Here is a 576,716-nt window from a genome sequence, read left to right as displayed (position 1 = left end):
GCCGCTTCCAGTTGTCAGTTCGAGCTGTCGCTGTAGTGGCCGGTTATATTGGGTCCAGGTCGATGTGTTTGTTGATAGCGTCTGTGGATGAGTGCCTGGACTTTCTGCAAGACTTTGATAAAGTCCAACATAGGAGGTTAGTGAGCACAATTAGGGTCCATGGTATTGGGGGCAAAATACAGACTTGGATTGAAAATTGGTTGGCTGACAGGAAACAAAGATTCGTGATAAACTGTTCCCTTTCAGAATAGCAGGCGGTGACCAGTTCGGTACCGCAGGGATCAGTGCTGGGACAGCAGCTTTTTACAATAGACATTAATAATATAGATAATCGTAGTAAAACTAATATTCGCACATTTGCTGATGATACAAAGCTAGGAGGCAGGTTGAAATGTGAAGAGGATGTTAGGAGATTACAGGGTGACCTGGAGAGTCTAGGTGAGTAGACAGATGCATGGCAGATGCAGTTTAATGTGGATAAATGTATGGTTATTCACTTTGGTGACAAGAACAGGAAGACAGGTTACGACCTAAATGGAGTCAAGGTAGGTAAAGGGGCAGTAAATCGAGATTAAGATGTTTTTGTACATCAGTCAATGAAAGCAAGCATGCAGGTACAGCAGGCAATGAAGAAAGTTAATAGCATGCTGGACTTCATAACAAGAGGCATTGAGTAGAGAAGTAAAGAGGTCCATTTGCAGTGGTACAGGGCCCTGGTGAGACGGCACCTGGAATATTGTGTGCAGTTTTGGTCTCCAAATTTGAGGAAAGACATTCTGGCTATTGAGGGAATGCAACGGAGGTTCAGGAGGTCAATTCCAGGAATCGCGAGACTGTCTTACGTTGAAAGGTTGGAGCGACTGGGCTTGTATAGCCTTAAGTTTAGAACGCTGAGAGGGGATCTGATTGAGACGTGTAAAATTATTAAAGGATTGGACACTCTGTAAGGTGGGAAGCATGTTTCCGCTGATGAGTGGATCCCGAACCAGAGGATACAGTTTGAAAATAAGGGGTAGGCCATTCAGAACAGAGTTGAGGAGAAACTTCTTCACCCCGAGAGTGGTGGGTGTGTGCATTGCTATGCCCTATAGGGCTGTGGAGGCGAAGTCTCTGGAAACTTTCAAGAAAGGGTTGCATAGAGCTCTTAATGATAGTTAAATACCTTCAAGGGTTATGGGGATAAGGCAGGAACAGGAGACTGATTGAGGATGACCAGCCATGATCATAATGAATGGTGGTGCTAACGTGAAGGGCAGAATGGCTTACTCCTGCACCTATTGTCTACTGTCTATTGTGACAATGACGGATTGAGTGTGATGGTGCCAGGGTTATGGTGATGGAGCGAGTAGGACGGTGTGATAGATTACGCTGATGGAGTGAATATGAGGACATAAGATGATAATGACGGATGAAGACCAGAAGGTCAGAGTGAGGGGAACAGGGTGACAGTGACTGAGTGAATGTGAAGGTTCCAGGGTCACAGTGACAGAGTGAGTGAGAGGGGTACCGGGTGACAGTGACGGAGTAGTGTGATTGGGTCAGGATGACAGAGAGAAAGACAGTGTGCGGGCCTCAGATTAACGGGGGCAGAGAGATTGTGAGGCGCACAGGTTGACAGTGATGGAGTGAGTGTGACTGGAGCAGTATTTCGGTGATGGCATGACGGTGATTTAGTGAGTGTGAGAGGGTCCGGGTGATGGTGACTAAGTGCATTGAGTATTCTGGCTGATGGTTATGGAGTGAGTGTGAGGCGGTCAGGGTGACAATGACAGAGTAAATGTCTGTGTGTGTGCGTGTGTGTGAGTGACAGTGACAGAGTAAATGTCTGTGTGTGTGCGTGTGTGTGAGTGGCAGTGACAGAGTGACTGTGAGGGGGTCAGGTTGACACTGACAGAATGTGTGTGCAGGGTTCAGGGTCATGGTGCTGGAGTGAGTGTGATGGTGTCAGGGTGACAGTGATCAAGAGTCTGAAGGGCTCAGGGTGACGGTGATGGAGTAAGAATGAGAGTGTCCGGGTAACAGAGATGGAGTGAGTGTGAGGGGCTCAGGTTGATCGGGGCAGAGAAATTGCCAGGGGCTGGGGGTGACTGTGCCAGAGTTGAGTGTGCGTGTTTGAGTGTGACGGGGATGAATGCTCCTGTGTGCGTCAGGTTCACATTGATGCAGTGGTTATGAGTGATTCAGGGTGACCGTGACAAAGTGATTGTGACCCTGTCAGGAAATTAGTGACGTAGTGAGTGCAAGAGGGCCAGGGTGACAGTGACTGAGTGAGTGTGAAGATTTCCGGGTGTCAGGTGACAGATTGAATGTGAGGATATCAGGATGAAAGTGACAGAATAGTGTGAGGTGTCTAGATGACAATGACATAGTGAATGTAAGAGGGTCAGGGTGGGAGTGAATGTGATGGGGTCAGTTTGATAGTGGCCAAGTGATTTTGAGTGGTTCTGGGTGACGTTGACAGACTGTACCCGATGGGGTCAGGGTGAAGTCATGGAGTGAGTGTGAGGCGTCAGGGTGATGCTGACGGAATGATTGTGCGGGGTGAGCGTGACGACGATGGAGAGAGTCTGAAGATGACCGGGTGCTGGTCTTGGAGCGAGTGTGAGAGGGATAAGGTGATGATGATGGAAGAACTGTGATGGGGTCGAGGATCAGGGTGACGGTGAAGGAGTGAGTGTGAGCGGGTCAGTGCTACGGTGATGGAGTGAATGTGTGTGGGTCATGCAGACAGTGATAGAATGAGTGTGATGGTATCAGGTTGATAGTGGCGGAGTGAGTGTGAGTGATTCAGGGTGACAGTTACAGGAATATTGTAATGGAATCAGGATGACGGAGATGGACCGAGTTTGAGGGGGTCAATTTGTGTGTGTGACTGCGCCAGGTTGATGGTGACCTAGTGATTTTGAGGGGTTTCGGGTGAGAGTGCCAGATTGTGTGAGACGGTGTCAAGGTTATGGTGATGGAGTGAGGGGGTTAGCGTGACCACGTAACGGTCATAGAGAGAGAGAGAGAGAGTGAGGGGGATAGGGTGATGGTAATGGAGTGAGTGTGAGGGGATCAGTGTGTCGATGATTGAGTGTGTGTGTATGACGTTGTCAGGGTGACAGGGATGCAGGAAGAGGGAGGGTTTAACATTGACGATGAGGGAGTGAATGCCATGGAGACACGGTTACTGTGACAGAGTGGGTATGAGGTGTTCAGCGTGGCAGTGAGTGTTTGAATTGTACGGTCAAGGACACAGGGAGGTATCACGTGTGACTGGATCAGGATGACTGCAGGACAGTGAGGGTATCAGAGTGACGGTGATGGAGTGAGCATGAGGGTTTCAGCTTGACAATCAATGATTGAGTATAAGGAATTCAGGTTCATGGGAATGGAGTGAGATTAAGGTTTCAGTGTGACTGTGAAGAAGGGAGTCTGATGGGGTCCGGGTGATAATGGCCGAATGAGTGTCAGGGAGTTATGGTGGTAGTGACAGAATGAGTGTGAGCTGGTCAGGGTGACTGTGAAAGAGAGAGTGTGAGGGGGTCAGGGTGACTGCCATGTAGTGATTGTGAGGGGATCAGGTTAACGGAGACTGCGTTTGATGGGGTTATCTTTATGTTTCTACGGAGTGAGAATGAAGGGGTCAGGGTGACGGGGATTGAGTGAGTGTGAAGGGTAGGGGTGGCGGTGAGCGCGTGAGTGTGACGGGTTCAGCATGATCCTGACGGTGTGAGTGAGGGGGGGCCAGTATGGCAGTTACAGTGTGAATCGGAGCGGATCAGGGTGATAGTGAGTGTGTGAGTGTGAGGGGTTCAGGGTGTGAGTGAGGTTGTGAGTGTGTGCTTTTCAGGCTGACAGTACAGAATGAGTGTGAGGGTGTCAGTATGACGGTGATAGAGTGAATATGAGGTGGACAGGCTTTCAGAGATTGAGTGATTGCGACGGAGTCAGTGTGACAGTGATAGACTAAGTGTGAGGGGGTCTGGATGATGGTGATAGAGTAAGTGTGCGCGGGACAGGGTGACAGGGACAAAGGCTGTGTGAGTGCCTTTGGAACAGAGAGAACAGGAACAGAGAAACTGAATGTCTCAGCGTGACAGGGATGGAGTGAGTGTATGTTTCCATTAGGTTGGTATTCATAATTGAGTGTGAGTGTTTCAGGGTGACGTTGACTACGTGAGTGTGACCCTGTCAGGGAAACGATGGCGGAGTGAGTGTGAGGGTCACAGTGTGACGGTGCCTGAGTGAGTGTGAGGCTTCCAGCTCATCACCCGTGACTGTCAGTGATAGAAAAATCTCTTTATGGGATCCCACAATTTATTTCTGATCTTCCCACAATATCCAGGGATATACCTGGTCAGTTCCCAGGGATTTGTCTACCTTTTATGCATTTTAAAACCACCAGTACCTCCTGCTCTGTAATGTGGACGCTTTTGAAGACATCACTGTTTATTTCCCAGACTTTCCCAATCTTTCTCCACAGTACGTTGAAACGTAAAATTTTCGTTTAGGATCTCAGCCATGTCATCAGGTTCCACACTTGGTTGGCCCCGTTGACCATTAAGGAACCATATTCCATCCGTATTTAATCTTCTGTTGTTTATATACTTGTCTTTTCCTCAGTTTGAACTACCAGAGCTTTCTCTCGTCCCCTTTGGGCCCTCCTGATTTCCCACTGAAGTGTATTACTCCACCTGCAATGTTTTTCAATGGATTCCCTGAATCCAGCTGGCTATATGTGACACGTGCTCCATTTCTCTTGATCAGAACCTCAATATCTCCAGTCATCCAGGTTTTCTTACTTGCATCAGCATTATTCTTCACACTAACAGGAATATGCTGGCCCTGAACTCTCACTTCATCTCTCTTCTGAATGGTTCCCACCTGCCTAACATCACTTTACTGCAAGTAGCCTCCACAATCAATTGTTTATTGCTCTTGACTCATACATTCTGGACTCAGGCTAGACCAGTTTTGAACAATAACTTGTGAACCAGCCATGTTCTTTTCCATCACTACTTTCAAACTAATACGATTGTGGTGACTTTGCCAAAGTGTTTCCCCACAAAAACCTCAGTCGCTTTCCCTTCCTTGTTTCCCAAGTGGAGGTCAGGATTTACGCTTTCCTGCAGTCCGACCATTGAAATTTTGACTGGCACAGTTTTATGGAACATGCCTAAGAAATCCCTCCCATCCAAGCTGTGAACATTCTGGCAGGCCTAGTCTAAGTTTGGAAAGTTCAAATGCCTGACCATTGTAACGCTATCATTCTTACAGATATCTGAGGCCTCCCGACATATTTGATGCTCAATTTCCCACTGACTATTGAGGGCCTATAGTGCAGATATATCAAAGTGATGACCGATTCTCATTTCTCAATTCCACCATTAAGGCATCATTGAGCGATCCCCAGGAATATTCTCTCTAAGTGCTGCAGTGATGTTTCACTGATCAAAAACTCCAATCCCGTCCTCTCTCACCTCCTGTTCTCTCCATCCCGTAGAATCCGTATCCTGGAACATTGAGCTGTCAGCCCTGTCCCTCCCTCAGCTGCGTTTCTGACATACCTATGGTGTCGTAGTCCCATGTCTATGCACCATGTTCATCTGCTTTACCTGTTAGGCCTGTTATGTTGAAATAAAATGGTTTAATTGATCAGTTTTCCCTTATATCTGCTGTATTCTTGCAGGCCTTGTCTAGTTAAATGGCTCTCTTGAAATTCTGTCCCAGCCTCAACATTCAGACCGCAGCCTGAGACCATCCCCCTCACTGTGAACAACACCCTTACCTTTCATGTCATCTGCAAAACGAGTAATGATACCTTCTGCTTTCACATCCGATTCATTAATGCCCATAAGGAACATTAATGGTTCCTGCACAGTTCCCTGTGGTATACCCACTGGTGAAAGAATTTCAAACACAAAACCAACCCTCCAACAATTGTGGATTCAATATGTTAACTTGCCTTGGATCACATTGGTTTGTTGGACCAGCCTTCCATATGGGACTTTGTCAAAGGCCATAGTGAATTCCAAAGTACCCACATCATCTGCACTGCCCTCAATATTTTAAATAGTGATTTCAAAGAAAAGTCAGCTGAATTTATCAGACAGGATCTTCCTTTACCAAATCCGTGCTGACTATCCCTAATTGTCCCTCAGAACTGTTCCCAATGATTTCTCTCATCCCTGTTGTCAGATATCTGCTGTGTAATTACCTGGCCTACCCCTGCTGCCATTCTTGAACAAAGGAACCACATTAGCGATCCTCCAGTCATTCGGCAGTTCACCTGTGGTCAGCAAAGTATTAAATATATCTGCCAGGGACCCAGCAATCTCCTCCCTTACCTCCCGTGGCAGACTGGGATACATTTCATTGGGCACGGGGGATTTCCCCACCTTTTGCCTGAGAAAACATTTAATACCTCTTTCTTGATCTTAAGATGTTCTTGAACCTCACCATCCCGATTGAAATCCCCGGCTACAAGGCCTTTCTCCTGTTTTAATACTGATGGGAAATAGTCATTGAATAATTCACCGAGTTCCTCTGGCTCCATGCACTGATTGTCCCTTTGGTTTCCAACAGGCCTCACACTTTAGCTAGGAATCCTCTGACTCTGACTATAGTCATAAGATATCGGGTAGGTTTTCCTTAATAGTGTCTGCCAATGATATTTAATGGCCATTGCTTGCCCCTCAATTCTAAGGTCCCCTTGCCCTCCCTATACTTGTGAAGAGCTTCACCTGCTTTTATTGAACTGCATTTGTCGATCAAACTGACGATATCACTTGATCAGTATTCACTAGTCTTGCTGCCTATGTCATTCCCACTTTATTTATACACTGGTCATGGATCCTCACTTTATCATTTTAAAATACTCCACTTTCAAAATATAGTCCTGTCTGGACGAAGCTCAAGACAGTCTCTGTTTTCGATTTCCTGTTTCATCATAGGAGACTCAGTTGTGAGGGGGATAGACAGGAGACTGTGTGGCTGCAGAGGAGACCCCAGGATGGTGTGCTGCCTCCCGGGGTTCCAGGTCAAGAGTGTCTCTGAGCGGTTGCTGAACATTCTGAAGGTGGATGGAGAACAGCCAGAGGTCATTTTGCACATCAATCCACATGACAGAGGTAGAAAAAGGTATGGGCTCCTGTGAAATGAGTATCGGGAATTAGCTCAGAAGTTAAAAAGCAGGATATTGAGGGCAGTGATCTCCATATTACTCCCAGTGCCACTTGCCAGTGAGTATAGAAACAGAAAGATAGGCAGGATGAATGTGTGGCTGAGGAGCCGGTGTAGGGGCAAGTGTTTTCAGTTCTTGGATCATTGGGATCTGTTCTGGGGTAGAGGTGACCTGAACAAGTTGGGGGCAGGTTTGAATTGAATCAGAGGGGCACCAGTATCCCTTGGTGGTGGTGGTTGTGGAGCTGGGAGGTGGAGGTGGAGGTGGTGAGGGTGGTTGGCTGCCTGGTGCGCATGAAGCCTGACTGATGAGGGAGACGAGTTCAGAGCATGGATTGGCTCTGGAGAATGGGATTTTCCAACTATAACAGAAATATGGCTGAGAGATGTAGGACATACATACACTCAAAGTGTGTGAGAAGATTTGTAGCTCGGGTGCTCGTTGTTGTGGTTCTGTTCGCTGAGCTGGGAATTTGTGTTGCAGACGTTTCGTCCCCTGTCTAGGTGACATCTTCAGCGCTTGGGAGCCTCCTGTGAAGCGCTTCTGTGATCTTTCCTCCGGCATTTGTAGTGGTTTGAATGTGCCGCTTCCGGTTGTCAGTTCCAGCTGTCCGCTGCAGTGGTCGGGATATTGGGTCCAGATAGATGTGCTTATTGATTGAATCTGTGGATGAGTGCCATGCTCCTAGGAATTCCCTGGCTGACCTTTGGCTTGTCCCACTAATAGTAGTAGTGTCCCAGTCGAATTCATGTGGCTTGTCATCTGCGTATGTGGCTACGAAGGATAGCTGGTCGTGTTGTTTTGTGTCTAGTTGGTGTTCATGGATGCGGATCGTTAGCTGTCTTCCTGTTTGTCCTATGTAGTGTTTTGTGCAGTCCCTGTATGGGATATTGTGGGATATTGTACAGTACATTGGTTTTGCTCATGCTGGCTATCGGGTCCTTCGTTCTGGTGAGTTGTTGAAAGAGAGTAGCTGTTGGTTTGTGAGCTGTTATGAGTCCCAGTGGTTGCAGTAGTCTGGCTGTCAGTTCGGAAATGCTCTTGATGCATGGTAGTGTGGCTAGTCCTTTGGGTTGTGGCATGTCCTCGTTCCGTTGTCTTTCCCCGAGGCATCTGTTGATGAAATTGCGCGGGTATCCTTTTTTGGCGAATACATTGCATAGGTGTTCTTCTTCCTCTTTTTGCAGTTCTGGTGGACTGCAGTGTGTTGTGGCTCTTTTGAACAGTGTCTTGATGCAAATTCTTTTGTGTGTGTTGGGGTGGTTGCTTTCGTAGTTCAGGACTTGGTCTGTGTGTCTGGCTTTCCTGTATACCTTTGTGGTGAATTCCCCATTCGGTGTTCTCTGTACCATCACGTCTAGGAATGGGAGTTGGTTGTCCTTTTCTTCCTCTCTAGTGAATCGGATTCCTGTGAGTGTGGCGTTGATGATCTGGTGTGTGTTCTCTATTTCTGTGTTTGTAATGATTAGAAAGGTGTCATCCACATATCTGACCCAGAGTTTGGGTGAATTTGCGGTAAGTCTGTTTGTTCTAATCTTTGCATTACCGCTTCATCTATGAGTCCAGAGATGGGTGAGCCCATGGGTGTGCCGTTGATTTGTTCATATATTTGGTTGTGTAATGTGAAGTGTGTTGTGAGGCCCAGGTCCAGTAGTTTGAGCAAGCCGTCTTTGTTGATATGTTCACCGTCCTGTTGTCTGTTCTGTATGTCCAGCAGGTTGGCTATTGTTTCTCTAGCTAGGGTTTTGTCGATAGAGGTGAACAGTGCCGTTACATCGAATGAGACCATGGTTTCTTCCTTGTCTATATGTATATTTATGATGATGTCCAAGAATTCCTGTGTTGATTGAGTGTCTGGATCTGCTGATCAGGTATTTCAGTTTCTGCTGTAGTTCTTTCGCCAGTTTGTGTGATGGTGTCCCTGGTAGTGATACTACGGGTCTGAGTGGGATGTCTCGTTTGTGCACTTTAGGTAGTCCATGGAATCTGGGGGTGTTGTTGCTTTCAGGTTTCATTATCTGTAGGTCAAATCTAGTTATCTGGTTATCTGTCCTTTTTGTGTAGGTTCCTTAGTGTGTTGTTTGTCCTATTGGTGAGCTGTGGGATGTGGTCAATCTCCCTCTTTTGGTAGGTGTTGGGATCTGAAAGTAGTTTTTGCACTGCTTGAATGTCGTCTGTTTTGTCCAGGATGACCGTCATTCTGCCTTTGTCTGCTGGTAGTATGATTATGTTCTTATCGTTCCTTAGTGATTTTAGTGCTTCCCTCTCCTTGGTGTTGACCCCATCCCACAGCTCACCAATAGGATAAACAACACACTGAGGAACTTACAAAAAAAGGACAGATAACCAGGTTTGACCTACAGATAATGAAACCTGAAAGCGAAAACACCCCCAGATTCCATGGACTTCCTAAAGTGCACAAACCAGACATCCCACTCAGCCATAGTATCACTATGTGTTTGTCTTTTCCTTGTTATCAGAGGTACGATACTTTGTCTCACTGTTTATTGTGTCTTTTCTGTCAGTCCATTATTCCTGAGTGTGCATTCAAGTGCTGCTAGGAAGTCTGCTGTCTTGGCATCCCTGAGATTGTAATTGAGTCCCTTGGCCAGTATTGTTCTTTCCGTGTCTGTGAGCTGTCTGTGGGAGAGGTTTTTAACCCAGGTGTGTGTTGTGGTGTCCTCTCTGTTGTGTGTTAGTTTGGCCATTTTTTCTTTTCGAGCCTTTTTTTTGCAGTGTGTGGTCCTGTTCTGTCCTATGGTGATGGCCTGTTCTATGGTCCGGGTCCATTCCTGATCGGTGGATTTTGAAATTAACGATTTTTGGTGCGCGATGTCTTGTCTGTATTTGTGAAGTCTGTTGTGAGCGTCTGTAATCATTACCTGGATCATCCTGAATCCATTCTGTCTGGCTGTGTCCCTGGCTTGTGGGTTGTTGACTGGTGGTCTGTATCTGACACATGGTGGAAGGATTCGATTCTTTTGGAACCGGAGTTGTTCATATGTGGCGCTTAGGTGGTTGGCACAGGATTCCCATTTCCTGGCTTGTCTTAGCGTCTCTCGCCCGTAGGTGTTCAAAGTTTGGAAGAAGATTTGTAGCTCGGGTGCTACAACTGGCCAAACGGTACAAAAAATGGCCAATCTGGAATTCCCTTCCTCAGGCCATTTTGGACCATGTTATTTCAGAAAGGCAGCTTACTGCCATCTGCTGAAGGACATGTACGGACAACTAAAAGCAACTACCATGTTCCATGAGTCAATAAAAAAATCATTGAAGCTAACATGACAGTTTGATAAAGTGGTTGAGGAGGCATTATGAGTATGTAATAAGCAATTAAAAGGTTTGGAGTAAAGTTCCAGAATCAGTCCCTACCATGGTAGCTTCAATTAATAAAAGAGCATGAAATGAAAATGCTGGAATAATGAACGATAATGGCAGACCTAACAAAGATTTGAAGCATGTTACATGGTTCAGTATTGTCCTTCAGAAGAGAACGTCTGACCTTCCTCCCTGGCCTGCCCTACCCATTCAACAATAATGTGATGGTCCTTTCCTGTGCCGAACCTGACTAAGAAACCCATCAGGAGAAAGTGAGGACTGCAGGTAATGGAGATCAGGATTGAGAGTGTAGTGCTGGAAAAGCACAGCAGGTCAGGCAGCATCGGAAGAGCTGGAAAAGCAACGTTCTAGGCATAACCCCTTCATCAGGTATCCGAATGAAGGCCTCATGCCCGAAACGTCAATTCTCCTGCTCCTCGGACGCTGCCTGACCTGCTGTACTTTTCCAGCACGACAGTCTCGACTGAGAAGCCATTTCGTTGTAATAAAGCTTCTTAAGAATGATCAACCAAAATTAGCCGAGCAAGATGGCAGGCCTTCAAAAAGGTAACTGATGACCACCTTCTTGGGATATGTGACAAACTTTTTCATAAGTCAGTGAAGAATTCAAAAAATGCAAATGACGGTGAGTCAGGCTCTTCAGACAGAGTCCGGTATTCATTTAAGATTGATGATTGGATGCAAAGTCTCCTGTGATGTTACTTTGAACAGCAAGAGAGTTCTTGCCAGTATTGCACTCCAATACTGTTCATGATATAAAGTGTCAGATTTACTGCATTTCTGTTTGTGACCGCTTTCTGTCCATTTCCAATATTAGTGGTGATATCATGACACCAGTATTCCCAAACTCCAGTTTGATGCTGAATGGACGGGGATTTGGATACCATCGTTTGTCCAGGTGAAATTTGAATTCAAAGAAAGCCTGGAATCGGAAAGAAAGCGAAATGGTGACAATGTAACGCGAGTCAATGGAAAAAATACAAAAACAGCTGGTTGATGAATGACAAGGCATTTGTCACCTTTCCATGGTCTGGCCGACATGAAATTCCAGACCCACAGGGAAGTAATTGACTGTGTTCTGAAGTGGCTTTAGCAAGCTATTCAATGGGCAATTGGGGATAGGGACTCATTGCTGACCCTAACCAGAAAGTAATACGTGTAACAAAACCTCGCAACACGATATCAATTAAATGTAATTTTTGTGACAGTTCCTGATGTCATTTCAAGTATTTCACGTGAATATTCTAAAATGCACTTTGAGTGATGTTGCACCGTCTAAACGGACGACAATATAAATCAGTGGGACATTCAGAGTAGATCCAGTACAACATTGATGTTTAATTGCAGAATTTTCAGCACTGAATTTTTAATCTAAATAAAAGTTTTAAATTGTGTTTATCATCCAGAAATAAATAAAATCTGTTGCAATTCGTCTTCATAAATTTGTATTCCCTTCTGAAAATGGCCAACGTTCTTAAAATAAACTTGTTTCGATGTGAATCATACCAACAAATCACTTCTTTCATCTGGCTTTGCTGTCACCATCACTTCCTTGAAACCAATTAAGCATTTATGTAAATAAACAAAGAAATAGAATTCTCAGAATAAATTACAGAAAACAAAACCCCAATTTATATTTCCCCACACGAATTGTGGAAAAAATGCAAATAACTCAATGGATTCGAATACTAATTGATGTTAGGACTTTTTAATGCATAAGTTGTATGATTGTTGAAAGACAGAGGTATCAATTGTCATGTTTAGTCAAAAAAAACTGTAATTAAGAGATACATTGGCCCAGCTAATATTTCCGTCCCTCTTTTTCTCTCTTCCCCTCCTGTTTTCCCCCCATTTTTCTTTATATCTGATGCCGTGTTTTGCCTCTCCACAATCGGACAATGTTTTCCTTAATAACCTGAAGCCAACACCTCACCAACATATCCTCTCGGCCAAATTCATCCATTTCTTTCGAGAGATTTGAGTCAGTACAGCCAGATTTTCTAAAACATCTGTCTGAGTATTGAGTGATTTGGAAATGCTTGTTGGGAATGAGGCTGCAATACTTTACTGTGATAGTGTTTTCATTGTATCTCAGCAGTATTATTCTTGGCTGAGGAATGTTTAATGGTTCAGTGTAATGCATATCTAGATTATAATTAACCTTCACTGCACATCTCGTGGAATGTTTAATATTGTAGAGGTCGATTTATTCTGTAACGACTCTGTGTTGTACCTACGCTGGGAGCTTTTTTTTAGGGAATCCTGGATACAGCTCTTCACTGTGTCTAAACCAAAATGTATTTGACATGATTGCATTCGACAGCGCAATATAGAGGGAGATTTACCCAGTACATTACATGAGCTGTACAATCACGGAAAACATATGACGTAGCCATGTAAAGGGACTTGAACTCCTACCCACTGTCTTTCTGATTTTGAAATGCTTGATACCAGAATAAAAAGGGAACAACACTATGCATCGAAACTTTGTTATACAAGTAGATTATCATCTACAGGCACAGACATACATACACACATACGCAAATCATCTATGAACAACCCTTGCAGTGTTTAATGGTTGAGTGCTGAGACAGCTTTAAAACGCAATGTGTCTATTCCATGCAACACATGCCGACAGTGTGCTTGATATGGTAGTTCAAATGTAGTTTTGTTCTGTCTTTAACCTTTTCTGTGACAACTGTGGTTGTGTTTGACAAATATTCAACAGAACGGGAGGACTATAAATGTAGTCACTGCATTAGAGGCAGAATGTAACGCCATCAAACAGGGAGAAAGGCGATCCCTGTCTTTTTTCATGATGAGGAGGGATTGAAGCAGTTGGGCTTCAAATATGAAATGGAGGTTAATTCAAATGAGGCCTATATAATTCTGAAAAGACTAACTTAGAGCAAAGGTCAATGATAGGGAACCAGAAGCAGCTTGCTCAGCCAATGCAGTTTGGTCTTCCAAACAATGACATCATGGCTGAACTGATAATCCTCACCTCCACTTTTCAGGGTTTTAACTGTAAGCATTGATTCAATTACCAAATCAAAATATTTCCATTTCAGCCTTCGAAATACTGAATGACCCAACCTCTACAGTCTTCTGTGGTAAAGAATTCTCTACGTTCTGGGAGACAAAATTCTCTTCTGCCCAGAATTTGTGACCTCTAATTCAGAGATTCTACTCCCTGGTCCGAAACTTTCCCACAAGGGGAAACAACATTTCTGCGTTTACACCATCAAGTTTCCTGAAAATAATAGATGTTTCAGAATGTCGGTACTGAGTCTTCTGTGTTGCAATGAGTATAGGCCCAAATGACTCAATCTCTACTCTCAAGACAGTCCCTCCATCTTCAGGATCAGTCGACTAAACCTCATGTGGATTGTCTCACATTCCAGTGTACCTTTTCTTTGTCATATTGGTCCCAAGAACAAGTCACAGTATTCCAGCTGTGGTAAGAAAAGAGCTTCTTTTCAGTTTTAACAAACATTATAGTCATACAGATATCCATCACAGAAACAGACCCTTCGTTCCAACTGCACTGACCAGATATCCCAATCTGACTGAGTACCATTTTCCAAACATTTGGCCTCTAAATGTTACCTGTTCATACACCCATCCAGATGCATTTTAAATGCATTCATTGAACCCGCCTCCACCACTACCACTGGTAGCTTTAACCATACATACACGTGAAAAGGTTACCCCTCAGGTTCTTTTCAAACGTTTCTCCTCTCACGTTAATCCGCTGTCCTCTAGTTTTGGACTCTCCCACTCGAGGAAAAGGCCTTGGCTATTCACCATATCAATGCCCGACATGATTTTATAGGTCTTGGTCAGGCCACTCCTCAGCGTCCTTTCCTCTCACTGCAGGGAAAAGAAAAGTCCCAACCTATTCAGCCTCACCTTATACCTTAAACACTCCAGTTCCAGCATCATTCTTGGAAATATTTTCTACATCCTCTCAAGTTTCACAAAATCCTTCATAGAAACGGTCAGCCAGATATGGCTGGAATAATTCTAAATGTGGCCTCACAAATGTTCTGTACAGCTGAGACATGACATCTCGACTCCTCCACATAATGTTATGACCAATGAATGAAAGCATGCCAAACACCATCTTCCACACCCTGTCTCCGTGCAACTCCACTTTCAAGGAATGATGCATCTGCACCCTTTGGTTTCTTTGCTCAGCAACACTCCCCAAGGCCCAGCCATTAATTGTAGAAGTCCTGCCCTGGTTTGCCTTACAAACATGCAAAACCTACATTTATTTACTGAAGCATGGGTTCATGAAAGGCAAGTCATCTTTAACTGATTCATTGGAATTCTTTGAGGTTATAACGAGCATGGTAGACAATGGGGAACTGGTGAACGTGGTGTATCTGGATTTCCAAAAGGCATTCAGCAAGGTGCTGCACAAAAGGCTGCTGCATCAGATAAAGATGCACAGTGTTACGGGCAATGCATTAGCATGGACAGAAGAATGGTTAATTGATAAATTCTTGATGTCACAAGGAATTAAGGGCTGCGGGGAGAATGCGGGTAAGTGTAGTTGAAATGCCCATCAGCCATGATTGAATGGCGAAGTGGATTCGATGGGCCGAATGGCCTTACTTCCGCTCCTATGTCTTATGGTCTTATGGTCTTACAAGGGTCTTAACTGATTCAGTAGGTCTCCTACTTAAAACAAAAAGTGGGAATCAGTATTTGTTAACAATAATAGATGAGTCCATTAGATTTGCAGAGGCTATTCCATCTGTGCAATACCACTGTTAGAAGGATTGTAGAAGAGTTACCCCAGTGTTTAACTCAATAAAGACTACCCACAGAGATACAACCAGATCAAGGATCAAATTTTGCATCAAATGTATGGCAGGGAGTGTTAGAAAGGTGGCATCAAACTTCAAAGACCATTAGCAAATTTAGAGAAGACCATATTGTGGGCTTATATTCAAGACAATCCAACCAACTGGATAAAGGAATTCCATTTGCACATCTTGCCAATAGGGATGTACTAAATGAATCTGCCTCATTCAGTCCATTTGAATGAGTGTTGGGGCATGAGCTGAGAGGACCACTGAAATTACATAAGGAGAAATTAGTGGGTCAGAGTTCAGCTACATATTTGAACTGTGTATCAAGTTTTAGGGAATGACTAAATTGAGCGGGGAGTTGGCTAAATGGCATTTAAAAGTAGCACAGCATGTGATGAAGCAGGAAGCAGACAAGCGATCGAAAATTTGCAATTTTTTGAACATGGATAAAATGTTAGTGTTACTTCCAGTTGAACCTATAAAAACAAGATGTAGTGGAACTTATCAAAGTGAAAGAAAATTGAATGAGGTGAATTATTTGATAAGGACTGCAAATAGAAAGCAATGTGAGAGTGTCATGTGAAAATGCTCAAATGATAATTTGATCCTGTGACAAAGCTGTTACTTTAACAAGGTTAGGTTGTCATTCGGTCTTTTTTCTTCTGGAGGTCATAAAAACACAGGTTCAGAAAAGTCTGAGTTTGGAAGGGTTTGAGGGCCAATTTGACAATAGCTAACAGATACTGCCACAGGCAGAATGCTTTCAAGTTTAAAGAACAAGCATTTGTATATTGAAAGGGAGCGGCCAGTTCTCCCAGCTCAGCTTTACTCTGGTTTGGCTTTTTTAGCAGTCGCGTGAAGAAAGACTGCTGGACCCAAAGAAGCAGGTCCAGGCTGGTAATCTCTCTCAGGTGTCTATCCTGTGATAACTTGTGTTTCATATGACCTTTTGTGCCAAGGAGTGCTTGTGGGGATGTTGCAAGTACCTTGGAACAGATACACTGATGGGTTTTAGGATAGGATAAGTTATTCGATATTCTGTTTCTGTTCTTTGTGTTTCATTGAGTAATCTTTTAAATAAATCCTGTGTGGTTTACCATGAGGTGGCTTAACCAGCTGATTCTCTCCTTGAATATTCACTGTACACCTTCTCAAAACAACTAACAAAGTTAGGGTCTGGGCTACCTTCTTGAAATGTTTTAAGGGGTTTGGTCTGGTCCATAACAATCGAGAAGGAAAGTAAAAGGAGAGTGTATTACTGGATACAACACACGTGACGAAGTGAGTTCACAGTTTTGTGAATTGGAATTTCCTCAAATTAAAATAGACAATTAGGATGTTCTGAAAATTTGGTATAATTTATTGAGGTACCTTACTCCGGAAATCAAAGTGACCTGAAAGAGTTATTACTATTGCATGGTGAGATATGTGCGAACAAGCTGGGAAGTACTAATTTAATTATGCATGATATAGATATTGGAAATGCTGTTCCAATTAAGCAATATCCTTACAGATTTACACCAAAGAAAGTTGGTATAGGCTGAAAGACAACTTGAACGCATGTTCCAAAACAACAGCATCAAAGTGAGTTGCAGCAATTGGAGCTCAGTCATAGTAATGGTGCCACAACCAGATGATTGTGTGCAACCTATTGCAAAGTTAATGAACTTGCAGCGTCTGATTCATATCCGATACGACATTGAGAAAACTGTATTGAAAAGGTAGAACAAGCAACTTATATTTGTAATTTGGACTTGCTCAAAGGATACTGGCAGGTACCTTTATCCGAAGGAGTGAAGACAATTTCGGCTTTTGTAACAATGAATGGACGTTACCAACTTAAAGTCATAGAGTCATAGAGATGTACAGCATGGAAACTGATCCTTCAGTCCAATCCATCCATGCCGACCAGATATCCCAACCCAAACTGGTCCCGGCTGCCAGCGCCCGGCCCCTATCCCTCTAAACCCTTCCAATTCGTATACCAATCCAGATGCCTTTTAAATGTTGCAATTGTACCAGCCTCCACCACTTCCTCTGGCAGCTCATTCCATGCACGTACAACCCTCTGTGTGAAAACATTGCCCCTTAGGTTTCTTTAATATCTTTCCTCTCTCACCCTATACCTATGCTCTCTAGTTCTGGACTCCCTGACACCAGGGAAAAGACTTTGTCCATTTGTTCTATCAATGCCCCTCATGATTTTCTAAACATCTATACGGTCACCCCTCAGCCTCCGATGTTCCAGGGAAAACAGCCCCAACCTGTTCAGCCCCTCCCTGTAGCTCAAATCCTCCAAACCTGGCAACATCCTTGTAAATCTTTTCTGAACATTTTCAAGGTTCACAACATCTTTCCGATAGGAAGTAGACCAGAATTGCACACAATATTCCAACAGTGGCCTAACCATTGTCCTATACAGCCGCAATGTGACCTCCCAACTCTGTACTCAACACTCTGACCAATAAAAGAAAACATACCAAACACCACTTTCACTATCCTACTTACCTGCGACTCCATTTTCAAGGAGCGATGAGCCTTCACTCCAAGATCTTTGTTCAGTAACACTCCCTAGGACCTTAATATGTAGTGTACAAGTGCTGCTAAGATTTGCTTTCCCAAAATCCAGCACCTCACATTTATCTGAATTAAATTCCATCTGCCACTTCTCAGCCCATTGGCCCATCTGGTACAGATCCTGCTGTCCACGACACCTCAAATTTTGGTGTCATCTGCAAACTCACTAACTGTACCTCTTATGCTCGCATCCAATTCATTTAAGTCATGCAATTTGGTTTGGAAAATGCGCCAGCCACATTTGAAAGGCTAGCGAATAAAGTAATTTCTGGGTTATCCAATTGTACAGTGTACATCGACAACCTTGTGATCTTTTAGTCACACACGGAACAAACATTTGCAGCATTTATTGGAAGCATTCAACTGACTTTGGGATGCAGGCTGTTGATAAACCTGGCTAAGTGTGAATTCGCCAAAGTCCAAGTCATGTCCCTCGGTCATGTTGTCAGGGATGGGAAGATGGCCCCGACCATGCCATTGACAATGACAGCAGAACTATGACTTCTGGGAGTGAAAAGGTTTACCAGAAGTTTGCACCAAATTATAGTAGTGTGGTTGCTCCACTGATTGACTAATTGAAAAAGTGCAGGAAATTTCAGTGGACAGTAGAATGTCAGAAGGCATTTGCCAACCTGAAAGCTGTTAACCATTGCCCCAGTGTTAGCGACGCCGAATTGCACAAAGCTACCCAAGATGGCTACTGATGTGAGTGATATGAGTGTTGGTGTTGTATTCTTACAAGATGACAATGAGAAGACAGAAAGCCCCATTGGGTATTACTTCAGGAAATTGAATATTCATCAGAAATATTCCACAATTGAGAAGGAGACCTTGAGCTTGGTGTTCCAACATTCAACATTTACATTGTCAGTAATGGGCCTTGTTCAATTGTCTGTACTGATCATAACCCATTAAAGCTTTTGGAGAAATGTAAAGGCTGCACTTCCAGATGGTTTACATGGAGCTTATTACTGCAGCCATTCAATTTGAAAATGATACACGTGGCAGGATGAGAAAATGTGTATGCTGATGTCTTGTAACAACTTGGATAATGTAAGATGGAGGGATTTGGTGACAGGAGTAAATGGACAGAAACAGAATGCTGGAGTGAATACTTGCATGGTTCCAGTTGATGCAAGGTGTATGTATTGTCACGTAATAATAGATTAAGACAAAGGATTTTAAAATGAAATCATCTTTGTCTCTTATCAGTGTTGCAGTACAATTACAATAGTGGTACCAAACCAACAATGTGGAAAATTGCCCAAGATGTCCTGTATTAAAAAAAGGACAAATTCCAGCCAATTAACACCCCATCAGTCTATTCTTGATCATCAGTAAAGTGATGGAAAGTGTCATGAACAGTACTATAAAGCAGCACTTGCTCAGCAAAAAGTTGCTCAACAACCTGGGCATTATTATTGACCAGAAAGTCAACTGCACTTACCAAAAACACAGTAGCTACAACAGCAGGTCAGAAGCTAGGAATACTGCAGCAAGGAATACCGCAGCCTGTCCACCATCTACAATATAGAAGTTGGAAGTGTGATGGAATTCCCCCAACTTGCCTGGATGGTTGCAGCCCCATCAACACTCAAGACGTTTGGCACCATCCAGGAAAAGCAGCCCACTTGATTAGCACCACATCCACAAGTGTCCACTCCCTCCACTACACATGCTCAGTACACACTGCTGCTGCTGCAGTCTACAAGATTCACTGCAGAAATTTACCGAAGATCCTTAGACAGCACCTTCCAAACCCACATCTATTTCAATCTACAAGAACAAGGGCAGCAGATGTGTGGGAACTCCACTATCTTCAGTTCCCCTACAAGTCATGCATCATCCTGACTTGAAAATATAACACCGTTCCATCACTGTCACTGGGTCAAAGTCCTGAAATTCCCTCCCTAATTACATTGGGGGTTAACGCACAGCAGTTCAAGAAGTCAGCTCACCCCCACCTTCTCAAGGACAACTAAGGACAAGCATAAAATGCTGGCCAGCCAGCAACACCCAGATCCCATAAAATAAATAAAAGATAATAGTTCATTGTGTGTGTGTGTATGTGTGTGTGAGAAAGACCATACCTCTGTGTGTGTGTGTGTGTGTGTGTGTGTGTGTGTGTGTGTGTGTGTGTGTGTATGGTATCAGTCTGTGTGTGTCTGTGTGAGGGAGTGAGAGAGAAAGACCATACCTGTGTGTGTGTGTCTCTGTATGTGTGTATGTGTATGTATGTATGTGGGTTTGTGCGTGTGTGTGAGAGAGAAAGACCATACCTCTGTGTGTGTGTCTCTGTGTGTGTAAGAGAGAGAGAAAAGCACTGTGTCTGAGCGTGTGTGTGTAAGAGTGAGTCAGAGAGAGAGAGAGAGAGAGAGAGAGAGAGAGAGAGAGAGAGAGAGAGAGAGAGACCATGCCTCTGCATGTGTGTGAGAGAGAGATAGCAAAAGACTCTGTGTGTGTGTGTGTGTGTGTATCTGTCTGTCTGTCTGTCTGTCTGTCTGTCGGGGGCAGGGGGAGTGGGGGGTGTGGTGATGTAAGGATGCTGTTATCTTAAAAAGGTTATTTTTGTCCTATCTTTTTTTGAAGAGAGATTGTAAGGGCAGAGGTGTTGAAGAGTCCAGAGTGTTTGTAGCTTTTTCTTTAAAAAAGTTTAACAATGGAAAAGGAGTGGCCAGTTCAGGTTCTTCTAGTTTTGGTCCAGCTGCAGCACTCCCAAGATATTTTGAGTATCAGAAGGTTGCAAGCTTCAGTAAATGATTCCTAACTGAGCACTCGGGCATTTCTCTGGATGTTGTTCCCTCCTGCCTGTAAGAATACGAGTTTGAATTTACCTTTTTGCCAAGGGGTGTGTTTATGAGATGTTACAACATTGGATCAGGAAATTAGTAAGTTACTGCATCAAGTAGTCGGTTATGTTTTCCAATCGTTTAATGCCACTTTCTTTTGTTTGTATTTCAACCGTAGTGATTAAGTGAATTCTGTTTGGCTTAATGCCGAGTGGTTTAACCAGTTGCATCAGACCTGGAACATCAATGTCACATTTGCCTTTAAACAAAGAAAACCTTATTTATCCTATCCATGCCTCAATGGTTTTACAAACCTCTATTAGGTCACCGCTCAGTCCCCGACACTCCAGGGTAAACAGCTGCAGCTTCTTCAGCCTTTCCTTGTCGCTCAAACCCTCCAATCCTGGCAACATCCTTGGAGATCTTTTCTGAACCCTTTGAAGTTTCAGTTACCTTCCTTTACGAGGGAAATTGCACGCAATATTCTAACAGTGGCCTAAACATTGCCCTGTATAGCTGCAATATGACCTCCCAACTCCTATACTCAATGCTCTGACCAACAAAGGGAAGCATACTCAATGCATTCTTCACTATGCTGTCTTCCTGGGACTCCACTTCCATGGAACTATGAACTCCAAGGTTTCTTTGATCAACAACACTCCCAAGGACATTACCACGAAGTGTGTAAGCCCAGCCCTGATTTGCCTTCCCAAAATGCAGCACCTTAGATTTATCCAAATTACACTCCATCTACCAACCTTTGCTCCATTGGCCCATCTGACCAAGAGGTAAGCTTCTTCGCTGTGCATTACACCGACAATGTTGGTGTCATCTGCAAACTTACTACATATACCTTCTATGTTCGCATCCGAATCTTAAATGTAAGTGATGAAAAGCAGTGGATACAGCACTGATCCTTGTGGCACATCACAGGTCACAGGCCTCCAGTCTGAAAATCAAACATCCACCACCATCCTCTGTCTTCTACCTTCAAGCCAGTTCTGTATCCAAGTTCCCAGTTCTCCCTGTATTCTATGAGATCTAACCCTGCTAACCAGTCTCCCGTGGGGAACCTTGTCGAACGCCTTACTGAGGTTCATATAAATCACGCCTACTGCTCTGCCCTCATCAAATCTCTTTGCTCCTTATTCAAAAAACTCAATCAAGTTTGAGAGACATGATTTCCCATACACAAAGCCATGTTGACTATCCCTAATCAGTCCTTGCCTTTCCAAATACATGTAAATCCTGTCCCTCAGGATTCCCTTCAACTGCAACGCACCCAACTCCCCCCCCCTCCATGCCCCCAATGATATCAGGCTCACTGGGCTATAGCTCCCTAGCTTCCCATACCACCTTTCCTCAATAGTGGCACCATGTTAGCCAACCTGCTGCCTTCCAGCACCTCATCGTGACTATCAATGATAAAAATATCTCAGCAATGGGTCCAGCAATCACTTCTAGCTTCCAACAGAGTTCAAGCGTACACCTGATCAGGTCCTGGGGATTTACCCACATTTCTGTGTTTTAAGACATCCAGCAACTTCTCCCCTTTAATATGGACATTTTTCAAGATGTCGCTATTTATTTCCCCACATTCTATTTCTTCCATGCCCTTCTCCACAGTAAACACCGACGCAAATACTCCTTTAATATCCCCCTCCCATCTCTTGCAGTTTGACACATAGGCTGCTTTGCTGATCTTTGAAGTGCCCTATTCTCTCCCTACTTACCCTTTTGTCCTTAATGCTTTTTTTTTGTAGAATCATTTTGGATTCTCCTTAACCCCGTTTGCCAAATGTATCTTATGCTCCCTTTTTACCCTCCTGATTTCCCTCTTATGTATACTCCTCTTGCCCTTATACTTGAAGAATTCACTCAATCTCTACTGTCTATACCTGACGTAAGCTTCCTTCTCTTTCTTGAGCAAACCTTCAATTTCTCGAGTCATCCAGCATTCCCCACACCTGCCACCCTTGCCTTTCACCCCAATAGGAACATACTGTCTCATTATCTCATTTTTGAAGCCTACTCATTTTCCAACCATCCCTTTACCTGCAAAAATCCGCACTTAATCACATTTTCAAAGTTCTTCCCTCATACTGCCAAAATTGTCCTTTATCCAATTTCGAACTTTAACAGTTAGATCCTGTCTATCCTTTGCCAGTACTATTTTAAAACTAATTGAATTATGGTCACTGGCACCAAAGTGCTCCCCCACTGACACCTGCCCTGCCTTATTTCCCAAGTGTAGGTCAAGCTTTGCACCTTCTCTCGTCGGTACATCCACATACTGAATCAGAAAATCTTCTTGTACACACTTAACAAATTCCGCTCCTTGGGTGCTCCGGTTTCCTCCCACAGTCCAAAGATGTGCAGGTTAGGTGAATTGGCAATGCTAAGTTGCCTGTAGCGTTAGATGAAGGGGTAAATGTAAGGGAATGGGTCTGGGTGGGTTGCTCTTTGGAGGATCGGTGTGGACTTGTTGGGCCGAATGTCCTGTATTCCACAGTGTAAGTAATCTAATCTAATCTAATCTAATCTAACCTAATCTAATCCAATCTAAACCCTTAGCACTATGCCAGTTCCAGTCTACATTTAGAATGTTAAAATTCCCTACCATAATACACTATTATTCTTAGAGATAACTGAGGTCTCCTTACAAATTTGTTACTCAATTCCCCACTGATTTTGTGGAACTCTATAGTACAATCCCAAAAAGGTAATAGTCCCTTTCTTATTTCTCACTTCCACCCAAATGAATTCCCGGATGTATTCCCAGGAATATCCTCCCTAATTACAGTCATAATGTTATCCCTTATCAAAAATGACACTTCTCCTCCTCTCCTGCCTCCCTTTCTAAACTGCCTGTAGCATTTGTATCTTGGAACATGAAGCTGCCGATCCTGCCCATCCTTGAGTGACGTTTCTGCAATTGCTCTGATTTCCCAGACCCATGTTCCTAACCATGCCCTGAGTTCATCTGCCTTCCCTGCTAGGTCTCTTGCATTGATGAAAATGCAGTTTGATTTATCAGTCCTACGTTGTTCTCTGCTTTGTTCCTGCCTGCCCTGACTGTTTGACTTGCGCCTTTTCCCGACTGTACCAGTGTCAGATTGATCTCTTTCCTCACTATCGCCCTGGGTCCCATCCCCTTGCCCACCTTATTAATTTAATCCCTCCCAAGCAGTTGCAGCAATCGCCCTGCCAGTATATTAGTCCCTTTCGAATTCAGGTGCAATTCATCCCTCTTACATGGGTCACTTCAGCCCTAGAATAGCTTCCCATGATCTAAAATGTGAATCTTTCTCCCACACACAAGCTCCTCGGCTACACATTAATCTCGGACACCACCTTCCCTCTCCTTCCTGGACCGCTCCATCTCCATCAACAGTGACCGACTCATCACTGACATCTTCTCCAAACCCACCGGCTCGCACAGCTAAACAAGGACAGAATCCCCCTGATCTTCACGTTCCACCCCGCCAATCGCCGGATACATTTAATCATTTCCGCCACCTACAAATGGACCCCAGCACCACAGATATAATTCCCTCCACACACTTATTTGTATTCTGTAAAGACCATTCCCTCCGCCACTCCCTTGTCAAATCCACACCCCACCAACTCACCCTCCCCTCCTGGCACCTTCCTCTGTCACCACAGGAATTGCAAAACCTGTGCCCCGAACTCCCTCTCACTTCCCAAATGCCCCAAAGCAGCCTTCCACGTCCAACAGAGCTTTCGCTGCACTTCCACACACGTCATTTATTGTATCCATTGCTCCTGATGCAGTCTCCTCTATATCGGGGATACAGGTCGCCTACTCGCTGAGCGCTTTAGAGAACATCTCCGGGACACCCGCACCAAACAACCCCACCACTGTGGCTGAAAACCTCTCAACCACCCACCCCCCCGCCCCCACTCCACTGAGGACATGCAGTTCCTGGGCCTCCTCTATCACTAAACCCTAACCACTCGACACCTGGAGAAAGAATGACTCATATTCTGCCTTGGGACATTGCAACCACACACTATCAATGTGGATTTCACCAGTTTCCTCATTTCTCCTCCCCCTCACCATCCCCCCCAAGCCCAGCCCCAACCTTCCAAATCAGCACCACCCTCATGACCTGTTCTATCTGTCAATCTTTCTTCCCACCTATCCACTCCACCGTCCCCCCGACCTTTCACCTTTACCCCCAACTCCATCCATCTAATGCACTCTCATCTACCTTTCCCCAGGCCCACCCCCTCCCAGTTATCTCTCCATCCCCTTGGCTTGCAGCCTCATTCCTGATGAGGGGCCTTTTCCGAAAATGTCGATTCCCCTGCTGCTCAAATGCTGCCTGACCTATTGTGCTTTTCCAGCACCACGTTCTCGACTCTGATCTCCAACATCTGCAGTCTTCACTTTTTCCTAGACGTTCATCTGCTTGTTCCTCCTATTCCTAGCCTCACTAGCTCACAGCATCAGGAGTAATCCAGATATTACTACCCTCGAGGACCTCCTTTTAAAATTCCTGCCTAACTTTCTATCTTCTCTCTTCAGCATCTCATCCTTTTTCCTTCCGGAGTCATTCGTTCCAGTGTGCACAGTGACCTGCTGCTGGTCCCACTGCCCTTTGAGAATATTCTGCCTTGATCCTGGAAACAGGGAGACAACACGCCATTCTGATTTCTCACTGTCGCCCGCAGAAACATCTGTCTCTGCCTCTGTCTAGAGAGTCCCCTCTCACAATCGATCGCTTGGTACCTGACATATCCCTCGTTACATTACAGCCTGTCTCGGTCCCATAAACTTAGCTGTTCATGCTGCGTTCTCCTGAAAGGCAATCACCCCCTACATTTTCCAAAACAACATACTTGTTTGAGATGGGGTTAACCACAGGAGACTCCTGCACTACCTGCCTCCCTCTGCTACTTTTCCTGGTTTTTCTCCCTTCCTTAAAACTACCATCCGTCAAATGCTCCTAGTCCCTGTAAATTCCTCATTGCCTCAAACTGCCGCTTCAACTGATCAATGTGATCTGATAGGATTCACAACCAAACACACTTACTGCTGACATAATCATCAGTATTAAGGAAACTGTCCCTCATATCCAACAGCTGACAGGAAGAACACATCAACTCCACTCAAGGCCATCTTTGTACCTTAACAACCTACAGAAAATAGCATTGTCTTATGCACTAAAAAAACTGTAATCCAGTCTAACTTAGTTTCTACGTTACATATTTTTAAATTTTAATCAAAGGACAGATCTCAAAAAAAAACACTCACTATTAAAAATGACAGCAATATTACACTTACAAACCATGCACTTATCTGCTCCTCTGCTTTGTGCTCTCCAACACAGGTTCCTTGAATGTCAGCTGTGAATTTCGCTGTTTGTCAGTTTTTCTTCAACGCACTCCGATATCCGGAAACAGTTGAACTCAAACAGCAAAGGCAGTAACTGTGCAGATTCACTGCTGTGTTAGTTAGCAGTGTAGGTTTCTTTCTCACTGACTCTGACTCTCTCTCTCCCTCTCTGTTTCTCTCCCTGACCATGTGGTCACTACCTTTGTTCACTTCCTCCTTTTTAAAGTGCCATTGTTTTCATCTTTTCCCCAAATTTCCAAAGCAATGCAACAGCTTAAAAACAGTTATTACTGCTTGTGGAATTGGAGGAACTCACTTCCAACACCTAACATGCTCCAAAAGCGAGCAGTTCTTACAGCCAAAACTTTTCCCATCCTCCATCTTGGATTACCCAAATCCTGATAGCTTTTGCTCCGTCTCCATGTCAATCCTTATCACTCATTAATTGGTTCTCCCTGTTTAGTTTGTTTACTTGTCTTCTAATCCTGACCAGTGTAGGGCAGAAATGTTCAATTTTGTTTTTCTTTTAGCAACATTTTGGTTTTGTTTAGTTCTATAACAATAATTCACTATCTTTTTTTAAAGACCTTTCCACTTCTCTAATGGCTATATTTATTGCCTTCAGTTGTGAAGAATATTTGTCCCTATTCTCGTAGAAACTGAGCTCATCTTGTACCAAACTGGTTGAATGTCAGACAGATCGGGGAGTTAGGCATCATTCACCCCAGACTTACACTGACAAGGAAAGCCCAGACTTCAGTCAGATTTTCTCTTGTTTCTCACCAGCTATTCCTTAAGATACTGAAACTTGACTGTCCTCCAGTCCATTTCTGGAGTTCTTAATCCATGAACCTTCAACCTTCAGTAGGGCCAATGGTGAAATACCACAGTGGGGGTGATCCCTTCAAAAATGAACTAACTTGTGTCAGAGATCTAAAATGGCTCAATATATCTACTGCAAAAATCATTTATTTGACTTTTATCCAAAATATTAAACCTGTCTCACACAGGTTAATTAACCTGAGCATAAACAGACTGAGTGAACATGGGTTGGGCCTGGATGTGGTTAACAGCACAATCTCATTGCTGCAGTTCCTTATGAACACGTCAGTGTCTCAGCAGGTTGAATGACCGAGCAAACCCTTCTTACACACAGAGCAGGTGAATGGCCTCTCCCTGGTGTGAACTCACTGATGTTTGATGTCAGATGATTGACTGAACCTGGTCCTGCAGTGAGAGCCCAGAAAGGTTTCTCATCATTGTGAACATGTTGATGGAACATCAGTTTCCTGGAACCTTTAAAGCACTTCCCCCAGTCTGGACATTTAAAAGGCCTAGTCTCAGTGTGAACTCACTGGCCTCGCAGACGGGCAGAAGAGTGAGTAAATCACTCCCTAAACACAGCGCAACGAAATGGTCTCACGCTTGTATGAACTCACCGGTGTTTTTGCACATAGGATATGGTACAGAATGCCTTCTCATTCGGCTCAGGGGAACAGTCTGAGTTTGCCGATATATCTGCAGCTGGATGACTGAATGAACGCCTTGTCGCAGTCAGAGCAGGTTCTCAGCCTCTACCCAGTGTGATCTCGCTGGTGGAAAGTGAAATGAAATGATTGTCTGAACTTAATGCCGCAGTGAGAACTCCTGAATGGTCTCTCCTCTGTTCGAATACGTCAATGGCACATCAGTTGCCCAGAATTTCTATGGCATTTTCCACAGTCCTGTGATTTAAAAAAGTTCTTTTATCTGAGTGAACTCTATGGTCTGCCTGCATTTGAGAAGATTGAGTGAATCCCTTCCCACACTTGGAGCAGATGAATGGCCTTTCCTCAGTGTGAGTGCATTGCTGAATTTCCAGTTGAGGTGGGGATTTGAATCCTCCTTCACTGTCCTCATATTTCCATACTTTCCCCCCAGCTTGACTGTGATTATATCTTGATAGTTCAGATGATTTCATCCACACACAGGACAGGTGCACAGTTTCTCTTCACTTGGTGTTTTCTCTTTCCAAGTTCAGAATTGAACAATATTTCAATCATAAAATAAAAATCAATCTTTATAATTCTAATATGATACCTGGTTCTGTTTCCTGACCACAGATTGTCCCCTTCACATAATCTATGAAGCTAATTAAAGAGAAGGAAAGTGAGTGAGAAGACCACAATCTGACTGAATGCTCATCCGTGAGACCTGGCTGCACAATGAAGTTCCAGGACATTCCTGAAGAGGGCAGGGCGATATCTATCCCCAAGCCCCAAAAAGACACCTGTGCGCAGGCGCTGGATTGAGCACGTTGGAGCATGCGCAAATTGACTGATCGCCTCTTTTTCAGTGTCCAGGTAATGGTGGGGAGAGGGTTGTCCCGGAAGAATAATAGAGCCAGCGGTGGGAGAGGTGGTGCGACCGTCTTGGTAATATCCAGTAAAGGTCCCACGAACCGAATAAAAATGAGCGGGTCCCAGGGTTTGATCCCTGAGATTAATTCCCGGGAACTGGGCCGTGGCCGCCATTTTGTTTGGGACGAGGCGCATGCGCGGTTATTCTGGTGACGTTAGGGGGTGGGCGTGGCCTACTGTCCCAGTGTCGGAGACAATGGAGAGGGGGATGTGGGACTGACCCAGGGAGGAGGGAGAGCCTGGGGGGGCTGGGGGGACAGGCATTCACAGCCCTGGGGAGGGGAGGGGAGGGGGGACAGGCATTCACAGCTCTGGGGGAAGGGAGGGGAGCGGGGACAAGGATTCACAGCTCTGGGGGAGGGGAAGGGGGGACAGGCATGCACAGCTCTGGGGGTGGGGGGGACAGGGATTCACAGCTCTGGGGGGGACAGGGATTCAAAGCTCTGGGGGAGGGGAGACAGGCATTCACAGCTCTGGGGTGGACTGGAATTCACAGCTCTGGGGGAGGGGCGGCAGGCATTCACAGCTCTGGGGGGACATGCATTCACACCTCTGGGGGGGTACAGGCATTCACAGCTCTGGGGAAATAGGGGGCAGGCATTCACAGCTCTGGGGGTGAAGGGGGTGGACAGGCATTCACAGCTCTGTGGGTGAGGGGGCGGACAGGCATTCACAGCTCTGGGGTAGGCGGGAGGACAGGAATTCACAGTTCTGGGGGGGAACAGGTATTCACAACTCTGGTGGAGGGGGGTACAAGCATTAACAGCTCTGGGTGTGCGGTGGATACGCATTCACAGCTCAAAGTTTGGGAGAAGATTTGTAGCTCGAGTGCTCGTTGTTGTGGTTCTGTTCGCCGAGCTGGGAATTTGTCTTGCAAACAGCGGAGAGCTCGAACTGACAACCGGAAGTGCCAGAGACAGGCCACTATAAATGCCGGAGAAAACAGCACAGAAGCGCTTCACAGGAGGCTCCCAAGCACTGAGGATGTCATCTAGACAGGGGACAAAACGTTTGCAAGACAAATTCCCAGCTCGGCGAACAAAACCACATTCACAGCTCTGGGAGTCGGGGAACAGGACAGGGACAAATAAAATTCACCAATACTGGAATGGTCTGAATTTCTCTCCTGTATTGACAGTGATCACTTTTATAAACTTCTTTTACAGGGCATCAGGAGAGAGCTAGAGAAAGGAAACTCAAACCAAATCAAAAACAGTCAATATCCGATACCACAATTAATCAGGAACTGAATGTTATCGGTCTTTGAACTTGGATGCAGAAGTGTTTCAACCAGATTCACAGCCTAGAAAAAGCTTTGCACCATTCGCAGCAGACAGGACCTGGACAGCATAGAGTTACAGAGATCGACAGAACAGAATAAGATCCTTGAGACCTTCTGCAATTTAAACGAAACACACAGAAAAACTCACTTTGCCTCGTAATATGTTAAAATCTGAGTGACAGAGGATTCCCAAATTCCACTATTTAAAGAAAATTACCAATTTTATTCTTTGCCCTAAAAGTGAATATGAAACATTAAACAAACATGAACATTTAAATGAACATTTTAATTGGGGAAAATGAAATTATGATGCGATCAGACAGGAGTTGGGAAGTACAAACGGAGAGCAATTGTTCCACAGATAGGGCACAGCAGACATGTGGAGACGATTTAAGGAGCAGTTGTTGCAAGTGATGCACTAAGTTGTTCCTGTGAGACAAGTAAGAAGGGGTAAGATTAAGGAACCTTGGATGACGAGACCAGAGGAACGTCTCGGCAAAAGGTAGAGGGCAGCTTACATTAGGTGGAGGAAGCAAGGATATAGCACAGCTTTAGAGGATTACAGGCTTGTTCGAAAGGAGCTCATGAAATGGACTGAGCAAAGCCAGGAGGGGGCACGAAAAAGGCTTGGCAAGAAGGATTAGGGAGAATCCAAAGGCATTTTACTCCTACGTGAGGAATAGAGAATGATCAGGGAGATGGTAGGGCCAATCAGGGATAGCGTAGGGAACTTGTGCTTGGAATCTGAGCAGATAGGGGAAGCCCTAAATGAGTTTTTTTGCTTTGGTTTACACTAAGGAAAGGAACCTTGTTGTGAATGAGAACTTTGAGGAGCTGGGATACAGGCTGGAACAGATCAAGATTGATGAGGTTGATGTGCTGGAAATTTTGGCAAACATTAAGATTGATAAGTCTCCAGGACCAGACCAGATTTATCCTAGGCTACTCCGGGAAGCAAGAAATGAGGTTGCTCAGCCGCTGGTGAAGATCTTTGCATCCTCACTCTCCACGGGAGTCATACAGAAGGATTCCGAGGAGACCAATGTTGTTCCCCTTTTCAAGAAGGATAATAGGGATATCCCTGGCAATTACAGACCAGTCAGTCTTAAGTTTGTGGTCAACAAGGTTTTGGAAAGAATTCTGAGGGATAGAATTTATGACTATTTGGAAAAGCATAGTGTGATTAAAGGCAGTCAGCATGGCTTTGCGGGGGAAGGTCATGACTCATAAATCTTATTGAGTTCTTTGAGGAGGTGCCAGGACAGATCGATGAAGATCGAACTGGAGGATGTGGTGTATGAGGACTTCAGCAAGGCATTTGATAAGGTGGTCTCATCCATAAAGTCAGGAGGTATGGGTTACAGGGAGATTTGGCTATTTGGATTCCGAATTGGTTAGCTGACAGAAGGCGAGATGGGAAGTTCTGCCTGGAGATCAGTCTTAAGTGGTGTCCTCTGCTCTTTGTAGTTTTTATAAATGACTTGGATGAGGGTTGAGTCAGTAAATTTGCAGATGACGCAAAGGTTGGCGGTGCCATTGATAGTATCGAAGGCTATTGAAGGCTGCAGCGCAACATAGGCAGGGTGCAGAGCTGGGCTGCGAAATGGCAGATGGACTTCAACCTGGATAATGCGAAATGATGCAATTTGAAAGGTCGAACTCGAATGTTGAATATAGGATTAAAGACAGAATTGTTGGCAATGTGGAGGAAAAGAGGGATCTTGGTGTTCAAGTACATAGTTCCCGCAGATTTTCCACCCAGCTGGATAGGGTTATTAAGAAAATATATGGTGTTTTGGCTTTCATTAACAGGGGGATCAAGTTTAAGACCTGAGAGGTTTTGCTACAACTCTACAAGTCCCTGGTGAGACCAAACTTGGAATATTGTGCCCCAGTTCTGGTTGCCCTACTGTAGGAAAGATACAGAGGCTTTGGGGGCGGGGGGGGGGAGAGGGTGCAAAGAAGCTGGGGTGCTGTCTGGACTGAAGGGCTTGCCTTATGGAGAGAGATTGACGAAGCTCAGACTTTTCTCTCTGGAGAGAAGAAGGAAGAGAGGAGACCTGTTTGTAGATCTCCCTGGGTCGTCTTTGGACTTCTGCTGCAAGGGTAAAAAAATGTACCGTTGATCGAGAGTGTTTTGGATGGCAGTCTCTCTCTGTCTCTCTCTCTCTGTCTCTCTCTCTCTCGCTCGCTTTGGGTTTTAGTATACTGGGGCATAATTTAAACAGATTGGCTGAATTCAAATTGTGGTCAAACTACTGAGGTATCGAAATTACAACCAAATGTTGCATATTTTCAATTTTCCAGTACACTCTGAGACTGCTAGTCAGTCACACAGCCTTCACTCTCCCTTCAAGGTACACTATACACCTTCAACTTCATAACAGCATCTTCAATATTTGGAGAGTTTCTCCTTCTGTCACCCTTACAGACAGTAAGTTCCCATTTCCCACTACCCTGTGGCTGTGTTTGCGTGTGGGCAAGGCTTGAACTGATCACCCAACCTGGAGACAAGCAACAACACCAGTACCACAGGGAAACAATGTAAACATGGGGATTGTGGAAAGGCATTCAAATACTCATTCCTGTTGGGAATTCATCCGCACAATCACACTGGAGAGAAGCCATTCTCCTGCGCTCAGTTTGGGAAAGGATTCACTCAGTCAACAGCTCTGCTGACACACCAGCTATTTCACACAAGTGAGAGACAATCCACCTGTTGTCTCTGTGAGGAAGGATTCACTCAGAGTGACTGGTAGATCAGGTTCATGCTGGGGAGAAGCTATTCATTCCCCTGCTCCATTTGAGAGAGGGATTTACTCAACTGTCACAGCTCCTGATCCATCAGCATGTTCAAACTTCGGAAAGAATATTCATCTGCTGTGTGGGAGAAAGGGTTCCCTAATACATCCTAACCTTCTGACCCATCAGTGAGTTCACACTGTGTCAAGGCCATTCGCCTGCCCTGTGTGAGAGAAAGGATTTACAACTTCATCCAACTTCTGATACATCAGCAGATTCACACCTAGGAGTGACCTGTTCAACCAGTGCAAGTGGATTGAGTCAGCTCACACACCAGCAAGTCCACATGTGACTGCAGAGGTTGGAAGATTCCATTATTCCTGTTGCTCGTGACATCCAGCATTGAATCAGGTATGTCCTGACATTTAGGGTTTGTTTCTGCTGATGTTGCTTCCTTATCACTAGAGTAGAGTTGAAGATTCTTGTCATTGTAACTGACAGCGTTCTTCGGGGTATAGTGACCCTTTAAAGCCGGCTCTTGTGATCATTGTGTCAAATTCAGAAAAGTTTCACAGGCAATTAGTGTGCAACTAATATTGAATTTCTGCTTCAAATGAAACATGCTCCCTGGGATAAGAACTGAAATTTGATATCTGAAAGGTTCCCTGGCATTAAAATCTCCAGTAAGAAAGTGTTGATGAATCCTTGCTGACAATTCTTACTGAATCCTTGCTGACGATTCTTACTGACTTGAACATTCCACACATGGCCCTCCCTTCCTCCCAGGAAGAATGGGAATCAAAGTTTATGTCAGACCTGAGGCGATTGGTGTCAGTGACTGTGGGGCTGGTTTATATCAGACAGGGGGAGATTGGTGTCAGTGACTGTGGGGTTGGTTTATATCAGACAGGGGGAGATTGGCGTCAGAGACTGTGGGGCTGGTTTATATCAGACAGGGGGAGATTGGTGTCAGTGACTGTGGGGCTGGTTTATATTAGACAGGGGGAGATTGGCGTCAGTGACTGTGGGACTGGTTTATATCAGACTGGAGGAAAATGTTGTCACTGTCTTTGGGGCAGGGTGAAATCAGACATGGGGAGATTTGTGCCTGTGGGGTGGTTTATAGTCGACAGGGGGTGATTGGTGTCAATGAGTGAGGGGCTGGATTTTACCTGACAGGAGGAGTTTGCAGTCACTGACTGTGGTGAGGTCGTTATAAAGCCAGAAAGGGATCAGTTCCATGGACTTAATTCTCTTTCAAGGCATACTGGGAACTCAAGAGTTAAACATTCCACTGTGAAGCAGACTCACTACAGTATCAATTACAGAATAGACAGAACATCTCAGTCGGATAACTGAATCTTAGAGATGAAATCCATTGCAGCCACAGATGTGGATTCCTCTGTAGCCTCAGGCAAAGGTATTTGTCCTCCCCAGCCAAGATTGGTAGCCTTGGCCCCAACCCTGTTAAAATGCCTCCTGCTCCCATTATCTTGTTTCCTCTCCGTATGAGCAAAGGGATGTGAATTCCCGGTTGAAAATAGGCAACACCCTTCAGTTTTAGTCTCTTCCCATTGACACATGATCATGAAGAATGCGATAATCAGTCGCTGTAATCCATTCACTCATTATCGCAGGACATCGACATTCACCAGGCCTTGTAAAGTTATAATTGCCCATCGTAAACAATGTAACGACAATCAATCATGTGGCTGAGAGACCTTTTGTATTATTCCTATAAAAAGTACGGCCTTTGTGTGTAGAGAAGAGATTCGTGGAGATGTGTCACCACAAGTAGACACACGACTCCTTTCAGGGACATTGAGAATCTCACGCTGCACTCCGATAATAAAATATCTGCTGTTGCACTGAAACCTGTGTCGTCTGGATTTGTGGAACAGAATATCCATTAACAGCCTCACAATTCTATGTCTGATTTTTCATTTTAAATCAGGAAGTGTCTGCTTTGCCTCCCCATATCTAACAACCTATCAGATTTCACCTCTGCAGCCTCAGATCCTCTCTGTAATCACAAATAAACGCTGAGTGCTGAAGAAATGTAGCAGGTCCAGAAGCATCTGCACAGAGTGAGAACAGAGTTCAAATCCAGGTCTGACAGTGTGTCAGAATTAAGCGCAATCTTGTGGCACTTCCACATTGACAATTGTTAGTGACAACACCTCAATCAATGTCTCTTCATTTTCCTTTTCTTTTCGAATCGCAGCAGTCTACAGTGCATAACAAGTCCCTTCAGTCCATTGATTCTGGTCCAGTCAAAAACCACAATCAAACTATGGTAACTTCATTTCTCAGCCCTCAGCCGATCACCTTCTATTAGGTAAAAACAAGGACTGCAGATGCTGGAAACCAGAGTCTAGATTACAGTGGTGCTGGAAAAGCCCAGCAACTCAGGCAGGATCCGAGGAGCCAGAAAATTGACGTTTCCGGCAAACGGTACAGACTACAGATTCAGGTTCTCCTTCAAGACCCATCACCTTGTATGTCTTGGCATTGCAAGTGCACTTCTGAATACTTCTTCAATGATTTGAGAGCTTCTGTCTGCATTACCCTTTCGGCAGTGAATTCAGTTTCGCACCACCCTTCATTACACAGATCATGAGTATAGGAGTTAGGACATCATGTTGAGGTTGTACAGCCCTCTTCTAGAATCCTGTGTCCAATTCTGGTCTCCCTGTTAAAAGAGGGGTACTGTTAAACTGTTCAGAAAATATTTACAAGATGTTGCCATGACTGGAGGGTTTGAGTTATATGGAAAGGAGCTTGAAGTTTTTGGGGCGACTTTACAGAGGTTTACAATATAATAAGGGGCATATATAAGGTGAATGTCAGATGTCTTTTCCTTCGGGTGATAGACTTCAAGGCTTATATATGATGAGGAAGGGAATAGATAGATATGGACCAAGTACTGGTAAATGGGACTAGGGTAAGTTAGGATATCCGGTCAGCATGGACGAGTTGGGTCGAAGGATCTGTTTCTGTACTGTACGTCTCTATTACTCGATGACATGGTTGAGATGTATAAAATCATGAGTGGTGTTCATAAGGTAGATAGTGAGGAAATTTTCCCCTTGGACTGGGGAGCCTATTCCCCCCTAGACTTCAGGACTAGGGGACATATTTTTAAAGTGAGAGGAGAAAGCTTTAAAAGGGAAATGAGGGTCAACTTTTTCTACACAGAGAGTGGTTCGTGTGTGAATGAACTTCCAGAGGAGTTAATGGATGCAGGTAGAGTTCCAATGTTTAAAAGATATTTGGACAAACAGGAAAGAATTGGAAGGATATGGGCCAGGAACAGGCGGTAGGACTAGTTTTGTTTGGGATTATGATTAGCATTGACTTGGGGAGAACCAAAAGATCTGTTTCCATGCTGTATGACTTTATCACTGATATTCCCCTTAAGTCTCCTGCCCTTTACCTTAAATATCTGCACTGCCTTCCAGTCTTTACAGCATTTGTCTTACTGGTTCCTCCATCAAGGGGAATATTTCCTTCCTGTCTACCCAGTCAACGCCTCTCATTATTTGATACATCTCAATGATGTCATAGAGTCAAACATATGTACAACACACAAACGGATCCTTCAGCCCAACTCGTCCATGCCGACCAGATATCCAAAATTAACCTCGTCCCATTTACCAACACTTGGCTCTCTAATGCCTTCCAATTCAAGTTCAAAAACACACAACACCAGGTTATGGTCCAAATGATTTATTTGGAACCACTAACTTTCGGAACTTTCGAAAACTCTGGTGGAGTTTTTTAATACGCCTCCCAATACCTTTTATATGTTACTAGCCGCGTACTGGCCTGCCCTTCCTCTTGGATACACGCACTGCCTGTTGCATGAAAAAGTTGGCCCTTAGGACCTTGTAAATCTTTCCCCTCTCACCCTAAACCTATACCCTCCAGTTCTGGACTACCGCACCCCAGGGAAAAGACCTTGTCTATCCATGCCTCCGTGATTTTATAAACATCTGGAGGGTCACCCCTCAGCCTCCAACACTCCAGGGAAAACAGCTCCAGCCTGTTCAGCCTCTCCCTACATTTCAAACCCTCCAACCCTGGCAACATCCTTGTAAATCTTTTTTGAACCCTTTCAAATTTCACAACATCCTTTCTACAGGAATCAGAGCAGAATTGCACACAATACTCTAAAGGTGGCCTAACCAATGTCCTGTACAGCCACGACATGAGTTCCAAACTTCTTTACTCAATGCTCTGACCAATAAGGAAAAGCATACAAAAAGCCTTCTCCACTATCCTCTCTGCCTGTCACTCCCCTCTCAATCTCTCTGGTCTAAGGAAAACGACCCAATCTTTCCAGTCTCTCTTCATAACTGAAACTTCCAGCTCAGACAATATCCTTCCAAGTCTCGAGTGCTCGCATATCCCTCCTTAAATGTGGATTCCAGAAATGCAGACATCAAGCTAGCTGTCCACTAGCCAATGTTTTTGACAGTTCTGACAGAACTTCCCAGCTCAAACTCTGTGCTTAACAAGGAAAGGTGGGTTTATCACCTGTCCCGGTGTTTACGTGACTGGTGGACAGGCACAACAAGGTCCCTCTGATCTTCAGTGCTTCCCAGGGCTCTATAGTTCATCATGTATTCCCTGACCATGTTTGTCCCCCTATGGTCTAATTCTATCTTCCTCACTGTTTGTCATCATACTAGTTTTCATATAATCCATGAACTCACTGATCAATCCTCCAACTTTCAATTGAAAGTTATTTCTGTAAACCCAGAAACTGCGAGGACCCAATACTGGCCTCTGCAAGATCCCACTGGGCACAAGCTTCCAGTTACAGAAGCAATCTCAACCATCACCCTCTGCTTCCTGCCACTCAGCCCATTGTGGATCCAATTTGCCAAATTTCCTTGGATGCCATAGGCTCTTGTCTTTGCCATCAGTGTCCCATGCAGGATCTTATCAAAAGCCCCACTGAATTCAAAGCAGCCTACACATAATGCATTGCTGTCACCTACACATCTGGCCACCTCTTTGATAAATTCAATCAGGTTGGTCAGATATGACCTTCCTTTAATAAAACCACACCTACTGTTCTTGATTAACCCCTGCCTGCTCCAAGTGCAGATTCATTCAGTCCCTAAGTGTTCATTCCAACAGTTTCCCCACCGTCAGACTGATTGGCCTGTATATTCCTGGTTTCTCCCTCCTTCCTTCTTGAAGACCTTGTCACATTGGCTGTTTTTAATTGATGTCTGCAGCCAAGTGTTAGGTCTCTTGTACAGCTTGGGGAAGGTAGAAAGGGACAGTGGTAGCGTCTTTACCTCTGAGCTACGAGATCCAGGTTGAAGTCCCACCTGGTCCAGCGGAATATCATACCATCACTGAGCAGATTGGTTGAGAAACTATTTCCAAGGTGTTTTTGATCTACCTGGAATTGTTTTTTCCCCTCTGCTGAAATGACTTGATAATCCTGAATAGACATTCCAACAATACCTCTGCACCTGAATGGCACTATCTCTTCAAAATCTAATGTTGCTGGTTCCTTCCATCACACCTCTTTTGGGAGCTTTACAGCATTCATTTTACCCCAGTTAAGTGAGCTTTTCAGCTTTTAAAAACTTTCACATTTGTATCTTTGCCAGTTTTTTGAACATCAAGGACCAATCAACCTGAAATAACAGCAGGAGTTTATTTTCTTGGACACACAATATAACCTTACACACACGCACACAGGCATGGTTGAGGTTTTGATGGAGAGAAAATATCTCTCCAGGACTCAACCCTGATCTCGGATGATGACCTCTGCAGGGAGACAGACATCAACTGCAAATGAATTCTTGGATCTTCATGTGCAGCATCCCTTCCATCGACAGCATTGGTCTGTTTGGGTGCCTGCTTTTGTAAACCGTATCCAAGCAACAACTGATGATAGATTCATAACAGTTTTCCTCCAATCCATGTTTAAGGCATGTGTTTGTGTTATTTTTCACTGAGTGTTGATCTAATCTTCTAAAATGGGGATTGGCTTCCATCTCAGATTACCAATCCAGCGTGGCTTGGGGACCCTGAGGAAATGATTAGGGAAGTGTATCTGTACCACTCCACCTTCTGCACCCTATACCGCCAGATAGTGCTCCCTCAGTACCTCAGAAAGCATCTCCTCAGTATATTTATCCCCAAAGAACCTCAACAAAACATTCATGCCCTCAACACCTCAGAAAGCAAACCTGTTGCCCCCTTGGACCGTTTTCATCCCCAAACCTGTTCTCCCTGTGATGACCCACTGCCAACCCCAAGATTGGAGCCCTGGGCCCAGAACATTATTTGAGTCTCTGGATTGATCATAGATTCCCTAAGATGTGGAAGCAGGCCATTCGGCCTATCAGGTTCACACTGACCCTCAACAGAGCATCCCACCCACCTTCTCTATCCCTGGATCCCTTCATTTCCTCTAGCTAACCCACCTAGCCTGCACATCCTTGGACAGTGGGAGAGAACTGGAGCACCCAGAGGCTAACACGGGGAGAATGTGCCAACTCCACACAGACAGTCGCCCGAGGCTGCAATCGAATCCGGGTGGGGTCAGACAACACTGAGCCCCCGTGACAATCCCACCATCTCTCCGCGTTGATGACCGTTTGATGTCTATTCCTGGGGAGTATCGAACTTGTTTAGCGTTTATTTAAGATAGATTAGGGAAAAGGGCAACGCCTCCACAAGCTCAAGATGCTTGATCCCCCTCAAAAAAAATTTATATCAATTTCAAAAAGAGACTTTATTCACAAAAAAAACTTTACGTACAAACATAGTCACTAAAGTTCGATTCTGTACAGTCTTTACAACAAGTCTTTGTCATGACATATATACTCCCCTTGGCTGATGAACTGAAATGTTAGGTCTGAGATGTTCCGTCTGAATTAACATCACAAAGTGAAATTGAGAAAGATCTTTGTGAAGTGCCTGTTTTCTGTATCTGTTTTCCCATGTACCCCGCCCTCCGAATGCAATACCTTACAAAGCCTTAAACCTGTTTGTCAACTTTCAGCAGAAGCAGCCGCGGAGCATTGAACACAGACTGAATTACTCAGTGTCACTTGAATCAGGTCAGATCAAATTCTCAAGCAAACAGATGGCTGGAGAAATTCAGCAGATCAGGCAGCAACGGTGAAGAGAGAGAGGGACAATTCACATTTCAAGTGACCCTTCCTCAAAATGGTCAGTTCTGAAGCAACTTTCCCGCAGAAATCACTGGATTGAAAGGTGAACTCTCTCTCTGTCTCTTTCTCCCTCTCCCTTCAGAGATGCTGCCGGACATGCTTAGCTCCTGCAGCAATCTCTATATTGATGTTTCAGGTCTCTAGCGCGTCCGTACAGATTGTTTTTAATGTTGAAATCTCAAGCTTGCTTTATTAAAGGGATTGAATTTGTCCCCCATAAAGGGGGAGGGCGGGGGGCGTTTACCTCAGCTAACAGGTTCGTGATGCCAACGTTATTGGCTCAATCTCTATCATGGAGGAGAAAGTGAGGACTGCAGATGCTAGAGAGCAGAGCTGAAAAATGTGTTGCTGGAAAAGCGCCGCAGGTCAGGCACCATCCAAGGAGCAGGAGAATCGACGTTTCAGGCATGAGACCTTCTTCAGGAATGAGCAAAGTGTGCCAAGCAGGCTAGGCTAAAAGGTAGGGAGGAGGGACTTGGGGGAGGGGCATTGGGAATGTGATAGAGGGAAGGAGGTTAAAGTGAGGGTGATAGGCCAGAGTAGGGGTGGGCCGGAGAGGTCAGGAAGAAGATTGCAGGTTAAGAAGGTGGTGCTGAGTTCGAGGGTTGGGACTGAGATAAGGTGGGGGGAGGGGAAATGAGGAAGCTGGAGAAATCTGCATTCATCCCTTCTGGTTGGAGGGTTCCTCGGCGGAAGATGAGGCGTTCTTCCTCCAGCCGTTGTGTTGCTATGGTCTGGCGATAGAGGAGGCCAAGGACCTGTATGTCCTTGGTGGAGTGGGAGGGGGAGTTAAAGTGTTCAGCCATGGGGCGGTTGGGTTGTTTGGTGTGGGAGTCGCAGGGGTGTTCTCTGAAACGTTCCGCAAGTAGGCGGCCTGTCTCCCCAATATAGAGGAGGCCACATCTGGTGCAGCGGAGACAGTAAATGATGTGTGTGGAGGTGCAGGTGAATTTGTAGTGGATATGGAAGGATCCCTTGGGGACTTGGAGGGAAGTGAGGGGGGACGTGTGGGCGCAAGTTTTGCATGTCTTGCGGTTGCAGGGGAAGGTGCCGGGATTGGTGGTTGGGTTGGTGGGGTTTGGGAACCTGACGAGGGAGTCACGGAAGGAGTGGTCTTTCCAGAATGCAGATAGGGGTGTGGAGGGAAATATATCCTTGGTGGTGGGGTCTGTTTGGAGGTGGCGGAAATGATGATGGATGCTGCGATGTATATGGAGGTTGGTGGGGTGGTAGGTGAGGACCAGTGGGGTTCTGTCCTGGTGGCGATTGGAGCACCACACTGTCAGACACTGAGGGAGTGCGCACTCAGAGGGTTAGTACTGAGGGAATGCTGCACTGTCAGAGAGTCAGTACTGAGGGACTGCTACATTGCCAGACGGTCAGTACTGAGGGATCACCGCACTGTCAGACAGTCACTAGTGAGGGACTGCTGCATTACCAGAGGGCCATTTCTGAGGATTACTACACTGTCAAAGGGTCAGTACTGAGGGAGCACCACACTTTCAGAGGTTCAGTCCAAAGGTAATGCCACACTGTCAGAGGCTCTGTATTCAGAGAGCACTGGCCCATTAGAGGGTCAGTACTGAGCGAGCACTACATTGTCAAATAATCAGCACTGAGGGAGAGTGCATTATCAAAAGGTCAGTACTGAGGGAGTGCTACATAATGAAAGTGTCAGTTCTGAGTGAGAACTATTTCAGAGGATCAGTATAGAGAGAATGCTGCACTGTCAGAGAGTCAGTACTAAGGGAGCACCACACTGTCAGAGGTTCAGTCTAGAGGGCAAGCCACACTATCAGTGGATCTGCACTAAGAGAGCACTGCACCATCAGAGGATCAGTACTGGGGGATGCCTCATTGCCAGAGGGTCAGTACTGAGGGACTGCTGCACTGTCAGATGATCAGTACTGAGGATGTGCTGCACTGTCAGATGGTCAGTACTGAGGCACTGCTGGACTATCAGAGGTGCAGGACCAAGGCAGAGGGTCAGTAGTGAGGGAGTACTATACTGTCAATGGGTCATTACTGAAGGAGTACTACACTGTCAATGAGTCAAACCTGAGGGAGTGCTGTACTGCCAGAGTCTCAGTTCTGACGGAGTGCTGTACTGTCAGAGATTTTGTCCTGAGATTGAGCCACACTGTCAGAGGGCCAGTACTGACGGTGCGCTGCATTGTTGGAAGATCAGTACTGAGGGATTGACACACTGTCGGACGGTCAGTATAGGGCAATTTCCACAATGTCAGAGGGTCAGTACTGAGGGAGTGCATCACTATCAGAGAATCAGTGAGGAGGGAGTGCTGCATTGTCAGAGGATCAGTGTGGAGGGAGTGCTGCATTGTCAGAGAGTCAGGACAGAGGTATGGCTGTGCAGTGAGAGGGTCAGTAATGATGAAGTGCGCACTCTCTGTTGGTCAGTACTAATGGATGGCCATGCCGTCATGGTGTCGCACTGTGAGAGGGTTAATACTCAGGGAGCGCTGCACTGTGAAAGGATTAGAACTGAAGGAGCACCGCACTCTGAGGGCATTAGTACTGAGGGAGCGTCACGCTATGGACGGCTGCATTGCCAGAGCGTCAGTACTGAGAGAGTGATGTACTGTCAAAAGGTCATGACTGAGGGAGCGCTACACGGTGAGTGTGTCAATTCTGAGGGAGTGTTGTTTCAGAGGGTCAGTTCAGGGAGAGTGCTGCACTGCCAAAGGGTCAGTACCGAGGGAGTGCTACACTGCTAAAGGGTCAGTACTGAGGGAGTGCTGGACTATTAGAAGTGAAGGAATGAGGCAGTGCCGCACTGTCAGAGTGTCAGTACTGAGGAATTCTGCTCTGTCGTAGGGTCAGTACTGAGGGAGTGCTACACTGTTCGAGCATCTGTATTGAGGGAGTGCCATATTGTCGGAGGGTCAGTACTGAGGGAATGCCACAGTGTATGAGTATCAGTACTGAGGGAATGCTGCACTACAGTAATGTCAGTACAAAGAGAGTGCTGCAGAGTCAGAGTGTCAGTACTGGGGGAATGCTGTTGTTTAAAGTGTCATTTCTGAGGGAGTGCTGCACTATCAGAGGGTCAGGACTGAGGGAGTGCTGATGTGTCATAGGAACAGTACTGTGGGAGTGTCGCACTGTCAGAGGGCCAGTACTGAGAGAGTGCTGCACTGTGAGAGGGTCAGTACTGAGGAAGTGCTGCACTGTCAGACGGTCAGGACTGAGGGAGTGCTGCACTGTCAGACGGTCAGGACTGAGGGAGTGCTGCACTGTGACTGGGTCAGTATGGAGGGAGTGGTGCAGTGTCGTAGGAACAGTACTGAGGGAGTGTCACACTGTCAGAGGGCCAGTACCAATGGAGTGCTGCACTTTCAGAGGGTCAGTACTGAGGGAGTGCTGCACTGTCAGAGGGTCAGTACGGAGGGATGCTGCACTGTCAGAGGGTCAGTACTGAGGGAGTGCTGCACTGTCAGAGGGTCAGTACTATGGGAGTGCTGTGCAGTGAGAGGGTCATTAGTGAGGAAGTGCTCATTCTCTGAGGGTCAGTACTAAGGGATCAGCATGCTGTCAGACTGCCGCACTGTGAGAGGGTTAGTACTGTGGGAGTGCCGCGCTGTGTGTCTGACAGTCAGTACTGGGGGAGCACTGCGCTCTGTGTCACAGTTAGTCCTGATGGAACACCACGCTGTGAGGGGGTTAGTCCTGAGGGAGCACCGCGCTGTGGGTCAGATAGTCAGTATTGAGGGCCTGCTGCAATACCAGAGGGCCAGTACTGAGTAGTGCTACACTCTCAAAGGATCAGCACTGTGGGGGCAGTGCACTGCCAGATGTTCAGTCCAGAGGGAATGCGACACTGTCAAAGGATCTGTACTGAGAGAGCACTGCACCATCAGAGAGTCAGTACTGAGAGGACACTACCCTGTCAGAGGGTCAATACTGAGGCATTGCTGCACTATTAGAGGTGCAGAATTGAGACAGTGCCACACTGTCAGAGGATCAGCACAGAGGGAGTTCTGCTCTGTCGGAGGGTCAGTACTGAGGGAATGCTGCAGTATCAGACGGTCAGTACTACGGCAGTGCTGTGGGGCAGTCAGGAGGGAATGCAGCCCTGTCAGAGGGTCAGGGAAGTGCCATACTGTCGGAGGGTCAATACTGAGGGAGCGCTGCCCTGTTGGGTTGGCCAGTGCTGAGGGAAAGCTGCACTGTTGGAGCATCAGTACTGTCAGAGGTCACTACTGAAGGAGTGTCGCACTTTCAGATGTTCAGTCCTCAGGAAATTCAAAACTGTCAGAGGGTCAGTGTTGCGGGAGCGCTGCACTGTCAGAGGGTCAGTACTGAGGGAGCGCTGCTGTCAGATGATCAGCACTGAGGGAGTGCTGCACTGTCATAGGGTCAGTACTGAGGGAGTGCTGCACTGTCATAGGGTCAGTACTGAGGGAGTGCTGCACTGTCAGAGGGTCAGTACTGAGAGATTGCTGCACTGTCAGAGGGTCAGTACTGAGGGAGTGCTGCACTGCCAGAGAGTCAAGACCAAGAGAGTGCTGCATTGTGAGTGGGTCAGTACTGAGGGAGTGCTGCACTGTCAGAGAGTCAGTACTCAGGGACTGCTACATTGCCAGAGGATCAGTACTGAGGGATCACTGCACTGTCGGACAGTCAGTAGTGAGCGGTGTTCCACAAGGATCTGTTTTGGGACCATTGCTGTTTGTCATTTTTATAAATGATCTGGAGTAGGGGCTTGAAGGCTGGGTGAGCAAGTTTGCGGATGATACGAAAGTCGGTGGAGTTGTGGACAGTGAGGAAGGATGTGGCAGTTTACAGCGGGATATAGATAAGTTGCAGAGCTGGGCAGAAAGGTGGCAAATGGAGTTCAATGTAGGTAAGTGTGAAGTCATTCACTTTGGTAGGAGTAACAAGAAGATGGATTACTGGGCTAATGGTAGGCTACTTGGTAGTGTGGATGAGCAGAGGGATTTTGGTGTCCATGTGCACAGATCTTTGAACGTTGCCACCCATGTAAATAGTACTGTGAAGAAGGCATATGGCGTACTGGGCTTTATTGGTAGAGAAATTCAGTTCCGGAGTCCTAAGGTCATGTTGCAGTTGTATAAGACTCTGGTGCGGCCTTATCTGGAGTATTGTGTACAGTTTTGGTCGCCATACTATAGGAAGGATGTGGAGGCACTGGAACGGGTGCAGAGGAGGTTTACCAGGATGTTGCCTGGCATGGTAGGAAGATCGTATCAGGAAAGGCTGAGGCACTTGGGGCTGTTCTCATTGGAGAAAAGAAGGTTTAGGGGTGACTTGATAGAGGTGTACAAGATGATTAGGGGCTTAGATAGGGTTGACAGTGAGAAGCTTTTTCCACGTATGGAGTCAGCTGTTATTAGGGGAGACAGCTTTAAATTAAGGGGAGGTGGTATAGGACAGATGTTTGGGTTAGATTCTTTACTCAGCGGGTTGTGAGTTCATGGGATGTCCCGCCAGTATCAGTGGTGGACTCTCCCTCTTTATGGTAATTCAAGCGGGCATTGGATAAGCATATGGAGGTTATTTGGCCAGTGTAGGTTAGGTAGGCTTCGGTCGGTGCAACATCGAGGGCCGAAGGGCCTGTACTGCGCTGTATTTTTCTATGTTCTATGTTCTATGTTCATGTATTATCAGAGGGCCACCTCTGAGGAGTGCTGCACAGTCAGAGGGTCAGTACTGAGAGAGTGTGCACTGTCAGAGGGTCAGTACTGAGGGAGTGCTGCACTATCAGAGGGTCAGTACTGAGGGAGTGCTGCACTATCAGAGGGTCAGTACTGAGGGAGTGCTGCACTGTCAGAGGGTCAGTACTGAGGGAGTGCTGCACTGTCAGAGGGTGAGTACTTAGGGTGCATTGCACTCTCAGATAGTCAGTACTGAGGGAGTGCAGCACGGTTAGAGGGTCAGTACTGAGGGAGTGCTGCACCGTGAGAGGGTCAGACCTGAGGGAGTGCTGCACTGTCAGAGGCTCAGTACTGAGGGAGTGCTGCACTCTCAGATGGTCAGTACTGCAGGAGTGCTGCACTGTAGAAATGGCAATACAAAGATAATGCTGCAGAGTCACAAGGTCAGTACTAAGGGACTGCTGTGGCGTCAGAGGCTCACTTCGGATGGAGTGCTGGACTGTTAAAGGATCAGTGTTGAGGCAGTGCTGCACTGTCAGGGTGTCAGCACTGAAGGAGTGCTGCACTGTAGAAATGTCAGCACAGAGAGACTGCGGCAGAGTCAGAGGGTCAGTACAGAGGGAATGCTGTGGTGTTAGAGGCTCACGTCTGAGGGATGCTGCAGAGTGAAGGGATCAGTGCTGAGGGAATGCTGCACTGTCGGAGGGTCAGTACAGAGTGATCGCTGCACTGTGTGGGCGCAGAACCAAGGGAGTGCTGCACTGTCAGAGGGTCAGTAATGAGGGAGTGCTGCACTGTGGAAATGTCAATACAAAGAGAGTGCTGCAGACTCAGAGTGTCAGTAATGAGGGAATGACGTGGCGTCAGACACTCACTTCTGAGGGACAGCCAGACTGTTAAATGATCAGTGCTGAGGGAGTGCTGCACTGTCAGAGGGTCAGGACTGAGGGAGTGCTGCACTGTCAGAGGGTCAGGAATGAGGGAGTGCTGCACTGTCAGAGGGTCAGTACTGAGGGAGTGCTGCACTGTCAGAGGGTCAGGACTGAGGATATACTGCAATGTCAGAGGATCAGTAATGAGGGAGTGCTGCACTGTCAGAGGGTCACTACTGAGGGAGTGCTGCACTGTGAGAGGGTCACTACTGAGGGAGTGCTGCACTGCCAGAGGGTCAGTACTGAGGGAGTGCTGCACTGTCAGAGGGTCAGTACTGAGGGAGTGCCACACTGTCAGAGGGTCAGTACTGAGGGAGTGCTGCACTGTCAGAGGGTCAGTACTGAGGGAGTGCTGCACTCTCAGAGGGTCAGTACTGAGGAAATGCTCATTCCCATAGAGTCAGTACTAAGGTATCAACATGCTGTCAGAGGATCAGTACAGAGGGATCACCTCACTGTTGGTCAGTCAGTATTGAGAGCCTGCTGCATTGCCAGAATATCTGTACTGAGGAGCGCTACACTGTCAATGGTGCACTGTCTGATGCTCATTACTGAGGGAGTGCTGCACTGCCACAGGATCACTACTGAGGGGGTGCTGCACTGTCAGTGGATCAGTACTGAGGGAGAGCAGCATTGCCTGAGGGTTAGGACGGAGGAAGCACTGCACTGTCAGGGGGTCATTACTGAGGGTGTGCTGCACTGTCAGAAGGTCGGTTTGAGGGAGGGATGCACTGTCAGAGGGTCAGGACAGAGGAAGCACTGCAATGTCAGAGGGTCTGTACTGAGGAAGTGTCGCACTGTCAGAGGGTCAGTACTGAGGGAGTGCTGCACTGTCAGAGGATCCATTTGAGGCAGGGCTACACTGTCAGAGTCAGCACTGCGGGAGTGCTGCACTGTCGGAGGATCAGTACTGTGGAAATAATGCACTGTCAAAGGGTCATGACTGAGGGAGCGCAGCACTCTCAGAGGATTACTACTGAGGGAGTGCTGCATATCAGGGGGTCAGTAATGAAGGATTGCCGAAATCTCAGAGGGTCAATATGGGGGCGGTGCTGCACTGTCAGAAGGTCAGTACTGAGGGAGCTCTGTATTGTGAGAAGGTCAGCACTGACGGATTGCCACACTGTCAGAGGGTCATTACTGAGGGAGCGCTGCACTGTCAGTGCATCAGTCTGGGGGATACATGCATTGTAAGAGAGTCAGTACTGAGTGAGTGCCACACTGTCAGATGGGCTGAATGGCCTAATTTCTGCTCCCATGTGTGTGGTGTAAGAGGAATATCTGAAATTGTTCAGTATATTTCTGCATCTGTTTCCTGCATACCCTGCTCAGCAATGATTCCCACGTCCAGATTCCAGAGACTGTGTTCAAACAGACCGTCTTCATTTGGTTACCACCCTCTTTTCCCAGGGATCAAGTTTTCATTTTGCATGACTGACCTGCCAGCTCAAAGGGAGATTTTCATGCTGCAGGGCTGAGGTTTATTCCTCAGCTTCCGTCTGCTCATCCCAAATGAATCCCACTGCCCCACACTCAGCACAGTTGTGTGTTCCTTATTTCTGAGCTTCCCAATGCTAATCCACATCCAGAATGACATCCCACACTCTTACAAATCGTATCGCAGGCTATTTGCCTGGGAGAGAGGAGTGCTAAGAGAGAAAATAAAAATCTGAAAGGACTTTACAATGACATTAAGGGTGAATTGATAATGAGAGACAGAGTAGGTTGTGGAACATAGTGAGAATTTGTGCATGGACCCAGAGGCTACAGTGAATGGATACATTTTGTCAGCGATCATTGGGACAGGGTTTGTATGAAATCATGGAGATGCTCTGTGATACAATTCAATGAATAAGCATATGTAGAGAGAGTGATGGTTCTGAGTGGTCTGACCTTCTTACAACCCAATAATTCTCCAAGGACGGTGGAAATGTATCTCAGTATACCGACTGAGGTGATGGAGGAAGTAGCAGGTACACTTGCAAACATTTTCAAATCCCCTCTGGCCACAGGAGAGGTGTTGTCAGACTGACCATGTGGTACTGTTATTCAAGAAGGAGCATGAGATATATCAGGCAGCTACAGGCCAGTCAGGCTAATATCGTGGGTGGGACGTCTGTTGGAAACAATTTTGGGAGATAGAATTAATCAGCATTTAAAGAGACTAGAATTCATGAATAAGAGTCAGAATGGTTCTGTTAAGGGGAGCTCGGGTCTGACCAGTGGGATTGCACTTTTTAAGGAGGTGACCAGGTGTGTTAATAATGGCAATACTTTCCTGACATCTGCTTGGAGGTCAGTAAGGCTTTTATCAGGACCCATACTGGAAACTGATAGTGAACATAAAAACTCAAGATCCAAGGAATTTGGTGCAGAATGCTGACTGGCAGGAAGCAGACAGTGATGGCCCAATTAGAAATCTCTGTCTGTTCATGTCTTGGGGTCTTGCTGATGTGGTTGATAGAAAAGATTTAGATTTGAATGGTGGATGGTTAATCATTAGGTTCATGAATGATATGAAGATTGGTTGGGTGATAAATACTGAGGATAATAGCCTTAGATTACAGAAGGATGTAGATGGCCTTGTCAGATGGACCGATCAGTGGCAACGCGTGAGGTGCCTGAAGACTGGAGGGTGATTAATGATGTGCCATTATTGAAGTAATGCTACAAGGAACAGCCATTGAACTATGGAGCTGTGAGCCTGATGGCAGTGCTGGGTAAGCTGTTGGAGGGCATTCTGAGAGACAATTTACATGCATGTGGAAAAGCGAGAATTGATTAGGGTTGTTCAGCTTGGCTTTGTTTGTGGAAATAATGTGTCGAACTTGATAGAGCTTTTGAAGGGATCTCCAAGGAGACAGATGTGAAGGTTTCACATGCGAGGTTGCTTAGTAAAAGGTTAGATGAGATGGCATCCAAGTAGAGAGGACAGCACGGTGCCTCAGTGGTTTGATTCTAACTCCCGGTGACTGTCTGTGTGGAGTTTACACATTCTCTCTGTGTCTGTGCGGGTTTTCTCCAGGTGATCCAATTTCCTCCCACCACCCAAAGATGCCATGGGAAATGCAGAATTACAAGGATAGAGTAGAGGGTGTGAGTCTGGGTGGGATGCTGTTCAGACAGTCAGTGTGGAGCCAATGGACGGAATGGCTTGTTTCTACACTGTAGGAATTCTAAAATTAATCCAGAGAGACAAGTAATGTTCTGGGGACCTGGGGTCCAGACTTGGACAGGGGTGGATGTTGGTCCTTACAGTCTGAAGGGGTTTGAACGCAATCTGAGGGGGGAGCTGGGCTGACCCCTGAAGTGTTGAGGATGTGAATGTTTTCTAGAGCTACTGTCTAAGGGGCTTTGGGGGTTAAACACAACAAAGTGATGTTTTCTTCGGTATTGAGGGAGCACTTTCTGAGGTGTTGAGGGACCACTTTCTGAAGTTTTGAGAGAGCACTTTCTGAGGTACTGAGGGAGAACTATCTGGCGGGACAGAGTGCAGAGGGTAGAAAGGAACAGATGCAATTCCCCGAGGCACTCTGGTGTCATAATTTGAAATGGAAGCCACTCCCCATTTCAGAAGATTCAGATCATTTTAAACAATCCGTGAAAAATAACAGCAGCATGTGTCTGAAACATGGTTTGGGGGAAAACTTTCATTAATCTATTGTCACTTGTTGCTTGGAGACGTTTTCGACAAGCAGGCACCCAAACAGACTAACGCTGTCGATGCAAGAGATGATGCACAGGAAGTTCCAACAAGTCATCTGTAGCTGCTGTCTGTCTCCCTGGAGCAGTCACCATGTGAGTTCAGTGTTCAGTCCTCGGCGAAATCATTTCTCCAGCAATACCTCAACCATGCCTTTACAGGTGTGTGTGTGTGTGTGTGTGTATTTCTGTGTCTGTGTGGTGTGTATGTGTGTGTGCGAGAGAGAGAGAGAGAGAGACACTGCCCATGTTTGTGTGTGTGACAGAGTGGATGCATGTGTATCTCTGTGTTTCTGTGTGTATGTGCGTGAGAGAAAAAGTGTGTGTTTATGTGTGAGTATGTGTCTGTGTGTGCATGTGTGTGAGAGAGAATGTATAAGTGTGTGTGAGAGAGAGTATGTTTTTGTGAGAGAGAGAGTGTGTCTATGTGTGAGTGTGTATGTGTGTGTGAGAGAGTGTATCTGTGTGTATGTGAGTGTGAGAGAGTGTGTCTGTGTGTCTATGTGTGTGTGACAATTTGTCTGTATGTGAGAAGGAGTGTGTATGTGTGTGAGAGAGAGAGTGTGTATGTGTGTGTGAGAGAGTGTATCTGTGTGCATGTGTGTGAGAGAATGAGTATGTCTATGTGTAAGAGACAGTGTGTGAGAGAGAGTGTGTGAGAGAGAGTGTGTGAGAGAGTGTGCGTGTATGTGTTTAAGAGACTGTGTGTGAGTGTGAGTGACAGTGTGTGTGAGAGAGAGTGTCTGTGTGTGTGAGAGTGTGTGTCCATGTGTGTGTGTGTGAGAGAGTGCATCTGTGTTTATGTGTGTGTGAGAGAGAGTGTGCCTGTGTGTATGTGTGTGTGTGTGTGTTTCACGGAGCGTGTGTCTGTGTGTATGTGTGTGAGAGAGTGTGTGTGCCTGTGTGTGTATGTGTGTGAGAGAGTATCTGTGTGTGTGAGTGAGAGAGAGTGTGTGTGTGCGTGTGTGAGAGAGAGTGTCGGAGAGAGTGAGAGTGTGTATGTGAGAGAGTGTGTGTATATGTGTGTGAGAGAGTGTGCCTGTGTGTGAGAGAGAGTGTACCTGTGTATGAGAGAGTGTCTGTGTGTGTGAGTGTGTGTCTATGTGTGTTTGTGAGAGAGAGATAGTGTGCCTGTGTGTATCTGAAAGAGAGAGTGCATCTGTGTGTGAGAGAGTGTGTCTGTGTGTTTGTGTGAGAGACAGTGTGTGTCTGTATGTGTGTGAGAGAGACAGAGATTGTGTCTGTGTGTGTGTGTCTGTGTTTGTGTGTGCGAGAGTGCATCTGTGTATGTGTGAGAGAGAGAGTGTGTGCCTGTGTGTGTATGTGTGTGTGTGAGAGTTGTGCCTATGTGTATGTGAGGTAGCGTGTGTCTGTGTGTGTGTGTGTGTTTGAGGGAGCATGCGAGTGTGTGTATGTGTGTGTTTGAGAGAGTTGTGCCTGTGTGTATGTATGTGAGAGTGTGCGTATGTGTGCGAGAAAGAGAGTTGTGCCTGTGTGTATGTATGTGAGAGTGTGCCTGTGTGTGTATGTGTGTGTATGTATGTGTGAGAGTGTGCCTGTGTGTGTGTGTGTGTGTGAGAGAGAGAGAGAGAATGTGTCTGTGTGTGTTTGAGGGAGCGTGTGTCTGTGTGTGTATGATCGTAACCATCTGTTACAGCCTGCAATCCTAACCACCGGTATCCCGAGATATATCTTGGTGAGTGCAATTCGGACCACAGCCGATGTGAGAGGAGCCGAATTCTTGGATAACAGGCTATGGGAATGTCATGGTATGACCTGTCCTTCCCATTTACGTAAGTATGGTCCCTGGCAATGTTCCCTCTATCTCCACAGTTAGTGGGAGGTAATCATGGTAGCCCATCCAAATACCTTTTTTATACGACTCCGATAATTTGGACTTCATCCTAACTTTGGTCACTTGGGTTAAGTGGAATCCCTCATACCAAGCCCAGGTGTCCCGCCGAGAGTGTCCTTACAGCTGTCATTAACCCAGCACTTGGTGAGCTGCTGTCACTGACAGTGAGAGTCGTTGGTGTGGGGGTTCTCCTGGAACAAATACTTATGCTGTTTGTCACTAACCCGGGATGGGACTTTCCCTTGGCTGGCCTGCCTGAGCTCCTCACTCAGCTGTTCTACCATCCCGTTACTGCACAGGGTGTGGTTTTACTGCTCACCATAATCTCTGATTGGGCTGTGGATGATCTGGTTAAACGTGTTGGCGTGACCCTCCAGTTTGGTCACTAAGTGATGGTTAACCTGATTCTCCACGAGTTGTCCCATGGTCTCCTCTGGGTTTTCCGTATTCAGTCTTTCTCAGGCTCATTAGAGAGTTGTTGCGTCAGGATCCTGAGTTTATTCTCCAAATTAGCCAAGTCAGCGTACTGACTGGTAACACTCCTGCCCTGGGAGTGGACTCGTATACTGTGGCTAAATCATTAAGGAGTTCCCTTTTCTTTTGTCTGTTAATTACTTTTCTGGGTTCTGTGTTTTCCCTCAAATTTCCCTGTCCTTTGTCCCATTATCCTGTGGGTCAGTTGGGAACATGATTATTTTAATGGGGAAGGACACCACTCTGATTACTGTATCCCTGATACATTCATTATGATTAGTGTCAGTTTGTGATAAATGTTCGTGAGTTTAATGCCGAGTCCATTGTGAGAGCCTGGTATGTGTGGGACAAGCTGGGGGAGGAGCCTTCCCTCCTGGTCACAGCCCGTTTTTAATTTTGTTTCTGAGGAATTCTTCCGGGTGGGCTCCTGGGATATCGCTGTCCGAAAATGACACCTAGTCCAGGCAGGGTTCTTGGTATCCTACTACCATGCACCCATTCTCGGGGAAACCCGACCAATCGCTTCTGATCCCTGAGCTCCTGTAACACAATTTGAAAATCCCTAAAGTCTATTTCTTATTCAGCAATTAACCAAAGCCACACATTATCCCATTCTGGGAGGAGCCCTAGTTCCTGAGGGATTGTATTTGCTCCTGACACCTCCTACTAGGGCCTGATGTGTGTTGCTCCTTGTTGCAGGTGTACAGGACCCATGCAGCTGCTTGGAGCTCATACACTGTCCTTCCAGATTGTCAATGTAACCTGAGGCTGCCTCCCCATCCCCAGAGACCCTCCTTTCACTGGATTCGGCTCTTCCCAATTGTAACTGGAGTAGTCCCATATGGGTGAGATTTTCCTGCAAGGTTCTGTCCTGCTCATTGTGTCGGATACCCAGCTCGGTCACAGCCTGTAGGTTTCCCTGGGGTGACCGGATCCCAGCTGCCTTATCCCAGCCGGGCGTCCTCCAGGCTATCAGCAGTGGAGTGAGCTTTCCAGCTTCCTTCCCCGGTTCTCTATGGGCATCTCACCACAGCTCCTGTACCAGGAATCATTCGCTGCAAGGCCAGGCTGGCTTCCTGCCACATTCTGCAGGACTGTTTCACATTTGTACCGGATCGTGTTCCTATGGTTTTGGCTGCTTTTGGATGATAGGACAGCTGGGTATGTTCATAGAGTCATAGAGTTCTACAGCATGGAGACAGGCTCTTTTGCCCAAACTGGTCCATCCACACTAACCCCGTTTCCCTGCACTTGGCCCATATCTTTCCAATACATTCCTCTCCATGTATTTGTACAAGTGCATTTTAAATGTTATTAAATGTATCCTCCTCGACCACTTGCACTGGTAGTTCATTCCGTATGTGTACCCACCTCTGGGTAAAAGCATTGTCCCCCAAGTTCCCTTTTAATCTTCCCCTTTCACCTTAAACTGATGCCCTTTAATCCTTGATTCCCCAAGCCTTGGATAAAGACAGAGTGCATTCACCCTATCCATGCCTCCCATGATCTTATACACCTCTATAAGGACAGTCTCCTACACACTAAAGAAAATGTCCTTGCTTGTCCAACCTCTCTCTTAATATTTGTCTCGTTGTGTTCTGGCAACATCCTTGTAAGTTTCTTCTTTACTCTTTACAGTTTAATAACATCCTTCCTATAGCAAGGTGGGTAAAACTGAACACAATACTCCAAGTGTGGCCTCAGTAACATCCTGCACAACTACAACAGAACTTCCAAACGTCGATATTCCATGCCCTGACTGGTGAAGGGCCCAGTGTGCCAAAAGTCTTCTTCACTGCCCTGTCTCCCTGAGTTCAGAGAGCCGTGTCCTGGAATCCAAGGTCCCTCTGTTTCTCTACACTCCTTCAGGCCCTACCATTCACCATGAAACCCCTGTCTTGATTTGACTTTCCAAAGTGCTAGATCTCGTCCTTGTCTGTATTAAACACCATTTGCCATTTCTCAGCCCAATTCCCCAGCTGATCAAGGCCCTGTTGCAATTGCTGAGAACCTTCCTCACCTATTTTAGTGTAATCTGCAGACTTACTAATCATGCCTTAAACATCCTCATCCAAATCATTGATATAGATAACAAACAGTAATGGGCCTAGCACTGACCAGCTCAGTGGCACAGTGGCTCAGTGGTTAGCACTGCTGCCTCACAGCACCGTGGATCTGGGTTCAATTCCATACCTCACAGGGTGCTCTGTGTGGGTTAGATCCTGTTAGGGTTAGATTTCCGACAGTATGGAAACAGGCCATTTGGCCCAACAAGTCCATAGCGATTTGCTGAAGAGTAACCCACCCAGAGCCATTTTCCCTGCCAATATTTACCCTGGACCAATGCACCTAGCACTATGGACAATTTACCCTGGCCAATTCATCTGACCTGCACATTTTTGGATTGTGGGAGGAAACCGGAGCACCCAGTGGAAACCCACGCAGACACAGGGAGAATATGTAAACTCCACACAGACAGTCACTTGAGGCTGGGGTCGAACCCGGGTCCCTGGCGCTGTGATGCAACAGTGCCAACCACTGAGCATCCATGCCACATCAACTGAGTTTGTACTTTCTCCCCATGTCTGCGTGGGTTTCCTCTGGGTGCTCCGATTTCCTCCCACAATCCAAAGATGTGCATGTCAAGTAAATTGGTCATGCTCAATTGCCTATAGTGTTCATGGATGTGTAAGTAAGTTGCATTAGTCAGGGGTAAATGTAGAGTAATAAAATAGGGGAATGGGTTTGGGTGGAATAATCTTCAGAGGGTCAGTGGACTTGTTGGGCCGAAGGGCCTGTTTCCACAGAGGAGGGATTCTATGATCCTATGAACGCTGAGGCACACCACGAGTCACAGGCCTCCAGTCTGACTATTATCCACTGCTTCCTTCCATCAGGCCAACTGTGTAGCAGTTTACCAACGCCCCCTGGATTCCATTCGATGTAACCTTCCGGGGGGAGTTGTGAGGGCAGAGTTGTGTCGGTATCACAACAGAAGAGGGACATTTCAGTGCTGGGTAGGGATCAGTCAGGAAGGGGGTGATTACTTCATTGGGTCCGCATAAGTCACGGAGTGTTTGATTCAGTGATGTATGAGGACCAGTCAGTGAGGGGGTGGATTTAGATAGGGGTAAGGATCAGTCAGGGAGGGGGAGATTGCAGTGTTGGGTAGGAATCAGTCAGGGAGAGGGAAAATGCAGTGTTTGGTCGGAATCAGTCAGGGAGGGGGAAATTGCAGTGTTGGGTAGGGATCAGTCAGAGAGGGGGAGAATGCAGTGTTGGGTAGGGATCAGTCAGGGAGGGGGACATTACAGTGTTTGGTAGGAATCAGTCAGGGAGGGGGGAATTGCAGTGTTGGGTAGGGATCAGACAGGGAGGAGAAAATTGCAGTGATGGGTAGGGATCAGTCAGAGAGGGGAGAATGCAGTGTTGGGTAGGGATCAGTCAGGGAGGGGGAAATTGCAGTGTTGGGTAGGGATCAGTCAGGGAGGGGGAGAATGCAGTGTTGGGTAGGGATCAGTCAGGGAGGGGGAAATTGCAGTGTTGTGTAGGGATCAGTCAGGGAGGCGGACATTACAGTGTTTGGTAGGAATCAGTCAGGGAGGGGGGAATTGCAGTGTTGGGTTGGGATCAGACATGGAGGGCGTGAGTGCAGAGTTGGGTAGGGATCAGTCAGAGAGGGAGAGATTGCAGTGTTGGGTAGGGATCAGTCAGGGTGGGGGTGATTGCAGTGTTGGGTAGGGATCACTCAGGGAGGGGGTTTGCAGTGTTGGATAGGGATCAGCCAGGGTGGGGCGAGTGCAGTGTTCGGTAGGGATCAGTCTGGGAGGGGGAGATTGCAGTGTTGGGTCGTGATCAGTCAGGGAGGGGGAGATTGCAGTGTTGGGTAGGCATCAGTCAGGGAGGGGGAAATTGCAGTGTTGGGTAGGGATCAGTCAGGGAGGGGGAGAATGCAGTGTTGGGTAGGGATCAGTCAGGGAGGTGGAAATTGCAGTGTTGGGTAGGGATCAGTCAGGGAGGGGGATATTACAGTGTTTGGTAGGAATCAGTCAGGGAGGGGGGAATTGCAGTGTTGGGTTGGAATCAGACATGGAGGGCGTGAGTGCAGAGTTGGGTAGGGATCAGTCAGAGAGGGGGAGATTGCAGTGTTGGGTAGGGATCAGTCAGGGTGGGGGTGATTGCAGTGTTGGTTAGGGATCACTCAGGGAGGGGGTTTGCAGTGTTGGATAGGGATCAGTCAGGGTGGGGCGAGTGCAGTGTTCGGTAGGGATCAGTCTGGGAGAGGGAGATTGCAGTGTTGGGTAGGGATCAGTCAGGGAAGGGGAGATTGCCATGTTCGGGAGGGATCAGTCACGGAGAGGGAGACTTCAGTGTTGGTTAGGGATCAGTCAGGGAGGGGGAGGTTGCAATGTTGTGTAGGGATCAGTCAGGGAGGGGGAGATTTCAGTGTTGGTTAGGGATCAGTTAGGGAGGGAGAGATTGCAATGTTGTGACGTGATCAGTCATGGAGAGGGAGATTGCAGTGTTGGGTAGGAATCAGTCAGGGATTGGGTGAGTGCAGTGTTGGGTTGGGATCAGTCAGGGAGGGGGTGATTAATGTGTTGGATAGGGATCAGTCAGGGAATGGGGTATATTGCAGTGTTGTGTAGGGATCAGTCAGGGAGGAGATCGCAGTGCTGGGTTGGGATCAGTCAGGGAGGGAGAGATTGCAGTGTTGGGTATGGATCAGTCAGGGAGAGGGAGATTGCAGTGTTGGGTAGGGATCAGTCAGGGAGCAGGTGATTGCAGTGTTGGCGAGGGATCAGTCAGAGAGGGGGAGATTGCAGTGTTAGGGAGGGATCAGTCAGTGGGGGGGAGATTGCAGTGTTGGGTAGGGATCAGTCAGGGAGGGGGATATTGTAATGTTGTGAAGCGATCAGTCAGGGAGAGGGGGATTTCAGTGTTGGTTAGGGATCAGTTTGGGTGAGGGTGAGTGCAGTGTTGGGAAGGGATTATTCAGGAAGGGGGAGAGTGCAGTGTTGGGGAGGGATTAGTCAGGGAGGGGGATAAATTTAGTGTTGGGGGGGATCAGTCTGGGTGGGGGAGATTGCCGTGTTGGATAGGGATCAGTCAGGGAGGGGGTGATTGCAGTGTTGGGTAGGGATCAGTCAGTGAGGGGAGATTGCAGTGTTGGGTAGGGATCAGTCAGGGAGGGGGAGATTGCAGTGTTCGGTAGGGATCCGTCAGGGAGGGGGAGATTGCAGTGTTGGGTAGGGATCAGTCAGGGAGGAGGTGATTGCAGTGTTGTGTATGGATCAGTCATGGAGGGGATGAGTGCAGTGTTGGGTAGGGATCAATCAGGGAGGGGGTGAGTGCAGTGTTGTGTAGGGATAGAGGGAAATCAGGAGGGCAAAAAGGGGACACGAGATTGCTTTGGCAAATAGATTTAAGGAGAATCCAAAACGTCTTTATAAATCCATAAAGGACAAAAGGGTCACTGGGGAGAATACAGAGCCCTCAAAGACCATGGCAGCCTGCACGTGGAGCTGCAGGAGATGGGGGAGAAACTGATGAAGTATTTCCTGTAGGGAAGGACATGGATGATGGAGAATAGAATGATGGTTTGGGAAATAGATGATGTCATCTTGCAAACTGTCCATATTACAGAGGAGGAGGTGCTGGATGTCTTGAAATGGTTAAAGGTGGATAAATCCCCAGGACCTTTTCAGGTATACTCTCGATCTCTGTGGGAAGCTAGAGAAGTGATTGCTGGGCCTCTTGCTGAAATATTTGTATCATCGATAGACACAGGTGAGGTACCAGAAGACTGCAGGTTGGGCTAACGTGGTGCCACTGTTTAGGAAGGCTGGTAAGGACAAGCCAGGGAACTACAGACTGGTTCACCTGACGTCATTCGTGGGCACGTGGAAAGATGGATACATGAGGGACAGGAATTACATGTGTTTAGAAAGGCAATGTCTAATTGGGCATAGTCAGCATTGCTTTGTGCGTGGGAAATCATGTCTCAAGATATTGCGTTTTTTGAAGAAGTACCAAAAGGATTGATGAGGGAAGAGGGTGGATGTGAGTAATCTGGACTTCAGTAAGGTATTCGAAAAGATACCACATGGGAGATTGGAGAGCAAGGATAGATCTCATGGAATACAGGGAAAACCAGCCATTTGGATACAGAAGTGGCACCAAGGTAGAAGACAGAGGGTGATTGTGGGGGGTGTTTTTTTTCAGCCTGGAGACCTGTAACCAATGGATTGCCACAAGGATCGGTGCTCCGTCCACTACTCTCCATTAATTATATAAATGATTTGGATGTGAACACAGCAGGTATAGTTAGTAAGTTTGCAGATGACACCAAAATTGCAGGTGTAGTGGACAGTGAAGAATGTTACATCTCATTATAATGGGATGGTGAACTGATGGGCCAATGGGATGAGGAGTGGCAGATGGAGTTTAATTTAGATAAATGGGAGGTGCTGAATGTTGGAAAAGCAACTCTTCGGAGGACTGATACACTTAATGTTAAGGTCCCAGGGAGTGTTTCTGAACAAAGAGACCTTGGAGTGCAGGTTCATTGTTCCTTGAAAGGAGAATTGTGGGTCGATAGGATAGTGAAGAAGGTGTTTGGTATGCTTGTGTTTACTGATCAGTGCATTGAGTAGAGGAGTTGGGAGGTCATGTTGTGGCTATACAGGGTATTGGATAAGTCACTTTTGGAATATTGTATGCAATTCTTGTCTTCTCCCTATCGGAAGGATGTTGTATAAATTGAAAGGGTTCAGAAAAGGTTTACAAAGATGCTGATAGGATTGGGGGATTTGAGCTATAGGGAGAGGTGAAATGGACTGGGCCTGTTTCCCCGAGAATATCTAAGGCTGAGGGGCACTCATATGGAGGTTTATAAAACCATGAGACGAATCGATAGGTATAACAGACATGTTCTTTTCCCTGGGATGGGGTAGTCCAGAACTGGAGGGCCCAGGTTGAGGGTGAGACGGGAAAGATATAAAAGGAACGTAAGGGACAACGTTTTGATGTGGAGGGTGTTGGGTGTATAGAATTAACTGCCAGATGAAGTGGTGGAGACTGGTACAATTACTGCATTTAAAAGGCATTTGGATGGGTATACGAACAGGAAGGGTTGAGAGGGATTTGGGCCAAATGCTGGCAAATAAAACGAGATTATGATAGGATATGTTGGTGGCGTGGATGATTTATTTCTGTGCTGTACATCTCTCTGACTGTAAATGTTTTCCACTGTCCATTTCCAGCCAAACACTTCACTGTTTCCCCTGTTTACCTTGGTCAGCTCTCCTCTCAAACACATGTTCAATGGCTTTGGTTGTGATTGTTGGGTGTGCTTTATGGTCACTTTAAAAATCCATCATCTCGCTGAATTCCACTACACTACAATTTCCCAGAGGATATCTCAGTTTGACATTACTCCTTCCCTCAGCGTCATCACCCAACGGTCCGTCAGAGATAGTCACCTCCCTGGCCGTTTGCACAACGTGTTATTCAAAGAAACACTGACAGAAACATTCAAAGAGGAGTTCGGAGAACATCACTTTTGCCGATGTGACTGTCCCAGATTATACAAAGACTGAAGTCTCCCAGAGTTATCACAGTGCCTTTGTATTACACAGGAATGTGTAACAGGGTTGAGCATTGAAATGCTGTTAGGTCACCTAAAAACTGTTCTCCTGCTTGTGTTTTTGACACGTGTTACCCAGAATCTGCATTCAGACTGATTCAGCTGCATCATCTGAGGCCAAATGCTTTCTCTGTTATGCCTTTGTTACCCATTACTGTCAGGGTTACCCATCCTGCACTCCCTGAGACCCCTAAAGGAGGTGGACAATAAAATATTCATGTTCCACCTTTTGTTCACCCTGTCACCACTAAATCTCATTTATCTCTGTGCCACAGTCCATCCACCTTATTGCAGAGACATTATCCAGTACAAAAAAAGAACATTACGATTGACTCTTTCCACAATTTCTTGTCACAGTCCAATTCACTGATGTACAGTTTCAGTTCAACTCTGTCTCTCCCTGTTCCTTTCTGCTTGTCTTCAGCTACATCACCATTTTCTCTTTAGATTTGGAAAGGTCCTTTCACCTGACCCCTGGCCCTGTATCCTCTCTGTCAGTTTAAAGTCCTGTCCATAAGCTTACCGACATGGTTGGCCAGGACACTGCTTCCAGCAGTGTTATGTTTCATTCTTTCATGGGATGTTGCTGTCTCTGGCTGGCCTGCATCGCATGCCCACCCCGAGCTGCCCTTGAGCTGAGTGCCTTGCTGGATCATTTCGGGGGCAGTTGAGAGTCAACCCCATTGCTCTGGGTCGGGATTCATATGTAGGCCAGACCCACTGCCCATAACAGATTTCCTTCCTGAAAGGATATGAGGCAGTTAGATGGATATACTGCACTCCGGTATTAAAGTTTGGATGAACAGTCGGGTGAGAATAGCACGAGGCCATCACCTGTCCCACTCGTAGCTCAACCGTCAGTGAGTACTGATCCCCGTGCACCATGAATCACAACCCTTTCATCATGACCATTGTGTGATCCTGATACCATCCTGCACTCTGGAGATATCACTCAGTCTCTCCATGGCGTTTCCCTCACTGTGTGGGTCTAATTGCTGCCTCTGTCAGCGTCCCTCACTGTTGCAGTTAATCCAGATTCTGAGCTTACAGAATTCTCCATTCCAGAGAGAAGCAACTGCACAGGCCAGGGATGGAGACTGGGATTTTCCAGATCTCTGTGGGACTCAGGGCCATTCTCCATGTGTAAACCTCTCTGCATCAGCCTAATTTCCCATTCAGTCTGTTTCTCTGTCTCCTGTACGTCATCAGGATGTTGTTGTCTTAGCCGAATTCCTAACTCCTGTCTCATCCATAACCACATTAAAGACGCTTTGTCAGCCAGAAATAGACGGAGAGGGAGATCTGGAGCCTTCAGTAAATCCTGCAGCCGGTAAGATCACTCAAAGGAAACAGCACAGGGAGGGGTTCGTGACCTTCTGTATTCAGACCTGGAAGACAGGACATAGACACAGAGCTGGTTAAGGAACAGCTGCATTCTAGGCTTCATTCACATCATCTTGTGTGGGTCCTGCTTTCACATCTGCTGTACTGGTCCTTCATGGGACATCACTCTCTGACTTTCTGTCTCTTTTTCTCTATCCCCTCTCTCACCCACCCACTCTCATTCTCTCTCTCACACCCGTCTCACCCTCTCTCTCCAAATCTCTTCCCCTCACTCATTCTCTCTCTCTCACCCTCTCACTCAGTCTTGCTCCAACCCCCTCACTCACTCTCCACCTCATCCCTGTCTCTCACCGATCTCTCTCTCTCCCTCGCGTGCCTCTCCCTCACATCCTTCTCTCTCTGGCTCACCCTGTATCTCTCCCTAGCTCGCTCTCCCCCTCTTTCTATCTTACTCTCTTTCTCTTTCTCTCTCTTGTCCCCTTATCATGCTCTCTCTCGATCTCTCTGTCTCTCTCTCATTTTCGTCCCCTCACTCACTCACACTTGCACCTCTCTCCCTCTCCCTCGCGTGCCTCTCCCTCATGTCCCTCTCTCACTGGCTCGCCCTGTATCTCTCCCTATTTCGCTCTCCCCTCTTTCTATCTTACTCTCTTTCTCTCTCACATTCCCCTATCGTTCTCACTCTCTCGATCTCCCAGACTCTCTCTCGCAATCCGTCCCCTCACTCACTCTCTCTCCTTCTCGCTCGCCTCATCTCTCGCCCGTCTCTCTTGCTCACACCTCGCTCTCTCCCTCTTTCTCCCTACACCCTCTCCCTTCTCTATCACTTTCTCCCCTTCTCTCTGCCCCCTCTCTCTCTCCGCCCTCTCTCCCCACTTTCTCCCCTCTCTCTCCCCGCCTTACCCCATTCTCTCACCCCTCTCTCACACCTCTCTCTCACCCCTCTCTCACCCCTCTCTCAACCCCTCTCTCACCCCCTCTGTGACACCCTCTGTCACACCCTCTCTCGACATCCCTCTCTCGACCCCTTCTATCGACCCCCCTCTCTTTCCTCTCTCTGTCCCCACCTCACCCCTCTCTCACCCCTCTCTCCCTCTCTCTCCCCCACTTTCTCGATCCACTCTCTTGACCCCCTCACTTGACCCCTTCACTCGAGCCACTCTCTCGTCTCCCTCTCTCGACCCCGCGCTCTCAACCCTTCTCTCTCTACCCACCTTTCTCCACCCCCTCTCTCCCCACTCTCTCTCCCCCCTCTCCCCATCTCTCCCCCTCTCAAACCCCTCACTCGACCACCTCTCTCAACACCCTCTCTGGACACCCTCTCTCGACTCCCTCTCGCTCTCCCAACCCCTCTATCCCCCTCCACCCCTTTCCCCCTCCTCCCTCTCTCCCCCTCTCTCAACCCCCTCACTCTACCCCCTCTCTCTACTCCCTCTCTTTCATCCCTCTCTCCCCATCTCTCCCCCTTCCCCCTCTCTCAACCCCCTCACTCGACCCCCTCACTCGATCCCCTCACTCCACCCCGTCTCTCGACTCCCCCTCTCTCGATTCCCTCTCTCACGCCTCTCTCCCCTTCTCTCTTCCTCCTCTCAGAACGCACACTGTCTCCCCACTCACCTCCTTTCTCTCCATACTCCCTCTCCCCTTCCTCACCCTCCCCCTCTCACTAATCCTGTCTCTCCCTCTCTCACCCCTGTCGCTCTCCCCGTCTCTCTCCTCCCCTCTCTCCCCCTTTCTCTCCCCCTCCCTCTCCCCTCTCTCTCCCTCTCACTTGACATCCCTCTCTCTTGACACCCCTCTCTCGATCTCCCTTCTTTCAAACCCCCTCAGTTTACACCATCTCTCGACACCCTCTCACGACCCGCCTCTTTCGACAGCACCTCATGACCCATTCACTCGAACCGCCTCACTTGAACCCCTTCTCTCTCCCCCGCCCTCCACCTCTCTCTCACTCGATCCCCTCTCTCCCCCCTCTCTTTCCCCCTCTCATGATCCCTTCTGTCCCCCTCCCTCAAACCCCGTCGCATGACCCCCTCTCTCAGTTCCCTCACTCGACCCCCCTCACTCGAACCCCTCACTCAACCCTGCCTCACTTGGCCCCCCTCACTCGACCCACTCTCTCGATATCCCATTGTCTCTACCCTCTCTCTCCCGCGTCTCTCCCGCTCTCTCCCGCCTATCTCCCTCACTCTCCCCCTCTACCATTCTCTCCCTCCTCTCTCCCCCTCTCTTCCCCTCCCCCCCTCACTCCTCTCTCTCCCTCACACCCCGTCTCTCTCCTCCACTCTCTCCTCCTCTCTCTCCTCCTTTCTCTCCTCCTCTTTATCCTCCTCTCTCTCTCCCCCTCTTGAACCCCCTCATGCAAACCCTCTCAATCTGACCCCCTTACTGGACCCCCTCACTTGACCCCCCGCTCTCTTTACCTTATCCCCTTTCTTTCCCCCTCTCTTCCCACACCGTCTCCCCATTCCTCACCCTCCCCTCTCACTCCCCCTTCTCCCCCTCTCTCTCTCCCCGTCCCCCTCTCCCCCTCTCTCTCCCCCTCTCTCTTTCCCCCCTCTCTCTCACCCTCTCTTTCTCCCTCCTCTCTCCCCCCTCTCTCTCCCCCTCACTCTCTTCCCCCTCAAACTCTCCCGCTCACTCTCTTCCCCTCTTTCTCGCCCCGTTATCTGCCCATTCTCCCACTCTCTCTCCCCACTCTCTCCCCCTCTCTCTCTCAGCCCCCCTCACTCTTCCCCTCACTCTCCCCCCAACTCTCCACCTCTCTCTCCCCTCTTTCTCCCCAGCTCTCTGCCCCCTCTCCTGCACACTCTCCCCCTCTCTCCCCACTCTCTTTCCCCCCTCTGTCTCCCCCCTCCCTCTCTCTCCACCTCTCTTTCCTCACTCCGCTTATCTCTTGCCTCCTCTCCCTCATCTCTTTCGCCTCTCTCTCTGATCCTCTCTCTGCCCCTCTCTCTCACCTCACTCTGTCACCTCACTTTCCTTCCCTCTCTCACTCCCGCCCTCTCTCCCTTCCTCCCTCTCACCCTGTCATTCACTATCCTTCCTCTCCCCCACTCACTGCCCCCTCTCTCCCCTTTCTCAAACACACACTCCCCCGTCTCTTTACTTCTGTCCCTCTATCATCTCTCTCTCCTCTATCTCCCCTTCAATCTCCCCATCGCACTCCCCCTCTGTCCCCCTCTCTACCCCTCTCTCCCTCTCTCCTTCTCTCACCGCCTCTTTCCCCATCTCTGTACACTGTCTCTCTCACCCCGTCTCTCTACCCATCACTCTCTCTCCCCCTCTCTCTTTCTCTTCACTAACTCTCTCCCAAACCCTGTCACCGAACTGTCTCCCCTCTCTCTCTCTCACTCCCTCCCTCCCTAACCCTCTCCCTCCCCACTCTCACCCCCCACTCTCACCAGCCACACTCTCCCCCACTCTCTATCCACAAACTGTCTCCCTCCACTTTCTCCCCCCACTTTCTCTCCCCACATTCTCTCCCCACTCTCTCTCCCCATTCTCTCTCCCCACTCTCTCCTCACTCTCTCCCCATCTCTTTCCCCACTTCTCTCCCCTTCCCTCTCTCCCCTTCCCTCTCTCCCCATTCTTCTCTCCCCATCCCTCTCTCCCCATCCCTCTCTCCCCCTTACTCTCTTCCCCTCACTCTCTCCCCCTCTTTCTCATTCCGTTCTCTGCCCCCTGTCCCACTCTATCTCCCCGCTCTCTCCCCTCTTTCTCCCAGTCTGTCTCCCCCTCTCTCTCCCCCCACTCTCTCCCTCTCTCTCTCACACCCCCTCACTCTCCCCTGCTCTCTCACCTTCGCTCTCTCACTCCCCTCACTCTCCCCCTCACTCTCCCCAATTCTCTTCCCCCTCTTTCTCGCCCGCTCTCTGCCCGCCTCTCCCCCTCTCACTCTCTACTGCCTCTCTATCTCCCCATCTCTCTCTCCCCCCTCCCCTCTCCCCTCTCTCTACCCCTCCCTTGCCCCCTCTCTGGCGTCTGTCTCTTTCCCCCTCTCTCTTTGACTCTCTTTCCCCTCTCCCTTGCCCCTTCTCCCTTGCCTCATCTCCATCCAGTCTTTCACCCTTCCTCTCTCGCCCCTTTCTCTCTGCACCTCTCTCTTTCTTCTCTCTCTCCCCTCACTCTATCACCTCACTCTGCCTCCCTCTCACTCCCTCCCCCTCTTCCTCCCTCTCTCTCTCAACCTGTCACTCACGATCCTCTATTTCCCCCACTCACTCCCCTCTCTCTCCCCCTCTCACAAACCCACACTCCCCCTCTCCACTTCCTTCCCTCCACCCCCTCTCTTTCTCCCCCTCCCTCCCCCTCTCTTTTCACCCTCTCTCCTCTCTCCCCCCTCTCCCCTCTCCCTATCTCTCTTCCCCAGTCTCTATCTCGCTCTACCGCATCTCTCTTACCCCACTCTCCACGACTCTCTCTCTCACTCACCGCTCTCTCCTCACCCCCTCTCGCCCCCTCTCTCACCATCTTTCCCCTCCTCTCTCCCACTCTCTCTCCCTACCTCTCTCCCCTCTCTCCCTACCGTCTGTCTCTCTCAACCCCTCTCTCTACACTTCTCTCTCTCTCGCCCCCTCTCTACCTCACACTCTCTCTCTCCCCTCGCTCACACCCACACTCCCCCTCTCCACCTCCCTCCTTCCACCCCCTCTTTTTCTCCCCCTCTCTCCCCCTCTCTCCCCTTCTCTCTCCCCATCTCTCTTCAGCCTCTCTTCCCCTTACTCTCCCCCCTCCCCTCTCCCTATCTCTCTTCCCCAGTCTCTATCTCGGTCTGCCTCCTCTCTCTTCCCCCTCTGTCTATTACTCGTTCTCGCTCCACCCTCTCTCCACACCTCTCTCGCCCTCTCTCTCTCACCATCTCTCCCCTCCTCTCTCCCACTCTCTCTTGCCCCCTCTCTCCCCCTCTTTCTCCCCCTCTCTCTCCCCTCTCTCTCTACCGTCTCTCTCTCTCTCAACCCCTCTCTCTACACTTTTCTCTCACCCCCTCTCTACCCTCTCTCTCTCTCCCCTCTCTCTTCACTAACTCCCTCTCCCACTCTGTCACCTAACTCGCTCCCTCTTTCTCCCTCCCTCCCTAACACGCTCCCTCCCCCACTATCTCCCCCGCCTTTCCCCCCACTCTCTCCCCACTCTGTCCCCCAACTCTGTCTCCCCACTCTGTCTCCCCATTCTGTCTCCCCACTCTCCCCACACTCTCTCTCTCCCCCAGACTCACCCCAACTTTTACCCCCACTCTCTCTGCACTCACTCTCTCTCACCCTCTCTCTCTCTCACCCTCTCCCCTCCTCTCTGTCCCCAAACTCTCTCTCCTTCTTTCTCTCCCCTTTCTCTCCCCCCTCCAGCCTCCTCTCTCTCGCTTCTCTCTATCACACCCTCTCTCTCCTCCCACATTCTCCCCCTCTCTCTGCCCCCTCTCTCTGCCCCCTCCCCCCCCTCTACCCCCTCTCTCCCCCCACTCAACTCTCTCCTCCTCCCCCTCTCTATCCCCACACTCTCCCCCTCTTTCTCCCCTCTCTCCCCCCTCTCTACCCAATCTCTCTCGCACCCTCTCTCTAGCCCCCTCTTTCTTGCCCCTCTGATCTCCGTCTCCCCTCTATCTTGCCCCACTCTAACTCCCCTCTCCCGCCCCCTCCTTTGCTCACCCCCTCTCTCTACCACTCTCTCTCCCCATCTCTCTCTCTTCACTACATCTCTCCCCTTACTCTGTCACCTCTTCTCCCTCCCTCTCTCACACCGTCCCTCTCTCTCCCTCCTCCCTCTCACTCTCCCCCACTCTCTCCCCTCTCTCGCTCTCTCCCCCTCTCTCGACCCCTCTCTTGCCCTCTTTTGCCTCATCTCTGTTGTCTATCACTCTCATCCCCTCTCTCTCTCGCCCCCTCTCCCTCACCCTCTCTCTCCACCCATCTCTCTCCACCCATCTCTCTCTCCACATCACTCTCCATCCATTTCTCTCCCCCGTCTCTCCCCCTCTCTCCCCCCCTCTCACCCCCTCCACTCTCTCTCTCCCCATCCCACACCAGCTACCTCCCCCTCTGTCTCTACCCATTCTCTCCCCTCCTCTCGGCCCCTCTCTCCCCCTCCCCGTCTCTCTTCCCTCTCTCTCTCTCCCCACCGCTCTCTCCCTGCCTCTTTCTCCCCACCTCTCTTCCCGTGTCTTCCCGACTCTCTCCCCATCTCTCTCCCCATAATTTCCTCCCTCGCCCCCTTTCTAGCTCCATAGTCTCTCGCCACTCTCTCCCCACTCACTCTCCTCTCTTTCTCTTCCTCTCTCTCCCCACTCACTCTCCTCTCTCTCTTCCCCGTCTCTCCCCCCTCTCTCCCCCCCTCCCACCTCTCTCCCACCTCTCTCCCCCCTCTTTCCCCCCTCTCCCCCATTTCCCCCTCTCTCTCGTTTTCTCGCCTCCCTCTCTCCCCCTCTCTCTCCCTTCCCCCTCTCTCCCTCTCTCTTCCCGCTCTTTCTCCCCCCTCCCTTACCCCCATTCTGTCCTCCTCTGTCTCCCTCTCCCTCCCTCTCTCTCTCCCCCGATTCCCCCACTCTCCTGTCTCTCTCCCCCCTCCTGTCTCTCTACCGTCTCTCTCTCCCCCACTTCTCTCTCCCCCTCTCTCTCACCCTATCTCCCCCCTTCTATCTCCCCCCTCTCTCCACCCCACTCTCTCCACCCCACTGTCTCCACCCTCTCTCTCCCTCTCCCCCTCTCTCTCTCCCCACACTCTCTATCCCCACTCCCTCACGCCCGCTCCCTCTGCCTCGCTCCCTCACCCCCGCTCTCTCACCCCCCCACACTCTCACCCCGCTCTCTCACCCCTCTCTATCAAGCCCCCTCTCTCCCTCTCTCCACCGCTCTCTCTCATCCCCTCACTCTCCCCCTCACTCTCCCCCCTCACTCTCCCCCTCACTCTCACCCTCACTCTCCACCCTCTCTCTTCCCCCTTTTATCCCTCCGCTCTCTGCCCCCTCTCTCTACTCCCTCTCTCTCTATTGCCTCTCTCTCTCTAACCCCTCTATGCCCACGATTCTCTATCTATTTCCACCCACTCTTCCCACACCCCCTCTCTCCCCTCCCTCTCTCTCCCCCTTGCCTCCTCGCTCTCTCGCCTCTCTCTCTCTCTTCCTCTCTCCCCCCCTCTGCCTTGCCTCCTCTCCCTCCCCTCTTTCGCCCTCCATCTCTAGCCCCTCTCTCTCTACCCCTCACTCTGCCCTCTCTCTCTCTCTCTTTTCACTCTGTCACCTCACTCTCCTTCCCTCTCTCACTCCCTCCCAGTCACCCTCCCTCCGTCTCTCACCCTATCACTCACTATATAGTCTCTGTCCCCCACTCTCCTCCTCCACTCCCCCCACTCTCCCCCCTCTCTCTACGCCCCTCTCTCACCCCTCTCTCTACCCTCTCTCACTATCTCGCTCACCCCCTCTCTGTACCCCTCAATCTCTCTCCCCCCCTCTGTTCACTACCTCTCTCCGCACTCTGTCACCTAAATCTCTCGTCTCCCTCTCTCACTTCCTCCCTCTCTCCCCCTCTCACTCTCTCCTCTATCCACCACTGTCTTTTCCCACTCTCTCCCACACTCTCTTCCCCCACTCTCATCCACAGCTTTCTCCCCTCTCTCTCCTCTCTCTCCTCCTCCGTCGCTCACCCACTCACTCTCCCCTCTCTCCCTCCCACTCTCTCCCCACTCTATCCCCCAATCTCACTCACCATCTTTGTCTCCCCCTTTCTCTCCCCCCTTTTTCTGCCCCCTCTCTCTCCCCCAAACCCCACAATTCCCCCGACCCCTCTCTCTCACCCCCTCTCTCTCACGCCCTCGCTCTCACCCCCTCGCTCTCACCCTCTCTCTCCCCTTCTCTCTCACCCCCTCTCTCTCCCCTCTCCCTCGCCCCACTCTCGCGTGCTCTCTCTCTCAACCCGACTCTCTCCCCCTCTCTCACCCCCTCTCTTACACCCTCTCTCACACCCTCTGTCTCACCCATCTCCCTCCCCCCTCTCTCTCCCGTTACGCCAACCTCTCTCTCCCCCACTCTCCCAAACACTCTCTCCCCCTCTCTACCCCCTCTCTCCCCCTCTCTCTCGCCTCTCTCTCTCACCCACTCTCTCTCTGCACCCTCTCTCCACCCCCTCTCTCTCGCCCGCTCTCGCTTGTCCCATCTTTCACACCCATTGTCTCGCTCCCTCTGTCCTCCGTCTCACCCTCTCTCTTGCCTTTTTCTCTCTCTCCCCTTTCCCTCCCCTCTCTTTCTCAACTCCTCTCTCTACCACTTTCTCTCCATCTCTCTCGCTTCACTAGCTCCCTCCCCTTACTCTGTCACCTCACTCTCCCTCCGTCTCTCACTCCCTCTCACTCTCCCCTCTCTCACCCCCACTCACTCCCCTGTCTCACCCCCACTCACTCCCCCCTCTCTCTCTCACTCACTCCCCTCTCTCTCCCCCTTTCTCTAAACGCCTCCATCACTCCCTCTTTCTACCCTCTCTCTCCACCCCGCTCACTCCCTCTCTCTACTCCTCAATCACTTTCTCCCCGCTATCTCTTCACTAACTCTCTCCCCCACTCTGTCACCTAAATCTCTCCCCTCTCTTACCCTCCCTCTATCACTCCCTCCCACTCTCCCCCTCTTACTCTCCCCTCTCTCCCCGCTGTCTTTCCCCAATCTCCCCCAATATCTTCCCCCACTCTCACCGCCATCTCACTCCCCTCTCTCCCTCTCCCTTTTTCTCTCTCCCCCTCTTTCCCCCTCTCTCCACCCTCTTTCTCCCCCTCCCTCTCTCACCCTCTCACTCTCCCTCTCTCTCTCTCTCAATTGCTCCCCACTCTCTCCCCCAATCTCACTCCCCCACTTTCTCTCCCCTATCTCTGTCCCTTTCTGTCCCCCTTTCTCTGCTCCCATCTCTCTCCCCCACACCCCACTTTTCCCTCCCTCTCTGTCCCCCACTATCACTTTTCCCCCCTCTCTGCCCCCTCTCGCACTGTCCCCCCTCGCTCTGTCCCCCTGGTCTCTGCTCCCCTCCTCTCTGTCCCCCTTCCTTTCTGTTCCCCCCTCTATCTGTCCACCTCTCTCTCTCCCCTTCTCTCTGTCCCCCTCTCTCTCTGTCTCCATCTCTTGGTCCCCCTCTTTCTGTCCCCCTCTGTCCCCCCAGTCTCCCGTTCTCTGTTCCGCTCTATTTGTCCCCTCTCTCTGTCCCCCACTCTCTCTGCCCCTCTCTCTCTGACCCCCTCTCTTTGCTACCTCCCTCTTATTCCCCAACCCGCGTCCCCAATCTTTGACTCTCCCTCTCTCTGTCACTCTCTCCCTGTCCCCCTGTCCCCTCTCTCTTCTCCCCCTTCTGTCCCTCCTCTCTCTCTCCTGCCCCTCTCTCTGTCCCCCCTCTCTGTCCCCCCCTCTGTCACCCCATCCCTCCACTTTCTGTCCCCCTCTCTCTGTCCCCACTCTCTATCCCTTTCTCTCTCTGTCCCCCCTCTCTGTCCCCCTCTCTCTATCCCCCCTCTGTCCCCCACACTCTGTCGGCCCCACTCTGTGCCCCGCTCTCTATCCCCCCTCTGTCCCCCCTTTCTGTTCCCCTCTTTCTGCCCCCCACTCTGTCCGCACTCTCTCTCTCCGCCCTCTTTCTACGCCCTCTCTTTCTGTCCCCATCTCTCTGTCACCCTCTCTCTGTCCCACCTGTCCCGCCTCTTTCTGTTCCTCTCTTTCTGCCCCCATCTCTGTCCACCCTCTCTCTGTCCGCGCTCTCTCTCTGTCCCCGCTCTCTCTGCCCCCCTCTCACTGTCCTTCTCTCTCTGCCCGCCTCTCTCTTTCCCCTTCTCGGTGTCCTCCTTTCGGTGTCCCCCGACTCTGTGTCCCTCCTTTCTCTGTTCCCCCCTCTCTACACTCCTTGCCAACTTCTCTCTGTCCCCCTTCTCTCTGTCCCGCTTCTCTCTGTTCCCCCTCTCTCTGTCCACATCTCTCTGTCCCCTCTCACTCTCCCTCACTCTCAGCCCACTCTCTCTGCTCCCCATGACCCCCGTCTCTCTGTGTCCCGTCTCTCTGTCGTCTGTCTCTCTGTCCCCATCTCTGTCCCCACCCTCTCTGTCCCCCCTCTCTGTACTCACCCTCTGTTCCACCCCGCTGTCCCCGTCCCTCCTCTTTCTGTTCCCCTCTTTCTGTCCCCCGTCCCCCCTATCTCTTCCGTCTCGCTGTCCCCCCTAGCTGTCCCTCATTCTGTGCTCACTCTCTCTGCTCCCCATGACCCCGTTGCTCTGTCCCCCGTCTCTCTGTCCCCCTCTCTCTGTCCCCCTCTTTATGTCCCCGCTGACCACCAATCTCCCTCTCTCTGTCCCCCTCTCTCTCTGTCCCCCTCTCTCTCTGCCCCCCCGTCCTCCTCCCTCTTTCCCCAGCCTCTGTTGTCCCCTTCTCTTTCTGTTCCCCTCTTTCTGTTCACCCTCTCTCTGCCCCCTCCATAGTCCACCTCTCTCTCTGTCCACCTCTCTCTGTACTCCCTCGCTGTCCCTCACACTCTGCCCACTCTCTCTGCTCCCAGTGACCCCCGTCTTTCTGTCCCCCGTATCCAGGTCCCCCGTCTCTCTGTACCCACCCTCTGTTCCCCCGTCTGTCCCCGTCCCTCCTCTTTCTGTTTCCCTCTTTCTGTCCCCCCTGTTTGTCCCCCCGTGCCCCCCTCTGTCCCCCCCTGTGTCCTCCCTCGCTGTCCCTCATTCTCTGCCCACTCTCTCTGCTCCCTGTGACCCCCGTCTTTCTGTCCCCCGTATCTATGTCCCCCGTCTCTCTGTACCCACCCTCTGTTCCCCCCTCTGTCCCCGTCCCTCCTCTTTCTGTTCCCCTTGTTTGTCCCCCGTGCCCCCCTGTGCCCCCCCCGTTTCCCCTCTCGCTGTCCCTCACTCTCTGCCCACTCTCACTACTCCCCATGACCCCCTTTCTCTGTCCCCGTCTCTCTGTCCCCCCTCTCTCTGTTCCCCGTCTTTCTGTCCCCTATCTCTCCGTCCCCGTCTCCCTGTGCCCCCTCTCTGTACACACCCTCTGTCCCTCCCTCTGTCACCCCATCCCTCCTCTTTCTGTTCCCCTCGCTCTGTCCCCCCTTTCTCTGTTCACCTTTCTTTCCCCCTCCCTGTCCCCCTCTTTCTGTCCCGCTCTCTCTGTCCCCCCTCTCTCTGTTCCCCTCTCTCTCTGCCCCCCCTCTTTCCTCCTCTCCGTGTCCCACTCTCTTTGTCCACTCTCTCTATCCCCCTGTCTCTGATCCCCTCTCTCCGTCACCCCTCTCTCTGTCCCTCTCTCTGCGTCTTCCTCTCTGTCCCTTTCTCTCTGTTCCCTTCTCTCTGTTCCCACTCTCTCTGTACCCCACTCTCTGACCCTCCTCTGTCTGCCCCCTCTGTCCCCTTCTCTCTGCACCAGTGACCCTCTTTCTGTCCACCTCACTCTCTGTCCACCTCTCTCTGACCACGCTCTCTCTGTCCCCCTCTCTCTCTGTCCCCCCTCTCTCTGTCCCCCTCTCTCTGTCCCCCTCTCTCTGTCCCCCCTCTCTCTCTGTCCCCCTCTCTGTCCCCAGCCTCTGTTACCCCCTCCTATTTCTGTTCCCCTCTTTCTGTCCCCCTCTCTGCCCGCCCTCTCTCTGTCCGCGATCTTTCTCTGTCCCTCTCTCTCTTTCTCCCTCTCTCAGCCCCCTCTCTGGGTCCCGACTCTCTCTATCCGCCCTCTCTCACTGTCCCACCCTCTCTGCCCCCCCACTTTCCTTATCCCCTCTCTCTATTCCCCTGTGTCTGTCCCCCCTCTCTCTGTCACCCCTCTCTCTGTCCCTCTCTCTGTCCCTTTCTCTCTGTCCCTTTCTCTCTGTCCCTTTCTCTCTGTTCCCGCTCTCTCTGTACCCCACTCTCTGACCCTCCTCTGTCTGCCCCCTCTGTCCCCTTCTCTCTGCACCAGTGACCCTCTTTCTGTCCACCTCACTCTCTGTCCCCCTCTCTCTGACCCCGCTCTCTCTGTCCCCCTCTCTCTCTGCCCCCCCCTTTCCTCCTCTCCGTGTCCCACTCTCTTTGTCCACTCTCTCTATCCCCCTGTCTCTGATCCCCTCTCTCCGTCACCCCTCTCTCTGTCCCTCTCTCTGCGTCTTCCTCTCTGTCCCTTTCTCTCTGTTCCCTTCTCTCTGTTCCCGCTCTCTCTGTACCCCACTCTCTGACCCTCCTCTGTCTGCCCCCTCTGTCCCCTTCTCTCTGCACCAGTGACCCTCTTTCTGTCCACCTCACTCTCTGTCCCCCTCTCTCTGACCCCGCTCTCTCTGTCCCCCTCTCTCTCTGTCCCCCCTCTCTCTTTCCCCCTCTCTCTGTCCCCCTCTCTCTGTCCCCCCTCTCTCTCTGTCCCCCTCTCTGTCCCCAGCCTCTGTTACCCCCTCCTATTTCTGTTCCCCTCTTTCTGTCACCCTCTCTGCCCGCCCTCTCTCTGTCCGCGCTCTTTCTCTGTCCCTCTCTCTCTTTCTCCCTCTCTCAGCCCCCTCTCTGGGTCCCGACTCTCTCTATCCGCCCTCTCTCACTGTCCCACCCTCTCTGCCCCCCCACTTTCCTTATCCCCTCTCTCTATTCCCCTGTGTCTGTCCCCCCTCTCTCTGTCACCCCTCTCTCTGTCCCTCTCTCTGTCCCTTTCTCTCTGTCCCTTTCTCTCTGTCCCTTTCTCTCTGTTCCCGCTCTCTCTGTACCCCACTCTCTGACCCTCCTCTGTCTGCCCCCTCTGTCCCCTTCTCTCTGCACCAGTGACCCTCTTTCTGTCCCCCTCTCTCTCTGTCCCTCTCTCTCATTCTCCCTCTCTCAGCCCCCTCTCTGGGTCCCGACTCTCTCTATCCGCCCTCTCTCACTGTCCCACCCTCTCTGCCCCCCCACTTTCCTTATCCCCTCTCTCTATTCCCCTGTGTCTGTCCCCCCTCTCTCTGTCACCCCTCTCTCTGTCCCTCTCTCTGTCCCTTTCTCTCTGTCCCTTTCTCTGTCCACCCCCCTCTCTGTCCCCCCTCTCTCTGTCCCCCTATCTCTGCTCCTCGTCTCTCTCTGTCCCCCTTTCAATATCCCCCTCTCTCCGTTCCCCTCTCTCTGCCCCTCTCCCTGTCCCGCCGCTCTCTGACACCGTTGCTCACTTCCCCCGTGCTCTCTGCCCCCTTCTCTCTGTCCCCTCCTCTCTGCCCTCCCTCTCTCTGTCCCCTTCTCTCTGTCCACTTCTCTCTGTTCCTTTCTCTGTGTCGCCTGCTCTCTGTCCCCTGCTCTCTGTCCCCACTCTCTCTGTACCTCACTCTCTCTCCCTGTCTCCTTCTGCCCCCTCTCTCTGTCCCCACTCTCTCTGTCCACCCCTCTCTCTGTCCACCTCACTCTCTGTCCACCTCTCTCTCTGTCCCTTCCCTCTCTGTCCCCACTCTCTCTATCCTCCTCTCTCTGTTCCCACTCTCTCTGTCCCCACTCTCTCTGTCCCACTCTCTCTGTCCCTTCTCTCTCTGTCCCCACTCTCTCTGCCTCCTCTCGCTGTCCCTGTCTCACTCGGTCCCGCCTCTCTCTGACCCACCCTCTCTCTGTCCACCTCTCGCTCTGTCCACCTCTCTCTGCACCCCCTCTCTGCCCCCTCTCTCTGCCCGCCCTCTCTCTGCCCGCCCCCTCTCTGCCCCCTCTCTCTGCCCTCCCTCTCTCTGCCCCCTCTCTCTGCCCACCTCTCTGTGTCCCCCTCTCTCTGCCCCTCTCTCTGTGACCCTCTCACTGCCCTCCTCCCTTAAAACCTCTCTCTGCCCCCCATGATCTCCTCTCTTTGTCACTCATCTCTCTGTTCCCACCCTCTCTGTTTCCCTCTCTCTGTCCCCCTCTTTATGTCCTCCCTCTCTGTCCCCACTCTCTCTGTCCCTCCTCTCTCTGTCCCCCTCTCTCTGTCCCCCTCTCTCTGTCCCCCCTCTCTCTGTGCCCCCTCTCTCTGTCCCCCTCTTTCTGTCCCCCTCTCTCTGTCCCCCCTCTCTCTGTCCACCCTCTCTCTGTCCCCCTTCTCTCTCTACCCGCCTCTCTGTCCCCATCTCTCTGTCCACCCTCTCTCTGTCCTCCCAACTCGCTCTGCCACCTCTTTCTGTTCACTTTCCCTGCCCCTCTGTTTCTCTGTCCTCCCATGTCTCTGTCCCCCTCTCTCTCTGTCCCTTCTCTCTCTATCCCCCACACTCTCTGTCCCCATCTCTCTGTCCCCATCTCTCTGTTCTCCTGTCTCTGTGCCCCCTCTCCCTGTCCCCTATCTATCTGTCCCCTATGTCTCTGTCCCCAATCTCTCTGCCTCCCTCTCTTTCCCCCTCTCTGTCCCTCCCGTCCCCACCCTCACTCCCCCCCCACTCTGTCCCCCCTCTCTCTGTTTCCCCCCTCTCTGCCCCCTCTCCCTCTCCCCCTCTCTCACTCCCGCTCGCTCTCTCCCCTTTCTCTCCCCTTCTCTCTCTCCCCCTCTGTCTGTCCCCCTCTCTCTGTCCCCCTCTCTCTGTCGCTCTCTGTCCCTTTCTTTCTGTCCCCCGCTCTCTGTCCCCCTCTCTGTGACCCCACTCAATCTGTCCCGCTCACTCTGTCCCCCTCTCGCTGTCCCCCTCTCGCTGTCCCCCACTCTCTGACCCCCTCTCTCTGCCCCACTATCTCTGCTCCTCCTCTCTCTCTGTCCCCTTTCACTCTCCCCCCATCCCCCCTCTCTCTGTCCCACTCTCTTTGCCCCCTCTCTCTGTGCCCCAGTTTCTGACCATTGCTCCCGCTGTCCGCTCGTCCACCCCCTCTCTGTCCACACCTCACTCTGCCCCCTCTCGCTGTCCCCCTCGCGCTGTCCCCCTCTCTCTGACCTCCTCTCTCTGGCCCCTTCACTCTGACACCCCACTCTCTCTGTCCACACCTCGCTCTGTCCTCCTTTCTATGTCCCGCTATCTCTGCTTCTCCTCTCTCTCTGTCCCCCTTTCACTATCCCCCTCTCTCTCCCCCCTCTCGCTGTCCCCCCACCGTCCACCTCTTTATGCTCCCCTCACTCTGCCCCATTCTCTCTGTTCCCCTCTCTCTGCCCCCTTCTCTCTGCCCCCGCTCTCTTCCCCCCTTTCTCTGCCCCCTCTCTCTGTCACCCCTCTCTCTGTCAGCCGTCTCTCTGTCCCCCTTTCTCTTTCCCCCCTCTCTGACCCCCTCTCGCTGTCCCTCTCTCTCTGCTCCCCTCTCTCTGCCCCCCAGTCTCTGACCATCCTCTCTCTGTCCGCCCGTCCACCCCCTCTATGTCCACCCCTCGCTCTGTTCCCCCCCTCTCTGTCTCCCTATCTCTGCTCCTCCTCTCTCTCTGTCCACATTTCAATATTCCCCTCTCTCTGTTCCGCTCTCTCTGTTCCGCTCTCTCTGTCCTCCTCTTTCTGTTCCCCTCTCTCTGCCCCCTCTCTCTGTCCCCCCTCTCTCTGACCGCCCTCGCACTGTCTCCCTCTCTCTGTCGGACTTTCTCTGTTCACCCTCTCTCTGTCCCCCCTCTCGCTGCCGCCCCGTCCCCAGTCTCTGACTTTCCCTCTCTCTGTCCACCAGTCGACCCCCTCTCTGTCCACCCCTCGCTCCATCCCCCTCTCTCTGTCCCCCTCCCTGTCCCCCTATCTGTGCCCCTCCTTTCTCTCTGTCCCCTTTCACTATTCCCCCCGTCCCCCCTCTCTGTCCCCCGCTCTCTGTCGCCCCACTGTCTGTCGCCCCTCTCTTTGTCCCTCTCTCTATTCCTGCTCTCTGTCCTCCTCTCTCTGTCCCACGACTCTCTGTCTCCTGCTCTTTGTCCCTACTCTCTCTGTTCTCCTCTCCCTGACCCCTTCTCTCTCTGTCCCTCCTCTCACTGTCCCCATCTCTCTGTCCCCCCCTCTCTGTTTGCCCCCCCCCCCCGTGCCCGCGCTCTCTGTCCACGCTCTCTCTGTCGGCCATCTCTCTGCCCTCTCTCTGACCCCCCTCTCTCTGTCCCCACTCTCTCTGTCCGCCCCTCTCTGTAACTCTCTCTCTGCCCCCCTCTCTCTGCCCCCCTCTCTCTGTCACCCATCTCTCTGCCCCCACATCTTTCCCGCTCTCTCCGTCCCCCCCTTCGCTGTCCCTCTCTCTCTGTCCCCACTTTATATGTCCCCCCATCACTCTGTCCGCACTCTCTGTATCCCCTCTCTCTGTCCCCCCTCTCTCTGCTCCCCTCTATCCCCCTCTCTTTCTCCACACTCTCTGTCCCTCCTCTTTCTGTCCCTCCTGTCTCTGTACCCCACGTCCCCCTCTCTCTCGCCCCACTTTATATGTCCCCCCCTCTCTCTGTCCCCTCCTCTCTTCCCCCCCATCTGTCGCCCGTCTCCCTGCCCCCCCTCTCTGTCCCCCCTCTCTGTGAACCTCTCTCTGTCCCTCCTCTCTCTGTCCCTCTCTCTCTGTCCCCCTCTCTGTCCCCCCTCTCTGTCCCCACCCTCTCTGACTCACTCTCTCTGCCCACCCTTCTCTCTGCCTCCGTCTCTCTGTACCCCGTCTCTATTTACCCAGTCTCTCTGTTTCCATGCTCTCTGTCCCCCCTCTCTGCCCCCCTCTCTGTCCCACTTTCTCTGTCCCCCTCTCTCTGCCCCCTCCCTCCGCCCGTCCACCACCTCTCTGTCCACACCTCGCTCTGTCCCCCCTCTCTCTGTCCCCCTATCTCTGCTCCTCCTCTCTCTCTGTCCCCCTTTCAATATCCCCCTCTCTCCGTTCCCCTCTGTCTGTCCCCCTCTTTCTGTCCCCCTTACTCTGCCCCCTCTCTCTGCCCCCTCTCTCTGTCCCCCTCTCTCTGCCCCCTCTCTCTGTCCCCTTTCTCTGCCCCCCTCTCTCTGTCACCCCTCTCTCTGTCTCCTCCTCTCTGTCCCCTCGTCTCTGTCCCCCACTCTGTGTCCCCCTCTCTCCGTCCCCCTCTCTCTGTCCCCCCGCTCTCTGTCCCCACTCTCTCTGTCCACCTCCCACTGTCCCCTTCTCTCTCTGTCCCTCCTCACTATTCCCCCTCTCTCTGTCCCCCGTCTCTCTGTCCCGTGTGTCTCTGTCCCCAACTCTCTGTTCCCACACTCTCTGTCCCCCCATTCTCTGTCCCCCTCTCTGCCCCCCCTCTCTCTGTCTCCCTCTCTCTGTACCCCCCTCTCTGTCCCCGCTCTCTCTGTCCCCGCTCTCTCTGTCCCCGCTCGCTCTGTCGGCCATCTCTCTGCCCTCTCTCTGTCCCCCCTCTCTCTGTCCCCCATCTCTGTGTCTCTCTCTCTGTGCCCCTCTCTCTGTTTCCACTCTCTCTGACCTCCCTCTGCCTCCCCTCTTTCTGTCCCCCTCTTTCTGTTCCCCTCTCTCTGTCACCCTCTCTCTGTCCCCCCCCGTCCCCCCTCTCTCTGCTCCCCCATCTCTGTGATTCTCTCTCTGTGCCCCTCTCTCTGTTCCCCCTCACTCTGACCTCCCTCTGCCTCCCCTCTTTCTGTCCCCCTCTCTCTGTCCCCCCCTCTCTCTCACCCATCTCTCTGTCCCCACATCTGTTCCCCTCTCTCTGTCCCCACCTTACATGTCCCCCGCTCTCTAGGTGCCGCTCTCTCTGCCCCCTCTCTCTCTGTCCCCTATCTCTGTTCCCCCCACTCTCTGTCCCCCCTCTCTCTGTCCCCCTCTCTCTGTCCCCCCTCTCTCTGTCCCTTTCTCTCTGTCCCCCCTCTCTCAGTCTCCCCTCTCTCTGTCCCCACTCTCTCTGTCATCTACTCTCTGCCCCCCTCTCTCTTCCCCCTCCCTCTGTCCCCACTTTCTCTGTGACCTTCTCTCTGTGCCCCTCTCTGTGCCCCATCTCTTTCTCCCCACTCTCTCTGCCTCCCTCTCTCTGTGACCCTCTCTCTGTGACGCTCTCTGTGACCCTCTCTCTGTTCCCCCTCTCTCTGCCCCCATGACCCCCTCTCTGTCCCTCATGTCTCTTTCGCCTCTCTCTGTGACCCCCTCTCTGTCCCTACTCTCCATGTCCACCTCTCACTGTCCCCTTCTCGCTCTGCCCCACTCACTCTGACCCCTCTCTCTGCCCCTCTGGCTCTGACCCCCTCTCTCTGTCCATCTCTCACTGCCCCACTCTCTCTTCCCACTTCTCTCTGCCCCCTTCTCTCTGACCCCTCTCTCTGCCCCTCTCTCTCTGCCCCCCTCTCTCTGCCCCCGTGTCTCTCTGTACCCTGTCTCTCTGTACCCCATCCCTCTGTTCCCATCTCTCTGTTCCCATCTCTCTGGTCCCATCTCTCTGTTCCCACGCTCTCTGTCATCCCCTCTATGTCCCCTCTCTCTGCCCCCTCTCTCTGTCTCCTTCTCTCTGTTGCCTTCTCTCTTTCGCCCTTTCTCTGTCCCCCCTCTCTCAGTTCCACTTCCTAACTGTTCCCCCCCTCTCTCTGTCCCCCACTCTCTATCCCCACTCTCTCTGCCCACCTCTCTCTGTCCCCCTCCCTCAGTCCCCCGTCTCTCTGTACCCCGTCTCTCTGGTCCTATCTCTCTGTTCCCATGCTCTCTGTCCCCCCTCTCTGCCCCCTCTCTCTGCCCCCTCTCTCTGCCCCCCTCTCTCTGTCCCCCACTCTCTCTGTTCCCACTCTCTCTGTCCACCTCTCTCTGTCTGTCCACCTCTCTCTCTCTGTCCACCACTCTCGCTGACCCCACTCTCTCTGTTCCCACTCTCTCTGTCCACCTCTCTCTCTCTGTCCCCCTCTCTCTGCTGCCCCCCCATCTGCCCCTCCTCTGCCCCCCTCTCTCTGCCCCCCTCTCTCTGCCCCCCGTTTCTCTGTACCCCGTCTCTCTGTACCCCATCTCTCTGTACTCCGTCTCTCTGTTCCCATCTCTATGTTCCCACGCTCTCTGCCCCCCCTCATTTGTCCCCCTCTCTTTGTCCCCCTCTCTCTGTCCCCTTCTCTCTCTGCCCCCACTCTCTCTGTTCCCATTCTCTCTGTCCACCTCTCTCTCTGTTCACCTCTCTCTCTCTCTCTCTCTGCCGCCCCTCTCTCTGCCCCCCTCTCTCTGCTGCCCCCCTTTCGGCCCCCCTCTCTCTGCCCCAGCCCTCTTCTCTGTACCCCATCTCTCTGTTCCCATTGCTCTGTTCTCACACTCTCTGTCCCTCCCTCCTTTGTCCCCCTCTCTCTGTCCCCCTTCTCTCTGTCCCCCTCTCTTTGTCCCCCTCTCTATGTCCTCACTCTCTCTGTCCCCCCTCTCTGTCCCCACTATCACTGTCCCCCTCTTTCTGCCCCATCTCTGTCTGCCCCTTCTCTCTGTAACCCATCTCTCTCTGCACTCCGTCTCTCTGTTCCCAACTCTCTGTTTCCACGCTCTCTGTCCCCCCTCTCTGACCCCACCCTCTCTGTCCCCTCCCTCTGTCCCCCTCTCTCTGTCCCCCCCTCTCTGCCCCCCCCTCTGTCCCCCCTCTCTCTGTACGCCCTCTCTCTGTCCCCCTCTCTCTGTCCCCCCTCCCTCTGTCCCCCTCCCTCTGTCCCCCTCCCTCTGTACCCCCTCCCCTGGCCCCCCTCTCTCTATCACCACTCTCTCTGTCACCCATGTCTCTCACCCCCATCTGTCCCCCTCTCTCTGTGCCCCTCTCTTTCTCCCCCTCTCTCTGCCCCCTCTCTCTGTCCCCACATTATCTGTCCCCCTCTCTCTCTGTGACCTTCTCTCTGTGCCCCTCTCTGTGCCCCCTCTCTCTGCCCCTCCCTGTCCCCACTCTCTCTGTCCCAACTGTCTCTGTCCCCGCTCTCACTGTCACCCATTTCTCTGCCCTCCCCATCTGTCCCCCTCTCTCTGTCCCCCCTCTCTCTGCCCCCATCTCTCTGTCCCCCTCTCTCTGTCCCCCCTCCCTCTGTACCCCCTCCCCTGCCCCCCTCTCTCTGTCCCCACTCTGTCTGTCAACCATGTCTCTCACCCCCATCTGTCCCCCTCTCTCTGTGCCTCTCTCTCTCTCCCCCTCCCTCTGCCCCCTCTCTCTGTCCCCACTTTCTCTGTCCGTCTCTCTCTGTGACCTTCTCTTTGTGCCCCTCTGTGCCCCCTCTCTCTGCCCCCATGTCCCCTTCTCTCTGTCCCCCCACTGTCTGCCCCCCGTCCCCACTCTCTCTGTCCCAACTGTCTCTGTCCCCGCTCTCACTGTCATCCATTTCTCTGCCACCCCATCTGTCCCCGTCTCTCTGTCCCCTTCTCTCTGTACCCCTCTCTCTGTCCCCACTTTCTCTGTGACTTTCTCTCTGTGCCCCTCTCTGTGCCCCTCTCTCTGTCCCCACCCTCTCTGCCCCCTCTCTCTGTGACCCTCACTCTATTACCCCTCTCCCTGCCCACCATGACCCCCTCTGTCTGTCCCCGTATCTCTGTCGCCATCTCTCTGTTCCTGCGCTCTCTGTCCCAACATTCTCTGTCTCCCACTCTATCCCCCCCCACTCTGTCCCTCCTCTCTCTGTCCCCCTTTCTTTGCCCCCTCTTTCTGTCGCCCCTCTCTGTCACACCGCTCTGTCCCCTCTCTCTGTCTGCCCTCTCTCTGTTCCCCCCTCTGTCCCCCTCTCTCTTTGCCCCTCTCTCTGTCCCCTCCCAGAAACCCTCTCTCTGCCCTTCTATGACCCGCTCTCTGTGTCCCTCATCTCTCTGTACCCCCTCTCTGTGCCCCCTCTCTCTGTCCCCATCTCTCTGTCCCTCTCTCGCTGTCCCCACTCTCACTGTCCACCTCTCAGTTTCCCCTTCTCGCTCTGTCCCCCCTCTCTGTCACCCATCTCTCTGTACCCTCTGTACTCCCTCTCTCTGTCCCCACTTTCTCTGTCACCCCCATGTCTCTCACCCCCATCTGTCCCCCTCTCTCTGTGCCCCTCTCTCTCCTCCTCTCTCTGCACCCCTCTCTCTCTCTGTCCTCACTTTCGCTGTCCCCCTCTCTCTGCGGCCTTCTCTCTGTGCCCCACTCTGTGCCCCCTCTCTCTGCCCCCATGTCCCCCTCTCTCTCTGTCCCCCCACTCTCTGCCCCTCCCTCTGTCCCCACTCTCTCTGTCCAAACTGTCTCTGTCCCCTCCTCTCTGTCCCCCACTCACTGTCCAGCTCTCTCTGTCCCCGTGTCTCTGTCCCTCTCTCTCTGTCCCCCTCTCTCTGTCCACCTCTCACGGTTCCCCCTCTCTCTGTCCCCAGTCTCTCTGTACCCCCCTGTCCCTTTCCCTCTGTCCCCCATCTCTGTCCCCCAACTCTCTGTACCCCCTCTCTCTCCGCCCTCTCTAAGTTCCCGCGCTCTCTGTCCACCATCTCTCTGTCCCCCCTCTCTGTCTCCCTCTCGCTGTCTCCCTGAACACCTCTCTCTGCCCCCGTCCCCCTCTCTCTGTCCCCACTCTGTGTCCCATGCTCACTGTTCCCTTCTCTCTCTCTGCCCCCCTCTCTCTGCCCCTCTCTCTCTGCCCCATCTCTCTGTCCCCACTCTCTCTGTCCCTGTCTCTCTGCCTCCCTCTCTGCCCTTCTCTCTCTCCCGCTCCTCTCTGTCCCCCTCCTCTCTGTCCCTCTCTCTCTGTCCACCCCTCGCTCCGTCCCCCTCTCTCTGAACTCCCTCGCTCTGACCCGCTCTCCATGAACCCCTCTCTCTGCCCCCCTATGACCACCGCTCTGTCTGTGCCCCCTCTCTCTGCCCCCCTCACTCTGTCCCCACCCTCTGTCCCCACTCTCTGTCCCCACACTCTGTCCCCCAACTTCTATCCCACCTCCCTCTGTACCCCACTCTCGGTCTCCCTTCTCGCTGTCTCCCTTCTCGCTGCTCCCCCCCCTCTCGCTGTCCCCCACTCTCGCTGCACCCCCTTTCTCTGCCCCCCTACTCTCTGCCCCCCTCTCTCTGTCCCCCTCCTCTCTTTCCCCCCTCTCTCTGTGCCCCGCTGTCTGTCACGCCTCTCTGTCTCCCGTACTCTGTCCCCCTCCAACTGTCCCCCCCCTCTGTTCCCCGTACCCCCTCTCTCTGTCGCCCCTCTCTCTGTCGCCCCTCTCTGTCGCCCTCTCACTGTTCCCCTCTCTCTGCCCCCCTCTCTCTGTGCCACTCTCTCTGTCCTACTCTCTCTGTCCCCCTCTCTCTGCCCCCCTCTCTCTGCCCCCTCTCTTCGCCCTCCCGTCCCTCCTCTCTCTCTGTTCCCTCTCTCTGTCGTCCCTCTGTCTGTCCCTCTCTCTCTGTCCCCCTCTCTCTGTCCCCCTTCTCTCGGTTCCCCTTCTCTCTAACTCCCCTCTCTCTGTCCCTCACCCTCTGCCCCCCGTCCCTCTCTCTCTGTCCCCCATCTCTCTTCCCCCAAATTTCTGCCCCCCAACTCTGTCCCCGACTCTCTGCACCCCCCTCTCTGTCCCCCTCTCTCTGTTCCCACTCTCTGTCCCAATTCTCTCTGCCCCCTCTCTGTTCCTCTATTTCTCTGTCCCACTCTCTCTGTTCCTCTCTTTATGCCTTCCTTTCTCTCTCCCCTTCTCTCTGTCCACCCCTCGCTCCTTCACCCTCTCATGCCCCCCGCTATCTGTCACCCGTCTCTCTTTCCCCCACTCTCTGCCGCCTTTCTCTATCGACCCTCTCTCTGCCGCCCACTCTCTGTACCCTATTTGTTCCCCTATCTCTATTCCCCCTCTGTCCCGCCCGTCCCGCCTCTCATTGTCCGCCTCTCTCTGTACCCCATCTCTGTTTCCCCTCTCTGCTCCCCCCTGTCTCTCCCCCCTCTCAATGTCTACCCTCTCTCTGTCCCCAACTCTCTCTCCCCCCACTCTCTGTACACCTCTCTGTCCCGCCTCTCTGCCCCCTCTCTATACCACATTCTCTGTCCCCCCTCTCACTGTCCCCCTCTCTCTGCACCCCCAGCCCCCTCTCATGTTACCCCCTCTCTCTGTCGCCCCTCTCTCTTTCGTCCCTCTCTCTGTCGTCATTCTCTCTGTCGCCCTCTCATTTTTCACCCTCTCTCTGCACCTCCATCTCTGCACCCCCTCTCTCTGTCCGCCCTCTGTCTGTTCCCACGCTTCCTGCCCCATCTCTCTGCCCCCTCTCTCTGTCCGGCCTCTCTCTGTCCCCCCTCTCTCTGTCCCCCTATCTCTGACCTCACTCTCTCTGACCTCCCTTTCTGACCCCACTCTCTCTGACCCCACTCTCTCTGACTCCCTCTTTCTGTCCCCCCTCTCTCTGTCCCCATTTCTCTGTGCCCTCTCTCTGTCCCCTGTCTCTGTCCCCCTGTCTCTGCCCCCTCTCTCTGCCACCCTCTCTCTGCCCCCTCTTTCTGTCCAGCCTCTCTCTGTTCCCCCCTCTCTCCCCCTCTCTCTGTCCCGCTATCTCTGACCTCACTCTCTCTGATCCCCCTCCCTGACCCCACTCTCTCTGACCCCACTCTCTCTAACTCCCTCTTTCTGTCCCCCCTCTCTTTGTTCCCCCTCTCTCTATCCCCCCATGTCTCTGTCCTCCTCTCTCTGTCCACCTGTCTCTGTCCCCCTGTCTCTGTCCCCTCTCGCTCTGTCCCACTTGGCTCTCTGCCCCCTCTCTCTGCCCCCCCTCTCTGCACCCCCTCTCTGTTCCCCTATCTCTGTCCAAACTCTCTGTTCCCCCTCTCTCTAGCCTCCCTCTCTCTGTCCCGCCCTCTCTGCCCCGTACGTCCGTCTTCCTCTGTCCCCCCATCTCTCTGTCAGCCCTCTCTCTATCCCCCCTCTCTCTGTCCTTCTCTCTCTGCCCCCCGTCCCTCTCTTTCTGTCCCCCCATCTCTCTTACCCCCAACTCTCTGTCCCCCAACTCTCTGCACCCCCTCGCTCTGTCCACCTTCTCTCTGTTCCCGCGCTGTCTGTCCCCTTTTCTCTGCCCCCTCTGTGTGTCCACCCTCTGTCTGTCCACCCTCTTCCTGTCCACCCCCTCTCTAACCCCACTCTCTCTGACCCCACACTCTCTGTCCCCCCTCTCTCTGTCCCCTAGTCTCGGACCCCACTCTCTCTGTCTTTCTCTCTCTGTCCCTTTCTCTCTGCCCCCTCTGTGTGTCCACCCTCTGTCTGTCCACCCTCTCCCTGTCCACCCTCTCTCTGACTCCACTCTCTTTGACACCCTGACTCGGACCCCACTCTCTCTGACCCCAATCTCTCTGTCCCACTCTCTCTGTCCCCTTCTCTTTGCCCCCTCTGTCTGTCCACCCTCTGTCTGTCCACCCTCTCCCTGTCCACCCTCTCTCTGACCCCACTCTCTCTGACCGCACACTCTCTTCCCCCCTCCCTCTGTCCCCCTCCCTCTGTACCCCCTCCCCTGCCCCCCCTCTCTCTGTCACCACTCTCTCTGTCACCCATGTCTCTCACCCCCATCTGTCCCCCTCTCTCTGTGCCCCTCTCTCTCTCCCCCTCTCTCTGCCCCCTCTCTCTGTCCCCACATTCTCTGTCCCCCTCTCTCTCTGTGACCTTCTCTCTGTGCCCCTCTCTGTGCCCCCTCTCTCTGCCCCTCCCTGTCCCCACTCTCTCTGTCCCAACTGTCTCTGTCCCCGCTCTCACTGTCACCCATTTCTCTGCCCTCCCCATCTGTCCCCCTCTCTCTGGCCCCCCTCTCTCTGCCCCCCTCTCTCTGTCCCCCTCTCTCTGTCCCCCTCCCTCTGTACCCCCTCCCCTGCCCCCTCTCTCTGTCCCCACTCTGTCTGTCAACCATGTCTCTCACCCCCATCTGTCCCCCTCTCTCTGTGCCTCTCTCTCTCTCCCCCCTCCCTCTGCCCCCCTCTCTGTCCCCACTTTCTCTGTCCGTCTCTCTCTGTGACCTTCTCTCTGTGCCCCTCTGTGCCCCCTCTCTCTGCCCCCATGTCCCCCTCTCTCTCTGTCCCCCCACTCTCTGCCCCTCCCTCTGTCCCCACTCTCTCTGTCCAAATTGTCTCTGTCCCCTCCTCTCTGTCCCCCACTCACTGTCCATCTCTCTCTGTCCCCGTGTTTCTGTCCCTCTCTCTCTGTCCCCCTCTCTCTGTCCCCCTCTCACGGTTCCCCCTCTCTCTGTCCCCAGTCTCTCTGTACACCCCTGTCCCTTTCCCTCTGTCCCCCAACTCTCTGTACCCCTCTCTCTCTCCGCCCTCTCTATGTTCCCGCGCTCTCTGTCCCCCAACTCTCTGTCCACCCTCTTTCTGTCCCCTCTCTCTGTCCACCATCTCTCTGTCCCCCCTCTCTGTCTCCCTCTCGCTGTCTCCCTGAACATCTCTCTCTGCTCCCGTTCCCCTCTCTCTGTCCCCACTCTGTGTCCCATGCTCACTGTTCCCTTCTCTCTCTCTGCCCCCCCTCTCTCTGCCCCCCTCTCTCTGCCCCTCTCTCTCTGCCCCATCTCTCTGTCCCCACTCTCTCTGTCCCTGTCTAACTGCCTCCCTCTCTGCCCCTCTCTCTCTCCCGTTCCTCTCTCTCCACCTCCTCTCTGTCCCTCTCTCTCTGTCCACCTCTCGCTCCGTCTCCCTCTCTCTGAACTCCCTCGCTCTGACCCGCTCTCCATGAACCCCTCTCTCTGCCCCCCTATGACCACCGCTCTGTCTGTGCCCCCTCTCTCGGCCCCCCTCACTCTTTCCCCACCCTCTGTCCCCACTCTCTGTCCCCACACTCTGTCCCCCAACTTCTATCCCACCTCCCTCTGTACCCCTCTCTCGGTCTCCCTTCTCGCTGTCTCCCTTCTCGCTGCTCCCCCCCCCCTCGCTGTCCCCCACTCTCGCTGCACCCCCTTTCTCTGCCCCCCCTACTCTCTGCCCCCTCTCTCTGTCCCCCTCCTCTCTTTCCCCCCTCTCTCTGTGCCCCGCTGTCTGTCACGCCTCTCTGTCTCCCGTTCTCTGTCCCCCTCCAACTGTCCCCCCCTCTCTGCTCCCCCGTACCCCCTCTCTCTGTCGCCCCTCTCTCTGTCGCCCCTCTCTGTCGCCCTCTCACTGTTCCCCTCTCTCTGCCCCCCTCTCTCTGTCCCACTCTCTCTGTCCTACTCTCTCTGTCCCCCTCTCTCTGCCCCCCTGTCTCTGTCCCCTGTCTCTGTCCCCCATCTCTCTCCCGACTGTCTCTGTCCGAACTCTCTGTCCCCCAGTCTCTCTCTCTCTCTGCCCCCTTTTCTCTGTCCCTCTACTCTCTGTCCCCCTCTCTCTGCCCCCCTCTCTTCGCCCTCCCGTCCCTCCTCTCTCTCTGTTCCCTCTCTCTGTCGCCCCTCTGTCTGTCCCTCTCTCTCTGTCCCCCTCTCTCTGTCCCCCTTCTCTCGGTTCCCCTTCTCTCTAACTCCGCTCTCTCTGTCCCTCTCCCTCTGCCCCCCGTCCCTCTCTCTCTGTCCCCCATCTCTCTTCCCCCAAATTTCTGTCCCCCAACTCTGTCCCCGAACTCTCTGCACCCCCCTCTCTGTCCCCCTCTCTCTGTTCCCACTCTCTGTCCCAATTCTCTCTGCCCCCTCTCTGTTCCTCTATTTCTCTGTCCCACTCTCTCTGTTCCTCTCTTTATGCCTTCCTTTCTCTCTCCCCTTCTCTCTGTCCACCCCTCGCTCCTTCACCCTCTCATGCCCCCCGCTATCTGTCACCCGTCTCTCTTTCCCCCACTCTCTGCCGCCTTTCTCTATCGACCCTCTCTCTGCCGCCCACTCTCTGTACCCTATTTGTTCCCCTATATCTATTCCCCCTCTGTCCCGCCCGTCCCGCCTCTCACTGTCCGCCTCTCTCTGTACCCCATCTCTGTTTCCCCTCTCTGCTCTACCTGTCTCTCCCCCCTCTCAATGTCTACCCTCTCTCTGTCCCCAACTCTCTCTCCCCCCACTCTCTGTACACCTCTCTGTCCCGCCTCTCTGCCCCCTCTCTATACCCCTTTCTCTGTCCCCCCTCTCACTGTCCCCCTCTCTCTGCACCCCCAGCCCCCTCTCACGTTACCCCCTCTCTCTGTCGCCCCTCTCTCTTTCGTCCCTCTCTCTGTCGTCATTCTCTCTGTCGCCCTCTCATTTTTCACCCTCTCTCTGCACCTCCATCTCTGCACCCCCTCTCTCTGTCCGCCCTCTGTGTGTTCCCACGCTTCCTGCCCCATCTCTCTGCCCCCCTCTCTCTGCCCCCTCTCTCTGTCCGGCCTCTCTCTGTCCCCCCTCTCTCTGTCCCCCTATCTCTGACCTCACTCTCTCTGACCTCCCTTTCTGACCCCACTCTCTCTGGCCCCACTCTCTCTGACTCCCTCTTTCTGTCCCCCCTCTCTCTGTCCCCATTTCTCTGTGCCCCTCTCTCTGTCCCCTGTCTCTGTCCCCCAGTCTCTGCCCCCTCTCTCTGCCACCCTCTCTCTGCCCCCTCTTTCTGTCCAGCCTCTCTCTGTTCCCTCCTCTCTCCCCCTCTCTCTGTCCCCCTATCTCTGACCTCACTCTCTCTAATCCCCCTCTCTGACCCCACTCTCTCTGACCCCACTCTCTCTAACTCGCTCTTTCTGTCCCCCCTCTCTTTGTTCCCCCTCTCTCTATCCCCCCATGTCTCTGTCCCCCTCTCTCTGTCCACCTGTCTCTGTCCCCCTGTCTCTGTCCCCTCTCGCTCTGTCCCACCTGGCTCTCTGCCCCCTCTCTCTGCCCCCCCTCTCTGCACCCCCTCTCTGTTCCTCTATCTCTGTCCAAACTCTCTGTTCCCCCTTTCTCTGTCCCTCTCCTCTCTGTCCATCTCTCTCTGCCCCCCTTTTCTCTGTTCCCCCTCTCTCTAGCCTCCCTCTCTCTGTCCCGCCCTCTCTGCCCCGCACGTCCGTCTTCCTCTGTCCCCCCATCTCTCTGTCAGCCCTCTCTCTATCTCCCCTCTCTCTGTCCTTCTCTCTCTGCCCCCCGTCACTCTCTTTCTGTCCCCCATCTCTCTTACCCCCAACTCTCTGTCCCCCAACTCTCTGCACCCCCTCGCTCTGTCCACCTTCTCTCTGTTCCCGCGCTGTCTGTCCCCTTCTCTCTGCCCCCTCTGTGTGTCCACCCTCTCCCTGTCCACCCTCTCCCTGTCCACCCCCTCTCTGACCCCACTCTCTCTGACCCCACACTCTCTGTCCCCCCTCTCTCTGTCCCCCAGTCTCGGACCCCACTCTCTCTGTCTTTCTCTCTCTGTCCCCTTCTCTCTGCCCCCTCTGTGTGTCCACCCTCTGTCTGTCCACCCTCTCCCTGTCCACCCTCTCTCTGACCCCACTCTCTTTGACCCCCTGTCTCGGACCCCACTCTCTCTGACCCCAATCTCTCTGTCCCCCTCTCTCTGTCCTTCTCTTTGCCCCCTCTGTCTGTCCCCCCTCTGTCTGTCCACCCTCTCCCTGTCCACCCTCTCTCTGACCCCACTCTCTCTGACCCCACACTCTCTGTCCCCTTGTCTCGGACCCCACTCTCTCTGTACCCCACTCTCTCTTCCCCCCTCCCTCTGTCCCCCCTCCCTCTGTACCCCCTCCCCTGGCCCCCCTCTCTCTGTCACCACTCTCTCTGTCACCCATGTCTCTCACCCCCATCTGTCCCCCTCTCTCTGTGCCCCTCTCTCTCTCCCCCTCTCTCTGCCCCCTCTCTCTGACCCCACACTCTCTGTCCCCTTGTCTCGGACCCCACTCTCTCTGTACCCCACTCCCTCTTGCCCCCTCTCTCTGTCCCCCTCTCTCTGTCGCCCCTCTCTGTACGCCCATCTCTGTCCCCCTCTCAGTCCCCCTCTTCTCTGTCCCCCCTCTGTCCCCTCCAACTTTGTCTCCCCTCTCTGTCCCCCATCTCTCTGTTCCCCCCGTCCCCCTCTGTCTGTCCGCTATCTGTCTGTTCCCGCGCTCTCTGCCCCCTCTCTCTGCCCCCTCTCTCTGCCCCCTCTCTCTGTCCACCCTCTCTCTGTCCCCCTCTCTCTGACCCCACTCTCTCTGCCTCCCTTGCACTGTCCCCCCTCTCTCTGTCCCGCCTCATTCTATCCCCCATGTCTCTGACCCCTGTCTCTGTCCCCCTGTCTCTGTCCCCCCGTCTCTTTCCCCCCTCGCTCTGTCCCACCTCGCTCTCTGCCCCGTCTCTCTCTGCCCCGTCTCTCTCTTCCCCCTCTCTCTGCACCCCCTCTCTCTGCCCCCTTTTCTCTGTCCCTCTCCTCTCTGGCCCCCTCTCTCTGTCCACCCCTCGCTCCATCTCCATCCCAAGCCCCGTCCCCCGTCTCTCTGTGCCCCGTCTCTCTGCCCCCCACTCTCTGCCCACTCTCTCTGTACCCCCCTCTCAGTCCCCTTTCTCTGTTACCCCTCTCTCTGTCCCCCACTCTCTGTACCCCCTCTTTGTTAACCTCTCTCAGTCCCCCTCTGTCCCCCACTGTCCCGCCTCTCACCGTCACCCCTCTCTATGTGCCTATCTCTCTGTACTCCATCTCTGCCCCCCTCTCTTTCCATTCTCTGTTCCTCCCCTCTTTCCCCCCTCTCAATGTCTCCCCTGTCTCTGTCCACAATTCTTTGTCCCCCCACTCTCTGTACACCTCTCTGTCCCGCCTATTTGTTCCCCACTCACTGTACCCTTTTCTCTGCCCCCCCCTCACTGTCCCACTCTCTCCGCCCCCGTCCCCCCTCTCTCTGTCTCCCTCTCTCTGTCCCCCTTCTCACCGTTCCCCCTCTCTCTATCCCCCTCTCTCTGTCCCCCTCTCTCTATCCCCATCTCTCTGTCCCCCTTCTCACTGTTCCCCCTCTCTCTATCCCCCCTCTCTCTGTCCGTGCCTCTCTGCCCCCCAACTCTGTCCCCGACTCTCTGCACCCCCATCTCTGTCCCCCTCTCTCTGTTCCCACTCTCTGTCCCAATTCTCTCTGCACCCTCTCTGTTCCTCTCTCTCTCTGTCCCACTCTCTCTGTCCCTCTTTATGCCTTCCTTTCTCTCTGCTCTCTCTCTGTCCACCCCTCGCTCCGTCCCCCTCTCATGCCCCCCGCTATCTGTCACCCGTCTCTCTGTCATCCACTCTCTGCCGCCTTTCTCTATCGACCCTCTCTCTGTCGCCCACTCTCTGTACACTCTTTGTTCCCCTATCTCTATTCCCTCTCTGTCCCGCCCGTCCCGCCTCTCACTGTCCGCCTCTCTCTGTACCCCATCTCTGTTTCCCCTCTCTGCTCCCCCCTGTCTCTCCCCCCTCTCAATGTCTACCCTCTCTCTGTCCCCAACTCTCTCTCCCCCCACTCTCTGTACACCTCTCTGTCCCGCCTCTCTGCCCCCTCTCTATACCCCTTTCTCTGTCCCCCCTCTCACTGTCCCCCGCTCTCTGCACCCCCAGCCCCCTCTCACGTTACGCCCTCTCTCTGTCGCCCCTATCTCTTTCGTCCATCTCTCTGTCGTCCTTCTCTCTGTCGCCCTCTTAGTTTTCACCCTCTCTCTGCACCTCCCTCTCTGCACCCCCTCTCTCTGTCCACTCTCTGTCTGTTCCCACGCTTTCTGCCCCCTCTCTCTGCCCCCTCTCTCTGCCCCCTCTCTCTGTCCAGCCTCTCTCTGTCCCCCCTCTCTCCCCCTCTCTCTGTCCCCCCTATCTCTGACCTCACTCTCTCTGAACCCCCTCTCTGACCCCTCTCTCTCTGACCCTACTCTCTCTGACTCCCTCTTTCTGTCCCCTCTCTCTCTGTCCCCCTGTCTCTGTCCCCCTTTCTCTGCCCCCATCTCTGCCCCCCTCTCTCTGCCCCCTCTCTCTGTCCAGCCTCTCTCTGTCCCCCCTCTCTCCCCCCTCTCTCTGTCCCACTGTCTCTGACCTCACTCTCTCTGATCCCCCTCTCTGACCCCACTCTCTCTGACCCCACTCTCTCTGACTCCCTCTTTCTGTCCCCCCTCTCTCTGTCCCCCATCTCTCTATCCCCCCATGTCGCTGTCCCCCTCTCTCTGTCCCCCTGTCTCTGTCCCCCTGTCTCTGTGCCCTCTCGCTCTGTCCCACCTCGCTCTCTGCCCCCTCTCTCTCTGCCCGGTCTCTCTCTGCCCCCTTTCTCGGCCCCCCCTCTCTGCACCCCCTCTCTGTTCCTCTATCTCTGTCCAAACTCTCTGTTCCCCCTTTCTCTGTCCCTCTCCTCTCTGTCCATCTCTCTCTGCCCCCTTATCTCTGTTCCCCCTCTCTCTAGCCCCCCTCTCTTTGTCCCGCCCTCTCTGCCCCGCCAGTCCGTCTTTCTCTGTCCCCCATCTCTCTGTCAGCCCTCTAATATCCCCCCTCTCTCTGTCCCTCTCTCTCTGCCCCCGTCCCTCTCTCTCTGTCCCCCCATCTCTCTTACCCCCAACTCTCTGTCCCCACTCTCTCTGTCCCCTTCTCTCTGCCCCCTCTGTCTGTCCACCCTCTGTCTGTCCACCCTCTACCTGTCCACCCTCTCTCTGACCCCACTCTCTCTGACCCCACACTCTCTGTCCCCCCTCTCTCTGTCCCCTTGTCTCGGACCCCCCTCTCTCTTCCCCCCTCTCTCTGTCCCCCTCTCTCTGTCGCCCCTCTCTGTACGCCCCTCTCTGTCCCCCTCTCTGTCCCCCTCTTCTCTGTCCCCCCTCTGTCCCCTCCAACTTTGTCTCCCCTCTCTGTCCCCCTTCTCTCTGCCCCCCGTCCCCCTCTGTCTGTCCGCCCTCTGTCTGTTCCCGCGCTCTCTGCTCCCTCTCTCTGCCCCCTCTCTCTGCCCCCCTCTCTCTGTCCACCCTCTCTCTATCCCCCTCTCTCTGACCCCACTCTCTCTGCCCCCCTTGCTCTGTCCCCCCTCTCTCTGTCCCCCCTCACTCTATCCCCCATGTCTCTGTCCCCTGTCTCTGTCCCCCTGTCTCTGTCCTCCCGTCTCTTTCCCCCCTCGCTCTGTCCCACCTCGCTCTCTGCCCCGTCTCTCTCTGCCCCGTCTCTCTCTGCCCCCTCTCTCTGCCCCCCCTCTCTCTGCCCCCTTTTCTCTGTCCCTCTCCTCTCTGCCCCACTCTCTCTGTCCACCCCTCGCTCCATCTCCATCCCAAGCCCCGTCCCCCGTCTCTCTGTGCCCCGTCTCTCTGCCCCCCACTCTCTGCCCCCTCTCTCTGTACCCCCCTCTCAGTCCCCTTTCTCTGTTACCCCTCTCTCTGTCCCCCACTCTCTGTACCCCCTCTTTGTTAACCTCTCTCTGTCCCCCCTCTGTCCCCCACTGTCCCGCCTTTCACCGTCACCCCTCTCTATGTGCCTATCTCTCTGTACTCCATCTCTGCCCCCTCTCTTTCCCCTCTCTGTTCCTCCCCTCTGTCCCCCCTCTCAATGTCTCCCCTGTCTCTGTCCACAATTCTCTGTCCCCCCACTCTCTGTACACCTCTCTGTCCCGCCTATTTGTTCCCCCCTCACTGTACCCTTTTCTCTGCCCCCCCCCTCACTGTCCCACTCTCTCCGCCCCCGTCCCCCCTCTCTCTGTCTCCCTCTCTCTGTCCCCCTTCTCACTGTTCCCCATCTCTCTATCCCCCTCTCTCTGTCCACTTCTCTCTGTTCCCCTTCTCTCTATCCCCCCTCTCTGTTCCTCTCCCTCTGCGCCCCCGTCCCTCTCTCTCTGTCCCCCATCTCTCTTTCCCCCAACTTTCTCTCCCCCAACTCTCTGTCCCTCAACTCTGCACCCCCTCTCTCTGTTCCCGCGCGTATCTGTCTCATAGAATATAGAACATAGAAGAATACAGCGCAGTACAGGCCCTTTGGCCCTCGATGTTGCGCCGGACCAAGCCCACCGAACCTGCACTCGCCCACTAACCTCCATATGCCTATCCAATGCCCGTTTAAATGCCCATAAAGAGGGAGAGTCCACCACTGCTACTGGCAGGGCATTCCATGAACTCACGGCTCGCTGAGTAAAGATTCTACCCCTAACATCTGCCCTATACCTACCACCCCTTAATTTAAAGCTATGCCCCCTCGTAATAGCTGACTCCATACGTGGAAAAAGGTTCTCATGGTCAACCCTATCTAAACCTCTAATCATCTTGTCCCCTAATCATCTTGTCCCCCTCTCTCTGCCCCCTCTCTCTGTCCACCTCTGTCTGTCCACCCTCTATCTGCCAACCCTCTCCCTGTCCACCCTCTCTCTGACCCCACTCTCTCTGACCCCACTCTCTCTGTTCCCCCTCTCTCTGTCCCCCTCTCTTTGTCCCCCTCTCTCGGACCCCACTCTCTCTGACACCACTCTCTCTGTCCCCCTCTCTCTGTTCCCCGCTCTCTGACCACCTCTCTATAACCCCTCTCTCTGACCCCTGTCTCTGTCCCTACCTCTTTGTACCCCACCTCTCTGTCCCCCCCTTTCTATACCCCCTCTCTGTTCCCCCCTCTGTCCCCCTCTTCTCTGTTCCCCCCTCTGTCTCCTCCCTCTCTGTCCCCCTTCTCTCTGCCCCCCCTCTCTCTGTCCCCCCTCTTTCTGTCCCCCATCCCCCTCTCTCTGTCCACCCTCTCTCTGTCCTACTCTCTCTGACCCACCTCTCTCTGACCCCCCTCTCTGCCCGCCCCCCGCTCTTTCCCCCCCGCTCTGTCCCCCATCTCTCTGACCCCCTCTCTCTCTGTCCCCCCTCGCTCTGTCCCCCCGTGCTCTGTCCCCCCTCAATCTGTGCCCCCATCGCTCTGTCCCCCTCTCTGTCCCCCTTCTCTCTGTCCCCCTTCTCTCTGTCCCCCTCCTTCCCTGTCCCCCCTCTCTCTGTCCCCTGCTCTCTGCCCCCCTTCTTTCTGTCTCCATCCCTCTCTGTCCCCCCTCTCTCTGTCCCCCTCTCTCTGTCCCCGTTCTCTCTGTCACCCCTCTCTCTGTCTCCCCCTCTCTCGTTCTCCCCTCTCTCTTGCCCTCCCCTCTCTGGTCCTCCTCTCTCTCGCCCTCCTCCTCTCTCGCACTCCCCTCTCTTACACTCTCCTCTTACTCTCTCTATCTCTCTCGCGCTCCCCTCCCTACCGCCCCTGTCTGGTCCTCCTCTCTCTCAACCTCTCCCCTGTCTCGCCCTCCCCTCCCTCTCCCCTCTCTCGCCGTCCCCTCTCTTGCCCTCCCCCTCACTTGTGCTCCCTCACCTTTCTCAACCTCTCCTTTCCTCTCTCCCTCCCCTCCCTCCGTCCCCTCTCTCACCCTCTCCCTTCCTCTTGCCCTCCCTTCCCACCCTTTGCCCGCCCTCCCCTGCCTCCATCCCTCCCTCGCCCTCCACCCACTCCCTCCCCTCACTCGCCCTCGTCTCTCGCCCTCGCCCCTCCTCTCACCCTCGCTTCACTCCCCTCTCTCACCCTCTCCCTCCCTCTCACCTACCCTCCCTCTCCCCCCTCTCTCGCCCTCCCCTATCTCGTCCTCCCCACTCTCACTCTCACCATTCTCTCGCCCTCCCCTCCCTCCCTACCTTCTCTTGCTCCCCCTCTCCCTCTCGCTCTCCCCTCCTTCCCTCATCTCTCACACCCTCCCCGCAGTCTCGCCCTCCACTCTCTCGCCCTCTCCTTCCCTCTCGCCCTCACGTCCATCACTCCCCTCTCTCGCCATCCACCCTCTCTCACACTCCCCTCTCACCCTCACCCTTCTCTTGCCCTCCCCCCCTCCCCTCTATGGCACTCCCCTCTCTCGCCCTCTCCATCCCTCTCGCCTTCACCTCGCTCCCCCTCTCTCGCACCCCCCTCTCTCACCTTCCCCCTTTCTCGCCCTCCTTCCTGTCTCGCCTTCTCCTCCCTTCCCTCCCCACCCTCGGTCTCCCCTCTCTCGCCCTACCGTCTATCACACTCCCCTGTCTCGCCCTCCTCTCTCTCACCCTCCTCCTCTCTCACGCTCCCCTCTCTCGCCCTCCCCTCCTTCCCTCCCATGTCTCGTCCTCCCCTCTCTCAACCTCTCCCCGCTCTCGCCCTCCCCACCCTCCCTCCCCCTCTCGTCCTCTCCCTTCCACTCTCCCCTCTCTCGCCCTCCCCTCTCTCCCATCCCCTCTGTCACCCTCTCCCTCCCTCTCTCTCTCTCCCTCCCCTGCTTCCCTCCCCTCTCTCGCCCTCCAGTATCTCACCCTATCTCTCCCTTACCCCCTCTCTCTCCCCCCGCTCCTTCACTCTCGCTCCACATTCTCCCTCTTGACCCCCTCAATCAGTGTCTCTCTCTGTCCTCACCTCCCTCTGTTTGTCTCTGACTTAATCTCTCTCCCTCCCTCCCTCTTTCTGAGTCACACTGTTTTCCTGGTCCTTCCCTCTCCCTCTGATCCAGAGACTGGGGGGTTGCGGGGGGTGATTGTTCTTGAGGCTGCCTATGTTGGGGGGTGGGAGATGTGGGAGGTAGGAGGAGTGTAAAATGGGGTATAGATGGAACTGCTGGAGGGAGGCAGAGACGGCAGGACAGAGAGAGTGAGGGTGAGGGGAAAGGGAAGATTGGAGGCACGTGGAGAAACTGGGGTTGGGGGTTGTGTGTGAGACGGGGCACGAGGGAGTGTCAAGAGGTGGGGTGGTGAGAAAGAGGGAGAGAATTGAGTAGAAAGTGGGGGGAAGATGAAATGGGGAGACCAGGCTGCAGTGGTGGGACAGAGGGAGTTAAACCCAGCTCCTGAGCTCAGGGCGCGGTGCCCTCCCCTTCCCTGAGGACCAGGACTTGGGGCTGAGTCTGTCTCTCTCCAGCTCAACTTCTCCAACACAAAGAAACACAACAACATCGGTCACTCTGCTGCTCGGCACGCTTTAATCAACATTTTTATTGTTTACAAATGGAAGTGATGGATACAGTCAGTGGGATGGTGCCTTTTCTCACTGGCCCCTGAGTTGTGAGAAACATTGAAATGGTTCCCTGTAACCCCCCTGTGGGATAAGGATGGACAAACCAGTGCTACGCTCAGTCTGTTACCATAGCGACAGGCTGTTCCATCGCTGAAACACTGAACTGAAATGAGAAAATCCCGGATGGATTGATTAATGAGGGAATTTGATGGATGGATGGATTTGGGTGAAGGTATATTTCAGCATATTCTTCAGCTGCTGCCTGAACTTAGTCTGGGTCACGGCATAAATCACGGTGTTTGTGCAGCAACTGAGGAGCTGCAGCATGAAGCCCAATTCCTGCACAAACCAATCGAGATCCAGAGGTGAATACATTATATCTAACATCCGGTACCATATAGAATAGAGCATTAACATTGACCATGACAGGATGAAATTGGCCGAGATCACAAACAGTAAAATGATGGATTTTTTTCGGTTTCTCATTTCTGGGTCAGACTGAGGTTCCCCATTGGTGTGAGCGCGGAGTCTCCTGCGGGCTCTGCTGGTCACTAAAATGTGTCTGACGGTGAGAACATTGAGCAGCAGAATCAGGAGAAATGGGACACACGGGGTCAGAATGTGGTGGAGGAACTCGATTGTGACCCAGACACTGGAGAATCGAACAGCGTCTGTTACATCACAAAACCAGGGGGCGTTCCCCAGCTCATACTGAGCTGTGAACAAAAAATACCAGAAAATGTTCTTTAAACAGCTCAGCACAGTCACTGCTCCCAGAACCACAGCCGCCGTTTTCTCACTGCAATATTTACTTTTCAGCTTCTGGCAACAAATGGCCACAAACCGATCAAAGGTGAAAGTGACGGTGAACCAGACAGAGCAGTCAGTGGCTGCATAAAGCAGGACGGCGTGGATATTACACATGGGGATGGAGTCCCTCAGGAAATAAAACTGTTCATCATAAACAATGGGAATGTGTCTCAGGATCAGGTCGAGGATAATGACCAGGAGATCCGCCCCTGCCATGGCCCCCAGGTAACGTCTGACACATGGAGACAATCCACAATCTTTATAAAGCAGGACGTAGATGGTGACTATGTTAACTGTGAGGAAGGAAAACAAACCCATTATCCATCAGCCTGGAGGCAAAGGGACCCGTTTGATTGGTGACACAGTGAGATTTTCAAATGTGTCCCTGTATTCAGGGATTTATTAAAATAATTGGAGCTGGAATAACAAATGGGAAGGTCGGAATTACTGACAAAAATGTGACATAAATCACAAGAAACCCTCCCTCCCCAAACACACAGAGACACATCCATAAGGACAGATGGTTTCTAGAACATTCCCACACACTCACTCACTCGAGAGCAGACACAGGTCACTCCTTCCCTCTTCCTAATACAGGGGGTGGGAACGTTGCTGTCCTGAAGGATTCTCTCCCAGTTACCTGAAGACAAACGGAGTTTGGGAATTCCTGTATTTTGGTTTAGATTGTGGTCGATCCAGTGTCGTGGAGAAATGTAAACGCAGAGAAAACGTATTCACCCCTTTAACTGCCTGAGGTGCCTTCGGAACAGTGTCTCCTTCTCCCTGGAACGGGATCTCTTCCCTCGGGATCTTATCGTTTGTTCAATTCATTGACGTCTGGCCGTTCACAAACAATGTCGGGGACAGAACGTTCCGTGGAATGTCAGTTATAGAATGTCGGGGACAGGACGTTCCACGGAATGTCAGTTATAGAATGTCAGGGGCAGAACTTTCCGGGGAATGTCAGTTATAGAATGACAGGGACAGAACGTTCCGGAGAATGGCAATTATAGAATGTCGGGAACTGAACATTCCGGGGAATGTCAGTTATAGAATGTCGGGGGCAGAACGTTCCGGGGAATGTCAGTTATAGAATGTCGGAAACTGAACATTCCGGGGAATGTCAATTATAGAATGTCGGGGGCAGAACGTTCCGGGGAATGTCAGTTATAGAATGTCGGGAACTGAACATTCCGGGGAATGTCAGTTATAGAATGTCGGGGATAGAACGTTCCGGGGAATGTCAGTTATAGAATGTCGGGGACAGAATGTTCCGGGGAATGTCAGTTATAGAACGTCAGGGACCCAACGTTCCAGGGAACTCCTTGACCTTTCCATCACCTTTCCCCCTCTCCACCCCACCAACATGATGTACTGTGCACAGGCTACATATCCATCCAGGTAAAAGGTAAAAATGATGTAAACGAGGCTTTTTTCCCGAAACGTCGATTTCGCTGTTCCTTGGATGCTGCCTGAACTGCTGTGCTCGTCCAGCACCACTATCCAGATACATATCAATCCAGCACGGGGAGCTGCACTGACCACATCATTGCATTATCTATAATCCTATTCACCAGATCGTCTATTCACCACAGCAACCTGTGCAATGATCACCCGTGAATTAATCTGCAAACCTGGAGCAGTTACCCTCCCCTCATGTAGAGCTGTGTATCCCACCCCAGTGCATTGTTCAGTAACACTGTATTAGATCACTGCCCAGTGTGGGGAACATTGCAGCCCATGCTGGAAGTGACAGGTTGTGCAGCTCCCATCCTTTTCCAGCTCCATGTCTAGATTAGAGTGACGCTGGAAAAGCTCAGCAGTTCAGGCAGCATCCGAGGAGGAGTAAAATCGATGTTTCGGGCAATAGCCCTTCATCAGGAATGAAGGTTTGTGCCCGAAACATTGATTTTACTCCTCCTCGGATGCTGCTGAACTGCTGAGCTTTCCCAGCAAGACTCTAATCGAAACTTTGGTTTCCAGCATCTGCAGTCATTGAACATACACAACTCCATCTCTCCATTGTGCCATGACAAGGGGGTGCTGTGGGTGTGAACATCAGTGCCAGAGAGAGATAGCGGGAGTATCAGTTTAAATATCACCACATGGGAGGGGTTTGGGGAATAGACAGAGAGGGGGAGACTGAGAGACAGTGTCATGGAAGGATGTGTTCCCAGGTTGCAGAGTGCTGAAATGTAGACACTTCGATAGCATCCTGTAACATGAGCCAGTCTTCCCAGGAAAGATGGGAGAAAGGGATATTGGTGTGAGGTCGGAAGAGCATTTGTTCTGCATCTTTGTAACTGGAATTGCTTTCAACCGAATCGATGATTCATTGGGCAGATTCTAACAATAATTTATCTTTGTTTGATTTTCCTTGAGTGTGACAGAGGGATCGTCCACACGAGGCTGAGCGAGTTTCCTGGTGCTATCGAACTCACCTCATTAACTACCCAGCCCACCCCATGGTGTCCCTCTCATTCAATACCAGCCCGATTCTCCCACCCATCATTACTGGAGGTACTCACCACCACCCGGGTACCCCTGGATATTCCGACAATCGCAATTACACCATGGTTTGTTGACAGGGCACGGAGGTCCTGGTGGATATGCTAATACAGAGGGGGACCATTCTTTTCCCACAGAGAGCCACACCACCAGACCCACCGAAAATGGTCTGAGCTCACCAACCAGCTCAGTGCAGTATCTGCGGTCTGAGGAAATGTCCAGCAATACAGGACAAGCATCAATAATCTTCCCCACTCTGTCAGGGTAAAGGTCACTGTGTCCTCTCTGCTCCCTCACACTCACTGTATATCTGTTATAGCACCTAACGCCAAACAAGGCTCATGCTCCACCACTCTCACTGCTGCATGCAGCACTTGCCCCTCCACCCCATCTCTCTCTCTCTCTCTCTTTCTCTCTCTCCCCCCTTCCACTTTATCCACAGCAACAGCACTGCATGGATACAACACTGTGCACTGACTCCCTCTGAACACCTCCCCATGTTTCCCCACCTACACCAGCATTAACAGCAGGGCCACCCAGTCCCACCCTCCCAGCCTCCCTTTCTCCCGTTCCAGGAGAAGCAGCCTGGAATAGGACAGAAAGGGCCAAGCCGGGTGATGGAGTGCCCGATATCCGTTCCCTCACCCCCCTCCCCCCGCCATGTGGGGAGGACCCTGGTACGAGCCGGAGAGGACCGGGACAACTCGTGTGGAGATTCTGAAACATCCACGTCCCACTGACCAAGTAAGGAGCAATGTTCAGTGAAGGGCAATTCTCACTTTAAATCCATTGGCAGTTCCGTTTCCCCTCGGAACAACTTAGAAGCCGTGGCCCTGATGCCATCTCCCTTTTGTGTCGAGCTGGTACAAATGGAATCCCCACGGTCTCGGTGGGCAGGAGGGTGGGCTCACAACACATCGTCACCACCACCTCCCTGGAAGGGAGCACGGAGACTCCCTCATACACCTCCTCCTGTAATCAGCTCAGATACTGAAACTAATCTGTGATAGTTTCTGCTCTCCTCACTTGTCCTGACATCTTCAATAATCGGTGCTCATATACACCCAGCGCCCTTTGCTCCTGCAGCCCCTTTATAATGGTACAGCCTGTTTTAAACTGTCTTTCATTGTCTTTCCTATCAAGGTGTATCACCTCAAACTGCTCTGCAGTGATCCCCACCTGCCTTACACCTGAACACTACACCAACGTGTGATTGTCTTGTTAGAGTTCCACACTCTCCTCCATAGACATTACAATTCTTCCAGCTTCGGTGCCACCTTCAAACATTGAGATTGTTATAGCGTCACTGACCCCATGAAACAACTGAAATCCTGCCCCACATATACGAGTGTCAGCAAGTGAAATACTGATATATTCCCACGGACAGAGTCGAATAATGACATGCTGTTAATGGAGCAACAAAAATCCTGACACATACGAGACAGAGTAGATGAAATATTGACAAACCACAGAGCAAGAGAAATCCGGATAGGTCCCACTTATCGATATTCATTCGGGTATAATGTGATGGAGTTGAAACCTTTAAGAGAGGGAATGCTGTTCTGAACTGAGAGCTTACAAGCACCTGTGGTATGAGACCCAAAAACAATATATTGCTGTAGAGCTGGAGTCAGGTAATAAGCGGTTAAAAGAAAGTGGGTCCCAGAATTGTGAATAGTTGATGTAAAATGTCCACTTTCAGAGTGAAAAAATAAATTGATGTTTGTATTTAAACAGTGGAATTTGGCAGATCTGCCCCTCATATTTTAACAGTTTACGAGGCGAATTGAGCATTTCTTTACATTTAGTTTAAGTTTCCAGATGAGCTTCACGCCGTGTCCTAACAATTCCCGTGTGTGTATCTGTGTGTCTCTGTGTGGGGCAGGTCTGTCAGTCTCTGTGGTGCTTAAAGTGATGCAATGCCAGCCTCTGCTGGCCTCCACACGCCACTGCACAGGCACTGGCAGAGGGTGAAAACCAACAGGGATTCATTCAGAGATGGGGAGGGAGAGGGCAGCTGCTCACAGCACCATCCAAACTGATGTCTTATCCATGTACTGATCTAAATGTCCTATAAACGTTGTAACTGTTCCTGCTTTCACCACTTCCTCTGGAAGTTCATTCCACACACAAGCCAGATTCTGTCTAAAATATTTACCTCTCGTGACTTTTGTAAATCTTTTTCCTCGCACCTTAAAATATCCCTCAGTTTTGAATCCCCAACTCGAGAGAAAAGACATCAGCCCTTCAGCTTATTGTACCCTTTGTGATTTGGTAAACCTCTGTAAAGTTACCCCTTAACCTCATACTCTCCAGTGAAAAATGTCCCAGCATACCCAGCCTCTCCTTACAGCTCACCCCCTCCATTCCCAGTAACATCCAGGTTAATCTCTTCTCAATCCCCTCGTGCTTAATAATATCAAGGTCAGTAATAACAAAGTTAATAGTCAAGGTATTTTCTAAGGGTACGGGGGGTCCAGAACTAGAGGACATAGGCTTAAGTTGAGACGGGAAACATTTAAAAGTGACCTAAGGTGCAGCTTTTTCACCCAGAGGGTGGTGTGCCTTTGGAATGAGCGGCAGGGTGACCGGACTGGGCACAGTATTCCAGAAGAGGCCTCACCAATATCCTGTACAACCTCAACATGACGTCCCAATTCCGATACTCAAAGGTCTGACCATGAAAGATAAGTGTGTTAAACACCTTCTTAACCACACTTTCTGTATAAGATGCAAATTATAAAGAATTATATCTGACGGCCTAGGTCTCTGTCCTACAGCACTGCCAAAGACCCTACTTTTAATTGTATATATCCTACTCTTGTTTGATTTACCAAATCCAATATTTGCATTTATCCAAACTAAACTTCATATGGCACCCCTCAGCCCAGTGTGTGATATTACTTCCACCTCACCCTTCCCCTTCAATTTTGCACACTTCGGCCTTGATTTTCACAAAGACCCTGAGCTTGGGTTGCCTTGTGTGGTTAGGGGGAGGAGGGACAGATTGCAGACACAGTCAGTGGGGCGGAGAGGCTGGACAGTAGTCAGCGGCCTGGTGTCATTTCATGGTTTTAGACAGAGGCAGACACACGTGAGAGTTGGTTTATACTGATCGGTGCTTTGGGACCAGAAATTAAACTCTTCCTTCGTCTCTGGTGTTCAGTAATAAATATCTATTTGAGACCGTTCATTGGGCAGAGTGTGTCTGCAGGATTTCTTTCCTTAATATTGCAAACTACAGATAATAGCAATTAAAGATGTTTATAGTTAATTTCGATAGCATAGCATATAGACTCAATATCATACAGTTGAGACAAATGTCTTGCATTTGTTTAACAATACAAAGTGTTTTGTGTAGTTCAGTAATGGCAACCTGATTATAATAAATACACCACGAGCTGAAAGTGGGCACTAAAATATGACCCAAAATCTGGGGATGGTAGTGTAGTGGGTCATGTCCCTGCCTCTGTGCCAGAACTTTGGATTTGATTCCAATTCCTGAACTTGTATGGTAGTGTTCCTAGCTCTGGACTAGAAGGCCTGGATTCAAGTCCTGCCTGTTGCAGAGGTATGTCCCAGCATGTCAGGACAGTCTGATGAACAAACACACAGGAGAATAATATTACAGCTTTATGGGTATTGCTAAGTGTTGCTAGTCCCTACCTCTAGGCACAAAGGTCTCGGTGTAAAGCTCACAGATGTATCTCGTGATACATCTGAACAAACTGATTATAATGGATTTAGAATTGTGACCTGATGGAGAAGGAAGAGGTGTCAGTATGGCATTTCAGAATTTAGGCCCAGGATGACTGAAAGTATAGCTATTCATGTTGATTGGAGTCACATTTCGCAGCAGTAAAGGTTTATAAAATCCGAACGGTTATGGATAGGGTGAGTAGTCAGGGTTTGTCCCCAGGTTAGGGGCGTCCAAAACTAGAGGGCATTGTTTGAAAGCGAGAGGTGAAAGGTTTTGAAGAGGCCGAAAGGGCACCTTTTCACACAGAGAGTGGTGTGCGTATGGAATGAGCTGCCAGAGGAAGTGGTGGAGGCTGGTACAACGACAGCATGTAAAAGGCATCTGGGTACTGACAGACCTGCCGAGCTTTTCCAGCAATTTCTGTATTTCTTTAAAAAATGCATTCAGTTTAACACAGGTATTCTGAATAAATTAAACATTTTATTTTTTAATGATGCAGGGCCACACAAACATATTTCAATTTGACCGAGACCATTTTCTGCGAAGGATATGGCTCTGTGTATGACAGTAGCAATGATGCACCTACATGGAACAGGGAATGTGATGGAGACATAGTTTGGACAATGTACAAGGAGACCTCACATGGTCCAGTTTGGGAGAGGATGACATTATTGTGTGATTCAACTCCGAAACGGAGAAAATGTAATCTGCCTGAGAAGGAATGGCCTATTGCACTCTCTCTCCTTCTTGTTACTCATCACAGCAATGTGTGCGAGCTAAAATATCTCTACAGTCATCGTTACCATTCTTATTTTTATAGAATTCCTGCAGTGTTGAAACAGGCCCTTCGGCCCAACAAGTCCATACCAACCCATTCCCCTAACTATTGCACGAAACCTAGAAATCCCTGAACACTACAGACAATTTAGCATGACCAATCCACCTAACTTACAAAGTTTGTGGTAGGAAACTGGATCAGACATTAGAAGCTCACACAGACAAGGGGAGAATATGCAAACGACACACAGACAGTAACCCAAGGCTGGAATCGAACCCAAGTCCCTGGTGCTGTGAGGCAGCAGTGCGAACCACCGTGCTACCCTTTGGATGCTCCGTGACCAAAATTCATTGGAATCTACTCACTGCCGAAAACAAAGGGAATTCAGCCAAATCCAACTCTCCCAGGATGAAATCCCATTGCTAGCAGCTGTGTGAGTACAATATTTCAGAAGCAGAATAACGTTTTGGACAATCTCGCAATTTTTCCTTTTGTCATAAGTTCCAATAATATCTGGACAAAGTTCTTTCTAGTGAAAATTGCAGATATTTCGTTTATCTGTATATGTGTGTGTGTGTGTGTGTGTGTGTGTGTGTGTGTGTGTGTGTGTGTGTGTGTGTGTGTGTGTGTGTGTGTGTGTGTGTGTGTGTGTGTCAGTGTTTTTAGAAACCGAAATATTGATGATATATTTGCAATACCCAAACAGTTTGCCATTCATCATTCCATCATAGTTTGAATAACATTGCTTTGGATCATAAACGTGTTGTTTTAGCAGATTAAAGAAACTAGCTTGACTTGTTCCGAAAACTGACCCTGACCCAGTCTGAGACCAATATCATCGGCCATATCACCGACCTGGTTCCATTTAACATTTGTTGTGAGCAGTGGAGGAGTGGGACTAGAAAAGGAAACACTGACCCAAAAAGCCGGGGAACGATAGACCGGTGAGCCTGATGTCAGTGGTGGGTGAGTTGTTGGAGGGAGTTCAGAGGGATAGCGTTTACATACATTTGGGAAGGCAAGGGCTGATGAGTGTAGACAATGTGTCTTTCTGCATGGGAAATCATGTTTTATTAATTTGGTTGAGTTTTATGAAGAGGTGACAAAGAAGATTGATGAAGGCAGTTTGTAGATGTTGTATATATGGACTTCAGCAAGGTGTTCATTTAAACAACAGCGAGCAAAGAAAATTTACAGCCCTTACCCCTCCAAGCCTGAGCCGATCCAAATGTACTGTCTAGACCTATCGACCAATTCCTAAACATCTGTATCCCTCTGCTCCCCACCTACTCATGCATCTGTCCAGACGTATCTTAAATGAATCGACCGTGCCTGCCTCTACCACCTCTGCTAGCTACGCGTTCCAAATGCCCACCACTCTCTGTGTGAAGTACTTACCGCGTGTATCCCCCTAAAATATTCCACCTCTCACTTTGAAAGCACCACCTCTCGTTATTGAATCCTTCACCCTGGGAAACAGCTTGTCTCTATCCACCCTGGCTACACTCTTCATGATTTTGTAAAACTCAATCAGGTCGCCCCTCAATCTCATTTTTCTTGTGAAATTATACCTAGCCTACTCAGCCCCTGTTCATAGCTCGTATTTCATTCTGATTTGTAGACAGATTAGTAAGTTTCAGTAACATGGGATACAGAGGCAGCTCGTCACAAATGGCTTGAAGGAAGAGGGATATTTTTCAGACTGGAGGCTTGTGAGCAGCAGTGTTCTGTCAGAAACAGTACTGAGTTCACTGCATTTCCTCATTTATGTAAAGGATTTAGATGTGAATATTGGGGTCATAGTTAGTAAGGTTACAAATGACATCAGAAAGGTGGTGTCGTAGATTATCTCAGAGTACAACAAGACCGCAATTAGATGGGACAAAGGGGCAAGGATGGACAGATGAAGTTTACTTTAAATAAAGACGAGGTTTTGCAGTTTGGGAAGGTAAATCAGGGCAGAAATTATACACTTAATGGTGAGATCCTGGGGAGTGTTATGGAAAAAAGGGACAAAGGGCTGCAGGTATATTGTTCCTTGAATGTGGAATCGCAGGTAGACAGAGTGGTGCTGAACACATTTGGCACATTTGCCTTCATCACTCAGAGCATTGAGTATAGGAGTTGTGGTGGCATGTTGTATCTGTACAGGATGTTGGTGAGGCCACTTTAAGAATACTGCGTACAACTCGGTTTTCTGCAGAAATAACTTACACAGATGTTCCAGGACTGGAGGTTTGAGCTTTAGTGAGAGGTTGATTCGTTTGAGGTGCTTTCTCCTGGAGTGTCAGAGCTTGAGGGGTGACATTATAGTGGTTTATAAAACCATCAGGGGCATGGATATTCTGAACAGCCACACTCTGCTCCACCAGGATAGGGGGTTCCAGAACAAGAGGGCATAGGTTGAAGGGGAGAGGGCGAATGATTTAGAAGGGACCTGAAGGTAAATGTTTCACACAGAGAGTGGTGTGTACAGAAAGTGCTGTCAGAGGAAGTGGTGAAGTCGGTTACAATCGCACATTTAAAAAGTATCTGAAAGAGCAGGGATATTGGCCAAATGCTGGCAAATGGGACTAGATCAGATTTGATATCTGATCGGAGTGAACAGATTGGACTAACGGGTCTGTTTCCGTTCTGCATGACTCTCTGATTCTACAAGAGGGATGACAAAAAATTCTGAAAGGACCTTTCAAGTCATAATTCTCTTCGCTGGAAGTTTATCGTGCCTTGATGTTCATGTTGATTGAAAGCTGCGTTAGGTAAATATTTGACAGAGAAGTGAGTCACGGATAATGGCATGGAGACAGGAAAGTGGAGCTGAGTCCACAACCTGATGCATCTAATGACCCACTCCTGCTCCTCAGTCCCATGTTCCCGTGTTCTATTCAGCCCCTCAAACCTGCTAGACAGGACAGTTGGAGGCTATTTACTCCTATAACCTGGTGCACAGAAACAGAGGAGTAAATTCAGTCCCTCAGTACTGTCCCACACAGTTTGAAGTAAATTGGGAAATGTAATTGGAAAACCCAAGCTGGGTATGAAAGAGGCCCCTCATCTCTCTTTACAGAGCTTCCCCTCTCTACAACTTGTGCTTCATGTGTTGGTCATGTTGTACACCCAGATTCACTGAGAATACAGCCCCCATACCTCACCCAGAGATGGCTCACAAAATCCTCTTGTCTCCCTGTCTGAAACATTCAATAACAGAACATCCATGAAAGTAACACCCACGAACTTTCCAATAACTGAATGTGAGAACATCAGAAACAGGGCAGGTCGTTCACTCCCCAAGCCTGCCTTGCCCTTCACTAAGATCATGACTGATCTGCTCTTGGTCTCAAATCCTCTTTCATGCGCAATTATTCATAGCCCTCAACTCTCTGTCAGATCAATATCCATCTACCTCCTCTTCAAATACTTTCAGTCATCTAGCTCCCCAACACTCTTGAGAAGAGAAATCTTGACATTCAATCCCACCTGTTTGAAGAAAATACTTGCTGCTCCTATGTCATGGCTTATTGATATGAAAAAAAGAGGTTGACTCAAGGGTTCAGGTAAAAATGACTGGCCCCGATATCAAGGCAGTGGTTAACTTCTGTTGACATCAAGGAGCTTAACAAAACTGGACTTAATGGGAATCAGAGTAACCTCTCCACTCTTTGGGGTGAAACATGGCACAAAGGAAGATGTTCATCATCTCAGTCCTGGGTCACCTCTGGGAGATCCTCAGGGTAGCTTCCTCTTCACAAACATCTTCAGCTACTTCATCAATGTCTTCCCGCCCCAACCACCACCCCCATCCTCCCCACCATAAGATCAGAAGTGGGGATGATCACTGAAGATTCCACAATGTTCAGAACATTTTATCCCCCGTCAGTTCCTGAACTGGTCTGTGCCCATGAGAAGCAAGACTCAGACCCCATTGAGGCTTGTGCTGTTAAAGTGTCCATAACATTCATGTAACAGCACTGCCTGACACTGCACATTGCCACAGTAAAACAAGAGTTCATTCAGCACCTCACGCTGGTTTCACAGGAATATGAGGAAGCTATTCAGCCCATTGACATTATTGGAGATGAACAGGGACAGCCCATTCAGTGCCTCCAGCCTATTACTCAGGAAGAGAAGGAGTCTAGTGTGATGGACGACACCAGAGCGCCTGGAAAATATTTGAAGGCAGTAGCCTAGATTCTAATGTTTTCTTGTTTTAAAGGAAATGTAAAGTGCCTGTTCCAGATGCAATGTGACTGGTCGAACTACTTGGTGGTAAGCAAAACACCATTTCTTTAAACACGAAAGATGAAATAAAACCAAAGAAAGAGGAATTTAAAATAACGTAATTCTATTGGGCAACTAAACAGAATAATAGATTTAGGAGCTATTACTAATGAACTAGTCCAACATAGGAAATTCCCCAAAAACACAGCCCTTAGCAAAAAGGAAAATTCAGGAATTGAAAACAGCATCAAGAGAAAATTCAGACAGAGTAGCAGCCAGGAGACATTCCCTGAGGCTTCCAACTCTGTGGAGACCTCTATAGTTTCTGATGTTACTGAGAAACCAAAACCCAGAGATCCTAATCTGTGAGAGCTGGCCACACACATTCAGGCTGCATTAATATTAACCTAAGGCCTCCCTAGCTGTTTACTCAAGTGGTCTTAACTATCCAGCTTGGTAACGATCGTTCAATCTCTCTCTTAAAAGAAACCAGGATAAAAATGACCTCTTAAAGCTGCAGCATCATCACACTTGTCAGTACATCGAGCTGTCAAACAGGAACCAGGGGTAAGCCAATCAGGCCCTTGGCCCTGTCCAATCGGACGAGCAAGAAGCCATTCACTCCCTTGAGTCACTTATACAGGAACAGTAGGAGGCCACTCCCACCTCAAAGCACTTACACAGGGGCAGAATGAGGTAATTGATGCTGATTCCTGATGAATGTCTTATGCCTGAAACATCGATTCTCCTACTTCTCGGACGCTGCCTGACCTGCTGTGCTTTTCCAGCAATCGAGGTTCTACTCTGATCTCCAGCATCGGCAGTCTTAAGTGTCTCCAGGCTGATGCTCTGACATGATGAACAAGTAGGGCAGAAGCTGCACAGACAGACTGCTCCACGTTGTTCCTCTTGGCACCGTTGCTTATGGTACACACCTGGGATTTTAACGTGGTTTTCTAGTGGTGAGGAGGGAAGCCATATGTCTTGTGTGAAGTCTCAAGAAGGCATCTTCCATCCCCAAGAAGCCAGTTTGGTGTTCTCTATGTAGGGAGGAAGCTGATGGGAATGGCTACCTGTTTCAGATGGAAGGTATTGTGGCTGCTGTTGGGGATTGTGAATAACCTAATGTTCAGTACAGGGTTCACTCACCGACTGCACAATAACGTGGGGAGAGTTAATTTAGGCATATAAACTATTAGGAAGGTCACGTTAGACTGATGAATGGACTCTCTAAGTTCAAATAATGGTGATCTTGTTCATGTTGACCTTGTCTAGTGCATGTCCTGTTCAGTGTAACCTGTATGCCTTACTCTGTCCAAGTCTATTTCCACCCTATGATCTGTCTGGCCATGCTTACTATGATCTTCCTCCACTCCTCATAAACAAAGTGTTTCCCTGTACTGAGGTACACGTGACAATAAATCAAATCAATCAATCCTGGGTAAAGTATGGAATTTCTCTCCCTATCAATGTCTCTTTTGGAAATAAGTGATCGCTGCCACTCCTCGTTTTACAACGTCACCATTTCTTCGTCTCTTGCAGCTCTACAGATTAAACACTCAGCTTATTCACTCTATCCTCATGTTACCATCACCCGTGTCTGTGGTATGGAGATCATTCCTTACAAAGGAGATCAAATCTGTACAGAGTGCCCCAAATGCTCTCTCAGCAAGGCTCTACAACAGCAGGAAGATGGCTTTACTTATGTACTCGAATCATCTTACAATGAAGGACAGCATACCATTGACTGCACCCATTACTTACAAAGTGTTTGACTCGGAGCAGTCAGCATAGACTTGTGAATGGGAGATCATGCTTCCCAAATTTGCGAGAGTTCTTTGATGAAGTGACCAGGAAGGTTGACGAGGACAGAGCGGTAGACGTAGTCTCCATGGATTTCAGTAAGGCATTTGATAAAGTTCCACCTGGCAGGCTGCTCTGGAAGGTTACATCACGTGAAATGCTGGGGGAACAGGCCAATTGGATACACAGTTGGCTTGTTGATAGGAAGCAGAGGGTTTAGTGGAAGGATACTTGTCAGACTGGAGGCTGTTATCTATGATTATCTATGATTATCTATGACTGCAGACACACATATACATGTGATAAAACTTTTCAATGATCTCTGAATCGGCCAAGCAAAACACTGTATTGTATCAAACTGCGATGAGGTCTTAAAGGATAAACCCAGACAGAATACCCGGCACCAGCCTCAGTATCGGAAAAAGGGAATGGGAACACAGTCCTGTTGACCCTTCTGAGACCTCCTTCCTAACATCTGAGAGCTTGTGACAGTATTTACACAGCTTTCCCACAGACTGCACAGAAACAGGAATGGAGTAGGCCATACAACATATTGAGCCTTCCTCATTGTTGTTCATATTCAAATATCTCCGCAATGCACTTATCCCATGCAATGAATATATCTGTTAATGTGATTAACCTTGGGAAGCTATAAATTAGGAAGGGCAGGAGTCCCTTTGGTCCATTGAGTTTGCTGCTCAATTCAACATAATGATGGCTTGCCCTTTATTACCACACCGTACTCCTGCTCTCCCATCATATCTTTACTGTCTCTAAATCCATATTTATATTCAGGGTCATGGTTCGAGTGTATTCCCCAGGTTCACCAGTCTCTGAGGGCAAACATTTATTGGCATCTCAATGGAGAATAGTCTGTCTGTACCTAATACTGTGGCCCCTTGTTTTACACATCACAGCTTGGGGAATTATCATCCCTGCTTCCAATCTGTCTCACCCTGTCAGAGTTTTATATATCTCACTGAGATGACCACTCATTTTCCTAAACCCCATAGAATACAGGCCCAGTCGCCCCAAACACTGCTCCCACAACAAGCCTGTCATCCCAGAGATCAGTCTGGTCATCCTTCACTGCTCTCCCTTCAATGTCAGGGTTGCCCTTTATTAGGTACAGAGACCAAAGCTCCACACAAAACTGCACAATGTTCGGGATAGGGTCTCACTAAGGCCCTGTACCGCTGTAGTAAGACACCCTTACTCCTGAAATGAAGGTCGACACCCATTTACCTTCCTAACCTTCTGCTCCTGCAATATTGTTTTCAGTGACTGGTCTACAGGGATATCTAAATCCTTTGCAATGTTACAGCTCCCCACTTATTGGGTCTGTGTACACTGGACAGCGTGCCAATTCTATTCCCAGTGTTGCCTTGTGGGTTCAGACCTCACTGCGCTGCAGGGACCTCGGAGGGCTGCGTAGAAGGAAACAACAAAAAGGAGCATTCGTCCCTTTGTAGATCAACATGTTTCAAACAATCCCGTTACAAACGATAAGCTTCAAATCAAAGGGCACACCATCAGCTCTACCCCCACATTGCTCTCCAACTGCCACGTATTTGCCCATTCACTCCACTTGTCTGTCACCTTGAAGCCTTTTTCAACCTCCTCACCTACTCAGAATCCAATATCCTTTAGTTCTGTCAGCAGGCTGGGATATATTCTATTTGATTCCAGCAACCAAATGTTTAAAGGTCATTGTGAACAGCTGGGGCCTGAGCACCGATCTCTGTGATATCTCAGCAACCTTCCTCTGTTATTTTGTTTTCAAATAATATTTATTTCGTGAATCTGGATGTGACTGGCTGGACCAGCATCTATTGCCTGTCCGTGGTTGCCCTTGAGAAGGTGGTGGTGAGCTGCCTTGATGAACCATTGCAGTCCACTGTGGATTCAGTGATGGTAACACCATTGAATGACAAGGGGCAGTGTTAGATTGCATATTAGTGGTGATGGTCACGGTCTGGCATTTGTGCGGCATCAATATTACTTGCCACTTGTCAGCCTGGATACTGTCCAGATCTTGTCGCATTTGAACATGGACTGCTTCAGTATCTGAGAAGCCACTCATGTTGCTGAACATGGTGCAATCATTGGCGACCATCCCTACTTCTGACATTATAAAAGAGGGAAGGTCATTGATGAAGCAGCCCTGAAGATGTTTGGGCCTAGGCCACTGCCCGAGGGACTCCTACAGATTTATCCTGGAGCTGGGTTGTCTGACCTTTATCAACTATGACCATCTTCCTACTTGTAAGGTATGATTCTAACCGGCGGGGAGTTTGCCTCTGATACCCATTAGTTCCTGTTTTACTAACACCCCTTGATGCCACATTTGGTCAAAGGCAACCTTGTTTTAAAGGGCTGTCACTCTCACGCCACCACTGTAATTCAGATCTTTTGTCCACGTTTGAACCACGGTAATGAGGTCAGGAGCTGAGTGGCCCTGGTGGAGCCCAAACTGGGCGTCATTGACCAGGTTATTGCTGAACAGGTGCTGCTTAAAAACACTGAGACCTTCCACCACTTTACTGATGATCGAGAGTAGACTGATGGGGTGGTAATTGGCCGGATTGGATTTGTTCTGCTTTTTATGTCTAGGGGATACTTGGGTAATTTTCCATGTTGTTGTAATGATACTGGAACAGTTTAGCTGCGTCAGTGACAAGTTCTGCAGTACACGTTTTCAGTACAATTGGCAGAATGTTGTCAGCATGTGTCTCCTTTGGAGAATCCAGTGCCTCCAACTGTTTCTGGATATTATGTGGACTGAATCGAATTGGCTCAGGACTGGTAACTGAATTGCTGAGGATCACTGTAGGAGGTTGAGATATTTCATCCACTCAGCACTTTTGACTGATGATGTCCTTTTGACGAAAGAATGCATCAAACTTATCTTTTGCACTGAAGTGCTGGGCTATTCCATCATTAAGGATGGGGATACCTGTGGAATCTCCTCCTCCAATGACTTGTTTAATTGTCCATAACTATTCTCAACTAGAATTGGATGGACTGCAGAGCTTAGATCTGAACCGTTGCTTGTGGGATCACTAAGCTCTGTCTATCACTTACTGCTTGTGCTGTTTGGCACACACATAGTCCAGTTTGGTGGCTTCACCAGGCTAGCACCTCATTGTCAGGTATGGCTGGTGCTGCTCCTGCCATCCTGCACTCTCTATTGATCCAAGGTTGATCTTCTGGCTTGATGGTAATTGCTGTGAGGGGGATATGCCAGGCCATGAGGTTGCACTGGAGTACAATTCTGCTGCTATTGCTGACCCACAGCACCTTATGGAAACCCAGACTTGAGCTGCTAGATGTGCTTGAAGTTGGTTTTATTGACAACAGTAATAGTACCACTCAAAATGATAGATGTTACTCTCAGTGTGAAGGTGGGACTTCGTCTTCACAATGACTATGCGGTGGTCACTCTTACTGATACTGACATGGGCAGATACTTCTGCACCTGGCAGATTAGTAAGGATGTGGTAAAGTATGTATTTTCCTCTTGTTGGTTCCTTCATGACCTGCCGTAGACCCAGCCTAGCCTTTATATCCATTAGGAGCCGGCCAGCTCAATCAGTAATGCTGCAGCTGAGCTACTCTTGGTGGTGGTCATTGAAATCCACCACCCAGAGTACATTTTGCATCCTAGCCACCCTCAGTGCTTCCTCCAAGTGTTGATCAGCATGGAGGAGTACTGATTCATCAGTTGAGAGAGGCTGGTACATGGTAATCAGCAGGTGGTTTCCTTTCCCATCTGTAAACTAACGCCATGAGACTTCGTGGGATACAGAGTCACTTTTGAGGACTCCCAGAGCAATTCCCTTCCAACTGTATCCCACTGTGCCACCACTTCTGCTGTGTCTGTCCTGTTGGTGAGACAGGAGATATCCGAGGAAGGTGATGGGGAGTCTGGGACATGGCCATACTCACATAATCATACCTTACAGACAATGTCAGACTGTTTCTTGACAAGTCTGTTTATTTCTATTCACTTTTTCCTGCCAGCTCTCCCATTCCAGAAACATGGTCATATATTTGCCCCAATCCACTCAGATTTGATTTTGTAAACTGGGCTTGGAGCTTCACAAAAACTTTTCTGAAAATCCAAATGTAATACCTCCATTGCTTCTCTTTCGTTTGTCTCCCAGTCTATTTCTGTAACTTAATTCCCATTTCATAAATCTATGTTAGTTGTCTATGTCCATTATTTTTACTCCCAATAATTTCTCCGAAACCATTTACTTACTATGTTCTATGTTCAATGTACTCTATCATTTTCCCACACCAGACTTGGTTTTCCTTGTATTGTTAGGAAGTTCTGTGAAGACAGAACTGAAGTAGTGGCTTCATAGTTCTGCCATTTCCCTATTCTCCATTCTCCATTCTCTCGTTTCAGTTTGTAAGAAAGCTGCACTTGTTTTGTCATATTTCTCACATTGACATAATTTAAAAAGTTGTTACAGTTCACTCGTATAACCCTTGTGAATATACTCTTCCGAAACTCATCAATTCCTGCCGTAAACTGCTCAATAATTGCCACACCATATACTCACAGGAGCATAGACTCTGTGCCAACAGACATACAGCACGATCTATATTAGTCCCACTTTCCTACATCAGGCCCACAGCCAGGAATGTTATGATACTTCTAAGTGCTCATCCAAGTACTTTTTAACGATCGTGAGGTTACACGTGATAATTCCCCTCTCAGGAAGTAATCCTAGAACCCAAAGCACTATTGGTGAAAAAAATAAATATTAAAATTCTCTCTGAACCTCAAACTCTTCACTTTAAAAGTGTGCTCCTTTGTTCTTGACCCTCTGACTAAAAGGAATAGTTGCTGTCTATCCACTCTGCCCGTGTCGCTTATAATCTTATCCTTCTGAATCACGGACCCCTCAGCTCTCTCTGCTCCAAAATAAACAACCTGAGCTTATCCAGCCTCTCTCCATAGCTGATATGTTCCATCCCAGGGAACATCCTGGTGTATCTCCTCTGCACGCTCTCCAATACAATCACATCCTTTCTGTAATGTGGCTCCCAGAGCTACATACAGTACTCCATTTTTTTCCAACCAAAGCCCTGTGTAGCTCTTATAATCTACACCCTGATTAGGAAACACAACACCCAAGGTCCAATTCTTAACTAGTCCATTAACCTGTCCAGTCACATTCAGGGATTTGTGGAGAAGTACACCCTCAGCTTCCTAGTGTGCTGCCATTCATTGAGTCCTCCCTGATTGGTTCCTTCTACCAAAGTTCATCACCTCATATTTATCAGGGTTACATTCTATCTGCCATTGATCTGCCCATCTGGCCATTCGATCTGCATCTTCCTGTAACTTAACGCCTTCCTCCTCACTGCTAACCACCCAGCCAATCTTTATGGCAGCACGGTGGCACAGTGGGTAGCACTGCTGCCTCACAGCGCCAGAGACCCGGGTTCAATTCCCACCTCGGGCGACTGACTGTGTGGAGTTTGTACGTTCTCCCCCGTGTCTGCGTGGGTTTCCTCCGGGTGCTCCGGTTTCCTCCCACAGTCCAAAGATGTGCCGGTCAGGTGAATTGGCCATGCTAAATTTCCCATAGTGTTAGCTAAGGGGTAAATGTAGGGGTATGGGTGGGTTGCGCTTCAACGGGGCGGTGTGGACTTGTTGGGCCGAAGGGCCTGTTTCCACACTGGAAGTAATCTAATCTCTATTTATCATCCCTCTCCCACTCGCCACCTCGCCCCCTCCACATTCACATCTTTTTTTTTATGAATAAAATAAGGGACACAGCTCTGATCCCTGTGGAACACCAGGGGACACTGGTCTCCAGTCAGATAAACAGCCTTCTCCCATCACCCTCTGCGTCCTGCCACTAAGACAATTTTCATTGTAACTTGACACGTTATGCTTCATATTGTGAGATTTTACTTTATTTTTCAGTTTCCCAGGTGGAAATCTTTTCAAAGGCCTTCCTACAAAACAAAACAATCGACAACCTCACACTAATTCAATCAAAACTATTGCTTGTGACTTCCTTCGGATAAAGTTATGTTGATTATCCCTGATCAAATCTTGCGACTCTGAGTGGAGCTCAATTTTCTCCTTCCCTAATTTATCCAGTAGTTTCCTTAACGGTGATCTAATACTCGCTCGTCTATATTTCCCTGGTTTAAATCTCCCACCCTTACTGTGAAGTGGAATCGTATTAGCAGTTCTCCAGTTCTATGGCACCTCCCCTATGGTCAGATTCTAATCAAAATATTCAGTCAGGATCTTTCCTCCCTTGACCCCAACAACCAACTATGATACAACTTTTCAGACATGGAGATTGGACCAAATTTGTACAGAACAAAATCTCAAATCCCTGCCCATATTTTACATCAAACTGTTCAAGAGTTTTCCAGTTCACCTTCTTGAATTCTGTACCTGCCTCCTCCTTCTCCCAATTGTGAGAAACAAAGCCCACTCACTTTAATAATTTCAGTCCGAGACAAGATCTGAATCAGTAGTGTCATTTATTTTACACTTGCAAGTGGGTGTGATGTCCAGTGTTTATAAGGCAGAGGACATACACACCAAATTCAATTCATACACAACATTTTATATGATTTGATTTCTATTGTTTTACTCTGCTCCCGCCCCTGTTTACATCCTCCACTTCCATACCCCTGTTTATCTCTTGCCTTATCTGGCCTTGTCTGTGACAAAATGCTTATTTCTGGCCTCACAAGGCCGTTTGACCTCATCCTGCTGTAGGTCATTGTTAGACATATTCTTTCTTCATCATTATCTACCCCCTTCATCTGTGCCTTTTCCGAGGCCGTTCTGATCCCGACGACCCTTTTAATTGGGGTTTGTTCCTCTGTCTCAGTAAAAGTGAGAAACAGATGCTTATACCTACTGTTTGTATAGGCGTATCTAGCTTAACGTCATCCCCTCACAACATCTTATCGACTTGCCCATAATGTCTACCATTGTTTTGAAGTCACATTTCATTCTGACATACAGTTTTAGCTAATACAAAAACAATTATATATTTCCTCCACATCGTTTCCATTCTTGTTGACTCAGCTCGTGGCTAAAACAATTACACACTGACGTGAGTCCATTTTACTTTGTAAAATGGAATTGCAGAATTGCAGAAGTAACATTAATTTACCTATATCCCACAATTTTCCCCTTTTCTTTAATTACCATTTGTTATCTTCTGCATTTTTCTTTTAGGGGCACCTGTTTCATCAAGATTGTTTCAATCAGTCTTTGGGTGAGCCCTCGTATACAGGGTATGATGCAACAGCCAATGGCCACTAATACCCCGACTATGACTATCAGGGAAGTAAGGATAGAAACCAACACCCCCTTATACCTTCCAAACCAGGACTCAAGCCATCCTGTGAGAGATGTGTCTACTCCTGGATTCTCAGCCAATTCGTCTGCGAAGGTAGTCAATCCCCTTAAGGCCCGAGTGATTGAACTATCAGGTGCAGCGTTATTCGGAATAAAGGTACAACAACTTCCTCCTAACATCACACATACACACCCTTTTCCCGCTAGAATCATATCAAGGGCCATTCTGTTTTCCCATGCCATCCTACTTGTCGCATCAAGCTGTTCTGATATTCCTTGAACCGTATCTCTTGTATAATTTATAAATCACTGTTGATTATAGAAAATGTAATTTGTCCAATCTACATATTTATTAATTGTTACCCACCAAAAGAGAGCTGACTCAAAGCCTGCTGCAAGCTGGTTACGAGCCTTGAATTCATCAGGTACCCCCCCCCCCAGGGACTCCTACCGAATTGAGATAAATCCTGTAATCGAAAGAAGTGTCTAACAGTAATCTCTTACGCCTTCCCTTTTTCCCTCCTATCTTTTCCTTCTCAAATGCCAGGGTAAATGGAATTGCCAATTGTACAATTGCACATATCCCTCTCCAATCTGGAGGTAGCGTGGGTCTCAATATTTTGCCTCCACAGTACCACCACAGATCCGCTCGGGGAACCTTTAGTGCTGAGTCGTTCCCTCCCTTCTCCATTTCGGTTACATTCTTTATCTCTGTACATAATTTCAGCTCCCCCAAATCTTTCGACCGACTTGTACCTCGTCTACACACACACGATGTGTGATTTCCAACTGCGACGGAAAATATGGGGGGGAACTTTTGCATCTTTCTTCTCCAAGGGAGGGAACATCAGAGATAGGAATGTGCAGTTCCTATCATTCCACGCAGTCTCATCCTGGTACAAGGCTATCACACATTTCATGCCCTTCCTGTCTCGCTTCCACCCGAGCGGAAAGGGAACCACCTTGGCCACTGGCCGACCGGAGGCACATGCATAACAAATGCTTTTGTTCAGACTTTTCACAGTACACTTTACCCATTCAATCCAGGCATTTGCATCCCCGTACCCAGTTTCTATTTCAATGGTCTGTTTCAAGTCCTTTACCTCTATAAAGTTTACTCCTTTAGGATCAGCGGGAGGGGTGAAAGATTGTATCTTATTACCCAGTAGTTCTACCCGTTTTCCCTCTCCTACACTAATTCGAAAACAATAGCCCAAGAAATCCTTCCCATTTGCTTTCATTTCTATCCCAAACGTTTCATTTCATCGTATCTCATAGGTGCCCCCACCCCCGGATTGTTTCGTGCCATGTGGTTTTCCTTATCGTTAGGTATATTGGGTTACACTTTTTATCAGGACAATCGCGAGCTGGTCGGAAGGGGGCCTGGTGTACTGTGACGAGACCATTATACTAAGTATCATCCCCAAGGCCATCCCCATAGGACTTAAGATGTATCTCAAAGCTGCGGTACTGTCCCTGATTATCTACATCCCCACAATTTACTAAGCTGCATACATCAGCGTCTATTACCTGTGGATGATCAGATTCAGGAACCGTTAATAATACAAATAAAAATGATATTTGACGAAAACCCAATACTAAAAGGGCTAGCGTCATAACTCTAGCAGCATTCCCAGTATTCTAACCATCATGGTGAAGCACAAAAAGACTTAATATAGAATCTTACAGAAATAATCCCGCGCTCGCATCGCCACTGTATAATCAGTTACTCAAAGTCTCTTTCGTCTGAGTTTCAGCGGGTCTTGCGTTGATTCGGCTGTCCAGACTTCTTCCTCCACGGGAGGGTCCACTGGCCCTTTGATCCGAGTGTCGTGAGTCCAGCCTTTCTCCGCTGTCCTTATTGCCGTTTCGGTAATCAAAAGAGCCTGCTATGGCCCTTCCCAATCCGGCTGCAATTTAGTCTCTGTCCATGATTTTACTAAGATTCAATCGCCCGGCCGGATGGGATGAACGGTGAATTCAAGGGGTGGAGTCTGTGCCAATAAACCCTGTTTCCTGAGGAAAAACAAAGAGGAGGACAAGCCCAGTATATACTTCTTTACAAACAAATCTTTAGTTTCTTGAATTGTCAATTCTCCATTCGTTCCCAAGTAAGGTAATCCAAATAAGATTTCAGAGGGGGATAGTCCCAAGTCTTTCCTTGGGGCTGTTTGTACTCGCAAGAGAGCTATAGGTAAACATTTGGTCCAAGGGAGTCTAGTTTCTATTATCAATTTAGAGAGCTGTCGTTGGAGTGTTTGGTTGATTCTCTCAACCCTTCCCGATGATGGCGGGTGCCATTGAGTATGGAACTCCCAGGAAATTCCCAACCCTTTCATTAACCCCTGTAACACTTTAGAGGTAAAGTGAGTTCCTTGGTCGCAATCTATACGATTCACTAGCCCATATCGGGGAATTATGTGCTCCAATATTGTTTTAGACACTCCACTCGCAGTGGCAGTAGCTACGGGGCATGCCTCAACCCAACCAGATAAATGATCTACTATGTCTAGCATATATTTTAGTCTCCCTACCCTGGGGAGTTCAGTATAATCTACTTGTATACTCTGGAAAGGTCTCAATTCTGGGTCTCTTCCTCCCGGGGTCTGTTTTCTCAAGACTTTCTTCTTTACCTTTTTGCATATGATACATCCCTCACATATTTGTTTAGCAATTGTATATATTCCTTTACATCCATATTCCCTAAGAACCAAATCACACATTGCTTGTACTCCCCAATGGCTGCCTTGGTGTAGGACAGCTATAATCTCTCGCATCATCATTTTGTTTAACATTCTCCTTCCATCAGGTAACATCCAATACCCGTCTGCTGTTTTTACAGCCCCTAAATCTCTCAATTCTTTTTCTTCACTTTCAGTAAATATAGGAGCTTCCCGAGGACCTGGGACAGTAGGTATTAGGGAATGAATCACCACTTCTTGTGGGTTCAGGGCGGCTTCCCTCGCCACTTCATCGGCGAATCTATTTCCCCTAACTTCTAGTTCATTTCCTTTCTGATGACCATTTACATGCACTACTGCTATTTCTCGGGGAAGTAATAGGGACTCCAAGACTCATTTAATCAATTCTTCATGTACTAATTCCTTCCCCCACCTCTGGGTCAATACTCCCAAAGCCGCTCCCTTATCCACGGTAGCAAAGAGGTGGAAAGGTTTATCTAGGGAAGGTAAGGCTAACACGGGGGCATGGATCAGATCTCTTTTGCCTCATCATCCCAACTTAGACATTTTGGTTCCCCCTCTAATAGTTTGGGATATAATTTCTTAGTCTTCTGTGCATAGGAATCAATCCACAATCTGCAAAAACCCGTGATACCCAAACATTTGTGTAACTCCCATTTAGTGCTGGGCAGCGGCATTCCCACTATTCCCTCTATCCGTTCCGGGTTTATCTTTCGCTTTCCCTCACGAACTAAATGTCCCAACTATTTCACTTCTTGCTCCACATATTGTGGTTTGTTTTTAGATACTCGCAGTCCCTGCTGACCCAGGAAATTCAATAATTTGTTAGTGGCTTCTACTACACTTTCTCTTCTTTTTCCTGTTACGAAGAGGTCGTCTACATACTGCAACAGGGTAGTCCCCTTGGGGCTGCTAAATTTCTCCAATATTTGTTCTAACATCTGTCCAAATAAATTCGGGGAGACCGTAAACCCCTGGGGGAGCACAGTACACCGGTATTGCTGTTTCTGTCCTTTCTTAGGGTCTTCCCACTCAAAAGCAAACAAATTCCTACCTTCCTCTGCCAAGGGACAAGCCCAAATGGCATCCTTTAAATCTATCACACTAAACCATTTGTGGTCATGAGGGATCTCACTTAATAACGTATAGAGGTTTGGCACCACTGGGTGCCTGATCTGTACTGTTCGATTAAGTGTTCTCAAATCCTGCACCAATCGATAAGTTCCATCGGATTTCCGCACTGGTCGTATTGGGGTATTATAAGGAGACATACATGGCTCCAACAGTCCATCTCCAATCAATCGTTCAATTACTGGCTGCAGTCCTCGTTTACCTTCTATGGAAATGGGATATTGTCGCTCACAGACAACGTCCCCTTTTCCTTTTTTTTTAAATTTCCTTCAAGGGGAGGGATCTGTAGTTTTCCACAATTCCCTTCCCTAGCCCATACAAGAGGGTCTATCTCTCTCTCTCCACATCCTCTGTTAACATTGCCTTTGTACAACTAATTCTTTTTCCTGAATGCCAATCTCCAGTCCTAAGAGGATAATTAAATCTCTCCCTAATAAATTACTTCCTATATCAAGGATATACAACAGTTCCCCTGTGACCCTCTCCTTAGGACCTTCTATCATCATAGGTTCAAATACTGGAACAGTAAATCCTTCCTCTTTTACCCCAGAAACAGTAATTAACCGTGTTGACATTCCTACTTTCTTTGGTTTAAAATTCAGCGATGACCGTGCTGCCCCCGTATCTACTAGGAAGACTACCTCTTCCCTACAGGATCCCACCTTCAGGTTTATCAAGGGTTCCTGGTGGGTCCCTGGGGGCAGGAACCCCTGACACCCCTATTCTTCATAAAAATTCATAAGCGGAATTGCCCTCTCTTCCCTTTTCAGAGCAGGACACTCCCGCTTAAAGTGCCCTATCTTTCCGCAATAATAGCATCCTGCCTGTGGAGACCTCCAGCTCTGCCCCTGTCGCTCGAACCCTCTATCAAACGCTCCCCCTTGTGCTCTCTATCGGACATGCTGCCACCCACCGCTCCGGTTGGTCACTATTGGTTCCATTCTTTTCTTAACTACCTCATCAACTGTAGCTACATCATTTTCACCTTCTATTTTTGTCTCTCATCCTCTCTCTTTACAAACACTTTCTGTGCCTCTCTTAACAATTCATCTAATGGTTTTTCACTCCACCCTTCTATCTTCTGTATCTTTCTCTGCATGTCTGGCCATCCCTTTCTCACAAAATGTACTTTCAAAAGACCCTGTGCCACTGGGTCCTCAGGGTTCATTCCAGAATATTTCCACATTGAGTCTCTTTATCTTTGCAAGAAAGCTGAGGGAGTCTCACCTTTCTCCTGTCTAACTTCAAAGACTTTAGTCAAATTCTGTGACTTCGGAATTGCCTCTCTTATTCCTTTTAGAATCAGGTCTTTCAATTCCCTCATTTCTTCTTAATACCCTGGGTTTTGATCTTCCCACTGGGGTCTCTGAGGGGAAACTTCGTCTCTCCCTGTCCAGCATCCCTATCTCCAATGGGGTGTTCCCTGTCCCATATTTTAATGGCTGCTCCCCGTATAAGTCCCCTATCTTCCCCAGTAAATAGTATATTCAAAATAGACATCAGCCCATGTATACAGACTGGGCGCCAAAAATTGATCAATTTGTTCAGACAACCCTACCGGATCCTCAACCAGGACCTTCATTTCTTTTTTTAAATGTTCTGACCTCCCCACTGCTGAGGGGGACACTTACAAACCCAATCCCTATTTGTCCCCTATTGGTCCCTCCCGAAGGGGATAAGTCATGACGTTCTTTCCCTTTTTCTTTTTTAAAGAAATATTGCAATATTTCTAGCTCCCCATAACTTCAAACACCAATTTATCAATTCATGCTTGACTAACTATAAAGCCTGTTCCAAACTTGTAAATATATTTATATATTTACGTTCATTTATTCAGTATTTAATATTCAAAATGTAAAATGCATATAGTCCCAATTTTGAAATCCGCTGTAATCACCCAGTTTTAGTCCCTTAATTTAAATCCAAAATTAGTTTTCTTAAGTTGTCCTGACCAATCATTGGTCAATTACAATACTATAGGTCGTGAAATAATCAGAGCTGCCTTAAAAGAATTTGTCTTCTCAAGTTTAAAAAAAAAACTTCTAATGCATGAACAATGGCCGAATCCAAGGTCACAGATATTAACCATAGGATCTTGTTTTTTCTACAATCTAATGTTGAACTGAAACTTCAACTGTCCTCCGTAAATCGCTTTTATGTAAAGATAAAAGAGATTAGTTAGAAACTGATAGTAAGGCAGTCATGACCTGTAAGAAGAACAGGAGTTATCATTCTTTTTTTTCATAATCTCTACAGAATCCTTAACCTTAAAAGAAATCATGATAAGTTTCCATAATAAAAATCACATTCAAAACAGTCCCGGAACTCAAGCTCCGGGGAATAAAACGCAAACATTCAATCACCAACAAACAAATGTGCGTTCAAACCAAATCACAAAGGGTTAAACTTTCTACCAGCTGTACAGCTCTTTTCATTCTCTCTCTCTCTCTCTCACTCATTGACAAATAAATTCAGAAATTAGTAACCCAGTCTTTGTCCGACCTGTATTTTGGCCAGAAGAGGCGGGACGAAGAATGGATTCCTTAGTCCATACGAAGCAACAAAGTTAATCATCTTTTTCCCTTGTACAAGTATTATTTTGCCAATTCCACAACATCCTGCCCAAAGGACTTTCTGGAGGTATGTTGTAAGGGATCCCGCCTCCATTTCCATTGCCTCTTCCTTCTTTTGTTTTCCCGGAGGCTTTTTCCTTACCCACGGCACAACCCATATTGAGTTCCTTCGTTAGTCCCTTATTAACTACTAAAACTCAATCCCGGCCACTAAGGAAATACTTAAAAGTCAGGTTTCTTACCTTGGTCTGTGCACAGAGTTGCCTGGCCACTTTGTGCCGTTTTGTCTATCGAGCTCCTATCACTGTCTGATTCAGATGTCTCTCTTGTGGGATTCGTACCAGTCGCCCAAGGGACTGGACCAAACTGGGACACGAGACTGCGCCTCAATGGGGAATGGGACGCGTCTTCCCAGTGTCCAAGGCCAGCCACTCTACCCCTGGCGATGGAAGAACATCCCGGACAGCCCCCAATTGTGCGAAACAAAGCCCACTCACTTCAATAATTTCAGTCCGAGACAAGATCTGAATCAGTAGTGTCATTTATTTTACACTTGCAAGTGGGTGTGATGTCCAGTGTTTATAAGGCAGAGGACATACACACCAAATTCAATTCATACACAACTTTTATATGATTTGATTTCTATTGTTTTACACTGCTCCCTCCCCTGTTTACATCCTCCACTTCCATAAGACCGGCCCCCTTTACCCCTGTTTATCTCTTGCCTTATCTGGCATTGTCTGTGACAAAATGCTTATTTCTGGCCTCCCAAGGCCGTTTGACCTCATCTTGCTGTAGGTCATTGCTTGGCATATTCTTTCTTCATCATTATCTACCCCCTTCATCTGTGCCCTTCCCGAGGCCGTTCTGATCCCGACGACGCTTTTAATTGGGGTGTGTTCCTCTGTCTCTGTAAAAGTGAGAAACAGATGCTTATACCTACTGTTTGTATCGGCGTATCTAGCTTAACGTCATCCCCTCACAACATCTTATCTACTTGCCCATAATGTCTACCATTGTTTTGAAGTCACATTTCATTCTGACATACAGTTTTAGCTAATACAAAAACAATTATATATTTCCTCCACATCGTTTCCATTCTTGTTGACTCAGCTCGTGGCTAAAACAATTACACAGTGGCGTGAGTCCATTTTACTTTGTAAAATGGAATTGCAGAATTGCAGAAGTAACATTAATTTACCTATATCCCACACAAGTAAAATAGATTTGAAGGTCTCAAGTTACAATCCATCAATGTTCTCCAGCTTGACACACAGATTGCCCCTTTGGTTTCTAATGGACACTAACTGTTTGCAGATTATTCTCTTCTATTGTCTGTGTAGAATAGCGTGGGATTCTCCCTTATCTCGCCTACTTGTACTTCGCCATGCCCCTCTGTTATTCAGTGCCCGCTATGTTTCTAAGTTTCACTGCAATCACCTCTCATGTTTTGACACTTGAGATCACAGGCTGAGTTTCCCTGTCAGACAATCTTCCCATTTTAGGCATTACTCTGGATAATACCTTTTGCAGTTCCTCTGTAGTCAATATATTCTTTCTTAGATTGGGACTCCGAATGATACAAATAAATCTAAGTGTAGTGTCATGAACACTCGATACAACTGGTGCACGACATCCTCTTTATTTCAATTACATTCACATGAATGTAAACCTAATTTTTACTTTCCGACTTGCATATGTTCTTCCTAATACCTCTCCCTTTAACTTTCTTATGAGCTTACTGCGTGAGTTTTTTTAAAAGAGCTCGTGAATATCCAACTATACGTTATGCATTGTTTCTTCATTGCCTCTGTCCACAAGAATCATCTTCAAACCATTCCAAAATAATGTTTTCCATTTCTGGTTTTCCTTTCATCGGTACATTCTCACACTCCCCAGTTATGTTATTACCTTCTATATATCTAGTAGCATGTTCTTTGTAATCGACTCCAACAGATACCCCAGTGCGGATGACAAGATAGTTGGTCTGTAGTTCACCACTCTCCAAATTCATCCTTTCTTAAACTATTGGCTAATATTTAAATCTTTGCCTTATACAGATTGGCTGAATGCCTTTCGGGAATCTGTTGGAAAGTAAAAAAAAAATCCGCAATGCAATCAACATGTCTATTGCTACTTCCTCTGAAATTCTTGTATGCAGTACATCTAGTCTGTCAGATTTATAAATACTCAATCCAGCTTTCTTTTCAAAGATAACCCCAACACTGATAAGAATGATCTTAGACTTTACTTACACAAGTCCCATTGTCACTTGGTATTTCTGGGAGAATTTCTGGACATTCTTCCATGAAGATAGACACAAAGAAACTGTTTTTTCCCTGCGATTTCTCTGTTCTCTGCAATAAATTATCCTGTACGCACACCAACTGTTCCAAATTTTCAATTTTTTTGTCATACATTGATAGATGCTTTTTAGCTGTCTCTATGTTTTTCTTTCATTTGCACGCTTTTTCTCTTTTTGATTTTATTCTCAGTTTCTTGGTCATCCTTTGCTGGGTCCTACATTTCTCTGAATCCACTGGCTTACTGCAAAACTTGGGATGTTTCTAAGCTGCCTCCTTTCATCTAATAGGTCGATGAAGGTCGGGTTGAAAGTGATAGTCAGAGAGGAGGGTGGACCAGATTGATAGGGAGGAAGGTGGACACATAGGAATGTTCAAAAGAGCGGTGCTGACCTGCAAGGTTGGAATCGGATAAGGTGGGATTAAGAGAAATGGGGAAATCCACTATGATCACCTGTGGTTGGAGGGTCCCGAGGCAGATGAGGAGGCTTTCTTCCTCCAGGCTTCTGGTGGTTCTGGTTTGGCGATGGAGCAGGTCTAGGACCCTCATGTCCTTGGCAGAATGGGAAGGGGAGTTAAAGTGCTCAGCCACAAGGCGATAGAGTTGTTCAATGTGGCTGTCCCAGAGATGTTCTCTGAAATGATCCACAAGTTGACCTCCTGCCTCGCCAATGTAGAGAAGACCACATTGGGTTTAATGAATGCAGTAGATGAGGCGTTCTGTCTCCCTTCATCACCTATCACTTTCAATCCCACCTTCATCTACCGACCACAATCCCAGCTAGCTCTCTCCTGCCTCACCCCCTTCTCATTTATCCCTCAGCCCCCTCTGCCCAGAAGCTTCATTTCTGATGAAGGGCTTATGCCTGAAACATCGAATTATCTGCTCTTAGTATGCTGCCTGACTGTGCATTTCCAGCACCACACTCTTCGACTCTGATCTCCAGCATCCGTCGTCCCCACTTTCTCCTCACACCTTCATGGCTTGCATGACTCAGATTTATAACGGTTAGTGCAAATAAAACAAAAACTATCATGTACTCAAACAGCATAAAAGAAAACCAATACATTGTGGTCACTGTTCAAAAAAGATCCTTTCCAGCAAAAGTTTCAATTTGCTCTTCCGATCACTCAACACCAATTCCTAACTAACCTGAATGGCGCCCATTTATCAATAAAAGATGGAAACCCTCCACTGGGGTAATTAGAATCCATGGAGATTGATATTAAGCACAGTCACTGAACAAACACTGGGAAAATTAGCAAAGGCTACGACAACGCATGAATGGGCACTGCAAAACAATCAACAGACAGGAGCATTCCCTCCCAATTGGGGAACACTTCAGTGGTCCAGGATATTCAACCTCGGACCTTCGGGTGACCATCCTTCAAGGGCGACTTCGGGACAGGCAGCAGCGAAAAGTGGCCGAGCAGAAGCTGATTACAAATTTCGGTTCCCATAGGGAGGGCCTCAACTGGGGCCTTGGGTTCATGTCACGTTGCAGGTGACCACCATTGCACTACACACACACACACACACACACACACGCACACACACACAGGCACACACACACACGCGCACACACAAACACACACACACACACACAGGCACTCCTATACACACACATGTGTACGGACATATATGTACACAGACACGTACACAGACACACACACCCTTACAGACACACACACTCCCACAGGCATCCGCTCAGAGACTTAGACCACTCTACACTCATGCATACACATATACACTCTCTCTCACTGATACTCAAGCCCCCCACCCCAGACACACACACACTCCCACACTCACACATGCACCCCCTCACAGACTTAAGACAATCTGCATCACTACACACACATATACACTCCATCTCACACCCACAACCCCCAGCTAAGAGAAACACACACATACAAACAGACAAAGACCCACAGGCTCACATATATTTTGTGGGGTGAAGTTGTACTTGCAGAGTTACATTGTACTTTGCTCAAAAACTGCATGAATTCATGTAAAACTCTGTTATCTCACTTTTCAGATTAGAATCAATCTAAACATTATGGGATAGACATAACACACGGGCTAACACATTCAAAATATTGTCTAACTAACACTCGTTGTTACTGCTAACCTGAGAATGCAACTTTAAAAGAAAAAGGTTTTGTGATTTTCACATGAAAGAAATGAAACTATCATGATATTCGAACAGATGAAAGACTCAACAGACAATCAAGGTATTTTTCAATGTATAATTTCAGTTACATCACACTGTAAATTTTTGCGATAAATTCTGTGCCTTCGAAGTGTGCCCTCCACTATCACCTGATGAAGGAGTGGCGCTCTGAAAGCTCGTGTGCTTCCAATTAAACCTGATGGACGATAATCTGGTGTTGTGTGATTTTTAACTTTGTACACCCCAGGCCAACACCGGCATCTCCAAATCATGACTAAACAAACAGGCTCAGTTAATCAGTTCCACACATCAATTTTCATATCACTATAAAAGGGAACATTTACCGGTTTTGGATGGAATGGATGAGGGTTGCTGAGGGATGGACCAAAAATCTTTAAATCTTTTGAATCTTTTTTTAAAACTTGTATATGAGAGGATTAAAAGGCAATACAGTGGTCTACATGTGTTCCACTCTGTTTATGAAAGGAGGCAATTATAAAATAACAGATTGGCTGCATAAAAAATAGTCAGCTGGGCAAGTTTCTAGATACCTTAACCCAAAGTATAATCCTTATTGACCAGTGTGAGGCTCCTCCTGGTTTTAAGTGCCCTGTTATCAAATCCTTTCATAACCTTGAGACAGAGCATTGAGACTGCTGCTCAGGAACAGGCCGAAGCAATTCTGTCCCTATGAACCTCTTACAAAGGGATACGAGAAGGCCATTCAGTCCATATTAGTCTGTTGCTACTTGAAAAGGTGGAAATCTAAAATATTGGCACATTTTGCCAACAGAATCATTCAAAACGAAGAGATATGTCGCTGCTGCTGTCTGAAGTGTTACTGAGAGGGCACCTGGAGTACATTGTGTTGTTTGTGCTTCTGTAACTGAGATGAGACGAACCTCCATCAGATACAGTTTAATGGCTGCTCGTAATCCACGGGTTGCTGTGGCATTTAATGTCTCGGGTCTGTTATACAGGGACATGAGGAGGCCATCAGATTCTCGAGCCTGTTAAAGTGGGGCAGGAAGTGTTTATTTAACATTTCAAGTCTGTTACACATAAATATTAGTTTTAAACTAGTTGTGAAATAGGAAAGACCTGATGTAAACATTAAAGTTCTAACTTTGAACAAGGCCAATTTTGAAAGTGTTCGGCGAGCCCTGTGAAAGGCTGATTGGAATACCCTATTCACAGGTAAAGGAATGGTTGTAAAATGCAAGGCCATCAAAACTTGGTTTCAGAGAGTCCAGAGCCAACGTGTTCCCATTAGTGAGAGGGGCAAGGCTGGTGGGTGCAGGGAGTGCTGGATGGCTAGATATATTGATGCTCTGGTCAAGGTAAGGAAGGAGGCATATGTCAGGTAAACAGAGCTGAGATCAAGTGAATCCCGAGAGGTGTGTAAGGGCAGCAAGTGTATAGTCAATGGGGAAATCAGGTCACAAAAATGTGGACAAGGGATGGCTTTAGAAATACATTTAACTAGATATTGAAGAAATTATAAAATCCTTTAATGTCAAAAGATTAACTAGGGGGAGAATAGGGCCCCTTAAAGATCAGTAAGGCTACCTGTGTATGGAACCACAGGAGATTGGAGGGATACGAAACAAGTATTTCTTCTCAGTATTTAATCTGGAGGAGGTTACAAGAGCGAGAGAATGAAGAAATATATAGTGACACCTTGAAAGTGTCTATATTACAAGGAGGTGTTGGATATTTTAAAACACATAAAGGTGAACAAATCCCTGGGACCTGAGCAGTTGTATCCCAAATATTTGTGAGAAGCTAGGAAAGAGATTGCTCAGCATTTTGCTGATATATTTGTAACATTGATTTCCACACGTGAGGTGTCAAAAGACTGGAGGGTTGCTAACATAGTGCCATTATTAAAGAAAGTAAGGAAAACAAACAGGTAACCACAGTTCGGTGAGCCTGACGTCAATGGTGACTAAATTGTTGGAGGGGATTTCGAGGAAAACGATCGACATGCATTTGGAAAGACAAGGACTGAAGAGGGCTTTGTACATTGGAGATCACATCCCACTGACTTGGTGGAATGTTTTGAGGAAGTGATGAAGGTGATTGATGAAGGCAGGACAGTGGATATTGTCTTTATGGAATTCAGTAAGAAAACCAAAATGTTCTACATGGTAGACTGGTTAGCAAGTTTAGACTGCCTGGAATCCAGGGAGAGCTCGTCATTTAGTTCCAAAATTTTGTTGAATATTGGAAACAGGGCGTGACAGTGGATATTTGTTCATTAAACATTGAGACGTGTGACCAGTGGCGTGCCCCAAAGATCAATAGTGGGTCCACTGCCTTTTGTCACTGATACAAATTATTTACATTTGAGTACATGAAGTACGGTCAGTAAGTCTGTAGATAATTCCAAATTTGTTGGTGTACTCTACAGTGAAGAATGATCTCTCAGACTATAATGGGACTTTGCTTAGGTGAGCCGAGGGGTGGCAGATGGAGTTTATTTCAGATAAATGTGAACTATTGCATTTTACCAAGATAAATTAAGGCAAGACATACAGGTAGGGTTCTGTCGAAAGCTGCCAATCAAGGAGAACTCCATCGAAATTATCGAATCCCTACAGTGAGGAAACAGGCTTTTCGGCCCATCGAGGCCACACCGAACCTCTAAACAGTATCCTACTGGACAAACCCCTACCCTATCCCTCTGAGCCTGCATTTCCCATGGCTAATCCACCTCGCCCACACATCCCTGGGTACTTTACGCAATTTAGCATGGCCAACGTACCCTTATCTGTATATCTTTAAACTGTTGGAGGAAAACATAACATCCGGAGGAAACTCATGCCGACACGGGGAGAATGTACAAACTCCACACAGGCTGTCATTCAAGGATGGAATTAAACCCAGATCGCTGCGCTCTGAAGCAGCAATGCTCGTCACTGAGCTACTGTGTCACCTTGTGGTGCAGGTTCTCCGTTCCTTGAAAGTGCCGTCACAGGTTGACAGCGCAGTGAAGAAGGCATTTGGTGATCTTCCCTTTATTGGTGCGTGCTTTGAGTCTAAGCGTTTGCATGACATGATGCATCTGTGCAGGACATTGGTTTGGCCACTTTTGTAATACTGCCTTCAATTCTGTTCTCCCTGCTGTCGGAAAGACGTTGTCAAACTTGAAAGGGTGCAGAAGAGACTTAAAGTATGTTGCAGATGTTGGATGGTTAGAGTCACAGGGAGAGTTTTAACAGTTTGAACATTTTCAAGTGTTGAGGCTGAGGGGTGATCTTAAAGGGGTTTATAAAATCATGAGGGGCAGAGATAAGGTAAACAGTCAACATCTTTTACCCAGGATAGGCGAGTCCAAAATTAGAAGACAAAGATTTAAAGTGAGAGGGGAAAGATTTAAAAAGGAACATGAGGGACAACATTTTCACACAGAGACTGCTGTGTGTATGGATTGAACAGACAAAAGACGTGGTGGAGGCAGGTACAGTTACACAATTTAAAAGGCATTTGGATGGATACATGCATGGGAAGTGTGTAGAGGGAGATGGGCCAAGTTTGGCAAGGGGAAACGAGATTTATTTAGGATATTTGGTCGGTATGGACGATCAAACTGAAAGGTATTTTTATGCTGTACATCTCTGAAAATCTATTCCCTCTTGAGTGTATGACACAGGAACAGGAAGAGGCTATTCAGCTTCTGAATTCTGTCAGTCAGCTGGTTTGTTCAATTACTGAGAGTAAAATACAAAAATAAATCATTCAGATTTTGATGGTGTTTTACAGAAACAGGAGAAAGGCTTTTAGTCAAGAGAAACTGTAAAGAATGCGAAGAGGCCATTCGGGCCCTCGACTCCATTCCACAGGAGCAGCAGGTGAGCACAGAGCCATTGGAGCCTGTTAGACAGTAGCAGGAGGGGGACATCTGCTATCGCAAACCTTGGATCAGGAGGCAGTCATACAGCTGCTCAAGATTGGGACACAGGAACAGGACACAGTCATTCACCTGCTTGGGACTGAGACACAGGGACAGGAGGGATTCACTCAGAGCTCAAAACTGGGGCACAGCGAAATCTGGAGGTAAGTGAGGCCCCAGCATCCTGTTATGCAGGACAGCAGGAGGTGACTGACTCCCCACCAGTATGGGACACTGGGAGAGAAGTGGAGTTTGCTTGGAACAAACAGAAATATATGAATAGGTTGCATTAGTGGTCCATTCAATCCTGCCCCACCATTCACTAAGACCACGGCTGATCTGATGGTGATTCTCTCATTCCATTTTACGGAGACTCCCCTCTCTGCAGCCTCTGCTCCATTTGTTGGTCAAGTTGCAGACCCAGATTCTCCAACAACACTCACCATGACTCATTCAGAAGGATGGGTCTCACTGGATGAGTCAGGATTTGAGGGGTCCAATGACAAAAATGAAAACACAACATAAAGGTATTGTCAGATGTTTCGTACTCTCACATTCGCAATCCAACTCACCTAACCAGCCCATCCATTACATATTCAGGATGGAGCACTGTGTAGATCCGGCTGGTGTACAGCTGTATGCAACCCAGCAATGTCCAGAGTGAAACTCTATGCAACCCACACCAATGCTGGATCTATAATCCTGGACTAAATGTTCAGTGTGGGGAGATGTGCAGTCCGCACTGGTTCATTCATATATAAACCCAGGCTGTTGCATTGTTCGGTAACACTGTATGAGATCACTGCCCAGTGTAGAGAAACATGTAAACAATGCTGGAAGTGACAGAATGTGCAGTTCCCATCCATTTACAGCTCCATATCTGTACTGTACCTTGACAAGGGGTGCTGCAAATATGAAAATCAATGTGACGAAGAGATATAAATGGAAACAATTTAAATACCAATAGTTCTGATTAAGGCGCATATCACTCTAGTATTTAAATTTGAAATAACTGAGATAATATCCAATGAGGTTTTGTGAACAGTACAAAGAATTAAGAGGGGGATGATGATGGTTGCACTATAAGTCTCCAAATAATCAATGGGAATTACAGGAACAAAATTTCAGGGACACTGGCGAGACTTGCAGGAGCAATAGGATTGTCATAGTAGGTGATTTTAATTTTCCTAACATAGACTGGGACTTCCAGATGGGTTAAGAACTTAGATGGAACGTAATTTGTTAAGTGTGTTCAGGAAAGCTTCCACAAGCAATATTGAGAGGTTCCTATTGGGGAAGGGCAAAGTCGACCCACTGTTGGGAAATAAGTTCGGATAGGTGACGGAGGTAAAGTGGGCGAGCATTTTGGGAATAGTGACTAGAGCTGTATTAATTTTAAAATAGTAATGGTAGGGACAAAATTGGTCCACAGAATCAAATTCTAAATTGGGGCTAGGCGTATTTTGTTGGAATAGACAGGGGATTGCAGGGGATGATTGGAGTAGTTTCTTTCGAGGTAAAACGATCCCGGGCAAATGGGAGGGTTTCAAAAGTGAGATAGCTCGAGTTCAAGGTCTGCATGTTCCTGTGAGGGTGAAGGGAAATTGAGGTTGGAAGAGAGAACCCTGGATTACAAGAGATATTGGGGATCTGACCAGAAAAAAAATGAGGCGTGGCTCAGGTACAGGCAGTTCGTATCAAGGGAATCCCTGGTGGTACACAGGGGATAGAGGAGTTTACTGAAGAAGGAAATCAGCAAGGCGAAAAAGGGGTATGAGATAGCCATGGCTGAGCAAATTAGCGTGAATCCAAATTCAGTATACAAAAGAAAAAGCACAACCAGAGAGAGAATAGGACGCCTTAAAATCCAAAATGGGCATGTATGTGTAAAACCTCAAGAGATGGGTGAGGTCCTCAATTTCCCCGCTGTGTTTATCATGAAGAAAAGCATGAAGACCTGTGACCTTTGGGAGGTTAGTTGTGATATCTTGGTACAGTCCATATCACAGTAGAGGTGCTGATGGACATATTAGAATTCATAAAGTCAGATAAAACTCTTGGTCCTTACCAGATATTTCCAAGAGCACTGCAGGTGGCGAGAGAAGACAGTTCAGGGGCCAAGGACCCGGAAGACTGGGCGGTAATAAATGGAGTGCCCTTCTTCAAGGGGGGTTGGAAAGAAATGCCTGGGAAATATAGACCAGTAAGCTTCACATCTGTTTTCGGTGAACCGCTTGAGAAAGTTCTGAGATACATGATATGGAGGAATTTGGAAAAACAGAGTTTGACTTGGAGCAGTCAGCATAGCTTTGTGCGTGGCAGATCATGCCTTAGAATTTTTGTTAGAGTTTTTCAGGAAGTGACCATAAAGGTTGACATGGGCAGAGTGCTGGAGACAGTCTATATGGATTTCAGTGAGGCCTTTGATAAAGCTCCACATGGTAGGCCACTCTGGAAGGTTAGATTACATGGACTCCAATGTAAACTGGCAAATTGGTGACACAATTGTCTTGACGTTATGAAGCAAATGGCTATGGTGGAGGTATGCTTGTCGGACTGGAGCCCTGTGACTAGTGGAGTGCCTCAGTGTTCGGTCCTGGGCCCATTGCTGTTCGTTGTCTTATACCAATGATTTGGACCAGAGTGCACAACGCAAAGTTAGTAAGTTTGCACATGACTCAAAATTAAGAGGCATCATTTACATTTAGAAACATTATCAGAAATTGCAGCAGTACCTTGGTCAGCTGAGGAAGTGGGCTCAGAAATATCACTTTGAGTTTAATGCAGAGAGGTGTGACGTCTTACATTGTGGAAAGTCAAATCCAGGTAGGATTTTAATGATGAATGAGAGGGCCTTAAGGAGTGTAGTGGAACAAAAGAACGTTGGAGATCAGGTGCACGGTTGTCTGAAATTTGAATCACAGATACACAGGACAGTGAAGAAGCCTGTTGGCACACTGGCCTTCATCAGGGCATTGAGTATAAATGTTGGCACGTTATGTTGCAGTTGTACAGGATGTTGTTGAGGCTGCAGTTGGAGTATTGTGTTCAGTTTTGTTCATCTTGCTCTAGAAAGGATATTATTGAACGAGAAAGAGCGTAAAACAAATTTACAAAGATGTTTCCTGGGCTAAAGGCTCTAAGTTACAGGCAGAGGTTGGACAGGTAGGAACTTATTTCTTTTCAGTGTAGGATACCGAGGGGGTTCCTATTGAAGTGTAACTCTTATAAAATTATGAGAGGCGTGCATGGGGTGAATACTTCAATTTTTTTTCCCAAGGTTGGGGAATCGAGGACTAGAGGATAACCATTAATGTTTGGAAAGTAAAAAAAAGTATATCAAAAGGAACCTGAGGGGCAACGTTTTACATAGAGTGTGGTACGCATATGGACTGAGCTGCCAGTGGAAGTGAATGAGGTGGGTACAATAACAACATTGAAAAGGCATTTGGACAAATACACAAGGTAAGAATTAGAGGGATACAGAATAAGGGCAGGGGAATGGGATGAGTTTGGATGGACATTCTGGTTGCCATGGTCCAGTCATACTGGGAGTCTCGTGCAATATGACTGTAAATGAGTGTTTTGGAGTGGAAACAGAGTGGGGGAGACTGAGAAAAAATGTCATTGAAGGATATGTTCACAGGTTTCAGAATGCTGAAATGAAGACATTTCGATAGTATCATGCAACACGGGTCAGTCCTTTGAAGAATGATGAGTGAAAGGGATATTGCTGTGAGTTCAGGCAATGGAGACTTTTGGATGAGCATTTGTTCTGCTGCTTTGTAACTGGGAGTGAGGACAGCAGAGTCTTCGCCTCACTGGGCTGAATCTAACAAAAATCTGTCTCAGTGACATTTTCATTAAGTGTGACAGGGATTGTCTGTACGAGGCCGAGCTAGTTTCCTGGTGCTATCTTACCAAACTCATCTCATTAACTACCCACCCCACTCCATTGTGTCCCTCTCATACAATGCCAGCTCGATTGTCCCACCCATCATGACTGGAGGTACTCAAAATCGCCCGGATGCCCCTGGATATTCCATGACTCCTGACACTACGCCATATTTAAAAGGCCAAGGGGCACACGGTTGAGCTTTCTCAGTTTGCAGCTGCCCTGCACAGTTTACCCCGAGCATGGCAGATAAGGGGAAATTACATCACGGTGTTCGACAGTGGCACGGAGGTCCTGGTGGATGGGCTAGTACAAAAGGGGCCCATTCTCTTCCCAGAGGGATCACACCACCAGACCCACCGAGCCTGGTCTGAGCTCACCACCCAGCTCAGTGCAGTATCTGCGGTCTGAGTAAATGTCCAGCAAAACAGGACAAGCTTCAATAACCTTCCCCACTCTGTCAGGATAAGGGTCACCATATTCTCTCTGCTCCCTCACAATTCCTGTATATCTGTTATAGCACCGGTTCCCGAACAAGGCTCATGCTCGACCACGCTCACTACTGCATACAGCACCATCCCTCTCTTTCTCTCTTCATCTCTAATGCCCCCCACAGAGTTATACAATATTCTGGAGAATGTCAATTATGGAATTTTCCAGATCATGTTCCAACTTATTCCCAGTTTCAGTAAAGCGGCTGTGAAATTAGATTAGATTACTTACAGTGTGGAAACAGGCCTTTCGACCCAACAAGTCCACACCGCCCCGCCGAAGCGCAACCCACCCATACATGTACCCCTCACCTAACACTACGGGCAATTTAGCATGGCCAATTCACCTAATCTGCACATCTTTGGACTGTGGGAGGAAACCGGAGCACCCGGAGGAAACCCACGCAGACACGGGGAGAATGTGCAAACTCCACACAGTCAGTCACCCGAGGCGGGAATTGAACCCGGGTCTCTGGGGCTGTGAGGCAGCAGTGCTAACCACTGTGCCACCGTGCCGCCCCAGTGTGTGACATTTAAGAGGATGGAGTAGAGATGTACGTGTTTCAAATCACACACAATTAAAATCCATCATGAGGCCATTCAGTACTTCAAACATGCTCCAACATTCAATACATTTTGAGGTGAAATGATGGTTTTCTCAGCTCCACCTTACAGGAACTTTCAGTCATTCAACTCCCAGCTTCCTGTTACCGAGCAGACGATTCTCATAAACTTTTTACCCAGTGTTTCTTCTAGCATGTGTTCCGAAGGCATTTCCCATGGGGACAGACTCTCCAATCAATATATTTCATCTGCTTTCTAAATTCATACAATAGTCAGCATGCTTTCTACAGACCAATCAAACACATGCACTTATTTTATGGTTATCGATATCCAATCACAATTAGTCATTCTGGTTATTTCACTTGTCTCACCTTATTGTATTCAGCCAAAGACAGCTTCCAAAAACTTGTCTCAATGTAAAATACAATTTCTAGGAGAGAACGTTTTTATCCTCAGCCGTTACCATGACGATTATCTCAAATATACCTTGTTCCTTGTCACGAATGTTTCTGTTGCCCTTTGTCTGTTACTGATTCTGTGTGTAATAGTTACACAGTCTCCCACTCAGTTGGCTGGATGGTTGGTTTGTGATGCAGAGGGAGGCCACCAGCGCAGGTTGAATTCCCCACAATTCCCCAGAGGTTACCATGAAGGGGATGCTCTCTCAACCTCACCCCATCACCGAAGGTGTAGTGACCTTCAGTGTAAACCACCATGAGTGGTCTCTCTAATGAGAGTTCTTTGGGACTCTATTCTATCAATGTTAGCATTTTAATTTTTTTTTTAATTTTTTGACTGAAAAATAGATTTTTATTATTATATTAAAACAATAACAAAACAGCTCAAATAACTGAACAATATTTCACCCATGTGCATGTACTTAGAAAACAAGTTAAAGTCTATAAACAGACAGAAGAAAAACAAAAATAAACCATAAATAATAAATAAATAATACAGCTCAGAATAACAAAGCGATAGCTCTTGTTCTTCGAGAGCATTAACTGATACACATTCATATGCTCACAATTCTTCATATTAGATTCATAAGACAATATCGTCATTGCTATATAAAAGCCCTTTGTAGAGTAGCAGGTAAGCCTAATCGTGGTAATCCAAAAAAGGTTGCTATATCTTATATAAATCTCTGCTTTCTGCCGCACCATACAGGTGAGAACGGCCAAAGGGATATTCTCCATGGTGAGCTTACGATGAGCCAACAGACCCGGGGGGTGGGGGGGGGGGGTGCTGGGGTGTTTCAGACATCAGACACAACACAACACCTTTCCTAGCACAGGAAGTGTGGGGGAGATACTAAACGAGTATTTTGCATCAGTATTTACTGTGGAAAAGGATACGGAAGATATCACATGTAGGGAAAAAGATGGTGACACCTTGCAAAATGTCCATATTACAGAAGAGGAAGTGCAGGGTGTCTTAAAACGGTTAAAGGTGAATAAATCCTCAGGACCTGATTAGGTGTACCCTAGAACTCTGTGGGAAGCTAGAGAAGTGTTGGCTGGGCCTCTTGCTGAGATTGTTGAAATATGGATAGTCACTGGTGAGGTGCCAGAAGACTGGAGGTGGCTAACGTCGTGCCACTGTTTAAGAAGGGTGGTAAGGACAAGCCAGGGAACTATAGACCAATGAGCCTGACGTTGGTGGTGGTCAGGTTGTTGGAGGGAATCCTGAGGGACAGGATGTACATGTAATTGGAAAGGCAAGGACTGATTAGGGATAGTCAACATGGCTTTGTGCATGGGCAATCATGTCTCACAAAATTGATTTAGTTTTTTGAGGAAGTATCAAAGAGGATTGATGAGTGCAGAGGGATAGATGTGATCCATATGGACTTCAGTAAGGATTTCGACAAGGTTCCCATGGGAGACCGATTAGCCAGGTTAGGTGTCATGGAATACAGGAAGAACTAGCCATTTGGATACAGAACTGGGTCAAAGGTAGAAGACAGAGGGTGGTGGTGAACGGTTGTTTTTTAGACTGGAGGCCTCTGACCAGTGGAGTGTCACAAGGATCGGTGCTGGATTCACTACTTTTTGTCATTGACATAAATGACTTGGATGCGAGCATATGAAGTACAGTTAGTAAGTTTGCAGATGACACCGAAATTGGAGGTACAGTGAACAGCGAAGAGGTCACCACAGATTACAACAGGATCTTGACAAGATGGGCCAATGGGCTGAGAAGTGGCAGATGGAGTTTAATTCAGATAAATGCAAGGTGCTGCATTTTGGGAAAGCAAATCATAACAGGACTTATACACTTAATGGTAAGGTCCCAGGGAATTTTGCTGAACAAAGAGACCTTGGAGTGCAGGATCATATCTCCTTGAAAGTGGAGTCGCAAGTAGATATGATAGTGAAGAAGGCATTTGGTATGCTTTCCTTTATTGGTCAGAGTATTGAGTACAGAAGTTGAGAGGTCATGTTGCAGCTGTACAGGATATTGGCTAGGTCACTGTTGGAATATTGCGTGCAATTCTGCTCTCCTTCCGATCGCAAAAATGTTGAGAAACTTGAAAGGGTTCGGAAAAGATTTATAAGGATTGGAGGATTTGACCGATACAGAGAGGCTGAATAGACTGAGGCTGTTTTCGCTGGAGCTTCGGATGCTCAGGGATGACATTATTGAGGTTTTCAAAAATATAAGGGGCATGGATAGGGTATTTAGGGAAAGTCTTTTCCCTAGTGTCAGGGAGTCCAGAAGTGGAGGGCATAATTTTAAGATTAGCGGAGTAAGATATAAAAGAGACCTACAGGGTAACTATTTCACACAGAGGGTGGTACGTGTATGTAATGAGCTGCCAGGTGAAGTGGGGGAGGCTGGCACAAGTGCAACATTTAAGAGGCATTTGGATGAGTATATTGAATAGGAAGGGTTTGGAAGGTTATGGGCCGGGTGCTGGCAGGTGGGACTAGATTGTATTCAGATATGTGGTCGGCATGGACAGGTTGGACCAAAGGGTCTGTTTCCATGCTGTACATCTCTATGACTCTATGACTGATATTAATCTCTGTTTTTTTGGTGCACCATACTGGTGAGAAAGTCCAAAGGAATATTCTCCATGATGAGCTTACAAAGACCCAACACATCCTGGGAGTTTCAGACATCCAACACAAGAGAATATTATTTCCTAGCACAGAAAGTAAGGATATATTTTTTCCCATGTGCATCTGCGTAAGATACTCTGGGCAGGTGCAGGAAAGGAGAAACTGTGTCCATCTCCAATTCGGCCCCCCAAGACCCACTGTACCGCACCGAACACAGTGATCCAATATATACAAAACCTGCAGCAGGACCACATACAATGACTAAGAGTGCCTGTAGTCATTCTGTTTTTAGGACATGCTGAAGATAATCCCACATTGAATTTTGAGAGAAAATCTGGTGTTAGGTCGGCCCTATGAAGAATTTGCAACTGCATGGAATTGGACCTTCTACAGATCAAAATCCTTCGAGCATTTTCACAAATATCCTCCCATGTCTCCAAAGAGATCTAAACCCCCCAACTCTCTCGCACAGACATCACGAAGATGCACAGTCTTGTCTGAGGGGACACTCTCCAACAAATGATAAAGGGTACTGACAGAGAGTGTATTCTTAGCAGTAAGCACCCGCTTCTCTGTATCGGATCTATAAGAGTCTATTAAAAGTGTGTGTTTTTAAAATCAAATCTCTAATCTGGAAAAAAAAACAGAAGACATCTCTACTAGGTAGTTCATACTTACGAGTTATTTGATCAAATGATATCATTGTTTCACCCTCAAGTAACACGTGGTGGCTCAGTGGTTTGCACTGCTGACTCACAACACCAGGGTCACGGGTTTGGTTCCAGTCTTGGGTGAGTGGCTGTGTGGAGTTAGTATATTCTCAACTGTGACTGCGTAGGTTTCCTCCCACAGTCACAAAGATGTGCAGGTTAGATGAATTGGCCAATGCTAAATCACTCAAAGTGTTCAAGGATCTGTAAGTTCAGACATTAGTCAGGATAAATATAGAATGGTAGGGGAATGGGTCTGGGTGGGTTACTCTTCAGAGGGTCGAAGTGGACATGCTCGGCCCAAGGGCTTGTATCCACACTGTAGGCATTCTACTAATTCTAAATCACCCAAGCAAGGTACCGCCCTGGCTGCCTATAGTTTAAACCTGGTATAGCAATTAAAGTGGTAAGAAACATGGTTTTGGCTGTATTGCTCTTGATCTGAGGCATTGTTCTTCAAGTTTTAACAGTATTGATAATCATTAGTTTTTGACAATACTCCATAAATCCCAGGCACGAATATAGGATGATAAAAAAAAGCTTAATTGATAGTTTTTAATCTGGGAGATCTACCCCCCACAATCTGTGGGGCAGTTGCAATTTTGTTAGCTTGATAAGGAATCGCTTATGGTGCCAAATAAAAGAACTAAACCAGCCATTCTATTTCCAAAATATCTGTCTGGGAAACATCAAAGAAAACATTCACACGCGGTGTAGGAAATGAGGAAGGACATTCATTTTAATAACAGCTATCCGACCTAGCCAGGATATTTGAAATGCCTCCAATCTTTGAAGGTCTTGTTTAATTTTGTCAAACAAATGGACACAGTTCACGTTAAATAAATGATCAAAGACAGATGTACTGACTATACTGAAATAGAGAAACCACCCCCGTGACCATTTAAAAGGAAACCAGGATTTGGCCTCAGTATCAGGTATTTCCCTAAGATCTCCCATAGGCATGGCCTCCAACTTTGTAAAATTAATCTTATCGCCCGGAAAGGCAGCAAGCGAATTAATGCATTGCATCACATGAACTACCAAAATTGCGGGATTTATCAAAAAACATCAGACCCTCATCTGCATACAATGTAATCTTACGTGACTTCTATCCTACTTCTGGGGCAGATATGTTGACATCCCTAAGGATGGACTCCTCCAGTGGCTCAATCCACAACGTAAACAACAATGGTGAAAGGTGTCAGCCTTGTCGGCTGCCTGGAGAAATATTAATATTACTGGTTGGCCACACCATTAGTGAGAACCACTGCCAGAGGCTCGCGTTAATGACCCTCACCCACTTGATAAAAACTTTGCATAGACCAAACCGTTCTAATGTACAGAAGAGATCCGGCCACTCAACTCAATCAAATGCTTTCCCTCATCAAAAGAGATCAATAAACCCTGGACAGATTGTTGTTGACACTCTTGGATCATATTGGTAAACTCTTCACATTGTAGGAAGATCTGCGGCCCTTTATAAAGCATGTTTGGTCCTCTTTGGTAACGGAAGGCAGCAAAGTTTCCAGCCTAAATGCACGGGTCTCAGACAGGATTTTTGAAACCAGCATTTAAATCTGAGACTTGCGTGTAAGAAGCACAATCCTCCAGGGTCTTCCTTTCTTCATCATCAGGGAGATATGAGCCTCTCTTAAGGATGGAGGGATGGGTTAGTGACTGTATGAGTGACAGAACATGTTAAACATCAGCCCTGACAATAGGTTTATAAATTATCTATAAAATTCACGAGGAAATCTGTCAGGAATGTGCACCTTTGCATTCTGAAGCTGCTTCACAACCTCCTGCACTGACAATGGTGCATTAAGGCACAACACCTATTCAGGGGTTACTCCTGAAAAATGAAAAATGACTCCATTTTAATCCATCTATCCACATAATGCTCAGTCTGAAATAATTCGGAGAAAAATCTTGGACAGGAGACACCAATCTTTTTGGAATTTGAAGGTAAGGATCCCAATATCTTCCCTAATTGATGTAATGGCTTAGAGGGGCGCTCGTTTTCCTGCCAAGATAGACTAAATACCTGCCTGGCTTATCACCATATTCAAACAGCCTTTGTTTTGCAAAAGTTAGTTTCTTCTTGGCTGTCTGTGTGAGCGTGGAATTCACTGTCGACTGAAGCGTTGTGATCCTCTGCAGCTTCACTACTGAGGGTCTATCACAGTATGCCCTCTCGGCTGCCCTCAGCTGTGCCTCAAACCAGCGTTCCTGCTCCCCCTTCTGCTATATCCTAAGGAATAATTATCCCCTTGGCATAAGCCTTAACAATTTCCCATAGAATGGATGGGTTACTGGTTGAATCTGGATTAATGGCTAAGAAAGATCTGAATTCATTACAGAAATACTCAATGAACTAACTAGTCTTAACAATAATGGTATACATTCGCCAGTGTCTCGAATCTGTTATATTTCCCTAAATCTATATCAATAAGTATGTTCAGAAATGGTAATATTCCCAATTGTGTAGGATGCCACCGAATCTAAGATTGTTACAGGGATGGGGAAGAAATCAAACCTGGTGTGGCATTTCTGCGGGTTAAAGAAGATATTAAAAGCCCTACTTGTGAGGTAGATGAGCCTCCAGACATCCACCAGCTCTAGTTCTGCACACAAATCCACCAATTGCTTATATTATAACGAGGGTATTGAGGGTCCTTCGGACATTCTGTCCACCGTGGGTTCCATAAGACAGTTGAAATCTCCTTCTATGATAATGTGCCATGATGCAAGAAAATGCATCGACCAGAATTTTAAGAGGGTGCGCCGGGGTGGGGGTGGGGGTCGCAATTACTATTCAAAATATTGGATTATTTACCATAGTTCAAGGCTTGGGGGATTATGATCCTTCCGTGAGTATCAAATACAATCTAGTAATTTAAATGGAAGATTCTTCTTATCCAGTATGGCTTCTCCCCTACTCCTAGTATTAAAAGACGAAAATAAAAACCCGTTCAAACCCGCCCTGCTGTAACGTCAAATATTCCTTGTCATCGAGGTGCATCTGCTGCAATAGGACAAGATCAACTCTCTCCTTGTTAAGGCTAGAAAGTACCTTTTTTCCTCTTAACTTCCTCCCCTTAATGCTCCAGACACACCATTTATGCATGACATTAGTCATAACACACTGGAACAACATTTGAAATCCAGAGAGGAAGAACTTGAATGACAAATCGCTGAGCATCAATGGAAAAAGACTCATCGAGCCTGAAAAAAACATACTTACTAAAACTACAACAACTAGCACCCTTTCAAAATGTTCTACAACTAAATATATATAAAAACAAACAAAAAAACAGACTAAAAAGTGCCAATGACACTCAGAAGGGGCATTTACCCCTCCCCCTCCCACTGGGGGCAGTTGCATGTCACAAATCTTTATCTTCTGCCCCATTATCAATACTGCATCCCGGGCAATTAATCACAAACATCGGGATTGAACTGCCCTAACGTAGACATTCAGTCTTCATGATCAGCTTCACAACTCCCTCCAGCTTGAGCCGAACTCGACACACAAACTAAGCACGAGAAAAACGAATAGTAATATTAATCAAGTTAAAACTGTGTACTCTACCCATCCCTGACTGTAATTTAACATTACTTAATACCAAGAAAGATTCAACAAACGTTCTTTAAAATGAGAGAAACATAATTATTGATATCCATTAAAGCATCCAGCCTGCCTTAGTGTCCACAAATTTTTCGCGTCCTCTGGAGAGTCAATGGATCTATTGAAAGATCCACCAGTGCGTAGAACTATTGAAAGCATATGGAGCACCGCTGCGTTCATGAAGGAATACTGAATCTCAAGTTCCCTTAGTCTTCTCTTGATATCATCAAAAGATTTTCTTTTCTGAATCTGCCGCTGAAAAGACCGGGAAGAACATAATCCTGGAGCCCTCGTCGGATCTTTTTCCCTGTGTTCTGGAAGCTTCCATATGTCTTTGATTGTCTCTGCAACTACGTAATCGCACAAGAACAGGGTGAGGGCGTTGGTATGAGTCTGACCTGCGCTCCATAACCCGATGAACTGTCTCACTCTTCACTCGTCCCTCTTCAGCTTCGAAGTGAAGGAACACGGCAGCCAGTTCTCGAAAAAAACTCACTGGCTGAACACCTGATGTATCCAGCAGACCTATGATATGAACATTCTTCATTCTGCCCCTGTTTTCGAGGTTGTCAAATTGTTTAGTTAAGGTATGGACCTGTTTTCCAAGGGCGAGGATCCGCTCCTTAGAGGAATCGATCACAGACTATGCCCCTGTAGTTTGACGAACGGCCTCATCTGTTCTGTTTCCAAGACATTCAATTTGGTGCTCATTTTGTTTGGAGCACGGCTGAGAGTGGTTCTAGCCTCCTGCTGAACTTTTCTTCAATCATGCCTTCAATCATTTCATGTAACTTGGTGAATTTGGGGACCAAGACCTGGTGAGTAACTGGGTCCATCTAACGAGCAGAGGGAGTTGCAGGTGCGGCCACAGGCATGCTGACAGCTTCTGACGGGTGCCCTGTGTGTTGGGACTCAATCAATCCTTTCCCTTGTTTTGTCATTTCCACTTGGCAAATTGGCATTATTCAGTATTCTGTAGCTCTTTTAGTGTTGACCTTTAAGTAAATGACTGTGGTGGGGTGGGATAGAGCATTACTGTGATGCAGAGCTCAGCAAAGCTGACCTTTCAGATCGCTGCCATCTTGATCTCCTTTAAAACTTTATCGATCTTATCCATTTTGTTTAATTCCTGGATTTTCTGGAGCCGTGTCATTCGGAACCACTGTCTCCAGTATCCCCAACACTGCACATTGCTGCTCGATAATCCTTGACTCCTTTGTGATTCGTGAACTTTGCCTCAAATGTATCCAATATCTCTGCCTCCCATGTTCTGCGGGGAAGAGTGTTCATCAGACTCACTGCACTCTGAGAAAACAAAAATAAACCGATTCATCGGTGTGTGAGATTAGCTTTATTTTTGCATTCGTATCTGAGCAAGGATATAGTAACACTGGAAGCAGTTCATAGATGTTTCACTTCATTTATTCCATGCATGAAGGGCTGATATTATGGCGACTTTAACAGGCTATCATTGGAATGAGAGCTGATCTTATTGAAATATACAAAGCCTTGTGGCGAGTGGATCAGGTATATACCAACTGGGAGTTTCTATAGCCCAATCTTGACGCCGTTGTCATTGAAACCCTACAGGGTGACAACAGGACATTCGACCCATCGAGTCCACACCAACCTACCGAACATTATCCTATCCAGACCTGTCCCCCTACCCTATCCATGTAACCATGCATTTCCCATGACTAACCCACTGAACCTACACATTCCTGGTCAAACTGGTTAATTTAGCATGGTCACTCAAACTAAGCTGTATCTCTTTGAACTGTGGGAGGAAACTGGAGAACTGGGAAGAAACCCACACAGACACGGGAAGAATGTTCAAACTCCACATAGAGGGTCGGATGAGTTCTGCTCCTTGTTGATATGAGGCAGCAGTACTAACCACAAATCGTACATGCTGCTCCGTTAGCCCTATTTGTTACCTGCGGCTGATGAAAGAAATCTGCCTGACTTGTTCCTATCGCTAAACCTGACCCAGTCTGAGAGCTTTATCATCGGTCATATCACCAACTTGGTTACATTTAAAATTTGTTGTGAGCAGTGGAGGAGTGGGAGTAGAAAAGGAAACAGTGACACCCTTCAACCACAGTCAGAACCGGAGTGAGGAAAAATTCACAAAGTGGGATTTCATTCAAGTGGGAATTCTCTTTCCCAGAAGTTTGGGATGGATGAATCTATATATTAATATTAAATAATATTATATTATCTTTTTATGGCTTTGTCTGATTTTCCGTAGACAGAGGAATCAGGGATAATGCTGCATGGACAGAAAAGTGCAGCTGGGAGCACAATGAGAGGAGCCATGACCTTCATTATTGCTGGAGTAGTGTCCCACTCGTGTCCCTCAGCCCTGTATTCTGATGTCCGATTCAGCCCTTCGGACCTCCTACACACAGGCAGATCGAGGCCACGCCGATGGTTAGGTGTAGTTTCGGAAATACACTTGGAAATTCCAGGCTTGGTCAGGAAGTGACCCCCCCCAGCCACAATCCCTTTTTCCAGGCTTCCCCACTCTGTAACTTCTGCTCTGGAATTGCTCAGAATACTGCCCCCATATCCCATCCAGGGTTAACTCAGGCAATTTTTCTCATCTCACGAATGCAACATTGTACAACACGACTTCCAGGAAAATAACTAATTACTTCCCAAAATCATAACATAAAAACTTAAGAAGTAGGAACATGAGTCGGCTGTTCGGCCCTTCAGGCCTGAACTCTCATTCAATAAGAACATGACTGATCTACTTCCGGGTTCAACTCCAATTCCCTGTATCCCTCCACAACTCTCTGGGTTAGGGAATTCCAGACATTCACTCCCTTCTGAGAGAGTACATCACTTTTCACCTCAGATTGAAATCGATGTCCCTTATTCGTTATCGACCGCCTCGAGTTCGAGACTCAGGGGAAACAGCTTCTCAGCATCTACCTAGTCAAGCTCCCTCTGTATCTTGTACATTTCAGTAATATCACCCTCATTCATTTCAACCACAATGAATAATCGCCTCACCATTTTAGATGTATTCAATAATTCAACCCTTCCATCCCAGGAAGCGGCCTCATGAACCAACCTAGTTACTTGCTGCATCAGCATGCTGATAGACAATAGACAATAGACAATAGACAATAGACAATAGATGCAGGAGTAGGCCATTCTGCCCTTCGAGCCTGCACCGCCATTCAATATGATCATGGCTGATCATTCCTAATTAGTATCCTGTTCCAGCCTTATCTCCATACCCCTTGACTCCACTATCTTTAAGAGCTCTATCCAATTCTTTCTTAAAAGAATCCAGAGACTGGGCCTCCACTGCCCTCTGGGGCAGAGCATTCCACACAGCCACCACTCTCTGGGTGAAGTAGTTTCTCCTCATCTCTGTCCTAAATGGTCTACCCCGTATTTTTAAGTTGTGTCCTCTGGTTCGGCACTCCCCCATCAACGGAAATATGTTCCCTCCTGCCAGAGTGTCCAGTCCTTTCATAAGCCTATACGTTTCAATCAGATCACCTCTCAGTCTTCTAAACTCAAGGGTATACAAGCCCAGTCGCTTCAGTCTTTCCGTGTAAGGCAATCCTGCCATTCCAGGAATTGACCTCGTGAACCTACGCTGCACTCCCTCAATAGCCAGAATGTCTTTCCTCAAATTTGGAGACCAGAACTGCACACAGTACTCCAGGTGTGGTCTCACCAGGGCCCTGTACAGCTGCAGAAGCACCTCTTTGCTTCTATACTCAATCCCTCTTGTTATGAAGGCCCTTGTTTTGATTCAAACACAGGAACACTCCAAACCCTTTGTACTGCTCCTTTTTTGGGAGTCCTCTTCATTAAAAAAAACAGCCAGCATTTTGGTTCTCAGTGTCATCCACAAACTCGGATGTATATTGCATTCAGCCCCCGCCGTCAGGCTATCAGTATAGATTGTAAATAACTGATGCCGTCGGATTTATATTTGTGGTAATCCAGTAGATACATCTTTATCATAAAGATCCATTAATCCTGACTCTCTGATTTCTATGTGTTAAGCAACTGTCATCCCATGCTAATATATTATTCATCATACTACGAGTCTCTGTCTTGTGACAGAACGTTTATTTTGTGATACCTTGTGAAAAATATCTGGAAAGCCTCATGTTGACTAGTTCCCTTTATCAAATCTGCCTGTCAATTTCTCAGGGGTTCCTGATGAAGTGCTCCTGCTAGAAACATTTATTTTCCTGCTCCTTGGATGCTGCCTGACATGCTGTGCTTTTCCAGCATGACTCTAATCTTGATATTCTCAGGGATCTCCAAAATATAATTTGTATGATTTTACAGGACAAAAATAGTTTCCCCTTCATAAAACCATGCCAACTCTGCATTAAGCTTTTCTAAGTGCCCTGCAATTCCTTCCTTAATAACAGGCTCTAGCAGATTCCCAGCAATAATGGTTAGGCTAAATTGTTCCTGCCTTATGTCTCATTACTTTCTTGAAGACAGGCGCCACATTGGAAGTTCTCCAGTTTCACTGGAACACTCCTGTAATCCAAAGAGTTATGGAATATTTCACACAATGCCGCTATTCACTCTGTGACCACTTCTTTTAAAATTAACTATGAATTACTGCTGACCTGCCTCCCCTTATTCTTATCTGTTAGTTAAAAACCTTGTTCATTTTGTCAGAGACAGTTCAATAACTGCCCTCCTATTACCATACTGTTTATACCATTGAAATGCTTACAGTACTTTCCCCACGAACAGTGACTTAAAATACTAGTGTAAATTATCTGCCTGTTCCCTTTGGCCTGTTCTCCAGGCACACCCTCCTAATGGCCTCAATGTACTTTCCTCACTTCACTACTGCTTCAGCTCACACACACATCTTCAAGCTTTTTTTATGTTGACAGAAAAGCTCATGATGCTTGTTTTAATATTTCTTACCAATTTATTACATCATATCTTTTCGTACATTTTCGTCACTTTCTATATTCATACAGTCATATCGTGCACAAACAGATCCTTTGGTCCACTTGTCCATGCTGACCAGGTTTTCTTAACTAAACTAATCTCATCAGCTTGCACTTGGCCCATATGCCTTAAAACATTTCCCATTCATATGTTGGTCCAAATGTCTTTGAATTATTGTAGCTGTACTTGCATCTACCACTGTTTCTCTGGCAGCTCATTCCATAGATACATCACCCTCTGTGTAAAAAAAGTTGTCACTTTGTCCCTTTCAAGTTTCTCCCTTCCACCTTAAAGCTATGCATTTGTGTTTGAACTCCCCAAACCTGCAGAAAAGACCTTCGCTATTGATTCTATCCATGCCTCCCATGATATTATAAACTTCTAGGATGCCACCCCTCAAAGTCGTACACTCCATCTGATACCAACTTCAAGATCAAACGTTTAACGATAAGCTCTGCAGATTGGAAAGAATATTAAAAATGACAGGTAAAGAAAGCAGGTCAACTGTCATATTGTTAGTTTTGTTCTATGTTACAAAACTAAGGCAGCATGAAACTCTTACTCGTGCTAATAAGAGGTCAAGCACCTGACTTCCATAGTGTGAAGGCAGTGATGATGTAAACTGTCAAAACGTATAGATCTAGATCTATTTAATACCACATGGTCAACATTCTCCCTCCTGTTCTCCCTATGACCTTGTGTGGTTGTGTCTTCTTGATCTTACGCTCAGTTCGAGAGAACCCCTTTCCCCCATTCACACCTTAATTGAAACCCATTTTGCATTATCTTCTCGTTTACCACTGCGAATGGCCCGCTTATCTTTTGCCATGCCCTCTTTTCCAAGTCACCCATCCCCCATCTACGGCAAGGGATTACAAAGTCCAGTTTCCAACCTTTTTCAGTTCTGAACAAGTCACACTGGGCTTGTAACACCAACTCTGTTTCTCTGTCTCTGCAGATTCTGTCAGGCCTGCTGAGTTTCTCCAAAAACGAATAGGCACAGCAAAAAATTCAATTAAATAAATAACTATGGATACTGGAAATAAATACAAAAATTGCTGGAGAAACTGCGAGCTTTGTAGAGGGTCACTGGACACGAAGGATTAACACTGCATTCACTACAGAAGATGCCGCCGGACGTGCTTTATTTCTTCAGCAATTTCTGTTTTTTTACAAGTTTCAATGACGTGTGTGAAAGCTGCTCAAACGCCCTGTCCAACATGGAGTGCCCTACACTGGGAACTGAACGATAACGCAAAGTTCGCACATTCATTCGCTCAGAAACTGCATAAGGCTGGCATCACTGACACCACAGAGCTCTTAATCATGGTCAGGGAAAAAACCAGAGGGAAACACATTCAATTCAAACGCGGAAGATGGCATTATGAGAAAGGAAACGATTCAGATGAATATGTTAAAGGGTTTGAGTAATGTAACAAATTTGATGCATGACACTAAGGAGAACTCTCAGCAGAATGAGAATATGAAAGTGTTACTGCATCAGAAACCAGGTCCGTTCACTGAGTACAAGGCTGCTGGGTGAATGGGTTTCGATGTGAACTGGGGAACAGTCAGTAGAATTGAATTGCAGATATTGCAGCTCAAACTGGGCTATCACGTGATGCTGTAGACAACAGCAGCAACAGAAGCAGGATTGTTTTCAAACATAATCTGTAACATTTTACCCTAGGATATTCCATTAGTCTACCATTATCATCAAGCCGAGCGATGGTTCAGTGACGAGTGTGGTTGAACATGCCACGGTCAGAACCATGTTTACCTAAAGCTGATCACAACCCATTACAGCTACCGTACTTGAATGGTTTCATTCCAAACAGCAGATCTAACATCTGATAAAGAGGACGAAATGATCCCAAGGCCAACAGATCAGATCTAAACTTTGCAGTCCTGCCACATCCAGACAGAAATGTCGGTGTACGATTAAACAACTTACTGGAAGAGAGGACACCAGAAATATCCCCATCCTAAATAATGGAACAGCCGTGCACATTAGTGAAAAAGTCAAGGATCTGCGCCATCCTCAGCCAGAGGTGTTGATAGGATGATCCACCTCACCCTCGCCATGATGCCCACAGAATCACAGATTGCAGTGTTCACCCAATTCGATTCGCTGCATGTGACATGAAGAAACAGCTGAACACAGTAGATACGACAATGGCAAAGGGCAATGATACCAATCCTGCAATAGGACTGAAGACTTGTGCTGCACAACAAGCTGTGTCCCTGGGGAAACTGTTTCATTCCAGCTCCAACTCTGACATCTCCCTGGCAATGTGGAAAATTCCTCAACTATGTCCAGTCCCCTAATAGGTGAATAATTACATTCTGACCATATCACACCCCCTCAGTCTCTTCATGATAAACAAATTGGTGGGAGTTCATTTTGACAGAGTTGTGAAGCAGTCCAGAAATAACCCGCTCAGTGTGGTTTTCGATCGATCCCGATGTGGACATGGTGCTGTTGTGGAAATGTCACTAGATTACTAATCCAATACAGGATAATGCTCTGGCAGCTGATGGAAGTTTAAAAAAATAAAATATCAAGATCTAGAATCTGGTGATGGCAACAGTGACCTTGCATCCAATGTTGATTGTAAACATAGATCTCCTTCCCCAACGGACTTTCAGGAAATGAATCTCCTGTGCTTTCCTGGTCTGGTCTAAAAATAACTCCAGACACAGAACCATGTGATAAACTCTTCAATGGTCCCTGAAACGGCCAAGCAATACACTCTATTGTATCACACTGTTCCAATGTCTTAAAGGAGAAAACCAAACAGAATACCCAGCACCAGCCTCGATATCAGAAAAAGGAACGGGAATCGCAGTCCTGTTGACCCTGGAGAGACCTCCTTCCTAACATCTGAGAGCTTGTGACAACATTTACAGAGCTTTCCCACAGACTGCACAGAAACATCGGGAAAGGAGTAGGTCATACAACACATTGAGCCTTCCCCATTCTAGTTCATGGAGAAAATCTCCACAATGCAGTTTTCCCGACACAGTGTTCATATCCATTAGTATGTTTAAACATGGTGAAATATAAAATAAGAACTGTTGTAGTCCCTTCAGTCCATCAATCTTGCTCCTCGATTCAATATACAAGCGGTTTTCTGATAACGCTACTTTATTAAACGTGATTTGACTGCAGTGCGATTCGTGAATTGTGCACCTTTTTTCTATAAAGTGAGCTCCCGTTCACTGTGACGCGATTCCTTGCCAGGCACCAGCTGAACAAAAAAAAAGCTTCAGGATCCTCTGTAATCAAAATGCACCCTCTGAGTGTTCAGCTAAAACAGGAATGCAATCCGCTCTGCAAAGCCTTGAACCTGAGCCTGAAACGGGGAAGTGTTCTCTCCAATTAGAAAGAACTTTATTTCAAACTGGGGGAGAATCTTGAGGAGAAATAGAATTCCATGTTGGCATCACGTGGTCAGTCAGCCCTTCGTGCTTTCAGGTGAAGAATTTGGTGAAAGGTACAGGGATGTAGCCAGTGACTGTATTGTGAAAGTGTTGCGTTTACAGCACTATTTCATTACAATATATGATTTAAAGGCTTAATTAGACTGTGGTAGTGTGTGTGTTAGACGAACTTTAATTTTGTTTTTTTACTGATATTTTGCGGTTTGCCCATTATTCTCTTTTCCCCATAGACCACATTATTAATATTACATGATTTTCTGCAACATAGTGATGCACAGGAACACAGCTACCACGTTATTGAAGAGCAACCTGTAATGGTATCTGATTCCTCTATCTTCATGCCATACCCTGCTCTCTCGCTATCCCTTTAGTTTCCAGAAATCCATTTATATATTCAGTGCCTTGGTTTCCACAGCCTGATCCGGGAGATAATTCCCCAGGTTCACCAGTCTCTGAGTGCAGACATTTATTCTCATCTCAATGCAGAGTGGTCTGTCTGTACCTAATACTGTGGCCCCTTGTTTTGATGTCCCAGCCAGGGGAATTGTCACCCCTGCTTCCAAACTGTCTTGTCCTGACAGAGTTATATATATTTCACTGATATCACCACTCATTTTCCTAAAGCCCATGGAATTCAGGCCCAGCCACCCCAGATTCTGCTCCCACAACAGTGATCAGTCTGGTCATCTTCGCTGCTCTCCCTCAATGTCAGTTTTGTCCTTTATTAGGTAAGAAGACCAAAACTGTACATCATACTGCACAGTGTTTGAGATGAGGTCTCACCAACGCCCTGTACTGCTGCAGTAAAACACCCTTACTCTTGTATTTAAATCTCCCTGAAATGAAGGTGAATACACGATTTATCTGCCTATCTGCTTTCTGCTCCTGCAACATTGTTTTCAGTGATTGGTGTACAGGGAGATCCAGATCCTTTTGAATGTTGCAGCTCCCCACTTGTGGGTCTGTGTACACTGGTCAGCGTGCCAATGCCATTACCAGTATTGACTTCATGATTCAGATCTCATTGCCCTACACTGACCTCGGAAGGCTGCACAGAAGAAACAAAAATACAGTTTAAGTTCCTTTATAAATTAACATTTTTCAACCAATCCCTTTTCAAACGATAGGGTCCAGTTCTGTTTTTCCCATCAAAGGTCACAATATCACATATCCCCCGCCTCCCCTCCCCATTACTCCTCATGTGCCACGTATTTGCCCAAACTTTCCACTTGTCTCAATCACCTTGGAGCATTTTGACATCCTGCTCACCCACTCACAATCTGATATTGTTTAGTGCCATCAGCAAACTTGAAAATATTGTACTTGATCCACTCAATCATACATATGATGTGTATTGGGAATAGCTGGGACCCAAACCCCAACCCTTGCTATATCCCCCAAGCCTTCCATTCAAAAAATACATTGTTTTATTTCTACTCACTGCTTCCTGACAGCTCTCCCATTTTAAAACCATATTAGTCCCAATCCCATAGGATTTGAATTTGCATAATAGGCTTTATCAAAAATCTTCTCTGAAAATGCATATATTTCATTGATTGCTTCTCCATAATTATGCTAAAGGCACTTTCTCAAATATGGTTCCCATTTGATCAATCTCTGTTGACTTTGTTTGTGCTCATTGCTTTCAGTTCCAAAACAGTTCGAAAACTGTTCAAGTTTCAAGTGCTAATTTCATTCTATTCCCTTTTTCTAATGTTCACTAGTTTTGTTGGGAAGTTTTCTTTTTTGTTTCGTTTTCTTACGTGAAGACATAACTGAAGTATTTGGTCCACAGTTCTGCCTTTTCCCTGTCCTCAATTCTCTGGTATCAGACTGAAAGAAAGTTGCACCTTTTTACCCGTAATTTTGCCATTGACATATTTTCAGAAGGTATTACAAGTTCAATCTTAAAACCCTTGTTAATATACTCTTCAGAAACCAATCGATTCCTACCTTAAGCTACTCACTGATTGATCTTCCACAGCCATACAAACCCAGAAGCACAGACTTTGTCCCATCAGCAATACAGCACGGTCGACATTAGCCCCACTTTCCGACACAAGAACGTAGCCGTGAATCTTATGCCATTTCAAGTTCACAACCGTGTATTTTCTAATGGTTGTGAAGTTACCATGACACTTCTTCTCTCAGGAAGTGCATTCCTGACCCCAGCACCCTCTGAGTGAAAAACAATCCTCAATTCCTCTCCAAATCTCAAATCCTTCACTTTATAATGTGCTCCATTGTTCTTGGCCCTTTGACGAAAAGGAACAGCTACTATCTATCCATCCTGTCCATGTCCCTCATAATCCTATCCTTCTGAATCTCGGCCCACTCAGCCCTCTCTCCTCCAAACTCAACAGCCCGAGCTTATCCAGCCTATCGCCATAGCTCATATGCTCCATCCCAGAAAACATCCTGGTGAATCTCCTCTGAGCCGTCTCCACTACAATCACATTCTTCCTGTAATGTGGCTCCCAGAACTACAATCAGTATTCCATCTTGGTAAAAGCAAACTTCCACATAGCTCTTATAATCTATGCCTTGATGAATAAAGGTTATATCTACCGTCCCTAGGCTTTCTCAAATTGTGCATTAACCAGTTTAGTCACATTTAGGGATTTGTGGAGAAGCACCCTCTGAGCTTCCTCGTGTGCTGCCATTCATTGAGTTCTCCCCTGTCCAGTTCCTTCTTCCAAAGTGCATCATTTCATATTCATCAGGGTTACATTCCATCTGCCATTGATCCACCCATCTGACCATTCCATCAGTATCTTCCTGCAACATAAGACCTTCTTCCTCACAGCCAACCACGCGGCCAATCTTTGTATCAAACACAAACTTAGTTGTCACACTCCCACCACGCCCATCTTTATTCACAGCTGCATCACTTATGAATACCACAAATAATCAGGTTAAAGATGACACAACACCAGGTTATAGTCCAACAGGATTACTCGGAGGCACTAACTTCGAAGAGCTGCTTCTTCATCAAGTGGTTGTGCGCTTTGAAATCTGATGCCTCTGAATAAACCTGCTGGACTATCACCTGGTGTTATGTGATTTTTAGGTTTGTCCACCCCAGTCCAACACCAACACCTGGACACCGGTCTCAGTCACACTAACAGCCTTCAACCACTACCCTCTGTCTCCTAACAGTAAGGTGATTTGGATGCAACTTGGTAAGTCACAAATGACTCCGACCTGTTCCTTTGTTATTTTTTTCTGCTTGACACACTTGCAGAATATCTGGGAATTCTCCCTAATCTTGCCCTACCAGCAGGTTTCTTTGCCCCTGTTTTAGGCAGTTCTCACCAAGTGAAGAATTTCCTCATTATTGTGGTCTTCAATGGCCTGTCCCTTAAACTGCAATTATTTGCCTTGAATGTGGAACTGACAGCCAGGGAAACGTCCTGTTTATTTCCAACTTGGCATATGTTCTGTGAAGTTTCCAAGTTTCATTGTGACCCTCCTCTCTTTCTTTCAAACTCTAAAGAACACAGGCCGAGTTTCCTCATCAGACAATCTCGCCATCTGAGGGATTAATCTGGACAATGTCCATTGCACTTTTTTGTGGTCAGTATATTCTTTCTCAGATTGGGTCACCACCACTTTACACAATGGATGTAGGTTTGTTCGCTACATTTCCAGACGTTTCTTTATCTTACTAGGTAACATCTTCAGTGGACCTCATGCGAAACAATGCTTAAAATTCCTGCTTTCCATTGATATGTTTGGATTTCTTTGTGTTGGTGATGCTATTTCCTGTGGCGAAGTCACTTCCTGTTCCTTTTCTCAGAGGGTGGTTGATGGGGTCTAAAAACGAATAGCACATCGAATTAGACATCTGTCAGAAATGCATATGGATTTTCTCCATTGTCGCTGTTAATTCTAAAATATCCAATATCACACGTTGTATAATAGATTCCAACAGTCTCCAACTTGCAGATGTCAAGTTAATTGTTCGGCAGTTCTCCAAACTATGTCTTCTTCGCTTTATAGATGCTTGTATTCCTTCCATTAATCTAAAGTGCTTGGACCACGTTTGCTAACTTCCATTTATCCACAATGGCTTCCAGCCTTTGCAGAATGCACAGGAAAATAAAACACAGTCATCGACATTGCAATTAATATTTCTATTGCTGATTTATGTCTGATATTTTAATATGAAGTACAGTAGGTTTGTCAGACTTAGCAATGCTCAATCCAGTTACATTCTCAAATACCACCTTGTTACTGATATAGGTTGACTTTATATCTTCAGTTGCACAATCCCAACATGATCACTGGGTATTACTGGGTGATTTTGTGGATCTTCCTCCATGAAGACAGATGCAAAGTAACTGGTTATTTTCTTGGCCATTTCCCTGTTTTTCACAATAAACTCTCCTCTCCCGATTACCAATTTCAATATTTGACCTTGCCTTTCCTTTGTTTCCTTTGAAATATAGATTGTAGATTTATGCTGTGTTTTTGTTCTTGTTTGTCAGCATTCATGTTCTGTTTTTGATTTCCTTATCAATTTCATGGCCCTTGTTTCTAGATCGTGAATTTGTGAGAATTCTCAGGTTTCCACAATGACTGAAATTCTTCCGAAGCCACTTCCTATGATTAATACGATTTCTAATTTGTTATGTTAAACATCATTGTGTCATTTTCCCTTTCTTTGGTGTTTATACCTGAAATAAATAGACGTATTATTCAGACTTTGCATTATTTCTATAAACTTCCTGGTCCTGACCAGATATATTCAGGAACACTGCAGGAGGACAGAGAAGGAATTGCGGGAGCCCTGGCTGATATTTTTGCATCATCGCTGGCCAACAGGTAAGGTCCCGGAGGACTGGAGGGTTGCGAATGCTGTGCCCTTACTCAAGAATGGCTAAAAAGAAAAACTTGGGAACTATGGACCACTAAACCTAAATCCTGTAGCAGGTAACTTACTGGAAAAGGTTCTAAGAGATAAGATATTCGTGCATTAGGAAAGACAGGGTGTGATTCTAAGCAAGATTAGAGTATTGCTAGAAAAGCACAGCAGAGCAAGCAGCATCCGAGGAACAGGAAAATCAACGTTTCGGGCAAAAGTCTATCATCAAAGTCAGCACGGCTTTGTGCATCGGACACCATAGCTCACAAATCTGTTCGAATTCTATGACGAAGTGACCAGCAACGTTGAGGAGGTCAGGGTGGTATGCGTAGTCTATATGGATTCAAGTAAGGCTTTCAATAATCTTCCACATGGTGCGCTCCTCTGGAAGGTTAGATCGCATGAAAGTGGAGGAGGACCTGCCAAATTGGATACAAAATTGTCTTGATGGTAGGAAGCAAAGAGTAATAATGGAAGGATGCTTGTCAGACTGGAGGTCTGGGACGAATAGAATGCATCGGGACGATGCTGGTACCACTATATATTACATATATCTATAATTTAGATGAGAATGTATGTGCATGATTTGTAAGTTTGAAGGTGGCAATAAAATAGGCGGTTACATGGAGAATGACAAAGATTATCAGAAATTTCAGAACTTACAGCAGTACCTTGATCAGCTGGGGAAGTGGGCCGAGAAATGGGAAATGGATTTTAATGCAGATCAGTGTAAGTTCTTGCATTTTAGAAACTCAAATCAATATCGGAGTTTTATTGTGAATGGCTGAGTCTTAAGGAATGTAATGGAACAGAGGGACCTTGGAATTCAGGTTCATGTTTCTCTGAAAGTTGATTCAGAGGTAGAGAGGGCAATGAAGAAGACTTTTGGCACACTGGCATTCATCAGTCAGTGCACTATGTAGCGAATTTGGGGAGCTATGCTGCAGAATACGGGACACTGATGAGGCCATACTTGCAGCGTTATGTTCAGTTTTGGAAACTTTGCTATAGGAATGATGTTATTAAACTGGAATGAGTGTAGGAAAAAAATACAAGGATGTTGCCAAGGACTCAAGGCTCTGAGTTATAGGGAGGGGTTGGAAAAGCTAGGACTTTTTACTTTTGTGCGTATGTGACTGGGGAGAGGATCTTATTGAAGGGTATAAGATCATAACAGGCATGGATAGAGTGAATGCAGTCAGCCTTTACTTCCCGGAATTGGACACTCACAGACTAGAGGGCATCAGTTTAAGGTCAGAGGAGTAAGAATAAAAGGGAACCTGAGAAGCAACTTTTTTACACACAGGGTGATACGCATATGGAATGAGCTACCAGCAGAAGTAGTTAAGGCGGGTACATTCACAACATTTAAAATGCATTTTGACAAATACAGGAGAGGAAAGGAGTAGAAGGATGCGGGGCAATGGCTGGGACATGGGATTCGTGTGAATTGACATTTTGGTTGGAATGGATTAGTTTGAGCCGTAGGGCTTATAGGACTCTATGACTCTAACAACCATTACTTATCTCCCACTGAATGTTATTTTGTATTTTTCTAATTCACTGGAACAAACTTGACCCTGTCGGCTTCATGCTTCCATCATGTTTGACCAATATGTACAAACATTCTATATTGTATGCAGACTCCGTGTAAAATACAACATATTAATGTCACTACTCCTCCAAAGCTGCTTTAGAGCAAGGACATTGATTAGTCCTCCTGACCACACAACACCAAATCTGAAAAAACTTGATCCTAGTTTGTTTCAATACATACTCTTCAACACACCTGATATACATTTAGGAAATTTATTTTTCACAGTCACTTAGTTAACGCAGTTGAGATGCAACTTGAGACCATCCAATAAGAATGCAGTATCCATGATATTTGCATGTCTAATTTTCAGAGCATATGACGCTCAGAATTTCTGCAACAGTTTTAGTTTCGATATATAATACACCAATGTTTGCTTCTCCTTGTTATTTGTAAGCTCCCCTTAAAATGAATCTGAGGGTCTTGGTCTGTGGCGTCATTGGTGATAGACTTGTACAAGACATTCCGGAAGGATCATTTTGACGCTGTGATACAGGCCAAGCGTCAATAACCTTCTCCACTCTGGCAGGATAAGGGTCACCATATTCTATCTGCTCCTTCACACTCCCTGTGTACATGTTATAGCACTGACCCCCGAACAAGGCTCACACTCTATTTCCAAATAAGGCTCAGGCATTTCCAAACTCACTATTGAATTCAGCAACTTTCTTCCTCACTTTCTCTGTCACCTACACAATACCCCCCACACTCATAATGTTAAATTGATTTACAACTGTTGACTGACTCATTCTGGACACCTCACCATGCCCCCCCGCCGCACTTCCACCAGCACTAACAGCAGGGTCACCCATTTCCACTCTCCCTCATTCTCTCCCTTTCTCCTGTTCCAGGAGAAACGGTCTGGAATGGGACAGAAAGGGTAAAGCCGGGTGGTGCTGTGCCTGATGTCTGTTCCCTCGCACCCCCTTTCCCCGCCATGTAGGGAGGAACCTGGCATGAGTCAGACAGAAACAAGATGGCTCATGTGGAGCTTCTGAAACATCCACTTCCCATCAACTGAGTAAAGAGCAACATTCAGTTCTCACCTTAAACCCACTGTCAGTTCCAACATCAGTCCATTCACTCCCAAACAAAAACAGATATCTCACTGCACAGAGATGCAGACACTGAAATGCACAGACGTTTTGGTAAACACCCCTACATACTAACATGCACAACACATATAAGGAGATGGGCATACACACACATTGAAACACACAGGGACATATGCAATTGAACACAAATAGACACAAACACAGATAGAAACACAGAGGCTGATACATAGGCACACTGATGTAGACACACAACTACACAAAAAAGAAGCACATGGACACACACATACGGAAACACACACACACATATGTGTATATATATATATATATACACACACATACACACAGAGACACAAGCACTAGTGTCATTAAGACACAAATCGACACGTTTTTGGTTTATAAAAGGATCAAGGATTCTAGGGAGAAGGCAGGAGATTGAGTTTGGGGTACATAGAAGAAATTATTGAATGGCATATCAGACTTGATGGGCCGAATGGCCTCATTCTGCTCCTTTTTTCATGCTCATGTGGTGTTATGCTGTCAAGTATTCACTTTCTGAGATTGCAGCAGAGGCTGGATTTGATACATATTTGACTGGAAAGAGTCAGTGGGAATGTGGGACAGGTTTGGAGGGCAGAATGGTTTATAGTTATTCATAATTATTATATCCTTAAGTATGAAAAGAGGTGGTGATTTGATGTGAGGTTAGCACAGTTTTAATGTAATGGGTCCGACAATAAAACAAAGATGACCCTTTCCAATTAGTGCTGTGTGCGGCCTGTGGTATCCTCATCCTCAGGGAATAGGGAAGACTCTGTTATTGAGGATATTATAGGCTGAGCTCGGCTGATCTTTGCTGGACAGGAGAGTCAATGTTTATCGGGAACAGACAGGAGAGGGATGATCAGAGACAATTGGACCAACCATGAGCATTCTGAATGTGTTGTTATCTCAATCCACCCTCGATGCTGTTATAGAGATATACTGCTGCCCCTACGCCATGTGTTGTTCCCTCAATCCACCACTTGAAGCTGTTACAGAGATATACTGCTGTCCCTACTCAATGTGTTGTTACCTCAATCAGTCTCATGGTGCCGTTACAGAGATATACTGCTTCCCCTACCCCGTGTGTTGTTCCCTCAATCCACCATTGAGGCTGTTACAGAGATATACTGCTGCCCCGAACCCATGTGTTGTTCCTTCAATCCACCCCTCGATGCTGTTACAGGGTAGGGGACCACCCCAATCCGTCAGACAGGATCGTTACAATGAGACAGGAGGAGACCATTCTGCCCCTCTAAGAAATTACTCAGGAATATAGAATTAAGTAATTCAGATCGTCGTGGACATTACACAGACCAGGACGACGCCATTCAACCCGCCTAAGCGGCTACACAGGAACAGGGAATATGTCGCTAGCAGGAAATAGAGAGTAGAGAGAAATGTTTACTTTCAGGCTGCAAAGCTCTATCTGATGGAGTGCCTCAGAGATCACTGTGGGGTCATCAATGATCAACAATCTGTATCAATGATCTGGAGGAAGGGGAGGGAATGGCTTTGAGCTCAATTAGCACGTACACTCAATTTGTGTCGTCAAATTGAGATACTGAGTCTGCAATATGATTATAGACAGGAAAGGTTAGTGTGCAAACCTTCACTAGAAATAACATAAGGTAAATTGTCTATTTTGGCATGAAGGATAAAATAATGTTAATCAATTTAAATGGAGATAGATTGCAGAACTCTGTGAAACAGACGGTTTCCATGTTCCTGAGACATGAATCATGTGAAGTCAGTCTGCAGATGCAGCAAGTGATTTGCAAGGTAAGTGGAATGATTTTGTTTTTGACAAAAGGTTAAGGTTTAATTGCAGGAATGTTTTACTGCATCTGTATAGGGCATTGCTGAGACCACATCTGATGCACTGTGTGCAGTTTTGATCCCCTAACACGAAAATAAAAGGGTATAATTATTTTTGAAATTTTCAAAGAGGGTTCCCTTTTCTCATTCCTGGAATGCCGGCCATTGGTTATGGGGGATAATCAGTTCCGATCTTAGCCTAGAAATAGTATTGGACCACCATGACTTTCAGAAAAGTGCATCAGCTGGATGCATATTATCTCTTGTCAGGGAGACTAAAGCTAGAGAATATATTTGAAGAAAAAGATGCATTGATATTAACACACATACTATGAAGACACCTACCAATATTTACAAATTACACAGACACGTGTACGCATCATATCAAATTATAAAATGGGGACATTTGTTGAGATTGAATAGAATTATGTACAACAAGAGCAATGATGTCCCTGCATATAATGCATAATCAGGTTTTCCAGAGGATGTTCTAGTAGAGCACTCATGGTCCAGTTTGGTGTTCAGTTGACATTATTGTATGTTTCAACACAGAGAGGGAGAAAATTGTTCCCTGCCTGAGAAACAATAGCCGATTGATCCCTTTCTCTTACTTTGTTCCACCAGATAGCAAAGTGTCAGTCTATAAAATCCCTGAGTTATCTTTGCCACTTGTGATGGATTCCTGGTGAGGATTCATTGGAAACTCTCATATGCCCGAAACAAAGGGAATTCAGCCAAATCCAACTGTTCCAGAAAGAAATCGCACAACCATTAGCTTATTTGAACAGAATAACTTCAAAGGCAGAATAACATTTGGAGCACTCTGTCATTTTACTATTTGATATGAGTTCAACGTTCTGTGTCTTACATTTGTTTCTAGAAAATGTCCTACTCTGAGACCGATATCATTGGCCACATCATTAAACTGGTTACATTTAAGATTGGTGTAACCAGTGGAGGAGTGAGACGGAAAAGGAAACAATGACCCTCCAACATTGGCTGGAACACAAATGAGAAATTTTCAAAGGGCTGTCCAAGTGGAAATTCACTCCCCAGAGGTTTGTGGTACCTGGATGTTTACATTTATTCAAAGTTGTATTTGTTGACATTTGACAGAAAAGTGAATGTAGAAAATGGTATAGAGACAGAAAAGTGCTGGGGCAATCACAATCACATGACCCATAATCTTTGTACATGGTGGAGCGGTGACAACGTGTCTAATGGCACACTCCTGCTGCTCAGTCCTATGTTCCTATGTTCCATCCAACCACTCACAGCTCCTGCAAGGAGCATTTGGAGGCCACTTGCTCCAAATACCTGATCAACAGTAACACAGCATCTCATTCAGTCCCTCAAGACTGTCACACACACACGGTTTAGTGTGGCTTGCAAAAGGCTACTTGGAAATCCAGGCTGGGTTCGAAAGACGCCTCTGGTCTCTTTGCAGAGTGTCTCCTCACTGCAACTTGTGCTTTATTTGTTGGTCATAATACAGGCCCAGATTCACTGTGAATACATCCCTCATATCTCACCCAGAGATGACTCACAAAATACTTTGCTCTGTCTGATTGCAACGTTCAATGACAGAACGTTTAGGAAAATTACAACCATTAACTTTGTAATTACAGAATATGTGGACATAAGCAACCGGAGCAGCTAATTCGGACAATCAAGCCATTGTCTACCATCATGGCTTATCTACTATTGGCATTAACTCCTTTATAATGCTCAATTCTTCACATCCCTTAGCTGTCTGACAGGTCAACAATCCATCTACCTCCTCCTTAAATACTTTCAGTGATGTAGATCCCATAACTCGCTAGCCCAGATAATTCCTGTCATTGATTACCCGCTGTGAGAGGAAAACATTCCCTACACATACATCGTCACCTAATTGATATGAACGAGAGGTGAACACAGGGGCTCAGCAAACAGTGAATGGCTTTGATATCAAGTGAGTATTTGACTGAGGATGGCATCAGGACCACCCACTTATTTGAGCTAAATGGAAATCAGGTGTAACCTCCCATTTGTCTGGGTCTTTCAGAGCACAAAGAAAGATGCTTGTGGTCGGTGGCCAACAGTCCTCACAGTTCCGGGATATCTCTGCAGGAGATCCTCAGGTTAGCCTCCTCAGCACAAACATCTTCAACTGCTATATCAATATCTTTCCCCATCATAAGATCTGAAGTAAGGATGATGACTGAAGATCACACAATATTCAGAGATTTTGTGCCCCCTCAGTTCCTGAACCAAGCTGTGTCCATGTGCAGCAAGACCTGGACAGCATTCCGTTTGTGCTGTTAAAGTGTCGGTAACATTCATGTAACAGCGCTGCCAGACATTGCACATTTCCACAGTTAATAGAGGAGCTCAATCAGCATCCCAGGCTGGTTGCACACTGATATGTGGAAGCCATTGAGTCCGTGGAAACTACTGAACAAGAAGAGGGACAGCCCATTCAATCCACCTGCCTATTCCACATGAAGAGAAGGGGTCTGGTCAGTACATCGAGCTGTTAAACAGGAACAGGCAGAGCCCAATCAGACCCTTAAACCTGTTCCATGAGACCAGGAGGAGGCTATTCAGCCCCACGAGATGGTTATACAGAAACAGGAAGGCGTCATTGATACTCTAACATGACAAACCAATGAAACCAAGACTGCATTGATAGGGGGCTCCATGGTGTTAATCATGGTTCCATTGTTTGTAGAACGTGTGATACCTTAACATGGTTTGCTGGCAGTGATAAGGGAAACCATATATTTTGTGTAAAGTCTCAAGGAGGAATCTTCTATCTCCGAGAAGACACTCCCAAGTCCTCTATGTAGGTCAGAAGCTGCTGGGAAGAGTTAACTCTTTTATAATGAAGGTACTGTTGCTGCTGTCGGGATTATGGATGGCATTACGTTCATTGCAGGATCACGCACCAATTGAACTGTATTAACGTTGGGAGAGTTTTTTGTTTCAAAAGCCTGAACGTCTCTCTCTTTGTTTCTGAATCGAAATAGGGAGTGGGGGTGGTTGGGTGGAACGTTCTCAGAGGCTCTTAAACTATCGAGAACCATGTAACCCGATTGAAAAAAAGCCATGGAATTTATTACCTTGACAGTGTCTGTTTAGAACATCATAAGTGATTGTACATCCCCCTTAATGTTCAATGCAATCACCTTATTCTATCACTGAGCTTCACTCACTGTTCATGTTGCCATCATCCCAGGGATTAGTCTGGTGAGACTTGAGAGAAAGTCTATCTACAGTACCCCAAATACTGCCTCAACACACTCAGGGATGATCACAATAATCCTTTTCTCTCACTTAGACATCGCCGTTTCCTTCCTGTGTTATGAAACGCCATTATTTATCTATGAACTACGTCTGACATGGAATTTATAAGTTCCTTATATCTGTACGTCAGCATCAATAAATCCAGCATCAGAGCTGCCTATGGAGATGTGCATCACACTCGGGGAACATTTCAATGAGATCGAATACACCTAAAAGATGTAATGATCACCTACCTGAATAGAGATGAGCTGTACAAATACGGGAAACAGGTAGAGGATGGGAGTTAGCTTTACTTTTGTTCTTCTCTCACAGGATGTATGCAGCCCTGGTCAGGGCAGCATGTTACACTAATCTTAAACTGAGTGGCTGGTTCAGTTGTTCCACAGGACAGTAAAGAGTTAAACACATTGATGGGGGCTTGTAGTGTTACAGTTCAGGATAAATTCTCCTGCATAATTAAAACTAGCAACACAGATAAGATTTATCCAATGCAGTAATGTGTGATAATTCTAGAGTCTAAGAACTATTTAAAGTAAAAATTAACAACTTTATTTTTTAAAGTTTTACACAGAATAATAATCGAACGAATATTTACAACTTCTTCCTCTAACCTATCTTTGACCTCCCCCCTCCACAATACGAGTCAGATAAGATTCCTAATTAAGACTTACAAAATAAAACTTCTTATCTCAAAACCAGGAAACTTTCGGTTCTTCTCCATAGTCCTGTGTTCTTTTCTTCTGGGGGATTCTGCTTCATTAGTTACTAATCAATGAATATACTTTTAAGAGAACTATTTTTCAGGCAGTCTTTGCATGCTGGTAGCTTGGCAGCTCTGCTCTCAACTGTTCAAATTTCCACGGTCTTGTACCTCCAAACTATTGGATTGTGTCATTGGCTTTTAAGATTATCAATCTATTACATTCAAATTTGATTGGAAGTGGGTCATTTGAGGTATAATTTAAACTGTTTGGCTAAATTTGGTTTTGTCTCAAGACAATGAGCTAATCGAGTTGTTCGATTAAATGTTAAATTTTATCTATTTTTCAGAAGACTTGGTGCTGTCATGTACTTTAAAGGTACAGTACACCCACATGTTCATCACTGAAGTTACACGGAAACCTGATTAGGGAAGTTTGACACATTGACTTACCTAAAGGACTTCAGGCAAGCAGATGGACATTTATAACAAATGATAATGGTTGCTTTTAAATTCCACCACTTTCCTTCATGAGATATCATCAGACTATTATTCTGTGGCTCTAGATTATGAGTCAATGACTTGACTACCATAAACTGTCTTCCTGTACGTGCAGGGAAAACGTCAAACATCCTCAAGAGCAATTATTTAGTGATGGACATGTTATTAGAAGGCACTTGAAACTGTTGCCTCCAGATTGAACAAAGGCAAAAATCATGGTTCATTCAGAAGTTGCACTGAGCCTGCAGACGAGACTGAGATGTCATGCTGGTGGTTTTGGACAGGATTGGTGAGTGGAGAGGACATGGAGATGTAAATCCGTGAAGGACAAAATGGATTATGGAGTTTGAGAACATTCTGTGTCCTTCTCGCTTATCAGTGATAAGCAAGTGATAAATAGTAGTTTGATAGTTATAATTTATAACGAAAGGATTTTTTGTTTGGAACTGAAGACATTGACTTGCACTTTCCAAAATTTGTATATCATGAGCGGAAATTGAGTTCAACCCAGTTTAGTAGATAAATATAATGACTTACCAGGAACACCAACTATCGCAAGGATGGGATAGTAACCACCTTGAATAATCCAAAGGATATACATGATCCGTGATGCTAATGGTATCGAATTTGATGAAAGCCTGTAAAGACCCCAGGATAAACTTCTGTCCATTGTTGGAATATTCCAGTCAAATGTTCTCAGATTCTGATCCATTGTTGGAATATTCCAATCCACGGTCCTCAGATTATGAATCATTATTGTAACGTTCCGGTCTAATGTTCTCAGATTCTGATCTCTCCTCCCGCTCTCTCTCTCAAGCTGCTGATCCCTGTTAGTGCTGTCAGTGATGCTCCTACTCACGCTATGTGATAGCACATTGAGCAGAGCCCATTTATATTTCAACCATGGAAACTCTCCACTGCCATAATTAGGATCCACTGAGATTGATATTAATCACAGTCACTGAACAAATAGCTCCAGTTAACCCCTTTGAATTCAATAATGATTTTATTAAAATTCAAAAGAACTTTTAAAGTTTACACATTTGGCATGGGATTCGTGTGGGGGGTGAACAGGAAGAAATATTTGAGATGGTAGATTGATTGTATGTAATCATTAAATCTGCCTTAGATATGACAGTAATGTCAAAGGATTGTCAGAACTTAAACAAGTTACTCGGATTATAAAACGAAATATACTGTCTGTAACTACTGATCAGTGATTATAATGTCAGTAAAATATGTAGAGAACTTTTCTAGTCCATAATCTGACAGAAAATTGCTTATGACAAATTGAGTGATAACAGACAAATGGCATGGATATGACACACAATTCAGATGGTTATTCAATGATCAGAGAGGGCAGGTAAGGGTGCTGCTGTTAATGTTATCGATGTCAATCAACTGTATTGAAGTAAATTTCACTGGATTTCAATTGCAGTGTGATTATGATATCGGGGCATGGCTGCTGAGAGTAGAGGGATGGAACATGATATTTCCCAGCCATCAGTATTGGAATTTTATTCTTCATAAATCATATGAAGATCAAATTAAAGGTACATCACCAATGAGGAATGAGGAGAGTCAATATTAACCACACAACCAGAAGACATTGGAACAGAAATTTGGCCATTCGGCCCATTGAGCCTGCTCCACCATTCAATGATGGCTGTTAAGCTTCTCAACCCCATTCTCACACTTTCTACCTGTAACCCTTGATCCCCTTTACAGTCAAGAACCTATCTGTCTCACTCCTAAATATACTCACTGATCTGGACTCGACAGCCCTCTGTACCAGTGAATTCCATAGATTCACCGCTGTCTGGGTGAAGAGGTTTCTCCTTATCTTTGTTCGAAAAGATCTTCTCTTTCCATTGTCCCCTCGGGTACAAGTCTCTCCTACATTGGATACATCTTCCCAAAATCCCCTCTCCCAGGTCATTTAGTATTCTGTAAGTTTCAATTAGACCTCCTAACATCCTTCTGAATTCTACCAAATACAGACCCAGAGCCCTCAAATATTTTTTATATGTTAAGCTTTTTATTTCCTGGCACCATTCTCGTGAATACCTTTGGAAAATGCCCCAGGACCAGTGCATCCTTCCTGAGATATGGGACGCAAAACTGCGCACAATAATCCAAATGTGGCATGTAGAGCCTTGTGGAGCCTTAGAAGTACATCCCTGCTTTTATATTTAAGCCTTCTTGAAATAAATACCATCATTGTATTTGCCTGCCTAACTACTGACAAACTGCAAGTTTACCTTTCAAGACTCCTGGACTAAACTCCCTAGTCTTTTTGCACTTCAGACTTCTGAATTTGCTCGCTATTTCGAAAATAGTCCATGCCTCTATTCATCCTGGCAAAATGCTTTCCCACACTTTTCCACATTGTACTCCATCTATCACTTCTTTGTTCACTCTCCAAACCTGTGAAAATCCTTCAGCAGGTGGAAGTGAGGACCGCAGATGCTGGAGATCAGAGTCAAATAGTGTGGTCATAGAAAAGTACAGTCTGTCAGGCAGCATCTGAGGAGCAGGAGATTCGACGTTTCAGGCATAAAGCCTTCATCAGGAATGTCGAGTGGGTGGATGGGGGCAGAAAGATAAATGGGGGGGTGGAGCTGGCGCTGAGAGGAAGGTAGCTTGGAAGGCGACAGCTAGATGAAGGTGGGTGTTGATAGTGATAGGTCAGAGTGGAAGGTGGATTTGATATTTGGGAAGGTAGATGGGCAGATAGGACAGTTCAAGAGGGCGGTGCTGAGTTGGAGGGTTAGATCTGGGATAAGGTGGAGGAAGGGGAGATAAGGAAACGGGTGAAATTGTCCTTGATACCGTGTGTGTGGAGGGTCCCAAGGCAGAGGATGATGTGTTCTTCCTCCAGAAGTCAGGTGGCTAGAATTTGGCAGTGGAGGAGGCCAACAGCTTGCAGGGCTTTGGCTGTGTGGGGGCGGGGGGGGGGAGTTGAAGTATTCGGCCACAGGGATGTGAGGTTGTTGGATTTCTGTGTCCGAGAGTGTTCCCTGAACCGTTCTGTAAGTTGACATCCTGTCTCGCCAATGTATAGCAGACAGGAGCAATGGACTGTCGAGAAGAGGTGTTTGGATGCACAGGATGTTCTCTGCCTGATGTGGTTTTGATCCTTTGGGGCCTTGGGTGGAGGTGAGGAGGGAGGTGTAGGAACAGGTTTTATATCTCTTGCAGTGTCAACGCATGGTGTTGGGAGTGGAAGGTGGCTTAGTGGGGGCGTGTGGACCTAACGAGGGAGTTGTGAGGGAATGGTCTCAGCAGTATGATGATAGGGGTGGGGAGCGAATTATATCTCTGGTATTGGGGTCTGACTGTTGGTGGCAGAAATGGCGGAGGATGATGCGTTGTATCCTGAGGTTTGTGGGATGGAAGGCGAGCACCAGAGAGGTTCTAACTTGTTGTCGTTGGAAGGGTGGAGTGCAAGGGCGGAGGTGTGGGAAGTTGAGGAGGTGCACGAGAGCACCCTCCTGCAGCCGAACCACCTCTTCAATGCTACCTGTCCCTCTGTCTATCTTTGCACTGTTTGAAAGCTTAGCCAGAATGCCCTCAGTTCCTTCATATAGATAATGAATGCACAAAGTGAAAAGTTGTGGTCCCAACACTGAGTTTTGTGGAACACCACTTGTCACTGGTTGCCATCCTGAGAAGAACGCTTTTATCCCCATTCAATGCTTTCTCTAAGGCAGCCAAACTTATATCCATGCTAGGACCTTGCCTCGAATACCATGGGCACATAACTTTCTCAATAGCGTCATGCATGGCACTTTGTCAAAGGAGTCTTGAGTGCAGATGGATAACATGTATTGGTTCTACTTGATCTAATCTGCTCATTACTCCATCACTGTTTTCTAGCCGGTTTGACAGGACTGATCTCCCCTTGATGAAACCATGCTGACTCTGTCGTATTTTACCAAACACCTCCAAGTATCAGAAATCCCATCCTTCACGATGGATTCCAGGATGTTACTCACAACCAAGGTTAGGCAAATCAGTCTGCAGTTTTACAACTTCTGCCTAACTCCCTTAATAAATGGGGTGTCATGTTAGCAATTATACAGCCACTTTGCCGTTTCCTGATTTTAGTCATTCCTGAAAGATTACCACTTACGCTTGCACTAACTCTTCAGCTATCTCCCTTACAAGGCTGGGGTGTAGTCCAACTGGTCCAGGTGAGCTATCCACATTCAGGCCATTCCGTTTTCTAACATGCTCTTCTTGGTGATGACCACCATATTCAGGTCTGCCCTCTCACTCTCGTCAAGTCTTGAGAAATCACTCGTGTCTTCCACCGTGAAGACTGATGCAAAGTTCCTCAGCCATTTCTTTGTTTCCCACTACCGTCTCTCTAGCATCATTTTCCAGTGGTCCATGTTCACTTTTACCTCTCTCTTGCACTTTATCTATCTAAAGAATCTCTTAAAGTTTCCTTTATATTAATGGTTAGCTTGCCCCCATAATTAATCTTCTCCCTCCTTATTTATTTTTCCTTGCCCTCTGTTGGCCCCGTTCTCCAGTTTCCCTTCGCCCTTCACATTACTTGCGCTTTTACTTGTACGAAATCCCTGACTTCTCTCGTCAGCCCTGATTGCCTCAGCCTCCCTGCGCCATGCCTTTATTACTCAGCATGTATCACTGCAGTGTCTCCTGAATTAATCTTGGAATTTTCTGCCATTAATGTTCCGCTGTCTTTCCTGTTAGACCCCTGTTCCGGTCAATTCTACCCAGTTTCTCCCTTGTGCCTCTCCAGTTGCCTTAATTCAACTGAAATACTGTTAACTCTGATTCTACTTTCTCTCTCTCAAATTGCAGAATAAATTCAACCATGTTCTAATCACCGCTTCTGAAGTTTTCTTTCACCTTAAGCTCCCTTATCTAGCCTGCGTCATTAAACCTAGTGTCATCTGTTCCAGAGTGGGGTCCACCACATGATGCTCCAAAAAGCCATCCCATAGACATTCCTCAAGTTCATTTTCTTGCGATCCACTCCCAACCTGGTTTCCCATTCCACTTGCATATTCAAATTCCCCTATGATCACTGGAACTTTGTCTTTCCTACAGATCTTTTCTATCTCCTGGTGTATCTTGTGCCCCAGCTCCTGACTACTCTTTGGAGGCCTGTGCAAATCTCCAATTGTGGTTGTGTTATCTTTGTGATTCCTCAATTCGACCCACGCAGATTCTACACCATCTGACTTTACTTCCTTTCTTAATATTGATTTAATTTCATTTCTTAGTAATAATGTAAACCCACTCCCTCTGCTACCTATCTTTTCGATAGGATATATGTCCTTGAATATCCTGGTCCCCTTGCAACCCGTGATGCCCATCACGTCATACCTACCAATTCCAATCTGTGCCACAAGCTCATTTACACTATTCCTTATACTGCGTGCATTCAGATATAAACCCTTCAATCTTCTATTAACGGTTCCTCTTCTCATTGTTATGTGTTTGTCCGGAGTGCTTGAAGTCTGATTGCTTACACTTTCCATACACTCTGTCTTATTTGCGTCTGTGCTGGAGATTTTAATAACCTCTCCTGAGTTCTGTGCATTTACCTCCTCTTTTCTAATTAAACCCTATAACGGACCCCGCCCCCCCCCCCCCCCCCCCCACCCTGCCAACACAAACACTCTCCTAATCAGTTTAGACCTCTGTCTACAGACTTAGGATTCAATCGGACTCTGGTCCCAACACAAAATAAAGGGACAAAAAACAAGCTTTCACGTACATACCAAAACATGAAAACTACAAAGATGCAAGATTGTTAAAATACACTTACGATGTGGAGTTATATGAATTGAAATGTGAATTTAAAAACCACGGACGAGGTTTTCAACCTTTATCAGTTATTATTTGACCCACAGCTGAGATGCTGATCTTCCCCCCTGTCAGTGATTCCCCCTCATTGAGAATCTCTCGCCCTGTCTCTCACACCGTGTCTTGAGGGACTACAAGTTCCTGTTGGCCCAGAATATTTAAATTAATTCACCTTCTCCCTGGAACTAATCTATTGTTCTTTTGGATCCTGTTCAGGGTCAGCAACCCGGTTCTGTGATATTATTGGCGATAAATGATCTGGGATGACAGCATAGTGCTCACAGGTTACGGACCAGACAAAGGGCCTGCAGTCTGTGGGAGTTTCTAAATGAAATTTCTGTGTATTTCTCCTCATGCTGTCTTCTGATATAACTTCACACTCGTCTGACACCCCTTGTTCTCACTCACTCTGTCGCTCTATTTTCTCTCCATTCCTTTTCTCTCTCTTCACTTCCTTTTTTCTCTGTTAATTTTTCTCTCTCTCACGCACACACGCACAGACACACACACATTCTGTTCTGTCTGTTGACAAATTGTCCTTTTGAAGAGCTCGTCGGTGTACAATGGGCTAAATGCTCTATCAATTCTGAAGTTCTCTGACCCACAATAAAGACTTCAGGTGCCTGGAGAGACAAACTGATACTGAGAAGGACACAGTGCAGATTCATCCTTTATCTCTACCTGTTGTCTGATTTCAGTGGCCTTGAAATATCAGTTCATAAAAAAGATAGAAATTCGAGCAGTTGGGAGAACGTTCACGAGATGATTTTGCTGTCAGGATTTAACAAGCCGTTCCCTCTTACAAAATTGGATTTGCCTGATAGCAGCTCCTCCCAGTTGGCACGTCCTAAGCCCCTTGCTCTAATGGACTTACAGTCATTATTGGGGATATTAAAGTCACTCACGATGACCACTCTGTTTTTAATACACCTTTCCTTAATCGACATACATATCTGTTCCTCAATCCTGCCGTGGCTGTTGGAGAGATTATAGTAACGCAGTGCTTGTATCCATCTTATTTTTGAGCTTGACCCATATTGCTGCATTGGATGGTCCCTCCTGTATGTCCTGTTGACGTGCAGATGTAGCAGTCTTCCTGATCAGTAAAACAACTCGTCCACCTCTTTTAGCTTCTTCTCTATCTCGCCTAAACCAATGAAACCCTGGATACTTTGAACGTCCAGTCCTTTCCCTCTCTCAACCAAGTCTCTGTCAAGCCGCAAGATCATAGTCCCATGTATGGATTCAGGCTCCCAGTTCATCGTCCTTACCCATAACAATTCTTGCATTGAAATAAATACACTTCAGCCCAACTCCAACAGATCCTGACCTGATATTTGGTTTGAGTTTCCCTGATGTAAATTCCTCCTCGTCTATTCTCTGGTAACAGGAGATTACAAAGGACTGTCAGTAAAGCAGAAAATATTGTAAACAGACAATTTCAGTTTCCTCCCTTGTCCCTTCAATCTTTATAATGCATCCCACACTGTCCAATTCCAATAAACTGCTGCGTAATTATTTTGCTTCAAACAACCGTCTCCAGCCTCTCACAGCACAATCTTCAACTCGCTCTGCACCCATTGGATTGATCGTTTTCTGTTCCCTCTCTCAACAAAATCTCTGTAATATTTGTATCATAGTTATATATACTCAACTGTCTTGCCTGTCACACTGCTCACATTAAAATCAGCATACTTCAGATTTCCAGTCCCATTGTGTTCACTCCCCTCTGTCAGTTTGTTGTTGATCTTAGCTGTACTGGGATTAGTCTCCAACTGCTCTTCAGTCACTGTGCTTGTGTACGTACTGCTCTGGCTCCACCCTCCCTCCCCCACCACCACACTAGTTTAAACCCTCCTGAGTGAAAATAACAAACCTGCCTGCCAGGAGATTGCTGCCAGTTCACGTCCATCCCGTCCTTCTTGTGTATTTCATACTGACCCAGGATTCCCAATGACCCACATATCGGAGATTGCTGCCAGTTCAGCTGCTTCCCGTCCTTCTTGTGTCTTTCCTACCGACCCAGGAATCCCAATGATCCACATATTGGAAGTGCTGCCTATCCTCCCAGCTCTTTGGCCATGTTTTTAACTTTACTACCTTCCTATTCCTAACCTCACTGGCACGTGGCATAATCTAGTCTCCCCAACATTCAAATATGCTTTCAGCACAACTCCAGCAAGACCTTTACTTTAAAATGGATAGACTTGACAATAAAAACTTAAGTGTGATCTCATTAACCAGGAACGTGGAGCCCAACGAATCGTCGTAATGATCATAGGATCTGATATATGTCACCTCCACCAAACCTGTGTGACAAGATATACTTATGGAGCATCTATTTGTACATGGACGAGGATAAACAGAAATTAGTCCAAAAGACCTGAAAATGTCATAACAGATGGGTGCCAGTCAGCCTGTTTACTCTGCTTTGCTGTTCAATTGGATTGTAGCTATTCTGTTCCTTTTAATGGCTGGGTCTTTACCCCGGATCCCTAGCGTGTCAGAAAGTGCCCAGTGTCTTTGTGCGCTCACTGCGTAGGGAGCATCCAGTGCCAGGCGATGAGGTGTGGGGAATCCAGGGGTGGCTCAATGACAGGCTGCATGCAGTGACGGATGGACTCAGGGATCGAGAGAGAAGATTACGTAATCAGGGACATGCACTCACATAAGTAGCTGGGCAAGATTCCCAAGCACTCAGGAAGCCTGAGGACCAGAGCCACTTTTACAATAAACCTGTCATATTTGCAGCAATTCTCCATCAAACACAAGCAAATATACTGTAGATGGCAGAAACCTGAAACAAACACAGAAACATACTGTGGAGAGAGAAAAGAGGCAATTCTCCCAATGCAGAGACTGCAAAATCTCCAGGAAGACAGGGTCCAGAGATTGGAATTGAACCCGAGTCCCTGGCACTGTGAGGCAGCAGTGTTGTGTCACCACGCTATCCAATGATGGACAACAGGATTAGGACAGTTACATTAGTATGTTTTCGTCAGTTAGTTTACAGGAATGCTCTCACGCAGCCTATCTAAGGATGGGAAGTCTTTATACAGCAGCAGAGGACAATTCAAGAAGCAATAAAGTGATGAACACGAAACATGCAAGCTAGCTTGCCTTCGAAAAGGAGATTGCAGGAGTTTTGTTAAGATATATAAAAGGGGAGAGGGAACATTGAGGATGGCTGCAGAGAAATGGAAAACAAAGCATTGGAGAATGACCTGAATAGGTACTTTCTGTCAATCCTCACAATGGTAGATACTAAGAACATTCCAGAACTTAAAGCGAGTCAAGGGTGAGGAAAGGATGTAGTGACCAGCGCTGAGGAGAAGGTACTGGGGAAGCTGCAATGTTTGAAAATGGATAAATCACACAGACTGGAAGGATAACAACCAAAGTTCTGAAGGAATTAGCGGAGGAGATTGTGAAACCATTGGTCGCGACTGTCCAGGAATAACTATCATCAGACAGAGTCCCAGAGAACTGGAAAATGGACAATTTAAAATCTCTGTGTAAGAAGGAAGAAAGGCAAAATATAGGAAATCATAGGGCAGTATAGCCTGGCATCGGCCGTTATTAGGGATTTAGAGTGCATTGCTAGCAATGATATTGCAGAGTACTTGGAGGTGCATGGTAAAATAGGGCTGAGTCAGCATGGCTTCATCAAGGGTGGTCCCGCTAACAAGTCTGTCAGAATTCTATTAGAAGATAATGAGCAGGTTTGACAAAGGGAGGATGTGATCTCATTTGCTAATAGGCAGTGTGTTAACTTTGAATCTGTGTTAAATTGAATCATGTTAATTTATTGGTTACAACTTACATAAGCAGACGTACATTGACAAATAAAATTGCAAAGGAACAATTCAATAGTAGAAAAATAAAATAAGGATGGAGGGTCGGGTGATGTGTTGTTTCTACATGATGTGGGAGTGGTCGACCCCACTGTGGTTCCCAGTGACCATGTCTGGAGTAAATGTCGCATGCAAGAACAACTCTGGTTCTGAGTCGGTGAGCTGGAGTTTGAGCTTCAGACATTGCGAGGCATCAGGGAGGGGGAGAGTTCCCTGGATGCTGTGATTCAAGAGAGAGTTACACTCCTTCGATAAACTGACTCAAATTCAGCCAGTGGTTAAAATCAGAGAGATTATCTCTGAGTGAGGCAGATAAAGGGATCCAGGACGTAGAATCGCTGGAGCCTCAGCCGCTGTCCATGTCTAACAGGATCAAGAGTTTTGTTCCCTGTGTGGATGGGATGGGGACTGCAGGGAGGCTGAGCTGATTGGCCATAGCACCGAGTTGAGAAAAGCTTTCAAGTGGGGCAAGAGAAGAGAAATGTTAATATAACTGGGGATAATATAGTTAGCGGCATAGACACTGTTCTCTGTGACCTGGATTGAGAGTCCTGAATGCGGCGTTACCGACTGGTGTTTGGGTAAGGGATATCTCATCTGGGCTGCAGGGGAACTTCGAGTGTGAGGGTAAAGATCCATCGGTCATGGTTTGTGTAGGTACCAACGACAGAGATAAAACTAGGACAGAGGTTCTGCTAAGGGATACAAAGAGCTCGGAGCTAAATTGGAAAACAGAATCAAAAAGGAAATAATCTCTGGATTACGGCCTGAGCCTTCAGCTAATTAGAACAGGATCAGCAGGAAAATGCGTGGTTCAAAGTTTGGTGTGGGAGAAATGGGTTTGTATCATGGGACATTGACACCAGACACTGGGGAAGGAGCGCACTATTCTGATCGGATGGTCTTCAGGTGAACCGTGTTGGGACCAGAGTCCAAGCAAATCGCATAACTAGGGCTGTAGATTGGGCATTAAGATATATGGGGGTGGGGTGGTGTCAGTTATAGGGAAAATTATAAAGCCTGAATTAAAGGAGCGGGTAAGACTTCAGATCTCAAGAAGAAGGCGTTTCGTATGCTTTCCTTTGTTGGTCAGAGTATTGAGTACAGGAGTTGGGAGGTCATGTTACGGCTGTACAGTTCATTGGTTCGGCCACTGTTGGAATATTGCATGCAATTCTGATCTCCTTCGTATCAGAAAGATGTTATGAAACTTAAAAGGATTCAGAAAAAAATTATAAGGATGTTGCCACGTTCGGAGGATTTGAGCTATAGGGAGAGGCTGAGCAGGCTGAGGCTGCTTTCCCTGGAGCGTCGGAGGCTGAGGAGTGACCTTTTAGAGATTTACAAAATTATGAGGGGCATGGAAATGATAAATATACAAAGTCTTTTCCCTGGGGTCACGGAGTCCAGAACTAGAGGGCAGAGGTTGAGGGTGAGAGGGGAAAGATATAAAAGAGACCTAAGGGTTAACGTGCATGGCATAAGTGGTCACAGGATGTGGTGGCGGCTGGTACAATTGCTACGTTTAAGAGGCATTTAGATGGGTGTATGAAGAGGAAGTGTTCGGATGTATATGGACCGGGTACTGGCAGGTGGGACCGAATGGTCTGTTTCCATTCTGTACACCTTGATGACTCTAAACCTCTAAGTTATTCAAATCTTCAGCACAGACGCAGAGTATGGAAAGTGTTCGCAATCAAACTTCAAACACTCAGGACAAACAAATGACGACGAGAAGAGGGATGGTTACTACAGGGCTGAACTGTTATATTGGAATGCATACAGTATAAGGAAAGAGGTAAATAAGCTTATGGCTCATATACAAATTGGCAGATCGCCATCACGGAGACGTTGCTGCTCGAGGATCAGGATTGGGTGCTGAATATTCAAGGATATGCATCCTATCAAAAAGATAGGCAGTTGGGCAGAGGGGATGGGGCTGTCCTATTAGTAAGAAATGCAATTAATTCAATAATAAGAAATGATATAAGGGAAAATGGTGTAGAATCTGTGTCGGTAGAATGGAGGAATGAAAAAGGTTAAAAACAAGTAGTTGGAGTTCTGTTCAGGCCTCCAAACAGTACTCAGGAGCTGGGGGGCAAAATACACCAGGGGCTAGAAAGATCTGTAGGAAATACAAAGTTATAGTGATCATGTGGGATTTCATTACGGAGGTCGGCTGTGAATTCAAGATTGATGGTGGTTTGCAAGGAAAGGAATTTGTGGAATGTCTTTGAGATGGCATTTTGGAGCAGCTTGTGCTGTCAGATGAGATGAGGGAGCTTAAGGTGAAGAAAATCATAGGTGGCAGTATCGTAATATGATTGAATTTACTCTGCAATTTCAGATGGAGAAGGTATTAAAGCTGAATAAAGGCAACTACAGAGACATGAGAGAGGAGCTTGGTAGAACTGACTGGTAGAAGGGCCCAGCAGGAGAGACAGTGGAGCAGCAATGAGAGGAGACTTTTTGAGTAATTCGGGATGCAGCAGAGATTTACCCCGAGTAAAATGAGGCAGAGTACATGGAGAATAAGGTAACCATGACGGACGAGGGAAGTCAGCTATAGCAGGGAGTAAGGAAAAATTACTTTTAAAACCGCAATGAATAGCTTAACCTCTGTCGTGGGTAAGATCCTGGAATCCATTGTGAAGGATGAGATTTCTGAATACTTGGAACTGTTTGGTAAAATAGGGCAAAGTTAGCATGGTTCCATCAAGGGAAGGTCATGCCTGACAAATTTGTTGGAAATGTTTGAAGAAGAAATGAACAGGCTCAATCAAGTACAGCCAATGGATGTTATCCACCTGGACGCCAAGAAGGCCTTTGACAAGGTGTCACACAGGAGATGATTGAGTATGATAAGGGTCCGTATTGTTAGAAGCATGGAAGAGGCATGATTAGGAACTTGCTTGTCTGACAGAAAGCAGAGAGTGGGGATAAAATGGTTCTTCTCAGAATGGCAGCCGGTGGCAAGAAGTGATCCACAAGCATCAGTGTTAGAATCGTAACTTTTTCCTTGTTACGTTAACAATATAGATGATCGAACTGAGGGCACTCTGGCTAAGTTTGCAAACGATACAAAGATAGGCAGATGGACTGGTCGCATAGAGAAGCTGAAGAAGGAATTGACACGGTAAAAGTGTTGGCAGATGGATTCCAACGTCACAAAGTGTGAGGTCATGCACTTTGTCACGAAGAATCGAGGCATGGTCTATTTTCTAAATAGGGAGAAAATTCAGAACTGTGAAGTGCAAAGGGACTTGGGAGTTCTAGTGAAGGGTTCTCTTAAGGTAAGCTTGTCGGTTAAGGCAGTAGTTAAGAGGGCAATTGCACTGTAATTGATGGTATTTATTACAGGAAGAATTGAATATAAGATCAGGCTGTATACAGTTTTGGTCAGACTACATTTGGAGTGTTGAGCGCACTGTTGAGCCCGATATCTCAGGAAAGGTATACTGCCCCTGGAGCGTGTTCAGAAGATTTTCACGGGAATAGTCATAGGAGTGAAAAGTTTGTTGTATGGCGAACGTTTGAGGCTTTGGGTCTATACTTGATAAAGTTTAGAAGGAAGAGTGGAATTGTAATTGAAACATACAGAATACTGAATGACCTGAACAGAGTGAAAGTGCATAAGATGTTTCCATTGGTAGGAGACGAGGACCCAAGGACACAGCCTAAGCTTAAAGGGAACATCTTTTAGGATGTTGCTAAGGAGAAACTTCTTTAACCAGGGAATGGTGAATCTTTGAAATTTATTTGCAGAGAAGGCTGTGGGGCCAGGTCATTGAGTACATGTGAGACGGGGATAGCTTTTCAGATTATCTAGGGGATCAAGCGTTACGGGGAGAAGGTTGAAGAATGGGTTTGAGAAACTTATCAGCAATGACCAAATGGCGGAGCAGACTCGATGGGCTAACTGGCCTAGTTTCGGCCCCTATGTCTTACAGTATGATGGTTTAAACTTGATGGAGTCTTTTTGCATCTCTGAGAATTTGGACGCGTGTTCTTCATGAACGTCAGAAGCTGGTGGAAGTAGACAATAGACAATAGACAAGAGGTGCAGGAGTAGGCCATTCTGCACTTCGAGCCTGCACTACCATTCAATATGAAAATGGCTGATTATCCTTAATCAGTATCCTGTTCCTGCCTTAGCTCCATAACCCTTGATTCCACAATCCTTGAGAGCTCTATCCAACTCTTTCTTAAATGAATCCAGAGACTGGGCCTCCGCTGCCCTCTGGGGCAGAGCATTCCACACAGCCACTACTCTTTGGTTGAAGAAGTTTTTCCTCATCTCTGTCCTAAGTGGCCTACCCCGTATTTTTAACTGTGTCCTCTGGTTCGGCACTCACCCATCAGCGGAAACATGTTTCCTGCCACCAGAGTATCCAATCCTTTAATAATCTTATATGCCTCAATCAGATCCCCTCTCAGTCTTCTAAACTCAAGGTATACAAGCCCAGTCGCTCCAGTCTTTCAGTGTATGGTAATCCCGCCATTCCAGAATTGACCTCGTGAACCTACGCTGCACTCCCTCAATATCTAGAATGTCTTTCCTCAAATTTGGGGATCAGAACTGCACACAGTACTCCAGTTGTGGTCTCACCAGGGCCAAAAATAGTTGACTGCTTTTGAATGAAGATATTTTGGCTGCTGTCAGGATGGTGGATAATATGACATTCAGTGCAGGATCACACACTAACTGCACTGTATTAATGTGGGGAGATTTTATTCAAAACCTGGACCTCTCTGTCTCTGTCAATTGCCGTGGGGGGTTGGCGTTGAGGTGGGTAGGCGTAACGTCCTCCCAGGCACTTAAAGTATCCCGAATCATGCATCCTGAATGAATCAACAATCACAGAATTTATTGCCTTCTCATTGTCTGTTTCGAATATAAGGAGTGATTGTCCATCCCCTTCAAGGTTCAATGCAATCACCTCTTATTATCTCACAGCGCTACAGATCAACCTTTACTCACTCCTCATGGTGCCATCATCCCAGGGATTAATCCGGTGGGACTGTTGTTCATTCTCTCTGTGGTAAGGAGATCACTCCATATAAAGGAGTTAAAATCTGTCCACAATACCCCAAATCCTGCCTCAACAACGCTCTCACAGTGGATCACAATAACTCCTTTCCCTCACTTAGTCGGCTCCATTTCCTTCATGTGACACAGGATACCATTCATTTACAATGCACAGCCGCTGACGTGGAATTTAAAACATCCTTACATCTGTAGGTCAGCATCAATAAAGCTAGCATCAGAGGTGCCTATCGAGATGGCAAACACTCTCGGAGAGAGACTCAATCACAATGAATACGTCTAAAAGTGTGCGTGACCACCTACCTGAATGTAATTCAGCTGCAGGAATATGGGATACAGGCAGAGGAAGGGGGTTATCTTTCCTTTTCATCTGCCCTCAAGGGATGTATTCAGCCCTGGTCAGGACAGCATGTTATGTTGACCTTGAACTGAGTGGCTGGTTAGCTGTTCCACAGGACAGGAAAGATTAGTCTGTCAGGACCAATCCAGCAGAGGGGGCAGCTCAGTGCGATACATTCTGGACGTAGTTGCTCTACGTGTCCCCAAAATTAACACCAAACCCAATGAAGTCTCATGGCTTTAGATTAAACGTGGGCAAATCAGCCTTACTGATTAACATGTAACGTCATTCCTCAGCTGGATCAGTATTCCTCCATGTTGAACAACACTTGTAGAAAGCACTGACTGTGAAAAGGGCACAAAGTTTAGTCTCGCTGAGGAATTTCAAAGTCAACCACCAAGAGTGGTTTGGCCGCAGCACTACCGATCACGCTGGTCGGATCCTAAAGGACACTCAGCTCCTGACCTCACCACAGTCTTTGTTCAAACATAGAAAAAGGAACTGAATTGCAGCACTTGAAAATCAAGGCTGCATTCTTTCAAATGTGGCATCAAGTAACCCAAGCAAAAAGGATAGTTCGAGCAAGTATTTCATTATTGGAGTTATACCTGACAGATAGGAAAACGGTGATTGTTGTTGAAGGTCAGTCATCACACTTCCAGAATATCTCTGCAGTAGTCCCTCAGGATAATGTGGACGTAGGTTTGCTCCGTGAGCTGGAATGGTCATATTCAGATGTTTCGTCACCATAATAGGCAATATCTTCAGTTGCCCTCCAGATGAAACCTAGGTCAAAACAACTTCTGTTGCTTCATCAATGGCCTTCTCTCCATCATAAGGTCAGAAGTGGGGATATTCGACGATGACTGCACAATGTTCAGCACCATTTGCAAATGCTCAGTTTTGGAAGCAGTCCATGCCTAAAGTCAACAGGATCTGGACAATATCCAGGCTTGGGCTAATAAGTGACAAGTATCACTCGCACCACACAAATGCCAGACAATGACTATCAATAAGAAACAGTATAACCATTTGGTATTCAGCTGCATATCTGTCACTAAATTCCCCTCCCCACCAAACTATAAATACACTTCGGGTAATCAATGACCAGAAACTCAACTAGACTCGCCACATAAATATAAGAGCAGATCAAAGGCTAGGAATATTATGCGTTTAACTCACCTCTTGTCTTCCCAAAGCATGCTCACCATCTACAAGACACAAGTCAGGTGTGAGATGGAATACTCCCCAATTGCCTGAATGAGTGCAGCCACAACGACACTGAAGAAGCTTGACACCATCCAGGATAAAACGGCCCAATTGATTGGCACCACATCCACAAGCATTCACTCCATTCACCACCTATGCTCAGTAGCAGCAGTATGTTTATATACAAGACAGACCCTTTCAATCCTACAATCACTTCCATCTTGAATGACAACGGCAACAGGCTTTGGGGAACGCCACCACCTTCAAACTCCCTTCCAAACCAGTCAACATCCTGAGTTCGAAATATATCAACATTCTTTCACTGTTGCTGGGTCAAAACCCTGGAATTCCCTCCCTCGTAGCATTGTGGATCAACTCACAGCAGGTGGACTGCAGCGGTATAAGAAGGCAACTGAGCACCACCTTCTCAAGAGGGTAACTATGGACGGAAAAGAAATGGTGGGCCCATTCAGCGATTCCCATAACCAAAAAAAAAGTTTAAAAATTTCCAAGTTGAACACCTCGATGTAACAGGTTTTCTGATTTGAACATGAACAGGAAAGCAGTGTTTCTGATACTGAACATTTTCGACCTTTCTGTTATGAGAAAGGTGTTCAGTGTTCCATGGCATATTGTTGCTGAGTGCTGTGATAAATTGCACCTGTTTTATTAAATGCAATATTAGTGTAACTGGATCGATCCTTCAAAAATACCAGACTGAAAATGACAATCATCGTCGAGACAATGTACTCCCGCCAGATGAGACTCACCGATAGCAGCTTACATTCAACATCTTACTGCGCTACTGCTTAACACTGAATCCTCCCACCGTCCATATTACAGGGGTTACCATTGACCAGAAGGTGAATTCAAATCAAAATACAGATACAACGGTTACAAGAGCAGGTCTGAGATTTACAAGTCTGCACTGAATAATAGACTGAATGACAATACAGGCATGCTATATAGCAATAGATTTAGGCCCTTCAGCCTATCTCTTCACTCTGAAACTGTCTCATTTTGTCAGTCTCTAAGACTTGTGGCAATATCTTCTATACTCTAACTGTATCAATCTTTGCGGTAATCGCTCAGTTTCAATCAGTTGCGCCCCCCTATTCTTCTAAATTCCATTGAGTACAGACATCGAGCCCTCAACTTCCACTCATATGACAAGCCATCATTCCCAGGATAGATCATGTCCAACACCCGTAGATCCTTCCCCAGAACAGCTCACAATACTTCAAATCCCGTCTGTCCATAGCCTATTACATTCTCAGCAGTATGTCTCCGCTCTTGTATTCTCACTCTCTTGAAATGAATGTGAACATTGCATTTGCTTTCCTAACTGCCAACTGCACCTGCGCATTAACTGTAAGAGAGTACAATGACGCCAAACTCCTTTTGTGCTTCAGATTTCATGAAGCCTTTTAGAACATAGTGTCTGCCTGTATTCCGCCTACTGAAGTTCATAATCTCACATGTTCCCATATTGTGTTCCATCAGCCATGTGTTTTCCCAGTGTCCTAAACTGTCCAAGTCTTTCTGCAGCCTCCCCACTTCCTCAATATCACTTGCCCATCCAATCATCATTGTATCATCTGGAAACCTAGTAAAACTGCCGTCAGGTCAGATGGTTCACGTAAATGGTACTTCTTGACTACCTGAGGACTGTCCACCATTGAAAAGGCACAACGCTCAAGATGCTTGACTCCATTTAGGTTAAAGAAACATTACTGGAATTACATCTGCAATGCCTTCACTCCTTGCACCACTGGCACTGACACCCTGCTCACTATTTTATTATGAATTTACCGCATTATGGTGACACAGACCTTGATGGTGCACGATCTCAGTCTATTAATGGCAATCAGTCTCAATGCTGACTGTGTGGTGCTCACACCAACGAATATCATTTTGTGTTGAAGATGACAGAGGGAGGTGTGGGGTGGGGATGTCGATCATAAATGACTGTGTGACTGTCACTGAGGGCTGACACAGGCCGTGAAAGCCCCAGATGTACCTGTGACTGTTGTCACCGCTGCAGGCATAGTCAGTCTTGCAGTGAGTCAAATCAAAGAAAGTGATGGGCCTGGACAGTGTTCCTGGCTGAGCATTCAGATCCTGCTTGTACCATTTAGCAGAGGTATTCACATACAACTTCAGCCTCTCCCTCCAGAAGCCGAAGTCCCAATCTGATTCAAGAAGGCCATCATCATCCTCGTGAGAAAGCACATGGAACATGCCCTTATAGACGACCATCCAGTGATTCTGACCTCAATAATCATGAAGTGCTCTGAGAGACTGGTTATAGCCTACACCAGCTCCAGTCTCCCAGCCTGACTTGCTGCCCTATGATTTGCCGACTGATGTAACGGGTGCACAACAGATGCCATATCCGAGCCTGCACGCATCACTGCAAGATCTGGACAACAAGGACACTTACACCAGACTCCTGCTCATTGACGAAAGCTCCACATTCAAAATCATTATCCCTTACAGACGAATCAAGAACTCCACGACCTTGGTCTCGGATCCATCCTCTGCAACTGGCTCCTCAGATTTCTGACCCACAATCGTGAAGATAGGTTAAAACCACCTCCTCCACAATAACAATGAACACTAAAGCTGCTGAAGGATGTGTTCCCCTCACCCGTCAATACTCCCTGTACACCCACGGCTGTACCCTCAGCCCACTACTGTCCTCCCTATACACCCATGGCTGTGCCGACAGCACCTTACTGTACGCCCTATACACCCACGGATGTGCCCTCAACCCCCTACTGTATTCCCTGTACACCCACGGCAGTGTCCTCAGCCCCCCACTGTCCTCCATGCACACCCACGTCTGTGCCTTCAGCCTCTTACTGTATTCCATGTGCTCCCACGTCAGTCCCCTCAGCCCCTTATGGTACTCCAGGTGCACCCACGGCTGTGTCCTCAGCCCAAAACTATGCACCCTGTACACCCATGGATGTGACCTCAGCCCCTTAGTGTGTTCCCTGTACACTCACGGCTGTGCCCTAAACCAACTATTGTACTCTTTGTGAACCCACGGTTGTTTCTGCAGCCCCCTAATGTTCTCTTTGTACACCCACGGCTGTGTCATCAGCCCCCTAATGTCCTCCCTGTACAACCACGGCTGTGTCCTCAGCCCCCTACGTACTCCCTGTACAGCCACGGCTGAGTTTCCAAATTCCAAACAACGCCAGCTACAAGTTCGCTGATGACATCACTACAGCAGTACAGATATTAAACAACAACGCGTCAGAATGTAGAAAGGCGATAGAGAGGTGGCATGGTGTATTGATAATGACCTCTCTCTAATCCGGCAAACGTAAAGGACTGATCACTGACTTGAAGAAGGAAAGAGGGGAACACACCCCATCTACATCAACCGTTTGAGGGAGTGCAGAGCATCAAGTCCCTCAGAGTGATGATAACTGCCAATCTGTCCTGAACTTCTCACATAGGTCCGTCGGTCGGGAAGGTTCAACAATGCCTCTCCTTCCTGAGGTGATACAGGAAAATCAGCATGCACTACTTCTGCAGATGCACCATTGAGAGCGTATTGTCCCGGTGGATAACAGCCTGGTACAGCAACTGCTCTACTCAGGATTGTTAGAAACTATAGAAGGTTGGGTGCACAGCTCTGACCAACACGGACTCTAACATCCCAACCCTTGATTCCATTTACATGGCTCGTTGCCGCAGAAAAGCTGCCAACATCTACCCCAGATTACTGAGGGAAGGGAGACAGGAAATATCTGGGCATTAAAAGATATCTTTGTAGCATCCTTGAACATGGCCGGGGTCGCGGAAGACGGGAAAATTGTTAAACCCCTTGTTTATGAAAGGAAGTAGGGATAATCCAGTCAATTATGGACTGGTGAGACTGATGTCAGGGGTAGGGAATCTGCTCGAGAAGATACTGAGGGATAGGATCTCCTCTCATTTGGATGAAAATAGTCTTATCTCTGATGGACAACATGGTTTAGTGCAGGGAAGGTCATGTCTTAACAACTCGATAGAATTCTTTGAGGAAGTGACAAAGTTGATTGATGAGGGAGAGACTGTAGATGTCATGAACATGGACTTCAGGAAAGAGTTTGGTATGTTTCCCCTCGGTCGGGTTATGGAGAAAGTGAAAGTCACATGGTGCGCTAGCTACGTGGAGAAAGAACTGGCTGGGCAACAGGATGCAGAGAATAGTAGGGGGAGGGAGTTTTTCAAAATGGACAACTGTGACCAGTGGTTCCATTTAAGATGTTTCTGGAAAGATACATGAATGGGCAGGGAGCAAAGGGGTACAGATCCTTAGAAAATAGGCGACAGGTTTAGAGAGAGGATTTGGATCGGCGCAGGCTAGGACCACCGAATGGCCTGTTTCTGTGCTGGTATGTTTTGATCTAACATTATAAAAGACCCATCACACCCCAGTAATGGTCTCACACAACCTCTTCCATCAGGCGAAAAGAGATGGAAGCTTGAAAACGCTGACCAGCTGGCTCATTAAAAGTTTATTCCTGACTGTTATTAGACTGATGAATGTACTCTCTAATCTCAGATAATACTGATCTTGTTCATGTTGATCTCACCTCGCGCACGCCATGTGCAGCGTAACCTACATGCCTCTCAGACATGTTTTACAGCCATTGTTCTGCACATCCTTGCTTACTATGACCAGCCTGTACACCTTGGTACAGGTCAAAGTAAATCCTCATCTTCCTCCCCCCAGCTCACTCCGAGCTCTCTCTGGTCCTCACCCCCAGCACCTCCCATTCTCCATCCCCAGCTCACGGTGTGCTTTGTCTCTCACTATTTCTGTCACACTGTCTGTTTCCTTGTATTTTCCTTTTCTCTGTCTTCGCTTTCTTTCCCTGAACTCACTATCTCCTCTTCTCCCTGTCCATGTGACTGTTTGTTTCTTGTTTTGTTTCCCTTCTCTGTTTTACTGACTGTCATTCTGTTTCCCTCGTTTTGTTTTCTCTCTCCTTATACGTGTCTGTCTAGTTCTCCCTCGTTGTGATGGTGATGGCTTCTCTATTGTTTTGAAGGATGTGATGGCTCTTTGGTTGGATGCTGGCAACATTGGTTAAATGTCAATTGTTGTCAAAACAGCAACCAGAACTTGGATATCCATTTAACAGCCAATTGCTATATCTCAATATTTTGGAACGGCCTTCTCCCACGCTCTGCATACTGGCAACTGAAATCATTCAATTCATCTGCATAATAGTGTGACGGTAACAGCTCTTCCCAGGACCAGAAGAAACTATAGACGGTTGTGTGCACAGCCCAGACTATCAAGGAAGTCAACCTTACATCCATTTATACTTCTCATTGGGAGCCAAAGGCGGGCAACATCAAATATCTCTCCAAAACCCGTAATGATCTCCTGTAACCTCTTGCTAAAGGGAGAAGATACAGAGGCTTGAAAACATGGACCAGCATGCTCAGGAACACCATCTTCCTTACCTTAATTACACTGACGAATTGAAATCTCTAACTTTTCAAATAATATTAATCTTGCGAAAGTCGACCTTGCTTTGCACACCTCCTGTGCTGCTGTCACCTTGAGTGGCTCACTCTGTGTAAGTGCAATTGAGGCTCAAGGTCTTCTCAAGGGCAATCAACTGAGTGAACTAATGCTGGCCCAGCCATCGGTACCTATTTCACATTAATAAATTTAAGAAGATGATGACACTCAGCGAAGACAGACAAGTGGGATCAAATCACTTTAAACGTGATCTTAGATATATTCAGGTTTCCCTCGGAATCTGAAGGTAGAGTGTTCCTACAAAACCTTTCATAAGCTGATGTGGCATAAAGCAAAGTAGCATTAATTTATGTGGAAAAAAATCATCTTTCTTGGTAGAAGTGAAAATCCGCTTCGGATTTCTTTTGGTTCACAAAAACAGGACGTAATGGATATTTTTCGGAAAGGGAAGTGGCAAAAAGCAAATTTTTGAAAAGCGGGGTATACATGTAACGGCATGGGCATGGTATTCAGGAAGATGGGAAAAGTTAAAAATAAATGAGGTGGATCTCACATTTTATTTCCATACCAGCTGATCATCATTCCCTTTGTTTGTTCTTTTTCTTCTATCTCTCTCTTTCTCTATCGATTTAGCTCACTTCTCCTCCCTTTCAAAGCAGACTTCCCTGTCCCCATCATTATTCACACTATTTTCCAACTGGTTTCAGTTCAGGAAATCTCCCAGCACTTTCTGTTCTTTGCTTTGCATTTCTTATGCAATTTCAGATCTCCAGCATCTTCTTTTATTTGGTTTAAGCTTCAAATTTGTTATTCCATTGGAAGTCGGCATCTTTGCCAAGGGCAGCATTTATTAATCATCACTAATTGTACTGATTGTGAGGCCATTCCACAAGCCAATATAAATGCAAGCACATTGATATGGGTCTGAAGTCGCACTTAACCCAGACCGGGTAGGAACATTAAATTTCTTTAAAGTCATCAGTGAACCAGCAAGATTTTCAGACAAAATCTGGGTTTTATGGTTGTTTTTCGTGAAATTCACTTTTATTCCAATTCTTACAATTTTTATTGAAGTTCTGCCATCAGCTGTGGTAAGACTTGAAACAAATCGCTTGAAACAATGTCTTTTGTTTAATAAGCTTTGTTCCTGAATTACATCAAGCAACATTCCTACTCTGATACATTGTCCTAATCATGAAGTAACCTCCGAGACAAGAACAATTTTGTGATTGAAATACTTGTAACTGGAAAAGTGGCCAGAAGAGAGCTTGAAACATAAAGTCTGAATATTACCAACGTGCAGTCAATGGTTTGTTCAGACACAGAACTGACGCAGAGATGGAGATTTGGAATATTATGAGCTGGAAGTGGACAGGGTTCGTGACAGAGAGAACACGAGACATAAATCAACTCAGGGCCAAAAGGGATCCTGAGGTTGTGCACAATTTTGTTCTCAGATGTTTGTAAGGGAGTGGTCTGCATTTCAGATGAATGGAGACTGCAATTTAAATTGAAGATAATAGTTTTATTCTTTGAAAAATATAGATAACAGCAATTGCAATGAAGTTCAAAATTGTTTATGGGATTAATGAATGGACAGAGGTAGAAAACACCAACAATAGCGAGAATAGGTTAGTAACACACCACCCACCCCGCCCAAAATAATGATCAGTACCTCTAATATCCGATATGGTAGAAATTCCCAACAGAGAAAAATGTTGAAAAGTCCCAAGGAAAGCCTCCCCTCCATTGGTTTAATTATCCAGTCCATTATTCTCAGATTCAGATCTGTCCTCTCCACGTCTGTGCAGCTGCTGATCTTGGTTATTGTTGGAGCTGATGCATCTGCTCCTACACTGGGATAGCGCACTGAGTGAAGCCCCTCACCAATAGGAGTGACACAATTACAATGCATGGAGACTGACATCAATCACAGTCTGGATTAGTGGTGCTGGAAGAGCACAGCAGTTCAGGCAGCATCCAACAAGCAGCGGAGGTGATAGGTCAAGGAGGAGAGGGTGGAGTGGATAGATGGAAAAGAAGATAGGCAGGTCGGACAAGTCAAGGAGACAGTAACTGAGTTGGAAGTTTGAAATAGGATGAGGTGGGGGAAGGGGAAAAAATGAAGCTGTTGCAGTCCACATTGATGCCCTGGGGTTGAAGTGTTCTGAGGCGGAAGATGAGGCGTTCTTCCTCCAGGCGTCTGGTGGTGAGGGAGCGGCGGTGAAGGAGGCCCAGGACCTCCATGCCCTCGGCAGAGTGGGAGGGGGAGTTGAAATGTTGGGACACGGGGCGGTTGTTTGATTGGTGCGGGTGTCTCAGAGATGTTCCCTAAAGCGCTCTGCTAGGAGACGCCCAGTCTCCCCAATGTAGAGGAGACCACATCGGGAGCAACGGATACAATAAATGATATTGGTGGATGTCCAGGTGAAACTTTGATGGATGTGGAAGGCTCCTTTAGGGCCTTGGATAGAGGTGAGGGAGGAGGTGTAGGCACAGGTTTTACAGTTCCTGCGGTGGAAGCGGAAAGTGCCAGGATGGGAGGGTGGGTCGTAGGGGTGTGTGGACCTGAGCAGGTAGTCACGGAGGGAACGGTCTTTGCGGAAGGCGGAAAGGGGTGGGGAGGGAAATATATCCCTGGTGGTGGGGTCTTTTTGGAGGTGGCGGAAATGTTGGTGGATGATTTGGTTGATGCGAAGGTTTGTAGTGTGGAAGGTGAGCACCAGGGGCGTTCTGTCCTTGTTACGGTTGGAGGGGTGGGGTCTGAGGGCGGAGGTGCGGAATGTGGACGAGATGCGTTGGAGGGCATCTTTAACCACGTGGGAAGGGAAATTGCGGTCTCCAAAGAAGGAGGCCATCTATTATGTCCTATGGTGGAACTGGTCCTCCTGGGAGTAGATACGGCGGAGGCGGAGAAATTGGGAATACGGGATGGCATTTTTGCAAGAGATAGGGTGGGAAGAGGTGTAATCCAGGTAGCTATGGGAGTCAGTGGGTTTGAAAAAAATGTCAGTGTCAAGTCGGTCGTCACTAATGGAGATGGAGAGGTCCAGGAAGGGAAGGGAGGTGTCAGAGATCGTCCAGGTAAATTTAAGGTGAGGGTGGAATGTGTTGGTGAAGTTGATGAATTGCTCAACCTCCTCGTGGGAGCACGAGGTGGCGCTAATGCAGTCATCAATGTAGCGGAGGAAGAGGTGGGGGTGGTGCCGGTGTAATTACGGAAGATCAACTGTTCTACATAGCCAACAAAGAGACAGGCATAGCTGGGGACCTTACGTGTGCCCATGGCTACGCCTTTGTTCTGGAGGAAGTGGGAGGATTCAAAGGAGAAATTGTTAAGGGTGAGGACCATTTCGGCCAAACGAATGAGAGTGTCAGTGGAAGGGTACTGTTGGGGACGTCTGGAGAGGAAAAAACGGAGGGCTTGGAGGCCCTGGTCATGGCGTATGGAGGTGTAGAGGGATTGGATATCCATGGTGAAGATAATGCGTTGGGGGCCGGGGAAACGGAAGTCTTGGAGGCGGTGGAGGGCATGGGTGGTGTCTCGAACGTATGTGGGGAGTTCCTGGACTAGGGAGGATAGGACAGTGTCAAGGTTGGTAGAGATGAGTTCAGTGGGGCAGGAGCATGCTGAGACAATGGGTCGGCCAGGGTGGTCAGGCTTGTGGATGTTGGGAAGGAGGTAGAACCGGGCCGTGCGGGTTTCCCGGACTATGAGGTTGGAAGCTGTAGTTGGGAGATCTCCTGAGGTAATGAGGTTCTGTATGGTCTGGGAGATGATGGTTTGGTTATGGGGGGTGGGGTCATGGTCGAGGGAGCAGTAGGAAGAGGTGTCCTCGAGTTGGCGTTTGGCTTCAACAATGTAGAGGCCAGTGCACCAGACTACCACTGCGCCCCCTTTATCCGCTGGCTTGATGGTGAGGTTGGGATTGGAGCAGAGGGATTGGAGTGCTGCGCGTTCTGAGGGTGAGAGGTTGGAGTGGGGGAGGGGGGACGACAGGTTGAGGCGGTTAATGTCCCGGTTGCAGTTGGAAATGAAGAGGTCGAGGGCAGGTAATAGGCCAGCGCGGGGTGTCCAGGTGGATGCAGTGTGTTGGAGGTGGGCGAAGGGATCCTCGGAAGGTGGGCGGGAGTCCTGATTGTGAAAGTAAGCTCGGAGGCGGAGGCGACGGAACAATTGTTCGATGTCACGTCGTGTATTAAATTCATTGATGCGTGGACGGAGGGGGACGAAGGTGAGTCCTTTGCTGAGGACTGATCGTTCGTCCTCAGTGAGTGGGAGATCTGGAGGGATGGTGAAAACTCGGCAGGGCTGGGAGCTGGGATCTGGTGCGGGTGTGGAGCTGGGAGTGGGGTCGGAGCCAGTACCTGGATTGGGTGTGATGGTGGGGGGAATGGGGGTGGAGGCATGAGCTGGGGTAATGTTGCCCTCGGGGTTCTGGGGTGTGGGGATGGTGACAGTGGGGTCTGTGGGGGGCGTGTCAGCTGAATGCAGGTGAGTGGCGCTGGTGAAGGCAGAAGTGGTGGTGATCATGGCAGTAGGGGAAGTGACTGAGCGTGTGGCATCAGCGATGATGTGAGGGCCGGAAGTGGCTGTGGGCGTGGCCATGATGTGGGCGGAAGTGACATCATCACTCAGCGTGGGGGTGGTAGCTGCGTCAGCTGCATGGCTAAAGGCGTTTCCGAGGCCAGGGGAATCTTCTGGAATGTTTGAGGAGCGCTGGTTATGGAGGTGGGTGGATAAAAGTTTGTTGTACTTACAGTTTTTGATGTTTGAGATGGAATTGAAATACTGTTTGTTGAGAGTATGAATTCTCCTGAGGATGTCGTACAGAGTGGGTCCTTTGCAATTCTGAGAGAGTGTGGCCGTCAGCTGAGGCAGGGATGACTGGAGAGAGGTTAGGTGATGGCGCATTGCTGCAAGAGTGGAGCGGAGGATCCTGAAGGAGAACTGTTGCTGGTGTTTTTGAATCTGTAGTCTGTACTGTTTGTCCTGTTCGGGTCCGAACTCTGCTGGTTTAAAGGTGGTCTGGAGTCCGTGTGGGATGAGTTGGTTACGGAGGCATGGACTGAGGAAGCAAATGTGGCTGTGGTACCGAGTTTGTTTCACAACATGGTTGAAGAGCTTCAGAGCAGAGGAAATGATCTGGGAGTTGCAGTGGGAGATGGACTCCCTGAGATTCTTGAAGAGAGAGGAGGAAAACTTCTTCAAGGCAGGCATCCTTGCAAGAGGATTCGCAGTAGGGTTAAAATCAACAAGGTAAAAATAATGACTGCAGATGCTGAAAAAAAAACCTGAATTAGTGGTGCTGGAAGAGCACAGCAGTTCAGGCAGCATCCAACAAGCAGCGAAATCGACGTTTCGGACAAAAGCCCTTCATCAGCAATAAAGGCAGTGAGCCTGAAGCATGGAGAGACAAGCTAGAGGAGGGTGGGGGTGGGGAGAGAGTAGCATAGAGTACAATGGGTGAGTGGGGAGGAGATGAAGGTGATAGGTCAAGGAGGAGAGGGTGGAGTGGATAGGTGGAAAAGAAGATAGGCAGGTCGGACAAGTCAAGGAGACAGGAACTGAGCTGGAAGTTTGAAACTAGGATGAGGTGGGGGAAGGGGAAATAAGGAAGCTGTTGAAGTCCACATTGATGGCCTGGGGTTGAAGTGTTCCGAGGCAGAAGATGAGGCGTTCATCCTCCAGGCGTCTGGTGGTGAGGGAGCGGCAGTGAAGGAGGCCCAGGACCTCCATGTCCTCGGCAGAGTGGGAGGAGAACGCCCCTGGTGCTCACCTTCCACCCTACAAATCTTTGCATCAACCAAATCATCCACCAACATTTCCGCCACCTCCAAAAAGACCCCACCACCAGGGATATATTTCCCTCCCCACCCCTTTCCGCCTTCTGCAAAGACCGTTCCCTCCGTGACTACTGGTCATGTCCACACACCCGTACGACCCACCCTCCCATCCTGGCACTTTCCCCTGCCACGGCAGGAACTGTACGACCTGTGCCCATACCTCCTCCCTCACCTCTATCCAAGGCCCTAAAGGAGCCTTCCACATCCATCAAAGTTTTACCTGCACATCCACCAATATCATTTATTGTATCAGTTGCTCTCGATGTGGTCTCCTCTACATTGGGGAGACTGAGCGCCTCCTAGCAGAGCGCTTTAGGGAACATCTCTGAGACACCCGCACCAATCAACCAAACCGCCCCGTGGCCCAACATTTCAACTCCCCCTCCCACTCTGCCGAGGGCATGGAGGTCCTGGGCCTCCTTCACCACCGCTCCCTCACCACCAGACGCCTGGAGGAAGAACGCCTCATCTTCCGCCTCAGAACACTTCAACCCCAGGGCATCAATGTGGACTTCAACAGCTTCATCATTTCCCCTTCCCCCACCTCATCCTAGTTTCAAACTTCCAGCTCAGTTTTGTCTCCTTGACTTGTCCGACCTGCCTATCTTCTTTTCCATCTATCCACTCCACCCTCTCCTGCTTGACCTATCACCTTAATCCCCTCCCCCACTCACCCATTGTACTCTATGCTACTCTCTCCCCACCCCCACCCTCCTCTAGCTTATCTCTCCATGCTTCAGGCTCACTGCCTTTATTCCTGATGAAGGGCATTTGTCCGAAACGTCGATTTCGCTGCTTGTTGGATGCTGCCTGAACTGTTGTGCTCTTCCAGCACCACTAATCCAGTATTTGGTTTTCAGCATCTGCAGTCATTGTTTTTACCTTATCAATCACAGTCACTGAGCAAACAGTTCTAGCTTTCAATACAGCACATTCAGTTCACAATATAACTGGACTGGACTGGATGCTGACATCGCTGGCTATTGGTCACATCTCCCATCACTAATTGCTCTAGTGAAGTCAGTTGTCAGGGAGAATGATGGATGTTTTATTTTCGCAGACGAGATGATTCTGCTCCGTTGTACGTTTGCAATGCTGTAACAATCTTACCCTGAATTTTCACCGCTCCACAAAAAAAGGAAACACAATCAGGACGTTGTTACTGGGCTGATCTCTCCTCCACGGGAAGAAACGCCAGCCAACACACTGTCACTGGGTGCAGTTGCTCTGCACATAGACAGGAAGTGTGATTTTCTCTAAATGTTCCTCTCCCTGCTCGAATAAAGAAACGTTGGACCTTCCATTCAAAATATGCTTGAGTAATTAATTTATACAAATGGACAAACATTTTAATGCAGTTTTATTTGATATAAAGCAGTAATTTTTATGCTTTTTTCTCCTCAGTTCGAAACCAAAAGTCATTAAGACTTTTGAATTAATGAGTCAGGTTTGGCTGGGAGATCGGGCGGAATGGGGGTAGTGGCTGTGGAGACTGCATGAGGAGTACGATGCTATTCCACATGTCATCAACACTCTTAACGTCAGATATAATTAAATATAGTTCACAACAAGGATATTTGATATTTTATATACACACCATTTAATCATTGGGAATACAGATTGAGTAGGGTCACCGCATCTGAAGCATTAACATTGTTTTCTCTTCATAGCTGCTGCCAGACCTGCAGAGCTTTCCCTCCAATGTCTGTTTTTGTTTGAGGTTGATCATATTGTTCATATCTTGCAGGATGCTTACAATTAAAAACAGATACTAAGAACAAAATGTGCAGGGCTATGGGGACAATACAGTAGAATAATAGTAGAGATATCGCTCATTCCAAACTGGAAGAGACAATGAGTTAAGCTTTCTCCACCTTTGTTGTAATAATTCTATGTTATGCATTGAAAACATTTGCAGAGTGGGGAGACAAGCTTGTTCAATGAAGGACACAGAGTGTTCCATCATCAATAATCTATCCGAATTATTTCATGAAGTTCAGCTACCTGTAAAATATATTTTTAAAAAATAGATCTCCTGAGATTTATAGGATGTTCAGAATTGTTTTTACTTTCTATCTTAAAGAAGAAGCAGATTTCGGTTGTAATTCAGGTGTCACAGGAATACCAACTTTAAGAGAATGAGCAATGACCACATTGCCCAAATATTACCAAGTTCAATGTATGGACCTGTCAAGAAACATGAAATATAGAGATAATGGAAACATGAAATATAAACAGAAATTGCTGGAGAAACAAAAAGATGAGGAAGTATCTGCAGAGAGCAACAGAATTAACAAATGTCATATGATGTGACACTGTTCTGAAAAGTCCTATTAGAATCAAAGTTTAATTTTTTGCATCTCTGCTCAGATGTTGCCAGATCTACTGAGTTTCGCTCCAGCTCTTTTGATTTCTTTCTTCTTTCTGAACTGTGACAAAATGTCTGATCTGAATGATAACAACAAAGTTATCATAACAAAGTTGTTATCTCAGTTGAACCTTGAGTAATTTGTTATGGATATTAAATGAGAAATTACAAAGTTCCTCTGTTTGACAAGGCTCTAAATATCGATGACGTATTTTATTGTGAGATCTTGCGATGAAAATGTTCAAACAATACAGAAGTTGCTGCAACTGCTCAGTAGGTCTGGGAACATCTGTGCCGAGAAATCAGAGTTAACGTTTCAGGTCCAGTGCCCCTTCCTCAGAACTGATGGTAATATGGAAAATGTTGGTTTATATGCAGAAAAGGCTGGATGGTGAGATTGGATGAGAAACCATCACTATTCAAGAAAATCAGGATCTGGAATTCATTCAAAATTAAGAAAGGATTTCTTGTCCTCTCTATTCTATCGCTTGGTCCTTTTTCAGGTTGTACATGTACTATATATTTCTAAATCTCCATCAAGTGCAGATGACATGTTTTGTTTTTCTCCTCGACTGTGGTGTTTCAATATTTTTGATTATTTTCCAGTATGTATTTACTTCCAATTCAAGGTGGATATGTGAATATGGCTTGACATTCTGCAGTTTCCCAAAATATAGAATTTAAAAGAATATTTAACCCCATCACACCCGTTGAATTAAACAAACAATGCATGAGTCCACGTCCATCCTGCAGATGAAACATTTCGTCAGCTCTGGCTATTGCAGGGAATGTTACAAAGAATAGTGCCACACAAAATGCCAATGTTCCAGCGAAAGATGCCAAACCCAGTTTATCCTAATTTATTTACAAGGTTTATAAATAAAACATGCAGAGGGGCGGAGTGGAGAAAGTGAATTCAACTCTGTGTCGAAAATGCTATTTGTGGCTCCCTCATAAAATGTGTTAATTACATCAGTCATAAATTCACCAAAATGGGGAAAGCAAGAAACTGGAATTGTCAAATAATCCTCTGAATAACATCTGGAGAACAGGAAGGAAATCACGGCTTGCTGGTGATATTCAGAAATGACGATTGTGAGAATGTGGAGATGGGGAGAGTGAAATGATGATCAATGTTGTGGATGACACAAAGATGGGCTGGGTGGGTCACAGTCAGGAGGGAAGTGTTAGGCTACAGGAGGATATAAACAAATTATTCAGAGAGCCAGATCAATGGCCTGATGAACTTTAACACCGATAAATTGGGAAAATGCAAGTCAGAAGTAACAAGACAAGTAAGTACTCAAAAGTGAGTATGAAAGAGGAGGGCTAAATTTGCTCGTTTTTTCTTTGCAGCAGGAAAGGTTGAGGTGGGAATTTGGTACAGGAGTACAAGAGCATAAGGGGTATGGAGAGGATGAACAGACAACAGCTGTTTTCCTGAGTCAAAGGATCAAAAAATAAAGGACAAACTTTTAAAGGGAAAGGGAGGGGTTTGAGAGAGAATTTGTGGAATGTGTGTCGAACTGAGAGGGGAGCCTGAATCTGGAATGCGTTGTCTCGGAAGGTGGTTGAGGCAGGTAACTTCACAAACGTTTAAAAAGCCTTTGGATGTGCACTTGCTGGCACAGGCGTGATGAGCCTGTTTTTCATTGCATGATTCTTTGCAGTGGCAGCCATGAACACTCTGATATATTCTGAAACAATAAGCAATGGCATTTGCTGCTTTGTTCCTTTGATGGTACTCAGTAAGTTTCTGTATTACAAAGCAGCAGCATCTCATGCAGCTTCAGCACTTACTCAACCAAAGTCAGCACAGCCATCTCTTGGAACATCCAGGGTAATTCACATGCTCTGTGCAAGCATTGTCCAACAATTGCACTGACACTATTCTAGCTGTTTGCCACCATTATTATAGTTACAGCCATAATTTGAACACAGCTTTTCCTCCATTATAATAAACACCTCTAGCAATAAGGATGTTATTTCGCTGAAGCATAATAAATTATTTCCCAGATATTCACTTTGACAAACAGCAAGTTTTCCTGTGTTTTTTTTTCTGCCAGTTGTTTCTCACAGAATTCCCCACCCCACCCTCTTTCCACATTATCATTTTCTTGTGCACTGTCTCTCTGTCTCACACACCTCACTCCCTCACATCCCCCACACTCTCCATCCTTATTTATTAATCCCTGAAAAACTTGTGTCTAATCTCTCTAATTTATTCCAACACTCAACTCACTGTTTTAATTCCTTCTCTCGGCATGGTCATTAGACTGGCCGTGCCTGATGTTCTATTTACCTCGACCTTCTACTCAGTTCCTGATCTGCTGCTTTGGTTCTCACTCTCCTGGTTTATTCAAATCCATCTGACTTGCACTAGCAAACCTCTCCACAAGAATGTTGGTGCTCGTCCAGTTAATATACAACCTTTTTTTTGTACACGTCCCCGCCTGTCTTGGAAGAGATCGCAATGATCCAACAATTTGAAACACCAACCCTTGAACGAGCTTGTAAACAACATCTTGAGCTATACTGCCTTCCTCATCCATCCCTCTTTTCCACATGGCAGGGGGAGTAATCCAGAGATTATAGAGGATTGTTTTCTCTCTGTCTCTGCCTCCCCCTCCGTCTGTCTCTCTCGCTCTCTCTCTCTCTCGCACCCACCCCCCCAAAAAAAACATACAAACATTCAGAAGACTGACTGACAGACAGACACCAAATTACTTTGCAAAAGAATACAAATAACCTTAAAATAATAGGAATGATAACTGGAATGAAGGGTTTAGTTTAAGGGAGGATGAGAGAAATTGCGCTTCTTCTGGATGTCAGTTTGCTCCCTGAGTTGGAGAGTTCATTTTCAGATGGTTCATCACTGTACTAGGGAACATTATCAGTGAGCCTCTGGTGAAGTGCTGGTGTTATGTCCCACTCGTTATTTATGTGTTTAGGTTTCCTTGAGTCAGTGATGTAATTTCCAGTATTGGTGATTTTATGTCCGGTTCTTTTTCTCAGAGAGAGTTAGATGGAATCAAAATCGATGTGTTTGTTGATAGAGTTCCGGTTGGAATGCTCTGCTTCTAGGAATTCTCGTGTGTGTTTCGGTTTGATTTGTCCTAGATGGACCCAGTCGAAATGGTGTACTTCCTCATCTGAATGTAAGGATACTAGTGATAGTGGGTCATGTCTTTTTTTCTGGATAGTTGTTGTTCATGTATCCAGGTGGCTAGTTCTCTGCCTGTTTTTCCAATCTAGTGCTTTTTACAGTTCTTGCAAGGCTTATTCTTCCTGGAGGTGAACAGACAAATATGTGAACATATTGCGGTGCTCAAAAGTATGAAAAAAGTTGTAGAGTAAAACAGGAATACTCTGTTTCCGTTAGTTGGCATTACAGCATCAAGGAGTTCTAATTCCAAGATTGCTAACAAAAGAACTAGGTTTGAGATAAGGAAAAACTTCTTTATTGAGAGAGTTGTTAGGATTTGGAATGGACTGCCTGGGAGAGTTGTGAAAGAAGATCAAAAAGAGATCTGGATATGTATTTGGAAATATGAATTTAACAGGCTGCAGAGATAAGGTTAGCAAATGGGAGGGGCTTTGGAGACATTCCTGGAGCTGATGCACACACTCTATCATGTGTCTGATGTGAATAAAAGTCAGTATACGATTATTTCCCATCGTAAATGCTCGCACATATCTGATTATTTAGTGCAGCATAAGCATTTAAAATGCAAGTATTGCAAGACCATTTTCATTATATAGTCTAATTATTGCTCAGAACATGAATATTTTAAATGTTGAATTCCAATTACGAAAACAAATCTGTCATTGCTTTGGCACAAGTCTCTTTGAAAAGAACTGACTTTTCACTCACACGATAATATGTTTATCGTTTTTGATCACTGTCTGCATTTCAAACTAAATAACATTTTTTTCTAAAAATTAAACGTTTTCAAATTATTAACCACCAAAATTTGATAACACAAATCATTTATTTAGTTTAATATTCACAATGCATGGTGAATTATAGCCATTTCTAATTCGCTGGCAAATAGATGAAGCTTGTACATTTCAGTGAGAAATTAAACTGATTGATTATATATAAATGTATAAGAACGATAATTCTATTTGATTATTCAATCGTTTGCTCACCCTGAACATGTAATCATTCAGAAGCCAACCACTTTCAAAATGTTGGAGTGACAATGCATTGTTTTGAATCCTGACATTGTGTGTGTAATTCTGATCGCCAGCAGAGTTACATCCATGTTGTTTGTTCGAAATAAAATAACATGTACATTCTTTATTTCTGTGTTAGAAAGTCTTGACAGGAGTTTATATTTTTGATCCATAAATATAGAATCAACCTAATTCTTTTCAGAGATTATAGTTCAGTTGAATAATCATAGTTGATGTCTTATTTTTGCCTAATTCAGTCAACTTAGCAAAAATCTGATTAATACATGGGTCACCCAACAGATTGTATCTGAAGAAAAGAGCAGCAAATGACAAGTCAAGAATCACGTTAATAACTGAACTTTGCGGAGCCTGCCTGATGTAGGACACCACACATACTGGTATTCAGGTGAATGGAACAATGAACAAAATAACTGGAAGTTTTGGGGTAACGCTCATCCCCAGCTTCCTGATCTTACACATATCACTCCCTCAAGCATTCAACAATTGATAAGAATCCACAGACTGGGTGAAACGTAAAACACAAAACAGTACAGCACATTGCAGACCCTTCGACCCTTGACGTCCTGCCAATCTTTTTATCCTACTCGAAGATCAGACTAACTAACATACCCAGACATGCTGGTCCGGTGACAGGTACAGTGCACAGTCAGCCATTCTGACTTCCTGTTCTTTTCTGATGTGCAGCTGCCTTGAAATATCTGTTCAAACCAAACAGATTGAATGAAATTCAAGCAGTTGAGACGACGTTCATGACTGTGTATTTCAATCAGGATTTAATGATGGATGAAATTCCAGAATAACATAATCAATGAATGAAAAACACGGCAACACAAGAAATAGCAGTTCAGTACAACATGTGGTTCCAAATAGGCCTCATGGTGTTACCAATAGATTATCAATCCAGACAAACAGCTCCTGTTCTTTGGACCCAGGTTCGAATCGTGCCACTGCAGATGGTGGAAATTCCATTCAATAATTTTAAAATATCCCTGGAATTATGAATCTACCTATGAGAATAAAATCATTGCCGATTTTTAGAAAAGTCCATCTGGATCATTAATATCTTTCAATGAAGTAATCTTCTATACTCACCCGGTCTGGCTGACATGCAAATCCAGACCCAAAGCAACGTCATGGCCTCCCAATCGCTCCCTGAAATGATCCAGTGAGTCATTCACTTGTACCAATGGTTACAATGTTTCAAAGAAATGAAACCGGCTGGACCACCTGGCATCAAACTGTGCACTGGAATAGTCAACATTAGAAACATCACTGTAGAACCTCCAAAGTCTTCCTTACTATCATCTAATGGGTAGTGCCAAAACTGGGACAACTGCCTTACAGGCTATTCAAGCAACAGCCTGACATAGTCATACTCACGGAACCATACCTTACAAAAATAACCCAGCCACCACCATTACCATCCCTGGATATGTCCTGCCCCAAAGGCAGGACCGATCCAGCAGAGGGGGCAGCTCAGTGAGATATCGTCGGTAATGAGTTGCTCTGGGAGTCTCCAGAATTGACTCCAGACCTAATGAAGTCCCATGGCTTCAGATTAAACAGGGACAAAGAATGCTTTTACTGATTACCACGTAACGTCATTCCTCATCTGAATCAGTGCTCCTCTGTGTTAAACAACACTTGGAGAAATCACTGACTGAGGGAAGGGCACAACGCGTATTCTGGCTGGGAGATTTCAAAGTCGACCATCAAGAATGGATTGGCAGCAGTACTATTGATCATGCTGGTCAGGTCCTAAAGGACATAGCTACTAGATTGGGTCTGCAGCATGTGGCGAGAGAAAGAACAGGAGGGGAAAAATATCATACATGACCTCATCCTTACCAATCTACCAAATGCAGACGTATCTGTCCGTGACAGTATCGGTAAACGTATCGTGGTTAGGTTCAGAATAAATTCTATTGTGTTGTGTGGCACTGTCACCATGCTAAATGGCACAGCTTTCGAAGAGATCTAGCAACTCAACACTAGCATCCATAAGACACTGTGGATCATTAATAGCAGCAGCACTGTACTCCAGCACAAACTGTAATGTCACGACCCATCATATTCCCCCACTCAACCATTACCATCAAGGCAGAGGATCAACTCTGGTTCAATGAAGAGTGCAGGAGGGCATGTCAGGAGCAGAACCAGGACTATACAAAGATAAAATGTTAATCTGCTGAAGCTTCCAAACAGAAATACCTGCGTGCCAAATAACGTGACCAGCAAGGGAGAGACAGAACTGAGCTATCCCACAATGATTGCATCAGATTTAAGCACTGCAGTCCTCCTAATCTGATCATGGATGGTAGTGGATGGTCAAACAACTCACTGGAGTAGGAGTCTCCACAAATATCCCCATCCTCAATGATGGAAGATCCCAGAACATCAGTGCAAAAGTTAAGGCTGAAGCTTTCGCAGCAATCTTCAGTCAGAAGTTTTGAGTGGATGATCTATTTCGGTCTCCTCCCGTGTTCCCCATCATTACAGATAGCAGTCTTCAGCAAATTCGATTCACTGATATCAAGATACGGTTAAAGGTACTGGATACTGCAAAGGCTATAACCCTGATAACATGCCGACAATAGTCCTGAAGACTTGTACTCCAGAACTTCCCGCTTCCGTAGACAAGCTGTTCCAGTACGGTTACAAACAGACAATGGGGAAAACTGCTCAAGTATGTTCTGTACATAAAACGCAGGACAAATTCAACCCGACCCAATACCGCCTCATCAGTCTACTCTCCATCATCAGTAAAGTGATGGAAGGAGTCATCAACAGTGTTATCAAGCAGCACCTGCTCAGGGACGCCCATTTTGTGTTCCACCAGGGTCACTCAGCTCCTGACCTCATCACAGCCTTGGTTCAAACATTGAAAAAGGAACTGAATTCCAGCCCTTGATATCAAGGCTGCATTCTGCCAAACGTGACATCAAGGACCCCAAGCAAAAACGGTATCGCAGGCCAACACTGCATTATTGGAGTCATACCTGACAGATAGGAAGATGGTCATTGTTGTTGGAGGTCAGTCATCTCAGCTCCAGAACATCTCTGCAGTAGTCCCTTAGGGTAATGTTCTAGGTCCAAACATCTTCAGCAGCTTCAACAATGACCTTCCTTCCATCATAAGGTCGGGAGTGGGGATTATCCAGGCTTGGGCTGACAAGTCTCAAATAACATTCATGCCACACAAATTCAGTCAATGACCATCACGAACAAGAAACAACATAACCACTTGTTTTTCAGCAGCATTATCCCCACTAAATTTCCCCACTATCAAAATCCTGGGGCGTATTATCGACCATAAACTCAACTGGACTCGTCACAGATAAGAGCAGATCAGAGGCTATGAATACTGTGCGATTAACTCACCTTCTGACTTCCCAAAGCCTGTCCAACATTTTCAAGGCACAAGCCAGGAATGAGATGTAATAATCCTCACTTGCCTGACTGAGTGCAGCCCCAACAACACTAAAGAAGCTTGACACCATCCAGGATAAAGCAGCCCATTTGATTTGCACCACATCCACAAGCATTCACTCCCTTCACCACGGTCACTCAGGAACAGCCATGCGGAATATCTACTAGACACAATGCAGAAATTCCACAAAGATCCTCAGAGAGCTCCTTCCAATCTCACGAACCCTTCCATGTAGACTGACAAAGGCAGTAGACTTTTGGGAACACCACAAACTTCAAATTGCCCTCCAAACCAGTCAACATCCTGATTTGGAAATATATCGCAGTTCCTTCCCTGTTGCTGGTTCAAAACACTAGAATTCCCCCCTTAATCACTAGTGGTTCAACGCACAGCACGTAGATTGCACCAGTTCGAGAAGGTAGCTCACCACCACCTTCTCAAGGGCAACTCGGGACGGTCAAGAAATGCTGGGCCCGTCCAGTGTTGCCCACATCCAATTTTTTTTTAAAAATAAATATTTCCAAGTTGAGCATCTCGATGGGACAGAGTATCTGATTTGAACACGAACAGGAAAACAGTGTTTCTATAGTGAATATTTTAGACTTTTTCTGTTATTGGAAAGGTGTTCCGTATTCGATGACATATTGTTGCTGATTGCAGTGATAAATTGCACCTTTTTAGTTAAAATCAACAATAGTGGTGTAACAGGCTCAATCCTACAAAATGACCAGATTACAAATGACAATCATAATAGAGACAATGTACTCCCGCCAGGTGAGACTCACAGATAGTAGCTTACATTCAACAGATTAATGGACTACTGGCTGCACTGAATCCTCCCACCGTCTATATCACAGGGGTTACCACTGACCAGAACGTGAAGTCAAATCAACATATAATTACAAGAGCAGATCAGAGACTTACAATTCTGCACTGTGCTGTTTAAGCATTGTCTCTCTGTCTAGTGGAAATATGTTCTACACACTGACTGTATCAATCTTTGCAGTAATCGATCAGTTTCAATCAGATGCCCCCCTCCCCGCCATTCTTCTAAGTTCCATCGAGTACACACACTGTCGCTCATATGACAAGCCGTCATCCCTCAGCAGTTCACAATATGACAAATGCCGTCTGACCATTGCCCATTACATTCTCAACAGTATGTCTCCTCTCTTGTATGCTTGTTCTCTTGAAATGAACGTGAACATTGCATTTGCTTTCGTAACTGCCAACTGAACCTGCACATTAACCATAAGGGAGGACGAGTGCTTCAAAATCCTTTTGTGCTTCAGATGAAATGGATCCTATTAGAACATAGTGTCTGCCTCTTTTCCGCCTATCAAAGTGCATAAGCTCACACGATTCCATATTGTGTTCCATCAGCCACATGTGTTCCCACAGTCCAAAACTGTCCAAGTCTTTCTGCAGCCTCCCCTCTTCCTCAATATCATCTTCCCAGCAAACCATCACTGCATCATCTGCAAACTTAGCAAAACTGCCCTCAGCTCCTTTGTCCAATTTGTCCAGATATAATACATTTCCTGGCTCCCTAAGGACTGTCCACCATCTACAAGGCACAACACTCAAGGTGCTTGATTACATTCATGTTGAAGCAATGGCTTGAGTGGAATTACACCTGCAAAGTCTTTACTCCCTGCTCCACTGACTCTCAGTAGAAGCACACCCTGCCCCGTTTTGTGGTGAGTTTACTTCATTATTGTGCACAATCCCAGTCTATTGATGGCATTCTGTCTGGACAAACTGTGTGTTGATGACGATGGAGGGAGGTCAGCGAGGGGATGTCTATGATGAATGACTGTGTGACTGCCAGGTTGAAACCTGCCCTGACAGCCTCGGATGTATCTATGCCCGCTGTCACTGCTGCAGACATGATCAGTCTTCCTGAGAGTCAAGGCAAGGGAAGCGACAGACCTGGACGATGTTCCCGCCTGTGTACTCAGAGCCTATGAGGACCAACTGGTAGAGGTATTCATTTACAACTACAGCTTCTCTCCCTTACAAGCCGAAGTCCCAACCCGCTTCTAGAAGACCACCATCATCCTCGTAAGTGAGAAAGCACATGTAACGTGCCTTAATGACTACCACCCAGTGGCTCTGACCTCAATAAACATGGAGACATTTGAAAGGCTGGTTATAGCCCACATCAGCTCCAGTCTCCCAGCCTGACCTGATCCCTTATAATTTGCCTACTGATGTAACAGGACCAGAACGGATGCCATACCCCGATCCCTGCACTCATCCCTGGGACATCTTGACAACAAGGACACTTATACCAGACTCCTGCTCACTGACTAGAGCTCCACCTTCAACATCGTTATCCCCTCCAGACTGATCTCAAAATTCCGTGACCTTAGTCGCGGCTCCACCCTCTGCAACTTGATCCCCCGGTTTCAGACCCACAGACCACAATCTTTGAAGAGAGGTATCTGCACCTCGACCACAAGCACACTCAACACTGGATATCCCAAGGATGCGTCCTCAGCCCCCTACTGTACTCCATGTACACACACGGCTGTGTCCCTCAGCCCCCTACTGTACTCCCTGTACACACACAGCTGTGTCCCTCAGCCCCCAACTGTACACCCTGTACACACATAGCTGTGTCCCCCAGCCCCCTACTGTACTCCCTGTACACACACGGCTGTGTCCCCCAGCCCCCTACTGTACTCCCTGTCCACACACGGCTGTGTTGCCAAATTCCAAACAACGCCAGCTACAAGTTCTCTGATGATAAGCCCACGTAAATACAGGTATTCCCTGCTTTTCAAAAGTTCGCTTTTCCCCGCTTCCCTTTCCAAATAACCTACATTAGGAAATTCCTGCCTCAGGCTCCTGACTGTGTGAAGTTTGCACATTCTCCCCGTGTCTGCGTGGGTTTCCTCCGGGTGCTCCGGTTTCCTCCCACAGTCCAAAAATGTGCAGGTCAGTTGAGTTGGCCATGCTAAATTGCCCGTAGTGTTAGATAACGGGTAGGTGTAGGGGTCTGGGTGGGTTGCGCTTCGGCGGGTCGGTGTGGGCTTGTTGGGCCGAAGGGCCTGTTTCCACACTGTAAGTAATCTAATCTAATCTAATCTGTTTTCGCTAATCAAAAGAAATCCGAAGAGGATTTTCACTTTTACGAAGATTGCCGAAATTTTTCCCATACAAATGAATGCTTCTTCACTTTCCACCATATCGGCTTATCAAAGGAACACTGTACTTAAAATCGCAGATCAGTTACCATGTCACACGAATAGAATGCTTTCAGTTGCCAGTATACAGAATAACAGTAAGAGATACAGCTCATTCTAAACTGGAAGAGACAATGGGTTGAGTTTCCGCAACCTTTGCTGTAATAATTCTGTGATATGTATTGAAAGCCTATGGGGTGGGGTGGGGGGGTGGAGGGGGGGGGGAGACAAGTCTGTTCAATAAAGGGAAACCTGTATATGTCTAAGACAATGTTTAAAGCAATTTTATCTCCCTGTCTGTCTGCCCTGAACGGTGGTCATCTTCTTATATTCGTTAATGGGATATGGTTATCACTGGCTGGGCCAGCATTACTTCACTTTTCTAGCTGCTCTTGAGAAGACCGTGAGCCACTGTAGTCCACCTGTTTTATTTGATTTGATTTGATTTATTTTAGCCAAATGTACAATGGAAAGCTTTGTTTTGTGAGTAGTGCAGGAACATGATAGTAGACAAAAAAACACAGCTCATGAGGTACTTCAACAGAGTGAGGCATATAAGGTTACAGCTGCACAGGAGATGTGCAAAACACGATCGCTATTAGCAAGACTAGTATTATTTGAAGTTAGAGATGTCAATTCGTCAGTCTAATTACGGTAGGGAAGAAAGTGTTCTTGAGTATGCTGGTCCATGTTTTCAAGCCTCTCTATCTTCTTCCTGTTGGAAGAGGTTGTCGGAAATCATTACCAGTTTGGGAGAGATTTTTTAAAATGTTATCAGCCTTTCGGTCACAATAAGAAGTATAAATGGATGGAAGGTTGCCTTCTGTGATGGTCTGCGCTGTGCACACAACTGTCTGTAGTTTCTTATGGTCCTGGGCAGAGCAGTTACCATGCCAAACGAATAGAATGTTTTCAGTTGCCAGTATATAGAATAACAGTAAGAGATACAGGTCATTCTAAGCTGGAAGAGACAATGGGTTGAGATTCTGCAACCTTTGCTGTAATAATTCTGTGATATGTATTGAAAGCCTATTTGGCGGGGGTGGGGGGGGGGGAAGACAAGCTTGTTCAATGAAGGACACAGACTGTTCCATCAACAAAAAATCGATTGTTATTATGTCATGAAGTTCAGTTGCAATGAAAAGTGTTTTAAAACAAAGTCGTTTTCTGAGATTTACAGGATATTCAGAAACACGTTTTTTTCCCCCTTTGAATCTTATGGAAGAAACAGATTTCGGCCTTAATACACGTGTCACAGACACAAACTGTAATAGGACCACAGTGTCCAAATACAACCAAGGTCAACATATGGACCTGTCAAGAAACATGGGATATAATGATATGCAAACATGAGATACAAACTGAAAATGTTAACATATTGATTATGATGTGAAATTTCTGAAGAGTCAAAGGTTAATTCTATGCATCTCTGCTCAAATTCTGCCAGATTTGTTGAGTTTTGCTACAGCTCTTTCGATTTCTTTTTCTTTCTGATCTGTGACAAATTGTCTGAGCTGAACGATAACATCAAAGACCCTGTCTCACTTGGATCTTGAGTAATTTGTTATGGACATTAAATGAAAAATTACAAAGTTCCTATGTTTGACAAGGCTCTAAATATTGATGACATATTGGCTTGTGAAAACGTGCCATGAAAATATTGAAACAAAAACAGAAGTTGCTTCTAAAGCTCAGTAGGTCTGGCAGCATCTGTGAAGAGAAATCACAGTTAACGTTTCGGGTTCAGTGACCCTTCCTCAGAACTGATGGTAGCTAGGAAAATGTTGGTTGATATGCAAAAGGGGCTGGACAGCTGTTAATGGAGATTGTTAGTGGCTAAACATAGAGGGTGTGTAATGGAAGGCGATGTGAGAACTAGGCCTGGTGTATTATCGGTCGTGGGCGAGGACATTGGGGAGTTCAGGGCTGAAAATAATTGAACTTGATTTTGGGTCTGAAGGGTTGTAGGGTCCTCACACAGTAAATGAGGCGTTGTTCTTCCAGTTTGCGTAGACTTTTCCTGGAACACTGCAGCAAGCCTGACATAGAGATATTAGCCAGGGAACAGGATGCTGTATTAAACTGGCAGGCAACTGGAAGATCAGGGTCATTTGTATAGGTACACTTTGGATGTTCAGTGAAGCGGTCACCCAGGCTACCGTTAGTTTCCCCAATGTAGAGAAGACCACATTGTGAGAAGCGAATCGAGTAGACTAATTGTGGGTAATGTTGGTAAGGTGCTGCTTCATCGGTACGGTGTGGTTGGGCCCTTGGATAGTGAGAAAGGAGGACAGAAGTGCGAACATGTTACACTTTCGGCAGGGGCAAGTGAAGTGGGCCTGTTGTGGGGGTGAGGGCGGGGTAATGGGAGTGAATAAAGAGTGAACCAGGGTGTCCTGGACCCTCCAGAAGGCGGACAATTTTGAGGGGGAAAATATGTATCTGGAGATGGTATCTTGCTGGAGGTGGGGGAAATGGCGGCTGATGATCCACTTCATTTGAATGCTGCTGGGATGGTAGGCCAGGACAAGAGGAATTCTCTCGCTGTCGCAGGAGGGTAGAGAGACGGTGAGAATAGAAATCCATGAGGTGGGTCAGACCTGATTGAGGGCCCCCTCGAGAACATTGCTGGGAAATTCTCAGTTGAGGAAGAAGATGGACATTTTGGAAATTGACATCATCAGATGCAATGCGGTGGAGACAGTAAAATTGGTGAAATGGAATGGAGCATTAGCAAGAAACAGGTTTTGAGGGTGTATACTCCAGGTAGCAGTGACAGTCGGTTGGTTCATACTGGATATTAGTGTCCTGTCGATCCCCAGAAATGGAAACAGAGATGCCGAGGAAAGGAAGTGATGAGTCAGAGAAGGACGCGGTGAAAGTGAGGGAGGGATGCAAATTGGAAGTGAGCTCAATGATTTTTTTTCAAATTCAGGACAAGACAGAGAAACTTATTCGATGATATAATCTATGCATTGGAGAAAGAGTTGTGGATGGGTCTGGAATAGAAGTGGAACAGGGAATTGTCTATGTACCACTTGAAGAAACAGGTATGACTGGAGCCCACGTGTGTATCCATGCACCTCCTCTATGTGGCAGGAGTAGGCTGAAGCAATGGGTCTGCCCGGGCAGTTCTGTTTGTGGATTTTCAGGAGGAGATAGAAGTGAGCTCTGCTATCAGAGGACCATCAGCTTTGGGACCGTTAGGTGGGGGCAAGTACGGTGGGAATGACCAGATGAAATGTGGACAATTATCATAGTTGATACAATTGCCTGATGTGCCATGGTCGGGTCATGGTCCAGCAGGTGATATGAGGAGGTAACTGAGAGCTGGCGCTCTGTCTCTGCAATGTAGAGGTCAGTCCACCAGACTACAGCAGCATCACAATTACCAGCACAGGCTGAATAACAGTGTCAGGGGTGTATCAAAGCATACGGCGTACAGCCTGTTCAGAGGGTGATTTGTTGGATTGGGTGAGGGGATGCAGCTAATTTAAGACAATCAATGTCACATCGAACATTCTCAATGAACAGATTGAGTTCAAGCAAACAGCAGAGGGAGAGGTCCAGGTGGAGGAAGAGCATTGGAGCTAATCGAAGAGTCTGTGGAACAGGGAACAGAATCTTTGCCCAAAGAAATGGGCACCGAGGAGAAGATGGTGGGAGAAGAGTTCAACGTCATGCCGTACCCGAAATTCATTAAAGTCGGGGCACAGTGGGATAACGCTGAGACCATTGTTAACTACAGAACATTCAATATCAGAGTGTGGAAGGGTAGGACGGAGGGTGAAGACACAACAGGAGGTGCATTTGGGGGAGGGGATGCAGTCAGAGTGCAGGTCACGGGTGGGGAGGCAGGTTCCAAAGGGTCATAGGCATCTCTGTGTTATTGCATCTTGTGTGCCTCATAGATCTGATGAGCATGGCGAATGAGCCGGAGAAAGAAATAGAATTGGGGAGTAGTGCAGCCTTGAACCAATGAGATGTGATGCTGTTGCAAAGATAAAATGTTGATATCACTGGCACTGCAATCACATGATCAGTCCTCAGGAAGTAACTGAATGAAAATGAACGTAATCTTATTGTAATTCCCTGATTTCATTGGAGTGACACTCAACCAGCAAAGTCTTACTTTTCGGAGATTTTTGACAAAACTGTGAAAACATAATAAATGTTGATGTTATTAACAGGACAAGGTCATCCATGGTTTTGGAAGGTATTAGCAAGGGCAGAGTTTATTTGTCATTCTCAAAAGCTCTGGGGAAGGTGTCATCATTCAGTGAGGAAATTACCAGGACAGAATTTCCTCCGATTCCCATTGACCCCTGTTTACTCAGGGTCCGTGATGCCACATGAATCAAATACTACTTTGATGCAAGGGAAGTTACTCTGATCTCACCTCAAAAGAGGTAAACTGTTAAAATAATAAAAAGCAAAAGTGTAAAACACGGCTTGTTTGAACAATGTGCTTACTGTACTCACAATGTTTAAGGGAAAACTGATGCATGGACTTCTGATTTTGAGGACAGGTTCATCCTATTTGTGATGAGACTGTTTGGTTATGCACGGTGACACAGAGACAGGAAGATACTCTACTCTGGACCATGGGGAATAAAGCCATCCTGTTCACGGTGCATCAGACAGTGACAGACACACACTATTGTCTGTTCCGATTGGACATTGATCATCCCAATCTCAAAATGCACTGATGATCAATAGCAGAACAGAAGCCAGCAGCTCCCAATATCCCAGTTGGAAAGCAAAAAGGGAATGCGATGGTCAGATGAAGTGGGAGTAATTGGGGAATTGGTGTAACTTACGGTGGGAGTGACAGAAGGAGGGTATAAAGGGAAATCATCAGTGGAAGAGCATGTAGCAGCAGAAGGGGTAGTGCAAGGGAAGTAGGAGTGTGAGGAAAGAGTAGGACGAAGGAGGAAGAATGACGGATGAAGTTTTAGTGTCAAGGAAAATCTTGTTTTTGGGGAAGCGGGATTGGATGCGAAAACATCATTGTTCAGGAAAATCGAAATCAGGTTTCCATTCAAAATTAAGAAAAGATTTCATGTTCTTTCTTTTCTATCACTTGATTCTTGTTAAGATGATACAGGTACTCTATCTTTCTGTATCAACTGCAGAGGATTTTTTTTTTGTCTTGTGTGGTGTTTCAACATTTTTGATTTTTCTTTACAGTATGTATTAGCTTCCAATTTGTTTGTGATATTCATAAATGACGATGGTGAGCATATGGAAAATGGTGGGGCGGGGGGGGGGGGTGGGGTGGTGTCGGGGAGGGTGGGGGCAATGGAATGCTGACCAATGTTGTGGATGACACAAATCTGAGCTGAATGGCTCACAATCAGGAGAATATAAATAGATTATTCAGATAGCCAGATCAATGGCCGATGAAATGTAACACTAATAAATGTGGGATGATGCACGTCAGAAGTAATAAGACAAGTGAGTACTCAAACTATGAATGGGGAGGGCTACATTTGCTCGTTTTTCCTTTGCAGCAGGGAAGATGGGAGGAGAGAACCTGCTACAGGTATACTGGAGTATAGGGGTATGGAGAAGATGAATAAACAGAAGTTGTTTCTCTTAGTCAAAGGGTCAAAAACAAAGGAACGCATTTTTGAAGTGAAAGGCAGGGATTTGAGAGAGGATTTGTGGAATGTGTTTCGTACAGAGAGGGTGGTATGAATCTGGAATGCATTGTCTAGGAGGGTCGTTGAGGGAGGTAACCTCACAAACATTTAAAAAGCCTTTGGATGTGCACTTTCTGGCACAGACGTGTTAGGCCTTTAATTCGTTTCATGATTCTATGCGTTGGCAGCCATGAATGCTCTGATATATTCTGAAGCAATAAGCAATGGCAGTTGCTGGTTTGTTCCTTTGACTGGACTCAGTAAGTGGCGAGATCACAAACCAGAATCATCTCATGGAGTTTCAGCCCTTTCTTCACCTACAACATCCAAGCCATCTCTGGGAACATCCAGGGAATTCACATGCTCAGTGCAAGCATTGTCTAACAACAGCACGAGCATTTTTCCAGCTGTTTACCGCCATTAGTATAGCTACAGCAATGTCATGGACACAGATTTTCCTTCAATATAATGAAGACTTCTAGCTATGAGGGTCCTATTTCTCTGAAGCATAATAAATTACCTCCCAGATATTCACTTTGATAAAAAGCAAGTTTTCATGCGTTTTTTTGCCAGTTATTTATCACAGAATTCCCCACTCCACTCCATCCCTTCAATATTTACCCTTTAATATTTTCTTGTGCACGGTCTTCCTGATCTCCCACACCTCAATCCCTCACATCCCCCACACTCTCCATCCTCATTTGTGAATCCCTGATAAACCTGAGCCTCATCTCTATCATTTATTCCAACTCCCATCTCACAATGTGAACTGATATGATTCCTTCCCTCAGCATGGTCATTAGACTGGCCATGCCTGATGTGCTATTCATCTCAACCTTCTGCTCAGTTTCTGACCCGCTGCTTTGATACTAAACTCCTAGTTTATTAGTTTAAATACATTCGACATGCACTAGCAAAGCCCCCCCAAAAGGATGTTGTTGTTCCTCCAGTTAAGATGCAATCTCTTTTTTGTACAGGTCCCACCAGGCCTGGAAGATTTTCCAATAATCCAAATATCTGAAACCATCAATCCTGAACTAGCTTTTTAACAACATGTTACACTATACCGCCGTCCTAATCCTTACCTCTTTTCCATATGGCACGGGGAGTAATTCAGAGATTACTGAGGATTGTTTTGTCTCTCTCTCTCACACACACACACACACACGCACTCACACACACAATCTGACAGGCTCCATATTACCTTGCAGAAGAATACTAATAACTTTATAAATAATCAGAATGATAACTGGAATGAAGGATTTCGTTAAAGAAAGGACGAGAGAAATTGCATTTCTTCTGGATGTCAGTTTGAGTTGGAGAGTTCATTTTCCGATGGTTCATCACTATCCTAGTAAACATTATCAGTGAGTCTCCGTTGAAATGCTAGTTTTATGTCCCACTTGCTATTTAAGTGTTTAGGTTTCTTTGAGTCAGTGATGTAATTTCCAGTATTGGTGATTTCATGCCTGGTCCTTTTCCTCAGAGAGTGTTAGATAGAATCAAAATCGATGTGTTTGTTGATAGAATTCCAGTTGGCTTTCCATGCTTCTAGGAATTCTTGTGCGTGTCTTTCTTTGGCTGGTCCTAGATGGATCTGCAGACCCAATCAAAATGATATACTTCCTCATCCGTATGTAAGGACCAAGTGATCGTGGGTCATGTCTTTTTTCTGGCTAGTTGAGGTTCATGCATCCAGGTGGCTCGTTTTCTGCCTGTTTTTCCGACGTAGTGTTTGTTACAGTTCTTGCAAGGCTTATTCTTCCTGGAGCAGAACAGACAAAGATGTGAACTTATAAAGTTTGAAGAAAGTTGCAGAGTAAAACAGAAAACTCTGTTTCTGTTAGTTGGCATTACAGCATCAAGGAGTTCTAATTTCAAAATGGTCAGCAAAAGAGCTAGGACTGAGATACATAAATACTTCTTTATTGAGAGAGTTCTTAGGATTTGGATTAGACTGCCTGGGAGAGTTTTAGATGATGATTCAATAAAGAATTGGATATATATTTGTAAATTATAAATTTAATGGGCTACAGAGATAGGGCTGGCAAATGGAAGGTGCTTGGGAAACATTACTGGAGCTGGTGCACACACAGTGGCCAATGGCCTCCTCCTGTACTTTAAAGGCTTGTTCTCTATCATGTGTCTGATGCAAATAAAAGTCAGTATCGGATTATTTCCCGTTTTAAGTGCTCGTAAATATCTGATTATTTGGTTCAGGATAAACATTTAAAATGCAAATATTGCAATGTCAGTCTCATTATGTAGTCTATTTATTTCTCAGAACATGAATATTTTAAATGTTATGTTCTGATAACGAAAACAAATATCTCATTGCTTTGGCACAAATGTCTTTGAAAAGGTCTGACTTTTCCTTCACGCCAAAATATGTCCTTTTTTTTCACTGTCCACATTTCATATTAAGTAGCATTCTTTCAAAAAATCGGAAGTTTTCAAATTATTGTTCGCTAAAATTTGATAATGTAATCATTCACAGTGCATGTTGAATTATTGCTATTTCTAAATTGCTGGCTATTAGCTGAGGCTCGTACATTTCACTGAGAAATTTAACTGATTGATTATATATAAATGTATATGAATGCTAATTCTATTTGATTGTCCAATCGTTTACTCACTCCGAACATGTAATCATTCAGAAGCCGACCATTTTCAAAATGTTGGAGTGGCAATGCATTGTTTTGAATCCTGACATTGAATATATAATTCTGATCATAATAGTTACGTACCATGTTCTTTATTCGAAGTAAAATAAAATGTGCATTCTTTATTTTTGCGTTACAAAAAATTGATAGGAGTTTATACTTTACTCCCATAAATATAGAATCGACCGAATTGTTTTCAGAGATTACTGTTCAGTTGAATAATCATACTTCACATCTCATTTTTGCCCAATTCACGAAACATAGCTAACAGTTGATTATTGTTCGGGTCAGTAAACTCAACACCTTGCAATGAGCTACGCTAAAATGGCTTACAAAAGATTTGGAATCATTTACAGTGTTACTGAAATTCACAGTTGCCTGTGATGCTGAGTTACACACTGACCTGCTCCTAAATCTGTGCAAAGAGTTTCTAACCTGGGTCAGGGCAGTCAGTCAAACATTTCTTCACAACAAATAATTTGGAATCCACCCTGGGAAAGGTTGGAGCTCGCTAACAGTCTATTACTGGTCTCAGTGTAGCTACAAATAATGTCTAAATCAATGGCTGACCAGCAACCAAGTTTTAAAAAATCATCTTCAGTCAGAGCCTGGCCCAGTGGGCAGATGTGTCGCCATGCAGTGTCAGAATCACACTGCACAACTTACTGATGGTGCTGACACCTGGCCTACCTCCCAGACCCCATACATCTGCACCCTGGACCGGATGCTGGGGAAAAGACTTTAAAAATTTGGCAGTCTGATGCACTATCTTGAGTCTCACAAAGAAACCTCAGAAACCATACCCAATAAATGTCACCTTCATTATCACCAGTATCAAAATGAAATTTTACATCTCTGTGGATGGCCAGAGATTAATACATGGTTCACCAAACAGAATATATCTGAAGAAAACAGCAACAAACGGCAGGCCAAGAAGCACGTTAATAACTGAACTTGGCGGATTCTGTTTGGTGTGTGGTGACCTCCACATATTGTGCTGGCACTCAGGTGACTGTAACAATGCACAACGTAAATGTAAGTTTCGACCTAACACCTCGTCAAAGCTTCCTGATCTCACACACATCACTCCCTCACACACTCAAGAATTGATGAGAACCTACAAGCTTGGTGAAACAGGAATCATAGTACAGGCCCTTCAGCCCTTGACGTCCTGCCGACATTTTATCCTGTTCTAAGATCAGACTAACCTACATACCTTTCATTATACGATCATTCATGTGCCTATCCACACACCCACACTCTCTGTGTAAAGAACCTACCTCGGACATCTCCCATAAATATTCCTCCAATTACCATAAAATCATGCCCCCTCATCATAGCCATTTCCATCCTGGTTGATAGTTTCTGGCTATCCACTCTATCTATGCCTCTAATCATCTTGTCCACCTCTATCAAGTCAAGTTCCATTCTTTTTCGTTCCAATGAGAAAAAAAACCTAGTTCCCTGAATTTTCTTTGCAAGACCTGCCCTCCAGTCCAAGCAGCGACCTAATAAATTTCCTCAGTACACTCACCAATGCTTCCACATCTTTCATGTAATGAGGCGACCAGTACAGAACACAGCATTCGAAGTGTGATCTCACCAGGTTCCATAGAGCTGCAGCATAACCTCACTGCTTAAACTCAACCCCCATGCTAATGAAAACATCATCCGGTTTCTTAAGAACCTTATCAACCTGGGTGGCAACTTTGTGGGAGCTATGACATGGATCATCAGATCCCACTGTTACTCCACAACGTATGAATACTACAAACTGAATCGCTTCACAATTTTCCAGTTTGAACTCCAACTGTCCCTTATCAGCCCAGTTCAGCATCCTGTCAATGTCCTGTGCAAACTACAATAGCCCTTCACACTACCCACAATTCCACCATACTTTGTTAATTTGAAAAACTTACTAATCCACCTGCACTCTTCCTTATCGAAGTCATTTATAAATATCACAAACAGCAGAGGCCCCAGAACCGATCCCAATGGAGCACCAATGGTCACCGAGCACCAGACAGAATACTTGCCATTTACCACCCACCCCTGTCTTCTATGGGCCAGTCAATTCTGCGTCCAGACAGGCTGGTTTCCCTGTATCTGATGCGTCCTTACTTTCTGAATGAACCTACCATGGGGAGATTTACCAAACGCCTGGTTAAAAACCATGTACTCCACGTCCACTACTCTCGCTTCTTCAATGTGTTTGATCCCATCCTCAAATAATTCAATAAGGTTTGTGAGGCATGACCTGCCCCTCACAAAGCCATGCTGACTATTTCTAACCAAACTATGATTTACAAGTAATCCTAAATTCTGTCTCTCAGAATCCTCTCCAAAACTTTACCCAATGCTGATGTAAACTGACTGGTCTGTAATTCTCAGGATCCCTTTTCCATTTCCTGAACAAGGGAGTAACATATGCCTCCCTCCAATCATCTGGCACGACGCCAATGGAGAGTGAGGAAGCAAAGATCATCTCCATAGGTGCAGTAATCTCTTCGCTCTCTTCCTGTAGTAAGCCAGGGTGGATCCCGTCTCGCCTAGGAGATTTAGCTATCCCTATGTTTGTATTTCAATCAGTCTGTACTTCACCTCACCATGTCTACTCACTGTCCAACTATCTGATTGACTGCTTTCCATTTCCGGGCTCTATACAGTGCTGCTTTCCTGAACACATATGGTTCCCTATAACCTGTTAATCATGGAATGGAAAACATGGGAAGGCACCAATGCCTTCCCGATGAAAGGCTGATGCCCAAAGCTTTGACTCTCCTGCTCCTCAAATGCACCTGATATGTTGTGCTTTTCCAGCGCCACACTTTTCGACTCTGATCACCAGCATCTCCAGGTCTCACTTCCTTCATTACAAAGGGCTGTCCCCTCTGCACACTAAGCAGGCAATTAATCAGCAGAAACTCGCTGTATTTAGAGCTGACCGTTCAGTTCTGGAAAGTTGCATTTGATGAATACATTTACTGAAAATGAAATTACTATTCAACAAATATTCATTCAGTCCCAGAGTTACAGTTTTGGTTCATGAATTGGGCAGCTTGATAACGAGCAGTCAATGACTGAAGAACTCAGAGCTACAGAGTATTCTAGGTAATATATTCCAGGGTGGATGTGCTTTCCCTTAATGTTGGGTATATTATCGGACAGACAGATGTGATAAGGGAACGCGGTGACGAGTGGAATTGTGACATTTTTGCTATTACAGAGATGTGCTTGAGGGAGGTCAGGGCTGACAACTCAATATTCTGCGGTGCAAGAACTATAGGCAGCACAGGAGAGGGGTAAAGGAGGAGGTGGTGATGCATTATTAGTCATAATGGAGTCAGTTACTGCAGTAAGAAGGGAATTAAATCGGAAAGAGAAGCTTAAAGCAGGTACAAATTGAGCAGGGCAATGGAGGCAACTGCCATATGTGTAGGGTTAAACTTAAAACGGAAGTAGAAGAGTAAATATGAGGCGTGATAAAACATTAGCGGGTAGTATGAGCGGGTGAGAGAGATAGGGAGTAGTATATGATTTGGGAGGGGCTTACAGATATAGGGAGGGGTGTAGGGTTTGGAGTGGATTAGAGGGATAGGGAGGCGTGCAGGGTTTGAGAGAGCTATGGAGTAGTATAGGGTTTGAAGGAGGTTGGAGAGATAGAGAAGGGTTACGGATTGAAGGGGTGAGACGGATAGGGAAATGTGTAGGTTTGGAGGGGTTAGAGAGATAGGGAGGCGTGCAGGGTTTGAGAGAGATACGGAGTAGCATAGGGTTTGGAACAGGTTAGTGAGATAGGGAAGGGTGTAGGGATTGGATGTGATTAGATAGATAGGGAGTGGTTTGGTGGGGTTGAGTAAGTAGGGAGAAGTATAGGGTTTCGAGGGTTCAGAAAGATAGGGAGGAGAGCAGGGTTTAGAATGGGTTAAGGAGATAGAGTGTGGTGCAGGATCTAGAGTAGGTTGAAGAAATAGGGAAGGGAGTAGTGATTGGAGGAGTTTAGAGAGCTGGGAAGGGGTGCAGTATTTGGAAAGGGTTAAGGAGATAGGGAGGGGTGTCGGGTTTGGAAGAAGTTAGAGAGATATACAAGGGGTACAGTGCGTGGAGGGTGTGATAGAGAGAGCAAAGGCAGTAGGGGCTGGAGGAAGTTATATACATCGGATGGGTGGAAGGTTTGGAGGAGGTTATAGAGATAGAGAGGAATGTAGGGTTTGGGGAAGGAGAGAGAGATAGCGAATGGGATAGGTTTGGAGGAGGTTTGAAGCTCATTGTGTCAGATCAAACACTGACATGGAAACCTCCTGATGACTCCCCTCCCTCAGCCTCATGGTGTCAGATCAAACACTGACACAGAAACCTCCTGCTGAACCCCCCCCCCCCCCCCCCCAGCCTCACGTTGTCAGATCAAGCACTGACACGGAACCTCCTGATGACTCCCCTCCCTCAGCCTCACTGTGTCAGATCAAACACTGACACGGAAACCTCCTGCTGACTCCCTTACCTCAGCCACACGGTGTCAGATCAAACACTGACACAGAAACCTCCTGCTGACTCCCCTCCCTCAGCCTCACGGGGTCAGATCAAACACTGACACAGAAACCTCCTGCTGACTCCCCTCCCTCAGCCTCACGGTGTCAGATCAAGCACTGACACGGAAACATCCTGCTGACCCCCCTCCCTCAGCCTCACGGTGTCAGATCAAACACTGACACGGAAACCTCCTGCTGACTCCCTTACCTCAGCCTCACGGTGTCAGATCAAACACTGACACAGAAACCTCCTGCTGACTCCCCTCCCTCAGCCTCACGGTGTCAGATCAAACACTGACACAGAAACCTCCTGCTGACCCCCCTCCCTCAGCCTCACGGTGTCAGATCAAACACTGACACAGAAACCTCCTGCTGACTCCCCTCCCTCAGCCTCACGGTGTCAGATCAAACACTGACACAGAAACCTCCTGCTGACCCCCCCCCTCAGCCTCACGGGGTCAGATCAAACACTGACACAGAAACCTCCTGCTGACTCCCCTCCCTCAGCCTCACGGTGTCAGATCAAGCACTGACACGGAAACATCCTGCTGACCCCCCTCCCTCAGCCTCACGGTGTCAGATCAAACACTGACACGGAAACCTCCTGCTGACTCCCTTACCTCAGCCTCACGGTGTCAGATCAAACACTGACACAGAAACCTCCTGCTGACTCCCCTCCCTCAGCCTCACGGTGTCAGATCAAACACTGACACAGAAACCTCCTGCTGACCCCCCTCCCTCAGCCTCACGGTGTCAGATCAAACACTAACACAGAAACCTCCTGCTGACTTCCCTCCCTCAGCCTCACGGTGTCAGATCAAACACTGACACAGAAACCTCCTGCTGACCCCCCTCCCTCAGCCTCACGGTGTCAGATCAAACACTGACACAGAAACCTCCTGCTGACTCCCCTCCCTCAGCCTCACGGTGTCAGATCAAACACTGACACAGAAACCTCCTGATGACTCCCCTGCCTGAGCTGGTGGATCAGTGTCCCTCTACATTGAACAACACTTGGAGGAAGCACAGGGAATGACAGAGCTGGCAGATATATACTGGGTGGGCCATTTCAAAACCACCACCAAGGGGAGCTCAGCAGCAGCGTTGCTGATCGAGGTGGTTGAGTTCAAAAGGACACAACTGCTTCACTGCGTCTGCACCGGGTCAGGGGGAACGACTGATAGGGAGAAACATCACCATCCCCCTCACCATCACCAACCTACTGGCTGCAGACACATTGTTCAATGACCGTATTGGGAATGGTGACTACCGCACACAATATTTATGGAGACATTTTCCACTTTTACATCGTGAAGACCCCCTGTGTATATGTGACACCATCATTGTGCTCAACAGGGCAGATTTCCAATAGATTTTGGAATTTTGCACTGGCCTGTGTGAGACGGTTCGGGTCATTACCAACAGCAGCAGAATTGTACTCCAGTAAAATTTTCACTATCACTGCCTGGCATATACTCCACTTTATCCTGGCCATCAAGCCAGGGATACAGCCTTGTTAAATGGAGAAAACAGGAAGGCCTGACTATAGTCGCACCAAATACACCTCAGAATGAGATGAAGTTACTAAATTGGGCCACTTACTCACCACATGGTATAAATAGCAAATGAGACACAGATGTAACCAGTGAATCAGACCTAATCTCTACAATCCGGGTGAGTGGTGGTGGACAATCACACAACTCACTGGAGGAGAAGAATACACCAATACCACCTTCCTGAATGATGGAAGGGCTTAGCACAACAATAGAAATCTAACGCTGAAACATTCACAGCAATGTTCAGACAGAAATATCGATGGGATGATCTATTTTAGTCTCCTCCAGATGGCAGTCTTCAGCTAATCCGATTCACTTTGTGTGGTATCTACAAACAGCTGGAGGGATTGGAGAATGCAAAGGCTATGGGCCATGATAACATTCCATTCCGGATGTTCCTACTGGGATACAGCACTGGAACCTACCTGACAAAGTTGGAAACTCTCCGGGTGTGTTCTGTAGACACACAGACAACACATCGGACAATCAGTGACTACCCCATTGCTCTAATCCCTGTCATTAATAAAGGGATGGCAGATGTCATCTACAGTGGGATCAAGCAGCACTTCCTCAGTACTAACCTGCTCGCTAAAGCCCAGTTTGGGCTCTCATCCCTTGGGCTCATTGAAGCCTTGGTTTAATGACGTACAACAGGAAAACACACTGCTGAATTCGAGAGGTGAGGTGACAGTTACTGAACTTTTTACATGATCATAACTGCATTTGACCAAACGTCATATCCAGGATTAACGGCAAACCTGGAGCAAATAGGAATCGTCTGCACTGGCATGAGTTATACCTGGTACAAAGGAAGGTGGCTGGGGTTGGTGGAGAGCAGCCATCTCAGCTTCACCGCAGTACCCCAGGGGCGGGGTTTCTAGGTAAGCCTGTAGATCAGAAATGTAAAGCTAGGACACCATACTCCTACAGGATGATAGAGACAACTGGCGGTAGTTTAACTGGATAGTCATCATACCTCAAGTAAGGGAAAGATTGAGTAGGACAGTCCTTTAGTCACCCCAGAAATTGAACTCCCACTGTTGGCATTAATCTGCATTACAAAACAACCATCCAAACGATTGAGCTAACCAAATCCTCACGCAGCTCTGTGTGGTAGATATTTAAATATTATTCCATTCAGATATGTTGTTAGACACCTCTGGAGCAGGTGGAACTAGAAGCAAGCTTCCTAACTCAGAGAGAGGGACAGCATCAGTGAGCTACAAGAGTGCTCTCTGCCCTAGGCCCTATAATTTTCAGCTGCTTCATAAATTACTGTAAAATCACAAGTGGGGATGTTTGCCAATGATTGGACAGTATTCAACACCATTCATGATTTACTCAGATACTGAAGCAGTCCTTGTCCAAATGTAACAGAACCTGGAAACATGCAGGTGTGTGCTTAACAATGACAATACCATTTCCATTACACATGTACCAGAGAACTATTACTTATATCAATGGAAAAGAGAACCACATCCTCTCACGTTCAATTCCACCACCATAACTGAACACACACCAAACAATATCGCGAGGATAATCGTTAACCTGAACTGGACTGACCATATGATTTCATTACCTATTCCTGTGAAGGGCTTATGCTAAAACATTGACTTCTCCTGTACCTCAGATGCTGCCTGACCTGTTTTACTTTTCCAGCGCCACCTTTTGACGCATATAAAGTCTTTAGCTACAAGAGTATGTCAGGGGCTCGAAATTCTGCAGGAATAACTCACCTCAAAATTTCCGAAAGCCTGTCCCCTATTGCTAAGACACATGTTGATTGTGTGTGTGATTAAATACTTCCATTTGCCTGTGTGAGCAGGCAGCTGCACCCCTCATCCACTGACGCTCAGTAGCAGCAATACCTGCCATCTACACGGTGCTCTGCAGAAATTTACCAAGGCTCCTTACAACGGACCTCTGAAACCACCGACCATCGAGAAGGACAAGGGAAGCAGACACACGGGACCCCCACCATGTTCGCGTTCTGTTCCAAGCCATCTACATCCTGATTGGGAAGTATATTGCCCTTCCTTCAGTGTCACTGTTTTAAGTTCCCTATCGATCAATAAATGCCATCCAAGTCATATTTCATGAATACATTAACATAAAAGTATTGTCTAGACCTGTTCAATGCTGGACACGGTTTCGGGTTTTGTGAGCTCAGGCTGGTTGGGTCCAGGCAGTACATTGCTTGTTGTGAACAGCTGAAGGGATATGATGTTTGAAACAATCTGTCAGTCTCTCAGAGGCATGGCCTACATACCGAGCATCACAGACACTGGCATTCTCATCCCACATTACTGAGCTCTGAGATAGACAGAAGCAACTGAAAACGTACTCATATCTGACTGGAACATGTTTAAACACACAGTGACATTGTTGCCACGAAAATTATTATGATGAATATTAGCAGGGAGAAATTGAGGACTGCAGATGCTGGAGAACAGAGTCAAAAAGTGTGGTTCTGAAAAAAAATCTGGGACGTTCAGGCAGCATCTGAGGAGCAGGAGAATCGACTATTAGTTAACAATATTAATACAAGGGAAAGTATTGTGTATTTTCAAAGTCCTTGTACTTAATAACAATTTGGTCTTGGGTGTGGCAATGAGACTCATCATTTCTATGCTACTTACCTGTGAGTTTTCATCATATTGTTATTATAACAGTGTACTGAATAAATTGGTGAATCTTGTGCTTATTGGCCAATCTAAATTTGGTATTATGAAAGGATATCGGACCTTCATTAAAGAGACTTTACTTAATGGCTGTTAACGGTTAGAACAATGCTGCAACCATTTACACAGAGATATCCAGCTCAAGTCACACACAAGGTTGTTTGGCTGGGATCACGCTGGCCATCAATGGAATTGCACAATTCTGTTTGGATACTGACATTGTAGGGCTAACATACACTGGTTACGGTTTATGAGGGATTCAATGTAAGATGCCATGTGCTGCGGGAGTCCATCACCTTTATAACACCTTCATTCAGGATCAGGTCCAGGGTACAGAATTACAGAGTTTAGGTGGAAAACAAGAAGAAATATACTTGCAAGACATGGCTGTATACAGGTCGTTGTTAGAAATATTGAACTGCGTCTGGACCAGCGCCATGTGCTAGTCCATTGACCACTTTTCCCCACACACATCTCCCCGTTGTTCAGGTATGTCTCTAACCAGTCTATTGTGAGGGGTTGTGCAAGTAACTGCCAGCTCCAGTTTGGGAGCTCTCTGGACAGATTTTGGAGATGGCCAGTATTTTGGAGGTCGTGTTGGGGCCCAATAACACTGTGTCTGAATTCAGGCTTTTCGTCAAAGTCATTTTCAACAGCTTTGCTGCCTGCGAGATGGTGTGTTCACTGATCTGAACATCAATCGGCTGTTTATTCCAGTCACTGAATTGTGTAATAGTTAGCTGTGCGCTCTGGTATTTCAATTATTGTTGACTTCAATTGTTTTCAACTGAAAAACAATGATGGTTGGTTTATTTTAAAATATGTAAGAAATAAAGTGATATTAAAACTTCATTACAGAAAATGTGAAAGTGACCTGGTACATATTTCCAATGGACTAATCAAGCAACAGTCAGATATTGTCTGTAAAGCAGGAATCTGTGAACAGGACTATGTCCAAGGCAACATCACCACCCTCTCTTGTAGGTTCTGTCCCACTGACAGGACACAGCCAGGCAGAGGGGGATAGCTCCTTGGTAGATAGTCAATATAGGGTGGCATGGTGGCTCAGTGGTTAGCACTACTGCCTTATAGCACCAGGGCCCCAGGTTTGATTCCAGCCGCGCGCGACTGCCTGTGTGGACTTTGCACATTCTCCCTGTGCCTGCGTGGGTTTCCTCCCACAATCCAAAGATGCGCAGCCCTGGTGAATTGGGCATGGTAAACTGCCCATAGTGTTCAGTGCATTAGTCAGAGAGGTGTGTGTTCCTCTTGGGAGGGTCCGTGTGGACTGGTTGGGCCGAAGGGTCAGTTCCCACTCTGTCGGCAATCCAGTCTAATGATAGTGCTCAGCGTTGATGCTGGATCCTGTGGCTGCAAGACTGCTTTGTAGCAGGTTATGGTGGAATTAATAAAAGGGAAACACATAATTGACCACATCGTCACTGATCTACCTGCTACAGATACACCTCTGCATTTCAAATATCGGTAAGAATGGTCACTCCACAATGGGGAGCAAGGGCTACCTTCACATTTTGCAGACCCTCCTCACCATGATATGGAGCCCCTTGAGGACTGAATGGGACAGACTGGAAACAGATTGACTAACCAATAATGATGCAGCCAAGAGGTGCAGAGGGCCATCAGCAGCAGCAGAATCATACTCTGTATACCTCATGCAGTCTGCAACTTCACAGCCAGACATATCTCCCACTTTACAGTAATCATCATGTCCCGACAAACCTCCCACTGTACAGGAACAATCACGAACCGACATAGCTCCCACTGTACAGTAACCATCACGGCCCGACATACCTCCCACTGTACAGTAACCATCACACCCCGACATACCTCCCACTGTACAGTAACCATCACTCCCCGACATACCTCCCACTGTACAGTAACCATCACGGCCCGACATACCTCCCATTGCCCAGTAACCAACACGGCCAGACATACCTCCCACTGTACAGTAACAATCGCAGCCCGACATACCTCCCACTGTACAGTAACCATCACGACCCGACATACCTCCCACTGTACAGTAACCATCACAGCCCGACATACCTCCCACTGTACAGTAACCATCACGACCCGACAAACCTCCCACTGTACAGTAACCATCACGGCCCGACATACCTCCCACTGTACAGTAACCATCACAGCCCGACATACCTCGCACTGTACAGTAACCATCACGGCCCGACACACCTCGCACTGTACAGTAACCATCACGGCCCGACACACCTCGCACTGTACAGTAACCATCACGGCCCGACATACCTCGCACTGTACAGTAACCATCACGGCCCGACACACCTCGCACTGTACAGTAACCATCACGGCCCGACACACCTCGCACTGTACAGTTACCATCACGCCCCGACATAACTCCCACTGTACAGTCGCCATCAAGGCCTGACATTCCTCCCACTGTACAGTAACCTTAACAGCTCGACATACCTCCCACTGTACAGTAACCATCACAGCCTGACATGCCTCCCACTGTACAGTAACCATCACGGCCCGACATACCTCCCACTGTACAGTAACCATCACGGCCCGACATACCTCCCACTGTACAGTAACCGTCATACCCCGACATATCTCCCACAGTACAGTAACGATTATGGCCCGACATACCTCCCACTGTACAGTGATGTGGGATCAGCAGTCACTTAGTATGGAGAACTGCCTGGTCATCTAAGACAGAGTATTGGTGGAACAGTGTTTCTGTGTCTCTAGATCTGTAAATAGATTGGCGGAGTTGCAGATTGTGAGCATGTTTGCCAGAGAAACAACAAGTCAGCTGCAGACTTCGACAGAGAAAACACAGATGTAACTTTATTTGTACAATTGTGACATGATGCATTTTGGAAGGTCTAATAAAGGATAGAAGTATAAAATGGATGGAGAAACTACTGATTGCATCAACATCCGAAGGGATCTTGGTGTACAGCTCCACAGTTCCCTGAAAGTAATAACACGGGTGGAGAGGGTGATCAAGACGACTCATGGCAAACTTGCAGACATGCATCGGAGCGTGCAGTATGAAAATTAGCAGGTCATATTGTAGCTGTAGAGAAAGTTATTTCGAGGTACATTTAGAATATTGTGTACACTCTTGGTTGCCACACAATGTTAAAGTGTTGGAGAGTGGATGGAAAAGTTTTACCAGCATGTTATCTGGTTTGGAGGGTATTAGCCAGAAGGAGAAATTGAACATACGTGGTTTGTTTGCACCTGGCCATCATTGGCTATGTGGCTACCTGATAGATATTTACAAAATTGTCAGAGGCATAGATAGAAGGACAGTTAGAGGCTTTTTTTCCCTCAGAGTAGAAATATCAATTACTCAGGACTGTAGGTTTTAGGTAAAAGGGAGAAAGTTGAGGGGATTTGATAGGTAAGTTTTTTTTTACTGTTCCAGACAGAATGTGTAAGTGCCTGGAATGCACTGACAGAGGGGAAGGAGCTAATATAGCAAGGTTTAAGAGGGATCTTGGCGCAAGTATGAGTAAGTAAGGAGTAGAATGACATCAAAGATATTGGAAAAATACTTTTGTTTTAACTTTGGAAAGGCATCATGTGTCAGTGCGGGCTTGCTGGGCTGAAGGGCCTGTTCCTGTGCTGGACTGTTCTTTAAGTCAAGATTTGAGCGCGGGAGTGGCGGGATGCTCACTGAATGATTACTGATGATCAACTGCCACATTATTGTGGATCCCACCGACCACCCCCACACTCCCCCTCCCCCCAAATTGCAGCTTCATATCCTCCCCCACTGTTGGGAAACTCAATATGGAGAATTTGACATGAAAGTCAGACGTGGTACCTGGTGACTCCATCTCGCTGCTCGCTCCTGCAGACTTCTATCCTGGACACCAGCTTCTCGGAAACACTGCATGAACAGAAGCTGCATGTACTCCACACCCACCAATGCTGGCATCTGACACATGCCAGCCTCAGTATGCCATCCCAGCACATCTCTGACCCACTGACAGTACGCTTCTTTACTTCAATGCTGCAGCTCAGGGTGCACTGACAACTCTCATTGCAATGCTGCTGCAAAGACACGGTGCTTAGGGACACACACCCAGCTCATGGACTGTCCCTCTGGGCTGATCACTCCGTGTTTGTACACAGTCAATGCTGCTGCAAGGACACTGTGCTCCGGAATATTCACCCAGATCATAGATTGGCCATCTGGACTGTTCATTCTGTTTCTAAACACACTCGCTTTGAGCGAACTTGAAAGCTCACAGAATTATTGCCTTGTCTTAACCTGCCCTCAATAGTGTTTCCCCTCAGCTAGAGCTGCCAGGCTCACCCGCCTGCTGTATTGCCTTGGTGTTTAGCGCAGACACAAACCTAGAACGCTTAATATCATTGTCCACAGTCAGTCACGGTGCCCAGCACACTGAGTCAAGGAGATTCTCAGATCCCAGTCCGGGAGCTTGAAAACGGTCAGTCTGCCTCTCGTGGTTTTTAGGGTCAGGATCCTTCCTCTGTGAGGGGGCGAGGAGTTGAATGTTGGGCTGTCTCATACCTCTCTTTCTGCTCTATTGTGGGATAGTTCCTCCTCGAATGAGAGAATTATCAAGAGGTATACGGGAGGTGGAAGTGGTTGGTATAGCTGTTAGTGCTGGGACAGCTGAGGGAAAGGTGGCGAGGTGTCATGAGTGAGTGAGTGGGCAGCACAGACACCAGGCAGAGCTGGCGAGCGGGACAGAGATGAGGTTAGACAGAAACAGAGAGAAGGTGCTGCATTCAGTGAGAGTCGGAGAACATGAGTCTTGGTTGGAGGTGGGTGCAGTAACAGCGAGAGACACAGAGAGGGCAAGGTCACAAAGTGCAGATGTTGGCACTTACCCTGGTCACTGACGTCCTTCCTACACTGTTGGGCATTCAGCCAGAAGGCTGGCATCTCACTGGCCCACGGGTCAATCACAGACAAGCTGGCAGGTCTGGTGTCATGGCTTCCCCTGCCAGTCAAAGAGTCATAGAGATGTTCAGCATGGAAACAGACCCTTCGTTCCAACCCGTCCAAGCCGACCAGATATCCCGATTCAATCCAGTCCCACCTGCCAGCACCCGGCTCATATCCCTCCAAACCCTTCCTATTCATATACCCATCAAAATGCCTCTTAAGTGTTGCAATTGTACCAGCCTCCACCACTTCTTCTTGAAGCTCATTCCGTACACACACCCCCCTCTGCGTGAAAAAGTTGCCCCTTAGGTCTTTTTTATATCTTTCCCCTCTCACCCTAAACCTATGCCCTCTAGTTCTGGACGTACCCACCCCAGGAAAAAGACTTTGTCTATTTATCCTGAAGGAAGATAATGTCCCTGCCCTGCACCATGCCATCCAACAGAACCTCAGTGTCTTAGCCACATAGTGGGGCCCTCAGTTTACACCTTTCCCAAACGCCGCCATCATGTCCAGAGCAATTTCAGATTGCCAATCCAAGTGCGCAATGACTTATTTAAAATTGGCATCTGTAGCAGGGTATCCGGTGCAATCTGGGATATGTGGGCAGTGGGTACATATAACAAAGCGGAAAATAATCATTGGGCTCGTATCAGATGAAAGAAGGGACATTGAGGCAGGGCAGGTAGTTAATGAGCCAGATTGAGGATGTTATCATGACAACATTCACTGAGACTTGTGGAGACAAACCTTCCATGAAAATGACAGAAATGAGATTGGCCAAGTCAAAAGTTTCAGACCCTTGTCTTGTGCAGATTTTGTCGTGCAAACTATTGTAAGTTATATAATTAAAGAGAGTGAGGGCCGAGAAAGGAGATTCACATCATTAAAAGAAGCTAGGTAGAAACATCCCCGGCCATGTTTGCTTATTGTTCATCTTTTTCGGTTCCTCACTGAATAGAGGCAAAGTGTCAGAGACCTGCTGATATTGTAGCTTAGTTTAGTATGAAGCAAGGGGCTGACTGAGTACTTACATATCGTAATTGTGCGAGGCAGGAAGAATGGACCCTTCGAAAGTCCCAAAGGAATCCAGGACTGTCAGCCTGAATTGCTGCATGGAAAGCTGTATGTAATTAATCTGGCTATTTGGTTTTCATGCAGAGACTCGTACAGTTGATGTGAATTACTTGATTTGATGAGCGAACAAATAGCAGTCTGCTTAAAAATGGAAGCTATGAGCTCCAGTTGAATGCACCAGCAACCTGGAGAAGTCGAAGTCAAGTCATTTAGGGACAGCAATCAATGGAAAGAATACACAATAAATGAACGTACTGTTAGTGTGGACAGATCCTAGTATAAATACATCCCTATTTCTCCTTTTTTAAAGCTTTGACAAAGGGTCAGTTAGACTCGAAATGTCAGCTGTTGTCTCTCCTTATAGATGCTGCCATACCTGTGAGATTTTCCAGCATTTTCTCTTTTGACTTCAGATTCCACCATCCGCAGTAATTTGCTTTTACCCTGAAAATAGCCGGCATTGTCAATAATCTAGATATGGCAGCAAATGGCACCATTTCCTCTCTCAGTTCAAGTCTAGAATGTAAGAGCAGGAAGCTTATACAAGAACTGTATAAATAACCAGATCAATTACAGCCTGTGTGCTGCATGTGGTTCTGGTCACTATATCACATCGAAGGATGGAATTAGAATGGAGAGTGTACAGGAAGAATATGAAGATTGCAGATGCTGGAAATTAGAGTCAAAGAGTGTGGTGTGGGAAAAGCACAGCAGGTCAGGTAGCATCAGAGTGCCAGAGAAATGATGTTTCGAGCATGTTTCACTCTTGGAGGTGGTACAGCAGAGATTTGTTATTCTGCGAAACTGATAATGCAGTTATGAGGAAAGGTTGAAGTGGAGGATACTGAGAGGAGATTCGATTAGCCTGCACGTGTTGTCAAGGGCCTGGATAGAGAGGGAGAGACTGTCTTCTTCTTATTGGAGACCTCAGTTACCAGCAGAAAATATTTAATTTAATTGGTTAAAATATTAGAAAAGTGGTGAGGAAAGTTGTTATTTCACCCGGAGTAAGGAAGGGATCTGGGAGTCATGCATGGAAGCGGAGTCGAGGGAGAAACTCTGGAAAATTTTAAAAATGTGCCTTGGTCTGAACCTGAAGTCCTACAGTCTCTGTGGAATCACAACAATGTTTTTTTTTTATTTTGGAAAGGATGAAGCTGGGTTCCACCTTCTTTTTAGTCAGTGCAGACAATTTCGAGAGTAATCTGTGTTGTAGAAATTTCTGATATTTAGACAATATCTAGAGAATCAATACAAAGGGATTGGGGAGAGGACAGGGATGAGTAGTGTGTAAATTGATTAGCATCACAAAGATACTGATTCCAGCCTTTATATACAATGCTACTTCACTGTCGTGGCATTTTTCTCCTTCTTGTATAAAAGTTGAAAGCCTTTGATTATTCGGTTCTCAGTCTTGGTCACACAGCAGTCATATCTGTCTTGTTTCATTCTATTTGTTCTACTGTTTCATTGGCCTTGTTGAAAACACAGGAAGGAATTTGGGAATGACAGCAAGTACCAGAAACCATGATGAATGTAAATTCGGTAAAAGTTTACAGCGATAGGAAGGCGTGCGAAGACAGTGGGATATTACAGAGATATGGATTGTTCCAGGGGTTGAAGGAGATTACAATGACAAAGATAGTTTTAGGTTTTGGTTGAAGTGAAAGGTTAGCTGGACCAGCCAGATCAATATTTTGTCTACTGTAAACTTGCAAAGAGAAACTCTCCACGAAACCTGATGAAAATGATTTCCGTGTCTGTCTGTATCAGAGAAAGAATCCACCAGATGTGGGAGATGGTTGGAGGGATGAGTGGCATTGTGAGAAGTGGTTACGGCACACAAGGCCTACAGATAGAGCCCACACTGTGACAGGTGAACTGATCTGTCCGACCGTATAGATTCGGGTCAATGATGCAGACTGAATTCATACCAGATGAAACAAGTTTAGTTTTCATTAAATACTTTAGAATTGTAATATTTCAGGAAGTGAGAACTTAATCTTATCTGATGCTCTGTTGAGTTGACCCTGGTCAAGTATTCCCACCTGGGAATTGCTGTCTTTCAGCAGTCATTTCTGTTGTAACAATGACAGTTCGGAATCATATGCAGATATGGACACAGAATAGGTAAGTACATTCAGAACTGAACAAGCCCAGCGCATTAGGTATTCATAGCGACTCACATCTATTCTGGAAATCAGACCAGCAAAATCCCACACTCCCTGCCTTGCCTGCATATTGTCAGCTGCTCTCACCTATCCTAGAACTGATCTCCCAAATATGATTTGGAAGATTACAGACTCTGCCCAGCCTTTGTGGGATCAGCTGCTCGCACCTATTCCTGTATGGAGTCCCACAGTTAGAACAGGAAGATCCCAAACTCAATAAAAGATCCATAGATTTGCAGTTTAAAAGCATGTTCCTCTTCAAACTGTAGTCAAACATGGAAACTAAAGATTATTTTCTCTGCGCCTACAGATATCAGTTTCTGTGACATCCCTAATGTTCTGTCACCCTCCCCATCTCTGTAAATCCTCTACTTTCTACAAACAGTCATACATTTATGAGATTCTCGAAACACAAAATCTACCCCTACTCCCGAAAAGCCATTCCTCCTCCTGGAGAAGGTCACAGACATACAGGCCGATCAAGTTTGTGAATGAGATTAGAGATAATAAGGACGTTATAGGCGAAGGGTTTGAGATAGAGACCTTGCAGAAGACAAAAGAAAACTTTGTATTGGCACTGCAGGAGATTAATATGACGAGGTTCTCCAGAAAAAACATGTGACTTTTCTTGAAAGATGTCATAGAGAGTATTGCAGTAGTGAGAGGAATTTCAGAGACAGTGAGATTTGTATGGGCTAATGAAGATTCGACATACATAGAGGGTTCTTTTGATCTGGTGTCGATTACAGAAATAAGGACGGCTGGAGGTGCTTCCACAGATAGGGTGGGATTTAGAATGTGGACGCTGCAGAGATGGGGAGCTGTGTAGGGACAGAAGGTGGTTACAGAAACGGGAGTGCTGTAGGGACAAGAGGCTTTTACACAGAAGATCGCACATTGGAGCACGTTAGGCAACAGGGAAAATTGTAGTGATTTGAGGAAGTTTAAGAGATGGGCAGATTTGTGAGGGACAGAGAAAGATTAGATTACTTACAGTGTGGAAACAGGCCCTTCAGCCCAATAAGTCCGCACCACCCCGCCAAAGCGCAACCCACCCATACATCTACATCTACATCTACCCCTTACCTAACACTACGGGGAATTTAGCCTAGCCAATTCACCTGACCTGTACATCTGTGGACTGTGGGAGGAAACCGGAGCACCCGGAGAAAGCCCACGCAGACACGGGGAGAGCGTGCAAACTCCACACAGTCAGTCGCCTGAGGCGAGAATTGAACCCGGGCCTCTGGCGCTGTGAGGCAGCACTGCTAACCACTGTGCCACCGTGCCGCCCTCGAAAGCGCACTGAATAATGAAGAGTGTAATGGCTGGAGGAGGTTTTGGAGATCATGAGATCTATCAGGGCGGGAAGGAGTTAATGACATTGATAGACTGATGATTGTGTCTGCTGGAGGAGATTGTAAAGATCGGGAGCTTTCTATGTATCAGAGTAATTACAGACAAAGCTGTAAGGCCTTGAGAATTATTACATAGAGAGGCAGTATTTAGAGTAGATTGCAGAGAAAGGAGGTTTATAAAATGGCCTGTATGAGTAACAGAGATAAGTAGGGGTACTTTGACTGATGGATGTTTCAGAGGTAAAACGGATCGCACAGGATCAATGAGGTTCTGGAGACACAGGATTATTCGAGTTGGAGAAGTCTTGAGACATCGCACCAATCCCCACAGAAATCTTAAGGCAAGAAGGGTGTCATTTGAACCATGAAGTTTGCACCAGCTCTTCATCTGAGTTGATTACAGAGAAGTGATCTTTTGCTTTCTCCCGTACCATTACACATTTATAAAGGTCTGTGAGAAGATTTGTAGCTTGGGTGCTCGCTGCTGTGGTTCTGTTCGCCGAGCTGGGAATTTGTGTTGCAGACGTTTCATCCCCGTCTAGGTGACATCCTCAGTGCTTGGGAGCCTCCTGTGAAGGGCTTCTGTGATGTTTCCTCTGGCATTAATAGTGGTTTGTCTCTGCCGCTTCCAGTTGTCAGTTCCAGCTGTCCGCTGCAGTGGTCAGTATATTGGGTCCAGGTCGATGTGTTTGTTGATAGAATCTGTGGATGAGTGCCATACCTCTAGGAATTCCCTGGCTGTTCTCTGTTTGGCTTGTCCTATAATAGTGGTGTTGTCCCAGTCGAAATCATGTTGATTGTCATCTCCTTGTGTGGCTACTAAGGATAGCTGGTCGTGTCGTTTCGTGGCTAGTTGGTGTTCATGGATGCGGATCGTTAGCTCTCTTCCTGTTTGTCCTATGTAGTGTTTTGTGCAGTCCTTGCATGGGATTTTGTACACTACGTTGTTTTTGCTCATGCTGGGTATCGGGTCCTTCGTTCTGGTGAGTTGTTGTCTTAGAGTGGCTGTTGGTTTGTGTGCTGTTATGAGTCCTTGTGGTCGTAGTAGTCTGGCTGTCAGTTCAGAAATATTCTTGATGTATGGTAACGTGGCTAGTCCTTTGGGTTGTGGCATGTCCTCATTCTGTTGTCTTTCCCTTAGGCATCTGTTGATGAAATTGCACAGGTACCCGTTTTTGGCGAATACATTGTAGAGGTGTTCATCTTCCTCCTTTTGCAGTTCTGGTGTACTGCAGTGTGTTGTGGCCCTTTTCAACAGTGTCTTGATGCAACTTCTTTTGCGTGTGTTGGGGTGGTTGCTTTCGTAGTTCAGGACTTGGTCTGTGTGTGTGGCTTTCCTGTACACCTTTGTGGTGAATTCTCCGTTCAGTGTTCTGCCACACACGCGGATGACAAGCAACATGAGTTCGACTGGTACAACAATACTATCATAGGACACGCCAAACAAAGAACAGCCAGGGAATTCCTCGAGTCATGGCACTCATCCACAGATTCTATCAACAAACACATCGACCTGAAACCAAGAGACCGGCCACTTCAGCGGACAGCTGGAACTGACAACCGAAAGCGGCAGAGATAAACCAGTACAAATGCCGGAGGAAAGATCACAGAACCGCTTCACAGGAGGCTCCCAAGCACTGAGGATGTCACCTAGACAGTGGACGAAATGTCTGCAATACAAATTCCCAGCTCGGCAAACAGAACCACAACAATTACACATTTCATTTACTCGCAATAATCATCTAATCACCTCTTGAAAAATTCCATTGAACATCCGTTTACAACACTTCCAAGTGTATCCTAAATACTCGCCAAGTTTCAAGGTTCTTACTTCTATCATAGTTCCCCTATTGTACATAACCTGAAATCTGTGTCCTCTCGTTTTGTGAGTGGGTACCATTTTATCCAATCTAATCTATTCAGTCTGCCTATGAGTTTGAAAAACTTCATCCGATCTCCTCTTAGCCACCTTCACTTCATTGAGAACAGTTCCAACAGTCTGACTTCATAACTGATCTTACTCATTCCTGGAAATATTCTTTTAGATCAGTTCTTTCTCCTTTCCAATGGGTTTATATCCTTCCGATCATGGGACACAGTTGAAGTCGAATGTGTTTGATGCAAGTTCAACATCACCCCTTTACTCTTGAACTGTCAGTATTTATAAAGACAGGAACACTGTATGCTTTGCCAATATTTAATGTCCTACAAACTTCAATGATCTTTGCACATCATGTGCTTCTGTTTTCCTGCCTATTTTATATTGTCTTTTAATGTTCTTGATAGAAAGTTGCATTTTCTCATGTTTCAATGTGCCAAACTTCATCAATCACCTCTCTACTGTTTCTAAGAAGTTGGCAATTTAAGTTTAGAGTTCGACAACGTTTTCCTCACAGTTTACATTTTTTAAGTGCTGTGTAAACTGTAAACTTTGAATGGGTCCCTGCACACCAGATGTACATCGTTCATAAATATCAAAATGAATGAGGTCCCCCAAACTGAATCCTGTGGAACTTTACTCAAAATCTATCTCCAGCCTGAATTAAAAATCTAGTGACCATTCCTCTCGATTTCCTACCACACAGTCAATTTAGTTTCCAAATTGATACAGTCCCATTTATTCCGTGAATGAATGGATGAACGAATGATTTAATGTCACACATAACGAGGGAAAAACAGAGAAACATGTTTGTTGCCTGTGCCACAAAGATATTCCTCATCAATTTTGAACCTTTCTAGTGACAGAGTTTCCTCCTCTGTCACCATGGCCTGGGTGAGTTCGGCCACTTTGGTAAAGACAGAGATGAAGTATTCAACTCACACTCAGCCATTCCCCTTCTTCTCAGTACAAATCATTTTTCAAGTGTTGAATCAGCTTTACTCCACCTTTCAGCATGCTCCCTTACACGTGTGACAACTTTATGTTTGCTCCCCGTTTCCTCATAAATTTCTCCGCTCTACCATCTCTACACTAAACCTTCAGCATTTCTCATGGTTCACAATTCTGTTCTCTATCTGACAGCTATTCAATTGTTCTTCTTCACCTAAAACCTTTGATCCATTGTCATCGAGGGAGCGTTGGGTTTGTTTACCCTGCCTTTCCTGTGTGAGGAACTATTCCTCAAACGGACCCATGTCATTGAAGGGAGCCCATTGTTCAATTTTTCTTTTTCTGACCAACTTGGTGTTCCGGTCATTCCTTCCCAGATTCATTCTTGCTCCACTGAATGCAGCTCTCAGTCAATTGATTTTTCTCAAACTCAGTCAATGCACAACATTCTCTACCATCATCCTGAGTGTTACAATACAATGATCATCGTGCCAGAAAATGTTCCCACCTGATACTGGATCCAATCTCCCCATCTCTTTTCCAAGGTTCAACAGTACATGGCCCCTTGGAGTGGGCACATACTCCTGCAGTAAGCACCCCTCCATGCAATCCGTCACTGCCCAGACACGGTCAGTTTCCCAGTCTGTATTTGGATAATGCAAGTTTCTCAACACGATCACGTTGCCATCTCTGTCCCCTTTTCACTAGTTGCTGGCCTACAGACTGTCCCTCACAGCGTAACTTTTTACTTTTTGTTCTATAGCTCCAGCCAAATTCATTCTGAACTTGGAGGCATCCAATTTCTCTCAGACTCATTATCTAACCCGATCTGGAACCAATACTTCTACACTTTTTCCTTTTCTTTCCTTTATATCATTTCTGAATATGTTATACTTTGGGCTCCATATGTCAGAAAAGATGCATTTAACCTGAAGCAGGTCTAGAGGAAGCTCACAAGAAAACTCCCAGGAATGAAAGGCTTAGCAAATGAGGAATGTTTGAGGGATCTGGGACTATACATGATGGAGTTTAGAAGGACAAGGGGAGATCTGATTGAAACTTGCAGAATACTGAGTGTCTTAGACAGAATGGACTTTAGGAAGATGTTTCCATTAACAGCAGAGACGAGTAACCAAGGGCACAGCCTTCGAGTAAAGGGAAAACCTTTGAGATCGGAGATAAGGGGAAACGTCTTCACCCAGAGAGTGGGGAATCTGTGGAAATCATTGCCACAGAAGGCTATGGATGAAAGGTCATTGAGTAGATTTAAAACAAAGATAGAAAAATTCTTGATTGCCCGGGGATCAAAGGGGGGAAGAAGGAAAATGGGCTTGAAAAACCGATCAGTCAACATTGAATGGTGGAGCAGACTCAATGGACACAGTGAGATTCTTGACCCTACTATCCTGGAATTACATTGACAGTCACAGAAACACTGACACCTTCTTCAATTTCCTGACTCCCCTGTGACTATTGCTCCTTCTTTCTTCTCCCTCCCTTCCTGTACAGTCAGGCTGCTTGTGGTACCACAAACATGGCTCTGGCTGCCCTCCCCTGAGCAGACAGTACCTTCATCAGCTTCCAAACTGGGAAATTGAATTGGGAGGGAGTCTCACCTCCCCTCCCCTCCAGGGTAATCCTGTATTCCCTGGCTGTAGCTCTTGACTGATCACCCATTCCCTTCCTTTTTACAGGCCGTTATGACAGCAGTGTGCTCCCCTCCATGAATTTGTTGTCCACCTAACTCTCACCATAGATGTCTCACAGAATCTCCAGGCATTAGCTGCATGACCCGGTGTTCGTCTCGAATATCAGCAGTGGCTATGACTTCCCAATGTAAAAGAAAACGTTTTCCATTGAACCAACCTGCACTACCACAACATAAGCTTAAACGTGTTTAGTCTTACTCAATGAATTACGTTGTATAAAGTTAATATCAGAGGCACACGTTCAACATTTCTTCGCTTATCGGCCTGTAGGTGACTGAGATTGTTTGTTATACTGATTCAGACTTTCACTTATTACTGACATATCAGCCTTCAGCCCAACTTCCAAGAAAGAAAATGTCAATTTGCAGCAATTTACAGCAAGTAACGGTTTATTAACAGCGAATGAACTTACATTTTCTTCTGTGAAGACGATTGTGTGACTTTCAAAATCAATTCGGGGGTCACAGCCGCAGAAAGGCGTGTCTCTGTGACTCCCAGGTACATATAATCCTCCAACTCCACTCTGCTCTCTCACAGGGTCACCGTCTCTGTGACTCCCAGGTATGTGTAATCCTCCAGCTCCCACTCCACTCTGCTCCCTCAAAGGGTCACCGTCTCTGTGACTCCCAGGTATGTGTAATCCTCCAGCTCCCATCCACTCTGCTCCCTCACAGGGTCACCGACTCTGTGACTCCCAGGCACAATTAGGCCTCGATCCTCAACGCTGATTTATATCCTCCCACTTTAGTGCCTTAAACTCCCAGGTGTGATTTGGCCTCATGCTCCTGCTCCAAGTTGGTCCCTCACATGGTCACTCCTTCTGTGACTCAGTGCTAGTTTCGAGCCTCCTTCTCTGCTGTTTCTCCAACTCCAAGTCCCAGTCGGCCTCGATCCTCACTGCTGATTTATATTCTCTCACTCTGTGCTGCTCTCCCTCTCAGGTTCTCTGCCTTTGTGACTCCCAAGTAATTGTATTCCTCAAGCCTGAGCTGAGATTTATAATATCCCATTCTGTACTGCCCCCTCACAGGATCACCGCTGTGCCTGGAAGATAGTGAAAAAGAGGAGGATTAGACGGGGACGAAGGGGTTACAGTGATTGAGCGAGCTGTAGGAGATGGAACAGGTTATCTGGGGAGGTAGGCAGATCTGCAGTGCCGAAAGCAGGTTTCTGAAAGATACAGGGAGAGTTGCAGACACTGACTAAGGCAAAGGAAATAGAGAGGCGATGACTTGTTGGTGACGGAGCCTTGTCGAGTCTAAACGGCTTTTTCTGAGCTGCTTACAGAGACAGAAAGACGTCAACCTCCAATAAGCTTGCACATTCTGTTGCAGCTTTATAGCTTCCACTGTGCTTTCTGTTACCGCTCCAACAAAACTCCCAGGCTTATTCTGTTTTCCTACATCTGCACTTTTATCCCCCCGGACCTAAGTTATTGCAAAGAAAACACCGGAGCTTTTCTAACTTCTTTGTCCTCTTCATGGGTTTCCTTTTTTCCTGTGGTAAATTGTTCTTAAGATCTTCACTGTGATCGACCTTTCCCTTTGCACGTGAGGATTTCTCTTTGACCTAATTTCTATCCCTCATGGACTGACATTGATTCTGGATGCCACACCGTGTTGTATGGATCAATTCATAATCATCAACCACTTCAGCTGTTTACCCCTCTGCTCTTCCAAATGAGTTTGCACTATATCAGGCAAGCATTTTTGAACCCCTCCAAATTAATTGTCTCTCAACGAGCATCGTAGATTTTCTTGATTTTTAAGCTCTTATCCATCTATCAAAATTACTTGCTTGATCCTTTCAAATTCAAAATAGGTTTGACCAGGTTCCCTCCTTAGATTCCTGAAACATTCTGATTAAAAGGCTTCTGCTAAACAGGTTATGAGTTCAGAAGTGCAGAAGGAGGGGAGAAAATCCAATTTCAACATTGACACTGACTCAACCTACCCCAGACTGAACCTATCTGACCAACTGGAGAGGTGGCCACGTCCTCTTGATAATACACGTTTCTTTATAAAGACTTGAAAGTTGTCCGCCTGCAGCATTATTGTTATGTATAAACAAAAGGACGCCAATAAACCTTTAAGAATTCAGACATATTGGTCATTTAGAACCTCTCTAAGAAAAATCACGGACAACATAACCTTGTAAAGGGACCAGCTTTGTGACAACATGCCACCTTTCACTTTGGACTGAATTCAATAAATGTAAGTTTCACTGTTTTGAAGCCATAAAAGTGGATTAAGGTGTTTGTGAATTTATACAAAAAAATGCTGAAGTGCATTGTGTGTTGAAGATACAAAATTGCCTTATTCGAACAATTAGAGGAATGCCTAGGCAATCGACACTTCCTGTGCATGGTCAAGGCAAATATGCCCCCTGAAAATCTACTGGTTGCTGCTTGTTCGAGTGAAGGAGAGCACGCTAACAATATATAGATTATGTGTTTGGGGGTGGTGGTAGGAGGTTCAGGCGGTTACAGCATTGCAAATGGACAAGGTAGCAGAAACAGTTAGCCTGCGATAAGAAAACATCCATCATTCTCCCTCACAACTAACTTCACTCGAGCAATTGGTGATGGGAGATGTGACCAATAGCCAGCGATGCCAGCATTCAACCGAGTCCAGTTATTATTGTGATCTGAAGATACCACACTGACAGGAGTTAACTGATCTGTTTGTTCAGTGACTGTGATTGATGACAGTCTCCATGGATTCCAAATGTTTCACTGGATGGTTTCCCTCTTCTATTTTTAAGGGGCCTATTACAGCACTTTATCCCATACTAGCATCAGATGCATCACCTCTAACACTAACAGGGATCCGCAGCTGCAGAGAGGGGAAGTGGATAGATAAGCATCTGAGAATAGTTTAGAATGTTCCAGTAATGGATCAGAATCTGAGAATATTAGACTGGAATACTGCAACAATGGACAGGAGTTTATCCTCGGGTCTTTTCTATCTTTCGTGGTATTGGTCAACATTACAAGATCGGATCGAAGCCGTACTGATGATTATCCAGGCGGGTTACTATCCCATGCTCGCAATTATTGGTATTCCTGGTAAGTCTTTCCATCTCTATCTATTTATTAATCCCATAAACCATGCTCAAATTCATTACTATTTCTGTTACCTTTATTTGACAAAGACAGAAACTATTGTGTTCAGTTTCAAATACAAATTGCACTCATTACCATTAACGTCTGAACCACCCAACACCCCAGTCCGCACAAACATCTGAGAACTAGACTGTACACCATCACAAATTACCTTTTGCCTTGAATTGATTTATTTCTCGGTATTATCCCAATCATTAAACATACCCACTACCAGATCCGTAATATTCCCAGTCCCCAACTTGACGTCAGTGCGGGTCCCAAATAAATAATTATCTATGCCTTGGTACAATTCAGACTTTATGCATCGAGTTCTCCTCTAAGCACTCTGTCTATTACAAATATGGCCATCAGAACCTTTTTCTTGTCTCTGAAGTAAATTCATGAGAGGGACAGTGTGTCAGAGAAGGAATGCCGCTGGACATGTAATTCAGAGGCCCATATTACGACACTAAAGACACTGTTTCACATCCTACCTCAGATTATGTCAGAATTTAAATTGAAATGACATGAATTGGAAATAAGAGCTAATGTCACTAATATCAACAATAACGGCACAAGTTTTTTTTTCAATAAGTTTATCTATTTCATTGAGGCTCTTTGGTAAAGAAATCGAGCATTATTACCTGGTCTGGCTGAAGACTGATGTCAGCCCCACAGCAATGAGCTTGGTTGTTTACTGCCTGAAGTAATGACCTCACAGTAACGGACATTTAGAGAGGTCAACAAATGCTGACCTTACCAGCGATGCAGACATGCCATCTCAAAAAAATATTGAAATTTAAACAAAACAAAGAATGCTGCAAGAGATCAGAAACAAAAATAAATCGAGAAACTGCTGCAGAAACTGAGCAGACTTGGCACTCTTGGGTCGAGGGAAAAATAGAATTGACACTTCGAGTCCACTGTCCATCCACCATAACTGAACACAGCTTAAAAATATTGTGATTGATGTTTGTGACAGGGATGTCTGTTATGAAGGGGAGAGGGAGGGAGTTGAATCGTTAGAGAAAGAGAGAGTTAAAAGAACATCTGTGGTAAAGGGGAGAAGGAATGACTTGAGTAGATAAAGACAGGGAGAGAGAACACGAAGCAAACAAAGGAATTGTTAATTATCAGCTGGAAAGAAAATAAAAATGAGATTAATCTTATTTATTTTTCTTCCATTCTGAAATTACTGAAAATCATGCCATGTCGGGTAGACACCAAAGTCACTGTTTAAAGTGAGTTATGTCCCTTTGTCTCGCTTCCCTGAGTGCATTCGTTATCTCCCCTTATTCATTAGTGGGATGCTGGGCCAGTATTTAATTCCCTTTCCTCATTATCAATGAGAAGGTGTTGATCAGCTGCCTTTCTGACCCACTGCAGTCCGTGGCTGTAAATAGTCAGTGCTTAGGTTCATGTGGTTTCATTTCTTTGAGACTTTGTAGTGAGTGTTATAGATGAGTGGCTGGCGTTTCCATTTCAAAGGGCAATCGAGAGTCAAATACATTGCTGGAGTCATATGTAAGCCCGAACAGCTGAAGGTGGTAAATTTCATTCCCTGAAGGATATTAGAGTGCGAGGTAGGATTTTGTGGCAATTGACAATGGTTTCATAGCTTCATTTGATTTTATTGGATTCAAGTTTTACCACTTGCCGTCGTGGGATTCGATTCTGGGGTGGGGATCAGCACATGGGTCACTGGATTATTAATACCTCAAGGACGTCACCTTCCCAGCATCTCCAACCATCGCCATTAGCAATATTAATGTTGATGTTGGTGTGGCTATGATTGAAACACAGCTGTTCGCGAGGCTAAGGAATGGTTTTGCAAAACATACTTTCCTTCTTAATTTTCTCTTTATTTGAAGATTAGAGGATCGGAAATGCCCTTGGAGAAAATGAGCGGGGTGTCTTTGATCATGAGTCACGAACAGAATTCATACCAGGCAGCAAGTAATCAACATAGTAAATTGTATACTGTTCTTCATTGCAAAATGATTCAAGTATAGGAGTGACGACACCTTCCTGCTGTCGTAGAGTGTTGTTCGGAAAGTAATTGGGGCACTATATACAGATTATTTTTCCTTTATTAGGAATGATCACTTTACTACAGAGAGGCAGTGTAAAGGAGTTTCACTGGACTAATTCCTGTGGTGATGCTATTTCGAAGAGACTGTGAAAGAAATAATCTGTATCACTACAAAAAAAATTGTATTAAAACTTGAGGGTTATGGATCAACACTCATTAATTTCAAAACGGAACATTGACAGCGTTATCTAAAACATCTGCGATACATGCTTTCACAATTGAGCAAATATATAGAAAGGAAACGATTTGAAGGACAGGGGAAAAGTGTAGGGAAACGGGGTTAGCAAAAATGGACATTTTGGTCAGCATTGACCAGTTTGGGCTGAACGGCCTGTCTCCGTTCTGTCGGACTTTATGATACTATACTTACCTGAGTGGGGCCTCATGTTCGTGAAGTGAGAGCTCCAGGTTCTCAATGAACTCTCTCTACCTCAATGTGCAGCTGGTGTGTGACCCTGTACTGAACGTCACTTTATTCACAAATCTGTAAGTAGCCACACTCTAATAGTGTTCGCCATTAACACTAGCTTCTGACCTCCATACAGAACACGAGCCTGTCATCTCAGCGATTAGAGATGCCTCCTTGAGACTTGACACAAACCATCCGCTGTCCCTCCTCACTGTCAGCAAACATGGCATCGTTAATGTAAGACGTGTGTGCCATTAGCAATGGAGCCAAGAGGAACAACATGGAACAGCCTGTCTGTGCAGACTATGCTTCATTGATTTGTCATGTTGGAGCATCAATGGCACCCTCCTTTCTGTTACAGTCTGGAGGGGCTGAATGCCCTCTTCTCTTCATGCATTAGTGTTTCGACGGGCGGAATGTCCTCCTCCTGGTTTCAGTGAAAAGTTTCATGGACACTATTGGGCGACCCTTGGTTCAAGCTTACCAGTGAGATGTACTGTCTAGACTCCTTATCTTCCTCGATAATAGTAGACAGGCAGGGGGCAGGAAGAACACAGCAAGTCACACAACATTTGAGTTCTCCAATTTCAGGTAAACTTTCTTCTAATCCACCAACTCCCTTCCCAGCTTCTCCCCTTCCTTCCTTTCCACTGATCAAACCTTTTCCTGGCTACCACCCAGATTCAGTCCTCTCATCGTCCAACCGAGTGGTACCCCTTTACCTGTATCCACCTATCCCCACCTCACCACCCTGCCTCCTCTTTTCTCGCCCCGCCTCTTTATCTTTAGCTCCCTTATATGCCCGCAGTAATGAAGAAGGGTTATACCCCAGGTGTTGCTTATCCACCTGCTGATGCTGCCTGGCTTGTTGTAATCTTCAGCCTCCTGCATGTCTATTTTGGATTCCAACATGTGTAGATTGTTTTTTTTTCAAAACCTCTTCCTGTGTAGTCGGCTGGAGAAAGCAAATGGGCTGTGCTTCTTCTTACCAATAGTTTTGATGCGTTGAATGGCTTTCTGACATTCCTGTGAAACCAGCTTGAGATGCTGCATGAGCTTCCTTTTTTTTAACCATGGAAATATGTTGGTTCTGATCGCAATATTACATGAATGTTGCTGACACTTTAACAACACAAGTTTGAATGCTGTCTGTTATTGAGACTTTAGCACCTGTGGAGGAGAGCAATGTTCTGAACATTGTGTGATCTTCACTGAACATCCCCACTTTTGATGGTATGGTAGAGGGAAAGACATTGATGAATCAGCTGGAGTTGTTTGTGCCAAGAAACATTCCCTGAGGATCGCCGACAGAGATATCCAGGGACTGAGAGGATTGATCTCCACCAGCCACATTGTGTTCTCAATGACCCAAACAGTGCGGATTTCAATCTTGTTCAGATTCCTTGACTCCTTGTTCAGTCAAATCCTGCCGTGATGTCAGGGTCAATCACTCTGACATTGTGTTCATATCTTTTGCTCATGTCAATAGGCCAAGGTATATGTGTGGGGAGTGTTTCCTTCTCTCAGAGGATAGTGACTGTTGGGGCCTCTCTATTCCAGACAGCTACGTCATTGAAAAGTTTGGGGGCGTGGGGTGGTGTTCATGGATTTTGACACGTTAGGGAGTTGAGGGCTACAAAGAAGTGGGCATGAAAGAGAAATTCTGGCCAAGAACAAATCAGCCATGACCTTACTAAATTGAAGGGCAGACCTGAGGAGCTATGTAGCCTGGTGTTATTCCAGTAAACCCCATTGTCCACTCACTTTGTGGCCTCTTCCATTTCCTGTATTACTGACTTGAAGTAGCTGCATAGACTGATACTGTTACTGCATCATCTAAACTGGGTCTAGTTTTATCGACTTGAGGGACTGATTAGTCTCCTCCTGTTACTGTATATCAGGCTCCATGGGCTGAAAAGGTTCATCTTGTTCTGGTGTAAATCCATATAGTACAGATCTACCACCATTGGAGAAAGTGAGCACTGCAGATGCTGGAGATTAGAGTCGAAAGGTGTGACACTGGAAAAGCACGGCAGGTCTTGCAGCATCCGAGAAGCAGGAGAATCGATGTTTTGGACATTCCTGAAATGGGCTTATGCTAGAAACGTCTATTCTCCTGCCCCTCCGATGCTGTCTGACCTGCTGTCTTTTGCCAGTACTACACGTTTCGACGTCTACCGGCCCACCCTAGTCAAACTTCCTGATCACACCATCAAAGAACTTTAAACAAATTCATCAGGCGTGAACATCCACTCATGCTTACTATTCGTAATCAAACCCTGTTTCCCAAATGTATGTTATCCCTCAGAATCTTCTCAAGTAATTTACCTTCCACAGATGTTAAACCTACTGGTCTATAGTTCCCTGACTTTATTTTTCAGCCCTTCTTGAATAAGGGTACAACATTTGCAATCCCCCAGTTTTTCGGGATCTCATTTTTGGTAAATCATGATCAAAATTATCAGCCAGGACCACCATACTCCTCTAGCCACTTGCAGTGTTCTTGAATATATCTGGTAAGGACGATGAGATTTATCCAACTTCAAGCATTCCAATACACCCTGTACCTCCTCTACTGTAATATAGACTGTCCCTAAGATATCATATTCAACTTTCTCCAATTCCCAAGTATTCGTGTCTTTCTCCACGTTAAACACAGAGGAGAAATATATTTTGAAGGCATTACCCTCCTCTTATGGTTACACATATACGTGCTCACTTCGGTCTTTGAGTGGTCCTATTCTCTCAATAGTTAATGCTTTTCCTTTAATAGACTTAAAGTACCTCTTTGAATTCACCCTAAACTTCTCAGCCAAGGCTATCTCATAGACCTTTATTGCTGTCCTGATTTCCGGCTTCAGTAATATCCTGTATCCCTTACATACATCCAGGAGTTCCATTGATCCCACCTGCCTGGACTTGAGCGACACTTCCACATTATTTTTCAGGTCAAAGACTCAATAATTCTTCTCATTCAGGGTTCCCCATTCCTGTCAACATTCCTTTCACGCTCACAGGAACATATACTGTAGATTTTGAACTCTAACTGTCTCGCATTTGCCAGAGTTCCCTTTGCCTGCAAACAAACTACTCCAAACAACCCTACAAGCTCCTGTATAAATCCATCAAAATTCATCTTGCTACAATTTAGAACTTGAACGTGTGGAGCAGTTTCACCTTCCCTCTCCATAACCATTTGAAAATCAATAGAACTATAGTCAGTGATCGCAAAATGCTCACCCACTGTCACCTCTATCACCTGTCCTGCCCTATTTCTTAAGAGTAGGTCAACTTTTGCCCCTTCCCGAACAGGACCCTCTACATACCACTTGAGGAAACTTTCCTGGCACACTTAATGGATTCCATTCCATAAAATCCCTAAAAGCTCTGACAGACCCAGTCTGCCCTATTAAAACCCCTATTATGACAACCCAATTGTTCCTGCAAGTCTCCCCTCTCTCCCGCATATTTGTTCCTCTAATTAACATTGACTATTTGGGGACGTATAGTAGAACCCCACTAAAGTCACCATCCCGTTCTTATTTCTAAGTTCCGCCCACAAACCCTCACTGGTTGATCCCTTATTTATATATCATCTCTGATCATTGCTGTGATACTCGCCTTTATCAAAAACGTAACGCCCCCTCCCCTCCTTCCACCACCCTGTCCTTCCTAACGCACTTTATCCTGGTTCATTAAGTTGTCAGTCCTGTCCCTCCTTTAGCCAGGTTTCTGTAATGGCTAAAATATTCCTGTCCCACGTACGTATCCACGCCCTGAGTTCATTGGCCTAACCAGTCAGCTCTTTTGTCTTGAAATAAATGCAATTTAATTAGCAGACATTCCTTGTTCTCTATGGTATTCTAGCCTGAACTGTCTCTCCAGCTTACTGTTTCTGATTACTGTCTGTCCTTTCAGCCTTGAGCTTTTCTCCATGATCATGAGGATAACTCCACACCCTCGTCCCCCGGCAATCTAGTTTAAACTTTCCCATGTCGCACGAGCAAAACTGGCTGTCAAGCTGTTGGTCCCCCCTCCACTCTTGAACAGGTCAACTCTGTCACAGAAAAGATCACAATGATCTAAAAGTCTGTATCCCTCCTCACTATCAATTCTTTCGTCACATATTTATCTGCCATATCCTCCTATCCTTACCTTCACTAGCTCATGACACTGGAAATAATCAGGAGATTACCACTGTTGAGATCCTGGTTTTTAACTTTTCTCCAATCTCTCTGTAATCTCTCTGTAGGTTCTCATTCCTATATCTACCTGTGTCATTTGTGCCAACGTGCACATTGACTTCTGGCTGAACACCCTCCCCTTGAGAATGCTCTGCAGCCGATCGGATACATCCTGGACCCTGATACCTGAGAGGCAACACACCATCGTGGTTTCCCGTTTGCGGCCACTGAATTTCCGATCTGTCCCTCTAACAATCGAATCCCCTATCTCTAAGACCCTGTTTATCTTTATCCTTTCCTGGCGCTCCCCAGAGCCAGTCGTAGTGCAACCAACCTGGCTACTGCTGCTTTCCCCTGAACGGTCATTTCCAGACACCCATCCCCCATCCCCCAAACACACTCAAAATCAGTGTCCAAAATGGTATACTTGTTTTTGAGAGGAATAGCCACAGGGGATTCCTGCACTCTCTGCCTACTCCCTTTGCCATTTCTGGCGGTCGCGCAGCTACTCTCTGCCTGGAACACGACAGGAAGCAATGAAAGCCTGTTGGATTCAATTCCACTTATTTAAATCAAACAGGGCTGACAGGCAAGGATGATGAACTCAGGTAGTGGATATTTACATGGGACTGGGATATGATAGTCTTTACAGAAACTTGGCTCAGGGAGGGACTTAGGAATGACCACCTCACTAAAGCTCTTATTGATGAAGTGCTCCGTTTCTGGGTGATCCGAAGAGCAGCCAGCTCCAGCTCCAGCTCCAGAACACGATCTCCCAAGGAGCTGCAGCTGGTTGCACTGCCCACACGTGTAGTCTTCAGGGACAGTGGAAATCTCCCTGAGCTCCGACATCCTGCAGGAGGAACGTGCAACTGCCCTAACTGCCATCTCAACAGCTGTCAGACGAGCGTTAAAAAGGACTTTACCTGAGCGTACCTGTACTTTTTGGTGAGCTGCTGCTCACCGAAACCTCTCGAAAATAAACATGACTACCGACTCTGCGACTAGCAGCACGTCAGTAGACAACTCCACATTTTGTTTTGGTCAGGGAAAGAGGGAGACACGAGACTGATGTAGCATTTGGCCCATGCTTAGACTTTGTATTGCTGAGGTCTTCCTTCTAGAAGTGGTGACTGCGCTGGTGCAAATAGTCAGCCCGACAGTCAATCTGCGTTGTCGCAGTCCTCTGGACTTTTCTGTCTATTAGTACTGCATTTATAAATTACTTGAATCTATTGATTGCATTCCAAACTGTGTCTCACTCCGGAGGGAGAAAGGTTGTTGGTCCAGTGAATGCAAACTATGACAAAAAGTTTACCATTAGACAAATGAGTGACAGTATACCCATCCTCTCGCTGAGTCTGTTTTTTTTCCCTTTCAATTGGCGTATATTTATTCTGATAACCTTCCATTCCATTCTCCTGCGTTTTTCCCGCAACTCTTGTTTAAAAATCTGCCCGTCTCAGCCTTGAAGATATTTAGTGATCCAGCCTCAAAAACTTTCACAATTTTCTACATTTGTTTCCATCCCACTGGTATGAGACTTGGTCATCTTTAATCCCATGACATTTTTTCTCGCACTTTGTGTGGAAATTGAACCTACATTAGATGTTGTCCTGTTGGACTACACCACCTCTGTTGCCAGACGCAAAACAAAAAACAACACAAACTTAAAGAGCCTGCAATCCCCTCCCTGATCTTCCACATCAGTCTAAGATATCCAAATCGAGGGATTTGTCCACTTTTTATACTGCATCATCCTCCAATTCTTCCTCAGCTTCTGTGTCAACTTGCTCACTTTCAGGAACAGACAGTGAATCCAGGAACTGCTTCTCCAAAGTGAAGACCAATATGTAGTAAGTGTTTTGCATATTATCTGGCTGTGTGCACAGGTTGCCTCCTCAGTCCCTAATACTCCCTATCCTTTCTCTTGTTACCCTCTTGCCCTTAGTAAACCAATAAAATATCTTTCGATTCTTGAAGATATCGCCCAGTAATGTTTTTATCTCCCCCACCCCCCTTTTTGCTCTTCTACTTACTTTCTTGTGTTTTGCTCTACATGCTCTCTGCTCTTCTGGGACCTCCATTAACCTGCTCACTTTATTTCTCCTTTAAGCTTATCTTTCATTTTGTAATCCGTTCTGAATATTTGTACACATCCAAGCTTCACTGGGCTGGTTTACCTAAATTTCATTTTCCGTGTAACATGTTGCGGTGACACTCTCATCAATTCCATTTTGAGCATGTGACACCCCCCCTCCCCACCCCCACGCTGTTCTGCTACAGTTTCACCCAGAAGTAACTGCACTGTGGCCAGATCCTTGTCTTTGTTTTGATAAAATCTGCCTCCCTCTTCCAAATTATTCTTATTTTTCAAACCTTTATCTTTTGGTCTTTTCCTTAACAAGCTAAAGTACATGCGTCACGGTCACTGGTCCGACAATGTTCTCCCAATTCTGCCTGCAACACCTGACTGGCTTCGTTCCCCACAGTGAGGGTCGGCACAGCGCCGCCCATTGTTGTATCTGCTACATGTTGATATTAGAGGCTCTCTGGAATAAATGTCAATACATACTTAACAAATAAGAATAGAGAGTGTGGGGGTTGTGAGGGAATGATTTGTGTGAGATCAGGCAGACAGTGCAGAAGAAAATATTAAAGGGGAAAGAGGTTGGGTTGGGGAATTGTGTGATTAACAACTGGCAGAAAAAACACAGGAAAACTTGCTATTTGTCAAAGTGAATACCTGGGAAAGAATTTATTATGCTTCAGAGAAATAACACCCTTCTTGCTAGAGGTCTGCATAATAATGGAGGAAAAGTTGTCTTCATATTATGGCTGTAGCTATACTAATGGTGGCAAACAGCTAGAATAATATCAGTGCTGTCGTTGGACAATGCTTACACTCAGCATATAAATTACCCTGGATGTTGCCAGAGATGGCTGGGCTGCCTTTGGTTGAGTAATTGCTGAAGCTGCATGAGATGATGCTGGTTTGTAATATAGATACTTCCTGAGTACAGACAAAGGAACAAAGCAGCAACTGCCTTTGCTTATTGTTTCCGGATATATCAGAGTGTGCATGGCTGCCTCTGCAAAGAACCGTGCAATGAAAAACAGTCCAATCACGCCTGTGCCAGCAAGTGAATATCCAAAGGCTTTTTAAAAGTTCTGAGGTTACCTGCCTCATCCACCCTCCTAGACAACGCATTCCAGATTCAGACCATTCTGTCAGTTCGAAACACATTCCACAAATCCTCTCTCAATCCCCTGCCTTTCACTTTAAAAGTGTGTCCCTTCATTTTTGATCCTTTGACAAGGGAAATAGCTGCTGTCTGTTCATCCTCTCCATACCCCTTACGCTCTTGTACACCTGTACCATATTCCCTCCTTAATCTTCCCTGCTGCAAAGAAAAAAAAGAGCAAATTTATCTCTCCTCTTTCATACTCACTTTTGAGTACTCCCTTATCTTGTTACTTCTGACTTGCATCTTCCAAATTTATCGATGTTAAATTTCATCAGGCCATTGATCTGACTGTCTGAATAATTTGATTATATCCTCCTGTAGCCGAACACTTTCCTCCTGACTGTGATCCACCCAGCTCATCTTTGTGTCATACATAACATTGCTCATCATTCCACTGCTCCCCACATTCCACATTCTCACAATCGTCATTTCTGAATAACACAAACAAACCGTGATTGCCTTCCTGTTCTCCAGATGTTAGTCAGAGGATGATTTGACAAATCCAGTCTCTTGCTTTTCCTATTTTGGTGAATTTATGCGTGATGTAGTTAACACATCTTATGAGGGATCCACAAATAGCACTTTCGACACAGAGTTGAATTCACCTTTTACATTCTGCCACTCTGCATGTTTTATTTATAATCATTGTAAATAATTTAGGATAAACTAGGGTTTGACAACTTGCAGTGGAACATTAGCATTTTGTGTGGCACTGTTCTTTTTAACAATCTCCGCAATAACCAGAGCTGAAGAAATTTTTCATTTGCAGGATGGACATGGACTCATTCATTGTTTGTTTTAATCAGCGAGTGTGATGAGTGCCCTTACATAAATTCTATGTAATGGGCAAACTGCAGAAGATCAAATCATATTCTCATCTCCACCTTGAATTTGAAGCAAATATATACTGTAAAAAAATCAAAAATATTGAAACACCACGTAGGGGAGAACGAAACACGTCGTCTGCACTTAATGAAGATATAGAAATATACAGTACATGTCTAACCTGAACAAGAATCAAGTGATAGAAAAGAAAGTATAAGGAATCCTTTCGATATTTTGAATGGAATCCAGATCCCGATTTTCTTGTACATTGATGTTTTCTCATCCAATCTCACTTACTCAAATACAAGCTTTTCCCTGTCACTAAAACTTTATCTGCCTTTCTTCCTCCTCCGTCCTACTCTTTTCTTACACTCCTACTTCCCTTGCACTACCTTTTCTGCTGCCACATGCTCTTCCACTGATGATCTCCCTTCACACTCTTCTTTTGCCACTCCCCTGTAAGTTACACCAATTCCCGTTGCTCTCACTTTCTCTGGCCATCCCTTCCCCTTTTTGCTTTCAACTGGGATGGTGGGAGCCGCTGGCTTCTGTGCTGCTATTGGTCATCAGTAAATGATGAGATTGAGATGATCAATGTCCACTAGGAACAGACAATAGTGAGTTTCTGTTATTGTCTGATGCACCGTGAACAGGCTGGTTTTGTTCCTCATGGTACAGAGTGGAGTGTCTTTCTGTCTCTCTGTCACAGCATTTAACCAAACAGCCTCATCACAAATAGGACAAACCTCTCCTCAGAATCAGAAATCCATGCATCAGTTTTCCCTTAAACATTGTGAGGAGAGTGAGCACATTGTTCAAACAGTCCGTGTACTATCCGTTTGTTCTTTATTCATGTCACTGATTTTACAATATCAGGTGAAGTCAGAGTAACTTGCGTTGCATCCAAGTAGTATTTGACTCATGTGACATCCGGGATCCTGAGTAAACTGCGGTCTATGGGAATCGCAAGAAATTCTGCGCTGGTAATTTCCTCACAGAACAATGACACTTTCCCCAGAACTATTGGGAATGTCAAATAAACTCTGTCCTTGCTAGTGCCTACAGGATAAATTTGTCCTCTTAATAACATCAAGATATATGATGTTTTCAAATTGGTCTAAAGTCTCTAAAATATAAGACCTTGCTGCTCGAGTGTCATTCCAGTGAAATCAGGACGTTACAATAATATTACCTTCCCAGCTATTTTCAGTCAGTTACTTTCTGAGTACTGATCGTGCGATGTCAGTACCGCTGAGATCAACGTTTTCTCTGTTTAGCAGCATCGCATCATATTGTCTCAAAGCTGCACCACTCCACAATTCTAATTTATTTACTGGCTTATTCGTCATGCTAACCAGATGTACTGGGCACACAATTTTCAACAACGTGGTGATGCCCTCGACCCTCTGGAACCTTCCTCCACTCTCATACCCTGCCCTTTGACTCCATGTTCTCTCCAAACTCTACCTCTTGTTTATTCACCATCCCTCCTGAACTTCCACTCTCTAATTCTGAATGTTCTGTACTTAGCAAATATCTGAAATTTACCTCTCTGTGCCCCCACTTTAATGAATTTTAGGGATGATATTAAGTTGATCTCTTCCACTGTCTTCGCCTCAGTGCCCGTTTCTTTATGCAAGATTCCTCTCCCTGTCCCATGTGCCTTGTTTACCAGCTGCATCACTCTCCCTCCACCTGGACCCCACCCTCTGGCCTTTACCTGAACTAACTCGGTTCATTGAGAAATCTCCACATAACATTGGTTGTCTTAATTTCTTTGCACTCCCCTCACCAAATCCAACCTGTCGCTGTCCGAGCAGCCGACACTCCATGTGCTTAGATCGAACCCTGACTGTGTGACTCAACGTGTCCTGATAAGTCTGGTGGACTGGTTTCGAAATTGCAGAGGTTGAACGCCCACTCTCAGAGACCTCATCTAATCTCCCCCTGCACCATGATCCTACCATGGCACATCAGGCCGTTGTAGCAACTATGATAACTGACCATCTTGCATCTGGAGATTCCTGCCCCACTCATCTCTCCCCCCAACTGCCCCCAAGTTAATGGTCCTCTGATAGCAGAACTCGCTTCTATCTCCCCCCGCCAAAAGAATTCACAAACTGAACTGCCTGGGCAGACCCATTGCTCCTGCCACACAGAGGAAGTGCATGGATACAAACTTGGGCCTCAGTTATGCCTGTTTCTTCTTGGGGGACGTCGACCGTTCCCTGTTCCAGTTCTACTCCAGCACCCATCCACATCTCTTTGTCCGATACATAGATGATATCATCGCTGCTGCATCTCTCTCTTGTCCGGAATTGGAAAAGTTCACCGATTTCGCTTGGAATTTGAAACTCTCCATCACTTTCACCTGGTCGATGTCTGGCTCCTTCCTTCGTTTCCTCAACATTTTTGCTTCCATTTCTGGGGATAGCCAGGCCACTGATATCCAGTATTTACCCACCGACTCCCACAGCTTCCTGGAGTATACATCCTCACACCTGGTTTCCTGCATAGACTCCATTCCATTCCCCCAGTTCCTCCGTCTCCACCCCATTGCTTCTGACGATACTAAATTCAACAAGGAAGCCTTTGAAATGTCCACCTTGTTCCTCAATCAAGGGATTCCCCATCATTGTTGTCAACAGGGTCCTCAACCGAGTCTGACCCATCTCCTGCACTTCTAACCTCCCCCTCCCCTTCCCTCTCGCAACGGAATTTCCCTTGACCTTGCCTACTACCCCAGCAGCATTCACATGTAGAGGATCATCAGCCCACATCTCCCCCACCTCTGGCGAGATGCCCCCACCTGCACATATTCAACTCTCCTCCATTGTCCACCTTCTAGAGGGAATATTCCCTCCAGGACACACTGGTCTCCTCTTTATTCACTCCCACTCCAGGTCCACTTCACTTTCCCCTGCCGGAGGTGTGACACTTTCCCATTTACCTCCCTCCTCATCAGTGTCCAAGGGCCCAGCCATTCATTCCATGTGAAGCAGCCCCTTACCAACATTTCCCACAATCCAGTCAACTACATGCGCTGCTCACAATGTGGTCTCCTCTACATTGGGGAAATGAAGGGTAGACTGGGTGACCGCTTCACAGAACATCCAAGTTACACCGCTGCAAAAGACCCTGAGCTTTCAGTTGCCTGCCAGTTTAACAGCCCATCCTGTTCCCTGACCAATATCTCTGTGTCACGCTTGCTGCAGTGTTCCAGCCAAGTTCAGCGCAAGCTGGAAGAACAACATCTCATTTTTCATGTGCGGACCCCGCAGCCTTTTAGACTCAAAATCAAGTTCAATAATTTTCGGGCCTGAACTCCCCAATGTCCTAGCACCCTATCCATACATCAGACCTAGTTCTAACATAGCCTTCTATTACTCACACCCTATTGTTAGCTACTAACAGTCTCCATTAAGAGCTATCCAGTCTCTTCTGCATATAAACCAACATTTCCCGTGTTAACATCAGTTCTGAGGAAGGGGCACTGGACGGGAAACGTTAACTCTGATTTCTCAGCACAGATGATGCCAGACCTGCTGAGCATTTACAGCAACTTCTGTTTTGTTTCAACATTTTCATCGCAAGTTCTCACAATGCAATACGTCATCGATATTTAGAGCCCTGTCAAACATAGGAACTTTGTAATTTATCATTTCATGTCCAGAACAAATTACTAGAGATTCATCCAAGATAACAACTTTGCTGTTAACATTCAGGTCAGGCACTTTGTCACAGATCAGAAAGAAGAAAGAAATCAAAAGAGCTGGAGAGAAACTCAGTGGATCTGGCAACATCTGAGCAAAGATGCAAAAAAAACGCTTTGATTCTAATATGACTTATCCGAACAGTGTCACATCATGTTACATATGTTAATTCTGTTGCTCTCTGCAGATACTCCCTCATCTATTTCGTTTCTCCAGCATTTTCTGTTTGTAGTTCATGTTTCCATTTTCTCTATATTTCATGTTTCTTGACAGGTCTACATGTTGACCTTGGTAATATTTGGACAATGTGGTTCTTTCATGTTTCTATTACAGTTGGTGTGTCTGTGACACCTGAATTACAGCCAAAATCTGTTTCTTCTTTAAGATAGAAAGTAAAAAAAAATTCTGAACATCCTGTAAATCTCAGGAAATCTATTTTGTTTGAAAATACATTTTAGAGGCAGTTAAACTTCATGAAATAATAGGGATAGATTTTTGATGATGGAACATTCTGTGTCCTTCATTTACCAAGCTTGTCTCCCAACTCGACAAAAGCTTTCAATGCATAACATAGAATTATTAAAGCAAGATGGTGAAAACTGTCCGTCCTGTTCCCTGACCATTATCTCTGTGTCAGGCTTGCTGCAGTGTTCCAGGCAAGTTCACCGTAAGCTGGAAGAACACCTAATTTTCCTCTTCCAGTTTGGAATGAGCGATATCTCTACTATTATTCTCCTGTATTGTCCCCATAGCCCTGCACAGTTTGTTATTAGTATGTGCTTTTAATTGTAAGCATCCTGCCAGATATGAACAATATGATCAATCTCAAACAAAATCAGACGTTGGAGGGAAGGCTCAGCATGTTTGGCTGTATCTGTGAAGAGAAATCAATGTTAATGCTTCAGGTGCGGTGACCCTACCCAATCTGTATTCCCAATGATTAAATGGTGTGTATATAAAATATAGTTCACTTTATCACATTTAAAATTATCCTGTTCAGTTCACATTGTCATTCAGCATCGCATCTCCCAAACGTTGGCTCGTTCCTTGTTGTGAACTATATTTAATTCCAGCTGACATTAAGAGTGATGATGACTGGGGAATATCACTGTACTCCCCATGCAGACTCCACAGCCACTGCCCCCATCCCACCCTATCTCCCAGCCAAACCTGACTCATTAATTCATAAGTCTTCCGATTAAGTTCACGTTTGGTTTTGGACCGAGGGGAAAAAGTGTAAAAATTACTGCTTTACAGCAAATAAACTGCATTAAGATGTTTGTCAATTTTTATATAAATTATTTACTGAAGCGTATTTTGTATGGAAGGTCCAACGTTTCTGTATTAAAGCAGTGAGAGGAACATTCAGAGAAGTCCACACTATCTGTCTATGTTCAGGGCAAGTGTGCCAGTGACAGTCTGTTGGCTGGTTTGTTCCCGTGGAGGGGAGATCAGCACAGTAACAACATCCTGGTTGTGTTTCTTTTTAAGTGGAGGGGCGGAGATTCGGGGTAATATGGTTACAGCATTGCAAACGTACAACAGAGCAGAGTCATCGAGCCTGCGATAAGAAAACATCCATCATTTTACCTCACAACTGACTTGACTAGAGGAATTGGTGATGAGAGATGTGACCAATCGCCTGTGATATTATGAACTGAATGTGCAGTATTTGAAGCTAGAACTGTTTCCTCAGTGACTGCGATTGATGTCAGTCTCCATGCATTGTAATTGTGTCACTGGGGGGGTTTCCCTCTCCTATTGATGAGGGGCTTCACTCAGTGCACTGTCCCAGTGTAGGAGCAGATGCATCAGCTCCAACAGTAACAGAGATCAGCCGCTGTACAGACGTGGAGAGGACAGATCTGAATCTGAGAATAATGGACTGGATAATTAAACCAATGGAGGGGAGGCTTTCCTTGGGCCTTTTCAACATTTCACTTTGTTGGGAATTTCTACCATAATTGATAATAGCGGTGCTGATTATTAGTTTGGGCGGGATGGAGGGTGTGTTACTGAACTATTCTCGATGTTGTTGGTATTCGCTACCTCTGTCCATTCATTAATCCTATAAACAATTTTGATATTCTTTGCAATTTATGTTATCTGTACGTGTCAAAGAAAGAAACTATTATCTTCAATTTTAATTGAAGTCTCCATTCATCTGAATTGCAGACCATTCCCTTACAAACATTTGATAACAAAACTGTGCACAACCTCGAGATCCCTTTTGGCCCTGAATTGGTCTACGTCTCATGTTCTCTCTGTCACCAACCCTGTCCACTACCAGGTCATAATATCCCCAAACTCCATCTCTGCGTCAGTGCTGTGTCTGAACAAACCATTGTCTGCACGGTGGTAAAATTCAGACTTTATATTTCAAGCTCTCTTCAGGCCACTTTTCCAGTTACAAGTATTTCAATCACAAAATTGTTCTTGTCTCGGAGTTACTTAATGATTAGGACAATGTATCAGAGTAGGAATGTCGCTGGATGTAATTCAGAGCAAAGTGTATTAAACGAAAGACATTGTTTCAAGCGATTTGTTTCAAGTCCTACCACAACTGATGGCAGAACTTCAATAAAAATGATAAGAATTGAAATAAAAGTGAATTTCACGAAACACATACTTCAACCCCACATTATGTCTGAAAATTTTCCTGTTTCATTGATGACCTTCGGTAAAGAAATCTAATGTTACTACCCGGTCTGGGTTAAGTGAAACTTCAGACCCATATCAATGTTCTTGACTTTATATTGGGGTGTGAAATGGCCTCACAGTCAGGGCAAATTAGTGCTGAATAACAAATGCTGCCCTGTGCAGAGATGCCGATTTCCCATGGATTAACAAATTTGAAGGTTAAACCAAATACAAAAAGATGCTGGGGATCTGAAATTGCATAACAAATGAAAAGAAATGAACAGAAAGTGCTGGGGTGCTTTTCTGAACTGAAAGCAGTTGGGAAATAGTATGAATAATGCTGGTGACAGGGAAGTCTGCTTTGAAGGGGAGGAGGAGTGAGTTAAGTCGATAGAGAAAAAGAGAGATAGAAGAAAAAGAGCAAACAAAGGGAATGATGATCAGCTGGTATGGAAATAAAATGTGAGATTCACCTCATTTCTTTGTAACTTTTCCCATCTTCCTGAATATCATGCCCTCGTCGGTACCTGTATCCACCTCCTTTCAACAATTCGCTTTTTGCCACTTCCCTTTCCGAAAACCATCCATTACGTCCTGTTTTCGCTAGCCAAAAGAAATCCGAAGAGAATTTTCATTTTTACCAAGAAAGGTGAATTTTTCCCACGTAAATTAATGCTACTTCGCTTTACGCCATATCAGCTTATGAAAGGTTTTGTAGGAGCACTCTACCTTCAGATACCGTATATATCTAAGATCATGTTTAAAGTGATTTGATCCCACCTGTCTGTGTTCCTTGAGTGTCGTCATCTTCTTATATTTATTATGGGATATCGGTATCGCTGGCTGGGCCAGCATTTGTTCACTTTTTTGATTGCCCTTGAGAAGACTTTGAGCCTCACATGGGACATAGACAGAGTGAGGCATACAAGGTGCACAGGAGCTGTGCAAAGCAAGATCGACGTTAGCAAGATTAATATTATTTGCAAAGTTAGAGATTTCAATTCGTCAGCGTAATTACGTTAGGGAAGAAGGTATTCCTGAGCATGCTTTTCCATGTTTTCAAACCTCTGTATCTCCTCTCTTTTGGAAGAGGTTGTAGGAGATTATTACCGGTTTTCGAGAGATATTTGATGTTGCCGGCCTTTCTCTGTCAATGAGAAGTATAAATGGATGGAAGATTGTATTCCATGACAGTCTGGGCTGTGCACACAACCGTCTGCAGTTTCGTATGGTCCTGGGAAGAGCTGTTACCGTCACACTATTATGCACATGAATATAAAGCTTTCAGTTGCCAGTATGCAGAGCACTGAGAGAAGGCAGTTCCAAAATATTTAGATGTAATAATTGGCTGTTAAATGGATATACAAGTTCTGGTTGCTTTTTTGACAACAATTGAAATTTAACCAATAAATTTAAATTATGTCCAAGATACCAAAACACAATTGAGTTCATTGTATTGCCAACATCTAACCAAAGGGCCATCACATGTGTCAAAAGAATAGAGAGGCCATCACCATCACAAGGAGTGAAAAATAGACAGACACGTATAAGGAGAGACAAAGAACATAGCGAGGGAAACAGAATGACAGTCAGTAAAACAGAGAAAGGAAACAAAACAAGAAACAAACAGTCACATGGACAGGTAGAAGGGGAGATAGTAAGTTCAGGGAAAGAAACAGAAGACAGAGAAAAGGAAACAGACAGTGTGAGAGAAATAGTGAGATACAAAGCACACAGGGAGCTGGGAATGGGGTAACAGTGAGCAGGGGATGGGTAATGGGAGGTGCTGGGGGTGAGGACCAGACAGAGTTCTGAGTGAGCACGAGAGAGAGCTGGCGGAGGGAGGTGAGGATTTACTTTGACCTGTAACAAGGTGTACAGGCAGATCATAGTAAGCAAGGATATACAGAACGATGGCTGTAGAATACATCTGAGAGGCATGCAGGTTAAGCTGCACAGGGTATGGGCGAGGTGAGATCGACATGAACAAGATCAGCATTATTTGGGATTAGAGAGTGCATTCATCAGTCTAATAACAGTCAATAAGAAGCTTTTTCTGAACCAGATGCTCTGTGTTTTCAAGCTTCTATATCTTTTGGCCTGATAGAAAAGGTTGGATGGGACCATTACTGGGGTGTGATGGGTCTTTGATAATGGTAGAACAAAGAACGTCCAGCACAGAAACAGGCCATTAGATTGTACAAGCCTGCGCCGATCCAAATCCTCTATCTAAACCTGTCGCCTATTTTCTAAGATTCTGTATCCCTTTGCTCCCTGACCATTCATGTATCTTTCCAGAAACATCTTAAATGAAACCACTGGTCACAGTTCTCCATTTTGAGAAACTCCCTTCCCCTACTATTCTCTGCCTCCTATTGCTCAGCCAGTTCTTTATCCACCTAGCTAGCGCACCATGTGTCTTCACTTTTGCCATAACCCGACCATGAGGAAACGTAACAAACGCCTTCCTGAAGTCAATGCACATGACGTCTACAGTCTCTCCCTCATCAATCAACTTTGTCACTTCCTCAATGAATTCTATTGAGTTGGTAAGACATGACCTTCCCCACCTATTACTGATAAGATTATTTTGATCCAAATGAGAATAGATCCTAAACACCAGTATCTTCTTTAACAGGTTCCCTATCCCTGACATCAGTCTCACCGATCTATAAACGACTGGATTATCCCTATTACCTTTCTTAAACAAGGGGATTAACAATTTTCCAGTCTTCCGGGACCTTAGCCATGTTCAAGGATGCTACAAAAATATCTATTAATGCCCCAGCTATTTCCTCTCTCCCTTCCCTCAGTAATCTGGGGTAGATTTTGACAGCCTTTCTTCGGCAACGAGCCATATAAATGGAATCGATGGTTGGGATGTTAGAGTCCGTGTTGGTCAGAGCTGTGCATCCAACCTTCTGTAGTTTCTCACTCTCCTGCGTACAGCAGTTGCTGTAACAGGCTTTTATCCACCGCGACGATACGCTTTCAAAGGTACATCTGTAGATGTAGCACATGCTGAATTTCCTGAACCACCTCAGGAAGGAGAGGCATTGTTGAACCTTCCCGACGGTCGGACCTATGTGAGATGTTCAGGACAGGTTGTCATTTATCATCACTCCGAGGGACTTGTTGCTGTGCATTCCCTCAAGCGGTTGGTGTAGATGGAGTGTGTTCCCCTCCAGGCTTCCTAAAGTCAATGATCAATCCTTTACGTTAGCTGGATCAGAAAGAGACGTCTTTACCGATACACCATTTCACCAAGCTGTCTATTGCCTTTCTACATTCTGACGCGTTTTTGTTTAATATCCGTACGGCTATAGTGATGTCACCAGCGAACTTGTAGCTGGCGTTGTTTGGAATTTGGAAACTCAGCCGTGGCTGTACAGGGAGTACGTAGGGGGCTGAGAACACAGCCGTGGGTGTACAGGGAGGCCATTCGGGTGCTGAGGACACAGCCGTGGGAGTACAGGGAGAATGGTAGGGGGCTGCAGAAATAACTGTGTGTGTATAGGGGGTACAATAGTTGGCTGAGGGCACAGCCGTGGGTGTATACGGTGTACAGTAAAGGGCTGAGATCACAGCCGTTGGTGTACAGGGAATACAGTTGGGAGTTAAGGGCACATCAGTGGGTGTACAGGGAATACAGTAGGGGGCTGAGGGCACATCCGTGGGTGTACAGGGAGTATTCTCGGGTGTGAGAACACATCCTTCAGCAGATTTAGTGTTGAGTGTTATTGTGGAGGATTTGATTTTACTGATCTTCATGATTGCAGTCTGTGGGTCAGAAACCTGAGGATCCAGTTGCAGAGAGTCGAACCGAGACCAAGGACGCAGAGTTTTGTGGTTAGTCTCTAAGGGATAATGATTTTGAAGGTGGAGCTTTAATCAATCAACAGGAGTCTGGTGTAGGTGTCTTTGCTGTCCAGATGTTCCTGGGATGCGTGCAGTATCGGATATGGCATTCGTTGTGAGCCCGTTACATCAGTCGGCAAATTATAGGGCAGCAAGTCAGGCTGGGAGACTGGAGTTGGCGTGGGCCATAACCAGCCACTCAAAGCACTTTATGATTATTGAGGTCGAAGCCACTGCGTGGTAGTCTATAAGCACACGTTCCACATGCTTTCTCACTTACGATGATGAGGATGGCCATCTTGAATAAGGTTGGTACTTCAGTTTCAGGAGGGAGAGGCTGAAGTTGTTTGTGTTTACCTCTGCCAGTTAGTCTAAACAGGATCTGAGTGCTCAGCCGGCAACACTCGCCAGGTCCATCACTCTCGTTGATTTGACTCACTGAAAGACTAACATTACCTGCAGCGGTGTCATCAGACAAAGGTACATGTGGGGCTTTTGCGGCCAGTGTCAGCCCTCAGTGACAATCACCCAGTCATTTATGAACGGCATCCCCTCCCCCAAGTCCCTCTGTCGTCTTCAACACGCAATGACATTGGTTGGTGTGATAACCACACATTCGGCATTGAGACAGATTGCCATTAATAGACTGGGATCATGCACCATCAAGTTCTGTGTCACCATAATGGAGTAAATTCACAATAAAATGGTGGGCAGGGTGCCAGTGCCAGTAGTGCAAGGTGTGAAGACTTTGCAGGTGTAATTCCAGTCAAGCCACTGCTTAAACCTGAATGGAGTCAAGCATCTTGAGCGTTGTGCCTTTTCAATTGTGGACTGTCCTTAGGTAGTCAGGTAGTGCCATTTACATGAACCATCTGACCTGACGGCAGTTTTACTATGTTTGCAAATGATACAATGATGATTCGATGGGCATGTGATATTGAGGATGTGGGCAGGCTGCAGAAAGACTTGGACAGTTTAGGACATTGGGACAATACATGACTGACCGAACACAATATGAGACCATGTGAGATTATGCACTTCAGTAGGCGGAATATAAGCAGATACTATATTCCAAAAGGCTTCATGAAATCTGAAGCACAAAAGGAGTTTACAGTACTCGTCCTTCTTACAGTTGATGTGCGGTTCAGTTGGCAGTTAGGAAAGCAAATACAACGTTAACATTCATTTCAAGAGAGTGAGAAGACAAGAGCGGAGACATACTGCTGAGAATGTAATGCGCTATGGACAGATGGCATTTGGATTATTGTGAGCTGTTCTGGGGAAGAATCTCCGGGTGTTGGACATGATCTATCCTGGAAATGATGGCTTGTCATATGAGCGGCAGTTGAGGCCTCTATGTCTGTACTCAATGGAATTTAGAACAATGGAGGCGGGGGTGGGGGGGGGGGGTGGGGCGGGAACATCTGATTGAAACTGATCAATTACTGCATTTTTTGATACAGTTAGAGTATAGAGGATATTTCCACCAGAGTTAGAGACAATGAAAAAATGAAAAATGGCACAGTTTCAGAGTGCAGAGATAGGCTGAACGGCCTAAATCTATTGCTATATCACTTGCCCGTATTGTCACGCAGTCTATTAATCAGTGCAGAATTGTAAATCTCAGACCTGCTCTTGTAACTTTTGCATCTGTACGTTGATTTGACTTCACCTTCTGATCAATGGTAACCCCTGTAATATGGACGGTGGGAGGATTCAGGGTAAACCTGTAGCGCAGTAAGATGTTGAACATAAGCTGCTATCTGTTCGTCTCATCTGGCAGGAGTACATTGTCTCGACGATGATTGTCATTTTCAGTCTGGTATTTTTGAAAGATCGATCCTGTTACACCAATATTGTTGCATTTAACAAAACAGATGCAATTTATAAAAGCACTCAGCAACAATATGTCATGGAGTACTGAACACCTTTCTAATAACAGAAAGGTCTAAAAGGTTCAGTATCAGAAACACTGCTCTCCTGTTCATGTTCAAATCAGAAAACCTGTTGCATCGAGGTGTTCAACTTAGAACATTGTAATCTTATTTTTTGGTTATGGGAATTGCTGGATGGTCCCACTATTTCTTGTCCGTCACGAGTTGCCCTCTTGAGAAGGTGGTGCTGACCTGCCTTCTGAAAAAGCAGCAGTCCACCTGCTGGGCGTTGATCCACAATGCTACGAGGGAGGGAATTCCCGGATTTTGACTCAGCAACAGTGAAAGAATGGTGATATATTTCCAACTCAGGATGTTGACTGGTTTGGAGGGGAGTTCAAGGTGGTGGTGTTTGTAAAAGCCTGCTGCCTTTGTCATTAAAGATGGAAGTGCTCGTAGGATTGGAAGGTGCTGTCTTGTAGATAGTGCACACTGCTGCTACTGAGCGTTGGTGGTGAGTGAAGTGAATGCTTATGGATGTGGTGACAATCAATTGGGCTGTTTTGTCCTGAATGTTGTCAAGCATCTTCAGTGTCGTTGTGGCTGCACTCATTCAGGCAACTGGGGAGTATTCCATCTCACTCCTGACTTGTGCCGTGTCGATGGTGAACATGCTTTGGGAAGACAGGAGGTGAGTTACTCGCGCAGTATTCCTAGCCTTTGATCTGCTCTTATATTTATGTGACGAGTCCAGTTGAGCTTCTGGTCAATGGTAACCCCAAGTGTATTGATAGGGTGGTGGGGAGGGGAATTTAGTGACAAATATGCTGCTGAATATCAAGTAGTTATATTGTTTCTTATTGGTGATTGTCATTGTCTGGCATTTGTGTGGTGCGAGTGTTACTTGTCACTTATTAGCCCAAGGAGAAAGTGAGGACTGCAGATGCTGGAGATCAGAGCTGAAAATGTGTTGCTGGAAAAGCGAAACAGGTCAGGCAACATCAAAGGAACATGAAAATCGACGTTTCTGGCATAAGCCCTTTTTCAGGAATGAGGAAAGTATGTCCAGCAGGCTAAGATAAAAGGTAGGGAGGAGGGACATGGGGGAGGGGCGTTGGAAATGCGATAGGTGGAAAGAGGTCAAGGTGAGGGTGATAGGCCAGAGTCCGGTGGGGGAGGAGAGGTGAGGAAGAAGATTGCAGGTTAGGAAGGCGGTGTTGAGTTCGAGGGATTTGACTGAGACAAGGTGGGGGGAGGGGAAATGAGGAAGCTGGAGAAATCTGAGTTCATCCCTTGTATTTGGAGGTTTCCTAGGCGGAAGATGAGGCGCTCTTCCTCCAACTGTCGTGTTGCTATGGTCTGGCGATGGAGGATTCCAAGGCCCTGCATGTTCTTGGTGGAGTGGGAGGGGGAGTTGAAGTGTTGAGCTACAGGGTGGTTGGGTTGGTTGGTCCGGGTGTCCCAGAGCCAAGCAGTGCTCCCGCAATTTCTTCTATATCCTCTTATCCTCCTGTGGTGTTCCTGAATATACCTGGTCAGGACCAGGAGTTTTTAGAAATACTGCAAAATCTGAAAAATACGTCTATTTATTTCAGTTACAAATACCAAATAGTGAGCAAGTGACTCAATGATGGTTAACATAACAAATTAGAAAATGTGTTAATCATAGAAAGTGACTTCAGAAGAATTCCAGATATTGTTGAAATCTCAGAATTCTCAGAAATTAATGATCCAAAAAGGAAGGCCATGACACTGAAAAGGAAATCACAAAGAGAATATACATGCTAACAAACAAGAACACAAAGACTGCATCAATCTACGCTCGATATTTCAAAGGAAACAAAATAAAAGCAAGGTCAAATGTGGAAATTTGTAATTGGCAGAGGAGAGGTCATTGTGGAGAACAGGGAAATGGCCGAGAAATAACCAATTACATTGCATCTGTCTTCATGGAGGAATATCCAGAAAATCCCCCAGTAATACCAGGTGATCATATCGGACTCCTGGAGCTAAAGACATAAAGTCAATTCAAATCAGGAACAAGGTAGTGCAGCTGGATTGAGCATTGCTCAGTCTGACGAAACAGATGTACTTCCTATAAAAATGTCGGAAATAAATCACCAATAGAAGTATTAATTGCACTGTCGATGACTGCGTTTTATTTTCCTGTACATTCTGCAGAGGGCAGAAACTATTGTGGATCAATGGGAGTTAGCAAACGTGATCCAAGCACTATAGATGAATGGAAGGGATCCAAAGAGCTACAAAGGGAAAAAGACATAGCGTGGAGAACTGCAGACCAATTAACTTGACATCCGTAGGGAAACTTTTGAAATCTATTACACAGGATGAGATCTTTGATATTTGGAAATTAACAGCAACAATAGAGAGAATCAGCATGCATTTTTGAGAGAGAAATCATACTTGATAAACTTCGGAATTGTTTGAAATTGTTTCTTACAGCATAGATAATGGGGAACCACTAGAAGTGGCATATGTTGAATTGTCGGAAGGATTTCTATAAGAACTCAAATAATGAGTTCGTAAATGCAATGAATGCGAAAGGTATTTGGAGGAATATATGTAAGTGGAAAGTTAAAGTTTGGTTCGCCTTCATTTAAGAGAATCAGAACATTTATTTAAAGACATGTTCAAGCGGTTTCACAGCGTGTTGGTGGGACTGTACCTGAAGTATTGTGCACAGTTTTGGTGACCGAATTTAGAAAGAATATACTGACCACAGAGGATGTACAATGGGCATTTTCCAGATTAATTCCTCAAATAGCGAGATTGTCTGATGGGGAAACTCGGCCTATTTTCTCGAGAGTTTCAAAGAAAGAGAAGTGGGTAACAGTGCAAGTTAGAACATTCACAAACTTATGACAAGTTGGAAATTAACAGAATGCATCCCTGGCTGTCTATTCCACATTCAAGGCAAATAATCTAATGATCTGGGACAGGACAGTTAAGACTACAATAAGGAGGAAATTCTTCACTTGGAGGGGACAAACTAACACAGCGTCATGGAAACCTGCTGGCAGGGCAAGATTAGGGAGAATCCCCAGATAATCTACAAGTGTTTCAATTGAAACAGAATGTTAAGGGAAGAGTTAGGACTCATTCATGACTTGCCAAGTTGCACCCAAATCAACTTTAGTGGTAGGAGACAGGAGGTAGTGATAGAAGAATGTTTGTGTGACAGGAGGCCAGTGCCCAATGGTGCACCCCAGAGATTAGTCATGTGCCCCTTATTATTTGTGATTTGGAGGTGCTGGTGTTGGACTGAGGTGTACAATGCTAACATTACATAACACCAGCTTACAGTCTAACACATTTATTCAGAGGCATGAACTTTCGTAGCGCTGCTTCTTCATCAAAATGCACAACCACCTGACGAAGAAGCAACACTTCGAATGCTCGTGCCTCTGAATAAACCTGTTAGACTATAAGCTGATGTTGTGCGATTTTTAACCTGATTACTTGTAGTATTCAAAATGATGCAGCTGTGAATATGGACGAGGGGTGGGGCGGGGTCATCAGTAAGTTTGTGTTTGATACAATGATTGTCCGGTTGGTTCGCAGTGATAAGGGAAGTCTTATGTGTCAGGAAGATACAGAGGAAATGGCCAGATGGCTGGATCAATGGCAGATGGAACATAATTCTGATACATATGAGGTGATGCACTTTGGAAGAAGGAACCAGACAGGGGAGTACTCAATGAATGGCAGCACACTAAGAATGTCAGAGGGTGCTTCTCCACACATCCCTGAATGTGACCGGACAAGTTAATACACAATTTGAGAAAACATAGGCGCTGTTAACAGAACCTTTATTCATCGAAGCATAGATTATAAGAGCTATGCGGAACTTCAGTGAGGCCAAGATGGAATACTGTGTGTCGTTCTGGGAACCACATAAGAGGAAGGATGTGATTGCACTGGGGGTGGGGGGGGGGGGGGTGCAGAGGAGATTCACCAGGATGTTCCCTGGGATGGAGTATATCAGCCATTGAGAGGGGCCGGATAAGTTCGGGTTGTTTAGTTTGGAGGAGAGAAGGATGAGGGGGTCATGATTCAGAAGTATAGGTTTACGAGGGACATGGACACAGTGGATAGACAGCAGCTGTTCCTTTTAGTCAACGGGCCACAATTTTAAAGTGAAGGGTTTGAGGTTTCGTGAGGATTTGAGGACTGTTTTTCACCCAGAGTGTTTTGGGGTTTGGAATGCGGTTCTTGAGACGGGAGTTATTATGGTAACCTCGAAACCATTCGAAAATACACGGTTGTGCACTTGAAATGCCATAAGACTTTCGGCTACAGGCCTTGTGTCGGAAAGTGGGAAGAATGTAGACCATGCTCTATTTCTGATGGTACAGAGTCTGTGCTTCTGGTTGTGGACAGCCAATCATTGAGTAGCTTAAGATAGGAATTGATGGCTTTCTGAAGAATATGTTATCAAAACTTATATGAGTGAACTTCTAATATCTTCTGAAAATATGTCAATGGCAAAATTAAGAGAAAAATGTGCAACTTTCTTACAGTCTGATACCAGATAATTGAGGACAGGGAAATAGCAGAACTATGGAGCAAATACTTCAGTTTTGCCTTCACAGAAGAAAACAAAACAAAAAGAAAACTTCCTATCAATACCAGGGAACTTTAGTCTGGTGAGTAAAAGGAATAGAATGAAATTAGCAACTAACAGTTTTAGAGAAAGTATTGGATTGAATGTAATGAGCATAGGCAAAGTGAACAGAGATTTATGAAATGGGCATCATATTTGACAAAGTGGCTTTTAGCAAAATTATGGAGAAGGTATCAATGCAATACGAGTGAAATCTCAGAAAGATTTTGGATAAAGCCCCAAGCGTTTTGTGCAAATTCGAATCCTAGAGAACTGGGGCTTATAGATGGTCATGGGTTTCGAATGGGACAGCTGGCAGGAAACACTGAGTAGGAATAAAACCATGATTTTTGAATGGAAGGCTTGGAGGATATAACAAGGATCGGGTTTTGGGATCCAGTTAATCCCAGTACACATCATATCTTTGGTTGAGGGTCTCAAATGCAATATTCCCAAGTCTGCTGACAGCACTAAATGATGTCAGCTTGTGAGTGGATGAGGAGCTCCAAGGTGACTGAGACAAATGGAGTGATTGGGCAAATACCTGGCAGATGGAGAGCAATGGGAGAGATGTGATGTTGTGTACATTGATGGAACCATAAAATGGCAGCCTATCATTTGAAAAGAGATTGGTTGAAAAATGTTGCTCTATAAAGGAACATAAGCTGCACTTTTGTTTATTTCTGTGCAGCCCTCCGAGTCCATGTAGGGCACTTCTGAAGCCAGAAGTCAATACTGGGAATGGCGTTGGAACACTGGCCTGTGTATATAGATCCACAAGTGGGGAACTGTAACATTGAAAAGAATCTAGATCTCCCTGTGCACCATTCACTGAAAGCTATATTGCAGGAGCAGGAAGCGGTTAGGAAGGTAGATCGTGTATTGACCTTTATTTCACGGAGGTTTGAATACAGAGGTAAGGGTCATATACTGCAGCTGTACAGGGCCTTAGTGGGGCCCCATCTCGAACACTGTGCAGTATTGTGAGCAGTTGTGGTCTCCTTCCCTTATAAAGGGCAAACCTGACATTGAGAGAGTGCAGTGAAGGATGACCAGACTGATCTCTGGGATGACGGGCTTGTTGTGGGAGCAGTGTTTGGGGCAACTGGGCCTGTATTCCATGGGCTTTCGGAAAATGAGTGGAGATCTCATTGAAATACATAGAACTCTGGCAGGGTGAGACAGATTGGAAGCAGGGTGATAATTCCCCAGGCTGGGTTGCACTGAACAAGGGACCACAGCAATATCGCATTTAATAAATACGTGTTATCGAAGAACTGACTGTATATTCAATGGAGGAGCAAAATTTATCGACTGAAGGGATTACAGCCGTTCCTATTTTATAAGTCACAATGCTTAAACATATTCAGTGAAATGAACACTGTATGGGAAAAACTGCATTGAGAAGGCGTTCGGCCATGAATGAACATGGGGAAAGCTCAATGTGTTGAATCACCTCCTCCTTTCCCGATGTTTCTGTGCAGTCTGTGGGAAAGGTCTGTAAAAGTTGTCATAAGCCCTCAGCTGATAGGAAGGAGGCCTCTGCAGGGTCAACAGGACTGTGTTTCCCATTCCCTTTTCCAATACTGAGGCTGGGGCCGGGTGTTCTCTCCGGTTAAATCCTTTAAGACGTTGGAGCAGTTTGATACAATAGAGTGCCTTGCTTGGCCGATTCAGAGACCATTGAAATAATTATCAAATGTCTGTGTGTCTGGAGTCACTTTTAGACCAGACCAGGAGAGCACGGAGATTCACTTACTGAAAGTGTATTGGTGAAGGAGATCAATGTTTACAATCATCATTGGACAAAAGATCACTATTACTGACACCAAATTTTAGGTGTTGATATTTTATTAACTTTTAACTTCCACCAGCTGCCAGACTATTAGCCTGGTCTGGATGAGTAATCCATTGGCATTTCCACACCAGCACCATCTCCACATGGGGACCTATCGGAAACCATACTTGCCAGGTTATTTTTGTGCTGCTTGACAGCTCTGCAAAAAAGAACTCTCACCAATTTGACTGTTGTGATGGCACTGAAGAGGTGGTAAATGGACAGAATTTAGTTATTCCCCTCTTATGGGATTGGACATAGTTGAGTAATTTTCCACATTGTCAGGGAGATGTCAGAGTTGGAGCTGGAATGAAACAGCTTCCCCAGGGACACTGCTTGATGTGCAGCACATGTCTTCAGTCCAATTACACGAATGGGGTCAGGGCTCATGGCCTTTACCATTTCTATTGTGTTAAGCTATTTCTTCATGTCAAGTGCAGCGAATCGAATTGATTGAAAACTGGCATCTGTGATTCTGTGGTATCATGATGAGGGTGAGGTGTGTCATCCACTCAATAACGTTTCATCCGTAATGCCATATTCTGCGTTGGAAGTGAATGTGTTTCCCTCTGTTTTTCTCCCTGACCATGATTAAGATGTCTGTAGTGTCACTGACGCCAGTCTTATGCAGTTTCAGAATCAAGGAACTTGTGCACCATGCATTATCGTTCAGTCCCCAGTGATCGGCGCTCCGGGTGGGACGGGATGTTTGAGCATCTTTGACGTACTTCTTTGGAAATTGTTCAAAAACAGAAATTGCTGAAGAAACTTCACACGATGTTGCAGCATCTTCTGAAATGAATGCAGAGTGAAACTTTCAGATCCAGTGACCCTCTACAAAGCTCCCAGTTTCTCCAGCAATTTTTCTATTTTTATTTGCAGAATCCATAGTTATTTGTTCTGTTCCTATTCATTTCTGGAGAAACTCAGCAGGTCTGTCTGCATCCGCAGAGACAGATAAACAGAGTTAGCGTTTCAAACCCAGTGTGGTACTTCTTCAGAACTGAAAAAGATCGGAAACTGGGATTTTTAATCCTTTGTCAGAGGTGGGGGATGGGTGACAGGGAAAAGAGGGTGTGGCAAAGAGAAGCAGGCTTTGAGCACTGGTGAATGAGAAGATGATATAAAATGAATGTAAATTAAGACGTGGCTGGGGAAAAGGGATTCTCTCTATTGAGGACAAGATAAAAAAGATACAATCACACAAGGTCATAGGGAGGCCAGGAAGGGAGAATGTTGACTATTTGGCGTTATATAGATCTAGCCTTAACTATGTTTTCACTATCGAGATCATCACCACTTTTAGACAAAGGAATTCAGGTGTTTGACTTCTTATTGTCACAAGTAAACATTTCTTGCTGCCTCAGTATTGCAATATGGAGAAAAAAAAATAACAGTATGAAGTTTTGGGCTGAGTATTGCTTTCCTGTCATGTTTAATATAGTTTCAAATTTGCAGTGCGTATCCTTAAATGCTTGTTCTTGAATTTAGTATCAGATGGAGTGACATTATAGAAGTTTATAAAATCGTGAGAGGCATGGATAGGGTGAATAGCCAAAGCCTTTTCCACGGGATGGGGGAGTTCAAACATAAAGGGAATAGCTTTAAGGTTAAAGAGGGAATATTTAAAAGGAACGAAGGAGCAACAATTTTACACAGAGGGTGGTTTGGGCATGGAATGAGCTGCCAGAGGAAGAGTGGTAGATGCGTGTACAGCTACAAAATTTAAAACTCATTTGGACAAACATATGAATGGGAAACATTTCGAGGCCTATGGGTCATATGAAAGCAGGTGGGGCGAGCTTAATTTGAAAAACTTGGCCAGCATGGACATTTAGAAAAGCTTCACGCAGAGTCAGTGTGGTTTTGTGAAAGGGAAATTATACTTTGCCCTGTAAAATCATGCAAGGTATTTCTGGAGATGCCAGAGAATGTAACAAGCAAACTTGATAAAGGGGATCTGGTAAACACCAGGCTTTCCAGATATTTTCCACAAGGTATTAAAATAAAATTTCTTCCACAAGACAGAAATTTGTTGGGATGATGGAGAATGTATTAACATGTGATGATGATTGATTAACACATAGAAATCGGAGAGTCAGGATTAATAGATCTTCATGATCAAGGTATATCTGCTGGAGTATCACAAATATCAGTCCAATGACATCAGTTATTCACAATCTATTCTGATAGCCTGATGGAGGGAGCTGAGTGCAATACACATCCGAGGTTGTGAATGACTCTGAGAATCAAAAGGCAGGCTGTTATTTAATGGCGTGGACTTCCAGAAAAGGAGCAGTACAAAGGAATTGGAGTGTTTCTGTGTATGAAACATAAAGTCAGCATGCTGATGCAGCAAGTAGCTAGGTTGGTTCATTAGACAGCTTCCTGGGCTTAAAGGGTTGAGTTATTGAGAACCTCTAAGATAGTGAGGCGATTATTCATTGGGGTTTAAATGAATGAGGAGTGATACTGCAGAAAAATACAAGACACAGAAGGGGCTTGAGAAGGTCGATATTGGCAAGTTGTTTCCACTCCTGGGTGGAGTCTCAAACTCGATGATTTCGTTACCGAATATGGAACATCGATTTCAATCTGAGACACAGAGTGATGTCTTCTCTCAGAAGGTAGTGAATGTCCTGAATTCCATAACCCAGAGAGGTATAGAGGGATACACGGAGTCGGCAAGAAAGTGGAGTTGAGCCCTGGAGTACATTAGCCATGTTCTTATTAAATGACAGGGTTAGCTTGAGGGGTGGAATGACCTACTCCTGTTCCTATTTATTCATTTCACATGTTTTGCTTTTGGAAAGTAACTGATTATTTTTTTCTGGAAGTTGTGTTGCACAATGCTGCATTCAGGGAGAAAAGAAGATTTGTTTGAGTTAACCCTGGGTGATGTATGGTGGCTGTATTCCCTGCGTATCTGGGTCTGTAACATGATACATATCTGGAGCAGAAGTTACAGAGAGGGGAAGCCTGGAAAGAGGGATTGGGGATGGGGGTTCACTTCCTGACCCAGTCTAGATTTTTCAAATACATTTCCCAAACGACACTAAACCATCAGAGTGGCCTCGATCTGCCACCATGTAGCAGGTCGGAAGGGCTCAATGGAACATCAGAACACAGTGCTGAGGGACACGAGAGGGCCATTCGACCATTTGACACTACTCCCTCAGTACATGAGGTCATGGCTCATCTCATTGTGGTCCTAGCTGCACTTTTCTCTCCATGCACCATTGTCCCTGAATCACCTGTCTATCGAAAATCAGACAAAGACAGCCTCAATATAATATAAATATTCAGCCATCCCAAACTTCTGGGAAAGAGAATTCGCACTTGAATGAATTCCCACTTAGTGAATTTCTCCGAATTCTTGCTATGACTGAGGATGGAGGGTGTCATTGTTTCCTTTTCTAGTCCCACTCCTCTACTGCTCGCAGCAAATCTTCAATGTTACCACATTGGTGATGTGGCCGATGATACAGGTCTCAGACTGGGTCAGGTTCAGTGGTAGGAACAAGTCATACAGATTTCTTTAGTCAGCCACAATTAACTAATAGAACTAACGGATGTCCATGGTGGATCTGTGGTTAGCACTGCTACCTCCCATCACCAAGGAGCTATGTTCAATTCCAACCTCGGGCGATGCTCTGTGTGGAGTTTGGTCATTCTCTATGCAGGTATCTGTGTGGGTTTCCTCACAATGCTGCAATTTCCTCCCACAGTCCAAAGATAAGCATCTTAGAGTGGATTGGCCACACTAATAAATTGGACATGGTGCCCAGGGATAGGTAGGCTAGTCATGGGAATGCAGGGTTACATGGATAGGGAAAAGGGGGCAGGTCTGGGGGCATACTGTTCGGAGGTTCCGTATGGACTTGATGGAATGGATATCCTGCTTCCACACTGTAGAGATTCTATAAAAGTGACAAGAAATTTGGACAATACTTAGTGCGTATCTATCTGATCCACTCTCCTCTAGGTCTTGTATGTTTCAATAAGACCACCTCTCATGCCATGAATAACCTGTTAAAGCCTCCATAATATAAGGCTCTCATCCCTGGCATACGTGAAGTGAAACATCTCCGAACTGCTTCCAATATAATTATATCCTTTCTCAGATAAGGAGACAAAGAATAACTCATCGCAAAGTCAGGTCTTGAGGTTTATTTTTGATTTCTCAGTGTTGTGGGTCTTTGTAACAATCTTCCCCACAGAGTATTGGAGGCAGAGATATTGAATGTTATTTGGGACACAGACAGAAGTTTCATAAATAACAACAGTCGAGGATGATCGGGGATTGGCAGGAATGTGCGTTGTGGGGGAAATGTAGACAATGGTACCAAATGACACAGCTCCAGAACATCCATTAATATAATGCAAAACAAAATGATCATATTGATAAAATGTTAAGGGGGAATCTAAGATGGCCAAGATCCAGAAGGTCTGTTTTGCTGGGCTCTGCATTACAGCACCGGCAAAGTGATGCTCTCACCCACTCCATCCCAGCCATTCACTTAAAATTCAACACTAAAAGAGCGATAGAATTTTTACTAATCCCGTTTTATCAAGTGGAAATGACAAAACATGGCAAAGGATCGAGTAAGTCCCAACACACGGTGCACCCGTCAGAAGTATCGAGCATGCCTGAGGTTTCTCTGCAACCCACTCTGCTCGTTCCATGGACCCAGTTATCCACCAGGCCTTGGTCACTGAGTTCACCAAGTTATGTGAAATGATTGCAGCCATGACTGAAGAAAGGTTCAGCAGTGGCGAAAGCCGCTCTCAGCCGTGCTCCAAAAACATGACTTGAAAGCCTTGGAAACAGAATGGATGAGTTTGAGTGCCGAACTGCAGTGGCAGAGACCACAACTGATTTCTCCAAGGAGCGGATACTCGCCCTTGAAAAACAGGTCTGCACCTGAACGAAACAAGATCACGACCTTGTGAACAGGGGCAGGATGAAAAATGTTCACATCGTCGGTCTGCTGGACCAGACGGCAGGTGGTCAGTCAGTGAGTATTTTCGAGAACTGGCTGCAGCGATTCCTTCACTTCGAAGCTGAAGAGGGACGGGTGAAGAGTGAGACAGTTCATCGGGTTATGGCGCGGAGGTCAGCCTCAGACCAGCGCCCTCGCCCTGTTCTTGAGCGATTACATAGTTATGGGGACAAACAAAGACTGATGGAAACTTCCAGAACACAGGGGAATGATCCAATGGTTTTAATTCACGAGAGCTCCAGGATTATGTTCTTTCAGGACTTTTCAGCGGCGGTGATTCAGGAAAGAAAATCTTTTGATGATATCAAGAGAAGAGTAAGGGAACTCGGGATGCAGTATTCCTTACGGTACCCAGCAGTGCTTTGTATTGCTTTGAATGGATCCCTGAACCAGTCTGACTCTCCAGAGAAAGCGAAAACTTTGTGGATATTTTAAAGTAATCTGGATGTTTAGACAATCATGATTCTCTCTTAAAGAAATTTTCTTGGATTTTTCTGGCAGTAACCAGTGTTTAATTATGGGGATGGGTAGAGTACTCAATTTTAACTTCTTCATTAATATTACTACTCATTTTCTCTTTCTTTGCTGAGTGCCCACCGACATTTCAAGATGGATTTTTGTTGTTAATTGCCCTGGATGCCATATTGGTAATGGGCAGAAGATAGAGTTTTGTGATATGTAAGCGTCCCCGGTGGGCAGGGGTGGTGTGGCGGTACATTATCTATCAAGTGTCATTGGCACTTTGGTCTTTGTTTCGTTCTTTGGTTTCTTTATGTGTTTAGCTTTGGAAAGTTTTGAGAGCTGGTTATGTGTAGTAGTTTTAGTTTGTACAGTTTTTAGGCTCTATGAGTCTTTTTTCATTAATGATCAGCGATGTGTAATTCAATGTGAAACTCGAGAGTTGAAATGTTGCTACAGTGTGTTATAGATAATGAAGTGCTTAAATGGCGTACCTGGAACATTAAGGGGATCCATCTGCCAGTCAAGAGTAAAAATATACTTTCTAGTCTTAAAAAGGAGAGGTTGAATGTTGCCCTACTGCAGGAGATGCACCTTGATGAGAAGGAACATTTGACGTTAGATTAGGCCGGATTTTATCGGGTTCACTTCTCGTCTTTTAATACTAGGAGCAGGGGAGAAGCCATACTGGACAGGAAGAATCTTCCATTTAAATTATTAGATTGTATTAGACACTCACGGGAGGATCATAATCCCTAAAGCCTTGAACTATGGGAAATAATACAGTATTTTGAATGTTTATTGCCCCCAGCGCACCGTCTTAAAATCTTGGTAATTGCATTTGCCAAATTAAGTTATCTTTCAACGTGGCACATTATTGTAGAAGGATAGTTCAACTGTCTTATATACCTTATGATGGGCAGAATGTTCAAACGCCCCCCAATACCCCCGCTATAATGTAAGCAATCAGTGGATGTGTGTGCAGAACTAGATGTCTGGAGGCAGATCTACCTCACAAGTAGGGATTTTATTTTCTTCTTTAACCATCAGAAATGGTACACGAGGGTTGATCTCTTCCCCATCACTGCAACAATCTTAGATTCGGTGGCATCCTGCACAATTGAGAATATTGCCCAAACATACATGGTCCAGAAGTGGGATCGATGCCACATAAGATTATGTTGGATACAGGTGAGGGTCTTATGTTTTTGTCAAATCCCACAATTTTAGCCGCTCACGTGATGTAATGTATTAATTCGCTTGTCACCTTTTTGGGCTGTAAGATTAATTTTACAACGTTGGAGGCCATGCCTATGGGAGGCCTTAGGGGAATACCTGATGTTGACGGCAAATCCTGGTTTCCTTTTAAATGATCACGGTGGGGTGGGGGGGGGGGGGTGGAGTTCTCTAATTCGGTATATTCATTACATCTGTCTTTGATAATTTATTTAACGTGAACTTTGTCCATGTGTTTAACAAAATTAAACAAGACCTTCAAAGATGGGAGTCACTTCCAATATCCTGGCTTGGTCGAATAGCTCTTATTAAAATGAATGTCCTTCCTCTATTACTATACTCCATGATAATGCTTCCTTTAATGTTTCCCAGACAGATATTTAGGAGACATAATAGTTCTTTTATTTGGCACCATAAGCATCTCTTTATCAAGCTAACCAAATTGTAACTGCCCCAGATTGTGGGGATTAGATCTCCCAGATTAGAAGCTATCAATTAAGCTCTTTTTTACCCTACATTAGTGCTTGGCGTCAATACGGTTAGACAAAGTGAACCCTTGTTGTTAGATTACTTACAGTGTGGAAACAGGCCCTTCCACCCAACCCGGACCGCCACCCACCCAGGCCTATTCCTCTGCATTTACCCCCTCACCTAACACTATGGGCAATTTAGCATGGCCACTTCACCTGGCCTGCATATTTTTTGGACTGTGGGAGGAAACCAGAGCACCTGGAGAAAACCCATGCAGACACCGGGAGAATGTGCAAACTCCACACAGTGAATTGACTGGGGAGGGAATTGAACCCAGGTCTCTGGCGCTTTGAGGCAACAATGCTACCCACTGTGCCACCGTGCCACCCACTGCCGTTCTTAGGCAAAATGACAATGTTTATGGAGTACTGTCATAACCCAATAATTATCAATACTGTTTAAGCATGAGTGACAATTCGTCAGATTGAGGGCATTACAACCAAAACTATGTTTCTTACCACTGTAATTGGTACACCAGGTTGTCATCCGGGGATAATGGATTCCAGGTGTAAACTGTGGGCAGCAAGGGCTGAACCTTGGTTGAGTGATTTAGAATTAGTAGAATCCCTACAGTGTGGATAGAAGCCCTTGGGCCCAGCAAGTCCACTTCGACCTTTTGAAGAGTAACCCACCCAGACCCATTCCCCTACCATCCTATATTTACCCTGACTAAGGCCCAAACCTACACATCCCTGAACACTATGGGTGATTTATCAATGACCAATTCATCTAACATGCGCATCTTTGTACTGTGGGAGGAAACCCACACAGACACCGCGAGAATATGTTAAGTCCACACAGCCAGTCACCCAAGGCCGGATCCAAAGCCGAGACCCTGGTGCTGTGAGGCAACAATGCTCACCACTGAGCCACCAAGTGTTATTTGATGGAGAAACAATGATGTCTTTTGATCAAGTAACTTGTACGTATGGACTACCTAGTAGAGACCTCTTCTGTATTTTTTCCAGATCAGAGATTTGATTTTTTTTAAAAAAGCACACTTTTACCAGGCTCTTCCAGATCTGATAGAGGGAAGAGGGTGCCTATTGCTTAGAGTGCACTCTCTGTCAGTACCCTTTATCATTAGTTGGAGAGTGTCCATTCAGACGAGACTGTGCAGCTTTGTGATGTCTGCTCGATACAGTTGGGGTTCAGAACACTTCGGAGACATGGGAGGATATTTGTGAAAATGTTCGAAGGATTTTGATCTGTAATAGGACCCTTTCCTTGCATTTGAAAATTCTTCATAGGGTCTATCTTATCCCCAGATGATCTCATAAAATGCAAAGTGGGATTATCTTCAGCATGTCCGAAATGCAGAATGACTACAGGCACTCTTACTCATTGCTTGTGGTCCTGCTGCAGGCTTTGTATATATTGGAGCACTGTGTCAGATGTGATCGAGTGGGTTGAGGGGACTGAATTGGAGATGGAACTGGTTTTGCTTTTCCTTGGCCTGTCCAGGGTACTTTACACTGATGCACACGGAAAAAAATCCTTACTTTCTGTGCTAGGAAAAGCATTCTGTTGTGTTGGATGTCTGAAACCCCCCCCCCCCCCCCGCTGTCTGTTGGGTCATTGTAAGCTCATCATGGAGAATGTCCCTTTGGACTTTCTCACCAGCATGGTGTACCGAAAAACAGAGATTTATAGAAGTTATGGCAGACCTTCTTGGATTACCGTGATACAGGCTTATCTGCCATTCTCAGAAGGGCTATTATATCGCCATGACGATATTATCTAATGAATTTTAAATCCAAAGAGGAAGAATAATGAACATAAAAATGTATATCAGTTAATGCTCTTGAAGAACGAGAGCTATCATTTTGTTATGGTGAGCTGTATTATTTACTCATTATTTATTGTTTCTTTTTCTTTTTCTTCTGTTCCGTTTAGTGTTTTGAACTGTTTTCTATGTACATGCACATGGGTGCAATTTTGATCAGTTATTTGAGTTGTGTTGCTATTGGTATATTATAATATTAAAAATCTCCTTTTCAATAAAGATATTTTTAAAGTATTAAAATGTTAACATTGATAGAATCGAGTCCCAAAGAACTCTCATTAGAGAGACCATCATGGTGGTTTATCCTGAGGGTAACCACACCTCGGGTGTTGGGGTAAGGTTAAGAGAGCGTCCCCTTCATGGTAATCTCTATCACTGTGAGGAACTGAACCTGTGCTGCTGGCCTCCCTCTGTATCACAAACCAGCCGTCGAGCCAACTGAGTGGGAGACTGTGTAACTGTTACGGACAGAAACAGTCACAGACAAAGGGTAAGAGCAACATCCATAACAAGAAAAGTGGTACAATTCAGATAATCGTCAAGATAACGGCTGGGGGTAAAAACGTTCTCTGCTCGAAATTGTATGTTATAACAAGACGTGTTTAGAAGCTGTCTTTGATTTACTATCATAAAGGTGAGTGAAGTGAAATGACTAAGTGTGATTGGATATCCATAACCATAAAATAAGTGTCGATTTTTGTTTGGTCTGTGTAAAGCATGCTGAATGTTGCATGAAAGTATATAGCTGATGGAATATAGTGTGAGGAGAGTGCGTTCCATGGGAAATGCCCTCAAACAGGCACTTGAAGAAAACTGGGGTAAAAGTGCCTGAGTGCCGTCTGGACAGTGACAGGAACCCGGGGGGTTGAATGACAGAAAGTTTCTGTAACATGGAACTGAGAAAACCATCAGAACAGCCGGGACCTTATCAAATGCTAGAGGTCGTTTGAAGGGCTGAATGGCCTCAAAATGGTTTGAAATATTTGTGATTTGTAAAACGTGCATCTCTACTCCTTCTTATTATGTGTTACACACTGGGGCATTGCCATTTTCCTGAAACTGGGCATTATTTGGAACATTATCTGGAAAATTCCATATTCGATATTCTCCGGAATATACTCTAACTGTTTGGGGGGTAATGCAAAGGCGAGAGAGACAGAGAGGGAGAGCGCGGAGCTGGTGTATGCCGCAGTGAGAGTGGTGGAGCATGAGCCTTGATTGGGGGTACGTGCTATAAAAGATATACCGTGAGTGTGAGGGAGCAGAGAGTATACGGTGACCCTTATTCTGACAGAGTGGCGAAGGTTATTGATGCTTGTCCTGTATTGCTGGACATTTCTTTAGACCACAGATACTGCACTGAGCTGGGTGGTGAGGTCAGACCATGCTCGGTGCGTATGATGGTATGGCCCCCTCTGGGAAAGAAATGGTCCCCCTCTGTGTTAGCCCATCCACTACGCACACCATGCTCCGTCAACAAACTGTAGTGTACTTGCCCCTTATCTGCCATGCGAGGGGTAAACTGTACAGTGCAGCTCCAAACAGAGAAACCTCAGCTGTGTGCCCCTTGGCCTTTTAAAGATGGTACCAGTGCCAGAGAACACGGAATATCTAGGGACATCCGGGCGACTGTGATTAACAACTATCATAATGGATGGGAGAAAAAGGCTGGCATTCACTGAGAGGTGGGTGGGGTGGATTGGGTAGTTAATGAGGTGAGTTTGATAAGATATCACCGGTAAACTAGCTCAGCTTCGTACAGACAATCCCTCTGTCACACTCAATGAAAATGAAACTGAGACAAATTACTGTTTTATACAGCTCAATGAGGTGAAGACTCTGCTGTCCTAACTCCCAGTTACAAAGCTGCTGAAGAAATGCTCATTCAGAACTCTCCATCACGTGAACTCAGAGCACTATCCCATTCACTCATAATTCTTCATAATGCTGACCCATGTTGCATGATATCATCAAAATGTCTTCATTTCAGCATTCTGAAACCTGTGAGCATGTCCTTCCATGACATGTTTTCTCAGTCTCTCCCTCTCTGTCTCTATCCCAAAACACAATTTTACAGTCATACGTTTCTACTGCATGGAAACAGGCCCTTCGACCCAGCTGGTCCATGCTGACCAAAATGTACATCCACACTCACCCTATTTCCCTGCCCTTGCTTTGTATCCCTCTAATCCTTTCCTAGCTGTGTAATTGTCCAAATGCCTTTTCAATGTTGCTATTGTACCCACTTTAACAACTTCCAATAGCAGCTCAGTCCATGTGCGTACCACACTCTGTGTAAAAAGGTTGCCCCTCAGGTTCCTTTTTATATTTTTCCTCTCCAAACATTAACAAATGTCCTATTGTCCTTGATTCCCCAACCTTGCCAAAAAAATTGACATATTCACCCCTAGGCATGTCTCTCATGATTTTAATGAGTTACACAGCTATAAGAACCCCCTCAGTTTCCTACTCTGTTCTAGAAGTATGTTCTAACTTGTCCAAATTCTCCCTATAACTCAGACCCTTTAGCCCAGGAAACATCTTTGTAAAATTCTTCTACATTCTTTCTAGTTCAATAATAACCATCCTAGGGCAAGGTGAACAGAACTGAGCACAATACTCCAACTGCAGCTTAACCAACATCCTGTACAACTGCAACATAACGTCCCAACCTCTATACTCAATGCCCTGATGAAGGCCAGCGAGCCAAGAGCCTTCTTCACTGTCCTGTGTATCTGTTACTCAAATTTCAGACAACCGTGAACCTGATTTCCAATGTCCTTTTGTTCCACTACACTCCTTAAGGCCCTCTCATTCATCATTAAACTCCTACCTGGATTTGACTTTCCAAAATGCAAACTCCATTTGCTATTTCTCAGCCCACTTTCCCAACTGGTCAAGGTACTGTTGCAATTTCTGATAATGTTCCTCACTGTAAACGATGCCTCCTATTTTAGTGTCAGCTGCAAACTTACGAACCTTACGTTGTGCACTCTGGTCCAAATCATTGATATAGATAAAAACACCAGTACCGACCCTTGAGGCAGTCCACTGATCACAGGCCTCCAGTTCGACTAGCATACCTCTACCATAGCCATTTGCTTCATAATGTCAAGCCAATTGTGTCGCCAATTTGCCAGTTTACCTTGTAGTCCATACGATCTAACCTTCTAGAGCGGCCTTCCATGTGGAATCTTATCAAAGGCCTTACTGAAATCCGTATAGACTATGTCCACCACCCTGCCCTCGACAACCTTCCTTGTCACTTCCTCAAAAATCTCTAACAAAATTTGTTAGGCATGATCCGCCACGCACAAAGCAATGCTGACTGCTCCAAGTCAAACGCTGTCTTTCCAAATGCATGCCTACCTTATATCTCCGAACCTTCTCAAGTGGTTTACCGAAAACAGATGTGAAGCTTACTGGTCTATATTTCCCAGGCTTTTCTTTGCAGCCCTTCTGAATACTCCAACTGCAGCTTAATCAACATCCTGTACAACTGCAACATAATTTGCTACTGCCCAGTCTTCCGGGACCTTGGCCCTGAACTGTCTCCCCTCTCCTCTTGCAGTGCTCTTGGATATATCTCTCAGGACCAAGATATTTATCTGACTTTATGCATTCTAATATGTCCAATAGCACCTCTACTGTGATATGGACTGTACCAAGATATCACAACTAACCTCCTAAAGGTCACAGGACTTCATGTCTTCCTTCATGATAAACACAGAGGGGAAATCGAGGACCTCAACCATCTCTTGAGGTTTTACACATGCGTGCCCATTTTGGATTTTAAGGCATCCTATTCTCTCTCTAATTGTTCTTTATCTTTACTATAGTAAATTTGGGTTCACTCTAATCTTCTCAGCCAAGGCTATCTCATACTCCCTTTTCGCCTTCCTGATTTCCTTCTTCAGTAAACTTCTGTATCTGCGTGTACCTCCTTAAGTCCAGCTGCTTGTACATCAGCCACATTTTCTTTTTGCTGGTCAGAGCCTCAATATCTCTTGTCATCCAGGTTTTTTTCTTCCAGCCTCACTTTCCCTTCACCCTTACTGGAATATATAGACCTTGGACTCGAGCTATCTCACCTTGAAAGCCCTCCCACTTGCCCGGGATACTTTTACCTGGAAACAAACTACTCCAATCAACCCCTGCAAGTCCCTGTCTAATTCCAACAAGATACGCCTTTCCACAATTTAGAACTTTAGTCCGTGGACCAATTTTGTTCCTCCCATAACTATTTAATTATTAATACAACGCTAGTCACTTTTCCCAAAATGTTCCCCCACTTTACCTCCGTCACCTATCCTGCCCTATGTCCCAACAGTAGGTCGTGTTTGTCCCTTCCCGAGTAGGACCCTCTCTATATTGCTTGTGGAAACTTTCCTGAGCACACTTAAGATATTACGTTCCATTGAAGTTCTTAACCATCTGGAAGTCCCAGTCTATGTTAGGAACATTTAAATCACCTATTATAACAACTCTATTGCTCCTGCTAATCTCACCAGTTTCCCTGTATATTTATTCCTCCAATTCCCATTGATGATTTGGAAGCTTATTGTGCAACCACTATAACATCACCATCCCCCTCTTACTTCCTGGTACCATTCACAAAACCTCATCGGATATTACCTCATTTATTATCTCAGTGATACTCGCCTAAATCAGAACTACTGGCATTGACTGGTGTTTCCATTTACATCTCTCCCTTGCAATGATTTTCACATCCACAGCACCTCTTGTCAAGGCACAGTGGAGATATGGAGGTGTAAATGGATGGGAGCTGCACATCCTGTTTCTTTCAGCACGGGCTGCAAGTTTTCCCACACTGGGCAGTGATCTAACACAGTGTTACCGAACAATGCAACAGCCTGGGTTTATATATGAATGAACCAGTGCGGACTGCACAGCTCCCCAGGCTGGACATTTAGCCCAGGATTATAGATACAGCATTGGTGCGGGCTGCACAGAGTTCCACTCTGGACCGGATCTACACAGTGATCCATTCTGAATTTATAATGGATGGGCTGGTTGTGTGAGTTTGATTGCGAATGTGAGAGAACTAAATATCTGGCAATATCTTCATTTTGTGTTTTCATTCTTGTGATTGGACCCTTCAAATCCTGACTCATCCATAGACCCGACCCTCTGGATGAGTCATGGTGAGTGTTGTTACAGCATCTGAGTCTGCAACATGACCAACAAATGGAGCAGAGGCTGCAGAGAGGGGAGTCTCCGTAAAATGGAATGAGGGAATCACCATCAGATCAGACGTGGTCTTCGTGAATGGTGGGGCAGGATTGAATGGACCACTAATGCAACTTATTCATCTAATTATGTTTGTTCGAAGCAAACTCCCCTTTTCTCCCCGTGTCCCATACTGGTGGGGAGTGAGTCACCTCTTCCTGTTTCTGTGTTACAAGATCCTGGGGGCTCACTCTCTTACAGATTTCCCTGTGGCCCAGTTTCGAACAGTTGAGTGATTCCCTCTTGTTCCTGTGTCCCAGTCTCGAACAATTGAATGACTGACTCCTGTCCCTGTGTCCCAGTCTCAAGCAGTTGAATGACTATCTCCTGTGCCTATGTCCCAGTCTCGAGCAGTTGAATGACTCCCTCCTGTTCCTGTGTCCCAGTCTCGAGCAGTTTTGTGACTGCCTCCTGTTCCTCTGTCGCAGTCTAAAGCAGTTGAAAGACTCCCTCCTGTTTCTGTGTCCCAGTGTCGAGCAGTTGAATGACTCCCTCCTGTTCCTGTGTCCCTGTCGCAAGCAGTTGAATGACTGCCTCCTGATCCCAAGTTTGAGAAAATACATGTCCGCCTCCTGTTCTTGTGTAACAGGCTCCAATAGCTCTGTGCTCACCTGCTGCTCCTGTGGAATGGAGGTGAGGGCAGGAATAGCCTCTTCACGTGCTTTACGGCTTTTCTTGACTAAAAGCCTTTCTCCTGTTTCTGTAAAATAACATCAAAATCTGAACGACTGGCAGAATTAAGAAGCTGAATATCCTCCTCCTGGTCCTGTGTTATACACTCAAGAGGCAATGGAGTCTCAGAGATATACAGCATGGAAAGAGACCCTTCAGTCCGGCCGTCCATGCCGACTAAACATCCGAAATAAATTTCGTCCCCTTTGCCAGCACTTGGCCCATCTCCCTGTAAATACCTCCCATGCATGTATCCATCCAAATGCCTTTTAGAAGGTGTAACTGTACCTGCCTCCACCACCTCTTTTGTCTGTTCAATCCATATATGCAGCAGACTCTGTGTGAAAATGTTGTCCCTCATGTCCCTTTTTAAATCTTTCTCCTCTCACCTTAAACCTTTGTCTTCTAATTTTGGACTCGCCAATCCTGTGGAACAGACATTGACTGTTTACCTTATCGATGCCCCTCATGATTTTATAAACCTCTTTAAGGTCACCCCTCAGCCTCAACGCTTGAAAATAGCCCCAGCCTATTCAAACTCTCCCTGTAACTCTAACCCTCCAACACCTGCAACATTCTTTTAAATCTCTTCTGCACCTTTACAAGTTTGACAGCATCTTTACGACAGCAGGGTGACTAGGATTAAAGGCAGTATTACAAAATGGCCAATCCAATGTCCTGGACAGATGCAACATGTCGTGAAAATGTTTAGACTCAAAACGCGGACCAATAAAGGGAACATCACCAAGTGCCTTCTTCACTACACTGTCTACCTGTGATGGCACTTTCAAGGAACGGAGAACCTGCACCACCAGGTGATACAGTAGCTCAGTGACGAGCATTGCTGCTTCTGAGCTCAGCGATCTGGGTTTAATACCATCCTTGAATGACAGCCTGTGTGGAGTTTGCACATTACCCCCGTGTCTTCATGAGTCTCCTCCAATGTTATGTTTTCCTCCCTCAGTATAAAGATATACAGATAAGGGGAGATTGGCCATGCTAAATTGGGCACTGTACCCAGGGATGTGTAGGCGAGGTAGATGAGCCATGGGAAATGCAGGCTGAGAGGGATTGCGTAGGGGTTTGTCTAGTGGGATACTGTTTAGAGGGACGGCGTGGCCTCAATCGGCCAAATATCCTGTTCCCTCACTGTAGGGATTTTATAATTTCAATGGCATTCCCTTTGATTGGCAACTTTCGACAGGACCCTACCTACATGTCTTGCCCTAATTTGTCTTGCCAAAATGCAACACCTCACATTTATCTAAATTTAACTCCATCTGCCACCCCTCAGCTCACCAAATCAAGTTTCCACTTTGTTCTGAGATATCATTCTTCACCGTCGACTACACCACCAAATTTGGAATTATCTACAAACTTACTGATCATACTTCATATACTCAAATGCAAATGATTTGTATAAGTGACAAGAGGCAGTGGACTCACTACTGACTTTTGTGGCACACCACTGGTCACAGATGTCCAAGTTCAATGAACAAATGTCCACTGTCCCGCCCTGTCTCCAATAGTCAAGAAAATTTTGGATCTAATAGGTGAGATCTCCCTGGATCCCAGGCAGTCTAACCTTGCTAATCAGTCTACCATGTAGAACATTTTGGTTTTCTTACTGAATTCCATGAAGACAACATCCACTGTCCTGCCTTCATCAATCGTCTTCATCAGTTCGTCAAAAAGTTCCACCGAGTCAGTGAGACGTGATCTCCAATGTACAAAGCCCTCTTCAGTACTTGTCTTTCCAAATGCATATACATCGTTTCCCTCAAAATCCCCTCCAACAATTTAGTCACCATTGACGTCAGGCTCACCAGTCTATAGTTACCTGGTTTTTCGTTCCTTTCTTAAATAATGACACTATGTTAGCAGCTCTCCAGTCTTTTGACCCCTCACCTGTGGAAATCAATGATGCAGATATATCAGCAAAAGACTGAGCAATCCCTTTCCTAGCTTCCCACAATATTCTGGGATACAACTGAGCAGGTCCCACGGATTTGTTCACCTCTATGTGTTTTACAATGTCCAACACCTCCTTGTAATATAGATACTTTTCAAGATATCACTATGCATTTTTTCATTTTCTCACTCTTGTCACTTCCTCCACATTAAATACTGAGGAGAAATACTTGTTTTATAACTTTCCCATCTCTTGTGGTTCCACACATAGGTAGCCTTGCTGATCTTTAAGGTGCCCTATTTTCTCCCTAGTTAATCTTTTGACACTAAAAGATTTGTAAAGTTTCGCCAATCCCTCATTAACCCTATTTCTAAAGCCAACCGGCGTTCACATTTTTCTGTCCCGATTTCCCCATTGACTGCACACTTGCTGCCCTTATACTCCTCTCGGGATTCACTTGATCTCAGCTCTGTTTACCTGACATATGCCTCCTTCCTTACCTTGACCAGAGCATCAATATATCGAGCCATCCAGCTCTCCCTGCACCCACCAGACTTCCCCATCTCACTAATAGGAACACGTTGGCTCTGGACTCTCTGGATCCAAGATTTGATGGCCTTGCGTTTTCTGGCCATCCCTTTACCTGTGAATAGGGTATTCCAAGCAGCCTTTCAGCGGGCTCGCCTAACACTTTCAAAATTGGCCTTGTTCAAAGTTAGAACTTTAATGTTTACATCAAGTCTTTCCTATTCCACAACTAATTTAAAACTTACAGACTTGAATGTTAAATAAACACTTCCTGCCCCTCTGTAACAGGCTCGAGAGGCTGAATAGGCTCCTCCTGTCCCTGTTTCACAGCCACCAGACATAAAATGACACAGCAACCCCTGGATTATGAGCAGCCGTTAAACTGCATCTGATGGAGGTCCATCCCTTCTCAGTTACCGAAACACAAATAACACAATGTACTCCAGATGTCCTCTCAGTGACACCTCAAACAGCTGCAGCGACAAATCCTTTTACTTTGAATGATTTTGTTTGCAAAATGTGCTAATGTTCCAGCGTTCCAACTTTTCAAGTAGCAACAGGCTAATATGGGCTGAATGGCCTTCTTCTTTCCTTCTGTAAGAGGCCCATAGGGACAGAATTGCTTTGGCCTGTTCCTGAGCAGCAGTCTCAGTGCTCTGTCTCAAGGTTATGAAAGGATTTGAAAACAGGGCATTAAAACCAGGTGTAGCCTCACACCGGATAATAAGTATCATACTTTGTGTTAAGGTAACTAGAAACTTGCCCACCCGACTTTTTTTTTATGTATCCGATCTGTTATTTTATAACTGCTTCCTTTCATAAACAGAGTGGAACATATATAGAGCCCTTCAGTGTCCTGTTAATACTCTCGTATGCAAGGAAAAAAAGGATTAAAACATTGAAAGATTTATGGTCCATCCCTCAGTAACCCTTATCCATTCCATCCAAAACCAGTAAATCTTCCCTTTTATAGTGATATAAAAAGTGATGTTTTGATCTGGTTAACTGATCCTATTTGTTTAGTGACTGTGATTAATGCCAATCTCCATGGATTCTAATTATCCTAGTGGAGGATTTCCATCTTTTAACGACAAAAGGGGGGCCGTTCAATGTGTTATTCCATAACATGAGCGGGAGCATCACTGACTGCACTGACAGGGAACAGCAGATCCAGAGAGAGGGGGAGGAGAGATCAGAATCTTCGAATATTAGACTGGAATGTTCCAAACATGAATCAGAATCTGAGAACAATCGACTGGAATATTCCAACAATAGACAGCAGTTTATCCGATTCTATTTGGTATATTTTTGCATTTTATTGTTTGTCCTTATCATTGCAGATCTATTATGCTCTTCGCATTATTCAATATTTTTATGATCCCTTCCTGGCTATCGTTGGTGTTCCTGGTAAGTGTCACTGTCCAGTTTTTGTTTCTATAAACCAGTTATCACTGTATTAATGTTCTTTCATATAGTCTACACTTCTGGCCACTATTATTGTTCCTGTTGAAACTCTGAATCCAGATATTTACTATACAGACCACTACTAACTGCATCAATGACGGTGTTCAATTACTGTCTCCCTCTCCTCTGGCAGTGTTACTCTTGGGTCTCTGTATTGACCTACTCAGTTTCAGCGGAGAACCACGATGTATTGCATCTTTGCCTTTGTTATTTAAATATTAAGAGCATGCAGGTCACTGTCTACAGTTCTGGTTACAAACTCCACCTTTTCCCATTGTTTTCATCCCATCCCTGGCCAATATCTGCGGCTGAAGCAGACGAGTCATAACTGTGGGTGATCCCTTTGGCTATGAGCTGATTCCTGACACCTTGCCTTGACCGTTTCTAACTTGAAATACTCACCACTCCACAATGTATCTCACTGGCTTAATCCATCTGCTGTTTGAACCTTGAGCTATGAAATACAGTCTTAATGAAGTTCATAATCTGCTGCAGACAATCTCGGCTTTAAACCTGCCGAAGCAAATCTGATTCGAATTCACACCAAACTCCCATCCATCTGTCATTCATGTACACGTGGAAGTATATTGCTATTGTGTCTGGCAATGACTTTATTTCAACATTCTCAAACACTTTACCTCATCTGTCCATGAAACTTCTCTAGTTCTCTCTCTATTGATTATCCAAAATCCTGCCAGTTGTTCATATTTAAAATAGTTTCCTTCACGTGTGTTCTTCTCAAACAATGAGTTTCGCATTCAACCACGCCAATCGCGCACGCACACGCATTCTCTCTCACTCTCTGATGAACACACACACACACACACACACAGAGAGAGAGAGAGAGAGAGAAAACCTTCCCATTGGAGATAGTAATCTGATGCGAGTATAGTTAGCATATGATCGTGAAGTTTGCAATGCTTTCCATGCTGGGCAGATAGTGCAGTTCACAGAGCAACACAATAGCATGGTCTGCTCAGCTCTCCATGCTGGGCTGTCATCTTGTCCCAGTTTATGTTGTTTGTGGTGTTCTGTGAAGCAGATTCATAATTTGATATAACAAACCATTTCAGCTGATCTTACAATGCCTTTATTCAATGTTCTCATTCTTTTAAGTTTACTCTCGAAGATTCTCACTTCTCCAGTCAGTCCCACTGCTCTGTCTTTTTTCCCCATATTTCCACAACCTCCTCCCAGTTAATTAACTGCCTCTTTCTGACTTTAATGTGAATCTTTCAGTCCCTCTGTATCTTTCCCTGGCCTTGGGTTTGTCTCCCCATTGTATCGATTGCTGGCATTGTGAAGCTCAAAAATAGTGAAATGGTGTGTGTCAGGCTGTTGTTCACTTCCCAATATGTCCGATGTGATGGCCATGGACAGGAGTGTTTCAGAAGTTATGAGATACATCCTTGTAACTTGGCCTGTACTTGTGTTTGCCCCACTCAGGTGACCTTGTGATCAGTAACACGAGGAAGCCCATTGGGTAAAGGACCAGGCATCTAAATTGTGTGACATTGCTGTCACTTTAATAAAAAAAGGTTATTTTCTCTTTTTTTTAACAAAAGGTCATTAAGGTCAAACTGCCGACTGAAAACAGCTCAAGTCAATAACTTCCGAGACTTTTAGGGTTTTTAATATATAGTAGTAACAATGGCCAGCTCGCACAGACCAGGCTTTCTAGTTTTTTCCTTTCGGCTGTAAGTCACCAGGTGCTTGTGTCCCGGTAGGGTTGGAAGTTTTAGTAAATTATCCCTAGCTGCTATTCTCTGAGAAGCTTCACTTGATGCTGTTTCAAACTGGATTGGAGAACTGTATGTCTGAATGCTCCTTTTTACCATGGAGTGTGTTTAGGTGATGTTAGTATATTGGAACAGTTCATTTGTAGAAGGTACTGTATCCATTATTCGGTTAAGGTTTCCAACTGTTAAGTTATTCTAAATTCCTCTTCATTTTGTATGGATTTTCATAAGAGTGTTTAAATATATTGTGTTTTAATTAATGGTGAGTGGTTTGACGAGTAGCATCACATCTGGAACACTCACTTCACATCTACCTTTAAAATACGAAAAGGTTCGCATCCAAGCTACATCCTAAAAATAGTTTGAGGCAGTCTGGTTCGTCTATAGCAAACTGGGAACTCATGTCTGGTAACACCAAACTGGGTTTAGAATTACAATCCCTACAGTATGCAAACAGGCCATTCGGCCCAACAAGTCCACACCGACCCTCCGAAGACTAACCTACCCAGACCCATTCCTCGACCCTGTTATTACACATTTACCCTGACAAAGGCTCATAACCCACACATCCCTGAAAACTAGAAGAAACTTAGCATGGCCAATTCACATGACATGCACACCTATGGATTGTGGGAGGAAACCAGCGAACCCAGAATAAGCTCATGGAGACACTGGAGAGTACGCACCAGGAGGCTATTGGGTTCAAAGGTCGCGTATGGTAGCTTTCATGTCTTTTGTTCCGGATGTTGAATTCGGTTGTTTTAAACAGTGTTTTGGGAATAAAGATTCTTTCAGTCACTGAGAGTTCTCGGGGTGTGGAAGAAATGAAGTTGGGGGTTTTACAAAAGGTAATGAAGGCAAAGCTGTAGGAATTGGCAGACAAGCTGGAGTTGGGGTTGTGTTTGTCTATGTGAAAATGAGAGATAATTACAGCTAGAGCTTGGCAATTATATTTGGTGGAACTGCCATCAGAGTCTTTGGAAATGGCGAGAATTCAATTAAAAAAGAGGCACCGTGAACATGAGAAGGAATTGAAACAGTTTGAATTATGATGAAAAGTAAAAATAAAATGAAGAAGAGGAGAGAAAAAGAAAGAAGAAAAGCAGAGAGATTTAACTTCAAAAGTTAGTAATTAGAGAGGAATGTTGACATAGAAGGTGGTGATGAAGGTAGATGGTAGGCTGCATGAGGAGGATAGTGAGGATGAGCAACCCTATAGTGGGCAAAGGCTTGATGGGGATCTGTTTAAATACATCCAGACATTATCTAAATTTGATGAGAATATGGGGGAGCCTTCTTAATTTCATTTGAGAAAGTGGCTAAACAAATGCAGTGCCCAGTGAACATGTGGATTTAGTTGATTCAAACCAAACTGATAGGTATTTGCATCACTATCAAAGGCGGTGTCTGGGGAGGAGGAGGAGGTGAAGAAAGCCATCTGAAGTGCACATGAGCTTGTGCCAGAAACTGACTGACAGAGTTTCAGGGATCTAAAATAGCGTCCGTGGGTAAACGCACATTGAGTTTGAAAGGATCAAACAAAGTGATTTTGAAAGGTGGGTTAGGGTATTAAATCAGAGCAAACCTATGGCACTCTTAGAGAGATTCTTATTTTGGAGAAGTTCAACAATTCACTTCCTGCAGTCCTGAGAACTCATGTGGAAGAGCAGAGAGTAACAATGGCAAGATTAGAAGCTGAAATGGTTAATGATGATGATGATTGAGTTCAGAAATCAAAGCTTGGTTTCTGTGAGGGAGTGAGAAGAATGTGTGAGATCTTCTTAAAACATATCCCTGTGAGAGTAAGGTTTACTGACATAGGCCAGGAGTAGCAGGTAAAGAGGTTACAGCATTAAGAGGTACAGAAGTATGTAATTCTTTTATGCTGAGACATGAGGAGCTATGTCATTCAGAAGGACTATTGGAGAGATGAGAAGTGCTCCATTATGTAACGTGTGGTCAGAGTGTCCAGTGGAAACATCAACAGATTTATTCCACAATGAGGAAGGAGGCCTTGAGCTCGGTGTTGGCGTTACAACATTTCAGCATTTAAATTTCGAATAACATACATGAGACAAATCTTTATCACTGATCGTGACACCTTAAAGATTTTGGAGAAGTTTAGGGAGAAGAATATCAGTCTGTTTCGATTGAGCTTATTACTACTGCCAATCAATTTGAAATTATAGAGGTGACAGGACAAGTAAATCTAAGGTTTTGAGACGTTGCGGAGACTTGGATGAAGAAAGACAAAGGCATTCTATGGCAGGAGTAAAATGACAGAAATCGAATCGAGTTGTGAACATTTGTATGCTCAGAGTCAATGTAATATATATATATATATATATATGCACCTCTTCCTCCGCTACATTGATGACTGCATTGGCGCCACCTTGAACTCCCGCGAAGAGGTTGAGCAATTCATCAACTTCACCAACACATTCCACCCTGACCTTGACTTTACCTGGACATCTCTGACGCCTCCCTCCCCTTCGTGGACCTCTCCATCTCCATTAATGACGACCGACTTGACACCAACATTTTTTACAAACCTACCGACTCCCACAGCTACCTGGATTAAACATCTTCCCACCCTACCTCTTGCAAAAATGCCATCCCGTATTCACAATTACTCCGCCTGCACCGTATCTACTCCCGGGAGGACCAGTTCCACCACAGAACACACCAGATGGCCTCCTTCTTTAGAGATCGCAATTTTCCTTCCCACGTGGTTAAAGATGACATCCAACGTACACCATCCACATCCCGCACCTCTGCCTTCAGACCCCACCCCTCCAATCGTAACAAGGACAGAACGGCCCTTGGTGCTCACCTTCCACCCTACCAACCTTTGCATAAACCAAATCATCCACCAACATTTCTGCTACCTCCAAACAGACCTCACCACCAGGGATATATTTCCCTCCCCACCCCTTTCCGCCTTCCGCAAAGACCGTTCCCTCCGTGACTACCTGGTCAGGTCCACGCCCCCCTACAACCCACCCTCCCATCCTGGCACCTTGCCCTGCCACCGCAGGAATTGCAAAACATGCGCCCACACCTCCTCCGTCACCTCCATCCAAGGCCCTAAAGGAGCCTTCCACATCCATCAAAGTTTTACCTGCACATCCACTAATATCATTTATTGTATCCGTTACCGCCGATGCGATCTCCTCTACATTGCGGAGTCTGGACGTCTCCCAGCAGAGCACTTTAGGGAACATCTCCGAGACACCCGCACCAACCAACCACATCGCCCTGTGGGCCAACATTTCAATCTCCCTCCCACTCTGCCGATGTCATAGATGTCCTCGGCCTTCTTCACCGCCGCTCCCTCACCACCAGACGCCTGCAGGAAAAATGCCTCATCTTCCGCCTCGGAACACTTCAACCCCAGGGCATCAATGTGGACTTGAACAGTTTCCTTATTTCCCCTTCCCCCACCTCACTCCACTTCAAAGCTCCCAGCTCAGCACTGTCCCCATGACTTGTCCCACCTACCTATCTTCTTTTCCACCTATCCAATCCACCTTCCACTCAACCTATCACCTTCATCCCCTTCCCCATTCATCTCTTGTACTCTATGCTACTTTCTCCCCACCCTCACCCTCCTCTCATTTATCTTTCCACCCTTCAGGCTCTCTGCTGGAATTCCTGATGAAGGGCTTTTGCCCAAAACATCGATTTTACTGCTCCTCGGATGCTGCCTGAACTGTTTTGCTCTTCCAGCACCACTAATACAGACTCTGGTTTCCAGCTTCTGCAGTCATTGTTTTTACCTGTATATGCATTTCAGTCTACTAATAGATGATGATTAGGAGGTCTAAAATTAATCCATCTTTGTATATTGATGGATCATTTTATTAAAGGTGGAGTTGTGAGAATACTATCACCGTAAAAAGGTTATTTTCTCTAAGGTTGCTTTTGAAGACAGGTTCTAAAGGCAGAGGTGCAGAACTGCTGTCTGAACACAGTTTAAGTAAATAACTGAGGAGGCCTTTAGGTTTCATTAAATGGTGATAACAATCGAAGGGCGTTGCCTACTTTCACAGACCAGGTTTTCTCGTTTTGTTTTTAGCTGAAGCATTCAGAAGCTGTTGGGAATCCAAGAAGGGTTAGGAGTTCCAATAGCTGCTTTTCTCTCTGAGATCTCTGCTGATGTTGATATCTCCTGGATCGGAAAATTGCTGTAAGAATCTGTATTTGAATATATCTTTGTGCCAAGCAGTGTATACCAAGAAGGTACGGTATATATTGTTGTGTAAGTGTTCCAAAATATAAGCTATCCCAAAATGTTCTTCTCTTTGATTGGATTTTAACTAAAGCATTTGAATAAATTATATTTTGCTAAATGACGAGTGGTTTGACCAGTCACAACATATCCGAAACGCACACTTCCAATCTATGTTTAAAATAAGGAAAGGTTTAGGTCTAAACGGCCTTTGGAAACATTTTGCGGGGATCTGTCGCCGAAGGGTTTCTGACTCTCTCCCGTTACTGAAAAGTTAGTGGAGGGACTGGGGATGGTTTGCTGGAGGTTGTGCTGTGAGCTGCCTCAGACATTCAGGGAGACCTGTGGATTTGGTGACCCAACTTTGGATGGAGCATGGGGACTGTAGTTACAGCATCTGGGTCTGTAACGTGAGCAACAAATGGAGCAGAGGCTGTAGAGTGGGGAAGCTCTGAAACCACGGAGTGAGTGTGTGTGGGGAAAGGGATCTGCTGTATCCACCCCGGGTTTTCCAGGAACAGCTTCCCAAGCTCCACTTAACCCAGGAGCAGATTGTGAGGGGACACTGATTGAACAAAGAGCTGGTCACAGAGCGGTGTCACCTTCTTTAAAACGACCTGCAGGTTCACACCAGGGGGAAGGATGGTGCTGCCAGTGGCTGTTCAGGTCACAGTTTCATTCAGCTTCTATGATCCAGAACTTTCCAGGCAGGACTGGGTGACATATCCATCATCTCCCAGTGTCTCAACATCAATGTCACCATTCGGTGATGGAGGATGTATTTGGTGGATGAGGTAAATAGATTGTTTCTCCTTCAGCAGGGAACTGCCGGGTGTATCCAGTACAGTGGGATTCCCGATGGTGTACATGGCATCTGCAGAGTACTCATGTCAATGGGGAGAGGTTGAGGAACTGAAGAAGCTCTATCTCTTTTTTACTGTAACAGTGTACCAATGCACCGTACATCATGTTGATGAATACCCACTGTCCTGGCAGCAGTCACGGCCTCTTCATTCAGAAGCAGTCAGCCATTAACATCGTCATCGGGTCTCCACGTAGAAAGAAATTAATATATATTGGATAAAGGCCGTCCCCTTGATGCACGTTTCAAAACACCATCCCCACCACCAATCAACCACATCAAAGTAGTCCATGTGTACAGAGAGAAATGGAGTCACTGGAGTGTTTTGGGAGCTGACGATCAGGGATGGAGCAAAATCTCCCATGCCTGAACAGGTCTGAGTGAACCCCCCAGTACACAGTACCATTAATCCCTGTAATCCCTCTCCATTGCAGTAACATACTGCCTTCCATTTTTCCTGTAAATGAAATGACAGGTTATATCATGTTAAATTTCACCTACTAAACTATTATCTATTGCCTTTACATTTCTGAATCTATCTGCAGACTCTCCACCCTCTCTTGATAATTTATTCTCTTGCTTACCACAGCGACATCACCAAACTCAGCATCTGTATATCTGTTCCATCCTCCTGATCATTAATATAGATTGTACATAGTTGAGAACCCAGCGCTGGTCACTGAGTGACCCTACTGTTTACGTTCTGTCTAACTGATTGAGACTGATTTATCCTGAGTACCTGCTTCCTGTATGATATCCAGTTCTCCCCCATTCCTGTGCAACACAGTCGAAGAGTTGAATAAGAACAAGTAGCATCTGTGAGGAATACAACCCCTCGATGAGGCTGATTTCAACACGGCCTCTGTGCCACTTTCCTGCCATCTCTCCATCCTAAAACTCTGGTCTCTTGTTGTAGTTTGCGCCACATTAAAAAAAAAATCCACTCCACATCTACACTTTCATTTACTTTTAGCATTTTACAGACCCCAATGAGATCTCCTTTCATTCTTATAAACTCGAGAGTATAGGCCTAAACTGCTCAATTTCTCTTCATAAGACAAACACTTCAAATATGGAATCAATCTAATGAAGCTCTTCTGAATTGCCTCTAATGGGAATACCTCATTCTGCAGGACACCCAAACTGGACTCCAGTTGTAGCCTCACTAACGCCTTGCATAGCTACACAAACACTCCCTACCTTTCTACTCTATCCTTTTATAAATAAACACTGAAATTAGGCTTGCATTTCTCATTACTTGCAGTACCCACAGGCAGGTTCTCTGTGGTATGTAAGCAGACACCCAGATCCCGCTGCACATAAGCACTTTGAACTTTCTCTCCATTTAGATAATAACTTGTCTTTCTATTATGCTGGCCAATTTGAATAGACCCATATTTACTCACTTTAATTTTCCTTGCCAAATGTTGGCCCGTTCACCCAAACTATCCATATAGTTTTTAACTCTCTTGCATTATCATTCCGATGTAATTTCCCAGCAATGTTAGTGTCATCTGAAAATGTGGTGTCGTATTTTCTATCCAGTCAACCAAGTACAGTAATGCTAATGATCGCAAAAGAGAACTGAAATCAATAGCACACCACAAATTGCATTTGCCAAAATAAAATTACACATTTAGTCCATCTGACTGCATTTTGTTGGTTATCCAATCCTCCATTCAAGCTAATAAATTACTCCTAAACCCATGTTGTCTGATCTTACTACTTAATCTTTGGAGAAGCGATATATCCAATGCCTTCAGGAAGACCAGATACATTCCATCTCCAGGGCTCCTACTATCCACCTTGCTTGTCACATCTTTAAGTAACTCAAGCAAATACTTCAAACTCGATTTATCCTTTATACAACCATGTTGACTCCGATGGATTGTAGTTTAACTTTGCAAATATCCTCAACAATGGATTCTAATAATTGCCTTAAATCACAATAGCTTTACTCCCACGTTTTACTCCCAAATGTATACAGTTATTATAATTTCTTCCCTTTCGCAAAACCTTTACTCTTTCTTTGAATTCCTGTTTAATGGGCAAAAGGTTTTAATAGGTCGACTACAATTGCTGTTTGAGGCACGTGTGGCTGCTGGACTCATCATCCTGCTGGTGTACAATCTCGATGGGCTCGCGTCTTTCTGGTGTTCCCATGTTGATGTCTCCAAGGCCAGAATGACCTTCTCCCGTTGATGCATTTGGGGGTTGGGGGATTATGGAATCCTGCTGTTGCTGGGTAACAGTTTGAGGGGCTGATGGGTCTTTTCATACTTCCCCATAACAGGTGGAAATGCTAAACGGTCTCCGCATCTATCCCGGAGATGGGACCGAGGGAGTGATTGGTCTTCTCTTGTTCCCGTATCACAGACATGCGTCTGAATTACCTTTTCCTTTCTCATGAAAGAAGTGTCAGATAGTATTTATCCTTATCCAACTCCCTTGAAATCGGCTTGGTTGGTCTGAATGGCCTCCTGTTATCCCAGTGTAACAATCTCCAGTCACTGTGTGACCTCATCCAGTTGTTACAGTTGTTACAGACTTGAGGTGGCTGAATGGACTGATTCTGTTGCTGTTTAACAGGATACTGGTGCAGCATGGCCTACTGTTACAGGGTCGAGTGGCTGATTGACCTCCTTCTGTAAATGTATATCAGGCTCCAGGGGCTGAATAGCCTCGTCCTGTTTTGGTGCAACAGGCTCGAAGGCCTGAGTATCCTCATGTTGTTCCTGTGTAACAGGCTGGAGAACGGAATGGATTCCTCCACTATCTGTGTAATTTGCTTCACTTGTCGATTCCTCTGTCATCTTTGTTGAAATAGGACACTCTTTAATTTATGTAAACTCCAATGGCTACTGGGTCAACCTGACCATCGTTTCGTTATAAGATAGCACCTTCATTGCAGGAATCAGTGGAGGGAACCAACTCTGAGCTACTTCAATTATAACAACATCCTTTCTTCATTGAAGAGATTAAATCTGTAGACACTACTCCAGATGTGATCTCACTAAGACCCTGTGCAGCAGCAGCGACACTTTACCAGCCTGTTGTGAGGTCTCAGCTCTCTGGGGGAATACAGAGCGTTGTTGGAAAATCATTGTCCTTCTCTACTACATCAGCATAACGGGAGATCTGGGAAATTAAAGTTTGAGAAGATCATAAATGATGTGGTGAGATGATCTCTACCATTAATCTCCCCAGAGCCCAAGTCGCTCAGATTCCACAGAATCTAGTAAGGTGGAGCGCAAAAACAGCAAGGAGGAGCAAACATTGATGGGAGTTATATATCAAAGTGAAAGCTGCAACACAAATGCTGGAGCTGTTATAAAACAGGTAATAAGATATTCACATTTGTGTGTACTGCAGTAATAGTGTACTGTTTAAGTTATATCTAAACTGTGTTAACCCAATTGAATGCTAATGCTGGGAAAATGGATTTCATGAGCATGTGTTAGATGGTTTACATGAACATTATGTCGAGCACTGAGCTCGAGATCAGGTTATTTAGGAATTGGTGTTGAGTGATCAGAAGAGCTAATTGAAATTTTTGCTGGAAACGACCTTTTGGGAACAGTGACCACAATGTATTGGATTTCTTTTATGCTGTTTGAGTACACGATAGTTTCATTTTTATTTGAAGTAACCGTGATAAATCTGAGTCATGCAAGCCATGAAGGTGTGAGGAGATAATGGGGACTCCAGATACTGGGGATCAGAGTCAAAGAGTGTGGTATTGCCAACTCACAGTCAGGCAGCAGACTGAGAGCAGATAAATCGATGTTTCAGGCATAAGCCCATCATCAAGAATGAAGCTTATGGGCCAATGGGGCTGAGAGATAAACGGGAAGGGGGTGTGGCAGGGGGGAGATAGCTGGGAATGCGATATGTAGATGAAGGTGGGGTTGAAAGTGATAGGTGACGAAGGGAGACAGAACGCCTCATCTACTGCATCCATTAAACCCAATGTGGTCTTCTCTACATTGAGAGGCAGGAGGTCAACTTGTGGATCATTTCGGAGAATATCTCTGGGACAGCCACATTGCACATCTCCATCGCCTTGTGGCTGAGCACTTCAATTTCCCTTCCCACTCTGCCAAGAGATGAGGGTCCTGGGCCTGCTCCACCGCCAAACCCGAGCCACCAGAAGACTGGAGGAAGAAAGCCTCATCTTCTGCCTTGGGACCCTCCAACCACAGGGGACCATAGTGGAGTTCCCCATTTTCCTATTTCCCCTAATCCCACCTTATCCAACTCCAACCTTCCAAGTCAGCACCGTCCTTTTGAATGTTCCGATGTGTCCACCTTTCTTCCTATCAATCTGGGCCACCCTACTCTCCGACTATCACTTTCAACCCCACCTTCATCTCCCTATTAGATGAAAGGAGGCAGCTTAGAAAAATGCCAAGTGTTGCAGTAAGCTCGTGGACTCAGAGAGATGTAGGACCCAGCAAAGGATGACCAAGAAACTGAGAAGAAAATCAAAGAGAGAAAAAGAGTGCAAACGAAAGAAAAACATGAAAACTACGAAAAAGCGTCTATCAATGTATGGAAAAAAATAATAAAAACAAGGCCAAATGTGGAACAGTTGTTGAGCATTCAGGATAATTTATTGCAGAGAACAGAGAAATCGCAGGGAAAAGAAACAGTTTCTTTGTGTCTATCTTCATGGAAGAATGTCCAGAAATTCTTCCAAAAATACCAAGTGACCATGGGACTTGTGTAAGGAAAGTCTAAGATCATTCTTATCAGTGTTGGGGTTATCTGTGAAAAGTAAGCTGGATCGAGTATTTATAAATCTGACAGACTTGTACTCCATACAAGAATTTCAGAGGAAGCAGCAATAGACATGTTGATTGTATTGCGGATTTTCACTTTATTTTCCACCACATTCCTGAAAGGCATTTAGCCAATCTGGATAAGGCAAAGGTTATAAATATTATCCAACGGTTTAAGAAAGGATGAAGATAGAGAGTGGTGAACTACGGATCAGTAACTTGCCATCCGCAGTTGGGTGTCTATTGGACACGATTAGAAAGAACATGCTACTAGATATATAGATGGTAATAACATAACTGGGGAGTGTGGTAATATATCGATGAAAGAAAAACCAGAAGTGGAAAACATCGTTTTAAAATGGTTTCAAGATTATTCTTGGAGACATAGGCAATGAAGAACCAATGGATAACGTATACTTTGATATTCATGAGCTTTTTTTAAAGAACTCACACAGTAAGCTCATAAGAAACGTTAAAGCGAGAGGTATTGGGAAGAACATATGCAAATGGGGAAGGAAAAATTAGGTTTACATTCATTTGAATGTAATTGGAAGATAGAGGATGTCGTGCACCAGTTGAATCGAGTGTTCATGAGGTTACACTTAGAGTATTGTGTATCGTTCGGAGTCCCAATCTAAGAAAGAATGCACTGATTCCAGAGGAACTGCAAATAGTATTATCCAGATTAATGCCTAAAATGGCAAGATTGTCTGACGTGGAAACTCAACGAGGTAAAAACAATGACTGCAGATGCTGGAAGCCAGATTCTGGATTAGTGGTGCTGGAACAGCACAGCAGTTCTGGCAGCATCCAAGTAGCTTCGAAATCGACGTTTCGGGCAAAAGCCCTCCATCAGGAATAAAGGCAGTGAGCCTGAAGCGTGGAGAGATAAGCTTGAGGAGGGTGGGGGTGTGGAGAAAGTAGCATAGAGTTCAATGGCTGAGTGGGGGAGGGGATGAAGGTGGTAGGTCAAGGAGGAGAGGGTGGAATGGATCGGTGGAAAAGAAGATAGGCAGGTAGGACAAGTCCGGACAAGTCACGGGGACAGTTACTGAGCTGGAAGTTTGAAACTAGGATGAGGTGGGGGAAGGGGAAATGAGGAAACTGTTGAAGTCCACATTGACGCCCTGGGATTGAAGTGTTCTGAGGCGGAAGATGAGTCGTTCTTCTTCCAGGCGTCTGATGGTGAGGGAGCGGCGGTGAAGGAGGCCCAGGACCTCCATGACCTGAGCAGAGTGGGAGGGGGAGTTGAAATGTTGGGCCACGGGGCGGTGTGGTTGATTGATGCGGGTGTCCCGGAGATGTTCCCTAAAGCGCTCTGCTCGGAGGCGCCCAGTCTCCCCAATGTAGAGGAGACCGCATCGGGGGCAACGGATACAATAAATGATATTAGTCGATGTGCAAGTAAAACCTTGATGTGGAAACTCAGCCTGTGATCTCGAGTTTCAAAACATGAGAGGTGATTGCAGTGAATCTTAGAAACATAGCGGCGACTGAATAACAGAGGGACATGTAGAAGTACAAGTAGGCGAGATCAAGGAGAATCCCACGATATTCTACACGGACAAGTAGAACAGAATAATCAGCAAACAGTTAGTGTCCATTTGAAACCAAAGGGGCAATCTGTGTGTCAAGCTGGAGAACATTGATGGATTGTTACATGAGACCTTCACATCTATTTTACTTGGGAGAAGGAGGAGGCAGGTACAGAGTTCAAGAAGATGGATGGGGAAGATCTTGAACAGATTGATGTAATTTCGAGAAAGAATTTGAGGCTTTGTTCTGCACAGATTTGGACCAATCTCCATGTCTGAATGAGTTGTATCAGAGGAGGCTGTTGAGGTCAAGGGAGGAAAGACCCTGACTGAATATTTTAATTAGAATCTGACCATATGGGACGTGCCAGAGAACTGGAGAACTGCTAATATGATTCCACTTCACAGTAAGGGTGGGAGAGATAGACCAGGGAACTATAGACGAACGAGTATTAGATCACTGTTAAGGAAACTACTGGAGAAAATAGGGAAGGAGAATATCGAACTCCAATCAGAGTCACAAGGTTTGATCAGGGATAATTATCATGACTTTATCAGAAGGAAGTCACATCCAATGGATTTGATTGAATTAGTTTGAGGAGATCGATTGTTTCGTTTTGTCGGAAGGCCTTTGACAAATTTTCACCTGGGAAACTGAAAAATGAAGTAAAATATCACAATATGAATGATAACTTGACAAGTTATGATGAAAATTGTCTTAGTGTCAGGAGGTAGAGGGTGGTGGGAGAAGGCTGTTTGTGTGACTGGAGACCAGTGTCCACTGGTGTATCACAGGATCTGCTGTGTACCGTATTATTTGTGCCATTGGTAAAAAAAACTGTAGTTGTGAATGTGTAGAGGGTTTGGTGGAGAGTGGGGAAGATGTGATAAATAAGTGTATGTCTGACATAAAGATTGACTGGGTGGTTAACAGCGAGGAGGAATTCCTTAAGTTACAGGAAGATGCAGATGGAATGGTCAGATGGGCAAATCAATGGCAGATAGAATGTAACCCTGATAATTATGAGGTGATGCACTTTGGAAGAAATAACCAGGCAGGGGAGGACTCAATGAATGGCAGCACACTGGGAACCACAGGGTGTGCTTCTCCACACATCCCTGAATGTGACTGGACAGGTTAATGGGCTAGTTAAGAATTGAACCTTGGGTGTTGTGTTTCCCAATCAGGGCGTAGATTATAAGAGCTACACAGGGCGTTGGTTCGTCCAAAATGGAGTACTGTATGTAGTGCTGGGAGCCACATTCCAGGAAGTATGTGATTGTACTGGAGAGGGTGCAGAGGTGATTCACCTGGATGTTCCCTGGGATGGAGCATATCAGGTATGGAGAGAGGCTGGGTAAGCTCGGGTTGTTTAGTTTGGAGCAGAGAAATCTGAGGGGTCCGTGTTTCAGGAGGATAAGATTATAAGCGACACGGACAGGGTGGATAGACAGCCGCTGTTCCTTTTAGTCAGTGTGTCAAGAACAAGCCAGTACAGTTTTAAAGAGAAGAGTTTGAGGTTCAGACAGGATTTAAACTTTTTTTCACCTAGAGGGTATTGTGTTCTGGGATTACATCCTGAGAGGGGAATTATCACAAGTCACCTCACAATCATTAAAATGTACTTGGACGAGCCTTTGGAAGTGTCATAACATTCCAGGCTGTGGGCCTGCTGTAGGGAACTAATATAGATCGTGCAGTACTTCTGTTGGCACAGAGTCTATGCTTCTGTGAGTGTATGGTGTGGAAGGTCAATTATTGAGCAGTGTAAGGCAGGAATTGGTGAGTTTCTGAAGAGTAAATTCACAAGGGTTATAAGAGTGAACTGTAATAACTTGTTAAATTATGTCAATGTGAGAAATATGCGAAAACAAGTGCAGTTTCCTTACAGTTTGAAACCAGAGAATGGAGAATGGGGAACTGGGAAATTTCAGAGCTGTGTAGCCACTACTTCCGTTCTACCTTCACAGAACTTTCTAACAATACGAGGAAAACCAAGTCTGGTGTGGGAAAATGATAGAGCACATAGAACATAGAACATAGTAAGGAAATGGCTTAGGATAAATTATTGGGACTGAAAGTAATAGCCATAGACAACACTAACATAGATTTATGAAATGGGAATTATGTTTGAGAAACAGACTGGGGGACAAATGATAGAGAAGCAATGAATGTAAAACACGTGGATTTTCAGAAAAAATTTGGTGAAGTTCCAAGCCGAGTTTGCAAAATCAAATCTGAGTGGATTGGGGCTAATGTATGGCCATGTTTCTAGAATGGGACAGCTGGCAGGAATCAGTGAATAGAAATAAACAGACTCGTCAAGCAACAGCCTGACATTGTGTGTAAGGTATGATTCTGTAAGGTATACGTCCTTCCACTTTTAGTTAAGAAACGTTGGGGACAATTAAACAATTCACTGAAGGAAGAGATTCCACAAATCCCTTCCTCGATGATGGGAAAGCCCAGCACTTCAGTGTATAAGATAAGGCTGATGCATTCGCAACAATCTTCAGTCAGAAATGCTGAGTGGATGATCCATCTCAGCCTCCTCCAGTGGTCCACAACGATCCAGTTACCAGTCATCAACCAATTTGATTCAGTCCACGCGATATCCAGAAATGGTCTGAGATACTGGATACTCCAAATGGCCCATACTCTGACAACATTCTGGCAAGAGTCCTGAAACCTTCTGCTCCATAACTTGCCACTCTCCTAGCCAAACTGTTTCAATACAGTTACAACAATGACATTTCCCTGGTTATGTGGAACATTACCCCAAGTATCTCCTGTATTCAAAAAACAGAACAAATCCAATCCGGCCAATTGCCACCCCATCAGTCTACTCTCGATCATCAGTAAAGTGGTGGAAGGTGTCAGTGCTTTTACTCAGCACCTGCTCAGCAATACCCTGGTCAATGACGCACAGTTTGGGCTCCCCCAGGGCCACTCAGCTCCTGACCACATTACCATGGTTCAAATATGGACAAAAGAGCTGAATTCCAGAGGTAGGGTGAGAGTGATAGCCCTTTAAAACAAGGCTGCCTTCGACCAAGTGTGGCATCAAGAGGCTTTGCCAACACTGGAATCAATGGGTATCACGGGCAAACTCCCCGCTAGTAAGAATCATACGTGACACGTAGGAAGATGGTCATGGTTGATGAAGGTCTGTCAACTCACCTCCAGGACAAGTCTGTACGAGTCCCTCGGACGGTGATCGAAAACTTCTTCAGGGCTGCTTCATCAATGACCTTCCCTCCATTTTAAGGTCAGCAGTGGGGATGTTCGCCAATGATTGCACCATGTTCTGCAACATTTGTGGCTCCTCAGATACTGAAGCAGACCATGTCCAATCGCGACAAGATCTGGACAGTATTCAGGCTGGCAAGTGACAAATAATATTCATGCCATGCAAATGCCAGACCATGACCATCACCAGTAAAATACAATCAAACCTGCCCCTTGGCATTCAATGGTGTTACTATCACTGAATCTCCCAGTATCAAATTCCTGGTGGATAATCATTGCTCAGAAACTCACTGGTCTCGCCACATGAACACAGTAACTATAAGAGCAGGTCAGAAGCTAGGAATACTGCAGCGAGTAACTCACATACTGACTTCCAAACGTCTGTCCATCGTCGACAATGCATCAGTCAGGAGTGTGATGGAAGACTCCCAATTTGCATGGATAAGTGCAGCCCCAACAACGCTCAAGAAGCTTTATACCATCCAGGACAAAGCAGCCAGTTTGACTGTCCCTTCATCCACAAGGCTCCACCATCAACGCTCAGTAGCAGCAGCAGTATTTTACTATCTCCATGCTGCAATGAAATGATTTATCAAAGATCCTCAGAGACCATCTTCCCAACTCACGATCATGTCTATCCAGAAGGACAAGGGCTACAGATGAATGGGAATACCATCATCGTTAGGTTCCCTGCAAGCCATTCACCATCCTGACTTGGAAATATATCACTGCTCCTTCACAGTCACTGGGTCAGGATCCTGGAATTCCCTTCCTAATGGCATTGGAGGTCAACTGCAGCAGGTGGACTGCAGCGGTTCAACAAGACAGCTCACCACCACCTTCTCAAGAGCAATTAGGGACAGGCAACAAATGCTGGCCCAGCCAGTGACTCCTAGATTCACGAAATAAATAAATAGAAATTAACAGAGGACGGTTGCTGAGGTGTCGCAGGGATAAGTGCTTGGGGTCCAGCTGTTTACAATGCCCTTTAAACATTTGGTTACTGGAATCAGATACAATATATCCCAGCCTGCTGACAGCACTAACGGGTGTGGGATTGTGAGTGGGTGAGGAGGATGTAAAAAAGCACCAAGAAGACTAAGACAAGTGGAGTGAATGGGTAAATACGTGACAGATGGAGAACAATGTGGATAGAGGTGACGGTGTGCCCTTTGGTGCAAACGATCAATTGGCAGCCTTCCATTTGAAACGGATTGGTTGAAACATGTTAATCTACAAAGGGACGTATGCTCCTGTTTGTTGTTTCCTTCTGCATAAACCTCTGAGGCCCCTGCAGTGCAGTGAGTTCTGTAACCAGATGTCAATCCTGGGCATGCAGACTGGCACGCTGCCCATTGTACACAGACCCACTAAGTGGGGAGCTGTAACATTAAAAAGGATCTGCATGTCCCTGTACACCAGACGCTGAAAGCAATATTGCAGAAACAGAAAGCAGTGAGGAAGATAAATCATGTGTAGACCTTCATTTCAGGGGGATGTGAGCCCAGAAGTAAGGGTGTCTTACTGCAGCTGTTCAGGGCCTGGTGAGATATCATCCCGATCTTTGTCCAGTATTGTGTGTAGTTTTGGTCTCCTTACCTAATAAAGGACAAACCTGACATTGAGTGAGAGCAGTGAAGGATGACGAGACTGATCTCTGGGATGACGGGCTTGTTGTGGGAGCAGAGATTGGGGAGACTGGGCCAGTATTCCACGGGGTTTAGGAAAATGAGTGGAGATAGAACATAGAACATAGAACATAGAAGAATACAGCGCAGTACAGGCCCTTCAGCCCTCGATGTTGCGCCGATCAAAGCCCACCTAACCTACACTAACCCACTATCCTCCATATACCTATCCAATGCCCGCTTAAATACCCATAAAGAGGGAGAGTCCACTACTGCTACTGGCAGGGCATTCCATGAACTTACGACTCGCTGAGTGAAGAACCTACCCCTAACATCAGTCCTATATCTACCCCCCCTTAATTTAAAGCTATGCCCCCTTGTAATAGCTGACTCCATACGTGGAAAAAGGTTCTCACTGTCAACCCTATCTAACCCCCTAATCATCTTGTACACCTCTATCAAATCACCCCTAAACCTTCTTTTCTCCAATGAAAACAACCCCAAGTGCCTCAGCCTTTCCTCATAGGATTTTCCTACCATACCAGGCAACATCCTGGTAAACTTCCTCTGCACCCGTTCCAGTGCCTCCACATCCTTCCTATAGTATGGCGACCAAAACTGCACACAATATTCCAGATGCGGCCGCACCAGAGTCTTATACAACTGCAGCATGACCTCAGGACTCCGGAACTCAATTCCTCTACCAATAAAAGCCAGTACGCCATATGCCTTCTTCACTGCACTATTTACCTGGGTGGCAACTTTCAGAGATCTGTGTACATGGACACCAAGATCCCTCTGCTCTTCCACACTACCAAGTAGTCTACCATTAGCACAGTAATCCATCTTTTTATTACTCTTACCAAAGTGAATCACTTCACACTTAGCTACATTGAACTCCATTTGCCACCTTTCTGCCCAGCTCTGCAGCTTCTCTATATCCCGCTGTAACCTGCCATATCCTTCCTCACTGTCTACAACTCCTCCGACTTTCGTATCATCCGCAAACTTGCTCACCCAACCTTCTAACCCTTCCTCCAGGTCATTTATAAAAATGACAAACAGCAATGGTCCCAAAACAGATCCTTGCGGAACACCGCTAGTGACGGCACTCCAAGATGAACCTTTGCCATCAACTACTACCCTCTGTCTTCTTCCAGAGAGCCAATTCCTAATCCAAACCTCCAACTCACCCTCAATGCCATATCTCTGTATTTTCTGCAGTAGCCTACCATGGGGGACCTTATCAAACGCCTTACTAAAATCCATATATACCACATCTACCGCTTTCCCCTCATCTACCTCCTTAGTCACCTTCTCAAAGAATTCAATAAGGTTTGTGAGGCACGACCTGCCCTTCACAAAACCATGCTGACTATCCTTGATCACATCATTCTTATCCAGATGTGCATAAATCCTATCCCTTACAATTCTCTCTAAGACTTTGCCCACAACAGAAGTGAGACTCACTGGCCTATAGTTACTAGGATTATCCCTACTCCCCTTCTTGAACAAGGGAACCACGTTTGCTAGCCTCCAGTCCTCTGGCACTACTCCTGTCGACAAAGAGGACACAAAAATCAAGGCCAATGGCTCTGCAATCTCCTCCCTTGCTTCCCAGAGAATCCTGGGATAAATGCCATCAGGCCCAGGGGACTTATCTATTTTCACCCTTGCCAGAATTTCCAACACCTCTTCTCTACATATCTCAAAGCCATCCATTCTACTTATTCGTGCCTCAGTATTCATATCGACAACAATGTCCTGTTCCTGAGTGAATACTGACGAAAAGTATTCATTCAGCGCCTCCCCAATCTCTTCAGCCTCCACACGCAACTTCCCATTACTATCCTTGATTGGACCTATTCCTTCCCTAGTCATTCTTTTATTCCTAACATACCTATAGAAAGCCTTAGGGTTTTCCCTAATCCTACCAACTAAGCACCTTTCATGTCCCCTCCTTGCTGCTCTTAGCTCTCTCTTCAGGTCCTTCCGGGCTACCTTATAACTCTCAATTGCCCCTATTGAACCTTCACGCCTCATCTTTACAAAGGCCGCCCTCTTCCATTTAACAAGGGATTCCAACTCCTTATTAAACCACGGCTCCCTCACACGACCCTTTCCTCCCTGCCTGATAGGTACGTACTTATCAACGACACTCAATAGTTGCTCCTTGAACAAGTTCCACATATCAATTACGCTCTTGCCTTGGAATCTACTTTTCCAATCCACACATCCTAAGTCATGCCTCAACGCATCATAATTTCCCTGCCCCCAGCTATAACTCTTGCCCTGGAGTACACACTTATCCCTCTCCATCACTAGAGTAAAAATCACCGAATTGTGGTCACTGTCCCCAAAGTGCTCACCTACCCCTAGTTCTAATACCTGGCCTGGTTCGTTACCCAGAACCAAATCCAGTATGGCCTCACCTCTTGTTGGCTTATCTACATATTGTGTCAGGAAACTCTCCTGCACACATTGCACAAACACTGACCCATCTAACGAACTTGAGCTATAGCTTTCCCAATCAATATCAGGAAAGTTAAAGTCTCCCATAACAATCACCCTATTACTGTCACTCTTCTCCTGAATCATCTTCGCAATCCTTTCTTCAACGATTCTAGGACTATTAGGAGGCCTGTAAAAGACTCCTAACTGGGTGACCTCACCTCTCCTATTCCTAACCTCAACCCAAACTACCTCAGATGGCAAATCTTCGTCCATCTTCCTTTCCACCGCTGTAATACTATCTTTGACAAGCAAAGCCACACACCCCCCTCTTTTGCCCCCACCTCTGACCCTACTAAAACATTTAAACCCTGGAACCTGCAACAGCCAATCCTGTCCCTGATCTAGCCACGTCTCCGTAATAGCCACAACATCGAAGTCCCAGGTACCAACCCACGCTGCGAGTTCACCTACCTTATTTCGTATACTTCTGGCATTAAAGTATACACACTTCAAGCCACTCTTCTGTTTACAGGCACCCTCCTTTAAGATTGATGCCATATTCCTAACCTCCCTACACTCCAGGTCCTGCACCCTACAGCTACAGTCTGGGTTCCCATGCCCCTGCAGAGTTAGTTTAAACCCCCCCCAAGAGCACTAGCAAACCTCCCCCCAAGGATACTGGTGCCCCTCAGGTTCAGGTGCAGACCATCCTGTTTATAGAGGTCCCACCTTCCCCAGAAAGAACCCCAGTTATCCAAGTACCGAAATCCCTCCCTCCTGCACCATCCCTGTAGCCACGCATTTAACTCTTCTCTCTCCCTATTCCTCGACTCTCTATCACGTGGCACGGGTAACAAACCAGAGACAACAACTCTGTTCGTTCTAACTCTGAGCTTCCAACCTAGCTCAGTGAAATATACAAAACTCTGACAGGGTGAGTCAGATTGGAAGCAGATCACTCTGCATTGAGATGAGAATAAATGTCTGCACTCATAGACTGGTGAACCTGGGGAATTCGCTCGCACCTGGAAACCGAGACATTGATTATAGATAAGGACTTAGAGACAGTAAAGGGATGGTGGGAGAGCAGGAGTACAGTGTTGAAATGAAGGGCCAACCATCATTACAATGAATTGGGTAGCAAACTCGATGGACCAAACGTACTACTGCATCACCTATTTTATAGCTTCCCAAGGTTACTCACATTAACAGATATGTATATCGTGTGGGGTAAGTGCATTGAGGAGACTTTTTCCATGAACTAGAAAGGGGGAGGCTCAGTGTGTTCAATGACCTTCTCCTTTCCCGCTGTTTCTGTGCAGTCTGTTGGAAAGCTCTGTAAATGTTGTCACAGGCTCTCAGATCTTAGTAAGGAGGTCTCTGCAGAGTCGACAGGACTGTGTTCCCATTCCCTTTTCTGACACTGATGCTGAGGCCGGGTGTTCTGTCCGGTTTCATCCTTTCAGACCTCGGAGTAATTAGATACAAATGAGTGCCCTTGCTTGACAATTTCAGAGACCATTGAAATGTTTATCACATGTCAGGGTCTTTGGAGTCAATTTTAGGCCAGCCCAAGAAATCATGGGAGATTCACTTCCTAAGAGTACATTGGAGAAGGAAATTCTGTTCACAATTGATATTGGCTTCAAGGTCACTGTTACTGATCCCAGCTATTAGATCTCGATATTTTATTAATTGTCTTTAACTTCCACCCGCTGCCAGAGCATTAGCCTCGTCTGGATTAGTAATCCAGTGACATTTCCACAACAGCACCATCTCCACATGGGGACCTATTGGAAACCACACTGAGCAGGTTGTTTCTATGCTGTTTGCCAGCTATGTCAAAAAGAACACCAACCAATTTGACTGTCGTGATGGGACTGAGGGAGTGGTAATTGTTCAGATTGTAATTATTCCCCTCTTAGGGAGTGGGTCATAGCTGAGTTATTTTCCATACTGCCAGGGAGATGTCGGAGTTGGAGCTGGAATGAAACAGTTTCCCCAGGGACACAGCTTGTTGTGCAGCACAAGTCTTCAGTCCTATTGCAGAAATGGTGTCAGGGCTCATTGCCTGTGTCATATCTACTCTGTTCAGCTGTTTCTTCATGTCACGTGCAGCAATTGAAATTGGTTGAAGACTGACATCTGTGGTTCTGTGGGCATCATGATGAGGGTGAGGTGTATCATCGACTCAATACTTCTGGCAGAGGATGGTGCAGATGAAACATCCTTCTCTTTTACACTGATGTGCAGATCTGTTCCATTATTTAGGATGGGAATGTTTTTGGAGCCTTCGCTTCCAGTCATTTGTTTAATCGTCCATCACCATTTTATAACTGAACGTGACAGGACTGCAGGGCTTCGTTCAGATCTGTTGGTCAAGTCCGGTCGATTTACTGAGTTAGCATCAGGTTAAGGTTCATGTGAATCTGACTCTGACATGTTAACCCACACTCGTCACTGAGCCATAGATGGTGTTGATGGTAATGACAGACTGAGGTGTTTCCCTGGGAAAACGTGACAGGTTGTTGTTTAATGCAGGTCTGCCTCTCCTGCTTCTGTGGTCTACAGCACTACGTGAATACGCAGTTTCGAGCTGCAATATCTGCAATGCAATTCTGCTGTCTGTTCCCCAATTCTCACTGAGACCCATTCACCCATCAGCCCTGCACTCAGTGACCTAACCTGGTTTCTGATGTGGAAATACTTCCATTTTCATACTCTCATTCTGCTAAGGATCTGTCTCCCCGGGTCTTGCTTCCAACCTGACACATTCTGCAAAAGCATTTAACTGATCTTAATTCAAATATTTAATTCACCTGAATCTTTTTCCTTGAGAAATACCATCTTCTGTGTTTCAAGTCAATGTGTTTCCTCTGTTTCTTTCCCTGACCACAATTAAGACCTCTGTAGTGTCAGTGATGCCAGCGTTATGTAGTTGCAGAGCCAATGAATTCTCTGGATTCCCAACCATCTTCACCACATTGTATATTTTCTCTTTTGGTTTGATGCCTTATCACTCATGGCTGCCTTGTCCTCCCATGAGTATGTTTCATCTTCTTGGGGTTGCATTTCTGGTATTATCTTCCGAATTATCCCCAGAACCTCCTCCCATTGCTACTCCATGGTCTTTCCTGCTCAGCTCCCCTTCCAATTAACTTTGGCCAGATCCTCCCGCATGTCTTGGTAGTTACATTGCTTAATTATAACCACATTACATCTTGAAGAGAGCATTAGATATGAACTGAAAGAAGGAGTTTTGGGAGATGGGACACGAAGAATAATTGGTGGATTTCTTAACTAGTTGCAAAGGGAGAACGAGAGAGTGGATATAGATCTGGAGATGTGGAAAATGAGAAAACTACATGATCGAAAGAAGTAGATGAACATTCCCCAATGGTTTGGCAACGCCTGTGTGCTGTGGTCCTTGGTACAGTGCATGTACAACAGAGTAATATGTTCGAATGCTGAGTCTTATGCCAGAATATTTATCTCCGATTATATGACAGACACTAGCTTTGGAAAGAACCCAACAGGCCAACATATTGAAGGGGATAAACGGAAATAATTTGGGACATTAGAATCAAGAATTTGGAGCAGTCAACCTGGTAAGAATGAGAGAGTAGAGTAGGGAATTCCAGAAAAGGAGGGAACGTTGAGAGGATCAAATAATGTTTTAATATTTTATCAATTTTATGCATCATATGTATCATTTTTCGTTAACCGTGTCTCTGTTGATCATTTCCAATGTGTTGTGCACGTGTGAAAAATGCTACTTAACTGCACACAAACATTGATTAAACAGTGTGTATAAAATCACTTTTCGACCATTGAAACTGTCCTGTTGTCGTGTTACGAGGATACATGAACACCAACTGGCCAACAAAAGACATGACGCACTGTCACTATGTTCCATACATACAGACAAAGAAAGGCACTATATTGATTGGGACAAAACACACACACACATGCTAATACATGCAAGGACCTTCTTAGAGGAATGGCGTTCCACCCAGAAATCCATCAATAAACGGATCAATTTAGATCCTGTCTACATTCTCTTGTTAAAATAACCAGAAATGACATCACCCACATTAAGAAACCAAGACCTATAAATAGAGAGGTGGGACATACCATCAGAGCTTCAGCGGAGACTCTTACTGATGATGTCATCTAGTCATGGTGACGAAACTTCTGAAAACAAACCTTCAAGCTCAGCGAGTTAACTGGCACACATATAAATTGTTATTTTTTGTTAATTAGTGGAATTTAGGAGTTCTCTGTCGCTCACGTTTTAACAGATTATGATGTGAGGTGAGCTTTTCTGGGTGTGTGGTTTTAATCAACAGAGGGATTCGACATTGATGTCATAACAGTTTGGGGCCTTGCCGTGTGGCACTTGGACCGACTTGAACAGATTTGAGATACAACAGGTCCCAGCAAATTCCTACTCATTGCAACTAGCGCCTTTGATCTTCAAATAAAACCAGTGGGAAAATTCGTTTAATTTTGTTACTTGTGGTCGATTAAATCAAAAGTGAGGGAAATGGCTGTTAACATTACTAACGAGGTTCCCAAATTTTCCAAGGAAGTTTAGAAGGACAGAAGGAGGACCTTTTTTAGAATTAGCAAATAGGTTGGAATTGAGTTTAACCAGGGAGAAAAGGGAAGCTGAAATTGTTATGGAGTTGGTCAAGCACTTTGATGTATCAGAGAAATAGGCAACTGCAGTGGAGTTAGAAAAAACTTAAATTGCAAATGTGGCAACTGGAGATAGAAGATAACTAAAGGGAAGGAAATAGAGAGAGAAGAAAGAGAAAGAGAGGAAAAAGAAAGAGAGAGAGGATTTGAAATGCAGAAGTTGGGAATTAGACAAGAAAGTTAAGTTAACAGGATGGAGATGAAGGGAGAACATAGGGATGTAGGCAACTATATTAATAACTTGCCATATATCGGTGACAAAAATGTCAAAACCTTTTTTATTTCATTTGAAAAAATGACTAGTCAGATGACGTGTCCAGTGAACTTCTGGGTAATGCTAGTTCAGACTAAGCTGGTGGGCACTGCTTGTGAGGTATGTGCAGCGCTGTCAGATGAGGGAGTCAAGAGATTATCAAGATGTTAAATTGGTTATTTTGATTGGTTATGAATTGATACTAGAAGCATATAGACAGAAGTTCAGAAAAATAGAGACGGAAACAGGTCAGTCTTATACTGAGTTTGAAAGAAGTAACAACAGTCATTTTGATAAATGGGTGCTGGCCTTAAAAATGGATAAGACCTTTGAGGCTTGAAGGGAGATTAATTTGCTGGAGAAGTTAAAAGACTCACTTCCAGAGATAGTAAGAATTCATGTGAATGTACCGAAAGTTCAAGAAGTGAGAAGCATGGCAGAAAGGGCAGGTAAATATGCACTGGGGCATGAGATGATATTTAGCTTCTGGCAAGATTTTCATCCTGTGAGGGATAGAAATTGGGAGAAGGGAAGATCCCACATTACAAAGCAAACAGTAGCGCACAATACTTTACCACAGGTGAAGGAAGAAGCCCAAGGAGGTTGAAAGGTCGTGAAAGGCCTCAGGTGTTCTCACTATAAGGGAGTGGAACACATAAAATTACAGTGCCGATGGTTTAAGAAGGGCACTGGGAAAAGGTGGTTTCACTGCAGAAAGTTGGGACACATCGTGATGGGCGTTGAATGAAGGCATTTGGGGAATGATGTGGTAGAAGAGGCTAAGCCCAGTGGAATTAGTGAAACTGGTAAAGGAGACCCCAAGTGGAGCCAAGGAGCTGCAGCAGAGTGCACAGCCTAGACAAGGGCTGGGTATGGAGGCAGTGCCTGATATCTCTAAAGAATTCATCTCTGTAGATAAAGTTTACTCAGAAAGAACAGGGGGAGAAGGACAAGAAGTTATAATTTTGTGAGATACGGAATCTGCTCAGTCTGTAATAGTTGAGAAATGAGACACTGGAAAAGCACAACAGATCAGGCAGCATCCGAACAGCAGGACAATCGAATATCAGGCAGAAACCCATCGTCAGGAACATGGTGGGGGGGACAATGGGACTGAAAGATAAATACGAGGGGAGTAGCTGAGCTGGTGGGAGGGTCACTGGGAAGGCAATAAGAAGATGTAGGGTGGGTGTGATAGGGATATGTTGGAGGGGAGGGGGGAGTCGTTAGGTGGGAAGGAAGATGGCCAGTTCGGGCAGTCCAAGAGGGCAGTGCTAGATTGAACGGTTGGATCTGGGAGAGGTTGGTGGAGGGGAGATTTGGAATTTGGTGAAGTCAACATTGATGCTATACGGTTTGAGGGTTCCAGCTGTCCTACCACCGATAGGAGTCCTATCACCCTCCTGTCCGACTTATCACCATCACACCCCACCTGTATCTACCTATTGTCTTCCAAGCTCCCTTCCACCCAGCTCCACCCCACTCTCCTATTTATTTCTCAACCTCCTTCCCTCTCCCTTACCTCCCACTTCCTTGATGAATGACTTATACCTGAAACGTTAACTCTACTGCCCCTCGGATGCTGCCGACGTGTTGTGCTTTTCCAGCCCCACACTTTACAACTCTCATCTCCAGCATCTGCAGTCCTCAATTTCTCTCGGCCGCTAATACTAAGAGATGAAAGTATTTTCACTCTTTCTTGCATGTTAATCAAGAGTGTGATAATTTGTGGAATGGGGACAGAAATTAAGCATTCCCTTCTGTAACATCAGAATGGAATGTCAAATCAAGATTAGGGAAGTAACAGTGACAGTGAGTAACAGAGTGTCAGTTCCAGGAATACAGTTTGTTCTTGTGAACGATTTAGCAGGAGGTGAGGTGGGAGACGCACTTCTTGTGGTCGAGAAGCCAACAGAAGTCTAGGGAATTTGTGTGTTAAAAGAAAAATACCGAGGAATCTTTCCAGAGTGTGTAGTAACAAGATCCCACTGTCATAGGTTACAGCAGGAAGAAAGAAAAAGACAAATGGGTTGATGCTCAGTGACCTGACACCCTGTTTGATGTAACGGTGCAGGAAAACCCTGAACAGGCAGAGGATCAGGCAGAGGTGTTTAGTCCAGAAAGGCTAATGGACTTACAACAGATATATACACACACATTCACACACACATACACATGCACACACAGAGAGAAGGATTCAGTACATAGTTGAACATTAAAACCAAAAGATTGAATCATAAAATTAAAATGGAGACCCCGATAGGTTACTGCAGAAGGGAAATGGGCTGAAGTACACCACATTGCGTTACCTGTAGCATACAATGTTATGGCTAGCACATAAACTAATTGCAGGCGGTCACCCAGGTGTACAGTAGACTCAGACTAAGGTTCAAAAGCATTTCTAGGGGCCTGGAATGCACAAGGACGTGTTCTTTTTGAACATGATATACATCCCAAACGGTAGGTAAGTAACAGGCAGGAATAAAACCAGCACATTTCGTGCCAATTACTGCATTCGAAGAACATTTCACGTGGGTTATAATTAATTGTGTAGCTCTGCTTCCTAACACAAAATTGGAAAACTATATTTGCTGACCATAATGAATATGTCTACCAGATTTCCAGAGGCAATTCCATTACGGAATGTTAAGATTAAAAGGGAGGTGGAGGTGTTGGTAGCTTTCTCTACTCGCTGTGGGCTAGGCAGTAAGATTGAGTCTGACCAAAGATCTCATTTTACTGCTCAGCTGTTTAAGGAAGTCATGGATAGCTTCGGCATGCAGCAGTTTAAATCAAGTGCATCCCATCCTGAATACCAGGGAGTCTTGGAAAGTTAGCATCAGACGCTGAAGACCATGTAACAGCGTACTGTTATGTTTTCCCGAATGATTGGAAAAAAGATGTCCCATGATATTGTTTGCCATTCGAGATGCCCCAAATAAATCTACTCACTTTACTTCCTTTGAGTTAATATTCATACATGAAGTGAGAGGTCCTTTGAAATTAATTAAATATAAATTGACAGGACCGAAGTCGGAAATCTCACACTTGGATTCTGTGTGTGAGGTGAAGGAGAGAGGAGATGGAGTAGGGGAGTTTGCTAAATACTATATCTGAATAGTATCTGAAGAGCAGAACATAGAGTGAAGCAGGTGGCAGATAAAAACTCTGAAACTTTGAGGATATCCCGTGGGGATGACGTATTAGTATTGCCACCAGTGGTAGGTCATCCCTTCAAAGCCAGGTTTAGTGGCCCCTTTCAAATTTAAAAAAAAATGTGGAGTCAGTTCAGCTATCTAGTAAAGATACTGGAGGTGACAAAAAATTTTATCGAGTATTTTATATGGATGAATAATGCTCCAGCCACATTTAAGACTCAGGAACAGAGCTATGGCCAGACGAACAAGTTGTGTAGTTTATCTGTACGATGTGATGATCTTTAGGAATTGATTAAAAGCTCACATGTTACAGTTGACACATCATGTTGAACAAGAAGCAAACTTTGTAATAAAGTTAAAGAAAACAGAATTCGCGAAGGCAAAGGTGACGTTCATGGGACATTGCATTGGACATGGAAGGTTGACCCCATGGAACACAAAGACGAAGGGCTTTGAGGAATTTCCACAACCATCCTCGAAGAAAGAGGTGCGTCAATTTTTGGAACTGAGTGGATTCTATCAGAAGTTTGTTCCAAACTTCAGCAGCGTATTGGCACCACTGATGGATTTACTGAAGAAGAACACAGAATTGTGGTGGACAGAACAATGCCAGGAGGCATTTGAGAATTTTAAAGCAGGATTAATCACCGCACCCATTTTAGCTACACCAAATATTCTGAAACCCTTTGAAAATTGTGTTTGATGCTCGGGATATCGGGGTCGGAGATGTATTGATACAGAAATATGATGATGGAACTGAATGGCTAATTGGCTACTTGTCGAAAAAACTCAATATCCACCAGAACAAAGATACAAAATCTCCATTATTGAACAAGAATGATTATGTTTCGCACTGGCCTGACAATATTTTAACGTGTATATGACAAACAAATTGTCGGAGATGGTTTTGGACAATGACAAATCTCTCGCATTTTTTGGAATAGTTAAAGACCAGAATATGAGACTATTTCATTGGAGTCTTACCTTCCTCACTTTAAACTTACAAAAGGTACATGCTGCGGCTCCTACAATGTGATAGCAGATGTGTTATCACGGATTTAAAGGAAAAAGTGTAGATAAGATTTAGTATTATTCCAGTGTTGTAATGGTGTGCAGAATTAATATGAATGATACAACTGAGATAAATACTTTTGTATTTCATAAAATTGGGATTTAAAATTAGAGGAGAAGAAATGTAGTCATCTTTTCATTCTGCTGGTTCACGTTATTTTCTGAAACGGGGAGATGTTGTGAAGCCAAAAACATGTAGAGTACTTTAAAACAGAACGGGTTTTGCCGAATAGAAATTAAAGCCACAGATGCCAGCTAAAGGTCAAACTGTTCCACATGTCACCATTCGCTGAGAAATGGATACCTGAGTTTTGGTTGCTGTTTTGACAGCCATTCAAATGCAACCAAAGAGTTAAAATAACTCTCAGTAAACCAGAAGCCAATGGAATTTGAATATTATTGTTTGGACACCTGGTAAGCAACCAAATTATGAGAATTACTATATCATGGGGAGTATACATACTCAGCATTTTGAACACTAGAGGGAGAGCCACTGCAACCCAACAGCAGAGCAACTGCTGTAGAGCAGAAGTGCTAACTGGCCATCTCAAACACTCTCTATCAAAGACACATGTTCATGTAAACCTACTTGCAATAAAAAAAATGACCTAGGGAGATCAACAGCTGAAAGAGTGAACACAGCGGGGAAGATATAGACTGTGTGGTCTTGAGATTGTAATGTTGTATATGTGGGCTGTTGGAACAGCATATATTTACAGAGTTGGAGTCAGATATTAAGTAGCTAAGAAAATAGGGGCTTGTATTTGTCAATAGTTGTTGTTTAGTGTTCACTATTAAAGTTAAGAAACAAACTTGTTAATTTTTGTTTAAATAGTGGAATATAGGAGATCGGTGTCACTCATATTTTAACAGATTACGAGGTGAGGCGAGCTTTTCTGGGTTTTTGGTTTTAATTAACAGAGGGGTTCATCTTCACCTTGTAAATGTCCATCCACATTAAAACCATTTCCCTGCAATTGGCCGATATCCTTCCAGTCCTTTCCTATCGACATTTTTATCCAAATGCATTGAAATGTTGTTAATGTACAACCGCAACCCCCCCCCCCCCACCCCCCCCCCCCCCGCCCCACCACCAACCACATCTGCTGGCAACTCATCCATGTACAAGCCCTCTGTGTAAAGAAGTGGCCGCTCAGGTTCCCTTTTATTCCTTCCCCTCTAACTTTAAACTGATCCCCTCTAATCCTCGATTCTGTACACCTTGGAGAAATACTGAGAGCATTAACGCTATCCATATCCCTCGTGATTTTATACAGCTCTATAAGGACTCCCTCAGTCTCCTACACTCTAAAGAAAAGGTCCGAGCTTGTCCAACCTCTCCCTATAACTCAGGCCATTGGGTCCTGGCAATGTCTTTGTAAATTTCTTCTGCACTCTTTCTAATTTCATAACATCCTACCGAAAACAAGGTTACAAAAACTGAATACAATACTCCAAGTGTGGCCTTACCGAAGTCCTGTGTAACTGCAACATAACTTTCCAACTTCTATCCTGATGAAGGCCAATGTGCCAAAAGCCTTCTTCACTGCCATGTCAACCTGTGACTCTACTCTTAGAGAACCGTGCCCGTGAAAACCAAGGTCTCTCTGCCCACTGCACCTCTTCAGACCCTCCCATTCACCGTGAAAATCATACCTTGACTTGAGTTTCCAAAATGCAAGACCTCACACATCTATATTAAATTCCATTTGCCACTTCCCGGCCCACTTCCCCACTTGATTAAGGTCCTGCTGCAATTTCTGATAAACTTCCTCACTGATCACGCTACCACTTATTTTAGTGTCATCTGCAAACTTACTAATCATACCTTGCACATTCTCAACCAAATCATAGATAACAAACAGCAATGGGCACAGCCTTCAGTCTGACCATCATCCTTTCACTGAACCCTCTGCTTCCGACCATCATCCCAACTGTGTATCCGATTGGACAGTTCCCCCAGCATTCCACGTGATGGAACTTTCCACAGCAGCCTGCCATGTGGACCCTTATCAAAGGCCTTACTGAAATCCAGAGAGACTAAATTTACAACTCTGTCCTCGTAAACCTTCTTGGTCACTTCATCAAAGAACTTTAACAAATTTGGGAAGCATAATCTCCCACTCACAAGTCTATGCTGACTGCTCTGAATCAAACCCTGTGTAAGTAATGGGTGCAGTCAATGGTATGCTGTCCTTCATTGTAAGATGTTCGAGTACATAAGTAAAGCCATCTCCCTACTGTTGTAGAGCCTTGCTGAGAGAGCATTTGGGACACTCTCTACAGATTTGATCACCTTTGTAAGGAATGATATCCTTCCCACAGATACAGATGGCGGTATCATGAGGGTAGAATGAAGAACCTGAGAGTTTAATCTGCAGAGCTGTGAAATACAAAGAAATAGTGATGCTGAAACACGAGGTGTAGCAGGTTTATTTCCAAAAGACACATTGTCAGGGTGAGAAATTCCATACTTTACCCAGGATTGATTGGTGTGATTTATTGTCACGTGTACCTCAGTACAGGGAAACGCTTTATTTATGAGCAGAGGTGGCAGATCATAGTAAGCATGGTCAGACAGATCATAGTGTGGAAATAGACTTGGACAGAGTAAGGCATATAGGATACACTGCACAAGACAAGCACTCGACAAGATTAACATGAGCAAGATCAGCATTATTTGAACATAGAGAGCCGATTCATCAGTCTAACGTGACTTTCCTAATAGTTTATATGCCTAAATTAACTCTCCCCATGTTATAGTGCAGTCGGCGTGTGAACCCTGTACTGAACGCCATGTTGTTCACAATCCCCAACAGCAGCCACAATACCTTCGATCTGAAACAGGTAGCCATTCCCACCAGCTTCCGCCCTACAAAGAGAACACCAGGCTGGCTTCTCGGAGATGGAAGGTGCCTTCGTGAAACTTCACACAAGACATATGGCTTCCCTCCTCAACACGAGAAAACCACGTTAAAGTCCCACGTGTTCATCATGAGCAACGGAGCCAGGAGGAACAACATGGAGCATTCCGTCTGTGCACGACTGTGCATCTGCTCCACTTGTTCATCATGTTGGAGTAAGGACTGCCGATGCTGGAGATTCTAGTAGACAGTAGATTGCTGGAAAATCACAGATGGTCAGGCAGCTCCGAGGAGCAGGAGAATCCACGTTTTGGGCATAAGCCATTCATCAGGAATCAGCATCAATTACCTCATTCTGTCCCTTTGCAAGTGCGTTGAGGGGGGAATGGCTTGTACTGTTCCTATGTAAGTGACTCAAGGGGCTGAATGGCCTCCTCCTGTTTCTGTGTAAGAAACTGAAGGAGCTGAATGGCCTCATCCTGTTGCTGTGGAAGTGGCTTTAGGGGCCGACTGGCCTCCTCCTGTTCCTGTGTAAGAGACTCAAGGGTCTGAATGGCTTCTTCCTCTTCCGATTGGACAGGACCAAGGGCCTAATTGGGTTACCCCTGGTTCCTGTTTGACAGCTCGATGTACTAACAAGTGTGATGATGCTGAGGCTTTTAGAGGTTATTTTGTCCTGGTTTCTTTTCAGAGAGAGATTGAATGATTGTTGCCAAGTTGGCTAGTTCAGGACACATCAATTTAGCTAAATTAAACTTCATCTGTTACTCCTTGTCTCTTTGTCCCATCTAATTGCGGTCTTTTTGTACTCTGACATAATCTACTACACCACCTTTCTGATGTAATCTGTAGCCTTACTAACTATGGCCCCAATGTTCACATCTAAATCCTTTACATAAATGATGACATGCAGTGAACTCAGTACTGATTCTTACAGCACACTGCTGCTCACAAGCCTCCAGTCTGAAAAATATCCCTCCTCCTTCAAGCCAATTGTGACTAGCTTCTTCTGTATCCCGTGTGACCGAACCTTACTCATCAATCGGAATGTTGTGAACACCTTACTGAGGTCCATATAGACAATGTCTCCCAAACTGCCTTCATCAATCTTCTTTGTCACCTCTTCATAAAACTCAATCAAATTAATGAGACATGATTTCCCATGCAGAAAGCCACGTTTACAACCCCGATCAGCCCTTGCCTTCCCAAATGTATGAGCTGAAAAATGTGTTGCTGGAAAAACACAGCAGGTCAGGCAGCATTCAAGCAGCAGGAGAATCGAAGTTTCGGCATAAACATGTATGTAAATCCTATCCATCAGAATCCCCTCCAACAACTTACCAACCACTGACATCAGGCTCACCAGTCTATAGTTCCCTAACTTTTGGGGTCACTGCTTCCTTTTCCATTCCAAAAGCTCCATTGCTCACAATGCATGTCAAATGTAACCAGGTCGGTGATATGGCCGATGATATCGGTCTCAGACTGGGTCAATGTCAGTTTTAGCAACAAGTCAGGCTAGTTTTTTTAATCTGCTCAAATAGCATCTTTATGATCCAGTGCAATGTTACTCAAACTGTGATAGAAAGATGAATGGCAAACTGTTTGGATATTGCAAACAAAGAATCGGTATTTCCCTTTCTAAAAATACTGACACACACACACACACACACACACACACACACACACACAGATAAATAAAATCTCTGCAATTTCACGTTGAACGCGCTTTCTCCATATATTACTGTAACTGATGACAAAAGGAAAAATCGAGAGATTGCTCAGAACGTTATTCTGCTTCTGAAGACATTCTACTCACACAAGCTGCTAGCAACGGGACTTCATCCTGGAACAATTGGATTTTGCTGAATTCCCATTGCATTAGGCAGTGAAGAGATTCCAATGAATTCTGGCCAGGGATCGCCCAAGGTATCACAGTGGCTCAGTAGTTAGCACTGCTGCCTCACAGCACCAGGGCCTTGCGTTCAATTCCAGACTCGGGTGACTATTTATGTAGAGGTTGCACATTCTCCCCTTCTAATGGTTGCTCCAGTGTCCTTCCACAGTCCAAATCTGTGCTGGTTAGATGGATTGGTCATGATAATTTGTCCAAAGTGTTCAGGGGTTGTTAGGTGCATCGGTTGGGGTAAATGTAAGGGAGCGAGCCTGGGAAGGTTGGTATGGACGTTTTGTGCCGAACGGCCTGTTTGCACACTGTAGGGATTCTATAAAAATAAGAATGGTAACGATGACTGTAGATTTTTTGTTTTAGCTCGCACACATTGCTGTAATGAGGAACAATGAAGGAGAGAGAGTGTAATCGGCCGTTCCTTCTCAGGCAGATTACATTTTCTCTCTCTCTGAGCTGAATCACACAGTAATGTCATCCTCTCCCAAACTGGACCATGTGAGGTCTCCTTGTACATTGTCCAAACTATGTCTCCATCACATTCCCTGTTCCATGTAGGTGCATCATTGTTGCTGTCATACACAGAGCCATATCCTTCGCAGAAAATGGTCTCAGTCGATTTGAAGATATGTTTATATGTCGCTGCGTCATTAAAAAATAAAATGTTTAATGTATTCAGAATACCTGTGTTAAAATGAATGCATTTTGCATCAAATACAGAAATTTCTGGAAAGTCTCGGCAGTTCTGTCAGCATCCAGATGCCTTTTACATGCTGTATTTGTACCAGCCTCCACCACTTCCTCTGGTAGCTCATTCCATATGCACTCCACCCTCTGCGTGAAATGGTGCTCGTGGGCTCGTCAAAAGCTTTCCCCTCTCTATTTCAACCAATGCCCTCTAGTTTTGGACGCCCCAGTCTGGGGAAAAACCTGACTACTCACCCTATCCATGAGCGTTTTGATTTTATAAACCTTTACAGCTGCAAAATGTGACTCCAATCAACACGAATGGCTGTGCTTTAAATCAGCCTGGGCCGAAATTCTGAAATACCATCCTGACACCTCTTCCTTCTCCAACAAGCCACAATTCTAAATCCATTTTAATCAGTTTGTTTAGGTGTGTTATGAAACACTTCTGTGGGATTTGCACCCAGACCTTTGTGCCCGGAGGTAGGGACACTAGCACCACTCAGCAATACCCATAAAGCTGTAACATTATTCTCCTGTGTGTTTGGTCATCAGCCTGTTCTGACATGCTGTGACATACCTCTGCAACAGGCAGGACTTGAATCCAGAACTTCTAGTCAAGAGCTTGGAACACCACCACGCACGTTCAGGAATCAAATCCAGACCTCTGTCTCAGAGGCAGGGACATTACCCACGACACTACCGTATCCAGATTTTGGTTCATATTTTAAGTGTCAGCTTTCAGCTCGGTGGGGATTTATTATAACCAGGTTACCATTACTGAACTACACAAAACACTTTGTATTGTTAAACAAAGGCAAAATATTTGGGCGGCACGGTGGCACAGTGGTTAGCACAACTGCCTCACAGCACCAGAGACCCGGGTTCAATTCCCGCCTCAGGCGACTGACTGTGTGGAGTTTGCACATTCTCCCCGTGTCTGCGTGGGTTTCCTCCGGGTGCTCCGGTTTCCTCCCACAGTCCAAAGATGTGCAGGTCAGGTGAATTGGCCGTGCTAAAATTGCCCATAGTGTTAGGTAAGGGGTAGATGTAGGGGTATGGGTTGGTTGCGCTTTGGTGGGGCGGTGTGGACTTGTTGGGCCGAAGGGCCTGTTTCCACACTGTAAGTAATCTAATCTAATTTGTCTCAACTGTAGGATGTTGAGTATATGGGAAGAGCGCAGCATCTGAATAGCAGTAAAATCGACGTTTCAGGCAAAAGCCCTGCCGTTTGCCTGAAACGTCGACTTTACTGCTTCTCGGATGCTGCGTGAACTGCTGTGTTCTTCCAGCACCACTAATCCAGAATCTGGTTTCCAGCATCTGCAGTCATTGTTTTTACCTTGTTGAATGTACGTGCTGCGCCATCGAAGTTAACTATGAACAGCTTTAATCGCTGTTATCTGTAGTCTGCAATATTAGGGAAAGAAATCCTGCAGACACACTCTGCACAATGAAGGGTCTCGAATAGATTTTCATGACTGAACACCAGAGACGGAAAAAGACCGTAATTTCTGGCCCACAAAAAACCGATCAGTATTACTCAACTCTCACGTGTTTTCATAAAACCATGAAATGATACCAGATCGCTGATTACTGTCCAGCCTCTCCTCCCCACTGACTGTGTCTGCAATCTGTCCCTCCTCCCCCTCACCACACAAGGCAAACCAAGCTCAGGGTCTTTGTGAAAATCAAGGCCGGAGTGTGCAGGCCTCCTGGAGAGGGGGAGGATATTTTAAAATTAAATGGGGAAGGTGAGGTGGCAGTAATATCACTCACTGGGCTGAGGAGTGTCAGATGGAGTTTAGTTTGGATTAATGCGAGGTATTGGATTTGGTAAATCAAACAAGAGCAGGACGTATACAATTAAAAGCAGGGCCTTTGTCAGTGTTGGAGAACAGAGACCAAGGCCGTCAGCGTCCCCATTGGGTGAGGGGGGGGGGGGGGGGGTGGTGGGTAAAAACCCCTATCAAGTGTCATTGGCACTTTGGATTTTGTTTCGTTCTTTTTGATGTCTTTAGCTTTGGAAAGTTTTGAGAGCTTGTTAGTTGCAGTAGTTTTAGTTTGTACAGATTTTAGGCTCGTTGAGGCTTTTCTCATTAATGCTCAGCGATGTGTAATTCGATATGAAATTCTCTAAAGTTCAAATGTTGCTGCAGTGTGTTATGGATAATGATGTGCTTAAATGGTGTACCTGGAACCTTAAGGGGAGCCATCTGCCAGTCAAGAGGAAAAATATACTTTCTCATCTTCAAAAAGAGAGAGTTGTCCTATTGCAGGAGTTGCACCTTGATGACAAGGAACATTTGACGTTACAGCAGGGCAGGTTTGATCGGGTTTATTTCTCGTCTTTTAATACTAAGAGTGGGGGGAAAATCATAATGGATAGGAAGAATCTTTCATTTAAATTACTAGATTGTATTAAACACCCATGGAAGGATCATAATCCTCAAAGGCTTGAACTACGGGAATTAATACAGTATTTTAAATGTTTATTGCCACCCGGTGAACCCTGTTAAAATCCTGATAGATGCATTTTCCAAATTCAGTTATCTTGCATCATGGCGCCTTATTGTAGAAGGAGATGTTGACTGTCTTATCGCCCCACGATGGACAGAATGTCCAAAGGTCCCCCAATACACTCGTTATAATGTAAGCAATTAATGGATTTGTGTTTAGAACTAGAGCTGGTGGATGTCTGGAGGCAGATCTACCTCACATGTAAGGATTTTATTTTCTTCTTTAACCCGCAGAAATGGCACACGAGAGTTGATCTCTTCCCCATTCATGCAACAATCTTAGATTCGGTGGCATCCTGCACAATTGGGAATATTACTCCAACATTCCTGCCCCAGAAGTGGGATAAAAGTCACATAAAATTATGTTGTATGCAGATGGTCTTATGTTTTTGTCAAATCCCGCAATTTCGGCAGCTCACGTGATACAATGCCTTTTCGGGGTTTAAGATTAATTTTACAACGTCAGAGGTCATGTCTATGGGAGGTCTTGGGGAAATACCTGATCAGGGCAAATCCTGGTTTCCTTTTAAGTGGTCACAGGGGTGGTGGGGCGAGCTTCTCTATTTCAAGGTATTCATTACATCTGTCTTTGATCATTTATTTAACGTGAACTATGTCCATTTGTTTGACAAAATTAAACAAGACCTTCAAAGATGGGAGGCATTTCAAATATCCTGGCGAGGTCGGATAGCTCTTATTAAAGAATGTGCTTCCTCATTTATTATACCCCATGTGAATGCTTCCTTTGATGTTTTCGACATAGGTATTTAGGAGTCATAATAGCTGGTTTAGCTCTTTTATTTGGCAGCATAAGCAACTCTTTATCAAGCTAACCAAATTGCAACTACCCCACAGATTGTGGGGAGTAGATCTCCCAGATTAAAAGCTATCAATTAAGTTCTTTTTTATCCGATGTTAGTGCCTGGGCTGCTGAGGACTCAGCGTCAATACTGTGAGATATTGAACTCTATCAGATAAAGTGAACCTTTATGAGTCTGTTTTTCTTAGCTAAATTGACAACATTTATAAAGTATTGTCGTAACCCAATAATTATCAATATTGTTAAAGCATGAATGACAATGCGTCAGATCGACGGCAATACAGCCAAAACCATGTTTCTTACCCCTATAATTGGGATACCAGGTTGTCATCTGGGGTTAATGATTCCAGGTTTAAACTATGGGCAGCAAGTGGTGTGTCTTACTTGAATGATTTAGAATTAGTAGAATCCTTACAGTGTGGATACAAGCCCTTGTGCCCAGCAAGTTCACTTCGACCCTCTGAAGAGTAACCCACCCAGACCCATTCCCCTACCATCCTATATTTACCCTGACTAATGCCCAAACCAACACATCCCTGAACACTATGTGTGATTTATCAATGACCAATTCATCTAACCTGCACATCTTTGTACTGTGGGAGGAAACCCACACAGACACGGCGAGAATGTTAACTCCACACAGCCAGTCACCCAAGGCCAGAACCAAAGCCGAGACCCTGGTGCTGTGAGGCAGCAACGCTAACCACTGAGCCACCACGTGTTATTTGATGGAGAAACAATGAGGTCATTTGATCAAATAACTCGTACGAATGGACTACCTAGTAGAGACCTCTTCTGTATTTTTCTCCCAATCAGAGATTTGATTTAAAAACAACACACTTTTACCACGCTCTTACCGATCCGATAAAGGGAAGAGGGCGCTTATTACTTAGAATACACTCTCTGTCAGTACCCTTTATCACAAATTGTAGCGTGTCCCCTCAGACGAGACTGTGCAGCTTTGTGATGTCTGCAAGAGAGAGTTGGGATTCAGAACACCTCGGAGAAATGGGAGGATATTTGTGAAAATGCTCTAAGGATTTTGATCTGTAATAGGACCCATTCCACGCAGTTGAAAATTCTTCGTAGGGTCTATCGGACCCCAGATTGTCCCTCAAAATGCAAAGTGGGATTATCTTCAGCATGTCCTAAATGAAGAATAACTACAGGCACTCTTACTCATTGCTTGTGGTCCAGCTGCAGAATTCATCTATTTTGGAGCACTGTGTCAGATGTGATAGAGTGGGTCCAGGGGACTGAATTGGAGATGGACTTGGTTTCTGTTTTCCTGGGCCTGCCCAGGTTAATTTCCACAGATGAATATGGTAAAAAAAAAAATATCCTTACAATCTGTACTTTCTGTGCTAGGAAAAATATTCTGTTGTGTTGGATGTCTGAACTCCCCCACATCCAGAGAGGAAGAGCTATGAATATAAAATGTGTATCAGTTAATGCTCTTGATGAACAAGAGCTGTCCTTTTGTTATGCTGAGCTGTATTATTTATTCATTATTTATTGTTTAGTTTTGTTTTTTCTTCTGTCTGTGTAGTGTTTTAAGTTATTTTGTGTGTAGATTCAATTGGATGTAATTTTTTTCAGTTATTTGAGTTGTGTTGTTATTGGTTTATTATAATATTACAAATCTCTTTTTAATAATTTTAAAAAATTTTTTAATGCTAACATTGATAGAATACAGTCCCAAAAAACTCTCATTAGATAAACTCATGGTGGTTTATCCTGAGGATCACCACATCTCGGGTGATGGGGTGAGGCTGAGAGAGTGTCCCCTTCATGGTAATCTCTGTCATTGTAAGGAACTGAACCTGTGCTGTTGCCCTGCCTCTACATCACAAACCAGCCGTCCTGCCAACTGAGTGGGAGACTGTGTAACTGCTACAGACAGAAACAGTCACAGACAGAGGGTAAGAGAAACATTCATAATAAGGAAAGTGTTACAGTTCAGATAATGGTCAAGATAACGCCTGAGAGTTAAAATGTTCTCTGCTCGAATTTGTATTTATAACAAGAAGTGTTTAGAAGTTGTTTTTGGTTTAATATAATTAAGGTGAGTCAAGTGAACTCTTATGTGTTACACACTGGGACACTACCATTTTCTTGAAACTGGCAAATATTTGGAATATTATCTGGAACATTCTATAATCGGCATTCTCCAGAATATTCTCTGACTGTGTGGGAGTAATTGCAAAGTAGAGAGAGAGAAAGAGAGAGAGAAGGTGTTGCATGCAGTCATGAGAGTGGGGGACCATGAGCCTTGTTCGGGGGTAGTTGCAATCACAGATATACAGTGAGTGTGAGGGAGCAGACAGAATACGGTGACCCTTATCCTGACAGAGCGGGGAAGGTTATTGATGTTTGTCCTGTATTGCTGGACATTTCTTCAGACCTCAAATACTGCACTGAACTCGGTAGTGAGCACAGACAATGCTAGGTGGGTCTGTTGGTGTGGCACCCTCTGGGATGGGAATGTTCCCCCTCTGTACTCGCCCATCCAATACGCCCACCGTGCTCCGTCAACAAACCATGGTGTAATTTCCCCTTATCTACCAATCTGCCATTTCCCTGCCTTTGCTCTGTACCCATCTAATCCTTTCCTATCTGTGTATTTGTCCAAATGCCTTTTCAATGTTCTTTGTGTGCCCACTTCAACCACTTCCACTGGCAGCTCAGTCTAATTTGCCAGTTCACCTTGGATTCCATGCGATCTAACCTTCTAGAGCGGCCTACTATGTGGAACCTTATCAAAGGCCTTACTGAAATCCATATAGAATATGTCTACAACCCTGCTCTCATCGACCTCCCTGGTCACTTCCTCAAAAATCTCTAACCAACTTTGTAAGGCATGATCCGCCACGCACAAAGCTATGTTGACTGCTCCAAGTCAAACTCTGTCTTTCCAAATGCATGCACATCTTATCTCTCAGAACCTTCTCAAGTGGTTTACCGAAAACAGATGTGAAGCTTACTGGTCTATATTTCCTAGGCTTTTCTTTGCAGCCCTTCTTGAATAAGGGCACAACATTTGCTACCGCCCAGTCCTCCGGGATCTTGGTCCCTAAGCTTTTTCTCTCGCCTCTTACAGTACTCTCAGATATATCTGGTCAGGACCAAGAGATTTGTCTGACTTTGTGCGTTCTAATATGTCCAGCAGCAACTCTACTGTGATATGGACAGTACCAAGATAGGACAACTTACCTCCCAAAGGTCACAGGTCTTCATGTCTTTCTTCATAATAAACACAGAGGGGAAATTGAGGACTTCACCCATTTCTTGAGGTTTTACGCATGCATGTCGGTTTTGGATTTTAAAGCATCCTATTCACTCTCCAGTTGCTCTTTATCTATACTATACTGAATTTGAACTCACTCTAATCTTCTCAGCCAAGACTACCTCATACCCCCTTATGGCCTTACTGATATCCTTCTTCAGTAAACTCCTCTATCCCCTGTATATACCTCCAGGGATTCCCTTGATATGAGCTGCCTGAACATGAGCCACGCCTCCTTTTTTCTGGTCAAGCCTCAATATCTCTTGACATCCAGAGTTCTCTCTTCCAGTCTCACATAACCTTCACCCTCACAGGAAAATGGAAACCTTGAACTTGAGCTATCTCACTTTTAAAGCTCACCCACTTGCCCGGAATCCTATTACCTGGAATCAAACAACTCCAATCATCCCCTGCAATCCACTGTCTAACTCCGACAACATACGCCTTGCCCCAATTTAGAACTTGAATCTGTGGACCAATTTTGTCCCTCCCAGAACTATTTTAACATTAATACAGCTCTGGTCACTTTTCCCAAAATGCTCCCCCACTTTATCTCCTTCACCTATCCTGCCCTATTTCCCAACAGTAGGTCGTGTTTGTCCCTTCCCGAGCACGATACTCTATATATTGATTGTGGAAACTTCGCTGAACACACTTAACAAATTACGTTCCATCTAAGTTCTTAACCATCTGGAAGTCCCTGTCTATGTTAGGAAAATTGAAATTACCGATTATAACAACCCTATTTTTCCTGCAAGTCTCCCCAGTCCCCTGCATATTTGTTCCTCTAATTCACATTGTTGATTATAGTGCAACCACTATAACATTACCATCCCCCTTTAACTACTTTGCACCATTCACGAAACCTCATTGGATATTATCTCAGGTATTTCAACTTTAAATACTGGTGTGATACTCGCCTTAATCAGAACTATTGGTATTTAAACTGTTTCCATTTACATCTCTATATCGCAGTGATTTTCACATCCATGGCACCCCTTGTCAAGGTACAGTGGAGTTATCGAGCTGTAAATGGATGGGAGCTGCATATCCTGTCACTTCCAACATTGGCTGCAAGTTTCCTCACACTGGGCAGTGATCTAACACAGTGTTACCGAACAATGCAACAATCTGTGTTTATATATGAATGAAACAGTGCGGACTGCACAGCTCCCCACGCTGGACATTTAGCCCAGGATTATAGATCCGGCATTGGTGTGGGCTGCACAGAGTTCCATTCAGGACATTGCTGGGTTGTATTCTGCAGTACGCTAGCCATATCTACACAGTGCTCCATCCTGAAAGTATAATGGACGGGCTGATTATGTGAGTTGGATTGTGAATGTGAGAGAACTAAACATCTGGCTATACCTTTATTTTATGTTTTCATTCTTGTTATTGGATCCTTCAAATCCAGACTCATCTGGTTAGACCCGACCCTCTGGATAAATCATGGCGACTGTTGTTACAGAATCTGGGTCTGCAACATTACCAACAAATGGAGCAGAGGCTGCAGAGAGGACAGTCTCCGTAAAATGGAATGAGGAAATCACAATCAGATCAGCCGTGGTCTTAGTGAATGTTGGGGCAGGATTGTGTGGACCACGAATGCAAATTATTCATCTATTCCTGTTTGTTCCAAGCAAACTCCCCTTCTCTCCCAGTGTCCCATACTGGTGGGGAGTGAGTCCCCTCCACCTGTTCCTGTGTAACAGGATCCTTGGGCCTCAGTAGCCTCGAGATTTCCCTGTGTCCCAGTTTCGAGCAGTAGAATGACCGCCTCCTGTTCCTGTGTCCCAGTCACGAGCAGTTGAGTGACTGCCTCCTAATCGACGTTTTGTGAAAATAGATGTCCTCTTCCTGCTACAGAGTAACAGGCTCCAACAGCTCTGTGCTCACCTGCTGATCCTGTGGAATGGAGGTGAGGGACCGTTTGGCCTCTTCACATTCTTTACAACTTTTCTTGACTAAAAGCCTTTCTCTTGTTTCTGTAAAACACCATCAAAATCTTAATGATATATTTTTGTATTTGACTGTCAGTAATTGAGCAAACCAGCTGACTGGCAGAATTCAGAAGCTGAAGAGCCTCCTCCTGTTCCCGTGTTAAACACTCAAGATTCAATAGACTCTCAGAGATGTATAGCATGGAAAAAGATCCTTCGTTCTGGTCATCTATACCAACCAAATATCCTAAATTAATCTCGTCTCCCTTGCTAGCACATGGCCCATCTCTCTCTAAACCCTTCCCATGCATGTATCCATCCAAATGCCTTTTAAATGGTGTAACTGTACCTGCCTCCACCACCTCTTTTGGCTGTTCAATCCATATACGCAGCAGACTCTGTGTAAAAATGTTGTCCCTCACGTCCCTTTTTAAATCTTTCTCCTCTCACATTAAGCCTTTATATTCTATATTTGGAATTGTCTATCCTGGGAAAACAGATTGACTGTTTACTTTTTCTATGTCCCTCCTGATTTTATAAACTTCTTTAAGGTCCACCCTCAGCCTCAACAATTGAAAATACTCCCAGCCTATTCAAACTCTCACTGTACATCCAACACTCCAACACCGGCAACATTCTTTTAAATCTCTTCTGCACCCTTTCAAGTTTGACAACATCTTTCCGACAGCAGGTTGACCAGAATGAAAGGCAATATTACAAACGTGGCCAAACCAATGTCCTGTACAGATGCAACATGTCATGCAAATGCTTAGACTCAAAGCACGCACCAATAAAGGGAAGAACACCAAGTGCCTTCTTCACTGCGTTGTCTACCTGTGACGGCAATTTCAAGGAATGGAGAACCTGCACCACAAGGTGCCTCACAGAGCAGCGATCGTGGTTTAATTCCATCCTTGAATGACTGGTTGTGTGGAGTTTGCACATTCTCCTCGTGTCCGTGTGAGTATCCTCTGGATGCTATGTTTTCCTCTGACAGTATGACGTTATACAGGTAAGGGTAGATTGGCCATCCTAAATTGTGCATATTACCCTTGGATGTGAGGGCGAGGTGCATTAGCCAGAGGAAATGCAGGCTGAGAAGGATAGGGTAGGGGTTTGTCCAGTGATATACTGTTTAGAGGGACGGTGTGGCCTCGATGGGCCGAAAATCCTGTTTCTATAATTTCTATGGAGTTCTCCTTGATTGGCAACTTTCGACAGGATGCCTGGCCCTGATTTTTCTTGCCAAAATGCAACACCTCACATTTATCTAAAATAAACTCCATCTGCCACTCCTCAGCTCAGCTAAATAAGTTCCCATTATATTCTGAAAGATCATTCTTCACTGTCGAATACACCACCAAATTTGTAATTATCTACAACCTTACTGACAATACTTCATATACTCAAGTGCAAATGATTTGTATAAGTAACAAAAGGCAGTGGAACCACTATTGATCTTTGTGAGCAGCGCCACTGGTCACAGGTCTCCAAGTTTAATGAACAAATGTCCACTCTCACACCCTGTCTCCGATATTCAAGCAAAGTTTGGACCTAAATGGCGACCTCTCCCTGTATCCCAGGCAGTCTAACCTTGCTAACCAGACTACCATGTACAGCATTTTGGTTTTCTTACTGAATTCCATGAAGACAACATCCTGACTTCATCAATCATCATCTTCACTTCCTCAAAAAATTCCACCCAGTCAGTGGGATGTCATCTCCAATGTACAAAGCACTCTTCAGTCCTTGTCTTTCCAAATGCATATACATCGTTTCCCTCAAAATACCCTCCAACAATTTAGTCACCATTGACGTCAAGCTCAGCGATCTATAGTTACCTGGGTTTTCCTTAATTTTTGAAATAATAACACTCTGTTAGCAACCCTCCAGTCTTTTGCCACCTTACCTGTGGAAATCAATGTTACAGATATATCAGCAAAAGGCTGAGCAATTTCTTTCCTAGCTTCCCACAATATTCTGGGATACACCTGATCAGGTTCCAGGGATTAGTTCACCTTTATATGTTTTAAAATGTCTAACATCTCCTTGTAATATAGATACTTTTCAAGATATCACCATGTATTTCTTCATTCTCTCGCTCTTGTAACCTCTTCTACATTAAATACTAGGAAAAATACTTGTTTAGTATCCCTTCCATCTCCGATGGTTCCACACATACGTAGCCTTACTGATCTTTAAGGTGCCCTATTCTCTCCCTAGTTAATCTTTTCCAATTAAAGGATTTGTAGAATTTCTTCAATGCCGCACTAACCCTATTTCTAAAGCCATCTCATGTCCACATTTTTCTGGCTCAATTTCCCCATTGACGATACACTTATTGCCCTTATACTCCTCTCAGGATTCACTTATTCTCACCTCTGTTTACCTGACAAATGCCTCCTTGCTTACCTTGACCATAACATCAATATATCTAACCATCCAGCACTCCCTGCACCCACCAGCCTTGCCCCTCTCACTAACAGGAACACGTTGGCTCTGGACTCTCTGAAACCACGTTTTGATGGCCTTGCATTTTCCAACCATCCCTTTACTGGGAATTGGGTATTCCAATCAGCCTTTCACAGGGCTCGCCGAACACTTTCAAAATTGGCCTTGTTCAAAGTGAGAGCTTTAAAAATTACATCAGGTCTTTCCTATTCCACAACTAGTTTAAAACTAATATTTATGCGTAACAGACTTGTATGTTAAATAAACCTTTCCTGCCCCTCTGAAACAGGCTTGAGAGGCTGAATAGGCTCCTCCTGTCCCTCTGTAATAGACTGGAGAGGCTAAATGACCTCCTCTTGTCCCTCTGAAATAGACTCAAGAGGCTTCATGGCCTTCTCCTGTCCCTGTGTAACAGATCCGAGACATTAAATGAGACAGCAACCCATGGATTATGAGCAGCCGTTAAACTGTATCTGATGGAGGTCTATTCCTTCTCAGTTACAGAAACACAAACAACACTATTTACTCCAGGTGCCCTCTCAGTTACACTTCATACAGCTGCAGCGACACATCTCTTTGTTTTGAATGATTCTTTCGGCAAAATGTGCCAATATTCCAGCTTTCCACCTTTTCAAGTAACAACAGGCTAATATGGGTTGGATGGCCTTCTCTTATCCCTCTGTAAGAGGCCCATAGGGATAGAATTGCTTCAGCCTGTTCCTGAGCAGCAGTCTCAAGGTTATGAAAGGATTAAACAACAGGGCATTAAAACCAGGAGTGTCCGCACACTGGTCAATAAGTACCGTACTTTGTGTTCAGGTATCGAGAAAATTGCCCACCCGATTTTCTTTTATGCAACCGACCTGTTATTTTATAACTGCCTCCTTTCATAAACAGAGTGGAACATATATAGACGCCTGCAGTGTCCTGTTAATACTCTCATATACAAGTTAATAAAAAGATTTAACAGATTTAAAGATTTATGATCCATTCCTCAGCAACCCTCATCCATTCCATCCAAAGCCAGTTAATGAAAAGTGATGATTTGAACAGGTTAACTGAGCCTATTTGTTCAGTAGGTGCGATTAATGCCCATCTCCATGGATTCTAATTATGCCAGTGGAGGGTTTCCATCTTTTAATGATAAATGGACTCCGTTCAATGTGTTATCCCATAACATGAGCGGGAGCATCACCGATAGCACTGACAGGGATCAGCAGATCCAGAGAGAGGGGGAGGAGAGATCAGAATCTGAGAACATTAGACTGAAATGTGCCAACAATAGACAGGCGCTTCGCCGATTATGTTTGGTATCTTTCTGCATTTTATTGGTGGTTATTATCATCGCAGATCTATTACGCTCTTCTCATTATTTAATATTTTTATTATCCCTTCCTGGCTATCGTTGGTGTTCCTGGTGAGTATCACTGTCCAGATTTTGTTTTCTAGAAACCAGTTGTGACTGTATTATGGTTATTTCATATAGTCTACACATCTTGTCACTATTATCAATGTTCCTGTTGAATCTCTCAATCCAGACATTCACTCTACAGACCACTACTAACTACATTAATGAAGGTGTTCAATTACTATCTCACTCTCTGCTCTGGCAGTGTTACTCACGGGTCTCTATGTTGATCTATTCAGTTTCATGGGAGAACCACAATGCATCGTATCATTGCCTTTGCTGTTAAGAGCATAGAGGTCACCGTCTACTGTTCTGGTTACAAACTCCCACTTCCTTCCACTGTTTCCATCCCATCCCTGGCCAATATCTGCAGCTGAAGCAGACAAGTCACAACTGTGGAAGATCCCTTTGACTATGAGCTGATTCCTGACACCATGCCCTGACATTTCTAACTTGAAATACTCACCACTCCAGAAGATATCTCACTGGTTTATTCCACCTGCTGTTTGAACCTTGAGCTATGAAGTACAGGCTTAATGAAGCCAATAATCTTCTGCTGATGCTCCCGGCTTCAAACCTGCCGAAACAAATCTGATTCGACCTCACACCAAACTCCCATCCATCTGCCATTCATGTGCACGCCGATGTATATTGCTGTTGTGTCTGGCAATGACTTTATTTTGACATTCTCAAGCACTTTACCTCATCTGTCCATGAAACTTCCCTCGTTCTCTCTGTTGATTAATAAAAAGCCTGCCAGTTGTTCCCATTTAAAATAGTTTCCTCCATGTGCGTTCTTTCTCAAACAATGAGTTTCGCATTCAACAACACACACGCGCGCGCACACACACACATCAAAACTTCCCATTGTAGGCAGTAATCTGATGCGAGTGTAGTTAGCATATGATCGTAAAGTTTGCAATATTCTCTATGCTGGGCAGATAGCGCAGTTTACTGAGCAACACACTAGCATGGTGTGCACAGCTCTCCATGCTGGGCTGTCATCTTGTCCCAGGTTATGTTGTTTGTGTTGTTCGGTCAAGCAGATTCAGAATTTGATGTAACAAACCATTCCAGCTGACTGACAATGCCTTTATTCAATGTTCTCATTCTTGTCATTTTACTCACGAAGATCTCACTTCTCCAGTTCGTCCCACTTCCCTGTCTTTTTCCCCATATTTCCACAACATCTTTTCAGTTAATTAACTGACTGTTTCTGTCTTTAAAGTGAATCCCTCTGTCCCTTTGTATCTTTCCCTGGCCTTGGGTTTTGGCTCCCGAGTGTATCGAGTGCTGGCATTGTGCAGCTCAGAAATACTGAAATGGTGTATAAAGCTGTTGTTCACTTCCTGGTATTTCCATGTGATGGTCCATGGACAGGCGTGTTTCAGAAGTTATGAGAAACATCCTTGTAACTTGGTCTGTACCTGTGGTTGTCCCTCTCAGTTGACCTTGCGATAAGTAACACGAGGAAGCCCACTGAGTGAAGGGCCAGGCATCTAAATTGCCTGACAATGCTGTCACTTTTTTAAATAAAATGTTAGTTTCTCATTTTTTTTATTCAGCGGTCTTAAAGGCCAAACTGCCAATTGAAAACGGCTCAAGTAAATAACTTACGGGGCTTTTAGGGTTTTTAATAAATAGTAGTAACAATGGCCAGCTCGCACAGACCAGGCTTTCTCGTTTGTTTTTTCTTGTAGCTGTAACAATCACCGGGTGTCTGGGGTCCCAAAGGGGTTGGAAGTTTTACTAAATTATCCCGAGCTGCTACTCTCTCTAAATCCTCACTTGATGGTGTTTCCTCCTGGATTGGAGAACTGTAGGCAAGAATGCATGTCTGAATGTTCCTTTTTGCCAAGGGGTGGTTTGGTGATGTTAATAGATTGAACAGTTCATTTGTAGAACGTACTGTATCCATTATTCGGTTAAGGTTTCCAATAGTTAAGTTATTCTAAATTCCTCTTCATTTTGTATGGATTTTTATTAGAGGATAGTGAGGTTGAGCAACCCTATGGTAGCCAAAGGCCTGATGAGGATCTGTTTAAATACATCCAGGCATTATCTAAATTTGATGAGAATGATGGAGGAGCCTTTTTAATTTCATTTCAGAAAGTGGCTAAACAAGTGCAGCGGCCAGAGAACATGTGGATTTAGTTTATCCAAACAAAGCTGATAGGTATTTGCATCCCCATCGGAGGAGGTGAAGAAAACCATCTGAAGTGCATATGAGCTTGTGCCAGAAACCGACAGTGTTTCAGGAATCTAAAAGAGCGTCCTTGGTTAATCGCACGTTGTGTTTGAAAGAATCAAACAAAGTAATACTGAAAGGTGGGTAAGGGAATTAAAAACAGAGCAAACCTATGACACACTGAGAGAGACTCTAATTTTGGAGAAGTTCAACAATTGACTTTCTGCAGTCGTGATAACTCATGTGGAAGAGCAGAAAGTTACAATGGCAAGATTACAAACTGAAATGGCTGCTGATGATGATTGGGTTCAGAAATCAAAGTTTGGTTTCTGTGAGGGATTGAGAAGAACGTGTGAGATCCTCTTAAAACATATCCCTGTGAGAGTAAGGTTGACTGGCATAGGCCAGGAGTAGCAGGGAAAGGGGTTACAGCATTAAGAGGTATAGAAGCATGTAATTCGTTTATGCTGAGACATGAGGAGCTGTGTCATTCAGAGGGACTATTGGAGAGATGAGAAGTGCTCTATTATGTAACGTGTGGTTGGAGTGTCCAGTGGAAACATCAACAGATTTATTCCACAATGGGGAAGGAGGCCTTGAGCTTGGTGTTGGCGTTACAACATTTCAGCATTTACATTGTGATTAACATACATGAGACAAATCTTTATCACTGATCGTGACCCCTTAAAGTTTGTGGAGAAGTTTAGGGAGAGAACTTTATTGAGTTTATTATTGCTGCCCTTCAATTTGAAATTATAAAGTTGACAGGGCGAGAAAAAGTAAGTTTTGATACGTTGTGGAGACTTGTCGAAGAAAGATAAAAGGCAGGCTGTAGCAGGAGTAAAATGACTCAAATCGAAACGAGCTGTGAACATTTGTATGCTCAGAGTCAATGTAATATGTATTCATTCCAGTCTACTAATAGAGGAAGATTAGGAGGTCTAAAATGTATATTGATGGATTATTTTATTAAAGATGGAGTTGTGAGGATCTTATCACTGTAAAAAAGGTTATTTTCTGTTGTGGTTCTGTTCGCTGAGCTGGGAATTTGTCTTGCAAACGTTTCGTCCCCTGTCTAGGTGACATCCTCAGTGCTTGGGAGCCTCCTCTGCAACGTTTCTGTGCTGTTTCCTCCGGCATTTATAGGGGCCTGTCTCTGCCGCTTCCGGTTGTCAGTTCCAGTTGTCCGCTGTAGTGGCCAGTATATTGGGTCCAGGTCGATGTGTTTGTTGATAGATTCTGTGGATGAGTGCCATGCCTTTAGGAATTCCCTGGCTGTTCTCTGTTTGGCTTGCCCTATAATGGTAGTGTTGTCCCAGTCGAATTCATGTTGCTTGTCATCTGCGTGTGTGGTCGTGTCGTTTCGTGGCGAGTAGGTGTTCATGGATACGGATCGTTAGCTGTCTTCCTGTTTGTCCTATGTAGTTTTTTGTGCAGTCCTTGCATGGAACTTTGTAGACTACATTGGTTTTGCTCATGTTGGGTATCGGGTCCTTCGTTCTGGTGAGTTGTTGTCTGAGCGTGACTGTTGGTTTGTGTGCTGTTATGAATCCTAGTGGTCGCAGTAATCTGGCTGTCAGTTCGGAAATGCTCTTGATGTATGGTAGTGTGACTAGTCCTTTGGGTTGCGGCATGTCCACAAGCCAGGGACACAGCCAGGCAGAACGGATTCAGGATGATCCAGGTAATGATTACAGACGCTCACAACAGGCTACACAAATACAGACAAGAAATTGCGCGCCAAAAATCGTTAATTTCAAAAACCACCAATCAGGAATGGACTCGGACCATAGAACAGGCCGTCACCAGAGGACAGAACAGGACAACACACCGCAAAAAAAACGTCACTAAAAGAAAAAATGGCCAAACGAACACACAACGAAGAGGACACCACAACACACACCTGGGTTAGAAACCTCTCCCACAGACAGCTCAATTTCATCAACAGATGCCTAAGGGAAAGACAACGGAATGAGGACATGCCGCAACCCAAAGGACTAGTCACACTACCATACATCAAGAGCATTTCCGAACTGACAGCCAGACTACTGCGGCCACTAGGACTCATAACAGCACACAAACCAACAGTCACGCTCAGACAACAACTCACCAGAACGAAGGACCCGATACCCAACATGGGCAAAACTAATGTCGTGTACAAAATCCCATGCAAGGACTGCACAAAACACTACATAGGACAAACAGGAAGACAGCTAACGATCCGTATCCATGAACACCTACTCGCCACGAAACGACACGACCAGCTATGCTTAGTAGCCACACACGCAGATGACAAGCAACATGCATTCGACTGGGAAAACACTACCATTATAGGGCAAACCAAACAGAGAACAGCCAGGGAATTCCTAAAGGCATGGCACTCATCCACAGACTCTATCAACAAACACATCGACCTGGACCCAATATACTGGCCACTACAGCGGACAGCTGGAACTGACAACCGGAAGCGGCAGAGACAGGCCACTATAAATGCCGGAGGAAACAGCACAGAAGCGCTTCAGAGGAGGCTCCCAAGCACTGAGGATGTCACCTAGACACGGGACCGAAACATCTGCAACACAAATTCCCAGCTCGGCGAACAGAACCACAATAACGAGCACATGAGCTACAAATCTTCTCCCAAACTTTGAGGTTATTTTTTCTTGGGTTTTTTTTTGACGAGAGGTTTTAAAGGCAGAGGTGCAGAGCTGTGTCTGAAAACAGTTTAAGTAAATAACTGAGAAAGCCTTTAGGTTTTATTAAAACATTGGTAACAATGGAAGGGCAGCGGCCAGCTCTCCCAGACCAGGTTTCCTCGTTTTGTTTTTAGCTGCAGCATTCAGAAGCTGCTGGGGATCCCAAAAGGGTTGGGAGTTTCAATACATGATCCCCAGCTGCTTTTCTCACTGAGATCTCTGTTGATGTTGATTTCTCCTGGATCAGAAAACTGCATGTTAGAATCTGTGTTTGAATATATCTTTGTGCCAAGCAGTGTATACCAAGAAGGTACTGTATCTACTGTTTGCGTAACTGTTCCAACATATAAGCCATCCCGAAATGTTCTTTTCTTTGATTGTATTTTAACTAAAGCATTTAAATAGATTATATTTTGCTTAACGTCGAGTGGTTTGACCAGTCACAACATATCTGGAAAGCACACTTCACATCAATATTCAAAATAAGGAAAGGTTTGGGTCAAAACGGCCTTCTTATTATATTTTGTGAGAATCTGGTCTGGTCCACAACACTTATAGAGGAGGGGTTTCTAACTGACTCCTGTTATTGAAAAGTTAGTGGAGAGGCTGGAGATGGTTTGCTGGAGGTTGTGCTGTGAGCTGCCTCAGACATTCAGGGAGACCTGAGGATTTGTTGACCCAACTTTGGATGGAGCCTGGGGACTGTAGTTACAACATCTGAGTCTGCAACATGAACAACAAATGGAGCAGAGGCTGCAGTGAGGGGAGCTTTGAAACCACGCAGTGAGTGTGGGGATAGGGATCTGCTGTGTCCACCCCGGATTTTTCCAGGAACAGCTTCCCAAGCTCCACTGAACCCAGGAGCAGAGTGTGAGGGGACACTGATTGAACAAAGAGCTGGTCACAGAGCGGTGTCACCTTCTTTAACACGTCCTGCAGCTTCACCCCAGAGGGAGGATGGTACTGCCAGTCGCTGTTCGGGTGACAGTTTCATTCAGATTCTATGTTCTGGAACTTTTCAAACAGGACTGGGTAACATATCCATCATCTCCCAGTATGTTGCCATCAGTGTAACCATTCAGTGATGGAGGATATATATGGTGGATGAGGTAAATACATTGTTTCACCTTCAGCAGGGAGCTGCCGGGTTTATCCAGTACAGTGGGAATCCGATGTTGTACATGGCATCTGCGGAGTAGCCGTGTCAATGGGGAGAGGTAGAGGAACTGAAGGAGCACTCTCTGTATTAATCTTGCAGCGTGCCCATCACAGTACATCATGTTGGTGAATACCCCTGTCCTGACAGCAGCCACAGCCTCTTCATTCACAAGCAGGCAGCCATTCCCATCGTCTTAAGATCTCCATGTAGGAAGGAGTGAATGTATCTTGGATAAAGGCCATCCCCTTGATACACGTTTGATAACAGCATTCCCCATCACCAACCAAACACTTCAAAACTTTCCATGTGTACGGAGAGCAATGGGGTCACTTGGAGCATCAAGGAGCAGACGATCAGGGATGAAGCAAAACCTCCCATGTCTGAACGGGTCTGAGTGAACCCCCCAGTACACAGTCTCATTAATCCCCTGTAATCCCTCTCCATTTCAGTAACATACTGCCTTCCATTATTCCTGTAAATGATGACAGATTATATCATGTTATATTGCAGCTGCCAAATTATTCTCCATTGACTTTACCTCTCTGTATCTATCTGTAGACCCTCCACCCTCTCTTGAAAATTTAATCTCTTGCTTATCACAGCAACATGACCAAACTCAGTATCTCTATATCTGTTCCATCCCTCTGATCATTGATATAGATTGTAAATAGTTGAGGACCCAGCACTGGTCACTGTGTGACTCCACTGGTGACGTTCTGTCAAACTGATTTGGACTGATTTATCGGGAGTGCCTGGTTCCTGTTTGATACATAATCCTCCCCCATTACTGTGCAACACAGTCGTAAAGCTGAATATGAACAAGAAGCATCAGTCAGGAATCCAACCCTTCGAACCTGCTCCGCCATTGAATACAATCGTGGCTGATGTCATCGCGGCATCTGTTCCACTTTCCTGCCATCTCTCAATCCTCAAACTCTAGTCTCTTGTTGTAGAATGTGTCACATGAAAAAATATCCACTCCACACCTATACTTTCAATTACGTTTAGCATTTTACAAACCTCAATGAGCTCTCCTTTTATTCTTATAAACTCGACAGTATAGGCCTAAACTGCTCAATTTCTCTTCATAAGACAAACACATCAAATATGGAATCAATCTAATGAAGCTCTTCTGAATTGCCTCCAATGGAAATACCTCATTCTGCAGGACACCCAAACTGTACTCCAGTTACAGCCTCACTAACGCCTTGCATAGTTACAGCAATCTTTCTACTCTATCCTTTTACAAATAAACGATGAAGTTATACTTGCATTCCTCATTACTTCAAGTACCCGCAAGCAAGTTTTCTGTGATATGCAAGCAGGCACCCAGATCCCTCTGCGCCTAACCACTTTGAAGTTTCTCTCCATTTAGATAATCATTTGCCTTTTTATTAGGCTGGCCAACTTGAATAACCCCATATTTATCCACTTTAATTTTCATAGCCAAATGTTTGCCCATTCACCCAATCTATACATATAGTTTTAAAATCTCTTGCATCATCATTCCGAAGTAATTTCCCACCAATGTTAGTATCATCTGAAAATCTAGCTATAGTATTTTCTATCCCGTCAACCGAGTAATAATGTCGATCACAAATGGTTGAAGCATGAGAACTGAAATCTATGGCACCCCACAAATTGCATTTTCCAATAGAAATTGACACAGTTTATTCATCTGACTGCATTTTGTTGGTTAACCAATCCTCCATCCAAACCAATAAATTACTCCTAAACTGATGCTGTCTGATCTTACCACTCACTCTTTGGAGAAGGGACGTATCTGAATCCTTCATGAAGACCAAATATATTCCATTTCCAGGATTCCCACTATCCACCTTGTTTGTCACATCTTTAAAAAACTCAAGAAAACACTTCAATCATGATTTATCGTTTGTAGAACCATGTTGACTCCAATGAATTGTGGTTTATGTTTGCAAATGTCGTCAACAATGGATTTGAATAATTTGCCTTAAATTACAATACTTTATTGTTACATTTTACTCCCTAATGTATTCAGTTATTATAAGCTTTTCCCTTTCTAAAAGCTTTACGTTTTCTTTGAATTCCTGTTTGATGGGCAAAAGGGTTTTAAGAAATGTGCTCCAATTGCTGCATAAGCGGTATGTGTGGCTGACTGGACTCAACAGCCTGCTGGTGTACAAAATCGATGGGATGAAGTATTTTTGGCGTTCCCAAGTTGTCATCTCCAAGGCCAGAATGACCACCTCCTGTTGATGCGTTAAAGGCGTGGGGGATTATGGAATCTTCCCGTTGGTGTGTAAGATTTTGAGGGGCTTATGGGTCTTCTCATATTCCTCCATAATAGTAGAAGATACTGAACGGTCTCCTCATGTATCCCAGAGATGGAACGAAGGGAGCGATTGGTCTTCTCTTGTTCACGTACAACAGACACGTGTCTGAATTACCTCCTCCTTTCTCATGAAATAAGTCTCAGATTTTTTTTATCCTTATCCAATTCTCTTGCAACAGACTCAGTGGGTCTGAATGGCCTCCTGTTATCCCAGTGTAACAAACCTCCAGTTACTGTGTGACCGCTTTCAGTTCCTATGTTACGGACTTGAGATGGCTGAATGGGCTGATCCTGTTGCTGTGTAATAGGATACTGGTGCTGCATGGCCTACTCTGGGGCCAGTGTTATGGATTCAATGGGCTGATTGGCCTCCTCCTGGAAATATACATTCAGCTCCAGGGGCTGAACAGCCTCGTCCTATTCTGGTGTAACAGGGTCAAAGGCCTGAATATCCTTCTGTTGTTCGTGTGCAACAGGCTGAAGAATGGAATGGATTCCTCCATCATCTGTGTAATTCTCTTCAGTTGATGACTCCTTCCTGTCATCTGTGTTAAAATAAGATCTTCTTTCATTTTTGTAAACTCCAATGGCTATTGGATCAACCTTATCATCCTTTCGATATAAGCTAGCACCTTCATTGCAGGAATCAGGTGAGGGGACCATCTCTGAGCTGCTTCCAATGTAACAATATCCTTTCTTCATTGAAGAGACCAAATCTGTACACACTACTCCAGATGTGAACTCACTAAGATCCTGTACAGCAGCAGCAATGCTTTACCAGCCTGTTGTAAGGTTCCCACCCAGGTTAGAGCAGTCTCAGCACGCTGGGGCAAATAAAGAGCATTGTTGAATGATCATTGTCCTTCTCTCCTCCACTAACATAACGGGAAATCTGGAGAAAATGTCACAATGATGCTTTAGAAGATCATAAATGATGTGGTGAGATGATCTCTACCATTATTATCCCCAAAGTCCACTTCGCTCAGATTCTGCAGAATCTTGTAATGTGGAGCGTAAAAACAGCAAGGAGGAGGAAACATTGAAGGGAGTTATATATCAAAGTGAAAGCTTCAATACAAATGTTGGTCATGTTATAAAACAGGAAAATGAGACATACACATTTGTGGGTACTGCAGTAATAATGTCCTGTTTACATTATATCTAAACTGTGTTAATCCAACTGAATGCTAATGCTGGGAAAAATGGATTTCATGACCATATGTTAGATAGCTGGCATTAACATTTTGTCGAGCACGGAGCTGGAGATCAGGTTATTTCGAAATTGATGTTGGATGATGAGAAAAGCTGATTGAAAACTTTGCTGTAAAAGACCTTTTGGGAATAGTGACCACAACGCATTGTTTTTCTTTTATACTGTTTGAGTACACGGTAGTTTTTGTTTTATTTGAAGTAACTGTTATAAATCTGAATCATGCAAGCCCTGAAGGTGTGAGGACAAAGTGGGCACTGCAGATGGTGGAGATCAGTGGCGCTGGAAAAGCACAGTCAGGCAGTGTACTAGGAGCAGGAGCATTGACGTTTCGGGCACAACCCTTTATCAGGAATGAGGCTTCTGGGTCAAGGCAGCTGAGAGATAAATGAGAAGGGGATGTGGCAGGAGGGAGGGAGCTGGGAATGCGATAGGGAGATGAAGGTGGTGTTGAAAGTGATAGGTGATGAAGGGAGACAGAACGCCTCATTTACTGCATCCTTTAAACTCAGTGTGATCTTCTCTACATTGGCGAGACATACGTGAATCATTTCAGAGAACATCGCTGGAACAGCCACATTGACCAACTCCACCATCTTGTGGCTAAACACTTTAACTCTCCTTTCCACTCTGTCAAGGACATGAGAGTCCTAGGCCTCCTCCATCGCCAAACCCTAACCACGCGAAGTATGGAGAAAGAAAGGTTTCTCTTCTGCCTTGGGACCCTCCACCCACAGGGGATTAATGTAAATTTCACCAGTTTCCCCATTTCCCCTAACTCCACCCTTATCCCAGTCCAATATTCCAACTCAGCACACTCCCCCTTTTGAACGCTCCTATGTGTTCATCTTCCTTCCCATCTATCTGGTCCACCCTCCTCTCTGACCTAACCCTTTCAGCCTCACCTTCAACTACCTATTCGGTCAATGGAAGCAGCTTAAAAAAATGCCACGTGTTGTAGTAAGCCAGTGGATTCGGAGAAATGTAGGACCCAGCAACGGATGACCAAGAAACTGAGAAGGAAATCAAAAAAAGAAACAGAATGCAAACAAAAGAAAACCATAAAGACTGCTGAAGAAAAACATAAAGACTGCTAAAAAAAACATACATCAGTGCATGAAACAAAAGTAAAAACAAGGTCAAATGTGGAACAGTAGGTGTGCGGACAGGGTAATTTATTGAAGAGAACAGAGAAATCACAGGGGAAAGAAACAGGTTCTTTGTGTCTGTCTTCAAGGCAGATTATCCAGAAATTCTCCCAGAAATGCCAAGTGACCATGGGACTTGGGTAAGTAAAGTCTATGATCATTCTTATCAGTGTTGAGGTCATCTTTTAAAAGAAAGCTGGATTGAGTATTTATAAATCTGACAGATCAGATGTACTTCATACAAGAATTTCAGAGGAAGCAACAATAGATGTATTGATCGCATCTCAGATTTTCATGTTATTTTCCAATACATTCCGGAAAGATATTTAGCCAATCTGGATAAGGCAAAAGTTATAAATATTATCCAGCAGTTTAAGAAAGGATAAAGATGGAGCTTGGTGAATTACAGATCAGTTAACTTGTAACCCGCGGTCAGGTGTCTCTTGGGCTGAATTACAAAGAACGTGTTACTGGATATATAGAAGGTAATGGGAAATCTGGGGAGGATGATAATGCATCGATGAAACGAAAACCATAAGTGGCAAACATTTTTTGGAATGGTTTGAAGATGATTCTTGTGGACGTAGGCAACAAGGAGCTAATGGATAACGTATCGTTGGATATTCAGGAGGATCTTTTTTTTAAGAACTCTCCCACTATCATCATAAGAAAAGTTAAAGTGAAAGGAATTGGGAAGAACGCATGCAAATGGGAAATGAAAAATTAGGTTTACATTCATGTGTTTGTAATTGCAATATCGAAGATGTTGTGCACCAGCTGCATAGAGTGTTGCTGAGACTAAACTTAGAGTATTATGTACTGCTTGGAGTCCCAATCTAAGATAGAATATTCTGACGACAGAGGAACTGCAAAAGGTATTTTCCAGACTAATCCCTAAAATGGCAAGATTGTCTGATGGGGAAACTCAGCCTGTGAAATCGAGTTTCAAAACATGAGAGGTGATTGTAGTGAAACTTAGAAACTTAGGAACATTGAGGGGACTGAATAACAGAGAGACATGGAGAAGTGCAAGCAGGCGAGATTAGGGAGAATCCCACGATATTCTACACGGTCAAGCCGAACAGAATAATCAGCAAACAGTAAGTGTCCATTAGAAACCAAAGGGGCAATCTGTGTGTCAACCCGGAGAACATTGAAAGGTTGTTTCATGTAAACATCACAGCTGTTTTACTTGGGAGAAGGAGGATGAAGGTACAGAATTCGAGAAGATGGACTGGAAAGCTCTTGAAGAGATTGGTGTAAAGTACGAGCAGGAGTTTGAGGCTTTGTCTGGTATAAAATTCGACCAATCCGCAGGTCTGGATACTGTTGGAGTCAATGGAGGAAAGACCCTGACTGGAAATTTTAATTAGAATCTGACCATAGGGGAGGTGCCAGAGGACTTGAGAACAGCTAATATGATTCCAAATTCACAGTAAGGGTGGTAGAGATTTTCCAAGGTAACTATAGATGAGCGAGTACTAGATCACTGTTCAGGAAACTACAGGAGAAAATAGAGAAGGAGAAAATTGAACTCTAATCACAGTCGCAAGGTTTGATCAGGGATAATCATCATGACTTTATCAGAGTGAAGTCACATCTAATGAATTTGATTGAATTAGTTTGAGGAGGTCGCTTATTTAGTTTTGCAGCAAGGCCTTTGACAAAGTTCCAAAGGTGAAACTGAAAAAATAAAGTAAAATCTCAGAGTATCAAGGGCAACTTGAAAAGTTACAACAAAAATTGTCTTAGTGTCAGGAGGCAGAGGGTGGTGGGAGAAGGCTGTTTGTATGACTGGAAACCAGTGTCCCCTGGTGTACCACAGAGATCAGTGTTGTGTCCCTTATTGTTTGTAGCATTCAAAAATGGTATAGGTGTGGATCTGGAGGGGGGGGGGGGGAGTGGGTGGAGGGGTGGGAGTTGTGATAAGTAAGTTTGTGTTTGACACAAAGATTGGCCGGGTGGTTGGCAGTGAGGAGGAAGTTCTGATTTTACAGGAAAATACAAGTGGAATGATCAGATGAGCAGATCAATGGCAGATGGAATGTGATCCTGATAAATATGAGTTGATGTACTTTGGAAGGAGGAACCAGACATGGGTGTACACAATGATTGGCAGCACACGAGGGAGCTCAGAGGGTGTTTCTCCACACATCCCTGAATGTGACTGTACAGGGTAATGGACTAGTTAAGAATTGAACCTTGGGTGCAGCGTTTATTAATCAGGGAGTAGATTATAAGTGCTATACAGGGCTTGGTTTAGTCCATGATGGAGTACTGTATGTCGTTCTGGGAGCCTCATTACATGAAGGATGTGATTGTACTGGAGGGGGTTGCAGAGGAGATTCACCAGGATGTTCCCTGGGATGGAGCATATCAGCTATGGAGAGAGGCTGGATAAGCTCCGGTTGTTTACTTTGGACAGAGAGGCTAAGGGGGATGTGATTCAGAAGGATAAGTTAACAAGGGGCATGGACAGGGTGGATAGACAGTAGCTGTTCCCTTTAGACAGAGTATCAAGAACAAGGGAGCACACCTTAACGTGAAGGGTTTGACGTTCAGAGAGGATTTAAAGATTACTTTTTTTTTCACCCAGAGGATGTTGAGGTCTGGAATGTACTTCCTGAGAAGGGAGTTATCACGGCTAACCTCTCAACCGTTAAGTGTACTTGGACGAGCATTTGGAAGTGTTGGAAAGTGGGACTAATATAGATCGTGGTCTATTTCTGTTGGTACAGAGACTATGCTCCTGTGCGTGTATCATGTGGAGCTGAGCAGCTTAAGACAGGAATTGATAGGTTTCTGAAGATAATGTTCACAAAGTTTATAAGAGTGAACTGTTACAATTTGTCAAATTATGTCAATGTGTGAAGTATGAAAAAACAGTGCAGGTTCCTTCCAGTTTGAAACCAGAGAATGGAGAATGGGAAACAGGGAAATGGCAAAACTATGAATCCACTACTTCAGTTCTGTCTTCACAGAACTTTCTGACAATACCAGGAAAACCCAGTCTGATATGGAAAACGAAATAGGACATGGAACATAGAACATAGTAAATAAATGGTTTGGGAGAAATTATTGGGACTGAAAATAATGGTCATAGACAACACTAACATAGATTTATGAAATGGGAATTATTTTTGAGAAACAGACTGGGAGACAAATGAAAGAGAAGCAATGGATGTAAAAAATGTGGATTTTCAGAAAAACTTTGATAAACCTCCAAGCCCATTTTGCAAAATCAAATCTTAGTGGATTGGGTGAATATATGGCCATGCTTCTAGAGTGGGACAGCAGGCAGGAAACAGTGAATAGAAATAAACAGACTTGTGAAGCAACAGCCTGACATTATATTTAAGGTCAGATTCTGTGAGAATGACTATGTCCCAGACACCCCATCACCTTCCCCGGACATCTCCTGTTTCAACAGCCAGACAGACACAGCAGAAATGGTGACAAAGTGGGATACAGTTAGAAGGGAATTGCTCTTGGAGTCCTCAACAGTGACTCTGTATCCCATGAACTCTCATGGCGTTAGTTTACACATGGGAAAGGAAGCCTCCTGCTGATTACCATGTACCAGCCTCTCCCAACTGATGAGTCACTACTCCTCCAAGCTGACCAACACTTGGAGGAAGCGCTGAGGGTGGCAAAGGCACAAAATGTACTCTGGGTGGGGGATTTCAATGTTCACAAAAAGAGTGGTTCGGCAGCCACATTACTGATTGAGCTGGTTGGGTCCAAAAGGATATAACTTCTTGACTCAGTCTGTGGCAGGTGGTGAAGGAACCCACAAGCGGGAAAAGCCATATTTGACCACAGCCTTCCTAACCTGCCAGCTGCAGAAGTATCGGTCCATGACAGTATCGGTAAGAGTAACCACCGCATAGTTATTGTGGAGACAAAGTCACACCTTCACATTGAGAATAACCTCCACAATTTTGTGTGGTACTATCACCGTGCTAAATAGGACAGACTTCAAACAGATCTGGCAGCTCAAGTCTGGGTTTCCATAAGGTGCTGTGTGTCATCAATAGCAGCAGAATTGTACACCCACACAACCTCATGGCCTGGCATATCCCCCTCCCAACAATTACCATCAAGCCAGAGGATCAACCTTGATTCAATGGAGTGTGCAGGAGGGCAGGAGCAGCACTGGGAATATCTGAAAAGGAGGTGTCTGCCTGATGAAGTCACGAACCATGACTACCTGTGCGCCAAACAGCATAAGCTGTAAGTGATAGACAGAGCTAAGTGATCCCACAAGCAATGGATCAGATCTCAGCTCTGCATTCCTTCCACTTCTAGTTGAGAATAGTTATGGACAATTAAACAAGTCATTGGAGGAGATTCCACGAGTATCCCCATCCTTAATGATGGAAGAGCCCAGCACTTCAGTGCAAAAGAGAACTTTCTTGAATTTGCAATAATCTTCAGTCAGAAGTGCTGAGTGGATGATCGATCTCAGCCTCCTCCAGTGGTCCTCAGCAATTCAGTTACCAGTCATCAGCAAATTTGGTTCAGTCCACGCAACACCCAATTCAATTGGAGACACTGAATACTCCAGAGGGTACATACCCTGACAACATTCTGGCAATAGTACTGAAAAGCTGTTCTCAAGACCTTGTCACTGCCCTAGCTAAGCTGTTCCAATACCGTTACAACAATGACATTTCCCCGATTACGTGGGAAATTACCCCAATTATCTCCTGTACATAAAAAGCAGAACAAATCCAATCCAACCAATTACCACTCCATCAGTCTACTCTCGATCATCAGTAAAGTGGTGGAAGGTCTCAGTGCTTTAAAGCAGCACCTGCTCAGCAATACCCTGGTCAATGACGCCCAGTTTGGGCTCCACCAGGGCCACTCAGCTCCTGACCTCATTACTGTGGTTCAAACATGGACAAAAGAGCTGACTTCCAGAGGTGGGTGAGAGCGATAGCCCTTTAAATCAAGGCTGCATTCGACCAAGTGAGGTATCAAGGGGCCTTAGCAACACTGCAATCAATGGGTATCAGGGGCAAACTCCCTGCTGGTTAGAATCATACCTGACACGTAGGAAGATGGTTATGGTTGATAAAGGCCAGTCATCTCAGCTCCAGGACAAGTCTGTAGGGGTCCCTCGGGCAGTGGCCTAGGCCCATACATATTCAGTGCTGCTTCATCAATGGCCTTCCCTCCATTTTAAGGTCAGAAGTGCGGATGTTCGCTAATGATTGTACAATGCTCAGCAATGTTTGTTGTTCCTTAGGTACTGAAGCAGGCCATGTCCAAATGCGACAAGATCTGGACAGTATCCAGGCTGACAAGTGGCAAGTAATATTCACGCCACACAAATGCCACACCGTGACCATCACCACTAAAATACAATCTAACCACTGCTGCTTGGCATTCAATGGTGTTACCATCACTGAATCCACAGTGGACTGCAGCGGTTCAACAAGGCAGCTCACCACCACCTTCTCAAGGGGCAACCAGGGACAGGCAATAAATGCCGGCACAGCCAGTCACACCCAGATTCAGGAAATAAATATTATTTTGAAATAAAATCACAGAGGAATGTTGCTGGGATATCACAGAGATCAGTACTCAGGCCCCAGCTGTTCACAATACCCATTAAACATTTGGTTGCAGGAATCAAATACAATAAATTCCAACCTGCTGAGAGAACTAAAGGATATTGGATTGTGAGTGGGTGAGGAGGTTCTAAAAAAGCTTCAAGGTGACAGACAAGTGGAGTGAATGGGCAAATACATGGCAGATGGAGAGCAAGGTGGGTAGAGGTGGCGTTGTGCTTTGCTGGGAACAATAGACTGGAAGCCTATCATTTGGAAAGGGATTGTTTGAAACATGCTGATCTACAAAGGGACATATGCTCCTGTTTGTTGTTTCCTTCTGCGCAGCCCTCCGAGGTCCCTACAGCGCAGTGAGGTCTGAACCTAGAACTCAATACAGGGAATGGCATTAGCACACAGACCAGTGTACATAAACCCACCAAGTGGGGAGCTGTAACATTGCAAAGGATCTGGATCTCCCTGTACACCAGTCACTGAAAGCAATGTTGCAGGAGCAAGAACCAGATAGGAAGATCAATGATGTGCTGACCTTCCTTTCAGGGGGATTTGAGTCCAGGAGTAAGCGTGTCTTACTGCAGCTGTACAGGGCCTGAGTGAGACCCTATCTCAAACACTGTGCAGTATTGTGTGCAGGTTTGGTCTCAGTACCTAATAAAGGACAAACCTGACATTGAGGGAGAGCAGTGAAGGATGACCAGACCGATGTTTGTGATGACAGGTTTGTTGTGGGAGCAGAGTTTGGGGCGACTGGGCCTGTATTCCATGGGGTTTAGGAAAATGGGTGGAGATCTCAGTGAGATCTATAAAACTCTGACAGGGTGAGACGGATTGGAAGCAGGGATGATAATTCCCCAGACTCTGGTGTCTAAAACAAGGGTCCACAGTATTAGGTACAGACAGACCATTCTGCAATGAGATGACAATAAATGTCTGCACTCAGTGACTGGTGAACCTGGAGAATGCGCTCGAACCTGGAAGCCAAGACACTGAATATAAATAAGGATTTAGAGACAGTAAAGGAATGGTGGGAGAGGAGGAGAACGATGTGGAAATAAAGGGCAAGCCATCATTAAATTGAATTGGGTAGCAAACTCGATGGACCAAAGGGACGACTGCACTTCCTATTTTATAGCTTCCCAAGGTTAATCACATTAATGGATATATTCATTGTGTGGGATAAGTGCATTAGGGAGATGTTTGAACATGAACAACAACGAGGAAGGCTCAATGTGATGTATGGCATCCTCCATTCCTGATGTTTCTGTGCAGTCTGTGGGAAAGCTCTGTAAATGTTTGAGAGGGAGAGGGTACAGTCGGAAGTGACAGTATTTCTGTTGAATAAAGGTAACTATGGAGCTATGAGGGAGGAGCTGGCCAAAGTTCAATGGTGCAATACTTTAGCAGGGATCACCGTGGAGGAACAATGGCGGATATTTCTGTGGAGAATGCAGAAGTTGCAGGATTCGTTCATTCCAAGAAGGAAGAAAAATCCCAGGAGGAGGCATGGGTGGCCATGGCTGACGAGGGATGTTAAGAAACATATAAAGTTAAAAGAGAAAAAGTATAACATAGCAAATATAAGTGGGAAAACTGAGGACTGGAAAGCTTTTAAAGAGCAACAGAAGATTACTAAGAAGGAAATGCGCAGAGGAAAAATGAGGTACGAAGATAAACTGGCCAATAATATAAAGGAGGATTGTAAATGGTTTTTTAGGTATGTGCAAGGCAAAAAAATGGTTAGGAGTAAAATTGGGCCCTTGAAGACAGAAACAAGGGAGTATATTGCGGGGAACAAAGAAATGGCAGAAGAATTAAATTGGTACTTCAGATCTGTGTTCACTGGGGAAGACACAAGCAATCTCACTGAGGTAACAGTGGCTGAAGGACCTGAACTAAAGGGAATTTATATTTGCCAGGAATTAGTGTTGAAGAGACTGTTAGATCTGAAGGTTGATTTTCTCTGGGGCCTGATGGTCTACATCCCAGGCTACTGAAGGAGGTGGCTCGAGAAATCGTGGATGCGTTGGTGATTATTTTACAGAGTTCGATAAATTCGGGGTCAGTTCCTGCAGATTGGAGGGTGTCTAATGTTATATCACTTTTTAAGAAAGGTGGGAGAGAGAAAGCAGGAAATTATAGACCAGTTAGTCTGACCTCAGTGGTGGGAAAGATGCTGGAGTCGATTATAAAGGATGAAATTACGACACATCTGGATAGTAGTAACAGGATAGGTCAGAGTCAGCATGGATTTATGAAGGGGACATCATGCTTGACTAATCTTCTTGAATTTTTTGAGGATGTAAATCTGAAGATGGATGAGGGAGATCCAGTAGATGTAGTGTACCTGGACGTTCAGAAAGCTTTTGATATATTCCCACATAGGAGGTTAGTGAGCAAAATTAGGGCGCATGGTATTGGGGGCAAAGTACTAGCTTGGATTGAAAATTGGTTGGCTGATAGGAAACACAGGGTAGTGATGAATGGCTCCATTTCGGAATGGCAGGCAGTGACCAGTGGGGTACCGCAGGGATCCGTGCTGGGACTGCAGCTTTTTACAATATATGTTAATGATATAGAAGATGGTATCAGCAATAACATTAGCAAATTTGCTGATGATACAAAGCTGGGTGGCAGGGTGAAATGTGATGAGGATGTTAGGAGATTACAGGGTGACCTGGACAAGTTAGGTGAGTGGGCAGATGCATGGCAGATGCAGTTTAATGTGGATAAGTGTATGGTTATCCAATTTGGCTGCAAGAACAGGAAGCAGATTACTACCTCAATGGGATCAATTTAGGTAAAGGGGCAGTACAGAGAGATCTGGGTGTTCTTGTACACCAGTCAATGAAATTAAGCATTTAGGTACAGCAGGTAGTGAAGAAGGCTAATAGCATGCTGGCCTTCATAACAAGAGAAATTGAGTATAGAAGCAAAGAGGTTCTTCTGCAGCTGGACAGGGCCCTGGTGAGACCACACCTGGAGTACTGTGTGCAGTTCTGGTCTCTAAATTTGAGGAAAGACATTCTAGCTAATGAGGGAGTGCAGCGTAGATTCACGAGGTCAATTCCTGGAATGGTGGGATTACCTTACACTGAAAGACTGGAGCGACTGGACTTGCACACCCTTGAGTTTAGAAGACTGAGAGGGGATCTGATTGAGACATATAATATTATGAATGGATTGGACACTCTGGCAGCAGGAAACATTTTTCCGCTGATGGGTGAGTGCCGAATCAGAGGACACAGCTTAAAAATACGGGGTAGACCATTTAGGACAGAGATGAGGAGAACCTTTTTCACCTAGAGAGTGATGGCTGTGTGGAATGCTCTGTCCCAGAGGGCAGTGGAGGCCCAGTCTCTGGATTCATTTAAGAAAGAGTTGGATAGAGCTCTCAAAGATAGTGGAATCAAGGGTTATGGAGATAAGGCAGGAAGAGGATAATGATTCGGAATGATTAGCCATGATCATAGTGAATGGTGGTGCAGGCTCGAAGGGCAGAATGGCCTACTCCTGCAACTATTGTCCATTGTCTCATGTCTATTGTTGTCACAAGCTCTCAGATGTTAGGAAGGAGGTCTCTGCAGGGTCCACAGGACTGTGTTCCCCGTTCCTTTTTTCCGATACTGAGGCTGGGGCCGGGTGATCTGTCCAGGTTTATCCTTTAAGACCTCAGAGCAGTTTGATACAATAGAGTGTCTTGCTTGGCTGATTCAGAGTTTATTGAAAAGTTGTATCCCATATCTATGTGTCTGCAGTCACAGATAATCATAGATAACAAACAGCAATGGACCCAGCCTCGAGTCTGACAAGCATCCTTCCACTAAACCCTCTGCTTCCTCCCAACAACCCAACTGTGTATCTAATTGGCCAGTTCCCCCACCATCCCACGCCATGTAACCTTCCTGAGCAGCCTACCATATGGAACCTTATCAAAGGCCTTACTGAAATTCATAGACACTACGTCTATCGCTCTGTCCTCGTCAACCTTCCTGATCACTTCATCAAAGAACTCTAACAAATTTGGGAAGCATGATCTCCCACTCACAAGTCTATGCTGACTGCTCCGAATCAAACCCTGTGTACATAATGGGTGCAGTCAATGGTATGCTGTCCTTCATTGTAAGACGATTCGAGTACATAAGTAAAGCCATCTTCCTGCTGTTGTAGAGCCTTGCTGAGAGAGCATTAGGGGCACTCTCTATAGATTTGATCTCCTTTGTAATGAATGATCTCTTTAACCACAGACACGGGTGATGGTAACATGAGGATAGAGTAAAGAAGCTGAGTGTTTAATCTGTAGAGCTGTGAGAGACGAGGAAATGGTGACGCTGAAACACGAGGAGTGGCAGCGATCACTTATTTCCAAAACAGACATTGACAGGGAGAGAAATTCCATACTTTACCCAGGATTGCTTGGTTTGATTTATTGTCACGTGTACCTCAGTACAGGGAAGCACTTGGTTTATGAGCAGTGGAGGCAGGTCATAGTAAGCATGACCAGACAGATCATAGGGTGGAAATAGACTTGGACAGAGTAAGGCATACAGGTTACACTGAACAGGACATGCACTAGACAAGGTCAACATGAACAAGATCAGCATTATTTGAACTTAGAGAGTCCATTCATCAGTCTATCGTGACTTTCCTAATAGTTTATATGCCTTTACTAACTCTCCCCATGTTATTGTGCAGTCGGCGAGTGAACCCGTACTGAATGTGAGGTTGCTCACAATCCCCAACAGCAGCCACAATACCTTCCATCTGAAAGAGGTAGCCATTCACACCAGCTTCCGCCCTACATAGAGAACGCCAGGCTGTGTATTCGGCTATGGAATGTGCCTTCTTGAGACTTCACACAAGACATATGGCTTCCCTGCGCACCACTAGAAAACCAGGCTAAAGTCCCACGTGTGTATCATAAGCAACGGAGCCAAGAGGAACAACGTGGAGCAGGCTGTCTGTGCAGCTTCTGCTCCACTTGTTCATCATGTTCGAGCATCAATCTGGAGACACTTAAGACTGCCGATGCTGGAGATCAGAGTAGAGCGTCGATTGCTGGAAAAGCACAGCAGGTCAGGCAGCATCCGAGAAGCAGGAGAATAGACGTTTCGAGAATAAGACATTCATCAGGAATCAGCATCAATTATCTCATTCTGCCCCTGTGTAAGTGCATCGAGGTGTGGCTTCTTCCTCGTCCAACTGGACAGGGCTAAGGGCCTGACTGGGTTACCCCTGGTTCCTGTTTGATAGCTCGATGTACTGACAAGTGTGATGATGCTGTAGCTTTACGAGGCTATTTTGTCCTGGTTTCTTTTAAGAGAGTGATTGAACGATCGTTACCAAGCTGGCTAGTTAAGACTCTTGAGTAAACAGCGAGGGTGGCCTTAGGTTAATTTTAATGCAGCCTTAATGGGGGCGGCCAGCTTTCGCAGATTAGGATCTCTGGGTTTTGGTTTCTCAGTAACATCAGAAACTATTGGGGTCTCCACAGAGTTGGGAGCCGATAGGGTTAGGGTTAGGGTTAGGGTTAGGGTTCATGTCACATTGCATCTGGAACAGACATTTTACATTCCCTTTAAAATAAGAAAACATTAGAGTCTACGCTATTGCCTTCAAATATTTTCGAGGGGCTCTGGTGGTCCATCACACTAGACTCCCTCTCTTCCTGAGTAATAGGCCGGAGGCACTGAATGGGCTGTCCCTGTTCTACTCCAATAATATCAATGGGCTGAATGGCTTCCTCACTTTCCTGTGAAACCAGCGTGAGGTGCTGAATGAACTCTTGTTTTACTGTGACAATGTGCAGTGTCAGGCAGTGTTGTTACATGAATGTTACCGACACTTTAACAGCACAAGCCTGAGTGGTGTCTGGGTCTTGCTGCACATGGATACAGACCAGTTCAGGAGCTGAGGGGGGCAAAATGTTCTGAACATTGTGGAATCTTCAGTGACCATCCCCACTTCTGATCTTATGGTGGGGAGGATGAGGGTGGGGAGACATTGATTAAGCAGCTGAAGATGTTTGTGAAGGGGAAGCTACCCAGAGGATCTCCCACAGAGGTGACCCAGGACTGAGACGATGAAAATCTTCCTTTGTGCCATGTTTGACTCCAAACACTGGACAGTTTACTCTGATTCCCAGTAAGTTCACTTTTGTTAAGCTCCTTGATGTCAACAGAAGTCAACCACAGCCTTGATATTGGGGCTAGTCATTTTTACCTGAACTCTTGTGTTAACCTCTTTTTTTCATATCAATAAACCATGAGAAAGGAGCAGCAAGTGTTTTCTTCAAACAAGTGGTATTGAATGTCAGGATTTCTCTTCTCAAAAGTGTTGGGGAGTGACATGACTGAAAGTATTTGAAGAGGATATTGACCTGTCAGAGAGGTGAGGGCTATGAGGAATTGGGTATGAAAGAGTTTTTCAGACCAAGAGCAGATCAGTCATGATCTTAGTGAAGGACAAGGCAGGTTTGGGGAGTGAACGACTTGCCCCTGTTTCTGATGTTCTCCCATTCTGTTATTGGAGTGTTAGTGGGTGTTATTTTCATGAATGCTCTGTTGTTGCATATTGCAGTCAGGGAGACCAGAGAATTCTGTGAGCCATCTCTGGGTGAGGTATGGGGGTTGTATTCTCAGTGAACTTGGGTCTAAACATGGCCAACAAATGGAGCACAAGTTGCAGAGAGGGGAAGCTCTGTAAAGAGAGATGAGGGGCCTCTTTCATACCCGTGTCTGGGTTTCCAATTACATTTCCCAAATCACGTCAAAGCGTGTGGGACAGTTTTGAAGGGCTGAATTGTCTGTGCTTCTGTGCACCAGTTTATAGCAGTAAGTAGCATCTAAGTGCTCCTGTCTAGCAGGTTTGATGGGCTGAATGGAATACAGAAACATGGGACTGAGGAGCAGGAGTGGGTCATTAGATACTTTGAGCCTTCTCCACCTGTCAGTAAGATTGTGGCTGATCAGGTTGTGGTCTCAGCCCCACTTTCCTGTCTGTATCCCATTATCATTGACTCACTTCTCTGTCAAATATTTAACTAATGCAGCTTTCAATCAATGTGAACATAGAGGCACGATAAACTTCCACTGAACAGAATTCCCACTTTAAAGGGCCTTTCAGAATTATTCAACATCCTTCTTATCGAACCAGACAGTCATGCAGAACGGAAACAGACCCATTAGTCCGATCTTTTCACTCCGATCAGACATCAAATCTGATCTCGTCCCATTTGCCAGCATTTGACCAATATCCCTCTTCTTTCAGATACTTTTTAAATGTGTGATTGTAACCGCCTTTACCACTTCCTCTGATAGCACTTTCTGTACACACACCACTCTCTGTGTGAAACATATATCTTCAAGTCCATTCTAAATGAATCCCCCTCGCCTTCAAACTATGCTCTCTTGTTCTGGACTCCCCAATCCTGGAGAGCAGAACATGGCTGTTCAGAATATCCATGCCCCTGATGGTTTTATAAACCTCTATAATGTCACCCTTCAGCCTCTGACACTCCTGTGGGAAACACCTCAACCTAACCAGCCTCTCCCTAAAGCTCAAACCTCCAGTCCTGGAACATCCGTGTAAGTCATTTCTGCAGAAAACCGAATTGTACGCAGTATTCTTAAAGTGGCCTCAGCAACATCCTGTACAGATGCAACATCCCACCACAACTCCGATACTCAATGCTCTGACTGATTAAGGCAAATGTGCCAAATGTGTTCTGCACCACTCTGTCGATCTGCGACTCCACTTTCAAGGAACAATGCACCTGCAGCCCTATGCCCCGTTGTTTCACAACGCGCCCCAGGACCTGACCATGAAGTATATAATGTCTGCCCTGATTTGCCTTCCCAAAATGCAAAGCTTCATATTTATCTAAATTAAACTTCATCTGTTACTCATTGCCTCTTTGTCTCATTTAATTGCAGTCTTGTTGTACTCTGAGATAATCTACTCGATCACCATTCTGATGTCATCTGTATACTTACTAACTATTGCAGCTATATTCACATCTAAATCCTTTACATAAATGATAAAATACAGTGAACTCAGTCCTGATTCTTACAGCACACTGCTGCTCACAAGCCGCCAGTCTGAAAAATTTCCCTCTTCCTTCAAGCCATTTGTGACTCGCTCCTTCTGTATCTGATGTCACTGAAATTTACTAATCTGTCTACCAATCAGAATGAAATACTAGCTATGAAGACAGGCTGAGTAGGTTAGGTTTATTTTCACTAGATAAAAGGAGATTGAGGGGGACCTGATTAAGATTTGCAAAATCATGAAGGGTATAGCCAGGGTGAATAGAGACAAGCTTTTTCCCAGGGTGAAGGATTCAATAACGAGAGGTCGTGCTTTCAAAGTGAGAGGAGGAAAGTTTAAGGGGGATACACGCGGTAAGTACTTCACACAGAGGGTGGTGGGCATTTGGAATGCGTTGCCAGCAGAGGTGGTAGAGGCAGGCACGGCAGATTCATTTAAGATGCGTCTGGACAGATGCATGAGTAGGTGGGGAGCAGAGGGATACAGATGGTTAGGAATTGGGCGACTGGTTTAGACAGTACATTTGGATCGGTTCAGGCTTGGAGGGTGAAGGGCCTGTTCCTGGGCTGTCAATTTTCTTTGGTCTTTGTTCTTTAAATGAACACCTTGCTGAAGTCCATATCGACAATGTCTACCAAACTGCCTTCATCAATCTTCTTTGTCATCTCTTCAAAATCTCAACCAAATTAATGAGACATGATTTCCCATGCAGAAAGCTACGTTGTCTACCCCGGTTCGCCCTTGCCTTCCCAAATGTATGTAAATGTTATCCCTCAGAATCCCCTCCATCAACTTACCCACCACTAACATCAGGCTCACCGGTCTATAGTCCCCGGCTTTTTGGGTCACTGTTTCCTTTTCTAGTCCCACTCCTCCACTGCTCCCAACAAATGTTAAATGTAACAAGGTCGGTGATATGGCCGATGATATCGGTCTCAGACTGGGTCAGGGTCAGTTTTAGGAACAAGTCAGGCTAGTTTCTTTAATCTGCTAAAACAACACGTTTATGATCCAGAGCAATGTTACTCAAACTATGATGGAAAGATGAATAGCAACCTGTTTGGATATTGCAAATATATAATCAATATTTCCCTTTCTAAAAACACACACACATACACACACACACACACAGACACACACACACTGACACACACACACTGACACACACACACATATACACACACACAGACACACACAGACACACACACACAGACACACACACAGACACACACACATACACACACACAGACACACACACACTGACACACACCCACACTTACACACACAGACACACACACAGACACACACACACACTGACACACACACACAGACACACACACACACTGACACACACACACATATACACACACAGACACACACACACAGACACACACGGACACACACACACTGACACACACACACAGACACACACACACTGACACACACACACACACACTCACACAATCTCAGCAATTTTAACTTGAATGAACTTTGTCCAAATATTATTGGAACTCATGACAAAGGAAAAATTGTGAGATTGTCCAAAACATTATTCTGCTTCTGAAGATATTGTACTCACACAAGCTGCTAGCAATGGGATTTCATCCTGGGAGAGTTTGGATTTGGCTGAACTCCCTTTGCTTTAGGCAGTGAGGAGATTCCAGTGAATTCTGGTGAGGGATCATCCAAAGGGTAGCACGGTGGTTAGCACTGCTGCCTCACAGCACCAGCGACGTGGGGTCGATTCCAGCCTTGGGTGACTGTCTGTGTGGAGTTTGCACATTCTCCCCTCGTCTGTGTGAGCTCCTAATGGGTGATCCAGTTTCCTACCACAAACTGTGTAGGTTCGGTGGATTGGTCATGCTAAATTGCCCGTAGTGTTCAGAGATTTCTAGTTTATGTGCGATAGTCAGTGGTAAATATAGGGAAATGGGTTGGGAAGGTTGGTATGGACTTGTTGGGTCGAAGGGCCTATTTCAACACTGCAGGGATTCCATAAAAATAAGAAAGGTAACGATGACTGTAGAGGCTTTTTTTAGCTCACACACATTGCTGTGATGAGGAACAATGAAGGAGAGAGAGTGCAATAGGCCATTCCTACTCAGGCAGATTACATTTTCTCCCTCTCTGAGCTGAATCACACAGTAATGTCATCCTCTCCCAAACTGGACCATGTGAGGTCTCCTTGTACATTGTCCAAACTATGTCTCCATCACATTCCCTGTTCCATGTCGGTGCATCTTTGCTGCTGTCATACACAGAGCCATAGTCTTAGCAGAAAATGGTCTCTGTCAATTTGAAATATGCTTACATGTCCCTGCATCATGAAAAAATCAAATGTTTAATTTATTCAGTATACCTGCGTTAAACTGAATGCATTTTTTAAAGAAATACAGAAATTGCTGGAAAAGCTCGCCAGGTCTCTCAGTACCCAGATACTGTAGTTGTACCAGCCTCCACCACTTCCTCTGGCAGCTCATTCCATATGCACACCACCCTCTGTGTGAAATGGTGCCCTTTAGGCCTCCTCAAAACCTTTCCCCTCTAACTTTCCTCCAAAGCCCTCTAGTTTTGGATGTCCCTAACCTGGGGGAAAACCCCTGACTACTCACCCTATCCATGGCCATTTTGATTTTATAAACCTTTGCTGCAAAATGTGACCCCAATCAACACGAATGGCTGTACTTTCAGTCATCCTGGGCCTAAATTCTGAAATGCAATATTGATACCTCTTTCTTCTCCATCAGGTCACAATTCTAAATCCATTTTAATCAGTTTGTTCAGATGTATCCTGAGACACTTCTGTGAGGTTTACACCTAGACCTTTATTCCCGCAGGCAGGGACACTACCAGCACTCAGCAATACCCATAAAGCTGTAACAGTATTCTCCTGTGTGTTTGTTCATCAGACTGTCCTGACATGCTGGGACATACCTCTGCAACAGGCAGGACTTGAGTCCAGGCCTTCTAGCCCAGAGCTAGGATCACTACCACACAAGTTCAGGAATTAGAATCAAATCCAGAGTTCTGGCTCAGAGGCAGGGACACTACCCACCACACTACTATACCCAGATTTTGGGTCATATTTTAGTGCCCACTTTCAGCTCAGTGTGGATTTATTATAATCAGGTTGCCATTACTGAATTACAAACAACACTTTGTATTGTTAAACAAATGCAAGATATTTGTCTCAACTGTAGGATATTGAGTGTACATGCTATACCATCGAAATTAACTTTAAACATCTTTAATTGCTATTATCTGTAGTCTGCAATATTAAGGAAAGAAATCCTGCAGACACACTCTGCCCAATGAAGGGTCTCAAATGGATATTTATTACTGATCACCAGAGACGAAGGAAGAGCTTAATTTCTGGTCCCAAAATACCGATCACTCTTACCCAACTCTCACGTGTGACTCCCCTTTTCCGAAAACCATGAAGTGACACCAGGCCGCAGATTACTGTCCAGCCTCTCCTCCCCACTGACTGTGTCTGTAATCTGTCCCTCCTCCCCTTAACCACACAAGGCAAACCAAGCTCAGGTTCTTTGTGAAAATCAAGGCCGGAGTGTGCAGGCCTCCTGGAGAGGGATGGGCATTTTAAAATTGAAGGGTGAGGGTGAGGTGACAGTAATATCACTCACTGGGCTGAGGGGTGGCAGATGGAGTTTAGTTTGGATTAGTGCGAGGTATTGGATTTGGTAAATCAAACAAGAGCAGGACCTATACAATTAAAAGTAGGGTCTTTGGCTGTGCTGTAGTACAGAAACCTAGGCCGTCATGTTTAATTCTTTAACATTTGCATCTCATATAGATAGTGTGGTTAAGAAGGTGTTTAACACACATGTCTTCATAGGACAGACCTTTGAGTATCGGAATTGGGATGTCATGTTGTGATTGTACAGGACATTGGTGAGACCCCTTCTGGAATATAGTGTCCAGTCTGGTCACCCTGCCCGCTCATTCCATAGGCACACCACCCTCTGGGTGAAACAGCTGCCCCTTATGTCACTAATAAATGTTTCCCGTCTCACCTTTAGCCTATGTTCTCTAGTTTTGGACTCCCCGTACCCTTAGAAAATACCTTGACTATTCACTTTGATATTATTGACCTTGATATTATTAAGCAGGAGAGGATTGAGAAGAGATTAACCTGGATGTTGCTGGGAAAAGAGGGAGTGAGCTATAAGGAGAGGCTGGATCGGCTGGGACTTTTTTCACTGAAGAATATGAGATTAAGCAGTAACTTTACAGAGGTTTATAAAATATTGAGGGTTACAGAGAAGCTGAAGGACTGATGTCTTTTCTCTAGAGTTGGGGATTCAAAACTGAGGGATTTTTAAGGTACGAGGAAAATAGATTTACAAAAGTCATGAGAGGTAATTATGTTGGACAAAATCTGGCTTGTGTGTGGAATGAACTTCCAGAGGAAGTGGTGAAAGCAGGGACAGTTACAACGTTTAAAGGACATTTAGATCAGTCCATGGATAAGACATCAGTTTGCCTGGTGCTGTGAGCAGCTGCCCTCTCCCTCCCCATCTCTGAATGAATCCCTGTTGGTTTTCACCCTCTGCCAATGCCTGTGCAGTGGCGTGTGGAGGCCAGCAGAGGTTGGCATTGCATCACTTTAAGCACCACAGAGACTGCCAGACCTGCCCCACACAGAGACACACAGATACACACACGGGGATAGTTCGGACACGGCGTGAAGCTCATCTGGTAGTTTAAATGAAACATAAAGAAATGCTCAATTTGCCTCTTAAAATGTTAAAATATGAGGGACAGAGAACTCCCAAATTCCACTGTTTGAATAAAAACATCAATTTATTTTTTCACTCTGAAAGTGAACACTTTACATCAAAAATTCACAACTCTGGGACCCTCTTTCACTTAACTGCTTATTACCCGAGGAGAACGTGAGGACTGCAGATGCAGAGGATCAGTGCAGAGCAGTGTGAGGTGATGGACTGTGGTAGGAAAGACATTGAAAGGCAGTTTAATACAGGTCATACTGTTATAAAGGGAGTGCATGAGCAGAGAGCCCTGCCTGTATATGATCATAGATTGTTGAAGATGTCAGGACAAGTGAGGAGAGCAGTAACTATCACAGATTAGTTTCAGTATCTGAGCTGTTTACAGGAGGAGGTGTAGGAGGGAGTCTCCGTGCTCCCTTCCTGGGAGGTGGTGGTGACGATGTGTTGTGAGCCCACCCTCCTGCCCACCGAGACCGTGGGGATTCCATTTGGACCACCTCGACACAAAAGGGAGATGGCATCAGGGCCACGGATTCTAAGTTGTGCCGGAGCTGCCAGTGGGTTTAAAGTGAGAATTTCCCTTCACTGAACATTGCTCCTTACTCGGTCAGTGGGACGTGGATGTTTCAGAATCTCCACACGAGGCGTCCCAGTCCCCTCCAGCTCGTACCAGGATCCTCCCCATATGGCGGGGGGAAGGGGGTGAGGGAACGGATATCGGGCACTCCACCACCCGGCTTGGCCCTTTCTGTCCTATTACAAGCTGTTTCTCTTGGAATGGGAGAAAGGGAGGGAGAGAGTGAGGGTGGGAGTGGGTGGTCCTCCTGTTAGTGTGAGTATAGGTGTGGAGGGGGTCATGGTGAGGTGTCCGGAGGGAGTCAGTCCACAGTGTTGTATCCATGCAGTTTTATTAGTGTGGGGGTGAAGTGGAGGGAGGGGGAGAGAGGGGAGGAGAGAGAGAGAGACAGAGAGACAGAGACAGAGAGACAGAGACAGAGAGAGAGAGAGAGAGAAGGTGCAGCATGAGGCAGTGAGAGTGGTGGACCATGAGCCTTGTTCGGGGGTCGGTGCTATAACAGATATACAGCGAGTGTGAGGGAGCAGAGAGAATACGGTGACCCTTATCCTGACAGAGTGGAGGAGGTTATTGGTGCTTGTCCTGTATTGATGGACATTTCTTCAGGCCGCAGATACTGCACGAGCTGGGTGGGGAGCTCAGACCATGCTCGGTGGGTCTGGTGGTGTCGCCCCCTCTGGGAAGTGAATGGTCCCCTCTGTAGTAGCCCATCCACCAGGACCTCTGTTCCCCTGTCGACAAACCGTGGTGTAATTGCCCCTTATCTGCCATGCTCGGGGTAAACTGTGCAGGGCAGCTCCAAACTGAGAAAGCTCAACTGTGTGCCCCTTGACCTTTTAAAGATGGCACCAGTATCAGGGATCAGATTAATTCACAGTGACTAGTGCACACGTTGCTGTGCTCGTCAGACTATCTGGTTGAGGTTTATAGATACTGCAATGATGTGATCTGTGCAGCTCCCCATTCTGGATGGATATTTGTTTCAGGTTTACACATTTGTGCCCAGTTGTGTTCTGCACAGCTCCCCGTGCTCGACAGATATCTAGTCTGGGCTTATAGATCAATGCACTGCTGTGGTCTGCGTTGCTTCCCATACTGAATACTTGCTGGAGGAACACAGCAATCCAGGCAGCATCAGGAGGTGTAGAATTTGATGTTTCAGGTGTAGCCCTCCTTCAGGATCCTTACAGAATGGTTCCACCTCCTGATGCTCTCAGGATTGCTGTGTTCTCCCACCTTCCTGCCTGTCTACTTGGGACTCCAGCGTCTGCAGCTTTTCTGTCTCTATCCCAGCTTCCCAAACTTGACAGATGTCTCGTCTGCGTTTGAAGATAAGTGCTCTGACATGATCTGTGCAGTATTCCACTCTGGACATATTGCTGGATTGTATTGACCAGTGCAATATATGAATTTCGATAGATTGCTGAGTTGTACTGAGCAGGACACTGGCCTGGTCTACACAGTGTTCACCGGTGAACAGATATCTCCTCTGGGTTTATGGTGTCTGGGCTGGTTCTGGGAGGTGGATTGAGAATGTGGTATAACTAACCATTTCAGCTGCTCGGGCAATGCCTTTAGTTCCCATTCCTGTGATTGGAGCCTCCCTCTCTCACCCCATTAATGTTACAGTGTGTCCAGGCACAGGACATCATGTTGGTGCATAAGGGGGAAAGGTCATGGACAGGTCAAGGGGTTCCCCGGAACGTTCTGTCCCCAACATTCTATAACTGACATTCCCCGGAACGTTCTGTCCCTGACATTCTATAACTGACATTCCCCGGAACGTTCTGTCCCTGACATTCTATAACTGTCATTCCCCGGAACGTTCTGTCCCTGACAAACCGTGGTGTAATTGTCCCTTATCTGCCATGCTCAGGTAAACTGTGCAGGGCAGCTCCAACCTGAGAAAGATTAATCATGTGCCCATTGGCCTTTTAAAGATGGCCCCAGTGTCAGGGATGACGGAATATCCAGGGGCATCTGGGTGAAGGTGTGTACCTCCAGCCATGAAGGACTCCATTTACAAAGCTGTAGAACAAATGCTCATCCAAAACTCTCCATCATCTGACCTCACACCAATATCCCTTTTTCCCATCTTTCCTGGGAAGACTGGTTCATGTTACAGGATGTTATTGAAGTGTCTAGCTCTCTGGGAACCTGGGAACACATCCTTCCATGACACTGTCTCTCAGTCTCCCCCTCTCTGTCTATACCCCAAACCCCTCCCATGTGGTGATATTTAAACTGATTCCCCCAACATCTCTCTCTGGCAGTGATGTTCATACCCACAGCACCTCCTTGTCAGGGCAACAATGGAGATATGGAGCTGTAAATGGGTGGGAGCTGTACATCCTGTTACTTACAGAACGGGCTGCAAGTTTCCCCGCGCTGGGCAGGGATCGAACACAGTGTTACTGAGCAATGCACTGGGGTGGTGTACACAGTGCTACATGCTGGGAGGGTAACTGCTCCTGGGTTACAGATCAATGCACTGGGGTGGTGTACACAGTCCTACATGCTGGGAGGGTAACTGCTCCTGGTTTACAGATTAATTCCCGTGCGATCACTGCACATGCTGCTGTGCTGGTCAGACTATCTGCGGTTTATAGAGAATGCAATGATGTGGTCAGTGCAGCTCCCCATGCTGGATGGATATGTGGCTTTTGCACAGTACATCATGTTGGTGGGGTGGATAGGGGGAAAGGTCATGGACAGGTCAAGGAATTCCTCGGAACGTTCTGTCCCCAACTTTCTATAACTGACATTTCCCGGAACATTCTGTCCCTGACATTGTTTGTGAACGGCCGGACGTCAGTGAATTGAACAAACGATAAGATCCCGAGGGAAGAGATCCCGTTCCAGGGAGAAGGAGACACTGTACCAAAGGCCCCTCAGGCAGTTAAAGGGTGAATACGTTTTCCCTGCGTTTACATTTCTCCACGACACAGGATCGACCACAATTTAGACCAAAATGCAGGAATTCCCAAACTCCAGTTGTCTTCAGGAAACTGGGAGAGAATCCTTCAGGTCAGCAACGTTTCCACCCTCTGTGTTAGGAACTGGGAAGGAGTGACCTGTGTCTGCTCTCGAGTGATCGAGTGTGTGGGATTGTTCTGGAAACCATCTGTCCTTATGGATGCGTCTCTGTGTGTTTGGGGAGGGAGGGTGTATTGTGGTTTATGTCACATTTTTGTCAGTAATTCCGACCTTCCCATGTGTTATTCCAGCTCCAATTATTTTAATAAATCCCTGAATACAGGGACGCATTTGAAAATCTCACTATGTCCATGATCAAACGGGTCCCTTTGTTTCCAGGCTGATGGATAATGGGTTTGTTTTCCTTCCTCACAGTTAACGGAGTGACCATCTACGTCCTGCTTTATAAAGATTGTGGATTGTCTCCATGTGTCAGACGTTACTTGGGGGCCATGGCAGCGGCGGATCTCCTGGTCATTATCCTCGACCTGATCCTGAGACACATTCCCATTGTTTATTGGGAACTGTTTTATTTCCTGAGGGTCTCCGTCCCCGTGTGTAATATCCACGCCGTCCTGCTTTATGCCGCCACTGACTGCTCTGTCTGGTTCACCGTCACTTTCACCTTTGATCGGTTTGTGGCCATTTGTTGCCAGAAGCTGAAAAGTAAAATATTGCAGTGAGAAAACGGCGGCTGTGGTTCTGGGAGCAGTGACTTTGCTGAGCTGTTTAAAGAACATTTTCTGGTATTTCATTCTCACGACTCGGTATTCGCTGGTGAACAACCCCTGGTTTTGTGAGATAACAGACGCTGCTCGTTACTCCAGTGTCTGGGTCACAATCGAGTTCCTCCACCACATTCTAACCCCGGGTGTCCCATTTCTCCTGATTCTGCTGCTCAATGTTCTCACCGTCAGACACATTTTAGAGACCAGCAGAGCCCGCAGGAGACTCCGCGCTCACACCAATGGGGACGCTCAGTCTGACACTGAAATGAGAAACCGAAAAAAATCCATCATTTTACTGTTTGTGATCTCGGCCAATTTCATCCTGTTATGGTCAACGTTAATGCTGTTTTCTATTTGGGTACGGATGTATAATCTTGGGTATCGGTCTGTGTATCTCCATTTCTTTGTGCAGGAATTGGGCTTCATGCTGCAGCTCCTCAGTTGCTGCACAAACACCGCGATTTATGCCGTGACCCAGACTAAGTTCAGGCAGCAGCTGAAGAACGTGCTGAAATATCCCTTCACCCAAATCCATCCATCTATCAAATTCCCTCATTAATCAATCCATCCAGGATTTTCTCATTTCAGTTCAGTGTTTCAGCGATGGAGCAGCCTGTCGCTATGGTAACAGACTGAGGGTAGCGCTGGTTTGTCCATCCTTATCCCACAGGGGGGTTACAGGGAAATATTTCAATGTTTCTCACAACTCAGGGGCCAGTGAGAAAAGGCACCATCCCACTGACTGTATCCATCACTTCCATTTGTAACCAATAAAAATGTTGATTAAAGTGTGCCGAGCAGCAGAGTCACCGATGTTGTTGTGTGTCTTTGTGTTGGAGAAGCTGAACTGGAGAGAGACAGACTCAGCCCCAAGTCCTGGTCCTCAGGGAAGGGGAGGGCACTGAGCCCTGAGCTCAGGAGCTGGGTTTAACTCCCTCTGTCCCCCCCAATCCAACCTGGCCTCCCCATTTCCTATCCCCTACTCTTCCACCTCAATTCTCTCCCTCTCTCTTTTCCACCACCTCTCCTCTTCATTCTCCCTCATCCCCCTCTCTCACACACACACCCAAAACTGGTTTCTCCACCTGCCTCCATTCTTCCCTCTCCTCCTCCCCTCACTCTCTCTCTCTCTCTTGCCGCCTCTGTCTCCCTTCTGCAATTCCATCTCTACCACATTTCCCCCCCTTCTCCCATATCCCATCCCCACCATCGCACACGCAGCCTCACCACCAACACCCCAGTCTCTGGGTCAGAGGGGAAGTGAAGGACCAGGGAGACAGTGTGTGGCAGATAGACAGGGAGGGAGGGAGAGAGATTCAGCCGAAGAGAAACGGAAGGAGGTGGAGGGAGAGAGAGTCACCGAGGAAGCGGGATCGAGAGTGGGAGAAGGTGGAGAGAGAGTGAGGGGCAGGGAGAGAGAGCGGCAAGAGAGAGATCGGGTGAGGAAAAGAAAGAGAGATACACGGGAGGAGACAATGAGAGTGAGGGTTGGGAGAGAGAGAGTAGGCGAGAGAAAGGGTGAGACTGAGAGAGGGGTGAGGGAGGGGGCAAGAGAGAAAGGGACAGAGAGAGAGAGACGGGATGAGAGAGAGAGACGGGATGAGAGAGAGAGCGAGGGCGAGAGAGAGAAATGGTGAGAGAGAGCAAGGGCAAGAAGGAGACGGGATTGTGTGGGAGGTGGTCGAGAGAGAGAAGGGCAGGAGAGAGAGAGGGTGAGAGCGAGCGTGAGGGGGCAAGAGAGGCCGAGACAGAGAGAGAGAGGGGATGAGAGGGCGGGAATGAGGGAGAGAGTTTGTGAGAGAGACGGGGGAGAGTAAGAGAGAGAGGCGACTATCGAGTGACAGAGATGAGAGAGAGGGGGCGTGAAAGAGAGAGATAGAGAGAGACAGAGAGAGAGGGAGTAGAGAGAAAGAGGAGGCGGGAGTCGGAGGGAGGGTCGAGAGAGACAGAGAGAGAGGGAGAGCGAGAGAGAGAGAGAGAGATGAGAGAGGGCAACGGGGTAGAGAGAGGAAGAGAGGGTGTGAGAGCGAGAGTGAGATGGGATGAGAGCGCAAAGGAGGGAGAGATGTGTCGAGAGAGAGAGAGGGCAAGAGTGAGAGAGGGGAGTGAGAGATGGCGACAGGGAGAGGATGACAGAGAGAGAAGCCATAATGAGAGAAAGAGTCGCAGAGAGATGAAGAAAGGAGGTGAGCAAGGGGGAGAGAGTGTGCACGAGAGAGAGAGCGAGAGAAAGAGGGGGCGAGAGAGAGAGAGAGAGAGGTCAAGATGGAGGGACAGAGGGGGCAGATACGAGAGAGCGTGCGAGAGAGAGGGAGAGCGATGATCGTATGAGAGAGGATAAATAGAGAGAGAGAGAGAGAAGGGGCGGGATAGAGGGAGAGGGCTACAGAGAAAGAGAGGGGGGAGTGAGAGAGAGAGGCTGCGAGAGAGGGGGGAGGGAGCGAGAGATAGGGGAGAGCGAGATGGAGAAATGGGGCAAGTGAGAGGTAGAGAGATGACAGAGAGAGAGATAGAGTAAGAGTGAGAGAGAAGAGGTGAGAGAGGGAGGGAGGACTGAGAGAGAGGAAGAGAGAGACAGACAGACAAACAGACAGAGCACGAGTGAGCGAGCGAGAGAGAGTGAGATGAGCGATAGAGGGGAGCAAGAGAGAGGGAGAGAGAGAGCGTGAGAGAGGGTGAGAGCGCAAGAGAGAGAGAGGAAGAGTGAGAGAGAGATAGGAAGAGTAAGAGAGAGAGGATGCGAGTGTGGGAGGGGGACAGAGAGAGGGATAGAGAGAGAGAGTGGGAGAGAGAGGGACACCAAAAGAGAGGGGAGGCGAACGAGAGAGAGAGGGATGAAAGAGAGGGCACGAGAGAGACAGAGAAGGCAAGAGAGGGAGGGAGAGCTGAGAGAGACAGACAGTGTGACAGAGAGAGGTAATGAGAGGGGGCGAGAGATGGGACGATGGTGGGAGGGAGGGGGATGACGGGGGGAGATATGGAGACGATGGGGCGAGAGAGAGGAAACGATGGGGGAGAGAGAGGAGAAAGAGAGGGAGAGAGAGGAGACGATGGGAGAGAGAGACAGGTCGATGGGAGAGAGAGAGAAGAGAGAAGGAGAGAGAGGGGACGATGGGGAGTGAGAGGGGACGATGGAGGGTGTGAGAGGGGACGAGAGAGGGAGAGAGAGGGGAAAGAGTGGGGACGAGAGAGGGGAAAGAGAGTGGATGAGATGGGGAGAGAGAGGGGACGAGAGGTGAGACAGAGCGGGGAGAGAGGTGACGAGAGGGGTAGAATGAGAGGACGAGAGGTGGGAGAGAGGGGACGAGAGAGGGAGAGAGAGGGGAAGACAGAGGCGGAGAGAGATTATGAGAGGGGGTGAGGGGAAGAGAGGAGGGGAGAGAGGGGACAAGAGGAGAGATAGGGGACGATGGGGAGAGGGGGGGTGAGCAGGGGGGGAGAGGGGGAGAGAGAGGGTAAGAGAGGTGGGACAAGAGGTGGAGAGAGAGGACGAGTGCCGAGAGAGAGGGGACGAGAGAGGGAGAGAGAGGGGAGGAGACAGAGGGGAGGACAGAGGGAGAGAGGGGACTAGCGGGTAGAGAGGGGGGACGGGGGTGAGAGAGAAGGGATGATGGGGGAGAGAGAGAGAGGGCGATGGGGAAGAGTGAGGGGACGATAGGGGTAGAGAGAGGGGAGAGAGAGTGGGAGAGAGGGGGCAGAGAGGTGATGATGGGCGAGAGAGAGGGGACGAGAGATGGAGAGAGGGAGAGAGAGAGCGGACGAGAGAGGTGAGAGGGAGAGGAGAGAGATGGAGAGAGGGGAGAGAGGTGATGAGAGGGAGGAGTGAGGGGACGAGAGGGAGAGAGAGAGGAGACGATGGGGGGAGAGAGGTGGAGTGAGAGGGGGAGAGAGGAGGGTGAGAGAGAGTGTAATGTAGATGGGACAAGAGGGGGAGACAGAGAGGATGTGGGAGGTCGAGAGAGGGGACGAGAGAGGGAGAGGGGGGGACGGGGGTGAGAGAGAAGGTACGAGAGGGGGAGAGAGAGGGGACGATGGGGGGAGAGATAGGGGAGAGAGAGCGAGAGAGGCTGGACGATGGGGGGGAGAGAGGGGGACGAATGGAGGGGAAGATAGGGGTCGATGGAGGCACAGGGGGAGGGAGAGGTAGAGAGAGAGAGGGGGGACCATGGAGGGGGGGAAGAAAGAGGGGACGAGAGAGAGAGAGGTGACAGGGGTGGGGAGAGAGAGGTGACGAGAGGGGGGAGAGAGGGGACAAGAGGGGGGAGGTGGGGACGAGAGGGTGGGGAGAGAGAGGGAAAGAGTGTGGACGAGACGGGGGAGGTAGCGGACGAGAGTGAGGGAGAGAGGGTACGAGAGAGGGAGAGAGAGGGGGAAAGAGTGGGGACGAGAGAGTGGAGAGAGAGGGGAGAGAGAGGGGAGAGAGAGAGGACAGGAGAGGTGGGACAAGAGGGGGAGAGAGAGAGGACGATGGTGGAGAGAGAAGGGACGAGAGAGGGAAAGAGAGGGGAGGGAGAGAGAGGGGAGGAGAGAGGGACAGAGAGGATACAAGAGGGGAGAGGGGGGATGGGGGTGAGAGAGAAGGGTCTATGAGGGGAGAGAGACGGGATAACAGGGGGAGAGAGAGGGGGAGAGAGAGTGAGAGAGATGGGAGGATGGAGATAGAGAGGGGATGATGGGGGAGAGAGAGGGGACGAGAGGTGGAGAGAGCAGGGACGATGGGGGTGACGGGGAGAGAGAGGGAGATAGAGGGGACGAGAATGGGAGAGAGAGAGGGGGAGGGAGAGGGGACGAAAGAGGGGAGAGTGATTGGATGAGAGGGGGAGAGAGGGGACGAGAGAGGGGAGAGAGAGGTAACGTGAGGGGGAGAGAGAGTGAACAAGAGAGAGGGGAAGAGAGACGGGGAGAGAGGTGATGAGAGGGGGGAGCGAGGGGACGAGAGGGGGGAGAGAGAGGGGACGAGAGAAGGAGAGAGAAGGGACAATGGGGGGGGAGAGTGGAGGAGTGAGAGTCGGAGAGAGGGGGAGGGAGAGGGTAACAGAAGTGAGGCAAGAGGGGAGAGAGAGAGGATGAGAGTGGAGAGAGAGGGTTGAGAGAGGGAGAGAGGGGGAAGGGAGAGAGGGGAATAGAGAGGTTTAGAGAGGGGACGAGAGGGGAGACAGAGTGTACGGGTGTGAGAGAGAAGGGACGATAGGGGGAGAGAGGGGCGGAGAGGGGGGGAGAGAGGGGATGATGGGGGAAGAGAGAGGGGACGAGGGGGGCTGAGAGCGGGGACGGTGGGGATGATCAGGAGAGAGAGGGAGAGAGAGGCGATGAGAGGGGGAGAGAGGAGACGAGAGATGGGACGAGAGAGGTGACATGAGGGGGAGAGAGAGGAGACGAGAGAGAGAGTGGGGAGAAGTTGTGGGGGAGAGAGGTGATGAGATGGGGGAGCGAGGGGAAGAGAGGAGGGGAGAGAGTGGACGAGAGAAGGAGAGAGACGGGATGATGGGGGGACAGTGGGGGAGTGAGAGGGGGAGAGTGGGGGGACAGAGAGGGTAAGAGAGGTGGGACAAGAGGGGGAGAGAGAGGACGAGGGTGGAGACAGAGGGTCGAGAGAGGGATTTGGGGAGGGAGAGAGAGGGGGGAGGAGAGAGGTGAGAGAGAGGTGACGATTGGGGAGAGAGTGGATGGGTGGGAGAGAGAAGGGACGATAGGGGGAGAGAGAGGGGACGTTTGCGAAGTGAGACGGGCGATGGGGTAAAGAGAGGGCATGAGAAGGGGGAGAGAGGTGATGAGAGAGGGAGAGAGAGTGGACGATGGAGAGGGAAGAGAGGGGGGAGAGAGGGGGCTGAGAGGGATGATGGCGGTAGAGAGAGGGGACAAGAGAGGGAGAAAGGGGGAGAGAGAGGGGACGAGACAGGTGATAGGGAGGAGAGAGAGACGGAGAGAGGGGAAGACAGAGGGGAGAGAGGTGACGAGTGGGGTTAGTGAGGGCACAAGAGGGAGAGAGAGGGGGACGATGGGGGGGTCAGTGAGGGGGAGAGAGGGGCGAGAGAGAGGGCAAGAGAGGTGGGACAAGAGGAGGAGAGAGAGAGGACGAGGGTGGAGAGAGAAGGGACGAGAGAGGGAAAGAGAGGGGAGGGAGAGAGGGGAGGTGAGAGGGAAAGAGAGGGGACGAGAGGGGAGGGGGGATGGGGGTGAGAGAGAAGGGTCTATGGGGCTAGCGAGAGGGGATGAGAGAGGGAGAGAGAGGGGGAGAGAGAGATAGGATGATTGGGGAGATAGAGGGGATGATGAGGTAGAGAGAGGGGATGAGAAGTGGATAGAGCGGGGACAATGGGGGCGACGGGGAGAGAGAGGGAGACAGAGGGGACGAGAGAGGGAGAGAAAGAGGGGGAGGGAGAGGGGACTAGAGAGGGGAGAAAGATTGGATGAGGGGGGAGAGAGGGGACGAGAGAGGGGAGAGAGTTGACGTGAGGGGGAGAGAGTGTGGTCGAGAGAGAGAGAGAGAAAGAGAGAGAGGGGGAGAGAGGTGATGAGAGGGGGAAGCGAGGGGACGGGAGGGAGAGAGAGGGGACGATGGGGGAAGAGTGGAAGAGTGAGAGGCGGAGAGAGGGAGAGTGAGACGGTAACAGAAGTGCGACAAGAGGGGGGGAGAGAGAGAGGACGAGGGTGGAGAGAGAGGGTTGAGAGAGGGAGAGAGGTGATGAGAGAGCGAGAGAAGAGAGGGGGGAGCAGGTGATGAAAGGGGGAGCTAGCGGACGAGAGGGGAGAGAGAGGGGACGAGAGAAGGATAGAGAGGGGAGGAAGTGAGTGGGGAGGAGAGAGAGAGAGAGCGAGGGGAGAGAGAGGGGACAGGGGTGAGAGAGAAGGGACGAGAGGGGGAGAGAGGTGATGAGAGGGGGAGCGAGGGGACGAGAGGGGGAGAGAGGGGAACTAATGAGGGAGAGAGAGAGGGGAGAGATGGGGAGAAAGAGGAGCCAATGGGGGGAGAGAGAGGGAGAGAGAGAGGGGATGACTGGGGGAAAGAGAGGGCACGATGGTAAGAGAGAGGGTACGAGAGAGGGGGAGAGAGTGGACGTTGGGGTTAGACAGAGGGAGAGAGAGGGAACAATGGGAGAGAGAGAGGGCACGATGGGGGAGAGAGAAGGTACGAGAGAAGTGGAGGGAGGGGAAGAAAGGGTGAGAGAGACGGGATGATGGGGGGAGAGAGAGTGAGAGAGAGGGGACGATGGGGTGAGAGAGAGGGGACGAGAGAGGGAGAGAGAGGGGAGAGAGAGGGAGAGAGGGGGGACGATGTGGGGGTGAGAGGGGACAAGAGAGGGAGAGAGAGGGGAGAGAGAGGGTGAGAGGAGGGACGATGGGGGGAGAGAGAGGAGACAAAAGAGAGAGAGGGAGGGGATGAGAGGGGGAGAGAGAGGGGAGACCGATTGGACGATGGGAGGAAAGTGAGGGGACGAGAGCGGGATAGGGAGGGGAGAGAGAGGGACGGGGGGACGATGGAAGAGAGAGGAGACGAGAGAGGGGATGAGAGAAGGCGAGAGAGGGGACGATGGGGCGAGATAGAGGGGAGAGAGAGGGAGAGAGAGAAGACGATAGGGGAGAGAGAGGGGGGAGAGAGAGAGAGAGAGACAGACTGGACGATGTGGAGAGAGAGAGAGGGGAGCGAGAGTGGAGAGAGAGGTGAGAGAGAGGGAGAGAGAGGGAGAGACAGGGGATGCTGGGGGAGAGAGAGGACGATGGGAGGAGAGAGGGAGAGAAGAGTGAGGGAGATAGAGAAGAGAGAGGGAGAGAGAGGGGACAATGGGGCAGAGAGAGGGGAGGATGGGGTGAGAGAGAGGGTAGAGGGAGGTAGAGAGAGGGGAGGATAGGGGAGAGAATGAGGACAATGGTGGGAGAGAGAGGGGACGAGACAGGGGACGATAGGGGGACAGAGAGGGGACGATGGGGGAGAAAGGGGGAGAGAGAGGGGCGATGTGGGAGAGAGGGAACAAGGGATTGAAAGGGGAGGGAGAGAGAGGGGACGATGGGGGATGAGAGAGGTGATGATGGGGGAGAGAGAGTGGATGAGAGAGGGAGAGGGACGGGTCGAGAGGAGGAGAGAGAGGGGAGAGAAAAGGAGAGAGGGGGATGATAGGGGAGAGATGGGGAGAAAGAGAGGGAGAGAGGGGGACGATGGAGGGAGAGAGAGAGAGGAGAGAGAGGGGAGAGAGAGGGGAGAGAGAGGGGACGATGGGGAAGGGGGTATGGAGAAGGAGAGAGAGAGGAAGAGAGAGGGGATGGAGAGGGGTGGAGAGAGAGGAGAGAGAGGGGACGATGGGGGGAGAGAGAGGGGCGAGTCGGGTACAGAGAGGGGAGAGAATGGAGAGAGAGGGAGAGAGAGGGGACAATGGTGGGATAGAGAGGGCACAATGGGGGGAGAGAGAGAGGGGACGACGGGGGAGAGATTGAGGTGACAGAGGGGACGATGGGGAAGAGAGAGGGCATGATGGGGGAGAGAGTGAAGGGAGACAGAGGGGATGATGGGTTAGAGAGAGGGGACCAGAGGGAGAGAGAGAGGAGATGATGTGGGGAGAGAGTAGGGACGATGGTGGGAGAGAGAGGGTACGAGACAGGGAGAAAGTGGGGACAAAAGGGGGAGAGAGGGGACGATGGGGGAGAGAGGGGACGAGAGGGAGAGAGAGGACCCTGGAGGAGAGAGAGGGTCAGGGGGAAAGGGGGGACGAACTAGGGATTGAGACGGGAGGGGGAGAGAGAGGGGACAATGGGGTGTGAGAGAGGAGATGATAGCGGGTGAGAGAGGGGACGAGAGGGGGAGCGAGACGGGAGAGAGAGGGAGAGAGAGGGGACGATGGAGAGAGAGAGGGAGAGAGGGGAGAGAGGGGGGAGAGAGAGGGGACGACGTGGGGGTGCGGTTAGAAAGGGAGAGAGGGGACGATGCGGTGAGACAGAGGGGACGAGAGGGGGAGAGAGACGGAACGATGGGTAAGAGAGAGGGGACGATGGGTGGAGAGAGACGGGCCGAATGAGGGGGGAGAGAGGATGAGAGCAGGAGGGAGGGGGTCTAATGCGGGAGAGAGAGGGGACGATAGGGGGAGAGTGGGGGCAGAGAGAGAGAGAGAGGGGGGACGATGGGAGAGAGAGAGGAGACAAGAGAGGGGCGAGAGAGGGGCAAAGGGAGGTGATGAGAGGGGTGGAGAGAGGTGATGAGAGGGGAAGACAGGGGACAAGAGGGAGGATAAAGGGGATGAGAGCGGGATAGAGAGGGGACGAGGGAGGGAGAGAGAGGGGGAAATGGAGGGGGCGAGAGCGGGGAGAGAAAGGGGAGAGAGAGGGGAGAGAGAGGTGACGAGAGGAGTGGAGTGAGGGGACGAGCAGGGAGAGAGGGGGGACGATGGCGCGAGAGAGGTGATGGGGGAGCGAGGGGACAACAGGGGGAGAGAGAGGAGACAAGAGAAGGAAAGAGAGGGGACGATGGGGGGAGAAATAGTGGGAGTGAGAGGGGAGAGTTCGGTGAGGGAGGGGCCAAGAGAGGGAGAGAGAGGGGAAGAGAGAGAGGGGAAGAGAGAGAGGAGAAGAGAGAGGGAGAGAGAGGGGGAGAGAGAGGGGAGAGAGAGGGGGAGAGAGAGGGGAGAGAGAGGGCTCAATGGAGGAGAGAGGGGAGAGGGAGGGGTCGATGGGGGAGGGAGAGTGGATTAGAGGAGGAGAGAGAAGGAACAAGAGAAGGAAAGAGAGGGGACGATGGGGGGAGTGAGAGGGAGAAAGATGGGCGGGAGAGAGAGGGGACGACAGGGGGAGAGAGAGAGGGGACGAGAGGAGAGAGAGAGGGACTAGATGAGAGAGAAGGGACGAGAGGTGGAGAGAGAGGGGAGGATGGGGAAAGAGAAGGGATGATGGGGGCGAGAGAGGGGATGGAGGTGAGAGAGAAGGGACGAGAGGGGGAGAGAGAGGGAACGATGGGGGAGAGAGAGGGGACAAGTGGAGGAGAGAGAGTGGTGGGAACGAGACGGGAGGAGAGAGAGAGAGGGGACGAGAGGAGGAGAGAGAGGGGTGGGAGTGAGAGGGGAGAGAGAGGGGATGATGGGGGTAGACAGAGGTGACGAGAGAGGGAGAGAGAGGGGACGATGGGTTAGAGAGAGAGGGGACGATGTGGGGAGAGTGAGGGGACAAAAGGGGGAGAGAGAGGGTAGAGAGAGGGAGAGAGAGGGGAGAGAGAGGGAGAGAGAGGGGACGATGGGGGGAGAGAGAGGGGAGAGAGAGGGAGAGAGAGGTGACGATGTGGGAAGAGAGGGAGAGAAAGGGGACGATGGGTGGCCAGAGAGGAGACGATGCGGGAAGAGAGAGACAAGAGAGAGGGGAGAGAGAGGGAGAGAGAGGGGACGATGGGGGGAGAGAGGGGGAGAGGGAGGGTAGGAGAGGTGGGACAATAAGGGGTGAGAGAGAGGACGTGTGTGGAGAGAGAGGAGACGAGAGAGGGAGAGAGAGGGGACGGGAGAAAGAGGGGGACTATGGGACGAGAAAGAGGCAACGAGAGGGAGAGAGAGAGGGGAAGAGAAAGGGGGAGAGATTGTGGGAGAGAGAGGGGCCGAGAGGGGGGAGAGGGGGTAAGAGAGAGAGAGAGAGAGGGGAAGAGAGAGGGGGAGAGAGAGGAGGAGAGGGAGGGAGAGGGGTCGAGAGAGAGTAGAGAGAGGGGACGGAAGAGGGGAGAGAGAGGTGACGAAAGGGGGAGAGAGAGGGGATGAGAGAGAGAGTGGAAGAGAGAGGGTGGGAAACATGATGAGAGGGGGTAGCGAGAGGACGAGAGGGGGATAGAGAGGCGACGAGAGAAGGAGAGAGTGGAGAGGGAGCGAGAGGGGAGGAGAGTGAGAGAGAAGGGACGAGGGTGGAAGAGAGAGGGGACGATGGGGGAGAGAGAGGGGACAAATGAGGGGGGAGAGGTTACGAGAGCGGGAGAGACGGGGATCAATGATGGAGAGAGAGGGGAAAAGACAGAGGGAGAGAGGGGAGAGAGAGGGAGACAGAGGTGACTATGGGGGAGAGAGAGGGGACGAGAGGGGGAGAGAGACGGGATGATGGGGAGGGGGGAGAGAGAAGGAGAGAGAGGGAACGAGAGAGGAGAGAGAGGGGAGAGAGAGGGGAGAGAGAGGTGACGAGAGGGAGCGATAGAGGGGAAGTGAGAGAGGGAGGGGAAGAGAGAGGGGGGGAGAGAGAGGGGACGACAGTGGGGAGAGAGAGGGAGAGAGAGAGGGGTCGATGTGGGGAGAGAGAGGGGACGATGGGGGAGAGAGAGGGGACAAATGAGGGGGGAGAGGTTACGAGAGCGGGAGAGAGGGGGACCAATGATGGAGAGAGAGGGGAAAAGACAGAGGGAGAGAGGGGAGAGAGAGGGAGACAGAGGTGACTATGGGGGAGAGAGAGGGGACGAGAGGGGGAGAGAGACGGGATGATGGGGAGGGGGGAGAGAGAAGGAGAGAGAGGGAACGAGAGAGGAGAGAGAGGGGAGAGAGAGGGGAGAGAGAGGTGACGAGAGGGAGCGATAGAGGGGAAGTGAGAGAGGGAGGGGAAGAGAGAGGGGGGAGAGAGAGGGGACGACAGTGGGGAGAGAGGGAGAGAGAGAGGGGTCGATGTGGGGAGAGAGAGGGGACGATGGGGGAGAGAGTTGGAACAATCGGTGCAGAGGGGGAGAGAGGGAGAGAGAGGGGACAAGAGAGGGGAGAGAAAGGGGACGAGAGAGGGATAGAGAGGGGTGAAATGGAGAGGGCGAGAGACGGGATAGAAAGGGGAGAGAGGCGGATGAGAGGAGGAGAGAGAGGGAATGAGAGAGGTGAGAGAGAGGGGAGAGAGAGGAGAAGAGAGGAGTGGAGTGAGGGGATGACAGGGGAGAGAGAGGGGATGATGGGGGAGAGAGGTGATGGGGGAACGAGGGGACGAGAGGGGGAGAGAGAGGGGACGAGAGAAGGACAGAGAAGGGACGATGGGGGGAGAGAGAGGGGAGTGAGACGGGGAGAGATTGAGGGAGAGAGGGGACGAGGGGGGGGGGAGAGAGGGGACGAGAGAGGGGAGAGAGAGGTAACGAGAGGGGTAACGAGAAAGGGGCAGAGAGAGGGGGGGGAAGAGAGAGGGAGAGAGAGGGGACAAGAGAGGGAGAGAGAGGAAGAGAGAGAGAGGGGATGAGAGAGGGAGAGCGAGGGGGAGAGAGAAGGGATGACGGTGTGGAGAGAGAGGGAGACAGAGGGGTCGATGGGGGGAGAGAGAGGGGATGATGGGGGAGAGAGGGGACAATGGGGTGATACAGAGGGAATGATGGGTGCAGAGGGGGAGAGAGGGAAAGAGAGGGGACGAGAGGTGTGGAGAGAGAGGTGAGGAGAGGGGGAGAGCGGGGATGAGAGGGAGGAGAAAGGGGACGAGAGAGGGATGGGGGGAAGGCAGGGGGCGAGAGAGGGGAGAGAAAGGGGAGAGAGAGGGGATGAAAGGAGGAGATAGAGGGAACGAGAGAGGTGACAGAGTGGGGAGAGAGGGGAGAGAGAGGAGACGAGACGAGTGGAGTGAGGGGACGAGAGGGGAGAGAGAGAGGACGATGGGGGGAGAGAGAGGGGGAGTGAGATGGGGAGAGAGAGGCGAGGGAGAGAGTGCGGACGATGGGGGAGAGAGGTGGGGCGAGAGGGGAGAGAGGGGGACGGGGTGAGAGAGAAGGGACGACCGAGGGAGAGAGAGGGCCGGGGGAGAGAGAGGGGCGGGAGAGAGAGAGGGGGCGATTGGGGGAGAGAGAGGGGACGAGAGGGGAGAGAGGGGGGATGGAGTGAGAGAGGGGATGATGGGGGGAGAGAGGGGGACGAGAGGGGGAGAGAGTGTGGACGATGGGGATGAGGGGGAGAGAGAGGGAGGGAGAGGGGTCGAGAGAAGGACGGGAGAGGGGAGAGAGAGGTGACGAGAGAGAGGGGAAGAGAGAGGGTGAGAGAGGTGATGAGAGGGGGGAGCGAGGGGACGAGAGGGGGAGAGAGAGGGGACGATGGGGGGAGACAGGTGATGGGGCGGGGGACGAGAGGGGGAGAGAGGGGGAACGAGAGAAGGAAAGAGAGGGGACGATAGGTGAGAGAGAGGGGGAATGAAAGGGGGAGAGGGTGGACGATGGGGATGAGGGGGAGAGAGAGGGAGGGTAAGGGGTCGAGAGAGGGGAGAGAGGGGACAAGAGAGGGGTGAGAGAGGTGACGAGAGGGGGAGAGAGAGGGGATGAGAGCGAGAGGAAAAGAGAGAGGGTGAGAGAGGTGATGGGGGAGCGAGGGGACGAGAGAGGGAGAGAGAGCGGACAGTGGTGGGAGAGATGGGGAGAGAGGGGACGAGAGAGGGAGAGAGAGGGGATGATGGGGAGGGAGGAGAGGGGAGCGAGAGGTGACGAGAGGGAGAGAGCGAAGGTAAATGAGAGAGAGAGGGGAAGAGAGAGGGAGAGAGATTGAGGAAGAGAGAGGGGACAAGAGAGGGAGAGAGGGGAAGAGAGAGAGAGGGGATGAGAGAGGGAGAGAGAGGGGGCGATGGGGGGAGAGAGACGGGACGGTGGGGGGAGAGAGGGGACGATGGGGTGAGACAGAGGGGATGATGGGTGCAGAGGGGGAGAGAGGGAGAGAGAGGGGCCAAGAGAGGGGCGAGAGAGGGGAAAGAAAGGTGACAAGAGGGGTGGAGAGAGAGAGGTGAGGAGAGGGGTCAGAGGGGAAGACAGGGGGGGAGAAAGGGGACGAGACAGGGATAGAGAGGGGACGAGGGAGGGAGAGAGAGGGGGGAAATGGAGGGGGCGAGAGAGGGGAAGAGAGAGAAAGGGGAAGAGAGAGGGAGAGAGAGGGATCGATGGGGTGAAGGTCGAGGGGATGATGGGAGGCGAGAGAGGGGACGATAGGGTGAGACAGAGGGGACGAGAGGGGGAGAGAGAGGGGGCCATGGGGGAGAGAGAGGTAACGATGGGTGCAGAGGGGGAGAGAGGGAGAGAGAGGGGACAATGGGGGAGAGAGGGGGACAAGAGAGGGGCGAGAGGGGGGAAAGAGAGGAGACGAGAGGGGTGGAGAGAGAGGTGAGGAGAGGGGGAGAGCAGGGACAAGACGGGGGAGAAAGGGGACGAGAGAGGGATAGTGAGGGGACGAGGGAGGGAGAGAGAGGGGAAATGGAGGGGGTGATAGAGGGGAAAGGGGAGAGAGAGGGGACAAGGGAGAAAAGAGAGGGGAAGAGAGAGGGAGAGAGAGGGGAAGAGAGGGAGGGGGACGAGAGAGGGAGAGAGAGGGGACGATGGTGAGGAGAGACGGGGTTGATGGGGGAGGGAGAGGGGACGATGGGTTCAGAGGGAGAGAGAGGGGACAATGGGAGAGAGAGGGGACAAGAGAGGGGCGAGAGAGGGGAAAGAGATGTGACAAGATGGGTGGAGAGAGAGGTGAGGAGAGGGGGAGAGAGGGGACGAGAGAGGGATAGAGAGGGGACGAGAGAAGGAGCGAGAGAGGGGGGAAGGGAGTGGGCGAGAGTGGGGAGAGAAAGGGGAGAGAGAGGGGATGAGAGGAGGAGAGAGAGGGAACGAGAGAGCAGAGAGAGGGGAGAGAGAGGTGACGAGAGGGGTGGAGAGTGAGGGAACGTGAGGGGAGAGAGAGGGGACGATGGGGGGAGAGAGGTGATGGGGAGCAATGGAACGAGAGGGAGAGAGAGGGGGCGATGTGGGGAGAGAGAGAGGATGATGGGGGAGATAGCGGGGAGAGAGAGGTGATGAGAGGAGTGGAGTGAGGGGACGAGAGAAGGAAAGAGAAGGGGAGGGAGAGGGGAGAGAGAGGGAGAGAGAAGGGGCGATGGGGGGGAGAGAGAAGGGACGAGAGAGGGAGAGAGAGTGGACGATGGGGGAGAGAGGGAGACAGAGGGGACGATGGGGTGAGAGAGAGTGGATGATGGGGGAGAGAGAGGGGAAGAGAGAGAGAGAGAGCGGACAATAGGGGAGAGAGGGGAGGGAGAGGGAGGGAGAGGGGGACGATGGGGGGGGAGACAGAGGGAGACAGAGGGAGAATGATGGTACGAATGAGGGAGAGAGTGTGAACGAGAGAGGGAGGGGGAACAATGAGGGATAGAGAGGCGACAAGAGTGGGAGAGAGTGGGGCCAAGTGAGGGAGAGGGAGGGGACGAGGGGCGAGAGAGAGAGGAGATGAGACAGGGAGAGAGAGTGGTCGATGGGGGAGCGAGGGAGAGAGAGGGGACGAATGGGGAGAGTGGGAGAGAGAGGGGATGATAGGGGGAGAGAGAGAAGGGACGAGAGGGGGAGAGAGAGGGGACAATGAGGGAGAGAGAGGGGACGATGGGGGAGAGTTTGGAGGAGAGAGTAGAGAGAGGGGACGAGAGAGGGAGAGAGATGGGATGGAGAGAGGGGGAGAGTGGGAAAGAGAGGGGATGAGAGTGAAAGAGAGAGAGGACGGGAGTGAGAGAGAAGGGACGAGGGGGGAGAGAGAGGGGACGATGGCGGGGGAGAGAGAGGACGAGAGGGTGAAAGAGAGGGAGAGAGAGAGGGGAGAATGGGGAGAGAGAGGGGATGAGAGGGGGAGAGAGGGGATGAGAGCGGGAGAGAGAGGGGACGAGACAGGGGGAGAAAGGGGACGAGAGGTGAGAGAGAGGGGTCGAGAGAGGGAGAGAAAGGGGAGAGTGAGGGCAGAGAGATGGAAGAGGGGGGGACGATGGGGAGAGAGGGGAACAAGAGGGGAGAGAGAGGGGAGGATGGGGGAGAGGGAGAGAGAGGGGAGAGAGGGGACGATGGGGGTAGGACAGGGGACGAGAGAGGGAGAGAGGGGACGATGGAGGAGAGAGATGGAGAGTGACGGAGAGAGAAGGAAGAGAGGGAGAAAGAGGGGGCAATGGGGGAGAGACGGGGACAAGAGGGGAGAGATTGGGGATAAGAGAGGGAGAGAGAGGGGACGAATGAGGGTGAGAGAGGGGACGGTGGGGGGCGGGAGAGGGAGAGAGGGGGGCGAGAGCGGGTATGAGAGAGGAAGAGAGAGGGGACGTTTGGGGGGAGAGAGAGGAGACGAGAGTTGGGGAGAGAGAGGGTGACGAGAGAAGGAGAGAGAGGGAAAGAAAGCGGACGTTACGGGGAGAGAGAGGGGATGATGTGGGTGAGAGAGTGAGAGAGGGGGGACGAGAGAGAGAGAGAGTGAAAGGACAATGGGAGGAGAGAGAGGGAGAGAGAGTGAGAGGGGGACGATATGGGGAGAGAGGGGGGACGAGAGGGGGACGACAGAGTGGACGAGAGAGGGGAAGAGAGAGAGGGAGAGAGGGGGAACGAGAGGGGAGATGAGACAGTGTGAGGGATAGGGGACAATGATGGGGAGAAAGGGGGAGCAAGAGAGGTGGAGATGGCGAGAGAGGAGGCGAGCAAAAGAGGGAGACAATGACACAGGAAGAGCAAGAGAGAGATAGAGCAAGAGCGAGATAGACCGACAGATGGGGATAAGCAAGAAATAGGGGAGTAAGTGACAGAGGGTGCAAGTGAGAGCGAAGGGCTGGAGAGAGTGAGGGTGGTGCAGGTGAGAGTGAGAGAGAGAGTGGGCGAAAGTGAGAGAGGGGCAGAGGGAGAGAGTGGGCGAGAGTTAGAGGGGGAAGAGAGAGAGAGTGGGTGAGAGCGAGAGAGTGGGCGAAAGTGAGAGTGGGCGCGAGAGAGAGAGTGGGAGAGAGAGAGAGAGAGTGGGCGTGAGAGAGAGTGGGCGCGAGAGAGAGAGTGCGAGAGAGAGAGAGAGTGTGGGCGCGCGAGAGAGTGGGAGAGAGAGAGAGAGTGGGCACGAGAGAGAGTGGGCACGAGAGAGAGAGTGGGAGAGAGAGTGGGAGAGAGTGAGAGAGTGGGTGAGAGAGAGTGGGTGAGAGAGAGAGTGGGTGAGAGAGAGATAGGGGAGAGAGAGAGTGGGCGAGGGAGAGCGGGCGAGAGAGCGAGAATGGGTGAGAGATAAGAGTGGGCGCGAGTGTGAGAGTGGGCGAGAGAGAGATTGGGCGTGAGACGGTGTGAGCGAGAGAGAGTGGGGGTCAGAGAGAGTGGGCGAGAGCGAGAGAGGGGGCAAGACGGAGAGAGAGGGCGAGAGTGAGAGAGTGGGCGAGAGAGAGAATGGGCAAGAGTCAAAGAGTGGGCGAGAGAGATAGTGGGCAAGAGTGAGAGAGTGGGCGAGAGAGAGAGTGGGCGAGAGAGAGTGTTGGCGAGAGAGAGAATGGGCGAGAGTGAGAGAGTGGGCGAGACAGAGAGTGGGCGAGAGTAAGAGAGTGGGCGAGAGAGAGAGTGGGCGAGAGAGAGAGAGTGAGATACTGGGCGAGAGAGAGAGTGGGCGAGAGAGAGAGTGGGCAAGACAGAGAGTGGGCGGTAGAGATAGTGGGAGAGAGAGAGGGTGAGAGAGAGAGTGGGCAAGAGAGAGAAAGAGTGGGCGAGAGAGAGAGAGAGCGGGCGAGAGAGAGAGTGTGGGCGAGAGAGAGTGGGAGAGAGTGAGAGAGTGGGTGAGAGAGAGTGGGCGAGAGAGTGTGGGCGAGAGAGAGTGGGCGAGGCAGAGAGAGAGAGAGAGAGTGGGCGAGAGAGAGAGAGTGGGCGAGAGAGAGAGTGGGAGTGAGTGAGAGAGTGGGTGCGAGAGAGTGGGCGAGAGAGAGAGTGGGCGAGAGAGAGTGGGCGAGACAGAGTGAGAGAGTGGGCGACAGTGAGAGAGTGGGCGAGAGAGAGAGTGTGCGAGAGAGAGTTAGTGGGCGAGAGAGAGAGTGTGGGTGAGAGTGAGAGGGGGAAGAGGGACACAGTGGGTGAGAGAGAGGGTGGGCGAGAGAGAGAGTGGGAGAGAGTGAGAGAGTGGGCGAGAGAGAGTGGGAGAGAGTGAGAGTGGGCGAGAGTGAGTGGGAGAGAGGCAGAATGGGTGAGAGTGAGAGAGTGGCGAGAGAGAGAGAGTAGGAGAGAGTAAGTGAGTGGGCGAGAGAGAGTGTAGGTGAGAGAGAGTGTTGGCCAGAGAGAGAGTGGGCGAGGGAGAGAGTGAGTGGGCGAGAGAGAGAATGTGGGTGAGAGTGAGAGGGGGGAAGAGTGACATAGTGGCCGAGAGAGGGGAGTGGGCGAGAGAGAGTGGGCGAGAGTGAGAGATTGGGCGAGAGAGAGAGTGGGCAAGAGAGAGTGTGGGCGAGACAGAGAGTGGGTGAGAGTGAGACTGGGCGAGAGTGAGAGAGTGGGCGAGAGAGAGAGTGGGAGAGAGTGAGAGAGTGGGCGAGAGAGAGAATGGGAGAGAGTGAGAGAGTGGGCAAGAGAGAGTGGGTGAGAGTGAGTGGGAGAGAGTGAGATCATGGACAAGACAGAGTGAGCGAGAGAGAGTGTGGACGAGAGAGTGTGGGCGAGAGAGAGAGTGGGCGAGAGAGAGAGTGGGCGAAACTGAGAGAGTGGGCGAGAGAGAGCCCGGGCGAGAGAGAGAGTGGGCGAGAGAGAGTGTGGGCGAGAGAGAGTGTTGGCGAGAGTGAGACTGGGCCAAAGAGAGAGTGGGCGAGCGTGTGACTGGGCGAGAGTGAGAGAGTGGGCGAGAGAGAGTGGGAGAGAGTGAGAGAGTGGGTGAGAGAGAGTGGGCGAGAGAGGGTGGGGGTGAGAGAGAGACAGTGGGCGAGAGTGAGTGAGAGTGCGAGAGTGAGAGAGTGGGCGAGAGAGAGAGTGGGGAAGAGAGAGAGGGTGAGAGAGACAGTGGGCGACAGAGAGAGTGAGTGAGAGTGAGAGAGTGGGTTAGAGAGACAGTGGGCGAGAGAGAGAGTGAGTGAGAGTGAGAGAGTGGGAGAGAGAGAGTGAGGGTGGGAGAGAGCGGGCAAGAGAGTGTGAGCGACAGAGAGAGTGGGGGAGAGGGAGTGGGGGTGAGAGAGAATGAGCGAGAGAGAGTGGGCGAGAGAAAGAGTAGGCGTGAGAGAGGGGGCAGAGGGAGATATTGGGCAAGAGAAAGTGTGGGGAAGAGAGAGGGTGGGTGAGAAAGAGACAGTGGGCGAGAGAGAGAGTGTGGGTGAGAGAGATCGGCGAGAGCTAGTGTATGAGAGGGAGAGTGTGTGTGAGAGACAGTGGGTGAGAGAGAGAGTGGGCAAGAGAGAGAGAGTGGATCAGAGAGAGCGTGGGCGAGAGAGAGAGTGGGCGAGAGAGATCGGCAAGAGAGTGTGTGAGAGGGAGATTGTGTGATAGAGAGTGGGCGAAAGTGAGAGAGTGGGCGAGAGAGTATGGGTGAGAGAGAGTGGGAGAGAGAGAGAGTAGGCGAGAGAGAGTGGGCGAGAGAGTGTGGACGTGAAAGAGTGTGGGCGAGAGAGAGACTGGGCAAAAGAGACTGTGGGTGAGAGTAAAAGAGTGGGCGAAAGAGAAGATGGGAGAGAAAGAATGCGGGAGAGAGAGACTGTGCGAAAGAGAGAATGGGAGAGTGTGAGAGGGGGCAGAGGATGAGTGGCCGAGAGAGAGTGTGGGCGAGAGAGTGTGGGGGTGAGAGAGAGGGGTGAGAGAAAGAGTGGGGGTGAGAGAGAGTGGGCGAGAGAGTGTGTGTGTGAGAGAGAGAGGGTTGAGAGAGTGCGCGAGAGAGTGTGGGCGACAGTGAGAGTGGGGGGAGAGAGAGTGAGGGTGAGAGAGAGAGTGTGAGAGAGTGTGCGGCCGAGAGTGAGAGTGGGGGTGAGAGAGAGTGGGCGAGAGAGAGAGAGAGAGAGAGTGGGCAAGAGAGAATACACGCGAGAGAGAGTATACTCGAGAGAGAGAGTGTGGGCTACAGAGAGGGTACACGAGAGAGAGTGTGAGCGAGAGTGAGAGAGGAGGCAGAGGGAAATATTGGGCAAGAGAAAGTGTGGGCAAGAGAGAGTGTGGGCGAGAAATAGAGTGGGCGAGAAAGAGACAGTGGGCGAGAGAGAGAGTGTGGGCGAGAGAGATCAGCGAGAGAGAGTGTGTGAGAGGGAGAGTGTGTGTGAGAGAGAGCGGGCAAGAGAGAGAGAGAGTGGATGAGAGAGAGTGGGCGAGAGAGTGTGTGAGAGGGAGAGTGTGTGTGAGAGAGTGTGTGAGATAGTGTGTGAGAGAGAGTGGGCGAGAGAGAGCGGGCGAGAGAGAGTGGGCGAGAGAGAGTGTGGGTAAGAAAGAGATGGGCAAGAGAGTGAGTGGGCGAGAGTCGGTGAGAGAGAGAGTGGGCGAGAGAGTGTGGGCAAGAGAGTGTGGGCGAGAGAGAGAGAGAGGGTGAGAGAGAGAGTGGGCGACAGAAGAGTGGGAGTGAGAGAGTGGGAGTGAGAGACAGTGGGCGAGAGAGAGTGAGTGGGCGAGAGAGAGTGGGTGAGGGAAAGTGGGTGAGAGAGATGGTGGGTGAGAGAGAGAGGGTGGGTGAGAGAGAGAGAGTGGGCGAGAGAGAGAGTGGACGAATGATGGAGAGAGCTGGAGAGAGGGGGTGAGAGGGGACGAGAGAGGGAGAGAGAGGGGACGATTGGGGAGAGAGAGGTGACGAGAGAGGGTGAGGGGGAGAGAGAGGATAAGAGAGAGGGAGAGAGAGGAGACGAGGGGGGAGAGAGAGGGGACGATGGGAGGGGAGAGAGGGGATGAGAGAAGGATAGAGAGTTGACGATGGGCGAGAGACAGGGGACGATGGAGGAGAGAGAGGGGAGTGAGAGGGAGAGTGAGGGGACGATGGGGGAGAGAAAGGGGACGATGGGGGAGAGAGACGGGACAATGGGGAGAGAGGAGGGGAGAATGAGGGAGTGAGGGGGACAGACAGGGATAGAGAGAGGGGACGAATGAGGGAGAGAGGGAACAGCGAGGGAGAGAGAGGAGACGATGGGGGAGAGAGCGGGGACGATGTAGGAGAGAGGGGATGATGGGGAGAGAGAGGGGACAAGAGTGGGAGAGAGCCAGGATAAGAGAGGGAGAGAGAGAGAACAATGGGGTAGAGAGAGGGGACGAGAGTGGGGGAGAGAGAATGGACAAGGGTGGGAGAGAGAGGGAGAAAAAGAGGACGATACCGGAAGAGAGAGGAGACGGTGGTGGCGAGAGAATGGGAGAGTGGGGGAGAGAGCGGGGATAAGAGAGGGAGAGAGAGGGGACGAATGAGGGAGAGAGAGGGGAGAATGGGGCGAGAAATGGAGAGGGAGGGGAGAGCGCGGGGATGAGAGAGGTAGAGAGACAGGGGACGATGGGGGCGACAGAGGGGTCGAGAGAGCCAGAGAAAGTACGATGGGAGAGAAAGAGGGGAGGATGTGGGAGAGAGAAGGGACGATGGGGGAGAGAGAGGGGACGAGAGAGGGAGAGAGAGGGGACGATGGGGAGAGACAGTGGATGAGAGAGGGAGAGAGGGTACGATGGGGTGGAGAGAGGACGATGGGGGAGATAGAGGGATTGAGTGGGGAAGCAGGAGGGAGAGAGAGGAATATGTGGAGAGAGAGCGGGGATGAGAGAGGGAGACAGAGTGGATGATAGGGGAGAGAGAAGGGATGATAGGGGAGAGAGAGGGGACGATGGGGCTCGAGGGGGAGAGAGAGTGTGAGAGAGGGGACGATGGGGGCGAGAGAGGGGATAAGAGGGGGAGAGAGGGGGGACAATGGAGGAGAGAGGGGGACGAGGGGGAGAGAGGGGGACGATGGGGGCGAGAGAGGGAGAGAGTGGGAGAGAGAGGAGAGAGAGAGGGGACGATGGGGGAGAGAGAGGAGATGATGGGGAGAGAGAGGGGACGAGAGTGGGGGAGAGAGACAGAAGGGACGAGAGAGGGACAGAGAGGGAGAGAAAAAGGACGATACGGGGAGAGAGAGAGAAGATGGTGGTGGAGAGAGAATGAGAGAGCGGGGGAGAGAGCAGGGATGTGAGAGGGAGAGAGAGGGGACGAATGAGGAAGAGAGTGAGAGATAGAGAGAGGGTACGATCGAGGGAAATAGAGGTGAAGAGAGAGGGAGAGAAGGGATGACAGGAGGAGAGAGGGGGACAAGAGAGCGAGAGTAGAGAGTGAGGGGGTGAGAGAGATGGGGAGAGAGAGATGGTGGGAGAGAGAGTGGGGGATGAGAGACAGTGGGCGAGATAGGGAACGGGGGAAGAGAGTGGAGGTGAGAGAGTGAGGGAGTGAGAGAAAGGGGGAGAGAGAGAGAGGAGTGAGAGAGGGTAGAGAGTGAGGGGTGAGAGAGATATGGGGAGAGAGAGGGGAGTGAGAGTGGGGGGCGAGAGAAAGAGGGAGCGGGAGACGGGAAAAGAGCAGGAGAGAAAGGGGACGCGAGGGGGACGAGAGAGGGGACGAGAGAAGGGATGATAGACAGAGAATGAATGGGGAGACAGAGGGGAGGAGAGGGTATATGAAAACGGGAAGGGAGAGGGGACAATGATGGGGAGAACGGGGGTGCAAGAGAGGGGGGAGATGGCGAGAGAGAGAGGAGATGAGCAAAAGAGGGAGAGAATGACTGAGGAAGAGCAAGAGAGAGATAGAGCAAGAGCGAGAGAGCACGAGTGAGGGGGATAAGCGAGAGAGATGGAAGTAAGCGACAGAGGGTGCAAGTCAGAACAAAGGGCTGGAGAGAGTGAGGGTGGTGCAGGTGAGAGTGAGAGAGAATGGGCGAGAATGAGAAAGGGGGTGAGAGAGAGTTTGGGCGAGAGTGAGTGAGGGGGCAGAGGGAGAGTGTGGGTGAGAGTGAGAGAGAGTGGGCGATAGAGAGAGTGGGCGAGAGTGAGAGAGTGGGCATGAGAGAGAGTGGGTTAGAGAGAGAATGAGCGTGAGAGAGAAAGCGGGCGAGAGAGAGTGGGCGAGAGAGAGAGTGGGCGAGAGAGATAGTGGGTGAGGGAGCGTGGGCGGGAGAGAGAGTGGACAAGAGAGAGAGTGGGTGAGAGAGAGAGTGGGCGAGAGAGAGAGTGGGTGAGAGAGAGAGCGGGCGAGAGAGAGAGTGGGCGAGAGAGTGGGCAAGAGAGAGTGTGGGCGAGACAGAGAGTGGGCGAGAAAGAGGGAGTGAGAGTGAGAGTGAGTGAGAGAGAGAGGGGTGAGAGATAGAGGTGAGAGAGTGAGTGGGCGATAGAGTGTGGGAGAGAGAGAGTGAGAGAGACATGGGTGCGAGATGAGTGAGAGAGACAGGGTGAGATAGTGAGGGTGTGTGAGGGAGGGGGTGTGAGACAGAGAGAGGAAGTGAGAGAGAGAGAGACTGAGAAAGAAGGAGTGAGAGTGAGAGCGTGTGAGAGAGAGGGAGTAAGAGAGAGAGGGGTGAGAGAGAGGGGCGAGAGAGAGTGTGGGCAAGAGAGGGAGGGGCTGAGGAAGAGAGGGGGTGAGGAAGAGAGGGGGTGAGAGAGAGAGGTGGGAGAGAGAGAGAGGGGCTGTGAGAGAGTAAGTGCGTGACAGGGAGAGCGTGTATGAGAGACCGTGGGAGATACAGAGGTGGAGAGAGAGATGCGAGAGAGTGAGGGGGTGAGAAAAAGGGGCAGAGAGAGTGAGAGGAAGAGCGAGTGAACGGGTGAGAAATGAGTGGGTGAGGAAGGCAGGGGTTTGAGAGAGAGATAGAGGCTGACAGAGTGAGAGCGTGAGGGAGAGGTGAGAGAGGGGTGCGAGAGAGGCGAGAGAGAGAGATAGGGTGAGAGAAAGAGGAGGGTGAGAGAGAGAGAGGGGGGTGAGAGACAATGGGCGAGACAGAGAGTGGACGTGAGAGAGTGGGCGCTAGAGATTGTGGGTGAGAGAGAGAATGGCCGAGCAAGCGGCTGGGGTGAGAGAGAGATTGGGCGAGAGAGAGTGGGCGAGAGAGAGAAGTGAGAGAGAGAGGGTGGAGAGAGGGGGGGGGGAGAGAGAGAGGGGTGAGAGAGACGGGGTGAGATAGTGAGGGAGTGAGAGAGAGATGGTCTGAGAGAGAGACATGATATGAGAGAGGGAAGGAGGGAGAGAGGGACTGAGAAAGAGACGGACTGAGAAAGAGGGAGTGAGAGTGAGAGTGATTGAGAGAGAGGGGTGAGAGATAGGGGTGAGAGAGAGAGTGGGCGAGAGAGAGTGTAGGAGAGAGAGAGGGCGAGAGAGAGTGGGCGAGAGAGAGAGGTGAGAGAGAGAGTGAGAGAGCACGAGAGGGGTGAGAGAGAGGGGGAGAGAGAGATGGGTGCAAGAGTGGTGAGAGAGACAAGGTGAGATAGTGAGGGCGTGAGAGGGAAGGGATTTGAGAGAGAGACAGGGCGTGAGAGAGAGGGAGTGAGAGTGAGAGAGTGTGAGAGTGAGAGGGTGTGAGAAAGAGAGGGATTGAGAGAGAGAGAGAGTGGGGGAGAGAGAGTGGGCAAGAGACAGAGTGGGTAAGAGAGATACTGGGCGAGAGCGAAGGTGGGTGAGAGTGCGAGTGGGTGAGAGAGAAGAGTGGGCGAGAGAGAGAGTGTGAGAGAGAGTGGGCGAGAGAGAGGGTGGGCGAGAGAGAGAGGTGAGAGAGAGGGTGAGAGAGCGCGAGAGGGGTGAGAGAGAGAAGGGAGAGAGAGATGGATGTGAGAGGGTTGGGAGAGAACGGTGAGATAGTGTGGGTGTGAGAGGGAAGGGGTGTGAGAGAGAGAGAGACAGGGCGTGAGAGAGAGAGGGAGTGAGAGTGAGAGAGTGTGAGAGGGAGAGGGTGTGAGAGAGAGAGGGACTGAGAAAGAGGGAGTGAGAGTGAGCGCGAGAGGGGTGAGAGAGTGAGAGGGTGTGAGAGAGAGAGAGAGTGAAAGAGAGAGTGGCTGAGAGAGAGTGAGCGAGAGAGAGACTGGGCGAGAGAGAGGGTGGGTGTGAGAGCGAGTGGTTGAGAGAGAAGAGTGGGTAAGAGAGAAAGTGTGCAAGAGAGTGGGTGAGAGAGTGTGGGTGACAGAGATTGTGGGAGAGAGAGAGGGCAAGAGAGAGTGGGCGAGAGAGAGGGTGGGCGAGGGAGAGAGGTGAGAGAGAGGGTGAGAGAGCACGAGAGGGGTGAGAGAGAGAAGGGAGAGAGAGAGATGGGTGTGAGAGAGTTGGGAGAGAAAGGTGAGATAGTATGGGTGTGAGAGGGAAGGTGTGTGAGAGAGAGAGAGACAGGGCGTGAGAGAGAGTGAGTGAGAGTGAGAGGGTGTGAGAGTGAGAGGGTGTGAGAGAGAGAGGGACTGAGAAAGAGGGAGTGAGAGTGAGCGGGAGAGGGGTGAGAGAGTGAGAGGGTGTGAGAGAGAGAGGGAGTGAGAGAGAGGGAGTGAGAGTGAGCGAGAGAGAGAGAGACCGGGCGAGAGAGAGGGTGGGTGAGAGAGCGAGTGGGTGAGAGAGAAGAGTGGGCGAAAGAGAAAGTGTGCAAGAGAGTGGGTGAGAGAGAGTGGGTGAGAGAGTGGGCGAGAGAGAGTGAGAGGGGGGCAGAAGTAGAGAGTGGGCGTGAAAGAGAGTGGGCAAGAGAGAGTGGGAGAGTGTAGTGGGTGAGGGAGAGAGAACGTGTGAGAGAGGGAGGTGAGAGAGAGAATGAGGGTGAGAGAGCGTGAAAGGGGTGAGAGAGAGAATGTCGAGAGCGAGAAGGTGTGAGGAAGAGAAGGGGTGAGAGAGAGGGGCTGAGAGAGGGGGTGAGAGAGAGTTCGAATGGCGAGAGAGAGGGGGTGAGAGAGAGAGGGATGAGAAAGAGGGAGGGGTGAGAGAGAGAGTGAGGGGAGAGTGTGAGAGGGGTGAAAGAGAGCCGAAATGGTGAGAGAGAGAGGGGTAAGAGAGGGGCTGTGTGAGAGAGGGCTGTGAGTGAGAGCAGGAGTGAGTGAGAGGGGGAGAGAGTGAGAGAGTGAGGGAGAGAGGGAGGGAGGGAGAGAAGGAGGGAGAGAGTGAAGGGGGTGAGATAGAAAAGTGGGTGAGAGAGAGAGGATGAGAGAGAGGCTGTGGGAGAGAGAAGGAGAGAGAGAAGGGGAGAGAGGCTGACGGGGCGAGAGAGTGAGGGGTTAAGAGGTCGGCCTGAGAGACAGGGGGAGAGATAGAGGGGGAGAGAGAGTGAAGGGGAGAGACATGGGGCAAGAGAGAGGGGCGAGAGAAAGGGGGCAAGAGAGGGGGCGAGAGTGAGGGAGTGTGTGAGAGAGGGGGTGAAAGAGAGAGAGGGGTGAGCGAGAGCATGGAGTGAGAGACAGAGAGAGGGGCGAGAGAATGGGGCAAGAGAGGGGGCGAGAGAGAGGGAGTGTGTGAGAGAGGGGGTGAAAGAGAGAGAGGCGTGAGCGAGAGGGGTGAGCGAGAGCATGGGGTGAGAAACAGAGAGAGAGAGGGGCGAGAGAGAGAGGAGTGAAAGAGAGAAGGTTCGACAGAGAGGGAGTGGGTGGCGGGTTGAAAGAGGGAGAGGGGTGAGAGAGAGAGAGAGGTGAGCGAGAGCCTGTGGTGAGGGAGGGGGCGAGAGAGAGAGGGTTAGAGAGAGGGGTGAGCGAGAGAGAGCGGTGACAGAGAGGGGCATGAGAGAGAGCGAGGGGTGAGAGAGGGGGAGAGAGATAGGAGCGGGAGAGAGAGGTGAAAGAGAGAGGGCTGAGAGAGAGAGAGAGTGGGGGAGAGAGAGGGGGGCGTGAAAGAGAGAGGGTGAGAGAGAGGGCGTGTGAGAGAGAGGCGTGAGAGAGAGGGGTGAGAGAGAGAGAGAGAGGGTGAGAGAGAGAGGCCTGAGGGAGTGTCATGCGATAGAGGGGTAGAGAAAGTGGGAGAGAGAGAGGGGTGTAAGAGAGAGGGGTGAGAGAGAGGGGCATGTGACAGAGACAGGGGTGAGACAGAGAGGACTGAGAGAGAGGGGGTGAGAGACAGGTGTGTGAGAGAGAGGGTGAGACAGAGGAGTGAGAGAGAGGGGGGTGAGAGAGGGAGAGAGAGGGCTGAGAGAGAGGGAGCGGGAGAGAGCGAGGGGTGAGAGAGAGGGTGAGAGAGAGAGTGTGAGATATAGAGTGTGGGTGAGATAGAGTGGGCGAGAGGGTTGGGCGAGAGAGATCGTTGGCAAGAGAGGGAGAGCGTGAGGAAGAGACGGGGTGAGGAAGAGAGGGGGTGAGAGAGAGTGGAGTGAGAGGGAGAGGGGCTGATAGAGGAGTGAGAGAGAGAGGAATGCGGGTGGGAGAGAGAGGGGTTGACAGAAAGAGAGGGGTGAGAGAAAGCGAGAGGCTGTGAGAGGTAAGGGCATGAGAGAGAGTAGTTGAGAAACAGTGGGGAGAGAGAGGTGGAGGGAGTGTGGGAAGAGAGTGAGGGGGTGAGAGAGAGGGGCAGAGAGAGAGGGGGAAGAGAGCACGAAGGGGAGAGAGAGTGAGGGTGTGAAAGATTGAAGGGTTGAGAGAGAGGGAGTGAGAGACAGAGAGGGAGTGAGAGAGAGAGAGTCGGATGAGGGAGAGAGAGGGCTGAGAGTGAGAGGTGTTAGAGGAAGGGGTGAAAGAGAGAGAGGGGTGAGAGAGAGAGAGGGATGAGAGAGAGGGGGGGTTAGAGAGAGACAGGGGTGAGAGAGAGAGGGGTGAGACAGAGGGGTGAGAGAGAGAGAAGGGTGAGAGTGAGAGGGGTGATAGAGAGCATGTGAGTGAGAGAAGGGGCTCAGAGAGAGATGGAGTGTGAGAGAGGGGGATAAAGAGAGAGAGGGTGAGGGATAGAGTGGGTGAGAGAGAGAGAGGGGTCACAGAGAGAGGTGTGAGAACGAGAGTGCGAGAGGGGTGTGAGAGAGAGAGGGGTGAGAAAGAGATGGGTGTGAGAGAGAAAGGGTCGTTAGAGAGAGAGAGGGCTGAGAGAGAGAGAGAGGGCTGAGAGGGAGAGGGTGAGAGAGAAATAGGGGTGAGAGAGGGGCATGAGTGAGAGAGGGGTGTGGAAGAGAGAGAGGGTTTGAGAGAGTGGGATGAGAGAGAGGGGAAGGGAAAGAGAGGGAGAAAGGGAGAGAGAGAGTAATGTAAGAGAGAGAGTGGTGAGAGTATGAGACGGCTGAGAGAGGGGTGTGAGAGAGGGATGAGTGCAAGAGAGAGGGGTAAAAGAGGGATGAGAGAGAGCGGAGTGAGAGAGCTAAGTGAGAGAGAGAGAGGCGGGAGAGAGAGAGACGGGGTGAGACAGAGGGGTCGAGAGAGAGGCAGAGTGTGAGAGAGGGCAGTGAAAGAGAGTGGGTGAGAGAGAGAGGAGTGAGAGAGAGAGGAGTGAGAGAGAGAGGTGTGAGATAGAGAAGGGTGAGAGCGAGAGAGAGAATGTGTGTGTAAGAGAGAGAGGGGGAAGAGAGCACGAAGGGGAGAGAGAGTGAGGGTGTGAAAGATTGAAGGGTTGAGAGAGAGGGAGTGAGAGACAGAGAGGGAGTGAGAGAGAGAGAGTCGGATGAGGGAGAGAGAGGGCTGAGAGTGAGAGGTGTTAGAGGAAGGGGTGAAAGAGAGAGAGGGGTGAGAGAGAGAGAGGGATGAGAGAGAGGGGGGTGAGAGAGAGAGAAGGGTGAGAGAAGACGGTGGTGGCGAGAGAGTGAGAGCGCGGAGGAGAGAGCAGGGAGGAGAGAGGGAGAGAGAGGAGAAGAATGAGGAAGAGAGGGGGGAATGGGGGCGAGAGAGGGAGAGGGAGAGAGAGTGGGGGGCGAGGGAAAGAGGGAGCGGGAGAGAGGGAAAGGGAGGGGGACAGAGGGGACGAGCTCAGGAGAGAAAGGGGACGCGAGGGGGGAAGATAGAGGGGACGAGAGAAGGGATGATAGAGAGAGAGAGGATGGGGAGAGAGAGGGGATGAGAGGGGATATGAGACTGGAAGGGAGAGGGGACAATGATGGGGAGAAAGGGTGAGCAAGAGAGGTGGGAGATGACGAGAGAGAGAGGAGATGAGAAAAAGAGGGAGAGAATGACTGAGGAAGAGCTGAAGAGAAATAGAGCATGAGCGAGAGAGCGTGAGTGAGGGGGATAAGCGAGAGAGATGGGAGTAAGCGACAGAGGGAGCAAGTGAGAACAAAGGGCTGGAGAGAGTGAGGGTGGTACACGTGAGAGTGAGAGAGAGTGGGCGAGAGTGAGAAAGGGGACGAGAGAGAGTTTGGGCGAGAGTGAGTGAGGGGGCAGAGGGAGAGTGTGGGTGAGAGTGAGAGAGTGGACGATAGAGAGAGTGGGCGAGAGTGAGAGATTGGGCGAGAGAGAGTGCACACGAGAGAGAGTGTACGTGAGAGAGAGTGTGGGTGATAGTGAGAGGGGGCAGAGGGAGACAGTGGGAGAGAGTGAGAGAGAGGGGTGAAAGAGAGAGAGGCATGAGAGAGAGGGGTGAGTAAGAGCATGGGGTGTGACAGACCATGATAAAATATTGTTGTTTTATATGGACCAAAGAACCTATCCGCGCCCCCTCGGTAGTTTGGCCCGAGTATGGGTCTGATGAAGACTGGGTGTGTCAAATCCTAAATGTATATGTTAACAGAAAACAACCGTTTGACCCAGAGGAGAGCAAATATGCCGCCGCCTGGTTGGCGGGCGACGGCGAGAGTCCCACGCGTCTCTATCCTCTGATTCCCCAAACAGACCCGAGGAAGCCCCAGAAGTCTTGGGACATCCTCACCGACGGTTTGCCACCGTCTTCCCCGCCCCCGTATATACCACCCGCGCACGACCAGGCGTCCAGCGCGGACAACCCTCCTGCGACGGATAATTCCGAGTCCCAGCAGGCTATGACCAGTGAGGAAGGGACTGCTGGGGGGGCACAGGAGGGGGCGCAGAACCCACCCCAGGCACTACGAAATCAGTCCGACTCGAGATGCGGAGAGGTCGAGAAGAGGGATTGAGAGCTGGGAGAAGTGACAATATTGAACCCCTTACGAGAGGTGCCGTTTGGGAACGAACGGACCGGGTTCGTAGTACAACCTTTAAATTCTGGGGATATCCGGCAACTCCGTAATGAACTACCCCGTCTACTGGACGACCCCGTCAGTGTGGGAATACAACTGGACCAATTTCTGGGGCCCAGTATATACACATGGGCTGAACTGCAGGCCATGATGAGAATACTATTTAATTACGATGAAATTGTTATGATCCGGAATAGTGCAATGGCCATTTGGAATAGGGAGCATCAGGACGGACCTCAGCGTGGAGAGCAGAAGTACCCCTTAGAGGACCCCCGGTGGGATCATAACGACGCGGGGGGACGGGCCAATATGACAGACCTCAGAAGCCTTATAATCAGGGGGATCCAAACCTGCGTGCCCAAACAGCGGAATTTAGCAAAAGCATTTGAAGTTGGACAGAAAAAGGATGAATCCCCGAGTGAGTTTTTAGACCGTTTGCGGGAGTCCATGCGAAAGTATTCAGGTTTAGACCGCGATGGGGAAATAGGCAAGAGCATGCTTAAGGTGCACTTTGTGACTAAGTCATGGCCTGACATTCAGAAGAAATTACAGAAAGTGGAGGATTGGGCTGAAAAGGATGTTGCAGAATTATTACGGGAAGCACAGAAGGTGTACGTTCAGAGGGATGTAATAAGGGAGAAACATAAGACAAAAATGATGGTGGCAGCCGTACGGGAAGCTTGTAAGTCCACTGGAATGGGGGAGGGAGATTATGGGGTGGAAAGAGGAACGTCGAAGAAAAGTTGGAGAGGGAGAGAAGCGAGACGGGGCAGAAGTGAGAGAGGAGGATCTTATGGAATTGAGCGCCCTCAGAAGGCCGGATGTTACCATTGCGGGAGACTGGGACACTTCAAAAGGGATTGTCCCGAGTTGAAAAGGGAAAGAGAAGGGATGTATGAAATGGAGTGTGAACAAATGGATTAGGGAAGTCAGGGGAGGATCGGAACACGGGCCTACCAAGAACCCCTGGTAAATTTACGGGTGGGCCCATTTCGACAAGATGTTACCTTCTCAGTTGACACAGGCGCTGGCAGGTCCTCAATTCCCCTCCATCCGAGGGGGGTTGGCTTCCAAGCTAAAACATTAAACATTTCAGGAGTTAAGGGTGGGGTTTTTAATGCGAAAATATTCGAACCACAACCCTTGCGGCTGGAGGAGGAGGAGCTCCAGGTGGAACTCCTTCACCTCCCCCATCTTCCCTATGGGTTGTTGGGACTGGATTTGATAGTCCGTTTCGGATTGCGAATAGAAGTGGGAGAAGAGGAAGAATTAGCCGTTACCATGTCATACCTTAGTGAGTCCCGATTGACAGAGATAGACCCTAGGGTTTGGGTCGCCAAAGGGAACCGGGGGGGACTCGCAATTCGACCTGTGGAGGTAAAATTAAAGCCCCAGAGCCCCGACGTCAGAGTGCGCCAATACCCCATCTCTTGGGAAGGGAGGCAGGGCCTGAAGACAGTTATGGAAGACCTAATAAAAGATGGATTGGTGGAGCCCTGTATGTCACGATACAATTCCCCCATCCTGCCGGTCCGGAAGTCGGATGGGAGCTACCGAATGGTCCAAGACCTAAGGGAAGTAAATAAAATTGTCCAAGTACGGCACCCTGTGGTACCGAACCCATACACTATTCTGGGGCGAATCCCCCCGGACCACGGCTGGTTTAGTGTTATCGACTTAAAGGATGCCTTCTGGGCGTGTCCCCTGGACAAGGACAGTCGGGATCTTTTTGCTTTTGAATGGGAGGATCCTGATACTGGCAGAAAACAACAGCACAGGTGGACCGTACTCCCCCAAGGATTCACTGAGTCCCCGACTCTGTTCGGGCAGATTCTGGAACAATTATTGGAGGGACTAACCTTGTCCCCGGCCCTTAAGCTTATACAATACGTGGACGATCTCCTTTTATCCGGACCGGCGGAGGAGGATGTCCTACTTGGGACTAATGCCCTGTTAAATTACCTAGCTGAGAAGGGGTTAAGAGTGAGCCAGAAGAAGCTCCAATATGTCGAGAAAGAGGTAAAGTACCTGGGACACTTGATAAGCCAGGGACAGAAACGAATAAGTCCGGAAAGAGTGCGGGCAATAATCGAACTAGGCCTCCCAACGACCAAGAGGGAGTTGCGGAAGTTCTTGGGACTCTTAGGCTATTGTCGGTTATGGATAGACGACTATGCCCCCCTTACTAAAGACTTGTACCTAAAACTCATTGAGGAGGCACCCAACAGAATAAAATGTGAGGAGGAGGAGAAAAAGTTAATTGAAATCCTAAAAGGAAAATTGATGGCCGCACCTGTTTTAAGCTTGCCGGATTTTAGTAAGACATTTCGTCTCTTTGTGAACTCCAGAAAGGGAACCGCTCTTGGAGTATTGACCCAGGACTGGGGGGAAAAAGGAAGCCCGTGGCTTTCCTGTCAAACATTCTGGATCCAGTCTCCCGAGGGTGGCCGGAGTGTGTCCAAGCGGTGGCAGCCACGGCAAAGCTGGTAGAGAAAAGCAGGAAGTTGACTTTTGGGGCCCCCTTGACAGTTACTACTCTCCACCAGGTTAGAACTATCCTGAATCAGAAGGCCGGGAGGTGGCTGACTGACTCGAGGATTCTGAAATATGAAGCCATATTGTTAGACCGAGAAGACCTCCGAATAGAAGTCGGGGGCTGCCAGAACCCGGCGGACTTTCTTTGGAAAGAGGAAGGGGAGGAGGAACTGGAACACTGCTGTTCAGACATAATAGAGTACCAGAGTAAAGTGAGGGAAGATCTGAGGGATACCCCCTTACATGCAGGAAGGCGGTGGTACATTGATGGGTCCTCTCGAGTGATAGATGGGAAGAGACACAACGGTTATGCAGTCATTAGTGAGACTGGTTGGGAATTAGTGGAAAGTGGACGGCTACCGAATACCTGGTCGGCACAAACGTGCGAATTGTACGCCTTGCACCGGGCTCTGAGGAATTTAAAGGGAATAGCCGGGACAATCTACACTGACTCTAAGTATGCCTTTGGGGTAGTACACACCTTTGGGAAGATCTGGAAAGAAAGGGAAATGATAAATAGTAGAGGAAAGCAGTTGGTCCACGAGGAACTAGTAGCCATGATCTTGGAGGATTTGTTGCTGCCACAAGAGATTGCTGTAGTACATGTGAAAGGACACCAGAAAGACGATAAAATAGAGACCCTGGGGAATCAATTGGCAGATGAACAGGCAAAATTGGCTGGGATGGGGAAGGAAGTAATAAACTGCCTGGTAAGGATTCCACAGATATCCAAAATTACCGAAGTGCCCACGTTCACTGACAAAAAAGAAACTCTTCTCGCGTCTCTGGGGGGTACAAAGGATAGGGAAGGCAAGTGGACCTTACCCGATGGCCGCCAGGTACTAAATCGACCGTTGACGCGGGACATTATTGCCCGTTTACACCAAGGGGGTCACTGGGGCGCCCAGGCACTGTGTGATGCCTTCCTGCGCCGATATGCTCACCCTGGTCTGTACACGGTGCCAAGCAGGTCACAGGAGATTGCATAACGTGTCGAAAGATTAACAAAAGGGGGCTGCGGCAGCATGCAAGACAAGGGGGTAGGAGTCCGGCCTATAGGCCGTTTGAGTATGTTCAGGTAGATTACACTGAGCTCCCCCCCACAGGTCGTCTGAAGTATCTATTAGTAGTGGTAGATCACCTGACAGGATGGGTGGAAGCTTTCCCCACTACCACGGCAACGACAACTCAGGTTAGCAAGATTCTACTCGAGCAAATCATCCCACGATTTGGGCTACCCCGCGCTATTGACTCTGACCAGGGGAGCCACTTCACCTCGACCGTCCTCCAGAATGTAGTGCAAGCAATGGGGATTGACTGGGATTTGCACATCCCCTGGCATCCCTCTTCCTCGGGCAAGGTCGAAAGAATGAAACAGACCATCAAAAAAAAGCTAACCAAACTCACTAGTGAAATTGGCCTGCCTTGGACCAAATGCCTACCCCTTGCCCTGTTGCAAATTCGCACCCAGCCAAGGCGGGATTTGGGCGTCTCCCCTTTCGAAATGTTATTTGGCCTCCCGTTCCATGGGCCGAAGGGGGACCCTCCTGTATTTGAGTCTCGGGATATGTTTGTGCAAAAATATGTGGTGGCTCTGGGGTCTGCTCTATCTCGTTTACGCCAACAGGGACTTTTGGCACAGACGCCGCTCCTCGAGTTTGCGGTGCACACCGTCAAGCCGGGTCAGTGGGTCCTGATTAAAAGCTGGAAGCAATGTACCCTCGAACCAACTTGGGACGGTCCCTTCCTGGTACTTTTGACGACCGAAACGGCTGTCCGTACGGCCGAAAAGGGCTGGACACATTACACTCGAGTCAAGGGACCACTGCCACAACCGACGGAGGACGAACGAACCTCTCTGACAAAGGCATCTAAGGAACAGAGACCCTGAGAACGAACTAATCGGACTTTGGCGAGTCTAAAGGAACTGTGCCCTCGGGCTACGGGTGTCGCAAAAAAAAATGCGGTCAATCGTATTGTTAACTTGCTATGCCATTATCCTTGGGCTGGGTCATAGTGTGCGTGTTACCCAATTTGGCCTCTGGAAAAAAACAAGCAGAGGACCGTCAGTGGTTCACCATCTCCGTGCTTGCCAACCAATCAACACAGACACTTAGCTTAGACCTCTGTGAGTTGGTGCCTTGTAGGACTAAAAGTGAACCGAATCAAACTAAGCGGAACCTAGAGAGAGAAAGGGGATTCCAGGGTCAGACGTTAGTATTACAATTGCATGGTAGGGAAGGCCTAAATAGGCCTCCAGCCCCCGGGGTCCAGGCTGTGGTGTCAGTTGTCCGTGATCCCATCACCCCTGGACGAGATTGTGGGCAGAATCAGTGCAATCCGCTTGATCTGACCATAAAGAACTTGGAAAAGAACGAGGCGAGCCTTCATAGAACAATACTGGGTATTAGAGTTGGGGGCCAGGCAGGATGGGGGGGGGGATGCAGCTGTGCTGCACGTATATCACGGTCATTGAAGCTGAGTCTGGGGGCTCATCCACCACTGATAAGCAGGAAAAGATTAGAATAATTGAGACGACGGATTTGGAAAAGACCTTTGAAATAGAAACGGGATACGGGGAGGCGAATGCCTGGATGAAATGGGTCAAATATACTGTGAGGAGCATGAAAAAGAGTGATTGCTACGCATGCACGAGTGCCCGCCCTAACCCTCAGGTGGTCCCATTCCCGCTGGGATGGGAGAAACACCCACGAGCCATGGACTGCATGATAAGGCTGTACCAGGACCGAGAGGCCTGGAACGACCCCACTTGTCGACCCTTGAGTTTGAAGTTTCCCCCCGTCAGGTCTGAGGGGGCGCCCCGCCCGCCATCATTCTCAGGGGTAACGGGTACGCACCAGGCCTGCATCTCTCGGACGGGAATACAGTGGGACGACGATGTGGGGACATTTGACAAGTGCAGTCGATCAATTCGGCTGGTCAATGAAACTACTGGGGGCGGGAATTACTCCCACATTCATGTGCCTAGGGCAGACCTCTGGTGGTACTGTGGTGGGAGGGTTCTGCGACCGACCCTGCCCCAAAAATGGACGGGCACTTGTGCGATCGTTCAATTGGCCATCCCATTCACCCTGGTATTCGAAAAACAAGAGCAACCCCGTTCTAGTGGAAGAACTGAGAGAGCTTTGGAGACCTCTTTCGATGATAACATATATTTCGATGCCATAGGGGTCCCCAGGGGTGTTCCTGACGAATACAAGGCTAGGAACCAGATAGCGGCGGGTTTTGAGTCGTCACTGTTTTGGTGGGTGACTATCAATAAGAATGTGGTTTGGATTAATTATATTTACTACAATCAGCAGAGGTTCATTAATTATACCCGGGATGCATTGAGAGGAATAGCAGAACAACTGGACGCCACTAGTAAGATGGCGTGGGAGAATAGGTTGGCCTTCGACATGATGTTGGCAGAGAAGGGGGGTGTTTGTGTCATGATAGGCACTCAATGCTGTACTTTCATCCCCAACAACACAGCCCCTGATGGGTCCATCACCCGCGCCCTGGATGGACTCACCACATTGGCGGACGAACTGGCCGAAAACTCAGGCATCAACTCTGGCCTCACGGACTGGTTGGAAGCTTGGTTCGGTAAATGGACGGGGGTTATCGTTCCCTTTCTTGTCTCATGTATAGTGGTGGCAGGAGTACTCACTGCCCTTGGGTGTTGCGTTATTCCCTGTGTCCGGGGATTAACTCAACGACTGATCGAAACCGCCCTTACTAAGAAGGATGTTCTCTATGGGCAGGTTGAACGAATAAATCTCGAGATGGAACAACGTGAATCCCTCTTGGGCGGGGGTAGTATTAGAGAAGGGCAGTTTGATGAACAAGCTCGGGAGTTATTAAATGCCCTGGAGAAGAAGCTTACGGTTGAAAAATTACAGGCCGTAAGAAAAGACACGGGGGATTTGTAGGGGGTAGTGTAATTTTGAAACGGTTAGCTGCCTTTTAGTCTTTTCTACCTCATAGTAAAAACAAGCATGTAGGGGGTAGACGGTTAGCTGCCTTTTAGTCTTTTCTACCTCATAGTAAACACAAGCAGACACTCGAAACTGTTGCCGGAACTCCCCCACGTTTATATGAATGAAACAGTTGTAACAGCTTTCCTCGATAGTTGAGAGACCGCCCTTAACCACAGTTGTACAACATCATCCATATAAGGGAAGAACGGGAAGCTCAAACACTGATTGGCCAAGTGAATAACAAAATAATCGCAGGCACCAGAACCCAAATAAGGAAAACAGTGGGGAATCCTAGCACTCGTTGGTGAAGGCAGCAGTAGTTGACCCAGCCCACATATACATGTAAAAAATGCGTGGAGATTACTATGCTTGTGTGAGTGTACCTTTGGGAACAGCACCCGACTTTGCAAAGTTGAATGAAAAAGTTTTGGACAGACTCCTCCGTGTCTTTGTTCCTGGGAAGGAAAATAAAAAGTGCCTTAGATGGGGCTGGACAGCCACTTATCTCGCACACGTGCACCTTCGTAAGGTCCAACAATATTCCGCAAGATAGGCTGGTTCATAAGGTTAGATCACTGAGGAACAGGGAAAGATGGTCAATGAGATAGAAAATTGGCTTGACGGCAGGAGACAGAGTGTGCTGGGAGAGATTTGTGTTTCCAATTCGAGGCCTGTGACCAGTGATGTGTCCGAGGTCCATGCTGCTGTTTTTAATCGTTTTGGAAATAATTTGCATGAGAATTTAGGAAGCATGGATAGTAAGTTTGTAGACGAAACCAAATCTGGTGTTGTAGCAGACAGAGAAGAAGGTTTTCTAAGAGAACAATGAAATCTTGATCACCTGGGACAATGGGCAAATCTGGCAGTTCCTTCAGAAAGACCTGTGGGATTCTGGCTTGGATCGTTTCGGTTCCTTTGGCCTTTGCTTCTCTCGATGATGTAAGCAGGAAAATTAGTGACAGAATCTTAAAACAGTGAGAGCAGCAGCTGTTCAGCGACTTCTCAAATCCCTGCTTTTGGGGAATTTACGTGCCTGTGGTGCCAGTTTCTCTGTCTCAATTCATTAACATATTTGGCCCATGCGTTGGTGGTTCAAGGCCACTCACAGAGATTCAAATATTTCAGATCAAGCGTTAACACCGAACACAATCCGACATTACACATACGAGAACTCGTCCATGTTTCACCCTAAATCTGCATGGAGTGAGACAGGGACACACAGTAGGATGCGCCTCCAATCTTCCACTTCAAGCTTAAAGCGGTCTCTGCTGCTTCAATCAGCGTCACCTGGCCAGCCTTGGAACACAACTTATTGAAAATCCTTCCTCATGGATAGTGCTTCCTATAGGAAGGGGTAAAAACTCCCCTTTAATTTCGTCATGACTGCAGAAGATTGCTCCCGGTCTTGGAACGTATTTTAAATCAAACTCCAGTATCCGAGGTGAGAAGTACTAAATGTTGAATACAGGCAAGACGAAGGAAGTGTTGATAGTGTGGATTGTGTCTCACCAGGCAATGAAATTGCCTCCGGTCTGTGGTAGAAGTGACTCGATTCACTGAAGTAATTTCCCGATTGATTCACAGTCTGCTTGAGTGATTGGGAATCACATCAATGGCGAATAGATGAAGGTAAAAGTATTAAAATATTCATATTGAATCTTAAATCCCAGAACAAGTGCTAATGTGAATGGAGATGTTCTGAAAGTATAACAGCTGAGAAGTGGAAGACGTGAATGACTTTATTTGTGATTGGAACGAATGAAATGGATCCTTGCAAATCGAGATGCCAACTGGATTATGCTCAGTATGGGCATGTGGGAAAATAAATAACTTCCCAGGGAGGCCTCGTTAGCTGAGTTGGCAGAACGTGCGGCTAGCACGTTTATCTTCGTCGGTTCGAGCCTCACGACGGGTGTTTCACTTGCTAACTGTATTCGCAGCCCATTCCACGTTCAGCATCACCACCCAACACAAAACGTGCTCGCAGTTTCGTGCTGCATTTGTTCACACGTCGATTTCTGAGTGAAAACTCTCTCCACTTCACTGGATATCAGAGAGACCAGTTTAATGGTACAGCCAATGGTACGACGAATTATGTCTCTTTCAAAGGAAGAAGTCCCACTCCAACCGTGCACCAACCAAACTGTTCACAGTCGCGGAATAAGATGAGGCCACTTGGTGGGGGACTGACAGTGACGGCTCCATGTTAAATTATCCTGAAACAGAATTAAATCATTCTGAAATTTCTGATGATAAGCTAAGGGAACTGTCCCTGAACGTTTCCCAAGTCACATGGAAAATTGTATTCCTGTGTGCTCATGGCGGTTTACGCAACGAACAGTTTATTCTCAGTAAGCGGGTGGTGTGGGGTACGATTGTGAGGTCTCGGTGTGGGGAAAAAGTAATCTGGAGAAATGGGGAAGCCAAACATACACAGAGCAGAGAGACTTGCTAAGTCTATGAGTACTGTCACATTTTCTGATTCTGTAATCAAAACTCTCAGCAGCCTGGCAGCGTCTGGGAAATCATTTTTAGTTCAGTGACTCTCCTTTTTTCATGTCCATCCACTTCTACGTTTCTGCATCCTAACTTTGTACTTAATCTGTCCTGACAACTACCTTCATACCGAGCTTCTGTTATGTTATTTCCTCAACTACACCTTTCCCTTTCTCTCACAATGTTTCGGACCTGCCCCATTTCTCACTTTCCCCAGTTCTGACGGAATGACGTTGAGTTGAACAATTAATTCTGTTTCTGTTCAATTTGATACCCGATAGCTAGAGATCCGAATTGTAGGAGCGCGTTAGACCTTTTGATCCACCTAGTCTGCCCTTCCATTCGATCATGGGTCAATTGTATTCTCCAGCATTCTCCATTAACAAATAATCTTTTGGATTTAATATCCAGTCTCTTTCCCAGCGTGGCCCTGAATCCGGCGCCCTCCACATATGCTGTCAGCTTTGCAAACCATCTCTGCAGGTGATTGACTTTGATTTCTCCTGCACGGCAACCCCAATCTGTTCTGTGCAAAGCAATCCCCCCTGGAGGGCAGTTCAATTGGGACTGTGTTTCTGTGGCAGAGTGGTTTCCACGTTCACCTCCCACAGGAAGGATCTGTACTGCAAAATTCAGGGCAGAAAGAATGAGAACATGGGCGGACCCTATTGCTTGCTGCGCTTGTCAGTGAACCTTACTTTAAACATCCTCTCCCGTGTCTTTTGTTGTGGTCAAAGGGAATACGAAACCAATTAATTGCTGAGCGATTTTGTCAGATTTCCCTTCTTGCTCATCCTGAATATGCGCAGGTGTTTTCAGCACTGGCAGTCACCATTTTTTAAGAGTGAAGTCGGCGGGCCCGATCTTTTCTTCATTGTACAAGTGTCAATTTGCCTTCTGTGTGAAGGCAGAAATATTGGTGGTCCCTTGTTACCAGCGACAGGTTTCTGGATTGTCGTTCATAGCGGTTTCTTGCATTTTTCATCATCCAACCGTGTTTTGAATTTGCCCCTTCATCAGTGCTGCAGGGATGAAAAGGAGTGCAATTCCAATTAATTTGTGCATACATTTCTTTTTAAAGTTTCTCTGCTTTCTGGTCCTGCATAAGCGCCGATGCCTCGAGCACCGATGGTTACGGCACCGACGACAATCCTTTTGTGGAGTGGTGTTACAGGCATGCCTCAACCCCGATGCTCCAGGGAAAATTGTCTCATCCTATTCAGCCTCGACGTACAATCCAAACAATTTACAACTGGCAACATCTTTGTAGATATTTCCTCAATAAGTTCGCGCGATTTTCTTGATTTTTTTCCATGCCTGTAACACTGGACGGCATCGATCCCGCTGAAACATAAAGTTGATGCATTTAACAAAGGCTAATTTCAGTGGTGTACGAAGGTCAGCGGCACGGCTGCACTGTCTCAGTGTGTTTCTGTAATCTTGTGGTTAACTTAGTCGCCTCAAACTCGAAATTTCCCCCCTTCAAATCGATCAGAAACAGCTTCAAAATGGGCGGAATTCTTTTGGATTGACGCGAACAGAGCTTCCTGCTTTTTTCTCTTATCAGCAAAGTTTGCTTTGAATTTGTTCGCCTCTATCGGTAGTGATGGAATGGAATACAATTCCGATGATTGGATGTAAACTTTGTTAAGTTAATCAACTCCCTGGTCCTGAAGAAGCTGCGGTGTGTACAGCACCGATGGCCACATGTTTAATATGCCATTACCATGTACTGGTACTTTCTGTAAAAGTAGTACCACAGTACCATTCTGAATGAAGACCGGCTGGTTCAGTTTTATGGAGAACCCTCATTTTCTGGTGTCATAGTGAACATCGACTTCCTGCTGTCCACTCTGTTATACGTATCCCAAAATAGGCTCTGAAAGGCCTCAACAAAATGTGGACTGCAGTCTCTGAACATGCGGCAAAACGAATGAGAAATCCACAGTCATGTTTTGGAGCATTTCAAATATTCGAGTATCTCAGCGCTGGCAATGTTTGCGGCTGATTCAGTCAACAACCTGAACGAATTGATTTGCAGACTCAGATGAACCTCTTGACTTGCAGTCTCATACACTCCCTAATATTAACCTGTGCTCTGAAATCTCAGCCATGTTGGAAATGAAACTGGAAAAGACAGACAGGCTGCTGAATGACATGAGTCAATGGATTTTCCATTCTATCACAGAGAAGCAGGCAAGTCTAAACAGGGCGGGATAAGAAGTTGAGACAGATGGAGCTCTGGTGAAACACCTCCAGTATGATTCATTCTGCATCAAGGGAAGTGCATGGTGACTCGACGGGAGAGCTTTTCACACCTCGATCAAAGAACAGTGACATAGAGTTAGCAGTTTCGACATCTCGGATCGCCTTTTAACTTCTATCAATATGCTTAGAAACTCCTGCAAAGCTCCTCTTTTTAATCAGTGCGGGCTGTAGTAAATTTTAGTGAGTGGCTGCTCTTCGGTTTCCCACTGAGATGGCAGGCATGTGACAGTTGCGCATGTCCAGGTGTGGGGACCTCTGCAGACAAATGCTCAGTTAAGGAGAAAGTCAAGGAAACTAGCAACTACTCTCGGCACAAAGTGTCCAACAGACTCGGAATGTGATCTGTCACTCTTGGATTCTACTGCTGAGTCAAATTTTCAGCTGCTGGGCTTCTATTTCGCCCCTTATTTTGCAGAAAAGTCGCTGGCAATTTCAGTTGCTGAAAGATGTCATCTGGTACAACCACCCAAGTAGGCTTGTGTAGCCAATGTAGAAGAGTGGTCTAAGCTGCATGATTTAGATTTTTGTCTCTAAGGAGTTTCACGTTCGAATTACACTTTTGCCGAGCGATTATTATGGCGAGGTTTGCCAGGGATACGCTGTGGCGAGCAATAAAATGTAACCATTACTTCCAACCCACTGTGTGATGTGTGTCAGCATACGACTTCCTTTTGGTCAGTGTCCACGCTGTGTTCACCTGGAACTATGGTGATAATCTCCCACTCGAAAGGCATTTCGTGACCCAGACAATGCGAACTATCTCACAAACAGCATTCCTGCTCCGTTGAGACTGCAAATGGTCTTTCCATGCCGTTTTAGCTTCTGTTCTGCGTTAAGTCCTGCCTACTTTGGGAGTAGCTCAACAGCTGAAAAGTAATAATTATAAACCCTGCCAACCTAGCAACATAATTGTAATTATTTCATGAGCATTTTCACGTTATAATCTTCAATGTACAATACTGCCAATAACATTGGATGACAACGATCGACTTCAAACAGAAATATAATGCGATAAACAACAGGAAATTTTAGTGTTTTACAAAGTTCAGTGAGCATGCTTGTGCCATTAATGTGGTTCTGGAATGCAGTGGTTATCACATTCGCCTTATACGCAAAAGCTCACCAGCTGATATCTGGACAATTACAGTCACAAAACTGGTGGCAGTCTTTTGGACGGATGTGAATGGAGTTTTCTTGATGGTTGTTCTCATCAGCAATATTTAGTTTGCATTTGTTCATTCATATCTGTAGTCATGCTGAAAGTGAACACAATTCCGATTAACTGATGAATGAAACTTTGTTAAGTTTCTGTCCTCCTTGGTCTTGGATATGTGCCGATGTGTATACCTTCATCAGTTATCCTGGATAAGAGGGAAAAAGTGAGGACTGCAGATGCTGGAGATCGGAGCTGAAAAATGTGTTGCTGGAAAAGCGCAGCAGGTCAGTGCAGGAGAATTGATGTTTCGTACATAAGCTCTTCTTCACGAAGGTAAGGGTGCGGTTACCATGCCCTGACTTTTTTTCTGTGCCAATAGGACCTAAATTGGTTTACGGCGTTCAACGAGGGACAAAAAAAGTCAAAACAGGGAGGTATACGAAAGCGAGGCTTATGCAACTCTGGTGAGTTGTGTTTGCGCTGTGTCTGTGGTGTAGTGGATAGAACGTTCACTATCAACGTGTGCAGTCCCTGGTTCACAACAATGTGGAAGCAGACTTATTACCCGCGATAGTGCTATGGATTGATGTGAACACATGTTTCTTTGTTTTCATCAGCAAATCTTGCTTTGAATTTGCTCAAGCATGTCTGCTATCAAGTGGAAAAGGAATAAAATTCAAATTGATTGCTGTATGAAATTTGTTAAGTTTCTCTCCTCCTTGGTGCTAAATAAGCGCCAATGTGTACAACATTAATAGTCATCCTGTTTAAGGATGTAGGTACCGATCACTGATCCTTTCTGTAACAGTAGTACCACATTTCCTTTCCATACAAAAACAGCCCTGTTAAAAGCCAAGGAGAACACTTAGTTGCTGGTGTCACAGAGAATGCCAGATTCCTGGTATATGCTCTCTTTCAACTGAATCCTATGTTAGATAACGGAAGGTCTTATTTGGATAATGTCTGACGTTTTCCAACGTTGGTGAATCAAATCCAGAAATCCTCAAACGTGTTTGGAAGCAGTTCACATGTTCACGTTTCTAAGCATCGAGTGTGTTTTCAGTTTATTCAGACACCAAGAGGAATGAAAGAATTTACAGTCTCAGATGAACGTCTTGATTCGCGCTGTCATCGACTAGGTAATAGTATCATATGCTCTAAAATCTAAGCCATGTTGGATCCTATAATGAGGAAATGACAGCCAGCCAAATGATATGTATCCATTTTTTATTTTTTATATCACTAAGGAGCAGGAAATTCTAAACAGCGAGAGATACAAAAGCAAGGCACATGCAGCTCTGGTGAAACACCTTCTTTCTGGCACGGTTTTTGTCGTGCAGTTGTTATCGCATTCGCTTCACACGTTAAAGGTCCCTTATGAATCAGGTGGGAGACTTTTTCACATCAGGAACAAAGAACAATACATGGGAACGCCACACGTCTGTGTTGGTTATCGATGCCTTTTGCATTCACCTCTGATGATGGGAAGAGTGCTTGTCATCTATATATCCAGAATTAAAATGAACGTGAATCTGAGAAATTACAATTCCAATCATTTTGCAAGTATTCAAATTACAAGTCGATAATTGAGAGTATTTTACTATGTGTAAAATACTTTAAAAAACACAATTTTTGGTCATAATGGTAATAAGCTGTGGTATCTGACCGAAGTGTTTGCCTCCACACTGCATTCACACTGATTTACTCCAGTTGCCGCATGCAATTCTGAACTTGTGGTTGTTCACAATGAAAGTTTAATGTTCAAGCTGCACTCTTGCTGTGTACATACTTTTGAATTTGGTTCACTTTCAAAGAAAAACAATCCACAAGAGAGAATGCATGCTTCAAAGCTTTGCATGAGGCTTTTGGATTTCATTTATTTTGAACCCAATGAGCTCATGGAAGAATGAAAGTGCTTTGTATTCCTGCCTCACAGTGCCAGGGACCCAGTTCGATTCCAGCCTGCGGCGACTGGCTGTGTCGTGTTTGCATTTACCCCGTATGTGCATAAGTTTACTTCCACAGTCAAATGGTGTGTAATGTCGTTTGACTGGCCATTGGAAAATACCCAAATGTTCAGGGTTGCTTTGGTTAGGTTATTTCGCTGTGGCGAAATGTATTGGTATAGAGAAACAGGTGAGTCTTGTTGGGCTAATCGTCAACGGGTTGGTGTGGAGTTGCTCGACCAAACAGCCTACTTTCACATGATAGGGAATTTACGAAAATTATTGTCATCTTGAGATTTTCCAGACAGTGTGAAAGACAAATGATGTTTCCAAGTGTCGTTTTGAATGTCTGCAAATGATATTCGCATTCCCCCACAGGAACTGCACCGGAAAATCTGCGCTTGTTCAAATTAAAGCGGAGCATTCAGTGCTCACACTTCGGTCAGATACCACAGCTTATTACCATTATGATCAAATCTTGTGTTTCTTAATGTATTTTACACATAGTAAAATAGTCCCATTTATCGACTTTTAACATGACGACTCGCAAAATGATTGGAATGGTAATTTCTCGGATTCAGGTTCATTTTACTTCTGGATATATAGATGACAATCACTCTTCCCATCATCCTAGGTGAATGCAAAAGGCATGGATAACCAACACAAACGTGCGCTGTTCCCTGGGAGAGGGTTTTGCGCCGTGATGGCACGTTCCGTGACGTCATGCATGAACAGCGTTTCCAATTTGTTTGTATGGAGTAGCACTGAAAATGAGGGGAAAGTAGAAGGCAAGAGCAAATTGTGGAAGGGGAAGTATCTTGAGGAGGTCTCAGCAGTCTCGAGCTGACTTTCCAAGCTTCAAAGAGGCAACGCTATTCATTAACCTTAAAGAAAATCCAAGGGAAACGCATCGGTGATGAGCTTCAAACAGAAAAATGGTGTTACTGAAAATAGATGACATAGACTAAATGGAGACATCTACCTCAGTCACAGCAGGAAGAGTATCATGAAGAACATATTTGATTGAGGACTTCCGTTCTAGCCTTTAAGTAGCTCATTGTAGCCATGAGCTCATAAATGGTGCGAAAATATCTATCATTTAACTGAGCACCTGCAGACTATGTGGTGGAGGATGTCCAGTCTACATCTGTCTCTGTGAAGAAAGCATTATATTTGTATTTTTGGTGCAAAATGGCTGTCGTGACGTGTTAAATTTTTTTATAAGGCTCATTTGGTAGAAAGTCTGATGTTAGCACAGTGGCTCAGTCGTTAGTACAGCTGCCTCATTGTACCAAGGAACTGAATTCGATTGCGTCCTCAGATGACTGTTTCGAGTATGCCCATTCTCCCTGTGTCTGCGTGGGTTTTCTCCCACAGTCCAAATATATGCAGGTGAGGTGAATTGGCCATGCTAAATTTCCCCAGTGTTTCGGAATATATAGGACAGGAGCACTGTAAAGTAATAGGGTAGGGGAATGGGTCTGGATATAATACTTTTTAGCGTGTGGGTGTGGAATTGTTCGGCCCAATAGCCCTATTTTCTCACTGTAGGGATTCTATTCACAAAATTTCGGACTTTGCCAGCATAGGCATGGTCCAACTCAGCAGTTTACATGTAAAGTGAAAAGTGTCGCATTTCCGTTGATTATCTATGCCCGAGTTAATTGGCAACCGTTCATCTCAATTGGAATTGGGTGGCAATGCGAATTGTAGCTGAAAAATAGGTCCTGTGAAAATTCAGCAGTTTTATTCATGGCAAGTGGTTGAGTCAGCTGATGGCAAATGTCTAATTACATGGATCTGCTGCAAGAACAAAGGGATGCATATTTGAAACCTGGTCCTCTTGACTCTGCAGCTCAAGCGTTATACTTTTGTCAAGTTGTTCTCACCTCCCAGTAAGTGTTGGCCTTCTAACAAAAGAGTTTGATAAAGTTTAATTGAAAACTTCATTAAACGATGTGGATGTTTTGAAATGAGGGAAGGAGAGTAGTCCTCTGATGCACTTGGACAGTGAAGAACTGACTGAAGGAGTATCAATCCAAGTGAGGATGTTTAGTAGCTTGGAGGGGAATTTGCAGACATTGCTATTCTCATTCATTTATTTTCTTAGCCTTTAGGATGATAGTGGTTGTGGAGCAGGGGGGTGCTGTCTCAGGGAAATTGTTGATGACACAAAAAGCTGCTACCGAATATCAAGGGCGAAGTGATTACAATTGCAGATAAGGTGCCAATCAGACTCGCTTCTTTGCCATGGAATGGACAGTTCCGAAGAAACTTAGCTGGCCTGCGAACAACTGCGAGAAGTGATAGAGAATTAATATTACTTGTCCTACATGTCTTCTCTTCAGTACTCTTCTAAAGAAGATCTATTTTGGACTCAAAAACCTAACTCTGTATTTCTCTCCAAGTATGTTGCTGGACTTGATAAACTTCTCTGGCGCTTTCTGCTTTCATTTCAGACATCAAATGTCCACCGTATTGTCATATTGTATGAAAATTTAACCATGTTGCTGCGCAATATCTTAAGGATGGTTGACGATACATTTGACCAGTCAAGCGCGGAGTATTCCCTCACACTGTTGATGTATGCTTGCAAGTACTGGAGAAGCTTTTGGAGTCAAGAATTCATTACTCACAGCTGTGTACTTGCCACATGGCGTGCTCTTGTAGCCACACTATTTATGTAGTGAGGCCAATTCATTTTGGCATTACTGGTAACTCCCAGGTTGTTGAAAGCTGGAGACCAGTAGTAGCAACGCCATTTAATTTCAAGAGGTGTTGATTAGATTATTTTGTTTAGGAGCTGTTTAATTAATTTCACTTCTGCCCACGCCTTCACATTGACAGAATTTTGTTGTATTGTGAAATGGAATGTTTCAAGATTTGAGAAATAAGAATGCTGATGAACATTGGGCATTTATTATCAAATAGAACTTGTATGAATTCCTGCAGTGACATCTTGGAGTTAAGATAACTGACCTGCAACAATCAAAACAATTTCCGTGCATCAGGAGTCACATACAGCTTGGAGCAGATAGGAATAGCAGCTTTCTATCCGTCAGGGCTTTTATTGAATCGGATGGGTTTTTTCTATGACAAGTGACAATGGATTCACGGGCACAAGACGTAGAATTTCAATTTATAAATCATATCATTTATCATTGCAGGGTTTGATTCAGGTCTACGATAGCAATTGAGGAATACCTTAACTTGAGCCAATTAACATGAACTGACGAGAAATGCTAAACCAAAATTGGGATTAAGCTTATTATTATAGTTAGATTCTTCCTTTTCGGAAATTTGAAGAAAAAGCAACAAATTTGAGCAATGCTGCAGTCTCGACCTCCAGAAAGTGCTTACATATAATATAAAGCAACATATTTGTGAATGCATCTGCTCAAAGTTTCAACAAACGGAGCTTGTCAATTTCTAAAGAGAGAGATCGCCTCACACCGAAAAATGCATTAAATAATTCAACACGTGAAGAAGATGATCGTCACCAAACTGGTCGTCATTAGCATTCCTGGCATGGCAAAATGACAGTTGAGCTTGTTTTAATCTGCTGCTGATCTGCTCTCTGAATCTAGCTTTTGACCAATAATCTCTCTAACTCAATGACTGGTCACCTTGGTCAGACACAGAAACAGTGATAGCTGTTCACTGAGCATCATTCTCCTTACAATTCTCTGCTGCCAGATTCTCCGAACTTCACTGAAAATGCAGCGCTTTTTGATCTCAGTGCTCTGCCATCTGTTCCGAGTTCATAGGGTTTGTAGGTATGAGAAGAATTCGGGCTAGTTAGGTCGAAAGAAGGATCAATGGACGAGCAATATTCACTCTGTTTTCTTTGTCAGAGATGCAGTGAGACTTGATGAACAATTTCTGTTTTTGATATTCAAATGACGTCTACTTTTTTGAGAACTTTGAAGGTTAAGGGGTGATCTGAGCGAAGTAATGCAAGTGAGAAAAAGGAAGAGATAAACTATTTCAATTGGTTGGGATTCTGCAGCGAGGAACAAAGTCTGTAAATGAAACCCAGATCATTCGGGAGAGATGTTGGGCCTCACAGCGCCAGAGACTCGGGTTCAATTCCCGCCTCAGGCGACTAACTGTGTGGAGTTTGGACGTCCTCAAGGTGTCTGCGTGGGTTTCCTCCGCGTGCTGCGGTTTCCTCCCACAGTCCAAAGATGTGCAGGTCAGGTGAATTGGCCACGCTAAAATTGCCCATAGTGTTAGGTAAGGGGTGATTTGAGGGGTATGGGTGGGTTGCACTTCGGCGGGGCGGTGTGGACTTGTTGGGCCGAAGGGTCTGTTTCCACACTGTAAGTAATCTACTCTAAAATAATCTTTAAAAAAAATGTCGGAGTGGTTTGGAACTCTCTTTCACAAAACGGCAGAAGAGGCTGGACATGGTAGAAAATTTATAAATGGCCTTTTTTTATTCTTATTAAGCAAATCAACGAAGAACATGCATCCATTTTGATTTGTGAAGCAAAATGAAACAACCATTTCTTCTGAAAATTCTGATTCACTGTCTCTAGTCAGGAGATTCATATCTTGACAAATTGCCCTCTTTATTACGACATGTCATGATAGTTGTCATGTGCAGCTCTGTAGATTCAGGGTGTAAATATCACTGTCATTCGAGTACTCAAAGGTTTCCACAAAAGAAACTCTGCCTACTTTGTTGTACTAAATTTCTGTAAGACATGTGGACAAGAATTAGAAATACTACATTATGGAAACACCTTCTTCGGCCCAGCAGGCCCACACTGGCCCTCCGGAGAATAACCCACTCAGACCCATTCCCCTCTCCAATCACTCTACATTTACCCTGACTAATGCAGGTAACCGAAAAAGCCTTGAACATTATGAGCGATTTAGCAATTCACCTAACCTGAACATTTTTGTACAGTGGGAGGAAAGCGGAGCACCCGGGAGAAACTCATTCAGAGACGGCGAGAATTTGTAAACTCCACACAGACAATTGCCTGAGACTGGTATCGAACTTGAATCCCTGGGAGGCAGCAAAGCTAACCAATGAGACACCATGCAAACCCAGTTTTTTTTTTGTAATCTTACCAAGATTCTGATGAATTGTTTCCTGTGCCTGTTGTAGCCCTGATCAAGATTTGGTTCAATGCTAAGTGTAGGAATGATAGTCTCTAATGAGAAGGGGATTTTTTTTGGTTTATTGAGAGTTCAATCGCCTGTCCTATGACTGATTCTGGATTAATGCTGCTAGAAGAGCACAGCAGTCCAGGCAGCATCCAAGGATCTTTCGGGCAAAAGTCCTTCATCTGGAATAAAGGCAGTGAGCCTGAAGCGTGGAGAGATAAGCTAGACGAAGGTTGGGGTGGGGACAAAGTAGCAGAGAGTACAATGGGTGAGTGGGGGAGGGGATGAAGGTGATAGCTCAGAGAGGAGAGGGTGGAGTGGATAGGTGGAAAAGGAGATAGGCAGGTAGGACAAGTCCAGAAAGTCATGGGGACAGTGCTGAGCTGGAAGTTTGGAACGAGGGTGAGGTGGGGGAAGAGGAAATGAGGAAACTGTTGAAGTCCACATTGATGCCCTGGGGTTGAAGTGTTCCGAGGCAGAAAATGAGGCGTTCTTCCTCCAGGCGTCTGGTTGAAAGGGAGCAGAGGAGAAGGAGGCCCAGGACCTCCATTTCCTCCGCAGAGTGGGAGGGGGGGTTTAAAATGTTGGTCCACGCGGCTGTGTGGTTGGTTGGTGCGGGTGTACCGGAGATGTTCCCTAAAGTGCTCTGCTAGGAGGCGCCCAGTCTCCCTAATGTAGAGGAGATCACATCGGGAGCAACGGATACAATAAATGATATTAGTGGATGTGCAAGTAAAACTTTGATGGATTTGGAAAGCTCCTTTTGGGCTTTGGATAGAGGTGAGGGAGGAGATGTGGGCGCAGGTTTTACAGTTCCTGCGGTGGCAGTGGAAAGTGCCAGGATGGGAGGGTGTTTGAAGTGGGGCGTGGACCTGACCAGGTAGTCATGGAAGGAACGGTCTTTGTGGAAGGCAGAAAGGGGTGGGGAGGGCAATATATCCCTGGTGGTGGGGTCTGTTTGGAGGTGGTGGAAATGTCGGCGGATGATATGGTTTATAGGGTTGGTAGGGTGGAAGGTGACCACCAGGGGCGTTCTGTCCTTGTTATGGTTGGAGGGGTGGGGTCTGAGGGGGGAGTTGTGGGATATAGACGAGATGTGTTGGAGGGCATGTATAACCATGAGGGAAGGGAAATTGTGGTCTCTGAAGAAGGAGGCCATCTGGTGTGTTCTGTGGTGGAACTGGTCCTCCTGGGATCAGATACGGCGGAGGCGGAGGAATTGGGAATATGGTATGGCATTTTTGCAAGAGGTAGGGTGGGAAGAGGTGTCATCGAGGTCGCTGTGGGTGTCGGTGGGTTTGTAAAAAATGTCAGTGTCAAGTCGGTCCTCATTAATGAAGATGGAGAGGTCCAGGAAGGGGAGGGAGGTGTCAGAGATGGTCCAGGTAAATTTAACGTCAGGGTGGAATGTGGTGGTGAAGGTGATGAACTACTCAACCTCCTCGCGGGAGCACGAGGTGGCGCCAATGCAGTCATAAATGTAGCGGAGGAAGAGGTGGTGTGTGGTGCCAGTGTAAAGAGACAGGCAATGCTGGGGCCCATACGTGAGCCCATGGCTACCCCTTTGGTCTGGAGGAAGTGGGAGGATTCAAAGGAGAAATTGTTAAGGGTGAGGACCAGTTCGGCCAAATGAATGAGAGTGTCGGGTACTGTTTGGGATGTCTGGAGAGGAAACAACGGAGGCCTCGGAGGCGCTGGGCATGGCGGATGGAGATGTAGAGGGATTTGATATCCATGGTGAAGATGAGGCGTTGGGGGCCGGGGAAAGGAAAGTCTTGGAGGAGGTGGAGGGCGTGGGTGGTGTCTCAAACGTACGTGGGGATTTCCTGGACTGGGGGGATAGGACAGTTTCGAGGTAGGTAGAGATGAGTTCAGTGGTGCAGGAACATGCTGAGACAATGGGTCGTCCAGGGTGGTCAGGCTTTTGGATCTTGGGAAACAGGTAGGACCGGGCAGTGCGGTGTTCCCGGACTATGAGGCTTGAAGCTGTGCGTGGGAGATCTCCTGAGGTGATGAGGTTCTGTATGGTCTGGGAGATGATGTCTTGGTGATGGGTTGTGGGGTCATGGTCGAGGGGGCAGTATGAAGAGTTGTCCTAGAGTAGGCGTTTGGCTTCAGCGATGTAGAGGTCAGTGCGCCAGACTATCATTTCGCCCCTTATCCGCTGGCTTTATGGTGAGGTTGGGATTGGAGCAGAGGGATTGGAGGGCTGCGCGTTGTTCGTGTGAGAGGTTAGATTGGGGGGTAGACAGGTTGAGCCGGTTAATGTCCCGGTGGCAGTTGTAAATGAAGAGGTCGAGGGCAGGTAATAGGCCAGCACGGGGTGTTCAGGTGGACGCAATGTGTTGGAGGTGGGCGAAGGGGTCCTCAGAAGGTGGGCGGGAATCCTGTTTGTGAAAGTAAGCTTGGAGTGGGAGGCGATGGAAGAATTGTTCGACGTCATGGCGTGTATTAAATTCACTGATGCATGGACGGAGGGGGATAAAGATGAGTCCTTTGCTGAGGACGGATAGTTCGCCCTCAGTTAGGGGGAGGTCTGGGGGGATGGTGAAAACTCGGCAGGGCTGGGAGCTGGGATCTGGTGTGGGTTTAGAGCTGAGACTGGGAGCGGAACCTGTAACTGGGTGTAATGGTGGGGGGAATGGGGTGGAGTCAAAAGCAGGGGTAGTGTTCCCCTCGGGGTTCTGGCGGTGGGGATAGTGACAGTGGGAAATGTGAGCGGCGTGTCAGCAGAGTGCAGGTGAGTGGCACTGGTGGAGGCAGAAGTGGTGGTGACCACGGCAGTAGGGGTGGCGGAAGTCACGGAGCATGTGGCATCAGCGATGTGACTGGCGGAAGTGATGTCATTTGTGATGCATAAGGAATTGTGAGGGGTGGAAGTGGTTGTGGGAGTGGCCATGATGGGGCCGAAGCAACATCATCAATCAGCGTGGGGGTGGCAGCTGCATCAGCCGCATGGCTAATGGGGTCTGAGTAGACTTTGAGGCCAGGGGAATCTTCTTGAATGTGTGTGGAGCGCTGGTTATGGAGCTGGGTAGATGAAAGTTTGTTGCACTAACAGTTTTTGATGTTTGAAATGGAATTGAAATACTGTTTGTTGAGAGTATGAATTCTCCTGAGGATGTAGTACAGAGTGGGTCCTTTGCAATTCTGAGAGAGTGTGGCCCTCAGCTGAGGCAGGGATGACTGTAGAGAGGTTAGGTGCCGGCGCATTGCTGCAAGCGTGGAGCGGAGGATCTTGAAGGAGAACCGTTGCTGGTGTTTTTGAACCTGTAGTCTGTACTGTTTGTCCTGTTCTGGTCCGAACTCTGCTGGTTTAAAAGTGGTCCGGAGTCCGTGTGGGATGAGTTCGTCATGGAGGCAGGCACTGAGGAAGCAAATGTGGCTGTGGTAGCGAGTTTGTTTCACGAGTTTGTTTACCTCTGTCCTATGACTGAGTTGGGACCAAGGTTTCTAATTTAGTTCTACCCCTGGCAGGTTTGGAACTGAGAAGTTTAAAAATCTACTACCATCATCAAATATTAACATTACAAACAAAATTATCGCAGAGTTCATTCTACTCTCCAAGGAGGGGCAGTGTACCCAGTGTCTTCCCAAACACCATCATGTCTGGTCTGGAGATATTAATCAGAAAAACAACCTGAGATTGCCATGAAACGTTTAAAATTGACCTTCACACAACCCTAATGATATAAACTCCCACAACGTGCTGGTGTTTTTTTTTGATAACATGTTGTTTAAGCTCTTTGGAATAGGAATGACGAAGCTCTGATCAGTAATTCACTGAACCTTCTCCCATTTATCTGCTAGAGTTCATTTGCTGGCAAATGCTATCCTTTTCCTGGGGAAGTGTACTAATCGCCCTTGCACTACTCGTCACATGATGGTTATGGAATTGTTGGTTTCTTTCACTGAGGTTATACCGTGAACATTTCCCGGTGATTATTTCCGTCCATCATTCTTGAACATCACTCCTGTGTGAGGTGTTATTTGGATCTTGATTGATGCAGCCAGGGACTTCTTTATGTGGTTCACTTTCACGCTCCCTTTACCTGGGTGGAGACATTGTTTTCAAAAACTGACATTAAAATGTTGCACAAAGAAACGTACAACAGTGGATGTTGCAGCGATCTGCACCCTGCTCTGTCTGAAAGTAGTCAACGATAGTCAACAATGTGGAATGCAACTATTACGTGATTTCAAGCCACTACACTGACTTGGGTGGTGACAATGGACTGGCTTGATACGGTTTTGAGCCCTTTACTGTTATTTGCTTTAATTCATTTGCTCATTGCTCTGACAGTCAGGCACATTTCAATGAACTGTCGAGTGCCGCAGAGGTTGAAAGGTGCCAAAAAAGGAGTTAATTGCAGAGCCCAGAGATGGAGAGCAGGAGGAAATGTGTGAATTTGATCTTCCCCACCTCTGTAACCTTCATTCTCCTGAGATCAATTTTATTGTCAGTTTCTTGTGTTGTGTCATTCAAGGAATCAATACAGACGATAAAAAAGCTTTTCTATACCATTTCAAATCAATTGGTGTTACGCTGCAGATCGTAAGTTAATGTGCAAACGTGTTTAATTATGCAGCAACATTGTCTACTTCAGATGGAAGGTTAGTAAAGCAGCAAATATTTGGGTACATGAATTCCTTGCGTTATGAATAAATGAAACTTCTCAGTGAATCACGAAGAAGGGTCATGTTTATTCTACACCATAAAATGTTTTGTTTTCTTGAAATACTTCGTTGGATATCGGCATCACTGGCTGGGTCAGCATTTATTACCCGTTTACCGGTTCCCCTTGTGAAACTGGTGATCAGATGCCTTCTCAAATTGCGACAGTCTATGTGGTAGAGGCAGTCCCACAATATTTGATAGGAATGACATGCTAGGATTTTAAAACAACGACAGTGAATGAACAGTGATATAATACCAAGACAATATGGCGATTGGCTTGGAGGCGAACATGTCACAGCTGGCCTCCCCATGTCCCTGCTGCCCTTGTCCTTCCAAATGCATGTGGTCATGTGTTTCGAAGGTGTTGTCTAAGGCGCTTTGGTCGATTTCTGCAGTGCGTCACATGGTGCTGTGAATGTTCATGAATGTCTGTCAACGAAACAGTCTGATTTCTCCTGGATGGTGTCAAACTTCCTGAATGTTGTAGGGACGGCACCTACCAAGACAAGTGGGAAATATTCCAGCGCACTCTTAACAGAGATACCTTCGCCCAATGCATGGAGTGTTGGGCTGGGAACCTACGGATTGCACATCGTAGTGCAAAATAAATTGCTCAGGTAAACAAAATTTCTTCCTGGATAATTCCACCAGCACGGAATCCTATTTAAGTCTTCATCAAAATCAAATCCATCAAAGTATTCGGATGAAATAGAACAATTCTTCGGTAAATGGTTCACTATTTTAGACACAGTCTCACTCGTCAGTAATCATACAACAAACTCATTTCAATGGCATAAAGAGTAAATGATACGCTGTGACAATGTGAGAAATGTTGACTAGTGAGAAAACGACATTATGAGATCCTACCCACGAATCAAGTGATAACAAATGGCACGCCTCCCTATTTTTCAACATCAAACTGTCCAATTCAAATGCCCTGATCATGCAATGTCGTCTAATCAGAAATGTCTTGTTTTACGGTGGAGTCAAAATAGTCCATCCAACCTCCCTTGTACTGGAAGTGATACAAAGCTGCTGGCCTCCCTGTACCATTGCACTTCAGGCTAGTCAAGGGAGAATACACTCAAGGATGCAGTGAGACAGGCAAACAGAGAGGACAGCATCATCCAAACTGCAGCAACCAGACACGCACAGACACACATAAGCGTAGCATGCAGAGAGATTTGTAATTGGACTGAGGTCCCTCAGTGTGCAACATATTTTGCGGAGAAATATTGTTCTCCCTCTGCAATAGGGCAATAATTTGTCTTTGAGCAGTATTACTGCCATTATACACATTAAATAGAGTGTTCCCACTTTAATTGCTTACATGCACCTGCGAGTGAACCGTTTTATGGGAAGACAGGGTGAATATGTTTACACGTTTTGCAATTTACAGTTTTTTTTCTGATGTACTCTCAGAAACTCTAATTGAGAAATAATTCAAACGTGGAGGGTATGAGATCAGCACTGGTCATGTTCATCTCCTTCTCTTCATATCTCACAACAATATCTCAAGGAATTGGGCATTTCTCTTGTTTGTTGAAAGGCATTCTTTGAAGAAAGAAACATGCGCCGTGAGACTATCACTGAGTTAGGTGTTCCTCCAAAGATTAATCTACAGCTTATGCAATGGCATGCAGCCTCCAGCAGACTATGGTCTTGTATCACAAGAGGGACAGAAGGCGTAGAGAGAGAGAGAAATGCAATCTGAGCATTGAATTCACTACATTTTAATTCTTTCATTCGTCTTCCAACAGGGCAATATGATTCCACACTGCAGACAGAGATGTACGCACTTACACAGACACATGCATAGAAAGAGTCAGGTATAAACATTAGCATCGATATTATCACTTTAAATACAAGACGGCAGGCAGAGAGAGACAAGAGTTTGACCCTATTTCAAAGGTTGCATCGCTAAAATAACAAAGACCCGATTGCACAGAGATACAGACACAGACATGCAGACAAACCTACATGTATACTGTTGCATTAACACAAAATAATTATGAACACACAGAGACACAGACACAAAAATGCATACATGAACACACACCAGACACGAACACGGGGAAATACAGAGAAATACACAGAAGAAGGAGATGCACTTCAATGCACACAGAAACATACTCTAACACACATGCATATCCCTAAAAGCGCATATAGTCACTGTCCCAGATTCATAAAGAGAAACACGCATATAGAGAGATGTGCCCAGAGACATGCATAGAGACAAGAAACACACAGACACAGAGACACACATCGACAGACAGCACACCGAGGCACACAGAGGCACACAAACACACATGCATGTATACCTTCACAAACACGTGCATGTCCACACACACAAACATCCATATGCATGGACAGAGACGGACACACTCGCAACGCTACTTAGACACTCACATACATTCATGAACACACACAAGTATTAACGTCTAGACACACGAATGTCGTGGAGTACTTGAAAAGTTCGAATATGATTCCTTGTCTTAAAACAAAATAAGGAAGTAGTAGATTTTCCAAAAGTTTGAGGACGAGCTTGGGAGGTCTCAATATATTTAATTTTGAACAAAGGATCAACTACTATATGCTGAAGCATCTCCTGAGGATGAAGGTAAAGGATAAACTGACGTTATTTAATGAAGCGCTGGATGTTGAGGGGAAACATAATGAGTTTTATACATTAAAGAGTGACATAGACAATGTGAATGACAAGAATCTTTTCCTTAGGATGGGGATGTTCAAAACATAAGGAAAAGTTTTTAAAAAATGAGAATGGAATGTTTCAAAAGGACGCGAGGGATTATTTTTAACACAAAATGCTTCATGCTTGGAATGAACTGCCACAGAAAGTGGTGGATGAAGATGCAGTTAAAATATTTCAAAGTTATTTGGATACGTTCATGATTTGCAAAGCTCTAAAGGGACGAGCAGTTAGGTTGGACCAGTTCAATTAGGAAAATGATCGGTATTGACTTAGTAAATCGAAAAGTCTTTTTCCATGCTGTAAGACTCTATGACTAAGAATAACTCCTGAAACAGGAACAACGCATATTCTGCAACAATGGAGAATTAATTTGAAATCCACAGCTCTTTTGACGTGTACTCGCCAGTAAATGCATTTTACAAATCTTCTCCTCAAGTTTCAGATGTTTCGCCTTTCACCCGAGGAGGACAGTTGTCTGGTGGTAACATCACTGGCACACTGGTCCAGAATTCCTGACCAAGTGTCTAGGAAAATGAGTTCAAATCCCACTTTGGCACATGGTGAAGATGAATGCCTATAAAGCTTGGAATAGGGATCTAACTGTCAAGTCTTACAAAAACACGTCTGATCCAATAATATAATTTAGCAATGAGTAAATCCGATTCCTTTAACTGGTCTGACTTATGCATTACTCTAGACCCACAGTAAAGTAATTACCCCATAACTGACACTGAATTTATGTAGCAAGTGACTCAATTTAATAACGATTTTTGATGGGTCGAACATGATATGTCCCTTGCTACTTGTGGAATTCATAAACGTTTTAGAAGAGTATGCATCCTTTTGTATGAGAGAGTAGAGGCGCCATATGATGTACGGGGGTCTGATGATGGATACATAAGTTTGCAGATGACTTGAATATTAAACAGATGGTTGGTAGCAAGGAAAATAGTCCGTGTTTAAAGATTGAAATAGATAGCTTATTCATACGGGCAGTTCAGTGCTGATGAGATTTTATCCTGATAAGTGCGAGGTGATGCACTTTGTCAAACGTTATATGGCAAGGGAATATTCACTGAATGATAGCACACTAAGAAGCTCAAACGAACCGAAAGATCTTGAGGTGATTGGTAATTGACCCTCGAACGAAGGCAGGATATATTGATAGGGTAGTTATGAAGGCAAGCAGGACGTGTGCCTTTACGCGTTGAGGAACACAGTATAAAAGCAGGGAAGTCCCGTTAGTGCTGTACATGCGTTCGCCGCAGCTGGAGTAATTGCTTACATGCACCTTCATATTTTTCTGTTCTTTCAATAAATTACCCCAACATACAGATAATATTAATCTAAATTCACCCTAACTTCTTCTCATATATTTCTATGCGTATTAAACATCATCTAAACTTCACCAGTTAAATCTGCGACAATGCATTTGCAAGTACATTCTGACGATACACAACATGTACGAATTCTAAATTAATATTCTGTAACTAAATTCTTCAACTAAATAGCCCCATGTCTTGCCTTTAAAGCGTTCTATGTAGGTAGATGGATTTTGCTCCGTGTACACAACGGTCTCTGACACATTGTTCATGTCACATACTTCAAAATGTTGTAAGGTCAATACCATACTCAATAGTTGTTTTTCGATCGTGGAATAGTTCCTCTGATGAATGTTGATCTTCTTCGAAAAATAACAAACTGGCAGTTTAATCCAATTCTCATTTTCCTGTAGTGCAGCGCCAACCCCAATTTTACTATATCGATGGTGAGTTTAAAGGATTTTGAAAGCTTGGTGTAGCTGAAACAGGTTTGGTGGTTCATAGTGATTTGAAATGTTGGAATTCTTCCTGGCATTGTTCTGTATCCTGAGGCACTGTGTTCTTCTTCAGCAAATTGGACAACTGAGCCACTGCACTGTTGCAGTTTGGAACAAATTTCCAATAGATTCCATTGGGTCCAAAGAATCAAAGGACCTCTTTCTTCGAGTTTGGTCGTGGAAATTCCTCAATATTATTTGTCTTTATGCTCCGTGGATCAACCTACCACCACCGATTTTCTCTCCCAAGAAAGTCACCTCTACTTTCGCAAATTCCGTTTCATTTAAGTTTATCACCAGTTTTGCTTCTTTTAATCGTTCAAAGAGTTCTGCCAACAGTACCATGTGATCTTTTCAGGACTTACTAAATATCACTACATCGTCCAAACAGACTACACAGCTAGTAAACCCAGCCACAACTATGTTCATGAGTCTTTGAAATGTGGCAGATGCGTTCTTCATTCGGAAGTTCATCACTTTAAATTAATGCAGTTCATTTGGGGTTGCAAACACAGACATTTCTTTCACCGTTTCCGATAAAGGCACCAGCCAGTTATCGCGTAGTAAGTCCAACTTGATGATGTAACTGGCTTGTACGAAGTTCTTGATTCATTCATCCAGTCGAGGAATTGGATAAGAGTCCGATTTTTTAAAAATCACATTGTCCTTCCCATAAGCCACGGAGCATCATTGAGTCCCATCAAGTTTGGAAACTAAGACGACCGGTTAAATCCAATTGCTCTGGCCATTCTTCAATAATATATCATCGAGCATAGCCTCCACCGCAAATTGGATCTGGTTGGCTTTAAAAGGATTAAGCAGGTCGGGGGAACGTTTTATCAGAGCAGTATTCCTTATGTCTACTTCACGTGTAATAGCGTTAGTCCTCCCTGCTAGGTTCTTGCATTAGTCCATATACTGCAGTAACAATTTTTAAAGAGTAGTTTATGCTCCTGGGGCAGATCTTTTTTCTTATCAATCCATTCCACTACTCAATAACCTTGTCATTTTAAAATCTATTTTGAAACGCGTCGGAATCCGCATCATCTGGGTTTGATTTCTCAGACTGAGGAACAGTAACTTACACCTGTTACTCCAATTATTTCTATCTTGTATTCTACGGTTTCAAGATGTTCACATGATATATGCAATAGCTTTTCTTTCTATCTGGCATGTTTACCTGACTCTTTTTTCTCTTCAGTTTGATTGGTAAAACTAAAACTGGCTTTGAATGGATCTGCTAACACTGACAGCAATACTAACACGTCATCCACTCTGGAAAAAGCCTGAATCTTGGAGCTTTCATCTGCCACCCTCTTCTTTCTACACAGTGCCCTCTTTTGGAGCTGTGTAGCTAACTCACCATACGTTTGAGTGTCTCGTTTACCTCCAATACATCATCTCACTGTGAGATCTCTGATTTTGGGTCTGTCAATTTTCCTTTAATTAATTTCGAAGGGCCTCCCACCTCATACCCGAAAATTAATAGGAAATGAGTGAACTGAGTAGATGCATTTGGAGCATCTCTAATGGCAAACATTACGAATGGGATATCTTTATCCCAATCATTCGGATCATGCTGACAGTATGCATTCAGCATGGTTTAAATGGTCTGATGCCACCGTTCTAAGACTTCCTGGAATTCAGGATGATACGCACTGGATTAAAGTATGGTCGACCTAAGCTATCCATAACCTCCTTAAACAGCCTTGCAGTAAAATGTGACCCCTGGTCTGACTGAATCTCTCTGGGTAGACTACATTGTGTGAAGAAAGCTAATGATTCCTCTCCCACCTGCATTGCATTGCTACTCCGCAATGGAAGTGCGTTCAAAGACCAGGTAGAAATATCGAACATGGCTGAGTATTATTGATTCCCACTTCTAGTTGTTGGGAAAGCACCTACGTAATCAATTACAAACCGTGTGAAACGTTCTTTCAATGCAGGAATTGGCACCAAAGATTGTGTCAGAAATTAACCACATGCTTTTGCATTGCCGGACAGATAAAAACTTTTTTGTACCTTCGTCTGATTCTTTTATACCCCGAGGTGACCTTCTACAGGTATTTCGTGTGCTACCCTCCTGTCTGTACGTCTATGGCGACACAATCTGGTGAACTTCGGTTCTTTTATCATCTGCACGAATCTGCCATTGCCTCCATTTTTGCTTTACGATTTGATCTTTCAGATAATAATCCTCCAATATATTCTTTACCTCTTTTTCAGAGTGCGCATGCACATATATATTGTTTTATATCTTGTCTTTCTGTTGCAAGTCCCTTAGCCTTTCAGGCTGAAACACTTCTCTCTTATCCTCTCCCTGTTCAGGTTTTTCCTGCACTATGACATCAAATAGCATATCAGCTTTGTGAAACCCAACTCCTGCATCTTTCTTTTTACTTTTCGCTTTGTGTTGTGCCTTATGATAGTGTCATGATTCGAGGATATTACTGTTTAACTCCTTCGTTTCTCCGTTTTCTTTGAGCTTCTCCACAACAAAGGTGTCACACATTCCCAAAACAAGCTGAATTCCTGGAACTGACACTCCGTCAAACATTTCCACTGAAACTCCCCCAGTCTTATTTTGGTACTCCACATGATCTTACAGATGGAATGAAAAATTTACGATGCGAAATGTAAACTCTATCCTACAGGTTACCATACTCTCGGGTAACATATCAGAGAGAGAGCATATTCGCTCATCCCTCACGATCAGCGAATGGTTAGGGCCTGTATCTCTCAAAGTTATAACTTCTTGCCCTTCTCACCATGTTCTTTCTGAATAAACTTTATGCCCAGAGGCAAATTATTTGTATTGATCAGATACGAGTTATAAACCAGCCCATGTCTAGGCTCTGCCCTCTCCTGCAGCTCCTTGGCTCTTCTTGGTGTCTCCTCTCCTACCTTCACTAAGGCTACTAGCTTTGCTTCTTTTACCACATGTTTTCCCATAGTGCCTTTCGTTAACGACCAGCACTGTGACTTTACGAGTCCCAAATTCTGGCAGTGTAAACTCCTTTTCCCAGTGCCCTTCTGAAACCAACAACACTTAATTTTCTCTATCTCTCTCCTTTTCAGTGAAAATTCCTGATGCCTTTGCAACCTGTTGGGCATCCTTCTTTTATCCTGTGGTAAAACCTAACCCATTCTCTCTAGTTTTGGTTTAGTAGAGTAGGATATCCCTTCACCAAAATTCTGTCCCACAGAGGACGAAATTCTGGCAGGAAGTGTTTATTACGCAGCAACATGTATTCATTTGCCCCTCTCGCTTGCTGAACGTACAGTTTCTCCACATGAATTCTTTACATCTCTGGAAATGAGATTTTTAAACTCCTCCAGCAGGATAATTTCTCTTAGAATCTCAAAGATCTTATCTATTATCAAAGCACGCACCCATCGGTCAAAATGATTCTGTTCAATTCTTTCAAACTCAATGGAAATCCGACCGAGTTCCTTCTTTGTGTTTCTGAACCAATGCATATATGTTTTTGGCACCCATTTATAGGCACTAAAAGTAGCCTGTTTTACCTCTTCATAATCTCTTAACCCCTCATCTGACAGTTCATCAAATGTCTCACGAGTTCTGCCTAACAATTTATTCTGAGATACAAACACACATAAGTCCTCTGACCACTCCATCTGCTCAGCCAGTGATTCGAATGAAATCATCAAGTCTTCAATGTCTTTCTGATCAAAATGTGGAAGCGTTTTGACATATTTATATATATCACTCCCTTCTGCTTTGATCTCCATTTGTTAAATTGACTTTGCTGAAAAGGAAAAATGTCTCAAGTTCTAATTCTCTATCTTTCTGCTGAGCGGAAATTTTCTTTCTCTTTCTTTTGCCTCTCTCTTTCTCTCTCCCTTTCTTCTCTCTCCCTTAGCTCTGCGAATAACCTGCTCGTTCCTTCTTCTCTCTCTGTCTTCTCTCTCTCTTTCTCTTTTTCTATATCTTTGGTTATCTTCTAACTCCAATTTCCTCAAATGCAGTGCAACATTCTCTGCCGATATTGCACTTGTCTGTTTCTCTGACGCACCTCAGTTTTTGAGTAATTCTCTTAATATTTCAACTTTACGTTTGTCCTTGCTAAAACCCAAATCTAACTTATTTGCTAATTATAAAAGTATGGCGTTTTTCTTTCCCTGTCAACATTCTTGGTAAATTTGAGTATCATCTTCAAATCCCAGAACGTCTTTAGCAATTATAAAATGTATTTCTTTCACTTTTAATTTAATCAACCAAAAGAGACTGAAATTAAACAAATTGTTTTCATTCTGAGAGCGTTGCTTATCTGGAATTCACTTTTGGAATGCGTGGTAAAACTGAAAGTCGTCATAACATTTCAGAAATATTTAGCTGAAGACTTGAAAAGCCAGACCACACGTGCATAAGTTTTACATACTGGGAAGGAGGGCAAGGATAATCAAATGCTTGATGAAAGACCCGAAAATAACATCTTTGGTTCTCTACATTGGTGGCTAGCGCGACACTGTGGGGCAATAAAAAGCGAGATGGATCGCTCCATTGTTGTTAGGTTGTGGGTTCGAGTTCCTCCAGAGTCAGGTTTTAGTACAGATTTAAAATGAACCAATGATTGTTCAACTGATGCAACATTAATTCCCATTGTTTGGAGTTATCATCCCTGTTGTTGACCAGGGGAATTTCCTCACCTTGTCGGGACAAGTTTTGAGGGAATCATACCGTTTGAAACGTGTTCATGCCAGAATCGGCAGCTCACTTGCAAAACTGATAAAGTTCCTGCAGAAAACCACAGTCCCTCAGCACATTCCTATTCCACGGTTGCCCAGCCATTTCCGATCTCCTTTATGACTGTTTCCCACTGGGCGACAGGATGATGAGTAGGTGCTGGGAAAAGACACTGAAGTGTTCAGTCAGCCATGGCGATATCAAATTACGGGGCAGAGCTGGTGGGTATAATGTCCTCCACCTCTTCTTCTAACTTTGTTCTGTTTCTGGCAGAGGGTTCTAAACAATAACAAGGTGAGAACAAAGTAAATCAACACCATGGAATATCATCGTCCTCCACTTTACACCGCCGCTCTCAATGCTGGAAGAAACGCCTCCTGGTGCAGCTTTAGATCAGACGTGAAGGGTTATCACAGGAGCTCTGTCAGACTGCATGCACCCTCACACAGTTTTCCAACTGGATACTTTGAACAAGGCACTATGGGGATATTGGGGATTGAGGCACAGATTTCGCCTTTGCTGGGCTGGAGTTCTGGCCATGGTCATGAACATGAAGTTCTAACATTTTGAATCGTACACTGGATTTTTGCTACTTTACAATTTAAACTGAAATTCAATTTAACTTTGCTCACCATTCTTATATCTTCGGTATTTATGTAAATTATGCAACGTATCCTTGGATATAGTACTGGTGAAGATTGATGACACATGCAGTATTTTTCATATTTCGTGCACGAACTTCCCACCGGACGTTGGTGAAATTTCACTTAATCGAAGTCTGTGCCGAATTGAAGTCGTTTGAATGAAATGTCCTTTGCAGCGACAATGCAACATTTTCTGTAAGCAAAGCAGGCACACACGGAAAACTACTTTTCAATGATATCTATTTTGCACAACACTTTGCTCTGTGGCTTTCCTGAACCTGATGCATCAATAATCAGCGTAACCTCAAGTATGTTAGGTATTATTTTAGAACCTCAGCAAAAATAGAGGAGTGGGTCGAAGGGCCCAATTGCCATGATTAGGAAACGTTACATGATTGTTGTTTGTGGCTCCAATGATGGAATTGACCAGTGTGTAGTAGTTATAAGCGCAAAGGTGACCAGGTTTTAAGTTCGGTCCTGACATACAGCAGCGTTTACTGACATTGAGCGAGGTCATTCAGACATTAGTCTAAAAAATAGTTTAAAAATAATGATGAGTAAAGCAGAATTTATTCTAAGTCTGCAGTTTCTTATTGTATGGTGTGTTATGTCTTTTGGAAAGGTATCTATATTAACCTAAAAGCTGTAAATATTCCACAGGTTAATACCCATCGTTGGATAGAGAAACAGAGATGACCCGTCTGATATCTCTGACCATGGACTGGATTACATTGTGGGAACTTTTGGTTAGCTCGTTTTCATATTGTTCCATTTGCTGCAAACTCGCACAGCTCACTAAGCTAATCGAAAGGAATTACAAAGTTAAAAATCACACTACACCAGGTTATAGTCCAACAGGTTTAATTGGAAGCAAACTAGCTTTTGGACGACGCTCCTTCATCAGGTTATTGTGGAGGGCTCGATCGTAACGCAGAATTTATAGCAAAAATTTGCAGTGTGATGTAACTGGAATTATACATTGAAGAATCGATTGTCTGTTAAGCCTTTAGTCTGTTAGAATACAGTGATAGTTTCACTTCTTTCATGTGTAAATCACAAAACCCTTAGTCTGCCCTGTAACACATTTTGTGATTTTGAGTGGAATTATAGTTTAACAAGCAGAATTTTGGAAGTTACACAGAGGCTGTATTGACATAGCCAGGACACGTCTGCACCACACAATAACAGTGAAGGGCTTTTGACATCATCATCTAAGGAACATACCGCAAGCCAGACGGAAAATAAACGCTTGGTGGAAAATGCCATGGTCAGCGCGAACAGGAGTGTGCTGGACCCATAACTTAGAAATTAAAGGATCAAAAGCATCCTCTCCTCTTTGACAATTCCAGGTATCAGTGTGTATACTGCCCCTCCCAGTGATCCTGTATAACAGAGCACGGTTCTACACATTGCATATTGATTATCATTCCGCTTCTTATTTCTCGATGTATCTGTAATAAATGTCTTGTTTTAGTACCCCCAGAAACTTATACCGGTGAGGTTACACATTTGCGAAGGGTCTGGATGCTTTTTTCTTGTTCCCTGTCAGTCTGCTATGATCTGATTCGCAAAATCACTTGTCTGAGCTGAGAATGCACTAGTGAAGGTGAAACACGCACTGCGGTGTGCTCCATGATCAGGGTGCGCTGTAATAATCAGTCACGCTGTTTCACACAGCAGCGGTCTTACCGTCAAATAAACGCAATGAATGAAGAGAGGATAAGCATGTCGGAGATGCTTGTATCACTGATAGTCACTGGTGAGGTGCTAGAAGACTGGAGATTGGCTAACGTGTTGCCACTATTTAAGGAAGGTCGTAAGGAAAACTGAAGGGAACTGGAGACTACTGAGCCAGATAAAGATAGTGGTCAATTTGTTGGAGGGAATCTTGAGTCATAGGATTTGCATTTTTAGAAAGGCAAAGACTAATTAAGCATAGTCAACATGGCTTTGTGCTTTGAAAATTACCAGCCCGATTGGGTCTTATGAAGAAGTAATGAAGATGAGTGTTGAACGCAGAGCAGGAGACATGATCGAAATGACTGAAGTCAGGCATTAGACAAGGTAGACTGGTTAGGAAGGTTAGAGCTCACGGAATACAGGTGGAATTAACCATTTGGATACAGAACTAGATCGAAGTTAGAAGAAAGGGCATCAGTTTCTGGGCTTGCAGTCCCTGGTCCACTGCTTTTAGTCATTTGATCAAATAATTAGAATGTGCACATGGGAAGTAGAGATGGTAAGTTTGAAGATGGCAATAATATTGGAAGGATAGCGGGCAGGGAGGTTATTCCTGAACCAGGCGGGCCAATGGGATGAAAAGTTAATTTAGTTTAATTTACATCAAATTTAAATTAGATATACGTGAGGTGCTTCATTTTGAAAAATAAAATCAGAACACGACCTATGCACTTAATGCTGAATTCCTGGTGCAGCGTTCCTGAACAAAGACATCTTGTAGTGTAAATTTATTGTTCCTCGAAAGTGCAGTCGCAGGTCGAAAGGGAGGTGGAAGAAGCGTTTGTATGCTTTCATTTCTTGGTAAGAGCACTGAGAATAAAATTGGGGAAGCTATGTTGCAGCTGTACAGGACATTTGTCAGACCACGTTTGGAAAGGTTTGTGCAATTCTAGTCTGCTTCCAGCTGAAGAAATGGGAAACTTGAATGGGTTCAGAAAAGATTAACGCGAATGTTGCTAGTGTTGAATAACTTTAGCTACAGGGAGATAGAATAGGTTGGGTTTTTGCACTGAAATGTCGGTGGCTGAGAGGTGATCTCAGTGAGATTTATAAAATCATGAAAGGCTGTATGAATACGTAAGACGTTTTTTCCCCCCTACGGTGGAGTCGTCCAGAAATAGAAGTCACGCATTTCCGGTGTTAGGAGAACGATATAAAAGGGGCATAAGGGACAACCTTTGCATTCAGAGGGCGCTGCGTGTATGGAATGAGCTGCCAGAGAATGGGGAAGAGGATGGTGCAGCTACAAGACATGAAAGGCACCTGGATGGATATATGAATAGAAGAGTGTAGAGGAATACTAGCCAAGTATGGGCAAATGAGTCTCAATTAGGCTAGCTTCTCTGGGTGGCATGAACGTGTTGAACTGAATGATCCATTCCGTGCTGTAACTCTCTATGAATCTATGGTTGGTAACATTTTTGGCCGCCTACTTGCGGAACGTTTCAGAGAACACCTCTGGGACACCCGGACCAAACAACCCAACCACCCCGTGGCTCAACACTTCAACTCCCCCTCCCAATCCACCAAGGCCATGCAGTTCCTTGGACTCCTCCATCGCTAGACCATAGCAACACGACGGTTGGAGGAAGAGCGCCTGATCTTCCGCCTAGGAACCCTCCAACCACAAGGGATGAACTCAGATTTCTCCAGTTTCCTCATTACCCCTCCCCCCACCTTGTCTCAGTCAAATCCCTCGAACTCAGCACCGCCTTCCTAACCTGCAATCTTCTTCCTGACCTCTCCGCCCCCACCCCACTCCGGCCAATCACCCTCACCTTGACCTCCTTCCATCTATCGCATTTCCAACGCCCCTCCCTCAAGTCCATCCTCCCTACCTTTCATCTTAGCCTGCTGGACACAATTTCCTCATTCCTGAAGAAGGGCTTATGCCCGAAACGTCGATTCTCCTGCTCCTTGGATGCTGTCTGACCTGCTGCACTTTTCCAGCAACACACCTTCAACATTTATGTCGGAACTCGCTGTCTCAGGAGCATCTGAATCTTCTGGTAGGTTGAAGAATAAAGTTGAATGTTCAGAGATTAAGTAATGAATTAATTGAATGAAGCGCCTGTCCAGCTGGCAGTGGCTGTGTGTTAAACTCCATGTGTAACAGGTTGTATTTTACTCCTCACCCTGGGCGGGATTAAGCATTTACTCGATATTGGGCACACCACATCCCAGAAAAAAAATTCCTTCTGAAGCTGACAGTGAAACTTTACTTCTGATGCAAAGCAGCCAGATAGAAGATTTTGATTTTTAAGTATCCACAGATAATTAACCCTATCGTGATGTAAAATCTAGGGAATTGAGCTTTTCTAAGCACATTGAGACAGACGTGATGTGAAGATGAAACATTTTTAATTGAGTTCAGGCATTGCACTGTTGCGCTAAAATCCCGCACCTACTATCTCATTGTTGTGCTGGATTAAGAGAATGTTGGATGGTACTGCAATGATCTTAAATTATGACTGACAACAGAGGTCAAAATCTAATGCCTAAATTGTGTCTCTGTCTTTTCTTCTGTCAGTTACCTTCAACTTCTCCTTCTGCCTGTCTGCTCCTCGTATTAAATTTCTCTGCCTCGTTATCTTGCTCTTTCCCTTCCCTCTCCATGCTTTCGGCTCTAAACTTTTTTCTAAAGAGACTGATTCTAGTCTGTGTGTCACAGCGCGGATCCGTGACACCGACAGCAAGAGCGAATGGATTTGTGAGGGTACTAACAAAATCACGGACTGCATTCCATTCCCAATATCCGGTAATGGTCCATTAAGTTCAATTATTAAGGCACAGTACTTTGAAAACTTTACCAAGAAAATGCATCATGCATATCAGAAATAAAAATCTAATAGTAATACATTTGATTAACTTGAAAGTAGACCCGGAATTGCCTGTGAGTATAATGTATTAAGGTAAATCCCTGGAGGCTGAATAAGAGTACATTAAGTGATTCAGTCTCCTTGCCCAAGGACAGAAGTTGCTGGAAAAGCTCAATTGGTCTGGCAGAATCTGTGATGAGAAGTCAGAGTCAATATTTCGTGTCCGTGACCGTTTCACAGAACTGATGGCAGCTGGGAAAATGTCAGTTAAGACGCAGAAGATAGAGTGGGGGCCCAGACTGGATGCGGTGTACGGAGTAAACGATAGATGGCGATAGAACCCGAAGGCAAGCAAGAGCAATTAGACCAACAAAAATGGTCCAGTTTGGAAGGTAAAACGCTGACCGGGGAACTGTTAATAATTAACAATGGTGAACGTGCATTAGTAGGTTGAGTGACAACAAGGCCTGGTGTGTTGGTTTGGAGACAAGACGTATGAGAGTGCAGGCCTGAAAATTGCTAAATTTCATGTTGAGTCCGATGGCTGCAGGGTGCCCCAGCGGAAAATAAGGTGACGTTCTTCAGACTTGTGTTGAGCTTCACTGTAATACTACAGCAAGCCTGAGACAGAGATATTATCCAAGGAACTGGTCTATTACAGTGGCAAACAACTGGAAGATCAGGGTCTGTTCTGAGGGCAGAACGTTGATGTTGTGTGATGTAATCACCCAGTTTACGTATTTGGCTTTCGGCTATTCATCGAAATATATGTGAGTTGAAAAGAGGCATAGTCTAAACATTATGGCCATCCCTGTCATGTATTCGCAAGCAATCTAATGGACAGAGTTTGACAGATATTTGGAATTCGCTTGCATAACGAAAACTGGGTAAAGGGTTATTTATGAACTATAATTCTGAGATAGTTAATTGTGATAATAAGGGCCATGAGCCAAAGGCATATTACTGGAGTTCGGCCTCAGAACAGCCTTGATTTGTTTGAATAGTGGAACAGGCGCGGGTCGCTGAATGGCCCATGCCACTTCCGATGATCCTACAAACTTTGCTGGTTCCTTCGTGCACATTTCTGACCTGTCACCTTGGGCATTGCCTCCAAGAAAAAAAGGTTTCCAATTGTTGACTGTTCTGTGAATGACTGGTACAGATACACGAAAGTCATTCTATGATAGTATTATTAGCAACGTAATGATAAAACGATTAACTGACTGTATTCACCACACTTGAATCATTAGAAACTGTATATGCTTGGTTTCAAACAACCCCAATAATGATTTGCTTTCCTCAGCCACAAATGTCAGTCCCATATGCTCCAATCCTCTGATATCAGCAAAAAGCAACAATGCTGGTTCACTCAGGGTCTACTGAAAATCCTTGTCATATGACCTTCTGCTTCAGAAAAAAAATTGAGCCAGATTATGTCCTGATCAAGAAATGGATGGTTTTCGGATAGTAGAGGGAGACGAGCTGAGAAAGGATCACAGGTTAGCATAATATCGAGGGCCGAAATGCACGTTCTGCGTTGTATTATTGTATGTTCTATGTTCTAAGAAATCTCTGAGCTGCATTTCCATAGACGTGAGTGAGTAACCAATAAACGTCACTCAAAAACTTTTGAAGTCTTCTTAATTTCATTATTTTAGTTAAATACCGGGCCTTGGAAATCTGAACATAAGCACATGGGGCATGTGTGACTCAGTGACACGGTTTCTGTTGGTTGTCTGTCAAGTTCTCATTCAATTTTGTTGATATTGAAGAGAATCTCTTTTCCAAATAAAGGCACAGAACATATGAACAACTTTAAAAGCGGGAAGAGATGTTGATGAAGTATGGTTTCTATGTTAAGAAATAATCAAAAGCGAAATGGAACCTCAATTCTTTCATTGATCATAAAGCCTTGGCGCGGTGGACCTCTGGTGGTCAACTTAATTCACTGCACGTTTATTGAACAGTTAACTGGTCTTGATAAGAAATGTCGTTATGACTCTGTTGTTCACCCACCTTAATTAGTACAGTAAGAGATTGTTAATCTCTGGTCATGTGCTTTTGAGTGAAAACTGGAGTGAGTGTCAGACCAGTTTGTATTTGTGGCATAACATTCACTGAACAGTGCTTCTCCAAGTGTGACAGGTTCAATTCACGTCCTGAGAATTATCGAGCAAATATGAGAGGATTCAAAAGTAACCTCTCTATACCAAAGAACACTCAAAGTGTATGATATTATTCATCTCTGCGCTACCTCCTGTACGTGATATGAGCGTTCACCTGTGCCGTCGCTTGAACACAAAAGAAGGAACAAAGTGATGCATTCAAAGGAATGGTGAAGATCTGCGAACCATGGTCAGGGAAGATTTCACCATCGCAGCTCTCTCCCTCCTCCCACTGGCATTCAGAATCTGGGGGAAGATAACATCAATGTTAATTAACAACTCATGAAAACTGAAACAGCTTCCATGAAGAACCCACGTGTATTCCCAAACAGAATTCAAAGCTGTAGCTTTGAGACCTGAGAGGAGGCAAATGAGGTTAGTAATGGTGGAGGACATCTGTAAATAATATTAGTTGATTTAGACCTCTCCACCAGTAACATTCACGATACTTACCCTGATTTTAAGAAAAAGGGCCTCGATTAAGCTGAGAAAATTCCTTACATTTGAATCAATTCACGAGAAAGCAGCTATTCTTCGCAAACATCAAATCATCATACAGTTCATTTGAGGTGAAAGTGCAACGTTTGGAAACAATTTGCTTTAAAGCTGTATAACTGGTTCAAGTTCTTTCCATCGTCTGTTCACTGTAACACTCACTGCCAATGTTTCGGGAGTTTCCCAGTATTTCCGCTTGTGGTTAGCACTGATAACTCACATTGCTGGATGCCTTTGTTCAATTCCACACTTGGACGACTGTCTGTATGAAGTATGAAAAAGCTCCATATGTGCATGTGTGTTTCCCCTCACAGTCCAAAGTTATGTAGGTTTTGTAGGTTGGCAATGCGAAATTGCATATCGTCTCCAGGTATGTGAGGGTTCGCCATGGGAAATGCTGAGATATGGCGTCTGTCTAGGAGGCATGCTGTCCAGAAAGTTGGTTTGACATATTGGTCCGAATAACCTGTTTCCACATCGAAGGGATTTGATAACACTGATGTTTGAAATCTTTTCAGATGGAAACATTGAAGGTAACATTCAGATCCTGATGAATCAAGCGGATCTGTCAGATCTCGGCTCAATGTATGATTTTAATCACCCATCAGCAACGCCTCTCTTTCTAATCTACTCGAAAAATGATTTGTAAAATTCAGCTCTGTACATGTCGAACAGAAATTCCACCAGACAATTCCAGTTTCTGTTAAACAATTTTTACCTTAAAGATATGACTCCGTTACCCCACGTTCCCCCTCCTCCCTCTCCCGAAATCCAAAGTCCACTTTGGATAATTCTTCCAGTAACATTTTAAACCAAAAATGTGCATCTGGAGACAGCCACATGTCGTCACAAAACAGTAATCTGATAATGTTTGAGCAACTGGACAGAATATCAGGCATTCGCCCCAGGTTTATAACTAAATCTGTGGAGATATGATGAGCAATTATGAGCAATTACTCAGGCACAGAAGGAGGCCACTCAACCCATTGTGAACGCATGATTCTCTGAATGTGCTGTCTGATTTTGTGCCATTTCCTAGACTTATGCTTTTGATCTTGCATCTTATTTCGCATCAAACAATAAACTAACGTCTCTGACTGAACCTGCCTAAATCACAGTTCCACGCGATCTGTTCGAGATATAATTACTGGCTGTGTGAAGTTTCTTTCTTCCAGCGCATTTCACTCTGTTTGAATGATTTTTAAATCTACATACGTATTTTCAATGCTACTACGAGAGGGAACACTTCCTCATTATCAGCTCTAACTGGTCCCGTCATGATTTTGAAAATGGCTTTCATATGTCCTGTGAGTCTTCTCCAATCTAATGTTATGGCTGAAATGTCTCACTGCCGGCGCCTGTCAAGTCAAATTTGTTTCTCCAAACTTGCCAGTGATTCTGCATATACGAGTAGGCGTTTGACAGCAGCGCCTGCTCAACAGGATTGAGGCAGGGAGAGTGAATGAGAGGCTGGGCGGAGCCTCCGAATTGTGCGGACTGGCTACAGAGATTATTCACCCTTTACTCATTCAGAACAAACCGGACTGGAAAGGAACTATTCATATCAAAGGCTGCCTCTATTGTGTAGAAGATGGGTATTTCCATTCCATGCAAAAGGTATGGCGGACGTACTGCCGACAACTATCAGCCAGGAGTCTGAAAGCGTGGTCGAGGCACAGAATCCGTGGTTCAAAATGCCTTTATCGGTGCTGTGGACATGCACGCTTGTACAATTCCCCAACAGAGAAATACCGGATCAAGACGCAGCCATTTGGCATTTCGAGCCTGCCTGTCTTTCAATATAATGAGGAATATTCATTACCATCAGGGAAACTCTACCAGTGTAACGGCAATATTGATATTCATACAGATTTTTATTAATATGCCTCCAATGAAATCAGATAAGTCCCGAAATAAGTGGACGAAAACTGTTCAGATAGCGAATGAATTGGTCTGATCTGTACTTGGTACAGTTAACCGAAGAGACAGTTTCCAAACATTTAAACTGCAAGCACCTCGAAATAAGGGACAACATTCCATTATGTTAAATGTCTCCTCTATCTTGTTTCCTTTTGTGATGACAAAGGTGTGGACCCAGATTTTTGGTTTGAAGGTTGGTAGGGCTGTTTGTTCAAGTCTTTGCATTGCCGCTTCTGCTATGAATCCTGATAGCGGAGATCCCAGAAATGACAGCCAGACTACTTAGACCCCTCGGAATTCTAGTAGCACACAAACCCATCAACACTCTCAAACAAAAACTAATCAAACTTAAAAGGCCCAGCACATCCTAATGACAAAACCAACGCCGTCGACAAAATTTCATGCAAGGACTGCCAGAAACACTACGTAAGACAAACAGGAAGAAAGTTAGCCACCAGGATACACGAACACCAGCTAGCCACAAAAAGACACGACCATCTCTCCCTCGTAGCCCTACACACGGAGGGAAAAAAAACAACCATTTCAACTGGGATGACACATCTATCCTGGGACAGGCTAAGCAAAGATATGCCAGAGAATTCCTAGAGGCCTGGCACTCAAACCACAACGCCATTAACAAACAAATAGATCTAGATCCATTTATCAACGCCTCAGAAAACGAACAGGAAATGACATCACCACAAACCCCTGGATCCCCAACCAGTACAACCAGTACAAAAAAAAGAAAGCAGGAGACAACAGCTTCGTTTCCCTTGGAGGTCACCACAGATGATGTTACATAGCCAGGTAATGAAACGTCTGGATATTACACCTACAGTTAAGCGAGGAAACCTTCACACACCTTGTGTAAACTATACTTGAGTCTGTGTACCCAATGGTCCAAATAACGGGTTTCAAAGAATGAGGGAGTGTCTCAAAGAAAAGCTGCAAATGTCAATTTCGAAGAGAAGTACAAGCAGTTTACATAGAGAAATTGATAAATAAATGGGCCTGAAGTTGCAAATCGAGTAGAATGTTGGGAAAAAGTGAAGTTGTTCATTTTGGAGTAGATAACAAAAGAACAGAGTTAAATTTCAGCAATGAAAATGGTAGAAAGCTGTAGCACGAAGAGACGTATGCGTAACTGCATAAAACACAGGAAGCTAAGGCACAGTTTAGCAGGCAATAATGGAATGTTGTCCCTTATTTCGAGGTGCTTGCAGTTTAAATGTTTGGAAACTGTCTCTTCGGTTAACTGTACCAAGTACAGATCAGACCAATTCATTCGCTATCTGAACAGTTTTCGTTCACTTATTTCGGGACTTATATGATTTCATTGGAGGCATTTCAGTGAAAATTCACTGGGATAATGTCTGATTTGGAAAGCTTCTCTTCTAAGCAGAGACTGGACGGATTTTGATTCCACACACAGGATTTTAAACGACTGAGAGGTGGTCTGATTGAAGCATAAAGGATATTTAAGGAGTGTGGCAGGTTAAATGCTGAGAGGATGTTCCCCATCATGGGTGACTATAGAACCAGATTCTGGGTCAGTTGGGTAATGAAGGATTATGTATGAGAATCGTCAAGGTTAAGGCAAAACATACACGTCAGTCGCAAATGAGCTTGGATTACAAGGAGAGAAGGGAAAGTTTAGAGACTGAAACTTTTGGTGTTCATCAGATCTGTCGATCTGATATTTGAGGGGATATGTAGTCAGAAGCTCATACTGGAGTCTGATAAGAAAGCTATAATGTGAAGAGTCTAATTCAGACTCAGGCACTTCCCACCTGGAGGGAGGGCCTGATCATAAAATGAAACTAAGTTAACATAACAATTCAAGGCATTGGGTTTAACCATCTCATCGTTTCATTGAAGGCAATTTCTTCTGACCGAATGTGGGAAGCGTAAGAGGCAATTTGATAACTGAGTAACAGTGAAACAATAGAGCGGGGTGGTGTGGAAGTCGAGTTGACCATTGTCTATGTTCATGTAAATCCTGACACTGTGATCGATTGGTCACAGCTCCTTGACTTCAGCAGATGTTGAAGGAAGCAGCACGAGGAAAACAATGTACCTGACATCACCATTATGAATTTGCCAGCTGCAGTTGCATCTGTCCGTGACATTATCAGTAAGATCATCCACTGCAGAGTCCTCGTGAAGACAAAGCATCGACTTAAAGATGACAACAGATTCCATTGCACTGAATGTCAGCATCAATGTGTTAAAAGAGATAGACATCTAACAAATGTAAGAACTCAAAATAGCGCATCAATGACGTATAGCAGCAGAACTCTCCCCAACGCAATCTCTAAACTCATGGGCGAGCATTTCCCAAATCAAACAACACCATCAATCCATGATATCAACCTCGCTTAATGGATAGTACAGGACAGCATACAAGGAACACCACTAGGCACATCTAAATACAAGGTGCTAAAATTGCAAAGCTAGCAAACAGGATTTTCTGCATGGCGAGCAGCATAAGCAGCAGAGATAGAGCTAAGTGCACGCATATCCCATGAATGAGATCTAAACTCTACAGCTCTGCCTTATTCAGTTATGAGTGATGATAGCAAATTAAACAACATGCTGGAGGGAACGCGTTAAAATCCCGACCTTTACTAATGGAGGGGCCTAACCGTCCAAGCAAACGTTGAGACTACAGCATTTGCAGCAATCTTTACCCGAAGTGATAAGTGGCTGATCCATCTCGCCCTCTTCCAGTGGTGCATGGATAACGAAATACACAAGGTGTTTTTCCTGCGTGGGCAGACTCCACCATTAGAGAACAACGTTCAGCGTGATAGGAAAAACAATTAAAAGGGCCTTAAGAGGAACCCTTTTCAAGCGAAGGCTGGTGTATGTATGGAATATGCCCGCAGAGAAAGTGGTTGATATTGATACAATTACAGCATTTTAAAAGCATTTGGATAAGTACATGAATACGAATCCTAGGATTATGTGGGAAGCAAGAGAGGAAATTGCAGTACCGTTGGCAATGATCTTCTCGTCTTCACTGGCAACGGGGGTGGTACCAGGGGACTGGAGAGTAGCGAATGTTGTGCCCCTGTTCAAAAAAGGGAATAGGGATAACCCCGGGAATTACAGGCCAGTTAGTCTTACTTCGGTGGTAGGCAAAGTAATGGAAAGGGTACTGAGGGATAGGATTTACAAGGATCTGGAAAGACACTGCTTGATTAGGGACAGCCAGCACGGATTTGTGAAGGGTAGGTCTTGCCATACAAGTCTTACTGAATTCTTCGAGGAGGTGACCAAGCATGTGGATGAGGGTAGAGCAGTGGATGTAGTGTACATGGATTTTAGTAAGGCATTTGATAAGGTTCCCCATGGTAGGCTTATGCAGAAAGTCAGGATATGGGATAGAGGGAAATTTGGCCAATTGGATAGAAAACTGGCTAACCGGTCGAAGGCAGAGAGTGGTGGTAGATGGTAAATATTCAGACTGGAGCCCAGTTACAAGTGGAGTTCCGCAGGGATCAGTTTTGGGTCCTCTGCTGTTTGTAATTTTTATTAATGACTTAGATGAGGGAGTCGAAGGGTGGGTCAGTAAATATGCAGATGATACGAAGATAGGTGGAGTTGTGGACAGTGAGGAGGGCTGTTGTCGGCTGTAGAGGGACTTAGATATGATGCAGAGCTGGGCTGAGGAGTGGCAGATGGAGTTCAACCCTGCCAAGTGTGAGGTTGTCCATTTTGGAAGAACAAATAAGAATGCGGAATACAGGGTTAATGGTACTGTTCTTAGTCAGGTGGAGGAACAGAGGGATCTTGGGGTCTATGTACATAGTTCTTTGAAGGTTGCCACTCAGGTGGATAGAGTTTGTAAGAAGGCCTATGGAGTATTATCGTTCATTAGCAGAGGGATTGAATTCAAGAGTCGTGAAGTGATGTTGCAGCTGTACAGGACTTTGGTTAGGCCACAGTTGGAGTACTGTGTGCAGTTCTGGTCGCCTCACTTTAGTAAAGATGTGGAATCTTTGGAGAGGGTGCAGAGAAGATTTACCAGGATGTTGCCTGGAATGGAGAGTAGGTCGTACGAGGATAGGTTGAGAGTTCTTGGCCTTTTCTCGTTGGAACGGCGAAGGATGAGGGTTGACTTGATAGAGGTTTATAAGATGATCAGAGGAATAGATAGAGTAGACAGTCAGAAACTTTTTCCCCGGGTACAACAGAGTGTTACAAGGGGACATAAATTTAAGGTGAAGGGTGGAAGGTATAGGGGAGATGTCAGGGGTGGGTTCTTTACCCAGAGAGTGGTGGGGGCATGGAATGCGCTGCCCGTGGGAGTGGTGGAGTCAGAATCATTGGCGAACTTTAAGCGGCATTTGGATAGGTACATGGATGGGTGCTTAATCTAGGTTAGAAGTTCGGCACAGCATCGTGGGCCGAAGGGCCTGTTCTGTGCTGTGTTGTTCTATGTTCCATGTTCTATGTGTGGATGGAAAACTGTCAAGTGTTGCTATTGGGACTTGATTAAATGAGGATGACTGTCGGCATGGAATAGTAGGGGATAATGGTCTGTTTCTTTCCTGAACATCTCTTCGACTCTACTTCTCTGGCCTCGAATTTTCTCTGTCAAATCCTGTCCTTATACATTCTTACAAACGATGGTTACACTTGTGACCCACAGTAGCTTGCCATCTTCAAACTCCTCCCCAAATGTGACAATAAAACCGTCCCACTGCCCTCCATATCGCCCCACCAGTCTCCGAATCCAATGTACCAACCTTGAACACTTCCAACAACTCTAATTCGACTGCACCGTACATATTCCCTTCCCACCCCTCTCTGCCATCCGCAAGAACAGTTCGTTTCACACATCCTTGTTTCGCACCACTCTCCACAGCAAATCCCATAACCCCAATCACATAGTCTTCATCACCACAAATATCACATCCATTTCTACCTCGGTAACACTTCAATTACTCTCCTGTTGAAACTCTCATCCAGTCGTTTTCTACCTCTAGACTTGACTCCCTGTACACACTTCCGGCTGGACTGCCATATCCACATTCATAAAATCACGTGGTCTTTCAAAAATCTGCTGCTTATGTGTTTACCAGCACTCAGTGCTGCTTACTAATATACACATTTTCTGTGTGACAAATTGAAATTGTTGTCTTCATTTTCAAATTTTGCAAACCGACCTCCCTCTTTATGTAATTCCCTCCTGGCTTCCACCTTCTGAGATACATCCCCCATTTGAGTGGGAGCAGCGGCCGAGGAAAAGCGAACCCGGGAGACTACAGCTAAGGTAAGACAGTTTGTTTCAAAATTACTTACCTGTAGCGGGAAGCGGAAGTGAGGTTGGAGTGCATAGCTGGGCGGGAAGGTAAAAATTAGTATTTGAGTGGGTGTGTTCTAGACCCCAGGTCCTACTTCCGTAGGGCCTCCCTCCCACCCTCCTCCTCTAACCTAACTTTAAAGTCCACAGGTTATTGACTCAGTGTTCTTGTTTTTGGAGACAAAGTGTACAGTCATGGCAGCGCAGGTGGTGGAATGTTCCTCCTGCAGGATGTTTGAGGTAGGGGTGAGCACCGATACTCCTGCCGACTTCGTCTGCAGGAAATGCAGTCAGATCCTGATCCTCACCAAACGAGTTAGGGAACTGGAACTGGAGCTGGATGAGCTGAGGATTATTCGAGAGGCTGAGACGGTGATCGATAGAAGCTACAGGGACATAGTTACGCCGGAGAACAGAGGTAGCTGGGTAACAGTTAGAGGTGGGAAGGGGAAGAAGCAGGCAGTGCAGGGTTCCCCTGTGGTCGTTCCCCTAAAAAATAAGTATACAGCTTTGGAAACTGTTGGGGGGGACAGCCTTGCAGGTGTAAGCTGCAGTGAAGGGGTCTGTGGCTCTGAGACTCAGAAGGGAAAGGGGGAGAAGAGGAGAGCGCTAGTTATAGGGGATTCTCTAGTTAGAGGGACGGACAGGCGGTTCTGTGGACAGGGGCCAGACTCTTGGACCGTGTCTTCAGAATCCTTAAGGGGGAGGGTGTGCAGCCAGAAGTCGTGGTACACATTGGCACCAACGACATAGGTAGGAAGAGGGGTGGGGAGGTCATTCAAGAGCTCAAGGAGTTAGGCTGGAAGCTAAAAGCTAGGACAGACAGAGTCGTCATCCCTGGGTTGTTGCCGGTGCCACGTGACAGAGAGGCAAAGAATAGGGAGAGAGTGCAGTTGAACACGTGGCTGCAAGGATGGTGTAGGAGGGAGGTCTTCCAATATTTGTACAATTGGACTGCATTCTGGGGAAGGTGGTACCTGTATAAACAGGACGGGTTGCACCTGAACCAGAAGGGCACCAATATCCTGGGGGGTAGGTTTGCTAGCACTCTTCGGGGGGGTTTAAACTAATTTGCCAGGGGGATGGCATCCGGACTTGTAGTCCAGCAAGTAAGCTAGCTGTGTGTCAGGATGCCCAAGACTGTAGGGAGGCTGTGGAGAAGGTAGCACTGACAGGGACTACTTGCGGACACAGAGATGGGCTCAAGTGCGCATACTTCAACGCAAGGAGTATCAGAAATAAGGTGGGTGAACCTAAGGCGTGGATCGGTACCTGGGACTACGATGTTGTAGGCCATCACGGAAACATGGATAGATGAGGGACAGGAATGGCTATTGGAGGTTCCTGGTTACAGATGTTTCAGTAAGATTAGGGAGGGTGGTAAAAAAGAAGGGGAGGTGGCATTGCTAATTAGAAATGGTATAACGGCTGCAGAAAGGAAGTTTGAGGGGGATCTGCCTCTGGAGGTAGTATGGGCTGATGTCAGAAATAGGAAAGGTGCAGTCACCTTGTTGGGTGTTTATTATAGGCCCCCCAATAGCAGCAGAGATGTGGAGAAACAGATTGGGAAACAGATTTTGGAAAGGTGCAGAAGCCACAGGGTCGTAGTCATGGGCGACTTCAACTTTCCAAATATTGATTGGAAGCTCTTTAGATCAAGTAGATAGGATGGGGCGGTGTTTGTGCAGTGTGTCCAGGAAGCTTTTCTAACGCAGTATGTAGAGTGTCCAACCAGAGGGGAGGCCATATTGGATTTGGTACTCGGTAATGAACTGGGACAAGTGGTGGGCTTGTTAGTGGGTGAACATTTTGGTGATGGTGACCACAATTCTGTGACTTTCACCTTGGTTATGGAGAGAGATAGGTGCGCACAACAAGGAAGATTTTACAATTGGGGGAAGGGAAATTACGATGCTGTAAGACAGGATTTGAGGAGCATACGTTGGGAGCATAGGCTGTCAGGGAAGGATGTGGTGGAAATGTGGAACTTTTTCAAGGAGCAGATACGACGTGTCCTTGATATGTATGTACCGATCAGGCAGGAAAGAAATGGTCGTGTGAGGGAGCCTTGGTTGACGAGGGAGGTTGAATGTCTCGTAAAGAGGAAGAAGGAGGCTTATATGAGGTTGAGGAAACAGGGTTCAGACAGAGCAGTGGAGGGATACAGGATAGCCAGAAGGGACCTGAAGAAAGGGATTCGGAGAGCTAAGAGAGGGCATGAAAAATCCTTGGCGGATAGGATCAAGGATAACCCCAAGGCATTCTATGCGTATGTGAGAAACCTGAGAATGACGAGAACGAGGGTAGGTCCGATCAAGGACAGTAGTGGGAGACTGTGTATTGAGTCGGAAGAGATAGGAGAGGTCTTGAACAAGTACATCTCTTCAGTATTTGCGAACGAGAGGGACCGTATTGTTGAAGAGGAGAGTGTGAAATGGACTGATAAGCTAGAAGAGATACCTGTTAGGAAGGAAGATGTGTTGGACATTTTGAACAACTTGAGGATAGACAAGTCCCCCGGGCCTGACAGGATATATCCTAGGATTATGTGGGAAGCAAGAGAGGAAATTGCAGTACCGTTGGCAATGATCTTCTCGTCTTCACTGGCAACGGGGGTGGTACCAGAGGAATGGAGAGTAGCGAATGTTGTGCCGCTGTTCAAAAAAGGGAATAGGGATAACCCCGGGAATTACAGGCCAGTTAGTATTACTTCTGTGGTAGGCAAAGTAATGGAAAGGGTACTGAGGGATAGGATTTACGAGTATCTGGAAAGACACTGCTTGATTAGGGACAGGCAGCACGGATTTGTGAAGGGTAGGTCTTGCCTTACAAGTCTTATTGAATTCTTCGAGGAGGTGACCAAGCATGTGGATGAGGGTAGAGCAGTAGATGTAGTGTACATGGATTTTAGTAAGGCATTTGATAAGTTTCCCCATGGTAGGCTTATGCGGAAAGTCAGGAGGCATGGGATAGAGGGAAATTTGGCCAATTGGATAGAAAACTGGCTAACCGGTCGAAGGCAGAGAGTGGTGGTAGATGGTAAATATTCAGACTGGAGCCCAGTTACAAGTGGAGTTCCGCAGGGATCAGTTCTGGGTCCTCTGCTGTTTGTAATTTTTATTAATGACTTAGATGAGGGAGTCGAAGGGTGGGTCAGTAAATTTGCAGATGATACGAAGATAGGTGGAGTTGTGGACAGTGAGGAGGGCTGTTGTCGGCTGCAGAGGGACTTAGATATGATGCAGAGCTGGGCTGAGGAGTGGCAGATGGAGTTCAACCCTGCCAAGTGTGAGGTTGTCCATTTTGGAAGAACAAATAAGAATGCAGAATACAGGGTTAATGGTAGGGTTCTTCGTCAGGTGGAGGAACAGAGGGATCTTGGGGTCTATGTACATAGATCTTTGAAGGTTGCCACTCAGGTGGATAGAGTTTGTAAGAAGGCCTATGGAGTATTATCGTTCATTAGCAGAGGGTTTGAATTCTAGAGTCGTGAAGTGATGTTGCAGCTGTACAGGACTTTGGTTAGGCCACAGTTGGAGTACTGTGTGCAGTTCTGGTCGCCTCACTTTAGGAAAGATGTGGAAGCTTTGGAGAGGGTGCATAGAAGATTTACCAGGATGTTGCCTGGAATGGAGAGTAGGTCGTACAAGGATAGGTTGAGATTTCTCGGCCTTTTCTCGTTGGAACGGCGAAGGATGAGGGGTGACTTGATAGAGGTTTATAAGATGATCCGAGGAATAGATAGAGTAGACAGTCAGAAACTTTTCCCCCGGGTACAACAGAGTGTGACAAGGGGACATAAATTTAAGGTGAAGGGTGGAAGGTATAGGGGAGATGTCAGGGGTGGGTTCTTTACCCAGAGAGTGGTTGGGGCATGGAATGCGCTGCCCGTGGGAGTGGTAGAGTCAGAATCATTGGCGACTTTTAAGCGGCATTTGGATAGGTACATGGATGGGTGCTTAATCTAGGTTAGAAGTTCGGTACAACATCGTGGGCCGAAGGGACTGTTCTGTGCTGCTGCTGTGCTGTATTGTCCTTTGTTCTATGTTCTATGTTCTATGTTCTGTGTTCTATGTTCCCACAGAGGCCGCCAGATTCCCTGAGTCTGTCCAGCAATGCCTGTTTGTGTTCCTGATTTCCATCATCAGCAATTCTTTTGGCTTTTGTTACAAAATATTTGCCCACCCCTGAAATCCAATCTCCACTGAACTTCCAATTTAACTCTTGCACCATTTTCACATTTACATGCTTTCAGTTTCCAAAGCCATAAACTCTTGGATTTACTCATCAAACCACTCCGACGTTTTATGTCCCTTTGTTTGTTAAGGATAATCCTTAAAACCTATTGCTTTGGCGTGGCGTTTGGTCAATATCCCTCCTCCAGGCGAAGAGTGAAACACGACAGAGATCACCACACATTGTAAGAGATTGGAGGGTCCTGAAAGGGGATATTCTCATTCGGTTACTGGGAGGCTCCAGGACTGCGGGATGCATGATGCGATGAAGCAAATTGTATTGAAGGGAGATTGGACAGCTTATAAGTTAAGGTTATTTCGGGGAAAAAAACAAGCTGTTCGCATTAACTGAGGGGAAATGTAATATGAGATGTAGATTTCAGAATTTGGGCAAGACTAACAGGGAGGATTTAATGAAGAAGTCATATAGAAGTGATTCTGTGCCCTTTTCATAGCATTAACAGATCATTGGACTGCACAATCTTTCAACTCTAGTCCTTATTGAGTACTAACTGTACCAGTAAAATGATTGATGTACCTCAGGCAATCACATCGAATGGGCTGGATAACTTCAAATTTGTGTTGTTTCCTTTCCGTCTGGGTTTTTGCAGCTCCTCAGGTCTCTGAAACTCTCGGTGACGAAAGCGGAAGATTTGGTTACAGACTTTGAAATCAGTGGCAGCTCCAGTTGTCCAATGGCCCTTCAGATCGCTGCTAACTCCCTTGCTTTAGGGGAATCAGCATGCTTGTTACTGGTCGTGTCTGCCTTTCAACTGGTCAGAATCCTCTTGTCAGCAAAAAGGCTGATTTTCTAGCCCGTCTCTGTCCGGAGATTTAGTTGTTTCAGATTAACTTCTTACAGTGACGTTGTACCGACATTTGACTCGGAAAATCCAGTACAAGATTGGATTGCAAAACTACTCATCAATGATTCTATGTTAAACCAAACAGACTATGCTGTTTCCAATTCCCCGCTGCCAGCAGAAAGCGGCTACTACAGATTCAATCAGCAACTTCGTGCCTAACCCTGAGGTACAGCTCATAGAAACCCCTTCCTCATGAATGGCTCGTCCCGTGTGAAAGGGGCAACGATCTCTATGTTTCAATGTGGTAACGGCTGTAGCAGATCCTCCTTGTCTTTGGGCCCTTCCTAATCTAACCTCTGTTTCAAGTATTAGAAGAGGAATGATTCTGTGATGAAAGTACCATTATATTTTAAAAAAGAACTCTGATCGCATTTATCGGCAAGTGGGAACAACACGCCTTGTCTAGATAATGAAAGTGCACTGCTGTTTCTGCCCGATATTGGGTGGGGCAACTTTCCTGTGTACGGCGAACATAACAATCACAACAGCACAGAATCCCAACCTCATCGATTTGTTACCCACCAGGGATTGCTTTGCATTTCTAACCTGAAGGGATGGTGTGACAAGCTGCCAGCATATGTAGCGAAGGCTTGATAACAGCTGGGACAGAGACTTGACCTAAATCCAGGAAGGCACGTGTTATTGGGACAAAGCTGGAGAATAGGGTTAATTACCATATCAGCCATGATTGAATGACTGAGTACACTAAATGAACCAAATTGTCTAACTGTACTATATCTTCTAGTCTCTGGCCACCTGGTATCTGAGTAGATTGAAACACAATTAATTGTTCAACTCAGTGTCCTCCCATCAGAACTGGGCAAAGTGAGAGATGGAAAAGATTCCAAACAAATGTGCAGACTGGGAAAATGATGGAGACGTCTTTCTGGTTTAGTTAAAGAAACATAATTTGGGACAGCAATTCCTGGACAAATCAGCTGTCTCTGTTCTGGGACTGTTTGACATCCCCATTCCCCCAGATCACTTCTCTCCCACAATGAAACCTAACAGTCCTGCCCCTCTGTTATGCAGAATGACGTGTTCGTTGTGTAAACCTACACAGTCACATAAGAAGATCATTTTCCGTTTGAATTGTGTAACGTTCACCAAGAGTTCCCTAAGATTTCCAGCAGAACTTTCTGAATCAGTTACTTCTGGATTTACTCCATTTGACAGGACGTTGCCAAGGCCAGACCCACCAGGAGGTTACCATTCTCATTCTGTGATTGTGAACAGTTCTGTTGGTGCAGGTTTAGAATGAACCCTGACTCTTGAAATTACATCATTATTCGGCTGCACCTCCAAACTTGTCTGTGGCACCAGTGCAGCAGAGACAGTTTTCACTCAGGAACGTATCTGAACAAAAGCAAAAGAGCGACAGAGACAGACAGAGAGCTCCTGCTTTGAGCGGTGATACTGGCAGTAGAATGTGCAGCTGGGTTTCACCACGGAAAGTGAAGCTCGACCATTAAGGCACTCAGCATGAGGCCAGAACCTAAGACCATCATAGGAAGAATGTCATGCATTCCTGCGAGATCTCTCAGGGGTGAGCCAACGATTATCTGTTTATAACACTGACTTATGGGATTGAGTAACATTGAATGAGTCTCTTCTCTTTGTTGTCCTCATAGGTTTCCAACTCACCGGCATCCATGTGGCAGTTGTTCATGTCCAGGTTTGGAAACTGCAGGAAATAACATGGTTAAGGAGAAAGACATAGAAAGTAGTTATGCATACTGGCACCGAGGTTGCACGAAATTCACGTGATGATCTCCCATTCTCGGATTCTACTGCTAACTCAGCTTTTCAGGTATTGGTTCAGACAGCAAATAGGATTAAAGAGAAGACCTCTAGTAAGAGACAAACGTATCTGCAGTCCTCTTTAGTTTTTCCTTCCTACTGAGAGTTATATTAGTCAAATCCTCTTGCTATGCAGTCTGCGAAAATGTCTGGATATTTTGCTTTTAACTCTTCATTTCTCTGGTTTTCATGAGGTTTCTCCACAAGGGGTGTAATTCTCAATTTGGATGCTGCTACATATTTTCCAAGAAAAAAACAGCATTTCTGGAACTCCCTCTGCACATTGCCAAATCTAGATTTGATACTCCAATTCGACCTTACATCGGTGAACGTTATGTTTAAGTTCATCTACCCCATTGCTCTCTTGGGTAGTAGAGTGTCATATCCAGAAGTACAGTTGCTTTTTGGGATCGAGTTAGCAAGATTTAAGGTGTGAGTGACGCCCTGGCTGTGGAGTAGCGAAAGGAAGACCAAATAATTGAGAAGTTAAAAGAGAAATACCCATTTTTTTCAGATTATAAAGGAAGAATATCTGCCTAAGGTAAGTCGCAGTACTGATGTAAAACTAAAGAGGGCTGCAAATATGTTCATCTCTTGCTATTAGAGATCGATTACGTTCTGTATCTATCAAAATTATCACGTCTCGTCCTTCTCACCAGTTCTTTCTGAGTAACTTTACCCACAAAGGAGAAGTCTTGTTGATATCAAGCCCTACTTCCATATCCAGCCCCTCGCTAAGCTGTGCACTCTCCTGCAGATCCTCGGCTCTTCTTGGGGTTTCCTTTATTACTTTCCCTAATGCCCCGGCTTAGCCCTTTTGTAAACAGATATTTTTCAACTTCACCTTGCTTTAACGACCAGAAATGGTGACCTTATTTGTCCGAATTTCTGGCAGTGAAAAAAAAACTGTCCATCATAAACCACTGACACTGTAATTGTCTGTGTCTCACTCCACTGCAGCAAAAACACCTGAGGCCTTTCGCTTATTTTCCGCCTCTTGGGCTTCCTTTTTTTAACCTGTGATAAACTATTCGCATGTGTGTTCTATGCTTTCTTTTGTATTGAAGGATCTCCCCTTCTTTCAGATAATCAGAGTCCCAAACTAAACTTTACTTTAGCAACGTATATACATCTGCCATCTCTGTTGCTCTTCTCAGTTCTTGAACTTTTGAGGATGTTGCCTGGTATGGAAGGTGCTAGCTATGATGAGAGGTTGAGTAGGTTAGGTTTGTTTGCATGAGTAAAAAGGAGATTGAGGGGGGATCTGATTGAGATTTTCCAAATCATGGAGGGTATGGACAGGATAGATCGAGATAAGCATTTCCCAAGGTGAAGAATTCAATAACGATAGTTCACACGTTCAAAGTGAGAAGTGAAAAGTTTAAGTGAGATTCATATGCCAAGTTCTTTGCACAGATGATGAAGGGTATCTGGAACGCGTTGCCAGCAGAGGATGTAGAGGTAGCCATGGTATATTCATTTAAGATGCTTCTGGACAGATGCATGAGTACATGGGTAGCAGAGATGCTTAGGAATTTGGCGACAGGTTTAGACACTAGTTTTGGATCCGCTCGGGCCGTAGGGCCTATTCCTGGGCTGTCCATTTTCTTTGTTCTTTGTCCTTGTCCCACCACAATACAACGCTTTGGATTTTTAAAAAAATTAAACTCCATTTGCTGCACCTCAGTGCACTTATTCAATCGACGAAGGTCTCGCTTCTTGTCAGGTATGGCTCAGTGGTTAGAACTGCTGCCTCATGGTAGCAGGGACCCGTGTTCAATTCCCATCTCTGGCGACTGTCTTTGTGGAGCTTGCAAATTCTCCCCGTGTCTGCGTGTGTTTACTCCAGGTGCTCCGATTTCCTCCCACAATTCAAAAGATGTGCAGCGTAGGTGAATTGGTCATGCTAAATTGCCCATAGTGGTAGTTACATGAGTTAGGGGTAAATGTAGGGTAATGGGTCCGGGTGGGTTGCTCTATGAAGGGTCGGTGTAGACTTGTTCGGCCGAAGGTCCTGTTTCCATACTTTAAGAAATTTAATCTAATCTAAACCTTCTTCGCTGGCCACTCTTGCACCTATTTTGGCATCATATGTAAATGCAATAATTATAATTCCTGAATTTTCACCAGTTCATTTACATAAATGACGAATAACTTGACGACCGAGCAAAAAATCCTTTGGCGCACCAAGTGTCACATGTGTCCAGTCTGAAAACCAACACTTTCCGTCAACTCTCTGTTTTGTCACATCTTTTAGAACTGACAAAAGACGAGGTTATAGTCCATCAGGTTAATGTGGAAGCAGTGGCTTTCAAAGTGCTGGTCCTTTTACAACTACCTGATGAAGAAGCAGAGCTCCACGAGTTCATGATTCCAAATAAATCCCTTGGAATATTACTGTGTTTCTAGCTTTTCAATTTGTCCACCCTCGCCCAACAGCTACTCATCCACTTTATTCTTGCATCAAACCAATTGGCTAGCTGTCTCTCGATCCTGTGAGACTTACGTTCTCTCAGCAGCCTATCAGGAAGCACCTGTCAAAGTGCTAGATAAATTCCATCTAGACAAAATCAACTTCACATTTGTGATAACGCCTTCACAAAAGAAACTCAATTCGGATGCTGTGTGGACGAGAGGAGCCGTATCAATTGAAGCTTTGGTCACTGCAGCAGAAGAAGAACGCAATAGCATTAGAAAGCGTGCGAAGGTGATTCACCAAAATGTTGTTTTGGCAGTAGCAGTTCAGTTATGAAGAGAGTGGCTGGAAAAGCTCGTCTTGTTTTATTTTGAACGGTGACTGGGATATTTTGGATCTGTGTGGCATGGCCAACATGGACCAAAACCATTTGGTCCACTGAGTAAAGGAGCTAATACCAGGATAGCACAATTTTAAGCTGAAAACCGAAAGTTTTAGAGGGACATGAGGAAACATTGTCTCACCTAGATGATTGTGGAGACATGCCACGCCTTTCCCAGAGAGGTAGTTGAGGCGGGAAGCATCACAACCTTAAGAGGTAACTTGGACACGCTTTTTAAATGCCATACATTCAAAACTACGGACTAAGTGCTGGGAAATCAGACTTGAGTGGCACTTTGAGGTTAAACTGCAACGTTGTGGGTGGCACGGTGGCACAGTGGTTAGCACTGCTGCCTCGCAACGCCAGAGAGCCGGGTTCAACTCCTGCCTCAGGCAAATGACTGTGCGGAGTTTGCACTTTCTCCCCGTGTCTGCGTGGGTTTCCTCTGCGTGCTCCGGCTTCCTCCCACAGTCCAAAGATGTGCAGGGCAGGTGAATTGGCCATGCTAAATTGCCCGTAGTGTTAGGTAAGGGGTAAATACATGGGTGGGTAGTGCTTCGTCGGGTCAGTGTGGGCTTGTAGGGCCGACTGTAATGTAATCTAATCTAAAAGTCGATGGATCGGAGGGTCATCTCTGTCTTATATGATTCCATATTTCCATGCTTCTGAAGTACGGTTCTGAATTTTTTTTTCAATGTATTTTGAGAAAAAAAACCTCAGGGAAATTTAAGGTGTTGTATTGAACCTTCAGGTTCTATATTGGAATAGACATTCACAGATAGAATTTCCCACACGAATCATATAACTGAATTAACAATAAAAACAGTGGAAAACTGTGTGTAGTAAAATAGCTCTCAAGAAGCTGCACAACATGAGGCATTCAATAACTGAATCCCCTTTGCAAAATAAAGGTTACCACTAAAAAGAATGTCAAAAGATATTTCGATCTTGTTGGTATTAATAGTGTTTGAAAAATAATGTAGAGATTGTTGTTTACCAACAAATTGCAATTTACATTTGATAACTAGTAGGTTGATATTCATCCGGTCTTTGGGATTTTCAATTTCGGATTTAAATCTCAATGGTGTCATATCATGAAAATAAATATGTTCTCAGAATACGTTCAAATTATGGAGAAAAAAAAAATCAAATTGACGAAGGATTCATAATTTCGCTTGGGGGATATAACACAACTTAAATTAATGTCTCTGGAGCAGTGTCTTCTGCAATTCCAAGCCAATTCTGCAATTCTGACAGATTGCAGGAACGGAGAGGTTGCTTGTCAAAGAACAAAATGCATTTTCTTAGGGAAAGATTCGAAAAGGTTTTTGAGACGGTCCTTGCAGTTACTGGTGCTCCTGGTAGGTTTTGCAACAACTGAACATGTATAAATATCCGCACTGATTCATAATATTTTTTTTTAATATTTTCAGTTGGCAAGACCAATATCCTTGTTAAATCAGTGTTCTCACTTACTGAGTTTAAAGTGAATACTTTTTCAGTTTGGAGACTCCTCACGTCCCGTGCAGTATTTCTTGTTTCTTCTGTGTGGAAAGGGTTTGTACTGTGATTGATGGAACCTGGCTGAGCACCGGATTTTTTGTTGGTAGATCTGGCTCAGGCAGCTGGGTGTAAATGGGAGGCCACATACAACCCGGAAAAAATGAGTTCAGCAGGTCGTTATGGAGTGATAGGTAAGGGTCGGCACAGACGATTTTGACCATCTAATGTGCTTTCAATCAGTGGATGTGCATGATATTTATGAAGCCAGGTCATTGTGAGTGATGTTGAGAACAGGATTTAAATTATGATGTGTATTGTTGAATTATTTGTTTGCCAAAGGACGTGTGAGTTTTGCCATTTGTCAAAATATGCATAGTGCTGTGGCGCAGAGTCGAACAGGACAAGTACTGAGATCTAGAGTGATGTCACAGCAGCTTTTCCACAGAGGATCCAGCAACTTTTTCAAACAGGATGTTTCACATGCTGCCCTTTGTTATACTATCTTTTTGTGTTCCCTAAATGACAATGTGCTCTCATGGTCCTTCGTTTGGCATTTTTAGTTTGTCTTTGAATATCAAACATTAACTATTTATTAGTCTGTGCCAAATTATAGTACAACTCTGATAGACTCCACGGAGAATGCTGGTTAAATTATTGGGATTTCTAGGCGCAGAAAGCACAAAATGTGGGAAGAGGATGTCTGTTCACGAGGACATGGTCTCAGAGATGATCTTAGTCGCGTCAGCCTGAACATCTGGGAGGAAGATTTGTTTTATCCCAGATGAGATGCTTGATTTCTAAACTGAAAGTTTGCAATGATCAATGCTCCAATAATTCAGTTTTTTGGGGGGTGGGCCTTTTGGTGTCGAGTCTTGGGCAGTTTCTGTGGGTAGCCCGTATTAAATTTTGAAGTTTTTTTGGATTATGTTGGGTATGGAGAATAGATTCTCGACTGCATACCTTCATGTTTCAGATTGAGATGAGGTTCGGTCGTTTGCACGAGCAATGGACACAATTTCTGATCATTAATTTATCCAAATGTTGGTGGGAAGTAATTCTTAGCTTCTGTGGTGTGATTCCTTGCACTGTACTATCATTCATTCAGTGTGATGTACAATTCTAGAGGCAGTCAGAGCTGTGGTGACTCCAAAAATGAATACAGTTTTTTTTTATTAATGCCCATAGTCGATGTCTCCCACTTTGTATTTTATTGATCCCAGGAGTCTTCTTGCGTATGCTGTGGCATATGGCGAACTCCAGCCAATCGAAGTAACCGATAAAGAAGGTGAAATCAAACGTTAACGATCCTACTCCGACGAAGATGGAGCAATTTGTGTGTTTCAATGAGCAATCTGCTGCTCATACTCGCCCCTCAGTCTTTTAAAAGTGCAAATAGGTCATTGAGATAGATTGTGTTGCAATGGTTCAGATTATTTCAAGTTTATATAATTTGGAACAAGTATTATCTTTGTGCCATTATTTACAGTCGGGGCTCAGGCACAGAGAATTTTTGTTCACTAACATCAAGTCTCTTTTCTCCTTTCTCTCTCCGACAGTTAGTCTCGTGGTGATTATAATCTTAGTTCGGGGCAAATGCGGTATTACTGCATGCAGCACGTGCTATCTAGTGGCGATGGCAGCATCTGATCTACTGTTCATTATTTTTTACATGATCCTTCGGCGATTTCGGTATTATTATTATCCACAGTGTTTCCTGCATATCACTCCGGTTTGTGCTGTTCTCACTGTCCTGAGCCGCGTGACTGTTGATTGCTCTGTTTGGTTCACTGTTGCTTTTTCTTTTGATCGATTTGTAGCCATTTGTTTTCATCAGATGAAATCTCAGTATTGCACAAAAAAAACTGCTAGGAGGGTTCTCACAACAATTTGCATTTCCTTTACTTTAAAGAACATTCCCAACTACTTTCAATTTAGACCTGGAAAGATCATCAACAGTGTTCCAATGTACTGTTACTCGACTTACAGTTATCAGACTGACCTGCGGTGGGAAAGTTTTAGATATTTTGAGTCATTTTTAACACCACTGTTGCCATTCACTTTTATTGTTTTTGTCAACGTTCTGACTATTAGGCATATCTTCGAGGCCATGAAGTTACGTAAGGGACTAATGAATCAAAGTAAAAAAGAGACTGACCCAGAGGTAGAGAGGAGACGCAATTCTGTAGTTTTACTTTTTGCCATATCTGCAAGTTTCATACTTTTCTGGTTGCTGTATGTTTTAAACTTTTTTAATGCCGTTTATTCCTTGGATTATATTGCTTCGGATATCTTTGTAAAAACTGCCTATATGCTGCGGCACTTTAGTTGCTGTACAAATGCATTTATTTATGTGGTGACACAGAAGAAATTCAGGGACCAGATAAAGTATGGCGTGAAATGTCCACTTATAAAAGTAATTCAATTAATGAAAATATCCAAGTAAGTAAAATAACATGAGATGCAGCCGATAATGGAATGAGGTTTCACCATGAGGAATGGACTGAAACGAGAAGGACGTATATCAACATGATATCTCTATCCTTACTAATGGAGAAGGAATGATTTGTTCCATCTGAGGAACAAAATAAAATAGAAAGTCTGGAGTTGTAAAGCAGCTTATAGTGCTGTTAGCATTGAACAAGAGTTAGAAATCCGAACAACAAAGCAAAACCGAAAGGGGAATTAGGCATAATCAAAATATACATTCATCCCAAGCAATCAGTTCTCAGTGAGTGAAGTGGATAAAAAAAAAGCTGGAGATCTTCGTTCACTGCAGGCAAAATGTGAACTGCAACGACAGGCTTCTGTCTACTGTTCATCCTGGAATTCTCTGATTCATGTACCTGTGCAAAAGTTGACTGAATTAGGTTTCAATTATAAAGTACGAACACTACCCTGTGTATATTCTGTATCTCTTGATTGCAAATTTATTTCCAATGATAATTTACTTTGTTTACATTCAGTTCACTGACATCATTCCATTTCTTTATTAGCTCTTTCAATGAACCAGCTGATTCATTAGTGGAGTAAAATTAGAGTGAATCCTGGACTCCACCCCCGAATCATGCCAATGACCCAGCTCCCTCTCATATTTAAGATGCTCCTTAATAACTAAAATTTATATAATTTATTATCATCCTGACATGATATCACCAGCAGTGCATCTACATTAATTCTATTAATTTTGTCACAAGAAAGGCATTTTTAAGTACGTTTAGGGGTGGTTTTGTGTACAGGATACAGTACAAAGATGGTAGGATTGTAGTGAGCATAACTGCCTTCTGAACAGGTGACCTGGGTTTAATTCCTGGCAATCATAATTTCAAACTTTTACATTGTTCAATAGGAAAGTACAAAGACAAACGAAATTTGCTCAACTTGAAATTAACTGTGACATTGTTTCAATGACAGCAAAATGGTGAGCCGAAGTAGACAGAGGTAACCTCAACTAAAATATTTCGCTGCTGCTTTCTCTCAGCATCCTCCCTCCCTCCCTCCCACCTCGTAACCAACAGAGATGTCACCGGCTCTGTTGCATTCCAGGGCTAGCTTTGCCCCAGGTAGAGGCAGCAGGAATCTAATTGGATGAGTTGAGAGTTGAGTAGAGAGGGGCTATTTGAGTGACGGATCTCACGGTATTCCAATCGTATTCTGGCAGCCCTTGCCCATTTTACCAAGTGATCTGAGCGGTCGAAGTTTCTCTCTGTCTCTGTGTGCGCGTTTCTGGGTAGTGTTTGAATTTCACTCCCAGTTTTGATCCTTTAACCTCACCCCCTCCCTGAACTAGCCGTTCGTAAAGCCTTGCCTTGGAGAACAGTCCGTCCCTAATGCAACAGACAGAATGTGAGAGACCAACGAGTGAGCTTGGACCAACTGGAAAATTGAGTATTGACCCTTTAAACTTGTCATGTGTTTCTTTAAGCCCCGTTTGTATCTGTGTGATATTTCATCGTTTTTCTCTCTGTCTCTTCCTCTTTCTCTCCCTTACTGACAGACTCCACTTTCTACCTATCATTGTCTCTCAATCCCTCTCAAACACTATTTTTCCTTGTTTTTCTCTCCCTTACTGACAATCACCACTTTTGTATTTTTTTCCTCTCTGAACTGTTCTTTCTTCCTTTGTGCCTTTCCCTCACTCTCTTGCTTTCATTCTTCTTCTTATATTTTGCTCTTTCCCTTTCTACCTTTTCCTTTCCTTCCTTCTTTGAGTCTTTCAATCCTAAATCTGTCCTCTCCTCCAGTTTTGCATATGCCCACCTGTTCAATATTTTCAGTATTCCAAATTTAGCGTCTCCCTCGTCAATGACTCCAACCTAATTGCCCTCCCCTGTGTACCTTCACACCCCTAAACTGACTACTCTATGGTTCCGCCATTACTTACCCACTCCATACAAAACACACTCTGTATCTTCATCTGTCAACAACAACATTCCCTCTCGCCATGCCCCAATCCTGGAAAGAATGACAAAGTGAACAAGTGGAGAGACTAACCTATCTTTTGACTGCCAACCACCGTGTCAAAATGTTATCAAGTTATAGTCACACAACAAAAAAACAGTTCCTTCAGTCCAACCAGTCTATGACAACCATATTCCAAAACTTAACGCAGCCCCACCCCCTTCAGTACTTGCCTCATATCTCTTCTAAACGTTCTTATTCACGAAGTTATCTAAATGACTTTTAAATGTTATACGTGTACCAGCGTTCACAACATTCTCTGGTTCGTTCTAGTCATGAAACTACTCTGTGTTACAAAAGTTGTCCCTTATGTCCTTTTAAAGTCATTGTCCTGTCATCTTGAAGTAGATATCCTCTAGTTTTGGACTCCCTCACACCAGAGAAAAGAACCTTGGCATGCAGCTTATCAATGTCCCTCTTGATTATATGAAACTCCAAACGGTTACCCCATAACCAGTGGAAAAAATGTACCTGCTTTTCCAACCCACTTTTGTTTCTCAAACTTTCCATTGCATGGAACGACTTGTTAAAAATTTTCTGAACCATCTGCAGTTTAAAATTATTTTTCCGATGATAGGGAAACCTTAAGTGCACGCATTAACCCAGAAGGGGCCACAACAATGTCATGTATAGCCTCAGCATGATGCACCAACTCCAAACATCAATGGTCGACGCAGAGAAGTCAAGCGTGCTAGTCGCCTTCTTAACCACTCTGTCTACGTGTGATGCAAGTTCGAAGAATTGTCTATGTGAACCACTCGATTTCTCTGTTCATCAACAATACAGGGGTCCTACTATCAATTGTATACGCCCGGTTATCAAAACGGAATATCTTACATTTATCCACGTTATACTCCACCTGCGATTCAGCAGCACATTGGCCAAATTGATTAAGACCTCTTTGTCATGTATGTTAAGGTTCTTTATGGTCTGCATTGCCCAATACTTTGATGTTATCTGCAGACTTACTAACCATGCCTTCTATCTTCTCATCCGAAACAGTTATAAATGATACACAAAAGTGGACTAGCATTGATACCAATGGAACATTACCCGTCACAGTCCTCGGGTCTGAAAAAACAATACTGCATCAATATCCTCTTTTACCAAAAAAAAACCATTTTTCATCCAACTGGCAAGCTCCATCCGAATCCCATGTGACCCAACGTTACTAATTTGTCACCCAAATTTGTTAAAGGCGTTTCGAAAGTCCAAATAAACAACGCCTCCTACTCTGCTCCCATCAATGTTCTTTACAAGGTGTACAAGATGATTAGGGGTTCAGATAGGGTTGACAGTGAGAACCTTTTTCCGCGTATGGAGTCAGCTGTTACTAGGGGACACAGCTTTAAATTAAGGGGAGGTTGGTACAGGACAGATGTTAGGGGTAGATTCTTTACTCAGCGGGTTGTGAGTTCATGGAATGCCCTGCCAGTATCAGTGGTGGACTCTCCCTCTTTATGGTTATTCAAGCGGGCATTGGATAAGCATATGGAGGTTATTGGGCTAGTGTAGGTTAGGTAGGCTTCGGTCGGCGCAATATCGAGGGCCGAAGGGCCTGTACTGCGCTGTATTTTTCTATGTTCTATGTTTCTATGTTTATTTCATGCAAAATATCACGTTCGTGAGACACAATTTTCTTCGCACTAAACTATGTTGTCTGTTCCTAATCAATTCTTGCCTCTCCAAATTCATACAAGTTCGATATTTCAGAAGCACCTCCACCAACTTACGCATTGCAGATTTCAGACCTACAGGTATATAGTTCCCAGGATTCATCTTACAGATTTTAATCAAATATCGAGGATGGTAAAATGTCTGGCTGTAACAGGTTGCTTTTCTTTTGAGGAATTTTAGATGTTGGAAGCAATTTCCTTGAATTATAGGTGCAGCAATTATTGTTTTACATGTTTTGCATTAATTTGGAACTTTGGAGGAAAAATGGTCTCAACAACAGCACTTTAAAAGTGAGAGAAACAAATAAAGACAGCAAATCATCTGTGCAGGAGACAGAGAGGGAGAGAGAGAGAGACAGACAGAGAGAGAGAGCTACTCTATTAACAGACATAGCAGTGAACCTGTGCCGCTACTGCTTTTGCTGTTGAATCCACCTGTCACTGGACATCGGAGTCCAGTTGTGAAATTCAGAACTGATCTTAGAGGAACCTGTCTGGGAACGGTCACAACACAGACAGAGAAACGTGAATAGTTTTAAGTTTGGCCGTGGGGTCTTGCTGCAAGACTGCAGTAGTGAATAGGCTGATTGCCTTCTTCATTATATCAGTTATTCGAATATGTCTCTTAATTAAACTTAAAAATATGACGAATAAGTATTAAGTTAGCCTGGAGCAGTGTTTGTCGAGGAATAAGACGGTTTTCTTTTCTGCGTATTCAGCTTGGAAGAAGCAAAAATAGCCCTTAGTAGAGTGACAAGTTCTTCTTGTCGGATGTGGGAGTGTCGCGAGTGTTTGCATTTACTTAGAACTTTATCAGCAATAAATGCCGTTTGTTGCGGATCCTCCCAGAGCGAATTGAAGGTTGGAGTGACAGTTAGAGGCAATAAGAGTCATGGGGTGTGATGCAGGGCCGTTATAGGAAAAGAGGAAAGCCTCAGATTGCATCACAGAAACGGAATAACTCCAGGAAAGGTAAGAGAGATAAGCAGGAAATGCAGGAGTCTAATGTGGCTCTCCACATTCCAAGCAAATATGCTGTTTTGGAAATTGTCGGGGGTGATAGATTCTCAGGGGAATGTAGCAGGAACAGACAAATTTCTGGGATCGAGAATGGCTCTAACGTCATGAGGGGCACGTCTGATTCCAAGGGATTGAATGTGTTGGGGGTTGAACTACTCCAAGGCACAGGCATACGTTTCTGCGGCCAGCAACGATAAAACAGAATGGTGTGTTGACCCCCTTGTGCCACGATCAAATCTGTCTCAGAGAGGGTGCAGAATGTTCTCAAAGTGGAGCGGAAACAGCTGGAGGTCATTGTATACATTGGAAGTACAAAGGAGGTCAAACGGATAAGATTCTAAAGGGAGAATATAGAGAGGTAGGCAGGAATTTAAAAAGGAGGTCCTTGTTGGTAGTAATATTCGGATTATTCCCAGTGCTGTGAGCTGGTGAGGGTAGGAATAGCAGGATAGAGCAGATAAATGCATGACTGAGGGGATAGTGTATGGGAGAAGTATTTACATTTTGGATCACTGGATTCTGTTCTGGGGTAGAGGTAAAACGTAAAAGAAAGCTGGAGTGCAACTGAATTTTAAGTGGTCTTATATACTGGCAGGGACTATTTCTATACGTGCGGGCGAACATTTAAATTTTTAAGTTTTGGGAGGGACCCAAAGGGACAGTGAGGAAAGAGATCAATCTAAGACTGGTACAGTTGATAAAAGGAGCCAGTCAATCTGTCAGGGGAGGCAGAGACAAAGCAGAGAACAAGGTAGGACTAACAACTAAAACCGAATTAATTTCAATTAAAGGGCCCGAACAGGGACGTCAGAAGAACTCAGCGCATGGTTAGGAACTGGGATAAAAGAACAATTGCAGAAACGTGAGTCAGGGGTTGACAGAACAGGCAGCTTAATGTTCCAGAATACAAGTGTTCTGAAGTTAGAAAGGAGGTCAAGAGAGGAGGGGAGTGGCATTTCTGATAAGAGATAGCATTGCTGTGCTGAGGGAGGATATTCATTGAAAGACATCCAGGGAAGTTATTTTTGCAAAACTGAGAAATAAAAGGGATTGTCACTTTATTGAGTTTGCAATATAGACCCCCTAATAGTTCGAGGTAAATTGAGAAATAAGTATGTAAGGAGAATTCAGTCACCTGTGAGAATACTAAGGTAGAAAATCGTGGTACTGGAAAAAAAACACAGCAGGCCAGGCAGCATCAGACGATCAGGAGAATCAACGTTTTGAGCAGAAGCCCTTCTTCAGGAATGAGGCTGGTGTGCCACGCGGGCTGAGACAAAAGGTAGGGGGAGGGAATTTGGGGAAGGGGCTCTGGGAATACGATAGGTGGAAGGAGGTGAGGGTGAGGGTGATAGGGCGGAGAGGGGGTGGGGGCGGAGAGGTCAGGAAGAAGATTGCAGGACAAGAGGGTGGTGCTGAATCCGAGGGTTGGGACTGAGAAAAGGCGGGGGGAGGGGAAATGAGGAAGCTGGAGAAATCTACATTCAACCCGTGTGGTTGGAGGTTTCCTAGGCAGAAGATGAGGCGCTCTTCCTACAGGCATCATGTGGCCACGGTCTGGCGATGGAGGAGGCCAAGGATCTGCATGTCATTGGCAGAGTGGGAGGGGAGTAAAAGTGTTCAGCCACGAGGTGGTTGGGTTGGTTGGTGCATGTGGCCCAGAGGTGTTCCCTGAAATGTACCACAAGTAGGCGACCTGTCTTCCCAATGTAGAGGAAACCACATCGGTTGCAGCGGATACAGTAAATGATGTGTGTGGACGTGCAGGTGAATTTGTGATGGATACAGAACGATTCATGGGGCCTTGGAGAGAAATGAGGGGGAGGTGTGGGCGAAGGTTTTGCACTTCTTGCAGTTGCATGGGAAGATGCCTGCTGTGAACGATGGTTTGGTGAGGGTTGTGGACCTGACGAGGGAGTCGCGGAGGGAGTGGTCTCTCCTGAATGCTGATAGGGGTGGAGAGGGAAATACATCCCTGGTGGGTGGGTCTGTCTGGAGGTGGCGGAAATGATGGAGGATGATACGATGTATGCTGAGCTTGGTGGAGTGGAAAGTGAGGACCAATGGGGTTCTGTCCTGGTGACAATTCGAGGGGCGGGGTTCAAGACCGGAGGTGCAAGAAGTGGAAGAGATGCGGTGGATAGTGTCGTCCACCACGTCGGAGGGGAAATTGCCGTCTTTGAACAAGGAGGTCATTTGAGCTGTTTAGTAGTGGAATTGGTCCTCCTGGGATCAGATGCAGTGCAAGAATTGGGAATATGGAATATGGGATGGAGTTTTTACAGGGGGCAGGGTGGGAGGAGGTGTAATCTAGGTAGCTGTGGGAGTCGGTCGGTTTGTAGTAAATGTCTGTGTTGAGTCGGTCGCTCGAGATAGAAATGGAGAGGTCTAGGAAGGGGAGGGAGGAATCTGAGACGGTCCAGGTAAATTTGAGATCGGTGTGGAAGGTGTTATTAAAGTGGATGAATTGTTCACCCTCGTTCTGGAGCACGAGGTAGCGCCAATACAATCATCGATGTAGCGGAGGAAAAGGTGGGGGTGGTGCCAGTACAGCTGCGGAAGATGGACTGTTCCACATGTCCGACGAAGATGCAGGCATAGCTGGGGCCCATGCGGGTGCCCATGGCTATTCCTTTGGTTTGGAGGAAGTGGGAGGTTTGGAAGGAGAAGTTGTTAAGTGTGAGGACCAGTTCAGTCAGTCGAAGGAGGGTGTCAGTGGAAGGGCACTGGCGTGGTCGGCGGGAGAGGAAGAAACGGAGGGCTTGGAGGCCTTTGTGATGGGGGTGGAAGTGTATAGGGACTGGCTGTCTATCGTGAATATAAGACGTTGGGAGCTGGCGAAGAGAAAATCATGGAGGAGGTGGAGGGCGTGGGTTGTGTCCCGATTGTAGGTGGGCAGTTCTTCGACTAAGGTGGACAGGACAGTGTCCAGGTATGCAGAGATGAGTTCAGTGGGGCAGGAGCAGGCTGAGACAATAGGTCGGCCGGGGCAGTCGGGTTTGCGGATTTTGGGTAGGACGTAGATAGGGGCGTTGCGGGGTTGTGGGATTATGAAGTTGGAGGCAGTGGATGGGAGATCTCCTGAGGTGATGAGGCTATGGATGATCTGGGAGATAATGGTTTGGTGGTGTGAGGTAGGGTTATGGTCAAGGGGGAAGTAGGAGGAGGTGTCTGCGAGTTGGTGTCGAGCTTCAGTGGTGTAAATATCGGTGCACCAAACTACCACTGTGCGTCCCTTGTCTGCTGGTTGATGGTGAGGTTGGGGTTGGAGCGGAGGGAGTGGAGGGCTGTGTGTTGTGAAGATAAGTGGTTGGAGTGGATGAGACAGGTGGACAGGTTGAGGGAGTCAATGTCACAGCGGCAGTTGGATATGAAGAGATCAAGGCCAGCACAAGGTTTCCAGGTGGATGGGGTGTGTTGGAGGTGGAAGAAGGGGTCGTCAGAGGGTGGGCGAGAGTCCTTGGGAAAGAAATAGGTGCGGAGGCGAAGGCGGCGGAAGAAATGCTCAATATCTAGCCGCGTGTCGAACGCATTGATCCAGGAGCATACGAGGATGAAGGTGAGGCCTCTGCTGAGGACTGATCGTTCATCCTTAGAGATGGGAATGTCTGGAAGGATGGTGAAAAGAAGGCAGGGCTGGGAGCTAGGACCAGGTGTGGGGCTGGAGCTGGGAGTGGGGGCGAAGTTAGTCGTGAGGATGGTGTCGGTCTGGGGGGCGGAGATCGACATGGGGGCGAAAATCGACGTGGGGGCGTGGTTTGACGTGGGGGCGGCGTGGTCCTTGAGCAGGTGAGTGACGTCACTGGGGGCAGAAGTGGCTGCTGTGACGGCCACTCTAGGGGCGGAAGTAGCTCGCTGGGCAGAAACGGCGCTGTGCCCTGGGGCAGTGGATCCCGCAGCGGCCGCGTATCTGTCGGCGATAGTCTTCCTGTCAATCGTGGAGGCGGTTGTCTGGGCGGCGATCGCAGAGGCTGTATGTTCAGTGGTGGCTGTTGTCCATACCACGGTAGGGGCAGAAGTGATGTCTCTATTTGCCGCAGCGTTGGTGGCTGCAGTGTCCTCTTGGGCAATGGCGACCGAGCGGTTCCGGAGGTGGCGAGAAGGTTCTGGAATGGTCGAGGAATTCGGAGTGTGGGGGTGAGTATATGGAAGTTTTTTGTACTTACTTTCTTTGACGTTCGATATGGATAGGTGAAAAAAACGTTTGTTCAGTGTATGAATCCTTCTGAGGATGAAGAACAGCAATGGTCCTTTGCAGGTCTGGGAGAGTGTTGTCCTGAGCTGAGGCAGGGCTGACTGCAAGGTGGCACATGGCTTGAAGCGTGGAGCGGAGGATCCGGAGGGAGGTCTGTTGTTGGCGGCTTCGGATTTGTTGCAGGTACAGTTTGTACTATTTGGGTCCAAATTGTGTTGGTTTGAATGTAGTTCGGAGTCCATGCGGGGTCAGTCGGTTCTTTGCTGGGGCAGGGCTGGCTGCAGGGAGTGTAGGTGGCGGCGCATCGGTTAAAGCGTGGAGCAGAGGATCCACTAGAATAGTAGGGTAGTTATGATAGGGGATTTTAAATTTCCAAACAGAGACTACTACTGCCATAGTGTTAATGGTTAAGATCGATAGGGCTTTTCTGTACAAAAAAGAGTTTTAGAGTAACTTTGTTAATAGAGAAGGTGCAAAACGTGACATACTCTTGGGAAATTATGCAGGACAGCTGACTGAGGTGTCAGTTGGGGAGCACGTTGTGGCCAGAGACCATAAATCTATTCATTTTAATATAGTGACGCAAAAATATGAACCAGATCTTAAGTTTGAAGTTCGAAATTGGAGACAGACCACTTTTGACGTCTTTAGGCAAGAAATTACAAAAGCTGGTTTGCGGCACGTATTCACAGGTAGAGAATTTGGCTGGAGAAGGGACGAGTTCAGATATGAGACAACGAGACTCCAGAGAAGGATATTCATGTTAGGAAAAGAAAGACTAGTAGGTAGAGGGAATTTTAGATTAATAAATGTATTGAGGATGTTGTTATGACAAAGAAGAAAATATATGTCAGGCATAGACAATATAGATCGAATGAATCCGTGGAAGAGTACAAAGGCAGTAGGAGTATACTTTAGTGGGAAATCGAGAGCGCAGAAAGGGGACATGAAATAGCTTTGTCAAATAGTGTTAAGGAGAATCCAAAGGGTTTTTGTTACAAATAAATGAAGGACAAAGGGTAACTAAGGAAAGACAATGGGTTTCTATAAATATATTAAGGACAAAAGCGTATCCAGAGAGACAATAGGGCCACTCAAAAAGCAGCAACACGGCCTTTGTCTGGAGCCACAAGAGATTGGGCGATACCAAACGAGAATTTTGCGTTAGTATTTACTGCGGTAAAGAATATGGAAGATATGGAATGCAGAGAAATAGATGGTGACACCTTGAAAAATATCCATACTACAGAGGAAGAAGTGCTTTATGTCCTGAAACGGATAGAAGTAGATAAATCCCCAGGCCGTGATCAGGTGTACCCGAGAACTCTGTCGGAAGCTAACAAGTCATTTCTGGGACTCTTTCTAACAGATTTGTATCATTGATAGTCACAGGTAAGGTGCAAGTAGGTTGGAGGTTGGCTAACATGGTGCCACTGTTTCAGAAAGATGGTAAGGACAAGCTAGCAACTGTAGACCAGTGAGCCTGACGGCTGTGGTGGGCAAGTTGCTGGAAGGAATCCGGAGGGACAGTAAGTACATGTATTTGGAAAGGCAATGAATGATTAGCGATAGTCCACATGGCTTTGTGCATTGGAAATCATGTCGCATAAACTTGATTGAGTTTTGTAAAGAAGTAACAAAGACAGAGGGTAAGGCGTTCGACAAGGTTCTCCATTGGAGAATGGTTAGCAAGGTTAGACCTCATAGAGTGCAGGGAGGTCTTACTTGTTGGATACAGAACTAGCACAAATGTAGAAGACAGAGGGTGATGATGTAGGGTAGTGTTTTAGACTGGAGGATTGTTACCAGTAATGTGCTACAAGGGTCAGTGCTGGGTCCACTACCAGTCATGATTCACGTTAATTCTTTGAATGTGTTCACAAGAAATATAGTTAGTAAGTTTGAAGAAGACACCAAAATTGGAGATGTAGTGGACAGGGAGCAAGGTCACCTCTGATTACAGCGGGATCTCGATCAATTCGGCCAATTGGCTGAGATGTGGTGGATGGATTTTAATTCAGATAAAGGCGAGGTGCTGTATTTTGGGAAAGCAAATCTCAGCAGGAATGATTCACTTAATGATCAGGTCCCAGAGAGGGTGGCTGAACACAGAGACCTTGGAGTGCAGGTTCATAGCTCCTTGGAACTGGCGAGTTGGAGACTAAGGGGTGGCCTTATCGAGATTTATAAAATCATGAGAGGCATGTCTCGCATAAATGGACAAAGTATTTTCCCTGGGCTGGGGGAATCCAGAATTAGACGGCATAGCTTTAGGTGTAGGAGATGATCTTAAAAAAGAGACCAAAGGAATAACTCTTTCACAGAGCGAGTGGTATGTGTGTGGAGTGAACTGCCGGAGGAGTGGTGGAGGCTAGTACAAAAACAACATTTAAAAGGCATCTGTATGTGTATATGAATAGGAAGGGTTTCGAGGGATATGGGCCTTGTGCTGGCAGGTGGGACTAGATTGGGTTGGAATATGTGGGTAGCACGGACGAAGTTCATTGAATGGACTGTTTCTGTCACATCTCTGTCACTCTATCCACGATGAACAGCTGCCATGTGCCAGTCCCCAAGGATTGCCAAAGCAATATTTTGCCACAACACTACCAACTCCTTGCTCAATTCCTCCATTTTAGGGAATGAAATTATCTGTTCAGCTTATCCCAGAGGAAGGGAGAACAGGCTGTTTTCAGGGTGATAACTATTTATGCAGATTGGAATGTTCACTGGGAGCAGGAGGCGAATGTGGAGACGATGTAAGAAAAAAAACAGCTTTTACCGTCAAAAACACAAAATACCACTTTGTTCAGGAAAAGTTCAGAGAACCTTTCAATGCACCAAACTCTCGTTTATGGCACCAGCACACATCCATTGAACCACTCCGCAGTTTGTGTTAATATTGCTGCTGAATTTTCATAATATAGTAAACAAAAACAAAAGTGCCCTTCCTCCCTTATACCCTCAAAGAAAGACTATGCGCTCACCAATTGCATCAATGGACATATAGAGTAGCCCCGCACGCTCATTCCCATCCCGCTTTCCAGTTGGATCTTCGTGGTTGTTTGTCACTGAATTTCTCTGTTTCTGCTCCTGTGAATTCGGACGATGTAATTGTCTGTAGCAATGGCTACTTACTTGAGAGGAAAAGTGGATGAAGCAACCGATGTGAAATCACATTGCTATTGAAGCAGACATTTCAACAATAGTCTGCTTTATCCTCTGAGCCTTTGATGTCATGCAGAAATGTATTAAGTTCAGCTTTCAACATACAATACTTAATTATGGAATTTCCACAGCCTCTGCGAGCAGCTTAATGAAAGAATCAGCCAATTCTGCATTCCTACATCTCAGTCCACTGCTCGACAACATTCCTGTTATGTATCTGCTGCTCTTCCGAGCGTATCCTCTGCAACTGTACTTATGCTGTTTTCAAACCTGCTTCATTGCGTGGCCCGGTGAAGGTATAACGGTCACTATTTTGCGTTGTGGCCGGAGTAAACTCGTTTGAATACCACTCACTACTTGTGATACATGTTAAAGAAAAACGGCAAAGGAATTAGTTAATTGTACAAGAAAACATTCTCCCAGATAATGAGCTTTTTTATAGTCGCTCTCACACATCTCTGCGAGTCATATGTCAGGATTCGAAACCACCCATTCTTGGAAATTTCGCTCCCTCCCGCAATCACTTACCCTCCTTTAAGTTCCACCTCCGATTTCATTGCATTCACTTTCCCAGTGACACCATTCATTCTGTGCTAACACGGTCACTTTTGCTGATTAAACCTGCCCCAATCTCACCATTGGGAATTTCAAACCAGTCCATTCATTTCGATGCAGTAATTGTGGGGACAATCCCCCCGCAGCAGCTTTTATGCACAAGAGATGATTGGAGCAGCATGCTCAGGAAAAGGGCATAGGAAGGCATTAAAAAGAAAACAAAGATTACTGGAAAAGACTGACGTCTGTGGATTTTCATGTCATTTGCTTCATTTGTTCATTTGGCTCCAGCTTGGGAATTGTGTGCAGTTCTGCGATTCATATTATGGCAGGGATGCGATAGCTTTGGAAACGATTCTGGACTGATTTACCAGGAAAAAGTCTGAGCTGAAGAGTTTCAGTTAAGAAGAGAAATTGGACATATTGGAATTGTTCTTCTTAGAGCAGAAGAGATGGGGGAGACATGATTGAGATTTGCAAACTAAAGAGGGATATTGAATGGATAGACTGAAATAAACTTTTCAAATTGATGGAGCAATCGATCACCGGGGAGAAGCTGGAACAGATTTAAGGCGAAAGGTGGAAAGATTCGAGTGAATGCTTGGAAAAGCCCTTTCAGAAAGTGGGTGTTTCAGAAGAATTCAGATGTGAATCTGTGATACCAAGGCATACAAGGCTATGGATGAAGTGATTTAAAAAGGAGTTCGGATTGTTACACGATTGCTATTGAAGAGAAGAGATACATCCGATGACTGGCTTATTTCTGAATTGAGGTTCAGGGTAGTACCTCCACCTGTCACCGTGTGAGACCGTATTCAACGACATTCCCTTTTGGGCGCTTGCATATTGGGAGGACTGAGTTGGTAATAAACTCAGTGCCTGAAACCCGCGTACGATTCCAGACTTGGGTCATTGACTTAGTAACCTTCGGACATTTCGGTTCTCTCTCTCCCGTGCGGGGTTCCTCTGGCTGCTCTGATTTCTTCCAACGGTCCAAACGTGTGTAGTTTTGGTAGATGGCAAACAATACCCGTTAGACTGTTTGTAATGTAAATCAAAGAGAAACGCAATAATTTCAGCATCAGAGAAATCAGAATTTTCATCCCCTGTGGAGAGGCTCTTCCTCATAACGGTTCGTGATTCCTTCAGTAAGTTTGATCTCTCTCCACTAATGCTGCATGACCTACTGAGGGTTTTTCGAACATTATCTGCTCTTGTAAGTGCGTGTTTAGAAAGAAAGGCGGGTGGGGGGGAGTGTGAACCTTTTCCAAACATGCTGCACCATATTGCAATTACATAATTAACCCGAGGGAAGTGTCCATTTATCTCTTTCCCATAACTCAGGATCTTTCTCTCTGCCTCAGATAAATGATATTTGGAGGAAGTTCGCAATCAAAGTCGCTGATGTACAGCATCTGGTGCAATGGGGTTTGCCAATGAGAGAGAGTTGCAGAGTCCATCGGTCCTTCCTTCCCCTCACATTGCCCGAAAGTGGAGGGAAATTGCTGAATACTGCGCCAATCGAGACAGCTTAGTCAAAGGAGTAGGGGGTGAAAAGCACTGGCCCGTGAACAAGGAGGCAGAACGGAAACGAAAGTTTGTTGAATCTCTTTGTTGCTCTGAAGTCAAGGAGCTGGGTGGGATGTAGTTTACTTTGAGCGACTCTCAGCTGGTTTACTGTTGGAAATGAAAGCGTGTCACGGCTTCGTTTGTCATGGGGCACAATTGTCACTTTGGAGCTTGTGTTAAACTGGTCCTTGTTTCAAGCCACCATTGTGCCTTGGTTGTTTGCTTTCACTTTTGCCAGGTCACCTTATCAGCTTTTCAATAAAAAATGGCAGTTCATGAGGTTAGACTTCTGGAAATATGTCTGTGCTTTGTGATCAGAGGTGTCATTGTAGCGAGCATGCCACAGCAATGCACGTGATGGAAGCGAAACAAGTATTTCAGCATGTTTGCCACATAATTCCATTATGAATGAATCCTCCATCTGGTTATGTGCACAATTCTGGATGTGACACTTTAGGAGGCGGCCACGTGATGTGATTGAAGGCAGTGCTAAACTGATTGATGTGAATGGTGCCGTGTATGAGGAACGTCGGCAATGAAGGTCGATTGGAAAGTTAGGATTGTTCTCCTTGGAGACCCGAAGGCTGAATGCCGAGTTGATTGAAACTTTCCAAGTCATGAGGGGTCGAGACAGAGGAAAGAAGTTTGCGAAAATGATCCCACAACTGCAAGGATTCGGAACGAATAGGCAGAGATTTAAATTCAATAAGAATGAAAAATAACGTGCGGATGAATGTTTTCACACAGGACATAATTAGGATTTGCACATCAGTGTCTGATGGAGACAAACAGTCAGGTTCAATGGAGTTATTGAAAAAAGAATTCGATGTTTATTCCAGAAGCAATAATGTCCAACTTACAGTAAGAAGGCAAGGGAATGATATCAAAGGAGACATGCGTTTCCTCACTGTGGAGAGCCAGCTCAGCTAAGGTGCACTGTGACATATTTGTGCTTCTGAGTAAAATCACAATTCGTATTTTGTTAGACAAGCGGTTATTGTGAGATAGCCTGGACATATCTGGACAACAGAATATGACACAATATGTACATGTCACAAGAAGGATGGCACTTTCTGAATTAGCGTGGGGAAATTCTGCACGGTGTGCTGCCCGTCCAACAGAGCATATCATGCCAGAGTGAGAGAGACAGAGAAGGACAAATGGTCAATCGGACCTTTGACAGCTCGAGAGTTACAAATAAAATTGATGAGAATGGAAAAACTGTTGATTTGTTTAGGTTTGAACTGGTTACTGGAAGCAGTGAGCTGGAGTAGGTACAGGCCAAGGCTGTTGAGATCTGAATACAGGACAGGCAAATACAAATTGCAACGCAGCGGAGAGCATTGTTGTGTTGACTTTGGGTTGATGCACCGAACAAGCTTTCACTTAGGCACGCTGTCACAGAAGATTATAGGTCAGTGTCTCTCAGCGTTGTGATGTAACGAGGCAAATATCACCATTACGTTGCAGGAAATTGCTATTTGAAACGTGAGAGCAGCCTGTAAATAATAGACGTTATGGAACCTACTATTCTCATCAATAATTCCATTCTATCGCAATGTGTTGCTTTGTTTCCTTGCCAAATTACCTGTCATTGTGCGTGCACTGAGGCTGCTTTGCTCCTTCTGCGTTTCTCTAACAGACGTGACCCAACTGCACTGACGTATCTCCTGACAGACTTTTCCACTTCACATCTGCTTGCCCCAACTTTGCTATCTGATACCATTCCCCTTGTTTAGGTTTTTACCACTCGTACTAGATACCGCCTGCCCTCCTCCAAACTAAGGTCGAAAATAATTCACGCTATAATCACTGCAACGCGGGGTGGGGGGTGGTTAGTGGGGGGTGTTGGTGAAGGGGGCTTTTACTCTGATGTCGTTCATTACTCCTGTCTCATTTCAAATTGCCAGCTGCCGTGGTCTTTCGCTGAGTCTAGAAAGCACCGTTCAAATAAACTGCTGCAACATTTGCCAATCTGAAAAAATAATCAGAATTGGATTCGAAAAGCTCAGCATCTGTGGAGTGGAATTACAGGACATATTTAAGATCCACAAGTCCGCCTGGCCACAGATGCTTGCAGACGTTCTGAAATTTTCCATCAATTGCTGTTTTTAAGCCATGATTTACACCATCCGCAGTTCATTCATTTTATCTCTGCCAAAATGATAGAACATAGTACATAGAACATAGAATATAGAACAGTACAGCACAGAACAGGCCTTTGAGGCCACGATGTTGTGCGACCATTGATACTCATGTAAGGTAAACCTAACGTACGAACCCTCAAATTTCTGTGACCATATGCATGTCCAGCGGTCCCTTAAATATCCCCAATGACCTCTCTTCCACATCTGCTACTGGCAACGCATTTCATGCTCCCACAACTGTCTGCGTAAAGAACCCGCCTTTGACATCCCCTCTATACTTTCCGCGAAACATCTTAAAACTATTACCCCTCGTGTTAACAATTTCTGCCCTGGGAAAAAGAACTCTGGCTATCAACTCTATACATGCCTCTCATTATCTTGTCCACCTCAATTAGGTCCCCTCTCTTCCTTCTTTTACCAATGAAAATGTCCGAGCTCAGTCAACCTCCCTTCGTAAGATAAGCTCTCCATTCCAGGCAGCATCCTGGTAAAACTCCTCTGAACCCTCTCAAAAGCATCACAACTTTCCTGCAACATGCCGACCAGAACGGGACACAGTACTCCAAATGCGGTCTATCCAAAGTTTTATAGAGCTGCAACAAGATCTCACGGCTCTTAAATTCAATCCCCCTGTTAATGAAAGCCAAAACACCATATGCTTTCTTAACATCCCTGTTCACCTGGGTGGCAACTTTAAGAGATCTATGCACCTGCACACCAAGATCCTGCTGTTCTTCCACACTGCCAAGAATCATGTCTTTAATCTTGTACTCAACATTGAAGTTCAAACTTGCAAAGTGCATCACTTTGCATTTATCCAATTTGGACTCCATCTGCCACCTCTCAGCCCATCTCTGCATCCTGTTAATGTCACATTGCAGCCTACAACAGTCCTCTATATTGTCAACGACACCTCCAACCTTTGTGTGTTTTGAAAACGTGCTAATCCATCCGCAAATCTCCTCATGCAAGTTATTAATAAAATTTCCAAAGAGTAGAGGCCCAAGAACAGAGCACTGTGGACCGCCACTCACCACCGACTTCCAGGCAGAATACTTTCCTTCCACTACCACTCGCTGTTTTCTGTCGCCAGCCACTTCTGTATCCAGACAGCTAAATTTCCCTGTATCTAATTCCTCCTGACCTTCTGAACGAGCCTACCATGGGGAACCTACCATGACTTGCTGAAGTTCATATACACCACATTCACCGTTCAACCCTCATCAAATTGTCTAGAAACATCCTCAAAGAACTCAATAAGATTTGTGACGCATGACCTGACACTCACAAAGCCGTGCTGACTGCATTTAATCAAGCCATGCTCTTCCAGATGATCATAAATCCTACCCCTCAGAATCCTTTCTAATACCTTGCAGACGACAGACGTGAGACTGATTGGTCTGTAATTGCCGGGGATTTCCCTATTTCCTTTTTTGAAGAGAGAAATTACGTTTGCCTCCCTCCAGTCCTCAGGTTCGACTCTGGTGCAGAGCGAGGATGCAAAGATCTTCGCAAACGGCGAAGTAATCACATTTCTCGCTTCCCAAAGCAGCCGAGGACAAATCCGGTCTGGCCCAGACGACTTGTCAATATTAATGTTTGTCAAAATTTTCAGCACATCAGCTTCCTCAATCTCTATCCATTCCAGCATGCTTATCTGTTCCTCAATGGTTTCATTCACTTCAACGCCCTTGTCTTTCGTAAAGACAGAAGCAAGAAACTATTTAGGGCTTCCATTACTTCCTCAGACTCTGTACACACGTTCCCTATGCTATACCTGATCGGCACTACACTTTCTTTGATCATTCTCTTATTGCTGACATATATGTAAAATGCCTTTCGATTCTCCCTAATCCTACCGGCCAACCCTTTTTCATGCCATCTCCCTGCTCTCCTCAGACCATTTTTCAGGTCCTTCCTCGCCTGCCTGTAATCCACTAGAGCTGAGCAAGACCCTTGCTTCCTCCACCTTACGTAAGCTGCCTTTCTTTTGATGAAAAGCTCCTCCGCTCTCGTCATCCAAGGTTCCTTTATCTTACTCCTTCTTGCCTGTCTCAGAGGAACACATTTATGCATTGCTCGCAACAACTGTTTCTTAAAGAGTCTCGGCATGTTTATAGTGCCCTTTCCATGGAACAATTTCTCCCAGTCCATGCTTCCCAACTCATGTCTGATAGCATCATAGTTTCCTTTTCCCCAATTAAATATCCTCCCATTTTGCCTGCTTCTCTCCTTCTCCATAGCTATGTAGAATGTGAGGCAATTATGCTCACTTTCACCAAAATGCTCTCCCACCGCAAGATCTGACACCTGCCCCGGCTCATTGCCGAGCACCAACTCCAAATTCGCCTCTCCCCCCGTCGGCCTGTCAACGTACTGAGTTAGCAGGCCCTCCTGAACACAACTTACAAAAACAGCTCCTTCGAAAAACATCTGCTCGAAGGAGGTTCCCATCAATATTGGTAAAGTTAAAGTCACCCATTGCAACAACCCTACTACATTCACACTTTTCCAAACTCTGCCCACCTATGCTTTCTTCAATCTCCCTGCTGCTATTGGGGTGCCTGAAGTAAACCGCTAATGAGGTGACTGCTCCCTTGCCGTTCCTAATTTGCACCCATACTGACTCCGTAGGCAAACCCTCCTCGACAATAGTAACTTCTGCAGCTGTGATGCCCTTTCTGATTAGCACCCCTCCTCTTTTCCCCCTCCTTATTCTTTTTAAATGTTCTAAACCCTGGAACATCCAGCAACCATTCCTGCCCTTGAGAAACCCACGTCTCTGTTATGATCAAAGCACCAGCTACTGATCCATGCTCTAAGCTCATCACTTTTTATTCCTGATACTCCTTGCATTAAAGCAAACACACTTTAAACGATCCCTTGGTTCTTTGCCAGGAAATTCTTTCCAACTGGCTGAGCTACCTCTTCCTTTTGCCTCATCTCTATCAGCTCTAACCCTGGTAGAAATATCCCCATTAGAGGAACCCTGGTAGAAATATCCCTAATCCTACCGGCCAACCCTTTTTCATGCCATCTCCCTGCTCTCCTCAGACCATTTTTCAGGTCCTTCCTCGCCTGCCTGTAATCCACTAGAGCTGAGCAATGTTAGATTTAGGTTAGATCCTCTAACCCCCAGTTTCGCACCCCCCTCCAATACTTGTTTAAACCCTCCTGAACCACTCGAGCAAGCCTTCCAAATGATGTTGCCAAAGATTTTCTTAAATGTTTTAAATATGTCTTTGATGGACCGAGCAGATTCCACCAGCCCGCTGATGCACACTGCGTCTTCCCGCTGCTTGGTTTTCCACTTGGCAACATGCCCTACAGCTGCACACTTCATAAACTGACTAAATTACTGCATTATTTTAGTTTGGTAATCACGAATGAGATTGACTGAACTATTTCGAAAAGCAACGTAAACTGACAAATTACGGGATATTAAAATGGGAACCAGAAGTGAAAGAGAGAAAAGCGAATGATAGTATTCAGAGTAGCCTGGAATGACGGTGCTCAAGACTCAGGAAATGTTACCTTAACAAGCATACGACAATGATGAATATATCTGTTCGGAGAAAAAACTTGAGTGCAAGCAGATTGTAGCATCTTGGTCTGAAAGTCTTGCTGTAATTGCCTTAGTTTCAATGAGCACACACATGGAGATCAATGCAGTAATGGTCTACTAAACTGGAGAAGGAAATCCTTGCCTTCCAGGTTACTTGGGGGATGTTTGCTGCACCCCAGCAATTCATCCCACTTCCCCCGTGAGCACATGAGTAAAATTATTCAATGTACTGTGCCCAAAACACAGAGTTCAGACAATATTCTGGAAACCAAACTCTGCTCTTTATAATTTCAATAACACTAGGGAGAAATATCTGCTGTTCTGCGCAATTTAATTAACTGAGGCGGAAATAAGGCTTGCACACATGACGAGTTTTAGACAGGTTAAAGCATGTGCACTATTAATCCAGTGTGATATGCACACGTTCGAATCCCACTCTCATCGATGTTGTGAGCAATTTCCCATTGTGCCATTTTTTCATTGCATCTTAGCTGTCTGGCCTAAATTGGAACTGGAATGTTTCTCAATTGAAGCAACAGTAACGTCTAAGTTAAGAAAAGAACCTGTCGCCTAAAGACTATTGAAAAATTGACTGAACTGGGATAATGAAAGGAACACGATTATCCTTTCCAACTCAAGTTACTGTGCACTTGCCAGAGATGAGAAGCTAGGAATTTCGAAATGGATTTTTAATAAGTATTTTGTCAGATGAAACTTGCATCAGAGTTGGTCGAAGTGGTTCATTTTGGTGGGAAGAGCACAGAGATAGCACAAAATATTGGGGATATTTCTGTCGGGGTAGGAGGCGGTCCAGGGGCACAGAGGACTTCTTGTGAATGTACTGCACAAAACTTGCCAATGTAGGTTCCGTTCCCACTCTCCCTTTCCCATTGCTCTCATTAATGGTCAATAATGGATATGACGGGAAGACAAACAAAAGAAGTGGCAAGCACTCTCTTCATGCACACACTTGATATAACGCATTGACCTGCGAAACAAACAGGAGGTCAGCTTGTTAACTGCAGGTCCTGAACATTGAAAGATAAATCAATAACCGCTGATAAGTAATACGTAAAAATGAAAATGACTTAAAGTACTTTATTGGCATGTCATTAGCAAGAGATTAGTTCAAACACCCGGACAGAAGAAGATAACATATTTTAAGGTGAACGACGTGATCAAATAGTTTTCAAATTGAAATCTATTGTGATCATTTTACATCATGATGAAATTCAACTGCATGAATAGAAACCAAATTTTCGCTCAGGAAAAAAAAACCTTGATTTCCTCACAATCATTACCTTTGTTAAGTAGCAGTTGCACAGTATGAATTCTATTCTGAATTTATTTTCTCGCAAATGTATTATTTATTATCACTTGCTTACTTTGGATTGACTGCAATATTCAAATGCTAAACAAGGTTCAGGAAAAAAATGGTTTAGAACGTATGTTTGGGTCGTGATTAAAAATAGGATTGGGTTCTCATACGCCAGTCACTGGGTACAAAGTCAATAGCGCAGCTACTCTCTGGTTCCTGTAATGCAATTGATGAGTGCGTGGTATTTCTATGATGGTACACAAACGTGTGAGTTGCCAAGACTAGGAACTCCAACCTCAGTTGGTGCAGTTTTTATTCATATGGAACAGGGAACATTGGGACGCCATGTTGGAAATTCCAAATTCAGCTGGAGCAGCGTACATTGACATGGAGCCGAAAACATTGGAACAAAAGTCTGTGATTTACAAAATCACTTGGAACAGCTTCTACTGACATGTTGCAAGGAGCATTGGGACATCAGGCTTGGGAGTATATGCAGCAGTTTTATTCTGAAGCAAAATAATTTTTGGCAGCTCAGATGTGAATTGTTTGACAAAGAATCGTTTCAAGGAAAACTTTACTTCTTTAGTCTATTAAGAAAAGTCCTTCTCGTGATCCAACTTGTGATAGAGCATTGATGTACAGCGAACTCGCGCCAATGTTTCAGTTCTCTGACTTTTCTTATATAGACGATTGTAATCTGGGTTAAAATGCAGGAAGTGCTTTTTACTCGTTTCATTTTATTCAGTTTCCTGCGAATTCGCACAGGTCGTTAGAGTAATCTAAAGCTCCGAAAATTAGCGGGAATATTCAATGTTGTGCTTAGACTGGAGCTAACCTCGAGTTACGTTGGAAAAGAATCACTGGTGACATCATTGATTGGCTGAATAGAATCGAGAGATTGAACATCCGCTTCCTGAGGCTGAATGTGTTCCTTTTGCCAGACAAACTCACTGGGGACCATTGAAGTGAAGTTGGGACAGTGATTATCTTTGCTGGTAAGTCACCTTGTGAATGTTGTAATTATTGCTTATGTCCATGTAACAGAACAACTTTCCAGCATGTAAGCATAAATCAAGCATTTTGACAATGGCGCAAAGAATACTTGTGCACATCTGACTATGAATCAGCTGACTGTAATTTCAACTGTTGGTTCAAACTCAAATGGGAGCATTATTGAACTTCCAAACAAATGTTTCCCATTGCATTGACGCAGAGTTGGTATTACAAATTTTCATCAGCATAAATGAGAATTTTTTCACTGTCTCCAATCAGTAAATGTTACTGAGAACATCAGAATAGACATCACTCAACAGCAGGCTGTGGTGCAACAGGTTTATTTGGAAGCACAATCTTTCGAAGAGCTCCTTCTTCATCAGGTGGTTGAAATTGCACTCCGAAAGCTAATGTTTCAAAATAAAACTGTTGGACCATGGTCTAGTGTTGTGTGATTTCTAACTTTGTCCACCCCAATCTAACACCGGCAAGTTCAAGTCATGGCAACCATCTAAGTCAAGAAATGTTAGCTTAAATTGGAGAGGATTTTCAAGAAAATCGCTGATGTCGAAAAAGGCATCAAGTTTGTGCAGAAAGCCAATCACCCGATGAAGGAGCTGCACTATGAAAACGAATTCTTCCAAATAAACCTGCTGGACAATAACCTGGTGATATATGATTTTTTTTTAAACGTTGCCACCCCAGTTCAACACCGGCACCTCCAAGTCATGAACAACAGAGTCAATGTCCCAGCAGTGTCAGAGCAGGGAAGCTGACATTGTCTCACAAGTTGCCCCCTTTCCTTTTCCCAAGCATATCGACCCAATCACTGCAGCTTCTGGGAATGGGAAGCAAATGAAACAAATAAGAGAAAGTGAGAACTGCAGATGCTGGAGATCAGAGCTGAAAACGTGCTGATGGAAAAGCGCAGCAGGTCATGCAGCATCCAAGGAGCAGGAGATTAGATGATTTGGGCATGTGCCTTTCTTCAGGAATGTGGAAATTGTGCCAAGCAGGCTAAGGTAAAAGGTAGGGACGAGGGACTTGGGGGAGGGGCGTTGGAAATGCGATAGGTGGAAGGAGGTTAAGGTGAGGGTGACAGGCCAGAGTGGGGGTGGGGGCGGAGAGGTCAGGAAGAAGATTGCAGGTAAGAAATGTGGTACTGAGTTCGAGGATTGGGACTGAGACAAGGTGGGGGAAGGCGAAATGGGGAAACTGTAGAAAACGGAGTTCATCCCTTGTGGCTGGAGGGTTCCTGGGCGGAAGATGAGGCGCTCTTCCTCCAGCCGTCGCGTGTTGCTATTGTCTGGCGATGAAGGAGTTCAAGGACCTGCATGTCCTTGGTGGAGTGGGTGGGGGAGTTGAAGTGCTGAGTCACGGGGTGGTTGGGTTGGTTGGTCCGGGGGGCCCAGAGGTGTCCTCTGAAACGTTCTGCAAGCATCTCACACTGCACTGACTGAGCTAACCAAGCACGGTCCACTGTGCATTAGTTTGCTATTACATTGCGAGCATAATTCATCAGCAATTTGTAAGGATCCAGTTCATTCCTCCTAATCACAAAAACATCATTCACACCTTTCACATCAGTTATTCCTTCAAAGCATTACAACCTATTCAGCAATTGTTCCGGGATTTAAGGTTCAACCTAAATATCTTCATATTTTTAACCTCACTTTTAGGTCACTGAAGTGATTTCCAGTCACTCTGGCAGACAGGAAATCAGTCGGGAAATTACCTAAGGAAACCCAATCATTTCCGTTTACAGTGTTGGGAATTTCCCATCTGCTGACGAGACAGGGTCATCACAATCAACACTTTCTTTATTCTTTCTACCTAAAACCTTCATCACTTCATATTTTCACGTCAGGAGTTTTATTTATAACACGTTCCAAGAACTGGAGCAACATTCCAATATCCTGAAGGCGTTTCCAATTTAAAACGGAAGTTTTGCTCCTTTCACACGGAAAGAGCTGTTACTAAGGAAGGAGTTTCCACCATTTGTTTCCCATGGCTTGGCAGAAAGCCGCTGATTGAAGCTGAAGTGGCCGCTTTCTGTTGGCATCGGTGGCTTGGAGAAAGTGATGTCGTATTCTGCTGCGTGAAAACGTCTCACTCCCTGCGGACTTGGGGTGAATCATGGATGAGTTTTCGCGGTTACAATGTCGATACATAGTCGGCGTTAATGCTTGTGCTGAAATATTTGAGGCTTTATGCCTTGGGTGGGCTCGAATCACCAACATTTCATCCAACTGCGCTGACCATTTGAGACACAGAAACTGGCAACGCAGATATCCAAAAGCAAAGGTATCGACGGGATATGAGGATACGTCGGACAGCAGGAACTTGAGTTGTTTTCAGAGACAGTTGCGGATGTTGATGATTTTATCACTGAGAGAGTAAGGACACTGAGGAGCTGCAAACACTCAAATTAAAATGCATCCACACATGCGCAGTTCTCTCACATACATCTCCACATATTAGCTCACTGACGATGCTGGTATTGGAAGCCAGGACGCGATGGAGACTGATGCTTAAAAAAAGTCCAGTGTATTAGACCGCTCGACCACGCTACCACACAAAAACCAGCGCTCAGATTTGTTATGACTCGTGCTTCAGCATCGATTAACTTCAGGCACTCAGACCTCGTAAATTTTGTAATGAACTTGGGGTAGTTTAAGAAGAAAGACCAAAGAAAATCCACAGACAAACAACAGCCCTTCATCCATTCAAGCCTGAGCAGAACCAAATCTACAGTTTAAACCTGTCATACAATTCCTAAGCATCTGTATCCCTCTGCTCCCCACCTACTCATGCATCTGTGCAGATGCATCTTAATTGAATCTACCATGATTACCTCTCCCATCTCTGCTGGGAACGCGTTCCAGACACCCACTACCCGCTGTGTCAAGTAGTTGCCGCGTGTATCCCTCTTAAACCTTTCACCTCTCACCTTGAAAGCATGACCTCTCGGTATTTAATCCTTCAACCTGCGAAATAAACCATTTCTCTATCTACCCTGTCTGTAACCTTCATGATTTTGTAAACCTCAAGCGGACTCCCTCAAACTCGTATTTTCTAATGAAAAAAAACAAACCTACTCAACCTCTCTTCCTGGACTGCACCTTCCATAAGAGGCAACATCCACCCAAACGTTTTATGCACCCTCTCCAAAGCGTCCACATCCTTTTGGTAATGTGGCGAGAAGAAATGTACACAGTATTCCAAGTGCGGCCAGACCAATGTCTTATTCAATTTTCACATAACTTGCCACCCATTTTATTCAATACCCTATCTAATGAAGGCAAGCAGACTATATGCCTGCTTGACCACTCTATCCACCTGAGCATCAACCTTCAGTGTACAATGGACCCGCACTCACAGATCTCTCTGACCATCAACTTTTTTCCCAAAGCTCATCCGTTCATTGTAAAACTCGATCTAGAATTAGACTGACCGAAATGCGTCACCTCACATGTGTCTGTGTTGAACTCCAGCTCCACTTTTCCGCCCAACTTTCCAGTTTCTCTATATCCTCCTGTATTCTTTAAAGTCCCTTATACTTTCTGCTCGTCCAGAAATCTTCGTGTCATCTGCAAACTTTCTGATCATTCCAACAGTGCTCTCTTCCAGATCATTTATGTATATCACAAACAACAGTGGCCACAACACTGACCCCTGTGGAGCACTACTGGTCATCTTTCTCCATTTCTAGAAACTCCCTTCAACTGCCACTCTCTGTCTCCTATTGCTCAACCAATTCTTTATCCACCTGTCTAGAACACCTTGCACACCATGTTATTTTATGTTCTGTATTCAGTTACCATGGGGAACCTTATCTAACTACTTACTGTAGTGCATGTATATGACATCAACAGCCTTTCCTTCATCTATCAACTTGGTCACTTCTCGAAAAACTCTATTAAGTTGGAAAATCACGAACTCCGCCGCAAAAAACCATTTTGCCTCTCACTGATATGCCCATTTTTTTCTAAATAAGAACAGATCTTATCCCTCAGTACCTTCTACAGCAACTTTCCCAACACTGATGTCAGGCCCATTGGTCTGTAGTTATCCGGAATATCCCTCCAATCCTCCTTGTACAGAGGACAATATGAGCAACGTTCCAGTCACCTGTGTTTAAGGATGCCACGAAGGTATCTTTCAAGGACCCAGCTATTTCCTCTCTCGAATCACTCAGGAACCAGGGATAGATACCATCCATTCCTGGGGATTTGTCCACATGAATTACACCTAGCCTGCCCAACACAGCTTCTTTACTTATGTTCAACACGATCCAGACTAATTAATGTCTTACTCTAGACTCAACATTCATCATGTTCCTCTCCTCAGTGAACACTGATGCAAAATAAATATTGAGAATCTTACCCACTCTCTCAGATTCGACGTACAGCCTTCCTTCATTTTCCTTTAGTGGACCAATCCTTTCTCTCGTTAACCGCTTGCTTCTTATATATGAATAATAGGCTTTAGGATTCTTCTTAATTCTGCAAGCGTGAAGTTGTTTCATCACCCCTTTTAACCCCTTTGATGCCTCTTACTCTTCGCATGTTCCTCCAGGGACTATTCTGTTCTTAGCTGCCGAGGCGTTATGTATGCTTCCCTTTTCCTCTTGGCGAGTCGTACAATTGTTCTGTCATCAACGGTTCACGAATATTGCCTTTCAAATCCTTTGCCTTCAACGGGACATGCCTATCCTGCACGATATTTAACCTATCTTTGAAAGCCTGCTACATATGAACTGTGGACTTTCATACAAATAGCTGTATCCAATCCACATTTCCGACCTCTTGCATAATTTTGAAATAATTAGCTTTGGCCCAGTTTAGTACTCTTTCCTCAGGACCACTCTCATCTTTGTCAATGAGTATTCTAAAACTTACAGAATATTGGACACTTCCCAAAATAAGTCACCCACGCCAACTGTTCTTTCCCGCCCTGGCTTATTCCCCAATATCAGTTCCAATATGCCCTATTCCCTCGTCGGACTATTGATATACCGCTCCCGAAAACTCACCTGGAGGCTTCTTACAAATGGTCTCCCATCCAGACCACTGACACTAACAGTATCCCGGTCAATGTTGGGAAAAGGGAAATCACCAATCACCACTAAATTATTGCCTCTACGTCTTTCCATGAACTGATTTACTACTTTTTCTTACACCTCACGCTCACTGTAAACAGCCCCAAAAACCTAATCTCACCCTTCTTATTTCACTGTTCAAAATCCATAGTGTCTCACGACACAATCCCTACATGGTGTCCTCCTTTCGCACAGCCATGATATCATGCCTGACCAACAATGCAAATCCTTCCCCTTTTAGTTTCCTCCCTGTCCCGTCTGAAGCGTCGATATGCAAGAACATTTGGTTGCCAACCATGCCCTTCCTTCAACGAAATCTCTATGATCGCAATAACGTCATATTCCCAGGCACTAACCTAAGCCCTAAGTTCATTTGTCCATACTCATGCATGAAAGCAGGTGCATTTCAGGCCACCAGTTCTTTTGCATTCGTCTGCTCTCTGCCTACTCTTCCCATTATTAATGTATCTTCCTGATTCTTACAGTTTCCAGTTTCCACCTCACTGCCGACTTGTTTTCTCTTATGGTTCCCAGCCCCCTGCCACATTAGTATAATACCTCCCCAACAGCAGTAGCAAAAACTCCCGAATGGACATTCGTTCCCGTCTGGTTCAGATGTAGATCGTCAATTTCTTATCGTCCCACATTCCCCAGAACTGGTGGCAAAGTCCAACAAATCTGAAACACGCCCTGCAGCACCATTCCTCAAGTCACGTGTTCATTGTGCCTTTTTTTAATTCATTTCTACGCTGGCAGTCACGTGGCATCGGCAGTAATCCCGAGATTAATACCTTTGAGGTCCTCCTCTTTAATTTCTCTCCTAGCTCCCTGAATTCTCCCTGCAGGTCCTCATCTCGTGTTTTTCCGTTGGTGCCTGTATGCACCAAGACAACTGGCTGTTCACGATCCCCTTTTCGAATGTTCTTCAGCCGATGGGTGACATCCCTGACCTGAGCACCTGGGAGGCAACATAACTCCTCTGAACTGCTGATGCTCCACAGTGAGTCCATCCGCAGCTCCAGAGTGGCCATGCGGTCAAACAAGTGCTGCAGCTGGACACATTTCTTGCAAGTGTCAGTGTAGAAAACCTTTCTAAGGATTTGCAAGGTTTGCCGTGCTTGGACATGAGAACGAAACTGAATAGCCTTCGTCAGATTCCCAGGAGCCTCAGGGCTGAGAGATGGCCTCACAGAAGCTAATAAAATCATGAGGAAGACAGACAGAGTAAATTAGTCAGTGAGCACTTTTTCACTAGACTCGCGAGTTCAAATCTACATAGCATACGTTTAATGTGAGAGGGGAAATATTTAAAAGGGATGCGAGGGACACATGTTTTTTCACACAGAACTTTTGTGTGTGTGGAATGAATTGCCTCATTTAGTGGCAGAGGCCGGTGCTCTCTCAACGTTTCAAAGGCATCTGAATGGGTGTAGGACAGGAAGACTTTGGAGAGATAAGGCACAAATATTGGCAGATATGTATGAATTAATTTCGGTTATCTGTTCAGCAAGGGCAAGTTGGATCGCGGGATTTGTTTCCATGCTCGACCACTCTGAGAGGCTCCAGCCACCGGCAACGTTTTGAATACACTATTTGCAAAAATCGCCTGCTGTTTGTTACTCAGCCAGCGAGTTTGGCGATTTTGTTTGGAGGGTGGATGGGCCCAATCGATCCAGAGATGAAGGTGTTCCAGATATTTGCTGCCGATGACCATTCTTCTTGATACATTTCGAAGTTCACCGTCAAAGATTTTGGCTGAAGAAAAATATTTCACATATCGTATTCCCCACTTTGCTCTCCAGCGAATCCAAAAACTGACAGCTCTTCACGTGGAACAGAATCAAAACTGAAAAGCCAGTACCATGATCAGACACACCGAAGCTTAAGTGCTGTCTGTGAGGCACTGTGAGTCGTCTGTGACATGAACTGCTCTCACAAATAACAGCGAGGCAATTCGAAAGCTACTGGAGATTTAGTGTATTGCCAAGTCCCAGAAAGTGCTCAAGTATCATAAAACAAAACAGAACAACAACTAACCATTAATCGCGAACATTTCCTATTATATCAGTGATTAAATGAGGCCACCAATGCGCCGGTGCCTCCATCTGATCGAAAGAGCCAATCACCTTTCTCTCTCACCAGGGCAGTAATGAAGGAAATGAAAGAAGTATGGGAACGTTTCACATCGCGATTGCCCACCTTTTCGGCACAGCATCAGAAAACGGTGAACAGATTCAATGCAGATTCTTCTTTCGAAACAACGGTGAAATAACTATGCCTATTCACTTTCAGAGTAAATGGGAAAAAACACAAGTTGCCTGGAATATGAATAAAAAAAACATAGACTAATTGGGTCCCAGATTCTACTGATGCACAGACTTTCATATGAAAAGGTACCTTGGATGGTTGCCCTAAATTCAGAAATTTTCTGGCTGCCTTCTGTTCGCCCTGACACATTAACCTTGTGCGGCTCTAATCAAATTTGTAGTTCTTGCCATTTGTCCATATTGCTACTCGGGATAGCTGGTCGTGGCAACTCGTGACTGCCACACAAATTCTTTGCCGAAAATGGATAGTCCCACAACTTGATTTGCAGTGCACGAACTTCGCAACGAGGATTTGCCACGCGGCAAGTTAAAAAACACGCTTCCATTTATTGAAGTAACCTTCTGTGAACTGACAGCCAGATTCCTCCGTACACTCGGAATTATGACAACACATAAACCAACAGCCTCTCTCCAAGACAAGTGACCAATGCCCATCTTGTGCCGGACAAACATAGTTGACAAGATTGCACGCAGGGACTGCACAGAAAACTTTACAGGAGAAGCAGACAGACGACCATCGAGCTGCAATCATACAGTTCAGTTACCCTGAAAACCGCATGCACAGCTGTTCCTTGTAGGTACAAACAGGGCACTGAGTGTCGCTGATTTCGGGACTTGGAACTCGGATTATATGACCGTCTGCAACACTGGTTCCTTCCTTGTGTGAGGTAACTCCCGATGGAGCATATATAAATCACGATAGCTCATTGAGAAAAATATTCAAAATAGTAGCGAAGAGAAGTATTTCTGTTATGTTTCTGGTACTGTTCCTGACATGACTCCACCATTGTACTTATTGTGTGTTTCCTGACGGTTCGGTGCATGCTTCCGTGATCGTATTGTGTGCAGTAATCTGCGTTTTAGCTGCAATTACGTGTGTTTGAAACCCAGGACCACCTGCCTCTACTTTGTTTTCCTCTTCTCGTGCGCAATTGCAACACAGTAAACGATGAATTAATATTGGAAAATGACATATACAGGCGTGAGAAAAGCCCACTTTCCGTGACAATTATGCAATAGTTAGAGATTACTTTGATTCAGGAGAAAAGGATGTAAAATGTGTTTGGGTAGAGATGAGTGGCAGTGAGGCAAGAGGACACCAGCCGGTGAAGCTTCCAAGACCACTTACAGTAACCAGTGTAAAATAAAACGTACAGGAAAAGCTGTTGCCTATGAGTGAGAAAAAAAGGCAAGAATTATGGGAGACATTCATTTCCCTTCTTCCACTCCCGTTTGAATTGCAAAGATACTTTGGAGAAAAACAATCGATAAGTCATAAATACCCCATCGAACAATGCGCACCATACCTTGGTCATTGATTACTGTAGATTAGAATACTTACAATGTGGAAACAGGCTCTTCGGTCCACCAATTCCACACAGACCCGCCCCAGTCCAAATTCATTCCTCTCCATTAACCCCGCCATTTTAGCACGGCCAATTCACCTAACCGGTACATTTTTGGACTGTGGCAGAAAACCAGAGCAAGCGCACGCAGCCATAGGGAGAAAGTGCAAACTCCACACATTCAGTTTTTTGAGGCGGGAATTGAAGCTGACTCTGTGGCATTGTGAAACAGCAGCGCTCACGATGGTGTCAGCGTTCGATGGGACTCAATTGCCGTCTTTTATTGGGAAAAATCTCTTTCGTTGTGAGCATCTGGAACGACCATTTCGTTCGTCAGAAAAAGAAATGAATATGTCACTAACCTTTGATTGTTTCATATCCAAGAACACTCAGATCAATACCTCCCTTGATCAGCTCTGCTGGTCATGTTTGCAAATAAATCTCGCAAATTGCCCAGTGTAATTACCTTTCAATCAATAATTTTGACTCACTTTGGTGCAAATATCTTTTCTTATCTTTGTGTTTTTCGTCTTTTACATTGGTGTCTATCACCTTACAAATGACAGCAGAGTTATGAGAGGAGATGGAAGCATTTAGCCCATCAAGTCAGCGAATGCTTTCAATGAGATCACGGCTGATTTGGTAAATGCTCAACTCTGCTTTTTAGTCAGTACTCATGGCCGAGTGGTAAAGGCGATAGGTTAAAAATCCATTGGGGTTTCCCCGCGTAGTTCCGAATCCTGCTGACTAAGCTATGAATGACTTGCTGCTGGGCGAATTTTTGCTCAAAGTTCAAAAAACCTATTTTGCAAACCAGGCCCGTAATTTGATTAGACTTTAGAAACTCGAGTTCTTCATCAGAAATGTACCATACATAAAATATTATCTTGTTTCTCTTTCCAGATACACTGCTTGACACATCGGTTTTCTGCAGTTGTTATTGAACGTACTAAGCCGAAGTGCTGCTTTTCATTCGATTCCTTTAATCCCTATCCTCTGTTCACTGACTCTGGCCAGTGGCAACACTTAATCCTGCTCGTGAAAGTGCTCATTCCCCACCGCTTCCTCTCCCATCATTACAATCTACCACAGGAAATTGCCAGTTAACCATCTTTGTTCCAAAATGAAACTCATCAGCCTCGGGAATCTCTCCACCAAACGGGACTTCTCATCACTGGACATGGTGCAGTCCGGAGGATTCTGAAGAGATACTGTGAAAATATTGTCAATTGGCAGTTGGAAAAATGTTAAGGATACAAAACAATCCAGGTACCAGCTTTGGGAATCTTGAGAAACTCTTTGGGAAGTGGAATCAGAGGAGAATGCAGAAGGGTGAAATGTCGGAGCGAGCAGAGGCCGTAATATTCACTTTGATGTTCTCGGGACAGGAACTGGTCTGAGACATTGAAAACATTCTCGCTCCGGTACATGAGCAATAGAAACTTCATCTGGACTCTGCGACAATGAAAATCTCTGGAACACACAAGAAACTGAGAGGCAAAAAGGGAGATTGTCCCTGTTGGAGGTGGGCTGGTTCCCAGTGACATGGTTGTGTTTGTCGTGGGGGTATCAGACTGTTACAATGTATCCATAATGAATGGTTCAGTCTTTCATTTGGAAAAGTAAAACTGGTAGAGGACAGTAATCGTTCAGGGAAAGGCAGATTCAATTTGGAATTCAGTCATGGACTGCTTTAGAGGATCGTCCAAGTTGTTAGGTTGGAAGTTTCAGTGCATTCGACTGTGAACTTAAACTTCCTTGTGAGACAGAGTAAAGAATCTTTCCGTTGAACTAGCAGGATCGAGCATTGACTGATGGGGCCACAGCAGGCGGCAGGACGTGGTAACATGAAATAAAAATGCGCTGAGCTCAAACGCAAGATGCATGAACTTTCGGTGTGGTGGATCAACAATACAGCATTTTCAAGAAGTGTAAGCAACGATCCTTCAATGTACAGGACATGCAACGCCAGGATTTGACGCCATACAAGTCTCCTTATTACCAGGCCCTTTAACTAATTCATCAACGGTGACAGCGCAGACAATGCTGTTCAAATCCATATGTGTATTTAATTAACTATTCAATCACAGTAACTTGGATATTTGTCACTTTATTAAAGTTGCTCCGTCAGAATTTAAACTAACTTCCGCTGATACAGAAAAGAAACGTTCACACCTGGAAATTCTCCCGTGTAAATGCACAGAAAGAGCCAATCACGTATTGCGTTCGTTTCAAGCTGATATATTAACCTGTTTAGGCCGACAGGATAAAGAAGATACGTTTATCCTCTGGGGGGCCCATTCAACACGTTAATATGCACAGATGGAATACCACGCCAAGAGAACTGTATCATTGAGGTGAATTGATCAGCAGTGTTGTGTAAGTCATTGTAAACAGTGGCCTGGAAAGGCTGACCCATTAATTCCAATAGTAAGCCTTGCATCACCACTTCCTCTCTCACTTACAGCCTCATGCTCTCCAGTCATCATTGCCTTTCACTTTATTCAAACGCCCTGCTCCACTACTCACTTCTCCCGATCGTTTGCGGGCAACCATGTAGAACCTGTAGGTGTTCGAAACTCATTCGTGGCATATAGAGGTCATTCGATGGCATTGGATTCACTCCCCATACCTAATTACTCCAGTGATTGAGATGACGAGCTACTTTACAGAAACACGAGCGAACTTAACACAGAGGTACAGCCATGATGCTGTTAGCGAGGGAGTTACAGGATTTAGGAAAAGCCAGACACTTCCAACTCAGAAAGGCGAGATCCCTGATAGGTGATTGGTGGTCACACCAATCTTGTTTCTGCTGCTATTGCCCTTCGAGATAGATGTAAACAATCACAGGATTGATTCTGGCAACCAAAATAAATACCCTGCATCTGCTGTCGTTTGTGGAAGGGAGTTCCAAACCTCTCCCAAATATTGTTTGTAGAAGTGCTCACTAATATCTGTCCTGAATACTCTGAAACTCATTTTCAGACTCATTGCAGAATCCACAATGAACTGAAACAGTTTATTGCTTCATTTTAGTGTCTCGCATGACTTCTCTCAGGCCACCAATTAACATTCAAATTTGTCGCAAAAACAGGCTTCATTTGTATATCAGAAACAGAAATGGCTCAGCAAGTCTTACATCATCTGTGGGATAGCAAGAGTTAATGTTTCACTTCCGTTGACCATTCTTTGCAACTGACTTGCCTGATTTCTTGTCATACCTACAAATGGTGTGAAACCGGAACGGATGACAGAACACAGAGATTAGGAAGTTCTGCATTTGCAGTAACATCGGGAGTCTCTATCAGTGGAGAATTGCAAGGAGACTACTGCTCAGCGAACTGATATCGCTCTTCCTGTATCTAAATAAGGAAACTAGTCAGTGAATTGGTGACTTTATTATTCAAAAGTTAAAACCAACGAGCAGATCAGCAGCAGACTAAATCAAGTGAAATTGTCATAATGCCTTACAAGGAACGCCAAGAAGATCAGGATAGTGAGGATCACCTTCTCCACATGTTGAATTGTTTGATGCAGTTTTCGGTGCGACGTTATCTCTCCCTTCAGGCAACTGACAAGCTGCTTGTTTGTAAATCTGAGCTGATGCATCACCAAAGATGTTGCCTTGTACTGTGTGGAAGCAGCTTGGGGACACTCAGACTGCTGCTTTGCTCAGGTTTTTTTGTTTTTTATTCAAATTTCTGAGAAATGAAAAAGCTTAATAACAAGCTTGATCCCAGTTTTGGAGAAGCATTGCTCGTCAGTGCATGATAATCAGCTCACGTGAAGGTATTCCAGAATTGATATCAGAGACCTAATTCAAACTCTGCAACGACAGATGCCTTGATTTCTAAGTTGAAATTATATGTCTAATGCCTATTAACCCATTACCACTTAACATGGAAAATCCCTTACGATTCACCTCTACCCCTTAGGGAAGTAAACCTGCTATTCTTCTTTGCTCCAAGATACATGTGACTCCAGACGCACAGAAACTGGTTTGGTTGTTGCAGGTCAGTTATCTCAACTCTAGGACCTCACTTCAGGAATTATTCAAAATTCTGTTCGCTAATAAATGCCCAGAGTTCAGCAGCATTCGTACCTCCTCAATTCCATTTCACAATGCAGCAGAGTTCTGGCAATGTGAAGGCCTGGACAGACAAGTGAAATGAATTTAACACATCCTGATTAAGATAATCTAATCAACACCTGTGGAAATTCAATGCTGTTGCCATTACCTAGTCTTCAACGATCAACAATCTGGGGGTTACTATTAACCCCAAAATGAACTGTCCTCACTACATAAATAATGTGGCTACAAGAGCAGGCCAGATGACAAGTATACTGCCATCAGTAATGGGCTTCATGACTCCAATCGCTTCTCTAATACCGAGAAGACTCACGTCAAGTGTGTGATGGAATACTCCCCGCTTGAATGAACAAATGTGTCTACAACATACCTCAAGATGTTGGACAGCGCCATTATAAAACATTCGTACAAAAGGACAATACTGCGGGCATTTCACAACTGAAATGAAAGCAACGTGCTGGAGAAGTTCAGCAACTATCACAGCATACTTGGAGAGAAATCCAGTTAACCTTTTGAAGCCAAAATGACTCTTCTTCAGAACAGTACTGAAGAGAAGACATGTCGGACAAGAAACATTACTTCTCTGACACTTTTCACAGTTGCTACCAGGTCGGCTGAGTTTCTTCAGAAGGTCCCATTCCATGGCAATTGAGCCAGTTCGATTGGCACTTTATGTATAATTTCAATCCATTCACCACTGTCGCATTTTTGCATCATCAACAATTTCCACTTGAAAGCACACTCCACCTCTCATAATATTATCGTCCTAAAGACAAAGGAAGTAAACGAATGTGAATATCATTACGTGCGTGTTCACTTCCAAGCTACTAAACATCACAATTGGATAGATATTCCTTCAGTCAGTCCTTCACTGTCCTAGTGGATCGGAGGGTTGCTCTCCTCTTCCACTTCAAAACATCGAAATAGTTTAATCATCTGTTCCAATAAACTTCATCAAACTAAATTGTTAGAAGGCCAACGCTTACTGGGAGTTGAGAAAAACTTCACAAAAATGTAACGCTTAAGCTACAGAGTTAAGAGGAGCAGTTTGGAAATGTGTATCCCTGTGTTCTTGAAGGAGATTCAAGTAATCAGACATTTGAGATAGGCTGACTGAGATAGGCAACTTGCCACGAATAGAAATGTTGAATTTGGTGATGCATTTTCACAGGAGGCATTTTCCAGCCACGATTCTGTTTCAACGAAATTTGCTTTGTCGTCAATTCCACTTGAGATGAAAAGTTGCCAGTTAACTTTGACACAGATAATCAGCGTAAATCCACCATTGACCATTTTACTAGCAAGCTGCTGAGTTGTACTCTGTTAAAGTACCGACGTTAGGAAATAGAATCATACAATCCCTACAAAGTGGAAACAGGTCTTTAGTCCCAATAAGTTCACACGCAACCTCTAAGTAGTATTCCATCCACAGCAATTTCACTTCCCTTTTACTTGGCACTGCTCCTGACAAACACATTCTGGAGAACGAGGTACAATTTAGCAAATCCAATTAATCTAACCTGCATATCTTTGGACTGTAGGAGGAAACCGGAGCAACCCGAAGAAACCCATGCAGACACAGGGAGAATGTGCGAACTCCAATCGGTCGCCTGAGGTTGGAATCGAATCCAGGTCCTTCATGCTGTAAGGCAGCAGTGCTAACCAACGAGTCACGAAAGCTAACTTCAAACCTTAGTGGAACCATTCTTCCGAAGAAGCATGATATCAAAGACATTCACGTCTCCATAGACATTTTGCAGTGTAAAGTAGACATAAGTAGACTAGACATACTCCAGCACGTGGCTGAAGGTGATCAGTTAAAGGATAGATGCTTTGTCATCATTTATGAGCTGATAACTATGCTGTGCTACTTAAAGGCTGCAACAGGAAGTCCTCAATCAAATATGTTCTTCTTACCATTCGTCCTGCTAAGACTGCGGTATTTATCTTTATTTAGGCTATGTTGTATATTGTCAGTTCCACCAGTCTCCTGTTAGAAGGCATCCCCCGAGATTTTTTTCAATGACTTTGCTTGGTTGAAGTTTGGAAAGTCTCTCAGATACTGCCAAAACCTCTTCAAGAGGCTTCCCCTCCCAGAATCAGCTCTTGCCTTCGAACTTCCCCTCATTGTCCGGCCAACTCCATAGAAACTAACTGGAGACAAATACATGTATAATATCACTGAACAGGCCATCACCGAGCTTCATCCTCGCCCAGGGAGCAGCACACCTCAGCGTTGGTGATCGATGCCTTACAAATCCACATGGGATGATGGGAAGAGTGGTTGTCATCCACCCATCAATGATCAAAATGAACCTGAATCTGAGAAGTTACCATTTCAATCAGTTTGCAAGTACATGCATTAAAGGTAGATAAATGAGACTAATTTGACTGTTTATGATATAGATTAAGAAACACAAGATTTGATCTTAATGGTAAAAAGCTGTGATTTCTGAAGCGTGAACACTGAATGCACAGCTTTACATTGCGTAACTGCAGACTTTGAGGTGTAGTTCCTGTGTGAGAATTGGAATATCGTTTGCAGATATTCAAAACGAAACCTGGAAACATTATTTATCTTTCTGACTGTCTGGAAAATCGCACGATCACAATAATTTTCGTAAAATCCCAATTGTGTGGAAGTCGGCCGTTCGGTCTATCAAGTCCACACAAAAGCATTGTAGATTATCCCAACAAGAACCATTTCCTCATCGATCCCCTTCCAGTTTCTATAAGCTAAATAACCTCAACTCCACATACCTGGACACGTTGGTTATTTTTCCATTTGGCAATCCACCGAAACTACACAGCTTTCATACTGTGGGAGGAAAACTTACGCACACATGGGAGGAGTGCAAGGACGATACAAATCATCGCCAAGTCTGGAATTGAACTGGGTCCCTGGCACTGTGTGGCAGAAGTGCGAAGCATGTTTATTCTTCCATCAGCTTACTGGGTTCAAGATAAATGACATGTGAACGACTCAGGCAAAGCTTTGAAGCGTATATCGTCACTTGAAGTATGCTTTTCTTTGAAAATGAACCACATTCCAAAGTACATACATTGCAAAAGAACCGCTTGAAACCTACGATTTCATCACGATCAACAAGAAGTTCAGAATTACATGCGGCAGCTGGAGTAAATGAGTTTGAACATTGTGTGGAGGGTTACGTGCCTGTGTGGTGTTCCCGTGTATTTGCTGTGGATGTTGCGGTTTTGGAATGAGATGGACGAATTCAGAAATCACACCAGGTTATAGATATACAAGGTTATTTGAAATAAAAAGATTTCGGACCAGAGCTCTTTCGTCAGGTAAAGTGAGCGGGATTAACACAGAACACTGAATTTATGGGAAGAGAGATCAAGGGCAGACAGATCAAAATATCAAGATAAAAACAATGACTGCAGATGCTGAAAACCAAATACTGGATTAGTAGTGCTGGAAGAGCACAGCAGTTCAGGCAGCATCCAACGAGCAGCGAAATCGACGTTTCGGGCAAAAGCCCTTCATCAGGAATAAAGGCAGTGAGCCTGAAGCATGGAGAGATAAGCTAGAGGAGGGTGGGGGTGGGGAGAGAGTAGCATACAGAACAATGGGTGAGTGGGGGAGGAAATGACCTGGGGGTTGCAGTGGGAGAGGGACTCCCTGAGATTCTTATAGAGAGAGGAGGAAAACGTCTTCAAGGCAGGCATCCTTGCAAGAGGATTCGCAGTAGGGTTAAAATCAACAAGGTAAAAACAATGACTGCAGATGCTGAAAACCAAATACTGGATTTGTAGTGTTGGAAGAGCACAGCAGTTCAGGCAGCATCCAACGAGCAGCGAAATCGACGTTTCGGCAATAGCCCTTCATCAGGAAAACAGGCAGTGAGCCTGAAGCATGGAGAGATAAGCTCGAGGAGGGTGGGGGTGGGGAGAGAGTAGCACAGAGTACAATGGGTGAGTGGGGGAGGAAATGACCTGGGGGTTGCAGTGGGAGAGGGACTCCCTGAGATTCTTGTAGAGAGAGGAGGAAAACTTCTTCAAGGCAGGCATCCTTGCAAGAGGATTCACAGTAGGTTTAAAATCAACTCGGTAAAAACAATGAATGCAGATGCTGGAAACCAGATTCTGGATCAGTGATGCTGGAAGAGCACATCAGGTCAGGCAGCATCCAAGTACCTTCGAAATATAGGCACTGAGGAAATATAAAGCGGTCAGGCTGATAGTGACACAGTCAGTGTGGGCGCAGAGTTTCAGTGACATGGTAAGTGCAAGGCATCAGACTGAAACTGATACAAAAAGTGTGATGGAGTAAGGCTGGTAGTCACACAGTAAATTTGAGGGGTCAGCCTGGTAGTGACACAGTAAAAATAAGGGTGTCAAGGTGAAAGTGGCGCAGACTGTGTGTGGGTCGGGGTGATAGGGACGCAGTACGTCTGAGGGGTCAGGCTGATAGTGATGCAGTCAGTGTGATGGGGCAGTGCTTTAGTGACATGGTAAGTATGAGGCGTCAGTCTGATGCTGACACAAAAAGTTTGATGGAGTCAGGCTGATAGTGACCCAGTAGGTTTAAGGAGTGAGGGTGACAGTAACATAGAAAGTGCGAGGGCTTCACTGATAGTGACGCAAGAAGTGTGTGGCTGTCACGCTGATAGTGACGCAGTTAAAATGAGGATGTCAAGGTGGAAGTGATGCAGTAAGTGTGAGGGGTTCACGCTGATATTGAAGCATGCAAGTGTGAGGGGTCAGGTTGATTGTGACGCTGCGCGCCGACGGTTCCGGCTGATAATGACGCAGAGAATGTGAGTGTATCAGTGTGATAGTGACGCATTACGTGCGAGAGGGTCAGGGTGATAGTGACTGAGTAAGTATAAGGGGGTCAACTTGATAGTGATGCAGTAAGCGTGATAGTGAGATAGTCAGGCTGATAGTGACACAGCAATTGTGAGGGAGTCAGTGCAGTAGTGACGCAAAATGTGTGAGCAGGTCAGGCTAATAGTGATGTAGTAAGGGTGAGAATGTTGATGTGTTAGTGATGCAGTAAGTGTGAGCGGCTCAGGATGATAGTGACGCAATAAGTGTGAGGTTTCAGGTAGGTACCCATGCGGTAAGTGTGACGTGGTCAGTGTGACAGTGAGATAGACACTTTGAGGTTGTCAGATTGAGAATGACACAGAAAGTGTGAGGGGACAGGTTGATAGTGACACATTAAGTGTAAGGGGGTCAGGCTTATAATGATATACTAATTGTGATGGAGTCAGGATAATAGTAGTGCAGTGAGTATGAGTTGTCAGGGTGATAGTGAAACACACGGTGTGACTGGGATAGGGTGATCGTAATGCAGCAAGTATGAGTAAGTCAGAGTGATAGTGTGCAGGATCTGGTTGAAGGTGACACAAGAAGTGCGAAAGGATCAGCGTGATCTGGACGCAATATTTGTGGGGGGTCAAGGGGATGGTGATGCTGTAAGTATGAGTGGGTCAGTCTGATCGTGCCACAGTACATTTGAGGGGATCAGGCTGGTCGTGACGCAGTAAGCGTGAGGGGGTCTGGCTGATATTGACACACGAAGTGAGACACTGTCAAGGTGTTGGTGACGTATTAAGTTTGAGCAGGTTAGAGAGATCGTGACGCAGTTAGTGTGTGGGGTTTGGCTGATAGGGATGTGGTAGGTGCACATGTGTCAGGGTGTTAGTGATGCAGTAAGTGTGAGGGTGCCAGAGGGATGGTGACGCAATAAGTATGAGGATGTCAGAGTGATTGTGACGCACTAAGTCTGAGTGGATCAGAGAAATGCCAACGCAGTAAGCATGAGGGGGTTAGGCTGATAGTGATGCAGTACGTGTCACGGTGTCAGAGCGATAGTGACACTGTATGTGTGCGGTGTCCAGGCTGATAATGATACAGGAAGTGAGACGAGTCGGGGGAATACTGAAGCAGTCAGAGTGAGGTGACGCAGCAACTTTGAAGGGTCAGGCTGATAGTGACTCTGTCAGTGTGAGTGCCTCAGGCTGATAATGATGAAATAAGTTTTAGGAAGTAATGCTGATTGTCAAGGGATAAATTTAATTGTGTCAGGCTGATAGTGACGCTGTAAGTGTGAGTATTGAAGCTCATAGTGAAGTAGTAAATGTGAGAGGGTCAGTGTGATTGTGGCGCAGTAAATGTGAGGGGGTCAGGGTGATAGTCACATAGTAATTGTGAGGAGGCAGTGTTGGAGTGACACGGTAAGTCTGAGGCATCAGTCTGATAGTGACACAGTAAGTGTAAGAAGTCAGGGTGATAGTAACATGGGAAGTGTAAGGGCGTGACTGATAGTGACAAAAGTAAGTGTTTGGCAGTCACTGATAGTGACGCAGTCAAAATGAGAGTGTTGAAGTGCAAGTGGCACAGTAAGTGTGAGGGCGCCAGATGGGTAGTGATGCAGTAAGTTTGAGGGGTTCACGTTTGAGGGGCAGTAAGTGTGAGGCGCCAGGTTTATAGTGATACAGTAAGTGTCGGCGGGTCAGGCTGATAGTGATGCATTCAAAGACCAAGTATCCAAGGCTCACTGTCGTGTCGAATAGCGAGTCTTCTCAAGGCTAACACAAAAGTCAATAGTTCTCATCATGGTCATAAATCACAATGCTTCATTTTAAAATTGTGCTCTCCTGCTTTTAGATTCAACAATGAGGGAAAAAAATTAACTGCACCACCCTGCTTTTCTCATCAAATATTTTGCAACTCTCAATGCGATTACTTGTCATGTTTGGAAACTGTAAAAAAAAAGGCGGGATTTGCCCAATTTCAATTCACAGGACTAACGCTCATCTATGATTTCAAGGCTAATCACCATTCGTGGTATTCCTCATACGGCATTAGAATCTCTCCTAAATTGAGGATTATCATTCCTCATACTGTACTCAAAGTGCAGTCGAACTGAGCCACCATACATCGGAAATAATGCTTCTTTCTCGTGCCCTGAAATTCTTCTGCAGCTTTCACAACAGATTTCTATAATTGCAACTAGACTTCAATGACTTATTAAAAACGTCTCCAAGATGCATTCCTAAAAATCTGTACATCAGATTTTCTACATAAATCAGATTTCAAACTGTTACCTTCGACAAATAATCTCCACACATTTCCCACCTGACAAGTATGATAAAGTCAAATCGTTGCTATTGATTAAATCATGAAGGACATGGATAGGTTGACTAGTCAAGGTGTTTTCCCGCTGGTGAAGGAGTCAAAACTGAGAAAGGATAGGTTTAAAGTTAGAGGGTAAGGATTTAAAAGGGACTTCAGGGGTATCCACAATGAGCTTCCAGAGAAATTGGTGGACACTGGTACAACTGTAACAATTAATGACATTTGGATGGATATATGAGTAACAAGGTTTAGAGAGATGTGGGCCTAATGTTGTCAAATGGGACCTCTTACTTTAGGATCTCTGTCCACCATGGTCAAGTTGGATAGAAGGGCCACGTTCCCTGGGACTTGCTAACTCGAGAACAACAGGAAAAACATTGCAAATGATTCCGTCAAGACGATTTGAAGTTACAAATCTTCGGTGAATCTTCCTCTCTTGTGCTCACAAGGTGATGTCAGAACTTACAGATTAATTGCTGGATCAATTCCTGTAAATCGGTTCTGAATTCTTTCTAATTCCGGTGTCGTTTTTTACGAATTTAGCCAGTGTTTATGGACTTAGCATCAATATTTCTAATACCATATTTCGATGAATGCTAAAACTCAACAGCATATCTGCTTTGGCACCAGATGCGAAGCAATTGAGTCAAAATTGATCGTCCGCAGTGAGACAAAAATCCTCTCTTCATGTGGTGTACATCTGTGACTCTATAATTCGATGAAAAATCATTTCCACAAGTTCAGCTGTGTCAGAATCTAGGTTGCTGTGAAAGGCTGTCAATCTGCTTCAGGTAACGTTCGTGTGGGCCTCTGCAAAGAATTTGGCGAAATCTTTGGGTCTTGACAATTTGTTCTTCCAACAACGAACGTATTTCATGAATTCAGTTGTTTTACTGTGAAAAGTGGTCCAGCCAATAACGCTGTGATGGGCGAAAGGTTAAGGCATTGGCTTTGAAATCCAATGCGGGTTCCCTGCTCACAGCGTCGAGACTCTTAAACGTCGCTACTTCCTTTGCTGGATTTGGAATTCGTGGAGCTTCAGTTTCGCATTCACTTGAAAGCAAATTTTCACCTGTAAAGAATGAGAAGTAATTTCAAGACTGACCTAATCTTCTGTTTGAATAAATTATATGTCGAGACACAAAAAGCCACCAACTTCCAACATGAATAAGTTTGAACAAATTTGACGAACTATCGTGAAATTTGGATGTTCGGAGAGGAGTTAAGTGAATCAAGAAGCAATGCCATGCTTTTACCTGCAGGAGATGCATGCTTTTTTTTAAGGATCAGTTGAAAGTCAAGCTGAGATAATATTTCAGACACACAATTTGTGATTATTCTGGAATATAGAGTCACAGAGTCATATAGAAGTAGAGCCAAGGAAACAGACCCCTCGGTCCAATTTGTCACGCAGACCAGATACCCTGGCATGTTCCATTCCTGTTTGCCAGCAATCACTCGATATCCCGATTAATCCTCCTTATTCCTTGAATCATCCAGGTGGCTCTTAAATGCTTTATTGTTCCAGCCTCCACCGCTTCCTCTGGCAGCTCATTTCATGCAATTATCACCCTCTGTGGGACAGTGTTATCCCTTAGGCTCCTTGTAGAGCTTTCAAGTCTAACCATAGACACATGTCCCCTCGTTCTGGACGCCAATACCCGAGGAAATGCCTGTTCTGTGTATGCTATTCTTGTCCATCATCATTTCATAAACCAACATAAAGACAAACCCTCAGCCTTCGATGCACACCAGCATATTCAGCCTCTCCCGATAGCTCAAATACTCCAACCCTGGGAACATCCCTGTCAATATTTTGTGAACCTGTTCAAGTTTCACGACATCCTTCTGATAGGAAGGAGACCAGAACTGCACACAATATTCCAAAACTGGCCTAAGCAGTGTCCTGTATTGTTGCAACATGATCTCCCATCTCCTACACTCAATGTTTTGACCAATAAAGGAAAGAATACCAAGGAGCTTATTCACTATCCTTTCTACATGCGACTCTACTTTCAAGGAATTATGAACTTGCACTCCAAGACCTCTTTGTTCAGCAACACTTCCCAGAAATTTGCCATGAAGTGTCGACTGGAAAAAGCAGAGGAGACCACAGATGTTCCCTGAAATGGTCCACAATGTTGCGCTATGTCTCTCTGATGCAGAGGAGACCACACCACGAACAACGGATGCAGTAAGTCAGGTTTGAGGAAATCCAGGTAAATCTTTCGTGCATTGTAACAATTCTTTGAGACCCTGCACGGTGACAAGAAAGAGGAGAATAGATTAGAGAGAGCGATAGTAGCTTTATTTGTTATTTCTACCATATACAACTGGTACAATCAAAAACGAAACAGCTTTGCTCCAGGACCAAGGTGCTATGTGAACAAACAGAATATGCAACAGTACAGTCATACACAAGGCAGCATAAAATGTATAAAAAGTGGAAAAGCTGTAAGGTTGCTCAGTAATTCCTGACAAGAGAAGATAATACACACAATGGTGGACAAAGAACAACGCAACAATGAATGATCATTAATAAAGCATTGTTTTTTTCAGCAACTCAAAAAGCTGCCCAGAAATTGCAAATGGAAGCGAATGTGAGCATACAGTGTAGTGACACTTGAAGGCTTGGGTGAAGAAACAATTAGACAGACTGGCTATGGGAGACTGAAGTTTCTTGCATTTTCTGTCAGATAGCAAGAGTGCCAAGAATTTGAATCAAAGATATGTATGGTCGTCCAAAATGTTGTTACCTTGGGGATGCAGTTTGGGCTGGAAGTTTATTTGAAGGAGGAAAAAAAGACCCCGATGATCATCTTATATATCTTCACTATCTCTTGTACTTTCGTACGATCTGAACTGGCGCAGTTCCTAAAACATGCAGTGATGCAGCTGCTCAGGATATTCTCAATAAACCCTCTTTAGAATATCTTGAGGACAGCATGTGTGAGAGGGGCTTTCCTACTCAGAAAATAGTGACGCTGCTCTGCTTTCTTGACTATGTAGCTGGTGTTTTGGAACCAAGTGAGACTACCCACCGGATGCACTCAAAGAAATCTGTGGTACTACACAATCTCCATTGGGGAGCCATAAATGTCCAGCAAAGAATGATGGCTCTGTGACGTCTTTAAGACAAGAGCCATCTCTTTCGTTTTCTCCACGTTTAGAGACAGAAGCATGTTGGCACAGCAGCAGTCCTTTAGTCATTGCACATCCTCTCTGTATGCTGACTCATCAGTCCTGCTAATGAGATCCACTGTCGTCATGTTAACAGCGAACTTAGATATATAATATGAACTCGACATCGTTACATAGCAGCGAGAAAGCAGGGGGTAGAGCAGTGGAAAAAGCACACATCCCTGGAGAGCGATGCTGTTGGAGATGCTCTTTCCAATCTGGACTGACTGTGGGATCAAAGTCAGTAATTCCAGGATCCAGTTAAAGAGGGAGGCATTCAAGCCCAGCAGACCCGGCTTCGCAGTCAGGTGATCAGCAATGACAGTATTAAATGTAGAAATGTATTGAATGAACAGTAATCTGACGAAGGTGTTCCCCTTGTCCAGGTGGATGAGGCCAGATGGAGAGTTGGAGAGATGGCATCATCTGTTCAGCGATTGGTGCGACAGACAACCTGCAGAGCTTCTTTACGTGGGGAGGGGAATGCAACAAGGTCATATCAAGAGCCTATCGGAACAATTCATGATGGTGAGTGATCACGCAATGGGGCAGCAGTTATTGAGACAGCACACTGAAGACATCTTCGGCACAGGGACGATCATAGTGACTTGGAGCACGTTGAAACGATGGCGCAACTCAGGGATATGTTAAAGATATCTGTGAGAACATCTGTCTGCACGTCAGAGGATCCTCTGAGCAGTCTTTCACCGATGTATGTGGTCCAGCAGCCTGCTGTGGATTAACTCTGCATTACATTTCCCCTATGTCAGTCGTGGTAAGAGACAACACCTGATCCTTAGAATGGTCTTCCGCACTGCAACATCTTTTCATGCCCCAAACATGCCCATAGATTTGTGAATCCCATCAGAGATGGAGGCATCACCAACACCAGCAGGCGATGCTGTGCTGTCCTTGGTGATGGCTTTAATACTCTTGCATATGCTCTACATCTCACTGTCCAGAAAAAGGCTGCATATTCTCTGCACGTGTGCGTGCTTCACCTCTTTGATGGCCTGGCACTGATTGGTCCTCACTGTTGTCAATGCCAACTTGTCACGTGCTCTGACGTTGGAATCACGGGTCCTCAGCAGTGCAAGCACCTTTGTGGTCATCTCGGCTTCTGGTTGAAGAGAGCCTTAGACAGAGTGACATTTTTAGTGCACTTGTTCATGAAGCAAATCACTGAGATATTGTTTACTCCTCTCAGTTGATGGAGTCACAATCGGTTGCTGCCTCATCAAACAGGTGTCCGTTTGCGTGCTCAAAACAATCTGGAAGAGCTGAAACCGCTCGTTTTAAACTGCTTCAGAACAGGTTTGACACATCTGATCAACGGTCGTATGATAGAATTAGCATAACAGTGATGTCGTCTGAGGAGCCAAAGTGCAGGCAGGCTCTGCTCTGTTTGCACTGAGGAATTTTTCACAAACAATATACGACATTCTCCCGGTCTAAACACAATGTCCATTTCCTGGGAGAATTTTGATTCCCTATCGTGTGTAAACAGGCCTTTCGGCCCAACAAGACCACACCAAACATCCAAAGATCAAAGCACACCATCACATTTATCCCTGACAAATGCACATAACACTACAGGTTATTTAGCATGGCCAATTTATCTAACATGCACATCTTTGGACTGTGAGAGGAAACTGGAGCAACCGCAGGAAACCCACGCAGAAACAGGGAGACCGTGCAAATGCCACACGGTTAGTTGCCCAAAGCGGGAATTGAATCCGAGTTTCTGGCGCTGTGGGGCAGTAGTACTAACCACTGAGCCACCGTGCCACTCAGGAAGAACGGATGTGAGATTTGCATGGTTAAAATCTCCAGCAACAATAAAGAGTGTTCAGTGTACAGTCTGCTAATACACTCATGCAGTTCACAGAATGCCTCCTGAGTATTAACACTGCAAATAATATAGAGGTACACCCCAACTATAAGGACAGCAGTGAATTCCCATGGCAAATAAAATGGTCTGCATCCAATAATCACCAACTGCACCAGTGATGAGCAGTAACTGTAGACTTGCACAGAATCTTTGCAACATTTTGTGTTGATGTAGACACGCAGACTCACACCTCGAGTATTCCTGCACAGAGCTGCATTACGGACGGCAAGAAACAAGTCAAGACCATCTAGCTGGATGGAAATGTCTGAACCTCTGTCGCTAAGCTATGTTTCCATGAAAACAAAGACGCTGCAGTCTCTACACGCACGCTGAGAAGCCTGCCACAGTAGGATGAAGTCCAACATTTTGTCTTGGGAGGAGACATTGCAGAGTCCAATGGTCGAGAGAGCTGTCGAACTTGGGTTTGTTTTCCGCCCAGCACAAACTCCTGCTCAGGTTCATTTTCGGCCAGTTCCTGGACTGTAGCAGTGTTTGCATAATGTAATAGCAGTTGTAAATACTGGGTTTCCTGTTTCCCCTATGCCGAACAAAACTGAAATGAAGTCACCCTAGGTCAGGAAAGGCCACTGCGAAGTGAGGTGTGGCAGCAGGTCTTAGATTCGATTACATTACAGAGTGGAAACTGGCCCTTCTGCCCAACAAGTCCACGGCGAACCGCCGAAGCACAACCCACCCATGCACCTATATTTACCCCTTACCTAACACTATGGACAATTTAGCATGGCCAATTCACCTGGCCTGCACACCTTTGGACTGTGGGAGGAAAGCAGAGCACCCGGAGGAAACCCACGCTGACACGGGGAGAGCGTGCAAAGTCCGCACAGTCAGTCGCCTGAGGCGGGAATTGAACCTGGGTCTCAGGGTCTGTGAAACAGCAGGGCTAACCACTGTGCCACCCACACCTGGGGCACCCTGAATGACAGAACGCAACTCGGTGAGTGTTGCAGAAGCATCCATGTTACGTGCGTCCATACCAACTCAAACACCCGGTTGCCAGCCATGGCAAATTCCCTTCCCACACCCCCAAAGGCGGATCTAACCTGGAACTCCTCCTCTGTCAAAATAAGGCCACACCGAAAGTGTCGGAAAAACACCTCATCTTCCGCCAGAAACTTAGAGAAACTTAATGTTTCAACATAAAAATCACCAGGTTGTAAATCTTCACATGACCCACCTCATCGCAGGTCCAGCCCTCCCCCTCTGCCATATTTCCTGGAACTGACCTAACGTGTCAATGTTCTTTCCAACTGACACGTTTCACAGCCCCCACTGCCCAATCTCATGCTCCTCCTACACGCACCCACTTAAAACCATTCTACCTACATGTCCCGAAGTCGCACCCTTTTCTGTAATTACTTCTCAGCTCCCTTCCCCCTTTCCAGTGCTGACGAAGGGTCCTGTTTGATACGTGGAATCCACTGCTGTTCAAGTGCTGCGTGAACTGCTGTGTTTTTTCTTTCTAGCTCCAGTTGTTTTTGTGGGCGATTATGACTTTCCTCTGTCCTCATCGTCTTCAGTTTGTGATTTGACTAATCCTTTTCAGGTGTTGTAGCCCCCAATTGTCCAGAATCTACAAGCATGTTTTCTTGTTGCTTTCAAAATATAGAAATAATTCATTGCATGAAACCACGAAGCAAGGTGGTCAACAGAATTCATTCAGAAATAAGAATAAATTGGTGCCTGCCCTCCGAGAGGATCAGATGTAACATTATTTGTGGAATAGTGGTTGCTTGCGTCCAGAAATTCTACATCGACTGGGACCACTTGAACGGTAGTTCATACATTGTTTAGCGAAAATGTCATTCAAAGCCGATCAGATAAACTGTCAGATGGCCACGACAAAACCAAACGAGAAGAAATATTCGACAGCTCTGACAACACAGGAAAAGGGATAAACAGGATAGAACCTGTTGACGAGTTCGAAACCAAGACGACTTGAAACATTGTTTCATTCAGAAACCGGAATATAAAAGAGCTCAAGTGTAGAGCGAATGTAAGTTTCAAATCAGATAATGTTTAGCTAGTACAATGAGAACAGTTGTTTTCTATTATCAATGCGAGTCGCCTGGAAGTAAAATGGCTCAGCGGAGTAGAATTTTCTGGAAATATTAGAAATGGAATGTTTACGGTCTTCTGCTGTCCACATTCGTAAGAATCTGTGCAGAAAGAACTGAAATAGTAAATTAACGTTGAAAAGCAGACTGAGCCCTCTGCTTGAAGGGTAGCATTGTTCAGAACAATAGGTTGTTGCTGAGGCTAAAATTGACCAAAATAATCGATCGGGACCTTATCCTCGACATTCGTTGGAGCAGTTGGTGTGGAGAGCTCAGCTTGAAGAACCAAGTGCCAATTATTCATCTTGGCTGTCTGAATTGCTTAGTTAAACATACTCCAAGTTTCGTAAAAAATCCTTTGCTTTCAGAGCTAGATGTTTTCATGTCAGCATGTTCAAATTTGAGAAGACACTCCATGGAGTAGATGTGACTTAAATATTGATTCTCGCGTCAGAGATGTTGACACATTTCTGCACCAAAACAACACTACCATTGGTATCAAACCAAACTGAACAATGGACTAGTCACGTGGACATTTCCTGTCGACTCTGCCAATGGACGCATCAGGCCCGATGTAGGAATGGGGCGTGGTGACATCTGTTCGCCAGTAGATCACTTTATTCTTGCTCACAATCCATAAACCGTAATTCATTTTGAACTTCTTAGCCATCAGCATAATATGCGTTACATAATGCACAGGTTTGCTTCTCGAAAGAAAGAGCGAAAACTCATTCAATGCAGACGCAAATTCAAGTTGTCCCTGGTCAACCAGAAGACAGATATCGCGATACAAAGTGAATACAGAAAACAATCAATGTTTTCTGGGAGTCTCAAAGATGTATTTGAAGAACGGACACATATATTTGCAACTAAGGTCACATACCACTTCCACAGACTAAATGTTCTTGAACCGTTATTTAAATTTGACCTTCATGTCCACCATGTTTCTCTTGATTTTGAAACTAAAACCGAGCAATAGTAATCCACCCTATTTCACGTGCAAAGATCAGAAGAAGATCAATTTATAAGAAAACAGAAATAAAGCTACATCTGTCTTTAGAGAGAAAACACGGTTACCATTTCGACTCCAAAAAGTCTTCTTCAGTGGTCTCCACAATGAACTCGAAATAGTAGACCGAAAAAGAAAAAGAGGAGCCAAAATGCCGCTAATACACCACCCGCTAGCGCAGCAAGTCCTACTCGAATATCAGTTTTACAACTGTCAACATCAGCCGAGAACGGAACAAAGCTCACTCTTCGGTTGTCAAACTGTTATTACGTAATTTGTAAAGTCAGAAATATGATTAGGTAAAAAAGCAGGATGAAAGCGGGAAGTAGAAACCTCAAAAAAGAAAGTGCATCCTTTGCTTTGAAGAGGGTTGGCAGTGATGAAAATGGGAATTAACTACAGAAAGGGGGGCTTAATTAATACTCAGAGGACAGGGACGCTATTCTTTTAGCTTGGTTTCTGTTCAGCCATTTTGTAATCACGACCTCTGTTGGGTTTGGTTTCCATTCCAGGTTTCGGTGACTGCCTGATGGAAGTTTGCACATTCGCCCAATTTCTGTGTGGTTGTCAGGATTGCGGCCACATTCTAAACATTTGCAGATTATTTGTCATCGCCATTGAGCGCACACGGTTACAGAGACAGGGATGTGGAGAGTGTCTGGATAGGACGTACTTCAGAGGATTTTTGTGAAGCTAAATAGACGGAGTGGTGTCAGTCTGCCATTTACTGGGTCAGTTACATATGAAGTGTTGGGTCAGTCTTCTCTTCCCTGGATGACTAACGTTGACAGAGTGGCAACAGTCGACTCTTCCCTGGGTGCTTTTGCCCGAAACGCCGATTTCGCTGCTCGTTGGATGCTGCCTGAACTGCGGTGCTCTTCCAGCACCACTAATCCAGTATTTGGTTTTCAGCATCTGCAGTCATTGTTTTTACCTTTTCTTCCCTGGGTGAGTTACATTGACAGAGTGCGGTCAGGCCACAATTTTCTGGTTGAGTTACATTGATCGTGTGATGCCCCGGTTGAGTCACATTGACAGAGTGGGATCCATCTCTTCTTCCCTGGGTGAGTTACGTCAGCAAATTGGAGTCAGTCTGCTTTTCGCAATCCAGGAACTCCATCTCTAGCGATTTCTACTCAGTACCTCCGTGCTAAGGATTTGAAGAGTTAACAAAAGTAACTCGTCCCCTACATATTTGGGTTAATTAGGGATGGGCAGTGAATATTATCGCATTGAAAGGCAACTATTTCCCAGAAATGCATTTCTAATAATTGCATGTTCTAATTCGACACGTGCAAGCGGTCGGAAATAACTTGAGAAGAGGTGCAGGGTAAAAAAAAATAAAGTGAAATGCACTGATGCCGAGGAGACATGACGCAAGATGTGAGTGTGGAGCTGCTGGTGCAAGGCAGAGTGTCAGTGCTATTGGTTCAGCATTTACTGTTCACTGTTTGCAATGGCTCATACACCACTGCTGTCAATTCACACCAATGAGCCTGGTCATCTTGGCTTGAAAATCCCTGCGTGTGTATAAACGAGGTTAATGGGACACGAGAGGTGATGAGCACATCCTCTTTATTCTGTTAGTTTAACCAGAAGAAAGTATCTGTTGGATGCTGTGCCTTTTCAGTGGTGAATGTTCAGACTTGAAATGTCTGTTTTTGCAAAAGCAGAGTTTGATTGCCATTCACACTAAGCAACGCTAATACAGAAAACGCATTTTCGAATTCCTGTGATCAAGTTGGTCAGGAATTGCACATATGGACGAGAAATCTGTCTTTTAACGTGGCGCCGTGGCTTAGCTGGTTAAAGCACCGTCCATCACACTGGAGTCTGCTCGTTGTATTGAAAGCTCATTATTTCTCGCAAGTATTGTGTTGCTGATTGAGAAACTCAGTGTCCTGTTTGAATTGCTGTATGTTCTGATTTCGTGTTCCGGCTTCATTTTCCTAGTTTAAATCCAGTAGTGTATGTTGCTGTTTTTAACTACTATTTTAACCTGGAGATTCTTCCCGCTGTTCCACAAGCACTTCTGCTTCTCATCCTCTTATTCTCATTCCTTCATTCCCAGTTTTGTGGAAATTAAGTGGTGAGGCAGGAGACAAAGCAGCATTCCCGGGGAATGTTGTGGTAATCGCACTGACACAACGACATGATCACCCTCATTCTCTGCTGTCACCATTCATTCGTTGTACATCAACAGTAAATGCATCCTTGTTCTTCTTCAGCTATCATGTAATTACTTTCATTTTCTGTTGGATAAGGAATTCAACTTTAACTTCGAAACGGTCTTTGGATTTGAGGAAGAAATGTCTTCTTGCCTCAAGTCGAAGTGACAGACGCATTATACAGAGAATGTGAGACGACTTCGATCGAATTCAGCCAGGCGCCAGAAAGCCTCTCAGCAGTTCGAATCTCAAACTGTCTCTGAATCTCAGGTTTTACAAAGAGCAGAAATGGGAAATGAGGGATATGGACAGCCAGAGAGTCGGAGAATGTTTAAAAGGCGCAGGAGGATACAGAGACAAATATAGAAAAACAAAGACACATATTGAGGTAGACACTGAAAGGAACAATTCTCCATTCGACGTGACTGCTAAATAACAGACAGCAAAAGGAAATGTAGGCATTAATAAATAGCCTTCCACCAGCTCAGGAAAATGAAAGTGGAACGACAGATGATTAAGATTGTCAATTCGACGTTTGGAAGCTCAAGAGTGATTTTGATAAATATCCTGATTCGACAGGCAAGATTATCATTTTTCAACAGTATAATCTAGAAATCTATAACTAACCAGTTTCTGTCCATCTAAATATAAATCCGTTTCTCTCCACAAGTGTTGCCAGGTGTAGTGGGTTTCTCTGTCAATTCTCGTTTTTAGATCAGATTTCCAAAACCTGTATCTTTTTGATTCTTCATAACCTGGCACAAAACCAAGCATTACCTGGTTCAGACCAGTGGTCAGAAATACTGGTACCACGATATATTTGCGCAATAAAACATTCATTCCCTGTCCGAAAATAGAACTTATGCCATGGCAGTTCGAGTTCCAAATCCTAACTATGAGATTAAACGGAATGAAGACAGACGCTATTGCGCTTATTCTCAATTAAATGGCTTTTCCCTAACATTTCTGATCAGTTTCACTGCAGATTGGTTTCTACTCGTCTTCAAATTTTGCAGAATGGAAAAGCCCATTTGGCCCATGGTGCAGTCTGGTTTAAAGATATTCATCTATTCTATTCCCAGTTCCCAGCTTTGGTCCATAACCTTAAGCGCTCTGATATTTCCAGTGCAAATGGCAGCGACGTTCTCGCTTTGAACTTAGATGACTCAACAATGGGATTGAAGTTTGACATAGTCACCCTGTGTTATTACCCACGTCGTATCTCCCACAGAAAGAGACACACAAGAGTGGCAGAGTTCTCAGGATTTGACCAGCCCCTTGTGCTTCACTTCAGCTGTCCGCTCCAACATGCAAGTTCAACAGCTAAAAGGCAGCTTTTGGTTAAACCAAAACCAGTTCGACAGACAATGAGAGATGTTGCTCTGAGCTACAATTTAAAGTGGACGAAAGAAACTATAAATTCGAAAACCCAATCCCTTCCGTTCCTGACAGACAACAGGAATGGACTAGCACGTTGCATTCTCGCGACTTTAAATGCGAACCGACAATCCCCTAACTCGATGTCAAGAACGTTAAAAATTCCGTCACTGACACAAACACCAGGTTTGGCTGTGACAGTTTGTCTATATGTAATGTAAACGTCCACATCAGGAAAACAGCATTCGCAAGGTGAAAAATCACCAAACATGATCACCATCAGTTGGAATTCCACACTCTGTGAAACATTACCTTTCACTGTACTTTCATATTTGAACTGTTTTACATTCCAGAGCCTGAACTAATTCAGGGAGAAACCACTGATCATTTCGAGCCCGTCATCCGGAATGAGGCGAGTTGGACGGTGCCTTTATTCGTGCCGACACATCAGCACAGCTTAAAACGAACTTGTGTGAGCATCAGTCTTTATTTAACTTCCTGCAGTATATCGGCTGAACGACATCAGATTATCACAGCATTGCCTTTTCCACATTTAAACCCAGGGTGATAATATGAAACGACTTGGAAATTTGGAGAGAGAATCACTACTGAGAAGACGATTATGACCTGAAGAGCAGGCACAGGAGTTTGTACAGGTCACGTTCCAAATGCTACTGCAGGATCAATGGACATCCCTGCATATAAGTTTGTGTTTACATTGCCCAGACCACGCTTCACTTCCCAGTCAGGAAGTGAAGATTTAATTCTCTTCATGTGAATTATCCGAATGAAAACTAAATCCTGGTTGCACACAGAACATACACACAGATCCTGCCAGAACAATTCAGTGATCGATCAGCATCTGTCTAGAAGGACAATGGCAGCAAATACACGCAAAAGCTATCACCGCAATTACCCCTCCAACGATCTCGCGTTTCCCCGTTTAAAATATCTCGCTGTTCCTTCAATGTCACTAGGTCTAAATCATGGCTGTACCCCGCTACTGAGGACATCCAAGGTTCTGTGGAGTAACTCAAAATCTCAATCTCTTGGATAATTAGGGATGGACGGTGAATCCCATTGAGTAATGACCTTATCCCAGTAATACGTTTCCTAAAGCTGCAGTTTCTAAGGGAACACTTGCAAGCAGTCGGGAATAAGTTGAGAAGTGGAACAGACGAGGGGAAAATGTGAAAGGCAATGATGACTGGGAGGGATGAGACAGCAAGTGATTGAGGAGCTGGTGTAGCAACTTTCAATGTCAGTGTCAGTATTTACTGACCACTATTCAATCTGACTCACAAACCACGTCTTAACAATTCACCAAAATGAGCGCATTCCTCTTAGTGTGAGTTTCCCTTTATGGATATTAACGCGGATAATGGTGCCCAAGGGAAGGACGGATCTTCGTTATCCTGTCAGTTTAAACAGGCTAAGTTATCAGTTTAAAACAAAAGCATTTCCAGTGGAGAATATCCAGCTTTGAAATATTCTCCATTACCGGAGATTGTTTTAAATTTTCAACGAGTAAATGTGAAACACACAAAAACGAGTCCGAGAACCTGTGTTCGAATAGTCAAGTAAACGTACGCATGGTTTTGAATCGTTGAGCTTGGGCACTCCCGCTGCCTTAGTTAGTGAAAGGTCCTGTCAAAAAACACCCGCATCTGGGATCAAATCCTGACATCTCAATGTTTATAGGTCTTTCATGAAAAACAGAGTACCCTACGTCACCTGTGATTCTGGTGGTGGTGGGAATTCAAATCAATGACTGGATCGAGGTTATAGTTTAAAGACAGCTCCTTCGACACCTCTGCCACGCTGCCACACAACCCCCGGCAACCATGTCTTTCAGCATTAGTGTTTCAGCATCGCCTCACTTCAGGCACTTACCCACACGCACTTTCAATTGCGAACTTGGCGTAAGTTCGATAATATTTATGAGTGTCTTGCAAGGCGTACAGTGTTTGGACTGCAGCGTAAAGCTGAATAGGATGTAAAAACTGTTCCTGGAGCTTGAGGGCTGAGGGATGGGCTTACAGATGTTATTTTAAATATGAGGGAGACGGTAGAGTAAATGGTCAATGATTATTTCTTCCCAAGGCAGGCAAGTTCAAAACAAGGGAACACAGGTTTAAGGGGAGAATGGTAAAATTTAAAAGGGATCTGAAGGACATTGTTTCTTTCACACGGAAAGTTTTGCGTGTTTGAAATGAGTAGTCAGATTTTGTGGTGGAGTCTGGTACACTCTCAACATTTCAAAGACATGTGGATCTGTATACATACAGAAATGTTGAAAAAGAATAAACGTGAAAATTTGGCAAATAGAGCGGGTGTTTACGGGCTCAGCCCCTCTGAGATGCTGCAGTGGCGATCACCAGTTTGAATAGGCACTTATCACTTGGTCAGTGCGTTGGGCTAGTTTTCTGGTCAGATTAGATTCCCTACAGTATGGAAACAGGCCCTTCCGCGCAGCTTGTCCACACCGACCCTCCAAAGAGTAACCCACCCAGACCCATTTCCCTCGAACTAATGCACCGATCATTATGGGCAAATTAGCATGACAAATTCACTTGCCCTGCACACCTTTGGAGTGTGGGAAAAACACGCGCCGACGCAGGGAGAACGTGCAAACTCAGCACAGGAGTCAAACGTGGAACACTGGTGCTGTGAGGCAGCAGTGCTAACCACTAAGCCGCCGTAAAAGGGGATGGAGAATGCAGGCATCGATCCCACAACCTCTCTCATGCAAAGAGTGCACTCGCCCATTTAAGATAACTCACACACACTGGCTCGGTTAAAACCAGCAACGAATCAAGTTTTTCTGGTCTTAGGCTGCCAATGACCATTGTTCTTGACACATTCCTAGCTTCGTAGTGGGAGATTATGGCTGCGGAAAATACCTCACAAGTCATGTTACCCGCTCAGCTCTCAAGTAAAACCAAAACTTGACAACTCATGAACAGAAGCAGAACTGACAAAGAGAACCTATTTTCAGACACACGGACTCATGAATGCTGTCTGTGAGGCAGAGCGAGTCGTCTGGGTCCAGGGCTGCTCGCACAAATGGCAGCGAGGCAATTCCAAATGGTGCTTTCAACATACTGACACCTTAGTGCACCAGTACTTCCAGGTAAGTGCTCAAGTAACATGAATCAGAAGTGACTAACAGTGAACCATGAAAAGTGAAGATTACCAATTACAGTCTCAATAAGATGAGGTTAATAATTGGGCTGATTTGTCCACCCGGATCGAGAGGCCAATCCCCAGCATCTCACATCAGGACAGAATTAAGGAAATTAGGGAAAGGTAACCAAGTTTCATATCGCAATTGCCCTCCTTTTCGCAACAACAACAGAAAACTGAGAGTAGATTCAATGTACAACCTAATTTCACATCAACAGGGAAATAAATATCTCCATTCACTTTCAGACAAAACGGTGAAAAGTGCAAATTGTCTGGAATATGAAAGCTTGGCGCCGCCTGCGTTTCAGTCGTGCATTACGCTGGAGGGGCACGTGACAACTTCAGCAGAAGGGGAAAGCAGCGTGGGCACTGACATGTTGGTTGTTTTCTGCTGTGGCACATCACAACCGGGTTCGATGAAATGACTGTTTTTTTTTCTGTTCAACTTTAACAAAACTCATCCCTGCAAAACGTTGCCAGCTTAATCCAATGGCACACGTGGCCGCGCAGTGATGCAAACACAAGGCTTCTGAAGAAGTGGAATCTTAAAACAGAGTCTCAGATTGCTCAGCCACGCAGGCACACAGGCCAAACCGGAAACCCAAGAGCATGTACCTGATGAAACCCTGCAGCAGACTCGCAGCAACTGCACCAGTTCTGCAAAATAAGCAGTGTAAAGAAATTGCTCTCTCTGAGCGGTAGTGCGTGTTGTTCTCATCAGCAAATCTGGCTTTGAATTTGCGAGCCCATATCTGCTACCATGCTGAAACGGAATGCAATTCTGATTAGTCGCTGTGTGAAACTTTGTTTATTTTCTCTCCTCAGATAAAGTGATCACTGGAGATAATGAATTCTGCTCCTGCCAGAAACGCCGACTCTCCTGCTGCTCGGATGAACAGAAAGACTTGTTTAGCACCGGAATCCGAGAATGGCACAACACGGAGCGAGAGTATTCGAAACCCAGAGCCAATAAGAGTTTCAAGTTTCCTTTTCTTCCTCCATAATAGTACATTATTCAGCAGAACCATGAGCAACTGCCACCTGCCTGCAAGCTGAGTTTCTTCAGAACGTCCCATTCCATGGCAATTGAGCCAGTTCGATTGACACTTTATGGATAATTTCAATCCATTCACCACTGTCGCAGCTTTTTGTATCATCAACAATTTCCATTTGACAGCACATTCCAACTCCAGTACTATTATCGTCCTAAAGACAAAGGAAGTAAACGAATGGGAATATCATTATCTGCATGTTCCCTTTCAAGCTACTAAACATCAAAATTGGATAGGCATTCCCTCAGTCAGTCCTTCACTGTCCCGGTAGATCAGAGGGTTGCTCTCCTCTTCCACTTCAAAACATCGAAATAGTTAATGATCTTTTCCAATAAACTTCATCAAACTCAATTGTTAGAAGGCCAACACTTACTGGGAGGTGTGAAAAACTTCACAAAAATGGAACGCTTAAGCTACAGCATGAAGAGAAGCAGTTTGGAAACATGTATCCCTGTGTTCTTGCAGGAGATTCGTGTAATTAGACATTTGAGATAGGCTGACTCAGCAACTTGCCATGAATAGAAATGTTGAATTTGGTGATGCATTTTAACTGGAGGCACTTTGCAGCCATGATTCTGTTTCAATGAAAGTTGCATTGTCGTCAATTCCAATTGAGACGAACACTTGCCAGTTAACATTAACACAGATAATCAGCGTGAATCCACCATTCGCCATTTTTACCAGCAAGCTGCTGAGTTAAAGTACCGACGTTCGGAAATAGAATCATAAAATCCCTACAGTGTGGAAAAATGGTCATTAGGCCCAACAAGTTCACAAGCAATCTCTAAGGAGTATTCCACCCACAGCAATTTCACTCCCCTATTACTTTGCACTGCTCCTGACCAACACATTCTGGAGAACGAGGTAGAATTTAGCATATCCAATTAATCAAAACTGCATATCTTTGGACTAAAGGAGGAAACGGGAGCAACCCGAAGAAACCCATGCAGACACAGGGAGAATGTGCGACTCCAAACGGTCGCCTGAGGCTGGAATCGAATCCAGTTCCTTCATGCTGTAAGGCAGCAGTGCTCACCAATGAGTCACGAATCTAATTTCAAACCTTAGTGGAGCCATTCTTCCGAATAAGCCTGATAACAAAGACCTAAAAGTCTCCATAGACGTTTTGAAGAATAAAGTGGACATTCGTAGACTAAACATACTCCAGCACGTTGCTGAAGGTGACCAGTTAAAGGACAGATGTTTTGTCTTCATTTATGAGCAGCTGACCATGCTGCACTCGTTAAAGGCTGCAACAGGAAGTCTTCAATCAAATATGTTCTTCTTACCATTCGTCCTGCTAAGACTGCGGTATTTATCTTCATTTAGGCTATGTTATATATTTTCAGTTACACCATTCTCCTGTTAGAAGGCATCCCACGAGATTTTATTCAATGACATTGCCTGTTTGAAGTTTGGAAAGTCTCTCAGATACTGCCAAAACCTCTTCAAGAGGCTTCCCCTCCCAGAATCAGCTCTTGCCTTCGAACTTCCCTTCATTGTCCGTCCTACTCCATAGAAACTAACTGGAGAAAAATACATGTATGATGTCACTGAACAGGCCATCACCGAGCTTCACGTTCTCCCAGGGAGCAGCACGGCTCAGCGTTGGTGATCGAGGCCTTGCAAATCCACTTGGGATGATGGGAAGAGTGGTTGTCATCTAACTATCCATGATCAAAATGAACCCGAATCTGAGAAGTTATATTTCCAATCAGTTTGCAAGTACATGCACGAAAGGTCGATAAATGAGACTAATTCGACTTTTATGACATAGATTAAGAAACACAAGATTTGATCTTAATGGTAAAAAGCTGTGATTTCCGAAGCGTGAACACTGAATGCACAGCTTTAAATTGCGTAAGTGGAGGGTTGAGGTGTAGTTCCTGTGTGAGAATTGGAATATTGTTTGCAGACATTCAAAACGAAACCTGAAAATATTATTTATCTTTCCGACTGTGTGGAAAATCGCACGATCGCAATAATTTTCGTAAAATCCCAATTGTGTGGAAATAGGCCGTTCGCTCTATCAAGTCCACACCAAAGCATTGAAGATTATCCCAACAAGAACCACTTCCTAATCGATCCCCTTCCACTTCCTCAAAGCTAAATAACCTAAACTCCACATACCTGGACACGTTGGGTATTTTTCCATTTGGCAATCCACCGAAACTACACAGCTTTCATACTGTGGGAGGAAAACTCACTCACATATGGGAGGAGTGCAAGCACCATACAGATAATCGCCACAGGCTGGAATTGAACTGGGTCCCTGGCACTGTGTGGCAGAAGTGCGAAGCATGTTTATTCCTCCGGCAGCTTGCTGGGTTCAATATAAGTGACATACAAACAACTCAGGCAAAGCTTTGAAGCAGATATCGTCCCTTGAAGTATGCTTTTCTTTGAAATTGAACCACATTCCAAAGTACATACATTGCAAAATAACCGCCTGAAACTTAAGATTTCATCACGAACAACAAGAAGTTCAGAATTACATGAGGCAACAGGAGTAAATGAGCTTGAACACAGTGTGGAGGGGAACATGCGTGTGGTAGTGTTCCCATGTACCAGTTTTGGACTGAGATGGACAAATTCAGAAATCACACCAGGTTATAGATCTACATGTTTGTTTGAAATAACAAGATTTCGGACCAGAGCCCTTTCGTCAGGTGAAGTGAGAGAGATAAACACAGAATACTGAATTTATGGGAAGAGAGATCAACGGCAGACATATCAAACTATCAGGCAAATTGTGTGAGCGGAGTGTCAATGACTTCGTCTCTGCAGCTGAACAAGAATGTCAGAAAGTGAGAGTAATGTGTCAATAACTGAATGCCAACGGAATGGATGACCTATGATCCAACAAAGTGAGGCAGAGAGATAATTTCAAAACGTTAAAATATGGTCGTACTGGAGACAAAGCAAGGCACTGGAATGACATGGAACAGAAACAGAAGCAACTGGAAAATCGCTCCACAACAAAAACACCAGAGGAAGGGTCACCAGATCCGAAACATTTACTCTCATGTTTCTCCACAGATGTCCCCAGACCAGCGAAACACCTGCCCCCTTCGCCACGTTGCCCCAGTCCCGTTCTCCCACCCTGCCTAGTTACCCTTGCCCTTGCTCCTGGTTTACAGCATTCCCAGTTCTTCTGATTTTCATTTGGCTAGAGTCGCATGCCAATATTGAACAAAGTGATTACATTAGAGAGACAATACCAACCTGTCACGGTGATGGTGTGATAACAGAGCAATAAGGAAGATTTTAGGGATACAGAACAGTGTCGTGGGAAACATGCGGTGTGACATTAACCGAATATGATGGTTGATGCCATGACCACGGCAAGGGCAGTTGGCTATCCAATGCTGTTTGGCGATTTTGCGTTCTTGTGTACCTCGAAAGCTGCCTTGGCCGACAATTAGACTAAGACTGAAATTCTTGATTGCTGAACTCTTTCCCGACGGGCTGTGAATAATCCTGTATGGCAATTGTTATGCCGTTACCATTCATCCATTGGCACACCGTCTGCATGGCCTCGCCAATATACCATTACTGGGTATCTTGTGGTATCTTGTGGTATCATTGCCTGCAGCATATGTGACAAACAACATTGCCTGAGTCACAGGAGTACCTGTCGTGTACATGGTGGGTGGTGTACCAACGGAGATGGTAGTGTTCATGTCTTGCAGAAGTTACGAAGGCATGGTGCTGTGGTGTTGTGGTTAATGCTGTGTGAAGGCTGAGTAGTTTACTATAAGCGGTCATATGTTATAATTTTGCTGGGAGTTTGAAGGTGAGAAGTGAAGTCATGGGGATGTTCTTAGTGAGATGATCATCATCATTGGTGACATGTTGAATCCTGTGAAGACTGTGCTGAACTCCAGGAAAGTACTGACAATGAAAGATACTTGATTAGTCGCATCCTCTGTCTGTCTTCTGACGTGTTCACAGCAGATTTTCACTGTGGCACACCGGAATTTGCGATCAATCAGTTCAACATGTCCTCCATCATCGTGAGGATATCCTTCAAAATCTTTAGGTGTCTGTCGCATTATTCCTCATCTGAGCAGTTCGTGTGCAGGTGAAGCGCTTGTCCTTACAGTATGGTTTCTTTAATATATTTAGGGTGAAAGCAGGAGAAGTGCAGCATCGTGTAGATATCCTTGGGCTTGCGGTGGAGTGCGATACTGAGGTGTTATTCCTTAATTTTGGTTTGTGGTGGGTTTGGTTGTATCATCCTTATAGAGAAAAGATGGTTTGTCAGCAAATTTCCTGCGGCTATTATTAATGATGGGAGAAGTAGTGTTGGGGATTTGCTCTTCGACGAGCGGGGGAATGTGTTGCCACTGACCAGAGTTAGTGAAAGGAGGACTGGCGTAAAAGGAATGTATTCAAAAGAAGCACACCTGCACAGTATATTCAAAGAATATTGTAAAATCGCGATGGGTCAAGCAGTAACTGCGAAAAGAGAAACGGAGATAATATTTTAAGTGTGTTGCATTTTTGATTAAGAACTTGAGTTTGCTAAGACTAATCAACTGTCTGGTCTTGTTGGTTGAGACGAAATTTCTGAACTGTGAGCGAAAATTCGTCCGCATGACATCACTGAAAACAGAGCCAGCAGAATTCGAGACTGTGGAGAGAAGCCCTAATGGATTTCTGATACATCACCTGTATCACGCTGCCATGACGACACGCACGCAACTCTGTCTTAGTATGTCTTATGTAATGGAAAGTTCCAACCTGGAACACCAGGATTTGGGTATTCATGGTCCCAAAGTATTCGCTGTCACACTCTCTTGCTTTCGAAAGAAGGAGGATGCTGGGGTACCAGGAAAAGACAAATCCTGATTCTGGTTGGAACTTTCTATGACATTAGACATACTAAGACAGCATTGCGCGTGTGTAGTCATGGCCGCATCAGTTTGAATTGCACACATATTGATGAGAGATAAAGTGGATGGGTATGATCCATTTTCATGCGCAGAGAGGTGAATGAACACAGCACTGGATCGAGAAAGAAAAATGCCCTTGCATTTGTCTAGCCCTTTCACTGCCAGTAGAATTACAGCCATTGAAGTGCTCTTGAAAAATACCACCACTGGCAAATCTGATGTGCAAATCAGGTCTATTATTTTTAATCAGAGGTCAAAATATGAAAACGTTTCAAATACACAGAGCGGCACTCGAGAGTGCAGACCTACCTTCAGGGGCTTATTCTGCTCTGATGTACACCCGCGAGAAATTGGGACGGGAGTGCTTTCTAACAGCTGAAGGGATCAAACATTTGATAAGGAGGATATTCACTCTTTCAGAGGGTAGCAAATCTGTGGGGTTCCGAACAACAGAGGGTTGTGAGGGCGAGGTATATTCAAGGCTGTGATATACAGACATGGAGCATCACGGAGATGAGGCTGAAAACGGGGGTTGAGAATTAACCAAATCAGCCATGATCTCATTGAATTTTGTCGCAGACTTGATGGGCTAAATTGCTTCCATCTGCTCTCATATCTTTGCCGTCATTTGGAAGACGCCAGACACCATTTTAAAAGAAGAAAGGCACAACTTGAGGAAGATGTGGTTTCAGTCAAACTGAGTCAAAATTATTAATTGATACAAAAATCACACTTGGCATTTTTCCAGATTTCTTTGCTAATATGACGAGCAGAGTTGATCAAGGGAGCTGTTCGTCTGATTGTACTTGGGCATGAAACAAACAAAGATTAGTGACATAATCAAAATTTTCTTTATGTCAAATGAAATGTCTTTACTGATGGTCACAACAAAGGAGATGGCTTCCAAGAAAAGACAGAGACTGTCACCTGTAAACTAATTGATGACCAAAATATGGCCCGCGTCGTTCTCTGGGACATATATGATTTATTGATTATTGTCATCCAAACGTTTTTTACCATTGAACCGTGAGTGGGAGATGGGAAACTGAGATCACTTGTAACTATTGCCATCTTTTATCTCTCCCATGCAGTATTTTTTTCTTGTAAATCGTGGTTACTGCGAGTGCACTTGTTAGCTCCACCTGCAGATGACTTCTTATCTCCTGAATCAAAGTAATATGCAACCAGAGGATAAATGTCACTAATACCTTGGCATTTCACGCGCCTCCGTTTCTCATCTTCCAGTGTTAATTAAGAATTTCGCATGTTGCAATTGTACACAATAAGATATAACAAAATAGAGGGAGGTGTACCAGGTTTGCAAACGCACGTTATTGCAGTTAAAACGCAGGTTTGTGCCCACAATACGATCGTGGAAACATGCACCGAACCGTCAGGAAGTACCCAATAAGTCCAGTTCCAGAGGGCATGACAGGAACAGCACCAGCAAAACCACCAAAATACTTATCTCGGCTACTATTTTGAATGTACTTCTCAATGAGCAATCGAGTTTTGCATATGTTCCAACAGTAGTTACCACACGCAAGGAACTAACCAGTGCTGCAGAGAGTCCAAGCCCCTGAATCAGAAACACTCAATGCCCTGCATACGACGACAAGAACAGCTACCCGTGGCGTATACGGGCTTGTTGAAGTTCATGATTGGAGCTCGCTAGTTGTCCGACTGTTTCTCCTATATAGTGTTTCATGCAGTCCCTGCGTGGAATATTGACAACAACATTTATCCTGCACAAGATGGGCATTGGATTTTGTTTTCTGATGAGATTTCCCTCAGCAACGTTGGTGATTTATCTGCTGTCGTAAATCCGAGTGTTCAGAGGAGTCTGGCTATCAGTTTCCAGAAACTTATATTAATAAGGGGAAACATGCTGTTTCAATTGCGTTGTGGCATATCCTAGTTGACAATTTAGTGTGCCAGACATCTGGGAATGCAGTTGTGGGATACATATTCTTGGCAAAGAATTTTTGTGTCCGTCCCTAATTGCCACGACCAGCTGTCCCGAGTAGCTATACGTACAGACAGCAAGCATCACGAATTCCACGAGAGCAGCACAACAGTAAAAGGACAGGGCAAACAGAAGGCAGCCAGAGAATTTCTAAAAGCAGCGCACTCAGCTATGGATTCTATCAATAAACACATTGATCAGGATCCAATCTGCAACACTAACAACCGGACCCAGCGGCAATGAAACTGAATCAATTCCAACCGCCACAGGACAGTAGCGCTTCACAACAGGCTCTGCAACCCTGAGGATGTAACCCAGAACTCTGAGGATCACACTTCCCAGCTCCGCAAAACATTCCAACAACATCTCCATGAAGCACACGAGCTTCACATCTGTCTGCTCCAAAGCATTCCGATTTTTCACAGCAGAGAATTGGACACTAAACTCCCGCGTGCAGGGTGAGGATGCCAAACCCAACAAGATCAATAATGGCAGTGAGAGCGAGGGCAACAATTTCCACTGTCATGTGGACAGCCACCTTTGAAAGGTACCTTTAAATATGAAAGTCTGTGCAGCAGTATAATCGGGGAACCAAGTAGCCTGCGCTGGGTATTGATATTTCAGACAATTTCCTTTGTTCACCGTTTTCATTGAAAGTGAATGGAGATTACCATTTCATTGCTGATATGAAACCAGATCCTGCATTGTATCTGCTCAGCGCTTTTGCTGTTTCTGTGGCGAATAGGTTGGCAATCGCGATGTGAAATGTTTTTTGTATTTCTCTCATTTCCTTCATTACTGTCCTGGTGAGGGGGGCTGGTGATTGGTCCTCTCGATCAGATGGAGGCATTAGCGCATTCTTGACCTAATTTCATCAAGAGTGTAATCGTTAATCTTCATTTTCCATGCGTTATTGCTGTTCAGTTTTGTTTTATGTTTATTGAACACTTTCTGTGACTTGGCAATGCACTAAATCTCCAGCATGTCTTGAATTGCCTGGCTGCCATTTCTCTGAGCAGTTCATGACATAATCGGCTTCCACTGCATCAAAGGCAGCATGCATGCTCCGTGTGCATGGCAATGGTCCACCCTTTCTGTTTTGCTTCTGTTCCAAATGAAGAGCTGTCAGTATCTGGATTCGTTGGAGAGCTGAGGGGGTAACATTATCCGTGCGGTATTAGTCTTCAGCCAAACACTTTGATGGCAAAGTTGGGAAGGTGCCAAATGAATAGTCGTTGGTAGCAAAAGTTCGGAATTACCTTCATCGCTGGTTCAGCTCGTCCCATTCACCCTCCAGAAGTTGAGGCAAACGCGCTGACTGCGTAATAAATAGATTGTATTTTATTTGCAAATGGTCCGTTAAAACTGGTTTCAGTTGCTGGAGCCTATCAAAGTTGCCGAGCACGGAAAGAGGCCCTACAATCGAACCTATCCCTGCTGAACAGAAAACCGAAATTAACAGAATCATATTTGCAAAAATGTGTTCCATATCACTCTGAAACCTTTCTGTCTATATACCCATTCGGATGCCATTGAATTTGCCAAAATGTGACAATCATTCTGCACAACAAAAATGTCTGTGTGAACTCGCTGAGTTTCTGCAGGGTCTTGCTTGGTTGACACCATGACCAAACTTTGGGTCAAAATTGGAAACTGCGACTAGAATAGATGACTCTCTGATGAGCCGCAATGCACGATGGGCCGAATGGCCTTTTGCCACTTTTTAATTCTTCGAAGACAAGTTGAAAATAATCTGCAACGAAAATGTTTAGAAAGGGTGTGTTATTTACATCAAATACGATAGTATCTATCGCCTTGTCTTGTTATTTACTTGTGAGGATTCGGTACTCTCAGCACCGTGGCCCGGATCCTATTCCCGCTCATGGAATGGTTGTATTGTTCAGTAAAAATATCGGTGTACCAGTACTTCTGCGGATTTTCCGATGCTCGCAGGTCATTGGTTTTGTCCACAACATTATGAAGGTTAACATAAAACAAATAGCTGCAGTTGCTGGAAATCTGAGCCAATAACGAAAATTGTTTGCAGAACGCCGCAAGCCTGGCAACAGAAACGTCGACTATCCTGCTCCTCGGATGCTGCCTGACCTGCTGTGCTTTTCCAGCATCACTCTGATCAAAAATCTGATTTCCAGCATTTGCAGTCCTCACTTTTGCCTAGTTCCTTCAGTGTCGCTGCTTCCCAATTCAAGCACTCCATCTCTAGCGGTTTTGTGTCTGTACCTCCATGCTGAGGAGTTGAAGAGTGAAGAAAACTAACTCACCCCCTCCACCTCTGGGGTAATGTGGGACTGAAAGTGGATCTTATCACGTTGAAATATATCTACATGCGACTTAATCTCTGTCTTTTATTGGAAACCATCTCTTTCATTGTAACCATCAGGAAAGATCATTTCGTTCGCCAGAAAAAGAAATGAATATGTCACTAACGTTTGCTTGTTTCATGTTCAAGAACACTCCGACCAATATCTCCCTTGATTAGCTCTGCTGGTCATGTTCGCAGAGAGATCTCGTAAGCTAATCAACAAAAATCTAATCTAATCTACAAAAATTGCCAAGTGTGATTTTCCTTTCAACAAATAATTTTGAATCAGTTTGGCTGCAAATATCATTTCCTAAATTTGTGCTTTTCTTCTTTTACATTGGCGTCTCGCACCTTAGAAGTGACTGCATGCTTGGGAGAGATAAACCAGAGAATCACACAGGAGGGAGTCTCACATCAGTTGAAGGGGACCTTTTGGAACACTCCGTGAGGAGACAGTTATTTGCCACTTCTACAGGCAATGTTTCATTAGGGAGAGTCATCACGGTGTTGTTAGAGGATGTCATGCCGAACACACCGGAGTAAATACATTTTTTGGCAAGTGATCAGGGGTTTTAACGAGTATAGTGAAGTTGATGTTGTTTGTGTGAACTTCAACAAAGCCTTTAACAAGACACCACACTGGAGACTGGTAACAGGTTAAAAGTGAGAAGGGTTATAAGGTCCCCTGGCAAGTTGGATCCAAACGTAGTTTGGTGGTGGTAGGAGATTAAGGATGGTGATAGAAGGCTGTTAGTGTGACTGGAAGCTGACATACATTGGTGTAAACAGAATAAATTAGGGGGAAAAGATAAGCAGAACTACCGATGATACGAATATTGGCAAAGTAGTTAACAGGAAGGAAGAAGGTCATAGGTTCGAGAAGGTTAGTGAGGATTTGTCAAGTGTTAAATTCAGATATGGAGTTTTGAAATTAACCATGAAAAATATGAGGTGATGCACATTGGAAGTAATACGAAGTACTTAATAGAGGAACAGAGTGACCTTGCAAGTTGGGCCACATATCCGTGAAGGCAGCAGAACGTAGTAGCTAAGAAGAAAAGCAAAACTTTATCAGTCAAGTCAAAGAATTTAAAAGCAGATAAAGTGGTTTCACGACGAGACAAGTTGGTGAAGAAAGTACTTGGCACGCTTCTGTCATTAGTCAGGAAGTCGATTATCCAAGTTGGAATGCCATGTTGTGGCTGTGGAGCACTGGTGAGATCACATTTAGAATCCTGCTTGCACTAATAGTCAGCTTCTGCAGGAAGGATGTTGTGAAAATTGAAACTGTGCACAAATGATTTCCAAGGATGTCGCTGGGACATGAGGGCTTGGGTTATATGTTGAGACTGGGTCGGCAGGGCCTTTTTTGCTGGAATGGTACAGGCAGTGCGTAACGTTCTCACCGTTTATAAAGTCACGAGGGTCATGGAAAGGCAATTGGCCGAAATCATTTGACCAGGATGGTGGAGTTCAAAATTAGAGGGATCAGGTTTAAGGTGACAGGCCCTGAGATACACTAAACAAGGTATAGAGAGTGACAGAACGATGTTTGATTTCCGATCGGCATGAGTTCACCTCAGTCTTCGGTTTAAAAAAAAAATTCTTTGAGAAAGTAGTTTGGTCGGTAAATCGTTAATGGAACGTCAGGGGTATTAAAATAGAGTGATGTACAGTTGAGTAAGTGAGTGGGTAAAACATTGTCTGATGCAGAATAAAATCGAGAACGCGATATTTATAAGGGACAATCAGTAAAGATTTTTTAAATTAAATGTGATGTTGCAGGACTCTGAAATACACACCGATCTGACTGTGCTGGGATATGAGTCACATTGACTTTCCTGCAGGAGCAGCAACTGATTCGGAAGGCAAAATAATATTTTTCATCTGTTCAGCAGTGGCGATGCCAATCTATATTCACACATTCCCAGTAGCACTCGACAAGGTGAGCGTGCATTGCCTGATCGAAACAGTCCACTTCATGAAACTCATTTTTATTTTGAGAAACAGAATGTAGCCGTTATGAAATTGCACATTTTTCTTTTCCTTCACCAAGTTTAATATTCGACCATTCAGCTGAACTGAGAGATTCGTGCATTCTCCAGCAATTATTGCTTTTCTTTCAGATTTTCACCGTCTGCAGTAATCTTTCCTTTAGAGATCTGAATGATCTGAGATTTATGGGGAATACAATGTTGCAGTTTGTCTTGCATGCGACAGAAGAATCAACTGAGTGGTGACAGGTGCTTCACTTAATTTTCTAAAGCAGATGAGCTGAGGTGGTGTCGAGTTAAAAGTGTGATTCTGGAAATGTACACCTGGTAATGCAGCATCCATGGATGAGGAAAGTCGATGTTTTGAGCATAAGTCCTTCATCCCGCTCCTCAGATGTTGCCTAACCACTGAGTCTTTCTAGAGTTACACTTTCTGGCTCTGATCTGCAGCATCTGCAGTCCTCAATTTCTCCTCAGGTGTGGTAGAGTCAGAAACTGTTCCTGAGATGTATCAGGTTCATAATGATAGTTTGGATATGCAGTTGGAAGATCATCTGTGATGCAAACTATTCTTCCCTTCCCAATCGGCCCAGTACAAGGAGTTCCTGAAATTCCTCCAGTGCTAAACCCTAACCACCTGACGCCTGTAAGAAGAAGGTCTCATCTTCAGCCTGGGACCTTGATACCACATGGGATTACCAGTTACCACATTCACCCTCCCCTCACATTATTCTCGTTTCATGACTCCAACTGAGCACAGCCCTTATGACCTTCACATTATCTTTCCAACCGACACGCTCGATCTCCTCTCTGAACTATTATCTTATTCTGCACATTCACCAACGCACCGCAATCTCAGCTTTCACGCCCCCAACTCACAAACTGCTCATTTATCTCTCACGGCATTCCACGTCATTAATATCATTTGCTCAATCGGTTCTCGCTGGAGTATCGTGTGTCATTCTGCAATAAGTATTGTAGCAGGGATGTGATAGCATTGGAAGCGTAGCAGACCAGATTTATCAGGATATTTTCTGTTCGAAGAGTTTCAGTTATGAAGGTAGATTGGACGGACTTGGCTGTCAAAAATGTGTTCTCTTTATTAAAAAAAAAGGAGCTCTGCTTTTTCTCAAGGATACTCTATCTTGATTTCTTTTCATCAGAGGCGTTGTAAAACAGTTCAGGGTCCTAATTGTATGAAGTGGTACAGAGATTAAAGTTTTCACTGTGAGGCCTTTTGTTTTATCGTCAACAGCAGAGGCTTTAGACCGAAACTTTTTGCTTTAGAAATAAATTGCATGATGATAGAACAGTGGTCCTTCTGGAAAGCTGAATACCGGTATTTAGCTCGTGCAGCAGTGGTGTGTTAACCAAAAACCTCTCTCCTCCTACCCTTCTAATTTCGACCTGTAAGCCTCTGTTTCATTTTTACTGTGTTTAAGTTGCTTGTTTTTTCGGAGAAGTGTGTGTTTTCAGAACAGCTTAATAAGTCCAGTTTGCATAGACTAGGTTCTGTGGGTATTCTATATTCTGTTCTTCGTTTTTCAATCCGTCATTTTGTCAATAATATTTGGTCAACCTAACTTGCTTACTCGAGCCAATTTCAGGGTACACCTAAGGAAACAAATTATAATGTTATGGTGGGGGTTGCCTCCTTCATAGTGCTTTGAGTGGTTTAGCATCGTCCATCACAAATTGGGAGGTAGTTGACAGATTAAAAGAGCAATTGTGAGCGTCTTGCTTTCGGGTGTTGATTTGGCTGGTAGAAGACAATGCTTGGGAAAGCAACGTCTCATTTAGTTACCAAGAGTTGTCTGGCTGTGGACAAGAATAAGTTAGTAGTTTTACAAAAAAAAACTGATTTGTCCAGGCTTCTGGAAGTAGAAGAGAAGCTGGGGCTGTATTTGCCTTTCTGTGATGAAAGTTGAGATCATTCCCGCAGTAGCTCAACATTTAATTCAGCTGGAAAAACCAAGAGAATCTGTAGAGATGGAAAAAAACTAATTGAAAGTGAATCAGCTTGAGTTAGACGCGAGAGATAAGGAAAGGACACCAGATTTAAATCAGTTTGAGTAACGATTCGAAGCAGAGAGAGGAAAGAAGCGAGAACGGCAAACCACGGAGAAAGGGAGACAGAGTGCACTTCATAAACTGACAAGTATTAAAGGAATTCACGTTAAAGTGCTGAAGGTAAAGTCTGAAGGTAAGCTTTGTTTGGAATAGCATAATGTTAAATGGCTGATTATTATGAACTGCTCCATAAAAAACGGATTGGCTTCCAGAGGCATTTTAAGTCTCTGAGAGACAGAAATTGTGGCAAACAGAAATCCTCATGTGGAAAGGGAAAGTTAAATCTCAGTGAAGATCATAAGGATAACGTATCACAGGGTAAATCGGAATCCCTTGAAGGGAACAAGATCTGACGTTTTCATTGCAATAAAGTAGGCCAAATGAAATCACAGTGTTGTATTACTAGAGAAAGCACTGCAAAGCCAGATGAAGAGAAACATAAAGCCTGGATGTTTTGCTGGCATGGTAACAAAACACAGTGGAAGCTAGAAAGCTGCATCAGAGAGCACAAGCCGATCCGAGGTTGATTAGGAGGGACTGCTCGATCTGTTTTAAAATATACCTGCAAAATAAAGTTTGTTTACATTGGCCAGGAGTAGCAGGTAGTGAGGTAACAATATTTATGTACACAGCATCCTCTCAGTCTGTGATGCTGATGGCTGGGGAAATATTTATTCCTGAAGGACTATTCTCAGAAAAGGTACTGTGTATGGGAATTCATGGTGAGATGAAAAAATGCTTAATTATGTAAAATGAGACTAGAGTGTGCAGAAAAGAGCAGAGGCTTTGTGGTGTGAGTTCGGACAAACTCTCATCTCCAGGAATACACTTTGTGCTTGCAAATTGTATAGCTCATTCACCAGTAAGCGTGCTGCATACTCCAGTTGAAAAGCCAGTGGAGATGCAAGTAAGTGAAGCAATGCAGGCCGTTTATCAAGGATTTTTCCCAGAATGTGTCTTAACGAGATCAAAGGGTCACGAGCTGAGGCAGGAGAAATCAAAAGGCACAAATGAGGATGCTGAAATATGATTACAAACTATTTTTGATTAGTTGAGTGGGACATAGCAGAGACAAATGTTAAAAATGCAAGTATCTTTATCTCTGCTATGCGACTGAGTTACAGCAGAAAGATGAAGAGTTAAAGCAGTTGGATCAGAAGACATGGAAGGAGAGTGAATGAATCCCTGTGTGATATTACTTCATAAATGATTTATTAATGAGGAAATGGAGACCTTCACATCTTCAAGCAGATTTGAAATGGACAGGAATTTTTTTTCCAGTAGTGAACGGAAAAGTGGTGCTCAGAGTGCCGCATCTGCTGCAAATTGGAGGGTATTTAGTCGTGAGGACAACACAGGCTAAAATGCAAAGACATTTTTACTGGCCTGGAATGCGCAAGTATGTAGTTGAATTTTGACAGATGTGTCATACATTTCAACTAATCGGAACAACCATGCGCAATAATAAAACCTGCACCTTTCACACCCATTCCAGCGTTCGAGGAATCTTTCTGAAGTGTCTTCATTCATTGTGTAGGTTCCCGACATCTAATAAAGATGGGAGCAAGCATTTATTTACATGAATGGATGTATTGACGAGATTTCCAGAGGCTGTTCAATTATGCAATATTGCACCGAAAAGAATTGTGGAAATATTACACTTTTTTTGTAACTAGATTAATCCGACCATCAGAGATTCAATTACATCAACGTTCAAGCTTCACATCCAAACTTTTCAAGGAGTATATGGATAGCTTGAGTCTAAAACAATTCATATCTACTGTGTACCATTCAGAATCACAGGGAACACTAGAAAGCTGACGACAAATATTAAACACTATGTTGATGTTTATGGTTAGGCGCAGCCAGATGATTTCCATAAGGGAGTTACATCTGTGCTGTTTGCGATCAGAGATGTACCAAACGATTCCAACAAATTAAGTCAATCTAAAACTAATTTTGGGCATTAAAATTGATTAAGGAGAAATTATTAAGTCAGATTTCAGAGACCACGCATTTGGCTGATGTTTCAAATTTTAGAGTTCGACGAAATAATGTTAGGAAGTTGGCAAGACAGCATTTAAAATTATCGCAGCATATGGTGAAGAAGGAAGTTATTGAGAAATCAAAAATTCACAATTTTGCAACGGGGAATAATGTATTGGTCAAACGTTCAGTAATAGTTGAACCTTTAAAGCAAGGTTTAGCAGACCTTATCAAATTGAGAGGAAATTGAGTGAGCTTATCTACTTGATAGGCACTCCAGGCATGAAAAAACTCAGAGTGTGTCATGTGAGTATGCTGCAATGGTAGTTTGGCAGAGAAATAACGCAAGAGGAGAATGTGTTATTGACGATAACACAATGGGAAGAACCAATGGCAGGGGATTCTGCATTGGTAGTTTCTTAATAAATTTGGACAATGCAACAGATGTCAACAATTGGTTTAACTATTCAGTTATCTTCCAGAAGAAAATCGAAATGACCTGAAAGAGTTAATATTCTTGCATGCGGAGATATGCTGAAATAAACTCTGAATTACTAATCAAAATACAGGAGATGCTGTTCTGACTTCGGAACATCCTTGTGGGCATAACCCTCTAAAGTTGGTAAATGTTCATAAGTAGATAGAAGACATGTTCGAGGATGCCATAATCGTTGTGAGTTTCAATGAATGAAGTTCACGAATCATCGTGGTGCCAAACCCAGATAAGACTCAATAGTTATGTGTGGACTACCACAAAGTCAATGTTGTTAGAAAGACTGATGCACATGCATATCTGTGGTTGGAGGACTGTTTGCAAAGATGGGAAGAGCAACTTACATTTCTAAGTCGGGCTTGCTCAAAGGTTTCTGGCAGTGAACTTTGTCAGAAAGATTAAAGGCAACTTCAGCTTTTGTAAAGACAACTGGACTTCGGCAGTTTAAAGTAATGCCATTTAAACGAAAAACACTTCTGCCACACTTCAGAAACTAATTAACAAGGTGATCGCCGGAATACCCAATTGCATGGAGTATATTGTGCGTGGTGACTTTTAGTCACTCATGGATTGAACATTTGAATCATTTATCGGACTTGTTTGATCGAATTCGGAAGTCAGACTGTGTGCTAAACCTAGCTGAAAGTGAATTTGCCAATGCCCAAGTCACCTTCCTGGACCATGTCATTGAACACGGACAGATAGCCTCAGGGGATGCGAAAACGAAAGTTACAGGGGACTATTTCACACCGTTGACGAAACGAGCAGTAATAAAGTTCCCCGGATTGAGTGGTTTTTTCAGAAAGTTTGTTCCGAATGTGTGCAGTTGGACTGCTCCACACAATGAAATTTTAAAACAAGCAAGAAGTTTCAGTGAACACACGACTTTCAGAACGTAATTAACAGCCTAAATACTGTGTTAATCATTGCCAAAGTATCAGCTATATCAAATTTCACGAAGACTTTCAATGTGCCCATCGATGCCAGTGATGTGCGTGTCTCTCTTCTTCTGCCTCTCTAATTTCGACTAGGAAACCTCCGTTTCAATTTTACTCTGTGTTTATGGCGTTTAATTTTTGGGGCTGTTGAGTGCTTTTGAAAAAACATAATTATGTCGAGTTTAGAAAGCTGCATTCTGTGTGTATTTTATATTTTGGTCTTTGTTTAGAATTCCGCAATTACGTGAATAATTTTTTGTCTGTTTGAAAACCTGGAAGTCAACCTCGCTAACTTATTCCGAATAAATTTCACTGTACATTTACCGAAACAAATAGCGAAGTTATGCTCTGGACTGTCTACCTCAGAATGATTTGAGTGGTCTGGTCTCGCCAAAACAGGAATTGTTTATCTCAGAGCAAAGTTGTTTGTGAGGAGACATAGAGTCATAGATATGATTCAGGTGTACAAATTAACGAGGACCATGGAATTACAGATTGAAGAAAACTTTTCCTCCAGATCGATCATCAGTCAGCGAGTGGGAGACTCTGCAACTCACTCTCTGTAAGAAACACAGAGGGTGAAACCCAAATAACATTCAGTAGTATTTCAGTGTGAATTTGTGACGCTGAAACATGCAAGACCAAGTGATGGAAAATGGGGTGAAGTTCGTCGTGTGGTTGTTTGTGACAAGAGCAAGTATAGGGATAATGGGAAGTGTCACCTCACCCGTGCACTCGTCTCCGGTCATCATCTCTGGTTACAGTGGTTAGGGTTCAGCTGTGTTTTTTTCTGCCGTGATCTGGGATTGGTACCAACAGAGAAATAGGGATTTTCTTTATCTTTACGTTCCTGTCAGCGACAACAGCTGTGCAACTGCGAAGCATCTGTGACGGGAGTACTGCAAGGTATGTTGAAGGTTTGTAGCTCAGGTTTAGGTTTCGGGTGTATGTTTGCTCGCTGAGCAGTAGGTTTGACATCCAGAAAGCAGGAGACAGCAGCTTCACTTTTCTTGGAGGTCGACTCTGATGTTGTTACCGAGCCAGGTAATGAAACGTCTGGATATCAAACCTACAGCTCAGCGAGCAAATATACACACTGAACGGGAGTACTTTCAATGCCTCGGATCACTTAATGTCTCCCACAATATTTGACTCAATATGCCTGCCTCTGAAAGAAGGAGAATGTTCATTGACTGTCCCTGCTCAGTTGGACAGTTAATCCTTCATTCTCCTCTAATTTCACTGTCCCAAGCGTTTCCAATGATTATGAAAGCTTGGAATGGGCGATAGAGATTATTTTCTTACCATTCCCGCGAGCCACTGTTATTGGATAAGTGGGTTTGTGAAATGGAAAGGTGCCCATGAACAACGAATGCGAATATTTCAGCTTCCTCTCCTGTGCTAACAGTAGAACAGTGACTCTTATGTTCTCAGAGATATTTCATGAAGCCATACTCGTTCCTTCAGAGAAGGATCTCAAACATTATTTCAACTTCAGAACAACAAGAAAGTTTGTATGTGTAAAAGAACCTCGAACCAGGTATGAGCCTACAATCTCCTAACCTGCCGTCAGGCACAGTACCCAACACGCTACTGGCCCTCTAGCCGATTTCAATTTCCAGAGCTGTGCTGTTAAAACGGACATGAGTGATAGCAGTCAGGTTCCCACTTTGAAAATGCAAGAAAGATTATCTTTGTCACTGCTTCGGTTCAATGCTCATCACCTTGCGAAGCAGCGATTTTCCCAAAGGAATCACATATGCCCTCATGTATCTTCCATTCACCCTATGCTCCTCAGCCATTGAATGGGATCAATGCTGATCTGATGAATTTTGAATCCACTTTCTTGCTTCTCAACCATAACTGAGGTGCAATTGAGCCTGATAACTACATTGCATGTACTAGATTTTTGTCGGAAATCTCGATTACTTTAATGACATGTGTGAGTATGCAAGAAATTGAAAAATGTGAACAGAACAAAAAAAGAATCCTTCATGCGAATTAATCCAGTGCAGAGTCAGCCATATCAGGCGGTAAGATAACTGAAACATTTCCTCTGCTTCGCTGTGCACTGATGCTCCTCCATGAGTGGAATATTTGCAGAATACTTCTTTTTATTTGAGATATTCTCTCCATGCTCAAAAATGTGCCCTGCTGAAATCTACTTAACTTAAGATTAAAACAGCTGACTATCCTTTCCCCCAGCCGATGTCCCGCCTCCATTCCAATCGATGCTCTTCCAGGTGAAGACAGAGCTCACAGCTAGATTCCCCAAAGTTCCCTAATATATGTTAAGTAAACTGATCCAGGTGAGGTTGGAGCTCCAAGCCTGATGTCCCACTGCTTCTTCATGCACAGCAAGAGAATCTGGTCTAGACTAGGCTTGAGCTTTTAGCCTCGATATGTCACACGCCTCTGCACCATCAGAGGACGACACACTGTTCAACAATTGCGTTACTGCAGCCATATCCACGCACTCATCCCCATCTTCATTTCCACTCGGTTTTGGAGGCTGTGCGATTCAATTTATCTGACTCCACTCCTGGGAATTGGAATTATATGATATTCCACAGCAATGATTACGTGAATGAGTGAGGAAATTGATGAAGTGTTTGATGTTAAATAAAACTATCTTTTTTATTACATAGCAATACCCTTCGTGGTGATCAATTTACTCCTTCAAACACCTGCTCTCTGACATTTTTGTGTTTCAAATATCATAACCATCCGTTATCGCAGATTTACCTCCTTCCCACAAGCACGAACTCTCCTATGCGTCCATCCTCCCATTTCACTGACGAATTGCACAATATAACACTCCATTGACACTGTTCAGTCTGTGCTGCAGTGGTCACTGTTTTGGTTGAAAGTGGCCCAATCCCACGGTCGGTACCTTCAAGCAAGTCAATCCCATTTAGATGCAGTGGTTCTGAGATTAATATTCATGTAGCAGCTTTTACTGACACGGACAAGAGATAATTGGAGCATGGGATGAGAAAAAATTCAGACCATAGTATTGAGCAAAATATGCTTTATTGGAAAAGGCAAGTTTCTGTGCCTTTCTCTGGTCATTTTTCTCATTTGTTCATTCAGCTCCCCCGAGAATATTGCATGCTTTTCTTCAATTCATATTATTCCAAGCATGAGACAGCACTGGAACAAAGTTCATCAGGCAGCGGGTGGTTGCATCGAGAGTTCACTGTCCGCAAGGGTTCACAGAATTGTACCCACATAACCTTATCACCTCGGATGTGATTTTGAGATGCTAATGCATACAACGCCAAGTGATGGAAAAAGAACAAAGATCATCAAGCGAATTCTTTTGACAAGAACACGTACAACGAGATTGAGGGCTGCAACTCCACGCATGAGTGTGATCGTGCAGTTGTTTCTGGTGGGCGAGCGGTTCTTTTTTTTTCGCTGTGACCTAGTTTTACTTCTCATTCCGGGACTTGGGGTTTGTTCTGATCCTGAGAGCGACATCAGAAAAAGCAGAGCACCTGCAATGGGAGTGCTTTTCATACCTCAGATCAATTAATGACCTCAAGACATGAGAGTCAATGTCACGGACTTTTAACGAAGGGGATGGTGACTCAGCAATCTCTGCTCAGTCAGAGATTTCACACTCCATCCTTCTCTGATTCCGCTTCCCAAACAGTTTCTCAAGATTGTCAGAGCTGACACTTGGTTCTCTATCCTTGCCTTGCTTGGCCCAGTTGCCACAGTGAACCGGAGGTGGGATTGGAAAATTGAATGGTGCGAAAAGCAGCGTGTGCGACTACTTCAGCTTCCCATTTAATGAAAAAGACCCTATTCCTGCAGTTCAGGATTTGAAACCGCAGTTCAGCCTTTGAACGACAGAAGAGCGGGGCAAACTCAGCACTGCCCTCGAGCCAGGTAAGATTCGAACATATAATCTCTGTGGTCAGGTGCGTTGTCTATTGTGCCACTGACTGCAGGCAGGCGCTTGCCCTTCAGAGTTGTGATGTTATCACTGACAGCAACAATAGATGGCATGATCACAAGATGAAAAATCAATAAAAGATAATCACTTTTACTGCTTCAGTCCACTGTTCCACAATTTATGATGTGGCGAGTTTTCCAAAGAAAGTACATTTGGCCTCATGAAGCTTCCACTCATACTCTGTGTGCTCAGCCATGTTGACTGTTGGTCTGATGAATTTCGAATCCACTTTCATGGTTTTCTTCCAAACCTGAAGTGAACACGAGCCCAATCACCACATCGAATATAACAGTCATTTTTCGGAGGTTTCGATTACTTTAACGACCTGTGTGACTATGCATGAAACTGAACACTATGAATTGACATAAAAATGCCGTTATCCAATGTCACCCAGTGTGGAGTCTGCCAGAGAGGAATGGTCAGATAAGGCAAACATTACTTCTGCTTCTTTCTGCACAGTTGCTCCTCCAAGAGTTGAATTTTTGCAGAGGTTTTCTTTGTGATTGAGACTGTTCCCTCTGACAGATACTCCCTCAATCTGCAAACATGTGTCTTGCCACAAAACTACTTCATTTCAGATTTTCATAGCTGAGTACCCTTTCCCCTCGTCTAATGTCCCAATGTTCACTGTTCCATGTCAATAGAAGCTGCTCCAGGTGAATATGGAGCTCGCATTTCATGCACATCTCTATCATCAGAGAAGGACATTGCACTCACAGATTTCATCACTGCGGCCACATCTTCGCGCTCATTGTTATCCTCCATTCCAATGCGTCACTCTATTTCTCTGACTCTAACCCTTTGGATTATGTGATATTCCTCAGCCGTGATTGAGTTAGGAAATTGGTGAAGTAACCGATGTTATCCTGCATTGTTATTGAAAAACTCATTTCAACAATACCCTGCAACATCCCATGACCCTTTGAAGTTTTGTCAAAGAAAATCAATCTTAGTCTTCTACAAATTCAGTGCTGTAATCTCCACAGTCTTAAGGGACATTGAAGTCAAAACTTCAACTGGATCTGAGTTCCCACATCTCAGTCACTGTTTTACAAGTACTCCTATCATGGATATGGTTCTGTGGTGGGTTTGGAATATTGAAAGGTACCCTTGAGCAGCGGTGCTTTCAGCTTCCTCTCTTGTGATGAAACTGGGACATTGACTCTAATGTTCTTGGGGACATTTCCTGAATGACTTTCGCTCCTGCAGGTTAAGAATTCAAACCTCAGTTCGGCTTTGGAAGATTAGCTTGCATGGGGATTTGAAGCCTGTCAGCGTTGCTCTTGAAACAAGTCGAAAACTGAACAACAATCTCTGGATCGGAATCAAGCGTATTATCCATTGTGACACTGTGTTCGCGTGTGCTTGACATTTGCATGCTGCAGACGTGAGCAATCGTACTCAAGTTCACAAGTTGAACAACCAGGAAAGATAATCATTGTTACTGCTTCATTCCAATGATCCACTCTTTGTGCAGCGGCAAGTTTTGTAACGAAACACAGTCATCCTCAAGAAGCTTCCATTCACCTTGTGTCTAGTTAGCCATTCAATGGGATCTCCGCTCATCTGATGACGTTCAAATTCACTTGACGGCTTTTGCTCCATCACCCGTGGTAATCTAGTGCCGAATCATATCATCGTATTCCCGCTCATTTTCTAAGGTCGAGAATACTGAGTGACCAATGCGAGGTTGCAAGAAATTGAACAATATGTATTGTGCAAAAAAATCTCTTCCTGCACTTTCACCCAGAGCAGAGTTAGGCATATGAGAAAAGTCAGAGGGCAAAAACATGACCTCCGTTTCTTTCTGTGCAGACGTCAATAGAAGCTGCTCCTGGTGAGGTTGGATCTACCAGCTTGATGTCCCAATGATCCCTGATTCCTGTCAATGGAAGTTGCAGCAGGTGCAGTTGGAGCTCCCAGCCACAGCATTTCATTTGACTTTTCACTTTCAGAGAAATACTTTGCAATCACTAATTTCATCAGTGAAGCCACATCCGCTGGCTCATCCTTATCCACATTTCCTGTTTGTTCTTCGCTGCTGTACCACCAGTTTCTCTCATTCCAGGCCTGGGAAATGGGACTATATGATATTCCACAGCAGTGGTCACTTCCTTGTCTGAGGAAATTGGTGAACTAACCGATGGTAAAATGCAATCTTTTGTGGAAATACATTCCACCAATACCCTGCACTATCCCTTGATGCTCTCACCTTCTGGAGAAGTCCATGAATCTTAGCCTTCATCAAACTCAGTGATGAAATCTCCACTGACTCTGGAGATACCGAAGATAAAGTTTCAATTCACCCTGAGTTCGCCTGCCTCAGTCACTGGCTGTCAAGTATTCCATTTGTTCATGTGGTTCTGTTGCTAAGATATCCTCTCGCACTATCTTTATAGCTTTTCGCATCATGCCATTCCATGCGGTGCCGATATCATGCAGTGGTTAGCGCTCTGCATTTCGGCAGCAGAACGATCAGCTCGAATTTGACATAAAGATTGTCATTTTCTGCCGCTATCTGCAAAGTAATACATGCTTCACCAACGCTGAAGGGAATCAAACTTTTTGATGTTACTATGGACATGAAAAGTAGCAATCATGTTCAAAACTGTAACAAGCAGAAAAGAAAATCATCTTCACTGCTCCGGTTCGACGGTCCTCACTTTGTGAATCAGCGACTTTCACAAAGAAAACATATTTGTCCTTATGAAGCTTCCATTCATCCTCTGTCTGTTCAGCCATTGAATGGGATAACCGCTGAGTTTGTACATTTCAACATCAGTTTCCTGCTTTTCCTCCATAAATCAAGATAAACTCGAGCATATCACAACATCAAACATTAATGTTTGGACGGTTAGATTGCTTTAATGACTTGGGTGGGCTTTCAGGAAATGTAATCACATGACACGAGCTGAAAATCGCTTGCTGCAATTGAACCGAATTGCAGTCAGTCATATGATAAAAGTCAGAAAGAGAAAATATTAACTCAGTTTCTCCCTGCATAGATTCTCCTCTCCGACCTAAACCTTTGCAGCATTTACCCTAATATTGAGAGATTTCCCTGGGGTAGATACTGACTCAAACTACAAAACTGGGTCCTGCTAAAAACAACTTTAATTCAGAATAAAATAACAAAATAACTTTTCCTCAGCTTGATGTCTCATTGCCTCCTGCTCGTTATCAATAAAAGGTAGTCCAGGAGAGTATGGACCTTCCAGCCTGATCCCGCAATGCACAAAGCTTCATGCCAAGAGAATTTGTTCCATGTGAATTGCAGCACCCAGTCTGCTGTCCCAGTGTCCCTCCTCCGTGTCAGTAGTAGGTACTCCAGGTGAGATTGGACCTCCTAGTCCCAGAATTTCATGCACCTTTATACCACCACAGCAGGCTCATCCCCATCCTCATTTCCAGTTCGATCTTCGCTGCTGCGCCATTCAGTTTCTCTGATGCTGGGCCTGTTCACTGGGACTATATGGTATTCCGCAGAATTGGTTACTTCTGCGGAATATCACACTTCTGCATTCGACATCTCGGAATTCAAACTCACCCATTTTCGGAGAATTATCTCCCTCCCACGGTCAATAACCCTCCTTTACGTCGCTCCTCCTATTTTACTGAGGCATTCCATAATCTAACTCTAATATTGACACTGCTGTCACTGTGCTGATACTGTCAGTGTTTCTGGGAAAACGTGTCCCCTCCCCCCATCGGGACCTTAAAACTCGTCGATACATTGCAATCGCGTGTTCATGAAATCGATCCTCATGTCAAAGCCTTGACTCACATGGACCAGAGATTACCTGTCACCAATTCGTCTTTATTTCCTGCCACTAAGCTAGTATGTTACCTCATTTGTCACGCTTCCATTCATGCCACAAACTTCTATCTGTTAAACAGTTTGCCATGTGGGACATCCTCAAAAGCATTCGTAAAATCGACATACACCGTGGGTTGTTTTCAGTCTGATGGTAAAGCTGACTGGGTTATGATCTCTGCCACAGCGATGCGATCCCACTGCCATTCCTGCTACTGTCCAGCTTAATTTCTTAAATCTAGCTCCACAAGTGTGCCCCCCTTGTTGGTCTTGCCATGCCTGACCATAACAGTGCTCTTGAAATCAATTGAAAACTCATCTTGCATTACACTGACGCATTAAATTGGAGTTTTGAAAATTCCCTTCTATTACGGCCCTGTTATTTTATCTTTATTGCTCGATTAACTGCGTATTAGCTCTTCTATGCCACTACGGTGTTCGGGCGTCTGTGGCACTCTTCCAGTAATTTCACTGACTTTTTTTTTGTTCTTTCGCTGAATTCTCATCGTATCACTTGATGTTCATTTGAAAACATCATTCTTCAGAACTGCAATTCTTCATTCGACCAAATATGGCTACACTTACCTACATTCCATTTAAACTCTCCTCCAATGAAATCAAAGGGGGGAAGTGAAAGGTTCAGCAGCAAGTGAACTGAGATTCTGGCGAGTTATCAATTATCTATATGTGGGGAACATGTGATTGAGGTCATAATCAGATGCAGCAGCGCAATCCAGCAGCTTTCATGCTAACATGCATTTTGCTTCAGCTGCACATATTACCAGATTCATTTTACTCATTTCACAACCTGTCTTTTCGTTTTTTAGGCTCGTCTCTTTCACTCCCTTTCGACTTTGGGCAGTTGATGGCAGTTACTTTGTTGGATGTTCAAAATGCCTGCCTTTCTTATATCCACAAAATCGGATTATCTCATTGGTTTGATGCTGGGAAGGATAAGAATATCGAACTCGATTAGCTTTTAGTTTCTGATACGCAATCAAAACTGCTTAAATTTGAATCGCAAACTTGGAAATGGATGCTAAAATAGAACAATGCCTTCACAGCTTCATAAAGGGATGGTCATGTCTGACAGCTGTGCCAGATTTATTTGAGAAACCCCCAAAGAAGTTTGCGAAAGGAGAGCCAGTGGACGTGATCTAATTCAATGCTCATAATGCATGAGATGAGCAGCCATACTGTATAATGCAAAATAAGACAACAGCTTGCTGTTCGTTACAAGAGGGTGTGGGGCTATTGGCTGACTGCCTGAATGAGAACAGAGGAGTAATTTACCGGATGGCAGCCAGTGACTTTTAAGACTTCCACAGGGATCGTTTCAGGGAGCATAACTATTCATGTTATGCATTAATCTTTTACGAAAAAGGAACAGAGAGAATTGTAGTTACATTTGCAGTTGACAAAAAGGTAGGTCGAAAGACAGATCGTGTCAAGAAAGCCGGGAGGTTTCATAAGAACTTGGGCAGGCTCGGAGAGTAGGCAAAGAAGTGGCAAATATGGGATGGCAAATAAAATATGGGATGTGTCAGGTTATGCAGTAAGTGAGGAAGAAAGCAGGTCTCGACTAATTTCTGTACACGGACAACCTTTAGAAATCTGAAGCACAAAGGTACTAGGGAGTCCAAGGTCAGGCAGGTTCAGTTCCCAATAAGGAAGGAAAATGCAATTTTATCATTTATATCAAGGGGCCTCGAATACAAGAGCGGAGATATCCATTTCAGGGTTTATATAGCTGTGGTCAGACCGCATTCAGAAGATTGAAAGTTAGGCCTGATATCTAAGGGTAGACTCAGAGTCAAACAGCACTTGAACAGACCATTCACTCCATATACACCATGCAGAATATATCGTCAAATGAAAATAGATCAGCCTGCCTGCATTTGGCCCATATACCTCGAATATATTCCTAATCAGTTACTTATTCAAATGACTTTTAAACAATTTAACTGAACCTGCATCCATCACTTCCTCTAGCGGTTCATGGCACACACTGTCCTAAGTTTCAAAACAAAGCTGTCCCTCATATCCTTTACAAATCTTCCTCCTTGTACCTTAAAAATGTACCCCTAGTTACAATCACCCTCACATTTGATATTAATCTTATTTATGCTCCTTGTGATTTGACAAATCTTAATCAGGTCAAATCTCGAAGTCATTTGCTCCGGTGAAAAAATACAGCAGCCTATTTTTACAACAGAAGCCATCCATTCATGACATCATCCTGATAAATACTTTCGGAACACTTCCAATTTAATACAATCCTTCTCATAACAAGTAAACCAGAACTGTACACAATATTCCCGGGAATGTGCTGGCATTGGAGAGGGTCCAAAGAAGGTTTATAAGAATCATCCTGGGAGGAAAAAGGCTTACCATAAAATGGAGCAGTTGAAGACTCTGGTTCTGTATTTGATGGAGTTTAGAACTTTGATTGGAATTTAGACAATACAGAGAGTCGTTACTAAAGTGGCTGTGGAGAGGTTTTTCAACGGTTAGGAGAGATTAGGATCCGAGGCCCAGCCTCAGAGAGAAAGGATGGACATTTTGAAGTGAGATGCTTCTGCCAGAGGCTAGTGATTCTTTGGAACTCCTTGCCGTAGAGGGCTGTGGCGCTAAATGTTATTGAGAATTTTGAAGACAGACACTAATATGTCGCTGAATAATGAGGGGGCCAACATTTACAGGAGATGGCAGAAAGTAGAAGAATGAGGTTAAAAAACACATCAACCAAGACCTATGTTGGAGAGATCCCGATGGGCTGAATGGCCGAATTCTGCTTCTTTAGCTTGTGGCTTTATAGTTATAGTTATTGCAGGTGACTTCAATCTGCCCATTGATTGAGCAAATCAGATCCGTAACAATACTATGAAGGAGACATACTTGGTGTATGTATGAGATGCTTTTCTGGGTCCATACATTGAAGACACAAATGGGTGACCGAGCATGCTCCATTATGAACTGTTTACTGGCAATTGGTGGGCTAGCTTATTTGGCTGGGCAACTAGATTGTGATGAAGAATGACAGCAACAGCGTGTGTAATTTTCTTGTACCGGCTCCATGAAGTTACTGCATTCTCAATTTTGCGCCTTGCCTGAGGCACAGCGACTCTTAAAGCTCCATCAGTCTACTCGCGCAATCACTCTGTCTCTGTAATGAGAGAGCAGGATTGGGAATATGGCAACTTTGATTTCAAAGCTTTATTTGTAGAAATGACAAGGAATAATTTTCAATCCACCTGTGTTAGATTGTGTTCCGTAATGGAAGAGTGAAGAACACAGTCAGTTAACTCTTCATTAAGATGTAGAGTGATACAGCTGTCTAGATTATGATACAGCTGTCTAGATTATGAGCCGAAATCTAAATAGAAGAAATGACACTGATGTGAAGCAGGAACTGCAACTGCTTCTCACTCCTGTCTGACAAAAAGAAAACGGAAACGTGGCCAGGTCATGACCTACAATGGATATTAGGGCATAGTACTGCACTCAAGGAAGATGCTTACGAAGTGGCTGAAAATAGCAGCAGACATTAAGACTGAAGGCAGTTCCGGTATCAGCACAAGACGACGAAATAATTAATGCAGAGCGAAAAATTCCGCTTAAATGTAAGCTTCAGAGAAACATATAATGAACTGTTAAAGCTCCTGAAGGTGTATGAAGGGAGAAAAAAAAACGCTTATTGGAAAAAAAACCCTTACAATGAGAAAAAGAGGATGTTATCTTGTGGGATAAATATATGGCATACCAAACAAACATGTATATTGGTTCTGTCATCACAAATGATGACACAAGTAATATTCCTAAAGTACTGGGAAGAAAAAGAAAGGGAGGAATTGAAGGAAGTCAATATTATCAGGAAGATGTTGTTGTGGAAATTGATGTGATTAAAAGACAATAAATTCCATCAACTGCGAATCAAACAACACTGTAGTTAAAGTCACCCTAAATGCAGTGAATGCGTTGTGTAACTAGTTTGTGGAGTATAAGTAGAGCAAATTAATTGTCATATTTCAATATTCTATCGACTCTGAAACATTATCTATGGATAGGTGTTCAGTTAATGTGACCCGACTATTTCCAAAAGGAAGTAGTGAGAAAACAGGGAATGTCAGACAAGTTAGCCTTACACTGGAAAACAGTAACTGGATTGGAGACAGTCAGCATAAATTTAATAACTAAAATCGGAAAACAGATCTCGTCTTCTTGTACACAAATCGCTGAACGAAAGCATGCAAGCGCAGCAGCAGGTGAGGAAGACAAACGGTGTGTTAGCCTTTGTACTGTGAGGATTTGAACACAGGAGCAGAGATGACTTACTGAAATTGTGCTGGGTCTTGTTGAGACCACAACCTAGAGTGTTGTATGCAGTTTTGGAATCCTGACATGATAAAGATGTTCTCCGTACGGAGACTGCACAACAAAGGTTTACTAGACTGATTTATGGCTTGACAGGAGTGATGTATGAGGAAAGAATGGGTTCGTGAGGATGAAAATCACTCAAGTTTAGAATGATTAAGTAGAATGCCAAAGAATCGAATAAAATTCTAAAAGGTACGAACAAGGTAAATGAGGGAAGGATGCTTTCAATGGCCATGGCGTCCATAACATCGGGGGTGGAAAGGTGGCGTCACTTCTAAGAATATGGGGTAGTCCATTTAAGATTGAGATGATGATTTTATTTTTTAATCAAAGACTGGTCACTCTGTGGAATTTGCTGCTCCAGAAAGTAATTAAAGCCAGAACGTGGAATGTTTACAAGATGAAGATGTCTATAATTTTGAGGGTAAGAGGGATCAAAAGGTACAGGTCTAGAGAGGTAGCAGGTTACTGTGCGAAATGAGCAGCCACGTTCAGATTGAGTTATGGAGAAGGATCACACATCACAACAAGCAAGCCTTGTTCTGATTTTACAAATGTCCATTCTGTTAAACGTGGGATATGAAAACCAGATGTCTTGAACTGACATAGATATCAGTAATTTATCATCTAGATTACAAAAATAATCCTGTAAACCCTTACCAAACAGCAATTGGGGAGCAAATTTAGCACAGAACTTCAGCAGTTCGAGGAGGTGCAAAGTGATTTTTGATGTTCGTACAGTGGCTGCTCTGACTCTCAATTTCAATCCAGTTCACAAATTACTGAATGTTCTGACAAAAGCGAAACAGTATGTTTGAAATAATTAAACGTCTTTAAAACGTTACTGATACTGGGTGGAGGGAGTGGTAAGTTAGGATGGGAAATAGGAACAGTGAGTAAAATAACAGGTTTTTTTTGGTGTTGGGATTGGCAACGGAAGACCCCAAATTCCAATTACCCCGCGATCCGCTAGCCTGCTCAGGAGTCCTGTCCCTCCACTTCCTGCTGTATTCTTTCCGTCTCTGTCACATTTAAAGGTAAGGAGTAGAGGTATTCATGGCGTACACTTTCCCGTCCATCTCAGTCACTAATAGACACCCAAGCGTCTCCCAAAAACACCAGATAATAATGGACCACAGCAATGATTTAATACAATATCATTTATTTTCAGCTCTATTCACACTAAAGATAGATAAACCAACAGTGACCTGATAAATTAAAATAAAACAAACCAAAATAAAACTGAGCCAGGAATAGCGGGCGCTGACTTGGCCTGTTTTTGGGTCCAGAATTATATAATGACCAAACATGAAACCTCTAACTGGGCTATAGCACCTGGCGCTTCCTTCCCCTTGAGCCCTCACTCACTGACTGTCGATTGGAGAAAACAACTTATCGTTCCAATGATCACTCGCCGCGAGTTTACTCACTCTTCATGTTAACCCTATGCATGCTGCAGGACCCATCCCAACTGTTGACGGATAATGGCCAACAGCGAAGAAGCGGCAGCCCTACAGGACCAAGCTGGAGGCACTGGTCCTCCAACCAATCAGAGAAACTCCTGGGAGCCCTGATAAATCAGGGAATGCTGTTGGGCTGAATTAAGCTATGTAGAACTTCCAAACATCAACACTCAATCAAACGTCGCTTGAAAGATTCTTCAAGTTCCAAAGACAATTGTTAATGGTGACTCTGTTCCCTTTCCTGCAAGCGAAAGTGAGGACTGCAGATGCTGGAGATCAGATTCAGATTTGGAGTGCTGCTCGAAAATCATTTCATGTGGCATTTGAGGAGCATGCACATTGAATTTCAGGCATGCAGCCTTCATCAGTAACCTTTCACGCAGCCAATTTATGATCAATATTGCTACTTTCAATTATATTCCTTCATCCCCAGGTTTCATGGACAGCGGGATCACAGAACGTTTGCCATTTTCTCCCCCAATCTACATTTATCTCATCGTTTTGGATTATCATCATCAAGTCTTCTTCTTACCTCATCAAAAACATCGGCAGACAGTTCACCACAAATTTCTATGAACAATTCTATTTTAGCTTTCCTGACTGAAACACATATTTCTGCACGTGGCACCTCATTTTGTCTGGTTTGACCGTTTGTAACATGTTTCATACAGCTTTGTACGGTTGTCCTGTCAGTACCGAATTAATTCACAAAACGTTTCTCATGGCAAACTAAAAGCGTGCAGCCCTTTTAAAGATGAGGAAACGTGTCTGAATGAGTATGACTTGAGCATTAGTTATTGTGAATACAAAGTAAAGACAATCAGGTTGTGATGGTATTGACCTCGACCACACTTTCAGAAGCTGCCAGACAAGTTGAATATTTTCAGCGTTTTCTATTTTTTTTTCATTTTTATCAGATTGCCAGTACTTCGCTTCTGCACTTGTTCTTGGAACGAAAGGGATGAAAAGTTGTGGGTCGAAAGCAGGAGCAGTTGCCTCTTCAGTGATGCAACTCCCAGCTCTTCCTCTGCTTTTGTAGTTTTGTGAAAACACTAACTGGCTTTAATATTGGATTTTAATGATAATCTAGGAGTTTGAATGCTACACTTTTTGCCCAAATATGGAATTTAATAAATCAGATAATTTTTTATCAATTTCACAATTTATGTGTGTATGTTCAGATCATAATTTTTGACCAGGAGTGCAACATGACCTCATGGCTGTGAAACTCAACCCCTCTCCCAATAAATCTAACACAACGTGCTCCTTCCCAACAAACCTATCAAATTGTTTGGTAACTTGCAAAGTTTTATGCACATTAGCATCGAAATCTCTCTGCTTACCTAAACTTTCAACAATTTAACTTTTAGCCCAGAACTCTTTATTCTTGTTGTTCCTTCCAAAGTGAATGACCATACATTTTCCCACATTAATCTCTATTCGCCACCTCCGAGCTCAGCTCTGCACATTGTACATGTCCCACTGCAACGTGCAGCAGCATTTGACACAGTTGATAACTCCATCGAACTTCCTGCCTTTGGCAAATTTACTGACCAATCATTCCATGTCCTAATCTAGGTTATTTATACAAATCACAAACTGCAGTGGATCCAATAAACAAACTTCTGGTATACCATTAGTTTCTGAACTCTATAACGAACATTTCCTATAAACTAACCACTTTGTCTTCTTTCAGCTCGCCAGTTTCTGATCCAAACAGCTAAATAACCATCAATCGTATGCCTGCCTATTTTATGCAATAGCGTACCGTGGGGAATATTATCAATACCTTCATGAAAACCATATCCACCATTTAAATCGCTTCACCCTCATCCAGCTATCTGCTCACATCCTCAAAGAGCTCAATAAGGTTCGTGAAGCATAAACTACTCTTCACAAAATCGAATTGACTATCCCGAATCAACTTCTTCCATATTAGATAATCATAAGTCCTGTATCTCATAACCTTTTCCAAAACTTTACCTACAAGTAAACAAATGCTCATTGTTCTACAATTACCGGAGATTTTTCTCCTCCACATCTTGGAGAAGGGGACAATATTTGTTAAATTTGTGTCTTCTCACGCTAATCACGTAGACACAGGCGACACTTAGTTCATAGTTAAACGTTCAGCAATCTCCACCCCACGATTCCCAGAGAATCCTTGGATACATCCCATCAAGCCTAAGGGACAGGACTATTTTCACATTTTCAAGAATTGCCAACACAAAATACCTACGAACATCTATTTCATATATTCCAATGGGTTATATCTCAATATTCTCCATGACATCATTCTCTATTTTCATTTGTGACGCTGATGATAAATATTAATTCAGTGCCTTTCCTTTCCTCGGACTCTACGGACAACTTCCCACTACAGTTTTTGACAGGTCCTAATCGTTCCTAGTTATTCATTTGTTCCTGAAATGCCAATAAAAAGCTTCAGGGTTTCCCTCCATCCTGCCAGCTGAAGACTTCTCATGTCTTAGCTCGACTTTTCTCTCTCTTTAGGTCTTTCATGGCGAGTTTTTAATTCACAAACACCCGATCTGAGCCTGAACATCTCATTTTTACATTAGCCTCCTTCTCTGTCGTGACAAGAGATTCAACTTTTTCAGTACACACTGCTTCCTGACACAACCACACATGCCCTGCATGACGCATGCATACTTATCAAAGGCACGCAGTAGCTCCTCCAGAAACAAGCTCCAGATTCCAGTTGGACACAACACCTGCAGTTAATTTCTCTATCTTATGCATCCTAACTCTTCCCTCATTACCTTTCTCCCAGCAATACCACTTGCACTGCAATATAAACCTGTTCCTATCACAAAAGTGCTCACTTTCCTCCAAATCGAACCCAGTGCCAAATCCAATGTGACTTTGCTTCTTGTTGGCCTGTCTATATGCTGGGTCAGGAAACCCTCCTGCACACATTGGGCAAAAAATCACCGATCAGATTTACTCAAAATATAACCTTTCCAATCAATATTTGGAAAGTTAAAGTTACCCAGAACAACTACCCAGTTATTTTCGCTCCTATCCGGATTCATCTTTGCGATCAACTTCTCTATATCTCTGGAATGATCCAGTGGGCTATTGAAATCTCCATTCATAGTGACGTCTCCTTTACTGAGTCTAACATCAGATCATTCCAGCTCAGTAGACTCCGTAGACTGCTCATCGAATATCGTTTCTGCTAATATAATGCTGTCATTGGCTAATCATGCCACACCTCACCCTCTTTCACCACCTTCCTTGTTGTTACTGAAAAATCGAGACAGCGGCACCAGGAACACACAGCCCTTTCACTGCTCAATTCATGTCTCTGAAATGGCCACAACTTCGAAATCCCAGTTAACAACCCATGCTATAAGTTCTCCTACATTATTCCAGATGTTCCTGGCGTTGACGTAAACACCCTGCAAACCATGTTCATCCTTGCCAATATATTCTTGCAAATCTGAAAACATATTTACGTCTTTACTACTGAAAACCTCGTGTACAATTGAGCTGCAATTCAGGTACCCATTCGGCTTCTGAATTCGTTTCACAAAGAGCATTAGCAAATTATTCCCCACCCCAACACCGCAGGATTTTGGTTCTTCTGTGGCTCAGGTGAAAACCATCCTATTTGTAGAGGAGCCACCTACTCCAGAGAGTAATACAATTGTTAAGGTATCCGAATCGCCCCCCCCCTCCCCCCGTACCATCCTGGTTGCCACATTTTCAAAAACTCTGTCCGTATTCTTCATCTCTGGACGATGTGTCATGGGTAACAAATCAGAGAGAACAACTCTGTTTGAGCTGGATCGAAGATGTTACTGTAGTTCCCTGAATGTCTGCCTTACATCCACATGCCTTTCCTTATCTATGCTGTTGCTGCATATGTTCTTCCTGTAGAATGTGGGAGGTAAGAGTCACCAATAATATCACAGATATCAGCATCTGCGGGAAGTGCATCCAAACCTAGTTCCCTGGAAAGTGTGTTCGGGAACTGATACTGGACGTTGGATCATTCAGGAGACTGAGGAAGTAATCGAAATTTATTATAGGCAGGCCATAACACCTCAGGTACAAAAAAAAGGTCGATGGGTTTCAGTTGGGAAATGAAAAGGGAACTGCCAGACAGTGCATGCATCCCCTGTGGCCGTCCTCCTCGGTTACAAGCATACCATTATTGATACTTTTGAGGGGGAATGACTTACCAGGGGTTAAACATGGGGTACAGGTCTCTCGCACATAGATTGACACTTTTGTCCAGAAGGGTAGGGGAGAGAGGAGACCTTATTTTTGGAGACATCATAGTGAGGCGGACAGATTACAGATTAAGTGGGGATGGGAAGCACTTCCGTTTGCTGTGTGGCCTCACAGCTCACAGGGTTTGTGATGTCTCGCATCGTGTTTTTGCGATCCTTAATAGGAGGGGGTAATATGGCCTGCCTATAATAAATTTCGATTACTTCCTCAGTCTCCTGAATGATCCAACGTCTAGTATCAGTTCCCGAACACACTTTCCAGGGAACTAGGTTTGGATGCACTTCCCGCAGATGCTGATATCTGTGATATTATTGGTGACTCTTACCTCCCACATTCTACAGGAAGAACATTTAATTGCCCGACCATCTATTCCCAACCATCTCAACTCTTATACACACAAACACCAACATTTACACAAATACATAAATATTAATGGGTGTGTGCATGTGTGCATATAGGTGTGTGCACATACATTTAATCGTTGCAAAACTACGTTGAATAAAACATCTTTTACTCTAAAGATCTAACTTCTGATTTTGTTGGGTCTTCTGTCCTTGGGAAATGCCTCCGTTACTTACGAACAGTCAGAAATACTCCCCAGGAGAATATCCATCTCTCAATAGAGATTTCGAGGTGACGTTTGATATGGATTCTCTTTCTCATAACGCTGATCTTGCACTGTGTTATACTGTGGAGAAAGTGAAGATTGCAGATGTTGGAGACCAGAGTTGAAAAGTGTGGTGCTGGAAAAACACAGCAGGCCAGGCAGCATCCGAGGAGCAGGAGAATCAATGTTCCGTCATTAGCCCTTCTTCAGGAATTCCTGAATAAGGGCTTATGCCCGAAACGTCGATTCGCCTGCTCCTCGGATTCTGCCTGGCCTGCTGTGTTCTTCCAGCACCACACTTTTCAACTGTGTTATACTGTGGAAAGGACGCAGAGCTCGATTCATATTGTTGCAATTGCTGTATACTCATACCGGTTATTAAAACAAAGCAAAAAGAATGATGCTAATCACATTGGGCATTTTGAATGTTGTTGGAAAAACTCGAAACGAAATGATAAAGTTTTTTTTATTTACTGCCGTGAAGCTTAGAGAATTCAAACACGAATATGTTTCAAGTCTTGTCACTCGATATCTTGGGGGAAGATGAGTGTGCAGCAAATGAACTCAATCACTTCTCTGTGATTACAGCGAAATGTCCAAGGCAACAAATAAAAATAAAGGTGCATTATATCGACAGATCAGTACAAACTCACTATGGTATAATTTCCCTTTGATTCTCGCCATCGTCTAATGGATTAGGTGAGTGAGGATATCAGGATCAGAATGGTAAACTGAGACGTTGCGAGATTCAATCCCACACTGTGGGTGTCACTTTGTATCGTAACCAGTTGGACTGAGCTAACTAGCTTTTCTTTAATGCTGAGTTAACACAAACAGTTCAGTTCTTATAGAATTTATAGAAGTTGACTTAGTTCAAGCTGCAAAACCGTTCCTAACAATCAGATATTCTCACCGTATGTCGTATTCAGTTGCAGGTGTTATAAAATTTCTTTCCAATTAACGTGAGCAAATGAGAGAGTGTGCACTGAACACAACCCCATCCCTGCAGCGCAGACTCTCTGTCCCGTTTAAATTCATTCTTTGTGTGTCTGTACGCACCTTTATACATATTTTAGAATTAGCTATTGAAACCACTTTTCTCTGGAAAGAATCATTCCCGATTTCAATAACTAGAAGGAAAACAAAACAAGCCTTGCTCCAAATTTTTCTTTATCATCCATCCCTCGTTTTGACGTTCTAAACTCTAGTTATAGATTCATCTGCCTGAGGGAAATTCATTCCTATTTATTGTCACAAATTTCACACCATCTGGAAAACATCCATATGGACACAACTGAGTTTTTCACACCACGTGTTCTATTGGTCTGTTCCACCACCCCATGAAAACCCACCTTGTCTTTTCTAATGGCTTTATCCACCAGGACCTCAGTGGCTTCCTTTGCAATGTTTTAACCATTTGGCTTCATCGTCCTTCACTTTTGACTTTAAAGCCAGAGTCTGTTAACGGAAACAAAGGGGTGAACTGGCAGCAGACTGCCATTGGCGGACAGGCCCAGCCATGAAGTCTTGATGCTGAATGTATTCCTCCTGAGGCAGCCTGGCTTCCGGTGTTTTCCAGACCATGCCTGTTTTCTTTGGGTTCCCGTAGTTGTTTTGTCACTACGTAAGTAACAGAAGCATTAAGCCACTTCTGTGCACTTTTCCTCCCCACTGTTTCCCCGTTGCTCTACGGCTTCGACTGTCTCACGTTGTTCTTTCTGCCAATCTGGAGCATTAATTCCATCAGCTGCTTGCTATCCACATGTTCCTCGAAGGAGAAATACAGAAGTGGAATTCAAAACACAAACAGATTGGCCCTGGAGTGAATGACTTCACGCTTTTTGATCAGACATAATTCCGAATAACAGTGAGGAAGCACGATCGGATGTTTGCTGCAGTATATGTGAGAAAGTGCAGCAAGGCCCACTGGCAAACAAGACTAGAGCTCAATCACTGTGCTGCGGATCCATGCGCGAATGTGTTCCTAATTTACTGACAAGAAAATGATGACCTCGAGCAGAACAAACTGCATGACCCGAGGTTTGTGATGAAACCAGAGTTTTGTGGTTTAAACTCCTGCTTGAAACCCCCTTGTTTGCTATAACACTTTGTCAGCTTCCCAATATCCCGTTATGCGACTGCGATCAAAATGTGCTTAAACTCCTTTCAGAGGAAAAGCTTTGAAGTTTTCATCATATGAAAGACATGATGCAGTATTGATATACTTCACTGCCGTTGATTTCAACTCGTATCCCAGTTTTTCTACATCACTTGGTGAGTAACTCCTTTCCTAACAGCATTCTGCGATCTCCTGAGTGAAGAGATTTCATGCTTTATGGCCTTGATACATGAGGTTTCAGGCGCCAGACATGAAACAGTTAAAATCGAGCATGATCAAAATGTTGGAATTCGAGGTATGGTAGATGTCTGAGTGTGCTTTTTTAAAAAAAGAAATAAAATCTTGGTGTCGGGTTCGCTGGCTGAGTTGGCATTTATTTACCATCACTAATTGTTCTTGAGTGGGCTGTAGGACATTACAACGATAGATGGAGCGGAGACAGTATAAATATTTGAATAAGACGATGAAAACTTTGAGAATTAGCTGAGCGGTGATCGATGAAGAACCCCTGTTGCGGATACTCCTACGTGCAACAGAGTAGTTCGAAAACGTCAGGATTGCATCATTGGGTGAACAACCTGCAAACCCTTACCTTTCACTATGTGTGAGCCTGTGTGGAAAGATAAAGCTGCAAAGGCAGCAGCACACGGTTGGGAAAATGGGCGGTGGTAAAAACCTCATTCAAATAAGTTACAATATAACACAGAACAGTGATCAAACACACGCATGAATAGAGGCAGAGGAAGCTTGACCAGAGTAGAGAGGGAATGGGACAGGATGGATGGAAGGGCATCACGATAGTTTAGTCCGAAGGAATGGAAGAGAGTGAGCTGCAGGAGAGCAGAGATGTCGAAGAGCCGCACGATGTTAATGAGGTGAAGTATGTCTCCATAGTCATGACGTAACTGGTTCACACTCAGACAATTGTCAAGGAGAAGACTGAGTCAGTGGTGAGGCAATTTCTCCACCAATGTGGCCGATGCTGCGCCCCAGCTCTTCTCATCCACTTCCAGCAACTCCACACTCAAGACCCACCCCTCCATCTATGAAAAAGGCAGAATCCCCCAGTCATCACCTTTCACCACACCAAACTCCATTGATATCGTATCATCCTTCGCCATTTCCGCCATTTGCTAACAGGCGCCACCAGCAGATATGAACTTCCCTCGCCACGTCTAGCTGCTTTCTGTGAAAATCATTCCCTCCGTGACTCCCTTGTCAGGTCCACGCCACGCACCAAACCACCCTCCCCTCGAGGCACCTTCCCACTACATGACAGGATTTGCAAAATCCACCCACACCTCCGCCTTTAACTCCGTCCAAAGACTCAATGGATTCTTCCACATCCATCAGAGATTTTCCTGCATTTCCGCACATGACATTTACTCTATCCGTTGGTCCCAATGCAGTCTCCTCTACATTTGGGAGACAGAGTGCCTAATTGCAGAGTGCTTCAGAGAACAACTCCGGAACTCCCACACCAGACGACATCACTGCCCTGTGGCCGAACACTTATCCATCTTATCCCAGATCTAATGTTCCAAGTTGGCACGAATCTCATGATGTTTCCTATCTGTCGATCTTCCTTCTCACCGATCCGCTCCACCCTGCTCTCCGACCTATCACCATTACCCCACCTCAACCCACCTATCACACTCTCAGCTACCATGCTTCCTCCTATTTGTCTCTCTACCGCCTCGGCTCACAAGCCTCGTTCTAAATGAAGGTCTCTTGCCTGAAACGTCGATTCTCCTGCTCCTCGGATGCTGGCTGTCCTGCTGTGCTTTTCTCAGACCACGCTTTCTTCTCAGTGGCGAGGCAGTGGATTTGTGTTGGGGATTGAAGTCACAGCCTCACTTTTGCATGATTCAATTGTAGGAAATGTCTGCTCTAACGGACAGGATGTAAGACAAGTGTCCGGACAGTGTTTGACCTCGAGCGAACAGGGCGTTGATGGTGTTCACATCCACCTGTTGACCTTCTCTTTCTCAGTAGTGGAGGTTGTGTGTATGAATGATTCTGGCAGAATTCCGGTCAAACAGCTGGTATCTAAATACCTTAACTTCAATCCCTATTTTCAGACAGATTCCAGCGTCTATGAGAGACTCTTTCTCATTTTCTGGATTTTTAAAAAATGTATAAAATCAATTTCGCAGTATATTATAAGGGGAAGATTAAAAAAAATCTCTCCACCATGATCTGATCAAATCGAGCATTTTATCCGAAATAGAACTTGATCAGAGATTGAACATGGGATGAAAAGGCTCTGATTACAGTGGGAGAGAATCTTTCACTTGTTGTGTGTGTGGACAAGGATTCTGCTATCATCAGAGCTCACAAACTACAACTGCAGTCATACTTAGGAGAGACTGTAGACATGTGAGGAATAATTTCTCCATCTGAGCTTGAACCCCATGAAAGCAATTATACTCTGGAACATGCTCTGTGTGTGGGAAGGCATACACTCCTTCTCTGGCCTGCTGCGACACGTGATCGATCACAATGAGGAGGAATCATCTCAATGTCTGGATTGCGTAAAATGCTTTAAAACGCCCGTTGATTGGATTATCCAACACCATGCTCATACTAATATGAAACCCTTTATTGCTCCAGTCTTTGGAAAATATTAATGCAGTTAATGCATGGGAAATGTGCTAACACGAATGAGAGTACTTTAAAACTTCTGGGGACCTGACGTCCAATCCACGTGCTCACCCGGAAGACAGACATCTTCAATTCCACAACTGTGGGACGTGCTGCAAATGTCCGAGCGACATGAAGTGACATCAACATTATTAACAGGTCTTTTCAACATCCAGAGTGGGAAGTGCTGCAAATGTTCCTGGTGCTGAGATGGCATCAATGTGTTCACAAAGAAGATACATTTTAAATGCTCAGACTGTGGGAATCACTGTACAAGTTCCTTGGGATCGCTTAATTGTGAACGTCTTCAAATTGAGGAGAGACCTATCAAATATCTAATGTGAGGTATGTGCTCCCTGTCTCTGCAGGACTGATGTTCCATCGATATTTTCACAAAATGAGAGACATTTCAATGGTTTTCATTGTGGGACTAGGTTCAGGCGATTATCTCAACTCTCAGTACGCCAGCGAGTTTGCAGTGGGCAGAACATATTTACATGCTTCACTTGGAAAAAATTGTTTGCTCACTCATCGACCCTGCTGAGACAGGAGAGAGATCCAGTGGGGGAAGGAAATCACTCTCTCATCGAACATAGAAAAATACAGCGCAGTACAGGCCCTTTGGCCGTCAATGTTGCGCCGATCCAAGCCCACCTAACCTACACTAGCCCACTATCCTCCATATGTCTATCCAATGCCCGTTTAAATCACATAAAGAGGGAGAGTCCACCACTGCTACTGGCAGGGCATTCCATGAACTCACGACTCGCTGAGTAAAGAATCTACCCCTAACATCTGTCCTACACCTACCACCCCTTAATTTAAAGCTATGCCCCCTCTTAATAGCTGACTCCATACGTGGAAAATGGTTCTCACGTTCAACCCTATCTAAACCCCTAATCGTCTTATACACCTCTATCAAGTCACCCCTAAACCTTCTTTTCTCCAATGAAAACAGCCCCAAGTGCCTCGGCCTTTCCTCATACGATCTTCCTACCATACCGGGCAACATCCTGGTAAACCTCCTCTGCACCCGTTCCAGTGCCTCCACATCTTTCCTTTCGTATGGCGACCAAAACTGCAGAAATACGCCAGATGCGGCCGCACCAGAGTCTTATACAACGGCAACTTCACCTCAGGTCTCCGGAACTCAATTCCTCTACCAGTACACCATATGCCTTCGTCACAGGACCATTTACCTGGGTGGCAACTTTCAGAGATCTGTGTACATGGGCACCAAGATCCCTCTGCTCATCCACACTATCAAGTATCCGACCATTAGCCCAGTACCCCATCTTCTTGTTAATCTTACCAAAGTGAATCAGTTCACACTTAGCTAAATTGAACTCCATTTGCCACCTTTCTGCCCAGCTCTGCAACTTTTCTGTATCACGCTGTGACCTGCCACATCCTTCCTCACTGACAACAACTCCACCGACTTTCGTATCATAAGCAAACTTGAACACCCAACCTTCTAGCCTCTCCTCCAGGTCATATATAAAAATGACGAACAGCAATGGTCCCAAAACAGATCCTTGTGGAACACCGCTAGTCACTGCACTACAAGATGAACCTTTACCATCAACTACTACCCTCTGTTTTCTTCCAGCCAGCCAATTCCTAATCCAAACGTCCAACTCACCCTCAATGCCATATCTCCGTATTTTTTGCAATAGCCTACCATGGGGAACCTTATCAAACGCCTTACTAAAATCCTTTTCCAGCACATCTACCGCTTTACCCTCGTCCACCTCCTTAGTCACCTTCTCAAAGAATTCAATAAGGTGTGTGAGGCACGACCTGCCCTTCACAAAACCACGCTGAATATCCTTGATCACATTATTCCTATCCAGATGTTCATAAATCTTATCCCTTACAATTCTCTCTAAGACTTTGCCCACAACAGAAGTGAGACTCACCGGCCCATAGTTACTAGGGTTATCCCTACTCCCTTTCTTGAACAAGGTAACCACATTTTCTCTCCTGCGGTCTTCTGGCATTATTCCTGCAGTTAACGAGGACATAAAAATCAAGGTCAATGGCTCTGCAATCTCCTCCCTTGCTTCACAGAGAATCCTAGGATAAATGCCATCAGGCCCAGGGGACTTATCTATTTTCACACTTCCCAGAATTTCCAACACCTCTTCCCTACATACCTCAAAGCAATCCATTCTTATTAATTGTGACTCAATATTAACATCAGCAACAACATATCTCAACTGCGAATGGATTTGTTGTTCATGACATTCAGGGCGGAAAGCAAAGTTTTAACATTTTAGATAAATGTCAAACAAATCAATTTTGGATTGAATAATGTAGGAGAGGTCAATGTAAGGATGGGATTACGTAGTACTTGTGGAGTCTCTGGTGTTAGGGGCAAAGTACTGGCATGGCTTGAGTTTTGGTTGACTGGCGGACGGCAGACAATTGGGTGAAGTGGAATTTTCCAGAATTGTTAATCCATTTGCAGAATACGCAATGACAGGTGGAAGGACAGATTGCATTGAAGAGGTGGATAGGCGGCAGAATGACGTGGACGGGCTGCGTGCTTGTATAAAAATGTTGCAGGTCGAACACTGTTTGAAAGAGAGGTCATAAAGTGATGGAATGATTAGAGCCCTCGACCATTTTTTGACGGGGAAAGGCTTCAGCGACCTACAGTTTAAAGGCACTTGAGAGATCAAGTTGAGGTTTCTCTTATGTTTAACATGCAGGTTCTGTTGGCTGTGAGGAGGGTAAATGCAATTTCAGCATTCATTCACGCGAGTTAAAAAACAACCACAGAGGTTTGCAACAGACATGATAAGACGTTCTCGTCAGATGCATTTGGATAATCGGGAGTAGCGTTTGGACCCATGTCTAAGGGAAGATATATTATGAGTTGTGGATAGGAGGTTAACAATGGCTGACTCAGTGGTGAGCACCGCTGTCTTCCATCCTCAGCGACACTTGTTCAATATCATCTTCGGGCAACTGTCTGCAGCTTGCAATCATTCCGGGAATGTCTGCGATTCCTCAACACAGGAAAGATATGACGTCATTTGGCCATGGGAAATGCAGAGTTACAGGCATTGGGTAGTGGTGTGAGTTTGAGTAAAATTATCTTCCCATGTTTCATGGGTTCTTCTTGGGCTGAATTGCCTGTTCCCACATTGTCGTGATTCTATTAGAACTTCTTTGATCGCAGGGTTGAAGGACTTGCCGTCTCAGAACTTATTTATTTTTTAAAAAATCACAGTACCCATGTAAACATGCGGTCTCAAGTCAATCTCTTGAAAAATATAAGGCGTGGAGGAGCGTTCTTCAAAGAAATCATGAAGGCAAAATGAGCATATGAGATCGCATAGTGCACAAAGTTAAGGATAATCGAAAGAGATTTTATAATTACATTCAGAGCTGGTGACCAAATAGGATTCCAGAAAGATGTCGGAACTCACATCTGTCTTGGACCTCAGCAGATGGGAGAGATATTAAATGTTCATTTCGCATTGGTTTATACCGTGGAGAGCAAAATGGCGGCTACAAACAATGATGTTTTGAAAATAATTCGCATTGAAATGAAGAAGTTCCGGAGGACTTGGAAAATATATAGTCGGATATTTCTCTGGGATCTGATCTCATGAACCCAGGGCTTTGTGGGAAATCAGGGAAATAAACTGTTGGGCCCTTGTTAGAAATATTTTCATCATCTATTACTGCGAGTGATGTGCCAAATAATTTGGGGGTGGTTTTGTTGAGGAAGGGATGAATGGAGAAAACTGAAAACCATAGACCTGTGAGGCTGGCGAAGCTCGGGGCAAATTTGTTGGAAGCAATTCTGAACAGTAGGATTTATAAGCATTGGAGAGACGAGTAATGAATAGGGATAATCAGTATGGTTTCATGCGAGGTAATTTGTGTCTCACAAACATGGTTGGTTTTTATTAGGACTTAACCAATAATATTGATGAGGACTAAGTTGTCGGCATTGTTCAGCTGGACTTTAATAAATCCTTTTAAAAGGTTCCACGTGGACGATTAATTTTTAAAGTTAGATCACATCGAATTCAAGGTGAGCTTTCCGATAAGAAATAAAAATTAATTTAATGGTCGTTGGCTGGGAACGGTGGTGGAGGGTAATTTTCAGACTGGAGGACCTTTACCAGCTGCGTTCAACAAGAATCAATGCTGAGCCCACTTCCCTTTTTACATTCATACAAATGATTTAGATTAAAATACAGAAAGCATGATCAGTGAGTTTGTCGATGACATCAGGATTGATAGTAGAGTGGACAGTACAAAAGGTTATGTCAGATTTTAAAAAAAGGTTTTCTCGTCAGATCAGTTTCTCTGTCCTCGATATTTAAAAGTGTAGAAGAAATGGATCATTCGTCCACCATGCAGCGCAGGTCATCAGACGTCCATATATTCTTGTCCCAGTTTGTAGCATTTGGCACATAAGCTGACGTGTTTTGATGTTTCCAGTTCAAATGTCAATGATATTCTTTCTGTGAACTTAAATGACACAACAACGGGACTGAAATTTGACACGGTCATACTGCGTTGTAACCCCGTTGAGGAAATTATTTTCATGTTCACTCATAGAGACAGACACACCAGCACACCCCCGACAGTGACTGAGCCGTCAGCATTATGTGTTTCAAGTCTGAAAGTTTCTTTGGAAAAAGGAAGCTTCACGTGCGAGACTAGCCAATTCAACAGAAAATGTGAACTGTTGCTGCGAGCTGGGGTATGAAATGGAAACTGAGTGGAAATAGTCCAACAAACTGCTCGTGTGTAACTTTAAATTTCCAAATTCCACCCAAACATTCCCTGCGACTCCTGTGATCTGACAGGATAGCGTTCAGCAGACATTTACCACTAAAAACAACCGACACACGCAAACTCGAAGCACTTTCAAGTCTCGTACCTTCCTGTTTTTGTCCCTGCCCCATTTCCAACGTCCTCTGAACATCCAACTCCGTGCTCAATGAGCTGCTTGATACAAACAGAGACAGGTAATGCAGGCAATCGTTATCTCGAAAGCAGAGCCAGGAAATGTAAGACACAAGGGCTTGCACACGGCTGGGTAATGTGACGCAACGATGTCATCTTCCTGATTATCCTGTGCACTGATTCCAGTTATTACCAATGGAAATTTCCCAATGGATGCCGTGACTGGCAGACTGATCAGGACAGAGTAGTTTATTCCCTTCATAGCTCAGGGACATTTTGCAAACAATTTACTCTTACTTCACAAACTGAGGTCCCCACAAATGGTCATGGTGATCACTAGCACAGGAAATGTGCTTTGGCCCACCACGTCTGCTCCAGTTCCACGTAATCCCCTAACTGTTCTTATCTCGTTTTGCAGAGTTGCAAATGGAGTCAGTAATGCAGGCGCACAAGTTAATGGGTCTCACCTCTTCTAAAAGGTTCTGCTTGTTCATCCCTGAAATGTGATTTTTTTCCAGATTCTCATCATTCGAAGCAAAGGACACACTCTCTTCCAGTTTACTCGCGGCTGTCAATTACAGTCAGATGAGAAACTGCATGAGAAAACCGGAGTGGATTTAAAGCCCATCACCTTACCCACTTGGCAGCAACTGCAGCAGCACACTACTGAACTGGTTTGCTAGTTCTCTCTCCCAGTGGAACTGAGGGACAGTGAAGAACTGTTAGGTTTGTTTCAATTCAATCAGTACAGCTTTGACAGTGTTAAACGTCGTGGAATCTATGGTCTGTGTGATCCATCCCGATAGTTGGAATGGATATTAAGTTAAAATCAAAAGCAGATAAATTCGAGAAACTAAACACGTCGGGCAACATCTGTGGAAAGAGAAACAGAGATAAAGATTCAGAACTTCTTCAGAAGTTTGTTAGACTTCTGTTTTCTCCGACAGGTACTGCAAACCTGCAGAGTTTCCACAGCAGTTTCTGCTTTTGTTTCTGATTCAGGGCATCCACAGCCCCTGGTTCGCCACAAAAACAATACAGAAACGCTTTTATGGTTCCTCACTGGGTCAGGTTTCCGTTTAGGAAACATATCCCTGAACACATTAAAAACACAAAACTACGCAGCAAGGAAACAGATGGAGTAAGTACAGCGATCATTCCATCCATGAGTGTATGCAACCCACCACCCTCTCGATTAACTGCCGAAAGCGCTAACCCATGGCACCACAGAGACTGGGAACAAGCTTCTTGTAGCATCTCATAAAGCAGGCGGTGAGTGGCTCCAAGATTTTGCATTGCCTTCGCAGAATAACAATTGCCATCTAACGGGTATGCTTTTCCATTCTAAAGTCTGGAACAGTAATTGTGGAAACTAGAGAACAGTCTGATCCCACCCTCTGAAGGCACCTCCATGTGACTGGGAACCAGCTCTCCGACAACTGGGACCGTCTTCCTTCGAAAATTTCAGTGCCTTTTCTGTTCCCATGTTTTCTCATTGTCCTGGAGCTGAGATGAGTTTTGAATTTTTGACATGCAAACACTGGGGTGCATTCAATGTTTCAGATTAGCTCTTGTCCAGAGAATATCAGAGTCAATGTATCGGCCTCTTAAAGCATGGGGAGTTGTCGTGACTGTCTCTGCTCAGTCGCACAGTTCACCTTTCATTCTCTTCTGAATCTGCTAACCAAGGAATGTCTAAAGATTCACAAAGCTGGAGAATTGAATTTCTGTTTTGCTTCTTGATTATTTTTCCACATTCCACTCTGCAACAATTTCCCAGCATCTTTTTCACAATCCTCTGCTTTGCACAAGGTCAAGAGATGAGGAAATCGTCTTTTGTGGAGAAATTCCTGACTCTGCGAACGGTTTTTTTGAAGCAAATAAGGTTAACGGGAGATAACCTGGAGAAGTTGAAAACGATGTTGGAGGGAGCAATGGGTATGGGAGAGTGGATGATCAGGAGGACCTTTTGCCTCCGACCAGTTCAACTCCCCAGAGGACTGGGAATGAGGACATTTAATGAAAAACAGCATTTGTGTCGAACAAACTTTGCGAATTCTAAATAAACCGCACAGGTCTGATATCTGTGGCTGGAGGAACAAAGCGATCGTTTTGAGTCAGGTCCTTTTCCGGTTCACAAACCAAGTTTCCTGATTGTCAACACATGAGCAGACCTGACAAAATGTGGGGTGATTGAGTCGGGTTTCCTGTCGTTTGAAGGATTACGCATCCACCGGAAATTCATTTAAAATCAACAGTGAAGGAATCGTAGTTGTATGATTGAAACCTGCGCGGATAACCCCTAGTGGATATCTAATACATCGCCTTACCCACTCAGCCTCAATTATTCCCCTGAGATGCTGATTAATATTTAAATTGGGGCTTCCAAGAGAAAACGCGAGTGCACTACTCGGTTTGTTCTGTCTGCACAATGACTCCAAAATTTGGCGTCCGCCTGTAATTGGTTAGAATGGATAGGCTGATAGGAAATTGGATTGAACAAAACATATTGATGAGAGAGAGATTGCTTGGGAAGATGCATTTTTATGACCAGAGAGATGAGTAATAATGTAATGGAACGAGAAATGAAGATGTCATAGTATTTTTAGAGCGCCTTTCAGCACTATCTGTATCCCAGGCACTGAAGAAAATTTGAAGCAGATGTGTCATTTTCAAATCAAATGTGCAAATCCGGGCAGTTTGTTCATCCAGAAGTTAAAAAGAAACTGCTGCAAATACTTAGAATTGACACTGGAGACGCCAGTGAGTTTTAGCCTAACATGTAGCGTTTGTTCTGCTCTGATTGTTATCCGGGATCGTCCAGGACTGGAGGTCTTAATATAGGAGAAGAGTTTCCCCAGTTAAGACACAGATGAGGAGGCTGTTTCACATTATGAGGGTAAGCAAATACGTGCACTTATTTACAACAGCGAAGTCACTCAAGATTGGGTATATTCACGGCTTCAATTACTTATCTTTCTGTTTATAGCATGGAGAAAGTGGCATTGTGAGATGTGTCCAAGTTTGCAGATGATAGAAAATAATGGGAGACCATGTTGTGATGAGGACGTGGGAATCTGCAAAGTCGTATGAATAGATTGAGTGAGAGGGGAAAAACTTTGCAGATGAAATTTCATGTTGGGAGTGTCAGGTTGGAAGAGTCAAAAGGCCGAGGGAAAGTAGAAAAAACTTGTAGCCCAGGGAAATCTAGGAATTCTTGGTGCCCGATGTAAACAAAGTTTTGTGTCATTTTTTTGGATAAAACCGGATGACCTCGTTTCCGAAAGCTTGAAATGAAAGAGATAGTTTCCCCCCCAAAAAAACTATAAATTGAAACTATAAAACGAAGACCAAGAAAAGACTTGTGCCGTTCTATTGGCCAACGTTGATGTGCATGGTTCTGTAAAATTTGTTCACAATGGACCCGAGAGTTGGAATTGTGGGAGCTGGGGAGTGGAAGTAAGGAGATATATGATTACTGCCATCCTTTATCTGTCTTGTTCAATTTTTTGTACGTTTTATTTCGCGTTGTGGTTTCTGTGAGTGAACTTTTAAACTACACGCTCTACGGACTGATTTCCCTCATTGTTTCTCGTCACTCCACGAAAGAATTCAAAGTTCTTACCTCCTGCATCCAGGTAACGTCTAAACATTGTACAAATGTCATTAGAATCTCGACGTTTCCCCTGACTGTCTGGCTGTTTACAATATGAATTCATCTATCACTGTGTTACTAATGCACACATGAAAAGCAACGCAATACAGCAGCAGTCGACACTGGGTTACAAACGCAGATGACTGCAGCCACATCTCAGAGTACTGACAACTGTACAGTCACGGAGCACATATCGAAACGCCAAGAAACTAGATATAAGTACACTGCCAGAGGCCGTTCTAGGCAACTGAAACACAACAGTAATTCTCTTTTCGGTGAGGGACCTGGTTGTGTTTCTCAATCAGCAATCGAATATTACACTGGCGACATCAGAAGTTCCCTCAAACAAAGAACTAACCACTGCTGCAGACGGAAGTGAAAGTGAGGACTACATGTGCTGGAGATCAGAGTCGAGATAGTGGTACTGGAAAGAATAGCTGTGCAGGCAGCATCCGAGGAGTAGGATAATCGACATTTTGGGTATAAGCCTGATGAAGTATTCATGCCCATAACATCGATTCTCCTGCTTCTTGGATGCTGCCTTCCATGCTGTCGTTTTCCATCAACAAACTCTCCATTGCCACAGACTGTCGTCTAATCCGAGTTTCCAGGGGCGGAATCAGAGAGTCCGAGTGCCCTGAGTACACCTACTGGGGACACCTCGCGGTGGCGTTTGGGAGCAAGTTGTTCTTCATCAATGCGGGTTTCGACTTGCCTTCCTCTTGGTCCTTTACAATGTTTTCTGCACTCGTTGCCTGGAGCATTGTTTGTCCATATGTGTCCTGCACATGCTGGGTATTGGTCATTTGTTCTGGTGAGTTGTTGGCAGAACCTGGCTTTCGATTTATGTTCTCTCATAAGTCCGAATGGTGAGAGGAGTGTGGCTGTCAGTTCTGAGATATTCTCTTCATATATAAGGTAGAGTGCTTAGAATATCGGGTCATAGCATGTCCTCCGAACGTTGTTTCTGTGTAAGGATTCTGTGGGAATATCCATTGTTGGCAAAGCATTTCTGGAGGAGCCACTGAACACAAAGGCTAGCTGTCCTTCGCCACAATACACACAGTCGACTGGAAAAAACAAGTTGGACTGTGTCAACACAAAAATAATAGAAGAAGCCAAATAGAGGGCGGCCAGAAAATTTCTAGAATGACAACAATCATCCATGAACTCCATCGACAAGCACGTTGAGCTAACCCCAACATACTAGGACCTGCAACGAACTATCAGAACCAACAAACGGAAGCAGTGGAAACGAACTCAAATCCATTCCAAACGCCACAGGACAGTCATTCTTCACAGCAGTCTCAGCACCCCTGAAGATGTCGCTGAGAAAGGGGAGGAAACGGCTGAAGACTAACTTCCCCAAACCGCCAAATGCAACCACAACTGCATCCTGCACTAGAATTACAAATCTTAACACAAAACCCAAAACAGTCCCGGCCTGGCAGCAAGGAAATGAACTCTGGACTCCCACGTGACAGGTGAGGATATTAATATCACACTACGGAGGAGATCAGAGCTAGCTAAGCTGCCAGCTCCTTGCTCGTAACCTCGTTAAAAATAACTGATTGACTCTCTTCATCCTATTTCCCATCCTTTGTCCTTGTGTGCCGTAAGCATTACAAATTCACAAGTGAATACCTCAGAAGGTTAATAGGGTTTCTGACGCTCTGTCACTTGGAGACAGTGAGTTCCAGATTCCAAACACTCGCTGTCTGATTCAGTTTTATATACATCAATCCAATCATTGTTGCATCTTACCTTAAATCTCCGATTCACTGGCGATTAACACCTCCATTATGGGGAAACGTTTCGCTCTAAGTGCCCAATCGATACCCCTCATTATTTTCTACATATCAATCATGTCTCCTCTCAATCTCCCCTGCTCTCAGGAAAATAACGCCAGTCTGTCGAAACTCTTCAATAGCTGCACTTCTTCAATCCAGACACTATCTTCACAAATCACTTCTGCACCATTTTGATAGCTGTCATATCGCTTCTATAATGTGAATTGCAGAATTGTAAGCAATACGCTAGTGACAACTGAATGATGATATGAAGCATATGTGCAGAAACAACCGAAAGTGGTCGTTTCGTATAAAGTCTCTTCACCTCCATTCTGTTCAGAGCCTTTTTCGTGAACCTGATTCTCCAATACTCTCTGGTCCATTCAAATAAATCACTATACATGAGGATTGATCATGCAACACCTTATCTGAGTGCATTAAGTGGTTTGAAGGTCCTGATGGTGAAATTGCGGCACGTTCACCGAGCAATAGTGACTTAATGGTGACAACGTGAAAGTGAGTGTTAGATGGTGGAATGCATCAGTGACATAGTAGGACTGACGAAAAGGGGGGATACTGATTGTGAAAGACAGAGAAGGCTCCGATATTGGGTGAATTGGAATCCTGATATATGAATCGCAATGACGTCAGAGAGCAGACTGAAGGAATGAAATCATCACCTTGGAGATTATTTTCCCGTTAAAAATGGATTTGTTCATTTCTGTGTTTGTTTCGCACAGGTTACGTCGCATAACATGGAACAAATGTGCAATGCTATTACTCGGAAATGAGCGGAGTTTGCTGCGGTCACAACGCAGAGTACGAACCACTGTATGATTATTTGAAAGAAAAACACGACATAAACACAAAAAATCTAATGACACTGGTAGGTAAGGAACAGCACCGCATTAACAACAGGAAAACTTGCCACATACTGGACTGAGCTGTGGATACTGAGATTGAGTTGAAACTTTTTCTTCGATATCCCCAGTGATTGGATATTCGATGATTGAGAATGTTGAAGACTAAATCCGATAAGTTCCTTCAAAAGATGAAATGTACAGGCGATAATTCACAGTATTGTCGAAACGTAGTTTTCTGTCACGCCGAACTTTCCCGTCGTTATTTTATCAGTTCCACGAGACAAGGAAATAAACATTGTTTCACATTCACATCACACCGGTTCCCAGGTCAGGAATCAGAGAAACTGAGTGGCGCAGAGGCTATAATCTAATCGGAAATGGGGAGTGGAGTGAATGCTTGTGTCTTCTCTGTTCTCCGGTGATGACATCCATGAGAACGCAGTACTTCTATGAAAGCATAGAGGCGCGTGAAAAGCTGACGCTGGAAGCTCCAACCTCAGCTGGAGCAAACACTGTTCACATGGAGAAGGGAGCATTGGGACATCGAGCTTGGAGGTCTAACATCTCCTGGAGATGCTTGAATTGACATGGCGCAGGGAGCACTGGGTTGGGGGTTAAGATCCTGAACTATTTTAAGCAGAATTGAAATAGTTCCTGACAGTACACATGATTGTGGATTGAGAAAGGATCTGCACCAGGGAATTCTCTCAATTGTAAATAAACATTTTGCAAAGATTGAGCTCGTGTACTGTGAGAAAAATGATTTCATGATATCGCTCTCTGACATTTCTCGTTTGTCTGACTCAACAGTCGGTTACTTTTCTAGAAGGGTTTTTTAAAATCTTTTTTTCAGACTATTCAATTTTGAGCAAGCTTGTTCAGGTCATTAAAGTAATCTAAACATCCGAACATTAAAGGAGATATATGATGCTGGGATTCGGCTTGAGATTCCCAAGAATAATGGAGGAACAACAGGAGAGAGGAGGTGGAATTTATCAGATCGGCCGTAATCAAATTCAATATCTGGGCAGACAGAGGGTGAAAGGAAGCTTCATGTGGACAAATGTGCTTTCTTTGGCAATGTAACTGACCACGTCACAAAGTGGTGACGGCATCTGTGATGGGATTCCTTTCGAAGCCTGGGTTCAATTACTAACCACGAGAACATTAGTGTCAATGTGTTGGATTCTGACAGAAGGGAAAGGTACCAGTATAGTCCGTTCTCTGTCGGTCATTTCAGCCTTTGTTCTCGTCCAGTTCCGTTTCCGAAGGAGTTTCTGAAGATTTTGAAAATTGAGATTGGGTATTTGTTATGTATCCTTGCCATTCCCTGGAGCTGCAGCAATTGAGCAGCTGGGTTTGGTAAACACAAAGTCGTAAGATCAAACTATTTCAGATTCCACTTCTGTGCTGACCATGGTACACTCAGGAGACTTATGGAAGGAATTCTTGCACTTGCATATCACGAATTAAATCCACATCTTAGCCTCACAGCAACTCGTCATCAGTTTGGTAACGCCGACAGGCCTTGCTGTCGAGCCAAACAGGATTCCAAACTACAAAAACCTGACCCGCAGACAGTTGCATTACCCATTGCGCCACTGGCCAGAACATTACGGCATGTATCCAGGCAGCAAAGCAGTGTTGTTCACACGAATATGAGCAACAATGTTCATGTTCACAAGTTGAATAACAAGCAAAGATAATCTCCGTCACAGCTTCACGTCAATGGCCCAAACTTTTTGAAGCAACCGACGCAAATAAAACATGTCTGCCCCCATGAAGCTGACATTGACCAGATATCTGCGCTAGCATTGAATGGGATCTCTGTTCATTTGATAAATTTCAACTCTAGTTCCCTGCTTTTCGTCCATAAATCGAGGTAAACTCGAGTGTAATCACAATGGATGTTCACGTTAATTTTCGTAGCTTTAGATTACTTTGACGATCTGTGCGAGTTCGCAGGAAATTCAATAATATGAAACAAGCCAAAACTCGCTTCTATAAATTTATCTCAGTGCAGAGTCAGCAATATGTGAAAGATCACAGAGTGCGTGAAATGCTCCTCTTTCTCTCTGCACAGATTTGGTTCTCTACAAACTGGAAACAGGCCATTTGGACAAACAAGTGCACACTGACTGTTCCAAGAGTAACCCACAAGATTCACTCCCCTCTGAGTAATGCACCTAACAGTATCGGCAATTTAACATGGTCATTGCAACTGACCATTTTATCTTGCGAGAGGAAACCAGAGAACCCGGAGGAAATCCGTAAATATTCAAGGAACATGTTCAAACTCCACAGAGACAGTCACCGAATGCTGGAATCAAACCCGATCAATGACACTTTGAGCATGCAGAGATAACCACTGAACTCCTCCACGAGTCGAACCTTTGCAGGATTTATCTTTATAACTGAGACTTTTACCTTTGGAAGCATATTTCCTCAGTCCTCAAATATGCGTCCTGCGAAAATTTATTTCACTTCAGGTTAAAATAGCTGAGCATCCTTTCCCTCAGCCAGATGTCCCAATGCTTCCTGCTTCATGTCAATAGAAACTGCTTCAGGTGTGTTTTAATATTCAAGCTTGATGTCCAAATGTTCCCTGCTCCATGCCAATAAGAACTGCACTTTGTGAGGTTGGAGCTTACAGCCTGACGTCCCAGTGGTTCCTTCTCAATATCAATAAAAACTGCAGCAATTGAGGTTGCAGCTTCCGGCTTGATATTCCAATAATTCCTGCTGCTCGATGTCAAAACGTTGGTCACGTGCGGTTCAAACCCCCAGCCTAATGTCACAGTTCTCCCTGCTCTACAAAAATTTAAGGTGCTCCGGGTGAGGCTGAAGATTCTAGTCTCAGCATTTCACGCACCTCTGTATCATCAGAGAAGCACCTTGCCCTCATCGATCACATCACTGGTGGTCTTTTCCATTTCCATTTCCAGCTGGATCTTTGGGATGCACCACTCACTGTAGCCTCACACACCCACTCGCCTATTTATCTGGTTGTAGATTTGCTCACTGAGCTGGAATATTCATTTCCTGACGTTTTGTCAACTGACGAGGTAACATCTTCAGTGGGCCTTCCAGCAAAGGGCTGTTGCCGATTCCTGCTTTGTATTTATATGTTTCTTTGTTCGAGGTGAAAAAACTGATTTTTTTCGTTCTTTGCTCTCTCTCTCTCTCTCTCTCTCTCTCTCTCTGCCTCTCTCTCTCTCTCTCTCTCTCTCTCTCTGTCTCTCTCTCTCTCTCTTCTGAGTTGTTTTAACGCCTCTTGTTGATGACTGAATCAAATAAGTGTTTCACCGGAGCTGTGCCTACGTTTCCGATTCCTCCCTGTTTAGACGTTGTGACATGAAGGAAATAAAATTGATACGAAGTCTTTCGAAAGAAAGTCTCGTATTTACTCATTTTCTGTCCCAACATGGTTTAGATTTCAGAGCGATGATATGAGAGTGTGAGTCAAGCAGTTCATCTGAGGAAGTAAATCTTTTCATTTCTGTTGCTGACCGAATAAACGGCAAATGTGCCCTCTGTTGAAAAACTCGAAAATGTGAATTGGTGTAAATCATGATTAAGGATTTCTGGTTTTCGTTCACAAAGGTTGAAAAACTGCAGACAAAGTCCAAATCAGGCATTTCTTACTCTAGATTTGAATGTTGTTGACAGAAACCATACATCGGTATCCAGTGTTTGCTGTGACATCAGCAATTGAGAGTTCCCCTTCACATTAAACTAGGCCACCGTCACACGCAATGAAAATGTGGTATGACTGGTACAGAAAGGATCAATGCCCGGTAACTGGCCTTAAACAGCACGGCCATCGACGGCGAACAATTCGACTTATATTTAGGAACAAGGAGGACAGAAATTTAGAAGAGAATGTGGTGCTGGAAAAGCACAGCAAGTCGGAGCTGCAGGAGAACCGTTGAATCTGGTTTCAGCCCTTCATCATCGCCAATACTCTTTCCACGGGAAAAAATGCAACACCACAAAGTTTCACACAGTAATTAATCTGGATTAATTACATTCCTTTTCACAAAGGTAACAGATATGGGCGAGCAAATTCAAAGACAGTTTTAATCATGAGAACATCAAACAGTGATGCTCTGTTCACGTCAATCCAAATGGCTACTGCCTGTAACAATGGAACAAGAATGATTCTGCCTCGTTTTGA

This window comes from Chiloscyllium punctatum, chromosome 28 (genome assembly GCF_047496795.1).
Source record: "Chiloscyllium punctatum isolate Juve2018m chromosome 28, sChiPun1.3, whole genome shotgun sequence".
Classification (NCBI taxonomy): Eukaryota; Metazoa; Chordata; class Chondrichthyes; order Orectolobiformes; family Hemiscylliidae; genus Chiloscyllium; species Chiloscyllium punctatum.
This window is presented reverse-complemented; position numbering follows the sequence as displayed.